Below are 538,323 nucleotides of genomic sequence, written 5' to 3' on the forward strand. Positions count from 1 at the left end.
CAGCTCTGCAGGAAGAGGTTTGCCTGAGGGGCACCATCCACTCATGCCTCTTCAGCGCATAAAGGCAAACTGGGACCAAGCAGCAGGACCTGAAGAGGTCCCGGTCCTTGCAAGGAGCACGGCAAGCAGGAGAGATCCCCTGCCAGGTAAACGAAGGACAAAACCAGAGCTGGAGCTGTATGGGAAGATGCTGGGCTCTTCAGTTAACAGCCATCTGGTGAACACAAGCTGCAGTCCCAGGCTGACAACAAGCCAAGCAAGCCTCCTTCTTCCCACATCCACCCCACAGATCTGTGTCGGGGCCCCAAATCTGCTGTTGAGGAAAAGACAGCCTGGAGAAAACACGGCACCCAGCAGATTTTTCCCTGTGCAAACAGAACAGAGCATTTATTCCTGCGCTCCCTTATATTTCAAGATACAGCTCCAGCAATCCAGACACCAAGCTGGCATTCCAAGCAACAGTATATTTTATATAACTGATTTTTGTTTTTACCACTTTATAAAGCCATACAATGAAATGCAAAGAATCAGACATCTGTACAAAGGGGAAGACGAAAGCGGAGTCACATTCGCACACGGACATGGTGTGACCGAAGTCATCTTTACACACGCGACCACATTATGGGCACAAAGATACAAAATATAACGTATTTTTCCATCTATATAAATACACAGAAATGGGAAAGTCTAAAAGTTTTAAACTGTTCATTAACACTGATTAGCAAATAAATCTGTAACGTTCCCAAAGTAACAAAGACAACAAACAAAAATAACACGCGTAACATGGCGGCACAGGATCCGCCAACAGAAATATCCGATTGCTTCCTTTTCCTTTTTTCTTTTTTTTTTTTTTTTTCCTTTTTAAGGAAAAAAAAATAGTAACCCCAAACCCAACTCACAATTTGCAAAACGAACAAAATCAAACAAGCCTCTGCGGGCTCCTTTGCTGCCTGAGTTTCCTGCTTGCTCCAGTGGGAAGGTTTTTCCTTTTTGTTGCTGCTGCTGCTGTCTGGGTTTTTGGGGCAACTGGTTCCTTTACCCACCCGACCTGCTGGGTGGGAATTTGCTCAACCCCAGCACACTTTGCCCTTTGGTTCGGTCTTTCAAACTTGATGAAAAAAATCAATGCTGGGAGGCTGGGCTGAGCTGCCACATGGCCCTGGGCTGGCAGAGGGGGCTGAGGCCAGCCCGGTCCCCCCCTGTGCTCAAGGGTGGGAGATCCAGGAGGCAACTTCTGCACCCAGAGCAACCCCGAGCTTTGCGTGATTCGACTGCTTGTCTACATGGGGAACAGGTCCCCCTCTCCATGCCGAGCATGCAAGATGTTCACCTGTGGGAAAGACCGTGAGAATTTGCCCCCCCCCTCTGGTCCACGGCACATCCCTGCAGCACACAATGACACGGATGCTCCCCCAAAATCATTCCCGGGGCAGCAGCTGAAGGCAGGTGCCGCGAAAGGACATCCCGTGTCTCATGCGCTGCGGGGAGAGCCAGGCACCACCCGCCTCGCTGGCGGCCCAGGGTCAGCTCTGCGACAGGTCACCCGCTTTTTGGGGACGTGCAGCAAACGAACCTCTGTCGGGAGCGTATCCAGCAGCAAAATCGACAGCAAAGGGAGGAGGAGTGGGAAAGGGGTTCTCCAAAGAACAAACCAACACAAAAAAGGGCACATACAATAAATTTACACACGCAAAAAAATATATATATTTATATGTGGGGAAAAGTGCGTTTTTAAGGATATCTTTGGCAAGAATATATGCAGTTCTTTGTGCACGAATGAGGGATGTGTTTGTGTGTGTGAGAGAGAGATAACATCCGGCTGCTGAAAACGGCAGTGTGATTACAACAAAACATATGCTGGGCTTAACTTGCACAAGCTCGAATCTCAAATACCATGACTGCATTTAAAACCAAAGAAAAAACAAAGAATCTTTTCTGTCCCTTTCATAAAGGAAAATATCAACACGATAGTAGGTCCCTGCCGGCCCCGTTGGCACAGGCACCTGGGCGATCCCTCAACACCAGCTGACGGCCTCTTCCAGGGAATTGGGGACAGAAAGGGTAGTTACACATGATAATGTAACTTAAAAACAGGAGATAAAATAAGAAAAGTGCCTTTAAAGGTAGCTGACAAAATACCTGGCTACGCCACTGGAAAGTGATTAGCTCTGCGTTAAAAATATATATATAATCGTTGGACGATATTATTAGTGTTCGAGATTTGGACGTGGTCTAAACCTCTGTCTTCAGCTAGTGAGTTAGTACTTAAGCTGTGAGCGGGTCACAGCTCGAAGCAGGCGTGATGTTATCGGCAGCTATCTGCTGTGGTCGGGTTATACATGGCATCTCTGGGGTGCTTTAATCTGCTTCATTTTATGGGGAGAAAAAGATGAACAGGAGTTTCAAGCACCGGTTTCCGAGGCAGCAGATTAAAATAAAATTACATTATTATCATCTCTTTTCTTTCTTAGCTGTGAGAAAATGAAGTCTGAAAAATAGAGACTTTCAAAAATATATATTTATATATCTATAAACACAGTGTTTCTCCAATTGGTTAAAGGCAGGGTGAGGTGATTACGGGTGAGATTTCTTTTTTCACTTTGCTTGAATTTCACAGAAGGAGGGAATCACTTTTGAAACGTCAAAATTAAAAGATCCTCACATCCACGCGGATGGGGGGCGGCGGTGGTGGTGGGGGAGGGGGGTGAAGCCCCCCCAACCCCCCACCCCGGACAGCCCCCATCCTGCCACAGTCTCACGACCAACTCCCCGCTCCACATCCAACGCTTTACAGCAAGTCTCCAGCAACGAAAGCCCCCTCCGCGCGCCCACGCCGCTCGCTCGCTCGCTCTCTCGCACACGCACATGCACACGCACACGCTCGCGGTCACACGCATGCCCGCTCGCATGCTCCGCAGCTCCCAGCGGTGGCAGGTCGGGGGGAGCTGAAAGGGGAAAGGGGGGGACTCAGAGGGCCCTGCGCCGACGTCGCCCTCCTCGACTCGAGAGCCGCGGCTTTGCCCCGGTAGCATTTTTCCCTGCTCTGGATTTTCTTTTAACATGCAGGTGCTCCCCTGGGGCAGGGAAAGGAGGGGAGGCAGATGCAATGGGGGAGGTACAATGTGCAGAAAGCAATATGGCAAAAATAAATATTTTTTGGAGTGTAAATTTAACCTTTTTTCCTCCTTAAAATTTCATTAGCTTACAATATTTTATCAGTATAGCTAGTATATATATATTATAGCTATCAAGGCCGGGGCAGTCTGAGGGAGGCGAGCTCTCCAGCGGGCTCTGCAGGGCTGTAGTACTGTTCCAAATTTTTGCCCCCAACAGGCCATCTGGGCCACTTTGCACCCAAGATTTCTCTGAAGCAGCTCTTGGCTTTTGCATTTGCCTGGCTCCTGCCCCCCCCCCCCCCCAAGCACAGCCCATCCCTTAGGTCGCTGCATCCGCAGCCGCCGTCACAGGGCACCAGCAGGTTGAGCCGCCGGCGGCACGGCCCTCCCCATCCAGCTCAGGGGGCTTCTAAGTGGGGGATGTTCATAGCTGGGGGCTCAGCCCTTGTTTTCAGTAACCCAGCAGCTCCATCCAGACTATTCCTGCTGCCCTTGGATCTGCACATGTGACCAGGGCACTCTGTGCCCCCTGCATCCCCACCGCCAGCCAGACCCCACTGGGCACCACAACAGGGCTAAGGACTTCCATTTGCTCCCTACTGCCAGACCTGGTGCAGTGGCTCAGGGGCTGATAGCTCTGCTCACCCTTCGCCCTCTCTCACCCCATACAAACCTCCTGAAGCAAAGAGAAAAGCTGACGGCACCTAAGTCACTGCAAAACGACAGTACTTTCAGAGATGCAAGCCTCCAGCAGGCCAGCTACAGGGGGATACACAGGCTGAGCAGGCTGGCTCTTGGAGGACCTGATACCTCCCTACCAAGCCAAAGTTGCCCAGTGACTGCAAGTCCTTTTTTTTTCCTTAATTTTCTTCCCCCCCCCTTTTTTTTTAACGTGGCCTCCTAAATAAAATGTAAAAAGCGCTTCAGTTACTTGTAGTCATTTGCCTTTCGTGCAACTGAACATTCATGCAATTTAAAAACTGCTTGCACATCTCCGAAGAGAGAGACAGGGCTAGCCACGGGTCCATTGCTTTGCACAGAAAACCCATCTGTGCCAGCATCTGCTATTATTATTATTATTATTAATAATATTATTATTATTACAATATTTTTCTTTCCTTTTCTTTTTGTTAAGAGAACAATGTGACAGGCCGCAGGAGAAAACTGCCAAAGAGGACTAGTGACAGGTGGGAAAAAGGGAAGGCAGGACAGGAGGCAACTCTAGATCAACCCAGGAAGTTCCCAGCGCGCATTTGCCTTCTCCCAGGTGCAGAGCGGCTGCAGCCCCGACACGATGCCACACGCAGCAGGCTCATGGCTGAGCACAAGCACGCCTGGGGAGATGTGTGGAAATGCTGCAATTCCCCCTCTCTGGGAAGATTCACACTGCTCACCTGTGACCAGTCCTGGACTTTGACCGGGCTCTGGGCCAGCAACAGAAATCAAGCCAAGGCCAAACTCCCAGGGGACGGGAGGATTCGAGACCAAGCCCTCGCGTGCCCTAGCAAGTCACCAGGCAGCAAGGTTTGGAGAGAGCACAGGGGCCCGCAAGGACCCTCTGCTGCAGCCAGGCAAAGGAAGGTTTCCAAGGGCTTCTCCTCCATTGTCCTGCAGACCTGTCTTATGTGCCAGTAGGGTTTTATTTTCTATGTGTTGGTTCAAACATGAAACAGATGTTTGCAAACGGAGCTGTCAGGATGGAGCTTCTCTTGCGGGTTTTGCCCATGGCTTCTTTTTTCCAGGTGGCACATCAGCCATAATCCCACATTCAGTCCACAGCAAACATCACCGCTTGGTCCACCCTCAGGACCACAACGCCAAAAGCTGGGAATATACCTCTCGTTGCCGGCTTCGCTTTGGTCACCTTCCCTGTGCGATAGGACATGCATCCATGTCCTTCCCCCTTTGGCGTGACTCTGTGGCTCTGTTACATAGGTGCATGGTTTTGATTCCTTTGTGTGTGTGTTTGGCTTCTGTTGAGTTCTTAGGGATTTTGTTGGAGTTTTTTGTTGTTTGCTGTTTTCTTCCAAAATTCCAACCCTTCCCCCCCCCCAATTCACTTCCCTCTCCCACAATGCACTTCCTTGCACTCCTTCTCGGATCGGCTCCAAGTCCTTCTCCAAAATTCAAGAATCACCCGTGAGCGCCAGCTCATCTTTTCTGGCCGGAGCCAAGCATGACCCTGGAGACAAAGTTGACGATGGCTGCAGCCGGCTGATCTGGATCCAGCTCAGCGAAGAGGTGGCAAACGTTGTCTGTGGTGCTCCCTTGCTTCCTGGCCACGAAGCCAAAGAGCCTGGATGGAAGAAGGCAAGAGATTCAGAGAGGTCCCTAGCAACAAACTGGGGGAGGTGCAGCAACTGATGCCAGCAATATGGGGAATTCCAATCCCTGGTGGGGAGGCTGGGGCTCCCACAGCAGCTGCCTGCAAGCCTTTCAGCCATCAGGAAGGGTTTTGGCAGAGCCCTGGGGCAATCTCATGAGCTCCCACCTCTGCTCACCCAAGGGGCTATACCAGACTCTTCCTGCATGGGCCAGTCCAGCTTCATTCCCTCAACCTCTATCTTTCACGACCCAATGTGAGACATCTTGACAACCACCCACAAAGGCAGACCAGCCTACCTTTCCCTTTGTTGCAGTTTCTCTAAGGGCCAGGACTGCATTTCCCTTCCAGCATCTCTCCACCAAACCTTCCTGCTTCCTCCGCTCTGACCATTCCTGTCACCTTCCCCCAGGTTGTCCTCAAGAAGGGACTTTACAAATCATCACCGCACTGCCTCCCTTTGGGTGAAACCACGGAGGTGTGACTGGCCAGCCACTGGGGTAGGCACTGGGGAGATACCCTAACACTGAAAAGGCCATGCAGGGACATGGGGAGAGCAGACCCATGTGCTGCCATACACAGAGCTGGGTGAGACTGCAGTTATTCCTGTCTGTCCTTCCCTTAGTGAATAAAATGTCCCGTTTTTAATTAGAATGTGCAAACTCAAGTTATAAATACAGGAGAACAGAATGTGAGATGGGCCCAGGCTGTGGCATTTCTAATTGGAGAGAGGAAATATCCCAGCAGCTGGGCATCCTAATAAAAACCCATTCGCTAAGATAATGGCTAAAATTAGTGGGAATTAGCCCCTGGAACTAGGATGGAACTAGGCTTAGCTGGCAACTTTGTGTTCCTGCAGTTCAGGGAAAGGAGGAAGAAAGGAAGGGAAAAGTCGACAGGGTCATCACGGCACTGCACGGTTCACATGTGGTTAATATTACCCTGACGTTCTGCTCCATGAGCCAGCCTCCCACTAACAGCACTGGGACAGTCTCCAGTGAGGCCAGTTCAGTGTGATCCATACCTACTCTGACCACGAATTGGGGCCAAAAGATGGTTACTGAGTCCCTGGAACAGTGGACACATGCTTGGGTGAAACTTTCCTGCAGCAAGGAGCTGAGCCTGTCCCTCGGAGAGCGGCCTCTCACCACCCCAGAGTGGGAAAGCTCTTCAACAGATAGAGGCTACACTGCACTCATTTCCGGCCTGCTCACATACCCACAGATCTCTTCTATCTCACTTGGCCGGTCACATCATCACAAATCCTGGGATATTTTTCCTCCAGAGACAAGCTAGCAAAGCCCAGTGAGCACAAGCAACCTGTTTCCTCCTTTAGTATTTGCTGCCCAAGTCCCAGTGCCTAGGAAAACCATCCCCCATAGAGGGCATTGTGGACCCCAACCCTGGCAGCATCCCTGCACACTGTGGGACATGCCCACGGAGGAGCTGCCTGGCACAGTGATGCCATCCTTCCCAATACGTCCCCTGCAGGCAAGTGATGTGGGGCCTGCTGTGGCTGGAGAGGGGATCTCATTGCCATTCAAGAGCCCACTGCTGCATAGAGCATCTCCAGCCAGGGCCTACTGGAACGGATGCTCAAACACAAGCAGAGGCCATTCCAGTGGGGGCTAGGAGGAACTGAGCTCAGAAAGCACTTACTTGGCTGAGCCACTGCCATCAGTTTTAGTCCACCTGCAAGGGAAAGAAGAGGTGTGAGGAGTTGCATCTCCTGTACCCTGTAGAGCAATGAGGTAGTTTGCCAAACCAGCCCCACTGGGGACTGCCATGAAGACATGGGGATGCCTGGATTTTTCACAGACTTGGTGCTTTGGAAAAAGATGGCAGTCCCAGGAGCATCTGCAAGCTGTTCAGTATTCTACAGCCATGCCCACCAGGGGTGCATAGAGGAGGCATGCTTGTCCACGTATCTAGCTGGGCTCGCTCTCCACATTATCTTCCTCCCAACTCCACTCCTTCACTCAGCTGCAAGCAGAGAGGCCACAGCAGCTTAACCAGATTGCCCCTCAGGGCCCAGGATCCTACTCTGCATTCTTCGGAGGTGCCTACCCCTTCCCTCCAGCCCAGCACTGACTCTTGGCTAGGAAGCTGTGACCTCCAGACTCAACTCTTGCAGCCCCAGTATTACTTATGAGCATGGCTGTTAGCTGATCCTTACCTAGCTAAGGGGCAGACTGGCATCCAAACATGATGCACCTCTCCCCCAGACTGGAGACATCAAGAAGTCACCACAAGAAGCTGACATTTCTCCAGGGTATCAGAGAGTACCCTCCATCCCTGCCCTCCTCTAGAGCAAGGGGGAATGAGTAAGCAAAGACCCTACTCCAAGTAACCCAGGAGCTTGGAGGGAGGAGAAGGGCCAGGGTGATGAGCTCCCCCCAGACTAGCACACTCACTTTCTTTCCTGGGGATCCAGGTCGCAGAAGGTGACAGTGTTGAGAGGGTAGTGTCGTCGGAAGAACAATCTGAAACACAAAGCAGGGGACATAGTCAGTGAGCCCCTCACCTCCACCCCGCCATCACAGCCTGAAGAAGGACCGGCCCATCACTGCTGAGCCCCACCAGCATGGGAGCCTTTTCCCTAGGTCCCCTCTGGGATGCTCCAGAATCAAGGGCAGAGCCCATCCCTGCCTATGAGCAGCCTAATGCCACCCCAGGGATTTCCTTCCCTGCCTATGAGCAGTCTAAAGCCACCCCAGGGATTTTCTTCACCAACGTGCTCCCTGGGTCACAGCTAATCATCTCCCAGAGTAGTGCCCAAGTCCCATACATGCCCAGGCATTGGGGACCCAGGGACGCAGCTCTGAGAGCTCTTACTTCCTCTGGTTGTCTGTTAAGGTGATGCCTTGTGCAGATACTTTGAAGTGGACGATAGTAGCAGTGGGCGTAGGGTCAGCGACCAGAGTTTCAGAGACAGCTTTTGCAATGGCCTGGGGGCCCGTGAGTGACTCCATCTCCACCGAGTTGATAAAGAGGACATTGCAGGCTGGAAGGGGAGACAGAGCAGGCATGGCGTGAACAATCGCTCCAGACCATATTCACCCCATGGCAACGGGGCTCCGAGCAGCCCCTGCCTACTCACCCGCACCCTGTTTGAGGAGGTCGGTGGCGGAGTTGCTGGATGATGCTGCATCTTTCTTTTCCTCAGTAGGATCTAGAAGAGAGGAGATGTCATTGCTTCTCCCTACTTGAAAAGTGACCCAGTTCCTGGCAGCCCAGGGTGGGGAGAAGATGTACTATCCCCTTTCCAACTGCCAGGCATCAGATCCCAGGGTGAATGCTGGCTCCTAGCACGCCACCCTGAGGGAAAAGCCCAGCCTGGATCTGAACTATCTGAGCACAGGAGTGTAAGGGGAACGGTGGGGAAGCACAGCTCCCAGCACAGAGAGGAGAGGGTGTACATCCCTAGGACTGATTCTGCTGAGGAAATACAGCTCTGAACATGGCTCTGGCTGGCAGAGGAACCAAGATCCTGTCTCAGGCTGCAGAGGGGTAACACTGTCCTATTGCTTCCTTCTGAGCCTGGCTCTCACCTCGATCAGGAATGACCAGTTTGCAGGGCAGGGCCAAAGGCATGATGGAGTGCTGGTACACCAGAGCCGACAGGCACCCTGGGGAGAGACAAGAGACAATCAGCAAGGGGCTGGGGACCCACATTACCCTGCCTTGGAGTATGCTAGCCAAGGGATAACTAGAACAAGGGAAGTCACTACCCTTCACCCCACCCAGCAGCATCATTTCTCCTCCTCTCGCCCTGCCCTCAAAAAGCTGAGGATGTGTCATACACTTTGCAAAAGTCTGTGCAACCCTGTGCACTCACATGCCCATATTTGCATGTGTGTGCATGTGCAGGAGACCACGCAGCATGTGTACACACATGCCATTGGACATGTGCATGTGACTGTGTGTACATATAGGCACATGAGGGGAGCATACATGTCTGTTCTGTGTGTGTATCTGTGTACACATGCAGGGCAGTAGGTCTGTGTGCATGCACACAGATGTGCATGGACAGGCACCTATGTGTCTCTGCAGAGGTGAAAATACATGTGTGTGTACAGGTGTACACTTTATGTTCAGATGTGCACGCACACACACATGTAGGTATGCATATTGGTACATTTGTGTGCATTGAAGTGTGATGTTCACCTGGATAGAGGGGTGTTCGGTTAAATTTAGGCATGTATGAAGGTAAATACTATGCATATATGCACACATAAATGTGCACGTATGCATGCATGAGCAGGCATTACACCAGAGGCTTCTTAGGGCTCTGCTTTGAACACCTGCAGGACTCAGTTATGCCAGAATAGGCAGCTGTGGCAGAGGCAGGGCTCTCCCAGACACCTACTTGCTCTGCCTTGATAGTCCACCAAAGTAAGGGCCTTCCCAGCCCTGCAGACAGGGAAGCACACGGGGACACTCACCAAAATTGGGCTCATTGGGGCATCCTTTTAGTTTCACACCCCGCGGGCTGGTCTCGATGAGGAAGTGCCTCACCAGCTCGTTGGTGATGTCTCCTGGGAAGAGATGGGAGGTTCTCACACCACAGCCACCCTCCTCCCCCTCCTCCTCCTCCTCCCTGCCAGCTGCCCGCAAGCCTTCACCTACGGGAGCAGTCCCCTCCGGTCTCTTTCACCCTGCCACCCCAAGATCCCACAGGAAGCTAGCACTCAGGCACATCCCCGGCTCGAGAGGGGGCTCTGCCCTTCTGTATGCCTTCCTTGTATCAAGTCTTTTGCAAAGAGCTGACCTCGAGCCAGGCACCTCTGCGGTGCTGCTAGGCTCGAGAGCTGTGCCCATTTCTCCATGCTAAGGATCAGCTGCAAATGCCCCCAAGCCCTCCACAGCTCAGGGCAGTGTCTAGCGCTTCCCTGTGCCACCAAAGAGGAGAGCTAGGGAAGAGACGGGAGGGAAGGAGGGATGCTGCCACATCAGCACATACCAAAGGGCACACCATATTCAGCAGACCCGGCTGCCCGCTCGCCGCGGGCTGAACAATAGAAAGCATCTCGGCGTGGGAAGGAGAAGGGCACAATACCTTTCTTGTTCTGCTGCATGACCGTGGGAGGTGGGGACGCCACTTTCATGGCGAGGCCGTAGGCTCCCCGGAAGGAGTGGCTGTCGCGGATAATGAAAGCCCCGGGCTCCCTGTCCTTCAGCAACGTGATGGCTGCGGAGAGAGAAAGGCAACCCTCAGGCCTGGCAAATGCAGAGCCAACGTGTGGGTGGTGGTCAAGATGGGGAGCTCACTTGTCCCAGCTCTGAGACTTCTTTGAGTAACATCTGTGCAAGATCTGGGTGCTTCACACACCAAACTGCGTAGCTCCACTGCACACTGGGAACAGATCAGTCCTCAGAGGGGGAAGGTTTAGGGAGCCCATGTCATGCAAGCCTGCAGCTGACTTGGGCCTCAAGCGCCCTTCTCCCATGGCCCCAGTATCCCCAGTCCATCTTCACTCCCTACCCAGCCCCAGGATTTTCCTTCGGGGTTATCCTTTCTAGCCCCTACAATCCTGCAGCTATCTATCTCCAATGCAGCAGCACACCCAGAGTCTCAAACGCACCTCGCTCAGCCGAATCCTTTGCCCCAAGCCATTTACCCACCTTGCTCCCTGGAGATCTCTGGTTTGTACCAGTACTTGGAAGTGTCTTGGACAAACTTGACATTGGCACGAGTCTCAGGGCTGATGTCTGCAGGAAGGAAAGGGGAAAAGAAAAGAAAAACAGTCAAGAGACACTGTATATAAAACTCTGTATGAGTTTTTAGCAGCTCCTGCCTGCAGTGGAGCATGGCCAGCCAATCTCCAGGTGTATTAATATCTTAACCTTATTTTAACCCCAGTATATTGCCTTAACCTCAGGTTGTGGCAAGCTCCAGTTCAAACAGAGGCAGGTTGATCTTCACCTGGAGCTGGTGGGGCCACACCTAAAGTTAAACCCAGGCACAAGCCTTCAGAGGCTATGCAGGAAAGAACTTATCCTGCACATACGCTGAGAAAAAAAGTCATTCATCATTTAAAAGTTTGCCAGTCAGGTGAATAAAAGCTGTCCAAGGAAAAAGGTGGGATCTCCAGAGGGCAGTCGGGAGATTCATTGACTTTAGAGGCACTTTACCGCTCTCCAGTGTTCAAGATTTGGCTGATCCATCATAAAAAAATCCCTTATCTTAGCTCCACGCAGAGGACCCAGACAGGCAGATGCCTCCCAGGAAAAGCAGCAGGTCCCCAGCCCCAGTGCAGCTTGACCTCACCACACTCTGCCTGTGGCACGGCCATGATGGGACCCAACATTCCCGTTATGCAACCTCCACTTTGCTCACACTACATTTCTAACCACCTGCTTTTCACAAGCAGACAAGCAAACAACCTGCTGGGCCAGGTCAGATAACACCTCACGCGTTATCAGCCCATTGCAATCTAGTCACCTGCAGAGGCTTCGCTCTGATCTCCAGCCCGCTCCCTAATCGGTACGATTTCACGCTTGCGTTTCACAGCTCAGAAATGTCCTGCCTCCCCACAGCCCACAAAGTTGGCAGCCCACAGTGAACACGAGCAACGTGGCCATCACAGGAGCCAGGGAGCCCACAAAGGGCTGCGAAACCAACCCAGCCGCCGGAGCCGCTGCTCTGCCAGCGCTTTATTCCCCTCGTCCTATCAGCCCAATCTTGGCGTCACGGAGGTGTCTCCTAACAAGAGCAGGGGGACGGGTTTCAGGTGCAGCAGCACCCAGGGCACAACGTGGCTTTTCAAAATAAGGAGGCCACCTGGATGCACTGCAGCAGGGTCTCTCCAGGGCAAAGCCAGCAGGGAACGGGGCTCCAGGGTCAGCGAGTCCCCATGCGGGAGAAAGGCCGCGCGGATGTGAGCGGCCTCCCGGGGCTTTGATCTCCCTGTACACAAACTCCTGCACTGTTTATGTCAGCATGACAACAAGTTTGCTTCTGATGCTAAGTCAGTATTTTCCTGCCTGGAACATACTGTTTTCACTGTTTTGAAAGGCAGGAAAAGCAGGAAGTGGCCCAAGCCCCAGAAGTGCCGCAGGTTTCTACACTGACAGGAGGAGTAAATCAAATCACAGCCGCAACCACTTCCTCACTCACCAGCGAAGAGGAGAGAGACAGAGGGGCAGAGGAGGGAAGGAAGTCAAGATATACCAAACAGGAGAAGCAGAAGTTTCTCCTATTTTTTTTCTCTATTTTCTTCTCTTCTTGGGAGGGAAGCCCTGGGTGTCCCTTACCTGGCATAGAAAACTTGGAGAAGTCTGGAAGAGTATGGGAGAAAGTCACAGCGCTGCCACCGCTGGGGCTGGACATGCCACTGGAGAGGGGCGAGGACGTCTTGCCATTGATGGTGGCGTAGTTGGGCAGGCTGTTGGAGCGGTCCCCAGCCGACATCCTCCTCTTCTCAGGCAGTGCGGGCTGCGGTGTGGGGCTGCCCTGCCGGTAAGCAGCCGAGTCCGGCGAGGAGGAGTGGGGCGTGCTGGTGCCAAGGTAATACGCCGGCGAGACAGGGAAGGACGGCGTGGAGGGAGGCTGGTAGCCGGAGGAGCTGCTCTGCCGAGACAGTGTTGGGTGCCTCTCCTCCGGGGTGGTGTAGCCGTATGCAGGGCTGCCGGGGGGGCCAGCTGCCATGGCCTGATGTCTGGCCATGCTGGGGCTCCCCGGCGCTGTGGCCAGGTTGCTGTGGGTTGCCACGGCATGCCGGCCCAAGCCAGGGCTACCAGGAGCACCCGTGATGCTGGGGTTGACTGCTCTTCGTCCAAAGCCTGGGCTGGGCGGTGTGTTGGTAGCCACTGTCCGGTGCAGGGTGCGGGGACTCCCCGGCAGTGTGTGAACCCCCACCACGCTGACCTGTGGCTGTGGCCGAGCTTGTGGGTCCGGCTGGAGGCCACCATGGCTGTCAGGGTAGTCAGGGCTGCTGTATGCTGGGCCTGGGGCCCCACCTTGGACCACGCTGAAGGAGGATGGAGACGAGTTTTGGTAGCTGCTTTGAGCAGAGGGCATTTGGGAGGCAACAGGCGATCGGTAAGTAGATTCGGCCAAGGCATGGGGAGGCGTAACCGTGCCGTGGGGGCTGCCCTCTGAAGGATAGCTGCGGATGGAGGCTCTGAGGAGAGATGGGGAGGGGAAAAGGATTCAGCTGCCAGCACTCGTTGTGGCTGCTCACTGGTACCACATCTCCAAGCAATGCACAGGGAAACTGAGGCATGGAGCCAGTGAGCCATTGAGTTGCTCAGTGGCAACAGCAGGACACAGCCCAGGACCTGCCAGCCACATGAAATCAACTTGAGGCAGCTTCAGTTTCCCAATTCCCAACACACACACCAATTCCCATCCAAGATACGTCGCATTCTGGGAGGGAGAGCCTTTTCTTAGCTCTTCTCCCAGCAAAACACCTGATTGATTCCTCCCTGCCAGCTCTACAGGCTGGGACAGTGGCAGGCAGCAGGCAGGAGTGGAGATGGGCTGAGGATGGAGGGCTCCATCGCACTGCAAGTTATGGATGCTCAGCCCAGCCCGCAGCAGTGTTAAAACATACTCAATCCCTCCTCCTGCCATGGGGCCACATTCCCAGTGAGATGTTGGCGATGGCCCAGTGACCACCACTGACCCAGCTCTGTGTCCTTGGGTAGTGTTAGGTCACTGCCATGTTCAAAGATGGCATAGGAGCCCCTGGCACTGCCAGCTGGCAAAGAGGGATGCAGAGCCATGAGGACCTGCCTGCTACCCTCTTACCCGTCCACGTTGTGAATGGGGCTGCTGGTGGAGATGGGGCTGGGGGTGGTGAAGGAGTTGGAGAAGGTGCCGTTCCTGGTGGGTGCCTCCGTAGCCTCTGGCTGGACAGTCGGCAGGCTCCCTCCCCTGCCTATCGTGGCCGTCCGTGCCACCGACTCAACGTAGCTCCTGGGCTCTACAGGAGAAGGAAACAGGAAACAGATGAGCCTGCAGCTCATGCTGCTGGCGAGAGTGCGGGAATGGGGCCATGCCCTTCCCAGTCACCCCGTTTCAACCAGTGAAGGTGCTTGACATGAGCTCCTCCAGCTGCACGTCTTCCCCCATTTCTCTGCCCCATCATTTAACCCGGCCTAAAACAGATCTCCCTATCTCCTTCCCCATCCCCAGAAGGTTGTGCAAAAATGGACAGGATGGGCCCTATATGGCCTTTAAAGTTGCTCTGAGAGCTCTCAAAAACCCCAGCAAGCACACGGGGGGGGGAGGGGGGCTATGCCCACCCCTTCTTGAAGCAAATGGGGCCATGGTCCCATCCTGCAGTGCAACTCAGCCTCACTGCAGGCTCTGACACCACTGTCCCTCCACCCTGTTCTGAATCAGCATCCCACTCCAGCCAGGATGCCAAATAGCACACGTCGTGCTCCACATTCATCCTCAACCAGTAAAAATAGAGCAAGTGGCTCGGCGCAGCTCGCACTGACTCACTGCAGGACTGACGTGATGCCCCACGGTTCCTGCCCTGTGCAGCCCACCTCACCCTGCCATCTCCAGCAGCAGAGACGAGGGCAGCAGTGCCAGCTATTTCTACTGAAGCATTCAATGCTTCCTCTGCATTCCAGCTTGAATCTGGACTCCATAAGCACACTCGGAAAATGCAATTTTCCTTTGAAGATGCTGAACTCTCCCATGCCAGGAATAGCAGGTTGGGGTGGCCATCAGCAGCCTAGCCAAACTGGCCATTAGATACAGCCCTCCATCTCCTCTTCCCTTTCCACCTCAGATTTCTTCTCCCCTGCCTTCAGCATTGAGCAGGGAAAGCACCAAATCTGTTCTTGCTCCATCGAGTCTGGCTGAAGCCAGCCATGTGGATGCCCCTCAGCAGTGGCCAGTGACATGTTACCACCCACCAGCCAAGGCAGAGGAAGAGGCTTCAGCTTTAACTTCTTTCTTCCATGGCACTGCAGGAATTTCACACCTCGCCAGGAGGCAAGCCTACCTCACATGGCTCATGCGTGCCATGGATTGCCTCTGTGCCTGCTACTGATGCCCAGAGCTGGGGCGTAGCACCCAAACCAAAACCACATGCAAAGCCCTGGTGTCCACCAGCTCTGGACCTCAAGCCATGCTGGAGAGGACAATAGGGCCTGGAAACTGTCCCCCTCTCCAGTCTGCCTGTACTGGACACACAGCACCCAGTGGACCCTATTCCTCTTCGGGACCAAGGCTGGGCTGGTGGCATTGGACACAAACTGAGTGGGACCCATGACATTCACCTCCTACTACTTCCCATACACCTTCCCTGCCCAACAACATCACCGGCCGGCATGAAACACTTTGGGCCAGGCATCCTCACCGGTCCCTGGCTCCACTAGCTCTTTGCACAGCTAGCTCCAGGCTGGCCATGCCCTAGGCAGCTCTGCAGTACTAATTAGCGTTACAAACGTTATTATTATCATTAGTCATAACAACCGCTCTCTGGCTAATCCTGCAGGCAAGACAGCCTGCTTCCAGCCAGCAGTGCCAATGCACAGCACTGTGTTCAGAGCTGAACCCAGGGGAGCTGCAAGGAAAATGACTGTCATAGCCCTCCCTCCTTCTCCATGCACTGAGAATCAAAGTAAGTGCCCCATCTGCAGACAGGGGAAGATGAGTCAACCCCCCGGAGCTAATCTCCCTGCCCAGCCCTGCTCAGCCATCCCAGGAAAGATCTGAGCAGAAAACTCAGTGAGGTCAACATGGGCTGGGTACCAATGGCTGAGACAGGACATAGGACTTAGAGTGACAGGGACAAGGCACTTGGCATCCAGGGGGATGTCCAAGGCAGCTGCAAGAAACTCATCACTGCTTAGGTAATTAAATTAATTTCACAGCTACCCACATCTCCCCTCTTGTCCCCACCTCAGACTAAAATTAGCCAGACAGTAAAAATGAGTCAGCCTGCAAGAGTTTAAGACGAAACGGCTGCGAAAATACCAGCCCCTCCTGCTAATGTAGAGACTAAAGTGAGGCAGGAGCCAGGGGTTTAGCAAGAAGGGCAACGGGAAGGGAAAGCCCACGTATGAACGTGCAGGAGCATGGGTCGGCAAGTGCGAGTGGGCGTGCAAGCATAGGTGTGTGACAGTGAGAGCGGGTGCACAACTGTGGGCACACGTCTGAGTGCTTTGGTTCACTACATGAAAAAAAAATAACTGGGAAGTTTTAGACAGGGTTTTTTTAGGTTAAAAAATCTGATCTTGCCTCCTCGTGTTTTCTTGGAAGAGGCTCTGGAGACGGGAAGACAGTGGGAGAATAGAGAGGCCATGAGTCATCCGGGGATGGGCAGCCATTCGGGAATCCCTGATGGAGAGGAGCTCCTGAGTACCAGACCCTTCCCAAATCCAAGGGGGGCTGCGCTCCTTCCAGAAATACCCAACGCCAACTGTAATCATCTTTTTAAAGCCTCCTTGAGGTGGCAGCCAGGTTCCACGCTCACATGCTGCCAGCACACCCACACAGCTGCTCTCCTGTTCTGGACCCCAGACACAGGAACAGGAACAGCCCAGGCAGGCTGAGATCCTCTGACCAGGTTCTGTCCCAGAGGGATAGAGACCTTTGTGGAGCACGTAGCTGGAGCACAGAGGTGCCCTGGGCTCAGAGGAGCTGCGGATGAGAGCTGCACCCTGCTAAGCAGCACAGGGTGGGCCACTACTCAAGCTTCCCCCCTTGCCCTGTTATTGGGCTGTTCCTGTGTCCCAGACATGCCATCTGAAACCATCTCCCTTAGGCCAAAACAACAGTCCCTGCTCAGGGCTGCAGACCCAGCCCCATTAAAGCCACCTGGTTATCTGAGAAGTTAAAAGAGGGAAAGCAGTTTTGGTGTTGGCTACTCAGCCCCACTAGCACAGAGCTGCCAGAAGTCCTCACCCAGGCTAACCATCACACAAGCAGCTGGAGAACTGTGAGACCAGAGAAGCAGTGTAGTTCAGGCTTCTGTCTGATTCCTGAGGGTTTTGGTGGGAAGGAGAGAAGAAGAGATATTTGGAGGGTGAAAAGCTAAAGTTTCTGGGAAAAGCCCAGAAGGAAAATTTGAGGGAAAAGCCTACTTTTATTTCCGCTTTTCTTCCTTTGAGGCATCCAGGAAACCATCACTGAAAAATCGGGAAATTTTGAAAATGGAAGATCTTTTGTGTTATTTTCTTTCAGCAAGCTCTTTCTCTAGTATCTCCAAAATGTTCACATTTGGGCTGATATTTGTACTTCAAGGAATTTCTGAGGAGAAATACTAATTGCTCCCAGGGGCTATGGGAAAATGTAGCAAACATACTGAAAAGAGACATCCTCTCACTGAAAAGGATTCTGAACAAATAGTTTCCCAACCTGGCCCCAAAGGCCTGAACTTTCATTAAATAAGAACACAAAACCACACAACAACGATTAGATAGAAGCTGGCACATTGGGTAACTGCAGGCGCTCCCAAAGCTTCTGCCGCCCCAGGACACTCACCATCCTGGAGCCATGCAATACCTCCGCGATCGGCAAAGCCATCCCTAAACCTTGCGCAGGAGGCTGTGCAAGCCCACACAGCCGAGGGAGGCCGTCGGCAACGAGTGCACAGAGGACGTCCCCGCTGAGCCCGTGCCACAGCGTCCTGCTGAGACGCACAGCCCAGGGGCAGGAGGCGGATGCAGCTGTGGGAATTCAGGCCACCTTTTTTTCACTGCCACGCCAGCCCGGCAGCAGATGCACACAGGCTGTCTGTACTTTACCACTACCCAAACGGACGAGCTGGCGCCCAGCTGAGCCAGCAGCACGTTTGTAGCCTTTGCGCTTTGTGACCTTTTGTGCTGCACTTTGGTTTATTTTCGCTCTCCTCCAAATGGCAGCAGCACGGCCAGAGGGGGAGGGAAGGATCCTGGAAATGGGACTGTTGCTCGCAGCCCCCAGGCAGGCTGTTTTGAAGCTGGCTGAGGCATGCCAACTTTCGCAGTGTGTCTCCAGTGAGGACATCATGCGCCACATTCGCAGACAAAGAGCTTTCAGCCTCGTTGGACCATTGCCACCCAATGTGACAGACCTCTGCGTGCTTCCTGGGACCAGGTGGCTACAGGAGCGAGGCATATGTCCGTAAGAGACTGCAGCAATCATGCAGCTCCTTTTGCAATGCCCAGGGATCTACACCACAGAAAGAAACTCCCAACACCAGGGGCTGGAAAAGCATCGGCCCCTCTTTACCCCATGCATCAGAGACATCAGAGAATCTAACCACATCACACGAGGCAACATTCCCTTCCCAAAATGGAACAGGATCGACAAGATTCACGTTTCTAAATCACTTCCAAAGAATGACTTAGGGGCCTCCTCTGAGGAAGGGAAATCTTCTATCATCTCAGACAATTTTAGCCTGCTCTGAGTGATGGGACCAGACAGTCAGGAGAAGTGGGAAAAAGAGATAGAGAAAAGCCTTTCTTACCTTCACCAGAGTCAACTCCTGCCTCCCCTTCTAGCTCTGAAAGATGGAGGAACAGGGGAGTAATGGGATGTGGGGAAGAGATGGAAGAAGGGAGGTGTAAGACAGAGAGAGAGAGAAATCTGAGTTTAGAGGCTTTGCCTTGCTTTGATGAGGGCACAAGGAGAGCAAAGGAAGGACTCGCACCTTCCTGATCCTGTGCCCAACCTGGCCCCTACACCTCAGAGACAGCTCTGTGGGGTGACTGCAACCGGCCTGGCACCTCCTGGTCTGGAGGTGATCTCCAGACCTGAGGGGTCTGGTATGGGGTAGAGAAGTGGGACCAGCCTGGCAGAGAGCAGCCACAAAGGGTTGCTCCGGAAAACCCAGAAACCACCAGGAGAGCATCAGACAAGCTGTTCCCCTTCCAGTAATGGGGAGTCGATCAACGCAGCCATGCATCCCCTGTGACATATGGCCCTGCTGGACTGAGCTCCCCAATGCAGCTCCGAGGTCTCCCATCAGCAAATGGTCCCAGAGACCCCAGGGAGGCTACAAGCCCCCTAGGGCTGCCTGGCCCAAAGAGGGAGGCAGAAGTGCCTTCTCCAGCCAATGCATCTTCCAGGGGTATCCCTACGGACATCCCTCATGAAGAACCACCTTCAGCCCGAGCACTTTCAGCCCCTGCCCTGCACTCACCTCCCACCGGGTGCAGCAGGATCTCGGCGGGGTTATGGGGTTTCAGCCCCAGTGCTGACAGCGGGGTCTTGGCCAGGCCAGGCGGAGAACGCACTGTCAGTACAGGAGCAAAAAACAACAGCGTTAACAGAAGGATGGAAGATAAAGCTTCAGAAAGGCCAGTGGTGTCATTGCCTGGGAGTTCACAGCCCCTCACAATCTATTTCCTCCATGGGCTGCAATTAGGCATTCGAGGGGAAGAACAGACACAGGGCAGGGAGCTAGCCCTCATCAGAAGCCACACCTTGGGACACAGCAGCAGTCATCCTCTCCATTTGAGGATGCACACAGGGCAGAAGGTGTCTGGGAACAAACAGCCTCCCTCAGGGATGGCAGGCCGGAGAAAAGGGGCAATTCCTGCTGGGGTAGGCCCAGACTCCATCTCCCAGTAGTGTCTCCATAAGGGAACGGCACACAAACCTCCTTTGTCACCCCTACGAGGGAAGCCGCCTCTCCCCACCAGCCCTCCCAGGTAGTCAACCCTCCTTCCAATTCCCATCTGGTTGTTCTGAGACTGGGCTAGCTCAGAACAGCTCATCACACCCACAAAACAGGCAGCAGGACTGTCAAAAAAATCCCACATCCTTCAGAACAGCTCGATGAGCAGGTGAGGATGGATGGTCATATACAGCACGTACCCTGAGAGGTGGAAATGCACATGTGGTTTGTGGTGCGTGTCTGTATGTACATATACAGTGAAGCTGTATATGCATGTATGGTTATGGATACAGATGCACTGGCAGTGCTGGACAACAGGGTTTCATGGTGCAGCAGAAACGGTGGATGAGCCAGGCAAACCACAGTATGGTCAGTCTCTCCGAGCTGACTATATATCCTGCCCCATCCCAGCCCACAGGTTTGACTCCTATCTCCTTGATACTGCGTTTTACCAGAGCCACAAACAATCCAGCTTTATAATCCACCAGAAGGGACTTCATCACACAGGTGGCTGAAAGCTGTATGGGGAGGCATTTCACCTCCAGCAGGAAGGGTTGGAGAGGGTTTCAGGGCACACTCCTCGGTGGTGTTTGAATGTCCCAACTTACAGCTGGGGCGCAGTGCCCAGTGCTGGGAGGCGGTGGGTGGTGGGCAGCTACAGAGGAAAGCCAGACCCCCCGCAGGCCACGTCTTCACAGTTGCCTTGGGTTGGAGCAACTGTGCAACGGAGTCACTGGGAAACCAAGCAAGGGCGAGATGGCAGTGTGTGCCCCGGCGGGTGTCTGATTTTCCCAAATCTGGTCGGCTGCAAGCCACGGCATCAACTCATGCCTCCTGGCTAATGAACTGTAGGGTCCTCCCATGGCAGGGAATTCCCTCAAGGACAGTGATCTCCTCATAGAGGAGAATTGCTCCCACATCTCCCCCATGGCACTTTGGCTAAGCCTGAATGGTTCAGCTTCAAACTTCCCAGGCCTCCCTGGCTGGTACTTGATAAGACACACGGCCTTAGGGCCACTTCCCCAATGAGGCCGTTCTGTCACCTCTCTGAGTGACTTGTCTCCAGAAGGAGCCACTGTCCAACTGCCAAGGAGTTCCCACCCCGCGGCCAAGCTCTTTAGTGTCCTCTTGGAACAACGGCACCATTTCCCAGCTGCCAGATGCCTCGGGGATGCTCCCACACTCCATTTGCTTCATCCTGTGAAACAGGCCTCAGACATGAACATGTTGCAGAGGAGAAGAGCAACACCACAGAAGGAAACAGCCTTGTGAGCCCGCCTAGAAAAACTTAATGGGGCAGGTGGGCCCACTGTGACCAGTGCTCTCAGCTGGGACCTGGATATGTCATCAGAGGGAGCTGCAGGCAGCCTCAGCATCTCCAGCACCAGTGACTCCATCAGCATTCATCCCACAAAATTTTTGGGGGGAATTGCCATCTTTGTGACGAGCCTTGCTGGGTTTCCCAGTTGAGCGTCTGCTCTGTTACCCTGCTCCAGCCCAAGTCCCACTGTGCTGACATGCTGCTCCACATTGAGCCAGTCAGACAAACTCAGTCCACACAAACCCACCATGACTCAGGTCGGGGTTAGTCAGAAAGGAAACAGGAGCAGAGAAGTACCACATGCAAAGGGCCACGTTGTTGCAGATAACTCCCATCTTTTCAGCCCCTCCTGCACTGGAAATAGTGAGTGAGAAGTGACATGGCCTACAAGAGACCGTCCCAAGAGCCTGTCCCAGCCACTATCCCTCCTGCCTCCCCCTGCTCTCCTGCTACAGCAACCTCTCTGGTTTTATGCCCTGCCATTAGGAAAGACGGGCTGGGTGGGGAATGATGCTGTCTTGCAAACCCTGCCACCTCGCTCCCATCCAGCCTCAGGATCCCTGCTGTGAATTGCTCCAGTGCATGGAGGAATGGAAAAAGCCAAGAGGAAAGTGCCAGGTGTGGGATGTTGTGGAGCAGCAGGAGGCAATGGACCAGCAGGTGGTAGGACGTGAAGGGGAGAAAGGAGGTGAGAGACAGAGAGAGAGAGAGAGAGAGAGAGAGAGAGAGAGGAGGAGTGATGAACATGGTGGTGAGTGTCTGGAGCCTGGAGCTGTCTGACCCTTGGCATCTCTCTGGCTTGCCAGAAGCCACCCACCTAGTCCCTCCACCTCCCAGAGCCATGGCACTTACGGGGGTTGGAGTAAGGGGTTTGTGGCGAGGCAGGGAAGGCTGGGGTGGGGGGAGAAATCTCACCGCCGCTGGGGGGTGGACTGGTGGGGGAGGCACCCTCCATCTCTTCGAAGGCTTCCTTGTAGCTGTGGAGGTGAGGCTGCAGGAGAGCAAAAGAAAGGGTCAGTCCCATCCCCACAACATGCAGCTCCAAGACATAGGGAGCAGAGAGGGCAAAAGGAAGGTTTTCCCATCCTCCCTGCTAAAAACACCACAAATAGCCTGACTAATCCCCTAACCTCCTGCCATGGGATGCTGCGGATGCTAAAGGTCCACTAGCAATCTCCAGGCCCTTCTCCTCCCCAGAGGCAGCCACCTCCCCCCAGAAGCTGCCCACCCATGGCCAAGCCCCATCACACCTCTTTGGGCCTCCCTCCAGGGTTAGCTGCGATAGTGCTGACCACCTCGGGCGAGACGCTGTGCACAGGCGAGCGGACCGTGGGGCTGCGCGGTGAGCTGGGCTCTGGCGAGCTCTTCTCATAGTGGCTCTCGCTGGGGGACCGCTTGCAGGCAGGGACGGCACTCTCATCTGGGGGCTTCTCCTGAGACTGCACCTCTGTGGGGGCAAGCACAGGGTGGGCGATGCAGTCAGGAGACGCCAGCAGAGCCAGGGACTGGGAGGTTACCGAGGGCTCACAGAGGGCTGTTTCCAGCAGGAACAGCAGCTTCACTGCCCGCATCCCAGGGCAGCATTTAACCCCCTAGCATGGCCCATTTCAAGCTTGATCAGATATTCCCTAAAGCAGTGGTCCATAGGCAAGCAGAAAGCAAGCCAGGTTTGCCTTTTTTTTTTTTTTTTTTTTTTTTTTTCCTGTGGCTAGCATACAGATCATTGCTTTAGCCTTCCCTAGCACTGCCTGACTCCTGGATTTGACTGGGCAGAGCACTCCCCAGCATCGGGTATGGTGGGTACAAGCATCCTCCAACTGCCTAGAGAGCCGGCGACAGCTAACGGAGCAGGGGGGATGTTGCTTGCCTGAGCCCCGAAAGCACGAGGAGACCTGCAGGCTGCGCAAGGGCCAGGATCTGCCCCACAGTAACGGGTGCTTCACAGGCAAGAAGGCCAGTTCCCCCCGTGCCAGAGGAGCTGCGTTTGGCTGCATCCCTGCTCCTGTAGCCAGAAGTGGCTTCAATCACAGCAGCAGAAAAGGTCCGTTTCCGCAGCAAGTCTCCAAGGCAGAGGGAACACCCGGGCAGATGGAAGGGCCATGCAGAAGGATGGGAAAAGGAATCACAGCAAACCACTGTTGCTCCCCTGCCTCCCCAGCACAAGTTTTTCTCACATGGAAGCCCAGCCTTTTCTCTCCATCTCCTTCCAGGTCTCCCCTTTCATGCCCCCAACAAGAGAAGGGCAATTGCTCTGAAAAGCATCAGCACCCACAGCATGGGGCAGGGCCAAGGGGCACTTAGTCCCAGTGGGTAAGTAGGGAGTGAGCAAGTCACTGAAGGGAAACATAGGATAAATCCCATCAGAGATCCTAGCTCATCCACAGAACAGGACTGATGGGGAGAAAGCTGAGGAACAGGGCAGAGTGAGCATGGGGCAGAGGATGTTTGGAAGGCCTGGATGAAGGATGTAACCCCACCTCTCCAGGCACCCAGCAAGGCCCAAAAATAAGGTCCACATCTGCTGGCCCTGCACTGGAACTCCCCTCACAAGGACATTAACTGGCACCTGTGGCCTACACGTGCTGTGCTCCAAGCAGGAGCTCCTCAAATCAGCCATGGCATCGGGTTTGGTGCAGGAGGCCTCATCAGACTGCACAGAGTTTCATGGGAGCAACTCAGAGCTGTGTCACAGTCCCTCTCCTCCCCGGGACCCATGCAGCAGTCAGGCAACCCACTGATCCCAGACCTGCTGCTCACCCTGCCCCAAAAAGGGGCTGAAAAAGTCCCGAGGCCCAGGCCACATCCCTGAGCTCCCAGGACAACCCCAGCCAGAGTGCCGCAGTAGCAGGCAGATGCCACAGCAAGCAGGAACAGCAACCTGAGGACCAGCACAGGCGACAGCACTGTCCCCTCGGCCTTTCCTGAGAGCCAGAGAGCGCTTACAATCCTCGCAGCCCAGCAGGCCAATAAATAAATAAATAAATGAAAGAATGAATAAATAAAAGGACAATATCATTCTCCAGGAAATGCACTTTTCAAACACCAACTCCTTTCCCACGGGCTCACAGAGAAAAACCAGCCATCAGCTGCTTCCCGGCGCTCTCCGGGGCTGCGAATGGGACTGACTCCTCGCGCCCGCTGACCTCTCCTCTGTATCTCTGCACAAACTGCTCGCTAACAAAGCCGTGTGCAAGCGTCGTCAGAGTTTTCCTGGCCCGGGGACGGGCTCCGAGCTAGTGAGGGAGGTGGATGCATTTCTAAATAATCAGCGCAGTTAATGGCAACAACAATAAAATCACCGCTCTGGGGAGAAGCGGCCGGGCTGCGAGGCGGGGGCCGCGCGCCAAGGGGGCTGGCTCGAGCAGCGGAGGCAGCCTGGAAAATTCCACTAAGAGCGACTTTGAAACACAACTCCCCGATCCCGTCTGCAGGTGCTCACGGGCTCGGGAGGCAGCCGGCCCCAGCCCGGAGGGCAGGGGCAGACAGTTAAAAGACCATCGGTGAGGACAGGAGGACAGGGAGGGAGCTCTGAGAAGCTGTCAGACTCAGTGGCCGATTGGGAGTGCCGGAAGCAGCCATCCTAAATCTTTTGCTCCACTTCTTCTAAGTGAAAGACCCCCTAAGTTGCAAGTACAGGAAGAAAAGAAATGTGGAAAAAATAAAGCAACTGCATTTTCTTTTCTTCTCTCTGCTTCGTGCACCAAGTGCCATGTCCTGAATACTTGTGGATTAGCACAAGCTACAAGAACAGCACTGGGAGCATCCCTCAGCCTATCCCAAAGCGAGCTGCAGCGAGTTAGCATTGCAGAGAGAGGGGGACCAGGTCACACCTCAAGCTGCAGGCATTCACGCTGCTTGCTTTTTTAATTTAGGAGGCACAACAGCCAGGTCCTTGAAGCACGGCTGCCAGTGCACATTACTTATTCGCAGCACGGAGCCTCCCGCTCCAGCGCAGGGACTGGCCGTGGCTCTGTGTCACCCGGCCGCAATGCACTTGGGTGCCCCCAGACCCCAAGCAGGCGGAGAGGGGACAGGGAGGGAGCACATGGCTGCACATCCCAAGGAAAATGGCCAAGAGGAGGTAGGAGCAGGGGGGCACGTGGGAATTGGTGCACGGGTCTTGGAGAAAAACTGCTTGCTAAAAGGACACAGGGCAACGCAGGAGCTGCCACAGCCCCCACAGCTCCTGGGAGCAGCCAGCACTTGGCAATGCCAGCCAAGTGCCAGCGCAGCACTGAATCCCACTCTCTGTGCCCTGCGCTCAAGATCCCCATGAGTTCACTGGACTTTCACTTCTCTGCTCCCCAGAAATGGAAAACAGACAGGGATGGCAGGGAGGGGAGGGAGGAGGGGAAAAAGGGATTCATTGTTCAGGAGCCGAGAGCGGGAAACATCACAGGGCACTCGCAGCAAAGCTTGGAGGAAACCCAGGCTCTGAGCACGGCTTCCTCCGACCCCCGAGTGATTTATGTGCTGGAAACGGCTCTTGAAAATTAAAGTATCCTTACCTCCACTTGGCGTGCCCCCCTCTGCAGATGTACAGCCCGGCCCAGCTTTGGCAGGGCAAACTGTCCCCAGGGGCACAGTGTCGTGCAGCCCACCCGTCCACGGCCAGCTCGCGCTCCTCAAGAACACCCTGCCTGGTTGCACAACGGAGGTTTCCCCATCACCGAACACCAAACAGCATGCTGCTCCCCCTGCCTCACACCACCGCTGCCACCACCGCTGTGAGCCAGGGTACTACGTCCCCAGACATTGCTCCGGACTGCTCTCCGCCAGAGCCAGATTCTCCCCCATCCCACAGGCCAGAGCCACATCTACTTCGACCCTCCTCCCAGGGCACTTTTTCGACACAATCACCCATGTTTCACCACAAAACTAGTGCAGCTGGGGCTGACACACAGTCCCTTGGTGAGAGAGGTGTGCTCCAGGCACGAGCAGCATGCACTGAAAGCAGCCAAACACACTGTGGCTCAGAAGTCGCAGGTCAGCCCTGGTTTAGGCCCACATAAACCCCACCTCTGATTTTCTCACCTGTCCTCTGTCATGGCCAGGTCCACATCACTAGCAGAGTCAGGACTGCATGTGCACGGTCGGTGTGGCTTTTCCATTATGGGCATGGGGCTCCTACATTCCCTGCCCTGATCTGCCCTGGACCAGCTCGGTGGCTTTGTCCCAAGTCTTGGGGATGCTCAAGAGCAGGCTGTGCCACCCACACAGCACAGCCAGCAGCACCATTCATCACCACAAACAAGCCTGGGCAGAATACATCTGTGTCAAGGATTTGGAGGGTTTAAACCTCTCCAGCTCTTTTGGGGAGAAACCCACAGTGACCAGCAGGGAAATAGAAGTCACCCACAAAAGGCATGAATCTCCAACCCACTCTTCATCCTCCATCCCTCAGCTCAGGCCTTCTCCATCCCCCTCCTCTTGCCCACCCTGGGGACACATGTATGCAAAACCTGCAGACCTCTGCCTGGGAGCCGAGCAGGTCCCCAGCACAGCTTGCCTGGGCCTGGCAGCCCAGAGGAGATTCACCTTCAAGGAGCAAGGCATTTGCTTGTCCTGCAAAAACCACACTTAAAAATCAGCCTTTGCAGCTTGCACTGCCCGGCTGTGGACAGTCCCATGGGGAGAAGCCCTACAGCAGGCAAGGAGCTGGCTGAACCAGAGGTTTGCCAAACTGCATCCCTGCCCTTATTTCCCCAGGGGTAAAGTTGGGGCTGGGACAAAGCTCAGAGGGGCTGGAGTGAGCACCAGGGCATGGCTCAGGAATACAACCCACTAGACAACAGTTCAGGGTTTGAATGAGAAGCAAAACCCAGGGTGGGTGGGAGCATCCTTATCCAAGACCAGGGGCTCTCCCATCCACTGGAGGAGCTCAAGGTGTATGTGGGGGAGACATTGAGCATCACCCTGCTGAAAAGGGGGATCAATCCTATGTGAGAAGGGTCTCCTGAGCCTCCCCCCATTCTGTGTCCATGCAACACAGAGCACTCAGCATGCAGGAAAAGTGGAGGAAGGATGGAGGAGGAGGAAAGAAGAGGAGAAGAAAAGAAGGCAGAGAAGGATGGAAGGAGGCAGGAAAAGGAAGGAAGAAGAGAGGAGAAGTAAAGAGGAAGGTGGAACAGAACAAACCGGAGAAGGAGAAGGACCGTGGATGGTTCAGAGGAGAACAGGGGGCTTTGATGCTCTTGCAGAGGTCCCTGAGCTTGGCGTTGTACTCTGTCAGTGCACCCAGGATGGGGAGTGCAAAGGGAATGGAGAGGAGGGTGAGAGACAACAGAAGACAGACATGGTCCACCACAGGGAAAGGGAGTGGCAGATGGATAGACAGGACAAATATCACAAAAGACAATAGGGAGAGAGAGAAAAAAACAAGAGAAAATATTAGTCTGGCTCCCACAGATGGACTCACAATTGCTTGGGGTCCAAGCGAGCCTTCACTTTACCGCAGGCCCCCAAACCGGGCTCCAGGCACCCCTTCTGCTCTCAGAGGGAAATGAATGGTAGCTCCCAGCCATGTGCAGCCTTGTGCCACACCATAAATGCTCAGCTGATACTCAGATCTGTCCCTTTGGGGATGATATCGCACAGATTCCCTCCATTCCACATGACACCTGCATGTGCTGGCGCAACCAGAGAGCAGCTGCCTAGCGAAGAGATCAGCAAACACCACGACGGGCAACCAAAGACAACCCATCACAGCTGTCCTGGGCTTTGCATCGTGGGGTGCCCAGGTGTAACATGCCCTGGGACCCTGGGTAAGGAGAAGGGATGTCCCCAGATGCCTAGCTGGGAGGTGACAGGGATGTGAAGGACCATCCCTGCCCCTCTGCCACCCTGCAGGAAACGGGAGCGCGAGCGCTCACCCTCTGGACACGGAGGAGTTGTGAGATGCTCCTCATTGCTGCACCAGGACGCATTAGGTAATTTATAGCAGCAGTGAATGTAAACAAACCCAGCCCCAACACCATGGCCATCCCTCCCAGCCCCAGCACTGCCGTCAGGACACCTCGTTCCTTCTGGAGGTCAGGCGCCCGCCTGCACGTCCCCACTGGTGGCGGACAGCCAGGCTCCATCAGTGACAGCTGGAGGTGGGTGGGCACCAGCCCTGGGCTGCTCTCCTTCCTGGGAAGCCCAGTGCTGTAGGGGGATGTCCATCACCCCAGCCCAGCCTGCAGGACCCTTCCCCACACCCCCAGAGCCAGGGCAGGAGTTTTTCATAGACACAAGCAAACATCCATTTCCGACCCACTGCAAATGCTATTACCCATCTGGATGGTGCCAGAGATGGTTAATTGCCCCCTCCACGCTCCCCTCCTCTCCTGGGAGGGGGGGAACTCTCTGCTCTTTTCCGCCCTATTTTTTTCCCCTCTTTGTAGCTGTTAGGAGGATTTTGAGGGTGCTTCCCATTACAATATTCAGACCAGAGATACACAGGAGTTTGTGCATCTGTATATTCTCAGGATTTTTTAAACCCACTGCACAAGCTCTGCGTCCCTGAGTACTTCTGTGAATCTGAATCACAAAGATGGGTTCAGACAGATGTAAGCTGCCCCTCACCACCTCTCTAATCCCAGTCCTTCCTCATGCCACTAGCACCCCTCCTGTCCCCCACTCCAGTGCCACAGTGACTCAGCCCAGTGCCTAGTGGGTTGGTGCTGGTTTTATTTTTCCAGTCAAGCCTTTTCCCCTTCCCTCTAATACCGTGCGAGTTTCTGGACTGAGCGCAGAGCTGGAACAGATGGAGCTGCCAAGTCTCAGCATCACGAGCTGGCCCTGAGCCTGGACACATCTCCGAACCCTTCCCAAATGTCACTCCACAATTAAACAACTGCTTGTTCAAACAGCATGGAGGGAGGGCATCCGTGCTGCTCCAGGGTGATGGGAGCCCATTCCTGGGGCAGCCGGCACCCCCTGTGCCCCTAGTCTCCCTGAACCGGAGCCAGGGGAAGGCAGGAATTTGGACCATACAGTTTTCCCCTCATGGCACGAAGCAAGTCCCTTCAGCACCAATGCTCTGCATTGCACCCAACCACACTATGCTGTGTTCCTCCTCTGCAGCTGGGCTGGGAAATGCCTTCCTGTCACCTGGGCACCCACACACACACTAGGTCCATTTCCAAATTTCCCAGGGCCCAGGTGGCTCAGCAACTGGGGCAGAAAGCTCAGGTGGGGAGCCCCAGAGAGCAGGGTCTGAAGCAAGGCAAGGGATGCTGCTGCCACCCTGCATCATGGTTCCCCCTCTGGCAGCAACCAGGCTGCCCAGAGGCAGCGTGAGCCCAGAGCCCAGCACCGTGGGGGGAAAGGAAGAAGCTGCAGTCAGAGAGGAGCTAGCTACCTGCAGCACAAGGCACATGCTCCGCCCTTTAACCTGGAGCATGCTGCAGGCACTGGGAGCACTGCATCCAAGGAGGGGTCCAGACAGGACACTATCATCATCCCGAAAGGAAGGATTCCCTCTACGACTCAGTGAGCAGCGCTGCTGCAGGAGAAACCCCAGGTCAATACACTCAAGGGCTCAGAGGAGGGAACCGGCCTTTGGCACTGCTCCCCACTGCTCCTGCTGTGTGCTCCTGCTGGCACAGCTCGGGGAGACTATTTCACTTCCACCACACCAGCAGCCCCAAGACAGCACACTGCAGGGAGCAAAGCCATGGTAAGGCTCAGCCCACCCCAGCACGAGTCCACCCCAAGGAGAGAGTGTCACAGGCTGCCACCCTCCGCGGCCTTAGAGCAGCGTACAAGCCCACCCAACACCGGAGACGACATGTGGCGCATCCACTCTCGAATGGCCAAGCGGTAAGCTTGGACAAGGAGTCACCACGGCTCCCTGTTGCCCTACACGAGGAGCCAGCTCTCCCTCCTCCAGGCCTCCACAGCCCCACACAGCACCTTAGCTTAGCCAGGTACACCAGCCCAACTCCACGCCGCCCCATGCCACCTCAGTGGGCTCTGGCATCTCAGGACACATGGTCCTTCCCATCCCCCCAAGGAATCAAAGCATCCTACCTGCCACCCTGTGGGCCACCAGGCCCTCCAGATTCAAGGGTTCTTCTGCTGATCTCGATAGGTCTTCATAGCTCTCCAGTCCCTTGGGGGGCAGCTGTGTTTGTGCCGGGACTGTAGGGGAAGGTGGGGAGGAGACTAGGAGCTGCTGAGATCCTGCGGGGCTGTATGAGGTGCTGAGTGGGATGACGCTCACCGGAGCACTGGCCGGGGCATGGCTGTAACTCCTCGGCTCTGGCACCGGAGGCGACTGGTAGCTGTAGGGTGAATAGGTTTCCCGGTAATCCTGCACCATGTAGTCTGGCTCCCCAGCAACTCGACCCATGGGAGAATAGGCTTTGGGCACAGGTTCAGAGGCTGTGGGGCTCAAGGAGGTGCCAAAAGACCTTGGCTGGGCCACCTGCAGAGCTGGCTGGGCATAGAGGCCTGAGACAGGCTGGGCTGAGAGTGAGGACACCAGGGGCCCTGGCTTGTCTTCACGGGAGGCCATAGGCACGCTCTGCGACTTGTGCACAGTGGGAGCGAGGTCAAGCATGAGGACATCAAGTGCTTCGATGGATTGCTCGATCTCTCGGCGAGAGGGTGCCCGAGGGAACTCAGGCATGCTGTGGCTGTGTGGGGGCACGAGCTGTAATGGGCTGGGCTGGGGGCTGCAGCTGGACACGCTGGGGCTGTGACTCTCCAAGCCGCCGTCTTGCTGCCGGGAAGGTGGCCGACTCCCACCTTGCTGCTGCCAGGTATTCAAGCCTCTCTGCACGGCCTCCCGGCTGCTGGTGCTGCGAACTGGGGCCTGGGGCAGAGTGGGGTTTGTCTCATACTTGGCCATGTCCACCGTCGGGAAGGACTGGGAGCGATAGGCACCAGAAGGTTCATAGCTATACAAGTAGGGCTGGACAGTGGCCAGTGGCTGGGGCTGGATCCAGACCGGGGAAGGTAAGCCCGGCTGCCTCTGTGGATAGCCTGCCAGGCTCTCCTGAGCGGACGCTGAAGGCCGCAGGTGAGCCAGTGGGTCACGGAGGTGATGCCCCATCAGCGTGTTCTGGTTGTTGTAGGGGTAACCACCATTGGAGAGTGGCTCCGCATCATAGAGCCCCTCTTTGAGTAGCTTCTCAGTGCCGTTGTAGCTTGAAGGGCCATTGGGCAGGGATGAGAGGCTCCCTACACGGGGTGCCTCATGGTACCCGGCCTCGCTGGTGGTTGTGGTGCCATCCAAGGAGGAGAGTGTGCCCAGGCTGCCCACGCTGTGCCCATCCTGGTTGGGCAGCTCATCGTCTAAGATATCTGTTTCCCGCTCAGCAACCAACGGTGCAGCATTCCCGTTGACGTGCACCTGAGCTGGCACCACGTGGCGGCCTGGCATGGTGGGCAAGCGCGTGGGCACAGGGCCCGGTGCGTGGTTGTGCATGGGTGCCGCACTCTCCAAGCCAAAGCCAACAAGGAGACGGTCCAGCTCCCGTTTCTCCTCAGGGCTCAGCACCGTGTGGCCAGCGGGCGCAGCGGGTGCCCCCGGCTCATCGGTCCTGTCGGTCTTGGTGGAGGCGGTGGAGTTGCCTGAGTCGCTGCTCACTGAGAGCGTGTGCTCAACATGGTTCGGTGTTGCTGAGAGCGGGAGGCGGTTGGTGTTGACGGCACCACTGCTGCCGTGGAGGGAGTCTTTCTTCTTCACCTTAGCGTAGAGGCTCCCGTCCAGGGGCCCTTGCGTATGCCCAACCTCTGCAGGGGGAGAAACGAACACGAGACCCGAGATCAATTGCTGGCTTTCTGCACGGAGCTAATGGGACCCATTAGCTGATGGTTTCGATCTCTTCCATGCCGCCGTAACGCTTAACTACCAACACTGTCGTCTCCTCAGTACCCTCTGCAATCCCACAGGCGCCACCATGCAAAGACACCGGAGACAGATCTCCCCTCCCCACGCACCGCGGCTCCACACGCGCTGCCCCAGCTCTGCACACTGTCCTTCCTTTTGGCTGTCCTGCCCTGAAAGCACCTCATGCTCTGAAGCCACCCAGCAAATAACCCCCCTGCTTCAATCTAATGTTAATGGCAATTCTTCTCCAGGATCCACCGATGGAGATGGTCATGGCTGCTGATAGGGAATCAGCTTGCGCGTAACGATATCCCTACTTCTTTGCAGAGCTCAACGAAGGGACACATGGGATCAGGGAGATTGACAGGGCTGTGGCCATGCAAAGGGTGGGTGTGATGCATGTGCAGGCCTTAGGAGGGCAGACTGAGGATCTCTCTGTGTCAGTTGGATGTGTTCTTCCCATGAATGGAGGACTGATGAACTCAGGACCCAACTTCCCACCTCTCCACCCACTCCTTCCTCCTGCTCTCCTCCCAGATGATGTATAGATCCAGCCAGCCACCCATCCTTGACATTTTCTTTCCTGGCTACAGAAAAGCTCCCACCCTTTCTGTGCTTCCCCCTCCCTCCTTCAGAGTGGACAGATCTGCCTGGGTCCTTTACTCATGAGCAGATGTGCTCATGAGCTACTGCACAAGCAGCATTTCTGCTCAACTCTCAACATGTAGCATCTCCTCCCCGAGGAGGCACCAAATGCCTTGATGCCACAATTCAAGGCCTGTGCAAGCAGCCAGCTCTGCTCCAGAGCCAGGCCCCATGGGCCCAGAGACAGCCACAATACAGCAACGTCACCGCCTTGCCCTCCAGCAACCTGAGCAGGACTCCTCACGCAGCCGCCCCCTCTCTCCCGGCCTCATATCCCTCTCCAAGCATCCCAGCACAGACTGGCCCGGGCAGCAGATGCCCCCAACAGCACAAACTGCACTTGTTAACGATTTGCAAATGGGTCACACAACCTCTGGATGCAAAGAGGGGTCCCAGGGACCCTAGCTACTGAGATGGCAATAGGGACAGCTTACGAGCCATGCCCATCCCTCCCCCAGACCGCACAAGCCATCAGCTGGGCTGCAGACTCTTGTTTTTCCAGCTCCCCGCCGAGCTTTCCTGGAAGGGCCTGCAAGCAGCATTAAACACTTTCTTTTGGAGGAAAAAATGACTCTTCTCTGGCCAGAGGCCAGGCGGCTGACTCAGGAACGGAAGACGGCTCTAATGCGATAGTGTGAAATCAGAGCGCTCCTATCTGCAAGCAAAACACTTCCGAAAGCGAGCCCCTAGGCGGGGAGCAGTGGCGCTGCGTTAACCTGTCCCTCTCCGCTCAGGGAGCAGGGTGTGCTGGGCTCGCCTGCCCCAACGTGCCTAGGCTGCCACGTGCTTGTGGCCCCCCAACAGCTCCAAGACATGCAGCCATCCAAGCCCCCCTCCTCCCCCCTCCTCCCCTATAAAGCAGAGGCAGGGGGAAATAACACCTAGCACATGACATACCAAGTCAGCCTCTTCCCACTCCGGGAAGCACCCCCTCACCACTGATTTTCCACTCCTGAATCCCTGACGGTGACCAGTGGCATCCCAAGGAGGTGGGCAAGTCCCAGAGACCCTCCTGGGCTTGACTATGCCTGCTGGAGCAGTCCTGGCAGGGACAGCAAGGTCCTCTCGAGCACCCCAGCGTGGGAAAGGAGGTGAGGATGGGACTGCACAGTTTCTTCTGGAGACTCCTAGCAACTTAATCCACCCAGCTTAGGCAGGAACCCACAACGTTTGACTCGGCAACACCTCCCACACCAGAAAGGAGGAGTGAGGGAGGGAATCCCTTCTCGTGAAGGGAGGAAGAAAAGAAAAGCGAGCGTCCAGGGGCAGTGTCAATGCCTGGGAGGCTGAGACATTGCTTGGAGCTGGGTCATTGCCTGGCTTTCCTGCAACAGCAGGAAGGCAGGGATGGGCGCTGGCTGGTCCCGAGAAATACAGCGAGTGCCAGCGGGGGAGGCAGGGATAAATAGGGCAGAGAGAGGGAAAGGAAAAGTGAATAAATAAAAATAAATGAAGGCACATGGCTCTAGAGGGAAAAATAGATAGGAAAAGCTTTAATTAGACTGTGGGCTGGGGACTGCCCCAGAGCCAGGAGAAACATCTCGAAAAGGGGATTGGCAAGGGGCACGATGCAGTTCACAGCTGGACCAGAGAGCCCCAAACACACCATTCCACCTTTCCTCTGGCCAGACAGGGGCAGGGAACATTTGGTGGCCCCTAGCCCAAGTGCAGTAGGAGAGTGGCAAGGAAAGACAGCGCTGTAGCACCTCCACCCTCAGCCAGCTCCTTGTCCCCTGGCTGCTGTGCTCCACACCTGACAGCCCACCCTGTCCCCATCCCCTCACATCCCCTGGCCAACAGCCAAGCATCTGCTACTCCCTGCAACCCCCAGGCCTCCCACATCACCCCTAGACCATGCTATCAATCACATGACCACGAACCATTTGGCTCCTGAGAAACTGGATAAAATCTTTGCACCTCAAAAAATAAGAGTAAAGGGGGCACAGGCTGTCTTAGCCAAAGCAACTGTCCTCTAAACAGCAAGATCACAGGTTCCCATTTGCAACAAAGTGGTCCCAGCTCCCAGCAAGGTCAGATTTCGGTCCCAAAGGTCAGAGCAGTTCCAGCCTGGCAAGCTGTGCCATCCGGGCCTGGTTAGGGCTCAGCCCCAGATGTGCTATCAGTCTGGTCGTAGCACCATGCATGGCGGAATTGCTAAGCCCAGGCTGGTCCTGCCACAGTTACCATTAACTGCCCTCAGAGGTGCAATGCTTTGCCCTCTCCCTCCCCATCACCCTGTAGCTCATCTCTGGAAGAAAACCTGGTCCACAACACATGTGACAGCAGCACATGGGGACAGGCAGGTGGGGAAAGGAAGGACCCGTGTCCCCAAATCCCAGCCACCTGCCTTGGGTCCAGCGGTGTCTGACCGCACAGCACCTTGTGCCAGCACGAATCCCATCTAGGGCTCTGGCACACACGGGAATGTCGGGGCATCACCGTGTTTTCCTTGATCTTGGCTTAAGCAGCATCCTGCCTGCTCCCTCCACTCCAGCACAGTCAGATCACTGGCCCTGGGGCACCTCCAAAGCGTGAGCTGGCAGGCAGGGTCATAGGATCCCAGGATCCTTCACAGGGTGAAGACCCAGGCTGAGTCCCTACAGGGTAGAGCTCAGTCCCCCACAGCTCTGGTTTCATCGTGTGCCCAGACACGATGCCAAGAGCCACCCCAGCTTCTGAGCCATGGCCATGGACTTCCCACGCCCCCTGCCCCTTTCCCCTATCCCATCACACTCCAAGAAAAGCAAAGTCAGGACTTACCCAAAGGGGATGGGGAAGAACAGATCCCAGGCGAAGAGAAGGAGCGAGTGGCAAATTCCCCTTCCTTCACTCCTTCCAGCACCAGAGCTCTCCAGGGGACCTGGCACGAGGGCGGCTCAAACGGCGTCCGCAGCCGGCTCCGTGTGTCCGCCCAGGACAGGAGCTGCCAGCCCGGGGCTGCCTTTGGTTGACGCTGGTCCCCTTGGCTTTGCTTTTCTTCTCACGGAGCTATTCCCTCCCCACCGGCGAGCCCCTCGGGGTGAGCGAGAGGGTCGCCCGCGGGCAGCCGCAGGGTCCCTCCGCCACCCGCAGCGCCACGAAGGCTCAGCTCCGGGACGGGGCCCCGGGCAGCTGCCGGGACATGGGTGCAGCAGGCGCAGAGCGTCCGAGGGGAGGATGGAGGAGGGAAGGGCTCGCTGGAGACAGAGGAGGTGCTGTTCCCTTCCCCTCCTTCCCAGACCACACAGGGACCCGAGCGCTGGCGGCCCCGAGCCGGAGGGGCAGGGCAGAGGCAGCTCAGAAGGGGGGCTCGGGAATGCCTGCGTCTAATTTCGTGAGGACAGTCCCGGGCCCGGTTAACTCCTCCAGCGAGGTGCTGCGGGGAGGGTGAGACGCCAGCTGCCATGAAGGAAGGACAGCGGGACAGACAGCTCCTAGCTATGAATATTAACTACTTCCTCCACAGGCAGGGCTGCGCCGCGTTAACCATTTCCTAGGCACAGCGGCAGCCCGCGGGATGGAGGGACGGTTTCCCGGAGGGCCAGTCATGCAGCCTCCCCGTGCCAGGTGCTGAGCATCACCCCACTGGGCTGGTAGGATGAGGCCGCCAGCTGCAGTAACTCCCCAGTTTGTGATCCCCAGCCCTGCCAGGCACCACTGTGCACAGCTGTCACATCTGTCCTCAAAGAGCAAGTACACATTTTGGGTGAGAAGAGGGGATGTCCCCTCAGGCTACGCATGATGCTTTAACCCAGCCAGGAGGCACAGCCAGAATTGCAAATGCAAGTGTCTCACTGGAGACTTGAGTTTCTCCTTCTAAAATAAATACACAGTTCAAGAAGAGTGGAAATCATTTGTGGCCGAGTCACCAACCCCTTCTGAAGGCCACGGCTCTCCGTTTTGGCTCTCTTGACGCAATCTCTCAAACCCACCCCATTTCTGCAAATCCTTTTCTCTGCCCTTTCCCCCACCATCGTCCTCATCACGAGCCGTGCCAGTGGGCCCTCACCAGTGCTCACACATTCATGCTGCGTTAGTGAGCAGGACCATGGCATGCGTGGCTCTATCCCAAAGCAGGAGGCACAGTATGACTCACATCCACCCAGGAGTGCCTGGCACTGGTCTAGTCGGTCCAAGTTAAAATCTGCACTGGGTACAAGCTGACAATTCACCAGCCCAGGTGACTACAGATCAGCATATGAATCCATTTCTTGGCCCTGCCTGGAAGCCAGATGAGATTTAATTCCCCTTTCCCCTCACCTTTGCTGCTTAATCGACCCAAAATACACAGCAAAATATTGTGTACACATTTGCAAATATAAAATGCACAAGCAAATGTAAAACCTCCACTCTATTCCCCCAAAGGTCTACATTTCTCCTATTCCAGTCCATGCCCACAGAGAGCTAAGAGCCACATTTTCAAATAACCCCTTGGCTCAGGTTCTCCTTTGGTCCAAATAGTGAAACCCACAAAGTCAGCAAAAAAAATCTGCTTCTGTTTTGCTTGCTTTTTTGCCATTTCCCCCCACCCCCATTTCCAAAGCTCCTGTCAACCGTGGACACCTCTCGGGAGGTCAGGCCGAGCTGCCCCCCAGCTCTGCTGCTGACAGCACTTGCTGCCCGGAGGCCTGCACTTGTGCTCTCGTGCACACTCACTCCAACAGGGCTTGACTTCAAGGAGAAAGGGAAGGCATGGAGCTCTCAGAGCTGACAAGCCTGTCCTTCCCTCCCTGCCTGGCACAGCAGCCCTGCCAGGTAGCTGCATCTCCAGCCCATCCCAACACTCCAGCATTTTCCTTGCAGGGACCAACCGCAAGAAACAAGGAGAAACTCTCCTGATTCAAAGTCTCGTAGAGTCAAGTCCAGCCTAGCCAGACCCTGCTACTCAGGCAGAAGGTGCGGAGCCGGCCTCCCCTCGCCAGACCCTCCAGACCCCCAAAACTCCCATCCCACCGAGCCCTTACCTTGCAGCGGCCAGACCGGACAACCGCAGAGAGGGGCGGGATGGGGAGGGGGAATCGGATTCCTTCAGCTTTAGTCAGCTGGTGAAAGTGAGATGAGAGCCAGTGGCTCCCTCCCCGCTGAGCCCGGCCAGGGGACGGAGCCAGCCAAAGGCGGGGAAAGCAGCAGCCCGGTGCTGCCAGCAGCTTCAGCAATGGCTTTAACAGCTCCAGCCTGGCCCATTTTGGCTCCCCGCCTCCAGAATAACTTGCTCACCTCCTCCTCCGTGTACCCAGTCTGTCCAGGCAGGCTGCACATGGCTATGGGGCTGGTGGTCTCAGTCCCAGACATGTGGGGGAGGATGTGTCCCCACTACGTGAGATGCTACCAGCAAGAGCAGCCACCACCCCCCATTGCAGAGACCCTCAATATCAGGGGGAACCACTGACAGCAACCCCTTCCAGGGACCTGCCAACCCACAGAAAGGCATTGGATTGGGATCCAGCTTGATTCAGGCGCCCTGAGATCCCCCCAGCCTCTGCCACTCTGGGGCTCTGGCTCTCCCCGCCCTGTGCCATCCCGGAGGTGCAGGGTGTTCAGCCAGCTCCCCACCGCAGTTATACACCCTTCCCTGACAAGCTCCTCGGCCAGCCCAGCCCATGCCGATGGGTCGAGCGGGGCCAGTGCAGCACCGCTGAGCTGCACAGAGGGTGCCGGGAGGAGCTGCAGGACCTGCACGGCCCCGGCCAGAGGAAGACGCCCTAGGATGGGGTGCGGAGACCTCCCTGTCCTGCACGCCCACGGCCCGGGGGCACGGGACCGGGCTGGGCTGCACCTCCCTGCTCCGGCATCCACTGGTGAGCCTGGACGGTGCAGGCTCCCCAGGCAAGCAGGGAGCGGGCAGGCGGTCGGGAAGGGACGGCGGAGCCGAGGCAGGAGGAGGAAGGCATCAACATCGGCCAGGAAGGTTTCACGGCCCGGGCTGACCTGAGGTGCTGCAATCCCCGTTCCCCACGCTGGAAAACCCCATCTCTCTCCCAGCACCGGCAGCACTCTGGGACAGCGGAGCCATCCCTGCCGAACGGCACGGAGGGAGGGCAGCACGCACGCGCGTGAGCGCGGCCAAGCCTCGCGCCAGAAGCATTACTCAGGTGGGGATTTAGCAAGTCTCCAGCAGATGTTGGACTTGGCCAGGCCTCGACCGCCTCCGTTCCAGCGTCAGCAAGGCCTTCGGCACAAAGAGGAGGCAGGCAGGGCCGGCCCACTGCGGGGACGGCATGGCCGGGCCGGGAGGCGGGAGGGAGGCAGGCAGGCTGGGCACCAGGACGTGCTGGCAGAGCAGCGGTGATGATGGTTACAGGGAGCTGCTGAGCTGGGGACACGTGCCCGGCCCTTCTGCACAATTTCACCCTGACGATGGCCAGGATGGAGCCCAGTGTTCACCCCCTCCATGCCACCACACTCCAAACCCAGGGACAACCCCTCCCAGACAGCTCTGGGTGAGCCCTCACCCCACACCCTGCTCTGCAACAGCACCAATTTTCTCAAAGAAATTTAGGCAACAAATATTCCCCTTCCACCTGTGTTCACCCCGCTCTGTAGTACCCCAAAAGTCTCTGCAGAGATCCTGCAGCAAGCTGCAAACCCAGCGGTGCGCAGCCCCTAAGCCCCACTGGCTAGGGAAAGGCCTCTCGAGGAAGCAGTGTGGGGTGCACAAGACTGCCCACAGCTCGGCTCGATGCCCCACAGCCAGCACGGGCACGGGAAGGGGTTGGCCCCGCTCGCTGCTCCCTGCAGAGCAACCCGCCTGGAGGGATCTCACAGAGTTTTCTGACTGACAAGCTCCCTGACAATGGAGACGCCTAAAGAAGTAAGCATTTTGGACCCTGACGCTCAGGCCTTACTGGTTTCCCTCTACGGGACATGACACACACCGAGTCCAGGCAGAGGGCTGCAGTCTCCTCTGCCCAGGTCCACATGGAGGGGAGGCACCAGGCACTGTTCCAAGCATCCTTCAGCCTGCTCCACCCTGGGGAGGGGACACCTGAACCCCCAGAGGCAGCTGAAGAGGTACCCTCATCACCGGCCTCCACAACCAACCACTTGGCCAACAGATCACAGCCGTAATTGCCAGAGGAACCTGCCACGGAGCCATCATTGGTCCCCAAGTCCCGTCGGGGAGAAGGAAGGAGGGGAAGGGGGAGCTGCAAGGTGCCAGGGACACGGCTCATCTTGTGCAGCGCAGGAGTGGATGGCATGTGGCGAGACAGCACCAGGACGTTCCCTGCTCAGGGCAAAACCTGTCATATCCCAACTGCACTGCGACTCAGTTTCCCTTTCCCTAAACTGCTGAGAATAAGCACATTGGAGCTGAGGAGGCACCAAGGCAGTACCATCCCCAGCAGATCCCCCAGAAGACCTCCAGGATCCACCAGCCCCTCTGCCTTCAGGGCTACCTTCCCCTCAGGATCACCTCCAGCCCACGGGGTGTCCATCTAGCCCAGTAGCCCCTCCAAGACCCCCAAACAGAGCTAAAGTGCCCGGAGAAAAGGCATCCCCCTCACCAAGAGCTGCTGTGCCCAACCACAGCGTGGCGGCCGGCGGCAACGCAGGGCAGAGGGAACCCACCGGCTCGCAGGAGATCCCGTCTTCCCGCAGCGCAGCGGCTTCTCCGCGGAGCCTTCACCGAGCCGCGGGGAAGGGCAGTGGCACAGGCGAGGAGCCGCAGCTGATCCCAGCCCGGCGCTGGTCCCCGTGCCAGCCTCACCCCCCTCCGCCCCCGGCCGCCACTCGCTCGCGCCTGCCGTGCCAAAAATGTGGCGTGCAATTCCCTGACCAAATAAGGCGAGAACAACCATAAACAAGGACCCCCTCGCGCAGCCTCCTCTTCCGCCTCCCCGGACACCGGGGCCCCGATCCCGGCCCGTCCGTCCGCACGCTCTGGCACCCCGCGGCCCTCGCCTGCCCGCGGTCCGCGGGTTGCTGGAGCCAAAGGCCAGGGGAGAGCGAGGGAGGAAGGAAACGGAGCTGGGAAAGAGGGAAAGTCCCAATGGAGAGGAGGGAAGCAGAGAGCTCGAGCCGGGGCCAGCGCCCTCCTCGCGAGCCCGCCGCGGCCGCTCTCCCCACCGCAGCTCCAGGTGCCTCCGGACGGCGTGGGGAAGGTCCCCTATAGATGGGCTGCACGCAGAGCGGACGTCCCCAGCCCGGCCACCGCTCTGCACCCCACTGTCCCGGGGGGCCGCCCCCGTTCCCCCAGGAGACCTGCGTTCGGATGGGAACGCTCTCGCCCGGAGCGGAGGCAGAGCAAGGTGGCACACCGGTGCGGCGAGGCATGCCGTTCTCTGCAGGCAGAAAGGGGCTGCCAGCCAGTCCCACTGGTTCGGAGCAGAGTCGGAGCGCCCGGACACGGGTCTGTACTCACGGGGGGACGCGTCCCCTTCCCTAGCGGCTGGACCCGCAGCTCCGCGCGGGAGCTGTTTGCTCGGGCCGCGTCCAGGCCAAAGCTTTCCGCGGCTTGGCGCGCAACCAAGAGGGAGCCCGCTCGTACGTAAACGCTGGCGCTGCCCACCGCTGTCCCCCAGGAGAGGCCACGCTGACGCCCGGCTCCGCGCAGCAGGAATGGGGTCACCCCGGGTGCCCGAGGCGCCCGCCGCATAGCTGAGCCCGCGCGTCACGAGTTCTCTGTTTACCGCCCTGCGCCAAGGCAGGGCGCCTCTGCCAGCTCCGCGCAGCCGCCCCAGGGCTGGCCCCATGCTCTGCCTGGGGGCAGGGGACTACCTCGCCCGCCCCGGGCACCCGGGGGCCCCCCTGCCCTCTGCAACAAACCCGGCCGCACACAGCTCGGCCGTGGCGCGGCGGTGGCAGCCGGCGACCTTCAGGCACACCGGGGATTGCAGCTGTCCCTGCTTCACGCCGCTCCAGGGACGCCTGGCCGAGCCGGCTGCAAGGACCCGGCCAGGAAAGTTCAGGCATCTGTTCAGCCACAGGTGGTTTCCCAGCCGGGACATGGGCCCACCACTCCTCAACAGGAAAGTACGCTCTGTTCCTGGCAAGCGGGCGAAGGCAATCATCTTGCGCCATCCTAGAGGGTGCTCAAGAGAGTTTCCTGGGCTCTGAGCAACAGCACAGGCCCTCTGGTGCTAGTGAAGTATCCTTTTCCCCAAGGGGAAACTGAGGCACGGCGATGTCCCACAACTTTGCCACACTGGCACCACAAGAAAGGAGTTGGAAGACTTAATGTCCTCAGCTGGCCGTTCTGTGGGCCAGCTCCTGGCTCCCAAAAGAGGTTTTTAGTAGGCCTGGGATCTTTATGTGGTTTCCCAAGGCTCTGGGAGCAAGCAGTATGTGAACTAGATCCTGCTCTGCACAAACAGGACTGTGAGAGCAAGAGCACCAAGAGAAGAGCCTGAGCTCCAAGTCACCACGGGAGGAGAGAAGTCAGTAAGAACTTCCCACCAGAGCTCAGTACTTCTCCTTGGCACCATCTCAGATCACCTCCATCAAGGTTCATTATTCCCTCAGGCCCAGCTATTTAGAGATTTCCAGTTCCCCTGAGGGAGATGTGGCCAGATGGATCACCCAGCTGGCCTACAGGCACTGGAGAAGTCTCGGGGGAACACATGGGTTTACCCAGGTGCCAGCATCCCGGTGCAGCCCTGCTCATGTGAGAAACCTGCTTCAAGACGTGGAGACTCTGCAGAAACCTGAACAGACTTGGGCTAGTGATGACCCCTAACATCACACCCTGCCTCGCCTCCATGAACCTGCCCTCGAGGGTCAATGTCCTGCAGTGGGGGTCCCTGCAGGCTTGGGGGACAGCTTTTTTGCTCATCCACCTGTCCCCAAACAGTAGCACAAGCCCTTTGGCCATGCCGCCTCCCCAGCAGTGGTCATGTCCCCCCAGCTTTGCTGCCTGCCAATTTCTCCTTCTCCAAGCAAAGGAGGGTGGATTTTCACAGGGACCCTTTTACCGTATTCACCTCTCCAGGAACAGGACGAGAACCTGCGGATTACCCCAATAAACTGCCCACAGCCCTAACCTTTCTCCAGGTGTTTGCCAGCCAGGGGTGGCTCGGCCCAGGAGCCCTCCACACTGTCCTCACGCTGAATGTTGAAGTTCTCATAGGAATCCCACCGGATGAGTGGATCAGATGTGTTGTAGTCCACAGAGACACTGGGCCCATTCTCCAGGTGCTCCATACCTGGAAAGATGAGGAACAGTCAGTCGGGGTGAATCAAGATGGGAGAAGAGGTGGAGAGGAGGTGCAGGCAAGGGAGAGAGGGGCAGTGTCATAACATAAGGCAGAAGAATCATATATTGGCCCTTCTGGGGGATTTGGTATCCCATGATGGCACAGGATGCTTCATGGGACCAGACAGAGCAGATAGTAAAAGGGATTTCCTGATGGACAGACAGAAGAAAAGGGGCACAGCCAGGCAAAGAGGGCAGGAGAGTGTCCAGGGTAGTGAAAAGGAACAGGGAGGCCAAGGGACGGGATGGGAAAAGTGCATCAGGACACACAGAGAAGGTGTACAAGGTTGGCTGGGGATTGCCTAGGGACAAGCAGAGGGACCCACAGCAAGCATGCCTAGTGCTGGACTTGTTTTTTTGGGGGGAGGTCTCCATTCCCACATGCCCCCTCCCTCTCTCCCAGATCAGTAAGTGTCTCAGAGTGCAGCTTTCCCAGAGAGGTGAGCCAGGGCTCCAGGGCACCCCTGGGCACTCCGAGAGCGGTTGGTGCCTGGCTCCAAGGATCACCCCCCGATGATTAGGGGGCTGCAAACAAGACAGGGGGAGGAGGGAGGAGCAGCACAGGCCAGAGATGGGGTGCAGGGTGGCAGGAAGGGTGTTGGAGGTGCAGGGAAGAAGGAGAAGGGAGCCAGCATCCAGCCTACCCACCAGGGCACAGGGAGAGCCAGTCATACCTTGGATCTTCTCAGGACCATAGGAGAACACAAATTCCACCTTCCCGTACTCAGGGAAGCGGTCATCTGGGAGAGGGAGAGAGCAGAGCAAGGGGACCATCTCCATCTGTCCCTCTGACAGCATCCACACGACCACTCCAAACACATCCAGAGCACAGGGCACTACCCCAGCCAGCTCAAGAACAGGGAGCTGGTGTGAGATATTCCAGTGTGGGGCAATGCCCCAGCCCTCCACAGTCGAGAGCTGGGCAGGAAACAGACCCCAGTGATACCAGCATGAAGCATCTCAGCTAAGAAACAACCACAAGGCAATCCCTCCTTATCAGTACCAGATCTGGGCAGTGAAGGGGACAGTGCCATCACCTGTCCCTGAGTGGCACCACACTCCATGGAGCAGGAGTGGTGGGTGCCCAGACATCCCAGCAGTGGGAGCAGCATCAGAGCTGCAGGAGAAGCACGGAATTGGGAGAAGGGAGTTTACAGGAGGAGGATGCTGCAAAGACATGCATGCTTACCTCTAAAAGCTTCATCTAAATCCTCCTTGCCAAAGACAATGTCAAGGTCGTGCACGGCGCACGTGTGGAACTGCACGCGGAAAATCACATCACGCGTCGGGCTGCGAAACTTCTTGTGGTAGCATTTCAGCTGCAGAGAGGAGACAGAACAGGCCATGAAGACTTGCAAATCCCTAGGAGCCTCTAGAGCTGGACAGGAGGGGAGCCCTGGGACCCCCAAGTGGAGCCAGGATGCTCTGAGCCCTGAGGCTCCTGGTCCCCCAACTGCCTAGGCCTCACCGCACAGGAAGCTGGGCTGGGGATGAGGCTCCTTACCAAGATATCACCCTTGAGGAGTAGGCCGGGCTCAATGGTGATGCAGATGCCCATCTGGCTGTCGCCTTGCACGTTGCTGTGGAGAGGGATGGCAGGAGGACATGAGCCATGGTGCAGAGACCTGGCACCGGGCAGCAGGGAGGAGTCACAGCTGGAGACAAGAAAGCTCCCCCTGCAGCACCCATTGCTGCCTCCACCTGCACCTTCCACCCAAAATTAGCTGGGAAGGCCCTCAGAAAAGGCTCAAAGCATGGAGCTGGCTTTCCTGGTGGTAGAAGAGGATCACGTCCCCCACCTCAAGGGGCACCTCAATCCCAGAGGAGAGGTAGACAGGAGAGAGACACTGAGACAGCTTGATAAGGATGTCAAAATCCTGGGTCAGAGGGTTTGACTGGGGCCTGAGCAAGAGGGCTAAGTTTTCATGCCCCCCACCCTGCTCCTGTGTTTCAAGTCGGACAAGGGACAAGGAGAGAGAGGTCTCAGGGGAAGGACTCTTCTCTGCCTCAGTTTCCCTGATGAAAGTGCTTCTCTCTCCAGCGTGACGGGGAGTTGCTTCTGAGCGGTGGTGTCACCGTCTGGCAACTGGGGACAAGCATGGGGGATGAGAGAAGAAGGGAGTTGGATTTCACAGGCAAGATAAACCTGGAGCTTATTACCAGCGTCCCATAAACAGTCTATTAAAAGCTGGAAGATGAGGCTGGGATGGCAGTAAATCTCGGCTAACGGGGATGCCCAGCCAGCCAGGAAGGGAGTTTCCGGTTCAGGGGGATAAGGTGGGACTACCCCAAAGATGAGGGGCTTTGCTCCCTCCCAAGAGGGCTCAGCCACAGGCTGGAGGTGGGGCCAGGAGCTGGGGATCCCAGGCTGGGACACAGCCTCGGCACTGTCTGGAGAAATCGGCTCCTGCTTTGCCTTTGACAGCACTCACTCCGGGGGCTCCAGCCCTGGCAGGGCCAGGGAGACCCCAACAGGGATGCAAACTCACCCCAGGGTGCTCCCACTGGAGAACAGTGCCAGGGTAAACCATGGGAAGGTTAAATGGCAGGGGTAGGGGGAGGCCTTTTCTGAGTTCAAAAAGACAATTTAGAGGGGCTCTGGGAAAGACGCTCTTCACAACGCCTTTTCCCCAATCTACTCTTTAATTCCAAGGATGGGGACACAGGCTTGGGGGTCAGGCAGGTTTTAGTCCTATAGGGTACATGGGGATACCCTGGGGAGGAAGAAACAGCCCTGGGAGAGCGTGTCTCAGGAGCGAGTGCTTGTGACCGTGACGGGGCAGGGACACGGTGTTTTAAGCATCGCTCAAAGCTCTCCTGGTAGTAGGAGCAGCTCTTTGGCCAGAGAGAAAAGAAACGCCTCCATCCCCAAAGGAGGGAGAGGTGTCCCCTGCTCCCTGCCTGGGACAACCAGCCCCGGGCTCCGCGCAGCCCCAGGCTCCCTCTGCCGATACACAGAGTCACTACAGCCCTCCCAGCAGGGGGGCCCAGTCCTACCCAGTATAGCCCAGCACAGCTAGTCATTGCCTTCAAGGAAGGGGGAGCCGCCGTTACAGTTCCCACCAGCCCTGGCACAACAAATGGACTTGGCTTTGAATCCGTCCATCTGCCCCCTCGCAAAAGCCCCCATGAGCTGGGCGAGGATGGTAACACCCCAGAGCCCCGTGATGGAGGGAGAGCAGAGAGGAGATGGATAGTTACTAGATCCCCGAGGTGTAGACGGGCTGCATGGCCTGGTAGATTTTCAGGAAGGGCCGACAACCTGGAAGACATCAATGACGGGAGAGAAGGCGCCTTGTTAGTCGGCAGGGCGGAGGGGCCAGGGCAGGGATTAGTCACGGGGTAGAAATCCAAACAGCGTGGGAGCCAAGGCAAACAGCCGCTCCCCGCCTCGGCCAGGCAGCATCTGCGAGGGAGCCAGCTGTGGGCAACATCTGGAGCAGCAACAGGGAGGCGAGATGGACCGAAAAGGATGCTCCCAGGCTGGGCAGGGCCGGCCGTTATGGGGAAAAGGGGAAGCCAGGACCTGCTACAGCACAGATGGGTCCTGTAAGACCTGTGCCAAAGGTTGGGCTGGTGAGGGAGGCAGGACAGAGCCTGCTCGGTCCCTGAGCTAGGGACCCTTTCTCAGTGCCCTGGTGGGAAGTGGCACCAGGCAGGACACTGCATCCCCAGGCCAAGCCTCAGCTTGGTCCTGTCCTCTGAAAAGCTATCAGAAAAGCCTCCTCACCCTGCAGCTCTGGCAGCTGCCAGCACTGAGAGCCCCAGGACAGGAGGAGTTCCCAAGGGGAGGGCATCCCTGTGGGAAAAGGCTCATGTCTGGCTACTAGGAGTAGTCAGTTGGATGGAGATGAAAGGGAGGAAAGAATTCCAATTGCCCAGGAAATTATGGGGGAAAAAAACTCTTAGCAAACAAGTAGTCTGGCAGCATGAGGCAGTGGTTAGGGCATGGAAGGGTGGAGGGAAGGCTCAGGGACACCTACCGCCTTTCGACTCAAAGTTGGGGATGCCGTGCATGATGACGTGGTGGAGGAAGAGAGGTTTGTTGTTCATCTTGATAGTGCCAGACAGGAGGCCGCTGAAGTAATGGATATACCTAGAGCAGGGACAGGCAGGTTGAGGTAGGACACAAAGTGGAGCAGCTCCATCAGCTTGCACTCAACTGCCCCACAGAGCTCCTGCTACGCCTTGGCCAAGGGGGCAAAACTCAGGCTGCGATGCACACCAGGACCCACCTCTTCTGTGAGGGCTGTCCCACCGGCACCACCTTGTCCTCGTAGAAGCGCTTCATGGCAAACCTGTCCAGAGCCTGGTCCGCACTGCAGGAACGAAAGAGCATGTGAAGGGAAGGAAGCCCTCAGCACCTCGTGGCACCTGGACGCAGCACCAGCAGGGGCTGCAGGAGACTGACAGAGGGCTGAAGCACAATGGTGGGAGAGATGCAGCCCCAAGGGCCTGTCTCACCTGGCCGAGATGTTGCTGTAGTGCATGTAGGCAGCCACGACAACCCCCAGCCGGCCGCGGTTCCCCTGCGGGCACAAAGCAAAGGAGCTCACAGGGGTGGCAACATATGTGAGCACCCAGGCACGGCTGCCGTGCACATGGGCACGCACACGCCAGCCTCTGCATACACACTGCACACACGCCCACTCCTACACGCGCACACCATGCACATGCCAACTTCTACCTACACGCACACCAACCCCTATATACAAATACCGCACGCATGCTGACCCCCCGCATACGTCACGCCAACCCCTTCCACAGACGTCTAACACACACTATGCACTCAAAAACCCCATAGACGCCTTGAGCCACGTGCACCTCAAACCCTACAGGCACACCATACACCCTGACCCCTATACCCACACACTCATCTGCAGGTACACCGAGCCTATATACACACATGCCAATCCCCCCACACCCCCCCAAACCAAGCAATCTCCTGCACCTGCCAACCCCTGTGGCTGCTCAGCCTCGTCCCTGCGGCCCCCCGGGCCCCACTCGCCCCCAGCTCCCCATCATCATGTGCCCCTAGGACAGAGCCTGGCCCACCTTGTTGTGCAGCACCACCATGTTGTGAGGCGCCGCGTTGAGCCACGTGTCCATGGCTTTGCAAATGCTGCAGATCTTCTCCAGCGCAGGGGTGTGCAGGTCAGGCCACCCAAAATCCAGCACCTGTGCAGAAAGAGGAGCACCGAAGGCAGGCGGTCATACCCGTGCCTTGTTCTGCCCCCTCTACAGCCCCTCTGCCTACTGGTATGCAAAGCCTAGGGCATGTCTCCAGGGTGGGCAAAGCGAGGAAATGCTACCGCATTGCCCTGAAATGTTCATCCAAGCTTCTCTACTAGAAGTGCACCCCACTGCCAAACCCCAGCCCTGGTGGAGGGAAGGAAGTATGTTAGAGGGGCTCCAGATCTCAGCCCCCAGTGGGTCACTCATAGCTTGGCTGTCCTGGGCTCCCCCAAATTCACCTGGACCACTTTAGGGGGAATCAAGGGGAAGTCATCAGGAAGCCCCTGCAGCTGGACTTGGGCCAGTGGGTGTTGAGCTGAGACCTGGCACACTCATCAGGAAGTTCCATGCTTTCCTTCAGGCTGTCACCGCCTTGCCCCTATGCTAGCAAGGTGGAGTAAATAGGATGGATGCTCCTCCCCCAAACAGCTTGCAACAGGGAGCAGTGCCTAGAGTCAGCTCTTCCTCCCCTTCCCTGAGCCCTCCAAACCCTCTCCCAGTCCCTCTGCTCTCCACAAGTGCAGCTCACCTTGGGGTGAAGTTTGTTGATGTCATGTCTCCGTTCAGAGAGATTAAAAAGCTGTGAGGAAGAGAAAGCCAGCATCAGAGGACACCTTCCTCCCTCTGCCATTGTCACCCCTCCACCTCTTCCTCACCCTGAAACCTCCCCAACCCTCCTCCTCACAACAAGAAGCTTTCTGGGACATGTTAATATGGGGAATGCCTTGCCGCAGGGCACTGCAACAGCCTAAAATTCCCATAGAGTCCAAAACAGACTGGCAAACTTCCAGGAAGAAAAATGCATTCATGCCAGTGCAAAGACTTCCCTCTCTGGCTCCAAGCACCAGAGTTGAGACCTGCAGAAGGTGAGGATGCAGGATCCCAGCCCCTGCAGCACTCTGTCCCCAGGCCAGAGTGCCCCAGCCCCCTCCCCAGCCTCACCAGAGTCAGCTGTGCCCCTCACCACGTAGCTGTCCCCGTGCTTGGATTTCAGCATATGGGCCACCTCCCGGAGGTTGCTGCGGAAGTTGTGCTCCTCAGCTGTGCTGGGGTAGGAGACGGCGATGATCCGCTCCGTGATGTACACCAGGTCCAGCTCGCAGCTGCTCTCCATGGCTGCAGTCACGCTCATGCTCCTGTGCAAGAGAAGGGGCCATGATCAGGATGCAGTGTGGAGGTGGGGACACAGGTGACCATCCCAATCCTGCACAGCTCTCTGGGTTACGTGACACAGTTTGAGACATGTGGGGAAGCAGTGGCAGGGTATGGGTGCCTGCAAACTCTCCTGTTCCAAGGTGAAACGCTTTGCCCCGGGCTCGGAAAATGATCCTGCCTTGAGACAGCCCTGTCGGGGTGCAGCTGTGGGGTTCCCAGGTATGTCAGCAGTCCGTCTGGAGAAGGGAAATATCAGGTGGGGCCAGGCAGGGCAGAGTTTGTCACCAGAGGGAGAACTGAGGCATGGAAGCCTCCTACCTGCAGCAGAGCTGGGCACAAGCCACCCTGTGTGCAGCACCTTTACTCTGAGCTCCAGCCAGCAGGTAACAGTGTCCCTGCCATGTGTTCCCACCCCCATGCAGTTCCCTGGGTCCCCTGCGGCAGGAGACCCCACTCCAGAGGGCTCCTGAGGAGCTGCTATCCCAGGCAGCCGTCATGGCCCCAGACAAGGGCAGGCGCTGAGCTTTACCTGGACGTTTTTCGGCGTGACTGTCCACTCCTGGGGGATTTGGTGGCATCCTAAAGGATGAGAGAAGAAAAACTAGTCACTGCCATGGGACCCAGCCAGCAGCCAGCACCATCACCTGCTGCACCAACCCTGCCTCGGCCCCAAAATCCACATGTCACTGCTCTGGGAGTCCCCCCAGCACCTCCCCAGTGCCATGGACAGATCACACCGGATCTGTCAGGCACCCTTCCACTTTCCTTCCCTGCCCCTCACCAGCCACGCGAATGGCACAACGCTGCCCCTGTGAACGAGACGCAAGATGCTAAACTTCACTATAGCACCCCAGGGCAGCCCCAACAGCCCCGGCAGAGCCAGGTGTTACGACGCTGCTGGAGCATCTCCTCCCCAACACACTGTGCTACAGGCTGCAGCACCCCCGAACCGTCACTGTCTCCAAAGCATCTCATGACCCTGACGAGCATCCTGGCAGCACCAAAGACCTCAACAGTGCTGCTCTTCCCCTGCAGCCGCGGGCACCAAACCCAGCTCACGCACCCAGCGGAGCCAGGCCAGCACTTTGGGACAGACACAGTCACAGAGGGTCTTTGAGGAGGGCATGGCTGGCAGGGAGACGGTCTCAAGCAGGTCTCAAGTTCCTCTGGTCCCAGCCAGCCGTTGTGTGTGCACACCTGGCCCAATAGAGCAGCTTTGTACCTGCCTGGCACCAGGAGAAGGGGCAGGTTTACGGCCTGGCAGGAAACACTCGCTGCCTGAGCAGCGGTGAGGAGCCAGCCAGGCACAACGATTTGCTTTGGCCGGGGCTCTGCGGAGCCCAACGCCGGGAGGAAATGTTTGAGCTCTCAGAGCAGGAAACTTCTATTTATGCGTGTTCTCCGGCCTCAAGAATTTCATCTGCAGCCGGTTTGTTCGGTGACTTTGTGACCTCAGCCGAAAAACAAAGCAAGGTTTCCAAAAAAAACCGCTAAGGAAAAACACACTCACACCTCATTAGTTTTAGTATCTCCAGCAAACAAGCAGGAGTCATTTAAAGGCTCGTCTTGCACGGGTAGCACATCCCGATCCCCTAGAAGGATCCAAACCTGGTTAAACCAGATAGGTGCCTCTCAGCCAGCTCCCATGGGTGCCTCTTCCATCAGTGGAGCAACTCTGGAGCTGCAGGACTTGCTGCCACCACCAGCAGAGCTGCAATGCAGCTGCTTGGGGGCACAGAGTGGCAACAGAGTCATGCAACCAGCACACGGGAGCACAGCAATCTCACTGCTGTGAGATTTCCACAGCATCCTTCACCCTCCATCTCTCATCCGGCACGGTCCCTGGCTCCGCATCGGAGCCTCAGCCTGGGGCTGGTTTTCCCGTGTGCAGCCAGCGTCACTCCCTGCAGCAGCTCCTGCTTTCCATCAGCCTCACGTCCCCCTTTCAAGGTCAGGCCGCCCGGCAGAGCAGAGCTCGGCAGCCTGCAGGGCCCAGGGAGCCGATCCTGCTGGGATCCTGGGATCCTGCGAGAGCCAGCATCCTCCCTGCCCAAGTGAAAGCCATGCCGGCAGACGACGTCCCCATCTGGGTGCCTGGGTGAGGCAATAATCCCCCCTCCAAAGGGCTCCCCACAGTGCCCCAAATTCCCTAATCACCCCCAGAGGTCAAAAAAGGAGTTAAAAACCAGCAAAAATGGAGGGTAAAATCTTCTCACGCAGAATCGGGATACTTGGAGTGGGGAGACAACAGAGCAACCTTGAATCCAAAAGCAGGGTAGTCCCTGCATCACTGGTGGCCAGGAGAGGCTCCCTGCCGCAGGCTGTGCTCTGCCCTAAGCCCTCCCAACGGGAGATATTTTGGTTACCAACACACACCTGTCCAGCCAGTGGAGCCCCACGAGCCCCCTTTGCCCCACGCGGCTGGAGCAGGGTCCTGAGACGCAGCCTTACACGGCAGAGATGACACGGGGAAAGCGAGAATACTCCCCTCTCCCAGACGGGGAAATCGAAGCACAGGAGCGCCAGCGAGGCTGGGACACCGGAGCCCTCTCCAGCCCGCCTGCGCCTCTGCCACCACGAGCCACACACGCGAACAGTGCCCACCTCCCCGTGCTCGCCCTACCTTGGCCATGGCGAGACCCTTGCAAATCCACTTCCAAGGCATGGCGGCTCCGCTCCTGGCACCCTCCCAACCTGGAGCAGCACGCTTACGCGGCCGGACCCCTCCGACAGCCCGTCACTCACGCCGGCACGAGCCCCGGGCTCAGCCATGTGGGCGCATGGGCCGGCCCTGCTCCCTCCCCGCTCTAACCACAGACGCGCTCCTGTCCCCACCAGCCAGCCCCTGCACGAGGAAGCGTCAGCCAGCGATCAACTGATAAGAATAAGCACTCGTGTTATTAAACACTTCTGCTGGCAGCTGGGCTAAAAACACGCTGTAAAAATCCCCTCTGGATCAGACACCCTAGGATGCATGGTCCCACTCAAACCAGTATGTCCCCAGTCTGGTCTGGCACAGGGAAAGTTGGATCAGATTGGTCCCAGCCCCAGCTTTGACCAGTGTCCATGACTCTAGGGGAAAGATCCCTCCAGTGCCAGCAGCCATTGCTGTCCCACCCCAGACTGGCTTGACATGTCCCCAGGCTCTAGACACCATCCAAAAGCCACAGATCCCTTCTGGCTCCAGCTTCCAGAAAGGGCAATCTCAGCTACAAGAAAGGCTAGAGAAATGTCAGAAATCTTCCCCAGAAGAGTGTAAAGGCAGCAAAAGGGGTCCCTGACACCCCACTGGGTTTTTTCAGCTCTGAATGCTCTTCCTCTAGCTTGGAGAGGGCTGGAAACATGCCTGGACAGCCAAAGGGATGGAGCAAAGCTGGTCCCTAGGCAAGGAAGGCTCTCAGCTCCTCTTCCTTGCAGGAGCCATTCTCCCTGCACCCTAGCTGGGGATCTGCTCCACCCCTCCAGTCCCAACTCCAGTGTGCATGGAGGCACCGCGAGCCGGCTGCGGGGCACGGGGAAGCTGTCTGCGTTGACTTTGGCAGGGTGTTTGTCTACACTGTCTTAGCAACTTCATGTCCTCGGATTAAATAACATCTCCCCAGCTCTTGGACAGGAAAGCCGGCTTTGCTGCAAAAGCCCCAGCCTCCTCCAGGGCCCCCATTCAGCTCTGACACTGCCTCTTTCAGCGACCCTGGGCAATTCTCTCAGCCTTCAACTCAGCCCTCATCACAACCAGGGTGGTTTGGTGGGGGGGCAGAGGGCTGAAGGGGTCTCAGCAGGGTTGGGAAGCCACACGGGTCTCTGAAGGGCAGACTGAGGGATTTCTGCTGCAGGTGTCCCTTGGGGGCTTATGGCAATGAAATAGGCACAAATGACCCCCAGTAACATCTCGAGGTTGAGATGAGCCTCCGCAGCTTCCCGGCAAAGACCCAGGGGCGTAACACTTACCAGGGTGTCTACCTGCTTCGTGATGCTCTCCCCCTGGGATGGCTGCAGGCAGACAGGTAACAGGAAGGAGAAGGTGAAGGAAAGGAGAAAGAGGGAGAGGGAGAGAGAGAGAGATTGAGAGACACACAAACACCAACAGAGTGAAGACTGGGTTCAAAAGTTCTCCCTGGCTATTTCTGACCCTTCCTAGGAAATGCTCCATGGTCCCATTTCCTTCCCTGCCCAGGCCCTCATGGGAAAGACATGTCCGTTCTTCCTAAAGGTCAAGAATCCCTCAAAACCCAGGCGTGGAGCTGGGGCAACTCAGAGCCCTGCTTGAGTACCAAAGGTACAGCCATCCAGCCTCGCAGCAGCAGCTCCAGCCTCGCAGCAGCACAGGACCACTGTCGTGCTGGAGCTGATGGAGATCACTTGGCTGAGCCCAGCACCCACTCCGCTATGGGCACTTGGCACTCCTGGCACCTCTAGGATCTCTTCTGGATCCTCCATCACCAGCCCCATGGCCATGCCCAACTCCTAGACCCCTAAAAGCAGCTGGGAGCTCCCAAACTCTCAATAATTGATGCCTCCCATGTCCCTCCTTCATGATCTTCTGGCTGCAGCAGGGCCCCAGTGCACTGCGGTGATTTGCAACAAGAAAACCAGGTCCCTGGCTGTGGCCGTGCCCCTTTGCTGAGTGCTGGGCGTTGCAGGCCATGAAGCATCTTAGTAAACAACAGAGCGAGTCCTGCACAGCCCCACACCCAGCAGGGCCATGGGCCACTGCCAGACATAGCTCCTGCAGATAAACCCAGCTCCCCCAGGGCTTGCAAACGTCCCGGGGCTTCTTGCCTCGACCCCACAGTCACTAACGGGCACTGTAAGAGGAGAGGGAGGGTATGAGAGCAGGAGACACTTGAAAAGGGGGCAAATATGGTGAAATGTCTCCTGTGAAGACAAAAACAGCTTTGAAAAGGAGTTAGGGATCAGAATAAACCACCCCGGGTAGGGGAGAGCACAAAATCCTCAAATTTAGAGGGCAGGGGATGCCCATGGCTGGAAGGCTTGGGGGCAGTACAGCAAGGGGATCCAGCTGGGTGGTTCCTGGGGGTCTCGGTCCTGGGACCAGAGGAATGGAAGGGGCCCCCAAGACCAGTCTGAGCCCTCCTGCTCCTGTCCCCGGAGCCAGGCGAGCAGGGCAGGGGCTGCCATTTCCAGCCCAGGGGATGGGGCAAACCCCTTTTAATTTCCTCCTGAAGCCGCAGTAACGGTCCCAGCTCGAAGCCAACATGTTTTTGCTAGTGATAAGTGCCCCAGGGCGAGTATGAAGGTTGGCAGGCATGGGCAAGGGAGGGGGTGTGCGCAGAGATTAAACCCAGGGAGATAACCACAGCGGGCTGCCCGTGGCAGGCAGCGTGTTCCCGTACTTTCATTACGTTTGTGTTCACGCGCTGCTCTTGTGAGCTTGCGCGGGGCTGCACCAAGCCTCCGCCGGGCCCTTGGTGCACGCAGGCACCCTCCACGAGTGCCCTGGTTGCACTGAAGGTACTCAAGGGCAAAAAGCCAAAATAGGGCTAGGCATTCATGAAACCCACTCCGTTTAAGGGAGATCCCTGCCTGGCTATCAAGTGCCCAGCCCTGGGTCCTGCATGGCGCACAGCCATCCCCCCCACCCCCTGCCACTGCCAGGCTGCTGGCAGCCAAGCCCAGAGCCAAAATCCTGCCACAGCCTCCGCTCCCCTGCGCCTGCCCCAGCACGCAGAGGCCTTGGCAGATGCCTGGAGCAAGAGGAAAGAGCAGCCGTGCCGGCCCCGGGTGACGCCAACCTCAGAGCACCGCGTGCCCGCGCGGCTCGTCCCGGCTGGCACAGCCAGGCTGGGCATGGGGCAGCCAGGGAGCCCTGCTGTGCCCTGCCGTGTGCACCCTTGGGCACTGCCCTTCCCAAATCTCTGCCCCCAGCACGGACCACCCCCCCCCACCCCCGCACTCTCGTCCCAGGGCCAGCCCGCTGCCCTGATACCCCCAAAGGCCTGCTGCACCCCACATCAGCGTGCGGAGAGGGAAAAACAGCTACTGCCCCAGCGCCCCATGACCCCAGGGACACCCAGCTGTTTTCACCATTCCCTGTATCCGGAAAGGACAGGGTGGGAAGGGCTGTGTGTTACCCTGGAGGCTCCCCGGCCTCCGTCCAGCTTCCGGACACTCATTAAAGATCCCCAGGAGGGACAAAACAAGGGGGCGACAATACTGAGGGATGCTAACGTGCAGCCTTGGGCGCCGGGAGCCAAAGACACATCTGGTCGAGCCATCTCCGGGCATGCAAGAAACTGCCCTGGCTCCAGCTCGGGGAGGGGAGGCCATCAGCTCCCTCGGCTCCGAGGGACACCAGAGCCCGAGCGGGGTCCCATCCCGTCCAAAGGAATGGTGCAAGCCCCTTTTCCCAGAAAGCCCCCGTTCGGGGAGTCCCGGGACAGCTGGGCTGACCTGCTCATGATGCTCAGACACGGGGTGTCCCGCAGCCTGGCAATACTGGGGGACACGGCCCCAAAAACAGGGTGGGACATCAAGCCCCCAATGGGACCCCAGCACTGCTGTTTGGGGGGACACATTGGCTCAGACCCTGCAGCCCCCAGGCAGAGACAGCCCCAAGGCCAGTGCAGAACCGGGGTCTATCCCCATCCGCCAGCCCCGGAGGCCGCGCGGGCGCACGCCTGCACGCATGCAGGGCCGGCGGCGCTCGCTTACCAGCTCATAGTTGACAGGGGGGGAGCACGGGGTCGCGGCCTGCAAGAAAGCAGAAAAAGGGCAAGAATTAGTCGCTGGGCCTCAACGCCGAGCAGAGCGTGGGAAGGGGCCTGGCTGCAACATCCCCCGTGCAAGCCCTGGGCCAGCAGGAGGAAGCGGCAGGAGGACCGGACAACTCGTGCCATCCTGGGCACACTTCCCGAGGACGAGGCTGGGCTCCGGCGTGACGGGAGAAAGCCTTGGGGCCACGACACGCTCTGCCACGCGTCCTCGGCCAGGGAGCCGGGGTGAGCGGGCACGGCCCCACATGGGGCAGACGGGCCCGGCACGGCACAGCGCGGCGGCCTGATGCCAGGGCACGGCATGGCAGCCTGATGCCAGGAGCAAATCCAAGCTCCTGGAACAAAACCTGGAACAAAACCCTGCCTGGCCTCGTGAGCTCTTCTGCAGACGCCAGCTGAACAGCTCAGCTATTGTTACCTTAATTGCCAGTGGCAATTACTGACAATTAACCTTGGGTTTTGCGTGCACCGCAGTCCGCCAGGAACCAGCAGCATGCCACGGTGGGAGAGGCAGTGCCTTGTTTTCCTGGGCACCAGGAACAGCCGCTACAGCTCCGTGGCCCAGCAGAGCCCCAGAGAAGCTGGCGGTAACCAGAGGCTGTGATCCGGCACGCCTCGTCCCCCCCCGAGCTCCCACCGCGCGACCCCGCGGGCGGTCAACCCCGGCGAGCCGGCCCCTGCCCTATCCCAAGCCCCGAGGCACCGAGCCACCGTGCTCAGCGGCCAGACGCTGCTCAGAGGCTGATCCCCCGCCTTGGTGCGGGGCACGGGGACCTCCTGCGCCACCCGCAGCCTCTCCTGACGGGGGACCAGCAGGTTTCACCCCATCCCATCCCTCTCCCAGCGTCCCGATCCCACTCCATCCCGGTCCGGACACCGCGCTGCCCGAAGCCCGTCCTCTCCTCGGCCGCCCGACCGTACCCATCCTGCCTCCGTGTTTTGCTCAGGGGTTCCTCCTCCTCCTCCCGCTCCCTTCCCCTGCACGTTATTATTATGATTTTATTCTAATGCAGAAACGCTTCCATAAAAGGCCCCTTTCCCTGCCCCGCGGCGCTGGCCCCGCGCCAGCCTCCCTGGAATGTTCTCCGGCAGCGAGCTGCCTCGGCCGGGGCCGCGCCGGAGCCGGCGAGGTCCGCGCAGCGCCCCGCGCGCCCCCGCACGCCGCTCGCGCAGCCCTCGCCGGGCCCCGCTCCGCAGCCCAAGACCTTGCGGGCTCCCCCACTGTGAGGATGCTCAAATAACACCCCCCCCAAAAAAAAAAAAAAAGCTCCTGGAGCTTCAGCGGCCACCAACCTCTGGTACGCCGGGACCGGTGACAGGGGGAGCTGCTCAGTCTCCCCCTTGGGACACGAAGACAAGAGGTCTGCATGCTACACATGAGATGTTCCTTCAGCTGGAGAAGGACAGAGCTGGGGTCCATGTGGCTGCAGTTTCCTGCCCTAGTGGATTCTCTGACATCTAATACAGAGTTGTGCTCACCAGACACCTCTCCTCCTACTCACAGGAAACACTAACACAGGCTGTGTGTCTTTCTCTCTTCCCAGAAAGGCAATTTTATGAATCTTGTGGGAACTTAGCACTGTTTTCAAGCTTTTTCCCCCCTCTCAAGTTTGGCTGAAATTAGCCACTGCATTCACAGGGAAGAGGGAAGACCCTGACCCACACAGGGCACCCGTGGTGGGCTTGTACCCAGGTGTGCAGGAGCATCCTTCTTGCTGGGAGGAAGAGGCAGCGAGGAGCTAAGCTTTCAGCCTGGCTTAGCATGGGGGAGCCTGGATCGCCCCATCTCCTCGCCCTTCCCTGCCCCTCACAGCCGGACCCCCATCCAGCCGCCTCCAGGCCTCGGGCCCCTCTGCGCCCGAGGCCAGGCAGGCTTGGCGCCCGCGGGCAGGCAGCGCTGACCGACCGCAGCCATTTGCTCTCCTTCTGTGGGCGATTTTTTTACCACCCGGGCTCTGGCGGGGAGGGCGGCTCGGACGGGAGTGCCAGGGCACAGAGCGGAGAGCCTGGCAGAAGGAGCCCAGCAGCCGATCTAGGGGGAGAGACGGTTCCTAACTCCCCCTGCCCCAGCTGGGAAAGGGCAGGCGGGCTTTCTAGGAGAGAGATCTTGAGTCCGTCACCTCCAGAGCCCACACTAAGACTAAGGGCGATTTAGGACTGTGTAGGAGGTGGAGGTCACCAAGAGACCATCAGCAGCCAAGGGGGACCCCAAAACCCACCACAGCGGTACCACGCCTCCGGCATCCCCGGAATGGTGTAGATTATGGGAGACACTGGGGACACCACGGGTGACAAGGGCACCGAGGCCACGGCAGGGGTCTGTCCCCGAACCCAGCCACGGGAACCCTTGCTTGCCGGGAGCTCAACTCTGCTTTCTTCCTCCACTCCTTACACGGAGAGGAAAAAAAGCACTAAAACACCCCGAAAGCCCTCTCGGGTTCCCCAGGCGGCCACAGAGCCCTCACCTGCCTGCCGCTCTGTTGCTCCACATCACCCTGGCTCGCCAGCGGGGACCACTTTGGGCCAGAAAAGGCATTTCCCAACATGGGTGGGCTTCAGGGCACTGCACCCAAACAGCAGGAAGTCACCCAAATCAGGCAGCAGTCCCCAGCCCTCCCCATCTCCGCCGGGACAGGCAGGGAGCAAGACAGGCTCCCAGGGGACGCGGGGCCAGCGGGTAGCACGCACGTGCGGGGTGGGCTCACACGGGGGGTGGGCAAGACCCCTGGCGTCGCGGGCCTCCCGAGCCTCCCCCCAGCTCGCGACGGAGGATGACGATGCCGGGAGCGCAGAGTCGGCTCCCGCCGGCCTCGAACCGGGAGCAGAGGGCGGGGAGGCGCCCCAGGACCGCCGCCGCCGCCCGCATCCCCAGGGACCGCGCGCTGGGAGAGCGGCGGGGCGGGCGCGCGCCCCTCGGCCGGGCTTCGCCGTGCCGCGGCGCACACAGCGGCCTTTCTCCTCCCCGCCGCCGGTGTTTGCATTCCTGCCGGCCGGCTCCCGCCGCCGCGACCCCTCCGCCCGGCAGCCCTGCCCAGGAATGCGAGGAACGAGGCGCAGCGGCATCGCCACGGACCTGCCGGCCCCCCGGCCCCGCCGCGCCCCCCACGTCGCCTTCGCCGGGGGGCCGTCAAATGGAGCTGGCGCTTCCCCTCCCTTTTGCACCCCGATCTGCGGGGGCCGCCCCCCTGCCCGGCCCCCGGCGCTGCTCCCAGCCTCCGGGGCTCTGCACCCCGCAGCCCCGTCTCTCCCAAGCGGCAACCTGCAAGCCGCTGCTTTTAAACCCAGCTTTGCCTTGCAGGCGAAGGCCAAGCAGCAAAACCGCCGCAGCCTGGTCTCCAGGTGGACTAGCACCCGCGGCTGGGGGCCTGCGTGGACTCTCTGATGTCCTGCGGAGGGCTGGGCCCACGCTGCAGCCTTCCCTTTGCGGGACGCTGACGGGCTCCGTCTCTCCTACGCAGCTACCAGCTGTCACGAGCCCTGCGGAAACTTCCTGTCCCTGAGGTTTGCGCCCCTCTGCCCAGCTTAACCGCCTGGCCAGCCACACCAAAGTCAGGACTGCCCGGAGCCCACCGACGCGTCCGCGCGTCGGAGCACGTCATCGGAGAGTGACTCTCCTGCACCGAGCTGCCTCCACGGCCCACCGCGGGGGACGTGCGAGGCCGAGGGGGCATCGCCCGGTCCTGCTCCAGCCAAAGCGCTCCCCGCAGCGTGTGCCCGCGCTCGCCGAAGCGCCGCCGGCCTCGCACGGCCCCGAGCACGCCGCAGCGGCCGGCCGAGCCGCGGGCCCCGCGGGCGAGACAGCAGGCGCCGGGAGCGAAGGCGCGGGATGGCAGGGGAGGGATACGCTCCGCGCCCGGGAGACAAACCTCCACGGGAGGGCCCCGCGATTCGGGAGCAGGCCGGGTCCGGACGGCACCGAGCGGCTTCTCCTGGCCGGGGCGGGGGGGAGACGCAGCGGAGCCGGCGCACGCGGGGCCAGGCGAGGGCTGGCCCGCAGCCCGCGGCCCTGCCGGCCTGGAAGCCGGTGGGTTATACAGGCCCATCTCTGACGCATATCCCTTCCTTTGGGTGGCGGTTTTTGTTTTTCCCTTCCCCAGGAGCTCCGATAAACATTCCTGAGCTGTCCGATATCCGGGCCGGTGCTGACTCTTGCAACGCCAGGACTGACGGCGTGAGCCAACAAGCCCCCGTGTGAATCCCGACACGCTCGGGTCACGCAAAAACCAGACTCCTGGGGCCAAAGCAATAAGAGGGCCCCCAAAATCAGAGCGCGTCCCGCTCGGACGCGGGCTACCCCAGAGGCAGGGGAAGGCCCCAGCGCCAGCTCACGATCGCGCGGCAGGACCCATAGATGCGAGGAGGGAGCCAGGCCGAGCGGGCGCCCCCGCCTTCCCCGCGGGCAGCCGGGTGCTTCGGAGGGGCTCACGGCGAGGCAGCCGGGCTGGGCTCGGCAGGCAGGGCAGGGACGCGAACGCCCACCGAGAGGCGGCCGGCGGGCAGGCGAGGCGGCGAGCGGTTCCCAGCGCCGCGCGCCGTTCGAGCGGCCCCAGATGTTTCGCTCTGCGGTCGGAGCCGCCTCGCCCCCTCCCGAGAGCCAGCCCTTCCCAGCTTCCCACGGCGAGGCACGGAGACGCCGGCAGTTGAGCCGAGCCGGCGCGGTCGGAGCCGGAGAAGCGCCTGCCAAAAGAGACCCCTCCACCCCGGACCACACGTCAAGGCTGGAGAACGCCCCACCACCACCAGCAGCAGCACCCCGGCCCCATCCTCCAGCATCGCCCCCAACGCAGGCTGGAGGGCTCGGACACAGGCACTGCCCTCCTGGACCCCGGCCTGAGAGGGATTCGGACCCCAAATGAGGGGAGCAAGGCACCTAACTGCCTTCAGCACTTCTGACCCCCAGAAAGGGGGGGGCAGGAAGAGGGGCTGCAAGCAGGACCCTGACAAAACCATCTCGCAGGGCGGAAAATGCAGTTGCCAAAGAGGACGGTGACTCAGTGGCGCGTTCGGTGCCTAGCGGGATGATGCCGGGGTGGCACCAAGAGAGACTGCGTGGTGAGATGCCAGCTCAGCCCGCCCCGAGCCCACTCGTCACAGCAACCCCAAGAGCTCTGCTTTCACCCAGTCCCACATCACCCCACAGGGGACCTCTTCCCTCTCAGGAAGGTCACCCGAGCTCCACTCCACATCCTAGCTCGGCTGTGCAGCACCTGGGTTCCCCCATTGCTTTCTGCTCACCCTGAGATCCTACCCCAGCTGAGGGGGGATCCTGGGGACAACCACCAGCCACAATACCCTCTTGGTGGCTCTCAGAGCCCTTCCCTCGAGCTCTGTAGCTGCAACCAAGCCACGCCAAAGCCCCTTACATCACAGCAGAAGGAAGAGGATGAGCTCTGCTCCAGCACCCCACAGCAGCCAGGGGCAGAAGATGCTTTAGGAGATCAGGGTTGAGGCTGCCAAGCTGGGAAGTTGAAAAAGGTTGACCCCCTTCCAGCACTCCTTCCAACCTTGGTGGACCAGCCTTGCTGAGCATCCCACCCCCTTCCAACCACCAACTGCTGCTGGGGATCCAGGAGATCCCTGACCCTCAAGACAAGGCTAGGCGGCTCGGAGAGAGGCAGCGTGTCCGAACAGCCGACAGCTCCCAGACCGACCTGGGCTCAAAGACAGCTCTGCCGGCCACCGACCTTGCCCACGTCGGCAACACGCTCGCCCTGCTGGGGTCGGCCTCCCCCCGCCCACCCCACGCGCTGCCTGCTGTCTCCCTCCCCTCCCCGTGCCCGGCCGCCGAGCCGCACATTTCTCGCAGCCCCAGCTAATCTCCCGGTTATGCAACAAGTCCCCCGCAGGAGGACAGCGTGTTTCGAGCCGCGCCGCTCGTCCCTGCCTCGCGTGGTGCTCAGCCCTTCCTAACCCACCCGGGCCTCTGCCCAGCCCTGATCCCGGGCACGCGGGCAGCCGGGAGGCGGACGACACCGTGCCGCCGCGCAGGGCTGCCTGCAGCACCGAGGCGCGCGACGTGCCTTGTGCAACAGCCGCAGGCGCGGGCCAGGCTGCCGGCCACCAGGAACGCGGCAGCAGGTCAAGCCGAGGGAAGTCACCCGGCGCGCTCGGCCCTGCAGATGGGACTGCAGATACGGCGAGGGAGGTCCCGCCAGCGCCCCGAGAGCCGGCGCGCAGCCCGCCCGGGCACCCCGGCCCGACGCGGGACAGTCGCCGGCAGGACGGTCGCGCGCGCCGGGGACGAGGCGCCGCAGGGAGGTGGCCACCGCGAGCCCGGCGAGCCACCCCGGCCAGGAGGAGCCGAACCAGGAAGGCGACACGCAGGGGAGCTGCAGGGCCTCCGGCTCCGACTGGTTTCGATTGAACCAGCGGCACCAAAATAGCCCTGGTTTCAACCCAAATAAGGGCAGCTCCTGGCTCCGAACAGATTTGAGCAATCGCCCCACCAGTTGCACTGATGGACGGACTAGGGGAAGGGGGAGAAGCCAGAGTCACTTCTCTCCCTGGGCACATTTTGGAAGGGTGGGGGGGGGGCAGAAGGGCGTTTCCTTGGTCGGTAGCAGGGCGAAGGCGCCTCCGCGCACCCGGGAGCCTCCCGCTCCCGCCAGCGCCCTCCCCGCGCGCCGGAGGGGTCGGCACGGGGCAGGGACGCGCCGCGCTCCAGCACCTAAAAAGGCAACGTTCCCAGGCGCCGGGTCCGGCCCGGAGGCCAGCGCGCGCCTGGCTCCGGCCCCAGGGCCCGCCGCCCGGCACGCGCCGCCGTCCTGCCCTCGGCCGCCGCCGGAGCCGCCCGGCCGCCCCCCGAGCCCCCAGCGGGGCCCGCTCCGCCGCCCCGTGCCCCACACCGGCCCCCTTCAGGGCTGCCCCACGGCACTGCGCCCCCCAGCCCCAGGGGGGTGGCCGCAGCCGCCACACGGGATTGGTTGCCCACGGGGCTGCTCGCCCGCCATTGGTGGCAAGGGCAATAGCGGATTGGCTGGGGTGCGACTCCCACTCCAAGCCTGGCAGGGGATTGGCCAGACACGAAGTGACCGTGGGATAGCGGGAGATGGGGGTTCCCACGGGGGTCTTCATTGGGATTGGCCAGCACGCGGATTCTGGCATGCGATTGGTCGGAGCAAGGACTCTGGCACAGGATTGGTTGGTGCATGGATTCTGATGTGGGATTGGTCAACGCATGGATTCTGGCACAGGATTGGTCAATGTGTGGATTCTGACATGTGATTGGCCAGTGCATGGATCCTCCAATGGGACCGGGCAGAGCAGGGATTCTCACACAGGATTGGTCGGAGCAGGGATTCTGGCACAGGGTTGGCCAGCACCCAGGTCCCTCTGCGGGCAGGCCGGCTGCTGCCCCACAGGCCCTGCACCCCCTGCCCCACGGGTGCCCTTACACATGGCCATGCTGGGGGGGACCCAGCCCCGCTGCAGGCTCCCGGCTGCCCCACGGCCTCGGGAAGCACCTGAGCGCCCCGCAGGGCCACGGCCGGGCCCGGGGAGCGGGGAAGGCGCCCGGCTGCTGCAGCCGGGCACAGCCCTGCCCGCTCCCTCTCCACCCAGAGAAAGGAGCAACGCCGTGAACAGGAGGGGGCTGGGGCTGGCACGCTACCCGCGGGAAGCCGCCGAAGCTGCCAAACCGCCGAGCAGCTCTGCTGGACCTGGCAACCCACATCCGTGGGGCCGGTGAGACGCTGCCGCGGGGACAGCGCACGCTGTGCCAGCAACGTGCCGTGGTATCGGAGGGAACCAAGGGGACCCAGCCGGGTGCTGGGGACGTGGCCTGGACAGATGGGGCTGCTGCAGGAGCAGGAGGTTGGGGGACTCCAGGGGATGTGGCCCTGGCCAAAGCTTCGAAGCGGGTGCCAGGGCCACCCGCCCCAGCCGGACGGCTGTACCGCTGAGCCGCCCTCCTCTGCGCCGCCCCAACACCTAGCGGGGTGCCCAGTGCCCCCACGGGGCTGAGCATCCCCCACGGGTGCCGCAGGGCGAGGACGAGGGGTGCACGAGGCTGCTCGCGGGGCGATGCTAAAGGAGGCGGGAGGGTGGCACAGGGCGCAGCTTTGCTCCGGCAGCCCCCGCGGGCAAGCCCTGCAAACGGAGCCCGGCCGCGGCGCGGGACCCCCAAGCCGGCGGCGCTGTGCCCGCGGGCAGGCGGCCAGCAGCACTGCCCTTCCTGCAGCTGGCTGCGACGGCTAACTAACGGGGAGGCTTCGTTAGCGCTGACTGCGGCACTTTTAAGCCCTGCCTCGGGGTCTGTTCGCTCAGGACCCGCTTGCTCCGTGGGCCCCGCCGCGGGCAGGGCACTGGGCAGGGCGGCGCTGCTGGGGAGGCGTTGGGCTGAAGAGCAGCGCAGATTCGGGCGCTGCTGGTGCTGCCCGGTCTCGGCGGGTCTGCAACAGCATCGGGGCGCTGGGATCCCAGCAGCACGGGACCCTCCACCATTGCTGGGGGGCAGCTCTGGGGCACGGAGCCCCTGTGGAGCCCCCCAGGCTGCAGGGATGTGGGGTGCTCCCGCAGGTGACCCCCAGCACCTCAAAACCCAGCGTGCCATGGCCGCTGTGCTAGATGCCACCCCGGCACCCTCCGCGGCGCCAGCGGTGTCCCCGTGCACGCCGGCCGCCCCACGGCGGCCGTCCCGCCTGGGGCGCATGGCCCGGGGGCACCTGCGGCCCCGGTGCACGGCAGCGCCCGGCCGCCCGGGGCTCCGGGGCTCCGGGGCGCGCGGCGGAGCGGAGCAGCTCTCTTTTGGTTGTTTTCCCCTTAAAAGCAGAACGGCCGATGCCTCGCTCGGCCCCGTTTCCTCTCCTAGGAGCACGGCCCAAAAACATCTGCGCGGGGACCTGCCCTGGCGAATTTAACCCTCTCGGCGGCACGGCCGGGGGCTGCCTGCCCGGCGCCGGGGGGCAGGGGCGGAGGAGCCGGGCTCCGCGCCCCGGGCTCCTCGGCACTCATTAACCCGGGTTTAACCATTGACGGGTCCCGCCGAGCGGCATCGCACGGGCGCCGGGGTTAACCCTCGGGCTGCCGGGGCGACCCAGCCCGGCCCGCGCCCCCCCCCCCAGCTCGGCGCGGTTCTCTTGGGGGGGTGCACCCCCGAGCACCCCCCACCGGGACCAGCAACCGGGGCGTCCCCAAACTGGGGAGGGGCAGGAGGGCCCCCCGCCAGTACGTGCCGAGCTCATCACACAGATGTCACGCGTGACCCCCAGCACCGCGCCACCCCCCGGGGGGATGCCGCCCCCACCGCCTGCCCCCCCACCCTCGCCAGGGGCCAGAGGGGGGGACCCCTGTGCCCTCCCCGCCCGGCTGTACCTGGTTCATGACGCTCCCGAAATCCATCCGGGGTCTCGCTCGCCTGCATCCGAGGGGGCCGGGGCCGGGGGCGCGGGGGGCACCCGTAGGGGCCGGGGGGCGCGCGGGAGCCCAGCGGCGCCCAGGCGGGCAGGCGTGAAGGCGGACTGCGAGCCGGTGCCCCCCTCCCTCCTCGGGACAAGCGTGGAGAAGGAAGGAAGGAAGGAGGGAGGGAGGAGGGAGGGGAGGGCAGAAGGGGGAGAGCCGAAGGGTTTCGCTCCCCGCGGGCAGGACCCCGGCGGCGGAGGGGCGCAGCGGGGTCCCGCCGGCCCCCCTCGCCCCTCTGCACCGCCAGCGCCGCCGGGGAGCGCGGGGGGCGCCGGGGTGGGGGGCCGGGGAGGAAGGGGGGATCCCGGGTGGCTTTTTCCACCACTCCCCTCCCTCCTCTCTCTCCTTCCCTCTTTCTTCTCCTCTCCCCAGCTGCACGGCGCGCTCCGAGGCGGACGCGGACGCGCACACGCCCAGCCCCGCTCCCCTCGCCTCCCCCAAAACGCCCTTAAAGGCAACCGGGAGCCAGGCCAGGGCGGCGGGCCCGGGGAGAGGGGTGCTGGGAGCCCCCCCCAAACCCAAATATCCCCCCCCACCGCCGCCGCCTGCCCGTGCAATGCTGCAGAGCGCGGACGCCTCGGACGCGCCCCCCCACGCACACCCCAAGAGGCCCCGGGCCGGCCCCCCCTGGGGCACATCGGGGTCTGGCCCTCGTCACCCGCCCCCTCCCCTTGGCGTGGGGCAGGGGGGGCAGTAGGCAGGGGTGGGGGGCCCTTCTGCTTGCCCCCCCCCAATGTGGGTGCTGTCAAGGGGTGGCATGTTCCCCCCCCAGCCCCCGGCGGGTGCCGTGGGGCAACCACGCAGATAACGGGCCCCCAGACCTGGTGCCAGCTTGGGGGGTGGGGGGGGGGGAGTGAAGCTGCAGAGATTTACTGGCCGCCCGCAGAAAAGCAGAGTGGAAACGGCCCGGCTGGGGGAAGAGGGGGACCGTCCCCTCCTCGCGGCGCAGAGAGGTGGCCACAGCACTCGGAGCGGTGCCAGTCCCTACTGGCCTGTCCCCAAACCACTGACCTCCTCCTTCCTCCCATCTGCCTTCAGCTTCCTCTTCCTCGGGGCTCTCAGGCTCCGCGGGCAGGGCGCGCTGGGCTCCGCACAGCCACGCTCAGCCCCTCCTCTCCCCACCACCCCTCTTTTCTCACCCCAGGCCCCCACAGCGACGGCCCAGCCTGGCTGCGGGCGTTGGCAGCTGCTGTGCGAGCAAGTGGTCAGTGCCAGGAGACCCAGGATCGAAGGGACATGCCGTGGGAAAGCCCTGCCGCAGTGGGGCAGGGGGGTTGAACCTGCTTTGCAGCGGCCCTCAGAAAGGCAAACAGGCCAGGGAGGCCGCGAGCCAACCACCAGGCCCAGCACTGTTGACATTTTCTCGCCCAACACCTCCCCATTCCTGTTTACATTTCTGTCCCTGTGCTGCGGGCTCAGGCGAAACACCGCGGCCAGCTCTGCCCAGAGCCGCCGTGGGGCAGGACCCCCAGAGACCCCTTCCTGCTCACAGCAGATGGCATCTGCCCTTCCAGGAGCTTCCAGCCCCCCAAAAGACATTGGCTGGTGCCCCGGGATGGCAGTGAGGGGCTCTCCTCTGCCTTCCTTCTGCTGTGGGGGCCAGCGGCACAGGGCAGGAGTGAGCCACAGCAATTCACATTTGCCAGCGCTATGGGGAGAGCCCAGGGCAGCCCCAGGATGGCTGACCGAAGCATCCTGCCAGTCGGGGTCCCTCCAGCCAAACTGGGGGCTAGTCCTCTTCACCCTAAATATGCACCAGGAGAAGACATCTGTGAGCCACCCCAGCGCTGAGCCCCCCCTCTCTGCCTGTCTCCTCCCAGCAAAGCAGGGAGATATGCCCATGGTGTCACTACACACACAGGGAAACTGAGGCACGGATCAGGTAAGTGACCTCCAAAGACCACATAGCAGAGGCACAGGGCTATGGTGGCACTGCAGGGATTTGAACCCACCCATGAGACAAATTAGCCCGGTGAGTCCAATCCCATTCCAGAAGATCCTGCCCTGCTCAACCTGTGCTCAGCCCCACACATCTCTCCTTGCCTCAGTTTCCCCCAGCAGCCTGGGCCGAACGGTACCACTGGAAGGGAGCACCAAGAGGCACCAATGGGCCTCGCCTGCTGCTGAGGACCAAGCAAAGGAAGCCACGATATCCCCAGCGGACACTTCCTCATCCTCCTCCAGAGCCAACACCAGCCCCTCTGCTCCCCCCTTGCCCAAGGCACTGGGTTAAATCCCATCCTCCCCCAGCAGCCACCACATGGGGGCACAGGCGGAGCAAAGGTCCCCTTGCAAGGATCCCTTTGGACCCCCAAGCTGCCCCTCACCCCACCCCCAGCCCCACAGCCTCCCAAAAAACAGGCATCTAGGGATGAGTCAGGCTTTCCTGCACCTCCCCGACGAGGCCGCCCGGCACATCTGGCTTCGGTTGCGGTTAGCAGGCGAGGGGCAAAGTGGGACATCTCCTCCCAGCCAAGTGTCGCACGCGGCACCAACGCGGGCGCATGCACGAGCGCCGCGCGTGTGCGCAGGCACCGGCATGGCACGGGGAGTGGAGACGCAGCCAGGGAGCCACCGGCGCCGAGCACAGCAGGGGGGACGGGGAGGATGAGGAGGACAAGGGACGGGGGTGGCCACCACTGCCGTGTCCTTCTGCCCACCAGCGGCTGGAGAAGGGGCACAAGGGGCCCGACGCTGGCAGGCTCCCTCGGTCTCAGCCTGCCCTAGCATGGCCTGAAGCGACAACTTTAATAAACAAGCCGGCTCAGGAGGGGGGTGTCTCCTCTACCACCCCCCCACCCCACCCCGAACGCGCTGTGCCCCTCGGCACGGCGCTGTGGCTGCTGCGGGGCTCGTGCGGCCGCGGCGGGCAGCGCCGGGGCCAGAGCTCCGCTGAACATCTCCCACTGGTTTCCTGTCCAGCCCAGGCTGTTTCCTACCGGAGCCGGAGCCAGGCGAGGGCTCGGCTCCAGCCCAGCGCGAGCCAGCCTGCCCCGTCCCCGAGCCCCCCGGGCCCCGTGGCCCCACGCCGGGCGCTGCCCGCAGACCCTGCGAGCACTGCCAGGGCCGGGCGGCCCCCAGCCAGGAAAGCCCTCGCCGGGGTCTCCGCGGGGAACCTCCCCGCTCCCGGCGGGACAGCTCCCAAAGCATGGGAAACCCCAGCGCCGGAAAAGCCAGGGGACAGACGGGAAAATAGCAGCGGTCGAGCGGGAGGTGAAAGAAGGGCACTGACAGCAAGTCCCCGTCCCCCACCGGGAGCTGTCCTTGGGGACGTGGCATCCAGCACGGCTCCTGCCTGCCCAGTGCCACCAGCGCAGAGCGGGGCCTGGGGGCTGGTCTGGGACCCCCCCACCACTGCTGCCGAAGCGGCAGAGGGAGGCTGGAGGCCGCCGCTTGCCCCCCCTGCCGCCGCCCCTCGCTGCCGCCTCCCGGGACAGCGGCAGGCAGCGCTCACCCGTAAAGCAAGCGCGGGCAGTCTCAGCATCCCCTCGCCCCGGCCCTCCCGCCTCGCATGCAGCAGCGCCCCGAGGGCGCACAGACGGGTCCCAGCTCCCTCGAGCAGCCAAGCCGACCCCCCCCCCTTCCCCCCCCCCCCCCGCCAGAGCTGTGACACAGGCCGAATATTTCGGCAGTGATGTAAAGAAGAGGAAAAGGGAAACAGCGAGGAGAAAAAAAAAAAGAACACCCCCCCCCCCCGGCTCCTGGACCTGCTACGTAAACACAACCTGGCACAGCACCGGGACAGGGCTGACCCCCAGCAGCCCCCCATCCCACCACCGCGGCTGGGCCCGTGCCAGCGCCGAGGACACATTCCTGCAGCATTCCTCTGCCCCGCCGCCCGGGCCGGTGTGCACCCCAGCGGGGCTGCTAATTACCCGTCTCGAAGAGGGACGGTTTTTAACGGGGCATCCATCAGGGATAGGGATGGGATGCCCAGCTCCGCGGCGTGCGACTGGCACGTCACCCCCTCCCCTGCCTGGCGAGGGCAGCCACATGTCCCCTAGCACGAGCCAGGACACGGACGTCCCCTCCCTGCAGCCACCCTGCCCGCCACGGTCACGGCGGGGCTGCCTGTGGCAGGGCCCCGAGCCATGGAGCCACCCAGGCTGCGGGTGCCCATCACCGTGAGTCGGGCCTGCCTACAGGGGTCCAACTGCTGCCTGCCTCAGTCTCCCTTCCTGCTTAGCAAGTCTGGGAGTCCCCAGCAAAGGGGAGGATGCATGTGGTGGTCTCCAGCACCGCGCGCCCCACTGTGGGTCCCGCTGCGCTGCCCCCCACGGCCAAGGACCTGTCCCCGTGCGGGGGGGCAGGAGGTGCCACGGGCACCGCGAGCGATTGCTCTCACCAGGACGCGCCTCATTGCCCAGCGCTGGCCCCGCTCCAGCACCTGGTTTAATGATGGACCAACCACCCCGGACGCCCGTTGCAGAGGGGGCACTTGAAAAACAAGCTGGGCCGGGCACTGGGCCAGCGGGGAAGGACTGGCACAAGCTGGGCCTGCGGGGAGCACACACACGTGAACACGTGCACGCACACACTCGTGTGAACGCACGCATGTACACGTGAGGCCATGCAGGCAGGAACGTGTGTGTGCGGGCAACAGCGTCCTTGGGGACGTACGTGCACGGAGCTGCTCACGTGTGTGCACACACCCCCACGCAACATGTTAATGTCCACACAAGCACAGGGCACGCACGTATGTGCACAAACACATACTCTGCTACACACACATATGCCTGTACTTGCACTCATGTGCACACATTTGCATGCACACACACGCATGCATGATCTTGCAAACATGCTCATGCTCAGGTAGAGGCATGCACACTCACACGCAAATGTTCACACGCACAGACACACGCGCAGGCACACGCACACAGAGCCGCAGCCCGGAGCAGCTCCAAGGAGCTCCCTGCCAGCCTGGGCTGGGGAGGGGGGGCGCAGGGCTCCTCCAGCGGGTTGCACGCCGTGCAGCAAGCAGCGCCCCCCCTACCTCAGCCCCCCCTCCCCACAGAGCAACTGCGCAGCACCCCCACTCTCCCAGGAGCTGGGGGTCCCCGCGGGCGGCGTGGGGCAGGCTGGAGCCCGGCCAGGGCCGCAGGACGGCGCAGCCGAGCTCCCTTCCCAGAAGCGCCCGCCGGCGATCGAAGGCCAATTCGGCAGCCGAAGGCAGCAGCTCTTCCTGCTCCCCGGCCGAACCGGCCGTTACGGCGCCGGCTTCCCCCACCCGCTCCCGGCCGGCCCTGCACAGCCGCGTTTTCTCAGCCTCTCCAACAAGCATCACAGCAAAATCCAGCCTCCAGCTGGAGCGAGCCCGTCCCTGGGGACGCTTCCCACGCTCCGTGGGCCCCGCGGTTCGGGAAGCGCCGCGCGGGCGGACGCTGAGCGGGGGCATCCTCGGGGTCCGCCCTCCGCCGCCTCCCGTCCTCGTCGGCAGCGCCGGACGCGGCCCCGGGCGGGGCGCTGGGACTCAGTTTCCCCAATGGTAAAAGGAGGATACGGCACGGCCCGCTTCGGCTGGCCAGCTGGGGGGGCAGGTGGGGGGGGCAGCGGCTGTGCGGCCGTCCCGCTCGGAGCGAGGGAGGGAGGGAGGGAGGTTTGCTAAGCAAGGAAAAATCCCCGAGTGGAGGGGCCGGGCGCGAGAAGGGCCTTACATGGGCATGGGAACGGCTTCGTGCTTCCCAGATGATGCGAGTGCGTCTGCCCTGGTCACCGGCCCCCCCTCCCCGTCCCGGTGCCGCCCACGGGCTCCAGGCACCCCGCCAGCCTCGCTGCCACCAGTGGGGCATGGGCCACGGGCCGCCCCCCCCGCCCAGGAACACGGCCGTCCCCCAGCAACCCCCCCTCCCCCACCACCACCTCCCTGGTGTCACCCCACCCCACCCGCACGCCCGGCACAGCCACAACACCCCCATCACTGCCCTGGTGCCCCCCACCCCGTACAACCCTGCACACCCAGCACCCACCGGCACACCCTTATCTCCCCCCTTCCCTCTCCCACGGGGCCCCGGGCCGTTTGGGGCAGGAAGGGGTGTTTTTAGCTGGGGACTTCCCCTACCCAGGCCAGGAGCCAGCTGGCTCTCTGCAGGGGGGCAGGCATGGGGCAGAACAAGGGGTCAGGGCAGGTCCCGGGGGGGTGAATATGGGGAAAACATGGAATATGCTAAGAATAGCGTCGCTGGCTGGGCTCCAAGGCTGGGAGCAGAGCAGGGGGGACCAGGAGCCGGGCACCATCTCCAGGGCAGCTTGGGAAGCAGGGGGACGTACAGCACCTTGCACCTTGGGGTGGCCATCACCCCCCTCCCCAGCCTATCGGGGACACAGAGGTTAAACGTGAGCGGGTTCAGGTGGACGACGGGAGGCCATCCCCCCTCCATGCGCGGAGCCCCCTCCCCGGGCACGCGCCCTCCCCCAGAGACCCTACGATAAGGAGACGGCGCGCTGGCGCGTGAGTCAGCTGGCCGCTCGCCCGGCTGCAGGAGCCCCTCCCTGGGCACGGGCCCAAGGAGCTGCAGAGCAGGCCCCTGCCCCTGGCCCCACGCGCGGCCCCCTCCCCTCCAGCAGCAGCCCCCCTCGGCTAGCCAGCCCCACGGCGGGGGGCGGGGGGGGCGTCCAGCTCCTGGCGAGCGTGGGAAGGGTGACACAAGTGAACGCACTGCAGCTGGCCATGGGAGACGGGAGCAGGCCACGGGCTTCCCTTGGTTACTGGCTACCCTGCCTGCTCCCACCGCTACCCTCCACCAGCGCTCAACCCCGTACCAGCCATCAGAGCATCCCCACCGGGCCCACCGCAGGAGACGGGCATGCTGCCCCCCGCCTGCAAGCCACCGCAGGCACACTGGCACCTTCCTAGCACCCTAGTGCTGGGTCTCAGGGTGACCCCCAAGCTCCCGGCATGGCCCTCTGTGGGGACAAGGGAGGGGGGTCCTTGGTGTCACAGCCTGCTGGGCAGAGCGTCGCAGCGGGACACAGGACACGTGGGTCCCACCAACAGCACCCAGTCACCGAGACAAGCCACCTCTCTCCTCTCAGCCCCAGGGCATGGCTGGCTGAGGGTCCCCGTGGCAGCCCGGGGTCCCCCCGGCGGCGCAGGGTCCCCGAGGCGGCACAAGCCAGGCGCTGCCCCGCCAAGCCCCGCAGCCGGCTCTGCCCTGCCAGAGGTGCCCCGGCAACCCCCCGCCTCCCCGGCACCCCGAATGGGGCAGGGTGCCACGGCTGCACCCCGCGCGGCGGCACATGGCGAAGCCCGGCGCGTGCCCAGCCTCCGGCACAGGCAGCTCCCGGCGCGGCCGCCCCCAGGCTCCGGGGCCTTTCGGCGCCCTCCCTGCCCGGCCAGGCACGGGCTCGGGCACGGGCTCGGGCACGGGCACGTCCCGGCCCGCGCCGCCTGCCCGGGGCGCGCCAGGCGCTTCCCGCCAGAGATGCCAGCCACGGCGCCGGCTGGCACTCGGCCCCTTCCGGAGGCTTGGAAAAACGCAGCCTCCCCCGCCAGGGCTGCGCAGCGCGGACGGCAGCGCCGAGCCACCTCCACCTCTCGGAAGAGCCGGGCCGAAGGTCCCAGTTCCCGCGGCGCAGCCCGCGGCGCAGCGCCCGGCGAGGGCACGGCGCCGGAGCCGCGCTGGCAGCCGTTTCGCCGCCGCCTCAGGGCGGCTTGGGGCCGGTGCCGTAGCCCCGGTCGCCCGACTCGCGCACCCCAGGGATAACCCCCGGGGCTCCTCGCCGCGGGGCTCTGAAATACAACCCCCCCAACCCCCGCTGGGTGCAGAAAGCACCCGGGCAGGCAGCGGGGCGCAGGGCTTACCTTGGCTTCGCATTTCCTGTGGCAGGAGAGCTTGCAGCCTGCGGGACACGAGAGGGAGAGAGGGTCAGCAGGGCGCAGGGTGCATCGCTGGGGGCAGCTCCGGGGGCACCCGGGCCCGGGGCTGGCATCCTGCAGGGACCACCGCGGGCGCAGAGACACCCGGAGATACACACCGATGCACCCATGCAGACGTGCAGAGAAGCACCCGGGCACACAAACGCACCCAGGTGTGGACACAGACACACGCATGCGCACGCACACCTCAAAACATGCACCCCACGAACCTGCACGCTTAGAGACACAGGCAGAGAGGCACACACCCAGGCATGCACAAACGCTCACACATGTACAAGCAGGCACTGTTGCACACACAGACACAGGCACCCTGCACACACGTGTGCACACACAGGCACAAGCACTGCACACACACACAGAGCGCTCCGGTGCATGCACCCACACTCACGTTAACAAACACAGCTTGCGAGCTCTTGTACATGCAGTGGCGTGCACACGAGAGTGGTGGAGTGGTCCCAGGCAGGAGTGCTTGTGCACGCCCGCCCACGCATGCTGGTGATGTGCTGCCACACTTCCACACCTGGGTCATCTGCGGAAGACGGCATGAGAACATACATCGCTGCACGAGTTTGCATTTGCAGCCACGCGCGCTGCCGTGGGCGCGCAGTTTACACAGGACTGTGCGCACACAGGGCCGGGCGTACGCGGGTGCGTGTGCCCGGCCGTGTGTGTGCGAGCCTGCTGTGTCCGAGTGTGCACGCACACCTCTGCGCTCCTGCGGGTGCACGTCTCAGAGCCAGCGCTTCTGCACGCCCGCGTGCGCGGACACACGCAGCAGCGCTCGCACACGTTTCACACGCGGTTGTGTGTTGGGACCCGCTCCGTTCTCCCTGGGCCCTGTGGACTCCGATGTGCCCCACTTGCCAGGGGACTAGCAGGTGCCCAGAGACCTGGCACTGCCCCACAGCGGTGGACCAGCCCACGCCCCAACCCACGCCAACCTGGCACCCTGCAGAAGCAAACCCGCACGCCCCCCCCCGTAAGCCACGCCAGGAGGACTTGGGGGTCCGCGTGCAGCGTGTCCCCGGCCCCAGGCCCCACGCCGGGTCCTGTCCCCACCGGGGTCATTTCCTGCAGCGCAGGAACACAGGAAGCCACATTGTTCCCGCGGCAAGGAGCATTTCCTCCCGTGCACGGGGCCCGGCGTCACTGCACACATGCGAGGGGACACGTCACCGCACGCGTCCCACCGGGACGAGCCCGGCTCCCAGGGACAGCGCAGCCGCGTGCTACGGAGGGGGCGGAGAGCAGGGCGAGGAGGCCGCGAGCGTGGGCACGCAAGCACACCCGTACCAACTCAGATGTGCACACGTGTGCAATGATGAGGCTGCACACACGCTGCACACACACGCAGCCAGCACGCCCAGCCGCACCACGCGTGCAGCGGCGTCCACACGCCTTTCTCGCCTCACGCTTGCATGCGAAGGTGTGCGCCCACTCTGACACACGTACACACACGCGAGCACACGCTTGTGTGTGCATACTTGCACGTGATCCTGCCTTCAGGTATGCATGCACACACAAAGCTCCTGCCCTCACACATGTAGGCACACGCACACCTGTGCACATGCTTGCGCACGCCCCCTTGCACACACACACAGGCAACCCCTTGCATAAAGGGGCACTCACAAACTTTGGTGCCTGTCAGACACCTGCAAAAGTGCATTCCCTGCTGCACACACTGGGCTCGCAGATGGTCATCTCTCACACACGTGTGCAGACATGTGCACGGGCACGTTTATCACCTGCCTGTGTGGCCCGTCCCACATTCACACACACACACACACATGCACACGCACTTGACGCAGCCCCACCCGCGCTAACGCAGCAGCGCATGCACGCGGCTCCACGGGAGCTCGCACACCAATCTCCCTGCCACATGCCTGCGGGCACGAGCGCGGCACCCCGCCGGCTCCCCAGCCCTCCTCGCACTGCTGCGGGACCCCCCGGCAGGGCAGGCCGTGCCCCCCCCCCCCGGGCCCCCCACGGGCGGGCGCTCACCTCGGCACGTGCTGCCCTCCCGCGTGATGGCCTGCCGGCAGATCCCGCACGCCTTCACCTTCTTGAAGTTGGTCACCTTGAACGCGTGAGCCGGGGGGGCCTCCAGGTCCTGGGGCTGGGGGGACACAGGGGCTTCATCAGCAGGGCGCCAGGCAGCTCAGAGACCGCCAGTCACGCAAGCAGTGCCCGCTGAAGGGCACCCAGTGCCGCGGGGCCGGGACAGCGTGGCCAGCGCCTTGGCTCCTGCGTGGGCCCCAGCAGGCCTGGGTGGGGGGCAATGTCTCCCCCCCAAAAAGAGGGGCTGCGACTTTAAATAGTCTCTGCCGCCCCCTGGTGGTGCACAGGGGGCATAAGGGGCCAAGCCACACGCGTGTGCATGCACATACATGCGTGTGTGCACATGCATGTGCCTGTATGCATGTAGGTACATGCACACTCACGTATGAATGCATGTTTGCACTCATGCATGTATGTGTGCACAGCATGCACGGACATGCACTTACATTTGCGTATATGTGTGTTTGAGTGCATGTGTGAATGTGTGCATGCATGTCGGTGCACAAGTGTTTATGTGCCTTTGGGAGCATGTGTGTGCATGCACATGTACATACGAGTCCATGTCTGCATGCATGTTTGTGCGAGCATGTTTGCGTGCATGTGTGGGAGCAGGCATGAACACACACAGGTGAACATGAGTGCATGCACTGATGCATTTGCGTTCACGTGTGTGAATATGCAGCTGCGTGGGCACGCAGACACGTGCATGCACTGCAGGACACGTGCACTGTGCAGGAGGATGTATCACTGCACCATGTTGCATGGGCACAGCTGTGTGCTACATGCTTCCCCAGGAAAACGTGCATGCGTTCCTGGGCATGTCCCTGGGTGTGCTCACGTGCGAGCATCTCCAGTCATGCACATGTGCACATACATTTGCACATGGGATTACAGGCATGTACACACTTGTGCACACACCCAGTCACACACATGTGCGTTCACATACCCGTGCACATTGCACACACATGCAAGCCCTGCATGTTGCTATGCCTAGTTTCCCGCCTAGCGCCGCAGGCCAGCAGGATGGTGCTCAGTGCCGGAGCGGTGCCAGCACTGTCAGCCAGAGCGCTGGCAGGGACAGGCACGGGCAGGAGCAGAACAACCATGGGGACACGAGAGCATCCTGGCACTGCAGCAGGGAGCACCCGGGGCTGTTCCCCCTCTCCGTGGGCAGCCACTGCCTCCCTCACACTATCCATGACTGTGGCAGGGGTATTTTCTTCGGCAGGGGGTGCAGATAACTCATCCCCAAAGTTGTGGGGGGGGGTGATGTCATCCCCTTGCAGAGCATCAGCTGTGCCCACCCACCTGCAGCCAGATGCAGACGTGAGAGCCCCAGAGAAAGACGTGAGAGCCCTCGTCTTTTCATGCCAAGACTAATGAGATTAAGCAGAGGCCCTGCAGCCTCGCCGCCGCCTGGACGCTGGGGTTTTCTGCTCTCCTCCAGGCTAGGATGGCTCGCCAGGCAGCAGAGATGGGTAGGATGGTGCCAAAGCACCAGGGCGCCACACGGCTCCCTCTGTCACACCTCCTGCCTCGGTTTCCCCAGCGCACACTTGAACAGAGGACACAGAGGTCAGGGGCACCAGGCCCTGCAGCTGCAGAAGCAAATGGAGCATGCACACACGTGTGCAAATACGCCTGGCTGGACGCACGCCTGAGCCATGCCCCAGTGGTTGGTAGGGCGCTGTGCGTGCTATGCCTGCGCCGTGCATATGAGTCAGTGCACTGCATGTGTACGTGTACCTGTGAGTGTGTAAGGATGCGCAAGCGTGCAAATTCCTGCCAGCCACAAAGTCAGCAGATGTGTGTGCATTTGGGTGCACAGACGTCTGCGTCCCCACGTGGAGATCCACTTGTAATCGTGTGCACATTCGCAAGGGTTTGTGCGCGCACATGCAAGCCCCTCTTCCCCGGGCACCTGCCACCCCTGGGGCCACCCACTGGTCCCCTGCCAGCCCTGGCCCGTGCACGGCCCCAGTAGGGAGCAGGAACACGTGCACACGGTCTCACACATGCACATGTGTGTGCACACAGGCATCACATCAGGCGATACTGTGGCCACGGCCGTGGGAAAGATTTCCCCAGCAGTGCCCAAATCCCCTCGGCGTCCTGCCCCCGCCGCATGCCTCCGGCATCTGCCACGACCGGCCACAGGTTCTCACGCCGCAGTTGCTGGGTGACAGTGAGGGCTAACGATGCCATGAGCTCGTTTGCATATGCAAAGCAGCTGCTATGCTGGAGGGCTGCAGGGTGCCCCGGGAAGAGGACTTGGCCCACGCTCCCAGGGCACCAGGGTGGGGGTGCCCAGGGATGCCGACATGTCTCGCACACGCACGCGCCCCACCCCGGCCAGGCCCCACACGGCAGCTCTGGCATGCTTCGTTAACAGCGATGATCCTGGTTGGGAAACAAAGCCCCCCCCACTCCCACCCCACAGAGCCCCCTGAGCTTGTCACGGTGCCAACACCCTCCCCGTGCCAGGGGGACGCCAACAGAGACGCCCGGAGCCCAGCTTTATGCTCCTGCCTCTCCGCTCCCGGGAGGCACCGTGCCCACCCAGTGCCATCCCCGCCTGCGCCGCTTGGCAGGGTGCAGCCAGCAAGCGAGCCGATCCCATGAAACAACCGCATCCCAGTTCCGTACTGGCAGGATCCCAGTCAACCTCCCTGACTGGGACAGGGCCAGGAACTGCAGGAGGATTGGTGGGGGGCACCTCTTCGGGATGCCACCTGCAGACCAACAGGTACCCTCTACCAGGGGCCTGGCCCCACAGCCCAAGCAGAGGGGCACATGGGTATCCCTGGGCATGGGCCTCCCAACACACAGAGTCTCAAGGGAACCCAGGTGTCCTGGGCTGGAAGAGGCACCAGTGAAGGATGCCAAGTTAATCGAGGAGCCCGGACTGCCCGGTTCACTGCCCAGCACTGCAGAGAGGTGCAGTGGGGGCGAGGGGGGGGGCAGCCCCCTCCAGGCAACCGGGACACCTGGGTGCTCTGCATGATTCTGCTGAGGGGTGGGTGGGGGGCACCAGGACGCCCGAGTCCTGCCCCGCCGTGTGGCCTTGGACCCACTGCGGGACAGCACCTCGGACACAGCTGCACCCCACAGCCCGGAGGGTTTCAACGCCTAAGAGGGGCACAGGGCCCCTGCAGCACCCACACAGCGCCAAAACCCCAGCGCCAACCGGATCCCCTCCAGTCTGCCCAGTCCCCCACCCCGCGATGGGGCAGCAGAGCCTCAGCCCCAGGGGAGGGACGGGTCCCCCCGGCCGCTGCCCCCGGCTGGAGGGAGTGGGGGATCGGCGCCCAGCTCCCTCCCCCGGCGCCGTAGCCCCCCCTGTGGCAGCCCGGCCGCCTTACGGGGTCCCGCGCCCCCCGCGCGGATCCCCGACCCGACGCTCACTGCCGCGGCTCTCCCGCTCTCGGTACCCGGGGCCCCCGCCCCAGCGTGGGCCCCCCAGCTGCACCCCGGGGCTGGGCCGTCCCCGCTGGGCTCCCCCCGGTGCTGGTCCCGGTGCCGGTCCGAGCGCCCCTTGCTTTGCCCTGCGGTCCCGGTCCCGCCGCCCCCCCCCTCCCCCGCCGCCGCCGCCGCCGCTCCCCCCGCCGCGCGGTCCCGCCGGTGCCGGTGCCGGTGCCGGTGCCGGTGCCGGTGCCGGCCGTACCCAGAGCAGGCAGGAGAGGCAGACCCCGGTCATGCTGCCCGCGGCGCGGCCCCGGCGCCCTCCGAGCCCCACGGCAGCTCCCGCCGCCCCGGCCCCGGCCCCGGCGGCGCTGGCTCCGCCCGCGCCCCCCCGGCCCCCCGGGCCCGGCCCGCCCCCAGCCCTCCGCCGGGGCCGGTCACCCAAGCGGCTGCTCCAGCCGCGGGGGAAGGGGAGCACGGCCCCCCCCCCGGGGATAGCACCCCTCCCCCCGCAGCACCCCCTGCCCGGGGGGGGGGCACTCCGGCCAAGGTGCCCCCACGGCTGGGGGGGAGGGCGGGCTGGCAGGAGCCCCCTGCCCGCCGAGGGGCTGCGGGCCTGGGCGGGCTGCCCGGGAGCCGTGGCGCTTCCCTGCCTCCTCCCCCCCCCCCCCCCCCCCCCCGCAACATTTGGGATTCATTTCCTCCGCTCGCACCGACGCAGCCTGACCCGGGGGGCACCCCGCCGCCCACGTCCCCCCGCCGCCCCCCGGCCCTCCTCCGGCTCCCAGCCTCGCCAGGGTCCTGCAGGGAAGCGTCCTGTCCCGTCCCCGTCCCTGGGCCCCGCTGTCCCCCGGGTGGTCCCCGGGTCCCAACCCGGGGAGGAAGCAGCGCGGTCCGGAGGACGTTCCTGCGCTGAGCCGGGGGGCCTCAGCAAGGGGGGACGAGCTCCAAGCTGGGGAGGGGGGAGGAGGAGCTGGCAGCCCTCGAACAGCGCCGCGGGGACCGGGTGGGTTTGGCAGGGGGCTCGGCTGAGCGGCACGGTGCCCCCCGCGCGGAGGCGGCCAGCGATGACTCCGGCTCCAGCCTGGAAACTTGTGCTCAGCTGGCAGTAACCACGAGGGTGTGAGTCAGGGTGGGGGGACACGCTGGGGGAGGACGAAGGCGCAGGCCAGACGAGCCGTGCTCGGGCGGGATCACAAGCACGAAGGGGCCGTGGGCACCGTAGGCCCCTCCTTCTGCCCCGTGCCTCAGTTTCCCCATCCGCTTCCTGTGTGCAGTCCCCAATGCCCCCAAGTGCTGGGCACAGTGGGAGAGCCCACCCGCGCGCCCCCCAGCTTTACAGCCTTCATTAACCTGCCTCATTACTGCCCGCGAGTGACAGCCAAGGCCCCGGTGGCGAGGGGTGTCCCCGTCCCCCTTAAATTGCCCCATCCCATTCACTGCTGTGACAAGCCCGGGCCCCTCGGAAGGGCAGGGACAAGGGTCACGCAATGGGGACGGGGACGGGGTGGTACGTGGGCACTGCCCATTAGAAGATTTTAGGGGACAGATGGTGACGCTTGGCAAAGGGAGCCCCACTCCACGGGTCCCCCTGGTTCGGGAATGGACCCCCTCTCCTTGCACCCTGCCACGCGGGAGGGACGCCCCGGGCAGGGCCGCGGCTGGCCGGAGTCCTCCGTCCCTCCCCTCCGGGTCACAGTGTCCCCTGCCCACGGCACGGGCAGCCACCGGCGCCTGCTTCCAGCCAGGGTGTCCCCACACATCCTTGGGCGCACGGGGCACACGCGCACGCATTGCACATGCGCCCGTTGTGCGTGCACACACACACACACACACCCCTCGTGTACACACCGGGGTGCATGTGCTACACCCTTGCACAGAGGTGTGCGCACCGCGTGCCGTCCGCGTTGCACGTGCGCACACAGGCCCTGGCGCGGGCACCCACGGGTGTGCGCGCACGCTCACCCTATGCACACCAAGCTCCTGCATGGCACACGCACACCTCACGCACGCACAGCACGTGTTCAGGCACGGCAAGGGCTGGGGGCACCCCTGCCACAGCTCGCAGCAGGGGAGAACCCCAAAGATACTACACACAGACCTACGCGTGCACCCTAATGGACACACACACGCACACACACGCACACACACGCACACACACGCACGCACCCCACGATACACCCCTGGAAACACCCCAGGACCTCTTGTGAGGTTCCTCCAGTTCACTCTTAGCCCCGTGTGTGAACACACACACACACACACACACACACACACACACACACACGTGCACTCACACCCCTAGGGGCAGGAGCACACACGTGCATTGCACCCGCCACCGCGAAGCCCTGTTTGCACACACGCCTCAGGGGCGCACGGACAAGTACCCCCGGGCGCGCAGGGGTGACCGTGGCACTATGCGGCCCCAGCCCCACGGCCCACGCGTGACCCACGCCGCCCCGTGGGGACAGTCCCACAGGCACTGCCCCGCGGCGCCTCGCTGGCGCCGTCTCCCAGGAGCGCCGGAGCGGCACACGCCAGCCCGCCGCTCTCCGTAAAGGTTGAGGGAACAAGGGACGGCGCTGCAGTGGCACCGGTCGGGGCTCCAGTGCCGCCACCATCCTGCCGCTCCCCTCCCTGCCTCAGTTTCCCCAGCGCCGACAGACCAGGACGGGTCCCCGTACCAGGCACTGGCGGGCCCAGGGATCCCCTACACCGGGCGCTGTAGGGACGCGGGCGTCCCCGCGGAGCCCGCTGCACGGGGAGGGCACTGCGAGCAGACCCCCCCCCCAGGGAGGCACCGCCAGGGCCGGGGGCCAGCGGGGGGGTCACTGGGGGGGGGGCGCACAAGGAGGGACGAAGGACGTGTCTGGCTCCGGGCATGCCCCTGCGTGGTTTAACCCTCCAGCGCCCGCAGCAGGCGCTGCCAGCCCGCACCCCCCGCTCTGTGCACCCCCCAGCCCCAGCGCTGCTCCCTGACCCCCCCACCCCGTTCCCCAAGCCCCCCGCACCCGGCGGTGCCTGCTTACCTCCCGGTGCTGGCAGCCGCGGAGGGGCAGCAGGCAGGACAAGAAGTATTTCCCCCAGCGCACCAGGGCGGCGAAGCACCAGCTCAGACGGGTCATGGTGCCCCTCGCCCGAGCGGCACCCAGCCAGGGGGGCACGGGAGCCCCCCTCTGCTGCAGGCACGCTCTGGGGGCAAAAGCCAAACGCCGCCGTGCCCCCCGGGCGCAAGGGGCTCCGGTGCCCACGAAGTGCCTGGGAGGTGGCCGGCGGCAGGCGCCCCGCGGTGCCGCAGCGGGCCTGGGGGCTGCGGTCCCCCCAGGTCGGGTGCCCCCCGGTCCCCCAGCGTCGCCTGCGCGCTGGCAGCCAGGCAGGGAGCACCGTGCCCGCCCATGTCCTGCAGTGCTTGGGAGAGAGCCAGCGCCGCCACGCTCCCCCTCCGCCGCCGCCTCCTCCGCCGCCGCCGCCGCCTCCTCCTCCTCCTCCTGCTCGGCTCGCCAGGGCCTCAGCACCCATCAGGCTCCCACGCCGCGCCGGCGCCTGCTCCCTCGCATGCACGGGCTCCCCACTGCGGGGTGCATGCTAGCAGCCCCCTAAAAAAAACCCTCCTCGTTTGGTGGTGGAGGAGCCCAGACGCCTGCAATTGAGCACGGCTCAGCCAGTGACCCCCCAGCTCTGCCTCAGTTTCCCTCCAAATCCCCCCCAACGTGAGCCCCAAATGGCAGTGCCTGCACAACGGGGCCTTCCCTTCCCCTCCTTGCAGAAGTCACCCCCCGGCGCCCCAGCCCCACCTGGCCCCTCCCCGGGGGTCTGAAGTATTTCCCCCAGCACACCAGGGCGCCCCAAGGACAGCCCGCGCCCCCTGCGATCCCCGCACGGAGCTTGCCCGGGGAGGAGGGGAAAGGGGGGCTGCAACAGCAGCACCCTTGTGCTGCACAGCTGCACAGCGGGGCACCCCGCCCGGGGGTCCCCTGCCCGCTGCAGCCCCCTGCGGCCGTGCCCAGCGCCCTGGGGCGCGCAGAGGGCCCCCGGGTGCCAGGGCATGGCCCCCTCCCCGAGCACCAGGCAGGTGACTTCACTGCTGGTTCCACCATCCCCCCCCCACACACACACACTCCAATTTAATTAGCAGATGGCCCCCGTAGCCGAGACCCCCCCTCGCCAGGCAGCGCCAGGCCTGCGCAGGGCCATTAGCTTTATTGGCCGTGCTGAACGCGCGCCAGCCCTCGCTAATTGAATCGTGCCCGCGCCAAGGGCGGGCGGGCGTCTCCTCCCCTCCGGCCCCCCAGCACCCCCTCCCTCGCCCTCGCCCGGGGCAGGGAAGGAAGGGGGGCTCCAGCTATCTCACCCCCCCCCCGGTGCCAAAGTGCCATGGGGCTAGTGCCCAGGGCACCGGCACCGGCGGGGGGTGGGCAGGGGCATGGCCCCTCCGCCGGAGATGCGGTCCCGCCACCGGGATGTCTGGCACCGAGCACGTGGTGCTGGCGTGTGGGCGCAACTGTAGGTGCACACACGTGTGCACACGCAACAGCATGCGGGCACCCTCTTGGCCCCTGCACACACCTGCGTGTGTGCGTACGTACCTGCACTGCCACGCAGTCACGCATACATGCACCCCTCGCACGGACACGCAATCGCGCGCGCTGCACCCGCAGGCTCGCACCCCCCTGCCCGCACATGCCCGCACACACACGCACACGGATGTGCCCCCCTCCCTGTCCCCAGCGTGGCGGGGCGAGGGTCTGCTGGAGCCCGGTGTCCCCACCTGATGGGGGGGCCAGGCTCCATGCCTGCAGGACCCCCACTGCAGGGTGCCATGGGGCAGGGGGTCCTGGGCAGACGCAGTGTGCCAACCCAGGGGTCACTCCAGGCACTGCTAGCAGCTGCCCCCTTGCCCCCCCCCCCGTTGTTGTGGGGCACCCCACCGCCGCGACGCCCTCCCCGGAGCGGGTGGCCCATGCCGGGAGCCAGGAAGGTGCAGGGACGCCAAGGCCCCGGCTCGGCACCACTTCCTGCTTTCACTTTGGTGCCGAGCCGAGGCCAAGGCTGGGGGGGACGGGGGCCCCCGGCCAGGCAGGCCCTCGCGTGCCACAGGTAGGGGCAGCGGGTGCTGTGGGGGGGAAGGGGGTGACCAGAGTCCCTGGGGCGGGGGGAGGTGGCAGCCAGGCACCGCTGGAGGTGTTCCCCAAGCCAGCGGCGGGGAGCGGGTGGCACCGGGTCCCCGTGCCCGGGGCTGCAGGTTGAGCCAGCATCGCCCCGGGAGCGGGTCCCCCGCCCTCCCCCCTGGACACCCGCAGGGCAGGGCTGGCACGGCAAAGGGGGCTGGCACGGAGGCAGAGGGGCACCCTGGAGCTGGGGCACGGATGGCAAGGGGAGGCTTTGTCCAGGGTCTGAGGATGGGTTTGCGCCCGCGGCTCTGGGCACAGCCCCGATGTGGGGCGCAGACACCCAGGCTGGGCTATCGCCCTTGCCGGGGAGGGCTGGTGCCCAGGGGGCTGTCGCCCGGGGCGGTTCTCTGTGCCAGATGACTGTGGTGCCTTGGGGGTGCTGCTGGCTGTTCCCAGCTGGGTATTGGCCCCTGACCCCCCAAAATCTGGGGGTCCCACAAAGCGTTCCTAAGCCAGGTTCCCCTCAGGGGAGGGCATTAGCGACCTCCAGGCCTGGGAGCCTGCTGCCCCCCAGCCCCCCAAAGGCTGTCCTGGGTGCCTGGTCAGAGGGGTCTGGCGGAGCACCCGGTGCTGTCCAGCCCTCCGAAGCGGGGCCGGGTGCCAGCGGGAGCCACGGTGCCTGATCCGGGGGGTGGGGGTGAATCATGCCGCCCCAATCCCGCGCACTTCCTCCTGGCCAAGGTACAAAAGGAGAAGTGGCCTGGGCGCAGCGTGGGCGCGGGGACAGCAGGGATCCGACAGGGGCACAGCAAGCGGTTCGGGCACCCCACGGCTCGCCAGGCGCAGGTAAGTGGCACCTCTTCCCAGGAGAAAGTGAGGCGCAGGACCGGCTGGGCACGTGGGAAAACTGGGCATCCAAGGTCACCCGAGGGTGCAAAAGCAGAAACCCAGGGGTCTGGAGGCCCAGATCCCACTAGGCCCCCTGCCGTGGTGATGCTGGCTGCCAGGGTCCACCCCGGCTACCACTGTGGGCCGGTGGGCTGGCACTGGGGACAGTGCTCAGGGAAGGGAGGCCCTGGGGGGCAGCAGGGGCTGGGCGGAGATCAGGGTCACAGGGCATTCGCACACGCTCGGGCACGCTTGTGCCCGTGTGCCCACACGGCTCCTGGCGCATGCACCCAGCCGTGCACACGCTCGCACACGCACACACACGCATGCACGCTGCCGCTGCCCCATGCCCACCCACCGCCTGCGGCAGTGGGCCCTGCACGCACCCTCTGTCTGGGGGTACCCGGCGGTGGTTTGGGGGCCCGCGTGGTGGGAGGCTCTGTGCCCCCCCGCCCAGCCCCCTCGGCGCTGTTCGTGGTGAGAGCACGGGAAGCGAGAGCAGAAGCAAAGGCAGCGCTGCCCCCGCGCCAAACCCACATCCTGAATCCCGGGCAAAGGGAAAAGGGATAGAGAGAGGGACACTCTGGGGGCTCAGCCCCGGCGGCCCCCAGCAAACGGGGCCGTGCCACCAGGCAGGGCAAGCCTGGCATGGCACAGGGCATAGAGCCAACGGGTGTTTTGGCCTGTCTGTGATGGGGTGCGTGGAGAACTAAGGGGGCAGAAGATGGACCTGTGCCCCCTCAGGCCTCATGCCTATTGGGGGGGGGCGGGGGGCATGGGCAGAAAGGGTGCCCTGTGCCCCCTCTGTTTCCTACCCTGAGAAAGGGCAGCCTCCCTGGTAGGGCTGGGGGGGGAAGTCCTCGGGACTGAGAGAGGCCAAACCAGAGTTTTGGGGTGCCAGGGCCAGTGCCAGCCCAGCAGCCTCTGACCAGTGCCTCTGCGTTTGCAGGCCCCTGGAGCAGGAGCCATGGCAGAGGACGGGGAGCTCAACCGCGTCATCAAGGACTTGCAGAGTAAGTGTGCCAGCGTGCGCTGCCGGGGGTGCGTGGGCACCCTCACCTCCCGCCGCCTCACCCTGGCCGTGCAGGACACGCCAGCAACCCAGGCACCACGTTCCTCCCGGCGCCCAGCCCATGGGCAGCAGGGACGGGCTGTGTCACCCATGTGCTGGAGCTACGGCGGGAAGGAGCCGTCCCAGGACCAACCGCCCGGAGCAGCCCCATCACCCCTTCATCCCCAGGCCCGTCTGGGCTGGCACTGCCAGGGCTGCCAGCTTCCCACCGCTGTGCAAAGCCTGGTGCAGTGCTCTGCTCCCGTCCTCGTTGCTGGCCCCGCAACCAGCCCAGGCGCCTGGGCGGAAGGGAGCAAGTGCCAGGCAGAGCCCAGCAGGTACCTGTGCCCACTCGCTCTCCCTCTTCCCCCTTTTCCTCCTGCCATGGGTTCCTCTTTCACTCACAGCAGAAATTCCCGGGGCTGGGAGCCTGGGCGTGGTGGGAGGATGTGGGATTGAGCACGGAGCCCACCGTCCACCAGGGCCGGGCCAGCTCAGCCCTGCCGCCCCGCAGAGACCATCGGCGAGCTGAACCGGAGCTACCGGGAACAGAACCTGCCAGTGACGGACGGGAGCCGGGAGCTGCACAGCCTCTGCGTCCAGCTGGAGTTCCTCCTCCAGGTACCCAGGAGGCTGCCCTCGACCCGGCCCCGCAGCCCCCTCCCTGCCTCAGTTCCCCCTGGGTGCAGCCGAGAGCTGAGGGAACTCATGCCAGCCATTTGGTGAGTGGGCACCCTGGAAGAGCTGGGAGCATTGGCCCCGGGCACTGCCAGGCCCTCATGCTGCCCACCTTTGGGGGCATGGAGGCAGAGTTTCTCCAAGGAAGGTTGAGCGAGATCTCTTGGCACGCTCGAATGCGGTTGGTGTTGTCTGGCTCAGGACATCCCCAGCCGTGCCAAGCACCGCAGCAGCACCCGGCAGACACCCCGCCCAGGGCTCACTCTCATCTGCACAGGAAGCTTGGTGTAATTCCCCATGCCACAAAAGGGAAACTGAGGCACAGAGTCAGCCAAAGGCCGCTCTGCACCTCTCCTCCGGCCCCTGCCCCAGTGCAGCAGGCTGTTCCCAGCCAGGGGAAACTGGGACCAACCGTGCCAGCGTGCCTGCTGGGCACTCAGGGGAGCTGGCCGGCTCCCAGCCCCATGGGGGACAGGTTGAGGGGACAAGAGACCTCTCCTAGTGGGGCTGAGCCTGTGTCTCTGCAAGTTTGACCTCAAGGAGAAGAGGAACTTCTTTGGGCAGCGGAAAGATTATTGGGACTTCCTGTGCCAGGGCCTGGCACGGCGCCGGCAGGAACACGAGGGTGTTCGCTTCGTCACCTCGCTGGACAAGGTGGGCACGGGCCACCTACACGGGCTCCTGGGGTGCCTCGGGGGGCGCGTCCCTGCACGCTTGAGCATACGCTTGCGCAGCTGTGTGCACACCTGTGCAAGCAACACTTGCGCGTGCATTTGTGCACAGGCACACGCTTGAGTGCATTTGCACTTGTGCACGCACTTGTGGGTGCACGCACACTTGCACACTTGTGCATGGGTGCGCTCGTAAAGGCAGGCACATTGTACACATACCTGCATATGCACGTAAGCACTTGCACGCCTGTAATTGTGGCACTTACTCTTGTTTACACATACGCTTGTGGACGTGCATGCACATCTCCTTGCACACGCTCATCCACGCACAGAGGTCTGCCCACCAGCAGTACCTTCTCCTCTCTCCAACACGCAGCGCCCCTCAGCGCCCTCCGGGGTCCCCACTGCCCCCAGGCTCCCCGCTCCCCCCTAAATCCCATGGCCCGAGCCCTGGGGTCCCCGCTGCCCTGCTGCGCGGGTGGGCTGCGGGGGGAGGCTCGCGCCAGGGCAGGCTCTGCAGCGGGCGGGCGGCGGGGCTGGATAACCCCCTTTCTCCCGCCAGCTGAAGACCCCCGTGGGCCGGGCCCGGGCCTTCCTGCGCTACTGCCTGGTGCACCGGCAGCTGGCCGAGTCTCTGCAGCTCTGTCTCCTGGACCCCCAGAGCCTCAGGTGAGCGCCGGGGCCGCGGGGGGCTCCTGCCAGCCGGGGCCGCGCGGCCGGGGGCAGCTCTCCCCTGGCACGGGGAGGCGGCGGCGGGGGGGACGTGCCCGGCGGCAGAGGGACCTGCGGAGGGGTGCGTGAGCCTGTCTTGTGGTTGCAGCGAGTGGTACTACGCCCGCAGCCCCTTCCTGAGCCCCCGGCGCCGGGCCGAGATCCTGGGCAGCCTCTACGAGCTGGACGGCGTCACCTTCCAGCTGGCGCTGCGCCGGGTGGACCTGGACGCCGCCTGGCCCATGTTCTCCGAGTGAGCCCGGGGGCGCGGGACACTCCGGGCGTGGGGGACGCCGGGGGCTCGGCACCGCGAGGTCGGCCCCCCCCCCCGGTGCCCTCGTGAGCCCTGAGCCCCCCGCCATCCCCTGCAGGACGCTGCTGCGGCCCAGCCCGGCGCCCGCAAGCAGCCCGGCGAAGGCGGCCCCGCAGGCAGGCGACGCGGCGGCAGGGCCCGTGGGAGCCCCGGCGGCACCCGCTCCCCGCTGCGGGCCCGCCGCCGCTCGCTCCCCTCCCCGGCGGGCGGACGAGGGGCCCCGGGGCGGTGGAGATGGGGAGCCCGGCACGTCCCCGGAGCGGGCGCCCGGCTCCCCGCCGCGGGGCCCGGCCGGCGGCGAGAGCCCCGCGGAGCTGCGGCGGGCCAACGCCGCCTTGCAGGCGCTGGCGGAGCGGCTGCGGGCCGAGGTGGCGGCGCGGGAGGCGGCGGCGCGGGCGCTGGAGGAGCGGCTGGCGCGGGAGGAGCGGCGGCACCGGGAGCGGGAGGAGGGCAGCGCCCGGCGGGCCGAGCTGCAGGCCCGCGAGGCCGAGGCGCTGCGGGAGACCAACGCCTTCCTCGGCGGGGCGCTGGCGCGGCTGGACGCCGGGGCGGCGGAGCTGCGGCGGCGGGCGCAGCGGGCGGAGGAGGCCGCCGCCGCCGTGCGGCGGGCCCGGGAGGAGCAGGAGCGGCACCGCGCCGAGCTGGCCGGCCTCTGCCGCGCGCAGGCCGCGGCCCTGGAGGTGGCCGAGGGGCGGCTGCGGGCGCTGGAGGGCCGGGAGCCGGCGGCGGAGGACGAGGCAGACGCCGCCGCGGCCGGCGGGGCCGCGGGGGCCGGCGGCGCCCTGGAGGAGGCCCGGCGGGCGCTGGCGCTGGCGGCCGAGGAGGCGCGGGGCTGGCGGGCGGCGGCGGAGGCGCGGGCCGCCCGCCTGGCCGAGGCGCTGGCGGAGCAGGCGGCCCTGGCCTCGCGCCTGGAGGCCTGCGAGGCGGCGGCGGCCGGGCAGCGGGAGGAGCGGGAGCGGCTGCGGGCGGCGCTGCGGGCGGCCGCGGAGGAGCGGCAGGCCCTGGAGCGGCAGGCGGCGGCGGCGGCGGCGGACGGCGCCCGGCGGCTGGCAGCAGCCCGGGAGGAGGCGGCTGCCCTGGAGGAGGCGCTGAGGCGGGCGCTGGAGCGGGCCCGGGCGCCCCGCGGAGAGGAGCCGGCGGAGGTCGGGGCAGAGCCGGGCCCCGGCACGGCCGCCGACATGGTGACGGTACGGGCAGCTGCCCGGAGCGCCTCCGCAGTGGGGGCGGGTGAGACCCCCGGCACCCTCCAGCGAGAGCCCCCCCAGTCGTGCCGCGGGGGCCACGGGGGGTCCCGGCTGAGCCCAGCGCCTCTCCCTGCAGTGCCTGGCCGCCCTGGCCGCCATGGCCCAGGAGGAGGCCCGGCAGGGCCGGCAGCAGCTCCAGGCCCAGCAGCAGGAGGTGATGCGGTTGGAGGAGCTGCTGGGCAGGTAGGCGAGAGCCCCCCAACCCCGGCCTGCCCCCCACTCCCACTGTGGTGCCCCCTCACCCCATGGCGGTGGCCCTGGGACAGGGAGATTTGCCCCCCAGATGCCCTGCTGCCTCCCCACGGGGAGCAGAGACAGGGCTCGGGCAGAGGGACGGGGCAAGGGTTTGGTCTGGGGACTAATGGGTAAGGGGGGCAGAGGGCTGGGTGGAAGGATGAATTTGGGATGGGGAGATGTATTAGGGATGGATGGGTGGAGGGAGAGAGGGATGGATTGGGGATGAGTAGATGGAGGGATGGATGGGTTGTCGGAGGATGAAGGGATGGAGGGATAGGGAAGGATGAATGAACAGCTGAAAACCAGCTGGGTAGGTGGATGGATGGACTGGTGGATGGTGAGATGGCCATCAGGATGCAGAGATGGATGGATTGGGGATGGATGGGTGAGCAGATGGAGGGATGGATGGAGAGATGGCCAGCTGTGGGGTTGAGGGGATACCCCCCAACCTCCCCAGCTCTCCCACCACCCCGGGACTGATCTCAGAGCTGTTGTGCCACCCTCTGTGCCAGGGCACAGCAAGATGGGGAGCGCTGGGCATCAGCCCTGCAGCGGGCGCAGCGGGAGGCCATGGAGCGGGAGGCCACGCGTGGTGAGGAGCAGGCTCGGCAGCAGGAGCTCATCCGTGACATGAAGGGGCGGCTGCTGGAGCTGCTGCGGTGAGAGCCCTGGGCAGCCCTGTGCCCACCCTTTCTGTGGCCACCATGGCTGGCAGACTTTGTGCCATGTTCAAATGGATGCGCTCAAACCCCTTTGCCCAGAGGAGGGCACCAGAGCCCAGGAAAATCCCACTCGCTACCTTAGAAACCCAAGTGGAGGCTTGTGCACGCACCTTGGATCTTCGAGGCCAGGCCTTGCACGCAGACCTCCCATTGCTGGGCTAGTGGTGTGCGGGCAGCAGCTATACTGGGGGCTGTTACAGCAAAGGGCACACAGATTTTTGCCATGGCTGTTGCATGTGTGTAAACCAGAGAGCACAGCTGGCAGCCAAAAAGGGGATGACGTGTGGGAGTATGTAACACTTGTGAGTGCAACAGAAGGTACAAGACGCACACACACTCCTGCCTGTGCGTAACCTGTCCATGCCGTCAGGCTCATGTGCCCCCCACACACACATGCATGCACATCTGTGAGTGTCTACATGTGTGAGTGTTCACGTGTGTGTGTGTGCACACGTGCCTGTGCCCACCCAGCCACGCTCCCATGAGTCCCCACCAACTGCAGAAAGGGAGATGCCCAAGAGAGATATCCACCCGTTGACCATGCACCCAGGGGGTCCAGCCTTGGTGTAACCTCCACTCCTGAGGGTGCTGGCAGAGGCAGAGAGGCTCTGCCAGCCTCTGCACCCAGGTGGAGCTGACCTGACTCCTCTCTGCAGGGAGAAGGATGCACTGTGGCAGAAGACGGAGGGCATCGACCCACATATGCCCAGCATGGCGCCCCGTGACATGGGGCTGTGTGCCCGCTGCCGCAAAGATTTCCGCCTCCTCTCCCGGCGGTACTGCTGCAGGTGGGACCTGGGGCATGGAGGGAGAGCATGGGGCAAGAGCATGGGGCAGGGAGGTGGGTATACAGAGGGATGACGGGCACGGGGATATCATGGCCTTGTGCTCATGAGCTCATCCTTTCTCGGCAGGTTATGCCAGGGCAAGGTGTGCCACGCGTGCTCTGTGGACGTGGGCAAGCAGGGCCGTTGGTGCCTGCTTTGCTACCAGCAGAGGCACCAGCCGGCCACGTGAGTCAGGACCAGGTCCATCGTGCTGTGCCTTTGACACCCCCTCCAGCCACAGCCCACCCTAACTGCCTCCTCATGGACTCACATGAGCCAGGGACCCAGGTGTCCAGGGCCTGCTGTGCGGGTCCTTCCACTCAGAGTTTAGGGTTTCAGACCCATCTTTCACGTGGCTGGTCCACAGAGAGAAAAACAACTCACTGCTGCTAACTCTGTAGCTTCTGTGTCACCTGCTGGTCGTCGTCGGTTTGAATCCCTGGCCGGGGTGCAGGAGGCAGGTGATACCAAGGCAGGCTGTCCAAGCCCTCCTTGGGAGGAACCTGTCTCAGAAAAGTATGCCCCATCTGATGCCTCTCTGAGCCCCTGCCCCACCATGAGGCCCTGGTGGGGCGGCAGCAGCAGGCAGGGGAGGCAGCTCTTAGCCAACACCCCCAGCTTCCTGCCAGGCTGCAAGGAACCGCTTGGGCAAGAGGTTTCTCGGATGCAAAGGTGATAGGCTGTCCCTGCCAAGCTGCTCCACTGCTCCTGCCCAGCCTCGAGGCCCCAGGATGTGGGTCTCCAAGCCTGGGTGCTGAGGGACCCCTGTGCCCCTGTCCTCAGCCCCTCACCACCCACCACGCAGCGCACAGCAGGCACCCACTGATACCTGCTACGTTAAGGACCCCCAAGATCCCGAGGCAGTGGACAGCGGAAGAGCAGTACGAGCCCCCCATGGAACAGTGCCTGGGCCCGCTAGGGCAGACACCCTGCCTGTGTCACGGAGGGTGGCAGGTGGGACCCCAGCAGGGTCACACCCCCCCCCCAGCCACTCTCCTGCACTTCAGTGCCAGCCCCAGTTGCCCAAGCCGTGGCGGAAATACTCCCTCCTCCCCTGCCCAGTTGTGTAAGGGGCAGGTTCCCAGCCCTTTGCACAATGACCGCCCGGCAGGCGGGGGGGGGGGACACACAGCACTGGGGGGGGACAAGAGGAGTGCTGGCCCCCTTGGCTCATTGAGGTCGGGGCTGGCTCTGTGTCAGCGAGGGCAGAGAGCAGCTGCAAAGGGATCTTGCCCTGATTTGCATCATCCAGGCTCAAATGGGTATTGGGAAAGGGGTGGCGGGAATCTGCCCCACCCCCCGCCCTGTTCCCAGGAAGGACTAACAGGTCATACACACCCCAGGACAGGACAGGGGCTGGTTCTATGACGCAGAAAGTGAGACCTACTGGGGACACACAGGATACAAAAACATCTGCAATAGCCTCTTGGGTAATGATGTTTTCCTGGCTTGGAAATGAGCATTACAGCACGCACCACAGGGGCAAGGTGGTCTGGACATATTGAACATAGCCTTTTTCAGCATGACAGGAATCCAGGACCCATATCCCCAGGAAACACCACGCTCAAGTGGCTCCCCAGAGGTGTGCCTGAGCCCTGTCCCACCACCCCCATCCCACATGGCCAGATCCCTATGGCAAACAGGAGCCAAACAGGGGTGACAAACCCATCAGCTTCTTTATTGATGGACAGCCATCAGGCATAAACACCATCCGCATCTCATGGCTCTGGCATGGGGTCCCCAACGTCACAGGCTCTGTTCCAATGTGAGGGGAGGGAGGGCAACGCTGGGCATCTTTTCTCTGGAAGCAAGGTCAGGGTGGCTCATACCCTCTCACTTCCTGCGCCCTGTTCCAGCTGGGGTCCCTGTTCCAGCAGCAGCCTCGCACATCACCGTGACATCGCTGCCCACCAGCCCTTGCTGTGTCCTTGGTGCCTGCTGATGGTGCTGAGGGCCACTCCATCCCTGCTGCATTAGGCAGCCTAATGGACAGCTACATGCACCCCGGCTCACTGCCATGTGCACGGTCACACACCTCCCCAGCTCACTGACACGCACACAATCACACACGCAGTCACGCACACAGAACCATGCACTCTCCCATGCATACTTCCCTATTCACAGTCACACACACTTTCACACACAGTTGTGCACACACATGCATAAAATGCACAAAAACGTGTATCAACTCACAGATGACAACATAGTTGCGCACACTAACATGCACATGAATTCATGAACATCCAGTAATGCTTTTGCACATATTTGCATGTGAGAGTATTATTGTGCACAATCACACGCACATACACCTGCTCAGCCACACATACAGCCACATACACACTTACGCACACTCACATATGCACACACTGCTGTGCACACAGACATATAGAGCCTCACACGATCACACCTACACAGACTCCCACATATGCATGATCACACCATGATTGCATGCACATACGATCACGCACTACATGCAATCTCACACAATTGCACCCATGCAAATTTATGATCATACACATAGCATTGCACACACATGCAATCACAGGCAGTCCCCCCATGCACACTCTCACCATCACTGACATGCAGCAAGCACAGACCCATTTGACACCCATCTGAGAGTGGGGAGCCCTGAAGGGCTGTGCCTGGCACCCCAGGCCACGTCCCTGGAGTCTGTGCGAGGAGGCTGGGGTGTGAGGGAAGGGAGAGTCGGGCTCCTGGGGCCTGCTGCAAGCCAGGCAGCTCCTGGAGAGTGGCAGGGCTCAGAGGGTGGTGGAGGTGTTGGCAGAGGAGGAGGCAAAAGAGCTGCGGCCGTAGCGGGCCACAGCATCCTTGCTGATTAGCCCACGCTGGGCCAGGATCTTGAGGAAGCTGTTGCGAAACTTCTGCCCAATGAAGGCATAGATGATGGGGTTGATGCAGCTGTGGGCGAAACCCAGGACTTGGGTGACAGAGAGGGCTGTGTCGATGCGGTTCCTCCTCTCGCACGTCTCGGCAATGGCCCGAGTCCTCATGAGGGTGTCGCTCACCAAGGTGATGTTGTACGGCAGCCAGCAAATGAGGAAGACCAGCACCACAGCCAGGATGACCTTCATGGCCCGTTGCTTCTGGGCATTCTTGGTCTGGAGGAGGGTGTGCACGGTGACACCGTAGCAGAAGAGCATCACCAGGAGAGGCACCGCGAAGCCAAAGGTTTGCGGGAGGACCCGCAGCACCACTCGCCACTTGGCTGTGTCCTCACCACCAATGCGCTCATAGCATACCGTGCCATTGCTGGGTGAGGTGAAGGCCTCTCGGAAGAGAAGAACAGGCAGGGAGAGCAGGATGGAGAAGACCCAGATGCCCAAGCAGACAAACTTAACCCAATGCCTCTTCTCAGTGGCTGCCCGGGTGGCATAAACGATGGCCAGGTAGCGGTCCACACTGATGCAGGCCAGCAGCAGGATGCCGCTGTAGAAGTTGGCCTCCTGCAGCACAGAGATGGCCTTGCACATCACGGTGCCGAAAACCCATTCATGGGCCCGGTAGGCAGCCCAGAGTGGCAGACTGAGAGCGAAAAGCAGGTCTGCCACAGCCAGGTTGAGCAGGTAGACATCAGTGACAGAGCGGTTTGTTTGGCTGGAGGTCACCACCAACACTACCAGTCCATTCCCCACCACACTGAGGAGGAAGACGAGGCAATAAATCACAACCACCAGGTACTTATTGAGGACAGAGCTATCAGGCCGACATGGGGAGGAGGAGATAGCAGTGTCGGGCATTGCAGTGCTGTAGTCATAGGTGTAGTTGTAAAGTGAGAAGAGATCAGAGAGATCTCCATTGAAGGAAATCGTCTCCATTTTGCCTGCAAGGCACAAAGGCATCATGAGTGCAAGGCATGGTCTGAGTCAGAGGTAGCAGCATCTCTGCGTCCTCCACATCTCCATCCCCCAGCAGCGCCCCTCCATCCCTCTGCTGTGTCCCATGTCCATGCTGTGCCAGGTAATGGGCAATCCTACATGTGGACACTCTCACTCGTGTCCCCTTGTACAATATCTCCCCCCCCCCCCCCGCAACAGTTCAGTTGCTTCCTCGAGTCTTTCTCCCAGGGCAGAACCTGACCTATCATCTCCCAGGCCATGTCTGCAGCTCCAAATCAGCATGGTCCCAGAGCCATGCAGCTGCCAAGAAGAGCCCAGTTCCCCCCAGGCCGGGCAATGTTTGCTGTCAATCCCATACCAGAAACAACACAGCACCAAGGACAAGTCCTCAGAGAAAGACCAGCCAAATCTCGTCCCAACCCTATCCCTTTCCTGTTCCCATCCATTCTCCCCTCCCACAAAGAAAGGATTTCCTGATTAGCATAGGTATCCTCCTGGGTCCCCACCACTGATCGACCATCTCATCTCAGGGTAGGGGCTTCTCATCAGTGCAGCACCTCTGCTTGAATTCAGTCCCCTCCAGGAGGCACCTGGGCCCTTGAGCACATCTGGGGCCCTGAGATATATGTTGGTCCTTCAAGGACCTCTGAGCTCTTCAGGTATTTCTGCAGCCTTCAAGTACCTCTAGATCCCTCCAGCATCCCCAGCCTTTCCAGCATCTCTCCCCTGACTCTGCCCTTTCTGCCACCCCGCACAGCAGCAGTGCTGCCATCATGGTGTTAGAATGGAACTGGGAAGGCCTGAAAGGGATTTCATGCCTTTCTTCTCTCCCCAGGTCCTGTCCCTGTGTGACGAGTTCCCTCCCTGAGGTAGAAGGACATGTTGCCTTTTGCAGACTGCTTTGGAAACATTGCATGTCTCTGGTTTTCCTGTTCCTCTGCTCAGCATTGCTGGCTATCCCCATGCCCCTTTAGCGCTATTGTGGTGGGAACATCACAGAAACAGTTGCTTTTTCTGTGTCTCCTGGCATTTAGGACATTGCTTATGCACACCATCTGCATCTTCCTGAAGACTATAGGGTTTCATGTTTTTCCTGTTGTGGATTAAGGCTTCCTTTTCACTCTGGTTTTGTGCCTCTGCCCCGTTTCCTGGCTCCCTCTCCCCATCTGTGGAGTTGCCAGATCTGCTCAGAGGGTGCTGAGGCTCCACAGTGCTGGGAGCACTTGCCCTGAGCTGGCCTGGTTTGAACCCAGCCATCTCCCTGGGAACAACTTTCCTCTTCTCTCTGGTGGCAACCTCCCCACTGCAGCTTCTGCTGGTGTCTCTGCCCTTTTGCTGAGTCTCTCTGCAAGGAATCCAGCTCCATCTTCTCTGTAGCCCGCACAGGAGAGCTGAAGACAGCAATTAGATCCGCCCCTTCACCCTTTCTTCTCCCAGCTGAACAAACCCAGCTCCTCCATCTCCCCTCTTATGTCCTGTCCACAGGGGATGGAGCAGCTCCAGTTTGTCAGTCTCTTCTGTACTGGGAGCCCAGAAGTGGACTCAGTGCCTAGCCAGGCTCCCACCAGTGCCAATGGAGGGACAAACCCTCCTTGGCTCTGCCAGCTCTGCTCCTGTGGAGATTCCTCTCCATCTCCCTGGAGGGCTGCATCCCAGGGCATTGCTGGTGCTCAAGGGGAAGGTCCCCAGGGCAGGGCTGCTGCTGGCTCCTCAGCCTCCATGGGCTCTGGGCAGAGTCAGACACTTGCACTCAGGGTAGAAGAGACATGCTTCCCCTTGGGGTATTTTTGGCTTCTTGTTTTGACTCCCTCTCAAAATCCCTGTGGTTCCTCTGGGGACCAGATTTTCCCTGCCCCGTGCCACTCCCCTGCCATGGGTATCAGGCTCCCAGCCCAGCCCAGGGCTGCTCCGGAGAACAAGAAGCACCCAGTTTCCTCCCCAAACCTTCTGCCATGCAGGTCTCTTTGCAGGGGCAGGGAGGAGGGACAGGGCATGGGGAAATCTCCTCCCAGCCCACCGCCAAGTGCAAAGGAAATGGGAGCAGGTGCTTTCACCCACATCACCTGCACTCCCAGGCCCCAGAGAAGAGAAGGATTTGCCTCCATTTGGGAGCCAGCTGAGATCAGCCCCAGGCACAGCCCCCGGGCTCACCCTCAACGCCAGCTCCTTCCTCGCCACGGCTAGCTACCCCCGTGCAAGGCAACCCAGCCCTCGGAGGCCAGCCAGACCCAAGAGACCATCCCAGCACAGCGAGTGCCCTTGCTCCGGCCCCACCTCGCTCCAAACATGGGGGCAGGCAGCAACTTAGCCGTGCAGCTCAAGGGGTGGCAAAGCCAAAGAAAAACCACAGGCTCTAGCCAAGCATCCTCGAGGACTCACCGGTTGCTTACTTAGATGTTTTCCTCCAAAGTCTGGGGTCTTTTGCCCTTCCTAGTCCGGTTCTTCTTGGGAAGCTCCCCTTGGATTTTGCCTGTCCTTCTCTCCTTGGTCTCAATCTCCACTGCGGGCTGACGTGGGGACAAATCCGGACGCAACCTCCAAACAGCTCCGGAGCGGAGCTTCACGGGAGCGCGAAGTGCTAGGGGCGCGTGAGGCCCGCAGAGGCTCGCGGAGCTCCGGCTCCCCGGCACGCGCCAGGAGAGCCGGAGGGTCCCTCACCTGCGCCGGCTGCCAGTGCCGCGGTGCCCTCGTGCCTCTGCTCCGCTGGCCGCTTTATGCCGCCTGGGGAGGAAGCGAGGTTGCAAAACCACCATCCAGCCCAAAGAGGAAGTGGTAGCCAGAAGGGACCTTCTCCCGGCTCTCCGGACCGCCTTCCCTTGGGCAGCCCCCGCCACCCTCCTGCCCCATGGCGGGCGGCTCGGCTCTCCGGGGGCGGCAGCGCCCTTGGCCACCCAGCGGTCGGTCACTTGTGGGTGCATCTGGAGGGGAATCACCTCCTACCTGCAGTGATTCCCCCGTGGGTGCTGGCACCGTGAACCCGAGGGGGCCCACGGCGGAGGGTGGGGGAGGTTTCCATTCGGGGCCTCCCGGGTGCCACAGCCTCCCTGCAAGACCACAGGACCCCCCCCCCTCCGCGTGCCCCACGGGGGAGCATTTGCCCCGGGCAGTGAGCCAAAAGGAGGACGTGGCCCCGTGCCTCAGTTTCCCCTTTGACAGAGCCGAGATTCGCCCTTCCCCGCCGCGCGCGGGGTGGTGCCGCCGGAGCAGGGCCAGCCGGCGGGAGGAACGGAGTCGGCTCCGGGCAGCGTGCCCCACGCGCGACGCCGTGGGGCCAAGCGGCTTCCAGGGCTGCCTCGGAGCCGGCGTTCAGTGCCCCAAGCCCAGGACCAGCTGCGCGGCACCCGCCGGGGACCCTGCAGAGCGGCACCGCGGGGAGGTGCCCCACGGCCGCCCCACAGCGGCCCCGCTCCTGGGCACCCCTGGTGGGTGGCGCAACCCCCCCACACACACCCCCAAGGAGAAACCGCCAGGGCGGCAGCGGGGGGCTGCTGGCGGCCCCAGCCCCCAGCACCGGCTCCAGCGACGCCCCAGCCCCATGGGGGCCCGGGCTGTCCCTGCCCCGAAGCCAGCGGGAGCTGCAGTCTGGCCCCCCAGGCATGGGGCGACCACCTCCTGGGCAGGACGCCCTGCCTGACCCCACGCCCTCGGCACCCCCTTTGGTGCTCCCAAACCCTCGGGGTGCCCCCCAACCCCACCTCTGCCTGGGGCACCCACATGCCCCCGAGGCACCTCGTTCCCTCTGTGGGGGCACCCCACACTTTGGGGGACCCATGGGCACCCCCACACTCCCTTGGGCTGCCCGAATGCCCTGGGGCATTGCCCCATGTTTTGGGGACCCCCCGAGGTACACCCACACTTTTGGGGCCACCCTTACCCCTAGGGGTCCCCCCAAACTTTGGAGGACCCCATAACCCTGGGGCACCCTCCCACACTCCCCTGAGTCACCCCTGTGCCGCGGGGGGACCCCACACTTTGGGGACCCTACAACCCTGGGTATCCCCACAGCCCCCTGGGGCGCCCCGGGGGCCCCCCAGAGCCCCCCACACTTTGGGGGGCCCCCCACTTCCCGGGGGGACCCCCTCCCTCAGCCGCCCCCGTGCCCTGGGGGCCCCACACACTTCGGGGTCCCCCCCGGGTAGCCCCGCCCCCCGCGCTCCCGTGGGCGGGGCTGAGGGCCGTGACGTCACGCGGCTGGAAGGGCGGGGCAGGGAGCAGGGGGAGCGCGCGCGCAGGCGCCGCCGCCGCCCGGCTCCGCCGCGGCCGGGCCGGAAGTGACGCGCGCGCCCGAGAGCGGAAGCGGCGGCGCAGGCTCGGGCGGGTCCCCGGTGCGCGCAGCGGGCTCGGCTCCCTCCGGCCTCGGCGCCCTGAGAGGCCGCTCCCCTCCCCCCGGCACCGACATGATCCTGCTCGAGGTCAACAACCGCATCATCGAGGAGACCCTCACGCTCAAGTTCGAGGGCGCCGCCGCCGGGTAGGGCCGGGCCGGGCCGGGCGGTGAATGGGGCCGGGCCGGGCCGGGCCTGGCTGGGGCGGGGACAGGGACAGGGACAAGGCCGGGGGCGGCCGGGCCTGGCGGGGGCTGGGGCCGGCCGGGAGGCGCTGGCGGAGCAGAGCGGCGGCGGGGCTGCGGGGGGTAGTGCTGGGCGGGGGGGGGGGTGCTGCGGGATGACGGGGACGGGGAGGGGAGGAGTAGTCGCCGGGTCGGTGGGAGGTGGCGGGCCTGGTCTGGGAGGGCTAGTGCCGGAGCAGGGTGGCGGATGACGGGGCTGGGCCAGTACCAGGGCAGGACGCGGGCCTGCGGGATGATGGGGGCTGGGAGGAGAGCTGCAGGAAAGGGCTGGGTGGGGGTTAGTACCAGGGCAGGATAGGTGTCTGGGGGATCATGAGGCTGGTCTGGAGCTGGGAGATAGAGCTGCAAGTGGCTGGTCTGGGCTAGGGGGATGGAGCTGAGGCAGGGGAGCAGGAGCTCATTAGAGCTAGGGTGGAATGAAGGCCAAGATGAGGGGGCAAAGCTGGCAGACAGAACTAGAGCAGGGAGCCAGCCTGGGTGGGGTGGCTAGTGCCATGGCAGTGTGCAGGCCCGGGAGAATAGGAAGGGGCTGCAGAGGGTATGGAGCTTGAGAAGGAGACCTGAGGGGGTAGTGTTGGGGCAGATTATGGAGGGGGTTGAGCTGGGCTAGAGAAGCAAAGCTAGAGGAGGGGGGCTTCTGAAGAAGGGAACTGGTCTGAGGACATGGGGGATGAGGATATTGGGTTGGAGAAGGAGAAGTTGGCTGTAAAGATTGAGTTACTATGAGGGAAGAAGGTGAGATAGGGCTGAGAGAAAAAGTGAAGTTGGCCACATTAAAGGGCTCAGGACAATAAGAGGGATGGTGATGGTGCAAGGTCTTGGGGGGACAAAGGAGAGACAAAAAGGAGGACGTGGGGGCTGGAATAGGAAGCAAAGCCGGGAAGCAGAGCTAAAGGGAAAAAGGAAGGTCAAGGTGAGTGGAACTGTTGGGGCAGGGAAGGATGCTGCAGACAGAGCTGCACCTGGGGGGAGATAGGTTTACAGGGATGTTGCGGGGTTTCAGACTTAATCTGATAAAGCAATGTGCATCAGGACAAGCCAGTTCTAGGCCTGGAAAGTGTCCTGGCCCCAAGGGGGAGCCTGGTTTGCAGGGTGAGACAGTTCAGTCCCTGCGGAGCCAGTGGTTATTTTACTAAGAGTGTAACTTTAGCCTCAGTGCAGAGGCTGTAAAGGTGGTTGTCTGAGCACAGTTTAGCCGTGGAAGACCATCACTTGGTATAAATGTCCTTACCTTTAGCCAAGCTGCTTGTGCTCTCACTGTGCTTGTGTGCTGGTGTGCGTAATCTTGGGCACCTTTGTGTGCTTTGTGTGTAGGCAAAGCCTTGAAAAGCAAAGTGCAGTAATATTATCTCTGGGGTGGAGCCTGTGTTCACAGAGCACAGGCCAAGCAGCCTGGAAAGAGACCCCCCTAGGCAGGTGCCTTTTTCTGTGTCACTTTTTCTTTAAGCTGCTTTTGAAGCTCTCCTGCCTTTTGCATTCAGAACTTTGACAGAGGCCATTTCCTCTGGTTTCCCCTTTCAGCTGACTTCTGTGTTGGTTCTTGTGCTTTTTTTTTTCCATAAAATAACCTCACAGACTGCACTGCTTTGTGGGATTGGTGAGCTGCTTACCTCTCTGCAGTCTGGCTTTTTGTTCTTCCTGGGCGTGCTCATTTAATGCAACAAGTATCTCCAAAGCACAGGCACCACACGAAAACAGAAAACTCCCGGGTGACTGTGCTATGGTATTGCAGCTGCGTCCATTAGAAAATATTATGTATGTGGAGGTTAATGGTGTGTGTCAAAAATGCTCATTCATCACAAGTGCATACTGAGGCACTCTTCCTGTTGGAACAAGAGAATGTGCTTGTGTCCTGAAGTTGAACTAAATACAGCAGTTGCAGTGGAGGTTCATAGCCATAGGAGTTCATAGCCATCAAAAGGCTACATGCACATCAAAATCCTGGCTTCGTGCAACCAGAACTGAAGTTACTCATTCTGCAATGGTTTGCAGGCCTGCAAAGTTTCCATTTTGCTGTGCAGCAAAGCCTCACTTCTGCAACACCACGCTTGCCTGGCATACCACTGGTTCTTGGATTGATTCTTCTTGGTTGCTGTTGGTTTGGCTGGTGATATTCTGCCTCTTATTCATCTATAGGTTGCTTTTCTTTTTTTTTTTCTTAAGAAAAATAACAAACTAGATGATGTTTCTGTATAATTTCTGTGTCTTGGGTATGTTGTTGAACAAGAGGAAGTTTATTTAGTTCTGCATTTTCTTTTGTGCTTGTGCTGAGGCTCTCCTGTCTAGGCAAGCACAGGGTGGAGACCAAGGTCTGAGATGGTGGAGAGGTGTGGTGTTTTTTTTTTGTTTGTTTTTTTCTTTTTTTCCCCCCCTCCAGGTTTCAAGTCTTACATGGAGTGGGTGTTACTCAGTATTTACTCATGTGAGACTTCTCCCTCAGCTACAGTTTCAAGGTGATTCCTGTGGTGCTGAGCATGGGAGCTGGGCAGGAGATGTTGCTACATTTCACTGTTTTTCTGATTGCTTTCCTGAGGCATGTCTCGGGGACAAATGCAGGACAGTCAGAGCAAAGACAAGCCTTAAGGGATGCAGTGATTGAGAGGAGTGAGTCTGGGCACTCAGATGGAATTGTTCCTGAGTTATTTGCTCTAAAATTGGAACTGGGCAGATGCGATATACAGATTTGTCTGTAGCAGTTATCTTAGTCAAGTGTGCCTAGTGGCTTCAGCACCAGTTTGGGAATCTGGCAGAGCAGGATTTGTTTCCAAATGCCTTGCCAGAAACTTGCTTTGGATAAAGGTTGTGTCACTTCCCTCTGTTTTGCCTGGCCATACCATGGAGATGATTCAACAGCCTCCCTGCAGAGCATTCATAGACCTTCAGGTGAGAGAAACCTTGTATTTCACCATATTATGTAGAACTAGGTCACGTTCAGAAGTCAGAGCTAATATGTGCTCATAGCATTACTGTCGTATGTGACATTTCACTAAAAGGCAGAAAAATCTGCTCTGCGTGGAGATCCATTAACTGTCTCTGAAATTCCCAGTGTGGGAGGTGCCTTGGCAGACTGCGAATAAAGATTACCACTTGAGGCAGGGCCTAAACGCTGCATTGGGAGAGTCTTACCTTGACAAGGTTCTTGGGGGTTGATAGCATACACATGAATAGGATAATTCCAAAAAGGCAAGTGAGTTTGTGTTTATGGGGAAAACCTATGGAAGTCTTAGGCCCATGGGCAGCCACCATTGAACACTGATATTTAGTTCCAAGTGGTTACAAATAATGGACTTGAATGCATCTGATTTTTTTAATTAATATTTTTAATATTATAATTTCGTGTTTTGAATCAACATCCTTAAAGCAACCACAGTTTTAAATAAAGGCATAAAGCGACCAGAATCTGTTGAAATAATTTGAGATAGGAATTTGCTGCTGAAAGTTTAAAGTGTCAAAATGCAGGCTAGAGTAGGCAGGGAGGCAACAGCTGGTCAGTACCTGGGAACAAGTGTGCTGAAGTAATTAAGCATTTTTTGACATCATTTGAGCCTTTTGCAGGCTCAAAGAGCCTGCAAGAGGAGAATAAACTCTTTCCTAAGCTTTTGACAAATTCATCGTGACTTGAGAAACTGCCTAGAAGCTGAAGTCATGCTTGTGTTTTTCTCATTTCTGAGAACTGTGGTTTGAGGTGGCAACCTCTACCAGTCTTAAAACCTGGCAGATCTTGTTTCTTGATCATTATTGCGTCCTTTTGCTATTCTTTTATCTGTGCAGAGAATTTTGATAATTGTTGTCTTCTGTATCTAGTGATTATTAGTTCTGTTTAATGTGTGGGGGAATTGCCTCCCAAAACAGGTTTGGCCTCTAGTGTTGACCTCCTCTGGTTTAACTGATTGCGGTGGAAGTGTGGCACAGTGCTTGTTTCACTGGGTTAAAATTTTCAGCCACATGTAGAATGCTCTAAATCACCAGTAAATTAATCATGTATCTCAAATTGATACTTAGGATTTACCCACTGTGCAAGAGAAAACAAATTTGCATAAATGGAGAGCAGTGTGAGTGTTGGGGGTGAGGGAGAGAATGCCAGATTATTTTTTTTATTTTAATAGGTACAAATCTGCAGGGTTTCATGACTATCAGCAACATAGGAAAATAACTGAAGTTTTAACTTCCGTGATGTATACTAGTTCCTGTAAGCCGAATGGATGGTTTGGCTAAGGCTGTACCCACATGCGTTGTGGTGTTTCCCATTCGTGGTCGTTTTGGTGCTGCTTCTCTCTAGAGCAGAGCACTTCAGCCTTAGTGCCCTATACCAGGAGGCTGAGCAGTTGGTGAAATTTGGTAACGTGAACTTTGTGTTTGTGATGTGACACGTGAAGTGAGTTCATCCTGGGGAAACCGCAGAGAGTCTAGAGGTTATCAGACATACTGGGAGCGTAGAGGAGCTTCAGATCCTCCTGGACAGGCATCAGAAGCTCCCTGCAAGAGCAACTGTGGCAGTTCAGGGTTGCAGCACTTCAAGGGGGCTCAGCAGCCCCACCAAAACAGAGGATGCCCTTCTTTTTGCTAACACAAGCACTTCTGTGGCTCGGAGGGAAATGAGATTGGGGAAGTGACCTAGGTTAAAATTAACTAGGCAAAATGGGGTATTTTTAGCCCACGTGAGTTTCTTGATCCCATTCATTGTGTGAATGCTGCTCAGAGTGGTGCAGCAGGGGAGCAAGCAAAGTAGGGTGCTGGCTCAGTGTCCTTGCAAGCCCAGCTTACAGCCTTTCATCTTCCGTGTCAGAACAGGAAGAACATTTCAGGTAGTAGCTCACCTGCTTCTATTCAAGCGGCATCTACTTAAACTCAAGCTGGCTGACACTGTGGTGGAGCAGATGAGGAGTGCTCAGGTGATGTTGCTGGCAGAAAGTGCTTTAGCTGCGTGGGAACAACAGTATCATAAACTTCTGCTGTTCTGTATTGAATGTGTTTGAGTGTAGCTCCTGGGCTGCCACCCTGCATCTGGCCCCAATCATCAGGGAAGGTGCATGTGTATTAATGGTGGATGGTGACCTACATCTGTCTGGAACAAGGCTGCTCTATGCTTTGGGGCAAAAACACGGCGGAGGAAGAGGAGGGAGTGACAGCCTAGGTCTGCAAAGGGTTAGGCAGGTAGTTCTGTCATCACTCCAGACTTAGTTCTCATCTCAAGTTCCCATAAGGCACTGCTCCATATTATACTCTGTTGGAACAGTTCCTAAGTGCCCCTAACACCTGCTCTTCTCTAGTGTCAAGCTCCAGTGGCTGCAGCACTAAAGAGTTTTAGTGAATGGTAGATACAAAATGATGCTCTTCATCAGAGACCTGCCACAGTGCTGGCGGTGGATTGCCCAGGCATGAGAATTGCCGGGGTCTTCTTGGAGCTGGACCAAAGACTTGCAGGGAGATGACCTGGCCAGGAGTATAACTGCACTTACCTGTGCTTTGCAGGAGTAGTGTGTGCTTTATATGCTGGAAATCTCAGTGCCTTGTTACCAGCAACCTCCTCCAGATTCTTGTGCCCTCTGCAAGGGAGAAGCTCAAGAGTGGAGGGGAACCTAGATGGGTGGGAGTCCCAAGCACCTTGCTCTGGCCACCTGGACCTTCTCCTTCAGGGCTGTGAGCCCTGTCCCCAGCAGGTCTCAGCTCTGCTCGTGGCTGCTGTGGGGTGCTACGAGTTGGCATGCGTGGGGGCTGCCGTACGCTGCTCAGCACCGGCCGCGTGACAGAGCACTTCTGCTCGAGTTCGTGGTGGGTGTGCTGCTAGAGCTATGGGAGCTCTTTGATTTAATGTGCTCCTGCAGCTCACGCAAAGTAGCTTTTGTGTTAGCTGAGTGGGGCCCAGGAGCAGAGGAACTGTTCAAATAATTTTAGACATTGCTTATAATTTTCTATTGGGGTGACCTTTCTGCGGGGAGAGCCGGCAGTCTGTCACTGAATCTGGCTCACTCTCTTCAAACAGTGTATTAACTCCAGTGATCTGAAAGCTCTGTTCAGAGCTGCGAAGCTTTACGCTTTGAAATAACTTTCTCTTTGTTTTCTTTTTGTTCTCTGGGGCAAAGGACAAGAATAACTGTGAGCCTGTAGCTTTTAAAATAATTGCCACCCTCCTTTATTGGGTACAAGCATTAATTGTGATGTGGGAGATGATTTAGTCAGCTATCAATATGGTTGCTAGCCAGGTTTGCATTTGCATGCAGGCTTGTTTAATTCAGAAGATGAGGGCAACTGTATAATTACAGTCTTTGTTCTTCTGTTCTTAAATTTGTTTTAATATATGGCTAAGAGCCTCTGTGGCCTGAGAAATGAAGTGGGGAAGTTTGGAAGTTGTCTGAGTCAAAATTGAGGAAATGCTGTCAGAAAAAAGGTTGCTGTTGCTCTTAAGTGCTTGTTGGCTTCTCTCCATGGGCTCTGGGCTCTTCCTGGATGTTCTGCTGGGGTGAAAAATCTGATTTGGAATTGGCTCTATATTAGATAGAACTAGTATAGGAGCCTTGTATGAGAGCCTTTTGGAGATGGATAGGAGGAATGTGAGCAAGAAGACATAAAAGCTGTCAAGGCCTTTTATTGTTATAAGCAGAGGGCAGATGGGATTTAGTGTGAATTTGACTTCAAACCTGATAAGTGTTATCAGAAAATGGGCAGCTGCCTCTGCTTGGAACAGCTGCCATTTTAGCATCTGAGTTCAGGCAGGGTTTTGCAGACAGGTCTGGTTTGCGTTCAGTGTTTAGTACAGGAAGGAGCCATCTCGGTTAGTCTTGTATGAGAGCTGTTTTTATTGTCCATTTGGGGCAGACTGTAGTAAAAAGGGGAGGTTGTGGCGGGGAGGGCTATGGTTCAGGTAGTTTTGGCCCCAGTACGAGGATAAGCTCTCCCCTCCGCAGGAGTGGAAGGGGTGTGCTGTTTGAAATCGTCTGAGTGTGGCGAGGTCTAGGCAGTCTGGCACTGAGGCTTGAATTTGGGGTAGACATGAACGAGCTCCGTGTTGCGCAGGACCTTATTTTGAAGCACCTAGCAATATGGAAAGGGTGGCTGGATTTAGGGTGCTCTGTTCAGAGACGCTAAACCATCAATTCTCGCAGAAGCCGTAACTGAATCGCATGATGGAGGAAAGGGACGCCTGAGCGCGCAGGCCGAGCGGAGCTCTTCGGGATCGCGCCAGCAACCTGATGTAACTGGTATCTGCACCTACATGGGCCACGTCCCAGTCCCAGGCCTGCTGTGCCGCGCTGCACGTGCTCCGCATGAAACAGCCTTCGTGACAGCAGGGTGGACTGGGAGTGTCTGAAGGTGGGGAGGATGTCGTTGTGCCTCTGCAGGGTTTTCAGCACATCCCTGCTGCTATTTCTGTTGGCTGAACACTGGATTGGTGGGAGGCTGAGGGGGAGCGATCGTGTGTGTGTGACCTGCTGTGCTGTCGCACGCCTGGGAGCTGCTGGAGGATGAGAGCTCCTCTCTCTTCTCAGCCCACTATGAGATGCAGGGGGGCGACAGTTCAGCCTTGATCTCTGCTTGGAGACCTCTTAATGGGGGAAAAACAATGCAGGTAGCAAAAGGGATGCTTTTTCTGTTGAAGAAAATTTTAAGCAGGCAGAATGATTGTGGTGTAGGTAGCTGAGGCTAGCTGGAGAAATGAATAGGAGCATTTTAAATGTTTGGGTTATAATGCTGCTGAGCAGTGAAGGTCTCGAGAGCTCACTTCAGTCTGAGCCACACCTGTGATACAGCTTCCCCGCCTTCCTTTAGGCACGACCAGACCTGGATTGCTTAGATATGTGCCAGGCAAGGCGAAAACAACAACCTGTAGTAGACAGGAGCAGTGTGGCATGGCTGTGAGGAGCTCTGTATGCAGTTCATGTGAGCACTCACTTCACTGAGGCTGTCTCAGGAAGCTATTGAATATTCAGCACCCAGAAGTTCTGCCTAGTTACCTGCTTTTCCTCTAAATATCTTTTCCTCACCCCACCACCTCCCAGTATAAAAACTGAACCGCTTAGGAAATCTGTGTTAAAATAAGTTCTCAGCTGAAATGTTCAAAAATCAAGATATGTCAGCATTAAGCTTTTGTTTGCAGAACAAAGGCTCATGCAGAGCTATTCACTGACTTTGGATACGTGGCGTTATATGGTTTCTTAAATAATGTGACAAGTTATCTTTCCACAGCCTCTTGAAGTACGGAGCAAGTGCATAGGGGCTGAATGTACTTCCTAGGCAAAATCACTTCATTACTTGTTGACTGTAAGTTGTTTTCCAGGATTCCCCCCGGGTGAGGAGGGTGTTTGGAAGGTCTGCTCAGAGTCAGAGCTGCAGGAGACATTAGCTCTGTGTGCTTGTGGAATGGTGTAACTCAAGGAAGATGGAAATGAGGATTAAGGATGAGTCTTCTTTAATATTCCTAGTGCCATCAGGCACGTGAGAGCTATCTTTAAAGCTTCCTACATCGGTTTCTTTTTTTATAAAATTTATACTGGCATCCAAGCAGATTCCCAAGTCTGAGTGTGGGGCTCTAAAAGAAGAAAATATCTACATCAACTGACCGTGTGGGCTTAGTGGAGTTTTCTTTCCTCTCAGCTTTGAGCAGCCTTCAGAAGAAGTGGTTTGGATGAGACTTTGTGAATTGCTTCCCTCTTCTAGAGCTGGAGTTAAATATGCAAGGTCTCCAGCCTAGCTGGAAAGAGAAGATGAGCAAGAGAGGTCACAGGTAACTGGTACAGCTCTTAAACTAAAGGATCTGCCTCAGGTGCACCTGTGCTGCTGCTTTGAAGTATGTTTTTATCTTTGGTGATGCAGCACAAGAGACAGAGGCTCTCCAGTTTCCTAACAAAAAGCCTGTTGCTTTTCACAGCTGGTAACTTTTAAGTAGTAACAACACCTCATCATTTCCCCTTAGGATTTCTGGTTGGGGGTTAATTTCTCATTCCTTCCTATGCCACCCCCTCTCCCCCAAAAAAAATGTTATTGACTCAGTGATTCGTCTGGAATTGGTGCCTTTGTCTCATTGCATGTCTTTCTTGAGTTTCAGCATGTCTTGATCGTTCCTGGCTTCTGCATCAGGACTTGAAATGGTGCCATCAGCAAAAAAGCAGATAGAAGAACAATGTATTTTTGAGCAAAAAAAAATGTGCAAAGTAACACAAGGGGAAAACAGATACTGAGACCTTCCCCCACCTATGTCTGTCTTTGTCCAGCAAGGCACACCTGGTACTCGATAGCATACATTAGGGTGGACAGGGTGAATCTTGGCAAAAAGAATGGAGCTGGTTTCTGAGCTGCAGCAACCTAGTCGAGACCACAAGGTTGCCTCAGTATGCTGGCTTGGTTTGTGGAGTTATTTCAGTACTTTACATCAGGTGGGTGAGAATGATCTCTGAGATTTTTCTGGCCTTTAAAACAAAAACAGTATCATTCTATTCAGTACCAGCTGTTTTTGAAAGATACGAGGAGATATGCTGTGAAACAAAGCAGTAGCTGACTCACATTTTTACCCTATTTTTATTTTGCACCTCTGCTCTCCGTGGTGGAGGTACCACTGCATTTCTTCCAGCTGGAGAATGACCTATAAATGTAGTCCCCCTGGAGCTGTCAAAGTGGTTATGTAGTGCCTGTCCCAACAAATTCACCCTTCAGATGTGGTTAGATCCTTCACAGGATCTAACTCTTCTGGAGTTCTTGGCCAAACTGGCAAATACAGTTTGTTAGGATGTTGTTATATCTCCATGCCTAGAGTGTAAGAAGTGATGGGCCATTGGTTTGAGAGATGCACTCTTTGATGATTAGAGATCTGAAGGAGGATGCTGGGGGGTGTTAGGTTAAACTTACCTCTTGCCTACAGTAGTTGGTGTAGCGTTGGGGTATTTAGGAAGGGATGTGGGAGGTCAGGAGGAAAGGCACATCTGAAATGTTTCTTTGTGTGGTCCACTCCTACCCTCAGACTTGGAGATTGGGGTGATCCCTGCAAGTCAGTGGTACCAAAGTGTTTGCAGAGCTGCTGGTGGTGGTGAAGGGTGCACACAGACAGGGATTGCTTAGCCTCCAAGTCTCTTCCATAAACTGGTGTTACCTGAACTTACAGACAAGCCTCTGTCCCCCAAACTTGTATCTTAGCAGTTCTGTACAGAGAACGTGCTCGTTAAAACATGTTCTTAGAGTGACAGGTAGCTTTCTCGGACATTTTTAACTGGAAATTTGCAGTCTGTGATCTCAGATCTATTAATAAACTACAAATAATAACAATATCTGCCAGCTTCAAGGCCATCATCTCTGATGAAATGGTGCTTCTATGAATGGAGAGAAGTCTTAAGATTTATTGGTAAAGGTTATCTGCTAGTTGAGCAGTAAGAGAGAAGAGTTTTCAGGTAGACTTGGTTGTGGGAAACACAGTATTGGAGATTTATCCTTTTTTTTTTCACAGCTTGATGGAGGCGGCTGTTTGATTTCTTATTTACATCTTTTGTTCTCTTTGCTTTTTAGAAATAAACCAGAGGCAGTAGAAGTAACATTTGCAGGTAAGCACTACAACTTTTCTGACTCCATTCCTTTGAAAAAAGGGCTTACTCAAATGGCCTGCCCGCAGTTGTTTGACGTGTCTAAATTCATCCAGCACCACTGAGGGAGGGGGCAGACAACACACCCCACAGCTTTCTCAGGGCTGAGGGGTTTTGTGTGCTACAGGAACAAATTGTCCTGTAGGCTGCTCTGCTTTTTGTCCCTGGGACTTTGCCCACAGCAATGAACGCAGTGATAACAGCACTTTGGTGTGTACATCCCATGCCTCTTACCTTTTCCTCACCTATGTTCAAGTTCTGCACTTGATGCTGTTTATTTTTAGGTCTTTAGCACCATTTAGTTATGGTTGGTAGAAAGCTGGCTCAGGCTGACAAGTGAGATAAATTCGTAGCCTGAAGTTGTTCTCTGGGATGGGAAGTGCTAGGGAAGTTTAAGTTTTCACTGAGCAGCTGCTTTTATGCCTCAGTTCTCAAGAATCTATGTAAGCTACAGAGCTTCATAGGGATGTGGAGCTTGCTGGGTAGCTGGAGAGTTACACTCCCCTGCTTCAGCCCTCTCAGCTCGTTCTGCAGTGAAGTGAGACTGAGCTGCCTTTGCTCTGCTGATGGAGATGCTTTCTCCTCCAGGCCACAACTTTGGCTTGGTGGGTATGTTGGTCACTTTCTGTCCTGAGCTGAGGGATGGATGCTGACTATCTAGAAGGCTCCCATCTTTGCATGTTTGTATCCTTCTGCATTGAGCACAAGCAAATTTACAAGGGATGCTAAAAATACTAGAAGAAAGCTTCCTGTGACAAATGTCAAAACTGTTTCAGCCCTCTGAGTAATAACAAGTCTCCCTATGTGATGCTGCCATTTACCTTAATTATGGAGTCTCTTCCTTGATGTATCTATCAGGGCTGGAACGAGGGGAACCACGTCACTGTGCAGTTCCTAGAGCTACACATAGGAAAAAACCTTCCTCAGAACTAGGAACTGGTCCCTCTTGAGTTCCTCACTTCTCTCTTACTTGCTTCCTAGACTTCGATGGAGTCCTTTATCATATTTCAAACCCCAATGGAGATAAGACAAAAGTGATGGTCAGTATTTCTCTGAAGTTCTACAAAGAGCTCCAGGAACATGGTGCTGATGAGGTGAGTTAGCATCTCCAGGCATTCTGGGCATCGTGCTCACAAATACTTTGGTAACACAGATAATGTTGTTGCAATATTAGTGGATCTCTTGTTTTGAAAAGTTTCTGTACTCCACCTCTTGGTGGTCAAAGGAGCAGCCCTGTACCAGCCATGAGTCCTGCTTTGTTTGAAATAAAGTACAAAGTCTGTTCCCATTCTCTCATACAAACAAGAAGTCATCTCCTACCCTACAGCCTAAAGGGCAAAAGGCGCCACTAATTTTGCAAGTCCCTCCCAAATGATTTTGAGGCTTGACCAGGTAGAAATAGTTTCTTTGACTTAAACACTGAGCCTTCTAGTGAAGAAAGACACTGAGATAAATCTGGAATCCCATGAAATCTTCTGACTGTAACCACACTTGAGAGTGAGCAATGGGCTCTCACTGTGTTTACAGGCCTTGATCTGCAGGCTGCTTGGTTCCTTTTTTGCTGCTGATGTGTGCAGTAGCAGATTTAGTTCCTGTTGAATGGGCTCAGGCTGTGGAGGGCCATTTATGGTAGAAAGAATGAGTCTCTCTGAGCTGTGGTTGGGTCGCAAGGCAGGAAGTGTGACTCAGTTCCTGAGTCAGTTTTCAAATCTCCTCATGTTAGCAAATGAGGTTCACCCAAGGCTCTTCAGCAGGCTTTTACCTCTGAGTGTCTGTCCTTGGGAGAGGAAAAAGGAAACTGTTCCATGAGTTTATTGAGAGTCGGATGACAAACAGGGGTAGATCTTGAACCTAGAGTAAATTCCTGTGAGCTGCTACAAGACCTACCAAAGTCAGAATAAATGTGGCTAAATACCCTGCTTTCCTGACTCCTGTGTCAGAAATCTTTCCAGGAGCATGCTTACATTGTAAGAAGTAGGGCAATGAGATCTGACCAACATAAAGTGCTACTGCTGGGAAACTGGGGAGTTGAGGAGTCCAAAGTGGGCAGCCCTCCCAGGATGCGCCGGGTGGATCGGCATGGCATGTGGTACAAAAAGAAATGCTGTTGTAGGCAGGCAACTGACAACTCACTGTGTTGTAACAGGGTGCAGTGGCATTGCACCAACAGCCACCATGGTGACGGCTGGACAACAGCCTTTCTACCTGACCCTGGCTGCCGTGTCAGACCCATTGCTCTACGGACCACTGTGTCATGCTGAAAGTGAGGGTGGCTGTCAACCACTTCCCTGGCTCTTAGAGGAGAGTGAGATCTCTACGGGACTGTCTTGAGAGTGCTGACTAAACAGTAATTGAGTTCTAAAATAGATGTTTAACAAACTGGTATTTTCTGTGCCCCCTGGAGTAGGTGAAGCTTGTTTCTTCACTTCCTCCACTTTGTCTCTGTGAAACCCCAGTGTGAGAAGCATAAAACAGTGTCCCTACTCAGGCAGATCGTCTCCCTGGGCTGCTGCTCCCTCTCTGCTGAGAGGAGGTTTTGGCATTCAGAGAGCCCATGCATCCTCTCTGAGTTGTAGTGGGTGTCATCCCAGGAGGGCCAGTTTTGCCACGGTGCTGTTCTGTTCTTCTCTGTAAAATACCTCCTGTTCCCGGCCCCCTCATTGACATAGAGCTATGGCTCAGCTGAAAATTGCCATTGATGTAAAATTCAGCAGTGATTATGTTTGAAAAGGGGTTTTTACTGTGCTGTAGGCGGCTTCGCTCCTGGGAGACGTCCAAGCTGCCTGGCAATTTCCTCTCCATCCCCATCTGTCCTGTGGAACAGACTGAGGCAAGGCAGGCGATCTCCTGGCCACACTGTGCCTGACCCTGCCTTTGAACTTGCCTCCCTGGAAGGAGCAGGGCACACTTTGCAATGCCCTCTGAATCCCAGGGATCATGGTGGGGGTGCTCACCTTTGAGCTGGGAAGGAGGTTTGCAGGTCTGTGATGTCTTTGATTTGGAGATCAAATTACAGATCTGTTTGCAGATCTGTAGTGTCAGGCTCTGCTGACAGTTCTCCTTTGAAGATGAGAACCAGGTTTAATGGTGGAGTGTTTTGGTTTGGGGCTTCTTTCACTCCCTGCACAAGTTCAAGACTAGCAAGAATTTTAAAAAGCTCCAATTTTGACTCCCACAGCACGTTCCCTATCAGTGGAGTTCAGGAACCTCTGCCTAGAGTGGGAGCAGCCAATATCCTAGAAGCTGGTGACAGTTAATAATTGTCCAGCAATTTGAGGTTTCTAAGTGGAGACCAAACATGGCCTAGACTACAAGGGAGGAAATGAATCTGATAGCTTGTGCTCTCAATGTTTAATTTCTTTCTCCTAGGTATTGAAGAAAGTCTATGGAAACTACTTGGTAAATCCTGAATCAGGTAACCCTGCTGTAACACTTACAGTGTGTGAATGCAACTCCAAAATGACTTAAGTCCCCTCAGAAATGCTCGTATGAAGGTTGCACTTCAAGAGCTTGATAATTGTATGATGAACAGCATTTAAAAAGGTGGCCTGGGTACAGCAGGGCTGAAGTAGTTTTCAGCATGAGCTGTAATTTTTGATGCTACCCTCCTCCAAGTAAACTTCTGTTCCTTCCTCGCGGTTGGGGTCTTTGTTCTTCTCAACGATGCTTCATGAGACACAGGAAAACCATGGTTACCTGTGACAGCATTTCTTCCTACTCACTGCAAAACTTGGGAGCAGCTCAGCCAGCACGTGTGTCGCAGCTAGGCAAAGAGCCCCAGGAACGTTGCCATGGCCACACACCGAGTTCAGACATGGCTTCTTCTGGTGATGACTTTAGCAGGAAGCAGGCACCTTTGAGGCTTTTGGAAGGAATTAGGGCAAAGGTGTGACAAATTGTGGCAGTGATGCTTGAACTGTAGGTGTCTTTTTCCAGAGAATATCTTTCTGGCTGGATTAAGGCCCTGTATACATTATTAAAGTTAGCAACTCTCCCTCCCCAGGTTACAATGTCTCTTTGCTCTACGACCTGGAAAACCTTCCTGCAGACAAGGATGCTATTGTGCACCAAGCCGGCATGTTGAAGCGCAATTGCTTTGCTTCGGTTTTTGAGAAGTACTTCAAATTTCAAGAAGAGGGCAAAGAAGGAGAGAAAAGAGCTGTCATCCACTACAGGGACGATGAGACGATGTAAGTGTTCAAACCAAGCAGCACAGGGATTGGACAGTTGTCAGGATGCTCTCAGCTCTTGTTCAGAGCTCTAGGATGTGATGGAAAGCCAGGACATCCTATTGCTCCATGCTTTGGCTGGGTATTAAGGGCCTGTCCTAGGCTGCCAGAAGCATCTGGTGAGGGTAATGCTTGTCCCTCAGGCTGCAGCAATGTTGTACGAGTCTCTGAGTGGCAGCACTTGTGGCTGTGTGTAGGAAGGGAACTGGCTACTCCCAACAGAAACGTCTTGCTCCCTGTCTAATGCTGTCTTGAGAGAGAGGAGGTTTCTGGCAGCCAGGCCTGCAAATGATTGCATCTACGTGACCTTGTCATATGATTGCTTGCTTATCCAGATGTAGTTCTTAGCCCCTGTTCACATCAGAGGTCTCCTCTCTCACCCATCTGCAGGTATGTTGAGGCAAAAAAGGACCGTGTCACAGTTGTGTTCAGCACAGTATTTAAGGATGATGATGACGTCGTGATTGGAAAGGTGTTTATGCAGGTATGGAAAATGAAGTTTTGAGGGGAAAGGGTCTGATCCTCAGTTCATATGCCTTCTTGCTTGAAGTAGTCTTGCTGAACAAGCAGATGTTAGGCTGAAGGGAGGTCACAGGCAGTTTAATACATATAAATGCTTTGCAGGGCTCCAATCTGCTGTGGGATGGAAGAACCATGTTAATAGGCTTAGGCAGTATCTTTTCTAATCCAGACTTTTGCATTGGCCTCTTAATTATTGATGCTCTTGCTAGTATGAGATAATCATACATTGTGTGTAACAGATGAATAGAACACGAGGTAAGTACATCAGTATCCATCTTGAGGCCTTATAGCCCAGCTACCTGTGGAGAAGGAATCACAGGCCAGCAGAGGAACCAAGTGTGGTAGGGGGAAGTGTAAAAGGAGCAGAAGGGGCAACATTAAGCTGTATCTGGGATGGTGCTGAGGGTGTTCTTCATCTCTGAGGTTATTCCTGTTAATGCTCAAATGCAAAGAGGTTCAGACTGGAAGCAGCTGAGTGTGACTGCTCTGGTACTGTGATGGGCTCTTGGATTTGAGCTTTTCAAAGCTATGGATTTCCTTAGTCTACTTGTTTTAATCAATTAGAAAAATGCAAATAGTTCTGGACTCGGTTGCCCTTTGCAACTGCTACTTTGCTGGGAAGCATTTGGAGGCCAATAGTAAAGTTTGCATGTCTGTTGATCTGCATAGGCCAAAGAGTCATTAAGACTTTTGCTTCCGGCCTGAGTAGGCTCTGTCCACATTGCTATGTGCATTCATCTGTGTTGCTGGCCTGCCTAGCTCACCCTCTGTCTGCTGGAGTGCCCAGGGGACCTCTTGGACTGGTACAGCCGTGGAGTGGCACCCTGCAGGGTATCATGGGGCAGGAGGAGCTTTAGCTTGTTCACACAGGGGTGCCAGGTGCTGTGCTGCTGACAAACAGCAAGTCATTGGCGCAGTTGTTCTCTGGGTACTGGTTTACCTGTGTTCGGGGCCAGTGTAATAGGGTCTGTTGCGATGGCAGTAGCAGCTATATTAGCTCACAGCTTTGCTCTCTCTGTGGGCAGCTATGGGCAGGGCATCTACTCTGGCTCTGTCCCTTTCTCCACTAGTACGTCCCACTGCCTGAATTTCAACTTCATAAAACAGGTATGAGGTAAACAAAACAGGGTTTGTGAAGCTCCCTGTAAGGCAGCAGGGCTTCACGGGAGCCGCTGTCCCAGAGTCTGCATGGACCACATTTTTTGGTTTTAAAAACAGCAAACCCTACTCCTGCCCAGCCACAAGAATTTCCACTCTGAGTCACGCTGGCTCCTTCCCTCCAGCTATTGCTGTTATGTAACACAGCCAAGCCTGACACAGTGGCTGTTCATCTGGGCTCTCGCAGAGAAAATCTGACCATTCACTAGCTACAGAAGCAGTCTGAACCAATTTACACTCTGGCAGAAGCAGGCAGAAGGCAAAGCTAAATGTTTTATTAAGGAGACCCCAGTGAACTACTTGGCTGTCCTAAAGGGGCATGGATGCTCCTGCCCTTTCTAGGTGAGCTGTGCTAACAAGGGAGGAGAGGCTAGGAACAGCTGATGATGCATAGGCTGAACTGGGAGGCAGCTAAGCAGATGAGGAGTAGTTCTACCTTGGGGAAGGGCAGTGGTGCTTTGGACTCTCCCAGCCCCACTTGGAGACAGTTCTGTAACTCTTGAAATGCAGAGCTGGGAGTTGTGCTGCTACTGGAGAGGTTCCCTGGGGGAATGAATCTCCCTGTCTGTAGGTATCACTGCAAGACTTACAGAAGAGCTAGAGGGGCAGGCTGCACACAAGCTCCAAATCCCGTGGATGGCCCTTAATGCTCAGAGGCTCCTGGCAGGAGATGCTTTCCCAAATGGCAGAGCCTTTAGGCTCAGTGCAGTACAGACCCTGCAGACCCCTCTGAGCATTTCTGTCCCTCTGGGGTGATCAGCACTTCTTACTCTTGCCGGTGGCATCGATGTCATTGACTTTGCAGCAGGAACCATACTGTCTCATGTGCTTGCTCAGTCTGAGGTGTGCCACAAAATGCTTCCACATCCCATGGCAGGAAGTGTGATGCAGAAAACTGCCCCAGCTGAGGGACCACACTAAGATACGTGATCGTCGGGCAGCTATTCAGTTGTTCTGTTTTTGCTGGAAAGAAGGATTATTTTCCTAGGAGTGCAAAAATTTAAGCTGATGAACTTGTCCCGTGCAAGGAGAACTGGGAAACCTCCTGCTTAGCTGCCTTTTAGGAGAGGGGGATCCCCATTTGGTTTCTAGCGCATTGCCTGTAGTGTCACCATGGAACTCACCTTGGCTTTCTCTTGTGCAGGAGTTCAAGGAGGGTCGCCGGGCCAGTCACACAGCCCCACAGGTGCTCTTCAGCCACAGGGAGCCACCTTTGGAGCTGAAAGACACAGACGCAGCTGTCGGCGACAATATTGGTTACATCACCTTTGGTAAGTGGGCAGCTCTGTGGTATGGGGACCCTCCGGGAAGAAAGAGCTCACTGCTGAGCTGATTTTGGCACTTGAGTATCTGCTTTGGGTAGCTGACGAGTGTCCATCCGTTTCTACCCATGATAAAACCTGGAAGCAGAGCCTCCAGGGTTCAGAGTTGGGAACTGGCAGTGGAAAGGGGACAAAGTAGTCCAGTGGTGGTGGTTGGATTCATATGCCCCACTCCAAGTTGCAAGTGTAAAACTTGCACTAAAGCTTTGAGAGGGGCCAGCAGAGGCTCAGGCTGGAAGTGGGAGGGACATGGGAAATCACCCACTGCCCTGAGCTTCTACACTGTCTGGCATTGGCTACTGCTGTTGCTTTTGAATGATCCAATCATCCTGCAGCTTATACAAACTAAAAAATAATCTGCTTTGCTTTCTGCACCTCCCCTGTGTGTTCAAGTGAGTCTTTGGGGGCTGAAAGGGACTCTGGAGTCAAATGCTTCCATATTCTGCCCTCTTTGCTCCCTCTTGTGCAGTACGTCCCTCTGCTGTATCAAGTCAGCCCAGCTCTGCTTTTGGCAATAAGGCATGGAAGCGGGACAGTGAGCCGTTTGGTGTCTGCTTGCAAAATGTATTCAGCAGTTGGCAACAAGGGAAAGATGGCTTTGTTGTGGTATTGTAGAAACTTGAGCTTGCTTGTGCTTGATCGGTAGGGGTAGTCAGAAGGCAGGAGCATGGCTTGGAGCTCTGGGGCTCCAGCTCTGGTTCTTTGTTCCGGAACAAACACTTCCATCTCTGAACCCCTTCCTCCACCTGTGGAGGTGCTGCTTTGCTGGCCAGCAGTCATTCCCAGCAGCAATGCTGATGGCTGAGCTGGGCATCCTTTGTTGTTCCTGCCTCACTCCTTCCCAAGGCAGCAGGTGCTGACTGCTGGAAGTGCTCTTCTATCTCGCTGAAGACTGGACTGGCTTGAGCTGAGGGGTCCAAACCATGCCCTGTGCAAAGGGAAAGGGCTCTCCCAGAGGAATCGGGGACCACAGTAGGGGTCTGCCTTTAGGGTCTCTCAGACCAATGCTCCTGCAGTTTGGAGCTCAGAAGTAAAGTACAGAAACTGTTGGTAAAACTGAAATTCACACTGCCTACCCTCCACCCACGCTAGGAATGGTGCCTCAAGGTCGGGGCAGCTCATCAGCAATGCATTAGCTCTCTCATAGCAGGTGTTGAACCGTGGGAAGATCTTTGTTCTTGTCTAGAAGCAATTTTTCTGTTATCTGATCTGACTTTCAGCGAACCAAAAGATCTTTCAGCCCTTAGCATAGTACCAGTACTGTGGAAGGTGCCAGCCTGCACAGTAACCAAGTCTGGCTCTCACAGGCTGGTGAGCTGCAGAGCTGGGATCTGCCATCCCATAAAGGTGCAAATGACTGCCTGAAGAGCAATGTCTGAGGGCAGATGGTACTCGCATTAAGCTAAATCCCTGTACAAACATAATGCCTATCTGCAGTGCAGGGTCAGTTGCTCTGTTTAGTCACTCATGAGTTACTCCTGCTGTTTCTGCATTCAGTGAGAAAAGTAAGGGAAAAATCTCTTAAGAAAAAAACACCTTTCTCTTTTGTTGGGAGGCCAGCAGAATGGTCCAGTCCCACCAGCACTTTGTTGGTGTCTAAGAGGTGCAGAGCAGCCTGGCCATCCCCATTTACCTCCCAGCTCTCTTCCCCGTTCACTTCTTTCCCAACCCTGAAGTAGCATCACACAGTATTCTACAGTGCCGTCATCTCTGGACACTCGGTCCTGCCTGTGTGTCCACCAGAGAGCACAGGTGTGCCCAGGCTGCTGGGAAGGGCTTTGGTGCATGACAGGAAATTGAGAAGTGCTGCTGAGCCCTATGTTTAAAATCCTAAGTGCTGTTTAATCCTGATGTATGGCACAGTGAAGCGCTCTTTGCAGAGTAGGCTTTTGAAGCAGTGTGCCTGACACCGGGCTGTCTCCAGCACAGGGGGACCACAAAGGCCTCTCATCGCCTCTGGAGGCAATAATGGTTTGTGTGGCACCTTTTCTTACAGTGTTGTTCCCCCGTCACACCAATGCTGCTGCCAGAGACAACACCATAAACCTGATCCACACGTTCCGGGACTACCTGCACTATCACATCAAGTGCTCAAAGGTACCAAGGGGACAGGGAGGAAACAGGGGAACTTTGGCCTGTCTAATCTGGGTGCTACTAAGCAGGAGAATGGAGCAGAGGGCCCCTATGAGAACTCACTAGGGCCCAGTGTTGCCCCCCTCAGCCATGCAGGGATGGCGAATGATGCATTGTTCCCTTCCTCTCCATGCTTCTTGGCACAGTCGGTGCCAGTTTGCTTCCCATCATAGCAGCAAGGTAGGCTTCTGCCTTTGAATCTCTGTGGGTTTCTTTCTTTCTGAGAATGGAATAAGGAAAACTGCTAAGAGAAGACCTGGCTTTGACAGGGCTCAGTTTGCACTACTGACTTCTGTAAGTAGTAAACTCCCCTCGTCCTGCAGGTTGAGGGAGTCTGATCACCGTTGTGGCCATGCTGAGCTAATTGCCTTTACAATAAGGAGCAGAAAGATAGCCCACGCCCACAAAGAGCAGCCGGCTGCGAGTCAGGTTTCCTAATGCCCCATCTCCTAGGAAGCCAGGCTATGAGCAGTACCTGGCCAGTACAAGTAGTGTCACTTGCTGGGAGTGTTCAGAAACACCGGCCAATCTCTAAGCTGTACTCATGCTCCAAGACCAGCCCTGAGCATCTTGGAGCAGTAACCCTGGCTAGCTGTGAGAGACATCTGAAATCTGGGCAATGGGGACAGGACCCTGAGGTGTCCCTGTTTTGTTCCAATGAAACACAGGCCTATATTCACACGCGTATGAGGGCGAAAACATCGGATTTCCTCAAGGTGCTGAACCGTGCCCGTCCAGATGCAGAGAAGAAAGAAATGAAAACAATCACGTGAGTAGCAAAGTGGGACCTGGCAGGAGCCTACCAGCCCCAAGCTTACTCCTGCTCAGCTCAATGTGCTCTGGTCCTGGGAGGATCAGGATGCCACAGGGATGGTCAGGTTGGCGGCCTGGTGTGCTAGGACCCCATCTGATAAGGAATGGGGGTGCTTTATATTGAAGTGCTTGCCTGTGGTGCCTCTGCAGATGAAAGACTAAATCTAGGTGCGTTGGCCTCCCAGGACCCCTGTGCTCTCTCCACCACACTCGCTTACTGCCTTGCTTGTTCTTTGCAGGAGCAGCGTCCGTGTCAAGCCCTGTGCTGGCAAGTCCTTTGTGAAAGAAGCCTTGCGCAGGGCACAGGGAGCAGAGCCAAAGGCAGACAGGCAGCGCAGTTGAGGCCAAGAGATGAGACAGCGGATAGGTACAGTGGAAGGGCACCCAGTTGGCCAGCTCTGCAAAGGGGAGACGGGAAGGCTGGGGTTGTAAGGAGATAGTATAGCCAGCTCCAGTGCACTGTCTTCCTCGCGCCTGTCTGCAGTGCGGTCAGCGTGGAGACAGCTTTGCCTAGGTGGCAGCAGGGCCTTGGCAGCCCTTAAGGGAGGCTCTTGTTGGATAGCAGCTCTGGGCAGTCCAGAGGGTGGACTGAGAGTCCCGGTGGTGCGTAGTGCAGCCTGGGCAGCATCTCCTTCCCTGCAGTGCAATGGCGGTGGCTGCGCATGGGGAGCAGGCAGTGTCCTGGTGCAGGGGGCTCGTCGTTATCCCGCTCCTAGGTTCAGTGCTGTGCTGCCAGCCACCCCTGGGGGCTGGGTCGGTTGGCTGGGCGTGCAGAGGGTGTTGCTGTCCCTGCTGAGTGGGGCATGGCTCTGCAAGATCTAGTACCTCCCTTGTTCCACTCTGAGGTTTGTGGGGCTTTTGCCCCCTTGTATTAAAGCTGGTTGACTTGCACGTAGAGCAGCTATTCAGGAGCCTCTGGGGTGGTGTCAGTTGCCATCCAGCCCTGAGTTCCTATTTGGTCTTCATTACTTCTCCATGCTCGGCAATAAGGAGAAGCCTACTGGCTTTGCTGCCCATCCTTAGGCCAGAGCTTAGGTGGAAACCGAGGGAGTTTCACTGACTGACAGCTCTGTTTGGGATGAGGTGGCCCTTCAGCGCAGGCACTGTTGGGCACCTTGCAGCTCTACCAATGCTCCTCTGTAACCCACATGGAGAGCAGGGGACATGCACATAGCTGCAGTGGGGAGCACTAGTCCTGGGCACTCCCATGGAGCCGGGGGCAGTTACTGTGCTGGTGGACAACTGTCCTTCTTCCTTGTGAGGAACAGGGCTGTTAGCTCCCAGCTCCGAATTGCCAGATCGTCCTTCCTGGGGGGGCTGCGGTCGTTGGAGGTCCTTTATGCCTCATGCAGCTCCTCAGAGTCCCTCGCTGCCCTTGGCCAGCAGATTGCCGGTGCCTTGGGCCAGAAGCCTTCCCTGGTGACTGTTCTGGCCAGCTGTGGGGGGCTGGCTCTTTTGTGAATAAAGCAGCCCAGAGTGGTGTGGGCAGAGGGTGGTAGTGGTGTGAACGTTTCCCTTGTGTACTTTAGCCTCTGATCCCAGACCCTCTTACTGCCCTCCTTGTGTGTGTCCTGGCATTTCCTCTTTGCTTGCTGCTCTGGGGGAAGGGGGTTGTCTCCTCTGCAAGCCCCCAACCCTCCCCATAGCCCTGAGAGCTGGTCACTGCACGCTTTCTGCATAACAAACGCTTATGTGCTCTGACCAGCAGCATCTACGTGGCTTTGAGACCTTGGTGCCTGTCCTGCAAAAAGCCATGTAGATACCCTGGGGTACCTAGGGATGGACAGATGCAGCAAAGAACGGCGCTGGGGGTCCACACTGACCTCTCTTTGCATCCTTTCAGGGGGAAGACGTTCACAACTCGTTAACGTTGGGGTCACTGAGGCTGCCGTGGAGGATGAAGGTTGGGGCACTTGCTACCTGATAATCGTAGCTTTTAATGTTGCACCTCTGTGGGCTCATAAGGAATTCAAGCAATCGGGGTCTGTTTGTACGACAGTTTGGGGAGTAATCTGCAGAAACGAGCTGTGCTTGCGAGGACTTGATCGTTCCAAGAAACAAAACCTTAATCCCAGTTTGATTGACTTAATTTCTTTTCTTTTTTTAATTTTTTTTTCCTTTTCAAGCTGTTTCGCTTTGCAATATGTTACCGGAAATCAGTTGCAGTATTTCTTATGAAAATAATGCAATATTAACTTGTTTTCTTCTGAATATTTGAGTTCAAAACTCCTGTATCTGAAGAAATACTGTTGGGGGTTCATTAATAAAGGAGATCTTTCTATCTTAAGGGGCTGTGTGGGGGCTTTGGCTTGTTCAGTTCATGTGGCCTTGCCAAGGAAGGGACAGTTGGAGCTGCAGTTACAGGGAGGAGTTGGAGCTAACTGTGGTAGTTGGGGGGAATTATTGTATCTCAGAGGGGACTACTTTCTTCTGGTAATCTCAGTCTTTGGAACTGGAGTGTTGTGCTGGTGCTGTGCTCAGAGACAACTGTGAGATAGTTCTGTTAGTGAAGCCCCTGGGAGGGCGCTCCTTTCACAGGGAAACAGAGGCTGGAGCCGTCCTGCTTTCCACTTGGATTTTGCACATTGAGGATGGGAGGCTGAGCTGTAGCTTTGGCCCCTCTGGGGTGGACACAGCCCCTCCAGGCAGCTTGAGCAGGGAAAAGAGCTTCCTGTTGCAGCTTGGCAGGAGCAGAGTGCAAATGAGCCAGAGCACAGACCCAGGGCTGAGCCTGAACACACCTTTATTCAGCACAAGGGAGGTGGAGGAGGCAGTGGTGCCACCAGTGGGCGAGTACTGCGAGCTTACCAGAGCCGTGCTGGCCCTGGACATCACCGTCACTACCTACTGTGAGCTGCTGGAGGGTAGGGAGAGCTGATGAGGAGGCACTTTGGAGGCCTGACACCACATTTTCTAACAGCTGCCCACCCAGAACAGCCTTGAATGAATGGGGGATAGCCTCAAGGATCAGCAGGGATGTGTGCGCCTTTGGGGTGGGTGGGGGAAGGAGATAGTCCCCTGACAAGAATAGGAGGAAGAGCAGGAGGATGGGACCTCCGGCTGTTTGCTTTGCTCCTCCGCGCTGGGGAAGCAGCGGTTCCTTGGGATTAATTTCCTCCCCCTGACCTGAGGCTGACACCCATGCCAGGGGGGCAGCTGTGGGGTGTGTGGCACCAGGCCCTGACTGTGCTGCTGAGTGTCCTTTGCTCTAGCTCAGGCTGGGGCTGGCCTAAGGCTGGTGAGTGCCTGTGGCTCCCAGCACCTCCAGGCCCCTGCTTGACTTTGAGGGGACTGAGGAGCCAAGCCTTGGGCGCTGGCAGTGCAATGACCACGGCTGCCCCACTGAGGCCCACGTGCCTGCGCCGAACACACTACCACATTAAAAAAAAAAAAAAATGTAAATTGTTCCTTTGTGCAAATCGGGTGCTGCAGTTACATCAGGGGGTGCAAGCCCTGGTCCTTAACTGGATGTGACAGCCCTGGACAGTACTGAGTAGGATCTACTCTCCTACACCCCTCTCTCCCCACCCTGCCCCCCCCCCCGGCCCTGTACATGGAGCCAGACACCTGGCTCCCTTGCTTGTGGCTTCTTGCTGCCCCCTCCTCCCCCCATTCACGAGTCCCCCTCTTGTTCCATGGAGAGGCAGGATGGGGATCTCTGCCTGGGGAAGGGCACTGGGACAGCTAGAGAAAGCCTCCAGGAGTTCAAGGAAGTCCTGAAATTCATGTAGTAAGATAGGAGTTGAAGTCCCGTACCCCCATCCTCCCACAGAAGGGAAAGAGCACCCCCTTCCCCAAAGAGCAGGGTGGGTAAGATCCAGTTAAGTGAAATAATTTATATAATTAAAAGACATTTTCATACAAAACCCCAGACTCAGCCCCCAAATAGCAAGGGTAGAGTGGGGCAGGCTGAAAAATTACAAAGCACCCGCTGGAGAAGGGGGAAAGAGCCCCCACTTCCCCTGTCCCGCTGTACATAAGCCACCCAGCAGAGCCAGGCTACTGGCCCCCCATGCCAGTCTCCCCACCCCGGACCTAGCGATCTGGGCGCTGGACGCAGAACACTTTGGCTTGGTGGTCGCCGGAGGTCGTCACCACGATGGAGGCATCCCTGGGGGGAAGATGGGGCTTAGAAATTGGGTCTGGGGCCGTAGCTGCCCCTTGCAAGCCCTACACATACCCCTGCCCCAGTTCTTCTCCAACTACACCTAGAACTGTCCAACTGTCAGTATAGTCTTTCTCTACCCCCCCGCCCCGGCCCCACCAGCACCCAAGCTCCCAGGGGCACCCAAAGAGAAAGCTTATGATTTGAGGTCCCTATGCCATGGACCCCCACAACTCATAGCTCCCCTTTCCAGCAGCCTTGGCAAAGGAGATGGGGGAGCCTGGAGGTCCCTGCTTACTTGTTGACGGCAAAGTCGAGGATCTCGGCTGAGTGCCCTCGGTACTCGCTGATCATCTTCCCTGAGCGGGCGTCCCAGAGCCGCACGGCCCCATCCAGGCTGCAGGTGTACACCACAGCCGAGCTCTCCTCCCACAGCAACTGCACGATCCCCGACTGGGGCACGGGAAGGGAGCAGGGAGAGCATGAGGGACCCTCAGCGCAGTCCCAGCTACCCTCACAGGGCCGCCTGGGGCACCTGCTCTGTGTCGGGGCTGTCGCTGCCTCCAGGGAACAGCAAGAGCAGCCCAAGGGGCTGAGAGAGAAGCACAAAACAGGGAACTAGTCCCAGACCAGCTAGGAAAGCCCCTGGTCTCCAAGGGAGGCACCAGTGGGGCCAAGCTGAGGGCCTGGGGCCTGCAAAGTTCTCCTGTAGGCTTAGAAACCCCCAGCCTGGGGGAAAGTGACTAAGGCAGTACCTCGTGTTGGCATTTATGTCTCAAACTCTGCGTGGAGAGGTCATAGATAGCCAGCGTGCCATCCAGGTAGCCCACAGCGGCCAGCGGCATCCTGCAGAGGGTGGAAACAGGTGTTAGGGTGGGCTTGAAGGAAGCAGGGATGAAAAACGTGTGAAAGGTGAAGCCTGAGGCTACAGCACATTAAGATGAAGAAGAACCTGGTGCCTAGAACAGATGAACAGGGCTGGAGCCATGAAACACCCCAGTAAGGATACCAATAGGACATCCAGAGCTGCAACTGGCCTAAGGTTCACAAGGGACAAGACAAGATCCTGCTAGGAAAGATCCCCAACAGCCATGTCCAGCAGGTGTCCCATCCAAACTGCAATGTTAGAGCTAGCCCTGAGAGCCCCAAGTGATATGGTGAGGAGTCAACGGTCACTGCTCCTTGTCCTCCATGTCACGCACAGGTTAACCCAGCCAGGCCCAGGGTATAGACGTCTGGTGCAGGGGAGCATGAGAATGAGAAAAGTGCTGGAGGGGAGTACAAGGGACTAAAATTACATCTGATTATAGTAAGTATCCTCCATGTAAGGTCTGGCACTGTGTTTTGGTGCACTGATTTCCTACAGGGAGAGCCTGGGAGACGAGTAGTTAAAGCTGGTTCAGGACAGAGTCTCCCCAGCTCCTCGAGGGTACCCAGAGAGGGACTGGGAAGCTGCCTGCCTCAGCAGCACAGCCCTCCTGGGGAGGTCTCCCTGTCACCCAGTGTATGTGAGGGGGGGGAACATGATCTCCGCTGAATGAGGAGCCATCACCCCCTCTCCGTGCCACATGCCCCTGTTTCCCCCACACTCACACGTTACAGAAGCCCAGCGACTCCACAGAATTGGACTCGGCCTCCTCACCCTCGCCGGCTGGGGATTTGGGGGCGATGCTCTCCATCTTGAACACGCACACCACCTGAGGGCAGGCAGATTGGTTCCCAAGGGCAGAGGAGGGGTCTCCCCCGTCTCACAGGGAGACCCTGTCCTTTCTCAGGATCAAACCTACAACCCCACGCTACTGAGGCCCAACCTTAAAGCCTCTGCCCCTCACAGCAAGGCACAGAGGTAGCTTTTAGCCTAGGAGCTTGCAAGGGAGCCCAGCTGTAAGGACTACCCACAACTGAGTGCCCTGCCCAAGTCCTGTCAGTAACCCCCAGCAGGGAGAAAGGGGGGTTGTGCTGGCCAAAAGCGCCTCCTTCTGGTCGCCCTTGGCCACTGCAGGCTTGCTCTTGGCTGGCAAAGCCACAGCCGCCCTGCCCTGCCATGCCCCAGAAGCCTGGGAAAGGGGCCTCAAAGGCAGGGTTCCCCCCTTCCCTTGTCCCCCAGAGCCTCTTAATCTGGTCCAAGGTGGGCACAGACTCACCTTGCCCGTGGCAGAATTGATCAGTTTGGCGTGACAGTCCACAGAGCCTGTCATGATCAAACTGCCATCCTGGTTGCTGGCCACACACGTCAAGGGGTCCTGGTGGCCGTCCTGGCCTGCAGAGAGGTGAGCAGGGGCAGTGTGAGCTCTACGTAAGCTCCCAAGAAGACCCAATGTGCCCTGAAACCCATGTACACCCTCCTGCAGCATCCCTGCTGCCCCTATGGTGCCCAGCACCCCTGTGGCAGGGACCAGCCGCCCAAGGGCAGAGTTGTAGCTCAGCAAGGAAATCCAGCCGGTACACCCAGTGCCAGGCCTCCTTCAACAGCCCCCAGCCTCATAACGTGCCACCTCTTCCCCTGGGCAGACATTAGAGCCCACCAGAAGGGGCCATTCCCTGACTAGGAAGCACCTCCCAGATATTAACCCCTTTTCCTACCTTTCAGGACATGCAGTGAGGTTCCCTGCTTCAGGTCCCAGATGCGCATTGTCCCATCTTCATATCCCACCACTGCTCTCTTCCCTGGATGAGACAGAACTGGCAGCTAGAGCCAGAGCCTCCCTCACCCCTCTACCTCCTGCTCAGCCCAGACTGGACAGAGCCAGGTACCCCTGGCTCTGCAGAAACAGGGTGGCACGTGATTCCAGCAGGATCTGCAAGGATCATAGCCAGAGCCAGTGACACTGCCCTCCCCATACAGCCTCTGTGCCTCACCATCAGGCAGGATTCTGCCACATGTGGCTGGGCACGCAGGGCCCTGGAAGGTTTTGCAGTCTCCACTGGGAATCTTCCACATCCAGGAGTTGCCATCGGCTGTGCCCGCCAGAAGGACATGGGCTTGAGGATGCCACTCCATCCACTGTGCAGAGAGAGAGAGAGAGAGGCAGTGTCACAGGGTGGCCCTGGGCTTAGAGAACCCCAGAGAATGGATCAAACTCCCTCTTGTCCTGCCCTGGGCACGAGTGCAGCTATACAAGACCCCAGACCTGAACACACTCTCATTAGCTTTGCCCTCAACTTGGGCCTGCCCTGCTGTGTGCCCAAGCCCTCTTGGTGTTACTGTAAAGGGAAAAAGCCTTAAAATGCGAGTTTGAGGGGTCTGAACCAGCCTTGCTTGGAGCAGCGAGAAGGAGCTCTAAGGACTACATGCTCACACTGCACTGAGCAGTGCCAAGATCTCCAGTGATGACTTTGCTGGATGATGGGTTCAACATCATAGGCCAACATCCATCTCAGCCACCCAGTGGAGAGCAGAAGGAAGAGGAATTAGACCTGGGTCCCAAATGACAGCCCCATAAGAACCTGGGGTTCAGTTGCTCACCTCCAAGTCCCCCACTTCAAAGGACCATACTTCTTCCTTGGTATCCACCCGCCACACTTTGATGAGCCCAGACATGTCACCCGTGGCCACAAACACAGAGTCGTGACTGAAGCCAGCACAGGTGACTGAGTCCTTGTGTCCTAGAAATGGCAGGAAGCAGAAACTATTTAATTACCAAATGCATCTATGGAAGATGATCAGGAGCTCAGCTCCGCCAGAGCACTGGGTGGTAGGAGAGCATGTCTCGAGAGATGCTGCTGGGAAGGGACACGCCATAATTTGGCCCCCATCATTTCCTCCAGTGCAGAGGATGCTCTGGCCAGAGCACCTCACCTGAGCATTCAAACAGGAGCTCTCCATCACTCAGGCGCCACACGAAGGCCTTGTCATCCTCCCCACCTGTCACCGCCAGTGTGTTGGTCTTGGGGTCGAGGCCCACGCAGAAAACAGAAGCTATACAAAGAGCAGAAAGTGGCTACATGGCTCAGACACTTCTCATGCCCCATCAGACATTGCCAAAGGATCCAAAACACACTACCAGATCTAACGAGATGCCTCCAGCTGGATTAAAAACCCAAACACTGGGAATCCATTCTTCCTACTGGGTAGCAATTTGGACCCTGCCAGAGCAGTGCAGGAGGTCTGCTGACCTCAATACTAGCTATTAAAATCATGCTATGAAGCCCTAAGGCCTAACTAGCGCCTAGAGCAGAAACTCTGTTCCTGATGAGGAGCATCCCCAAGACTTCCACAAGAAACTTCACTACAACAGTGTAAGGAAGAAAAGAGCAAAGCTGAAAGCACCCAGCTCTGAATCAGGATAACTGGCCCAAAAACAGCAGACAGACAGCAGGCTGGCAAGACCCTGCCTGCACTCCCTTCACTGTGGAGAAGGGGGACGGAAGCAGGTCCCAGAGGGTAGCACCCCCCAGACAATCACCTCAGCAGAGCCCCGCTGCCCACCCAGGCCCACCACTCACCTGAGTGCAGGGAGAACGTGACCTCGCTGTCGTCCTGCGCCTCCATGCTGTCCTCTACCCCTTCATCGTCTTCCGTCTCCCAAGCCTCGGCATCAGGCTCATCTGCCCCCTCGTCGTCAAAGTCCACGTCCTCCATCTCGTCTGCCAGGTCATCTGCAGAGAGTTAAGGTCAGCGCCTGGCTTGCAGCCTGTGCCAAAGCCAGGCCAGCTCAGCCCAAACAGAGCAAACAGTCGTGGGCAAGGCCTGCGGGTGCTCCTGGGGCAGCCAGGGCAAGCTGCGAGGAACAGAGGGGCTTAACCCAACTCCGGGACCAGCTCTGAGGGCAGAGAGGGCTTCGGGCAGAGGCAGCAGCCGCGGCAGACGGGCCGCCGCCCCGGGCCCGCTGCGGCTCCAGGGGAGGCCCCACGGGCAGGCCCGGGCCCGGCGCCCCCAGGGGGAGGCCGCGAGCCCCCCGCAGGGCTGGTGCCGGCGCCTCGGCCCGCGGGCGCCTCGTCTCACCCGGCCCGGGCGGGCCCAGCTCCACCACCTCGATGATCTCCTCGTCGCCGTGGAAGTCCAGCGCGCCGGGCTCCTCTGCGGGCTCCATGCCGACCTGCCCGCGCACCCGACCCTGCTGCCTCCGCGTCCACCGCTCTCCGAGCCTCAGCCAATCCCCGCCCAAACGGCCTTCCTCCGCCAGCCAATCCCCACCCGCTTCCTCACCCGGACCCCGCCCCTCCCTGCCTGTCCTCTAGCAGGGTAGTCTGACGCAGTCCCGCGCGGGGCACTGTGGGAGCTGTAGTTTATCGCGCCCTCCCGGGCAGGGCTGCCTCCCGGCAGCCGCCGCGCGGTGGACTACAACTCCCGACACGCAGCGGCAGAGCTGGCACGCGGGACACGCCGGGAAACGGGCCGGGTGTGCGATGGCGGCGGCGCTCGGCGGACTGCGCGGTAACGGGAGGCGAGGGGCGCCGGCGGCGGCGGGGGCGACCCTCCCCCTCGCGACCCTCCCCCCCCCCGCATCGGCCCGCTCTCGCAGCCCCCGAGACCCTTAACCACCACCACCACCCCCAGCCCAGGGAAAGCCCCGCCCCCTCGGCCTTGGCCCCGCCCCCCAGAGCCCCGCTTCCTCGAGGAAGGGGTCGGCCACGCCCCCTCCGGCTTCGCCCCCCCCCCCGCGGCTCTGGGACTCCGCCCCTGCAGCCCCTCCCCGCCGTGGCCACGCCCCCTCCCCGCCGTGGCCACGCCCCCTCCCCAGGCGCCCCCTCCCGGGGTGGGGGGCAGGGTGGGGGTCCCGGGCTCGGGGGGCGCCAGGGCAGCCCCCCGGGACGCCGTGCCCACGGCCCGCTCCGCCTGACCCCCCTCTCTCCCGCCAGGCCTGGCGGCGGCGGCGGGGCGCAGGGCCGGCGGGGCCCCCCCGGGGGCCCGGCTCCTCCGGCAGAGCTGCCGGCGGCCTGCGGACCCGCGGGCCGGCGCGGAGCGCGGCGGGCAGCTCCCCGAGGGGGTGGAGTACATCCCCACGCGCAAGGGCAAGAACCCCATGAAGATGGTGGGGGTGGCCTGGTGAGTGGCGGCGGCGGCGGTGGGGCCACTTTCCCCTGGGAGGGCGGCGCAGCCCTGGGACAGGGGACGGCAGGTCGCCATCTGTGGAGGGCCTCAAGGCTGGGCCGTCCCACGGCTGCCCCAGTCTGGTGCTGGTGATCCGGGGACCCCAGAGGCCCTTTTCCATCCCCACTGTGGTGGCTGTGGCCATTCTGTGGGGCTGTGGCTTGGGACTGGGGTCCCTGGGGGTGCTCAGGGCTGCAGCACTGAGTGGGGTGGGTGTCTGTCCCATCTCGGGGTGGTTCAGGCCCGTTGTGTCCCTGCCAACGCTCTCCATCTCCTGCCTGCTGGCTGTCCCTCAGGGCCATCGGGTTACCCTCTGGCATCGTGCTCTTCCTCCTGGCCAAGCAGCAAGTGGACAAAAACCGGCTGGAGCAGCTCAAGATCCGCCGGAAGATGATGGGATCTAATGAGGGCGAGTATGAAACAGAGCGATACAAGAGGGCAGTCAGGGGGGCATAGCCGGGCTGCCCCGTCAGAGCTGGACACCACAGCAGGGACAGGCTGTGACCCTGAAAGGACTGTCCAGGGAGATGCCTGCCGCACTGGGTGTGTGGCCCTCGGGCCTGCTCTCCCCTCTCCAGCACGTGTGGCAGTTGTGGGGCTGGATGGGGGCAAATAAACCTCTCCCTTGGGGCAAGGTGACTGAAACAGCCCTGTGCCACTATCATCACTCCCTCTGCACGCGGGCCGCAGGCTTTGCCTGCTCCTATCTCCTCTCCCACGGGAGTATTTGCCAGCTCTCTAGACTGCCCTATGGCTTTGCTCCCTCACGGACACCTTTTATAGGGTGCGCACAGCTGAGGAGCCCAGCCCTGCCTGTGGGGGCAGGAGGGAAAGGCAGCTGGGAGGCCACGGCCTGGAACAGTTTGGCCTTGGCTTTATCGCTACAAGACAAAGTTTGTGCTGCTGTGAGCTGCTGCCCCCGCTGACGTGGCTCAGAGCTTTCTAGGGGAGTTGCTGCTTGCTCACCTCCTCCTGGTGCCTACTCAGCCCTGTCTGATACCCCACAGCCCTGCTGAGAAAGCTGAGCCTTTCGGCCAAGGCCTTTTGGGAACCGCAGCTCCTCCCAGCCTTGCAGAGACCTGGGAACACAATGTAGTGGGCAGGCCTTGGCATCCTGGATGGGCTCACCACACAAAGCAGACTCAGGCTGTTTGGAAAATTAAAGTGTTTTATTTAGCAAGTGCGACTTTGGCCACATCCGAGGGCCAGGCGAGCTGTTCCCGTGGCTGTGAGTCCTCTGTAACACAAGCCCTGTACAGATGTCCCCAACCTCATAGGTCCTGGCTGCCTCCTGGCCAGAGCAGGCACTGCCACAGCCTGGGGCCGGGGTGGCACGGCTGTGCCAAGGGGCTGAGCAAGCCATGGGGCAGCCACAGAACAGCTGCGCTTAAGGCACTAAGTGAATGAAACTGGATCAGGCCTGCACATCTCTGCCAAAAGGCAGGGCCCAGCATTTTCCCTGGGAGCCGGGGGCAAGACAGCAGCTGGGTCTTGCCTGCCGATGCTTCCAGCCCCTCCGGCGGCGGCAGGGGAGGCGCCACGCCAGGCGGGCACGTCACGGCGGCACAGCTGACCTTGCGCGAGCCAAAGCTGTTCAGCGCGTAGCAGCGCCCAGCAGCACTGCCGCCACACCGGCGCGTCCTCGGGGAACAGGCGCTGAGGCTTGGAGCCGCCTTAATGCTGGCGGCTGGCTCCCCTGCCAGCACCCAGGCTCTGGAAGCTGGCGGGGATCAAGGGAAGCCCTTTCCTTAGCAGCCTACAAGCACGGGTGCTGAAGCGTTAGGAATAATCTGGGACCAGGCTGAGAGCCGGTAACTGGCCGTATAGTGCGCACACAGCCCCCGGTTTTGCTGCGTACTTACAAGCTTAGGAAGCACCCCCTTCGCTGGGAGTCCTTGCCCTCGTGCCAGGCCCTGACTTCTGCCTTGCCTTCCAACTGCGCACCAAGCACAGGCAGAACAAGCCCATGGATCAGGTCGTGGCAGGCCTGCCCAGAGCGGTGCCTTCCGCCTTTACTGTGATCGCAGGGGCTCTGACACTGAGCACGGCCCCTTGTCCTGGACACCAGCCCTGGTCTAAGCGACAGAGGGGCCTGGGGACAGTCACTTGCGGGGCACAGAGCTGGTCTGCAGCAGCAGGAGGGCTGCAGGGCCTGGCAGAGGGGCCACAGACACCACCAGGACCAGAACGGCTGGTGGGTACTGGCTGGGGCTGGTGGGAGCCCAGTGACGCTGGCCCAGCTCAACCACGTGCTGCCCTGCCGGGCTCCTGGGGCAAGAACGAGATGGGAGAGCAGCAGCTTTGTGGAGGAGAGGAAGGAAAGCAGAGGTTGGTGAGGAGGAGAGAGGGCCCGGTGCAGGCTGGGGCTAGTCCCGGCCCACGATCTGCAATATGAAGGTGAAGATATACACAATGTCGGTGTAGATGGTCAGGGCGCCGAAGACGTACTCCTCTGGGCTCAGCGAGTTCTTCCTGTTCCCCAGCACCAGCTGGGTGTCGTAGGCTAGGAACTGAGAAGGACAAGGCGAGAGTCAGAGAGAGATACTGGGGGTGCTTGGAGGTCTCTGCCCCCGACTGTTCGGGGAGCACAGCCCCCAGCACTGCTCCCGGACCCCCTCGCACGCCCCACAGAGGGACCCGGCTCAGGAGGGAGAGCGCCTGAGCTGTCAACTCACCAGGGTGAAGGCGATGGCCCCGATGGCCGCGTACAGCATGTGGAGCCAGGGGACCTGCGGGCGGGAGGACGACGACGGTGAGCGGGAGAGCGCCAAGCAGAGCCCTGCCACAGCCCCGGGGCCGGCACGTGGGGCTCTGCCCGCGCCCTGTTCGCCCGGCGCCGCCTTGCCGCCGCCCCTCCCTGCGGAAAAGCTGCCTGCGCGCCCGGCCGTGCGCGTTCCTGCGGCCAGTGCCGCACCCTGCTTCCCGGCACCGTGCCCAGACAGGGGGGTCCACCCCCGACTTGCTCCCAGCCCCACCCCTGCCGTCCCCGGGCAGAGCTGCCAAGCGTTACAGCCGGGGGGGGGGGGGTCCGGCTGCTTGCCCAGACAAGCAAGAGAGATGGTGGCACTCCACAGCGTGTGTCATCCCCCCCCCCCAACTCACATATTTGAAGGAGAGGACGATGGCCGTGACGATCCCCGTGACCATGACCACGATGCCCAGCACGCAGAAGAGCCCGGGACACGACGTAAAATCAACCTGCCGGCAGGGCAGACGTGTCACGGGAGAGCTCACGCTGCGGGGACAGCAGCGTCCCCAGTGACCCAGCGCCAAACACCCGCCCCCCGCTGTCCCCTGCACGGGTCGGGGGGCCTTCACAGCCTGCCCCCGCGAGCGGGACCCAGCCCCACCTCACCTTGGTCTGGAAGCAGAAGACGGTGACAATGATGGCCACGATGGCAGTGATGAGCATAGCGATGAGGACAGCGTTGGTCCTGTACGTGCTGCGGGCAGGGAGGGCACCAGTCGGCCCACGTTTCGGGGGAGCCAGGGAAGGAGTCCCCCTGCCCAGAGGGCATTTACACCCCCCCCCCGGCCATACCACGGCCCCTGGGCTATGATCCTGTGGAAGGACCCTGCTGACCCAGGGGTCCTGGAGACTGGGCGGGGGGGGCACCCAGGGGCCTGGCAGCCCCCCGTCCGAGCCAGCCCCACGGGCGGCTGGGACAGACTCCGGGCGCTGAAGGCGAACGCCAGCCCCTATCTCTGCGTCTCTGCCCGGGGCCCGCACCCCTCCCGAGGGGCCCGGGGGCCCCGCCGAGTACCTGGCGATCGTCCCCGTCATGAACCCCATGGCCAGTGTCTGCAGGAGAGAGGAGAAAGGGTCCGTCAGCAACGAGACCGGCAGCCGTGGGGGCAGGTTTACCCTCGGGGCACGTGGGTCTGTGCTGCCCCCTCAACAGGGACCGCCGTCCGTCCACGGGGTCGCTCCCCGCCGCCCCCGCTCCGTCCCCACGTGACCTCCCTGCTGCCACCCCACATGCCGGCTGGCTCCCACCCCTCCTCCTGGGGGCCACGGCCCCATGGGGCGAGGGGGCAGCCGAGGCAGCGCTGGGGCAGGGCCAGGCCCCGCCGCCGGCCCCACTGCCGGCCCCGGGCCCGCTCGGCCACTCACGAAGATGCTCAGCAGGATGATGTTCCAGGGGAAGCGTCTCCTGGGGACGAAACCGGAGAAGAGAGGTGAGGTGGGGACAGCGTCTGTGTCCCCAGGTCGTCGTCCCGTCTCCCCTGGGGACGGCCCCAGGCAGGGGCCCCCACATCCCCATTTAAGGGGTGGCACCCAAAGCCAGGATACCCCCCTCCCCCCCCAAAAAAGGGTCCCAGACCCCCGCGACTCACCGGGGGCCCTGGCAGCAGGCCAGCACCAGGTAGGTTACCAGGAACACGGCACTGCAGAGTGAGAGACGAAGGGCTCAGCTCCGGGCCCCCCGGCTGGGGGGAGCACGCCGCCAGGACAGGCGCGGCCCCCCCCCCGCCCCTCTTCGGTGCCCTGGGGGCACGGGGGGCGAGGCCCCATACTCACTACGAGGCGTAGTAGATAGCGACGTTCCTCTGGACGAAGGAGCGGACGGGGGAGCTGGGGGACGGGAGGGACGAGCGTGAGAGGCCCCCGCGAGCGCGACCCCCCGGCGCACGGCTTTGCCGCCGGCCCACCTCTCCCAGCCCCCCGGGGTGCGCGTCCGTCCACCCCCCCCGTCCCGTCCCGTCCCGTCCCGCGCGTCGCAGCCCCACTCACACGAAGGTGAACACGGCGATGATCCCCACCGTCACCAGGAGCTGCAGGGAGATGATGGCGTAGACCTGCGAGAGACGGAGGGGTCGGCACCGGCCGCGGTGCCGCAGCGGGGCCCCCCCGGCCAGCACCCACTCGGCCGACCGACCCGGGGGGGCGCGGGGGGGGGGGACACCCCTGCCCAGCACTCGCCTTGCGGATGAAGGTGTGCCGGACCTTCCTGTCGTCCCAGCCGCCCGCCTGGAAAGGGGAGCCGTCCCCCACGCCGCCGCCATCGCCGTCGCCGTAGCCGTAGCCGTCACCTGCGGGGAGGGGAGACCTCAGCGCAGCCCCCCCCCCTCCACCCCCCGAGCGCCTCCGCTTCCCGCGCCCGCCCCCCTCCCCAAATCCAAGCTCCCTGGCTTACCAAAGCGCATGGGCACGGTGGGCTTGGGCACCCCCGGGTGGGCATAGCCCCCCGCCGCGGGGTACGCCCCCGGCTGGGGGTACCCCATACCATAGGGGGGGGGCTGGGGGTAGGCCCCCGGGGGCGGCGGGTACAGGGGGTTCTTGTCGTCGTACGGAGGGGGCGCGCTGGGCTGCGACATGCTGCCTCCGGGCACCTGCAGGAGCAGAAGGGACGGGGCGGCAGCCCGCTCAGCACCCGGCAGGATCAACCCCAGGCACCCGCAGCGGCTCCCCAGCCGGGGCAGGACACGGCCCCGTCACCGCCCTCGGCCCCGGGGCCGCCCGCGTGCCACCGCCCCGAGTCCCCGGGGGCCGCGTCAGACGCCGGCCACGGCCACGCGCTGACTCAAGCCGCAGCAAGGACGTCGCCTCTCTGGCCCGCCTCGGCCCCGCCACCGCCGGGCACCCCGGAGCTCGGACCCCTCCCGGGCCACCAGCCCCCGGGGCCGCGCGGCTTCGACCCGCGCCGCCCCCCGGGAGCGTCGGGGTGGCCGTGGCAGAGGCCGAAGGGGGCACTGGGCCGCGGGCTCCCCGCCGGTGGGGACGGGAACCCGGGGCCCGACGACAGCCACACTGCCCCCCCTCACCCCCTGCCCCACGCTTTGGGGGCCACCCCCACCTCCCGCAGCCGGGGCCACCCGGGGGGGCTCTGGGGCACAGGCTGCCCTGGCGGACAAGCGTCGCCTGCCACCTCCCCGGCAGGCCGACACGTCCCTCGGGGCGGGGGGACCCGCCGGGGCTGAGCACCCCCAGCCCCGCTCCGAGGGGCCGCCCCCACCCCCCCCCCCGCAGCCACCAGCCTGCCCCTGCGCGGGCCCCGGGACAGGGCTGCTCGGGGAGGAGGAGAAGGAGGAGGAGGAGGAGGAGGAGGAGGAGAAAAGCAGGGAAGCAGGAGCTCGGAGCGCAGGAAAACAACGGCGCTGCCAGGAGCCGGCGCCAGGGCCTCTGCCCCTCCTGCCCCCCTCAGCAGCGCCACCCCCGCCTGCTCTGCTGGACCCCCCCCCGCAGGAGCCGGGGTCCCTTCTCACCCCTCCCTGCTCCCGGTGCCCCCCCCCCCGCCCCGGCACAAGCGCTGGCACCACCCAGGGTGGGACAAGACCAGACGCTTCGCCGTCCCTCCGCCAGCGTTTCCGGGCAGCTCGGCACCGGGCCCAGCAAAGCGGCTCGGTCCGTCCGTCCGTCCGTCCATGCGGGTCGCGGGGCCCCACGGCGAGCCCCGCTCCGGCGCAGAGGGCCGGCCGCCCGTCCCGGCACCCTCTGGCCATCGCGCTGACCGCGCTGCCAAAAATAACCGGGCCAGGTGGGGACCCCGCGGCCCTGCGGTTTCGTTTTCACCGCTCAGACGCTTCCCAGAAAGCCGTCGGTGCCCCCCCCCGCCTCCACCCCCCAACCCGGCGGCACCCGGGACGCAGGGAGGGGGGGACGCTGGGCCCTGGGGCGCCCCGTTCGAGCCGGCAGTGCCGCCCGGGGACCCCCGTCCTTGAAGCTGCGATGATTAAAACCAGACAATCAAAACCAAGTACGGGCTTAAAAAATAAGGGCTTGTCCCAGGCAAAACGTACACAGCCGGTTCCCGGCTGCTGAGGACAGGGGCCCAGGCGTCCGGTGGAAGCAGCGCAGATCCTGCCAGCTCCACGGCGCTGGGTCCCCTCCAGCGCCCATGGCCAGCACCAGGAGGGCTCGGTGCCCCACAACCGGTGTCAAGGGGACACTGAGGCCCGGCCGCCCTGTCCCCCCTCCCTCCCCCCCCGGGGCAGAGGCTGAGGAACCAGCCCAACGGGTCCCCCCGGCCGCCGCACCCGGGGAGGAGCACCCAGCGCCGCCGCGGATCCCTACCGACACGCACACCCCGCGAACCGCATCCTCACCCCCCTCTGCCCCCTAACCTCTCCAGCCCCTCTCCCTCACCCCCCACCTGCCCAGCCCCAGCCCCTGCTACCAGCCCTGCGGGGACCCTGGGGTGCCAAGGACCACCTTGGGGGGGGGGCAGGGCTTGGGGACAGGGCTCCTCCAGGGTCCCCTACGCAAAGCTGCCCTAGAAATAATCCACCTTCTCAGGAGTGCCAGGGACTCCCAGCAGCCTGGCTCAGCACAGCTCGGCACGGCCCAGCTCAGTACAGCCTGGCACAGCCTGGCACGGCTTGGCCCAGCACAGCTCCGTACTGCACAGCTGGGCCTGGCTCAGGCTCGGGGGTCAGTGGGGCTGGGACAGCACGGCTGGGCTCGCTGCCCCCATCCAGCCGCCCTCCCCCATGCAGCTCACACCAGGCACGAGTTTGCTGGTTCTCAGCATGGCACAATGTGCCTCAGTTTCCCCCACTGTCCCACAGGGACAACCGCAGCGCCACGGGGTCCAGAAAGCAGCAGCAGCCCTACTGCAGCCCCCAGCTCACGGGGGAGCCCCCCTCCCCCGGCCAGGGTCCGTGCGCAGGACCCCGCTCTGCCCTTCCGCTGCCTCCTGCCACGGCAGGCAGGCTCTGCCCGGCCGGACTTCGCCCCAGCCAGCTGGGTCCACGGGCTCCCCCGCAACCCGTTTCCAGCCAGCCAGCACCGCCGAGGGGGATCCCGCGCCCAGGGCGAGGGGTGGCGCGTTTCCCCACGCAGAGCCACCCAGCGGCCCTGGGGACAAGGAGCTGGGGGGACACGGGGACAGCCCCCAGCCCAGCCCCCCAAGCACCCCCCCCATTCGCTCCAGCAGATTCAGAGGAGGGTGGCAGGATGGTGCTGAACTTCATGGGTGCAAATGCCATGGGGCACAGCCTGTCTCCGCGGCTCGGGAACTGGACCCCCCCCCATCCCCAGACTCGGTGCCTGCCACCCCCCCCCCCCCCGGGACATTCGGTCTGGTACAACGACCCACGGCCTGTCACTCCCCTCCCCGGATTGGAAGGATCGAGGGGGTGACCAAGGGGGGAAGAGGGGGAATGGCGGGGAGCCAGGCTAGGAGGAACTGGGGGGGAGAGACTGGGGGGGGATTTCAAGGGTCTGAGGGAAATCAGGATAGGTAGCAGGGGAAGGATCGGGGGGATCCGGGTTGGGTTAGTGGGGTGGGTTGGGGAATAGGCTGGGCACTGGGGGACAGGGAAGGATTGGGAGGGATCCAGGTTGGGTTAGTGGGGTGGGTTGGGGGGCAGGCTGGGCACTGGGGGACAGGGAAGGACTGGGAGGGATCCGGGTTGGGTTAGTGGGGGGGTTGGAGGGCAGGCTGAGCACTGGGAGACAGGGAAGGATTGGGAGGGATCTGGGTTGGGTTGGGGGGAGGGTTGGGGGGCAGGCTGAGCACTGGGGGACAGGGAAGGACTGGGAGGGATCCGGGTTGGGTTAGTAGGGGGCAGGCTGGGCACTGGCGAGCAGGGAAGGATCGGGGGGATCTGGGTTGGGTTGGGGGGCGGGCTGGGGGGCAGGCTGGTCTGGAATCGGTGGGGCAGGCAGGGGGGAGGAATCTGGCCCTAGTCCTGGGGGCCCCCCCGGCGCCCCACCACCTCTTGGTCCCCCCTCACTGCGGGAGAACCCGCGGGGAAAGCGGCGCGGGGGCGGGAGGGCCGGGCCGGGCCGGGCCGAGCCGAGTCGCCCTACCTTGCTGCGCGCCGCTCCGCCGGGCTGGGGCCGCTCCGTCGGGCGGCGCCGCTCCGCCGTGGCGGGCGGGCCGGACGGGGCGGGCGGAGGCGCTGCTGCCCCCCCGCGCCCGGCCCCGGCGCGCCCGGCCCGCGACGTCCCCCCCCTCCGCCCCCCGCGCCCGCTCCGCCCTACTGCGCCGGGGGCGGGGGGGGGGGGGCGCGCTGGGGGGGGGGGAACCGGGTGGGGGGGGGGAACCTGGTGGGGGGGCGCGCTGGGGGGGGCTCGGTGCCTCTCACCGCCTGCGCTCGGGGCCGTGGGGCCGTCGGCGACGTCTCGGGGCCCTGCGGGGCCTCTCCGGGGGCTCGAGGCGGCCTCCGCGCCTGCCTCCGCCAGCTCCCGCCGCGGCGCTTGGGGCCTCTCTGCGCTCAGACCGCGAAGTGTCTGATCCCTCCTGGGGTTTTCGTTTGTTTGTTTGTTTGTTTTTTCTTTCTCAGCTTCTCGAGAGCCGCCGAGACGCTTTGCCGGGCTGCCTGCGCGGCCGGGCTCCCCGCGGTCCCCTCGGGGGGCGGGGGGGGGTACCCCCGAGGCACCAGGTCTTGCCCCCCGCCCCCCCCCCGCAGGGATGTTGCCCCTTCGGCTCCGCGATGGCTCCAAAGCGCGGGCAAAGCGGGCCGCAGCCTCCCGCCGCGCCGCCCCAGCGCCCCGCCAGGTGCCCACGGCCTAGGGGGGCTCCCGCCCCGTCCCCCCTTGCTGCCACCCCCAAGGAGTGACGTCAGTTTGGGGGGTCCTCCCTGCCCCAGCGAGTGATGCCAGCTCGGGGGACCCCCTTCCCCGCCAAGGGATTCGGCCGTGACGTAACTGGGGGGGACCCCCTTCGCGGAGCAGCGACGTCAGCGCGGGGATCCCCCTTCCTCCCGCAGTGACGTAGTCTGCCGGGGAGGGGGAGGAATCCCCGTCCTCCCGGCGGTGACGCAGCCCGGGGCCCCCTCCCTTGCCGAAGCGCTGGGGCGACGAGAGCAGGAGGCGGCGGGAGCGGCGGGGGGGCGGGGCGGGGGCGGAGTCTCGGCCGCTCCCTATTGGCGGGCGCCGTGGCGCGGCGTTAGGGGGCGGGGCCAGGGGGCGGAATGGGCACAGAGCGCCCGAGGGGGCGGGGCCAGGGGCGGGGCCAGAGAGCGGAATGGGCACAGAGCGCCCGAGGGGGCGGGGCCAGGGGCGGGGCCAGGGGCGGGGCCTGAGAGCGGAATGGGCACAGAGCGCCCGAGGGGGCGGGGCCGGGGGCGGGGCCGGACGCGGCTCCCGCAGCATGGCGGGGCCAGGCTACCGGGCGGCGCTGCGGGCGGTGGCGGCGGCTGGTGCCTGTGGGCTGGGCGCCGCCTCGCTCCTCCGCTGCCCGGCCCTGCGCCGCCTCGCCCGCCGCGCCGCCGCCGCGCTCATGGCCCTCGCCGGCCCGCTGCTGTTCCGCGTGGGGTGAGTGCCCGCCGGCGGGGGGGGGCGCGGCAGAGGCGCGGGGGGTATCCGCGGGTGGCCCGGCTGGGGGGGGCACACTTCGCCGCCGCCGTGGGCCGCCCCCTGGGCGGTGTCACCCGTGGGACGAGCCCCCGTCGCCGCCACAGTGGGCGGTGGCGGCGTGTCCCGCTCCCGCCACGCTGCGGGGCTCTGCCCCAGCGGCGGGACCCCCGTCGGGGGCGGCCCGGCACCCCGTGCACCCCGTGGAGAAGGCCCCGTGCAGAGGCCGGCTCGCAGGAGGCGCCCTCGGGGCCCGGGGCCGCCGGCCGGGCCCTCTTGGCCTTGCCAGGGTGCCCTGGGGCTCGGTGCCCGCCGGTCCGGCGGGTGCACGGCTGGCTTTGTGGGGTGGATGGCATCTTCCCTGGAAGCTGGTTCGCAACGGATTGGCGACAGCCTGCCGAGAAATCACTGCAAGCAGCGACACAGGGAGATCGTGTGGGAAAGAGGGATGGACTGAAACCACTCCAGCGTGGAGCTGCGAAGGGCCTGGGGAGAGCATCAGGGTGAGGGGAAGATGCAGGCGATGGCTGGGGGGGCGGAGGGGGTACAGCTGTGGGTCTGAGCTCTGCTGCCGGCAGCCGGGGCAGACGCTGAGGTCGGATGGGCAGGGCGAAGAGGAGATGCAGGAGCAGATCCCTTTGGTGTGCAGAGCTGTGGTTGATGATGGTTCTTGCGGGCTTTCCCTCTTTGTAAGGGAAGCGGTGGGGTGGGAGAGGCCGCCGTGGAGGTTCAAGCAACCGCTCGCTACCCCAGGGCAGCTCTCCCAGGGAGCAAAGCTGCTCTCCCAAGGAGCTGCCAGTCCTGCACCCCATTCCCGGGGGTCCTGGGCTCCCCTTGTCCAGGCCACCTGCAGCTCTGGGAGATGTCTTCTCCAGTGGAATCCGCCCTTAATGTGGTCTTCTTTGGGCTCTGGGAAGATGTAGGGCTCTTTTTAAAGACAAAGTGGTGGTGTCTTGGCTGCTCTGTTAGAGCTGCGGTGTGAGGTCGTTGTGTCTCGTATCAGCCCCTGCTAAGGAGGATCTCATCTCCTGGAGGGAAGAAGGACTTTCCTGTCTCTCCTCCACTCCGAGAGAGCCTTGGCCATGGCCCAGCACAGCTGTGCACAGGTGGTCTGAGCATCCTCTTCCCCAGTGCATCCCCCGCAGCTCCGTGGGACGCTTGGGGGGAGCCTGGGGAGGAGGCTCGCCTGCGCGGTGGGGCCGGCCAAGCTCATCTGTTGGTGCGTGGGTTCGTCGTGCTTCTATGCCGACACTGCGTCAGGCAGCACCCACCACCTCGCAGCCGGCGTGCTGGTTCGGGCATCCCACGCCAGCAGGATCTGAGCTGGGAGCTGGCGAGGAGCGTCCGAGCCGTCTGCGGGGAGCAGGAAAGCTGAAGTCATTGCTGGACCCGCTGGCTTCTCCCCTTTGTTCTGCCTCCAATTGAAGGAACAGCAAATCTTCCTCTGTTTGTACAGCGCCGGCCCGGAGCCACCCGCGGAGGAATTTGCACTTGGCAGCCCCCAGCCGTGGGGACAGGACACCCTGAGAGGGGCGGTTTGAACCCTGCCTCCTTCTATAACGCTCTTGCCCAAGGAGACCGGGGTCGGATCTGTGCGCGGCCCCCCCCCAGCACGTGCGGCCCGCCCAGGCCGGACAAAGAGAAGCTGTGTGAGCGCTTGCGGCCCGCGAGGCCGCGGCCGAGCTCCTCCGGGGTCGCGCTGGGAGCCTGCAGCAGGGCTGGGAAACCGGCCGCCGCCTCCGGCGTCCCAGCGCCGTGCCCATCGCCCCCGGCCGCTGGCCTTGCTGCGGAGGATTTCACGCTGTTCTCCCTGTTCTCCGGCGGCAAAGGTCGACTCGGCCTGGTTTTCAGGTCTAATTATTAACCCTTCGGTTGTGCCCCAGCCTCTCCTCTCCTGCCAGCAGCTCGCTCGGGACGTTGCCCTGCTCTCTGGGCGCAGGCTGCCAGCGCCGATCCCTTTGAACCAGGGGGCAGGCAGTGCTGGATGCGGCGTGCCGGCGGGATCCCGTGCTCTCTGCGCGGCCGGGTGAGCAGCCGCACCCTGGCTTTGGGCTCGCAGCCTCCCGCAGAGGCAGGGGAGACCTGGCTCTCGGCAGGATCCTTCCCACAACCTTCCCAGTGTGCTTGCAAAACCGGTGACCTAAAGCTGCAGGCAGAGGCAGAGGTTTCCCCTGTAATAGACCCTCTCTGCCGAATGCAAGACAGCTGCGTCCTGGGATCTGTGCTGGAGGATTTTGTGCATCTCTGGAGACGCCTTTTTTCCAAGGAGCTTTTCCAGCCAGATGAGGGGCTTGTGGGGTCTTGAGTGGAGAGGAAACAGCACAAGGTGCCTGAGCTGGCCACGCACCCATTGCTGGTGGACAGGGCAAGCATCAGGTAGGAGGGGATATGAGTCCTGCTGCAGCCCCAGAGCAGACAGTGGGGACAGAAATGGCCCCGAGGCCAGAGGGGCTGGTCCAGCCCCGTGCTTTTAGTCTCCTGTTCCTGCTTTCCCTACATGTGTCTGCCAGGGCCGCGTGACTCTGATGCGCTTTCCTTCCGTGGCCAGAGGACAGTGGCCTGTGGAGTACTTAATGATCCAGGGAGATCTTCTTGGCCTGGGAATGGGGCAGAGAGAGAACCAGAAGCAAGCCAGGTCTTTGTGTGCCCTTCTTGGAGTGGGTTGGTACATCATGGTGCCTCACCCCTGCCCTCATCTTCCTCCTGAGCCCTGAAGCGCTGCTGTATAAAGCAGGGTGGGGAGCAAGCCACTGGCTGGTATCCGTACATGTTGAACCTCCATGTGAAGCAGACCTCTGGGGCATTTCTCGCTTCCCTTTCCTTCAGCCTGTTCTGCTTTCTGTCCTCTCCATCACTAAGCAAAGCCAGCCTGGGAAGCAGCTTGCACTTCCCTCTTTACCAGGAGCCAGCGGCTGTTGCACCCAGAGGCAAGCCTCTCGGTGTAGGGTCAGCCTAGGCCGTGGGGGGGGGACAACGGAGCTGGAGATGCTCAGCAGCCACGACCCAAAGTGGACGTCACCTTTGGGGCGGGCTGAGACCCTTCTTGCCGCTGGCTCTGGACCCGCGCTTCCCCTCGCTCCAGGGTGCCAGCCTGTTCTTCCCCTCGCTCTGGAGTGCCGTCTGTCCCACCAGGGACAGAAGGACAGAGGATCCCCACCACACAACGTGGTGAGGGGCAGGGGCTGGCACAGCCCCCTGCAGCGATGCCCCCAGGTCCTCTGCCGCTGGGAGCAGCTTGGGGCTGGCGTATTGATCTTCCCCCTGTGACACCTGCCCACGAAGGTGGTGCAGGCCGGGGAGGGCAACCTGCCTGGCAATCCGATTCCTCCCTCCATGCGGATCTGGAGCAGGCGGTGGGCAGGGCCTGGGGGGAAACTGCCTTGAGAAAGGGACCCCATCTCCCCCCGGCGATGCCCCAGGGCTGAGAGTAGCCTCCTTCCCCAAACGGGTTGGCCATGTGGTGTGCACGTGTCTCCATGTGCCAAAGATGTGACAACCCGCTCGGGTCATGGGGTGGACATGTGGGGTGGCTGCACCCGGGCCTGGGGCTGGGAGGAATGCAGGAGCCCAGGCACGGCCTCTGCCGCCTCTCTGCAGCAAGCTGTGGCGTGGGGCCAAGCCGGAGGCGAGTGCTGCCACCCCGGGCAAGCTGCAGGTGGGACCAGGGATACGGTGGGTTTGCAGAGTCAGAGGACAAGTGCGTGAGTTGGGTGGGGTGGGGAAGGCTGCGCTGTTACTCCCCCACCGCTTTCCCCTGGGCTATCAGCCTACCAGCTTGCTCGTTGTACTGGGAGCCAGAAGGGTGGGGGTGGAACGAGAAGAGAGCCTGGCGGTGCCAGTGCAGTCACGGCTGCAGCGGGTACGAGGGAGGCAGCTGAGCCGCCCGCATGCCTGGGCTCCTGGCTGCTCGCTGCCCTCTCTAACCCTTCGTGCCTCAGTTTCCCCCCAGGCTGGGAGGCTGTGGAGGAGGCACGGGGCTCTGGATTGCCCGTTGCTTGACCGCGTTGCTCCCTTCTCTGAGCACTAGACAGATCTGCAAAAGCCGTGTGTCCCCCTCCCCCCCCCCGCCCCGTGCCGCCTCCCCGGGTGGCTTTGGGAAGCTTGGCCGGCTGCCCGGGGTCCCGGCGGTGGCGGTGGGAGTCGGGCTTCACGCCGTGCGTCCGCAGCTCGCTGCGCTGCACGCAGGCAGCCTCCCCGCTCCCGATAACCCGGGAACACCCTGTCCCCGATAACACCCCCCCGCCGCCCCCCGTGCACATGTTGCTCCTGATAACCCGGCATCCGGCAGCCGGAGCATCTCGCTGCGAGCCCGGCTCCGCTGCTCGCAGACACCTCGCCCGCGGCGCCGACCCCTCCAGCCCTCACCGAGCTTCGCCTCCCCGCCTTGCGCCTGCGCAGCGGCGCCGGCCGGCTCCCCTCCATCCTCCCGTGGTGTGCGTGTGTGTGGGGGGGGGGGTCCCGAGGTTGCACCCCGCCACGAGCAGGGGGGCGGGGGGTGCGCGGCCGCCGGGCTCACCCTGTCACCCGCTGCAGGTACAGCCTGTACGCCCACACCCGCCTGGGCTACCTCTTCTACAAGCGGCAGGTGAAGAAGGCCCGCGAGCGGTACCCGCACGGCCACTCCGTGTCCCGGCCCGTGGGCTTCGGCGGTGAGTCGGCGCCGGGGCCCCACGTACCTTCCCCCCCCCCCCCGGGCCTGCCTGGAGCGGGGCCCGTCCCGCATGTCCTTGCTCCCCATCACCTGGGTTCGGCACCTGGGTGTGGGGTGGAGGGCGGTTTGGGGTGCTGGGGTGCCGTGGCTGAGTCGCCCGACGCACGTTTTACAGAATTTGCTTTAAATTTGGGGGTGAGGTGTCTGGCTTTGCCCCCCTGGGCGGGGGGAGGGGGGCTGCAGGGAGGTGGTGCCCTGATGCTTTTCTGCCTGTCCGTTCCCCAGCGGTGAAAATCCTGCCCATCCCTGTGCTCTCCAACAACTACAGCTACCTGGTCATCGACACGGGCTCTGGCCGAGCGGCTGTCGTGGACCCCTCCGACCCACTGGCCGTGCAGGTGAGACCCCCCCCCCAAGATGGAGCCACCCTCTGTCCCCTGGGGAGGGAGGTGGCATTGGCTGGCGGGGAGGAGACCAGCCCCGCTGCACGAATGGGGAGATCCATGGATGGCCAGAATTTGGGGAGGTGGAGAGGGGCTACATGGCTGGTCCCTGTGGGTACATCCCTGTCTTGTCATTTGCCCCCCTGTTTGACTGTTGCTGTTTTGGGGAGCAGGAGGGTAAATCTGTCCCTAATCTGTAGCCCTCGGTGCCTGTAGCATCCTCGCGGTGGGGCAAGGTGAGGGGGGATCTCGGGGGCGGCAGGGCTGCCACATCTGGCGCTGCAGGCAAGCGGCCAGGGGAGGGCTGGAGCGGGGATTAGGGGGCAGACGGGTGCCGGGAGCCTGTCGTCGCCCCCTCCGTCCCTCTGCCCCTGCCCGCAGGCTGCCATTGAAGAAGAGGGGGTGCTGCTGGAGGCCATACTCTGCACCCACAAGCACTGGTAAGGGGCCAGAAGCGGCCCTGGGGGGTTGGTGTCTGCCATGGGGTGACGTTGGGAGCCTGGGGGGCACCTTGGGGTGGGCCCAACAGCATTGCAGAGGGGAGGGTTGTGGTCCCCCCAGGCCACAGCCTGGTTCCTGGGGTGGGGGGGGAAATGTGGGGTCCCCCTCCTGCCCCCAATTCCCAGGACTCTGCAATTGCAGCCAGGGCTATTGGAGGGAATGACCCCCCCATACCTACCCCACACAGGGTGGGGATATTTGGGGGGGGACGCTTGGGGGTGCTGACTTGCCTGCCCGCAGGGACCACAGCGGGGGCAACGCGGCGCTCTGCCAGCAGCACGGCTCCTGCAAGGTGTACGGCAGCGCCCTCGACGCCGTTCCTGAGCTCACCAAGTAAGGCGGGGGCCCCGTGCTGCCCGGGCGCCCCAAAAAACTTGGGGGGGGGGGAACTTCAGCTCGACACACACCACTAGCTCTGGTCCACCCATCCCACCAATACTGCGTTGTCGTCCCGTCCCCCCCCCGCTCCCCACACCAGGGGGATCCCTTCTGTGGGCAGAGACCTGGCACCATCGTGACGGCAGTGTGCCGGGGAAGGGTGTCTGGGCATGCGGGTGCCCTGGGCGGGGGTGCAGGTGGGGGGGAGCGGCCCTGACGGCGCTCCCCCCCCCCACCCTGACCGCAGCCCGCTCACGGACAAGGAGAGGGTGAGCGTGGGCCGCCTGAGCTTCGAGGCGCTCGCGACGCCCGGCCACACCGCGGGCCACGTGGCGTACGTGCTGGACGCGGCGCCCTTCGGCGGGCCGCCCTGCCTCTTCTCCGGAGACCTGCTCTTCCTCGCCGGCTGCGGTGAGCGCGCCCCTGGCCCGGCGGAAGTGTTGGGTGGGGGGGAGTCCGCAGGGGACCCCCGGTGACGGGCAGGTGTGTGGGGGGGTCCAGGCAGGCTCTTCGAGGGCTCCCCCGAGACCATGCTCGCCTCCCTGGACGTGGCCGTGGGGCTGGGAGAGGACACGCTGCTGTGGCCCGGTGAGCATCCCTGGCATCGGGGCAGAGCCAGGGGGTGCCGGGGGGTGCACCCCTTGCATCCCCCAGCCCCCAGGCACCCTCACCCCCCCCGGGCTGATGGGTGCCCGGCCGCAGGCCACGAGTACGCGCTGGAGTGCCTCAGCTTCGCCAGCCTCCTGGAGCTGGACAACCCCGCGCTGGAGCGCAAGCTGCGGTGGGCGACCCAGCAGCGGCAGGAGAAGAGGAGCACGGTGAGGGGGGTTTCTTTGGGGGGGGGGGGGGAGCCCTGGCTGTGTCCCTCCTCCTGCCGTCCCCCCCATCCTTCCTCCTTGCACGTGCAGCACCTAGCGCAGCTCTGGGATGGGGGGTGCCGGCGGTGTGTGTGTGGGGGGGGCACGGCTTGCAATCGGGGGCTTCATGCCCGCCCCCCCCCGCCGCAGTGCCCCTCCACCATCGGGGAGGAGAAGACCTACAACCCCTTCCTGCGGACCCACCGCCGGGAGCTGCAGGAGGCCCTGGGGCTGACGCGCCGCGGCGGGGAGCCCAGAGACGCCTTTCGCGCCCGCGTCCTCAAGGAGGTGCGGAGGCGCAAGGACCTCTACAAAGCCACCTAGCCCCCCCTTCCTCCCCCCACCCCCGGCGGGGGCCCCGTGCTGCTCAGGCGTGGGGGGACCCCCCAGCCCCTCTGTTTTTTGCTGTGAATCTCCCTGCCGTGAAGCAGGGCTTGGTTGGTGTGCAGGGGGCGAAGGGGGCCCTGTGCCCCCCATGTGCCCTCCTTAGGTGACCCCCACCCCCCAAGCCTTGCCTTTGCTCCCAGCACCTGGGAGTCCCCAGAGGTCATTTATAGAAGCACTGGGACCCCCTTTTCTGGGGGTCTGTAGCCCCTGCCACAATGCTGGGCTGCAGGGACAGCACCAAGGGCTTTTCCTGTGCCTCCCCCCTCTCTGGTTTTCTGGGAGTCCCTCGTTCCCCCCCCCCAGCAATCAGGAACATGCCCCCCCCTTCGCTGGGGGTCCCCAGAGCTGTGTCTCTCCTTGGGGGGGGGGGGGCTCAAATGGACTCCAGCTGCCCCAGCAACGGGGGTGTCCCAATCTTGCCTCCAGGTAAGGAGTTTTTCCCTAAGGCCCCTGGGTCTTGGGGCTGGAGCCCCCCCGCCCTCATCCCCCTGGGTGGGTGCTCGGTGCTGCTGTGCTGGGTGCAGGGGGATAGCCACCCTTCCCCCCCCCCAATAAATGTCTGGATCTGATTTGTACCTGCCTGGCCCCCTCTGTGGCGGGGGGGCCGCCGGGGCTGCCTGCCTGGGGGGCAGGGGGGGGAGCGCGCATCTTGCAGCCAGCCGGGAGACGTGGGGCTGCCAGCGATGGGGGGCCTGGGGGGGGGGCTGCTCTGCCCCCCACCTCCAGCAGTGCCTGCCCCTCTGCTGGGCCGGGGATGCGGGGAAACTGAGGCAGAGGTGCCCTCTCCCCTCCCCGCCGCGCCCCCGCCCTGCAAGCGGCGCCGCCTGTGCCCCCCCCCGGCGCTGCCGCGTCGCGGCCCCTTTAAGGGGCGGGGCCGGGCCGTTGCCGTGGAGACGCCGGATGCGCCGCGGCGGCGGGTGAGCGCGGGGGGGGGGGCGCCGCTCCCGGGGGGGCCGTGGGGCAGGGCCGGGACCCATGGCGGGGACACGGGGCGCTGGGGGCAGGTCTGCGGGTCCGTAGGGAAGATGGGGGTGTGCTGGGGGCAGGCGCGTGGTGAGGGGGGGGCTGCGGCGGCCGTTTTTTTTTGGGGGGGTCTGTGCTCCATGGGGGCCGGGGGGCAGGTGTGGGCTCTGGGGGGGCTGGAGGGGTGTGGGGGGGTGCTGGGGGGCTGCTGCGCATTGCTCCGCGGGGGGAGCGACAGCGGTGACTCTGGCTGGGGGCACGGGGTGTGGGGTGGGGGCAGCCTGGGGGGGGTCTGCTCCCCCCCCATCCCACAAGTTCATAGCTGGGCACTTGGGGGGTGGCAGAGGGGCTGTGGGGCTCCTGGTCCCCCTGCAGACGCCAGCCGGGGCTCTGCCCCCCCCCCCCGGTGTTGGGGGGGGCGGCAGGAGGCCCCCCCGGGCGAGCCATGGAGGAGCCCCGCGCGGGCCGGCCGGCGGCCCAGGCCTGCACGGAGGGCGCTGCCCGCTTCCTGAGCAGCCTCGGTGCGTCCCCCCGCGCCCCACAGCTCCTTCCCCCCGCGGCTCGCCCCTTGCCCCACAGCTTCTCACCGCCCCCCCCCCCCCCACGCCCCCGGGACCTTCCGCCTGCCCTGCATGACCATGGCCGTGTCGGGCCGCATCCTGGGGGCCCGCAGTGCAGGGAGGGTGCCGTGCTGCGCCTGCCCCACGGCGGCCGCGGCGGGTGGGGGGCTGCTCCCCAGGCCCCGCTGGAGGAGGGTGGCGGGGGGGGGCAGGTCCCCTCGGGGTTGGGAGCACCCGTGGGGTGTGTGTGGGGGGGTGCCGGCGCTCCGGGGTCGCCGCCAGCCGCCCGGCCTGGCCGCGCAGGGCCGGAGGAGCTGGAGCCGTGCCTGTTCGCGGAGAGGCTGGCGGCGGCGGGCGGCGAGGCGGCCGGCGGCTTCTGGGCGGCGGCGAGCCGGGCGGCGTACGCGCCGCGGGGCGAGCCGGAGCGCGGCTGCTTGCTGGTGCGAGCGGGCTCGCGCGCCGTGGCGGCCGGCGTGCCGTGCACCACCACCCTCGAAGGTGAGAGCGGTCGGGGCCCCAAACGCGGCCCTCGGGCAGGAGAGGGAGCAGAAATCTTCCCTGGGGGGGGGCGGGGGAAGGGGGAGGACCCTTGGCTCCGTAACCCCCCCAGCTTTCTGGATCGGGGATGGGGGACTCGGCCTGACCGTGGCTCTGCCCTCCCAGCGTACGTGTCCATGCAGCTGGAGACCCTGGAGCAGGAGCTGCGTGAGCGCATGGAGGTGAGCGGCTTGGCCGCCGTGGCAGCCCCCCAACGCCCAGCATCTGCCCCACCCCTGCCGTGGGTCTGCTTTGGGGGAGCCTGGGGAGGGGCTGTGCCCCATGCAAGGGCAGGCTGTGGGGTGCAGTGGGCAGCCCGCCATCACCCCACCTGCCAGGACCCCGGTCAGCGCTTGGGATGGGGAGTTTCCCACAATGCACCTGGCTGTGGTATCCTGGGGACCACCGGAGTGGGACAAGGATGGTGCGGGGGAGAATCCTCTCTTCTCCCCTCTCCCCAGATTTGAAGGGATGTTGAGGTGGCAGGGGGCTGTTCCCCTCAGAGAGGAGGTGCCCCGGTTCTGTGCCCCCACCCTGGTGCCCTCCCCTCCATCCCCAGTTCAGAGCACACCCCATGGAGAGGAGGATCCACATGGTGAAGCACGGAGAGGAGCTGGTCGTCAGCAAGACCCTCTGGGAAGGACAGGTGAGCTGGCGGGGGGGTCTTTCCCCTGTGTCCCCCTGGGCTGGAGGCCAGCAGGCCCTTGGGGGGGCGCCTGGGAAGTGGCTGCTAGGCTCCTGTGCCCCCCAGGGGTGCCCAATCTGCTCCCCAGGCTCGGGGGGGGGGGGGGGAGAGCGTGTGCCCCAGGGGCGGCGGGGCGGGATGGCTGGGGCTGGCATGGCACCGCGTCTCTCCGCAGACAGAGACGCTGTCGGAGCGCTTCTGCCACAGCCTGGCCACGCTGCGGGGGCTGCTGGCGGAGGGCGCCAGCCTGCTGGCGCTGCGGGTGCTGGCCCGCCGGCGCGCCGTGCCCCCCTGCCTCGCCTTCCCCACCTTCGACGCCGACGGCCACCTCTGCGCCTCCAGCTACGTGAGCCGCCGGCCACAGGGGCCCCGGGGGGCTCCCCCGGCGGAGGGTGGGGAGCCGGCGGGGCAAGCGGTGGGGGAGGCGGGGTGCGGACCACGGCGCGGGCGCAGCTGGGGCCGAACAGTGCCCGGGGGAAGGGACGAACCAGGCTTTTCCCCCCGCCCTGCAGCGCGCCCTGGGCGTCCAGCAGCAGCCGGTGGGCTCGGAGGAGGCGGAGGTGTTCGTGGTGGAGCGGGCCGTGCACTCTGAGGCGGGCATCCCCGCCGCCTGGCACCTCAGCTTCCTCCGGGACGGGTACGGCGACGGGGACGGGGACGGGGGTGAGCTGGGCGGGTGCGTTGGGGGTTGCCTCCCCCCAGGAGGATGGGGGGAATGCCCTGCCCTGCCAGCCTGGGGGTGTCCCGGTGCCGGCGTGAGCGGGGGCACCACGGGGAGGGTCGCCGTCTCGCTCCCCCTCCACAGGCACTTGGCCCGGCGGGTGCAAGTGGGCTGCCCGGTGGTGCTGCTCCTGCAGCGTATGCCCGTCCACATCGAGACAGGTATGGGGCAGCGAGCAGGGGGTGTGCCTGCCCCTGTGCCCCCCAGCCGAGCGGGGGTGCCCAGCCTTGCCTTTCTGTCCCCCCCCCCCAGATGAGGTCGAGCCCCAGCCCGTCTTCCCAAAAGAGCCCCTGGCCTGGGAGGCGGATGCCCAGCTCTACTCGTGCTTCTTGGACAGGAAGGTGAGTGGGAGGTGGGGCGGCATGTGGGGCGCAGGGGACGGGCGGGCTCGGCGCTGTGCCCGGCCTGGCCCCCCGATGGGGTGAGCCGGGGGCAAAGGGGCGCCGGCGCCTCCCCCACCTCTGCAAATCTGGAGAAGGACCCAGGTGTCCTGCCCCCCCCAGCTGAGCACAGAGGTGCCGTGGGGAGGGGGCAGGGGGGCCGGCGGCGGTGCCCACCCTGCGCCGCGCGCCGCAGGAGGAGCTGCAGGCGTCCCACGCCACCTTCGTGCGGCGGCACCCCGAGCTCGGCGCGCTGCTGGCCGACTTCCTCCAGGCCCTGCTGCTCCGGCGGCCCCCCGACCCCGTCGCCTTCGCCGCCGACTTCTTCGCCCCCTTCGCCCGCCGGCGGCCCCCCGGCGCCCGCTTCGCTGCCTCCAGCGCCGCCAGCCCCTTTGGCGCCTCCGACCCCTGCGGCGTCCCGGCTTGCGGGGAATAAAGCCATCGGCAGTTCCCATGTGCCACCCTCCTTTGCTTTTGGGAAACCTTCTGCTCTGCGGGGGTGCAGCCCAGCTGCCAGGGGGGTGCTGGCTATGACTCAGGCGCCTATGGGTGCACCCATGTGTTACCCGCTGCTTCCCCCCACGAGGGCGCTGGAGACCTGCGCGCGGCTGCGGTGGGGTGCCCCGCTTCTGCGGGTGCAGCCCGATCCGGAGCAACAACGGGGCACCCCTCCTTTAGGATTGGGGCGCCCTGGCCACGGGGCCCGGCGAGCACCGGGCTCAGGCTGCACCCCGGAGCCGGCCGGCGGGCTGCCCCTGCCTCCCCCCGCCCCGCTGAGTGTGCATTTTGACCTGCTCCCGTGCTTGTGCAACGCACGCCTGCTTCCTCCTCCTGGCTCCCGCTCCTCCGGCCTTTCCCCTAGTGCTGCGGAGCCACCCTGCCTCCCCGCCGGGCACCTGCGGCCGTGGGGCACCGTCCCCTGCCTGCCGTGCCCCCCAGCCTGCCCCAGGCGGGGAGTCGTGCCTCTGGCATGCAGTGGGGGGGGGGGGGAGTACGTGCGGGCACCCTCCGGCACCCCCTGGGCGCACGCGCGGGGTTGCCCGCAGCCGGGCGGGTGCCCTGGCGTTCGCACACGTGCGCGTGCAGCGAGGAGAGATGCGTGCACCTCCGGCAAGCTGCTGGGGTGCCCCAAGCCCCCCCCCCGGGGCAGGGCAGGGGGGCTGTGGGCTGCGGCTGTGCGCATTCGTGTCACCCAACCCCCCTTGGGGGAGCCTTCGCTCCCAGCGCAGGTCGGTGGGTGGGGAAGGAGCACTTCCTCCTCTTCCTCCTCCTCCTCTGGGAGGAGGGGGGCCCGGGGGGCCTTAAAGAGCAGGGCGGCGGGCGCTGAGCCCAGCGTCAGGGTTGGGGAGCCCCAGCACCACGTCCAGATCAGGCGCAGCCATGGCATCTCTGGAGCCAGGTGAGCCCCAGGTTGCCTGCAGTCCCCCCCCCCCCCCCCCCCCGCCTCCCGCCTCCCCTCCTCCCCCGGACTCCTGGGCCCTTGCCACTGCTGGGTCCCTCTTCCTCTCTCCCAGGGCTCCTGGATCTGCTCCCCACCAGGGATCCCCACCCCCACCTGTCGGGGACTCTTGAGTTTTCCTCCCACCCCTTTCCATTTCCCCCGGACACCTGGGCTCCCTCCCGTTGGGGACAGGCTGGTATCCAGGCTCCCCAGGACCCCCGAGCTGTGCCCTGTCCCCTCCCGGACTCCTTGGTCCCCTGGGGTGAGCCTAGTTGTTTGCTATCCCTCCCTGCCCCCAAGCCCAGCAGGGATGCACTGCACAGTCCCAGGCTGGACCAGTAGGCTGGGGCGCAGGGGAGCTGGGAGGACTGGGGACAGACCCTACCTGGACTGTTGCCGCCTGCCCATGCCCACCCTGCGCTGGGAGCCCAGAGCAGGGCCCCATCCTGCTCCTCCTGCCCATAAACTCACCTGGGCTCTTGGGCTGGTGAAGCCTGGGTTGGGGGCGAGGGCTTTTTAGAGACACCCGTGCTGCAAGTGGCACCCAGCCCCAAACACAGCCAGCCCCACCTTCCCACAGCACCCCCTCGCTGGGGGCTGGCACTCGGCTGCGGCTAGGGCAGGTGGGTTGGGGGCAAAGCTGGGCACCGTCTGCAGAGCCCGGTCGGGAGCAGGGTGCTCCCCGGAGGGCGGCCCACCGACTTCCTCGTCTCCAGAGGGCTGCCACGTCCCTTCCTCCTCTTCCTCACCTCCCAGGCCTCGCCGGGTCCCTGAACCATGGCCAAAAGCAGCTTTACGGCACCAACGGCTGCCCCGTCGCCCCGCAGCGCCCCAGCACCCGGGATCAGACCTACCTGAACGAGCTCATCAGCATCCCCAAGGGCAGCGGGGTAGGTGGTGCCCCACCGGCACCTCTCTCCCGAGAGAGCAGACGCCAGGGGACGGCACCTCATGGGGGAGGACGTGGAGTTTGGGGTGGAGGTGACGTCCCCAGGACACCGGGGCTCCCAGACCAACCCCCAGCAATATGGGGTTGCGCCACCAGACCCCCAGGCTGAGCTTTTCCTGCACTTAGTGTATTCCAGATGGGGAAACCGAGGCACAGGATGAGCTGATGCCTGTCCCCAGAGGCCACCCAGCAGCTCGCTCACCGCCCTGGCCTCTCCATCGTGGGCCGCTCGAGGCGCGGAGGCGCCCGGCCCGGCCGGGCTCCCGCAGGCAGTCGTCACCCCGCGAGCCTGCTCCGGCCCCGGCCCTTTCCCGCAAGCGGAAGGGAGAAGAGGAAGGGATGGAGGTTCCCCTGCCAGGAGGCCTTGTGAAAGCAGGGCTCGGGAGCGGGGGTGCCCGGGGCCCCGGGGCACAGCCAGCAGTGCGTGGTGGCCCCCGGACCTCCCCAGGGAGCCGTGTGCCTCCTCGGCTGCGGCAAAGATCTGACCTGTCCCGGGGCTAGCTCAGGGTCTTGGTGCCCCCCCAGCGCGGATGCAGTGGGGCTGGGGGTCAGCATTTCCCTCCCTGCAGGGTCAGAGCCCCAAAGTAGGGGATGTGGGGGGGAGAAATGGCTCTGGGACTATCCCAGCACCACGCAAAGGGCAACCAGGGAGGTTAACTGGGAGACGCAGGTTTCGGACTGGAGCAGCCAGGGCAGGGGTTTCTCCCGTGCCCTGCTCTGACCCGCTGCCTTGTCCCAGCCCGGTTTCAGCTTCAGGAAGCTCTGGGCTTTCACTGGGCCCGGCTTCCTCATGAGCATCGCGTACCTGGACCCGGGCAACGTGGAGTCGGACCTGCAGTGCGGGGCCGTGGCCGGGTTCAAGGTGAGCCCTGGCGCCCGGCGGCCCCGCGGGGCAGGAAGCAGCCGACGGTGTTGTAACATCTCCCGCTCCAACGGCCGCCCGGCCCTGCCGGATGCTGAGCCAGCCTTTCCCTGGGCAGGGTCGGCCCTTTGGCAAGGCGGGGGGGGGGGGGATGGCACCCTGGGGCAGCGGCTCTGCCCCATGGCTGGGCACCGCCTCCACCCCGCCTGGGCTCCCATGGGTGGGCAGAGCCCCTTCCCCATTCCTGCGGGCAGACCCTGGCGGTGGGGGGGGGGGAGCTGTGTTGTAACCTTGCTGAGGGCCATGGCATCCAGACCCTGCCCAGTCCTCAGCCCCCACTGCCTCCCTCCGCCCCCCCACCGCCCCTCCCCAGCTGCTGTGGGTGCTGCTGTGGGCCACCGTCCTGGGCCTGCTGTGCCAGCGCCTGGCCATCCGGCTGGGCGTCGTGACGGGGAAGGACCTGGGCGAGATTTGCTACCTCTATTACCCCAAGGTGAGCAGCGGTGGGGAGGAACGGGGAGCTCGAGGGGGGCACGACTTGGGGAGTACCAGGGGGCAGGGATATCAGGGGGGCAAGGCAGTTTGGGGGCTGTGGAAGGGCGGGAAGGTGCTGTGAGAGCCCCTCCTCTTCCAGGCTCTCCCTAAATGCCCCTGGTGCCCCCAGCTCAGACCCACACATCCCTGCTCCCCAGCGTGGGGGGTGCTCCAAGCCTGGGAATCCCAGAGTGGGGGAGCAGCCACATCCCTGCCCCAGACCGCTTCGGGGACACGTGAGCGCGTCCAAGCATCAGAAGCCGCGGCAGGTTGGATCCTGCCCATCCCAAGCTGCTCTCTCCCTCCTCCCGGCATCGGGTGCCCCTGCCAAGTCCCACCCTGCAGCCCCCCCATTGCCCGTTCTGCCTGCCCCCCTGCTGCCCCCCACCTCTCCATGAGAGCAGAGGCTCTGCAGGGTTCCGGCGGCTGCGGGCAGCAGCGTGGGCAGCGAGAAGGGCGCTGGGGGCAGGATTGGGTTGCAAAAGCTGGGGGGGGGGTGGATGGGACACAGCCCTGGCCAGAGCTGGGGGGGGCATGTAGGCGGCAGGACGCTGCTGGGGGTGTGGGTGGGAGGGATGAGCAATGAGATGTTGGCAGGGGGACCAATTCCAGGTGGAGGACTGAAGGCGTCCCTCCCTGCCCCACGCTGAGCGCAGACCCCAGGACGCGCTCAGGCCCGCAGCCCCGCCATCTGCGCGCGCCGCTGCCCCGAGCAGCGCCGCCGAGCTGGGCCTGGGCTCTTCCCGCTCACCCGGCGGGCAGGACAGGGCCCCGGGCGGGCTGGGGACCTCACCGAGCCCTGGCTCCATGCCCTCCAGGTGCCCCGGGTGCTGCTGTGGCTCATGATCGAAGTAGCCATCATCGGCTCGGACATGCAGGAGGTGATCGGGACGGCCATCGCCTTCAGCCTGCTCTCGGCCGGCCGGTAACCAGTCCCGCCCCAGCGCCGGGTGCTCAGCACCCAGCTCCTGCCAGGGGCTGCCACGTCCCCCAGCCCCAGCTCGTGCCCTCGCGCCCCCCCCCCCCGCCCCAGGGTGGCCCGAGGGTGACAGAGCCGCCCACCCCCATCTGCCTTTGGGGACGGGGTGGCACGGGGACCCCAAGCCCCAGCCACCTCGATGGCCCCACGCCACCCCGGAGCTAATGCTGCCACTCTCCCTGCAGCATCCCGCTCTGGGGTGGGGTCCTCATCACCATCGTGGACACCCTCTTCTTCCTCTTCCTGGACAAGTACGGTGAGTGCCGGCTGCCGGGCAGGGGGCAGGAGCGGTGCCCGCTTGCTGGGCAGCGAGGAGCTCCCGGCTCACTGGTGCCCCCGCACGCTCCCCCGCCGGCTCTCATCCCTCCCAGGGCTCCGGAAGCTGGAGGCTTTCTTCGGCCTCCTCATCACCATCATGGCCCTGACCTTCGGCTACGAGGTAAAGAGAAGGGGGCGCTCGGGACAGCCAGTGCTGCCAGGTCGGGGCTGGCACGTCCCCCCACCGCCAGCCTGCGGAGGGGACGTCTGCACCCAGAGCCTGCTCACAGTGCTGCTTCCCCCCGGCCCCCAGTACGTGATGGTGAAGCCGGCACAGCTGGAGGTGCTGAAGGGGATTTTCCTGCCCTACTGCCCGGGCTGCGGGCGAGAGGAGCTGCTGCAGGCCGTGGGCATCGTCGGCGCCATCATCATGCCCCACAACATATTCCTCCACTCCTCCCTGGTCAAGGTGAGAGGTGGGCAGAGGACACCCACCCGGGTCACTGTAACCTCCCTGCCAGAGGCACCACAGGCACTAGCACCCTGAGGGTGCCTCAGGGGGCCCACGGGGCTGCACGGCGCCTGCTGTCCAGAGGGGACCTGGGGGCTGCAGGGCTCGGAGAAGGGGCGCCCACCTGAGCCCACCTCGCCCGTTGTGCCCAGACCCGGGCCATCGATCGCTCCAAGAAGGAGGAGGTGCAGGAGGCCAACATGTACTTCCTAACTGAGTCCTGCCTGGCCCTCTTCGTCTCCTTCCTCATCAACCTCTTCGTCATGGCTGTCTTCGCTGAAGCCTTCTACCACCAGCGAAATGAGGATGTGGTGAGCACCAGACCCTGACCAGTTCCCTGGGGACAGGGTCACCTTCTCTGGGGACACTGCTTGACCAGTGCTCTAGGGTCTCCTGGCACCACTGGGCCCAGGGCTGAAGAAGGGCAGGGTGAGCACCCCTTGGCCATGCCAGGAGGGTGGTTGTCCTCGTCCCTGTGGGATGGGGGCTACCAGGTGGCCACCTCACCTGTGCCTGCTGTGCCTTGCAGCACAACAAGTGTGTCAACAGCAGCGTCAGCCAGTACGCCGGCATCTTCCCCTTCAACAACAAGACAGTTTCTGTGGACATCTACCAGGGGGTGAGTGGCGCTGGGCTGTGCCCTGGGGTTAGCAAGTGCCGGTGTCCATTTGGGGGATGTAGCATTGCCCCAGACTCCCATATCTGACCCCCCCCCCCTTGGTGACCCCCAGCCTGAGGTTGAGGATGCCGTTTCCCCTCTGGGAGGCATGAGGGGTGATGGTGGTGGTGGTGCTTCAGGGCCCTCCCTCACGCAGGGTGTCATCCTGGGCTGTTATTTTGGGGCCGTGGCGCTGTACATCTGGGCCGTGGGGATCCTGGCAGCAGGGCAGAGCTCCACCATGACCGGGACCTACGCGGGGCAGTTCGTCATGGAGGTGAGAGATGGCACAGGGGGAGCCACTGGGAGGGGGCCAAAGCCTCAAGCTGCCTGGACGGGCTGCCCCTAGGGGCAGGGCACACCCCAGGGGTGTTTGGCAGAAATAATTGCCCCCCCCCCCCCCGGCAGTGGCCGCAGGAGCCACGCACGGCGCGTCGCGCACCCAGCGGTGCCCCGGGAGCCCTGCCAAGAACTTCCCCCAACAAACCCGTTTGCTTGATGAGCAGGGGCTGACATCTAGTGGGGCCCCGGAGTCCTGCAAGGGCCCACTCCGTGGGGCACCCACAGCCCCCTGGGGTGGTGGGCAAGGGGACCCGGTCCCCGCAGCGCTGCTGATGTCCCCCTGCCCCTCTCCGAGCCCCAGCGTCTGAGCACCCTGGCACGGGCAGGGCAGGGTGGTCTCCCTGGGGGCTGTGCCACACTGCGGGACTGGCAAGGAGGGTTTCCCGAGGCAGGGACGGACCCTGCCACCCTGGTGTTCCTTCGGGCGTGCAGGGCTTCCTGCAGCTCCGCTGGTCCCGTTTCGCCCGGGTGCTCTTCACCCGCTCCTTCGCCATCCTGCCCACCGTCTTCATCGCCGCCTTCAAGGACGTCAGCCACCTCACAGGCATGAACGATCTGCTCAACGTGCTGCAGAGCATCCTGGTAAGGGGCGCCCGGGCGCTGCCCAGCCCCGCACCCGGCCTGGCCACCGCAGGCAGGGCTGTGTCCCGTCACCCCACTCTCCTTCCAGCTGCCCTTCGCTGTCCTGCCCGTCCTCACCTTCACCAGCCTGCGCCCGCTCATGAACGACTTCACCAACGGCCTGTGAGTGCTGGGGTCTGGGGGGGAGGCACAAGGGGACAGAACAGGGTGCCCCAACGAGAGTTACCCTCCTCTTGGCCCATCCTACCTCCAAAACCGCACTCTGGAGGCAGCTAATGCACAGGCACTTTGGGGAGGGACGTTGATTCCCGCATGCCCAGGGCAGCCAGAGAAGGGTGGTTACTGGGGACAGACCCCTTCCACTGTCCTCTTCACCCTTTACCCAGGGCCGTATTTGGCCTCCAGCACTGGCCCTGGGTACCCCTGGGTGCTCAGTATCCCTTCAGCACTGCCAGCCAGCTGTTTGGTCTGTGGCCGAAATGCGTGCCCAGAGCCCAGCCATGGGTAGAACATGGCTGGGGAGGTGTAGAGATGTCCCATGTGGCATCTTGCTCACCCAGATGCCCTGGTCCCCCAGGTGATGTGCTGGGCACACTGGATAGGTGCCAGAGGAAGGTAGCATGTGGGGTGGGCGCTCTGCTCGATGCTGATGCCCGCTCTGGTGCCCGCAGCCTGGGGAAGGTGCTGATGACCCTCATCACGGGGCTGGTCTGCGCCATCAACATCTACTTTGTGGTGGACTTCCTACCCACGCTGCAGAGCCTGGGATACTACATCCCCCTGGGCCTGGTGCTGGCTGCCTACGTGGTTTTCATCGGCTATCTGGTAGGGCTGGGACAGTGGCGAGGGGTGGCCGGTCATGGGGGACAGGACCCCCGACGAGTGCGGGGTCAGGGTGGCCCTGGGGACCTGCTGAGCTGCCCTTCTCGTCCCCACAGGTCTGGACGTGCTCCATCGCGCACGGAGCCTCGTTCCTGGCCCGGGGCCGCCACAGCAGGTTCAGCTTCGGCGTCTCCCTCGACGCACCGGCGGGCCTGGCGGGGCCCCGGTGACAGGGTGACAGGCCCCGTCCGTCCGCAGCGACCGTCGCCCCCTCCCTGCCTGGGGGGCGATCTGGGGAAGGGACGCTGGCGGCGGGGAAGGGGTTGACGGCCCGGCAGCCCCCCACCTCGCACGGGCGGCCGCACGCGGGAGCGGGGAGCAGGGCAAGAAGCCCCCCGGCGCCGGGGCCTCGGCAAATTAGCCGCCTCCAGGGACCCCCCCCCCCCCACCGCAGCAAACAGCGCCCGGAGCGGCAGCCTCGGGGGCCGCTGATGGCCAGCACGGGGGGGGGGCCCGCCCCGGGGGGCTCCCCGCTCGCGCTGGGGGGAGGGGGGGGCACGGCAGCCGAGCCGGGTTTGGGGCCGTCACACTGGGGAGCCGCCGGTCGGAGCCGCGGCGGCTCTGCGGCGCCCACTCCTGCGATGAAAGCGCCGGTCTCTGCTCGGGGTGTGTGCGGGGGGGGGGGGGCGGTCCCCAGAGGCGCCGGCCCGCCCCTCGGGGGGGCTCGGCCGAGGTTCGCCGGGCAGGAGGCGGAGCCGCTGCTCCCGGGCTGGGGGGGCGGGCAACGCCGGGCCCGGGGCGAGCGGGGAGCCGGGGGTGTCCCTGTCCCCCCCCCCGCCCGTGCCGCCGCGGCTCCCCGCCCCGGATGCCCCGTTTCCCGCCTCCCCGGGCCGCCGGATGCGGTGCGGAGCCGCCCGGGCGCTCCCCGGGGCGCCCGCGGCCCCCCGGCCCCGCACCCCGGGGCGCCCGCGGCGGGGGGGCAGGAGGGGGGGTCCCGCCGCGCTTCGCCCCCGCCGCGGCCCGCACTTGCGAGACGCTCCCTGGCTGTTTCAAGGCTCCCCCCGCTCCCAGCAAGCGCCCCCCCCCCCCCCAAACAAGCCTGCCCGGGGTGGGGGGGGCACATTGGGGTCCCGCGGCCCGACCCCCCCCTCGGCGGGCCCCCCCCGCGCCGCGGCTCCGCGCTTGTTTATGTGAAGAATTTCCCCTTCCTTAAAAGGGCGATGCCCGGCGCAGGGTGGGGCGGGCCCTCCCCCCGCCGGCCCGGCCTCGGCTGGCTCGGCGGCTGCTTGAAGGAGGAGCCAAAGCGGTGGGGCCCACTGAAAGGCGGGGGCGCCCCCCGGTGCTGGGGAGCCCGGGGCAGGGCCGGAGGGTGCTGGGCGCCCTGCTCAGCGGTGGCGCTCGCGGTCGGGGGGCAGGGGAGGCGGCAGGGGGTGCTGATCCCGGAGCCCTCGCACGGGGGCCGGGGGCCGGCGGTGGGAAGAGGAGACACCCCCCTCCCCCCAAATAACCCCCCTCCCGACCCAAGGGCTGGGGGGGAGAGAGAAGCAGCCGCGAAGTTGCATGGGGACCTTCGCGGTGCCGGCGCGGCCCCCGCGGAGACCGGGCTCGCCCCTGCACTCCGGCGCCCCGCTGGTGCCCCGCTCCCGCGGGCAGGATGAGGCCCGAGGCCCCACGGGCCCTGGGCCCCATCGAGCGGGGACAGCTCCAGGCACGAATCCCTCCCTGCTGCTGCCGCCGCTGCCTCCGGACGGGACGGGACGCTCCTGGCCTCGATAGCTTCCTAATTGCGTTAATTAGAGGCCAGGCAGGGCCTGGACCTGGAGAGCTTCCAGGCGGGAGCACCTGGGGAGGAAGAGCAGGATCCGAGCATCCCCGGGGCCACCACCGGCCCGGCGAAATGCAGCTGCGCGGGTCAGCCCGAAACAGAGACGGGAGGAAGCAACGGCCTCGCCGTCCTCTTCCTCGGGCGCCGGCTCCCGGCCGCGGGGCAGCAGCCGCCTGCCCGGCCTGGCGGTGCTGCCCCCGCCGCGGGGCAGGTGCTGCCTGCCCGGCTCGCTGCCGAAGCAGGGCCCTCGGGGCCTCTCCGGGGAGCGCAGACCGACGGACAGACGGACGGACGGACGGGCGCTGACTCTGGGAGAGGGGAAGCGGGCAGAGCTGGTCCTTCAGCGCCTGTTGCCCCATGGCAATGGAAGGCGACCCCCAAGTGCAGCCGAGGGGCGCTGGAGGCCCCCCCCCCCCCGAATCACCACTGTGCAATGCCGGGCCGGGGGGGGCAGCACCCCCCCCCACACACGCACACCACCACGGGGCCCTGCTGCACCCCCCAGCGGCACCTTCGGGGGCCAGACCCAACCGCCCCCCGAGGCCCCCCCCCACCCCGGGACGCGGCCGCCTCTCGCGGCGGCCACCCCCCCCCCCCCCCCCGCAGCGGGGCGGGGGGCCTGGCGTTGCCCTTTTAAGGGGTTCCTTGAAACCGCGTCCGGGTTCCATGTTTGTAGCAAAAATTGTGCAGAGGAAACTCCATGTTGTAACAAAGTTTCCTCCGCGGCGCCGCTCCGCTCGCTCCCTCCGGCTCCCTCCGGCTCCCGCTCGCCCCCCCGCCCCCCCCCCCGGGCCGCTTTTGCCCCCCCCTCCCTCCATCCCCCCCTCGCTCCGGGGGGGGGGCCGAGCCGGGGGGGGCCGGTGCGACCCCCCCCCCCCCGCGGGCCCATGGACCACCCGTCCGTCATCACCCAGGTCAGCAAGGAGGAGGCGGCCGCCCCGCTGCAGGAGAAAGGTAACGGGACGGCCCCCCGGGACCCCCCCAGAGGCCCCCCTTGGGACCCCCCCCGGGACCCCCTTGCTGTTCTCTTCCCCCCCGGGCGGTGGGAAGGAAGCAAAAATGCGAAATCTGGGACTAAATCACTGCCCCCCCCCGCCCGGATCCACCCGCCGGGAGCGACCCTCCCGCCCCCTATCTGTCACTGTGGGGCGAGGGAGCGGTGTGTGGGGCCCCTCGCCCCATAGATGCACCCCGCGGAGTGGTGGGGGGGGGCCGCAGGGGGCTGGGCCGGGGCTCGTTCCGCCCCCCAGGCCCGGCCCGGCCCCGGGAAGAGGGGGGCAGCCCTGGGGGTGCCCGGGGCCCTCCGGCAGCGGCAGGCGGCAGCGGGGCGCTGGGTGCTCGGCGCGGTCGCTCCGCGAGCGTGCGATGAGCTGCGGGCGGTCTCAGCCCAGCCCAGCGCAGCGCAGCGCGGCCGCCGCGGGCCGATGGGCGGGCGCTTCCCCACGCAGGGCGGCGAGCCGCCAGCCCGGAGCTGGGGCCGGGGCAGAGCCGACGGCCGGCCGCGGGCCACCCCCCCCCCCGGCCGCTCTCTGGGAGCTGCCAGCACCGGGCTGGGGACACCGAGGCAGGAGCGGGCTGAGAGCAGGCGCCGTGCGGGGGCTCGGCGCCCGGCCCGGCCCGGCCCGGCTGCCCGGCGGTGCGGGGGGCTCCCCGCGGGCCGGGGGCAACCGTGGGAGCCGGCGCCGCGGGGGGCTGCTGGGGGGCAGCTGCAGCCCCTGGCGGCCGCCGAGGCTGCTCCCGGCGCCCTCGGCGGGGCGAGGACGCGCTCCGGGGCGCGGGCCGCGGGGCCGGCGCGCGGGCTGCCGCCCTGCCTCAGTTTCCCCTCGACGCGCTGCGCGGCCCCCCGCTGCCCAGCCAATGGGGGCTCCGGGAATGGCGCCGAGGCGAAGAACTTTGTTCTGATTGGCTCGTGGCTCTGGCGCACTCCGGTCGGCCAATGAGAGGGCCAGATCGGTGGCACAGGGGAGGGGAAAAGAGGGGGCGGTAAGCTCCACCCCTCGCGGCGAGGCCCCTCCCCCGCGGCTGCGCACCAATGGCGCGTGCGGGCCGGGCCCCGCCGCGGCCTGGCCCCGCCCCCTGCCGGCGCGGGCGGCGGCGGCGGCGCGCGGGGCGCAGCGCGGTTCGGCTGCCGCAGGCCCGCGCGGCGCTCAGCAAGGGCCCACGCGTGTCCGCCGGGGGGGGGTGGCACGTCCTGCCCCGAGCGGCCTCTGCTGCCCCCCCCCGCCCGCTGCCCCCGGTCCTAGGGCTGCGCCGGCAGAGTGGCGCCCGCGGAGGGCCCCGCTGGCGGGCTCCCACCCCATCAGCCGTGCTCGCCGTGGGTGACAGGAGCTCAGTGCCCACGGCCAGGGAGGGAGCCGGCCCGGGTTAAGGGTTTGCCCACGCGCGTGCCCCTGGGCGCTGGCAGCAGGGACAGCTGCCCGCTCCTCAGCCCCAGCCGCGCCTGGGGGCCCAAGTCCCTCGTGCTGCACCGGCCCTGCGGCCCCTGCCCTGTGCCCACGGGGTTAAGCCAGGGTGCCCGCTGCAGCCCGGTGAGGTGCCCGGGTGGACACACACCTGGCCTACGGGCTGTGCCCGCCCTGTTGTTCCAGGGTCTCCCGCAGCGCGGCAATGCGTCGTACAGCGGTCGTACGCGAAGGGGCAGGGGCGCCCCGGGGTCGCTCGAGGGTGCCGGCTGGGGGTGCTGAGGGCTGGGAGGGAGCCCAGGGTGAGACTCCTTCCCGAGCCCTCTCTAAATATTTGTGTTTCCCTGCGTGCCGGCTCTGCCCCTGCGTCAGGGCTTGGCAGGCCACGGCGCAGCGGCACGGCCGTGGCGGAGAGGAAGGGCGGCCGGACGTGTGCTCAGAGCTGATAAGGCACCCGAGGAGGGGGGCTTGTAGCCGTCCCGTACCTCCTGCGCCTGCCAGCTGTGCCTGGCACCCAGTAATCGCCCCCAGTGCCCACCCAGAACCGGGAGACAAGCCGTTTGCACCCCAAGGTGCCAGGCACCCTGGCAGATAAGGGTGATTTCTGGCGCAGCCCTGCTGTGCTCCCCGCTGGTCTCCACGAGCGGACGATGGGCACAAGGGGTCAGTCCTGTCCCCTTCTAGGTGCTCTCGGGTTGCGAGGACTGGCAGGGAGGTGTGTTGCTTGGCCGTGCGGGACCACCCGGCTCTTGGAGGATGGACCCAATCTTGAATTCCTGAGTGGGCAGAAGCTGGGTGTGAGAAACAGGGATGAGATAAACCAGGGAAGGGCCAAGCTCACCGCAGGACTCCAGCCCTGCACCCCTCTGCCCTCCCGTGCTGGGGGGGACCCGAGCATCCTGGCAGCTTGCTGGGGTCTTCGGCTCGTTAACCCCCTCACGGCCCTGCAGGTGCCCAGAGCCCGTCATCTGCCAAGAAGCCGCGGAGCCGCAGCATCCTCCAGTCCCTCTTCTGCTGCCTGTGCCACGATGACGCGGAGCCCTTCTCCGTCAACAACAACGCCCCGCTGCTGGTGGAGGAGAATGGCACCGTGCCCAAGGTACCCCCGCCGGGCCTCTGCGCGCGCCCGGCATGCCTGCACCCCCCGCGGGGGCAGAGGCCTTGCGCGAGGAGGGCTGCGGCGCGGCTGGCTCTGGGCTGCAGCGCCAGGATGCGCTCGAGCCCCGGCCGCCTTGCCCCAGTGCCCTGAGCCAGGCAAGCGGGTGCGGGGCGCAGAAGGGACCAGCCCCCACCTCCCCTATCCTCCCGCGGGACGGGCGTGGAGCAGGAGGGTGAGCTCCTTGCCGCCCTCCCAGCTCTGGGTCTGTGCCTCCCCACCGCAGGCTGCCGCCAAACACCTCCTGCCCGAGATCAAGCCGCAGGACGCCAGCAAGCTGTGCGTGGTCATCGACCTGGACGAGACGCTGGTGCACAGCTCCTTTAAGGTGGGAGATGCCCCAGGTGCTGCCCCCCTGCCCACCCCAGTGCCCCCTCCCACCCTACCGCACACCTGCTGCCCCGTGCCCCAGCCTCAGCCTGCTTTGGTGCCACCCAAACTGGCGTCCCGCACTCCAGGCACCCACAACCAACCAGTCCTGTATGCCCAGTGTCGGGCCAGGTCCAGCCCGGCCCTGCCACCTTCCTCGCTCCGGCAGGGATGTCCTGGTGCCAGGCCAGGCAGGCAGCTCCAGGGAGGATGCAGTACAGAGGCTCCAGGGCTGGCACGGGGTGCGCAGGAGGTAGGGGTTGGGCGGCATTTGGGCAGGGGTGCGCACTTCTCACTGACCCTGCCGTGCCCTCCGCAGCCGGTGAACAACGCTGACTTCATCATTCCTGTGGAAATCGATGGCATCATGCACCAGGTAATGGGGACTTGCCCGGTGGGCAGGGGGCTCAGCTCCTCGCCCTCTCTCCCTCCCATGGGTGCCAGGAGCTGTCTCAGTGCTTGGGAGGCAGCGACAGCAGGGCAGGTGGTGGCACAGCAGGACAGGTGCCCATGTTGAGGGTGGCAGGGTGCCAGGGCTGGGGCTTTGGGGCACCCCTCTTTCCAGCATGGGGAGCGGGTAAAGAGGGATCTTAGTAGGGAGCCCTACGGATGCCCGTTCTGCAGTGGCTGGCACTGGATTCAAGTAATCCAGGATAGGCTGTGGTTTTGACAGTCAGCCTGTTCTAGGTTACTTGGCTCCGGAGCCTGCTGGACGCTTCATCCCCGATGGGCCACCAGGGCTGTGGTGCCCCCCCCCCAGCCCACCCACTAGGCTGGTGCCACTGGGTCCTGCCCCCTCACCTCCGCGGCGCAGGGCAGGCAGCGCTCTGCCCCCCTTCCCAGCTGCGGCGGCAGGGCAGGGAGCCGTCTGCGCCGGCTGGGGTCGAGGGCATGGTGCCCATCAGCCAGGAGGCACGGGCGTCCCCCGGGGCCGGGGTGCTGGGTGAGGGGCTCCCGTGGGGCACGGGGACACGGCTGGGTAAGGGCTGGGCTGCGGGCGGGCGGGCTGCGCTCACCCCTGCCCCTCTGCGCCCCAGGTGTACGTGCTGAAGCGGCCGCATGTGGACGAGTTCCTGCAGCGCATGGGTGAGCTGTTCGAGTGCGTGCTCTTCACCGCCAGCCTGGCCAAGGTGAGTGCCTGCCTGCCCCGGCCCTGCTGCCCCCTTTCCTGCCACCCCGGCACCGCTGCCCCCCTGCAGGTGTGGCAGGCCGTTGGATGCCTTGGCACGGTCCGAACGCTTGAAGGGGAAACCGAGGCACGGGGCAAGAGCATCGGCAGAGAGCTGGGGGCAGGACCCAGGTGTCCAGGTGCTGCGGTTCCCACCGGGTCCTGCCGGCTCCCCTGCAGCTCAGAGGGCAGCAGTGGCACAGGGTTAGGGAGCGCTCTGTCCCCAGTGACCCTCTCTCTGCCCCCAGTACGCAGACCCTGTGGCCGACCTGCTGGATAAATGGGGAGCTTTCCGGGCCCGGCTTTTCCGGGAATCCTGCGTCTTCCACCGGGGCAATTACGTGAAGGACCTGAGCCGCCTGGGCCGTGACCTGCGCCGAATCATCATCGTGGACAACTCACCCGCCTCCTACATCTTCCACCCTGACAACGCTGTACGTGCCCCACACAGGGGTGTGTGGGGGGGGAGACGAGCAGGGGCAGGGGTGCAACACGGGGTGCTAGGTGTGCAGGCAGGCATGGGATGGCCCCGGGGGAATATAGGGCAGAGCTGTCAGGTCCATAAGGGCCAGTGTGCCCCTGGAGCGGGATATGGGGTGACCATGTCCCGCATCATGGTGGTGCAGGGGTCTCCGTGCATTCTGCAGTTGTGGGGGGTCCCTCCCTAGAGCTGGCACCTCTGGGGGGACAGCTGGCTGCCTGTGGGGACAGGGGCTGTAGCCGGATCCCCACGGCTCACAGCAGCACCTGAGGGAGAGAAACCGGCACTGGGATGTGACCAGCTCCGGGCTGGAGCACTGGGGCCTGGCACTGGGGCTTGCCAGGGGCACGGGGACCCTCCTCAGCCGGTGCCGTGCCCATTCCCGCAGGTGCCGGTGGCCTCGTGGTTTGATAACATGGCAGACACGGAGCTGCTAGACCTGCTGCCCTTCTTCGAGAGGCTCAGCAAAGTGGACGACGTTTACACAGTGCTCAAGAAACACCGGACTAACAGCTAGTGTGCCCCGGGCGCCCACCCGCCCGCGCCCCTGGGCTGTCCCGGGGCTCGGCGCCGTGCCAGTGGCAGTGCCAGCAGGACGCCAGCACCAGACTCCTGCCCGCCGGGCGCTGACGGTTTTTCCTGCGCCGGGGGGGCATCGTGGTGGCAACTGAGTGCCTTACTGGGGGGGGATCCCGGAGTGTTCCCCCTTGTCCCTGGGCCTGCTGGGCGCGGGTGTCCCGGCCCCCAACCTGCCTGCTGGTGTTGGGAGCAGACGGGGCAGCTGTGCCCCTGCCATGGGAACTGGGTGCCCTCTGCTTGGGTGCCCCCCCCCAAAGGGTGGCCTATGGGTGACCCGTTGCCTTGCAGTGCTGGGGACCTGCTGGGGTGTGGGGGTTTCTGTCCACCTCCCCAGCTTTTGTCCCCTCTCCCCAAAACGGTTCTCAGGTCCTTTTCTCCTCCATGTCCCCCAGAGTGGGGAGAGGGGGGTCAGCAACTGCTGCTTTCCACTGCCTTTTAGGGGGATGAACCCCCCATCTGGGTTCTGCCTGCTAGGCGGGCTGGCAGCCCTCGGCCCCTATCCACAGGGACCCACAGTAAGGGCTAACCCCCTACCACTCCCCTCCCAAAAAGAAAAGGGGGTCCCATTAGTCTTGGAGCATGGGGGCCACCTCCATACCCTTAATTCTGCCCTTGTGCAGCTGATCACCTCTGGAGGGGGCAACATCTGTACCCCTTCCTCGTGCCTTCCAGTGCCCCCCACTCCAGGGGCAAGTTTTGGGGGGCGGCCCAGCCTCAGGGCTAACCCCCTGGCTGTAAATGCCCCCCAGTGTGCCTTGGGACGCTGAGTCTCCACGACTCCCCTGCAGTCCTACAAGGGCTGTGCCAAGAGGGATCCTTAAATCCGCCCCCTCCAGCCTCAATTTATTTCTGAGGGGGGAGGTTGGCTGCCTCCCCCAGCTCCCACTAATGCTGTGTTAATGGGAGCCCTCCATGTCCCTAATGAGGGTGTCCCCTGCCCTGCCGTGGGGGGGACACCCCAATACAAGCCTTAGTGTGCCCTCCCCAATCTCCTCCCCAGCCTTACACCAGCCCTGGCCCCCCTTCCAGCAGCCTGGGCTCACCCCTGTGGGGCTGAGCCCTTACCAGGGTGCCCCCTAGTTTTGGGGGCTGGGGCTCTCAGGGAAGGGATTTTTGGGGGGGGGCTGAGTTCAGCCAGGTGCATTTTAGATACAGACAGTGTCTCTATATTTTTAGGGGGAAAAACAACGGTTTCCTGAAAAGTCACAGGTGCCTTTTTACCGCTGTGCCAGGGAGAGAGGAGGGCAGTGCGGCGGGGGGGGGGGGGTTGGTTGGCCGAGGGGGGTTTTAGCTCTGTTGCTGTCTGCCCAGCTCCCGCGGGTGCTGCCCTTCTCCAAACGCTGGGTGCTGGGCCAGCCGCCCCTGCGCAGGGTAGGCAGGGTCCCCCCCGGGGCCTGCCCGTGCCCCCTGCCTCAGCGCCCTGCCCCACGGCCGGGGGCTTGGGGAAGCGGGTGCTGCGGAGCATCTGTCCCCGGCGACCCCCTCCTGCCTCAGGCCTCGTCCTGCCCCTCCAGGAGGGTCGAACTCAGCACTTTATTAGACAAGTCAAACGGCACCAGCAGAGCCCGGTGCCCACCCGGGGCCTGGCAAGCACCTACAGGTGCCATGGCACCCAGGGTGGGGGGTGCCTGAGGGTGTCCCGGCACCGGGTAGCGTTTCGAGAGGGTGGCCAGGTGGTTGTGGTGCCCGGTGGGCGTGTGGCACCGGGGCAGGTGGGGGGCCGGAGAGGGCTGGGGGACCAGATCAACGTGCCTTTGTGTGATTAAAGCTGTCCCACCGCCTCGGAAAGGGGAGCTGTGCTGAGAGCCGGCTGTGCCGGGGGGGCGGGGGGGAGGTGGGGGGGGCGCTCGTGTGCGTGCTGCGCGTGTGCGCGCACGCGTGCGCTGGGTGCCCCCGATGAATGCGTGTGCACGCCGCAGCCACGGTGCGTGCACACGCAGGGTGTGTGTGTGTGTGTGTGCGTGCGGGTGCTGAGCCCTGGAGTCCTGGCTGCCCCCCACCCCGGCCCTGCTCCCTGCAAGGCTCATCCTGGTGGTGGGGGGGGGGGGGTTGGTGCCCTCACCCATGCCCCTAGTTTTGGGGGCACCCACCCCATGGGGTGCTGGCTCGTAGGGTGCTACCAGCAGCCTGGGAAGGGGCCACGGCAGGACCCCCCCCCCTATCCTGCCCCTCTGCTCTTCTTCCCAGCAGCAGGAGCTGGGGGTCCTACCCCCATAGCCAGGGGGGTGGGAGGGGGCCAAATTTAGCCACAGGTGCCTTGGGCTGCCCTAGGCCCTAGCTTTGCCCTGGCTTTAGCCCCTAGCCTTGGGCTTGATGGGTGCACGAGTGCTCCCTGCCTCAGTTTCCCCCCAGGAACACATTGGATTGCCCCCCTCCAGCTGGAGAAGGGGAGACTGGGGAACCCCCTTCCACCAGGCAGACTACTGCCAGGGTGCAGGTGCTGGGGTGCCGTGGGGGGGTCTCTTCCCTTGCCCCTCCTCCCACACCCTTGTTGGCCTTGTGCCTCTCCTCGTTAATGAAGTCCCTGTCCTCCCTCATCGCTGCACTAATTACTGAGTTCATTAGAGGCCCAGCATGCCTGGCTGGGGGGCCCCGGAGGAGAGGGCTGTGGCTGGCGTGGTGCCCCCAGCCCCGTGCCACAGAGGCTGGCACAGCCCTGGGACACGGCCACGGAGTGGAGAGTGGCGCAGGGTCCCCCCACCCCAAAACGCAACCTCAGCCCCCCTGCCGGGGGCCCTGCATCCAGGTAAGGGACCCCCAGGGGAGACTAAGGGCTCGGCCTGCTGTTGGATGGGCGCTGGGGCAAGGGGGCTGGCCCCCCATTGTGGCTGGAGGGTGCTGTGGCAGAGCACCCCCCCCCCTTATTTGTGGCTGCCCCCCACACCTGTTATCACTTTGGGGGGCTCTGGCAGGATTTTGGGTGAAGGATACTCTGAAGATCCTGCCTTCTCCCCCCCCCAGCCTCGTCCCCTCTGCACCCTGTCCGTGGCAGCTCACCCTCCCCAGCAAGCATGGTCCCAGCACCCCAAATTGGCCCAGCTGGCTCTTAGCCATTTTTTTTGGGGGGGGGTGCAGTGAGGGGATGGTATTCCCCATTATACCCCTGGTGCCTGCTTTGCACTGGGAGCAACCCCGGGGATGGTAAAGGCTGTAGGGCTCCCCACAGCAGCTCCACCATCCTGCTCCCGCAGCAGAGGGGGACCCCACAGTGTGCTTGGGGCTGGGGACGGAGCTGGGGGGGCACGGGGGGGGCCTGCCGCACTGCTCAGCTCTTCTCCGCGGCCAAACCCCGAGGGCGATCGAGGGAACTTTGGGGCCCGGCTGGGCGCCGCATCCGCCCGGCACCAGTACGCTGCTCTCGCCAGCGCTGGCCTGGAGAAGGGCCAGATCCAGGGCGAGGGTGCGGGATGCCCACGGTGCCGCGGCACGAGGTGCTGGCTCAGCAGGGCGGGCGAGATAAGGCCACGGCAATCCCGCAGGGCTGGGGAGCTATGAGACAGGCTGGGCGAGCCCGGAGGCCTGTTCGGCACTGCAAAACCCCGGGCAGAGGTGTACGCAGCTCCCAGGTGTCCCTCAAATCCCGCTCCAGGGGCGGCTCCCGGGGAACCCGGCCCCTCGACAGCACAGGGTCCCCCAACGCCGGGAGCTGCTGCCCGGCTGGGTCCCCCCGGGTGCCCCTGCGGCAGCCCCGGTGCCACGGCACGCCACCCCGGCAGCACCCGCGTTTCGTGCCGGGGCTCAGCAGCCTCCTGCCCCTGCAAGGCTGCAGCACGAAACGGAGAGCAAGGGGCGGTGGCAGCAGGGACAGCCGGGCGCCTGGGTCCCCCCGCTCGGTGCTTCCTGTGCAGAGCAATTCATGCTCTGACTGTGGGTTTTTAAACCAGTTTGTGGACAAAAAGGCGAATCCAGCCCCATTCCCCCACCTGTCAGCTTGGGTGAGCATTTGACGGGCTGGAGGCCATCGGTCAGCTGCAGGCACTGAGCAGGGGCGGAGGCGGAGGAGCGCCGTGCCCCCCGCCGCCCCGCGCCCCGGAGCTGCGCCGCGCACCCCGCCGACTCGCCTGGGGCAAACCCGCCGGCAGGCGCGGGGCTCCCGACCGCCAGGCAAGGCCGGCGGTGCCGCCTCAGCGCTGCGCGAGCCGCCTCTGCTACAAGCGGTGGCCTGGGCTGACGCCGTAGAGCAGCCGCCCCACAGCCCCCCACGCCCCAGCCCCATGTCTCCCAGCCCCATCCTACCGTCTCATACCCCAACCCGCGGCCCCACGGCCCGTCCCACCGCTCAGCACCCCCCCCCGGGGTGGTGTCCGAGCTCGATGCTCGGAGGCGCAGCAGGTCTCTCCTCGCCCGCCCGCTGGCCTCGCTGGGGGTTTATGGCCCTCCAGCAGCACCTGGTGTTTATCAGCGCTGCCAGCAGCACGCAGCAGCCAGCTCTGCTCTTAGCCGGATCCGCAGCAGGTGCTGGGGCCAGCGCAGGGCCCGCCGCTGCGCCTGCCCTCGCTCTGGGACCTGCTGTGCCGGGAAGGGGCTGGCCGCGAGCCCTGCGCCCCAGCCCCGCGTCCCCTCCGCGCCCCGCTCGCCGCGGGCCGGTGCTGCGGAGAGCCCTGCGTGGTGGAGATGAACCTCCTGGGCCGCAAGCAGGGAGACGGCCCCTGGCCGGGGACAGTCCCGCTGCCAGGCAGCGAGGCGCTATGGGGTGCGACGGGGAAGCCCTGGGAAGATAACGCCGCAGGGCTGGTGGGACTGAGCTCGTGACGCCAAAGCCCATCACCACCAGGTTTGTGCCTGCAGCCAGCACGGGAGGAGCCCTGGGAAGGGTGGCCGATACCAGCCCAGGCCCAGTAAGCCTGCAGCAGCCAAGGCGCCGGGGAAGATATGCGCTGTGATAGCACTGGGGGTGGGGGGGGTAATTAACCCATGAGTAACGGGGTGATGTGGGATGAGGGTGCTAGGAAGCCCTGGAGGGATGCGAGGACCTTGACTTGAGGCCATTCCTGCCCTTATATGGTGAACAGGGGCTGGGACAGGAGGGGACAAAGGTCTCCTCGGTGCTGGCACCTGAGCACTTTGCCTAGGTACGTGCCCAGCGTGGCAGGGAAGGTGAGGGGCTGGGGGCTGGGGTGGTGGGGCGCAGGCCAGGGGGTCGGGGTGCGCTTCTGCCTGCTGCGACACTGCCCCGTCGGCGAGGGCCTGCTGGTGACGGAGGGGGGCTCGGGAGGGGGCCAGTCCCTGGCAGCCTGGGGCAGGGGGCTGCACGGTGCGCAGGTGTGCAGGGCACCGCGAGCAGGAGCGGGCACCCACCCCGGCGCCAGCAGCTCGCCCGGCCCGGCGAGGCCCGAGCTGTCACCGGCAGGGACGGGCAGATGCTCGGTGCCCGCCTGTCCCGCCCGAGCACTCGGGGAGTCCCTCTGCGGACCGGCGAGCAGAGCGGGTCTTCGGGGGCACCGGGTGCCTCTGCGGGCAGCCGAAGTCCGGGCCGCCGAGGGAGGCTGCCCTGTGCCCGTGCCGCGCCGGGGGACCGGCTGAGTGGGGACGCTGCTGGCTGGCTCTGCGGAGGAGCAGCGTCACCCAGGTGCGGCTGCTGCGCCGGGGATGCCCCGCGCAGCCTGGCCACGCACCCAGGTGCCAGGCGCCGAGGACGCCCCGCTCGTCTCCTGGCTCCGGGAGCCGCCGTCGCTCCTGCCCACCACGGACCCTGGCACAGTCCGGGACCTGCAATACCCCCCTCACGGGCTCAGCGCCAACTGGGGCCGGCCGGACGCCAGAGCCACCTCTGCGCCCCACATCCCTGGCCTCAGGGGCACCCCTAGCCCCGGTGTCCCGGCACAGGGGATCATCCCGGCAGGGCGGCGCAGCCTGGCGAGCTGCCTCCATCCTGGCTTCGAACGGCTCTGCCTGTCGTTAGCCCTAACGAGGCTGTCGCGGGTGTCCCGGCAGGTGCCCCTGCCTGCAGCGCCCTTCGCCATGGTGGAGCTCAGCGCCAAAGTCAGCAAGACGCTGAACAAGACCACGCCAGGCCTCCAGATCTGGCGAATTGAGGTGGGCACGGGCCGGGCTTGGCTGGGGCACTTCGGGCTCATGGTGGGGGTGGGGGTTCTCTTCAGTAGGGCCCCAGAGCAGCCCCATGGTGGAGGCACAGTGCTGCCTGGGGGCACCGGCTGGGCACCCATCGCTGGGTCCCTCCAGGCTGCCCCCACCCCGTGCCGGGACTCACCCGTGCCCCTTCCTTTCACAGAACATGGAGATGGTGCCGGTGCCCACCAAAAGCTATGGCAGCTTCTACGAAGGGGATTGCTACGTCCTGCTTTCGGTACGGTGCTGCAGGGTCCCGGGGGGCCAGGGCTGGCTCTGCCCTGCAGAGGGGCTGCAGGGAGGGAGGAGGGTCCTGGCCGGACCGGTGTGGGGCTGTGGGGTGCTCTGCTCCCCAGGCCCTTCTGGAGGGGACTGCTCACCCGCAGACACGCAAGATTGGGGATGGCTTCACGTACGACATCCACTACTGGCTGGGCCAGGATTCGAGCCAGGACGAGCAGGGGGCTGCAGCCATCTACACCACGCAGATGGACGACCACCTGGGCACCGTGGCCGTGCAGCACCGCGAGACCCAGGGCCACGAGAGCGAGGCTTTCCGTGCCTATTTCAAACAGGGCCTCATGTACGTTGGCCACCCAGGGGACCCGCTTCCCAGCGTGGCTGTCCTCGCCTGCCCTCTTGCTTCATCCCCCCGGCCCTTGCGTGCCCCCCCATGCTGGGGGCCTGCCTTGCATCGGGCAACGGGAACAGCCCTGCCCAGCAATGCTGGGGAGAGGCAGGGGGTCTTGGTGTGGCCTCTCACCATCCACAGCTCGCCCCAACGGGTGGGAAGACACCTGGGTTCACAACTCCTTCCCCTCTGCCACTGCCAGGCCCTGGGCATGTCACTTAACCCAGGGTGACCAAGGCTCACGCTGTGTCCCATCGGTCCCCCCAGCTATAAGAAGGGTGGAGTGGCCTCGGGCATGAAGCACGTGGAGACGAACACCTACGACGTCCAGCGCCTGCTACACGTTAAGGGCAAGAAGAACGTGGTGGCTGGAGAGGCGAGTTATGGGGCCAGAGGGGTTCCCCCTACCCAAGCCCTGTCCAGGCCAGGCACAGCTGCACCCACAGTGGGATGGGTGTCAGCTGAGCATCCCCATGGTAACTCCCAGTCAGCTGTGACCTTTTAGCAGAGATGCTTTTTTGGGGCCAGATTAACGCCAGGCCCCCTCCTCTAGACATAGCTGCCTTCAGTCAGAGCTGTGTGGTAGGAAAGGCCATGTGGCTCTGCCCCAGAGGTGGCTGCGTTTCCCAGGCAGCGCTCCTACCCATAGGAGCATCCCCAAAAGCCCCCCATCAGGGTAGAGAGGAGAAATTCAGCCTGGAGACACCCATGGGAAGATGTCCCTGTGGGGCAGGGACCGTGGAGCTGGAGAACCCAGGAGTCCTGCCTGCCTTCAACCTCCCCTTCTACCACAGGTGGAGATGAGCTGGAAAAGCTTCAACCGGGGTGATGTGTTCCTGCTTGACCTGGGCCAGCTCATCATCCAGTGGAACGGCCCTGAGAGCAGCCGTGTTGAGAGGCTGAAGGTACGGCCAGGGCCCTTGGCCACTCCAGGCCTCGCAGCCTGAGGGACACATGGCTGCCCTGGTCTCTGAAAGTCTCTTCCCAATGAAGCTAATGACCTGCTCCCCTGCTGTGAGCTGACCCATGGCCCTCTCCTCATGTGCAGGCAATGACTATGGCCAAGGACATCCGGGACCGGGAGCGTGGTGGGCGCGCCAAGGTCGGTGTGGTGGATGGTGAGAACGAGGATGCCTCACCAGGGCTCATGAAGGTCCTCACGCACGTGCTGGGTGAGAAGCAGGATATCAAGGCGGCCATTCCCGACGAGGTTGTGGACCAAGTACTGAAGACTTCCCTCAAACTCTACCAGTAAGTTGTGGGGATGAGGTTACTCCTGGAAGAATCTGCTGGGGCAAAGAGTGTTGCAGCACCCTTCTCTGCCATATCCCGGTACCTGGATCCCCACTCCAAGGAAACCTGTGGTTTCTGGCCCATGGGCAGCCCCTCTGAGGGGACAGGGCCACCTTGAGGGGTATGGGTCCCTAGGGCCAGAGAAGCCCTCGGTGCTGATGGGCTTGGTACCCAACAGCTGGTACAGAGATGCCCATGCTGATGTGATCGATGTCTTCATACACGGTGGCATGGCCCTGTCCCATCTGACCTCTGCCTTCTTTGTTCCACTGCAGCTACATGTGCTGGGAGCAGGGCTGGATACAACCCTGATCCAAGGCAGAGCAAGCTGTGAAGCAGGTTATGGCTATGAGAGAGCTGAGATGGGGAAGGGGAGGGGGGGATGCCCAACCTTGGTACCCCAATGTGTGTGTGGGGGGGGGGGAAGGGCAGAGGGGTTTCCTTGCCCCTCTCCTAACCCTCCTTCACCTCATCAGCGTCTCTGATGCCAGCGGAAACCTGGTTATAAAGGAGGTGGCCATTCGACCCCTGACTCAAGACATGCTCCTGCATGAGGTGCGTTGCCCATCCTGGGGATGGAGAAATGCCCAGTTTCCTTGGCAGCTTTAACCCTTCAAAAGCTGCTTTGGTGGGCTTTGCCCATCAAAGCGGCTTTCGAAGGGTTGAAGCTGCCCTAGGTCCTAATTTTGCTGCTGCTGTTCCCCTCTAGGACTGCTACATCCTTGATCAAGGGGGGCTCAGGATCTTCGTGTGGAAGGGGAGAAACTCCACCAAGGAGGAGAAGCAGCAGGCGATGAGCAGGGCCCTGGTGAGTGATGGGACCGGTTATGGGGGGGTGAATCGCAGCAAGCCCTGATGGGCGGCAGGAGCATTACCTGTGGTGTACGGTCCCACACTGCCCTCGCTGTGCCCGGCATTAGGGCTGTCCTGCTGGGGAGGGGGCTGGGAATCCCTTCCCTGGCCTCGGACACCCCCGTGGTTTGAAGTGCCTGCTCCCTGGGCCCTCCATGCCCACGTGTGAGGTCCGGCTTCCCTCAGGGCTTCATCAAAGCTAAGAACTACCCATCCAGCACCAGCGTGGAGACGGAGAATGACGGGTCCGAATCATCTGTCTTCAGGCAACTCTTCCAGAAATGGACCGTCCCCAGCCAGACCAGTGGGCTGGGCAAGATGCATACTGTGGGAAAAGTGGGTGAGTGCCCCCAGCCAGGCGATGCTCAGGCACTGAGCTTGGAGCAACCAAACTGCAGCAGGGAGTGGGCTGGGGGTCCTGGGGGACCCCCCAAGGGCCATGTCTGCCACTGGGCTCAGCCCCTGCCCTTACCTGCAGCTAAGGTGGAACAGGTGAAGTTCGATGCCACCACCCTGCATGCCAAGCCCCAGCTGGCTGCCCAGCAGAAGATGGTGGATGATGGATCTGGGGAAGCAGAGGTAGGGTGCTGGGCACAGAGGCTGGGCCAGGTGCTGTGAGTGTGCACATGGGCATGGGGCTGAGTGGAGGAGATACCAGAAGACCTCAGCTCTGCAGGGCTCGGGGGTGTCCCAGCCCTGCCAGCAGTGCGCTGCTGCCCCCATCCCTGCAGGTATGGCGTGTGGAGAACCAGGAGCTGGTGCCTGTGGAGAAGCGGTGGCTGGGGCATTTCTATGGTGGGGACTGCTACCTGATACTGTACACCTACCACGTGGGGCACAAGGTGAACCGCATCATCTACATCTGGCAGGTGAGACCTCCCCCCCCCCTCCCCAAGGCTGGTTCCCCACTACATCTCACCCACAACCAGCAGTGCAGCACCAGGACATCACCGTGGACCCGTGGGGCTCTGCTCTGAGCTGGGCTCCTGCAGGAAAGCCGACACTGGCATCACTGCTTCCCTACTACCCTGTCTCTGCCCCCCCATATTGTGTCCCCCATCCTGTGCGCAGCAGCATGGCTCTTTCCCAAAGAGGGAAACTGAGGCAGGGCTCAGCTCTGAGCTCCCCTCTGCCCTGCCCAGGGCCATCATGCCAGTGCGGATGAGATTGCTGCCTCGGCGTACCAAGCCGTGATCCTGGACCAGAAGTACAACAACGAGCCGGTGCAGGTTCGGGTGACGATGGGCAAGGAGCCGGCACACCTCATGGCCATCTTCAAGGGCAAGATGGTGGTGTACGCGGTGAGCACAGGGTCACTGGAGGGAGTGGGTGCAGCCCGGGGGGGTTCTGTGGCATCTGGGGCTCAGCTTGCAGCACTGGTGGTGACATCCCATCCCTGTCCCCCACAACTGCTGTCTCCAGGGTGGCACGTCACGGGCAGGCAGCACAGAACCTGTGCCCTCCACCCGTCTTTTCCAAGTGCATGGCACCAATGAGTACAACACCAAGGCCTTCGAGGTGCCCGTCCGTGCCTCCTCCCTCAACTCCAACGATGTCTTTGTGCTCAAGACCCCCAAATCCTGCTACCTCTGGTATGGGAAGGTGGGTACTGCATCCACCAGCGCTGTCTGTCACTGAGCTCTGGGGCTGGCATTGGACCCCAGAGATAAATATCTCTGTCTCCTCCTCGGCATGGGGAGCCAGGGCAGACGGTGGTTGAGGACTGCAACAGATGGGCTGTGCTTGCTCTGCAGGGCTGCAGTGGGGATGAACGTGAGATGGGCAAGATGGTGGCTGACATCATCTCCAAGGCGGAGAAGCCGGTGGTGGCAGAAGGACAGGAGCCTCCTGAGTTTTGGGTGGCCCTGGGGGGCAAGTCCCAGTATGCCAACAGCAAGAGGTACCAGCTCCTTGTTCCAAGGGCCTGGGGTGGCAAGGACCCCCTTATGGCTGGAGGGAGGGGGGTGGGGGAGCACCTTGCTCCTGCCCAACTTCAAGCATGCAATGGGCCTCAAGTCATCAAGCAAAATGAGGCCTACTCCCCACCATGGTGTCTCATCCCCCCAGGCTGCAGGAGGCAACCCCCTCCATGTCCCCTCGACTCTTTGAATGCTCCAATAAGACAGGCACCTTCCTGGCCACAGAGATTGTGAACTTCACTCAGGATGACCTGGAGGAAGATGATGTTTACCTGCTGGATGTCTGGGACCAGGTGGGCTGGTTAGAGGTGACAGCTTTGATCCTGCAAACTGGCATCTCCAAGGGGCTGGAAGACCTGCAACAGCCAGAGGAGCTGGGATTGGAGTCTGGAAGCCCTTCCCATGCCCCCAACACCACCTTGTCCAACCCCCCCCGGTCCAGGAAGGCCTCCCAGCCCCCAGTGCCCTTCCTTGGGGACAGACCCTGCATGTCCCCAGGCCTGGGTTAGGCCTAGCCCCAAATGGTGCCCCCAACAGTGGGATGCAGGTGTGGGAAATGGTGGCCTTGTTCCAGGTTTTCTTCTGGTTGGGGAAAGGTGCCAATGAGTCGGAGAAGGAGGCGGCAGCAGTTATGGCACAGGAGTACCTGCGGAGCCACCCCAGTGGGCGCGACCTCCAGACCCCCATCATCGTGGTGAAGCAAGGCTATGAGCCCCCCACTTTCACAGGCTGGTTCCTTGCCTGGGACCCTCTCAAGTGGACCGTGAGTTATGGAGAGGGCCGGAGGGGTCCTTTGCAGATGGGACCAAGCCCAGCCAACAGCCAGCTTCATCCTTGGCAGCCAGGCTGGTCCTATCCATGTCTTTCGTCTCCTTTGCAGGACAAGAAATCCTATGAGGAGCTCAGAGCTGAGCTGGCGGACGACGGCAGCCTGGGACAGCTCACATCAGTAAGTGTCAGGGGGAGCGGGGGCCACCGGAGTCGGGGAGGAGGCACCGTGGGGGCAAAGGGAGCCCTCCGCGCTCCACGGCAGACAGCACCCAGAGGCTCGGGGCCAGGCTGCCCCGTGTGGGACACCAGCCTCCAAGGCCTGCGGCCAGGCTGGCACCTCCATCTCCAGGCTGCTGGCTGGAACCATGCCCAGCAGGCTGGCTCCGCTGGGCCGGCCCTGACTGTGTCCCTCCGGCCAGGAGCTCACTTCTAGGCAAGAAATCTTCACGGCCACCACCACCCTTACCCCCAACAAGCTGGAGACCTTCCCCCTGGATGTGCTCCAAAACACCTCCGCAGAGGACCTGCCTCGGGGTGTGAATCCCAGCAGGAAGGAGGTGAGCCCAGGGGGCAAAGCCAGGGCAGGCCCGGTCTGAGTTCAGGGCCCCCCCAGCTCTGGCTGAGCCTTGTCTCTCTCTCTCCCCCACCCCCCAGGACCACCTCTCCGACCAGGACTTCAAGGCCACCTTCGGCATGGCCCGCTCTGCCTTCGCTGCCCTGCCCTTGTGGAAACAGCAGAACCTCAAGAAGGAGAAAGGACTCTTCTGAGAGGAGCCCCGGCCTGGGTGCACTGCGCTCATTATTTTTATTAAATAAAATGAGTTTGCAGAGCTGGGCTCTTATCTCCCCTCCAATCAACCTCTGGGCTCAGCCCTGCCTGCGCCTCCCCAGCTGCGGGGTTTATTGGGCGAGCAAAGGATGGACAGGGGCACGTCTGGGACAGCACCAGACTTTCAGCAACGCAGTAGCCCAGAACTAAACTGGGCAGCGGAGCTACGAGCCTCTGGCTGAGCAGCTCCTCCCTTTGCTTCCACCCTCAGCGTACCCTGCAGCAGCACGCGAGCACGGGCACGGGAGTTGCCCGAGCCCAGCGCCCCGCTCAGCTGCCAGCCCTGTGCCGGGGCACCCCCCGGCACGCGGCCGCCCAGCCCCGGGGCGCGCCTGGCACAGCTGGGCTCTCCGCACGCTGCTGCAGCTCCGTGCCAAAGGTCCCGTATACGGCTGGAGCCGCTCCCTGCGTTATCACATACCCCCCCCACGCATAAACCACAGTAAATACTCGCGGTACCAAAGGTAAAAGGAACAAGCCACAGCTTGAAGGGATGGTACACATGCAGCCGAGGGAAGCAGCACAGCGCGGCCACGGCGATGGCTCTGCTGGGGCCAGGGTGCCAGCTGCCCGCAGGGACAGGGGGGTGGGCGCTCAGAGCGATGCAGGGCTGCAGCGAGGGTGGCGTTAACCCAAAGGAAGCTCTGCACGGGGTGCCATGGTTTGTTCCTACCCCTCCTCTCCAGCCACGACAAGCGCGTTTTCCTTCCACTCGGGCTCTGCAGATACAAACTGTGGCACCAACCCCGTGGCCAAGCAGGGAGTGGGGCTAGGGCAGCATTTCCCAGGGGAACAGACGCCAGCTTGCAGACAGCGCGCTCCATCGAACCGTGCAAACCTGCAACCGCCCTGGGATGCTCTGGAACCGCAGCCAGGATGTTACTGGAGCAAAGTCCCGGGCGGTGGCAAGAGCGAAGCGCAGGAGCTGAACGCCGGCGGAAGGGTGATGCCCCATCGCTTCGGGTATTGAGGCAGCTCAGGCTCCATGGAAAGAAGATTCCAAACCAGGAGAGGGTTAATAAAGAGGTTTTAATTTCACAAAAATCTATCTACACATCATTTAAAAAGGGGGGGGGAGGGGAGAAAAACCCAAGAGCAAAAACCGTAAAGAATAGGGAGGAACAGGTCTGCTAAAACACAGAGAAAAAGTGCTGCTCCGTATCAACAGTGTAACGAATCAAGAAGTCACTCAGAAACCAACCCAGGCATGGGGTAACCCTTGCGGCAGGTCCTCATCCGCACGCGCACGCACACACCTGGAACCGCCTCAGCTTCACCGAGCAAGCCTGGAGCCAAGGAGCAGAGCTAAGTGGAGAGTAGCTGCCAGGGGTCCCGCACCCCTTTTTCTCTCTTTGGCAGTGGATCACAAGGATAATTAGCTCAATGAAAACAAAACCCAACAGACTAGTTCTTTCCAGGCTCCCCCCGCTCCTCTGCCAAAGCACCGCGATCCTCGCGGATGCCCGAAGCCTGGGTGAAGCGCAGCAGGACGCGCGGGGCTGCGCCGTGAGCGGCGCCTCGTGCTCGCCGCCGCACAGAGCGCCCCGGGCCCCCCCGGTCCAGCCCCCTCGAGCACGAGGGACGGGCAGGGAGGCGCGTGCCCTCCCGCTATCCGTGCTGTGCTGGAAAGGCGGCGGGAGGCGACGCCGCAGCTCCAGGCGACAGCCAGCTCCGCTCCTCCCGGCACAGGCTTTGCACCGGCTCTCAGCGCAGCCCCCTGCCCCAGCAGGCCCTCGCGCACGCAGCTTCCAGCTCATTGACACAAATGGTTTTATAGTCACCAGAGTGGTTAGCGTGGAGTAAATCAAGACCAAATTACCGCAGCCAGGCGATGAAGGGGAGAGAGGAAGGCAAGATGGGAGTTCCTTGTTTATATACTGAATCACACTCGGACTAAACTAAGCTGATTCAGAAGTGGATAAATGTTTAACCACTATTCTGGATATTTAGGGAAAAGCCAAAGAACAGCTTGTAACACACATCTCGCAGATCATCACTACCTCGGAGGGACGGCCCCGACCCGTCCCGCCGCGCTGCCGCCCGAGGAACCCTAACGCCCCTCAGCCGGCCCGACAGCAACCGCGGCTACGGCAAGGGCTGGCAGGCCGGAGAGCCGGCGCCAAAAGCCCGCACGCGTTAAGGGGCTGTAAACGTCTCTCCGGCTACACATAACCCAGTACGGGTCGGCCAGCCCTACCGACCTTCCCACCGCGACGCAGTCGGGGCGGCGTCAGAGCGTCACGGCGCGGAGCCTCCGAGCGCGCGACTCCCGCAGAGCGGGAGAGACCCATCGTGCGCACGGTGCAGGAGAGCTGTGACACGCGATGCCCCCGGACAACTAACCGCTCCTTTTCCTCCTCGCTCACAGAGAGAAAGCTGGTTTCAGCAAGAACGGGACTTCGTGGAGACTCCTGCTACGGTGAAGGTTCAAGGGAGCTGCCATATGCCAGAAAAAGCTTAAAGCAATTAACAGATGTTTGCTAATTCTTAACAGCTAGAATAAACAAAAACTTTGTTTTCACAAAGCAAGGAGGGGTGGTTCCAAGCATCGCCTTTTTCACCTTGATCCAAACAAAAACTGGTATACATGAAAGTTGGCGCACTGAAAAATTGGGCAATGTTTGTTTTTATTATAAATTAACTGATCTGGAGTGCAGAGCCTTGAAAAACACCCTTGCCACCCAGAATAGCAGAACTGACTTCTGATACTGTAAGTATACTGGTTATTTACAGCACTAGCATATGATGCACTTGGGGAAAACAGCTTTGCCCTCTGGACAGAGCAGTCCCTTCATCACATTTCCAGGGGCAGGGATCAACAAAAGAGCGATTCCTGCATCACCTCCTCTTCCCATCGCCCGGAATTCTACCAAAATTAACATAGACAATATAAAAGTATAATGCTTTGTAATAAATTAACATATATACCCACTTGGGCTGCATCTTACGAGATAAATGTTTTGTCATGTTTACAACTAAAGGTTCATTCCTAGCTTGGAAACCAGAAAGATGTCACTCTGACCAGATCCACCAGGCTCATCCGATACGTGGACTGGAAGGTCAGTCAGTCTTTTCATCACACCGGGGTCCCCAAAGGACTTTGCTTGCACAGGACTATCAGTGGTGACGGCTGTAGCTCATCGCTGCACACAGAGGCGAGCAGAGGCCACTGAGGAAGCATCCCTATGCCAGCCTGCTAGGGATAAACTCTAGTGGGGAAGCGCCCATGAAGAGGTGCCTGCTGTCTTCTAAACTGGTGGTTCTGTCTACTTTGCTTCAGTCGATTTATTCCTGAGAAACTGCTAATGATAGTTTAAAAAACCCAAAACTATCTTGACATCAAAAAAGTTTTGTATGTTTTTCTTTTCTTTTTTTTTTAAATAAGTCATTCACCTCTAAAACTCAAGTTGCAAAAATCAGAACTAGAGGCCAAAACAATAGCAACTCCTCTGCTTAATAGCAACAATTTCTCTGAACTGAGTAAATGCCAGCTAAAGGAAACACCTGCCCTGCTAAATAAGTGCAAAGGTGCTAAAAAAAGTAAGTCACTAGGCTTTTTTCCCTGCTGAAACAAGCTATAAAATGAGCATCACGTCTCTAAATAGAATAAAACGTAACACCTCTCCCTAATTGTGTTCTGTTAATGTTGAACATGGGCTTTTCAAAAGCTTCCACCTGGTTTAGTTTCTCCCACTGTACTCCTTAAAAATAACAACAGACATATAGGTGCAGTAAAAACCATCTCCAACTCCTGGGGTAAGAGACAGCCAAGGCAAAACCATGGTTCAGTCAAAGAGCAATTCAAGTGCCAAGCAACACCCTGCAGACACAGTCTTTTTCCACAGTTCCCATTTCAGGATGACCCAGGCACACACAAAAAGGGTAATGCCAAAACACTCTCATCCTCCCAGAATGCAAGATGAGAAAATGGCTGTTGTTCACCTCCCGATACTGATCACAATCTGCTCCAGGAGTTCATCTACCTCCTCAGTGCCTTCAGTCAGAGTTAAATCAAAACAGCCCTAAGCAATACAACTTCAGTGTGAAATATTGCACACTGAAAAGAGAGGTCTCCTCTCTAAATGGCATTTATGCAACAATGCTATGAAGAAGATGCAATCAAATAATAAAACTTTTAAAATTAAAAAAAACACATATACAATCTCATTTCTAAAGGAGGATGACAGTGAATGATGTATAAAGGACAGAGCTGCCACCAGGTATGCAATACATTCCACAGCACCGACAGTTTGTTTCCTGGAACTGCAGGTAAATAGCAGAGCACTTACAAACCCATGAAAGTCAAAATGCATCAGCTTGAGTGATTCTGAAATGCCTGTTAGTGAGACGACTGGCAATAGCATACTCAGTGATCTGGGTTTCCAGTGAATATTACTAACACAATACACACCAGGTTACAGAATCTATTGCTTAAATTGCTCTTGGAGAAAATAAATGCCAAGTGATATGTATATCTTCCCCACTCATGTCTCACAGGTGAATGGGATTTTAAAGTAGAGTCTCTTTTTGCACAATTGTTTTATCAGTTTATGAGCAGCTGTAGTCTTGTGGCTTGATGCAACTCTTTAAGGCTCCATGCTGACAAAGTTATTTGAGAAACAATAAAAACTTCACCACAGGAGGATCGCTCTGGGATGCCAAGGTTTAAAAGCGTGGTTCAGGCTCAAGACTTGCACAGATGGTTCAACAAACTGAGTGTCCCATATTTCTACCTTTTGTCTCTTGTTTTGGCCCTGAGCTGTTTGTTACTCCTGTGTCTGACACAAGTTCAGAATCTTCCTTGTTCCTCAGGAGGAACAAGGTGCTTTACTCTTCACAGAGGCTGACGAATTGATCTTCCTACTTCCATGCTAAGTGGCTGTGCATTTTTTTCTGTTTCTAGTAACTCATCGAAGATATCCCTGTAAAACATAGAAGACCAATAATGAAACTTATATTTAACAACAAACCACTACATATGACCGCCCTGAGTGAAGTGAGTGGAAAAAAAACAGAACAAAACAAGAAAACCCTCTCCTCAACAACTAGATTTAATCCACAAGTGTCATGTATCCTGGCAGAGAAAGGTGTCTTATCTAACACCTCTAAGCAAGGCTCCTGGAATCCTGAAGCTCCCCCCCTCCTCCAAATTATTACAACGATTAAGATCATTGGTAAATCTTACAGAATAGTAACTATAGCAAAAATAAGAGTGCTAGTAAAAAGATGAGCATAAATACAAAACACAGTTTGTAGATAAAAGTAGTATCTTCTATTAGAGCAACCAGTGAAGACAGAAAAAGGAGTCAAACTTTCAAGCACAAAGGCTCTTCTTCGGTTCTGTGTGCCTGAAAAGATACTACTTCTATCTACACACCTCATCTTGCTCATGTTCTAACACTAGTATAGCTGTAACAATACAACCACCGAGAGGTGAAATAATGGCATTTATAAGTATTTATAAGCAAGCAAGGAAAAACCCCAGCTGCACTGACTCTTGATGCAGATAATGTGTAGTTGAGACACTGAATCCCCCTCTTAGAAGCTGATTTAATGCATCTTGTTAAAACTCCATATAATACTGGCAGACAATTCTATGCCACTGAACCCTTACAGTACTTCAATTTTGCCATTCTTGCATGTGATTTTGACTAGAATTTCCTCTTACAAACATATGGAGACACTTTTCATCTCCACTAAAGAGGACTAGAGGAAGAAGAGATCCACACTGCCTCACAAATAGCAGATAATTACTGATATCAAAATTCCCCTAAAATACCTACTTGTGCATGTAGAAGAAGATGTAGCCACTTCTGTCTCTGTCACACTGAACAGTGGCCTCTAGAGTTCGGGACACTTCCAGGTCATTATAGGTGAACCAGGACTGCTTCTTGATATCGTAGACATCACTGATATAATGACCTTAAAAAACAGAGAATGCTGCCAGTTCAACCAGTAGGCTGGTTTTAGATATACTGGTCCAATGACCTATTTCAGATTTAGTTGCTAAAATACCCTGAAGACCCTAGTCCCTCAACATTTCCTGATCAATGAACTGATAACAATCACAAACAACTACATGGATCCCATAAGCAGTACGTTGTCCACATGTCACAGTTACTCTGTCAGCAAGCCACTATGAAAGATTTGTTCTGCTGCCTAAATAAAAAAGCTGAATTAATATTCTTGCCAACTAAAATTATAAATGCAATCTTAGAAATATTCTTCTCTGCAAACAATCCTGCTATATTAATTTTGCATCACAGATTTTTAATTTGGATAAAGATATGAAGAATAAAATATGGTATCTTTTACCTGAAGATGATGTGCTTCCAATATGACTGACGATGCTGATGAGACGATAGGAATGAGGAAGCTCTCCTGTCTAAAAATAAAGGACAATTAAAGCTTTTAGGCATTTACTTTTGTCCCATGTGGTTTATGGGCAACATGATTTATAGTGGGATATGGGCTTTGACCACTGTATTCAAAGCTGCAAGCCAATCGAGGAACACAGAAACAGACACTCTGGGTCAGGCCAAATGAAGGGTCCTCTGAGAACCAGAGACAGCTTCCAAAATTATTTAATCTTTCAGCAAGCCAATGGAAATGGAGAGAAACCACTCAGACCATATGCTGTCATGAACTCTATACTACAAAGTTTTCTAAACAACTATTTCCTGAGTAACTTCCAGTGATGTCAGAATCAAATCCACCAAATAAACACAGAAAAACCAAAAGGGAACATCACACTGACTTTAAAAGAGTAAAAATATACTCCTGATAATGGTATACAGATTTAACAGCTAGGCCTGGATATGCAGCCCAGATTCCCTCGGCCTGCACCTGTAATGGCAGCAGGCAGACAACGCCCTCTTTGCACGCAGGAAGCACGCTTCACCTGCTCATTGGCAATAAAATTAAGTGATAGCAATTGGTCTTTTTTTTTTTTTTTTTTTTTTAACCCTCTCTGACCAGAAAACTCAATTGATATGATTAACTGACAATATCCTTAAAATGTTACTCTTTGTTTAAGGGAAGGGAATTGGTAAGAAAGTAAGAATTGCACAAGGAAACCTCAACTGTAAATATCAACCCTTTCTACTCTGCACAGCTTTCCTTCCCCTGATGCTTCCAGGCAACTCTCTCAACACTGCTTTTTGAGAGGGTTACCAGGCAGGGAGCAAAACACAGTTTATGGTTACATTTCACCTGATGACAACAGGAGTTTTGCCACAGCTTCTCAGTTCTGGTGGTCCAGAATATATAAGCCCATGGCATTATAACTAAGCTACTATGCTGGCTAAAATACTCTTTCTTTGTAAGTAAAAATTGAGGCCAAAGCTTTGCATGTAGTACAACATTTATGATATAAAATCAACGTTTCCTTCTTTTTGTCACCCACATCAACTTTGAGAAACTCGGAGTTTCTACATTTTTTTTCTAAGCAAAATAGGGCAGAGTCTAACAGCTAGATATTTTCCACCACCCACTTTTCATCATAAAGGTTTTCTCTAAGACTAAGCAAGCACATCTCTGTAGCAAAAAACCTTGAATACTAAATTGCCAATAAAGAGGAACTGTATCTCTCAGTTCTTGAAATCATAGATCACCACCTCAGCATTTCTTTTAAGCTCTTCTGCTTCAGCTTCTGAATACTCCATGTCAAGAACATCCTCATTCCCAGAGTCTTCATCAGAGCCAATGCTGTCCAGGAGAGAGCTGTTAAACTCTAAATAGTACAGAAACAATGATACTGTGTAAGAATCCACGACACACACATGAATTCAGAACAGGTTGGGATATATTCACCCACATAAACAAACGCAATAAAGTCCTAAAGTTTCAAGTTTCCTTTCTAAGGAAAACAGGACACGTTGGAATTTCCAAGTGAGAACTCCTTCCCTCCCTTCCCCAGCTTGTCAGAGCATTAAGAAAAAGACCTCAGACTCTGAAATTCATTTCAGCATACTTTCTCTCATACTTTTGTAAAAGGGCACTGTGCAAATGACAGTTGGATGATAAAAGAATGGTCAAACATCCAGTTGGCTGTAAAGTGTTGGTGGTCTGCAGCCAGAACTTACATTAAAAGAATTACAGCCAGTTTGGTCAGCAAACTGTACATTTCTGCAGTGAGAGGCTATGAATTACAGTTTTAACTATAAGCTGCATTAACAAAGTACATCTTTCAATTAAAACTGGCATCAAATTACTACTCCTGGCAGCAGGCATCTTTTTACTGTTTTAGATGGTAAGAAGGCTGCTCACCGCAGGAACTTCCAGTTTGCTTGGCTGAGCAAAATGTAGGCAGCTTTCTGTAAAGAGCCGGAAGGCACCACTGCTCCCTGTACACACTGTTCCAAACTTCCTGGGATTCTGCAGCTACTCAACTAATTTAAGATTTTGTACAGCACTCATTAGAAGTAGCAGCTACATTTTCATCAGCTAAATTAAAGCTGTGAAGTCCTGGGTAAATGAGAACTTCTGATTAACAGGACACTGTTCAGGATTGATTTTTTTTATTATTTTTTATTATTTTTTTAAGACACGATCATGCCAGTTAGGATGGAGATGTTTTGCCAAAGATTCTTGCTGCTTTCTCTGTTGAATCATCAGATGCTGGATTAGTTTAATCTTCTCAGGAAGTTTACAGATAAATCCTTTTAATTGAGAATATTTTACTGTTGGCTTCCAGGCACTTCATTCAGGCTATATAAGCCAGACTACAGCCAAGAAACACAGCTATTTAAGTAGGTCTCTGTAAGAAGCATTTGCCACAAGTATTGCTAAACATCACTTCATCACTGGTTATTAGATAACTACTGGTTCTTTGATTACAGCCCCACTGTGAAACTTTCTATGACAAATACTAACGGTTTTACATTAAAGATTATTAGCATCTCCTTCAACAACTAATGGCTGATGCCCTTACTAACGGCATGGTAGCAAGCTGAAAAGAACAAAGTAACGTTCATGTCTAAGTCAAGCAACTGCAAATCAGAAGACGGCAGGATGTCTAGCCTTGGACTCTTCCAGGCCGCTAATCGGGGAAGACCTCGGAGAGGCTGGGCACTCGAAGCTCCTGAAGCTCCTCCTGGGAGGGGATCAGAACCGTGCTGCCAACAGGCTGAGGTACATTTAAACACCATTCAACTCGTTCCTCTTGAGAGGCAGAGGGAGGTTCACCCAGGAATAGCTAAGAGCCTTTAAAGGTGCCTGAGCAACTAAGAGTATCTTAACAATACTTCATTACCATTCCCTTTCCCTTTCTGGAGCAGGAATTTTCTCTGTTATGCTTTGCTCTGCCAGATTATATGAAATCACTCACATGCTAGTCTTACACAAATGTTAAACAGTGCCTGAAGCTCACCGCACTGGTTTTGGAAAAGACAGAGTATATTTTGGATGGCTTTTTTCCCCCCTCCCCTCAACAGCTACCTTGCAATGAGGTCTGTCTCCCTCTCATCCCGCATCAGAGAGAGAGAGCACTTATTTTCCTGAGCAAGGCCAGTACATTAATCAGCAGTAAAATATCAATGCAAGCAAGAAATAATCCTTATGTTGTGACTAGAGCCATTAGCATCCTGTCTTCTGCTAGGAATGTAAAATTTCAAGGTCCATTTCACTATATATATTTATACACACACACACACACATATATATATATAATATTAAAAACTCAAAGAATGAAAAAACTCATTTTTCATTCTAAAAGTTTGTCCTGGTATTTGCTTCCACAACAGAGGGCAAGACAAGCTGACATAAGCAAAGCCAAATACAATCAAGCACATGCCAAAAAAGCATGAAATCCCAGCTGTCTTACAGACATTTAGGAGCTGCACTAAGACGTACAGATCTATTTTCCCTCAAAAGCAACATACTGGAAGTTAAATAAGTTTCACCTTGTAGACTTAATTCTGTGGCTCGTTTAAGGTCATCATCCTCTTTTTGCTCTCGTGCCTCCTGATGGGAAGAGAACAAAACTTAGCTCATTGAGACACTTAACTGTTTAAAATTCTTGTGGTGCTCTTTTTCCATTGAAACTGTGCTGCTCTGGTTTCTACAACAAACCTGACATTGTAAATTAAAGGTTCCATGTGAAGGAATGTTTGCAACCAGCAAGAGTCCAATGTTCCAGTGCAACAGAACCTGGGACAAACCTTCATTAAGGCCCGTCAAAGCTCCTGAAGTTTGGTATGCAGCAGAGCAAGTCTCTAGCAAAACCGAACACTTTCTCTGGATCATTAATTTGAAAAGCATCTGAATGAATTTGTAACCTTTTGCTAAGGAAAGCTGTCACTTACACACAAAGCTCCTCACACTTTGGTAAAATTTAGACTTTTTCTGCTCAAAGCTAACTGAGGACAGAGCCTTAAATCCTGACAGTTTTTATTATTTTTAAGCCATCTGAAAGTAGAGTCTATGGTTCAATGTAACGTGCAATTCACAAAGGCAGGATGCCAAAAGAAAAAATAAAGAGACACCGCTAAACAACAGGGAATTAAAAATATTAGTTTGAACAAATAGCAGAAAAACTTCAAGACTGCCAACAAACTGTTCTAATTTTCGGATAATATCATGTCCTGTTACTCCCACCACTCCCGAAAGCTCAGGGCTACAGCAAATCAGTCAATAATATTTAATGAGCTAGTGTTAATTCAGGGTTTGAATATGCCTGAACGCAAAACCCTCTAACTACACATTTCAAATCAAGATAACCATAGCTACATTTTCATGCCTGAATAACAGAAGATTTTCATTTCAGAACTGTACCAGAATAGCATATAAAGAGCAGTTTTACATTATTAGCACAGGGCCTTTTATTTCACTATTTCTAAAGCACTTGGGAATCTTTGTTAAACTTTTCAGCATAGCTAAATCAAAGATACTTCTGGCATGTAACACACCAACTAGCAACCTCATTATGAGTAAAGGGAGAGGAAATCCAAAACCCAAGGAAACACTAGATCTCAAAGGGAAAAGTACGACAGTCTTAGTATTAATAGAAAGAGTAGATGATGGTGCCTGTTTAAAGAAAGACCTGGCTAAGTGTTTGCTTTATTGAGTTAAAACTTTCAGTCATCAGTTTCAAGTTTTGGAATTCAAATGGAATACAGATGGTGAGCACACTACCCAAGATCACAATTCTTTCCAAGTCCAATTTAAAGCACTATTTTTAGTCTAAATGATTTGTGATCCTTTTTCTAATTTAATTACGGGAAGAACCATCATATCACTGCTCTGTTCCTTTACTCTTCACTAAGAGTAAAGAGTATTCTTGAGAATATACGCTGCAGGGCCTTCAGGCAAGAAGTTACAGGGCAATTACAGATGGTTTTGTCAGTTCTAGATGACAGCTAGTAAGAGTTCAGTATATCATCATTTTTCTGTAACATTGTAGGCCTGTGTAAAAATGTGCAAGGAAAGCTGTAAGAAATCTGGAAGTTTGAGATATGGGTATGGTTTCCAAAGCACATACAAAATGCACCTAAATGTATCCCCCTTACTGTATACACACAGGGTAACTTTTCCTTCAGCCATCAGGTTTCCAGTGTCGGGGAAGACGACTCAGGGAAGCAAGCTTTCGTTCTTACTTGTTCTTGAAGGCTCTGAGCCAGTGCCTGCTGAAGTTCTTGTTCTTCTCTCTCTCTCTCCATATCATATTGCTGCAGCCAGTCAACCTCTCCCTGGGAGCCTTCCGGAGTTTTGTTTTCCTTATTCTCATCAAAATCTTTAGTTATCTCAGTGAAATTGGCAGGACCTGAGGAAGCAGAAAGTATAGTTATGCTTTTTTGGGTCCCTTGTTTGCTACCAGCTAAATCCTCTTTAAACCACCATCACTACTGCAGCACAGTGACATCTATTGACAGAAAGAGCTCACTGGCCATAAAAAATACCCAAGAATCAAAAGAAGAAAGTTCCCAAAGGGAGTTTTACAGCTATTTTAACAGGTGTAAGATGAATCATTTGATTAATCCTCAAATCTGTTTGTCTCTATGCATACACTGAAAAACAACCACCTTAACTAAAGGAAGATGTCACACACCACTAGACTCCTGCAGTCGTGTAGCTGACACTTGTCACAGCTGGAATTTCTCTAGAAGGAACTCTGGACTACAAAAATTAAATTTGCCTTGCATATTACACTTCTGAGCACTAAAGATGAAACTACAATTAAAGCTAAATCATCTTTAAGAAAGAGGGAAGCACAAATCTCAAACAGTGTTTAGATTTGTCAACCTTTAGTTCAGTTAATAACACAATGTCATGAATAATATCTACAGATTTAAAAACGCAAGAAAGTTAAAAATTGTAGTCCACTTTCAAAGCAAACAATTTTTACAAGGTACTGGTATGAACATTCATCTTCCCCAGTGCAGGACACTTTCACTCCTCCATTTGTTACAGCTGAGAAAGTCAGGACCTGCTCCAACAGCTATCATGTACCAACATGAAACTTCCTAGTTTTGCCCTGTAGTAGAAAAGCAGACTTCAGCATCTGTTCCATTAGTTATTGGCAGGGATTACATAAGGCATCCGTGACCTCTTAAACATAAGACCACCAGAACTAGAACTGTAATCCATCAGTCTAATCCTCTTAAAATGAATGAAAAAACCCAGAAATTATTATGTGACCTTTGAAGACTTTCAGTTTTTAGAATAAATGCTCCCTTTATTTGATGATCACACTTTTTGTCCTATTTAAATTAGCCAGGTCTTATCCTTCAACCTTTTTTGAAAGTACCACTGATTATTTAGTGCTCACAAAAATACCTGATTACTAACAACAGCAAAAATAGCCTGAGTTAAATTCATTGTATTTAGAATTATCTCGTTTGATATAGCAAAGCACTCTTTGCAATTAAAGCTTATTTTAAATAGAACATAGGATTGTGAACTCATGTGTTACTTTCATCTGCCATAAACTGGCAACTCAAAATACACAGATATATACTTCATCTGGTTCCCAAATCATATGCTTAGAATAGTACTGGCTTGCTTTTGGTCATACACAGGCAAAACACAGAAAGCTGAATGCAATGTTGAGTGTTAAACTAAACTCTTCATCAGAAAAAACAAAAACTACTGATAAACATACACTTTTTGCTCGTGTCACACTACAGTCTTCAAAGAATTACATTATACTTTTCAAAGAAAATGTAAAAATATTTATGTAGCAACACTCACACATCTTTCTTTTACACAACAATAAGTAATATCAGTGTATATATAGGAGCGTGCAAACAAGGATAACCACAGACCTACATTTCTTAAACACTCCCTTGCAACGTGAAGATTTTCAAGAGTTGTCCAATGAAACAAGTGTAATTTTTGATAATAAAGATTTTTTGATACAGTTTAACTACTTAGCTCTTAGAGAAAAAGGAAAGCATATTGTTTGCCTCTATTCCAAGGCTAGTGGAACGAGAAATCTGGTTGAAAGCATGTAGCACGTATCAAATGACAAACATTTAAATTTTCTCAGTCAGCTAAAGAAAGAATCACAATTCCCCACACTGAGATCAGAGACTCCATGTAGTTAACTACGTTTCTGGGTCACAGGCCATAATTTGAAAGTGCAGGCTGAGTCTCTAAGGCTGAAGGGTCTACCAATACATAAAAAGTATTATAAAAGATACAGACATGGAGCCAAATTCATCAGTAACTAGTGAAGAAAATAATTGTAGCCTTGTGAAGAAAATAATTGTATAGCCTTATCCACTGTAGACCTCACCCTTACACACCAGCAACCTGAACACTCATGATGTTCAGGCTACAGCAGCTATAGAATTTAAAATACTATTATGCAGGATTAAGTTCTAAATATTGCCAAATTTTAGTAATTTGAATTCTCTGGTCATCAAACCAGTGGAGGCGTGTGTTAAACAGGAGAGAGAAAAATGGAAATGACCTCTGAAGATGACCTTACCTTTACCAGAGAGGTGACAGATATCATAAGAAAGTATGTTTTCACAGTTCAGTGAATTAGAAGATTCATACCCAGGGAAAGCGTAAGAAAACTCTGAGCAGCTCAGGCGGCTTCAGCAGTACATTTGCATCCAGTTTCTGCCATCACATATTACTACTAATCTGTTGTCATCAGTGACCTGCTTTAGATTGCTGTGTACAGTTACTTCACCTTACCCGATTCTAATGCCGCTTTGGGTTTCTCCACCTCCATAGATTCCAGGTTTTCTGGCAATTCCTGAATTTCATCCTCTCCAAAACCAGTGTCTGGGCTGCTTGTGGGCTTATCTTCATCATGGCTCAGAGACAGAGAAGCTTCCCTTTTGCTAATCTCTAGGACAGCTGCTAGCAGCTCATCTTCACTCATCCCATCAAAACCAGCATTTCCTAGCTCCGGTTTATCACACTCCATTTTACTTCTTTTTGAACCCTAGAGATGAATGGAGTTATGATTAAATGCTTGAATAAACACATATATAATGTAAACTTTGCATTTCTGTGGAAGGATTTTTTTTTTTTTTTGATTAACTCTAGAGAGCGAGAGTTTGGTTCTGTCAACATTAAACAGATAGTTATGAGACTCAATGGAGATGCAATCTTTGTAGCTACATTTACCCCAAGGAATGATATTCAATTACAAACTACAACCAGTTTTTACAGGCCCTGTGGATTAATGTATACAAGACAACTCTTCCCCTCTCCTTCCTTTTCTTCAACATGTGTGCTTCACCTTCAAATTCTGATGAATCCTCAAGCCTTTGGCAACTCAGTGTTAAAATATCAAGGCACAAGCAATGAAATTGTAAGTTTAGTAACAAAGTAGGATGAAGCAACAATGTGGGAGTAATTCAGCTTGAATCCAGGGATGGAAGAACAAGAATTGAGGTTGGGCTAGTACAAGGAGGAATTAAAAACAAATTTTTCAAAACATGCTGCAGACTTGCCATAAGGAATCTGATGGGGGTGGGGGTGGGGGGGAAGGACAGTAAAAAAATCTCTGCAAATCACATAAGAAAGCAGCCAACTGAGGAAAGGGGGACTTATTTTTCCAAAGGAGAATAGAATGACTTTAAAATGGAAAACTGGAAAAAGACTTCAGTCTTGATCTATGTTATTCCCATTTTACTTCTTTTCCTAAAGCAGATACTCATCAGTTACTAAACTATACTGATTTACAACTAATACAATCATCTTAATCAATCTGATAATAACTGCTAATCAGGAAGTTAATCTCCGTGTGTGTGTATGTGTGCATAAAAGCAATTATATTGCTTACAACATGCTTAGATTTATTTAATTTTTGCTTTTCTATATTATGCTAAAAGGGTTAAAAGAAAAAGTCTTAAGACCTAGATATATATATTCTATTATTTCAAACTACATTTGGATGCAACTCAGAACTTAGTGAAAATGAACAAAAATACGTACTTTTACTGCTGCTTGTTACTCAAATACAGTAAGATTTTGATAAGCTGGACAAACCTTAAGTAGCAAACATTTTGCATTAACGCTGGCTTATCAAGTAAGATTAGCAAATGAATTAGCCAACTAAATAACTTATTTCTAGTCATCATGCCCTCCAAGATTTAGAATTGACAGATTTTAAATTTCTCTTCCTGCATTTATTCACGCATTGTATAAAGAAAGCAGAGTATCTGCTTTTTAAGCTTTCTGATTTCTCTCTCTTCACCTGTAAAGGAAACTACTAACATCAAAACTGATTTAGCTCTTCAGCAAACTCCAGTTCCAGGCACTCTGCCAACAATTACCACCAATTCAGTGGCTGGACTTTAAAGGCTTGGCAACAGCAACTGTGCATTATTTGAATATGACTTTTCTATTATAAATTATTTGCATAGGTTTTAAAGTAGCTTAAGCTCTAACACAGGCTCTTTCAATAAGCATATTTTTAAAAGTACTTAAAATAATATTTTATCTGCAGAGGCAAAAGTCACAGAAATCACAGTTCTGTGCACATTAGCTTAGTAATTGCTACTGCCCCTACAGAATCGTTTTGCAAGCAGTGCCACACACCGGATATACTGGCTGTACAAACCGACTACCAGGTCCCTAATACAACTGCATAGACAGTTGCCATGAGAAGCACACCGATGCTACTGGTGCAGCAGCGGTATTGTCACTTCCAGAGACCATGACCAGGTCCTCACGGAGCACAGAGGATACGGTTAAGCAGACAGAGAGACAGGTCTGTGGTTGAGGAGTGGCCATGTCACATATGCGGACTCCTCATCACCACTATCTCTTTCCCATAATAGCCTTGAAAGGCTGTAATTAATTTGCTAGACAAATTAATAGGCTTTATTCCCTAAACTTCCTCACACACTAACTTGAAGAAGAATCCTTTGGAACAGTTTGTAATACTTCTCTATACAGAAAAGGGATTTCAAAAGGCAAGCTAGTTTACTTCTCCCACCTAGATAGAGCCAGCTATAGATATGTCACTTAGGAAAGTACTTTCCACTCTGTTCCTAAGACCTTCAGCAAAGAGTAGTCCACTTTCTCCCACTCTGTTATTCCATATGCTGAGGAAAAAAGAAGAGTTACTTCATGCAGCCTGCAGGCTATGCCTCTGTCTATAGAGTCCATAAAATTTGCCTTTTTCAAGCAGCCTTTAACTGTCACCCTTAGATCCTTTCTGAAGGGCCACCACTTTGCCAGCTGTTCCCATCCTGCCTTTACATAGTTGATTAGTCCTGCTAAGATTAGTACCCTGAGCCTGCCACTACTGAAATGCCCTCCTATTTTTAGGCAATTTCTCAGATTCAAGGTCATTCTTAACAGCAGTTTTCAGCTTCAACACACTTGCAGTTCTCCCCAGTTTTGGTTCTTACACAAATTTAAATAATCATACTCTCTATTTTTATCAACTACTGACTGGATCAGGATCCTCAGCCCCTTGGTTTGTTCTTCCCATCAGACTCGAAACTGTGGAGCACTACCTCTCTGAGTACTGTTATCCAGCCAGCTTTATGCTTGTTCTTAGTGCTATCATCAAGACCACTTTTCTCTACTTGATTAAAATAGCCCATGAACATTGTAAAAAACTGTATAAAACTTGAGATATGGGACTCCTTGTCTATGCACCAGGCCTGCAGCTCTCTAATAGATGAAAATGGCACTGCAAAGCAAAATCCTTTAAGTTTCTTACTTGCCCTTTCAGCTTATTCTTTCCTAGACAATCCATCTACTTCCTAATACACTGCCCTGATCAAGGCCAAAAAAATCCAAAACAAAATAAAACAAAACAAAACCACCGCACAACAAACTATACTTCATCATCATCAACACTCATCACAACAAAAAGCTCAAAGGCAAATTGAAGTTAACTGTGCCCTTACACCAGGCAGTTGGATCTTCTCCAAAGAGGCTAGCTTCAGTTTCTAAAAGGTTTTTAAGACAATGTACTTGAAAGGGGGCACAACTTGGATGTGCAAGAAGTTATATCAATTACATATATTGGCCAAACCAGCTCACACTGGCTCTAATTTAATCAAGAACTTTGCTGCATAATTCTATTATTGACAGCCTTCTTCAGTCCGGAAGCATTGTTAGTGAAAAGTACCCAAAGGACTGACAAAGGCGCTAAGCAGCTGGTATACATAACCTAAGAACTTAAGTGCAGTTGCAACACAATTACCTCTGCTTCCAGTGGGAACCCAAGACAACTGTACAGAGGTCAATTAGCTGGCATGGCAAAGCACTCCCTTCCTGCATCACAGTGCTAATTAGGAGAAAAAAATTATCTTACATCAGTTTTACAGTCTATGCTAGGGAAAGCACAGGCCAGATATGAGCACATATGAGATTTATGTATGCAAAAGGTTCTGTTTTTCCCCTTACCTTTTCTGGCTCTTCTTGCAGTTGCTGCTGATCTCTGCTCTGTATGTTACACAACCTTTGACTGTGGGCAACAGAGCGTTTCAATGGCTCATCATCACTATCAGAATCTATGTAGAGAGCTGCAGAGCTCTTTGACTTGAACGTGTATTTTCTGTGAATTAAAAACATGTCTATAAAACTTCACAGCATTGGGCAAATCTCTTTCAAAATAACATTTAAAGAATTGTTACACCCAGTATTCACATTGGAGGGCAGTACAGTTTTGGGAACAAAGTGCAACTGGTGACAATGTAAATTTATTAACAGAGCATGCAGTGGTTTTAGAAGAGAGATCTTTTATTAGGTTGATTGACATAGCTTCCTCAAGCCTGAAATAGCAACTTATATCCTTAGAAGCTATAGCCACATACTGACCCAACAGATCAATCAACTAGACTAGCCTACCTGCTGGTATTCCAGGTGTCCCTTTTTACTCTCACAAGGTTATTCATTTCAAGATCTAGCAGAATCAAGTCCTCAAGCTATGATTCTGTACTTCTTTATTGCCTAACAAACCTGCATAATATTCACTTCATTGAGTCCACAGCAACATGTAACTCACTACAAACTACTGGATTTCTTAAATTTATCAAGTTAGACATAGGATTTCCAAAATTATTAGTAGGACATAAACATTGCAAATTCACACTATTTTTGCAGTTTTCCAGTTTGGGCTCTTTCCAGTATGTACTTTTTACTTCTATAGGACAAAAGATAAGAGAGTCTGGGTCAGTAATTTCTGCCAAATTAAGAAATCTGGTCTATATGCAATGCAAAAATACCCAGCGTAATTATCACATTTTCCACTGTGTCAAAAACTGGCCTTTCAAATGGCCTATAAAAATAATGCCCTCTCATCTTTACAAATAAACTTAAGGAATTAACCACCTGTTCCCAGAACATCCATCAGGACTCCGTAAATAAGAACAGAAGAAACAGCTTGACTGCAGAATTAGAAAACACTTTGCTTCTTTAGAAATGACTTGCAACTACGAATGTAAGCCAGCTTAAGATGGTTGTCACTGTCAAATCATCTGTACAAATTAAAATCAGTTCTTCTGACACTCATTTTCCCCTTGAAAAATGTAATCTTTGCTTACTTAAGTCTCCAAAGTTTTTCAAGAGAAATGTTAATGTGATCATGTCAACTAGGCAAACTATGCCATTTATCTTTATTTCCACCATATCTCCTGCAATACCAATAAAAACTCAGATATGAGTAAAATAATTCATTACAATAGAAAAACTAAAAGGAGAAGATAAAGAAGAATTAGAAAATAATTTTTAAAAATATCTTTAAAATTATCCCAAGAAACCCAAAACCATGGTTATTTCAGAGCTATAACTCACCTACAAGGTGTGGATGTGCTTACAGTACAGGAATTCACCATTTGGGAGGCTTTCAACGGACGAGAACTATTAAAAAAGCAAAGTATTAATTGCCAGTTATACTCTTCAGAAGAATAAGTGTTTACCCGTCTGCAGTGCATGCCAATCTATGGCCAAAGAAACAAGCAGAATACCATTACGTACTTAGACTCAGAGTAGTAACTCTATGATGCTATAAATACACATCAGTCTTTCAAAAACGTATGTAATCTCTTCAATTTGATTCATTTCTTAGTGATGTACCTACCCTCAGGAGCAAGGTCACAAATTAAAGGCTTTGGGCTCCCATGTCAAGACAATTTATTCCTTCTTTCTTTCCCCCCCACCAACACTTGAGTTTCTGCTCCCAAACCACAGTCTCCTGCTGCTGTCTGGATTAGCTGGTTTTCAATTCTCTGTTTCTCCTCCCTCACCTAGATTCTTCTAAACTTCCTGCTCCACTGGATCCTCTCATTGGCTCCTTCAATTCCATCACTATCTCTACACATATATCCACCAGATGGCTGCCAGTGCAGAAATACTTTCCAATCTTCCCCGCCATCAAAGAGCAGGACTGCTCTTCTCCAGCCTCACCACCCTACTCCACTCTTTGGATAACCAGAATAGATTAAACAACTTAAAAAAAGCCATCAGAAATCTGTTTGAAGTGTATGCGAAGTACACTTACTTTTCTTCTAGTTAGCTTAACCTGTTTAAGTAGTACAGATTTCTATTGTTAAAGCAATCTATTAGAAAACATCCATGTAGATATCAAAGGCCACTAAACATTCAGCACATGTGCCACACTGCTGAACATAGTACCACATGTATCCTAACTCATTACAGTTACCATAGTTATGTTACGAGGCAGGGACCACAAGAGATCTGGGGGTTTCTTATTCCTTATTCTGCCATCAACTTCCTGTGTGACAACTGGCAAATTTTATCTCCCCGTTTCAGGACTAGCAGCTGTACAGAAGTAACCATCACAGGGAAAAGGAGAGAATATTTTCAGCAAGTTACATGCTCAGATACTACAATGGCACAGGAAAAACAATGAGAAAATGAATGATATGCATGCGGTGTAAGTTAGCAGAAAAAGGTAGGATCTTATGCCTCCTGAGTAGAGTTAAGCATATTGTGAAGTGAAGGTTAATCTAGATTTTGCACCAATATTAAAAAAAAAAAATACTGACAGAAGTTTAAACAAAAAAGAAAACCCCTTCTTATTCATTTTCCCTTGCTTTATTCATTTTCCCTTGCTTTCCAAGGACAGTGAAGATTTCCACCTTACTGACTATTATCCCTCAATAAGTTTTCCAAACATTTGTATAATGCTTCCTCCCAATGCAGATTCTCATGTTGGCATCATTACGAACTAACACAGCACAACAAAAACATTAAATTGAACATCAAACTGTGATACTTTTGAAGCACTTCTTCTGGAGTAGGTCTGACCACTGCTTACTTCATGGCATACGTTCTTAACCCCAGGAATATGGCACAGATCAGCTGTGAGTCACACACTTACATTGCGGAATGGGCACTCCATCCCAGCGTCAGCGGCAACCTAGTGCCTTCTGTACAATGTGAAAGCAGGGTTAAGTATCTTGGAATAACCACCTGCTGCCCAACTTTATGATTAAGAGACAATGCTACATTGAAGCTGTATCTTTTCAGATGAAGAATCAGGACCCTGAAAGATATGAGAGGGGTACAAATAGCAACGTTAAGCTCAAGACAAGTCAGAAAAGAAAATGTACTGAAAATCCAAGTAGCTTTGTTCACAAAATACATTCACTTGAATTTAAAGCAGATTGTTACTTAGAGGGAAAAAGCGTTATCTGTCGCTTGTCTGACAAGAGATACCTAATCACTCCTAGTCTATTGACCAACCTTGTGCGAGGTGCTGTCCCCTGATCAGTCATGTTTTAGGGCATTCAGACTGCAGGTAACACAACTCAGTTGTGGTGGCTCCTGAATGTGAGGAGTATAAGCATAGCATACTTTCATCGAGATCCTTTCGGGAGATAGCTGTGGTCAGTATAACTAAAACTGTCTAACAAGACTCAGTTTAGGCACATCATTTCAACAATATGCAGATATCTTTCAATGGCAGTCGAGCTGGCTCTTGGAGTTCAAAAGGCTTTCTGCATTGATCTGCCTCACCATGGCCTTAGGTGAGCAGAAGCTCTCACCAAACTCATTATTTCTACTGTGCAGCGATAGAGGTAGGAAATAATCTGAATATTGTCATTATAGGCCAAAAAAAAAAAACACTATAATACACACAGATATTTGAGATGAAGGGATCCCACAGCTGCCCAAAGCTGTGGAACTGTGCCCAGCACCAAATGTGTAGAGGGTTTATCTGTTACGATACTTCCTCTTTAAAAGAGCTTTTGATTTTATCAATTTGAAGAGCCTGAAAAGGCCTCCTTATATTGTGAACCTTTTCCCTTATGCTGTACTTTGTACTGTCTATTTAGATCACACAGCTGTATCATCACTCGCATTGTGCTAATATCCAAAAACTTACAAGGGTTTTACTTTGCTATCACAGTGCATATGCTATTTAGGCAAAATACAAGCTATGCTTTACTAGAAAACCAAGTTATGGGTTCAACATGAGCATACATCAGACAAAGACATAAGCCAGAAAAATCATCCAACAGTCTCTTCTAGCTTTACATCCCATGAAAAAATGATCTCTTCCTCCAAGTGCTTCTAGTCTAAGTAATGAACTAAACTCAGCCACAAAGTTAGGAAGTATTGAACAGGCCATTAAACCTCAAAATGCTTACTGAGACAGAGAGAACAGGCATCGGCACAGGAAGAATCGACTAAACAAAATCCTCCATACATTGTGGCAGTAATGTCTCCAATTCAATCCTGCCTATCAGGTCAACTGAGTATAGAATACTAAACCCCCAGAATATACTTACTGCCGCCACCTTCCTCTCCTCCTACCCCCAACTCCAAGAACAGGAGAAGGTGGGAAACAAAAGGCCTCCTTGAGTGACGACAAGGAGGATGGAAGATGTGTTGTAGAGGGTGCCCAAGGGGCAATGCGCAGAGCTTCTTTAGAGGGAAATGCAAAAGTAGCATGAGAAACCTGTACCTACAATGAATTAGGTCAGGAAAAGCAGCATGTGCCTCTCTCATATGCTGACCACCTCACCTGTCATCTTACCCATAATCCCAGCCTTGCTCTCTGAAAAGGTTCTACCTGCACTTCCCTAACTTCTGTTTCTAAGTACAAGAGAGAAACAGAAGATGTCAGCTTTTACCTGGGAAGCCTATTGAACTTGTGCGTGACAACAGCAGACTTTCCATTGCATTTCTCACAGGAATATTCAATCTCCTCTGCCTAATTAAGAGACCATAAAAATGATTAATGAAACAAAAAAACACACCAAACATCTAAAGAGAAAGTACATCACTTTTGGCTGTCATAGAAACTTTGTAAGACGAAGTTACACTTAAAGTTATAATAATCTTCAAAACAACCTAACAAAAGGACACCTGATAGGAGGACAAGTGGCAAAGCTTACAACTGGATAACATCCATGGTAACAGGTAGAATGAGATTGGGAGAAATATTTTTCCCCCAAATCTGTTGCACAGATCAGGAAAATAGCTACAAATGAGACAGATTAGCTTCCAAAGACAGAAGACAATTTTGCAAGGCTTACAGTTTTCTCTCCCACACACAGTTTTCTCTTTAATAGCCTTTGGTGGATGGCAATTTGCCATAAAGCTTTGTCAAAAAGCTCTAACTTTGCTCCTGAAAAGCTTTACTCATCTGAACTTGTTACAGATGTGCTGTACCAGAGTAGAGTTTTCAACAAGCAACAGAAGGACAGGAATCACAGTGCTGGATTTATACGACTTAGACATCAAATATCTATAGTACTTTTATTTAAGCATGAGGCCAAACGATACACCATTATCTTGGTAATAATAATAATAAAAAAGAAACATAAGCATAAGAAAAAGTCCTTCATCAGCTTTCAGAAAAAGCAGCACATACATTATTCTATTTGTAGCAAATACTAGCAGCAATGGGACTAGGAAAAAAGAAAAAGAAAATCAAATGTCTTCAAGATTAAACTTGATTTTGGTGACTAACAAAACAACACTAATTCACAGAGGTAGGTTTTATTTTTTGCTTTCAGAAACCCTGTGTTTAAGGCCTACTCACAAGATGAGCATCCACACATTACAAGTATTTTTTTAATTAACATACCTGTATGACCATTTTCCCCCATGCCAATTTAGACCAATTATATTAGCTGTTGAAGCACTCTAGCCCAAGAGAGGAAGCAGTAATTTCTGAGTGATTATCTCAATCTGACCGTCTTCCTTCTCCTGTTTATATGTTATTCATAAAGTTCTTCCACCATGAAATGGATAAATTTACCTATTTCACAGTAGTATTTCTAAGGATCAGTTAATATCTGCACAGCACTTTAAGAAAAAAAATTCCTACATATTGTTTATGTCCAAACCTCACAAGAATACAAAGTTCATTTCTTTCATAAGCCTGCAGTCACTGCTACAAAAACTAGCAATGAGCTACAGAATCAAAATTCACGCTGAAGAGAAACAAATTTTTATGTACCCGAAAGAAGAGGTCAAGGGAATCCTGGATCGATCGAGATGGAAGTAATTTCTTCCTTCGAGGAAGGTCAATGGAAAGGTCATTAAACTGTTCTCGTTTAGTGACTGTTTCACCACACCTGAAAAAAGAAAAGAAACATGCTTACGTGTATCTGATGACAAATATACTTGAAATAAATGAAAAAAAATTTTAAGCTTAAAGCAACTTTACCTCTTCCCAGTAAATATATGCATCTTGAAAAATGTATTTTTACTCATCAGAATGAAAGTATAGGAGAGTTGTGACAAAGTTGAATTTTGGGATTTCACTTTGATGGTTTATGAGTTGAAAGAAACATTTATGTAAGAGCAAGACCAAAAAACCCTCAATTGTGAAAACTACTTTGAAGAGGCCAGGTGTTCAGTTGCATAAAAATCAAAATGACTGCTGGGTAGTAGAACAAGTCTTATTTATTCAACATTCTTAGGAGGAAAAAAAAGTCAGTCCAACCTCAGAAGGGAAAGCCAGACCCTTTTGAACTGTTTTCAGAAACAAAATGCTAGAGTCCATGCACATTTGAAAAGAAACCTCAGTTCTGCTGTGTTTTTTTATTGGGGGGGGGGGGGAAGGGGAGGAGAAGAAAACAGTCATCAATCTTCAGTAATCATTGCCTGCGTGCAATTTACGTACAATTATTTTAGGGGATTAATGCAGCGCACAAAGTAATATTCCAAAACATCTGAGTCCATGAAAACCCTGTGGAATGCAAGTATTCAGCAGTATGTGCTGCACAGGCCGTAACGACAAATGGCCAGACATACCAGTTTATCTTTTCTTGCAGTAGCCTAGAGACTCCAAAAGAATGCTTTTCCCTGGAAGGCCTTAGAAAGAACAGGGGGAAAAAAAATAAAGAAAAAATAAAGAAAAAAAGTCTTCCCTTTTCTGAGGGAGAACATTGGCCAAGACCCCTTTCCATCCCTACTCTTGTGCAACCAGTACAAAAAGAAAAGTACAGAAATATTACACTGCAATATGTAACAAAGAATTAAATTGTATGAGATGTTTTTTAGAAGGTTTGTAGCAGTAAATAGCGTGCTTTGTGGTTTACAGCATTTCTAGACTTTGGAATATATTTTCTAAATATCTAGCTTTGGAGAAAGCCTACTTAGTTCTAGTTGTAGTCTGCCTATGAAGTCACAGAAGATAGAAACACTTTCAAATCTTTTAAAGTAATTATGATAAACAGAAACTCTCGAATATACTTACATTTTACAAATGATAGAATGCTGAACTTCAAACTCTAAATTACTGATAACCGGACAAGTATAAACTTTCGTGGCTGAGAGGTCATCAGAAGCCCGTCCTGGTGAGTTATCGTCGTTAGGGACTGGCTCACTCTTCCAAGTTTTGTTTAACTTTTCCATGTCCTCCTTCAGCTGATCGAGACACTGGCTCAAGAACTCATGTGCATCCTAGAAATGGGGTAAACTCATGAAAATAACTTTGTATAGTTCCAATCAGTTTCTTCCCCTCTCTGTTACGCACAGAGATCAGAGGAATTATGTTTTAGCCCACTGCACTCAGCAATATCAGCTCTGTTCTAAGAAACAGCAGGCAACTGTTGTTTATTCAATCAAAAGCTGAAGTTACTACCAAATACAGCCGAAGTTGGCTTGGACCACACCGAACTTCTGTCAACGAACAAAACAAAACCGTTTCTAGAGAATATGCTACTTACATTCTGCATGTACCCAGAAAATCTCTCTGCAGTAGCTGAAATGGCACTTTTCACCTTTTTCAGCAGCTCTTTCTTAACTTCAGGGCTGCAGACATCCTTTTTAGCAAGTAGATGGGCAAAACGTCTGCAGAAGTTAATGCAATGAAACACTCATTGGTTTTCCAGAATTTTAGAGAAACGTAATAAAATTCACGGTATCTTGAAGACTCTAAAGGCTTTTCTGCTATAATGAGAGGTGTAGGAGTTTTGTATGAAGACACCTCAGAAAATGGAATAAAAATAACCTTTTACATTTCAAGTATTTTGAAATCTCATTTGAGGTCGTCACTGGAACAGGACTTGAACAAACAAAATTCCACAATCTTATAAGGTAAAGAGAAGACTTCAAAAAAAAAAAAAAGTTCTGTAAAGTTATTTCTGATCTATCTTTTATCATGACATAAAAACAATGTTTTTTGAAAGCATTTATATTGATAGGAGGTATGGAATTATATGCCACCAAAATAAACAAAATATAAATAATAAACTTTTATTGTTCAGAAAATTCGAATTTAATTTTATTTATTTATGCTCCACTCCATTTCAAGCCTTACTTTTGGCAGTAAACATTACCACAATGTAGAAACAAAGCTGAACGTGAAGAGTCACAAGGAGTTCCTTGCTTCAAACTATATATAACCTTACTGGTAACTTTGTTTTAAAAAAAAAATCAAAAAAAAATTGTTCAAACTGACTTTCCCTGCCTCTCAATTCTTGTGATTTTTTTTGTTTGTTTTTAATGCTTTGCAATTTCATAGGAAATACACAACCAAAATATTCCAAGCACAATTTTTTAGGTCATGTAACCTTATATATATATGTAAGAAATTCTATTACATGGAGAGAGCGGGGGGGAAAACCCACTCACAAAACACTGGCACTCTGTTACTCACCCCTCTCCCAAAACTAAATAAAATTCAAAAGAATGACAATTTGCCTTACACAAAAGCTAGATACACACAGGAGTGAGATCAATTTACTGCAGTCCAACACGTTTCTGTCATTCTACCGGACTACAGTAAATGTGCTCTCTCTTCACCCGTTGCAACTGCTAAGTGAAGCATGTTAGCAAACACCTTCTCACCACAAGGTAACTGATAAGCAATTACTTTTAAAGTGCAGTAACATTCATCGTGTTAGACAGGTTTTTATACTCAAACCAACAGAAGCTAAAGCAGATGCTACTGAGCATCAACTCTGACCGGTTGTATTGAGACACAGGACAACACACTGCTCTCTCCATCAGAGGTGCTATGGCACAACATCTATCCACATAGTTTGCCATTAAATATATGACACACCAGCTTCAAAGATCTTTTTGAAGAGATTTGGGGAAAAGGACATTTGAAAAGGCAAATGGAACAATTTTCAACTTTGAATATTGTAGGAAGAATTCAAGAAGATATAGCAAAGATAGAAATGACCCCAGAAGATAAGAGAAAATAAAATGGAAACAGAAAGGGTTCTGTAATCCTGAACCTTGTTAACTGAGAGAGAAGAAAGGAAGTAGTGCACAAGAGCATATATAAAATACTGAACACCAGAGAGCATGGTGCACAGAGCAAATGGCAGTTTGTCTTTCTGATATACATACAATGAAATCTGAATGGCAACTGAATTCAAAGTTTGAAAGAGCAAAGTGTGTTTTACACAATACAGACATTATGAAGTTCCTTGCTGTGAGATTTGATCGAGGCAAACCACATTAGGTATAGTTAGTGACTGACATATACACTGCTGGTAAAGTTTTAAAGAGAAGTTATTCCATATCTATTTATTATGAAGGCTCTTGCACTTTCATCTAAAACATTTCACTCTGCCACAAGAAACACAATAGAAAGTATAGAAAACTACTTTTAAGTCAGTATTGCAGTATCTAAGGACCTATTTCTGAAGTGAAACTCTTAAGACAGAGATGTCTATGATTTATTTTTTGTAAGGGCGAAAAGGAATTCACAATTCTCTGTTTTAGCCAGGGTTTAAGGAAAGTACAACCAATTCACACATCTATACATTTATCACACTCTATAAAGTTACTTCATCATTGTAAAACTAGTTTCTCAATAACAAAACAAAATATCCCAGAAAGTGAATTTTACCTGATAAGTGCATTGAGTGGAATTTTTTTCCATGGGATACCCTGCTTGAGCAAATCATTAGCGAAAGACTGAATTGAGAACAAGGACTGTAAAATGGCATTCATATAGCAGGTGTTTCCCAAATTTGAAAATCTAGAAAAACAGAAGATACTGTTAAGCATAGTGTTACTAACATATAGGATATCCACCACCCCAGCCAGATATTTGTATACAGGGAATGCAGGTATTTACAAGGAATGCATCGATGAGTATTTCCACAATAAAAATATTAAAATACATGTGTAAATACACACAATAGAGAAATAAATCATGCAAGTATATGAAAGGATGCAAGTAGCCTGAAATTATTACATCATCTGAAATTTTCAGGAAGTGAATTAAGAACATGTATTTTCCATACCAGAAAAAGTGCTCCCTGTCTCCAGGTTCACGGCTTTCAGCATTAGGTTAGGATTTTTTTTTTAAATGAAACATATATAACAAGAGTGTGCATATTCTGATGATGAGAGCATGCACATTAAAAGGAAAAAAAAAGAAACCTACCCTTGTAACTGTTGTTGTGGATGAGTAGAAAGGGGCACTCGGGGTTTGTTCCACCCTGTATAATCTTGATTAGACCTCATTTTTTTAACAGAAAGAGGTGCAGGCTGAGAAAGAAATCCCAGACTTCTTTTGGCTGAGGGGGTCTGGCTGGATATGCTAGACCTAAAAACATAAATGGATGGTAAGTGCCAGATTTCTAATGTCCTTCCTTAAGCAGTTATAGTATATTGCATTAGGATTCTACCACTACAGAAGACAAGGACTAATGAAGTCGCAAGACTACTGGTATGTTTCATAACACAAAAAAAGTACGATTGGAAATTTTTATCCAGAACACTTAAGAAATGCTCTCTTTGGTTAAATTTCCCTACAACCACAGGTGTGCATGTAGGGCAACCAAGTCCTTTGTTTTTAACACGTTTATCAACTCCTCATGCAGTATACTAAGAATGATTTTGTAGCTTGAGACCACAAATAATGAGATATGTTTAAAATCCACATGTAGGCTAAAGTCTTCATTTTCAACTGCCCAATCTTGTAATCTTATCACTCCAGACCACAGTTTCTCCTGTATAAAACATGGACAATGCCTCTTTTCTTCCTTGATGTTTTATCTTACCTCTCTAGAGCAGAGACTGACAGTCTGATTGCACAGTGTCTACAATAAAAGAATCTCAACCTCAATGGGATTCTCCTAGTATTACTAGAATACTATTATTAAAAAACAGAATTCTATATCACTTATCTGCCTGCAAAAAATGAAGCTAGCAATGTTTTGCCAGATTTAGTTTCAAGTTCTAGAGCTCAGATTAATCATCTGGATCAGCTAAACTATTAACTATTCCTTGTTAAGTTTGATTTCCAAAACCTCTCAAGCAGTGCTGTACAAATGTGGAGGCAATCAAGCATAGTGAGGCTTTTGTTGCACAGAAATGGATTTCTGTGCTAAAATCTTGAAAAAGTTCCCTCTCACAGAAAAGCCTATTAGAAAGCTCAGATTTTAAATACGTCACTTTCTTTGATGAGGCTCTGCAAAATATAATAAGCTTCAGTTATTTCAGACAGTCCACTTCTTACATCTACAAACTTCAACTACTGCTTGTAACTTGAACAATTGTAATTGTATTGATTATCTACATTGTACTTTTAGAAAAATGATATACATATTTTATGCATAAAAGCTATACACAATCCGATAAACATACAGGAAACGGAATATCCTATTTCCTGAGAAATAGTTGTCATTTACAGTTCACACTAATGAATCAGTCCTACCTGTCCAGAGTGGAACTGGCAGTGGAGTATTCTTTTGATGAGGACCTACTACCATAAAAGGATGATGACTGTAGTGGTAAAACACCTTGAAAAAGAAATAGAAAGGCAGGTAATTTTGCTCCAGGTAGCTTAGCTCTTTGGTTCAAAAGTCTCTAGCCAAAATGTTTAAAAACCCTCTAATCTTATTTTCCACCATTGATTATTAAATAAAGTGCTAAATCAAATATAAAAAATAAGCAAAGATATACTGGAATTTTAATCAGGTTTAATATCATAATCCTCATCATATGCAAATTACAATATGTAACATTAAAAAGTCACTGAAATAATGCAACTATCTGAAGCATAATAAATGCCCATCTTATTTAATATACAAGATACATGTAACAGAAAACTCTAACGATTTCCAATACAGTGTTCTCAAAGTTCAAGGTAAATGTGCAGGAAGTGAAAACAGTTTCTCTTCCCACTACAATGAAACAATCCTATTCTGCCCCAAGTGTGAAATTTGTTCTGACATCCTTGTGTCAGATCCTGAGAATCTAATTTCTCAGATGGTACAAAGGAAAAAATGTATGGTTCCAAGAGTCAAAAAAAAATCTGTTAAGGTAAATCACAGCATAGGTTAGGTTAGGTTGGACAAGGAATAAACACTTCCTTCCATCCCAGCCTGAAATGGTTTGAGCCATGCAACTTTCAAACATACAGCCACATTCAGGAAGTTAACAATACTGTCAGCTGACTTACAGGTATACACATTCCAGACTTTAATTTTGACTTTAAAACGCAAATCAGATTTTTATTCAGAGAAAAAACAGCTGCCTTGCTGCTCTTCCAGCAACGTATCTGTGCCATCTGAGCTGCACTAAAAAGTGTGCATTTAGTAATTTTCCCGTAAAAGCAAAATCCTGAATGCATTCATCTTCTGAGGAAAGAGATTCAGTATTTTGAAATATAACTGAAGAACTGTGCTGCTTACCAGTTTATGAACAAATACTGTCTATATTACTATAATGCCTATGTACCCTTGTCACACTCCAGAATCCAACAGAACTACTGTACAAACAGAAAAGAAGTCCTGGCCCCAAAGAGTTCCCCTTGTAAATGCTGCAAAGTAGGCTGTACTTTCAGCACAAGAACAGCCTAAAATTTTTGTGCAACTTAGGGGAAAGTCTGAAGTTGCTCGTTGATTTTTCAAGAAAGAAGACACATGGGCTGACATCAGCAGGAGAGGTACAGGAGTGAGGGCCACACAAAGGAGAGTGAGAGGTAAGCCAAAGCAGGCTTGAAAAATGATGGGAAGTTGTTTGCACCTCATATATGGCTCTGTAGGAAGCAAAAAAGTTGGTGGCACAGGGTAAGCAAAAGGTTAGGAAAACAAGCTCTGCAGCTGCTTTCTGAACTGGTATCAAAAGAGCAAAATTGTACTGGTCAAAGACAGAAGGTATCATCTGGCTTTATCTTTATTTTTTCTTACCTGATGTCCTATTTTCTTCTGCTTGCTTCAAATTCAACTGTTTTTCTCTGCTACTATTTAAATACTTCCATGCTGGATCACTTAGGGCTTTATTATTCCTGCAGATAAACACAAATGGAAGTCAGAGCAGGTGTAGAAAATACAGGATATTGCTTGTCAATATTTACAGTTTGTTTTAAAGCATTTCTCTCCTATTGTCTTTAGTACTCAACTATGGAATACATATACTTATTTGCTAGCAAAGCTTAACTATTTAAATAAGCCTTCTTTCTTATGAAGAAAGGTGAACGTGCACATTAAGAGATTATTTCCAAACAGCAGTTCTTCCCTTTACAAGTTTTGTCTCAAAAGGTCAAAGTAAGTTCAGCAAAGAACCTACTGATTGCAATACGTTTGTGTGTGACGATTCAAGCTAAGCTGAAAAAAAAGGATGACAGAAAATTTGCACTTGCCAGTCTTCTGCAAATCAATTACTATATCAGGTTATACTTCTCTCATTAATCCTGAATGCAAATCCTATTTTAAGCATCCAGTAGGATCTGACTTTTATTAGTGGCTGGCCTGTATAATGTTGCTGAGGCAGAGCAAATACTCAAGCTTTCTCTTCAGAAATATTTACATTTACAAACAAAAAAAAAGTTTAAATCACAAACAAAAACAACAGTTACTTACGTTGAAGAATCATTCTCTTTGGGATAATCTTCACTCATTTCTGAACCTGGAGGTTGTGTTCTTTTCCTCTTTTCACTAATGACAGAGAAATTTTGAAGTAATCACTCTTTCGGAAAAGCTAGTAAATGACCATCTTTCAACTCAATAGATCTTCTCAATGCTTTCTATGCGTTTTTCACCATCTTCCACAATATCCAGTTTTATAACATACACAGAGAAGAACTTGATTGGCACAGCTCTATTTTTTTTCATAACTCTCAAATGCCAGTACCAGCCAGAGGCCAGAAAAGCACATATTAACATCCTGTTAAAAGCAACAGCAAAACCATAGGAAGCAAAAAGTGTTCTCTTCTTGCTTCTAGGTGTAATAAGTTCAGTCTGTAGCTCCACGACATACTAAATTTCAACACTAACACAATAAAGGAATAACATTCTTACCGATTATCCAATAAGCCTGTTCTGTGAGGGACAGATGATGCAGGAGATGCTGAGATGTTAACCCTGTTGCTAGGCACTCCGGTTCCAGGGGAATTCTTAACAGATGTTCTAGCTGGGGTTCCCAGCACCTTTCGAAATGGATTTTCATCCTTACTTTCCACAGTCACTCTTTTGGGAGGAGTCTGCAAAATCCGTGGCAGGGAGAGGGGACACAACCCAAAAAATGAAAAATATGATCATCTTCAGTCTAAAATAGCTTTCACACTGCTGCTTCATCTGCCACAGCTTAGAATCCAGAAACAGAAAAAATGTTGCTTGTGATAGAATGTGAGAGTTTAAACACTAGATGTGTAAAATGCTGACAGTGTAGATGCAAGTCCTAACCATAAAACCCTACTGTAGAAACCAAATCCCCTTCTCATTTCCGTACGGTAAAGTCCGCTGATTGGACTTCTGTTTTTAAAATCTTCTTCACATTCTTTGAGATGGAAAGACGCATGATTCCTAACTACCCCTAGAACCAGTACAGGTGGTACTTAAAAAACAAAACAAAACAAAAACTACAACAACAAAAGTCATATAAACCCCACATATTTAGAACACTGCCCTGAAAGCTTTGGCCCAAGCCAACAACACACGTAATGAAACAGAAAGAGCTGGTAGCTGGCTAAGGAGCATTCATCAGTTTTAAACTTGAAAACTAAACATGTCTAAACTTACCACTTTATGTACAGCTTTAGAGTTTTACTATGTGATTCCTTTAAGCAACACCTAAAATTTGTTTTGGGACAATGTCAAAAGAACTTTCCCTCAGGGCTGCAATAAGAGTATATTCACAGAGATAACAATGTAAATTGAAGCCTGTAGGCACACCATAGGATTTGTATTATGGAAAGAGAAAAAGGATAAACAGAAGTAGTTTCAAGGAAAGTCACCTTCAGGAAGAAGTCTGTGACATTTACATGAAAAACTGAGCAGAATGGCACAAATTCAGTAACTTCATTTTTACAAAAATGTGGCCAGCACTTTTTGAATGTATACATTTGGCTGAAACCTGTTAAACTTATTATGCTGACTTTAACATGCTCAGATGCAGTGTATTTTGGGTGTTCAGTATAAACAAATAGATATTCAGAACTACGTGAGAGGCAGGTCTTAAGCATGTATTTTCCATTTATTTCTGCCTCTTCTGTCTGACTGACTGCTTAGCAGTCTTCAACAGTTAGATGCTGACTTTAGTCAGTCGTGCAGAGCAGGAGGCACACTGTTGCCAAAACATCCCATAAACATCTATTCCAAGCCTTCTGGACTACAAAGACTTTGGATGCAAAACAAATATTTTGCTATTACTATTACAATGTATAATAAGAGCATAAAAGGAAAAAAGAATAAAAGGAAATCAGAAAAAGGAAAAATTTGAAATTTAACAGTTTAAACAAACCTGGTTTTCTATATAGGAGAATTGTCTATTAGCTTCCTTCTGTGTGGTCCTGCTGCCCAGCACACCTCCAAAGCTGCCAGATCCCTGAGAGGGTTTCCCAGCTGACAGTGAAATTACACAACATTTAGTTTGTTGTTTAATTGACTGGCATTCTTATTTGTACAAGTGTTATTTACAGTTGAACTTGGAAGAGATGCAGTAGATTTCCAGACAGTATAATATTATGACAGCACAGACAAGCTCATTTTTATGAATACCCCTTATATTGGTTGTTTACTTAATAGGCACTAGAGTCCCTAACCATAAAAAGATAAAGACTAAATACATGGAAAAAATAAAAAGAAGAGTCTTTGCATGTACGATAAATATGTAAGTTTTTCAAATATGCACATGCTCACAACCTAAACAATAGGTCCAAGTTTGTTTTCTGCTTTTTGTTAAGTATGCCAAAGGTACGTTATGAGAAAGGTGCATAACAAAAATCTGGGGTCTGGGCCGAAAAGAAGTACTTACACAAATACAACATGCAAAGAAAGTCAGTAATACAAGGAGGACAAAATGGCTAAAGGTGAAAAAAAGAAAATACTGCATTTATCCTTCCCCAATCTGTCATTAGTATGATTTGCAACAATTGTACTTACCAGTATGAACCCTGTCCTGATGGACTGCATCCAAATACATGCGCATTTCATTTGCGTCTTTAAATGGTACCTTATCAATCGTCAGGAAGCTGGTATCCTTTAGTGTTAACATCAGACAGCACAGTTTTCTACCATTTGGTCGTAAAGTCACAGTTTTAATATTATGGCTTAGCTGAAAAGAGAAAAGCGACTATAAACAAAATCCAATTTAAAAAGACCAAAATACTAATACATTCAAACAAAACACCTCAAGAGATACTTGCACAGAAATACTACCTCCTGCTGATTTTTGAGCAAATATTAACCCTCACAGAATTAATGCAACCAGTTATCCTGAAAACCAGCAGAACTGATAGGCACTATCCCTCTAGCTGAACAGTCTCTGTATCCCTGGATAAGTTTTTCCTGAAACTTAAGTTTGCTGCGAAGTGTGACATTTCTGAACATACTGAAGTAAAAGCTTCATACAGTTCCCTTTAGTTGTCTGAGACTTCTACATAAAGTTTGAATTATTATTTAAGATAAAGTTTAGAAGTTTTGAGTTTCAAATATTAAGTACAAGCTTCCATTTATGTTATAATTTGCTCTCAGGGAACGCAGATTTGACACAGCTGAAATAATTTGGTTAGGAAATAAGTCAATAAAAAACATACTTAGTCTACATGCTATATAAAACAATTAAGTGATATCAAAAGTTTCAGAGTTATGGACAATCACAAGAATAATTTTAATAAGAGCTTGTGCTCCCTAATATCACTACTGTTACTTTATTCTATATTATACCATTATATAATTGTTACTTCCTGATAATTATTTCTTATGATGCCTTCATAAGAAATTGGCCATTCAGTAACGTTTCTATCCACACAGGTTAAGGGTAACTCTTAAAACAGAGGAAGCAAAAGAGTATCTTATAACTGTTAGATAAATGCAAGTTTAGCGATATATACCTAGGTATATTCACATTTTAAATTTGCTTGTCCTCCTCCACTTAATTCTTCATTTTGCTAGCCACTTCTTTAGCCTTGCCTAAGATAAGGCACTAGCTATGGAACAAGCTCCATGCCAGTATATTGTTATGCTCACACAGTGCTCCAAACAAGACTAAAAAACACAGCCAAGGTCACTGGGCAGGCTTTTACTACATCTCTGCGTAGTGCCTATCAGATTGGAGACTTCTCCTAATTCAGCCATCTGCATACTACCACACTATCAATATAAATAATGATGTTGAATTAATAAACACCAATTATACCCTAACACCAGAGTTTTGCTATATAGCACACTAGAAGCCATCTTTTTTTTTTTTTTAATGGAATGCAAGTTAAAAAAAAATCATTTAAACTTACTCAAGTATATAAAAGAAGGATATAAGACAGTAAAATGCACACCACATCCATAAGTGAGATTCTCTTCCACCCCATCCCAGAACTCTAGTTTTTGTGAAGCTAATCTAGACCTACCAGTAGTTCCTGAAAGAGAAAATCCACTTCAGTAAGAAACTATAAAGGGTTTATTTTGCTGGGAAAATTACACTTCTATAATATTTTTATGCTCAGTTCTTCTTAGCCCCCCCCCCCTTTTTTTAAGAGAATACCTTCACAGACTGAAAAATTGAAAAGGAGCTTCAAATTTTTCATCCACACTTAAAACATGGGGCCCACTAGAAAGGAATAACAGTTACTTCACCATACAGTGCAGAACAACCTATTTCAACTCAAAATGCTATCATGAAAGGACTCTCTGCATACTGTCGGTGCACCTGCTATGGCTCAAGCAATAAAATCTTGAGAGGTGGCAATAAATGAAATAGGTTCTAAAAGAACTATCTACCATCTAGTACAACCTGGACAGATCTTTAAAATGTCTGAAAAATACCCCATCTTACAGAAGTCTGATGACATATTAGTGACTATGGAAAGAAACATAACCCTAAATCTATCCAAAGATTTTATTACAGAAACAAAAAAGGGTAGAGAAAGGGCCTACCATACTCCTAGAGCAACTTGTCAATGAATAAAGAATAACACTTCTAAAGCAGATTAATCAGGTATTTATCACACCTGTAACAGCAAGCATGCAATGACACACTGATGGACAGGGGGCAGCTCACATAAACTACAGTCAAGTACAAGCCTGCAGTGCAAGGGGCAGTCTGCATTCCTTGCCTGCCACTTGATCACGCACACACACGCTCTTGTGCTCATAACAGTGCACGCGTTGCTGCAAGGCAGGCAGGACCAGAAAGCAGATCCAGCTGAAAAACAGCCACCGTCCAAACATACAAAATTGGTCTAAGGATGTGGCTGCTCACTTACTCCTCTTCCTTCACTGTGACCCTAACTATACGGTCCATGCCACCCCTTCTACCAGATCTGGCATCTGGTCCCTCCTGTGAGTTAATTCAAGTGAAAACCCTCTACTTATTCTGAGTTAGTTTTCTGCCGAGTCTGTGAAACAAACTGGCTCACAGAGAGATCTGATGAGCGCGACAGCCAGTACACGGCAGGAAGCTGGGAGCAAGACCTGCCCCTTAGGCCATGGTTACTTATTGCATAGGTTCAACCTCCCTGTGGAGCTACCTTTGGAGTCACTGCGGTGTCACGTTAACGCTTGTCTGCGCAGAATGGAACACATGAGAACAAGCACCCGGGGCAAGTACATGGGAAAGAAACAACCGCTCTTAGTAGCGGCACAGTCTAACACTGGATTAAAGCAAACATGCAGTCATAACATCATGTGTGAGAAGATAAACCATTCTTAAGATTTTCAGGTTTACAGTAACAGAGGTAGCAACCATCCAAAGTTGATCAACATCTTATGTCTTGATTTGAAAGCAACACAGGCTGATCTAACTGATAATTGTCATGGCTGTTAGGTTCTTTGCTGAGACTTTTCAGCATATTAAGGCAACAAAACCTGATCTTTCACAAATAAAATGAACTACTGTTCACCAAGTCAACACACAGAAGTGGCTCAGAGAAAAGTCTGATGAACACTGGAGCTGGAAAATGATTGTGGCAAGGAAAAGCAGAAACCAATACTTAGATCAATTAATGACTACAGAATGGAAAAAAAAAAAAGCAGTTTAGGCTGAATATTGGAAGAGAAACCTTAATAGTGATCTGCATCAGTCTCCCAGTGAGGAAATCACATTGTCTTGCATATTTAAAACCTAAAACTGAACAGAACTGTAATACATATATAGTACAACAGTCTTGAATAAACAAACAGAAAAGCTACAAGTATGTTAACATTTGATATTCTTCAGCTGGGAAAACTGCCAGCATAGATGCAACCCTTTAGGATCACACGGAGCTTCACCTCTAGATTCTGCAAACTTATCAGTAAGAGAAAGGCTACATGTTCCAAAAATCTAAACATGTGAGACAAGATACAGTATACTTTGGTAGTCTTTCCTCTGCTTTTCATTTCTTTCTATTCAATTGTAAGCTCAATGCTGACCTCAGCAGATCCTTTAACAATACACCTGAATAATTTACAGGAGAGTTATACAAAGAGATTAGTGTTCAGGAAATGAGGAACAAGAAACAGTGACAGAGGGAAGATTATGTGACTCTTAATAGCCTTGAAGAGGACAGCTGTTCACAAAAGGACACAATCCACACACTCCTCAAACAAAAGCCTGAATATTTGGTGTACCTGAAATGTCTTTGGAATTCCTCCAACATTGTAGTGAACCACTAGACTCACTTTGTTGTCCTTCTCCACAATTTCAAAGCTCCCTTCTTTCCATTTTGTAATCCCAGTCTGCATGCTGCGCATCCGGACAGGTCCGTGCACCTTTAACGGAGCCATGCTTTCTTGCAGAAAGAGCTAACAGGCGTAAGTGTACTTCACTTTAAAACCTGTTAAAAAGAAGTGTATTATAACTAACTAGTACCAAATAATCTCTATAGAAAGATAAAAATATGATTAAATGTTTCTGCAGAAGTTTAGTAAAAGTAAGCTTTCTTTTGTCTTTAATACACCTGAAGGAAGCACAGACCAATAAAACTTTCCCGGTTTGGGCAGCAAGCCACTGACTCCCAAACATCCAAAGATGAGCAGACCCAGCACAGACACAGGAGTTCTTTGGGATCCTTAAAACTTTCTAGAGATTTGAGGAAAAAGAAATAAAGTACCTATTTTGAGGAAGAAAACATAAAGTTGACAAAGAGGAAGAAAACAAAGTTTCAAAGAAGCCCTAAAACGGAATTACTTTGTTTCGGCTGCGCCCGGAGAGCGGCGACACCCCTGGGAGGGTCCCGTTACCTCAGGGAGCCCCGCGGGAGCGGCCAGCGCGCACGGGGCCGGCGCCGCGCCGCGGGGCGTTCCCGGCGCAACGGGGACTCGCGGCGCGGAGAGCAGGTAACGCCAATGAATGGGGGAGCGCGGGCGACGCCCGGCGGCGCGCGGCAGGGGCCGGCGGCAGAGCGGAGGGCGGGGAGGGCGCGGCGGGGCCGCGCCGCCGCCGCCGCCTCACGGGCCCGAGCCCGGCCCGGCCGTGCCGCCGCCGGGCCCTCAGCGCCGGGAGGGGGCCGGGGCGAGGACCGGGGCCGCGCGCGCGGCGCGCAGCGGCGCCCGCGGGGAGGGGCCGCGCGGGCCGGGGGGGGGCCGGGGCGGGGGGGGCCGGTACCTGCGGCCCGGCGTGTCCCTGCGCGGCGGGCGGCGGCGGGGGAGGCGGCGGCGGCGGATGGCGGGAACCGGCCAGCAGCGCCAGACGCCGCGCGACGCACGCACGCACGCACGCGCGTCAGCGCCCTTCCCGGCGCGCCCCGCGCCGCTCTCCCCGCCCCCTGCCGCCCGCATGCGCCTGAGGGCGGAGCGGCGGCCCCCGTCCCCCTGCGCATGCGCCTGCGCGCACCGCGCGGCTCCGCGCTCCTCCCCTCCGCCGGCCCCCGGCGCGCGGGCGGCGGCCGGGTGAGAGGTCAGGGGTCGGGGGTCAGCGGCGGCCCGACCTCTATGGCGGCGGAGGCCTCCTGAGCTGGGCCCGGCGGCGAAGGCGGCTCCTCCTGCTCCTCCGCTCCCACCATGCACAGCCTGGCCACGGCTGCGGTGAGCGCCGGCGGCGGGCGGGGCGGGCCGGGCCGCCGCGTGCCCGGGCCGGCGGGCGCGGGCCGCCTCCGCCGGTGGCCGGCCGCGGGCCGCTCCCGCGGGGCGGGGCGGGACGGGACGGGACGGGGGAGCTGCGGGCGGGGGTGAAGGCGGGTGGGTTTTTCCCCGTCTCCTCCCGACCGCGCCCTCCCTGCGCGCCTGGACGTGGCCTGCGGGTCCCGCCACCTCCAGTGTCCTCCGGGGAGCTTTTCCCTTCTGGCTTTTACTACAGGGGCCGAGAGGAGAGAGTGAGAAGTCCCTCAAGGCCGCAGAGGAAACCGGGGGGGAAAGGCGGGTGTCTTTTCCTTTTCTGCTTCCCCGGGTGCTCAGCAGGGCAGTCTGCAGCTTGAGTCGTTTTCCTCCTCCCCCTCGGGAGGCTGCTGGCCGGACAGGGCAGCTGACCTTAAAGCTCTCTGCAGTGGAACCGTACCTTGACCCGGCTGCCAGGGTGATTTCACAAGCCCAAGCTGAGTTTGGGAGGATAAAGAGTGTGTGGTTATTACAGCTTATATCCCATCTGAACAGCTTTCTGTTTTGTTTCTGTTTCTCCAAATGCTACTCATTGCGTGTATGAGACTTCCCCAAGTTGATTGTCTGGTGTGTATAGTGTTTAGGGAGGTTTATTGCAAGACTAGCAGTTAGAGCTGTTCTCATATTCCCTTAGCACAAGAGTCTGCTTGGATTAAAAACAAACAAGATTGAATAAAGTATTTATGAGCAGGAGTTGAGGGAACTTTTAAGTTTTCCACTTTATTTAAGTGCTCGTGATTGTAAATCGGTTCTTGGAGTGCTGGCAAATACTTACGATCTAAAGTGATGCTTTCTGGAGCACAGAAGGGTATGTAAGTTCATCATGAACTCTCTTAATCAGCACTTACATTTTTTATAGCAATGTAATTCATATGTGCTTGTCAAAATCCATGAGGGATTGTTGTATTTCCCATTAATCCTCTCTCTGTATTCTAGTCATCTCTCCATAAGAGGATTTTTTTTAAGACAGTTTTAATAATCTAATCTAATTCAGGAATAGAAATGAGGTTTATTTTGGGGTTTGTTTGAATGTATCTTTAATTCATATGTAATTCACACAACCTTATAGTTCTGTATTGAAACAATTCCTATCTCAGACTGTCAGTTAGGACGCAGTAGAGCAAATGTGATCTGGAGGGGCATTCATCTCTGGAGAAGTGCTTGGGAACTATGGTAAATAATCTTATGTCTTAGTAGGTTTGTGAGTTGGTTCAGGAATTCCTTCAGACATAATGAATGTTACCATGATAAAACTGTGGTAAGCCAGACTGTTGATCTTTATGTAGTGATGCTAGGGGCAGAGATAATGCTTAGGTTTTAGACCTGAAGATGGCATCGCATGCTAGAGGGGAAGACTTAAGAATAGACCAAAACCAATAAATGTAGCTTTAAATTAGCAGCAAGGCAGGGAACATCTGACTCAAACTAGCTAATTCACTGCTATTTAAATGAAAAATTTCTTTTGGTATTTTGGGGTTGGTGAATCTATCAAAAGAGTTGTACAAGCACGTACATCCAGGTAGTCAATGTTTTGCTTTCTCAATCAGTATTTTTACCATCAAGCCTTGCAGCAGTTGCTTAATTAGGAAAAGAAAGCCAGTTGCCTAAATAAGTTTGTTATGTAATTGTTAGAGATGTAATCTGGCAGGGACGTTTGAGGTAACACCGTTTCTCATGAGGAAGGTGTTGCGAGGTCTTTCATGAGGCAGAGGTGGCTATTCTTTATGTGCAGAAAACCCTGTCTGCCTGACAAGGCCCTACCTTGGAGCCTCTGGGGTTTCCCACAGTTTTAGCTTGGGAGTATGAGTGTGAAACAGCAACAAAGTAGGAAATTAGAGAAAAAAAATTTGGATAAACTAAGATGAGAGGAGCAACTGTAGGGCCTATGGAAAATATTTAGTTCTTGTTAAGACAGGTATTGGACATCATAAACTTAATTGTGTAGAAAATCTACTTACTGTTCTCTAGGGATTACAGAAACATGATTGTGCTTTTAAAGGGTCGATGTATTTAAAGCTTACAGGAACTGAAACTTCCAGTGTGTCTATAAAAATAGATGGAAGCCTTAGATAACACAATTACAGCAACGTTATTGCCACACTGCTTGTTCCCCTGCCATTCCAAACAAAAACAAATGTGCTCTGTTCGTTATTCCTCTCTTCCTTAGCTCCAATATAGGAGTTACCATTGGAATTGCAGTTCAGCTCTTAAAACAAACCAAATTTGTCAGTGTTACTATCTTCATGTGAGGCTTTTTTTTGGGGGGGGGGGGGGATTTGAGCTGGCAAGAGGGAATAAAGGAAGGATAGGAGAAAGGGTGAAGAGTTAAAAGATACTTGAGTTCCACAGGGTAAGGACTGGTAATAGCATATAAAAACTTATGTGCAGACATTTAAGGTAACTGAAGTGATGGAAGTGAATGGGAAACGGACGAATTATGGCTTGTGCTCAATATAAATCCCACAGCTGGGGAAGAATCTGTTAGGACATGACTGCAGATATAATACGTGAATAAAGTGAGGAGGACTTGCAGAAACAGAGATGGAAAGCTCTGGAGGGGTCTCATTCTGAGAGGCTGCCTCTGACGTACTGTTTCAATTTTGCTTCCAGTCACTTTCAATTCCTGAATTAATTTGTATTCTCTTCGATGACTCAGTGGTGAGCTGCTTCACAGTAGTTTTGCTGTCAGCACAGTACATGCAGTGCTTACATCTGTTGTGGTAAGCGCGTGAGGAGTTTCAGTCTGTGTGTGTGTGTGTTTGAGAGAGAAAGAAATGCAGTTAGTTCTCTGTTCCCAGCCACAATTGCTAAGTATGTGGAGATGCTGAGCCGGCTGCACACAGGCTAACTCAGGAGCAGCAGCATACTAATAGAGATGTGCTCTATTTGAGAAGACGACACTGTAGGAGAGTGTGAATAGGTTTAGAACTGACTGTTAGAAGTATTTAGACAGGAGATTTTAATGTCTAAGTTTGCTGTGAAAATTTTGATCTGAATCATTGAACTGCCTCTTTACAAAGCCTGCTGAGCATTTGTTTGCACCTTGAGCACTTGTTATGACAGCAGAGGCATGAGACAAGCTTTCATTGAAAGACCTGCTCCTTTGCCTTTCCACAGAAATTATGCTGCAATTCCCTAGTACTCATTTCTCTTCCTTTCCTTCCCAGATCTCCTCTTCTATTTTTGTTTGTTTTTTGGCCTTGATGTTTTTCTTTGTCTGATGTTCTAAGAAAGGCGAAGGAGAAATTGTAATGCACTTCTGCCAAGTAGTAGTAAATATGCCTTGACTGTGAATACAGATCTACCCTTGTCTGGGTTTATTTTGAAGAGAAAGCTTTGCATAAAATCATGCTCTTGGGAAATTCCCTTTTAGCTCCATGCCTGTAAACAAAATACGTGATGAATCTGAAAGTCTAAAACAGGAGATGTCACTGGCTGTGTTTTTGATCTGCCACACAATGTCATGCTAATCTTAGAGTAGTGAGTGTTTTAGTATTTTGTAGTATTTGTATGACTCTTTTTTTTTTAAGAAAAAAAAAAGTCACATTGGGCAAATCACATTGATGGGCCCTGGTGTCTTTGAACTTTTTAGAGAGAAAAAGGTAGCATCTGCAATTACTGATGTTGTTTCCTTGTTTGACTTTGTGGAAGCTTGTATTAGGGGCATTAAATGCAGGTGGAACAGATGATAGCTGGCTAAATATATCTATGTATGTATGTAAGACCTCCAGAGGAGCTCTGCTGGCCCAGACAGGCAGTATCATGGCTCCCTTATTGCTGAAGGAAATTACTAGGTAATATTTGACAAGAGAATTAAAAGCAACTGTGCCTAAGAAGTAAATCCAGAAAGTAAGCATTTACATTTTAGACTGTGAAATAATAACACTAACCTAAGGAAGTGATCTATATCCAGAGCATCTTAATGCATTTCTAGTTCCTCTGTCCCCCAGTGAGGAGTTTCTTGAGCCCTTTGTTGCTTCTCTGTTAGGTTGTGGGAAGGGTTTGGGTGAGGCTTCGATAAAACAGCCGGGACTCAAGTTTTACTCTCTCTTTCCAGCCTGTGCCAACAGCACTGGCTCAGGTAGACCGTGAGAAGATCTACCAGTGGATCAATGAGCTGTCCAGCCCTGAGACACGGGAGAATGCACTGCTGGAGCTGAGCAAGAAGCGGGAGTCTGTGCCTGACCTTGCCCCAATGCTGTGGCACTCGTTCGGCACGATTGCAGCTCTCCTTCAGGTGGGTAGGATTGGCAGTATCTTTATTCTATGATGCAGCATCCACACAGTGCAGAGCTTGTGTCCTTGGGACATATCTGGGGAGATCCTATTGAAGTCCCTTATTGTCATTGCTGGACACATGCCGTATGCTGGGGCATGTCGGAAGTGGATGTGGGAAGCCCATCTCCAGTGTTTGCCATTAGTCATCCCTAGTGAGACCATATTTGTAGGCACTATAAGAATTCTCATTAGAAGCCTACATATTTAGGAGGGGAATGGGCGAGCTGCAGGTATATGTGCTGCCTGGTGGTGCTGCTCCTCCCTGTAGGTCACATTCTGTTTATTTTCTGATGTTGTCATAGCAGCACCACAGCAGTCTTACTCCTGAGATCTTTTTTGCATGAGCCTGAGCTTGGTCGGAACTCTGTCCATATAGTCAGTCAGCTGGAAGGGTAGTATGGGAATGCTGCTTACTACTCTGGAGAGTTCTTGTCAAACTCAGCTGCGCGGCACTTTGCTTGGCCAGCATACTCTGCAGCTCTACTCTTCTGACTGGCCATCTCTCAATGCAAAATGTGATTGAAACAAATAGCAAATGATGCAAACGATGGCAAAAATGGTGCAGAATCTAGTCAATTTTGAAGAATGATGGAAAAGGAGGCAGAATGGGCATTGTCAGACTACTTTCAGAGTGGCTCAGAAACAAGTGGAGAAAATTAGAAGGAGCTATGTTGGGAAGTAGGCAGATTCCTGAATTGGATTTCTCATTCTCAGCTGCTTCCTCACATTGAGGGAGAAGAGTACCAGCAGCCAGCAGTGTGAATAGAGTGGGTGTGCTCCGTATCTGGACACGGGAACAACACTCTTCACTCTGAAAGCTCAAAACAAAACAATCCCCCACTAGCAAAGAGGCAGGAAATCAAATGAACTGTTCGCTCCTAAAATTAAGATTTGGCCACATCCCTCTGACTTCTTGTCAAGTTCACTCTGGCCCAGCTCTGCCCTTTCTTGGGCAGCATGGTAGGCATGTAACCTGTCTTCAGGTGATGCTTGGTGAAAGGGGACTGTCCTCTCTTGACACCATTGTTTCTTGCTGGGCAAGTGCTTCTGTGCAGCTTGCTGATGGTTTTTCCTCCTTAAATTTTCTTCATCTGTTATTTTTTAGGAAATTGTAAATATTTATCCATCAATCAACCCTCCAACTCTGACAGCGCATCAGTCCAACAGAGTCTGCAATGCCTTAGCTCTACTACAGTGTGTTGCATCACATCCTGAAACAAGGTGAGTGTTTCCACATGCATAAGCTTTCTGAGAAGTTGATGTTGACAGCTCAGTCAGTCTGACTGCAGAAGCATGTAAGCTCTTTCATGCGCTCTTACCAAAAGAAGTGGAACAGTGCACAGAGCTGGAGGATAGGCAGCTGCCTGCTCCTTTCACTTGTTTGCACAGATTACCAGGTCGACAGGTTTATGATGATCCTAAATACATTGCGTTGCATTCCCTGAACCATTCAGAGAACCTGCAAATTCAAATCCAGAACTCTGGATCGCGGCAGTCGCTGGGCCAACATACTGGGCACTCAGCCAGAGACAAGGGTGCCTTTGTGCATGGGATCCTTGTTTTAATGAGGTTACAGTTATTTAGACCAGCTGTCTAAGAGGTGGGATGGGCAGGGCTGCTATTTCCAGAGCATGTGTGTGGCAGGGGAGCAATAGCAGAGACAAGTCTGGAGTTCTCAGCCGTTTCCTGACTTGAGATCTCAAGTTTTTTTCAGTCTATGTCCAGTATGCATCAGCAAGGAAAATGATGGTGTTGGCTAAGCCATAAGAAAATTACCTGGAGAGCCATGATATTGTATTTCTTTTCCTGCTGAGAGGAAGGGACAGGGTAGCTAAAGTTGTTTTTCAGCTGCTGCAAGTTAGTGTTGAATAGCAACCCTCTATGAGACGATGTCCAAGGAAACAGGCTAGTTTTACACCAGATTTACACCGTTACAATTAAAGTTTGAAAACTCAAGGTAGCTGGAGGAATCTTGGATGCTTATGTAACAGAGTTTCCTCCAGTTAGCATGACAATCTCCAGGTTTCTTCCTGCAGTCTGTATTTTTCAGTGTTGTCAGAGGGCAAACTCTGTTGTGTGTTAGGGAAAGGTGATTGTGCGTGTTTATGCAGCGATAGTGCCTAGAGACCAGCTAGTCTGGATTCCTGTTGCACTGAGGCTGTGCACACGCATCAGGGCTAACTGCCCCCGTGAGCCTGTGATCTGCACGGTGATTATGTAACAGTGAATGGAACAAGCCATGGCTCTGGGTGACAGGAGGAAGTAATAAAAACAGTAGGCCATGCCCCATACCTAATCAGCTGGAAGCAGCTATGCAAGGCATTAGGTTTTGTGCTGTGCTCAGTGCAGATGTTAATTCACACCTTTCCATCAGAGAACAGACTGTCTCTTTTGAGGAGCATCAGCAATGATACAGATGCAGAACCAGGAATGGGTTCAGGATGTATGTGGTAACACTTGATTGTGCACTCATTTAACTTTCCTTATGTCTCATGCTGGATATTCTCCCTTTCGTACAGGTCAGCTTTCCTGGCAGCTCACATCCCTCTCTTCCTGTATCCGTTCTTGCACACAGTTAGCAAGACACGGCCATTTGAGTACCTGCGGCTCACGAGTCTGGGAGTGATTGGTAAGCAGCCAGGATAATGCTGGAGCACTTGTTTCCTATTGAGTTAGATACAATTCATGCAGCAACATGACCAAAGTCACAGGTCTGTTTTTATCAGGATCTGCCGAGTCCTGTGTGCTAACAGGAGGAGCAGCTCTTTTTCAACCAGTCATGCTGGCAAGTTCCTATTACTGTGTAGGAATTGGATTTTTCAGCAGTAAGGATACCTAGAGTTTAGGTGCCTCGCTGCATTGCCAGAAATATCTGTCTGGCATGAATGGAAGCACCTGCAGTCTGTTGTGTCTTCATCCTCAGCACAGACACCCAGATGCTGGGATGGCTGAGTGCGGATGGGGATTTCTTTGCCATTTTACTGTTGGTGGACTTGAATATATTTTCTGTTTTCTTCTTACTCCATTTTTTTCCTGCCCAAAATATTTCTGCCTTGATGCATAAAGCTAGAGGATCTGAAATATATTTCTTCTTGCCAGAGATTGTTGCTGAGTGGCTGGTGAGCATGATCCTGGTGTGTTTGTGTTACTGCCTGGGGAGAGCCAAGAATGTGTCCCCTTCCTGAAAAACAAACAAAAAACCCCAAATTCAGCATGATTACTTTTGTGCTGCCAAAATGATCTCTTCTCCACCCATGTGCTGCAACATATTCAGAATGATAGTTGTTCTGCCTGCCATCCAGATCTAACAGTCCCTGGGAAGGGCACACCACAAGTCGTCTCTGAATGGTGAGACTGTCTGAAACAATTTATCATGTTTTGATTTTTCTTTTCCCTTCAAGGGGCATTGGTGAAAACTGATGAGCAAGAAGTGATAAATTTCTTGTTGACAACAGAAATTATTCCCCTGTGCTTACGTATCATGGAGTCTGGCAGTGAACTCTCCAAAACGGTATCTACTGTTTGTCTTAATTAAGCTTTCTTGTTACTCCAGTTGGCGAGACAGTCAGTGACCTGCAAGGCTGGCTTGTGTCTTGTTGCAGTTGCTGGAGCAACTCTGGGTGGTGTTTTACATCCTCAGAAAAAATCAGTAAACTTAGCTGGGAGTTCCTTAGCCTGGTAGCTTTGTGGGGCAAGATCTTGCTGCTCCTAACAGCCATTCACTCCCCTGTGGCCCTACAGAGTAACTTTCAGGGCTGATCTGGATCAACTTTCCTTGGTCCAAGAGAGCAAATACAGTAAATATACAATGCAGAGGCTGGACAGCAGCTGTTAGTGGTGGCAGTTAAGGGAAGGTTCATTATGCTGGACCAGCCTGTTGTACCCCCTGATCAGGGGCCCCCTCCAGCATGAGTGCAGATGTGTGGTCAGTCTGGTCTGATGACCCAAGTAGCACAGGCCACAGATTTTAGTCTGGGTGCTACTCTGAGGTGAAGCATGCTATCTGGTGCAGCCTGCATCCAGCCTTAGTGTACACCCTGCTTTGTATCCGCCTCTTATCTTTAGTCAGAGATACCAAGCATCATGTAGTGTCCCGCATTTCCTTTTGGCTTTAATCTTTCATGAAGTACAGCATTAGCTGCCTGCTGAAAGGTCTTTTAGCTATGGGAAAGAAGACAGCACGAAGACTGTTCCTTTTCAGGACAGACAAGTTGTTTATAAACTCTCTTTTCTACTTTCTCCCTGTTCTAGGTTGCTACATTTATTCTTCAGAAGATCCTCCTGGACGACACAGGGCTGGCATATATCTGTCAGACTTATGAGCGGTTTTCCCATGTTGCCATGATATTGGTAGGGATTATTATTTTTTTTAACAGAGGAAAAAGCCCTAATAGCCAGCTTCTGTAGCAGCTATTTTAATGTTTTCTGCCTAGAGCAAAGGCAAAGTTCCTTCCTTCTGCATGATGTCAGAGCAGATTCGTTTTTTGCATGCTTCATATGACATTTTGATTTCTGCTATGTGTTGTAAAACATTAGTTCTCCCTGGTTGTGGCCCCAAAAAGGGGCACATTGTAGTGAGGAAGCACAAAAATAAAGTCCAAAAGTTGCCTTTCCTCCTGAAATGATTTTGAAATTTCAGAGAGAACAGAAGGATTTTCAGGATTGGATATGAATTATTCCCCATTTATGTAAGAATGGCCACATTGCTTCAGACCACAAATCCATTTCCCCAGCCTGTTTCTCACAATAGGTGGAATAAGATGTCAGTGCATGAGTAAGAACAGGGCAAGTATATATGATACTTCTCCTTGTAACGTTCTCCCAGCTGCCAACTATTTTAAGCTTGGATTTTTCTGGAGCAGTTGTGAGTTTCTGTATAGTAACCTCCAGTGGACTTTTGTTCCCGGTGTTTGTCCTCCCCTTGAAACTGTGGAAACTTTTTGCATCCATGGTGTCATTCACAAAGGAGTTCCACATGTTTCCTGTTTGCTGCCTGGAAGATCTATCTCCTCTTGTTTGTTTTTGAATCTGGTTCATGCTAGTTTATTTTAATGACCTTAATTCTTGTGTTGGAAGACAGAGCAGACAATTTCTGTCCATTCCCTGTCACCTGAGAAGAAGACGTTTTGGTACCCATATTTTACTCATTCCAAGAATAATAGCCCTGGCTTGAGCGTTAGCTGAAGGTTGAGAATGCAGGTTTGCCCAGGGAAATGCTAAGGGGAATGCAGGTTTGCCCAGGAACAGCAGTTATTCTGTTTTTGTCCAGTATTAATACTGTATTGAATTCCTGTGCTTCCCACTCCTGATTCTGTGACTAAATGTTGATGCTTTCATGGGAATATTTATTTTTATGTATTCCCAAATCTGAAGAAAACTTTTTCCTTCTGATCAGTTTTACTCATGAACAGCAAAATAGGAATGTTTTAGAACTGATATCTAAAATGTCCAATGTGATGTGATTTTGCAGTTGAGAATGGGATCAACTTCGAATAAAAATACATCTGGCATGGGGGCAAAGTGAAAAAAGCAATTAGAAACAGTAACCCTGGGGTAGGCAAGGGAAGGAAACTGAGGAAGAATCTGTGGCTAGGAAGGTCATGAACGTGGAAAGGAGTGGGCAAATCATACTATGTTAGTGTGGAAGAATCCTAGCTGCGGTAAAATCTCACCATTGGATGAAGTGCTGACATGATTAATATTCCATAATGCTGTGGAGAAAAATGGAAATGTTCCATAGACATTTCTGTTCTTTATTTTGGAAGAGTCAGCATAATGTATTTCTGGTTTATGAGGATGATGATCTAATTCCCGGTCCACTGGTACGTGAGTAAGATGTTAAGCAAGTATTAGAGGCTTTCAAAATAGTAGATTGGTAATTCCTGTCCAGGAGCTGTCTAAGGAGCTCTCTGGCCTATTGTTCGTTATTTTGAAGAAATTTTGGTATTTGGGGGAATTCCTGAGGACTAAAAGCTTGCAAAAGGGTATGTTAGGTAGCCCCACTAATTGATACCTGAACTGACTAAATATCTGAAATCAGGTGAAAATCTGAAATTTCCTATCATGGACTGAGAGGAAATGGTTAGTGCCAGCCAATGCAGTTGTATGTGAAAAAGCTTTTCAGGCAGATCTAATTCAGCTCCTAAACACAAGCAGTGAAGGTAGGCATATGAACAAATCTGCACTGTTCACTAGGTTGGGTGCATACAAGGGTGATAGGTTTTCGTGCAACCATGTGCATAGTCCTAGATCATGTGAGAGACGGAGGCTCGGGCAGAGAGATCTGCTCTGATCTTTCTTCACAGGATCAGTAAACAGCTTAATGTGAGTGATGGAGCAGAAAGAGAAAACACAACCCTTGCGTGCATGGTAAGACCAGAATGTGGATGTTACTGTACACAGAGTGGGTGAGCCCTATCCTTCAGAATGGCTTTTCGGGCTATTGACAGAGTTTTAAAATGGTGTTGAAATGAAGGCAGTGCAGATGAGAATGTGTATTATTGCAGAGAGTAGGAACATGCCTCATGGGCTGAATGAGCCTGAGCTTATCAAAGTGTTTGAGATATACTTGCATTCCTCTGTGAGGGCAAGAATCCAGATTCTCTTTAATCTAGCAGAAAGTTGGACAAACAGTTGGAAGCAGAGGAAACCAAAGAGAGATGAGATGAGCTTTCCCCCAAGCTGCTTAGAGAATACTTCTTCAAGCCATGGCTAGCTGCTCTTCTCAAAGGTGTCTTGGCAACTAAGATTCTGGTCTCTGTGCAGATGAAATATAATAGTCTGTCATGAGTAGGAAGCCGGAGCGAGTAATTTAATGGTCTATTCTAGTCTTCGCTGATTATGATACTGATTTTATAAAGACTTTTTTCTAACTGCTGGCACTGGCCTCTTTCAAACAGGGTAAAATGGTTCTGCAGCTTTCCAAGGAGCCGTCGGCACGGCTGCTGAAACATGTTGTCCGCTGTTACCTTCGCCTTTCCGATAACCCCAGGTAAACATCTTAGGAGTTTGAGCAGGGTCTTCTTCCGTCTCCCTTGCAAGTGCAGTGTTCTCTATACCTACACATATAGGGTCAACATTCCTGTCTATCCTTACATCAGCCTTAGCTTAATGTAGAATGTGCTTTTTATGTTGCTGGCCCCACTTCTTATGTTATGTGGGAGAAAGAGTGATGCTTTAGAGCTTTTGCATGTTTGAGCTGTGCAGATTATGACTCCCTTAGCACAACTGTAGCTGGGACTAGGTACAAGGGAGCACTGAGATGGAAGATAGGCCATGCTCTCCCTCTTCTGCGTGGTGTGGGCTGTTAGCAGTAGATGAAATTCTGGCACAAAATCCTTTTATTTCCTTGGCTGACCAACAATCATTCATGTCTGTGCCTCCTCTGGAATCACGCTGCTCTTAACCGATGATGTTAGGGCATTGAGGTTTGCTTGTCTAGCATAAGGGATGGGAGCGGTGCTGGTTGACAGAGTGCCGTGTGTTGGAGTGCTGCTACTCAATGGTCACTTTGGCTCATCCTGCCAGGGAGACCCTCAGGCAAATGGGTGTTATGTTCCCAGTGGGGTTTGCTCCCCTCTTGCCCCTGTGAGTTTATTTGTTGGGCCCCTGTTTCTTGTCTCTTGATGTAGGGCACGTGAAGCGCTCAGGCAGTGCCTTCCTGACCAACTGAAGGACACCACCTTTGCCCAGGTCCTGAAGGATGATACCACCACGAAGCGCTGGCTGGCTCAGCTTGTCAAGAACCTGCAGGAGGGTCAGGTCACTGATCCACGGGGCATCCCTCTTCCTCCGCAGTGACTGTTGGGGGAGGTAGGGGATCAGGGAAGAAACAGCTCAGGTTTACAAAGAACCAGGAACAGATGACCTCTTCCACAACAAACTGGGCATGCCAGCTGGCTTTCAGCCTGCCAGCTCATAGGACCATTCCACACAGCCAAAGGGCTGCTCTGTAGCAACGCAGCATGCCTCTGGGGATCACAACACCAGCAAATACTGATACTGCAGCTTAAGAAATGAATAAAAACAATCTGTAGAGATCCCCATCTCTCCAGAAGGCTTGGCTGGCATCTGTCCCTCCATTGCCAAGAGGGATAGTCCAGAAGTCCATTTTTTCAGCTAGCTCAGTCTCTCCACAAGCGGTAGGTGACACAGGGTGCGTGATGTGTCCTTCCAGTTCCTTGTCACTCCATGTTTACAAGGCTGTTTAGATGAGCAAGCTCAGTAAAAGCTGATCCAGTTGTTTTAACTGCTCTTCAGACTGCTCCTCAGCTGCAGGTAGCCTGTGGACAGCTTTCTTCCCTGTAAGCACATCCTTGCTCCTGGCTGTGCATCCAGCTGGCACGGCAAGCTTCTCTCTTTCTTTTCTTTGGCACAAAGGCAGCATCCGGAGCTGAGCCCACTGCAGTATTGGCCCCAAGAGGAGGGTAGGTTACTTGTGATGAATCTGTGTGTCATCAGCTGGGTTCTCAGGGCTCTGGGAGAGGAAAAGACAGCAGGACTGTGGTTCTTGTGCTGTAAATAGTGCATTTCCTCAGCTCCTGCAGCTATAGACCAGTGTTAAGCAGAGGTCTAGCACAGCTATTGCCCAGCAGGGTTGCTGACTGGTTTGTCAGACACTGCTCGGCGTTAGGGAACCTGCCTGGTGGGGGTCAGCAATCTGCTCACTGATGATCCCCTGTCACAGGACAGCTGAGAGCTCCCAGCTCCAGGTATTCCAGCTTCTGCCTTTGCTGCTGCCTGAGTGGCATCCCTAAGTCCTGACCCCTTCCCCTTCCTCCCCAGTTCATCTGGCAGCCAAGTACATCCATTTCAGCCTTGGCATCTCCCTCAGCCCCACTGCAATTAAACTGTCTGGACGAAGAGCCACTCACCTGCCTTCCCTGCACTGAGGGGTTAGCGCGGGTGCGGAAGGGGTGAAGCAGCTGAGGAGCTTCTCGGCTCTGCTGCGGCACAGCCTGTTCTGCTTGCACTTGGCTGCGGGCAAGCCTGGGCAGCCGCTTGTCCCCCCTGCTTTGGGTAGCGCTTCTCCCCGCCCCCAGCTGGTTTTGCTGATCATTGACAGTGTTGTGCCAGCAGTGTCTTAAATCCCATCTGGATTCCCCTCCCTCTCGTCGGAGCCTTGCGTAACAAGGGCAGAGCACAGCCTCTTCTTTGCTCTCGGGGTCCGCTTTTATAACCATTGCCTTTTTCCTCCTTTCCACCCTGACTGTGACAGGGTAGGGTGTGAAAACGCTTCTGTTTTTGTAAATTCAGATTAATAAAAAATAAAACCCTAGTCAGCACAGGTTGCTCCCTGTCTGGTCTCTTGAGGAGGGGAGTGGATGGTGAGGGGGAATTGTTGTAGATGGGATGAAAGGGTTGTGCCAGCTCCTCTGTGCCCATCTGCAGGCGCTCACACACAGGCCCGCTCCCACGCAGGCCTTCCCGCGTGGGGCTGGGGAGAGGCTGCGCCGGCAGCGGGAGCCGGCTGAGTCACTGCGCCGTCCGGAGGAGCAGGGCTCGGCGGCACCGTCCCCGTCGCTCCCCAGGCTGCTGGCTCCAGTAAGGTAATGCAGGGGGGATATGAGAAGGTTCCCCCCACGCGCACGCACCAGGGGCTGGGGCTTTGGCAGGGGGTGCTGCTGCTCTGTCCTGCTTTCTGGCTCTCAGGTCAGCCCTTGGGGCAGGGACTGATGTCTGTCACTCCCCAGTAGGCTCTCCAGCGCCCAGTTTAAAAGCTCACCTTGGCACGCACTGCCACCCTTCCCCAGGGCACGGGCCTGTTGGAGCATCTGCTGTGCTTTTTGGCCCCAAAGCTCTGGCAGGGGAGACATGGGGCTAGCGGAGCTGGGGGTGGGTGGCGGGGGGGCGGGGGGGGCTGGACAGGGAGAGAGGGGGCAGCCACAGGCTCTGTGTGCACTCCGGGGTGGCAGCCTTGGTGCAGCAGGTCAGGCCTGCGTTTCAGGGCTGTTGTGGCTGTGGATGGGCAGCGGTTCTGGGCTGCGTTACCACCCCAATCCCTTCTCCCTGTGCGGCCAGGCGTCACCTGGAACTTCGGTCCCAGCTCTGCAGCCGAGCCGGATGCCCGAGGGTGCCTGTGGGCTGGACCTGTACAGAGAAGGGACCCTGGGCACGTGGGGCGCTCTGGGCTGATCTTTTACCCCTCACCAGGGGCTGACCCAGCTGGGTGCTTGCTGGCAGAGGGAGTGTCTCTGCAGCGCTAGGGCTGCTGGGGGGGGGGTGTCTGTGCTGCCCCCCGCTTACACTCTCCCACCCCCCCGGGGAGCGCAGAGTTGGGCCTGGGCAGCACCCCTCTCCAGCACCCAGCCGTGTCCGGGGGCCTGGGCACGTCCCAGGGATGGTGCTGTAGGTGGGGAGGGGGTGCCGGTGGGCAACCTCCGCTGTGGGTCAGAGCCTCCGTGGGGCTCCTGGTCCTGCCGCGAGCGTCACCGGCCCCCTCGGGAGCGCAGAGCCGGAGGCGCGACCTTAATCCGGGCTGACCTTGGCAGGGGGCGGGAGCCGGGCCGGGGGCGGGGGCCGGGGCGGGCTCGCCGTCGTGCCCGTGCCCGTGCCCGTGCCAAGGGACGGGCAGCCCCGGCGCCGAGCGGCCGCAGTCAGCGGAGCAGCGGGAGCGCGGCGCGGAGAGCCGGTACGGGGGCGCGAGGCGGCCGCAGGGGCCCAGGCGTCCGGCGGGGTCGGGGTCGGGCTGAGCCCTCCGGGCTCGGACGGCACCTCCCGGGGGCGGCTGCACGGTGCCGGGCTGTTTGCCACCTTCGGTTTCAGGTGCCCCCCTCTCCTGCAGCCGGACCCGCTCCCGGGCATCCCTCCCAGGACGGCCCCTCTCAGTGGGGCAGGCTGCATGCGCGGGTGCCGTGGGGCGCCCCACGGCCCGCAGCCGCGGCCGGCCTCCCGGGGCAGCGGGGCGCAGCAGAGCCGCCGGGCGCCGCCGCCGTGGGAGCGGGACGGCGCGGGGTGCCGGGGACGCGGCGCGGGCTGCCGCGGCGGCGCCGCTGCCCACGGCCGGCTGCGCGGAGCGTGGGCGCTGCGGCCCAGAGCCCCCCGGGGGCCGCCGGCCGGGTCGGGGGTCCCGCCGGCCCCTGGCCGGGGGCGGCTCCTTGGCGCAAACCCTCGGGTCGCGTTTCCAGCGGGAAGGCTCCGGCTCCAGCCCTTGGCTCCCGTCCCGCTCCCCTGGCCGCCTCGGTGCCATTCAAGCCGGGGCTCTCCCGGGCATGGGGGGGGCGGGGGGCGGTCTGTGCTGGGGGACGGCTCCGTGCCGGCCTCGGGGCAGCACCCACCTGCTGGGGAGAACCGCGTGGCTGGGGCCCTGGGTCTGCACTCACAGCGTCTTCTCTGCACCAGAAAAGCTGCTAGCTCTTCGCTGTGGGCCTGGGGAAGCCAAGGCTCCCCAGCTGGGGCACCCACGCTGGGGCTGCGTCCGGAGCCTGGTCTGGCTGGTGCTAGGGAGAGTCCGTTTAGCTCCAGAATCTCAGCTCTGGTTCTGGCCATGAGGCAGGGCAGTGACAGCATGGCCTCTGGGCTGCAAACAGCCCCCTTGCACACTGCCACCTTGCACACGTGTGTGGCAGGGCATGCAGAGGACAGCCCCTGCAGTGGCACCGAGTTCCTTGCAGCCTTTTTGCCCCTGCCCACAGGGAAAGGCAGATCCCTGTCCCATGCCATCATCCTTCCCTGCTCCTCCAGCCTCATCTCGGCTCTGGCTCCCTCTGCCTTCACCGAGGCCTCCCAGAAATATCTCCAGGCCTGGAGCAGGCAGTGGGAGCTGCCCCCAGCTCCATTGCCTAAGCCACTGCTGTGCCGCAGGTGCCCAGAGCCGTGCAAAGCGGCTGTGCCAGGTGGGGTGCTGCAGGGATGCAGGAGGGTGTTGGCAGAGGGGTGCCCGGGATGGTCCTCCCCTGGTTCCCTGCAAACCCTGGGGTGCAGAGGGGGGTGAGGGTGTGCTGGGGCAGGGGGGCAGGAGCTGCAGGGCAGGCAGAGCACCCTTGCTCAACCCCAGGGCACTTTGGGGGCTGTGCAAGCCAGCATCAGAGCATCTACTTTGCAGCGCTCAAGAGGAGTGTGGTGTCGTCCTCCCCCCATTTGTGGGAGCTGATACCCTGAGCCATCAGTGGGGAGCTGTTGCCGACCCTGCGCTTAGCGCATTAGGCCAGGGAGAGAGATGCAAGCACTTAAGTGAGTTTAGTAGCTGAGAGAGGGGCCTCGCTGCTGGCACGCGCGGTGCTTGTGGTCTGACCCCTGCGAGAGGGGCAGGTTCTGGGAACCATCAGCCCCAGCACCGGGCACTGCCAGGAAACAGCTCAGTGGTGCTGGGGGAGCAGGCGCAGCCCCTGCATGTTGCCCTTCGCGACACGCACACCGCAGCTTGGCGCCCACCCTCCGACCCAGCACCCCGGTGCACCGCTCACCCCGAGCCATGCAGCGCCAGCCCCGCGGGCACCCCTGCAAGGAGGCTGTTGCCATGTGGCAAGTCATGTCCCAGCAGTGGCCAGCACAGCCTGTCCCTGCTGTGTCTCTGCTGTCACCTTACACCCAGCCCAGCCTGGTGCCACGTGGGGTGCAGCTTGGCAGCCCTGCTCTAGCAAGGCCCCCTGTACCCTCCTTGCTGTGGGGCAACGGGTGCCTGGGGTGCAATGGGAGCCTGGGTACAGCCTGGGTCAGCCCCTGAACCCGCGAGGGCAGGTGTTGGGGCTGGCAGCCCGGCTCGGCAGCTGCCTGCGCGCTGACGGCACCGGCTATTCCCAGCCCCGCGCCGCCGGCACCTGTGCTGAGTCAGGGGCCTGGGACGCGGCTGGCACCCCCGGGTCCTGCACAGGGCCACTTGCCTCGACGGCTGGGCCGCGCTGGGGATCCCCCCCTTGCACCTACATCACAGCCCCACCAGGTGCAGCATCCAGTCCTCGAGGACACCCCAAGTGACAGGCAAATCTGGCAATTTATTGTCAGTCTAATTAAAGTTCTTGCAGCCTAATGAAAGACTTCTTATTAGCCCAGCTGCAATGCTAGTGACGCTTACAGCCCCACTTACCCCAGCTCATTCCCAGTAATGCTGCTGTTAATGCTGCTGCACTCAGGTCACCCCTCTGTGGTCCCTGGGAGCCCTGGGGTGCTGGTCTTCCCCAAAAGAAGGGGGTTGCGGTGAGCGCTCAGCACCCCCATGCCTTTGCTGGAGGTGCACGGCACTGATGATGATGGTTTCTTCCTCCTCACATCCACAGCTCCCTGGGTGGGTCACTCCGCTTCCTTGCTCTCACTGCCTTGGCTCTCCGTTACCTCCAAATTTCCCAGCTGTGGGATGTTTTCCATACGGCATGGGTTGTTCTTTGCTCTCCTGATGCCCCTGTAAGTGGCTTTACCCATCTCCCGAGGCTGCCTTTGCCCAGAGCGGCCGCTGGCAAATCCGTCGTAGCCCCGGGGCTCCAGTACCCTCCTGCGCTGTGCTTTGGGGGAGCTGCTCTCACAAGTCCCTGTTTTTCTCCCAAGCCTTTCAAGCTCTGGTTTCCCGATAACATGATTAATATTTTATTAGCACAGCAGGACGAACTCGACACTCTACGAAAGCGGTGACCCAGCGGGCGGCAGAGGCAGATGTGCTCGCACACGCAGCGCGTGCTGCACCCGCGCGCTGGAGGCAGACCCCGCTCGCCGGTGGCACCGGGCGCAGCGGGGTGCCTGGCTCCGCTCGCCCCAGCCGCTGTCTCTGCTCCCTCCGCAGGCACGGCGGCAGCGCAGAGGAGGCAGAGCCATGGCATCGCTGCTGTGCAACGCCCGTGAGTCCGGCAGAGGGGAGGAGCGGTGGCCGGGCTGGGCATGGGTGCATGGGGTACTGGGCAATCTGGATTTAGGGCAGGTGCACATCTGGCCCTTGGCCCCCTCAGGTGGGTTGGACTCACCTCCCTGCGCCAGGGAGTCTCCCTTACCCTGCTGGGGCCTTCGGGATCAGGATTGGCAGTGCCAAGGGTAGATGTGAGGGCTCCAAAGGGTTTTGGGGGGAATTACCTTCTGCCTCTCTCGGGTCTTGGGATCTTTTCCTCCTTCATCACAAATTGAGGGCTCATGCAGGGTCCCAGGAGTGGGAGGGAGCAGCGCACAGTGTCCCAGTGATGCTGCCCCTTCTGCCCCCAGGCATTCAGCTTACGGAGACATTGGAGCAGATGCAGCAAGGGACACTGATGCGCAAAGTCAAGTCCAAGAGCTGGAAGAAGCAGCGCTACTTCAAGCTGCAGGAGGACTGCATGACCATCTGGTACCAGTCCAAGAAGACAGGCAAAATTGAATCTGCCTGTGAGTACTGGCTGCTGTATGCTGCCTACCGAGTGATCATTAGGATTCAGAGTGAACAAGGGTGCAAGTTCTTCAATGCGTGTTTGTGAGGGGTGCTGGGGCATTCAAGAGAGGTTGTGTGAATGTGTGTGTGTATGTGTGTGCATGTGTATAGGCCATCCTTCCCCACACCTCTCCCTGAAGCACCCTGCTTTCCAGCAGGACCCAAGGGTTAAAGGCTGTAAAGAAATTTCTGCTGAACACAATGCAGAAGTCCTGCACTAGAGGGGTGGGCAAATGGAGAGAGGCATGGGTGGATGAATAGCTCCATGGGTGGATGGAGGGACAGATGGATGACATGATGAATGGAGGGGGGCATGGAAGGTGGGATGGAAGGAAGGACAGCAGTCTGTGGGCAGTGCCCCTGCCCTGTAGTCCTTGTCACCTCTAGACAGAGCTCCCCTCCCTCAGTCTCCATCAGCGATGTGGAGACGGTGCGGGAAGGACACCAGTCAGAGGTGCTGCAGAGCCTGGCTGAGGAGTTCCCCCCCGAGCGCTGCTTCACCATCGTCTTTTATGGCCGCCGGGGCAACCTGGACCTCATTGCTGGCTCGGCAGAGGAGGCACAGTGCTGGATCCAGGGCCTGCGCCAGCTCATTGAGGTGGCCACCAGCATGGACCAGAGGGAGAAGATAGACCAATATCCTTCCTGCAGGCACGACTTTGGCCGCTCTCACCAACTTCTGCCCTTCCCACTTGGTCCTGCCCCCATCTCCTGCCATCCCGTAGGCCCTGCATCTCCAGCTCCAGCATGTGCTTGGCTTTTGTGGGTCTCACCCACTGGACTGGGGTGGAGAGAGCCACAGCAAAAGGAAAAGAAGCCCTTTGATATTCCCCAGCCCCTTCTGTCTCAGCCCCCAAGATCCTTTTCCTTAGCAACTGCTCTGTGGCCTCGCACATGGATTCGTGATTGGTTCCAGAAGGCTGACAAGAATAAGGATGGGCGCATGAACTTCAAGGAGGTGCAGCGGCTCCTGAAGATGATGAACGTGGACATGAACGAGGATCATGCCCTGCGACTCTTCCAGGTAGGCACCACACCAGAAAGAGAAGGACTCGAGGGCTGCAGCAGGCTGTACAACCCTCCTCCCTGCAGAAGGATGTACTCACTTTCTTCTACCCACCCAATGCATCCACCAGTGCATCAACCTGTCAATCCACCAGTCCACCCATACATCCTTCTATCCATCTATTTATTTGTTCATCCAACTACCTGTTTATCTGTCCACCCAGCCAAAGTCATCTGTTCATTCATCTGTCAACCCAACCAGCCGTCCATCTGTCCATCCATCCATTCCTCCATCTGTTTATCCATTTTTCTATTCATTCTTCCAGCCAGCCAGCAATTTATCTGTCCGCCCATTCAGCCCACCATCTCCCAATCCATCCAATGATCCATCTATCTTTTTATCCATCATTCAATGTCTACCACTGCTGCTAGGTCTCTGTATCCTCCACTGGGAGCAGAGATGAGATGCTGCAGAGGGGGTGGGTGAAGTCTCCTGCAGACCCATGGAGAAGCGAAGGTGCCCTGTGTTGGCCTGGCGTGGTGCTGAGTGAGCTCTCTTGCAGGCTGCTGACAAGTCAGAGTCAGGGACACTGGAAGGGGAGGAGTTTGTGCTCTTCTACAAGACTCTCACGCAGCGTGAGGAGGTGCTGAGCCTCTTCCAGGACTTCTCTGAGGATGGAAAGAAGCTGACACTGCTGGAACTGGTGGATTTCCTGCAGCAAGAGCAGCTGGAGGGTGAGGACACAGAGGAGCTTGCCATGGAGCTCATCGACAAGTATGAGCCATCAGAGACGGGTGAGAGCTGGCTCTTGGGCCTCACAGCCCCTCTGGTACATGTCACGCCAGGCCATGGGCATCCCTATCCAGAAAGGAGCTGCTATTTGCTCTTGGAAAAGGAGAGAGCTGAGACCTGCCGCCCCAGGGTGGGCTGGTGGGCATGGGAAGAGGGCTCACTGCTGCCTTGAGTGTAAACTGCATGCGATTGTCCTTTTCTTGGTCCAATCCTGCTGGGTAGGTTGGTTAGACCTGCACTTCTCTGTGCAGAGCCATCCTGGGCATCCCAGCAGCCCCAGGGTGTCAAGCTCTTGATCTGGGTACCGCTGCTCCCCCGGGCTCCCCTGGCCCCCCTTGTGCCCCTAGCCTGCCTCTCACAGCAGCTGTGGCCACGGGGTCTGGTGGCCCTGTTTGTCCCAACCCTGTCCCCGGGTCACCAGCAGTCAGTGAACTCCCTGTCTGTCTGCAGCCAAGGCTCGCCACGTGCTGAGTGCTGATGGGTTCCTCATGTACCTTTGCTCCCCGGAGGGCTCCATCTTCAACCCCCGGCACCAGGCACTTTGGCAGGACATGACCCAGCCGCTCTGCCACTATTTCATCTCCTCCTCTCACAACACCTACCTGATAGAGGACCAAATCCGGGGCCAGAGTAGCATTGAGGGCTACATCAGGTAAAGGACTGTTCCCTCCTGGTTGCCCTCCCAGATACTCTCCTACCCCACTGCCGTGTCCCGGGCAGCTACGCAGGGCAAATCCAACAAGGGGAGATGCTCCGTTTGGTTGGGAGCCAACCCAGGACCTCGAGCCCCCAGGGGCACCTCCTCTGTGATGCAGCTCTCTGTGGGTCCACCAAGAGGATCCCTTTTGGGGACACCCAGCCCAGCTCTCCCTGCCTCACATACAGCAGCATCGACCCCCCCACCCCACTCCCACCAGCAATTGTCCCCTGTCCCCAAGACTGGCATGCTCCCTGTGGCAGAGAGAGGGTACCAGGGGGGCAGTACCTTGGCTGGGCATAGGGTACCAGGGCTGCTGCCCACCTATAGGGCTCTGAAACGGGGCTGCCGCTGCCTAGAGGTGGATTGCTGGGACGGGCCGAATGGGGAGCCCATGGTGTACCATGGCCACACATTCACCTCCAAGATTCCCTTCCGGGAGGTGGTGAGCACTCTGGGCAAATACGCCTTTCAGGTAGGGCACCCCTTCCCTGGGTGCTGAGGGGCCCGTGGTGGTGGTGGGGAGCCATGGCTGTGGTTAGGGGCAGCAGTGGGTCTCTGGAGGGGAGCAGGGCCAGCCCCGTGGTGGGAAGAGGAGGGTGGCTGTGGTCTTTCCTTTCTCTGGGGACAGCACTGTGGGGACTGACCCACAGCTCTGTGTTGTGTCATGCTGTGGGGCCAGGGGTGCATGTGGGAACAGTCTGCTGGGGACACTGCAGTGAGATGAGGGCTGAGGGGTTCTGGGGAGTGGGTGGAAGGATGCGATGGATGATGGGGTGGATGGGGGTGGTATCAAGGTCTCAGGAGATGCAAAGGCTTTTTCCTGGTATTGACCATGCCTGGGCAAAGCCCTTGTGAGCACTTGCAGCTCTGCTCAACCTCAGTGACGCCGATCTCCAGCTCCTGCCCATGCACTCAGGCTGCGCAGTGCTTCAGAGCCCACCCAAGAGGCAGCTGCACTCACCCTTCCCCTGTCTTGGCCAGGGTGGTGTGGGGTCAGACAGGGAGGTACAAGGTGCTGCACAAATGTAGCCGTCGCTGACAATGGTGGTACCAGGGCCTGTGGGGCTCTGCAGTCCCTGCAGCTGGAGGAGAACATCCCCGCACCCCTGTGCTCCCTGAGCTTCCCCCCTTGCACATCACCCCCCCAGGCCTCGGACTACCCAGTTATCTTGTCGCTGGAGAACCACTGCAGCGTGGAGCAGCAGGACGTCCTGGCCCAGCAGCTCAAGGCCATCCTGGGGGAGCAGCTCCTCACTGCCACCACCGATGGGCGCATCCCCACCCAGCTCCCGTCCCCAGAGGTAGGCACAGAGCACAATCATGCTAGGCATCGCTGTCCTGGATGGGAGTGGGATGAGGAGGTGCCACTGCTGCTTGGGTCCTATTCCAATATCTCCCTCCTGGGAGGAGGAGTCTTTCACCGGAGAACCCAGGAGCCTGGGGACTTCCATGCCCAGAGGAAAGGCTGACCCTGCCGCAGCATCATCCTGCTCTTCTTGGGGAGCAGAGAGGCACACAAGGACCTTGGGGACATCAAGCACTCATGATGCCCAGAGCTGTCCCTAAGGTTGTCTTGTGGGGCTTTGCAGAGCTAGAGGGACAGAGTAGAGTGGAGGCCTCCTAGTCCCAGGCTGTGGGGCCCCCACAGGCAGCATACATGCCTTTGTGGCCTCATCTGTCCCCTCCTGGATGCTGAAGGGTGGCTGGTGGTGCTGGTCCCAGGTAGTGTGGGGTCTAAGGGGGTATTGGCCCCATGCTGGTGAAGGGGAGTCTGGCACCCCAAGGTCCCCTGCACAGACCACTTCTCCATCCTCAACCCCATAGGAGCTGAAGCACAAGATCCTGCTGAAGGGGAAGAAAATCGGGCGGCTGGAGGACACACTGGACGGTCCAGGGGACGAGGTGCCTGAGGTGTCTGATGAGGACAATGGAGCAGAGGCAGAGGAGGAGAAGAGGAGGGTGAAGGTGGGTGGCCCAGGCTGGGGACAAGCAAGGAGCGCTGAGCCCCCCGGTCAGGGCTATGGCTTGCGGTGATGTCCTGGCACTGAGGGGAGAGGCAGTGACCATGGGGGACATTACCAGGCAGAGGGGCTCCCCTTTCTGCTGCTAGCAATGTCAGCTCCCTGTGGCACAACATCCCTGTGGCAGCACCGTGCCAGGCGTCCTCAGCCTGCTCTGTTTCTGTGGGGCCATCAAAAGGTTGTGAGGGGCTTCACTGCTACCCCAGGGTCCCCTGTGGACACTCTCAGCTGGCTGGGGCTGCCCTAAGGTGCCAAGCTAGCAAAGCCCCCATCCTGGGTGAGTGCTGTGGGCCAGTGCTGCCATCAGAGGGAGCCGACATGGCCCTGTCTTGCAGAAGGACAGGGAGAGCCTGGCACAGGCGTTGTCCGACTGTGTTGTCTACTGCAAGAGCGTGCCCTTCCAAGGCTTCCAGGAAGCCCGCAGCCATTCCCGGCCCTCTGAAATCTCCTCCTTTGCTGAGGCCAAGGCCAGGAAGCTTATCCGGGAGGCAGGTGAGGAGGAGGGAGCTGAGGCACAAGCGGAGCAAGCCAGGGTGGGTAGGCAGCTTCCTCAGAGGTAGTGTTGAAGTCCCTGGATACAGGGGTTCCCTCTCTAGGAGAAGGGAGGGGGTTTAGGGCAGCAGAGCCATTGGCTGGGTTGTTAGATCTGGCAGGCAAGAGGGGTTTAGTGGATTAGAAAGCATGGCAGAACAGCTGGGTTCCTTGGAGGGGAGTTGATCCGTGGATGAATGGGACCAACTGGGATGAGTGGGTAGATGATGGTTAGATGGGTGGATGGACATGTGGTTGGATGGATGGATGGGTGGATTGATGGGTAGAGGACTGAGGAGGAGGATGGACAGTTGGATGATGTGTGGATGTACTGCTGGGCAGCTCAGGGTCTGGGTGGCTGTGCAGGCTTGGGGATAACCCCCTGAGTGGCCCTCATGGTTCATCCCTAGGGAATGAGTTTGTTCGCCACAATGCCTGGCAGCTGACACGCATCTACCCCAGCGGGATGAGGACTGACTCCTCCAACTACAGCCCCCAGGAGATGTGGAACGTGGGATGCCAGATCGGTATGGCCTAGGGGCTTCAGGGCTGTGGGCCGGAGAGCTGTCTGCAGGTCCCATGCCAAGGGTACCATTAGCACTCATATTGGTGCCAGCTACACCCCAGGCTGGAGCCACTTCTGGCTGTAGGCTCTTGCCCTGACTTAGGGAGCCCAGGGGTATGTGGGCATTGGTGCCTTGTCCTCCAGCATGGCCCTGCATTTCTCTGGCCACAGGGACAGGCTGTTTCTCATCCCCCAGCCAGTTATTGCCCTCCAGCTGCAGTGGGGCACGGTGTCTACGGGGCAGGCACTGGCATCTTGGTGCCCTGTGCCCTCCCAAGCTGTTTCCCTGCCACTTTCCCCCAGTGGCCCTGAACTTCCAGACCGCCGGCGCAGAGATGGACCTCTATGATGGGCTCTTCAGCCAGAATGGCCACTGTGGCTATGTGCTCAAACCATCCTTCATGAGGGACGAGGGGACCCTCTTCAACCCCAATGATCCCAGCAGCTGGAAGAGCCCTGGTCCCGTGACCCTGACAATCCAGGTAGGGGGCCAAGAGGAGACCCAGGGAATGGGGATGTGCCGAAACTACCATAGAGGTGTGTTGGGTCTTTGCCCAAATCTGGGGTTCTGGTAGTCCCACTAGCCTGGCTCCCTGCACCATGCTCTGCCAGCAGACCAGCTCTGGAAGCTCAGAGAGCAGCACTGGTCATCCTAGACTGTGTTGCATGCTCAGTGCTTGGGCTGGGCAGTGTGCTGGAGCCAAGGAGCATGCCAGCAGGTTGGTTTGGCTGCTCCACAGCCCATGGGGCCCCTACCCCTCTTTGCAGGTGATCAGTGGGCAGCAACTGCCCAAAGTGGCTAACAGCAAGGCTGAAGCTGTCATTGACCCACTGGTGCGTGTGGAGATCCACGGGGTCCCTGCAGACCAGGCCCACCAGGAGACCAAATACATCGAGAACAATGGTGAGCCCCACCATGGTACCAGGCCCACTTTGCCTGGGGCAACCCAGCCCTGCCCTCTGCTGCCCTCCCGGCACCTTCTCTCCCTTCCTAGGGTTTAACCCCCGCTGGGATGAGACACTCCAGTTCCAGCTCCATGTGCCAGAGCTGGCCCTCGTCCGCTTCGTGGTGGAGGATTTTGACAAGACATCCAGGAATGACTTTGTGGGTCAGTTCACCCTGGCCTTTGTCAACATCAAACCTGGTGAGCCATCGCTGCCTGGTGTGGGGAGGGTACCAGGGCAGCACCACAGAGGTATCTAGGCTCAGCTGGGTGCTACAGAGTGGGGTGGGAGTCAGGGAGGGTGCAGGGCCAGCAGTCACCCAGAGCCTCACTGTCCCCCTGCAGGCTACCGCCACATCCATCTCCTCTCCAAGGACGGCACCAGCATCCCACCCTCTTCACTCTTTGTCCACATCCGCATCACTGAGCCACCTGGTCCTGAGCAGGAGCAAGCCCTTGGGGCAAGCGGAACCTGAATGGCAGCCATAGACCCAGCCCTGTTTCGGCCCAAGTGGCTGGGGCCACGGAGCCAACGACGACGCCAGCCACCCTGCAGTCGATCCGTTTGTATCATCCCTCCCTGTCTTCGTTGCTGCTGTGCCCTGGTTCATAGTGACCTCCAGGGGCTGGGAAAAGGCATCAAGTCTGGGACATTGCCTCCCACCCGCCTCCCTATGCCCTCAGGCAGGGTCTGCGCTGGTGCAGCCCTCTGTGTTCCCCCCTACACAGTGCAGCCCAGCCCACAGATGCAGTTCAGCCGCAGGGAAGAGAAGAAACGGTGCAGGACACCCTGGCTCTGCACAGGCCCATCCCCTTCAACCAAGAGAACCCCAGAATAGGGGAGGGGAGGGTCAGGCTTCACTACTCCCCCCACCCCATAGAGCCCCCTCTGCCCATACAATCCCCAGGGGTGCTCCACATCACTAATCCTTGCAATGTCCTTTCTCTCTAAACAACATAATAAAGAGTCCTGTGACAAGCAGACTTGGGTCTGGGCAGCAGTTTTGGGGACAGACTCGGCCTGCATGCATGCAGGGAACAGGGCTTGTGTACTCTCCCTAAAGGCACTTCCCCCTGCTTTGTGAACCTGCTCCACAGCTCATGCTGGACTCCAGGGCACCCAAGGGCCTCAGGGCCTCCTTCCCTGTAGCTTTCAGCAGGGCAAGTCACCAGGGCAGAGCCTAGGAAGTGGCAGGAACGCAGGGCTGGCTCAGCATCACAGCGGTCCTGGGAAGAAACAGCAGTGCTAAGGGTTGCTGGACAGAATGCCTTTCCCTGCAGGCACCAGGGCCTGCTTTGCCCCCTTTTTCAGCTCCAGGCTGAAGGGATACAGCCTACTGGATCAGGACATGATGGACACCCATTCTTGAGGGGGAGGTTCAATAAGGAGCAAAACCTAGAGCTGTCACAAGGTTCACAGCATCCCAGACTCAAGTTTGGGCAGGAGGACATGAGAGCCCAAAGAAGCAAGATTAAAAGGAGCTGAGAGATTCCTTTTTATACAGCCACATATTTTACATCCCATATACATATATGCCTATACACACACATACATCTCTGTAGAGGGCTTGCGTTTGCAGGTTCTTGAAGCAGCCAGGGTCAGGTTCAGGCATCTGCCTCACTGTGGGGCACCTTCCTTCACTGTAGGGCAGCCCTCTTCCTGCTCCGGCCCAGGGGGCCCCATTGCCTGACTCTCCATCTGCACATCATGAAGGTGGACAGTGGGTGTGCTGGGGTCCTTGCCCACCCCCTGGCTCAGATCGGTGGCCCCGCACTCGGGGTGGTGCCGCTGGATGTGTTTGATGACCTGGAACTTCTGCTTGGCCTTGTAGGGGCAGTAGCGGCAGAAGAAGGGGTGCTCATTGGTATGGGTGAGGTAATGGTGGCGCAGGCCAGCGGCCCAGCGGAAAGCCCGCCCGCAGGCGTTGCAGACATATGGCTTCTCCTCACTGTGCTTCTTCAGGTGGGTCTTGAGCAGGAAGCGGGTCTTGAAGGCCTTGCCGCACTGCTCGCAGATGAAGGAGCGAGCCTCCCGGTGCCGCGTCTCCTTGTGCACCCGCAGTGCGTCTGCCCGGTTCGTGCAGTACTCGCACTCGTCGCAGCGGTATGGCTTCAGGCCTGTGGTGACAGCAAGGGGCTGGCATCAGGGCTGGAGCGTTGCTTCATGCTGCCCCGTAACAGAGCATCAGTCCCCAAATGACCCCCCGCACCTTATCCTTGCGCTGCAAGGCATAGCCTGTCAGCGCCCCTGTACGAGCACCCCAGGACCCCTCTTCTCCAAGTTACTAGGGTCCGCATCATCCAGCCTTTCCTCCTACTGCCTTCCCCATCCCAGTGCTGCAGCTCCAGGGAATTGTGTAGTGTGCTGGGATGTGCTGCCCCGCTGAGGGTCCAGCCACTGCTTCCCCCTTCTCCAGCTGGGTCACTGGTACTGGGGGAAGCACAGAGGTGCTGTTCACAATGCCACAGCCCCTCTGAAGCCTCCGGGGCTGGCGGCGCACCACGGCCTGTCCCTGCCAGCCACACTCACCTGTGTGCTTCGTCATGTGGTACTTGAGCTGATTCACCCACTTGCACTTGTAGCCGCAGTCTGGGCACAGGTATTTCCGTTCCTCCTTATGGATCCGCATGTGGTACTGGGCACAGGGATGCCAAGGACGTGGTCAAGGCTGGGCTTTGGGGCAGCCTCATACATGTAACCCATCCCACTGCCCCAGCTTGGCACCCTCTAGGAACCCTCCCTCTGGTCACAATGAAGCTGGCCATCCTCCCTGGGAATGCACAGGGCTCTGGGATGCTAGGGAATGGCTCACAGCTGGGCCCAGCATCTCAGACTGCAAGGGACAAGAAAGGAAATCAGGCAACCTGACAGACTACGGCAGAAATCCACAGCAGGGTCAGGACAAGACCTTGATACTTCTGAGTTTGCTCTGTTCTAGCGTACGGAGAGCACAGGCTGGTTTTTAGGGCAAAGACCAGGTTCTAAAGCAGCCTAACACCGCCCAAGGCTTGCTGCAGGCTGCAGCTCTGGCCATTCCTGAGCAGAGTGCTTCAGGGCGGCCTCACCCAGCCCCAGAGGACTCCAGCTCAGCTTGGCCATTAAAAAAGTCTATATTCCCTTTAGCAAAATAGACCATTTTCTTTCCACCATCTCATACCTGGCTCCTTTGTTCTAGAAAAGACCCTTTGCTGTGTGGGAGGATGATCACCTACACAGTGGAGCAGATGCAACCACTGGCCCCCAGCACTGCACTGCTCCACGGAGGTACGGTCTCTAGAAACGTGGCCAAGGACCTCTGCTCATAGGGGAGACGAACTTTTCCTGCGCCATGTCTAAGCTGGCACCACAGGGTGTATTGCAAGCCAGTGGGCAGCCATGCTTGACTTTGTGTGGTAGCAGGTTGCCCTGTGACACAGTTGGTTGCACCCAAAGGGCACTAAAAGGATCAGTAGGAAGAGGACTGAACTTGCACAGGTGCCAATATTCTTGCCTTGCTACAAATCCCCCTTCCCCTTTACCGGGAACAGTAGGGAGCAGGGTTTAGGAGAGAAACATGTTAACACCCACATGTGTCTTTTCTGCTTGCCTCCTATTCCTGTACTAACCCTAAGGAAGAGGAGAGAGGGGGAAAACTTCCCCCTGAAAGTTTCTTCTCAAAATCCCTGGGCCCACACACATAGATGCACATAGATGCAGCAGCGTATGTCCTCCCATCCCCAAGCACAACTCTTACCTTGAGACGTGAGGGGTCAGCACAGGCATATTTACAGAGGTGGCACTTGTAGGGCTTCTCACCAGTGTGGATGCGGATGTGCCATGTGATCTTCTGCCTGTTCTTGGTGGTGTATTCACAGTCCGAGCACTTATAAACACGGGTGCCCCCATGGCCCTTCATGTGCTGGTCAAAGACGAGCTGGTGGCGGCAGGCAAAGTCACAGAAGGGGCATCGCAGGGGTTTATCCTGGAGGGCAGCTGGCTCATGGGTCTCCACATAATGCCTCACCAGCTGCTGCCGCTCCTTGGCTGCAAAGCTACACAGCTCACAGCGGTGGCTGAAATGCTGCTTCTTGTGCTCCTCTAGAGCATCCCGGGTGGCAAAGGTCTCTTTGCAGGTGCCACACTCCAGGTGCGGGTGCTGCTTCTGCACGTGGCACTTCAGGGTGGCCTCGCTGTGACACACAAAACCACAGCGTGAGCAGCTGTAGGACACTTTCTCCTCATGCCGCCGCAAGATGTGCTGCTTGAGGGCTGTCTCGGAGCTGAAGCGGGCCTCGCAGCGGGAGCAGCCAAAGTTGAGCTCGCCACGGTGGCAGCTGTTCACATGGCGGGTGATGTCATTCTGCAGATAACTGCTGTAGTCACAGAGCGGGCAGAAGTGGGTGGGCGTCTTCTCGTGCACCCGCAGACGGTGGATGCGCAGCTTGGAGTTGGTGCCGAAGGTCTGGCTGCAGATGCCGCAGGCGATGCGCCCCACGCCAGTATGCAGGGACTGGTGGGCCTCCAGGCGGTACCGCCGCGTGGTGCTGAACTCGCAGTAGTGGCATTTGTGCGGCTTCACCCCTTCGTGCTTGATGCGGATGTGCTGCCGCAGGCACCGGGCTTGCTTGCAGGTGAACTCGCACTGGCGGCACTGCAGCTGTGGCCGCTTGCTGTAGTGCTTGCGGTGCAGCTTGCGGTGCAGCCGCAGGGCCTTGGCCACCTTGGAGGTGAAGGGGCAGGAGGCACAGCGAAACTCACCCAACGTCACACAGCCCCTCTTCTTGTGCGTCTTCATGGCCCGCTCTTGGTGGCAGGTGAAGGGGCAGGTGGGACAGGAGAAGCGCCTCCTCTTGGGAAGTGCAGCTTTCAGGGGAGCTATGTCCAGTGGGGGCTCGCTGGGCTGGCCTGTCTCACCACCAGCTGGGTCTCCATTGAGGGGCTTGGTGCTCTGGCATCTGTCTTCTTTCGGATGCACAATGTGTTTCTCAACATGGTGGTTCTTCAGGGCCCGCTGGGAACGGAAAGCTACAGGGCACAGGGAGCACCAGAACTGCTCCAGGCTCCGGCATCCATCCTCCACATGGGACGTGATGGTGGAGACACGGGAGCACACAAAGGAGCAGGCATTGCAGTGCAGCTTCCCTCCTTCCAGACGGTATTTCTCAGATGCTTTCCCAGGCTGGGAGGGACAAGACACTCCACCTGGCTCAGCTGGGTTCCCTTCCTGTAAAGGCTCTTCCACCATGTCCATACTGTCATCTGGGAAGGATTTCTCAGGGGCAGGGCTGCCTGAGGCCTGTTCTTTGGCTAAGGGACTGCCCGAGGCCTGCATTTTATCAGGTATTACTTCTGCTTCCCAGGGGGTTTCAGGATGCCCAGACTCCCCTAAGCCTCCCCTGTCACTCTCCAATATTTCTGGACCATTGTCACTGCGCTGGCTGGCAGGTTGGCACAACCCAGCCAGCTCCTGAACAGCTGGTTTGAGGGTCTTGTTCTTCTTCAGAAGGACTGGGCACTTCTTGAGGACATGGGTGTTGAGCCCTCTTTGCTGCTTGAAGCTGGCACCACACTCACAGCACACAAGTGGCGACCGGCGGCTCTGACAGCTGGCTTTGGAGTGCAGGGACATGGACTTCTCCTTCCGCGTGACATATGAGCACTTCTCACACTTAAAGATCTGGCTCTCTGACTGTACCACCAGCATCTGCACCCTGCCCTCCAGCACCAGCGTCTCTGCCTGCTCCTTGTCCTGTTTCCGCAGTGCCTTCAGCACTGACTCCGAGCCACCCTTTGCGTCATCACCCGAAGTGGCCGCATCTTCCGAGGCAGGTGGGCGGCTCTGCTCGGCTGTCTTCACTACACTGAGCCAGGCCTCCGGCAGTTCAACTTGGTCGTTCTCTCTCATCTCAGTGTCTGCAACAAGCTTGCAGAGGTCCGAGCATGACCCTTCAAGGCGGCCCACGTTCCCTCCAACGGCATCTTTTCCCTGGCTGTCTCCTGCCATGACACTGCCCTCTAGCCTCACTGCTCCATTCCCATGTGCATCTGCCTCATCTTCCACAAAGCCTGGGATGTCCTCGAGTGCATTGTCCTCCAAGCTGAGATCATCCCGGGAGTCCAGCACCTCATAGGCTGCAGGAGGCTCCTTGCAGGCCAGCATTTCCACATTCTCTGGCTGTGATGCACAGGCATCTCTGGCCAAATGCTCCAGCACAGGGTCGGATGAGACATTCAGGGTCTCCAAGTGCAAGGTGCAGCTCTCAACCACATCTCCAGAAGCAGTGAACTGACCTGAGCCTGAAGCAGGGTCAGCTTGTGTGCAGGGATCTCCCAGGGCTTCACCAGCAATGGGACAACTCTGCTGCTCTTCATCCACACCTCTCTCCACCTCAGAGCTATCCTCCGTCACAGTAGCACCCTGCCCGAGAAGCGGCACCACCAATGCTTGCTGGTAGCTCTCTTCCCCCTGGGACTCCAGCTGGGGAGGCTTCACTTTTGCCCTCTGCTCCTTGCCAGAGAGGGGTGAGACAGCATCTGAATGCAGGGCCGTGCTGAGCTCGTAGCCAAAGAGTGCCTCAGATGAGCTGATCTCCAGCTCCTTGCTGGCATAGTTTTCCAGCCAGTCCTTATCACCAGGGACATAACCGTGAATCTTGCGCTTGTGGAAGAAGAGGCTGGTGTTGCTAAAGGTGCAGTATGAGCAGAGGGCACAGCGAAACTCCTTCTGCTTGGTGTGCTTGCAGTTCTCATGGTTCAGCAGTGCCTGCTTGTACTTGGTCTGGTAGGTGCAGTACTGGCACTGGAAGATGGGCACCTGATAGTTCTGCGAGTGTTTTGCCTGCATGTGCTTCTGCAGCTCATACTTGCGCTTGCAGGCAAAGCCACACACCTCGCAGATCAGGCTTTTGCCCTGATGCCTCAGCTTGTGGCTGCTCAGCTGGTCGGCACGGTGGCACCGGTATGAACACTGGTTGCATTGGTACCTAAGAGGGAAAGCAGAGCTGGTCAACCAACATGAGGAAATGGGGCAGGCTGAGCCCCACCAGACACAATGAGCTTTGCTCTCCCATCACAAAAAGTGAAGCAGGAATGCTGTTCAGGTCACTGGAGCCAACCCTTGCAATCAAGGCAGCTCTTAACACCAGCTGTTCCTCCTTGCTGCAGCTCTTGGAGCTGCTGGTACTTTGCACTCCCAGCCTGGGCACAGAAGCTAGGTTCCCTAGGCATCCACTGGCCAGTTACTGGCCAGTAACTGTCACACACACACACACACCACCTCACACTGACAGCATTTCCAGCATGCCTGCAGGCAGACTAGACACATAGGATGGTAAAGTGATAATTCAGAAGTAAAAACACATGTGGGAAGAGCCTGCTTGTGCCCAAGGCTGCTTTGCTCGTGCTCTAAGCCAGGTTTGACAGGCATCAGCAGACTCCATGACCCTGGGCTCAGAACTGTGCCGACATAGTAATACATTTTTCAAGGGTACTCGAACACCAAAGACACCTTTGCCGCCCCCCACCCCTCCTGCCCCCAGCACTCTGCTGGCAACTACTCAGAAGCTCAAAGATTGAATTTAATATGTGCCAGTCAGTGCAGGCTACAGACACTCCTCAGGGATGAGAGCGCCTAACACTTGATGCAGCCCAGAGCAGCAGACCCCTAAAGCAGGACTTGGGGAGTCTTAACTACACTGCCCAGCCAGCCAGCCTAGGCGCAGTACCGGAGATCTCCAGTGTGCTTGCGCATGTGGACGTTCAGGTAATGCTTCCACTTGGTGATGTATCCGCACTCGGTACACATGAAGTTCTTGTCATTGGAGTGAGTCAGCATATGCTTGGACAGGTAGCTCACATCCCGGCATGTGAAGTCACACAGCTCACACTTGTGGGGCTTCTCTCCTACAAACACCACAGAAATGCGTTGAGCACAATGGCCAGGCGAGGTGGTGAGTTCTGCCTCCCTCTGTAGGGAGGCCACAGCTCCACAGGAGCTCGGGGTACCGGGGACGGGGGCACATCAGGACTCCTGGGCCTGGTTGCAAATTCCACCAGCAGCAACCTGCTCAGCTAAATGACACTAGGGTCTGCTGCATGACAAAGCTGGCAATGGGACATAGAAGACCTGCCTCAGCCCTTCGTGCCCACCTAGAGCAGGGACAGGACCCCACATACCCAGCTAGGCTCTTGGAAGCACCTCAGCAGATACCCACCTGTGTGCAGCAGCATATGCCGGATGAGCACCCTCTTGTGCGCAGTGGCAAAGGTGCACTCAGTGCACTTGTGGATCTTTTCATTGGCATGCATCTTGCCCACATGGTCGTGGAACTCTACAGGGTTGAAGGTGGCATACGGGCAAAAGTTGCACAGGAGCTGCTCGCTGCCTGGGTGCCCCTGCTTCTTGTGCTTGCGGAAGACATGCTTGTTGGAGCAAATGAAGTCACACTGCTGGCAGTGGAAAGCATAGTGGGTTTTTCGATGAGCCTCCATGGCCTCAGCTGTGCCAAAGAGCAGTGAGCAGGCATGGTACTTGCACTCCACTGCCTTGATGCTGTGAGCATCCTTGAGATGGCGGATGAACTCTTTCCGGTCTTCAGCACAGTAGTCACAGCCTCCCTGGAAGCAGTTCAGCCTCTTGGGCTCGGCTTTGTGAGTCTTCAAGTGTTCCTTGAGGGCCTGGCTGAGCCGAAACTTTTCCTCACAGACAGGACAGGAGTAGACGTCAGAGTAGAAGTTGGAGATGTCCTCATGCATGCTGGCCATGTGGCGGTTGAGGGCGTTCTTCTCGACTGAGCTGTAGTGGCAGAGTGGGCAGCGGTGGGCCTTTTCACCTGTCTCACGCATCATATGGATTTTCAGCTTGCTTTTGCTGGTGAAGTACTTGTGGCAGTTGGGGCACTGCAGGCTGGGGTCAGGGAAGTGCAGGTGGAGGTGTTCGACCAGATGCGTCCGCTTCTTGAAGCACCGCTTGCACTCAGGGCACATGTGGGTTTTGTAAAGGTACTCGGAGCCCTCCACAACATCCCCTGCGAGAGGCAAGAAGGGGGAGCCATCAGGAGGGATGGGATGGAGAAACAGGGCACAAGCAGCTGTTCTCTCCCCAGTGCAGCTATGCTGGAGCAAGAGGTTATTATATATACTGCCATGCAGCAGCTATGGGCTCTGGTCCAGCTGCAGCATGCCCTGCCTTTGGCCAGCCAGAGCCCAGCAGCAGCTGGGGAGAGCTATCAGGAAAGTGATGTGTTTGCACGGGCAGAGAATGGGAGAAACAGTGCACCGCAGGATAACGCAGAGAAGGCCTGGAAGCAGGACGCCATGGGACTCTCAGGTCCCACAGCGCAGCCCGTATTTCATTATCCATCTCTGCATGATGCTGCTCCCTCCCAAGCAAAAGGCCTGGGCAGCTTCCAGTTCTACCCCATGGTGCTCTGCAACATACCTTTGAAGTGCTGTGCCCAGGACACCTTCGCTTTCTCAGGAGCCTCCTTCCCATCCTCCTTGGTCTCATATGGACTCTCTCCATCCTCATCCAGTGACTCATCCCCAATGCTCTCTGAGTCCTCTTCTCCAGTCGATGCTTTCTGCCCCTCCAAGGAGCCCTCCCTGGTGCCCACAGGCTCTGCTGGCCTGGCTGCTTCTGCTGCTGCTTCCCAGCCAGGGTGGCAATTCCCTGCATCCTCCTGCCCTTCTTCCGCTTCAAAGCGAGGAGAGAGATCACAGATCATGTTCCAGGTGAGAGGCAGCCACCACCCCTTGCCCACAGATGTGCAAGAAACTTCTTGCCATGGACCATGGGGAGCCTCTCCACAAACCGTACGGCAGCAGGCAAAAAGCTGCAGAAAGCTGCTGGACTGCAGGGCTCCCACAACCCTCCAACAGCACAGCCTGGACACCCACTCCTCCCAGTTTTAAATGAGACGCACAGACCCAGCCAGCCCTTGTAGCACCCACAGACTCCAACCCTGCCCAGGACAGGGCTCCCCACCCAGCCTTGCCTCTGGCCCAACCAAGCCATACCCGACAGCAGGACACAGGGCTGCTTGAGGCTGGTCCTGGCTGGGGCAACCAAGCTGCAGGTGCTTTCTGTCACCCGCATCTCAGCAGTGGGCTCTGCTGCATGGCCCTTCCTGTGCTGCCAGAAGAGCTTGGTATTGGCAGTGATGAAGTCACAGCGGCTGCAGTGGAAGGGGAAGTGGATGCGGTGGTGCTGCTCCATGGCCGGGCGGCTTGGGAAGAGCAGAGGGCAGGTACGGTAGGTGCAGGACACAGGGGAGGCCCCATGCACATGACGCAGGTGGCTGCGTAGTTGCTTGCGGTCCTCTGTGGCGAAGTGGCAGCCCTTCTCAGGGCAGGGAAGGGCCCCCTGCGGGACACGGTGGGTCCTGAAATGCTCCTTCAGTTCACCAGGTTGTGCAAATGCCTCCTGGCAGATGGGACACAGCAGGTACTCAGGGGCAGAGCCTTCCTGCCCGCCTGCTCCTGGTGGCTCCAAGCTCCTCGCCTCACTCTGCTCCTCACTGGTGGGTGCTGAAAGCACTCCAGCAAGCTCCAGTTGTTCTGGGGGTGCCAGCAGCAGGCACTGGTGCTGGGACAGCAGGGAGGGCTCTGGGAAACTCTGGCCGCACCTCTCGCAGAAATACAGCTCCACCACTTTGACCAGCACCTCTGCACAGAGCCAAGAGTGAGCATTAGAAAGGGCTTTTGCTTACCTCAGGGCTTGGAACTGGTGGTTTAATTCCAGCTTGTGACTTGGAGGATAAAACTCTGTGACCATGAATTACAGTTTAAGAACTATAACTTTCTCTCCACCCTGCATATCCCGGGATGTATGTTCCCATCAGAAAAGGGACATCATCTAGGCAATGATGATGGCCAGATCCCTCCCTTAGCACCTTCTAGGCACCCAGAGCTTTGAGAACAGTTCAGCTCTGTTTCTAGCAGGATGCTGCCCACATTGGACACGGGTACAAACCGCACTGGGAGAGGCAGCAGGCTCCAGGTTGGAGATCTCCACTTGGGAGAGTCCACAGCAACCCCATCAATGGGCACAAGGCTCCTGTAGGCACCCTTCCCCATCTGCACACCCAGCCTGAGCCACATCTGTGCTGAAGAGCAGCACTGCACTCAGAAGGAGTGCAGGGTCAAAGACAGGAGGGCACCAGGATGTCCCCAGGGTGCTAGCTATAGGGAACAGGGCCGGAGGGCCACCCCATAATGCCCTGGCTGGAATTCTCTCCCTCTAAGGAGCCCCACACTGCCCTCCCTGTACCCGATACCTGTGGCATTGGCTGCATTGCTCAGCGTCACATTGCCAGCCACAGCCTCGATGAATATTTCCATGTTGCTTCCTTCCGCGTGAACTCCTTCTCCAGGCATCGAGGCCTCAGCCAGCAGCAACCTCTGGCTCACAGTCAGTGGGGGTGTCCCACTCAGGCCAGTGTTGGCAGCACCAGGACTTCCCAGAGCTCCTGCATCTCCTGCTGTGGGCAGGAGCAGCTCCGAGCACAAGGCCTCCATCTCCCTGCCAGCAGGCTCAGACGCAGCCGTTTCTACACTCATTGCCTTTTATCTGCTGCCAGGCACTGGCTCCATGACAAGCAGGAGAGTCTATGGCTCTGAAACAGATGAAAGAGCTTAAATGAAGGTGAATCCAGGGGCCCAGCGGTCCTACAAGACCAGAGATCCCAGTATTGCCTGTCCTTGAGGTCTATGGGATAGAGGTGAGTAGCCAGCTCTGCTCTGCAGAACATCAAGCACATCTGAGCCACTATGAGGGCCATGCCACAGCAGCAGCACCCTGAGCATGTAGCACAGGGGCAAGAGCTGCAGGACTAGACATAATGAAGGCATCCCAAGTCACACAGCTCATGGTGCCCCACCAATCCTTGGTGGTTCTACAGAGGCATCGAGAGGATTATCCCCATGGCCAACCTCAGTCCCATCATCTAGATCAACCAGAGCCAGGTCTGGATCTCTCCCCAGTCTGGGTGCCTGAAGTGCTGATGCCCACAAGTACTGACCACCCAGACCCAACAGCAACCACTGTACCCCTAGTGCTTTGCAGAGACTCAAGCTTGACCTCACTCCAAGGCTTCCTCAACACCAGCTATGACAACCAGGGTATTTCCAGGGTGGGGATCCCATCCAAGCATCTAAAATCACACTTACGTCCCTGCAGCAGGGCAGTGCCTGGGCACATCGGCAAGGTGCACAGCAAAAGCCAGAAGCCACAGAGACACAGAGCCCCTCGCAGTGCACATCCCTGGCCCAAGGGACACCCTTGCAGCATGGAGCACTTCCCAACACCCACCAACTCCCTGGAGCTTTTCTCACAGCAGGAGTGCATCTACACAGCAGACACGCATAGGGAGCAAAGATGCTGCCCTCTTTGCAGCACATGGTACCCCAGAGCTTTCTTCCCCATGGGCAAAATCCCTTAGACCTACTTCCTTATCCTTCCTGCCAAATCTGACTAATCCCCTTCAGCATCTTCAAGCTCCCCCAGATTGCCTTTTTTTCCTGTCCTAAATAGGTAGCAGTGGTGCTCAGAGCATCCCAGCACAAGATTGGCCCACTGTGCCCCACTGCAGTCACCCATGGGAGCTGGCTGGCTCGAGTGGAGCCATGCCTGGCTCATCCAGGGACCCCTGGAGCACCCAGGGCCCCAGGACACAGGGCAATGCAGCCCCCACGTGAGGTTGGCGGTAGCACCCTTCTCCCCAAGGACTCTTCGTCCCTGTCCCTCACAAGGTCCTGCAGCCCCTGGCCACATCCCAGTCCCCAGGTGCCCCCTCTAGGAAGCTTCTTCCAACAGCTCCCACCTTCTCTCCCACGGGTGCCTCTCTGCCCCTCCATCCTGCTCCCCAGGGGACCGCTGCTCCTCTCCCCTCACCCTAGGCCCCCATGGGGACCCCTTTCCCCTGCCCCCTATCGCCCTGTGTCTCCCCAGAGCCCCCTCCGTGCCTCAGGGCACCCTCCAACCCCCCTTCCCCACCCCTCAACAAAATACGCCCTCCCTAGGGCAGCCCCACTCCTCCCTGTAGCCCTCCTAACACACTGGCAACCCCCCAGCCCCGGCCCCGCTCCTCTCCCCGCACCTCACGCCTGTGCGGCCGGACTCCCGCACGCCCCACGCTGCCCCCCACCTCCCCGCGCCCCGCAAATGCTCCCCTCCCTGCACCCTCCCCACCCCCACATCCCCTCCCCATACCCCACAACACGCCTCAGCGCCCGCCAGGCCCTGCACCCACCGCTGCCCCAGTGCCCCCGGCCCCCACCTGCGGGCCCGCCACCGCACGTCCCCCGGCGCCGCGCATCTCGCTGGTGCCCACCCCGCACCGGGCAGGAAGGAGCGCCGCCCTTTGTGCGGCTCACCCCACCGCTCTGCCCCGCCGCCCCCGCTCCCCGGCCCCGCTCTATGGTACGTGCCGGGAGTGGGCCGGAAGCGGCGGCGGCGGCGGAAGTGCGGGCCGGAACCATAGAGAGCAAGGCTGGGCCGGCGGGAGCGGCGCTGCGCGGAGGTGAGGGGCGGCGGGAGGAGCGGGTTCTGCGGTGGGGCCGGAGCTGGCGTGGGCAGGGGACGAGCCCCGGCCGTGGGCACCCTCTGCTGGCTGTAGCCCCTCTGCGGAGCAGGGACGCTGCTGGGATGGGGCACGAGGTTCCGCTATGGGGCAGGGACGCTGCTGGGTTGGGACGTGAGGCCCCGCTGTGGGGCAGAGACCGTGCTATGAAGAAGGGGTGCGTGGTGCTGTGGGGCTGAAGCCTTGTTGTGGGAATGGGGGTCACTTGTCCTGGGCGGGCGTGGGGGGGGGGCGTTGCTGCGAAGACGGCTCCGTTACGGGGGCGGCGGGATCGTGCTGCGGTGCCGGATCCCCGCAGAGATGCGGGGTCGGACACTGTGCTGGCTTGTGGAGAGCAAACTGCGACGCGGGGTAAGCCCCTGGCTCGGGATGGGGCCGGAGTTATTCTATAGCATACTTGTTCGGAGGTCCACGCAGCTGGCCTGACAGCATCGATATGGAGGTGCTGCTTCCTCTCCTGCTGCGTACCGGTTGCCAACAGCAAAGAACGTGCTCTCCGCCTTGGCCTGTGGATGCATTTCGGCTTGTTCTGGCAATAAATCGTAAATAGTTGCGGTGCTCAGTGATTTCCAGCTGTGTAAGGAACAAGACAGTGTAATACTTGGGGCTTGGTGTCCTAGCTGGAAGCAGCAGCAGATGCTCCTGTGCTTGACCAGCTCCTGGCTGTTTCTTGCCTACATTTTATCATCCCAGTGGCTTACAGAAAGGGAGGGGGTTCCTGCAGCCAGTCTCTGATAACGGGCTAAGCCGATATAGCCCTGTGTTCAGGATCAAAGTGACTCTCCACAACTCTGAAAAACTTGCAATAAATGGTGGGGACCAGCTTGTGACCTCTGTCCAGAAGGAGTCAGGCTCACGGTCAGCGTAGTCTGGGGGAACTGAATGCCACATGCAGCTGGACCTTGCTGTTAACAGCTACTGGGAGGCTACAGCCAGTCTGCAGCAGTATCTGATCAAGCTGTAGCAGTACCACAGCACAGCCTGCTGCTCTTCCAGTTAGTGCCAGTGCAGCTGTTGGGGTGTCTGTGCTGGGAGCCTGCTCAGACAGCTGAGCTAGTTGAAAATGGCGCTCTCTCCCCACTTCCCTGGGAGAGATATTACCTCTGGCAGTCTCTGCTAGCTCGATGAGTCTACAACAGAGCTGTGCTGAAATGCAGAAACTCCTTGGCTGGGGCTTTCTAGAGTCTCCAGTGATTTTTATTGTGCTGAATGTTTCATTTTAAAGGTTTTCTCCATATCAAGATGTGGTTTGTTTTCTCTAAGGGAAAGTGTAAATATGGATTAATCTAAGTGCACTGAGGCACATTTCACTTTGAGAACAAAAAGACCGGGCAATTGTGGGCTGTGCAGTATGTCTCCCACTGCTGTATTGCATTGCTCCATCATCCAGTCCTTTCACCTTCTCTGTCTCTTTTCACACAGGTTAGTTTCTATATCACAGAGACGATGCTGTTGAAAGGAGCTGCTTAACCCCCCGCAATGCCCTTTTCTGACTTTGTCTTAGCGCTGAAGGATAACCCGTACTTTGGGGCCGGGTTTGGCCTCGTGGGGGTGGGCACAGCCCTGGCGTTAGCCCGGAAGGGGGCTCAGTTTGGGCTGGTGGCTTTCAGGCGCCATTTCATGATCACCTTGGAGGTGCCCAGCAAGGATAAGAGCTACCACTGGCTGCTGAGCTGGATCTCACACCACGCCAAGCACACACAGCACCTGAGTGTTGAGACATCATACCTGCAGCATGAAAGTGGACGCATCAGCACCAAGTTTGACTTTGTCCCCAGCCCTGGGAACCATTTCATCTGGTAAGGGAGGGCAGGGGAAGAAGGAAAAGCAGTCTGGGGACTGGCCAGTGTTTTGGCAAGAAAACGCCAATCTGTGTGGCCCGTGTAGGCAAAGGAGAGAATCCTGCCTCTTTCCTATGTTCAGATTAGGACAGAAGATGAGAAGCCCATATTTGCCAGAGTGAACTGATTTCTTTACCTGAGATGAATGTGCCCCTTGATACATGATATAAGCTGTGCCCTCTGTCCGGGCTCAGCTGAGCAGTAACAGATCCCTGTATGTAGCCAGTCCTCATGTGCCAAGTCAGCAGGGAACACACTGGTTCTGAGATCCCTTTGCTGAGCTTGTCCTCTGCTGTGCCTGATTTGGGGGCAAGGAGGACAGGACTGGCACATCGGGCTGGGAAATGAAAGGCAGCAGCTGAAACTTGCACTCAGTTGAGTGTGGAGGGTGAGCTGTGGCTTGCCCCTGGAGGTGGGTGCAGGCAGGTGTGCTCTGGCCCAGCTCCCCCCAACCTCATCTTCCTGCTCCAGGTATAGGAGGAAGTGGATTCGCATTGAGAGGAACCGGGAGAAGCAGATGATTGACCTGCACACTGGGACCCCTTGGGAATCTGTCACCTTCACTGCGTTAGGCACCAACCGGGAGATCTTCTTCAACATCCTCCAGGAAGGTCTGTAGGGTAGCTCTGTGAGGCCCTGCTGGGAACAACCTGCTCCCTGGAGATACCTGGTTCTTCACAGGAGATCCCTTTCCCTGCCAACCATCCCCTCTGCCTTTTTCTGCAGCCCGGGAGCTGGCTCTGCAGCAGCAAGAAGGAAGGACGATCATGTACACGGCCATGGGAGCAGAGTGGCGGCAGTTTGGCTTCCCCCGCCGGCGCCGCCCCCTCAGCTCCGTGGTGCTGGAGGAAGGTGTGTCAGAGAAGCTGGTCCAGGATGTGAAGGAATTCATCGAGAACCCCAAGTGGTACAGCGAGAGAGGCAAGGCTCTGGCTCAGCGTCCTCCCTATTGTGCCCAGCATGGCTCCTCACCCTTCTGCAGCCACGACTGTGGGGAACTGTCTCACATGCATCTCGCTAACTGAGCTGAGGTGCGGAGATTAGGCCTGGATCTGCAAAGGGGCAAATTCCTCTCAGTTCTATGGGAGTCAGGCCTCGGGGCTCACATACAGTTAAGATCCAGAGGTGCTGCCCATGCCCTGCATTCTTTCCTGTCCTGCAGGCCTGTCCTGGTGAGACTTGAGAGTATATATTACCTTGTCTTTGCTGCAGCTGAGGCCTCTGTTACCACAGCCTTGCAGAAGTCCTTTGTATGTGTGAGCCTGGGCACAAAGCTGTGCTCTCACCTCTGCTGTGTTCAGGCTGTTACCAGCTCTGCAGGTCTTTGCCCCTGCTCCTACCTTGGTCAAGGGTCCTTAATGTAGATAAGCACAGAGGAGAAAGGAAGGAGTGGGCACTAGCAAGGACTGAACCTAGTGTGTGCTGAGGCTGTTGCTCACATCCGTATCTGCAGCTTCTCAGTCCTCTGCTGCTGTGCCTGCTATAGTCCTATTTCAGCACTTCCCACCGTCCTGCTTCTCAGCCCATCTCTAAGGACAGATGGGGCTCCACTGGCTCTTTGAGCATCCTGCCATGCATAGCAATTAAACAAACTCCTGGGAGGAGGCTTTTTCTGAGCAGATGCTCCAACCTCCAATCCCAGGAGCCACAATGAGCTGTGGAGTGCATTGCTCCTGTGATGCTGCTGTGGGCAGAGGCAGGATGCCAACGGCCTTCCCTGGGAACAGCTGCAGAGAGATTTGTGTTCTTCTTGCCTTCCCCTGCTGCATCCTCTATGCATGCTCGGCATAGCCCTTGTGCTCTGCGGAAGAGAGCTCAGAGCATCCAGCTTGATTTGTCTATGCAGCCAAATTCCCCGTTTCCATCGGTGGATCTCACTTGTGAGCTCTTCTCGGTGCCCCTAAAGGTAGGCCTTGAGCCTAGAGCAGCTGTTGTTCTGGCTGTGAAGGTGCCTTAGTTGATATCAGTACCTCAGGTCTGTATGGGCAGATGCAGTGATGAAGACTGGGTAATTAGTTGGCGCAGATCCTTCTGAAGCAGCGATCCCCAAAACATGGTTCATGGAAACCACGTTACTGCTGGCTGCAGAACAACCCATGCTACAACCCAAGTTGTAGCTCAGGGTTGTCACCTGTGGCAGGTGGGGGACAGTTAGATGTGCTCTGTTTGTGGCCTTGTGCTGGTTCCTAAAAGGACACTGTCTTCCTAGGGATCCCATACCGAAGAGGCTACCTGTTGTACGGTCCACCTGGCTGCGGAAAAAGCAGCTTCATGTGAGTATTACTGGCTGGGCAGTGGCTTTCCTGCCAGCTGCCTGCTCTGGGAGGCAGCAGTTGATGGGGGTGTATGGATGGATTTGGGTTCAAAATGCAGCCATGTGCTGCCCAGGAATGTGAATTAGAGAGCTGCGTCTCCCGCACCGTGTCTGGCATAAGTGTTTGCATTGCTGGCACTCGGGGTGGCAGCATTTCTCCACACCCTTGCTTTGCACAGCCCTGCATAACAACAATGTGCCAAGCAGGCTGATCAGGCTGTGTGGTTTACACCCAGTATCTGATCCCCACCGGGGGAAAGAGGTATATGCCCTCTGCCCTGTGCTGGGCAGGGAGGTTTTGTTCTCCAGCTTCCCCTACCTCTGTCTGCTCAGGGCTCTCTTGCCCTGATTCACCCCTGTGGTTTGTGTCCTTCCCAGCACAGCCCTGGCTGGGGAGCTGCAGTATAGTATCTGCCTGCTGAGCCTCAGCGATCGCAGCCTCTCCGATGACCGGCTCAATCACCTCCTGAGTGTGGCACCGCAGCAGAGCATCATCCTTCTGGAGGATGTGGATGCTGCCTTTGTCAGTCGGGACCTTGCTGCCGAGAGTGAGCAAATCCCTGTTCCTGGGCTGGGCAAGGGGAGGGAGATTGGCCAGCTGTGTGAGGAAGTGGATTGGGCTCTGGGATCCTTGCAGCCATACCAGTTTCTTGGGGTCCAGTTCAGCAGAGATTGGGAGTGGGCAGCTGTGTTGGTCTTCATGGCCCAAACTGGACCTCATTCAGTTTGGGTTGGGCTATATAATAGGAGCTTTGCGGTCCCTTGTCTTAATAGTACCTCAAGCAAAGGCATTTGTCCTGCTGAGTTCTTCTCAGTGTGACAGAGGGGACAGCATTCCCCCCCATTCACCTTTTGGATTCTCTGGGCTGCCTGTGGACAAGGAAAGTGTATGGGCTCTCAGCCAGCGAGAGGCAGAGGGCCTGCTGAAGGGAAGGAGAGAGTGGAGTACTTGACTTAAGACGGGAGCAGCCAGGCAGCCATTTTGCCAAGCTGTGGTGAGCCTTTGGCTGTGAGGAGGTGGCCTATGAGACCGCCCTGGGTGAGTGGCTCGCAGATAAGATCTGAGACATCTCTGTCCGCAGACCCCACTGTGTACCAAGGCATGGGGCGCCTGACGTTCAGCGGCCTCCTCAACGCCCTGGATGGCGTGGCCTCCACAGAGGCCAGGATTGTCTTCATGACCACCAACTACGTGGACAGGTCAGAGCTGGCCTATTGGGGGGAGTGGGAAAGGTGGTATGGGGGAAGGCTTGCTCTCTTGGAGCCCTTTTCAGGGCTTTATGGAAGGTTATTTGTGCCTTCCAGTCTGAGGTTTGGGGGTTCATTGGCCAAATAAGGTTTTCCCAATCTGCAGGATGCAGATCCAGTGATTCCTAACAGCCCCCTTTGCTGGTCCCTCTGATACTTGCTTGCTGTTAAGACCATACAGTGCTGGTTGCTCCCTTCAGGAGCGGTGCCACCTTCTGCATGCAGAGGTCTTTGGGATTTGGAGTTATATGCCATGAACAAAAAGCTGGTGCCACACACTGCCCAGTCAACAGGATGCAGCCTTGGCTCCTGACACCCTTGCTGTGCTCAGGAACCCAGTTCGTGGATCTGCCAAAGGCTACATGGCAGTGGGCTTGGCTCAGTCCAGACCAAATTGGCCTAAGTTGCCTGGTTTGTTCAGAAGCTGCCCACAGGACACCAAGGGGCAGAGCTGGGTCTCAGGACAAACTTGTCCTCCTCAGCAGTTAGCCCTTCCCAAACTCTGTCCCTTCTTCTGGGTCAACCCAGACCCCCAGGAACAAAGCTGTTCCCCACCGTTACCATCCCAGAGCACACAGGACCAGGTAGATAGGATCCTATGCTGGCATGTCCTAGTGTGGAGGGGGCTTCCTGCTAGACTCGTCCTGCAGAGATAGTTTGATTAAATTTTCAAGGCACCCTTTGGCTTTTGAGCAGTTCTCCAGGATAAGAAAACTGAAGTTCTCTTCAGTGGGGCAAAACACAGCCTGGCCAGAGAAGGCAGGCAGAGGTGCTCCTCTGGACTGGCTGGTTGAGGAGGGCTGGGACATCTCTCACTTCTCTGTGCTTCTCAACAGGCTGGACCCAGCCCTGGTGCGGCCTGGGCGTGTGGATCTCAAGCAGTACGTGGGCCATTGCTCCCGCTGGCAGCTTGCCTGTATGTTCCAGCGCTTCTACCCTGAGCAGCCCCCAGCTGCAGCTGACCGTTTTGCAGAGCAGGCGCTGGCAGTCTCTGATCAGATCAGCGCTGCCCAGGTGCAGGGCCACTTCATGCTCTACAAGACAGACCCCAAAGGAGCCATTGAAAATATACGTTCCATCCTGCTGTGACAAGGGATAAGCCTTGCCTGCCGCTCTGTGAGGCCTGGGAACTGCTGGGGCAAGGACTTGACTGTCCTGAGGGTGCTGTGGAGCTGCCCAGGCACACAGGCCAGTTTTTTTTTTTCATCTCTACCTCACCAAGGCCTTGGCTTTTTATTAAAGCATACAGGGAGTTGGAGCTGCCAGTCCTGCAGCAGGGTGAGAGGATCAGCTCTTGCTGCTCCCTGACTTAAGTGTTTGGGTGTTGATATGATGGCTCCACTAGCCAGAGCACCTTGTCCTGGAATTGTCATAATCTGCCAAGTCTTCTGGGTATAAATCCATAACAAGTCAACCCCTTTGACTTGCATTTTCCTGAGGCAAGGCATTGCAGTGCTGCCATGCTGAAGAGAGCTGCAGATCTGTAAAGAGAGGTCTTCAGCAGAATAGTCTTCACGGTCTTGTGAATGTTCTCTGTGAAGTGTACAACATCGCTGTTTGCTCTTGGATCTTGTTTGCTTTTGTGTGCATGCCACCAAGTGGCAATTTTGTCCCCTTGCTTGTTCGTTGCCTCATGGTCCAAATCCTGGCCCAAAGCCCTTTCCAGCTTCAACAGGTGGGAACAGCACTGCTCCAGGCACTTCTTGGGGCTTGTCCTCAGAGGCTGCGTTTCTGAGGGTGCAGCTCCTAGTGTAACGATGGACTGGTGCTGGAAGGAGAGATCAAACCAAAGGATTGATCAGGTCTGGGAGCTTGGGTCCTCCTGGGACCATATTCTTGTCTGGGGGTTGCCTGCCAGCAGGGCTGTTAGGGTGGTACCGCACCCAGGAACCTGGGCAGACCCTGTGCCCTTTCAGAGGGGATTTACTTGACGTGTGCTGCTGGTTTGGGTTTCCTCTCTCCCTCCAGCACAGGGCTGCTGCCGGTCTGGCCCGGGCACTGTGCTGGAGCGTGCTTTGTGCTTAAAGCTGAGCAAACTGTGAGCCTTGAAGTCTGCTGTGCGTGAGGGCAAAGGAGAATCTGCCACAGTCAGTAGTGCAAAGCCAGAGCTGTTTCAGGAAAAGCAAAACAACTCCCAAGAGACAGCTTGCTCTCAGGCTGCTGGCTGTGGCACCCCGGGGTGCGGTTGTATGGGCATCCTTCCTGGGTGAGCGTGGTTTGTTAGTAGCCCCCTAAGAGGAGGTGGAGGGGAGGACATGGGGCTCTGAAACGCAATGCGGGAGGGGAGGCCTCATCCAGGCAGCTCACTTTTCATGGCCTGGTTTCAGTGCTCGGGGTGGTAGCGTTGCCGTCACATCCCAGCCAAGCTGGGAGCCAGAGGAGGTTTGTAGGGCAGAGGCAGCACTTGCACAGGAGCTGCCGGCGCGGGAAGGGAGCGTGGGCTGGGGGGAGCCCCCATCCTGGCTGCCCGCCGGGAGGCCGCGGCTCGCTGCCTTTTGCTCCCCAGCCACGCTGAGGGGACACAGCCCCTGGAGCGAGGGGCCTGTTTGCTCCCAGCCTGGCAGTGACTGATGGATTCCGTGACAAAACAAACTGCAGTAGCGTAGAAGTGCCCAGGCTGCAGCTCCAAAATAGAGATGTTTCCACAAGCAACAGCACGTGTGTGCGAGTTGTTTCACTGAAGACAGCGTCCCACAGCTGCGCTGGGAACAGCCTCAACCCAGGAGCCTTCCACACAGCACTAGACGGGGCTGTCAAAATGCTGGGGGAGCGTTTTGGGGGGTGGGCAGGGTTTTAGGAGGCGTCTTTCATATGCCGGCTGTGCCCGTCTCCTGCTGGGTGCCCAGGCCCAGCAGACAGCTGTGCTGGGGAGCCTCCAGCAACGGAGTCCGTGAGCAGGGCCGAAAGGGTTGATCCTGCTGCCGTAAGGGAGTTTCCAGTGACTCAGGCTGGCTTCTACAGGTGGTAGGAGGGACGGCCTACCTAGGAGCCACAGACCAGGAGCAGTCAGCACCTTCACCAGCCCATAAAGCAAGCTCGAGAACGAACGTGGAGGAGGGGCTCTCCTTGGGACACACAGACAAGCAGAGGCAGGGTGGGTGAAGGGCTAGAGAGAACAGAGCCTGGATCTAGCCTCTGGCACACATCGTTCAGGCCCTGCAGCCACAGAGCAGAGTTGTACCCAGCCTGGCTGCGAGATGGCAAGAGCAGGCTCACACCAAGCATTACAGTTCAGACTTGCTCTCCAGAGCATGACTGCTGTTGGCATCTTTCCCCCAAACACTGCCTGCGTTTGCTCACATTGCCTCCCACCTCTTTCCGCAATGCTGAGGAGCAAAACTGGCCAGTTAACTCCTAGCAAACAGCAAGGGCATGAGCCAACAGTTTGGTGGGGCGGTGATGTGGTGAAGGAGACAGGCACGCAGATCCCCCAGCCCGTCACCATACAAGAGCCCAGGCAGCAATGTCAGTCACTCTGCTTGCTTTTAATAGTGTTAATACTACAGACACGGCCAGTGCCTTTCCACCCAGCGCCCCTGTCGGCTTTTGCCAGTTAAGCCTCACAACAGCCCTGTGAGGCAGGTCAGCATTGGCACCCCCCAGCCCAGGAACAGGGATGCAGGCAGGCGCCAAACGAAGACCCTCAGGTTCCCATTCCCCCCCCATCCCAAATCCCCACCCTAGACAGGCATGGGCAAAGGAGCCAGGCAAAGGCTCCCTTCCAGAGCTCTCTGCTACTCTCGGGTGCAGGAGGGGATGCATCAGGCTGGGATGAGGGCAGGCAGATCACAGCCTCGATATCTCCCACATTGCCCCAAAATCTTCTTTGAGCCAGGGCCAAGTTCCTCTCTGCCTGCCAGCCTGCACTGCCCTTGGCCATCTTGGCAGCTGTTAGCTGCTGCTGCTGCCAAGCTTTTTCTGGGGCTTGTTTTGTTTAACCCAAATTCTCTTCCACACAGTTGAAAGACTTCCTCTGCTCCAGGTTGACAACAATGGGTCAGAAAGCTGAGGGCCCTTTCTGAATCCCTGCAAACAGAAATACCCTCCTGCCCTCCAACAGGTTTGGCATTTGATTGTTTGAAATTACCCAAGTCCCCGCTCACTGGGATTTCCATGGCTGCCTTCCCATATTTGCAGACACATGGCACAACAGCTTTCCAGCCGAGGAGACACTGAATCTAGCTCTCTGGAGGAAGCAAAGCAGCTTTAGCTACAGCTGCTGCAAAGGGCAGAGATCTTTGTGTTTCCTTCAGGACATGATCAAACCTATTTTTTGGAGCACACGAATTTCACATGTAAAGGCAGAAGGCAGCAAAACAGCACCAATGTCAGTTGAAGCTTTCACCTTCCCTTTTCACCCAAATGGCCATTCACCCACAAACAGGCTGGAACAAGAACAGAGCAGCTCTAAAGAAAAAAAAATGAGGACATGTTTCAGGGGGTCAGTGATTAGGTTTTGAGCCCTGGTCCCCAGCAGGACATACTGTTTAACTCTCAGACCTGCAAGCCCAAGATGGGCAGTACAGGCTCAGACTGAGGAAAGGGGTTAAAAAAAAGCTCATTAGTATTAACATGCTAGAAAGCAGGACGAAAACAGGCCTATGTTTGAAATTTAAACAAGGAAGATTCCTCCCCCTTAAAAAGAAACCAACCAACCATTAGGTAGCAAGTTAAAGCAGCAGCAGCAGGAAAAGGCCAGAAGGGAAGAGAGCAGGGCAGGCAGGTGGACCATTCAAGAAAAGGCTTCTGTGCACTGCTTACGTGAGAAAGGATTTGAAAGGCAAAGTGAGGCAAATGAGAAGCAAATGCTCTCCCAGCCTGGAGAAAAGTGTTGATTTCCTAGCGATTGCACTGGAAGCCGTGGTAAATCAAAGCATGGTGATTTCTTCACTGCTCAAAGAATGCTCAGCAAGAGGAAGACGAACATAACAGCCCCCATTAGAGCCAAAAAGGTGTGCGCAGGGGCACAAGGCACAAACAAGTGTGAAGGGATCAGTATGATTTGGGTTGACTAGACAGTTTACACTGAGCCAGGCAAAACTGGGAGCAGGAGAGCTCCTGTGGCACCCAGGAGTGCTCAGGGGAAGATCTTTGCTCTGGATCTGAGTGTAGGGAGACATCAGCACATGGGAAATGGTGGTCACACTTTAACTAGAGACCAACACTGGAGACCAGTTAAAAAATAAATAAATAAATAAAAAGAGGGGCAGTAGACAATACAAAGGAAACAGGTTTGAAAGAAAACCCAATGCATTAATTTTGTAGCAATGTCCCACTCTGGAGACTTGAGATCTCCCATCACGTCTTCAGAATGGGACATGGTTTAAATCTGTGAAACACCAGTAGAAGGAACTGCACCAGGAACATGTTAGTATGAAAAGCAAATCCCCATTTCTTTAAAGCAAGAGCAGCATGAAGAGAAGATGAAAGGAGGTAAGAAAATTCAAAGTACTGGAACCTGTCTTCACTCTGGGCCTCTGTGAGTTCCAAAAGACAGCCTAGGCTTAGAAAAGGATCCTAACAGAAATACACAGGACACAGAGCAGAACGCTTTTCCCAAGTCTCTCCAGTGCAGCCACTGCCTGTGAACAGGTAGCTGAAGGACCCTGCAGAAGCTCCAGCTAAATTCAGACTTTTGGGGGGAGCAGCAGCCAACCCAAAGCCTTACTCACTGCACAGCCCTGCCAATGTGCCGGCTTAGAACTAACTTAACTACTTTGGCTGCTATAGGGAAGTGTCCTGTTGTACAAAGGACTTTCCTGGGCTGTCTGGCCAAGCCTATCACCTGAGCAGAGGTCAGGGCTGGGGGAGAAGCAACATCATCTCCAAGGAACTGCAGGTTGAGAACATACTCTGAAAATCATTTGGGGATGCAGTAAGCTGAGGTCCAGGCTGCTGCCCTAGTACAACCTTTTTGTCTGGGGCCACCATGCTCTACATGGACACTTGGTTCCAGGGAAGGTGCCACGGTAGGCTTTGGCTCTGCTGTGGCACTCTGATGGGCCTGATCGCTTTGCTCTGCAGGCACTGATTTTTTTGGCAGTTCATGCATGGTGGCAGCTGGTCTCTGATCAAGCCTTCCCCTGCCCTCTGCATCCTCCAAGACTAAGGTTGCCATGACTGTCGGGAGTCAGTTTCTCCACCACTGGTGATATCTCACACCAGATATCCACAACAGTATGCTTCACTCTGCACTTATGCCTCAGAGACACTACCTTGCCCAAGCTGTGCCCCATGCCTACTGCCTCCAAGCTACACAGTAGAGATCCAGGGTGGGCCTCCTCCTTTCCAAGGGGTATGGCATCTGCTTGCTACTGCTCCACCACAGCCTTCACCGTTCTCCCCCAAAACAGCCCTTCCCTCCCCTAGCCCAGCCCCTCACCAATCCTGCTAGGAGCCGCTCTCCTTTTCAAGGAAATGGGCTTCTCGACGTCCACCAGGCCTGAACGCTCCTCGCCCTCTTGGTGCTCTAGGGTAGGAGCCGCGCTCCTGCATCCTGGACCTCTCCCACCTCCCGCAATCCCAGGGCCTGTAGTGGCCTTGCCAGCTGGGGGATGCTCTATGGTCACTGCGGTTAAGTGCTGGATTCTCCTCATTGCCCTGGGCCTCAGCCCCCTGCTCCAGAGTCCATCTCCCCACATCATGGTAATCTTCTTTTAAGTCTGATATCCCCATTACTACCGAGGAGTCTTCAGGGCTCAACTGCTTTTTTTCAGGCAGGACTGCAGTCCTGTTTCTGCTGTGAGGCTTTTGAAACTCCTGGCTGTGCCTCCCACCAGATCTTTGGCTCCTCTCCTCCCTCCGCTCTGGTCTCCGGCTGAAGCCCTTGGAGCCCCTGGAGCCATGAAGCAGATGACAGGGTTCCTCTGCTGCTCCCTGCGCATTGCCGCACAGCTGCCTGCTCTGGCCTCTGAGGCCCAGCCTCTCCCCTCTGTGCTTCTCTCGCTTGCTCTGTTGCTCCCTAGGCATAGCTTGTCTCTCTGGCTGCCTGGCTTCCGCCCTGGCCTCTGGAGAACTGGCTGGTTCCGGAGCCAAGGGCTGGCAGGGTGGCTGGGGTGAATCCACAGCACTTGCAGTCACCAGTGGCTCAGAAGCAGAGGCTGTTTGGCCGGGATCAGCAGTAGCTGGAGACTGAAAGAAAGAAGCCAGTGGTAAAGAAAGGGACAAGGTAGCCCCACAGCAGATGTTAGCGCTGGGCCTAGCAGCCCAGGGACCCCCTTGCCAACACGGAGCTCAGTAACACTCTGCCCCCAGTGCCGTACCGCCTGGAGGCTGATGAAGTAACGATTCCTCTCTGCTTCAGGGTCAATAATGCCCCCCTTTTCTTGTTGTCTCTTGAAGATTAAGCGCAGTTCTTCTTGGTGCTGCAGTGTCTTGGCATCTGGTCTGTATGGCTCCTGAGTGGCAAAGAGCAAGAGGGGGAGGATAAGGGAGATTCTCAACACCTAGCATGGGCAGGCAGCTGGCAGTACTAATAGTGTCTCCCCAAACCAACCTCTGATCACAGAGCACCCAGGCAACCTGTTTCTGTTCACCACATACTATCAGCTAGGCCTACAGATCTATGTGAAATCCCTAGATGGAGGCAGAGCACACTAATGCAGAGACACTGTTCCCTGCACTGACTGCCCTGGGACCTCCTGCTTTGGAGGGGGAAGCACTAGGCTAAGTCAGAGACCACAGAATGCAATGTATGAGGCACGATCACCCACACGACTAACAATGTCCCAGTATGTGCAGGAGCACATTTAAGGAAAGCCATAGTTATTTCCTTAGAGCAGAGAGAGCACAAAGAGGGTCCATGCAGGCCCTTCTGCAGAACCACTTCCCTCCCAGCACATTTGCTTGTCCAAGTGGGCAGGACCAATGATGCTACACATCTTTGCCTTTTTCCCACAAGACTGTGTTATCTACACAGGCAGATTTAACCACAGCTCCTTACATTCCTTCTGTCCTATCACCCCTGAAGTTGGATTCTTTCTGGCAAGGCCCCTTCCCACAGCAGAGAAGCTGCAGTGGTCCCCTCTAAGATGTGCACATGAGATAGAACTTGTGCTTTTGTCTGTTTTTCTAGAGTCACTGGCAGTGCACATGAACAAGCCCAGACAATAAGCTCTCTTCCCAGGGCTTGGTGGCTATGCAGACAGACCTTGGCTTCTCTGCACATCTCTATATGTGAAGAACATGGGATACAGCATCTCATACTATGATTTACTGGAAGAAAATTCAGTGTTAAACAACTAAAACTGCTCTTTGTGAGCATGTCAAACAGACAGCAGATGCCCTGCTAGATTCTGTGAACTACTGTTTGGATGGACTGTCTAGAAAGATATGAAGGATTACGGCACATATACATTTGTTCATTTTAACACCTCCAATTCAAGCCACCCAGAGAGCAGATACAGCCAGGCAGATGAGACCCTGTCTCTTACCAGTGGGTGCTGCGGGGGCGGCGCTGCCTTGAGAGCACAAAGATCATAAACGAGGGTTTCCCGGCAGACAGGGCACTGCACACCGACTTCCTGCAGGGAGGGGAGAGTTGATACCAATCCCAAGCTCTGACCCAGCCCACACACTTCTGGATAATCCCCTGCCTGGAAGTGAAACAGGGTAGCCTTTTTCAGCTGACCACAAGCACTCTCCTGGCAGAGCAGAGAGATTATAGCACTGTGAAAACAGCCTGGCCTGGCTGACTGCTACAAATGCTGGAGATCATATTTATCTTGCTGGGAAGCCTTGCAAACCCCTGGAGTTACAGGATTAGGGAAGGAGCTCACCTTTCCTTTGAAAACATTTCCAAGTCTTATGGTTCCAGAATTCTAAGACTGTAACAGACTCCTCTGGTCCCTCATACGCTGGGCACTGACCCAGAAATCCTATAAGCTAACTGCTGAAGTACTAAAAATCACCCAGTAATTTTGGTTGGAAAGGGCTCCTGGAAGTCACTTGGTCCAGTCCCCATTCTGATTTCTGTCCATGGGCATGACACTGACCGCGCTGCACAAAGCTGCTGGACCCAACAAGCCCTTGCTCTCTGCCTCCAAGAGCAGTGACACAGAAGTCATGGGGGCCGGTGCAGTGGGTTCAGGGAGGAAGCCCAGGGCCCAATACCTGTTTGGGGGAAGGTGCCAGGTGCTGCTCTCTCTCCTCCTGCTGCATGAGGACCTCCTCTTCCATGTGCTGGGCATAGCGGGCCAGGCAGTGGGAGTGGAAGTAGTGGTAACACTGGGTCTTTGTGAAGGCTTCTCTCTCCTGTAGGAGACAGAGGGCAGCTTTAACAGTTTCTGAGCACAGCGCTTTGCAGCCTCCCCAGCTAAAGTGGATTTCACTCCAGTGTCAGCACTGGCAGCAGGGAACCAGTGTTTTTGCTGGCACTGAGCCACATAACCCCTTTCACTGGGTTTGTCTCCTCCTCAGTTCTTATGGAGGCACTTCACCCAAATCTGAGAGTCAGAAGCATTCCTAATAGCAAGCTGCAAGGTTTTTGTGACTGTTTTCTCTGCACATGTTCCTGTGTGAGCAGATCTCTTCCTACCTGATGTAGTCTCTCCCTTAGACAGGAATCACCTCTCTTTGCAGCCTGGACAAGATAAGCTCCCTGGTCCCAACAGACCGCAGCATCTGCAAGGATGCATTTCAGTCTCCTCTGACTGCCTGTGCCACGAACTCCAGGAAGGGTTTCATCAACATGGGAAGACTAGGACACACCAGCAGCTACGCACAGACTCCATTAATTTCCTTAGAGACTCTCTGGCATCACTGACCACCCCTACATCCTGTTTCTGTAGAAACTTATCTTCAGGTTGACATGGAGGGCAGAATCTGTTGCTTTAGGATGGTACCTGTTAATAACTTTCCCTACAGACCGGAGTAGCAGGAGTTGAGACACACATTCCTACCTGGAATCCATAGAGGCAGATCACGCACTGGCCATGGGGAATGTTGTTATCAGTGAGAATCTCCTTTCCCTTCTGTGGGAAAAGGAGAAAAGCAAACTCTTCACTCAGTGGCCTCTCATGGGCCCAAGCTCAAGGCTGTGTCACCCTCAGGAAGTCGCTCCGAGGAGAACAGTATCAGTGGCTGGCTGGCCACTCACCCAAACTCCCCTAACTCTCACCTCGATCAGCTCATATAACACCTCTGTCCCCAGCCTGGCTTCAGCAACATGTCCTAGAGTCTGTGAAATCCTAGGGTAAAGAATAAGAAACCCTTAATGCAAGTGTAGACATATCTTTATACTCTCCCACATACCTGTCACCTCACTGTGATGACAAGTCAAAGAAAAATTGACCACACAGGAAGGCACTGGGCTTCAGGCTTTACCTAAAGCACTGGACAGACACACACACTTACACGTATTCATGTGCTTTTCTAGCACCTCACAAGCCAGTGCCCAGGACAACTTTGTCCTCAGAAGAGGCACAAGAGCAGGTTTGCAGACTACCCTGGCTTGAGCTCATCCAGAAACACTTCAGATTTGGCAATGCTCAGGCTTCATTTTCTGACAGAGTGACCCTTAAGGCAGGTCTGCCAGAGTCCCGTGCTGCCAGCGGGCATCAGGCTCTCCGTGCGCACATCGCACTGCACAGCAAACAGGAGCGCACACACAAGAGGCTGCTTGAGCACCAGCACTCAGTCTGGTCCCATCTCTGCCAAAGCAGGATCAACATCTTTGGAGGCCCAAGAGATTTACATTACGTTTCATTGCAGAGCACAGCGGAACAACCCATATAGAGAGTTAATCTTTCACTGTCAGTGAATTCAGTGTCAGTGGCTCACATATGATTTAAGACAAGAAGACTTAGTGTCCTGTAACCATTCTGGGTTAGGGGATCCACAAAAACTTGAGAAAAGACTTTTTAAGCACTAAAACGCTGCGCGTTGTCTCCCTCCCATCTCTCCAAAGCCGAGTTTCATCCTCTTCCTTCCCCTCCCCTCTCCCCAGGACTCACTTCTGAAGTTGCTCGTCTGACAGCCCCCGCGGGTTCCTGATGGCGATTTCCGGAGCTTTGTCGGGATACTGGAAAACACAAAAGCAAAGCGGAAGGCGCAGAGGCGAGGCGTGGGGCGGCGGCGGCGGGGAGGGGAGGGGAGAGGCGGGGAGGGGGCCCTACCTGCGGCGGCACCGAGAGCACCAGGGTGAAGCGCACGTACTGCGAGTCCTGGTCCTCGCCCGTGGCCGGGTGCAGCGTGATGCAGAGCTCCCAGGGCTCCGACCTACGGGGGCAGGGGCTGAGGTGAGGCCCGGCGCCGGGGCGCCGCCGCGGGGCCCGGCCCGGCTCGGGCCGCGCTACGGTACCTGCTGCCGCCGCGGGCCACCCGCAGCTCCTCCAGGTAGATGGACTCCAGCACCTCCACCTCGGACGGCAGCGCCCTGCGGGGGGACGGGCGTGAGGCGGGGGCCCGGGGGACCCGGCCGCACCGCGGGAGACGGAGACGGGCCGGGCCCGCCGGGAGCCCGGGGAGGGCGGGAAGGGAGCGGGGGCCGCGGGCGCCGCCGTTACCAGTCGGCCGCCTCTGCCTCGTCGCCGGCCGCCGCCATCTTGCCGCGCGACCCGGAAGCGGAAGGGCGGCCGGGGCGGTTGCCAGGCGACGCGGCGGCGGCCTGCTGGGGGCGGCGGCGGGTCTCGGCACGGGCGGCCGTGGGGGTCGGCGTTAACGGCGCCGGGGGGCGGTGGCGCCTCCCGTCGGCGGCTGGGCGGCTCCGTGGGGCGGCGCGGCGGGTCCGGTGGGTCCCTGTGGGGCGGCGCGGCGCGGCGGGTCCCGGGCAGGGTCCCTGCAGACAGATGTGGTGGGTCCTGGGGGGGTCCCTGTGGGGCGGCGCGGCGGGCCCCGGAGGGGATCCCTGAGGGGCAGTGCGGTGGTTCCTGGGGGGGAGGGGGTCCCTATGGGGCGGCGCGGCGGGTCCCGGGGAGAGTCCCTGCAGAGAGACGTGATGGGTCCTGGGGGGGGGTTCTTGTGGGGCGGCGCGGTGGGTCCTGGAGGGGATCCCTAAGAGGCAGTGCGGTGGTTCCTGGGGGGGGGCTCCCTATGGGGTGATGTGGTGGGTCCTGGGGTGTCCCTGTGGGGTGGTGTGGTGGGCCCTGGGGAGTCCCTGGAGGGAGATGTGGTGGGTCCTGCAGGGAGGTCCCATGTGTGGTTCCTGTGGGAGGAAGATGCGGTGGGTCCTGCTGGGGGTCTCTGTGGGGAAGTGAGGAGGGCCCAGCAGAGATTGCTGGGTGCTGGCTCTCATCCCTGTGGGAGACCAAGAAGGATACAATAACCATGGGGCTCCCCTGGCTCCCGTGGGAGCTGGCTCATGGCCAGGATTGAGGTGGATTCCCCATGGATGTGCACAACTGGTGGAGGGGCAGCAGGAAGAGAACCCAATGGAAATGTCTTGAATTTGGAACAGTGGGTGGGATGGGGGAGAGGAGCAGCCCGGTTTGGTTGACCTGTGGGGGTGGGTCGCATTTGAGGAGGGCAGTGGGTGGATCCTATGCTGTAGATCCTGAGGGGTCAATCCTATTTGGGAAAGAGGGTGTGGGTGGATGTCAGTGGATGCATGCCATCTAGGGAAAGGGTAGATCCTTGTGGAAACCAACAGACCTGGACATGCACTTCTGAGGAGGAGGCTGGCTGGGGAAGCACTGGGCCTAGGGGATTTAGGATCAGCCTGGGTGGCCGTGGCAGGAGGTGCTGGAGCCCATCTCTGGTCCCAGCTTGCAGCTGCTGAAGGCAGCCTGGCCAAGGGCTGCGGCCTGCCCATTGCCCTGTTGCAGCCGGTGGCAGAGGGCGAGATGAAAGGTGAAGGGCTCCTCACTGCCCCTTTGCCTTGGCAGCTTGGTTCCCTCCTTTCTGAATGCTAATGATGGAGAAGTACCATGTCCTGGAAGTGATAGGAGAAGGTTCCTTCGGGCGAGTGTACAAGGGGCGTCGGAAGTACAGTGCCCAGGTAAGGAAAAAGGGGGCAGAGGAGAAAGCTGAGAGGTCTTTCATGCACAGCTAGAGTTGATTTCAGGTGGGCCGTTCAGTTCCAGGTCCCTGCCAGGCTTTCAGGGCTCAGCACTCATGTTTCCACTAATATTTCAGGTCAGCTGCAGTCATTAAGGTTACAGGGAGCTCGGGAAGTCTCCAGTCCAACCCCTGCTCAAAGCAGAACCAGCACTGAATTCAGATTAGGGTTTTGTCCAGTTAGGTCTAGGAAACCCCCAAGGACAGATACCCCACAGCCTCTCTGGTGTTCCAGTGCTTGACTGTACTTGGGGTGAACAGTTTTTCAGTTTATCAAGTTGGAACCTGCCTTGTTTCATTTTATGACCACTATCTCTTATTCTTCCGCCATGCATCTTTGTAAAGAGCCTGGCTCTTTGTCTCCTCCTGGGAATTCTAAGACTGCTGTTAGGACCCCTGAGCCCTCTTTTTTTCTAGGCTCATCAAGCACAGGTCACTCACGTTCTCCTTGTATACTGTGAACTGCAGCCCCCACAAACATCCTGGTGGCTTCTGCTGGACCAACTCCATTCTATCAATGTCTTCTGGGCCAAAAGCTGTCTGTAGTGTTGCCTCTGTGGTCTGACAACTGCAAAGTAAAGGGCAATAAGCACTTCCCTGGATCTACTACCTACGTTCCTGTTAATGCTGGTCAGGATGCTGCTAACCTTCCTCACTGCCAGCACATACTCCTGGCTTATGTTTAGCTCACTGTCCACTAGCATCCCTAGGTCCTGTACCACGCTTGGTCTGTTTCTAGAGGTATCATGTATCCAAGTTCTGTCTGCATTCACTGATTACATTTCTCTGCTGTAAATGTCAGTGTGCAAAGCACTGTGAGCAGCAGTATTGATATGCAAGGGCTTTATGGGGAGCTCCAGCTTCAAGGGATCCAGTGGACAAATGTCTTGTTTAGGGGTTGCTCACTGTGCTCAGCTGGCAGATGTGAAATCCCATTTGGGTTAAATGCTCCCTCTGCCAGGGTGGGTAGGACTCTGACCTAATCCCAGCTTTTTTCACTTTGGAAGGTGGTAGCCTTGAAGTTCATCCCCAAGGTGGGGCGGTCAGAGAAGGAGCTGAAGAACCTGCAGCGGGAAATTGAGATCATGAGAGGCCTCCATCACCCCAACATCATCCAGATGCTTGACAGCTTTGAGACTGACAAGGAGGTGAAGGGGCCAACTCAGGGCAGATGGTTTTGCTTGATGTGGCAGGGGGGTATGGGTTGGTCCTTGCTGTCACAGGGACATCTTTCTCCGGAGATTCTGGTGACACTCTGCCAAAGTTACTGCCAGCTCTTCCAGCAAGCCAGGTTTGTTCTGATCCCAGCTGCAGACTTTGACCCTCTTTTCCCACTCATGTTGAATGCTGCAGTCCTGCCACGAGCCTACTCCATTCCCTATGGTGGCCACTTTAGGATCCCTTGTCCCCAGGGCATTCCCGTCTTCCTTGCCCCTGAAACCAGCCCAAGCTGATCAGCTGTGTCCTGTGAGCTCCTGACATTGCAGTGTCTCCCCCATTGGTTTCCTCTCTCACTCTGCTCTGGTCCCGAGGACGCGGTGGGAACGTGGCTGGGTGAGTGCCTGATCCCTCTATGCTGCTTTTCTCTCCAGGTAGTGGTGGTAACCGACTATGCAGAGGGGGAGCTCTTCCAGATCCTGGAGGATGATGGGAGTCTGCCAGAGGACCAGGTGACTGTCACAGCTATGGCCACTCAGAGGCCTTTTTGCAGGGAGAAGAGCACAGGATAATCTGTCAGTCTCTGCTGTGGGTCAGGGGGCATCAGGAAGGTGAAGGTACCTCTAGGGCTTTACCTGGCAGAGCCTCTGGAAATGAAGAAAAGGGAGCCAACTTGCACTGGGGATGGTGGTCTGGCAGGGACCTCGGCTTCCCTGTTTGCTCTCCAAGAGCCACAGCATGAGACTGCTGCTGTGGCCATTTTGCTGCTCATGTGGGTCAGAGAGGAACTGCTGACATACGACTGGGGGTGGTCTCTACCCTAAACAGGGCAAGGGCAAGAAGGGGGTGGTGCTGGGGAGCCAGGCTGTGGGAGAGCCCACAGCTGTGCTGGTGGGGGACTGGGGGATACAGGGTGAATCTCTCACATCTTCTGGTAGGTCCAGACTATAGCTGCCCAGTTGGTCTCTGCTCTCTATTACCTGCATTCCCACCGTATCCTGCACCGTGACATGAAACCCCAGAACATCCTGCTGGGAAAAGGTGGCATCATCAAGCTCTGTGATTTCGGGTAGGTACTGGGGGCCAGCTGAGGGGAGCACTTGGGTTTGGGGCAGCTGAGAGGTGTCCTGGGTGTTGGAGAGGAGAGGGAGTGTGAGAGGACACCTGGCTTGTGTACATACTCACAGACTGGCGGGTATGGGTGTTGTTAGACTTCAGAGGGGAGAGGAGTGTTGGTTAGTGCTCAGGAATTTTCTTGGGGGCTGCGGTGGAAGCTTCAGCCTTAAATGGTCACTTGTGTTTTGCTCCAAGCAGGTTTGCCCGTGCCATGAGCATCCACACCATGGTGCTGACCTCTATCAAGGGCACTCCCCTGTACATGTCTCCTGAGCTGGTGGAGGAGCGGCCGTACGATCACACAGCTGACCTGTGGTCCATGGGCTGCATCCTGTACGAGCTGTTTGTGGGCACCCCTCCTTTCTACACCAGCAGCATCTTTCAGCTCGTCAGCCTCATTGTCAAGGACCCTGTGAAATGGCCCGAGGCCATAAGCCCAGTTTTCAAGGTAAGGGTGAAGGCCTTGCCTGTAGGGGGAGATCAGTTAATGGGGAAGCCTCTTTGGCTGCAGTCATAGATCAGCCTTAGGTTTTCTTTCCCCTACCAGGGATCGCAGAGCACAATGAAAGGATGAGAGGGTGGCCACCCTAGGAGAGGGGTCTATGTCACTGCTGTCCCTCAGTAAGTGGGAAAACAGAAAAACGGCAGAGGAGTGGCTTAATGGGCTTGGAAAGGAACTCAGAGTCTTCCCACAGCCTATCTGCCCTAAGTGCTAGATCCACTTCTTTCCCAGAGCCAGATAGAGAACCTAGGAGTCCTGGGTGTCCTCGCTGAGGGAGACTGGTGGACGCACTGTGTCCCTAGAGGATATGCAGTGGATGTTGAGTGTGTGTCGGTGCCTCTGGCACTGTGTTGCCCTGCAGAGCTTCCTGCAGGGACTGCTGATGAAGGATCCTCGCCAGCGCCTGTCATGGCCAGAGTTGCTCTCACACCCCTTCATTGCTGGACGGGTCACTGGTGAGTTCCAGCTCTTTTTCCAGCAGTAGTCTAACCTGTTTCCTCGTCCTGCTGCCATGGGGAAGGCTACCAGCACTACTCTGCCCTGCGTTTCTTACCACCCTGGTCTTTGACTCCTCCACATTGGCTTCCTCTAAGCACCAGCTCCTAACTCCTTGGCATGGCTCTGGGTCCCTTGGGGTTTCTCTGGGGTCCCGAAGCCAGTCACTCTCCCAGTATCTCAAAGGAGAGCTGCTGACAGAGTCTTCCCCTTGCCTCCCCAGTGATTGATGACACGGAAGCACATGGAATCTCAAACCCCTTTACCACCAAGCTGTCCCCAGAGCTGCAGGCCCTGAAGGAGCAACAAGCCCATTCTCTGGCCCCCAGGAGTGGCCAGTCCAGGATTCTGAGAAAGGCCCGGCAGAAGATGGCTGAGGATGCCCGGAAAAAGGTGGAGGGAAGTGAGGGGTCTCCCTGGCTGTGCCCCACAGTCAGGGCCAAGGAGGGTGCAGAAATGGGACCTACTGGGGAGGACAGCAGGTACATGGGTCAAGCTGAGATATCAACCATACAAGGCAGGATGTGAGGTCCTCAGAGCAGGGGGGGTATAGAGGGCTCAGCTGGCTCCTATGTAGCCCTGCCCTGCCCAAATCTCTCTGTCAATGCCCAGGGGCAGCTGAAGACAGACACTGCATCTGTGAAGGACCCTGGCAAAGGATGCCCAGGGCATAAATCCAGAGCAGCTCCTGAGAAGGCAGCTCTTGGGAAAGGAGAGCCACCAGCTGCTGCCAAAGAGAAAAACCCAGGCCTCCTGCAAGGAGGGAGCAACGTGGCAGAGTGGGAGCTGGAGAAGCCTCCTCCAAGTGCAAGGTGAGGGAGGGCCAGGGCTGTGAGGGGAGGCAGGAGGGAAGGCAGGGCAGCTCTCTGACTGCACTGTCTCTGACCAGGGAGCACAGCATCACTCGAGACTATGAGCAAGAGTTTCCTGGACCAGGGACCCTTCCAGAGCCTGACTCTGTTAGGGCAGAGCCCCGAGGCAGGCGCAGCATTGAGGCTGTGGACCTGGAGAGTGAGGTGACGTGATGTCCTGTTGTGAAGACAGCAGGGCCCAATCCTTAGCGCCCGTTACAAGAACCCTGGGGGAGTCAGGGCCTGTGACACCAGCCCTCTCTTATCTGTGGTTAGGAGCTGGAGAGTGATGAGGAGTGGCAGCACTTGATTGAGGCCACAGAGCCTTCAGCCATGCAGCTGAGTGCGCCGCTAAGTCTCCTGAGGGATTCGGCCTTTCGTCAGCGTGTCCGGGCCCGCCTTGCAGACTCCAGCCAGCAGGTGAGCAGTGGCTGGCCTACCCAGCCAGCTAGCACGGGGGGCTCTGAGCGAGGCACAGATGACTTTTCCTCATCCGAAGTTGAACTAAGGATGTTGGTAGTGCCCCCTGTCCAGCCAGAAAGGAGATCCTTTGCTTTCCCTAGAGACTGGAGCTGTCCCATGCATTTAGCTGGCCATCTTTCCCTTGGTTATCCACTGTCTTAGCAGATGGAGGGCAGCCCCACAGCCAGCAGAGAGGCTGTAGCATCCTAAGCCGTAACCACTGCCAATCATGAGCCCTTCTGGCTTCTCCCTGCCCAGGTGCTGGAAGGGATGCTGGAGGGAGCGTCCCATCTCCGTCCTGCACTTCGTGTTGTGGGCAACCTCCTGGCTACCCAGTGTGACTCGGAGCTTCTGTACCACTTTTGCCAAGAGCTGGATATGCCTCTGTTCCTGCTATGTTTAGCCAAGAAGATCCTGGAGAACAGTAACGCCAAGCAGGTGCATATGGGAATGCAAGCAGTGTGGGGCTCCCTCCAGCACTGCAGAATGCTAGTGCCAGGCCCCCAGGAGCTGGGGTGATGCCTCCTGGGGGCCCCCTGTGTCCTTCTGGAGCTGGCTCGCAGAACTGTCACCTCTTCCACACCCCCTTCAGAAGGGGGAGGTCCTGACAGGGAAGGACCCTCATCACAGTTGTGTCAGGGTGGCCAGTGGAAAATTCCCACTTGCTTTTTCTCTGGCTCCTGCAGCAGTCTTGGTGCATCGTGGTGCTGACAGACCTCATCGTGGTGACCACAGTTTATTTCAGCAGTGAGTGCTGCCTGGAGGGGAGCCAGCAGAAGTGCAGGTAGGAAAACTGCAGCAACCCAGTGGGGAGACAGGCGTCAGGCTGAGAACAGAGTTCAGATGTGTTACCTGCTGGCCTTGGCTTACAAAGCGCAGTGTGCCGCCTGCTCCGTTAGCCAGGGCGGTAGGGGCCTGGCCAGATCCTGTCCTTGTAACCAGGGGCCATGATTCTCTGCTCTTCTCTGCCCCTGCTGCCTCCTGCTTCCCGCAGCCTGCAGACTTTCCAGGAGTGTGCCGGCCATTTTCTAGCCCTGCTGCCGGAGCTGCTGGCCCAGTCGGCTGACAGTGAGATGAGACTCTGCAAGCAAAGCCTCCTGGTAAGGGTCCCCCTGACTCCCATGACACTCTCCCCAACTGCCCTGCCAGGTATGCAAGCCGCAGGGCTGGTTGTGTGCTTTGGGAGAACAGGCCAAGGACCCCTCCTCCCAGCTGTGGGAGTTTCATATATTGGTGGCAGGACCAGCTGTCTTACTCACTGGGGGCTTTGGGGGGTTGCATGCAGCAAGGAGTGCCTGAGGTGCTGAGAGGACACCTTCCCTGGCTCTGTGCCTGTGTGTACCTCTCCCTCGGCTGGTGTGCAGCTGCATGTGGCTCCCATGCAGCAACAGGGGGACTTAAGTGACTGGGTATTGGCCCCTGTGGCTCCACCACATAAGCTCCCTATCAGCTCTCCCTCTGCAGCCTCCTTCCTGCTCACCCTTCTCTCCCCTCCCTGCCTCTGTCTGCAGTGACAGCAGCCCCTGTGTCTCCCACAGTGCTTCACCCTGCTCTGCGAGAGCTTGGATGCAAGGTGCCCTTCCATCTCCGCCCCCTTTTATGCCAGCCTGAGAGAGAAGCATCAACCCCTGCTGAATGGACTCCTCCAGGGATCTACCTCGGAGCAGCCTGCTCTGCAAGGTAGTGGTGGTCAGACAGCAGCCTGTCACCTTCTTCTGGGGCTCCCTGGTGTCGCCTCTCCCTCCAGCCCCTGGGCTTCCTCGGAGTGCTGACTACTATTGCAACACTATTGCCAAGAAGAGGTGGCTCTTACGTGATCTCACGTCAAAGCTGCTTTGCCCAAGCCCCTGCTATTCACAGCTCTTTGTCCTCCCCTTCAATCACAGAGTTCCTCCTCCTCATCTCACAAGCCTGACTTTTCCCCTCTTGCTCCCCACCCCCATCCTGCAGCTCCTTGGTGTCCCTCACACTTGGAACATGTCTCCTGAGTTCTTGCTCTGTGCAGGTGCAGCGATGGAGCTCAAATCAGCCCATGACCAGAGGCAGCATGTGGCAGATCTCTTTATGGCTGCACTGGCTGCTGCCTGCAGCATCCCCCTGGGAAGGAACGGGTGTCGGGAAGCCAAGCAGCAGGTCAGGCCATCTCTCTTTGCAGGGCAGGGAGATGTCCTTGGTCCCTGCAGAAGCAGTGACCTTTTGCAGGAGAATATTTTTCAGCAACGAAGTGCAGGGCTGGGATTCTCCAGGTTTGATGGCTGCAAGGCTGGGATCCCCTGGGGTGTGCAGGCTGCTCCTTTCCAGGCAGGAGCTGAGCTCCAGGAGAATCTAAGGACTCCTAGGTCAATTAAAAGACTCACACTTAGGATCTGATCTGTGGCATAAACTAAATAATGACAAAGTCAATGTAGAGAAGGAGTAAATTCTTGTATGACAGTGATGTGGACAGCAGGAAATCTGAAACTGAATGGACAATAAATAAGCGGGAGAATGAAGGAGAGCAGGAATGCATTTGATCCTTAATTTCAACTCTGAGTCAGCAAGGAGGGAGGCAGAGGAGAAATCTCACTTTGCTTATCTTAGCTCAGGGACTGTGTGTCAAAGCAATGCTGGGTCATGGCATATAGGTACCCTTGAGTGAATGCAGGCACCATGCAGGGAGCAGAGGCATTCTTTATTTTGTTGCTAGTATTACACTGCCTAATTCTGGGCAATGCTTCAGAGTGCTCAGGGTGAAAATCAGACTGATTTCTGCAGGTCTCCCAGGAGGTGGCTGAGAAGCTCATGGAAGGAGAGAGCCAGCAGCTTGGGAGGCTACTGGGGAGACTTGAGCACCCAAGCTGCTCCCTGAATGTGCTCAAGGTAATGGCCTCATCCATCTGGCTGTCCATGCACCCTGTTGGGCTGTCTGTCTGTCTGTCCTGAGAGGCAGTCAGTCCCTTTTGACTCCAGACAAAGGCCTGGGGAAGGGGGAACTGTGGGCTCAGCCCTCAATGACTCCCATCTCTGTGGTGTCAGTTGCTGAGCAGCTGAGCCCATAGTAGCCACGGGGTCTAACGGCGATGGGCCTAATAGCTGCAGCTCTGTCCCTAGGGGCTGGTGTGCATCTCTCCCCCTTTGCCTTGCAGATCCTCTATGCTGGCTGCTATGCCAGCCCAAGCCTGTGCCAGAACCTGGGAAGAAGCCAGCGAGTGTGGGGTTCCCTCATGCAGCTCTCGAAGGGCAAGGTAGGATTAACTGCATCCCTGATGGTGGGGTAGGAGTACTGGTGGGCAGGACACATTCCCCTGAGAGCTGTCTGCAGGGAGTGTGACCCAGTGCTGGCTGTGCTGATGGGCAGAGATATTTGAGCAGGGAGGGGGAAGAAATGGAGCAAGGAGTGGCTCTGGGGCTCTGAGGGTGTGGGATGGGCAGAGAGTATATTTAGAGCAGGTGGTGGGACCAGGCCGGTTGGGGCTGAAGAGGGTGGTGTGGAGGAGGAGAGAGATGAGACCAAGAGGAGAAGCTGAGCCAGGATCCTGCCAGGGCAAAACACAGACCAGACTGGGGGTAGAATGTGCAGAGGAGAGCTTGGGGGAGCCCTGCCTGGAGCATGCAGGTGCCATCTTCCCTGCAGGGCCCAGATACATGTCCTCCTTTCCTCCCGGCCTTATGTCTCCCCTCCCCCCCGTCATTCCTGCTCCCTTGTCAGGTCCCTATGGCAGATGTGGCCCGGTGGGCAGCCTGTGAGGCCTCTCTGCACCTGCTGGCCCTGCTCACCCTGCAGCTCCAGGGCTCCCCTCCCAGGTAAGCACCCACCTTCACCTGTGCCTGCCTCATGCTGGGGCAGGGACATAACAGAGGAGACCAACCCTGCCTAGAACAAGCTTCTGTCCTATGCCCAGCTCAGAGCTGGGATTCTCGTCTCCAATCCCTCTGATGCATGAGCAGGGTGCTGGGCAGTGTGGCTGGGTGTTGGAGGTGCTATAGGGACACAGAATGGATGAGGAGGTGCTGTGAACACATTTTGCTCTCGCCTTGCATGGTGGCTGCTTCCCAGCACTGGTGGGTGGAAGTTTGGATGCTGTTGCTCTGTGGGATGTGAAGCACTGGGAACATAGTGCTGGGAGGAGGGCTCAGCTATCTCCTAGTCTTTATATTTCAGGCTTGAGGAGGTGGTTACAGTGGCCATGGATATCATCACCCAGTCTCCTGTCATCTCCCTTGTGGTGAGTCGGTCCACCCAACCAGAGCCACCATTAGAGCCTTGCAGAACCCCACATCCCATCTGAGTCCTGCTGTTCCTCACCCAAGGTGGCAGGGGTGCTGCCTGGCTGTCCAGTCATGTGGAGGGGAACGCAAAATCAGCCTTGAGTGGGCATAAAGGAAAGTCTCAAAGGTGCTGAGCTCTCCCTGCTCCCTCAGGGTGCTGCAGCATTCCTCCTGACACAGCTCAATCAGCACGGGGTGATCATGGCACTCAGGGGAGAGGAGATCCTGCCAGCAGTGATGAACGCGTTGATGGCACCTATTGAGGTACAGGACAGGGACAGAGGAGTGGGAGGGCTGTGCTGTCACACCACTGCAGAGGTGTGCAAACAGAGACAAGGTCATAGAGGTGGAGGGTGGTTACTGCTACCCTCAGACCTAGTACCCACCTCCAACCTACCCCACACCCTCTCTTACAGCTGCAGCTGCCCCCACCAATGGGTGCTGGTATCTATGATGGGCTCTTTTTCCTCCTGCTGAAGCTCCTTGCCCAGGTACTGGCCTGCCCCTCTCCCCTTGCCTGGTCCCTGTTAAGGCTTGGTGTGAGGCAGAAAGACCTGAACATGGATCGGTGATGAAAGCAGAGGCAAGCCAGGGCACTGGGGAGCTTTGGCTGAGCTGTGTGATCCTGTGAAAGTCACATAGCGTTCTTAGGTTTCTCGTGGAGCTCTGGAGGGTTTGCAAGAGGGTAAGAGCCAGGAAATGGGGATTCATGGGAACATCAGAGGGGAAAAGGGCAGAGATGCCTTGGGACTGGCTACATCAGCAGGCACTGCAGGGCTGCTGGCTGCCTGGTCCACCCAGTGCTGACCTCCCCAGGGTCATGGAGCAGGTGAGCACATGGACCAAAGCCCTAGGGAGGAGCAGCGGGCTAGGAAGCCCCTTGACACCTGCCTCTCCATCACTAGGAGGATGTGGTCGTGGAATGGGGCTTTGCTGCCTCAGAGCTGTGGAACGTTGTATGGCATAGAGTTGCTGCGGTGCTTCATGTGGGCAGTGAGAATGCAATGCTGGAAGGAGACAGTCTAGGGGCAGGCCACCCCACAGCAGAGCCGGACTGGAACCTCCTCTCCCCTCAGGGTAGGAGCTGGGGGACCACAGGGTATTTGGTCTTGGACCCAGCCCCACATCCTGCCTTCCAACTTGCCCACATGTCCATCCTCATCAGCATTTGGTCCCTGTGGCCAGAGGGGCTAAAGGGATTTCTCCTGAACATTGCTCTTTTCCTCCACGGAGCAAAGGCCGGGCAGGCCAACACTGTGCCAAGTCAGCACAAGCCCAGCTGGGCCAGGGGCAGAGAAACAGGAAAGAGCATCTCTGTAGCAGGGAATGCCTCACCCTGGCAAAAGCGACCACTGTGGGCACTGCCATGGGCCACCTCCCGGAGAGCTGTCTGTCTCAGACAGGGAAGCAGAAGCAACCCTGGAGCTGCGTGGGGAGCACTGGACAGACAGGAGAGGGGAGACTCTGCAGCCTTCCCTAGTTTTGTGCTATTCCCCCTGCAGGCATCCTGCTCTTCCTCAGCCTGGCCCTCTTCGTCTTCACCTGTGAGTCGCCCCAGTGCCTGCCTCAGCTCGCTCAGCCCTGTGGTGTCCTCATGGAGACGCTGAAGACGTTGCTGTCCCCCAGCTTCCTGGCATGCCTGGCACAGACGTGAGTTGTGGTGCGGGGCTGAGAAATGTGGAACTCAGCACCTGGTAGTGACTTGGATGCTAGTATGCAGAAGGCTGAGAAGTAGCTGACCTGGCTCTTGCTGGGCACAGTTCCTCCGCAGAGCCTCTCCTTGGTGCCTGCCATGAGGAAAGCTCTGTCTCTTGTCCTGCTGTTTTTTGATCACCTCTGTGTTAAGCTGAATCTCTCCAACAAACCTAGGCAAGTGGGGGAGAACGGGGATCCTGAGCTGGTCCCAGCTGTGGTGCTCCAGGCCTGCCAGCTCCTCTGTTTCCCTTTTGCCCTGGATGTGGATGAAGACACATTGTCATCAGTCATGAAGGGTGTGAGAGACTCTCAGATCCCTGCCCACCTGCTGCAGGTACCCTAAGGTCTTCCCCATTTCCTTCCCCTGTGCCCAACTGCCTGACCCCAAACTTCTCTCTTCCACACTCTGGATACATCTTCCTGCATTAGGAACCTGCAAGGGACCTCTTGTCCCTAACACATGACACTGTTTCACACCCTGCCAGCACTGCAGATTTCTGTTCACACAAGGACATCACTCGGGTGCCACGCAGCCCTTGGAGCAGGTCAGCTGCTCCATACCATCCTGCTGGCAGGCTTCAGACACTGCCTGGCTTGCCGTGGGGTTAAGCCTCAACCACTCTCCAGCCCACATGTGGGGACAATTCACTCAGCCCTGCTGTTTTGTCTCCTTTCTCCTAGGCCTGCTGTCATCATCTGCCCTTTTCGGACACGGAGCTCCCCATAAGTCTTTTGTGCCACCTCGTTGTGTCTGATGAGCAGGTCATAGACCAAACTGTTGGGGAGGCTGCTGCCTCGGAGCACATCATTGCCTTCTTGACAACCGTCTTGTTTTCAGATAACCCCACGATCACAAGTGATCTCCTGTCCCTCTTGACTCATGTGGCCCGGGTCTGTCCGGAGCACCTGCCCTTTCTCCAGAGGATCCTGGGCGGCTCAGATGTGGCCTGTCAGCCACTGACTCGCCTGCTTTGCCATTCGGAACACTCTGTACGTGCCAAAACCTGCAGTCTTCTGGGCAACCTGCTCCGACACGGCCACGGCTTTCCCCAGGCACTGCAGAGTCAGCTTGGTCTGCTAGAGAGCCTGCTGGAGTGCCTGGCAGACCAGGACGAGAACGTGCGCAAGGCAGCCAGTTTTGCAGTGGGCAATGCTGCTTACCACAGGTCCTCCCCGGCCGAGACCCTGGGCAGGGCCATACCTAGGCTGACAAAACTCTTGAGCGATGTGCAGGCCAAGACACGCTGCAATGCAGCCTGGGCCCTCGGCAACCTGGGGCAACACTCGGTGGAGCTGGGAGACATGCTGATCCAGAGCAAGGCCCCCCAAGTCCTGCTGGAGGTGGCGTGCCGGGACCCCTGGGCCAGCGTGCGGGAAGGAGCCCTCGTTGCCCTGCGGGCCGTCAGCCAGCACCCAGCGATACAGCAGGTACTTCTGCATCCCAACAGCATGGGTGCTCATGGGCACCCTGACCTCTTTTGTGGGATATCTGACAGCACTGGAGGGGCTGAGGGAAGGCACCAGGCAGGCTTGTGACTCCTGTGTCCTCTCTTTGCTCCGTAGGTGCTGCTGTCTCTCGGGGCCAGTGAGAAGCTGGCTGTACTGGCCAGCAGGGACTCTCAGCCCACTGTTGGTGGCAGCCCCCGGCCTTCTTCCACCCGACACTGCAAAAAGCTCATCCACCTCCTTGCACCTATGCACAGCACCTGAGGAAGCCAGCACTGGGAAACCACCTGTCCCCCCAGATCCTGGCAAGTGCCTGCAAGCAGTACGTGCTCCTGTCTCTCATTCTGCACCGGCACTGAGAGCTAAAGCCTGTGGTCACTGGGAGGTTGTCTCCACCGAAACTTTCCAGCAGGTTGAGAGAAACACTCTTCCTCCTTGTGCTTCAGCCCTGACCTTCAGCAAAATCCACTTCCTCTACCCCAAGAAGGACCCTGGTCAGCAGCCCAGGTTCTTGGCTGTTGCTAGAATTTAACCTGGACAGATCCAATCTTCAGAAACAGGGACATGCTCCTTGCAGTGGGGCAGCCATCTTCGGCCCAAGCATTCCACGTGCGGCAAAGGTGGCGTTCCTGGACTTCTTAGTGTTACAGTGAGAGAGGTGTCTGCATAGGGACTTGTGGAGTACCTACGTGCCCTGTGCCCAGAGAGCTCCACACCCACGCTCTCCCCAGGGTGAGGCCTTCCAGCCCATCCAGCTTTAATGTGAAGGCTGTGAAGCTTTTCCCGGGAAAGAGCCTCTCAATCTAAAGAAACTGGCTCTTGATAACAGGCCTCCTTGCGCTGTATTTCTGCAGGTCCCCTGGGGGAGGCACACAGGGTGCAGAGAGAAGAAGGGCGGCGTAGCGGCCGTGCTGCCGATGTGCCACGGCGCTGTGTGCCGGTGCCCCGGGGACCGGCCGGGGCGCTGCTGCGGGGGCACCCGTCGGGGCAGGGGGGCCGCACTGCGCAGGCTCCCCGCTCGGCCGCCAGGGGGAGCCGTGAAGGGGGGGGCGCGCGAGGCGTGCTGGGAGTTGTAGTCCGCGAGGAGGCGGCGGGCCGGTAGCCAAGGTGCATGCCGGGATCTGTAGTCCCGGCGGTGGCCTTTGCGCGCGCGCCGTGGCGGCGTGCGTCACGTGGCGCCGCGGCGCCGCCCCGCATCCCTATGGTAACGGCGGGCGGTTCGGTGGCGGCGCGCGGGAGCGGAGGTGCGGCGGGGCCCGGGGGGCCGGGGCGCCCGCCCGCCCGGCCGGTGAGTGCGGCGGGGGGGGGGGGGGGTCGGCGCCTCCCTTCCCGCTTCCCCGCGCCCTGCGGCCGCGGGGCCCCTCCGGCCCCTCCGCGGCCTCCCCCCGCGGCGCGGGCCCTCTTCCCAGGCCTCGTCGGGGGCGGCCCCCCGCGAAGCAGGGCCTTCCCCCCCCACCTTCAGGGCCGCCTCTGCAGAGCGGGCCCCCTCCCTGCCTAAGGCTCTGGATCCCTCCCTCAGAAATAGAGACCCCCCCATCACCGGGCTCCCCTCGAGGGGCGGCTGCACCTTCCCCCGAGGCGCGCTGGGGACCCGGCTACCTTCGCCCTTAAGGAGTGGAGCCCTGCTCCCCCCCGCCCCTCCCCACACACCAGGAGCCCTTTAAAATGGAGCCTGTGTCCACAGCAGGGAGCCCCCTGTGCTGCCCTCCTTCCCTGCGGTCCTCTCCCTTCCTGCTGCTGTGGGGTCCTGGGGTCCCCAGCCCACCCCCCCTGCCGGTGTGCAGGGGTGCCTGTGTGTGCCTCTGTTCGGAGGAGGCAGCTCCTGGGGCAGGATGCAGTCTCAGTGGCATCTTTGACTCTGAAATCTTTTTATTGGAAGGAATGAATAACAGCATGCTCCAGCGTGAGCCACCAGGGAGGAGGAGTTAGCTCTCCAGCTAGCTATGCTCTGAGTGAACCTCCCTAATGGTACTTGGTGCTCTACTAAGGATGGGTGCTGGGCACAGCAGGACCCATGCAGATTGCTGAGGCAGCTTTGCTGTTAATCCAACCATCCAGGTCTTGGCCGACTACTCTCTTGTCATAAAAAGGAGCCTGTGACCCTGAAAGGTGAATGGCAGAGCTGCAGCAAGCCTGGAAGTGCTCCCTGAGTATCTTCAGGAATCGGGCTGGGAATCGCAGACACAGGCAGGGGCCTTGATGTCCTGGGTCGGTCTGCTTTTTCCCTGCCTGTGTGGGGCTGCTCCCCCCTGTACTGTTACAGGGCAGATTGTGGATACCTCATGAGCATCACAAGTTCAGCCATGCAGCTCCACATCCGAATCCGCCCTATGTAATTCCTTATGATGTGACTCTTCTTTCTCATTGCTATGTGCTCTGGACTGAATGCGCATGTCTGGCAGCTCCCACTCGGGCCCTGGGCTGTTGTATGCTGCAGAGGGATAAGATAGCTGGCACTTGGAGACTAAGGTTGACCTAGACAGTTTTGGAAAAGTCAAATGTTTCATTGCTTCCAGCGTTATCTAATATTTTTTCCTATCTCTTTGCCATTGTACTCAGTGGACTGTGAAACTTTTTCATACTTGTATTGCTCTCTTGCAGTAGTTTTTAAGTTTTGTATTAGGCAAACTTTATTTGTGACAAATGAGATCCGCTCAGTCCTCAGTCAGGCCTGTGGCCCTTCCCTGCCCAGCAGGGATCACTTTGCCTGAAGGACACTGACAGGGCCAAATGCCACAGTCCCCAGATAACATGCCCTGGGCCTTGCTTGTGGGGAATGCCTGCATGGAGGTGTCATGTCCCAAGTGTAGCAGCGTGGGTCTGGGGCTTGGCTACCATGCTGGCTTGGCTGAATGCCGCTACCATGAGCTTGCCCATTCATGGGCGTTTCTGGGGTTCCTCCTGTGCAGCAACCTGGGATTGTTCGATGGCTTTTTTTTCAGCTTGAATCTGTTTCTGTCCATGTTTTCACCAAGGCTGTTCTACCCCCAAGCTCTGAGATGCCCCTGTGTGGAGGTGCTTGGGACTGGCACTGGGATTTGGCAGTGGGGTTGTTGCAGTGCCTCCAAATGCATATTCCTCCCTCCCTAGTCAAGGCTATGCTGTCTGGCATTCCTTCCCTTGTAGACTAGGAGGAAACTGAGGTGGTTCTTCCAGGTTATGTGGTTGCACAGAGGCTGTAGCCTCTCCTTTTAGGGCAGTGGGGTGTATGTGTGTGTTTCTGAAGTACTGGAAGTTGGCTTTCAGATTGGCATGGGATGGGTCCTCATTGCATACTGAAAGACAGACCTGGGAGCTTTTTCTTCTGGTTTCAGGTATGTTTCAGAAAAAGAGTTATTATGAAAAGAGGAGGGACAAAGAAAATTGAAGTGTTTTGAGCTAATCAAGCAGGATTTGCTTCCTTGGTACGTATTACTGTTTTATGCTTATTACGCTCATTCTGAGTTTCTCATGTTTATTTTATTTCTTTGCCGAAGGCTGAGAGTGGACGAGGATGTGTCAAACCAGACTTTTCTGTGCCGAGAGTCTGTCAATTCCTGCACTGGAGGTTAAACTCTCTCTAGATTTGGCTGTGTGATTACACACGCTTCTGTTGTGAAACTAGATTAAGAACCCTGTCCATTTGGTTTGCTATCCGCTTGGATCCACCAGGGGAGATAATAGCAGAAAGGTGCTTTGGACTACTTCCTTGAAATAGTCTAGGCTGTAAAATACCCCGTGCTTTAACTGGCTCTTCCTAAGCGAGACTCGTTTCCCCAGCTTATATTGTGAATACTGATAGTTGTTCCTGTAGCTAAAAGTATGAGAAACTATGATGCAGGGCAGGAGTAAAGGCAGGGACTTCTCGGCTTCGTTACTGAGGAGTACAGAGCTGAGGCTCTGCTGTCACTGTGCAGCAGGCCTTCTTTAAGGCCTGGGAGCTCTACTGATGGAGACTACTAGGAAAATTCAAGGAAATGCCTTGGTAGCTTATGGGGCTGAGATGCAATGTTTGAATGCTTGTGATTCTCATAGACTCTTTCTTCACACATTCCTTGTTTAGTGTGAAGTGGTGTTCAACTGTCATGCTGCTGTGGGGTGTTGTGCTGGGGCCAGAAGTGGCAGGGCTGTGAGTCCCTTCTCTGCGAGTGCACAGGGGCACACAGTGCCCTTACGCCGTGGGAGATGTCTGCACAAAGGCTGCCTGAGCAGCGTCGTGCTGCTCGTCATAGGTTTTGCTCCACGCTCTGGGCCTTTTGCCTCTGGCTTCCCTGCGACCAGAGAGCGCAGCAGCTAGGTTAGGCAGCTGCATCTCTGCAGCCCTGGAGGCGAGTGCTGGGTCAGCCCTTCATTTCAGACTTCCCTGGGGCACTCCCTCTGTGACAAAGCTGCAGCCCTGGATTTTCTGCCTAATCATGCTGAAGTCCCTAACCTCGTCTGACACCAAGCTCTGGTGTCCTGAAAGCAGTGAGGAAAGTGCAAAGTCCCCTGTGGATTCTAATGGATTGAGCCTTCGTTCCTCAGCCCAGCCCGTGTGTGTGGAGGGAGGTGTCTGTCCTGTACCGGGAGGAATGCGGGCTCGCTTGCGTTTGTAGAGTGAAGTCATGGCTAGAATCCAGCTCTCCAGTGTCTTGGTCTTGTGCCCTGGTGCCCAAAAGGTCTGCTTCCCTCCCCATCGCCTGGTGAGCGAGAGCGCAAGCTGGAGCTGCTCTGCTCTTGCAACCTCTCTCTGTTTAATTAAAGGATTGCTTTGGGAAGTGATGCACTCTTCACACATTCCTTGTTTAGTGTGAAGTGCAGTTCAAAGCCACGACCGTTGAATTGAAATGACTAGCTGCAGCATAAACGTAGATTTAAATGCCAGGCACTAATGTAATCCCTGGGATGCGTGTGGAATTTGCTGACACATCTCAACAGTTGGTGGGTATGTTACTGTGACCTGAGTGGCCAAAAACTTGTTATTTTGCAGTCTGCGCTGGTTAGGAAGGAGACTGGTCATCATCCTGTGTGTTTGGTTTTGCAGCTAACTCTTGGTTCTTCAGGACAATACTGGAGCAGACAGGGAGGACTGATGCATAACTGCTTTGTGAAGGAGCATACTGTACTCTTGGTCCCTGTGCCGCGTGCATTTCTTTAGAGCCTGGGCTGTAGCTCTGTCTTTGAGCTGTCTTAGCATCCCTCACAGGCTTATTCTCACAGCCAGCAGAACCCTCTGCTCTTTATCTTGAATTCACAGGTAGTCTTGTGCCTCATCTGATGTGGCGCTGTGAGACTGCACACTGGTTTTGAGGCTGCTTGCTGTTTCCTGGAGTTGATCTAAATGAGGGATGATTTCTGTGCTGTTGAAATGTGACAGTTTGCACCTGATTACTAGGTGCAAGACTGGCTTAGTTACTTTCAGTAAATTGGTTTTAGATCAATGTATTTGATTTTGTTTGAAAGTTGTTCGGTTTTTTTGTTTTTATTTTTTTTTGAAGGAGTACAAATCCTTACTCTTAAATGCATATTGGGTTTAAAAACTATTTATGTTGCACTGTTGTGAGCTCTCTTGTTTGAACATTAGTCAAAAGGGGCAGAGCTTCAAATGAGGGATTTGATGATAAGTCAGATTTCGCTTAGAAAGATGTTTTATCCTTCCTAACTGGAAATAGTAGCAAATCACAGTTGTTTGACTTTCCCCCCACCCCTTTCCTCTCATGACTTTTAGATGCTTGAGGCTGGCAATGCTTTATCAGGTCAGCTTGTAGCTCATATGTTTGCAAGCTCTTGTTATTTTAAGAGCATCACAACTGCGTTTAAAATAACCTTCCTAGTAAAACTTGCACGACAGGGGTATGGTCTGCACACCCAGGCTCTTATGAGCTCATTAGTTCTCTTAAAAATGAGCATGTGAGGAGCTGCAGCGTTGCTGCTGTGTGCTGCATGGCCTGCCGCGAGGAGCACTGGGGCAGAAGGAGCTCCGTTCTTCCGCAAGCGCTTAGTGGGGACTGCAAAGGTCAGGGCGGTTGGTGTTCCTGCATGCTTGGGATGTGACATTTGTAAAGGCTTAGGCAACGTTCCAGCCGATGTCCCCAAGCTTGTGAGCGGGCTGCGCAATAATAAAAGGCACTAGCTAAATCATTGTAAGTGGGTGCAGCTGTATGATGGCTCTAACAGTGTGTTAGAGCAAAGCCGTGCCTTAGGAAGGAAGCTCTTCGCTCCACAGGCATATTCCCTGGGGCTGCCCGTGGCCTGTTCCTGTTGTACTTCCTTGCTGGGAAGATTTGCTGTAAAGTGGATGATAATGTGCTTTGAGTTTACCTGGTTTGAACTTTTGGGTTCTGTAAGGAAACACATTTCTAGAATCTCGTAGTATCAAGAATACTTGAGAGTTGCTGCTCTATTCCTGGGGGTCTTATCTCTGGGCCTGCTGAGTTGTTTTCTGATCTTGCTGGTGTGCTCCCCCCCCCCCAACTCTTTCTGTTTCCTTTTATCTGTCCTGCCCTTGCTTTCTAAGGTCTTAGGTCTCCATGGGGAAACAGTGGCAATTACCATCTGTTGTCATAATCCCCCCTGTGGAAGCTCGGTGATAAGCCCTGCCTTTTTCTTCTGCAGCTGCTGCTTCCCTTGTACCTGTAGCCCTGTGCCAGTCCAGCTACTTCTGCCCCTCTGTGGCAAAACTGATCTGATGTAGGGGGAAATTCAGTACAGGTTCCCTCCACACCCTGTGGGGCTGGTTTCCAGCCGCTGCTTTTCCTGCTGAGCCATTAGTGCTGGCGGCAACCAGATCTCCCCTTTGGCAGCGCTGCTGGCATCTCCTGGGTGCCTCCCTGCAGTACCTTATATGCTGGGCATATCGGTGCTACGGTTTTCAGCAGGGCCGCACAAGGTTTCTGCTGGCGTGGCTGTTACTAATGCTTTGTACTGCTGTGTCTGTGCTGCTATCTGATTAAGTCCCTTGTTACAGCTTCATTAGGACAAATCACTTCTATTTTTATGGCAGGATGATTCATTCATAGCTGTAAAGCTCTGTAAGAGAGGAGATATGAGTGATTCTCACTGGGGGCTGGGGTTGCAAGGTCATTCACAGCCAGGTGAGAGCACAGGCACTGGCACTGGCCAAGCTAGTACAGGACATGGTGAATCTTCAGTGAAAGGAAACTGTGGGTGGGGGCATTGTGGACTCTTTCATTGACCCCTCCTCTCATTTTTGCTTTGTTTTTTTCACATCTGCCCCTGCTGCTCTGCCAGGATTGCATAGAGGTTCAAGTACGCTCGTGGTGTGGGTGCATCAGAGAGACAGTATGTGGAAGCCAGGCTTAGGTCACTTATTTACTGAGGGGAAACTTGATCTGGGCAGGTTGTGGTATCTGAGCTGCAGCCTCTTTGCTTTGTGCTAATCGCTGTGAATGTCACAACACTGCGGAGTTGTTTGCTGGGTGCAGATCAAGTAACACGATACAACTTAATTTTGCACTGTGTGTGGGATTCCCATTCCGGGGCCACGCAGTGTGCTGCGCTGCTTGCTGTAGCTGCAGAGAGTTTGGAGCCCCTTTGGGCTGCAGCTCGCAGAAGCATGTAGCTGACCCACGACTTGTGCAGCAAGATGCCTCTGATGCTCCCAAGGAAGTCTCAGGTTTTGCGGGAATGCTTGGCGTGGCTGTACAAGTGCTACTGGCAGAGCAAGGTGACTTGCAGCTGAGGGTACCCAGTCCATAACACGCTGCAGGGCCTTGCAACCGAATGAGGCTGGATGTCAGTTGGATTCTGACACTTGTCGCCCTGCTCAGCTTTGTACCTGGCGCTGGTACTCAGCAGGGCAGAGAGCCCATTCTCTGAACGAGGTTAGCACCAGGTATCTCAAAGCATGATTGCAACAAGCTCTCTTTTATGCTGGTGCCCTAGTCACAACAAGCAGAGAGAGGCCAGAAGCACTGCCAAAGAAAGTGTCCTTGGATTTACAGAATCCCAGAGACATCCCTGCAGCCTTCTGAAGCGAGAAAGGACAGCTGGACATGTGAGACAGTAGGAAGCACAGCATGTGCACGGCTATGGATGGTACAGTGTGGAGCATACCAGATCCCTGCCATGCCTCCTTTCAGAGCTTGGCAAGGTCAGAGCTCTCCTTGTGGACGTACAGCTCCTGTAGGATCCTGTGTGGGGTGTTCACACCTCATGCAGCGGCCCCAGCAGCGTCTGATTGGGATGCTGCTGACCTGATTCGAGATCGGGGGGCCTAATTCACAGGTTAAGCAGGTTTTGTGGGTTCCTGCAGGTAGTTCAGGCTTGCTGGGAGGTCTCTGTGGGGTGCATGTCTGTGCAGCGTGTGTTTCTGTCCCTGCAGTGGGCCCGAGTCGCTGTCGTGGTGATGTGCAGCAGCCATGGCATCTAGTACCTGCCACTTAACTGTGGTAGGCCAGCCTTGGTTTCTGGGTGGGAAAAGCGTGTATTACAAGAAAATTAAGAGAATAAGTGGTGGCTGATACTCTGCTTATCCTTTTTCTTTTATGCTTTCTTTTTAATGTACAAACTTGTGAGAGCTGAAAGGTGGAAAGCGAAAGAAAGCCAGTAATTCAGCCTGCTTAGGATACAAATTCTTATCGCAGCAGTATCCAGAGGCCCTCCAGGCATGTGTTAAAGCAAGACAAATGTCTGGCACATGGATTTGTTTCCTTTTTCCCCTTTCCCCAGGCAAAAGGATCAAATAGGTGTGGTGCAATAGTTTGTTTTAGGAGAATTTAGGGTGCTTCATCTGTGCAGCTCTGTGGTCTGACAGTTGCTCCTTGCAAGGGACTCTTCTGTAGGATTGCTTTTCGGAGGAAATATGGGTACAGTATTGCCAGACTGCTGTAAATGACGAGATGTTTTTGTTAGAATAGCCCTACTTTCTATTTTGCTCATTGCCTTCCAGTTCCTGGGCTGTAAGATTCACTCAGCTCTTGAGCTTTTCTGTAGGGTCACAAAAATAAGAAACTTCTTTTTAAAAGCAAGAGCTGAGCTTCTCACGTAATTGTGTGACCTTTGGAGCTGAGGTTTTAGGAAAACAAACACAAACAGGCATTTTAGGGCTTGTAGTGGAGTCAGGAGAGCTGGCGGTGGAGCGTGCTAAGTAATTTGGAGAGGCAAACCCATGTGAATGGAGTCTGGCTGTCGCACCAGGTCTGAAGCAGGCGGGCAAGCTGCCTTTCCTTGCAGCCAGGATTGCTGTTTTGTGACTGTTGCTTTGCAGCACTGGCTGGCAGCCAAGGAGTCCTTTTCATTTATAAAATAAATGCTTTTGTGCAGACAGTCCTTTTCCCAGGGCCCTCTGTAAATTGTCTTTCCTTGCATCTGGTTTCATGTGAGATGTGGGCTCTTTATTTGACTTGGGCTCTGTCCCAGGAGACCCTCAGGGAGCCAAGTGGAGAGATGTGTTTTTTCATCCTGCCTGGAAAGCAGCTTGTTTTCTTCCCCATTCAGCAGCAGAGCTGGGCATGGCCCTCGAGACCTCATGGTGTCCGTGGTGAGGCAGAAGAAATCCACACAGCCAGCTCCACTCCAGCAAGTTGGCTAGGCTGCAAGGAGAAGTCATGCTACTGAAATAGAGGCTGCAGCGTGTGATCTGTGTGCAGCTTGGCCAGCCTGTATTTTGACTGTAGAAATAGCCAGCTTTGTTCTAAGCTGCCTTTTCCTTTCTAAACAAATGGGTAGTGAGGTTTGGGGAGCAGGGGAAGGAGTGAATGCCTTTGGGGGGGGATGGAGCAGCTGGACAGACCCTCTCATCCCGGTAGCTCTCCTGGCTCCTGGCTGGGGCTGTCTGTTGCCTTTCAGTGGTGGCCGAGTTTCATGGCTGACTTTGCCTTTACCTTTGCAGCCTTTGGCTAGGACCGTACGACACTAGTGACCAGCTGGTGTTACGAGCCCTCCAGCTGGACAAGATCCTACCTCTTTTGTCTCGTTTGGAGCCAAACGCTGAGGCCTCAGTGGCAAGGGCCTGCCCAAAAGACATCATAGATGGAGGATTTGGCTGGCTGCCTCTGGGAGAAACCACTGTCTTCCTGCTAGCCCTTGCTTTGCCCCAGAGCAGTCCCTGCTCCTGCTGGGACCAGGAGCTTTGCCATGTGGGCTCTGCCAGGGTAACAGTGCCTTTTGTGCTGTCTCCTTTGTTGCAGGCCAGCAAAGATGCTGCTGTAAACAACTGACTTCCTCTTCTGCGCTGGGGTTTGCCTCCTGTGCTATGGCTCTACATGGCCTCTGCAGGGCCAGAATGCAATAACCCAGGCCCCAAACAGGAGAAGAGCTTCAGACTTGGGTCAGGCACCCTGCAGGCAGAGAGAGCCCTGCAGTGCCGGGCCTGTCACCTCACTCAGCAGCAGGTGAAACCTGTCTGGAATATAAAGGGGAAGCATGTGAGTACTTTCCAGGATCACAGCCTGCTGCTCTCAGGGATCAGTTCACAGCAATCTTACTTCTTGTACCCACCATCATTATGTGACACACACCGTAGTGAAAGCGCTTTCCCAAGCCTGCCCTTGGCCCAGCCCTGCCTGGATCTCAGTGGGAGCACTCTGCTCTATCGGCGCTCCTGCCTCAGATCCAAGCCCTACAAGTTTCCTTTCCGAAGCTCCCAGGATACCAGCTCTGCCACACGAAGAGCGATGTCCTCCTTGCTGATGGAGCCCTGCCTGTTGCCTGCACTGGCTGAGGAACGTTCTGGGTCTGAGGCAAAAGGCTCTGCCCTTGGCTCACATAAGCAGGCTTCCAGCTCATACCGACCAGTGCTCAATAATAACTCCTTCCTACGGCCAAGCAATACTCAAGTGCCTTTGCCGCAGTCACCAGAAATCAAAAAGCTGAAGAACACCCACAGTTTTCCTGCCGTCTCCTGGCCCCACTCTGGGGATGGTGGTGACTGCTTCCCTGGCAGCCTTGTGAACAGAGCGGTGAAAAGCAGCAACCTTGTTTTGGAGCAAACCACCATCCCCTCCCTGACCCCTGTGCCCAGCAGCGTGATCTTCCGGAAGGACCGTCGCTCTTGGCCCCTGGAGGACACTGAAAGGAGACTGCAGAGCTTAAAGGACAAGCGGCCAGAGATCAGCCTCACAGACACTGTGCAGAAGCTGGCTGGACAGATTACTGTGAGGAACAGCTTTGGACATGAAGTCGGAAGCTCTCGCCTTATGAACATGGGCAGCCTGTCCAGTAGGAAAAGCCGGTGGGGACAACACATTATAGCCCAGCTCACCCCAAAAGAAACCATTGCCCCCCTGAACCTGGAGATGGGTAGCCATTGCCTTAATGGTAACTCAAGCCTTATAGGCACCGATGGTGCCGTCGTCTGCACTAAACGAATCAGTGTTCATCTCTTAGCCTCACGCACTGGCTCCCCCAACCACAGCACTGACTGCCGGCTTGTGAATATACTGACCCTGCACAGTGGGGACCAGGCAGCAAGAGCAGAGTCTCCACACCTTGCTGCTGTCTCTGAAGTAGCAACTCAGATTTCCACTATTCAACTGGAGAAAGAAGGGAAATGCTCCGAGGCTGTGCTGCCAGAAAAGCTTGAGTAAGTAGAGCAGTTGGGGAGGAGAGGGGTCATGGTGAGATTTGTTGGCCTGGTCTGGGCTTTGTGTTTGTGCAGGTCGTGAGCTGGGAGAGACTATGCTGTGAGCGCTGCTGGGGTGGCTGTAAGGGCAGTCACAGGCTGCATTCGTGAGCAAAGCCCATTTGCTGCATCCTGGCGCTATGGGATCCTTCCTTCCACTCTCAGCTTTACACTGGCTCTTCGGATAACACCAAGCCCTTTCACCTTCTCCCTCAGCCCCAGCTTCCTTGGTGTGGCTGCTCCTCACGCAACATGGCAATATTGTGTGGTGGCACTGCAGCCTTTCCTCTCTTCTGGGGAGGAAAGGAGCCTGGAACAGGTTCCCTAATCCTTCTGCAGCTCCCCTCTTCTTGTAGCATTCCTGCTCTCCTACTGCAAGGCACCTTTCTCCTGACTTCCCGTGCTCTGAAAAGGCAGTTCTTGGAATATGACCAATACCTCAGGTCCCCAGGGGAGATACCCTTCTAGCTAACTCCGTAGTTGTGGAGCCCTGCTTGCTGTGGTAATCTGTGCAAACAGACGTGTATTTCAGGTGAAGCCTACTGTCAAGCCAGTTCCAGCAAGGCTTCTGCTGGGCAGAGGCACGTGACAGTTGTGTGAGATGTGGGACCTTAGTGTGTAAAAGAACATGGAAGTGATGCAGGATCGGGGGTCTGGGCTAGCAGACTTGGGTAGCACAGGGACACAGCTCCTTTCCCAATCCTTGGGAAGGGGGAAAGGATCATACCTTGAAGAAATGCAGAAGCAGAAGATGAGGAGGAGCACGAAAGGATGAGAAGGTGACCTTCACAAGATGCTGCAGAACAAGACAGCTCTTTCTGTGCATCTGTGGATAGTGACCAGCAGTTAACAGCAAAATTGCCAGTAACTGTGTGATCCCATGGATGCTGAGGCTTTGATCTTCCTCTGGCCAGGAAGGCATTGAGGGAGGCAGAGCTATGGCTGATGGCTGCTGTGGTGCTACCATCAGACACACTCTCCCAGCAGGGTGTGGTGCTACCAACTGACACTCTCTCCCAGCAGGGTGAGCTGTGTCTCTTTCCCTCTGGCTGCTCTAGAAAATATTCTCTTATGGGGTGCCCAAGTCCTTTGCATCTTACCAGCTGCAAGGGGCCATACTAGCACCCAGGATGAATGCTTGTATGTCAGCACAAGGGAGGGCAACGCTCTCCCTTCCCTTCTCACCCATCACGTGCTGCATCATGGGCTCTTGGTCTTTTGGTCTGGGAAAGTATACAGCCACTGCCTCTAAGTTTGATGATGTTTGTTCCAGTGTTACTGTTGGGCAGTTGCCACTGGAGCTGAGCCGTCCTGAGGAGGATGCGGAGGAAGAACTTCCTGATGGCTTGGATGAGAGCTGCAGCCAGGAGGAGGAAGAAGAGGACAGTAAGTGCTGGTTCCCCAAGGGAGGCTGTACTCCGTGCCTTAGTGAGGCAGGGGAGCACAGGGGTATTGGTGAGTGAGATGTGAGCGCAGTTGCCCTCCTGCACTTGCCAAGGGCTGTGCTCGAGGCAGCAGTACTTTTATCATGTGGGAGAGCTGGACACGGTTCCCTGTCTTGCAATCTTGTCTTCATTTTGAGATGACTCGGAGATTCCTGCTAAATTGCTTTTGGATGTAGTGCAGGGAGGAGTTACGGACTCCACTGGGGAACAAACTAGCTATCATCCTGCTCTGATACTTGTCCAGCTCCTCTGTGTGCAGGGCTGTCAGCTCCCCCCTCTGCCCTGTGTCTTATGCCACTAAGATGTGGGTGAGACTTGGAATCAAGGTTTGGAGCAGCTGTGAAGGGTCTGTCTCCAGGAACATTTTCTCCTCCTCTCTGATTAACTCTGTATACGTTCACTCTCCAGGGAGACCAAATCTGAGTCTCTCCCCTCCTGCAGGTGAATCAGATGCTTCCTCTGTTGCCGGACTGTCACCTAATGGCTCTGTGGCTCTTATTTCCAGGTTAGTAGCTGTAATTTGTGCACCGCAGCATGGTATCCGTGTCCAGACTTGTCCATCTTTGCCATCCCTGCTGACAGAGGGCAGCTGTAGCAGGCAAGGGAGTGGAGTGGATAAAGAGACAGGCTTCTCAACCAAAATGATTTTTTACTACCCTGGAAATCAAAGCTTATCTCTCTTTCTGCAGACTGCAGCCTGCAAAATGCTGAGGGCACATCCATCACAGTGAAACAGGGGTCTCAGTTTCACCGCAATTGCCAGTCACTGGGTTAGGCTTGCTGGATTAAATTGGGATCTTACAGTGTCATTGCCTTGCAGATGAACTGGAACAAGGGCCTCCTGGGCGAGAGATTGCAATCATTCCCTGGGGTCTTGTCTCTCAGCTTGCATCCTAGAAATAAGTCCTGGAGCCTGATTTTTTCTTTAGCCTTTGCAAAGGGGTTTCTCTGGGGATGACTGGTCAGTAGGTGAAGGGGTCATCTGGGCCCTGCCCCTGTGGCTCCTGACAGACCTCTGGGGGAGCTGTTTTGACCATCCAGCAGTGGGAGCTGGTCCTTGCAACTGTCCAATTCATGCACAAGGGCCACCTTGGGCTTGCTTTCTGCCCAGCAACTTGTTGCTTTCCATCATGCTGTAACTTACTTGGGAGATGGGTAAAGCTTATTGTGAGCTAGTGTCAAACGTCAGGATGCTGCATGGCCTGCCGAAACAGCATGAGTTGGAATGACGTCCCCTTCTGGTGGGGCTTCGCTAGTCAGCCTGCCAAGGCATCTACCGCAGCAGGTGTGGGGAAGCAGTGCTTCAGTCAAATGCCCGCTGGAGTGGAGAAGACTGGGCTTTCCTAGGGATGTTGGCCACATCTCCTCTGTGGGCTAGGCTCCCCTTGAAGCCTCTGCAGTGGCTTCCTGCCTTTTTGGTCTCTGAGCATACATGTGAATTTCTGGATGCTGGGACATAAAGTGGCCCCTATGTGACTGTACATGCGAGTGCTCCAGGTGATGGCACTAAGCACTGGACCTCTGCTCTGTGCTTGCTCCCTGTGCTGTTTCTCACCTTGTAACCAACTGCCTACTGCTTCTCCTCTCCTAGGAACTGCATCAAGTGCTTGACCCCACCAGCTGAGGCTCAGGAGCAGGTGCTCAAACCAGCTCTTGTCTGCAGTTTATTCCCTAATGTGCCTCCAACCATCTACTTCAGTACTCGGGACGAGAGAGGTGAGCTGGAGTCTGTTTCCTTGCAGTGGGATAAATATAAATACAAAACAGCAGTGCCAGTGCACAGCCAGGGTCTGGCAGCTCGCCTTCACCCCTTCCATAATGAGACCCAGCACCACTGTGAAACCAAAGAGGAGAGTAAAATAATGGTGGCTCCTGCAGCCTGGAGCATGAGTGAGGCTGCTGAGACAGGTATGACCAAGAACAGCATTTGCAGCAGCATTGGGCATAAATGAATGATTCAAGATCTCCCCCAGTTGTGGGATCTTCTGCTCCATTCCAGTTCTGTTAGAGGGTAGTATGCAATTCCCTTAAAGACCTGGCCTCCCTTCAGGCCTGAATGATTCATGGCTCTTGTATCAAAACAGAGGAATTGCTCTGGGTGAGAACAAGTCTCAGATTTCCAGCAGGAACATGAATGTGCCATTTCTGGGCTATGTGATCCTTGGATGGGGCTTCTGCTGTGTCCCATGGCCTACAAATGCTCATGCACATGTTCAGGATGGGTGTAGCTGTAAAAACATTGGGATATTATGCTTGTTTTCCTTCTGTCCTTAACTCTTTGCCTTCCTAGTGGAAAAGCTGCCTTGGGAGCAGAGGAAGCTGCTGCGATGGAAAATGAGCACAGTCACACCAAACATAGTGAAGCAAACCATTAGCAGGTCTCACTTCAGAGTCAGCAAGAGTAAGTTGTTGGAGGCTGGCAGCATGAGATTTGTTATGTTCTTCATTGCTTCCAGCCCATGGATGTGAGAAGGAAGGGTGCCTGCAAAGAGCAGAACTGGGGCAGTACAGGCTGGTCAGTGCAGGACACTGGTTCCCATGTCTCTGTGTGTATGACCTGTGGTCTCCAAGCCCCAAGGGTCCTGGCAGTGCCCACTCTCCATCTTGGCTTCTCTGGCATGGGCAGCAAGGCTGTAACTAGGAGCTGTCAGATCTGGCCCAGGGGCAACGAGGATAGCATGTGAGTGTGCTATGACTTATTTAGGCTGTGCCTCCAGGTGGTACCTCTCTGAGGCTGACATTTACCCAGTGCCAACCTTGTACCACTGTCTGTCCTTTGTCACTGTGGTCATGCAGTCATGCAGTGCAGAGGGAGAAACTATCTTTCTCTCTGACTGTAGCTGGGGAGCTCTGTCAGGGTTGAGATCTTGTTGCTAGAGGGACATGAAAGAGGAGGCTGGAGTACCACTGAGCTTTCAGAGCTTGAGTGTGGCCCGTGGCCTTCCGACAGTATTTATGGGGCTCCTGTATGTATTTATTCAGTTGATTTTCCCACCTCCCACCCTCCCTTTGGAGGGGCTGGGGGGAGCGTAGCAAGATAAGCAGAGGAAGCATTAGGAAGTCCTGCAGTCCTACACCTCCCAGTGCTTTGTAGCTCACTGCTTCATTCACCTGCTGTAAAACAGGGATTTAAGGGTGCTCTGCTGGCACTGCTGGGGGATTGAAACGAATCTTTTGACATTGTGCCGGTTCAGTCCACTACACCAGTCATGTTTGCAGGACTATGACCCAAATGGTATACTGAATCGCAGTGACAGCCTTTGGTTTATCACTTTTGCAGTAGCTGGCATGATTGCTTTGTGCTTTCACCACACAGTGTACCTGGCATACTTCTGCCAGCCCCAGGAAATGGGCTGCTCCTGGGTTGAGAAGGTATTGCAGGGGGGCAATGTGCTTGATCAGACTTTTCTGTCTTCCCTGCAGAAAGCAATGACTGGCTGGGCTGCTGGGGCCACCACATGAAATCTCCCAGCTTCCGAGCCATCAGGGAGCACCAGAAGGTAGGGAATGTTCTGGGCTGGCCTCCCTCACATGCATGTGGAACATATTTGTAACAGTTTGGATGCCCCTCTCTTCAGGGCCAGGCATCTGCTGTGCAGGCTGTCTGTGTAGAGTCCCCTGTCACAGTGTGGCAGCTGGTATTCCTATGCTGGGAGGTGAGCCCAACAGATGGGCACAGCTAGGAGCAGTGTGGAGGCTCTTGTAGACTGAGGCTGCAGCCAAGCTGTGTTCACCTGTGAGCTCAACTAAATCTGGTTAATGTTGTCTAAAGCAGTCTTTTTCTCTAGCAAAACTGCGCAATGGTGACCAGGTGAAGCCAGTGCCCTCTCCACCAGTGCAGCCAGAGCCAGAGGTCAAGTGTGGACTACAGAAAGCATGGGGTTGGCACATACTTAGGGAACGCTTGAGGGTCTGGAGGTTTGTTATGTATCACACATGCATGTTCTCTCTGGAGAAGTGGTGTTCCAAACTGAACAGTCTGGAGGCAGCACTGGAAGCTAGCAACCTCCAGCCCTGTCACTGTCTTAGCGTGTCGTATTTCTGTCCATGGTATTTGTGGTGCATTGAGTTGGATGGAGCTCTGGCACCCAGTTTAGAAGCAAGCAGGCAAACTACTGTGGTAGAGGATACTGCAAACAACCCCCTCCAAAGGAAGCTGAAGGGCTGAGGGTTAGTGGCCAGGTGCTGATTAGACATCAGATGTGACCAGGCTGCAGCTGCTGGCTCCGTAGCTGGGGTAGGGCACTGTGTAGGTGTTTGTCACTGCAAAGCTTCAAGACCAGATGGGTCCTGCCCTTATGTGGTCCTGAGAGAGGATCAGGAAGGAGTGTTACCATGCTCTGGGCAGGTGGTTTCACGGAGGATGTATTCCCTGGCATTGGAGCAGCAAGGGGAGAAAAGGAGATGGGGACAGGTGGGGAGAGATCACCATATCTCTGTTCCTTTTCAGCTAAACCACTTTCCTGGTTCATTTCAAATTGGGAGAAAGGACCGTCTGTGGCGCAACCTGTTGAAGATGCAGACTCGCTATGGGAAGAAGGAGTTTAACTTCTTCCCCCAGTCCTTCATCTTGCCCCAGGACATAAAGCTGCTGAGGAAGGCATGGGAGGAGGGAGCTAGCCGCCAGAAATGGATTGTGAAACCAGTAAGAGCAAAGCAGAGTTCAGTCCCCTGCCCTGATACAGCTGTAGGGAAAGGATGTGATCCCCTCTTGTTTGTGTCTCACAGCCAGCATCAGCGAGAGGCATTGGCATCCAGGTCATCCACAAATGGAGTCAACTCCCCAAAAGGAGACCACTGCTGGTGCAGAGGTGAGTGAAGGAAAGCAAGGTGGGCAGCTAGGCTAGGATCTCCTAGTGTCTCATCTTTCTCTGGCCAGATATGGCCAGCAAGATCTGATTTGCCTCTGGAAATTTCTCTATTGCATGGGTGTAACGCTGCTGTCCAAGGTATGGCTCCATCAGCTGCAAATTGGAGTCACAGAAGAGCTGCTGACTGTGTAGTCTTTAGAGGTCTCATGTACAAAATGGCTCTTAGGCTAGCTTCACAGACTTTTCGGAGCAGCTTCAGTCTGGCAGATGATCCAACTTCAGCTCTGCTGTGATCCCCCTCCCACTGCTTTTTGTTCTGGGGTTTGATGTCTTTGGAGGCAAGTGAACTTTCTCCAGTGCCTGCAATCACACTAGAAGCAGAAGCCCTAGGGAAAGAGATGGGAATTCTCAAAGATTTGTTCTTAGCCAAATTGGAACTGGTTAGTAAGAGCCTACATGTACATGGAAATTGGTCAAAGGGTTTTCTTGTCTTCCTAAAAAAAGACTTTCAGAATCTCCTTCACCTTTTACAGAAAAGTGAAATAGTTCATCTTCATTTTAGTGGAAGTTCTGGGAAGTTCTTGTAAGGACAGGGAAAAAAATGCTTGGTGTTAGGCAGGCTGTGGGAGTTCCTGTATTGGTTTGTCTGTTCTCTCTGTCCCCCCCTCCTATGTAAGTGAAAGGTTTTCCCATTGAAAATCTTGAACCCCTTTTGGCTTGGGAAGGGGGTGAATATTTCCAGCTGTTTCTGCTCACTAAACCAAGCCATCTAGGAGTCTGTGGGCCACTGAATGCCTTAGATGTTCCTGAATTTTGCAGTCAGTCTTGTAAAGGAACTTCTGTGCCTCAGACCTGGAAAAAATCTTTTCAACATGAGACTGAACAGGAAGGAATACTGTTAACATGCCACAGGGTCTCCCCTGTATGTGGGAAAACTTCTTTCTCTGTCATCTGGACTGTGATGCTCTTAACTTGGAAAGGCTGTACAAAAGGGCTTCACCTGCTCTCTGAATGGATCACTGCTTGTGCCAAGCCTTCTGTCGTAGGGGCTAGAGACGTGCCTGCACAGAGACGTCATAACCCTTTCCTGCTGTCTGCTTCCATTTGCAGATATCTGCACAAACCCTACCTCATTGGCGGGAGCAAGTTTGACCTGAGGATCTACGTTTATGTCACTTGCTATGATCCCCTCAGGGTCTACCTGTTTAAGGATGGATTGGTTCGCTTTGCTAGCTGCAAGTAGGTTGTGTGGGGAGAGCAGTGCTGGGCAGCAGGAGGGCTGCCCAGCTCTGGACCATATGTGGCTGTGTTACTAGCCTCAACTGGGGCAGGAGGCAGTCACTGCATATATGAAGCGCGAGCTTCCTTGCTAAGAAAGCAGTTTGAAAATGTGGGGCTATTCTGGGTGGTAGTGTTGAGAAAGAAAGTGGGAGGATGTCTAGCTCATCCACCTTTCCTAAAGCAAGATCGGGTCAATGTAAAGCAATTCTTAAATGCGCTGTCAATGCTTTGTGCTGGGTAAGAGCTGGAATACTAGAAGCTGGCATATTTCTTCCAGCATTGGCCGTTGACTTAATAAAATACATTGCCTTGGGCTGTTACAGTTCTGTCAGCACTTTTGCTCACTGGTGTTTTGGTTTTTTCTTAAAGACTTACTGTGAGGGAAGATTGCATGCCTCTGCCCCTAGGCAGTGTGCTCTATGCATGCTTAATGCTTTGACCCGTCAGCCCTGGGCTAACAGCAATAGAGATTGTGGAGGAGCACCTTGCTCCAGGCACCCCGGGGAAGCCTGCAAGGCAACAAGGCTTATAGGTGGCCAAGAAGAGAGGTAGTGTCCTATATGAGAACTGAAATTCTGCCTGCCTTGTGGGCCTTGGGCAGCCAGTTCAAACTCAGACTTGCTTGTGCTCTTATCTCCTGCAGGTATTCCTCCTCGATGAAGAGCCTCAGCAACAAGTTCATGCACTTGACCAACTACAGTGTGAACAAGAAGAATACAGAGTACAAGTCCAACTCAGATGAGACTGCTTGTCAGGGACACAAATGGTAGGTGCTGCAGGGGCTTTCAGGCTGCAGGGCCATCACTGTCTTGTGATTAAGTCAGCTGCTTTTTCAGTACTTCTATCCAAAGGTTGAATGTACTTCCAGTATTATCTACTCCTGCATGGGGAAGCTGAGGCACAGAGGGAGCAGAGTGACTTTTGTGTAGATTAACATCAGTAGAATCTGGATTCCATGCATGGCTTACTGGAGATCTTCCCTGTCCCGTGGGTGGTACCTTCAGGTTTACCTGCTGGTCACCTGCTTTACCTCCCAGGAGACCGGCACATCCCATGAGGGACTGCAATGGATCAGCAGGCAGTCCTGGCCCCTGTGTTCTGCCTCAGGCCAGGTCACCCATGGGAAGCTGCCATTTCTGTGGTTTACCCTGGAGATTACTCTGGTTTCTCCCTGGCTTGAGTCATCCTGTCCATTACTACTTGGGTTGCATCCCACACTGCCTGTGCATGTACTGCTCTCTGATTCAAACTCTGCTCTCATCTGTGTGCATTCATTTTCTTGCCCGAGGTAGTTAAACTTGAGTCTGATTTCAATATTAGAACTTTAATTGATAATTCTTATACATAAGCTGGCTAGATGGGAGCTTCTTGCCATTTTGCCCCTGATTTCCCATGGAGCTAGAGAAAGTGACAGTTCTGGTGCAGAACTGATAATTTGTGTGCTAGTGGTGTGAGTGGTAAAGAGCACTGAGGAGCAGCAGTGCTATTTCTAGTTACCTCGGAAGAGGGCCGCAGTCTCGTAGGGGCTCTGTTCCCTGCTATGCATTGGCAGACCGGCCCAAATCTCCAGATACTTATCCCTCATTCTGTGGTAGTGTTTGAACTCTTTTAGAAATAGTGTGGGATAAAGTCCTCAATTCATGGACCTGTGGCTGGGCTACTTCACTTTAAAGGGGGCTGCAGAAGATAGTTTGCTGTAATAGGCTTGCTTTCAATGGCTTAGATTTGCTGTGCAGTTGTCTGTCTGTCAGCTGGGACATTGGGAAGGGTCTGCTGTCCTCTGGCACTCGAAATCCCATGGGGCTAGCATTATGTGGATTTTCAGTATCAGCAGGCGAGTCAAAGCTGGCTGCTCCCACATTAAAGATGAGTGACTGTAATCAACTCCATCTTGTATGCAGGAAGCGTGACCTTTGGATTCCTGGCCATTAGCCACATGGTCTCATTTGAGCAACATCTGAGCATCCTTGGCTCAGTGTCAGGGCAGCTTGCAGCACTTGGTGTGGTGTGGGAAACTCCTATAAAAGCAGACACACTCCCCCCACCATCATTTTCTCCTGATTTTTTTCTTTTTCTCCCTTTGCCTTTAGCCAAACCTTGGTGAAACAGCTTTAGATAAAAGATTTATGGGGACATTGATGGATTCCTGCTGAGCTGCTTTGCAGTGCTCGTGGGGAAGGCTTGCAGAAAGGGGAGGTTTGCTGAGGACACAGAGGGCGGGGGAAGAACAAATCTGGGGCTGACATACCCTGCTTGTGCTAATTTGGGACCTGATACTCCAATGCAGGGACAAATTTAGGACAGATTTATGTTTCTGGTGGCTTGGCCCTGCAAGGTCAGCATCCAGGATGGGGAGGGCAGCAGCCAGGAGTTGAGTGATTTGGGGACTGGCAGAAGGATGGCTGTGCTTCGAAAAGGTGGGAGATGAACCCTTATTTGCTGTCAAAGGAGAGCTTTGTCAAGACTCCCTCTGTTTTTGCTCCTGTAGCGGTGCTGTGCTGGACAGAAAGGGGCTACAAACTATCTCCTTTGCTTTTTCTCTCCCAGGGCTCTCAAAGCACTCTGGACTTACCTGACCCAGAAGGGAATTAATAGTGAAGCCATCTGGGAGAAGATTAAAGACATTGTTATTAAAACCATCATTGCGTGAGTCCTGGCACCCCTTACCCTTTGCCTGGCTGCAGTGCTGCACTCTGGCACCTCTGACTATCCAGTCTTGTCTCAGCTTCAGTAATTCTCTCTAGATCCTTCCATTCACTTTGTTTCTTAAGCTCATGCTGCAGCAGCTGCAAGGGGTAAATAGAAACGGGTCAAGATCCTGGCTCTAGATGGAGCTTTGGGCAGCTTGATCTAGCTCTGTTGGGCTTATCTCACTCTGATAGCACTGAACAGCCCATGGGGGTGTGTTCGCTCTGTGACATGGGGCCCTCTCTGCATCAACAGCTGAGAAGCTGCTTTGTCCTTAAATTTCCTGGGTCTGCCTGCAGTGCAAGGTTAGGTGGGTGCAGAGTACCCGGCACTGCTGCCCAGCTTTCCTCTTGCTCCACTGCTTGGGCAGGGTGCTTGAGAAGAAAGGTTCCCTGCTGCTGAAAGAATTTTGTGTTCAGAGGTGGATCCTGCAGCCAGAAGCTGCGGGCAGCTGTAGGTGGGGATGCTCAGGATCTGACACTGGATCCATATACGATGCAGCAGCAGTTCTCCCTGCTTGCGTTGGCCTCTCAGCCCATCTGTTCCCACAGCAAGTGGCCGCGTATGCTCTCAGAACCAGCAGTGTGCTGTAAATAATCAAACCTCTGTCTGGCAGTTGGAAAAAAGCTTTCTTCCTTGGCCTGCAGATCTGAGCCCTATGTGAACAGCCTGGTGAAGATGTATGTGCGGCGCCCATATTGTTGCCATGAGCTGTTTGGGTTTGATATCATGCTGGATGAAAATCTCAAGCCCTGGATCTTAGAGGTCAACATTTCCCCCAGGTAAAGCTGTTCCTGCTCTGAAATCTATTTCTCAGCCAGAGCAGGGGTGGATAATGGCTGTTTTTTTTTTTTTTGGTTTTTTTTTTTTTTTTTTTTTTTTTTTAAATAAAAACCACAAAGTCAGTTTGGCCTCTTACGTGCTCTGCACTGTGTGCTGAAAGACTTTGGGCTTTGAAGCCTCCCCCTGCAGACTGCAGAAGCCAGAGTCCTCCCTGCTGCAAAAGCAACATCTTTCCACAGCTCAGAAACCTTTATTGGGCAAATTCTAGTTAGCATGAGGGAAAAGTATATTCAAAAATAAGGCCAGGGAGGATGTGTCATGTGGCAAATGGGTGATGCCAGAGATTTCTTCTTTGTGTGGGCTGAAGTGATCAGTAGCTCCAATGCCTTGTGCACCAGTTTTGGTTTCATGGGCAGGGCTGCGAGCGAAGTGTGTGCAAGCACAACCTCTCCCATCCACCTGGGCCTGAATTGGACACAGAGCTATGATCCCAGACAGGGCTCTGGGGCTGGATTTGCTGATTTCCAGTAACCCTCTGGGAGGGGGAAGAGAAATGAAATGTTTCTTGTAGGGAGTCCCTATACAAAGAACCATTTCAGGATTTTTCTCCCTGTCTCGTGGCTGTAATGTTTGTCACGAGGCAAGGGACACACTGGGTTTTGTACCCAGTTGGTATTAACCCACAGAATGATCTCAGCACCATGGGGCTCAGCAGCTCCACTCTAGCACACTGTGTTTCTTCCTTCCTGCAGCCTCCACTCAAACTCCCCACTGGATGTGAGCATCAAGGGGCAGATGATTCGGGACCTCCTCAACCTCGCTGGCTTCATTCTGCCTAGCGTGAACGATATAGCCTCAAGGCCAGGAAGTGGAAGCAGCTCTACCCTCAGGTCAGCCCACTTCTCTGTCTGGGCAACAGGGCAAGGTGAACTTTTCTCGTGAGGATTTCATTTAGGGGATTGCTTTCAGCACAGTAGACACTAGTTTCAGTGCTGTGGAGAGCCTGTGTTTGCTGGAACTTCAGCTATGGGTCTGAGGGACTTGCTTGCATCATTGCCTGGGTATCTGTTTCCTGCAGTCTCTTCAAGGTAGGAGGATTGTGCCAGATCTGTGAGTCCATAATTGGAAGAGAGACCAGAGCCATTTGTGCTTGCTGTGCAGTTAGTCATGTCGTGCCTTCTCCTTCCCCTTGCCAGAACTAATATGATGCTGAGCCGCATTGCCTCTCCGTGTGGTCAGAGGGCTGGCTGTGCTGGGGCTGGATCCACTTATCCCATCCCCCAGGGCTGCCTTGCTGCCTCCTTGAGCAAGTTGAGCAGCTGTTATTTTGCAAAGGACAGAGATCCTTGTTTCTTAGGCAGGACAGTAGGTGTCCAAGGCTGTAGACCCATGGGTATGGGTATGCACAGTCTGACTTGCAGCCAGCATGACTTTCTTACATAATGCTCATTCTTGAGCACTGTCCACCCAGGCACTACTGGAAGGTCCCTGTTGCTTTTGTGTTTGTGTGTTCACAGCTTGGGCCTTTACTGGTTCCAGACCTGACAGTGGGGGAGGGGGAACCAATTCTGTTCCCTGCAGTAAGAGGGTTCTGGCTCACTGAAGGGGCTTCTTGTTGAGGTGAGCATCATCATGTAGTGATGTATGGGCATGTAAGCAGACGGGACTCTTGCCATCTGCCTGCCCAGTGCCCTCAGCAAAGGGAAAAGCCTCAAGCGCGGGCCCGTTCCAGCTCAGGGAATTCTCGCCAGCTCATCTGCGGCGCTTTGATCACACGCTTGTTTGCAGCTTGCAACAGAGGTGTTGAAGGGCAGGTGTCCTCATAGGGACCTGCTGGGGATTAACCAGATCCTTAATATGATTCACAACATGCATTACTGGAGTTCTTGTGTCCAGGGACAAGCTTGCTTAACAGTATTTCCTGTCCTAGGAAGGACATGAAGGGATTTTTTTTTAATGGGCATAATTCTAGTAGATTTTGGTGTGCTTCCTGAGCACCATGCAGCATAGCCTTGAGGATCTGCTTTCACTGTTTTCATTTGTACAGTACTAACCATTTTTGCATCAATTGAACAACTTCAGTTGTATGGATGCAAGTGTTAAAAGGTATTGGACAAGTATCTCCTGGACTCTGGAATTCCAAAATGATTTAACTGAGTGCTTAGAATAGTTTAGACAGTTGCTGGTCAGACCTTACAAAAAGGCCAGAATTTCCTGCAGCATGTGGAGCTGGAGCTGAATTTGAGTTCTTGGACGTAGCAAGAAAGTTTTTGATCTAGCAGCTCTCCCCTTCCTAGTACTGAATCCAGGCCTGTGTTTAGTGTTAGAAAACTGTGTTCCAGGGGGAAGGTAAATCCAAAATTCTACCAGGCTTCAGGTACTCTGTATTAGTTCATGATGTGTCTTTGGCCTTTCTGCCTCCTACCTGGATGTGAGGTGATCCTTCAGCTTTTGGATGAAGGAATGTTGTAGTGCCTTAGTGAGGGGTTGGTAGGGCCTTGTCTTTTGCCCTGCCTGCATCCTCCCAGGTCCTGTGCTGAGGCATAAGGCAGGGAGTGCTTCATTGACCTCGGAACTAACAAAATCCATGGAGAAAGTGTTCTGTTCTCTACAGCATCTTCCTGAAGGTGTCAGTGCTCTCACAGAAATTTCTGAGAACAGCCCTGCTATGACAGGGCTCTGCCTTGTCCGCCTAAATACTCTACTGGGTCTTCTTATGTTCTCAGTCTGGGCAGTGCTGTGAAGGAGAAGCCCAAGCCAGCCTCTGAGCTTCTCACAGCGGAGAAGATGAAGAGAGCATATTACTTGACACAGAAGGTACCTGACCAGGTATGATACCATCTCCTCTGATACTTGCACCATCCTACCAAGCCAATGTCCCAACTGGTCCCATATGTATATTCCTTGCTCCTTTGCAGATTGTGCCCCACTTTGGGGACAGCCAGATGATGGGGACCATTTGGGCTCCAGTGGGTTACAAGACACATGGTCAGAAATAAGACAGGTTTGCTTAAACCACTGGCTTCTCTTTGCTTTGAAATGGACCTATGCTGAGGGGTACGTTACCCGTTGCCCCCGAACAGGGTATGAGCACCACCTGTTTCTCTGTATGATGCTGTGCAACTCTCATAGCATTTGCCTGCAGACTCTGTGCAAGGTAACAGGGACACTTGTCTTGTGTGCAAACTGGCAGTTGCTGTAAGAGGTAGGACTGCAGAGCTGGGGCTCTCTTCAGCTCTGTGCAGCATGGATGTCACCAGTGAGCCTAAATTTCTTTATTCTCCCTGTGTTGTCTGTGTCCCAAAGGTCCCAAGCACATGAATATCTCTGCCTGAAAGAGTTTGGAGATTGAGGAGGTGCAAAGGGGGATTGGCAAAGTTCACTTCTGATCCTGGGATGCCTTTGTCTGCAGGATTTTTATTCTTCTGTCTTGGACATCCTGACTCCAGATGATGTTCGTATCCTGGTGGAGACAGAGGACGAGTATTCCCGGCGTGGGCAGTTTGAGCGGGTGTTCCCCACCCACATCTCCATGCGGTACCTGCGCTTCTTTGAGCAGCCTCGTTACTTCAACATCCTGGCGACCCAGTGGGAGCTCAAATACTACTTGAATAAACATAAAGGTAACTGAGAGCCTGGCGTGGTTACCTGAGCCTGAAAGGCTGCCTGTCTGCAGTACTGGGAGACTTGTGAACTGTGCTGAGCAACATTAGCTTTAGAAAATGTGTTCTGCTCCCAAACTGCTTCACATGTGAGGAAAAACTTGTTCTGAGTTGATCATAAGTGCTGACTGCCCCCATGTACTCAGCACCAGGAGTTGCAGGTGGCCTAGGCTTTTCTGGTCCCCTACTTGAAGCAGGCTGGATTCTACCTTGAGCCTGTAAATCTGATCCTTATTGCATACCTCTGCCTTCTTTAAAAGGAGAAAATGCTCGAGTCATTGGGTTTGTTCCTTAAGGTATTTTGTGAAGTGAAGGGAAAATTGGACCTGTTTGCCTGGTCTCCTGTTGCTTTCTAGTCTATGAAAAAGTATCTGCGTGCACAAAGGAGAAAGGAGGATTTTTCCGAAGCAGTAGGAATTTAGCTGTCACTTTCACCTTTTCTGGACAGCTCTGATCCAGTAAGAACAGTCTTTTAATGAGGCTTAACTGGGCCAGACCAATTCCTTCTTGCTCAGGGCTGTCTCTGTCAGGGCAACTGGAAAGGTTATTTTGTAAGGAAGAACTAACAGAGCTCCAGCGTGGGATGTTAGAGAACTTGGTGAGGGAGGAAAAAAAGACGGTAGCCTGGAGCTTTCTAGTGCACGTCTCATCTAGATGGAAAGGTTTCTGAAGGCGCTGACTCTCTGCTGAGCTTGCCATATGTGGGCTGCTAGTCTGACTTTAAAGCAGAGTGGAAAAAATACTTTTGTCATTTCTCACTGCTGTTTAATCAAATATGAAAGGGGTCGGTAACAGGCTCTCACAGAGAGATAGTAACCTCATAGCCCTCTCCAGCTGCACTGTCAGTGCGTGTCTGTCGTTTGTCTCGCTAATACCTTTGCTGGATCCTCTTCTGTCAGCTGGAGGAAAGATCTTGTCATCGTCCTCACTGAAGTGCCGCCCTGAGCTTTGCTGCTAAAGCTGGGAGCCTTGTTCAGTGATCTAACCTGGAAAGCAGAATTGTTCCAACGTGATGCTGCTTTTCATCTCTGAACAAAACCCCAGTCTTCCTCTGTGTACTTTCCATTCACATGTTCCATGTAATCATTGTTTCTCCCTGGACAGCAAGGTGCAAAATGCTGTCTGATGTATAGAGCAGGGCTATCCTGCTCACCTCAGCTCCCAGGATATGTTTTTTTTCCAAGGTCCTGAGGCTTGCTGAAAGGTCAAAGAGGAACAGTTTAACTGGGCAACAAGGATTCCTCCTATAGCTAGAGCTCGTATCGTATAGCAAAACCACAGTAACCCCAGCTGGACAGCATCAAGTTCCTGGCCCTTGCTTTGCTAGTTCTTAAATCTCAAGGCAACTTAGCTTGTGGGGTGGTTCTAAGAATCTTTAAAAAGAAATACGGAAGGCAGCAGTCCTGTATTTCTCAAAGTTGCGTAGTTAGTAGATGGCAGGGAGCTTGGATGTACTGGAGACAGCTAGGAGGAGGTGGAACAGGTCTTGGAGGAAATGGAGCTTGTTCACTGCAGCTAGACACATGGCTGTGGCTCAGAGTGACCATCTCTGTGCTCTGGAGCAGCACGTCTTGTGTGTGGAGACCATCTCGAGAGATGGGCATCTGTGTGCATTGTCAGCGAAGTTGGCCTGTGCCAGCCTTGCCCTCTGCCAGGGATGGAGAACAGGTCTCAGCCCAGGCCGCACAGGCCATGTCGAGACCTGTGTGCGTTCATGTGGCCTGGATGGATCAAGTGCAGGGAAGAGACGACGTACTGACGTGCTGCTGTTTATAGGTGCAGGGATGAGGTACCCAAGCTGCTCTCCTCTAGGAAAGAGGTCGATGACAGCAAAGCTGCTCTACATTTGCATTGTAGAAAACTCCTCCAGTGCAGCCCAAATCAGCTGCTGCTGTTGGCAAGCATCAGGCTCAAGGGGACGAGCAGTCTGGTCTAAATTGGCAAATCCTGTGTTGCCCCAGTTTCCCTATGTAGCTGAATGCTGCATGGCGTGGCTGGCTTTTTGGGATCAAGACGGACGCCACAGCAGACCACGTGCTAACATTCAGTGGTGTTTACTTGTGCAAAAGGTGAATGCCCTTAATTAACCCTGTTTGCTGTGACCCAGGCCACGTGTTCAAGTAGTTAAGGCATGGCACGTGCTGCATGATCGGTTCCCTCCTGTGTGGTGTTCTTGTGTGTGCTAGGCTGGGAGGACGCAGCTCAGCTCAGATTTTGTCCTTCATTCTTGTTTCTTGTTTGTTTTTTCCACTTTCCAGGTCTGGAGCTGTTGAGGAACTGGTGTGTCAAAGGATACCACACTGGGGCAGGGACAGATTTGGCTCGGATGGTGAGTTTGGCTATGGGTGAGCTAGAGAGAGGTTGTTCTTTGCCTGCTCTGAAGTTTAAGAAGGGGAGCAGGAAGCACAATCTTCCTGTTGCCAGATGCCCCATTACCCTGGGGAGTTCCTGGCTCAGGGGCAGGCAAAGAGGGCCTGTAGCGCTCAGACATGCTTTTGTGCTTGTTTCATTTCCTGTGAATCCTGTCCTACCTGCGTTAGTGCTGTTCTTCCCCCTGTGCCAGGGCCTTCGAGGAGTCTAGGAAAACCCATTTTCTATCTCCCTCCAGTGTGAAGTCCACTCAGTAAATCAGATCTGCAAGTACTTTGCATCTGAATATCCTTGGGTGCGCTAGGCACAGCTCCAGATATTTAGAATCTGATCTGCCCTATATTTCCCTCTGTGAGGGGACAATCTCCGTCTGTCACTCCCGTGCCCTAGAACAGGCTCATGCAGTGAAAGAAACCCACTCTTTTGACCTCAAGATGTACTGCTCCCACTTGCAGCAGAGGGACTTGTTAAACAGAGAGTAAAGGCTGTTATGTTTGCTATTCTGGGAACAGACTGGTGGCAGTGACAATGCAGGGCGGTGGCAAGGCAGTTTAAGCTCAAGAACGCTAGGGCAGCCTCTGGCAAAGCCCAGCCTGCTTGGAGCATGGCAGAGTAAGGGTTTTTGCAATATGTCGACAACTTGAGTAGCCACTTGCTTGACTTGATTGATCCTCCTCCTGCAGTGGTCGTTGCCGAAGTCTTTCTTCCTCCAGAAAAACAACGTTCAATCAAATGGCTTCAGCAAACTGGAACTGGGCAGGCTGAGGTGAGTTTGCACTGGCTGTGATGTGCCTGATGTTTGCAGTGTAGCTTTAGGACTGGTATTCTGAGAGAGAATGGTCACCAAGGAAAGCAGTTTTGTTTAGAAGGAGAGGAGCAGGTTGACTTAAGGGGTCTGAGCCTCTCCTTTCTGGGTAGGCAAGTGGTAGGATTAGCAAGGTGTCTACAGTACTGGACATGTCTCCTTGGCACTGTATGTCCAGCGCTGATGGGAGTGAGGCCGGAGGGGAATAGCTGGGCTGGATAATATTTGGTGAGCAGCTGTTGTGGGCAGGACATGCAGATGAGATGTTCCCCGGAAGGGACCTGCAGCACCTCTGTGGGCTCTAACACAGCCAGCAGTGAGCAGGGACTCTCATGAGACTCTATCCTCCAGCATGGGGCTGAGAGAGCAGTGAGGCTTGCTGGGCTGCTACACTTGCCAGCATCCCTAGGCAAAGCTGGACTGCAAAATAGGCGCTGCAGGCTCTCTCAGATGAACCCTCATTCTCCAGGACAGGCACATCACTGGTCTCTGGTGTTAAGGAGAAGGAAATCCCTGCTCTTGTGCCTGTGACAGGATGCAGTTGGCTTTATGTGCAGCCGGGGAGATCAGCCACTCGCCCTAATGTCTCCTCACTGTCTTGGATGTCTGGGGTAATTGATGCAGGCATAGAGGAGCCTGGCAGCCCTGTTTTCTGAGCCTGTGTGTGGTGATACCACAGGTGGGTGTTGCACCGTGCCCCTTCTGATCCTTTTCACTGTTCCTAAGTAGCATGGGGTCTCCTTTCTTCTGCAGCAGACTGCTCCCTTCAAGAGATGATGAGGACCCTGCGAGAAGCCTGGAGCCCAACTCTACACAGAGTTTACCTCTCAACAAGTGCACTGATGGAGCTGACCAGAAATCTGCTGGCTGCCTCTCAGACACTACCCTGGTGATGTGATTAAGCAGCCACCGTCCCTCCTTGGGGACACCTGAACCTACCTCAAAGGAAGAGACAGGAGCTAGCTCCAGAGACCAAGGACTGTGGGAGCCCCTTGCGCTGCACGCTTGTTCGTGGGCTGTTTTTAGAGAGGGATATTTTACTGGGCAAAGGGGAGAGAGCTGTTTAGCTTCAGATTTTTAAAACAAAAGTCTCCAGATGGCGAAGCCTGGGGAAGTGTGGTTTGTCTGGCCTTTGTCTTAGGCTTTTGTTAAAGCCTGATGTGGTGGCAGCTTTTTTGCTGCGTGGGAGCTGGCTGAGCTTGGAGTCAGCCTGGCCTTCCCTTTCCCCACCAGCACAGGCCAAGCCCTTGCTTGGCTGTGTCACTGTGCACTAGTCCTGAGCTGCTGGGAGCCCAGCAGAGCTTAATCTTCTCTGGCTTCACTGCAGCCTGGCCCCAGGGTAGAGACTGGCAGCCCCAGGAGAAAAAGGCACCCTGGTTCTCCTGCCACCAGTCAGCTCCTCTGGGAGGAGCGGGGTTTGAGACTTAATTGACTTGGTTTATCTTTTCGGAAAGCCTGTGCCAAGATCCTTCCCTGCTGTCCTCCCCCAGCTTCAGGGCCTGGAGGAAACCTCAGGCTTGCACGTCACCACTGCTCGCTTGCAGAGAGAGGCCGCAAACACCAGTGTGGCCACCATCTGTAGTGGGGCCAGTACAGCTGCCCGGAGGGAGCATCCTCTCAAGGCTCTTGGCGCTCCTGTGTAACCCTGCAAAGTGTGCACAGGTGCCACAGGCTGGTGCTATTCTTGTGGGCTCTGATCTCTGTTTCCCCTTTGTTTCTCAAGGATCTCCATTAAAATTTAGTGCTCTCAGCTGTTCTCATGGTCTTGACCTTGCTGCATTTCCTTGGTGCATTTGGGTACAGAGGGCAGATCAGCTGCCCCCATGCTCTGTCAGGCTCAGGTGTAGGCAGGGTTTGTGCCACCCCCTAGCCTTTCCCCAGGGTCAGTGAGGGCTCCTCTTCCATCCTGCCCTGAGCTGGCCCTTAGATAAGCATTGCTGTGGCTTGACATCCCTTTAGGTAAGATAGCATCTCTTAGGGTTGCAGCTTGGCTCTGGAATCTGCCTTGCATCTCTGTGCTGGGCTACCTCTACGGGCTCTGCTGCTCTGTGCTGCTTGCTAGGGGTTGCTTTTGCAGCCATTTGCTGGGCTTAATCTGGGGCTTTTCCTTTCTCCCTGGGGCTGTGAGGGCTGAGGCAGGCACGAGCTTGGGCAGCACAGCAAGAGGCAATGCTGTGAGCTGTGCCCTGTGTGCTGTGCTCCCGCAGGTGTCCCCATGGCTGGGGCAGGCTTTAGTCCCAGCTCCTGGGCACTTCAAAGCTGAGGCATGCGGAGTACTGAGGTCTGCCTGGGGCTGGGAGAGGCACTTGGAGAACTCCTCTCCCTTCCCTGATGTGTTAAATCCTTCCCTGCTCTAGGGGAAGTGCCAAGGTTGCAGGTGCTTCTCTGCCAGCTGGCTGGTGCAGGTTCTGGCCCCCAGAGCTGCATGTTGTCTCCCCTAGACTAGGCAGCCCCCCCTCAGGGGCAGGGGTTGCTCTGGGCTAGTGCCAGGCAAGGTGCTGAGCGCTGCTCCCCTGGCACGTGGGCTTGCAGAAAGCCCTTCTCTCCCCGCAGGCCCCCAGTGCCTGCAGCTCAGTCCGTGTTTCTCCAGTCTCCTTGGTGACAATCTCATTGCTCCTCGGCTTCTCTCCAGCACCCTAAAATAGCTGCCGGGGGGCGAGCATGAAAGAGGAGAGGCACGTTCCCTTCCTTGCTGCCAGCACCCCTTTGGTGGCCGGGCCCGAGCCAGGCAGCCCTGGCTCAGCGGCTGTCTTGGAGCGGTGCTGAGCTGTCTCTGCCCATCGCGCTCACTGTGTGGCTGCGTGGCAAGTGCCACTTGCTGTGCCCCTGGGCCAAGCCTTGCCTTGGTGCTGCTGCCCAGCCCCCTGCCCTCCTCTTCCTTTCTGCACCCCAGCTCTTGAGACAGGGGCTTTTTCCCTCTTACCCTTGGCCGGGTGCTTGGGGCTGGCTCTCTCCTCCCTTCTTGCATCCAGCGTGTATTTTGGGAAGCTGTCGGCTGTGATTTAAACCCTCCTCCTGGCCTGCCCTGGCAGCATCTCCTGCTTGCTGCTCTGTGACTTGGGGACCCTATAGCCCCCTGCGGCTGGGCTGCAGCCGCCCCAGCCCCGTCAGCCGCAGCCACCGCGTCCCCTGGGCTCCCCGAGGGCAGGGCCAGCGGCAGCAGGCCCCTTATGCCCACGGCTGCTCCCAGCCTGGCATGGCAGCCAGCCAGGGGGTTATTTGAACCTTCCTGAAATAGAAAGAGAGCTGGGAGCATGCGGAGGGTGGGAGGGGGTGGCCCGGCGGGGCAAGGAAACAGGTTCCCCACTGGCTAATGGGATCCCCCCTTCGTGAGACCCGTGAGGAGGGGCTGAACCGCAGAGGACGCCGGGGAGCAGGCGGGGTGGGGGGCAGCGTGGTCCAGGCCCTGGCAGCATCTGGGCGTGTGGGGCTGCATCCTGGGAGGTGCCGAGTGCTGCCCGGGGAGGAAAGGGGGCAGGTTTTCTGCCAACGGTCCATCTCTCCGTCACCCCCTGCGTCCCCTGAGCTGCTGCCGTCCCCTCGGGCCGCCGCCTGCAGCCCACCGCCCCCGGCAGGTGCCGCGGGCCGGGGCGGCCGGCGGCTCCCCCTCCCTCGCGGGCGGCGGCGGGGGCATGGCTGGCGTCGCTCGCTGACACCCTATCTGCCAGGCCCCGGAGCAGCCGCCGGCCCAGAATAGCAGCGCTGCCCTGCAGTCGGCATGGAGCAACTCCCGAGCGCCGCTGCTCCCCAGGTACCGCCGGGCCGCCTGGGGTCCCAGCTCGGCAGCCCCCCTCCCGGGGACGTGGTGGTGGTGGTAGAGGGGGGGCTTGGGGCAGCCAGGCAGCCCTGGGGACGAGGCTGCGGAGCAGAGCCTGACCCGTGCGCCTGCCCCGGCCCCGCGGGAACGGCGGGGGTCGGGGCGGGGGGTGTTATCGTAGTGTCACCTCCTTCCCGCAGTCGGGTTTAGGTCCCCCTCGGAGTGCTCCCCGCAGGGCTGCGGCTCCTGCCGCGGGCTGCATGGTACAGCAGGGTCTCCCGGGTGGGGGACACAGAGCCAGCCCCCTGGCCCTGCCCGAGCCCCTCTGCCTGGGGCCGCCTGCGTTGCTGTCGTAGGGCGTCCCCGGAGCGGGGGGCCGGGCAGACCTCCTGCCCAGGTGGGGCTGGCTGGGCGCCCGGCATCGCCTGCCCCGCTCGGGTGGGCCAGGCCAGCGAAGGGCAGGAGGAATCAGGGCCGGGATTTACACCTTGGGGACCAGGGGAGGGAGAGGAAGGGCGCAGAGCCGCTGCGGGACCTGCTGCGCTCCGACAGCGAACAGAGGACCCAGGCGTCCGGGGCCGGGCTCGGGGGGGGGGGGGGCGCTGAGCCGCGGGCTGGCCCCGGCTGGGGGCTTTGGCCCCGCAGGGGCTGTCGTGGCAGGGCTCTGCTCCGCTCTGCCTGCCTTGGCCCGGTGGGGGGGGGGGGCTGAGCCAGGCAGCACCCTGGGGTGGGGGCGAGGGGGGCCGGCCGCTGCTGACCCCCCTCTCTGTGTGACCCCTCAGATGTCACTGCTGAGCGCCGCTGCTCGCCCAGAGGAGGAAGGTGGGTAGACGGCAGTGGGATGACCTGTAGGACAGGTCTGGCCCTCCGCCTGCAACGTGCGTGGCCGTCCTTGCCCCCCGCGCAGCGAGCCCTGCCGGTGCTCCCCGTCACCCCACCGCTGAGCTCCTTCCTAGCAGCTCGCCGTGGCCCCCCGGCCCTATGGCTGAGAACTGCTGTGCTACGTGCAATCCCTGTCCCTATGGACCGGGGCATGGGAGCGCTCTGCACGACCCAGGGCGGTGGGGACGGCATCTCCCCCCACGGCATCCCCTTGGGGCCCTCTGCTGAGACCTGGCAGCTCGGCTCACCACCCAGGGCTGGGGTTGGTCCAGCTGCAGGGCTTCTGGAGGCACCGTGCACCAGGGAGGAGGAAGAGGAGGAGGAAGAGGACGAGGACAGGTGGAGGGGCACAAGGCCCGTCACCTTCACGCTGGGCACTGAGATGCTGGGGTTGGGGCCAGACCCAGAAAGCGAGTTTCAGAGCCCTGATGCCGAGGTCTACATGCACTTCATGAGGAGCCACTGCTGCTACGATGCCGTCCCCACCAGCTGCAAGCTTGTCGTCTTCGACATCACCCTGGAGGTGAGGCTGAGGGGGACCGCAGGGGCCTGAGGGTCAGCGGGGAGCGGGTGGGAGCAGGCTCGGGGACTGCCGGCACCCCTCTCCGCTCTGCCTGCAGATCAAGAAGGCCTTTGTGGCGCTGGTGGCCAACGGGGTGCGGGCAGCCCCGCTCTGGGACAGCAAGACGCAGAGCTTCGTGGGTGAGTGCCGGGAGCGCAGCGTGGCCCCTTCCCCTGCCTGGCGGCACGGAGGGCCCCAGGGCGTCGGCGCGGCGCTGCGGGCCGCCCCGGCGGCAGTGCCAGCCCCGCGTGTCTCCGCAGGGATGCTCACCATCACCGACTTCATCAACATCCTGCACCGCTACTACCGCTCGCCCCTGGTGAGTCCTGGCGCGAAGGCGCAGGGTGCTGGGGGGGGCACGGGGCAGAGCCAGCCCTCGGGTGGCAGAGCCAGCCCTCGGGCAGGGGTGCGTCTGTCTCTGGGCCAGGTTCCTGCAGACCTGCAGCTCCTATGTCCCCCTGGGGTTAATTTTTGCTCTGGGGTTGCTCTGAGCCAGCCCAATGTCCAGCGTCTGCCACTGCGCCCTGCAGTATCCCAGGGGAAGGGCCCAGCGGTGCATCTGCCCCTTCCCAGGAGGATGCTCTCACCCCACCTGGGTGCAGGCAGCTTCGGTGCCCCTGTGCCTGGCACCCAAGGGGTCCCCAAGACCTGATCCCCGCGCTCAGGGAGATGGGGCGGGACGGCTGGGAAAGGGGCAGCACCCAGGGCTTGCCCCCCCCTCCCAGAGCCCCGCGGCTGCCAGCAGGGCCCCACGGTGACGGAGCCTCTTGCTGCCCTCAGGTCCAGATCTATGAGGTGGAGGAGCACAAGATTGAGACGTGGAGAGGTACAAACAAGGGGGTCGGAACTGGGGGCGTCACACTTGGCACGGTGGTGGGTGCTGGGGGGGGCGGGAGGCGATGGGACACAGGGGCATGCGGCTGCACCGAGGGGTGGCGGGGGCTGTAGGCAGGGTCTGGGGGTGCAATCCAACCCTGCTGCTGGGGGGCACAGCCCTGCGGATGCCCCCGCTCCCACCTCTTTCCCTTCCCAGAGGTGTATCTGCAAGGCTCCTTCAAGCCGCTGGTCCACATCTCCCCAAGCGATAGGTGAGTCAGAAGCTCCCTGTCGGCGCGAGCTCAGCTTGGGGTGCAGCCTGCTCACTGGGGCTCACTCGGGGGCCTGCAGTTCCCCGGGGCCGTGTTGAGGCTGCCCCTTCCCGGAGCTGGCTCCGGTTCAGGGGAGAGGGTAGGAAGGGGAACCGCAGAGTCCGGGTGCCCCAGCTGCCCTTGGTGCAGGGGAGGTGTAGGAGAGGGGAGCGGTGACCTTGGGGGGGGGTGCTCGGGATGCCCGGGGGTTTCTGGGCACAGCCGTGTCCCCCTCCCCACGGTGGCCCTGCTGCCTGCAGCCTCTTCGATGCTGTCTACTCCCTCATCAAGCACAAAATCCACCGGCTGCCCGTGATCGAGCCCGTCTCAGGGAACGTCCTGCACATCCTCACGCACAAACGCATCCTCAAGTTCCTCCACATCTTCGTGAGTGCGGGGGCAAATGGGGCCGGGGGGGGGGGGGTGTAGCACGTCTGTGCACGTGCTGTGCCCGCCAGCAGCCTGCCCCGCTGCAGGGCTCCACCATCCCCAAGCCACGCTTCCTGAAGAAGACGGTGCAGGAGCTGTGCGTCGGCACCTTCCGCGACGTGGCCGTGGTGCTCGAGTCCGCCCCCATCTACACTGCCCTGGAGATCTTCGTGGACCGCCGCGTCTCTGCGCTGCCAGTCGTCAACGATGCGGGTACCTGGGCAGGGCGCCCAGCGACCTCCTTCTCCCCATGCCGGTGGCTCCCGCCCCATCTCCACCAGCAAACCCTTCCTCCCTGTCCCATCTCACGTGGGCTCCTTGGGCTCAGGGTGGGACACCAGCAGCACCCAGGTTCCCCTGTCCCCCGCTCTGCTGTCCGAGGGCTCCGGAGGGAGCACGTCACCCAGGGGACCCTCCTGAGCCCCCTTGACCCTGGGCCGGGTGTCTCTTTGCAGGACAAGTGGTCGGCCTCTACTCAAGGTTTGACGTCATTGTGAGTATCGCGTGTTTGCACGTCTTTGCACGCCCGCACAAGCACGGGGACAGGGGGGATGTCAGAGCCAGGCGTGCACGGGCAGCCCTCTGCCCGTGTCCAGCTGGGGTGCTCGCAGCCTGCACGCGCATGGGCTGTGCACGTCGGCCCCGCGTGCAGAGCGCCGTGCGCATCTGTCCTGTTCCCGGGGGCACTTGCGTGCCTCTGCCCGTCTTTTCCGCGTGCAGACACACGTGCTACGCACGCTTGCCTGCGGGCAGATATGCACATGCCCTGAACATCTGTCCCACGCACAGAGACACGATGTGCCCTCCTGCATCTGTCCCGTGCACACCCGTCCTGCTGCTCTGAGCACTGCCAGACTCGCGCCCTGCTCGGTGCCAGGGCAGCGTGGCTGTCGGCGCCGGCATGGGCACAGCAGGGCGCTGAGTGTGGCCTCCTCTCCGGCAGCACCTGGCAGCCCAGAAGACCTACAACAACCTGGACATCAGCGTGCGGGAGGCCCTGCGGCAGCGCACCATCTGCCTGGAGGGGGTCCTGATCTGCTACCCCCATGAAACCATGGAGGACATCATCAACCGCATTGCCGAGGAGCAGGTGAGCGGCGCGGGGCGCACCCCTGCCGCCCCGCAGCGCCGGCTCCCTCCCGCCGCCCCGGCTCGGCTCTGATGCTCTGGCTGCGCCCGCAGGTCCATCGCCTGGTGCTGGTGGACGAGAACCGCTACCCGCGGGGCATCGTCTCCCTCTCCGACATCCTCCAGGCCCTTGTGCTCACTCCCGCGGGTATTGATGCTCTTAACTCTTAGCCCACGACGCTCCATCTTTCTCCATTTGCACCGTCCGTTTCTCTCCACTTCAGGTAGGCACCGCTCTCGACCCACCGTCACCTTGCCGCTGGGGCCCAAGCCGGCCCGCTTGGCCCCCCACCCTGCCCCCATTTCCCCTTGCTCCCCCCATGCTGGGTGCAAGGCCCGGGGGTGGCTCCAGCAGGAGCTACCATGGGGCCAACTGCTGCCCCCCCTGCCCCACCAGGGCTGGTGCCCAGGGCCGGGGCAGCCTGGAGGGCTGTGCCACCGGGGGTCCAGCTCAGCCCCCGTACCCGCCATGGGTCACGGCCTCGCATGCTCTCTCGCCCCACAGGCTCCGGCAATGCCGCCGAGTGCCACCAGCTCGTCCGACCTGGGAGCCTCCGGCACGGCCCCAGGCCGGCCCCCGGGCCGTGGAAGGAGGCTCGGGCCCCGGGGGGCTCCCCGCGGGGTGGGGGGCGACTTGCCTCGAGGCTGGGGCACCTCCCTCGAGGGGACCCGCGGCGCCCTGGGGGACTCGGCCACGCCGCCCGCCCCAGCCCGCCGGGCAGCGCGGGCTCCGCTGCACGCGCCGGCTCGCTCTCTGCAGGGCGGCGAGCGGGGCTGGAGCCCCCGGGCCGAGGCTGCTGCCCGGACGGTCCTCAGAGGGGTGCTGGCAGGGCCGGGGGGGGGGTGGGGGGAGGACCCTGGACACATTTGGGGATGGTGGGTGGGGTGTCGCCTGCACTCGCCGTCCCATTCAGCCACACGCTAATAAACCAGCCAGCCCTGACCCCCTCCCGTGCTCCCATCGGCATCGGCCCGGCGAACCGTCGGCTGCTAGCGGACGTGTCCCCCACGGCCCCGGCCCGGGGGAGGCGGTGCCACCCCCCCCAACCCCCCCGCTCCCCAACCCCGGTGCCGGCTCCGACGCCAAAGCCCCCGCCGGCGGGCAGGGAAACCGAGGCACGGAGCGGTGGCTGTGGCCAAGGTCAGCTATTCACAGAGGACCGCGGCGGCCCGGCTCCCGCAGGCACCGATCAACGCGCCGCCCCACGGCCGCGGGGCGAAGGGGCGAGGGAAGGGCTGCGCCCCCCAGCCCAGCGGGCAGAGCTCCCGGCTGCCCGGGCGCGCGCCCCTTGCGCTGGCCCAAAGGCACAGCGAGCCCCCGAGCTTGCTGCCCTCGGGCGCAGGGGGGAGCCGAGTGCCCCAGGGGCGACTTGGGGGGCAGCCCTCAGCCCCTCCAGCTTCCCTGCAGCGGGGCCGGGAGCCCCTCGCCCAACTGCTCGTCTCCGAGCGCCAAGGGGCTCCGGGGTGCTGGGGGGGGGGCAGTTGCCTCTTGGCCCCTTCTCGGGGGGGGGGGGCAGCGGCGCTCAGGGGGCTGCCGGGCGGGCGACGAGCTCCAGGTTGATGGGCTTGTCGGCCACCAGGACGATGCGGGACACGGACGTCACCTCCACGCCGCGGGGGTCCGGCCGCACCTCGAACGCCTGGATGATCTGCGCCGAGAGGGGGGGGCGTCAGAGCCTCGGGGTCCCTCCCCGCGCCGGGGCGCCCGGCCCGGCTCCCCGCACTGAGCCGCCCGGCACTGCCCCGTACTCACTCTCGCCAGAGCCAGGTGCATCTCGAGCTCGGCGATGCGGCGGCCGACGCAGGCGCGGACCCCGTAGCCGAAGGGGATGGAGCTGAAGGGGTGGTGGGGGGAGCCGTGGCCCCGGAGCCAGCGCTGGGGCAGGAACCGCTCGGGCTCGGGGAAGTGGGTCTCGTCGTGGGACATGGCGTAGTGCGCCAGGACGAAGAGGGTCTGTGGGGATGGGGGGGGGTTAATGCCCCCCGGCCGTCCCCTCTGAGCGCCACGGAGGTCCCCGCTGCACGGCCCCACTCACGTTCTTGGGGAAGAGGTAGTCTCCAATGACGATGTCCTTCTCCCAAAAGACCCTGGCGTTGGTGGGGACCACGGGGTAGATCCTGGGCCAGGACACAGGGAGTGTCAGCGCGGGAGCAGGTCCTGTCTGGGCACCAGCCTCCAGTGGGAGAGGAAACCCCAGGCAGGGCAAGGGAGGACATTTCCCGCTGCTCGGTGGCTCCGTCTCCATCCCCGGGGATGGGACCTACATCCAGCCGCACACCCTGCCTGGGAGACGTCTCCATGCCCCAGGACCTCCACCTGCCACCCCAGGTGGTGCTCCTCGGTCCCAGACCCCCGAGCAAGAAGGGATGGGGCTACCAGCTGCCATGGGGCCCTAGAAATGGGGCAGCGATAGGGGGTCCTCAGGCAAGGGGCAAGGCTGGGCAGTACCTCAGCGTCTCCTTGATAACAGCACGAAGCAGCGGCATCTTGGGGATATCCTCAGCACCAGGGACCCGGTCGGGGGGCACGACGGCCATCAGCTCCTGGTACAGGGCCTCCTGGATGCCCGGGTCCCGGGAGAGGTGGTACAAGGCCCAGGACAGCGTGTTGGAGGTCTGGGGGAGCAAAGTGCAGAGGGGAGGGACACGGGGCTGGCACCAGCACCAGGCGCTGCACCGACACAGCGAAGGACGGCCCCTGCTCCAGCGCACGGGGAAACCAGAGGTAAGGGCCAGCGAGCACGGGGGAAACTGAGGCTCAGAGCAAGGCAGTGGCAGAGCAGGGAGGACAACCTGGGTCTGTACCAACCGATGCTCTAGGATTTTCCCCCATGGGGCCACCCAAACTGCCGGCCCAGAGTTTACGGCCTGACTGAAGGGACCGGTGCCCCTGGGCAGAGCTCAGTGGAGATCCCCCCGTGGCAGCTGCCCAGCTCTTACCGTGTCCACACCAGCCAGCAGCAGCTCAGCCACGCTGCCGTAGACCTCCTCCAGGCTCAGCCGGCCACTGGCCAGCAGGTAGCTCAGGTAGCCCGACACCTCCTTGCCCCGCTCCACCTGCCCCTCCAGCTCCTCCATCTTACGGTCAATCAGGGTCTTGCCTGCGGGGACAGGGATAGCAGGACCCAGGGATGACGGAGCGAGAGGTGGCGAAGGCAAGGGGCTGGGGACCCCAGCTCCCGCTGGAGACGTGGCCGCACAGGCCGCACCCCCGCAACCCGTGGTGAGGTGCAAACCCAGGGCTGCAGAAAGACGAGCGAGCCCTGGCCTCAGTGGCTGGAGAGCTCTGCGGGGTCCCCACTTGCCCCTGCTGCACTGGGTGGGCTGGCTGGGGGGTCCTTAGAGGGGTCTGATCCCACTGAGCCAGGCCCCCCACTGCCACCCCTCACCGAAGGCGAAGATGGTGTCCCAGCTGTCCAGGTAGCGGTCCCAGAAGGGCAGCACCTTCCGGGTCCATCGGGGCAGGACGGTGGCGAAGATGGAGTTCTTGAACATGAGGTTGATAGAGTCGATGAAGCGCTGGGTCTCGGGGGGGACCTGCCGCTGCAGGCACCCGATGCGGGTCTCAAAGAGGATGTAGGAGATTCCTGCGGGGGACAGGCCGCGTCCAGACCCATGTGGGCACGGGGGCAGGGCAGGGGCAAGGGGGAGGACCCCCTACCTTCCAGGGCGAAGCGGTAGAGCAGGTTGGCCACGTCGCTCACCAGCACCCCCGAGGAGCTGCGGCTCCGCTCGTCCCGCAGACGCACCATCAGGTCCGACACCACCTCGCCGATGGCGCCCGCGTACAGCACCGCCTCCGAGGGCTTCAGCAGCCGCTTGTTGAGGACTTGGCGCAGGCGGTACCAGCGCTCCCCTTCCCTGCGCGGGGACGGGGGCGTCAGCGCCGGGGCAGCCAGGCAAGGCGCAGCGGTTGGTGGTAGGCTCTCGATTCGCAGGCGGATCCTCCCCGCGCTGTGCTGGGCATCACCCGAGCCCCAGAGCTCTTTCCACCCCCCATCCCCGGGTCCATCTGCTCGGCAGAAGAGGGAGCAGTGTGAGCTCCTCCCCGGACCTGACAGCCGAGGTGATTGCCCTGGGGAAGGGGCAGGAGCTGCCTACCGCCCCACAGAGAGGACTCACTCGGTGAAGGGTCCGTAGGGCAGGCGCCGCGTGTCCCGGTGCTCCTTCCACAGGGCCATGTCACTCCTCATCGGGTACTTGCCCTCCTGCCGCAGCAGCTGCTCCAGCACCTCAGGGCTCCCAATGTTGATGTTCTCGTAATGCCCGAAGGTCGACTTCCAGATGGGGCCGTAAATGCGCCGGGACATCAGCTGCAACGCACCAGAGCACAGCAGTGCAATTGGGGTATCTTGCAGAGCAGTGCTCAGCACTGGGGCAGGATCAGTCCCTCCCTGCCCTGATCCTGTCCTACGTGTGTGCAATGTGCTCTGCACTCAGCCCAGGGATCCCTCAGCACCGGCTGGGCCCAAGCACCTGCCTCCAACCGGTACCAACAGCAAATCACCAGCGTGAGCGAGGAGGACACAGCCTGTGCCCGACCTCAGGGCGCAGCAGGGCTTGCAGGTAGGTGTGCACGCGGCACAGCAGGAGGCAGGTTCCTGTCTCCTGCGCTCAGGGAGCATCCTTTGCCTCCCTTTGCCTTCACTTCCCAGAACGGCGCATACTCCCTGAGCTGGAACCATCCCCACAGCCAGAGCACTCTGCAGAGGGCTCAGGCTGGTGTCTCCGGGCACAGAGATCCCTGGCCCTCGACACCTCTGCTGGAGCTGAGTAAACCAGGTGCCAACCCACAGCACAGCCAGGGGCATCCCTCATCCATCCTGAGGATGCAGGAGGGGCCTGGGGGGTCTTCCATGGAGGCAAGACCAAGAGGCGACAGACGGGACGGGGACGACGGCCATGCACGGGGCTCTGCAGAGATACAGGGCCAATGTAGCAGCTGCCAGCTCCAAACCTCACTGCTTCCAGCACCACCCAGTCGGTGCACACTCGCTGCACACCCTGTTTTGCCTACCCCAGGGACAAAAGTCCCCACGTAGGGCTTTGAACCTGACGCTTGATAAACGTGGTTAATGATCAGTGCGAGGAGGTCACCACCAGGTTGGGGCAGGCCTGGGCTGCTCAGAGGGCAGGCGACCAGCTCTGGGGGGCACAGCCCCCGGCGTCCAGCCGAGGTGCTCCTGCAGGCTCCGCTGGCCGCAGCTCCCCTCTCCCTGCCCTGCTTCCCGGCGCCAGGCGTGGGACTGGGGGCCCCGTGGCAGCACCCCACGGGGCCGTGCCCGCCTGCCTGCCAGGGCACGCTGCCGCCCTGCGCCCCGCGCCAGGTTCGCCCCGGCTGCGGGGATCCACGTGGTACAATCTCCCTTGGTGACTGACTGCATCGCAGCCTGAGCCCGCATTCAGCTAGATTCGTCACCGCGGGGAGACATTCCTCGCGGGTGGTGGCAGCAGGAGGGGGAGGGACGGCTCGCTGGCAGCCTGAGCCCAGCACGGCGCAGGCCTTGGGCAGCAGGGAGAAGTCAGAGCTCCCAGGAAAAGCAGCGCCGGAGCCCGCAGGGAGCTGCGAAGCTTGGGCATGCTGGGAGCAGCGAGGTCCTCCTGTGCCCGCTCCCCTGCGGCAGCCCCCTCCCCAGGCAGCAGTGCTCTGTGCTCCGCCAGTGCCGGGGAGAGGCCTCGGTCCCGCACGATCCTCCTGGCCGCTGCCAGTCGGAGCTCCAGGGTGCTGGAGATGCCACCTGGCTCCCTGCCAGCAAAACCAATCCGTGCTTCATCCGACATAGGAAGTGTTGACAGGAGCAAACAAACACCTCTGCTGCCTCCTCTGCCTTCCTGGGCACCATCTGGCTAAACACCTGCCCAGCTGCCTTCCTCCCCCTCCCCCCCAAAACTGCAGCCCTGGTAGGGGCAGCTTGGGCTGGCCAGAAGCGCCAGGACAACATGAGCTGCTTCCAAGCCTTGGCCGTGCACTGGCCGGGGCCTGCCATGCCATCATGTGGGCTGCGCGGTTGTCAGGCGGCAGTGACCCTGCACAGGCCTCTGGCACCCAGGCCCGGCTCCTGGGCCCGTGGATTGCAGGCACCGGGCCCCCACCGCCTCTGCCCCGCAGCATGGGGGAGCCAGGGCAGGACGCTCACCCTGCCCAGCTTGGAGACCCCACAGTGGCCCTGGCCTGGCTGGACCCCTCCTGGTGTCACCCCGTTCTCCACTGGCCTCCATCTGCTGCTCACCCTGGTATTGCCCCATGGGTGCAGGGCTGCTCTCTGTCCAATCCCTCCCTTCTCCCAGCATTGCCTTCCCCCGACTTAACTCCTTGTTGTCACTTGGATGCTCCCCTCCCACCTGCATTTCATCCTTGCCCCGGGAAGACCCACTTCCCCCTCTCTGCAACCCCTGCCAAGGTCCCCAGCCACCCACCATGTCCCAGCCCTCCTGCCTGGGAGCCCCTAGACCCTACACACCCCTGCCAGGACCCCAGCCCCAGGCACCCCCTCCGCGACCCCCAACCCCCATTGCACCAGTGCAGCATCCGCAGACACCCCCGGGCTCCAAGCCCCTTTGAAGGTCCCCGAAGCCCCCGCCGCCCCCAGTTCCGCAGCCCCCGCCGTCCCCGGGCACACCTGCAGCCGGTGCGTGTGCAGCAGGTAGCCGCGCAGGAAGAGCCAGACGAAAGTCCGGAGCACGCCCGGCCCCGGCAGCTCCCCGGGCCCCTTCAGCCGCGCCGGCCCCGCCGCCGCCGCCGCCGCCGCCGAGCCCCCGGTCCCGCGCCTCGGCCCCGGGCTGTGCGGCGGCGGCGGCGGCGGCGGGCGGAGGAGCAGCGGCAGCGGCAGCGGCAGCCGCCGGGCCCCGCCGCTCGGGCCCGCCATGCTCCGTCGGCAGCGCCCGGGACGGGACGGGGCGGCGGGGGGCGGCACCGGGGGCGGCGCGGGGCGGGGCGGCGCGGGGGGCGGGCGCGGGCGGCACCGCACCGGGAGCCGGGAGCCGGGCAGCGGCCCCGGGAGCTGCGCACGGGGCACCAGCACCAGGCGCGCTGCGGCAGCCGCCGGGCCCCGCGCACGGGCCGCGGGCCCCGCGCACCGGCGCCTGCCCACCGCGCACGGGCCGCGGGCACGGCGCGCTGCCCCCCCCCGGCCGGCACCGCCGGCCCCGGCCCCGGCCCGTGCTGCGCTGTCCTCCGTCTGCCCCTACACGACCCCTGTGCCCCTCTCTCTGTCCATCTCACCCCGCCTCTGTCCTTGTCCCTGTCCTGCCCCGGTTCTGTCCCTTGCTCACCTCACCCTTGTCCCCACCTTGTCCTGCTCCTGTCTCTGTCTTTGCCCGTGCGCTGCCCCATCCTTGGGCTCATCTTTGCCCCTGCCCATCCTGCGCCTGTGCCTCTCCCTGCCCCGGCCCTGCATCCCACAGAGATGGTGGCAGAGCCCCCACACAGCCCCGTTGCAGCCCCCCGGGGCCGCTCGGCAGCCTGGGGAGTCGCTTGGGGCAGGCGCTGGAGGGGGGGGAATCTGCCCCAGGGCACACACGGACAAGGAGAAAGACACCCACCTCAGATAGGCACTGGCGTGGGGGGCTGCAGTTTTGGGGAACCCAGGGGAGATGCCACCGCTGCCTAGTGTACCAGGGGTGCACTGCAGCCCAGGTGAAGGGCTGGGTGGCACACTAGGGAGCAAGCTCCAACCCAGCCTGGCTGCGGGGGCCTTTCCCTCATGCTCTCTCCCAGCACTGCCAGCTGGGAGCCCAGCCGAGAGAGACCTCAGTGCACCCAGCATGGCTACTGGTGCCTTTCCATAGGTGCAGCCTGCTTCCTGCTCCGCTGCGAGTTTGGTTTGTCATCGCCCCAGGGACCATGCCGCCAGCTCCTGCCCCAACCTGCCAGCGAGGATTGGGGCAGGTGGTCCAGTCCATGAGTGGGGCTCTGCTCTGCCAATGTCCAAGGCCATGGGATATGAGCATGTCCCCCTCACCCCACCCAACACTGTCTGGCGCCACCAGAAGGTCTCTGGGGACCTTGGGCATGTCACTGCTGTGCCCAGGTGTCTTCCCTGGTCTCAGGCTGGAGTTGCATCTCTGGCTGGGACATGCCAGTGCTGATCATTAACCGCCCTTATCACATGGTGGGTTCAAGGCCCTGCACAGGGACTTTTTGTCCCCTGGGCAGGCAGGGAGCACCTCCAGATCAGTTCTCAGTGTGCTCCGTGCCTCTGGGGCTTGGGTTTTGGAGGTTTTGAGGCCCGAGCACCCCTGTGCCTGCAGATGTGTATGAGACACCTGGGTCCGGTGCAAGTGTGAGCACCTGACGCCATCTCATGGCTGTTTGCAGCTGGGTCCCCAGCCTGCGCTGCCCTGGCTGGGCCCACACCCTGGAGGCAGCAGGAAAGGTGGGCATCCAGGTCCCCCCTCCGCTGTGCTTAGGGTTTTCCAGCCAGGATCTCAGCACTGTCCCTCCCGCACAGCACCTGCTAGGACAAGGCCACCCTGCGTCTCTTGCTGCCCAGCGCTGTGCATGCCTCGGCCTGCTCCCACCTGCTGTGGCTGCTGAGGGCTTTGCTCAGGCCCCTTGAGAAATGCCATCGGAATTGTCTGGGGGAGCCAGCGTCGGGGGATGCTCCTGCTCCTTGGGGCCAGGGCCCGTCCTGTCCATGGGAGGCTGTGGGGCCGAAGGGCCTGGGGGTGATGCTGGGTACGTGGAAGCCTGGTGGCATCCCTGGGTAGGGAGAGATGTTGAACTTTTAGTGTGCAGTGCACAGCCCAGAGGAGTAAAACAGCCTCTGGAGGTATTTCCGTGCAGTACACCGAGTTCTGGCTCTCACCTTGCCATCGCTGCAGAGCTAATGCCCTCTGAGCTGGCATGCTCGGGGCCTGGGCTGGCTGCCCTGCAGATGGGCTCGGAGTTCAGGTGCTCCCCTCTGCAGCCAGGATGTGCGAAGGCAGTTTGGCTGGGGCAGATGCCCCAGGAAGGGCTCCTGGAGGGACACAGAGCCCCAGAACCGGCCTGGGAGCTGATCTGGTATCCCTTGAAGCCAGGAAAGCAGAGCAAAGCAAGTGCCCCACAGGCTGAGCTGGCCTCCAGCCTGCCAGGGCTCTCCTAGGACTCCTGGGTCCCCTCCGAGTGGCCTTGGTGCCCGTGCAGCCGGGTGCCCCATCCTGCCCTGCCTCGCACTGGTGGCGGTGGCAGCCGGCCCCAGAGGCGGCCGAAGCCCACCCCTTCTCTAAAGGGTGCACCCCCCATCCAAACAGGAATGAGGTACGAGCAAATGGTGCCACGAGCCTACCCAAAAGCCTAGGGGACCCCCAAATCCTCCCCACTTAGGGGCACCCAGCTGGGTGGACACAGGCAGCTGTGAAAATTGAACTGGAGCTTGCACCCAGCTTAGGGCAAAACTCAGGCAAAGAATAAACCCCTCGGAGCACTTAGTAAAGCCGTGAAGTTGCTCCTAGGCTCTAACCTCGGAGGCGCCAGCCTCCTCCCGGCTCTAGCCGCTAGGCTGTGCTCCACGATTTCAGACAGCAGCATCTCTGCAGGGGAGGCGCCAAAGGCCCGGAGTGGTGCAGAGCCCAGCGCAAACCCTCGCTCCCCCGCCGCAGGATCAGGCCCCGGTGCCCAGTGGGCGTCCCCGCGCCGTCCGGCTGGTGGGGTGACGGGGCAGCGCGGACCCCGGGGTCCCCCACTGAGCCACACTGGGTGCCCTCACCAAGTGAAGCTCCCCAGCATGGTTCCCAAGGGCACCCGCGTGGCTCAGGTGGACCAGGCTGAGTCATGGGCACCCTGTGGATGTTCCTGCCCTGGGCAGATGTTCCCAGGGTGCTGTCAGTGCCCGGGGAGCGTGCCCACCTCGGGGGGGGTGGGGTGGTCGGCCAGCCCGGGTGGCGCGGCTGAGTCACCCACGGGAGCGGGCGGCGAGGGTGGCCGACCTCGCGCGGGAGGGCACCGCGGCGGCAGCAGGGACCGCCGACGGGGTTGATAAGGGCTGTGGGGGAGGCTGTGCGGGAAGGGAGAGGGTCACTGAGTCAGGCTGCCCTGTAAGTGGCCTGGGGGGGACTTCCAAGAGGAAGTGACTGGGCCATGACACATCTCCAGCCGGAGGATGCTGCAGGGATCCTGGGGCATCTCCAGCTCCTGGGACAGCTCATCCGCTGTGGCAGCAGCCTGGGAACCTTGTTTCTCCAGAGTGGGTAGGTGGGCTGCTGCCAGGGCTGGCAGTGATGTGGGGACTGATGGGGACAGCCTCAGCAGGGTGACCGCAGAGCGGGGCTGCTGGCTGGGACCCCAGGGTGCAGAGCCACCCCAGGCTCCTTCTGGACTGGAACTGGGCAGAGGCGGGAGAGTGAACACTGTTTGCCCAGGCGATGGAGAGCTGGGGGGGGGGGGTGGCCCCCTCATTGGATGGGACCAGTGGATGCAGAGCCAGACTGGAGGCACAGCAGGCGCCCCCGATGCCCCTCTGGTCTGTATTTAGGGCACTGCACTGAGGTCCCACTGCTCTGCACTGAGGTCCCACTGCTCCACACCTCTGCGAGGGAGATCCTCACCCCCAGCAAGCACCCACTGCTCGAAACGTGGCCACCGGGGACAGAGCAACAGCCTCTTTACGTGACTTGTGCAGTGTCAGTCAGGAGCTGGAAACTTTTCCCAGGGCTGCCTGCGTCCCCTGCCTCGCTCTCCCACAGCCGGGGAGCGGGACGTCCCGCGGGAGGGCATCCCCTGAGTCACCCCCAGGAAAGCCCAGGCTGTGAGAAGGCTGAGGTTTGGCTCCCTGGGGAGCGTAAATAACCCACAGCTCTGTAACTGGCGATGGCCCCTCACGCCATGCAGCTGTGTGTCACTGCACTGTCACCACGTGAGTCACCAGCCGCTCCGAGACCTCCGACTGCAGAGTGGTGGGGCTGCACTGCTGGCTGGGGGGACATGGGGACACCCAGGGGGCAGAGCGCAGGCCCAGGGCTGGCTGTTCGCCTCTGTCCCAAGAGGGACCGTTTTGCCCCTCTCCAGGGGCTGTCTGGACCCCAGAGTCCCCATCGCCATGTTTCCCTTCGTCCAGCAGGGAAGACCCATCCGAACCTGGGCAGGGGCTGGGGGCCAGCGCAAGGTCTCAGCAGCGAGCCCTGCTCTGGTTCCCCCTAGTTTGTGCCCCACAGCGCCCTGGGGGTCCGGGGCCTTTCTCCAAGGATGGAGAAAGCCAGGTGCTGGAGCTGGCCCGGGGAAGCCGGCCCCGGAGCGCAGGCGGCGTTGTTATCGCAGGGACGCGAGGCAGCCCCAGCCTGCTCTCAAGTGGGCCAGGCTGATTAGTGACTTCAAGTGGCTACAGAGTTATTCTGAGTCAAGTAGGCACGGAGGGAGCCGACCCCACTCCTGGCCAGCCTTGTCCTGGGGTCGAGACGGGAGCACGGAGACGTGCGCCTGGCTGGGCCGCGACGTCTCCCCCCGCCTCTGCTCCCTGCAGCTCCCAACAGCCCTTCCGAGGCGGCGAGGGGCTCCCCCACTCCAGTCGCTTCCCGCTCTCCCTTACTCCCGCTGCAAACGGCTGTTTGTTCCAGCCCAGAGCAAACCTGATTTTATCTCCCAACTCCAGTTCCCTTGGCTTTGGGCCACATCGATGCCTCCTACGCAGGACTTGTAAAGCCCATTCGGGGACCCGCGCACAGAGCAGGCTGTGTACGCTCCTACATGACATCATGCTTACAGCCCGCGGGGGCCCAAGGACACCCCCTCCCAGCAGCATTGCTCCCAGCCTGCCCAAGCGATACATGGCCTTCCCGGCCTGTCACTGTGTGGCTTGGCCCTTGGCTTGATGTCCTCTGCTCCCCGTGCTGGGCAGACAAACGTGCGAGGAGCTGGAGGCAGTGGGACCAGCAGTAGCGTCGTGCTTGCCCGAAACAGGGCAGCCTAGGAGGATTTGGGCTCCACTTCATCACAGGCAGGACACTCCTCTGGGCCTCAGTCGCCACCCTGGGTAGTGGAGAGCAGATCCTGCGTTAGCAGTAGGTGTGGACTGCTGCAGCAGAGCAAGGTCAGGCCCTCGCTTTGTCCCTTCCCCCTCAGGACAGAGCTGGGCCTTGACTTCTGTCTCGTGAAAAGGAGTTTGTTAGGAAACAGTAATAATATTCAAAGCCACAGGGGCTTGCTAAGGAGTCCTCAGGCTATCCATCCATCCATCCATCCTTTCACACTTGTGTGCATCTTTCTATCCCACACACTTCTCTCCATCCATCTACTTAGCCTTCTATGCACTCACCCATCCATCCATCTACGAACGTATCCATCCATCCCCACGCATACCTGCCCATCCATTCATCTGTCCGTCCATCCATCCACCCATCCATCCATTCTCCCATCCTCCCATCCATTCATCCATCATTGGCCTGTCTGTCCCTGAGGGCTGGACCACCTGCCCAAGGTGTGTGGAGCCAGGCACGCTTCTCACAGTCCAGATGCACCAGTGATATGGGGCAGGTGCCTGCTTTCGCCCCAGTGGTGGGGAGCTCTGGAGGGACAGAGCTGGGCTCCCATGGACGCATCAAGAAGCTGGGAAACTCTCCCTCCAAGCCCATGGGTGCCCAGGGCTAGTTTCCCAGCTTGGACCGTTTTGGGTCCCTTCCTTGCAGCCTCCCCACAGCCTTCCAGCACGCACCCAAATCCACAGCGCCCGGCTGCGTCCGACCTGGAGCGCCCTGGGGGATGAGACCTCCAAGGGTGTTGGACCCCAGGCAGCATCGCTCAGTCCCGGCCACCGACCGCCCCGTCTCGAGGGGTGCTGCGTGCACACGCGTGTGCGTGCACGCGGGCCGTGGGACCCTGCGGGCTGGGTGCGTGGCCGGGGCGCCGGGGCTCCGTGCCGGCCGCGGGGCAGGAGCCGAGGCTGCAGGAGCGCCGGGGTTGGGGCCGGGAGGGGAGGGGGGCGGGGGAACCCGTCTAATTTAAGAACGACCCCGCGGCTGCTGTCAGCGCCGGGCGGCGCTCTGATCTGGGGACAGGTCCTCGCCGGCTCCGCTCGCCGCCGCCCGACATGAAAGGGCCCCCGCGCCCCGATAAGGCCCCGGCGCACGGCCCCGGCGGTGGGCAGCGCCGCGGCCGAGCCCCCCGGGGGCACCCTGGGCCGCGAGCCCTCGCGGCTCCAGCCCCGAACCTGCTGCCGGCTCGGCGCCGCCCGGCCGGTGTCCTTGTGTCCCCCCCCCAACCCCGCCCCGGTGGCAGGGCCGGTGCCCCCCCGGTTGCACCCTGAGCGGGGCCATGCGTCGCCGCTGGGGATGCCGGGGCGGGGGGGGGGCTTTACCGAGCCCCGTGTTGGTTTAATGAGCTCATCCTGCCCCCGCCGTGAGGTCGCAGCGCCGCGCTGATGACATCACGGCGCGCTGCCCGGGAGACGCCGCGATGTCACGATCACGGCTCGATGACCTCACGGCGGGAGCGGGGCCGGGGGGGGGCCGGCGGGGGGGGGCCGGGGCCCTCGTGGGGGCCGCTCGCCGCCGGCCCCGGGGACGCAGCGGGGCCGGGGAGGGGGGGCGGGCGGCCGCCGAGCGCCGCCGTGTTTGCCTTGGAAATCGCCGCGTTTTGCCGCAGCGGGAAGGATCCGCTTCCCTCCCCGCCGGCTGGGGTGGCGGTAGGGGGGTGAGGGGGGGGGCACGGCCACCCCCGTCCCTCCCGCCGTGGGGTGCAGGGGCGCCGTGTCCCCGCCGCCCTCCCCGGCATTAATTTCACCCGGTGGCCGAGCGGGGCCGGGGCCGCCCAGGGTTGGCCGAGAGGAACGTGGCGCTTTCCCCCGACAGCAAAAATAAATACATTAAAATTCTTGCAGGAGGCAGAAGAATGCGGGACGGCGGGGGGAAAAAAAATGTTTTATAATTTGTAATAACACCAAAGCCGGGGTTGGGGGGGGGTAGCCGAGCTGCGAGAGGCGAGGGAAGGCCGAGGCAAAGCACCGGCCGTGGCGCCACGGCTGCTTCGCGCCGGCCCCGGTGCCCCCGGCCCGGGCTCAGCGCCGCTGCAGGCACCCTGGCGCGCGGGAGCGCGGGGCCCCGGGGGGGTCCCTGGCCCTGCCCGCCGCCGGCCCCTCGGCGGCCTCGGTGAGGGGGGGCCACGCACCGGGCGCACCTGCTCGCTGGCATGCACCCTGCCTGCCCGCTCCCCGCTTCGGGGTGAAAGGAAATCAGACGGAGGGTTCGCTGGTGCCTGCCCCCCCCCCCCGCCCCCGTCCCCCGGCGGCAGGCGTGGAGCCGGCCGGGCACCCGGCACCCCGGCCGTGGGGGGGCAGGGGGTGCAGAAGGGGATGTAGGCGGTGCAGGAGCACGGGCCCCTTCTGTCTCCACCCCCCGCCCCCCAGCCCCGGCACGTCGCCCCCCACGCACCTCCCAGGCCCCTCAGCTTCCCCCTGCCCCAGGCAGCTCCCTGCTGCCTGGTCTGATCCTGTGCTGGGGGCTGGGGATCCCTCCTAGGTGCCGGCTGCACCTGAGATGAGATCACCGAAAGCAGCCTGGGCCTCCCCGCGCTCCTCTCCGGCTCCTTCCACCGCCCGTTTGCTCCTGGGGCTCGCTCCCGTCCCTCCGCCCACGGCTCCCACTGCCCCGGGGAAACGTCCCCGGGGGAGCACAAGTGAAGCTGGGAGGGGGAGATGCTTGGGGGAGATGGAGGGGTGGCTGGGGTCACTTCTCCGGGTCCCCAGGTCCCCTAACACGCCGCGTCGGGCTAGCTGGGCTCCCCGGGCACGGCTGGGGTTGTGCCGGGGCCCCGGGGCGGCGTGAAGCTCCACGCAGCCACGGTGCCAGGCTTGTGCCCACGGGAGATGGGCAAGGCTGGGCCGGGCGGGCAACGCCGGGGACCCCGGGCTCGGCCAAGGCTGTGCCAGGACCCCCTAGGGCTATGCTGGGCACGGCTGCACCAGGATCCTGCCTGGGCTGCGCCGGGCAGACCCCGCTGAGGGCCCTCAGGGCTGTGCCAGGGGGGCTGCCAGGGACCCCAGCCGGCCAGCGCAGCGTCGGGACGCATGGGCGGGCAGGGGGCCGCCATCGCCCTGTGCCGCAGCCTGTGCCCCACAGCACGGCCGCTCCGTGCCCGGCGGCAGCGCCGTGTCGCCGGCTACGCGCTGCGAGCTGCCGCTTGGCATCCAGGAGTCCCCCCGCCCGGCCCGCCCTGTCCGTCCCCCCGGGCTCCGGTTTCCCTGTCGGAGGCAGATGCTTTCGCAGCCCTGTCCCTCCTCCTCCTTCTCCGGAGCAGCCTCCGCGCCGCGCTCCAGCCGCCCGCCGGAGGTGCCTGCCCAGCCCAGCCCAGCCCAGCCCAGCCGGCCGGGGTGCCCGCGGCCTGGCGCACGGAGGCGGTGGGCACGCACCGCCGGGGGCACCAGCCAGGCCCGCCGGCCGGCGAGCAGCCCCCTGCCCCGCTGTCCTCGGGGAAGCGAGGAGGGGGCTCGGAGGGGGCTTGGAGGGGGCTCAGCTCCCTTACCTGCCCCCCACCCCCGGCACAATGTTGCCCTCCTCCCGGACTCAGCTGGGGCTCTTCTTCATCCTCCTCTGCCCCGCCAACATCATCGGCCTCTGGTGGTGAGTAGGACATCCCGGGGCTGGGCGCGAGGAGGGCATGCGGGGGCCCTCGCTCTCCGGGGACAGACCTCCCGCTCCCAAGCGGCGACCGAGTCTCCTATATCCAGGGACCCCTATGGTGAGGAGCCCATGCTGGGGTAGATCCATCTGGGGCTGGGGGGCTGTGCCCCACGCTGTCAGGGTTTGCCCCGAGCTGGGCTCACGTATGGCTAGGGACACTCAGCGCATTGGAGACCGGCTGGGGAGCAAAGCTTGGGGGGGACTCGGGGAGACACACCTGGGCGCCGAGGCCGGTCCTCAGCACGGCCCTGGCAGGGTAGGGGGCACCCAGGACCTGCAGAGAGAGCCGCAGGCTCCGTCCCTGCACCCCGAACCCACAGCCCGGGCGGTTTGTGCACATGTGGGGCAGGGAGGGGGAGCAGAGCCTCCAGACCCCTCCAATAAGTCAACTTTAATTAAAAGCCTGAGGGTCCCCATGGGGTCCCCTCCGGAGCGGTGCCCCTGGACGCGGCAGGGACAAAACCCCTGTTTGTAATGGTGCCTTCATCAAAGGCAGAGACGGTGCCTTGCAGGATACCGGAGGGGGTGGGGGATTCATTACAGGCGCAGAGCTGGGACCCAGCCTTGGAAAGCCCAGGTATCTGTCGAAACATGAACTATTTAAATCTATTAAGAATTTCACCCAGCCTGTCTTTATCCGGTTTTAAGTGCTTAGATTCCAGCTCCCCGGCGTGCCGTCCGGGCTATCATTCATTATCTGAGGCTATTCGTCTCCACATTGTCACACTCTTTTGACCCCTAAAATAAAGCTCTCCGTAAGCCTTTCCCCTCCCGTTCCCCCGCCTGCCCGGCAGTGATTTATTCTGCGGCTCCATCCCCTTCACGGGCTCCAGCTCCGGGGGCATGGGGCGAAGGGGAGGCCTCGGTGGACAGGAATCAGTGCCGTTACCGTCGCCTTTACATCAGCGGGGAATTTGGCCCGGCACTCCAAGCGCTGCGTTTGCTGCCAGGGAAGGGGTTAATGCGGGTCTGCGAGGGGCTCGCGCTGGTATTTCGCCAGAGGACGGGACAGCCAGAGCGTGTGCACGGTAGCACAAGCCCTGGTCGGGGCAGGCTGCGGGTGGCGGGTCCCCTTGCTCCCCGCCACACGTCTCGGGGTGCCTGCGCCATCCCGGGGCATGGTCCCTCCTGGTGATCGACGGACTTGTGCTTTTTCCCTGGCTAATTTTCAGGCTGTCTCTTCATCTGCCTCTGTTGTCTTTGCTGTATCCTCCTCCGTAACTGCTCAGCAATCCTGCGCCCCCCAACCTCATGGCCTGCACCCCAGCATGTCCCCATGCTTGGCCAGCACTGGGGACAGTGATATCACCCGTCCCATGGCCAGAGCAGGCAGGGATGAAACGGGAACTTGCTTTGCCTTTGATGTAGGGGTGGGTGGATGCGACCGACACGGCCAGGGTGCTGGGGCATCGCTGCCCCCCGCTCTGGGTGCTCAGAGCCTCATCTTGACACCAAACGTGGGTCACGTTGGTGCTGCGACCATGCCGTGTGTGTGCTGGCATCGCCGGCTCGGGGAGATTAGAAGGATTTGGCAGAGGAGGGCAAGGGGTCAAACTTGTTTTTTTCTTCCCTTAAAAAAGAAGAAAAGAAACCTTTAATTTAAGAATAATAACCCAGCTGCAAACAGCGTGGCTGAATGCACTCGGGCAGCATAGTGGCTGCAGGGGGATTGCCGGCACGCACTGTCCTTTGCTCCGGAGTCTGGAGCAAGCGAGCCCGGAGGAGGCGATGTGTGATGAGGCCGGCCAGCACCACCAAATGGACCTGCCAGGCCTCCCAGGACAGGGCACTGTTTCTGGCCCGGTGCAGAGTGATCGGCTGATTCATGAACCCGTTCCCCCTGTTTCTTAGAGCTCAGGATCTTCTGCCCCCGGCTGAGATCATCTCTCATTTCCAGGGAACTCTTCCTGTGCGGGGGAGAGAGCTCCAGGCAGTGCCTGGCCCTCCCAGCCATCTCAAGATGGGCATCTTCCCACATGCCTGCACCTGGCACCTGCCCCTCCAGCCAAGTTTGGGTGGCACCTGGCTCTGCTGGCTTTACTGTTGCTGAGAAGTGGTTTGGGATCAAGCTGTGCGTTGTATCAGGCTCCTGAGGGCCCTCGGGGCTGGTGGCATTGGTAAACTTGTTTCTTGCTGTCTCTGTCATCTATGCATGGGGACCTTGGTGTCACGCCTTCATCTCTGTCTCCATCCACCCTCCTGGGGTTGCAAGGGACTGAGGGGGGCACTGTGAGTACTTAGCCAAGGGGGTACATGCCCCCAGGTAAGAAAGGAAGGTGTTTTCCTCCCCCTACTCCACCTGCTGGTGCCTGGTGTATGCAGTGGAGGGGGACCCTGGCGCTGCCTGTCCCAGTGGGTTTTTTTGAGGGTTTCCCCCCACGATGGTGACAAAGGAACTGATCTGTGAGTGGCATGGCTGGGTGACAGCCACCAGCTCAGGTGCGCAGCAGGGCTTGGTCCCAGCAGGGCACGATCTCCAGCCAGGGACAGCAGGGTTCAGCCTTTCATGGGTGGTAACTGCTGGTTGGGATGCTGGTAAACAGCTGTATTTACAGAGAAAAAGAACTCTGGTTTTGGTACCATGTCAGAGGAGTGACATCATGCTTGTCTGGTGACATGGTAGCCTGAGGAAGAGCTGTCCTCAGGCTATGATGAGCAGTCCCCAGATAGGTTTCTGAAGATGCCATCACCCTCCTCTTATACCCCCAGTGCCCCTGTATTTGAGAAAAGTCAGAGGACAGGGGCACAAGCAGACACCCGGATGCTCCGTGGTGGAGGGAAGCAGCCACACTCAGCACCGACGGGGCACATGTGCCATTCGCAGCTGCAAGCCAGTGCCAGACTGCAGGGATTAGGCCCGCCTTGCCCTCCTGGTCCCTGTAAGACCAGTTTCTTTCTCCTCCCTTCGCTGTTTCTTTGCGTTTCCCACCCGGCTCCCCAGGCAGCAGTGGTTTCTCCCCAGCCAGGGTAGGTAGGGACCACTTTGGACTCCCCATCTAGCCAGGACGGCGTAAGGACATGGGGCTGGCAAACCCAGAGTTTCAGGTGCCTCAAGGAAAAAGAAGTTGGTCCAAGGCAGGATTTCAGCAGGGTTTCAGCTGAGATGGGTTTGTGTTTGGAGTCCTGTGTGGTGGGCACAGGAGCCCAGCTCCTGCCGTGCGCACACGTGTTCCTGCTGGCACGTCCCCACCACGCTCACCTTCCGTCCCATGCTGTGCTCACATGCTGCTGGCCCAGACGTTCAGGACCGATCCCCCCCACTGCCACAGCCGGTGGGTCACACCACACGCGATCCCTTGACTCTGTCCAGGGGCTGCAATCCTGGAGTACAGCTCTTGCAGAAACATGGGGAACCAAGAGGGAAAGGGGAAAGCAAAGCTGGGCTTCCCCCACCGCCCGAACAACGATCAGCTCTCCGTAATGCTGCCGTGCATGACTGAGTGCCATGGTGGTCAGGAGGCGGAAGAAAGAGCTCCAGTGTTGGAGCAAGGGAGAAGCAGTCCTGGGGGAGATGTGGTCAGCTCCAGCCGTGGATTCGATGTGGCCTGGAGGGATGGAGGACCTGCCCCACGTCCCCTTCCTACGCATGCATGCAAGTGATGTGCATCCCCCAGCATCTCTGGCCCGCACTGCGTTCCCACCTGTGTCGGCAGCACCCTGGATTGAGCCCCTGATCCTCTAGCACTCGTCCACCTCAACCTGGTCTCCATCCAGCAGGCAGCTCTTGGGAAGGACCGGGCTGCTGGCACCCGTGGGCTCTCCCTCGCCGAGGAGTCAGCTGTACTACTGCTTGGGAAAGCAAAGAGGCTCCCAGCCCCGAGTGCCCCACAGCTGTGCTCCGGCTAGCCCAGCACACCCAGCGCAGGTTTCATGCACCAGTGGACTCCCAGTCCGATCAACACCCACCGGCAACCGCAGCCCGCTGCCGAGCCTGTAAGGACAGGCTGCTGTAAAGCCCTGCCTGGCATGCCTTTGGGGTGAGCGTCGTGAGTCACCCGCCGGGCTTGCACCAGCCTCCCGCTGACCCACACGGCAGCCCGCGGCCCCCCACGGGCTGGGACCACCTGGCTGTCCCGGGCATGCCCTCACCGTGGAGCAGCGGGCCGGGCAGGCAGGAGAGCACCTCGCAGAGCTCGCGCCCCTGGTCTTGCTGAGCACAACTTCCACCCCTGCCAGCCAGGTGTCACAGGGTCCCCTGCTCAGGCCGGAAAATTTCCCCCCGTCTCCAGCCAAAATGGCTATGGCAGGATACGGCCAATTCCCAGCCAATGCGGGAGGGTTTCCAGATGCTGCCTGTTTGGTGCTGGTCTTTGGGAAGGGCCTGGCTCTCCCTCCGGCTCAGCCAAAACACTCCTGTGTGTTCCTCCCTCGTGCCATCCCTCGTCCCTGCTCCCAGTTCCCCGACTCTCCTGTGCTGACCGTGCAGGGTGCCCAGATGTGCCCTGTGCATGCACCAAGCTCAAGGGCTCAGCCAGGCTTTGCATCAGGGGCTTGACCCCTCCAAATCCCTTCTCAGGCCTCCCTCCCACACCAAGGGGTGCTGGGTGCTGGGCAGAGCACCCAGATATTTGCTCAGGTAAGCTTATGGGCGCACAGGGTCCTACAGCCGTACGCAGCGACTGTGCTTAGAGCAGTACGCGGGCCAGCCTTTGCGCCACTCGACTCCAGGCTCTCCCAGCAACCCAAGGAAGGACACAGCGTCCACTAGTGGTAGATAGCCCGGTTCAACCCCTTCCTTCTCATCCCAGGGTCTCCAGGGCTTGGCCCTGGAGCAGCTCAGTCTCAGCGTCACCCTGCAGCAGACAGCTCTAGGAACCGATGCTGCGCCGTGCGAGAGCCCCTTTCCTTCGGGCAGCTTTCAGCAAATGCGTGTCCCTTTCTTGCCCCGTGCCCCTGGTGCTCCGGGGAGGGCAGGGAGCAGGGTACCCCTGTTCAGCCCACCCCTCCATGTCCGGGTGCTGCCGGTAGCCCAGACCTGGCCATGCCACCCAGGCTGGTGACTTGCTGCCCCTGCGTTCCCCCTGCTCCGCTTTCAACTCCCAGCCGCCCCGGTTAGCGACGCCCCTCCGGCAGCACCCGCGCACCTCGCCGGGTGAGGGCCGGGCACCCGCCGCGCGCCCGCGGGGCCAAGGGGAGCTGCGCTGTGCCGTCGTGCCCTCCGCCTCGCCCCGTCCGCACGTCCCGGCCAGACGGGCATGCTGCAGGCGCAGGCTGAGGGCGCCAGGGCTTTCTCTCTGCGATTTTCTTGCAGGGGTGTCGCTGGGTTTGCGGCCTGTGAGCGGCCCGAGCGCATGCCCGGCTGGCGGGCAGCGTGGAGGGGGACTGCGGGGTTACCCATGCCCCAGCTGCGTTGGGGGCCGGGAGGTGCTGCGATGTCTCCCCGGGGTCTCGCGTCTCCAGGGCCCGTGTCCTGCGGCTCTCGCCTCTCCGAACGAGGGTGCAGAGGGCTCTCTGGGCTCGCGGTGGGTGGCTGTGCACCCTGGCGCTGTGCGTCCCCACCGTGAAGGCACCGGAGGCTTGTGCGGAGCCTGGTGAGCGGGGTTCGCCCGCCGTGCGGGAGAGCCCCGGCAGCAGTACGCAGCGGGCGCAGCCGCAGCCGATCCCGCAGGGTGCAGCACTACCAAAACCCTCCTTCGGGCAGCTCCAGCTGCGAGAGACAGCAGGCCTGGGAGCATGGTGATGGGCAGGGAGTCCCTTGCATCCAGGCCTCTCTCCACTGCCTCTGCTGCCCAGCCTCTGCCAGGGGCCCTGTTGCCAGTCGGGACTGAGATGCCCTCTGACTTAGCTCGCATCTCTCCTCCTCTGGAGCACACCTGCGGATGTCCCCAGGCCACAGCTCGGCTCCGGGCCACCGTGGGATGGCTGCTGCTCCATCCCCTTGGGCTGCTTGCCCCTAAGTTTCGGGGGAAACATCATCAGCACCAAGGGAGACATTTTTCCAAGCAAGGTGCAGGAAGAACATGTTGTCCTGCCCTCTAAAACCCCAAACCCTGACAGCAACCTCTTTGCTAACAGAGATTGCCGCTCTGGAGGTTGTCTCCACAAGCTGGCAGCAGGGTGAGTGGGAGAGACATCCCATCCGTTCGCGAAGGAGCAGGAGAAGGGAAGCAGAGCATGTAGCTGAATTGCATCTTAGCACCTCTGCCACCAGAAGCCCAAGCAGAGGTGCGTGGGCAGCCTCCACCCGGCCGTTTCTTCCTCTTGGAGGGTTTAACACACCCCCGGAGCCAGAGGCTGTGGCTTGCAGGGGACCTGCCACTTTTCTCTTTCTCTCCTGCATGGCCCACCCCATGCAGATCTGCTTTCCTGGCCTTGCCCAAGGTGCACGTGGCATTTGGGAAGGCCAACCATCCTCTTCCTCGCTGTGTGGCTCTGCCAGCCCCCCCGGTTGCTCCCTACGGCCCAGGACCCCAGCTGCCTCCCTTGCACCGGGACTGCTGACAGCAGCCAAAAGAAACCCTGCTCCACGCCATCCATGGTGTCCGAAAGGGCGAGGGGGATTCGTGCCAGACTCGCTCTATGATTTTGGCTGAGGACTAAGCTGGGACCTACTGGAGGCTCCGTGACCCTGAGCTGAGCCGGAAGAGGCTGCAATTACGTGTCTTACGAGCCCCCGGCTCTGTCGCAGCGGAGGGATAGCATCAGAAACGGGAGCGAATCTTGTCTCCGTACGTCGCCGGGGCCAGGACCTGGGCTGCGGCTCCAGGAGCCGACGGGCCGCGGAGAGCGGGTTGGCGAGGCCGCTGCGGACCCTCTTCCGTGCCTCAGTTTCCCCTTTTGGCAATGGTTTTCCCTGCAAAGGGAAACGGGCAGGGTGGGGGTGATTCCGTGCCGGGTCGTCGAATCCCTACAGAAAGTGGGGCTCATCGACCCGGCTGCTTTTGGGGCAAGGGAGCTGGGCCAGCGTCCCAGGGGGCTGCGCCTGCCGCAGCCCTGTTTCGGAGAGCCTGGCAGCCCCGGGGGGGCCGCTGCGAGGAGCCATGGGGGTGATGGCAGCCGGGTCCCCCCCGGGGTGGGCCGAGGCGGGGGGGGCCACGCTGGCGACCCGGCTCCCCGAGCGGGGCAGGGGGAGGAGAGCCCGGCGGCCGAGGTGGGGCACCTTAATTGCAGATGCGGGAGGCCTTGGAGCAGGACAAGCTCAGGCAGATCTGGGCCCCGCGCCGGAGCCCTTGCCAAAGCAGTAGCAGTTTGGCAGCATTTTTCTTGCCCTTGTCCCCCCCCCCAACCCTCCAAAGCAAAACAGCTCGCGGGCTCCCGGCAGCCTCCCCGCGCGAGAAAGCAGAGCCCAGCGGAAATTAATAGCGCGCCGGGCTTAGGCAGCCCGCCCCACGCCGCGCCAGCGGGGCCGCGGGCTCCGCGCGCGGCCGGGGCCGGGGCCGGGGCCGGGGCCGGGGCTGGTGTGGGGCCGGCCGCCCGCGGGCCCTCGGGGGCCGAGCTCTTCCCATCCTGCTGGCCCGTCTGATCCGGCGGGCCGGGGTGAGCCGCAGTTCAGCGTTTGATCCGACGGCCCCGAGGGCTCGCTCGTCGCGTTTATAAGAGTACAAAGAGTCCTCTCTTAATGAAAAGTCCCATCCCGGCTCCCCTTCTCCCCCCCACCCCGCCGCGCCGGGCGGCCAAACCGCGCCGCGGCCGACGGCGGGCGCGCGGCACCCCGCGCGGCCCCGACCCCCCGTCCCCGGCCGCCCGCCGAGCCCTCCGCGCGTTTGCAGCCTGGCAGGGCGGCAGAGGGAGCGCGGGAGAGCGGAGGGCGACGCAGCGGGCGGGCGCGCGGCCTTGGGCATCCCGGGCAGCGCTGGAAACGCCGCGGCCGGCAGCAAGGCACTCGCTCGGCCCCGATCCCCCGCCGCGGGTCACCTCTGCAGGCCGCGTCCCTCGGCGGAGCCCGTTAAGCCCTCGTAAGGGCTCCTCTCGCAGGCACGTCCTTGCCGAATCCAGCCCTGCTTGCGCCCGGGGCAGCTCGCTGCCACCCTGGTGCCACTTGTCCCCTGGGGGGGGTGGGGGGTGCAGCGTCTCTGGGCAAAGGGGCTCCGGTCTGCAGGGCACAAGACGCTTGAGAGTCCCGCAGGGTCCGAGCTGGGCTCCAGCCTCGCCGCAGCGCTGGGGCGCCGGGCTCAGCTCGGGCCGCGCGCGGTCGCGAGCCGGCTCGGGGCGTCTCGGCGCCGCCGGAGGGGCGGCGTGGGCAGGAGGCAGGCGGCACGCGCCCGCCCGCTCCCCTCCGCCGCTCTCGCCGTGCCCGGCGGCTGAGCCACGCGCCGGAGGGCACCGGAGGCTGAACGCGCCGGGAAGGAGCGGGAGTTTCCCTAGCCGGCGGTGCCTGGGCAGGGGGAGGCCGGCATGGGAGCTGGGAAGGGACGTGGCCCCCAGCCAAGGGGTTTTATCTCCGGGCGAGGTCACCGGGCTCGGCTCCCACGGCGGGGGGGAAAGCGGCACGGCGGCCCCGGCGCGGGGGGAGCCGGTGCGGGAACGCGGCCCGCGGCTGCGCTCTGCCCTGCGCCGCCGCGGCACCGGAGCTACAGCGGGACGGACCCCTGTGTCGGTCACACCGCGGGGCCCCTGGGCACCTCTGCCCACTATCACCGGGTGGGGGGCACCTCTGTCACCCACCAGGATGTCCCTGCGTTGGGGGGGGAAGCACCCTGGGAGCGGGGCCAGCACCGTCCGCCAGCCCGCCTGGCCCCTGCTCCGGTGGGGGGGTGCCTCCCCCCTTCCCCACCTGCCTGGGCAGGGCGCGGTGTCCCCATGGGTGCTGGCACCCAGGTGCCACCCCCACCACATGCCCTGTGCTGTCTGCGCACCCTCCTCAGCACCCTCACTCCGCACTGCCCCGCAGTCCCCTGTGCCCCAGGGTGCCCCCGGCGCGGCGCCGGCGCCCGGCGCCGCTTTTGCTCTGCTCGCTGTCCCTCCTGCAGGGCAGTGGGCAGCCCCCTGGTCATGGACCCCAACAGCATCTGCCGCAAGACGAAGCGGCTGGCGGGGAAGCAGGCGGAGCTGTGCCAGCTGGAGCCGGAGATCGTCCAGGAGGTGGCCAAGGGCACCAAGCTGGGCGTGCGGGAGTGCCAGTACCAATTCCGCTTCCGCCGCTGGAACTGCACCAGCCACAGCAAGTACTTCGGCAAGATCCTGCAGCAGGGTAAGGCCACTGCCCCGGCCCCGCCGCTTCCCAGCCTCACAGCTCCCCCAAAGCAAACGGCGGCCTCCGGCCACGAGGCCGCCAACCCCCCCCTCGTGCCCGGGGACACCTGGAGCAGAGCCTTGGCATGCGTCTGTCTGTGCACACGTGTGTGTGTGTGTGTGTGTGTGTGTGTGCCTGGAAGCTGCACTGGGCCGGGCGTGCAGCGAGAGCGTGGGTGCAATGCCTGGTGTGTGCAGGTGTGCGTGTGCACACCTGCGGCAGGGAGCTGGCCGGCAGCTCAGCCCCTCGGGGTGAGTGTGCATGTGCGTGTGTGCGTGTGCCTGTGCGTGTGTGGAGGGGGTGGCTTAGGGCTCCACAGCGCAGTCGTGCTGAGGTTTTACTGCCGGGACATGTCTCCCCGTGTTGTAATGAAGCAATTACCGATGCTCCCAGACAGTGCAGGGCTTCACAAAGCCCAAGAATGCACCCTCGTCTGGCAGTGATTTACTGCTCCCCCAGGACGCTGGCGCGCGCGGGGGGAAGGGGTCCCGGTGGGAGGCAGCGCGCAGCCGCTGGGAGCTGCCCCTCGCCCCGCGGGTGCCCTGCGAATCCCCTCTGCGCCGGCCTCGGAGGGAGCAAGGGGCAGGAGAGCTCGCCCGGGGCCCCGGAGCCCCCGAGGTGGGCCCGTGGGCGATGGGGGTGCCCCGAGCCCCCGGCCGGCGCTCGGGGAGCCGGAGGGGCCGCTTCGGCGGTCTGTCAGTGCCTCTCCCAGCCGGCCGCGGCGCGCCTGGGTGCCTCCGCCAGGCGAAGGCAGAGCGGATATGCCCCTGGGCATTGCAGGGAGGTTGGGGCGGCTGCGTCGCACCGCCGGGAGGTGCTGGCAAGGGCAGAGCGCCCTGGGCACCCCCCGGCTGCCGGCGCCGGCGGGGGGCAGAGCAGGGGCAAGACACGGCTCCCTGGGAAGCTCTGCCCGCAGCACGGAGATGCTTCTCATTTTTGTCGAGCCGGGACTCCTCTCCAAGAGCCGCGCGCCAGCGGGGAGGGAGCAGCGTGCCACACCTGGGCCCTGGCAGCGCCGAACACGCCGCGGCAGGGGAGAGCGGAGGGCCCGAGGGGGGCCACCCACCGCTGTCCCGTGCGCGGCGGCACGTGACCGCGGCACTCCCCTGTCCCCAGGAGACCGGCCCGTCTCGGGGGCGGCGGGCTCATTTAAGTCACTGATTTGCGGCTGTCGGTTCCCCCCGATCTGGGGGGGACGTATTGAGTCCCGGAGCAGAGCGCCAGAGACAGCCGGGGGACAGTCCTGCCTCCGGAGTAACCTGTTTGAACGCTGTCCCGGCAGTGAGGCAGGTGGGATCTGTGCCAGGAAGGGCTCCAGGCTGGGAGTGGGATGTGCGAGGCTGCCAAAGCCAGGCCAGATGGCGAGTGGGTGATGCTGGCAGATGAACTGTCTGGTACCCGGAGGGAAGCGCGGTTGGAGGAGTCACAGACACGTCGGGCATGGGGACACAGAAGGAGCTGCCAGGCTCTGTTTGGCCCAGCAGCCCTGCCGGGGTCATGGATATAAGCAGTATCCTGGGGACAGTGGTGAGTCTGGGAGCCCCTGGCCGTCTCCCAGGAGAGAGGAGAGGCTGAGGGTGTGGGAAATACCAGCTGGAGGTGCAGAGCTCCTCGAGGCTGTGGCGGTGGGCATCAGGCAGAGAGCTTGCCTCGAGCTGAAAGCATCTCTGCAGGCACCAGCCTTGCTTTCACTCTGCACAAGCCATCCCAGGCTCCCCGGGCTTCCCAGCAGCTCTGGCACCTCCTGTTCAGCAGCCTCCTTTTTCCCAGCAAAGCTGCTGCAGAGCTAGCCCTGGTTTGCAGCCGTGGCCTTCCTGGGGAGCAGGTCCCATCCTATGCCACAGCTCAGGGTCCCCCATCTGCCCGTCTGAGCATAGGGCAACCCAGATGGTTGCAAAGTGCCGTATCACAGCACGCACCTCCCTCTCCAAGATGTGCCTCCCTCCTCCGTGGTTCACTTGCCACATCGTGCTGCCGGATGGGCCCCACGACACGCCGTGGTGCTGTGGTCAAAGCCATTCTCCTTTCTCTCCCCCTGCCCAGCGCCTGCGAGTGCCAGGCACAGGGCACCCAGAAATGCTTGCTTGCGGGCAGGTGCACGCTTGGAGGAGCAGCATCCCCGCCAAGCACCCTCCGTGCCCTGCAGCCCAGCTAGCTGGGCAGGCTGGGCAGCTCTGCCAGCTGCAGGCTGCCCAGGGAGGACCCTGCTGGCCCTACGCGGGACTGGTGGCTTAGGGGGCGGGAGGGAACCTGCTGCCTGGGTGGCTCTGCTGGAAAGGCACCCATGTGCCCAGTTCCCAATGGCTATCGAACGCCACCTGGGCACGTGGGCAGGTAACCCACAGAGCCTGTGCCAGGCATGCCCAGGAGCCCCCCTTTCCCCAGAAGCCCCCCAACGCAGAGTGCGTGTCTGGGCACATGGCAGGGAAGCAGCAGCCCTTCCGCGCACCAAGACCTTGTCCTTCCAGCTCCAGCCTGTCCTCCCCGTCACGCCTGGCATGGCACTGCCCTGTCACACTGCTGGGACATGTCCCCAGACCCACAGTGTGCCACCAGCAGGTGACAGAGTGACAGCAGCTAGGCATGCCCAGGGCCAGAGGACGCCCGTCGCAGGACCCCCCTCTTTTGAGAGCTCTCGGGGTGCAGGTGTGCACGCGCACGCCTCTATGTGTGAAGAACCTGTTTGTTGCACATGCTTGCTGCACGAGTCCGTTACCCGCACGCAGGTGTCTGGCAGGCCTGCAAAGCCCGGAGGTGCATACGGGGTCTGGATGTGTGCCGGGCACGTGTGGCACAGGTGCAGGACTGCTTCTGGCAGGATGAGGACCCCCAAAAGCTGCCGTGGGGCTGCAGAAACAAGATGCTCAGCCCATCCAGTTCTGCATTTGGGGCCTACGGCTGATTCTGGTGTGAAGTTGGGGGTTTAGCTGGGGGTGGATGTCCCCTCCCAGCCTCTTCTATCTGTCTCCACGTGGGCTGCAAAGCCCCCCCCCCCAACTCCCTCTCTGCCATCCCTCCATGGGCTCTGCCGCTGCTCTGCCACCTCCCCCTCCGTCCCCATGCTAGAAGCACCCTCTGCGTGTCCCCACCCTGGGCCACCCCTGGCGCTGGGGTGGGCAGGAGGCTGCCTGGCATGGGGGGGGGGGGGGAGCACGGGACCCCCCGAGCAGGGCGCCGCGCTCCCACTGCCAGAATCCCCCGCTGGCTGCGGCTGCGAGCGGCAGGTCCGGACAGGGGAAGGATGCTTGGAATTTGTGTCCCGGAGCAGAGAGAGACAGGAGCAAATACTAATAATAAATAATCCTGCAGGGTGGAGGCTCTGCCGGCAGAGGGAGGGGGGCAGGCATCACCCCATGGAAAAGGGGATATGGGGGGGGGGGACCAGGCAGGACTGCTTCATCGCTGGCACCCTGGCGAGGGGCAAGCAGCACCTACAGGGTGCCTCCCAGTGCCCTTGCCCTTTTCTCCTCTCTGCGGTCCAGCTGGCAGCAGGGTGTGGGGGGAGATTTTTACAGCTCTGGGGGATACAGGAGGACAGTGAGGGGGCAGTGGATACCACTCGGGAATGCAGCACTCCTCCTGCCTGCCCCATAGGTACGCCATGCTGCCCTGCTGTCTATGGGGCAGCACCAGTCCTTGCAGGGCAAGGTGTGAAATTTGTTGCCCAACTGATAGCCCCAAGGACCTTACCAATGGGTGGAGGACTGGCCCCACTGTCCCCCCAAATCCTGCCTTCCTGCAAACCCGCTCGCAAGGCCAGCCCCCGTCCCGCGCAGCCGGCGCGCATCACCCAGCGAGCAGCCCTCGCGCAGGGGAAGGGGCAGAAGGGAAGGTCCAAGGAGCAGGGGGGTGTGGGGCAGGGAGCTACTCTGCTTGCAGGGTCTTTACCGGAGCCGAGCCCACATCCCGGACCTGGTTTCTCCCCCCGCAGATATCCGCGAGACAGCCTTCGTGTACGCCATCACGGCGGCCGGGGTGAGCCACGCCATCACGCAGGCCTGCAGCATGGGCGAGCTGCTGCAGTGCGGCTGCGAGCTGACGCGGAGCCGGGCTCCCCCCTCGCCCACGGCGGGCCCTGGCGCCGAGGGCACGGCCTGGGAGTGGGGGGGCTGCGGCGACGACGTGCAGTTCGGCTACGAGAAGTCCCAGCAATTCATGGATGCCAAGAGCAAGAAAGGCAAAAATGACATCCGGGCCCTCATCGACCTGCACAACAACGAAGCCGGGCGCTTGGTAAGGACCCCCTGCTCCCTGCCCTTCGCTGCCATGGGACCCCCATCACCCCCCCTCCCCAGCTAAGCCCCCACAAAGCAGCTCCCCCTTCGCCCACGCTGCACAGGCACCCACGGCGGGTCCCCCGCCAGATTTCTGGAGGAAACATGGAGCAACGTGTTTGAGAGGGCGCTTTGGAAACCCCCTCTCCCCCCCAGCACCCTCCCCTGGGCCAGGGCAGCACCGAGAGCTGGGGGTGTTTGGACGGGGGGGTGCCAGGCAGGGGGTGTGCATGGAGGGGCCGTCCCCGTGCTGAGCGTGCCCGTGTCCCCCCAGGCGGTGCGGAGCTACATGAGGACAGAGTGCAAGTGCCACGGGCTGTCAGGCTCCTGCACGCTGCGGACGTGCTGGCGGAAGATGCCCCATTTCCGCGAGGTGGGGGACCGCCTGCTCGAGCGCTTCAACGGTGCCTTCAAGGTGATGGGAGGCAACGACGGGAAAACCCTCATCCCCGTGGGCGACAACATCAAGCCGCCCGACAAGCAGGACCTCATCTACTCGGCCGACTCGCCCGACTTCTGCTCGGCCAACCGCAAGACGGGCTCGCTGGGCACCCGGGGCCGCGTCTGCAACAGCACCGCCATGGACACCAGCGGCTGCGACCTGCTGTGCTGCGGGCGAGGGCACCGGGACGAGACCGTGGTGCTGGAGGAGAACTGCCTCTGCCGCTTCCACTGGTGCTGCGTGGTGCAGTGCCGCAAGTGCTCCGTCCGCCAGGAGCTCAGCCTCTGCGTCTGACGGCCCCGGCCGCGGCCCGGCCCAGCCGGGCCGCTCGCGGGGGTCACCCCCAGCCCCGTGCCGGGGGGGGGTGCCGGGGCTGCGCTGCGGCCCCAGGACACGGACCAGTCACCCCGGAGAGAGGGCCGCGCTGGCGGCAGGGACAGCGCGGGGAGCCCAGCTCTCGCCCTGGACACTTGGGGGCTGCCTGGCATCCCCACGGCCCCCGCGGTGGGGGCCGAGCTTCCACTAATAAAGCTATTTAAACCCGCTGTCCCGCAGCGCTTGCTGGGGAGGGCTGGGGAGCGCTGAGCGCCGAGCCGGCAAGGGCGCAGCCTGGAGCGGCAGCCAGCGCCGTCGGCGAGCGCAGCTCCCTGCGGTCTCCCGCTGCCGCTGGCCGGGCTCGGGCGGGCGGCAGCGCCTGGCTCGTTTCTCGTCCGCCACTTGCTCTTCTCCGTGGTTTTAGACGCAGCACGGGCTGGATGAGGCCAGGTGCTCTCCTGCCCCACTCCGCAGCCCCCGTGCCAGCGCTCTCCTGCCCGCGTCCAAGGTCACCCTCGCACGGAGACGCCGGCGGGCGTCCCAGCTCTGCCTGACCCAGGATACCCGCGATGGACAACCGCCTGCAGCCCGCGGTCCCCTCCGCGCGCCTCTGCGCGGGAGGCGCCGCCGGCCGCCCGGATGCGAACTTCTCAGCCATCTCCTCCGTTTTTTTTTTTTCCCTCTCCATCTTCACCCACTTTCGTTGCAGTTCCTGCCCCGGGGCTGGGCATGGAGAAGCGCTGAGCGGTGCTGGCGCTGCCCGGGTTGGTGGCATGCGAGGCATTTGCTTGGCATGCCGTGGGCCGCGTGCAGTCTCACCTGGGCCGCGCCGCGCCAGGCATCCAGGCATGTCTCCGTAACCTGATCAGCCCGTGCCCCCCCCCCGCACCCCAGGGGCAAACACGGGCTTGCAGCAGTGGCAAAGCCCATGGGACCGGGGCGAAGCGCCCGGCGCTGCCCGCGCCGAGGGGCGCCTGCAGTGGGCAGGGGTGACACACACGGCCTCCTGCTCCCCGGGCGAGGGGCAGAGCCCCTGGGAGTCCCTGCTCGCCGGCCTCTGCCAGCAAGCGGGGCAAGGCAGGGCAAGCAGGGTGCTGGTGAACGATTAACTTGGCCCGGTGAGCGCCGGGGCGGGAGCCTCTAAATCTGTCAGCTGCAGCTTTACGGCTGGAAATTCCCTGCCAGCTTGCCCAGAGCAGCGCTCGCTCGGAGAGGGGAGGCACGCGGGGCTCCCGGGAACTCCCAGCCACGCGCACGCGTGTGCCGACACGGCGGCGTGCGTGCGCAGGGCCCCGCGGCTGCGTGCGGGGGCTTCTGCGCGTGCAAGCAGCTCGGCGCGCATGTGCACGTGTGCGTGTGTGCGCGTGCGCGCGGAGGCAACACGCTCACACGTGTTCACCCCGCTGTGTGTGTGTGTGGGTTTGCGGGTGCCCCCCCCGGGCGTGCGCGAGCCGCTCGTGTAGGGGGTGCGCGCCTGCAAACACCCTGTCGCTGTGCGCTTGCCGGCGGCCCTGTCCCCGTGCGGGAGCGTGTTTGCACAGCCGTGCGCGGGACGGGGCGCACGTGCGTGGGTGCTGCCCCCCCGGGACCCCCCGGGAGCCGCCGCGCGGGGCGGTGGGGGGGGCGGCGGCTGCGCAGCGCGGCGGCCGCCAGGGGGAGCCGCGGGGCGAGCGCGGCGGGGGCGGCGCGGGGGGCGCCCCAGGGCGGCGCGGGTGGCCGTGGGGCTGGGCGTGCGGGCGGTGCGCGCGGGGTGGCTCGCGGACGTGGCCGAGGGCGGGGGGGGTGCGTGGAGATGGGGGTGCCGGGAGGCTGTGGGTGTGCAGTGGAATACACACGTGTGCGTGGGGGGTGCCCAGGGATGCGCACGGTGGTGTGCGCGTGGGGGGTGTGGGGAGGGTGCGTGGGAGGGTGTGCGCGTGCGCAGAGGCAATCCATGCCGAAAGGCACGAGGAGATGCTGTGGGCAGCGCAAGGGAGAGGGTGCCGCAAGGCCTCCGGGATGCTGCCGAAGCGGCGAGGGGCAACGGAGGTGTCAATCCCGAGCGGCAGTGGAGGTCTCCCAGCTCCCCCCCCTCGCTGTTGGCCCCATGCTCCCGGGGGCGATGCTCAGGCGTGAGCCATCTCTCAGGGCCGGGCGAGCGAGGGGTGCGTGGTCGTGGCTGTGTGGGCGCCCGGAGCAGCCGGAGGTCCGGGCGGTGTAGCCGTACGTGTGCGTGTAACCCAGATCCCCGGTGCCGGGCAGTTTACATTGCAAAACTTGAAGCATCTTCCCAAGGGAAAAAAAGGAAGTTTATAGTATTTGAGTTTTTTTTTAAAAAAATCCCAAACCTCTAACATTAATGGCTTTTTTTTTCCTTCCCAAATGGGAAGAGCACAATTTTCTCTTCAACTGCCCAATCTGAAAACAGCCAGACAGATTAATTTAATCAAACTCTTAAAAAAAAATACAAAAACCAAAAAACCCTCTCTGGACTGAGACCAAAAATAGACTGTTTTAGCCAGAAAAAGAAGCTTTTTAGGAAAGTTTAGAGTAACATAGATAGGCCTGTAAGGGGGAGGCTGAGAAACCTAGATACCATCTCAGTTGCGGAAGGCTCAGAGAGCAGCACGGGAACCTCTGACGAACCCATTTCTCGAGGAGGCGGTGGCGCGCCGGAGGGAGGGCCACGATGCGCGCCGGGGGGTGCTGAGCGGCGCGGGGCTGCGGCTGCGACGGGGGGCAGAGGACAGCCCCGCGCTCAGCTGGGAGAGCCAGTGCCAGCAGCGCAGCGTCCGTGTCCCCCCCCACAGCCCCCCACCCAGAGGTGCGTCCCGGAGCCGGAGCCGGGGCGGTGGCGCCGTGCTGCCCTCCGGCAGGACCCTGGGGAGAGGACCCGGTCCTGGCCCTGCGCCCTGCTCGGGGACACAGCCCGCTCTGCCTTGTCATTCCTGGCTGCTTAGCGAGGTTGCAGGCAGCCGCGGGGCGATGCCGGGCTGGTGGAGCTGGGTCTCGGCCAGGGCTCCCGGCTCCGTGCCCTGCTCCGTGGAAGGACTCCGGGCCGCGAAGCCCGACGGTCCTTTCCTCATCCTGCGCCGGGCTTTGCTGCTCCCTCCAGAGCTGCCTGCAACTGTCCTCCTCCATTGGCACTTTCTCTGGCTCCCAGGACACCCAGGAGGGGCAGCTTGTCCCTCCCTGCTGCGGGCAACCCTGGGGGCTCTGCCCACCTGCCCCAGCCCCGGCTGCTCCCAGCATGGCTCTGGTGGGCATGCACTTGCGACTCTCCCACCCTTGAAAATCAGCGGGGGAAGGCAGGGGAAACCCACCCAGGAATGCTGGAGCCAGGGCAGTGCAGCCCTGGGAGCTGGGGCAGCACGGAGGCCGTGGGTCCAGTGCTGCCGAGCATCACTGGCTCCATCCCTGCCCGTGTGCCTGTGCCCCAGCCGTGCCCATGCCATGCTGCCCCGGGCTCTCTGCCCTCTCCGCCTCAGGCATGATCCCAGCTCCTCGCTAAGCCCTTCCCCGCGGTGATTCCTCCGCACATGTTGGGGCTAGAGGGCTGCCCTCCGTCCCCCTGCTCGGCATCCTGCTCGGCTCCACTGCTGACCCAGGGTTTCTCTACCGCCTGCGACAGAGAGGAGGGCGGCACAGCACCTCCGCTCCCCGCGCTGCGGCTGCCCCTGCCCGCACCGGGGTGCAGCGTGGCCTCGACCCCCCTCCACCCCCCGCAGCCTGATGGGTGCTGGGAGGAGCAGGGGGGATGCGGAGCCGTGTGCTCTGCCCTGCTGCTCCGGCACAGCCTCGCTCCAAGGATGCTCCCGGGGGTGGCCGGAGCTGGCTCCTCCGCCCCGACGCCAGCGACAGCACAGCCGAACAGCAGCGCCGGGGCTGGGGCTGGCGTGCACCCACCGCCCCCGGCCCTGCCGGCGCCCCAGCCCAGGGCAGCCAGGAAGACAGGCCCGGCCGGCTGGGGTGGCCCTGTGGTTTGCACCTGACTCATGGCAAGCGAACCCAGGCAGGTCGCCAGGTGTGAGCCGCCGGCAGGGCAGAGGTGCTGGGGGCTCTGCTGCTGCTGGGCTGTTGCATCCCGGCGGGGTGACTAACGCTGCCGCAAAAGTCAGGGTCGTCCTGCCGACCTCACCCCGCACCCTGACTCACACAGCCGCCGCTCCGGAGCTGCGGGCGCTGCCGGGCAGGGGAGCAGGGCGAAGGCTGGGGGCTTGCTGGGCATGTCCCGAAGCTGGGGATGCCCAGACAGGAGTGAGGGGACCTCCAGAGAGCGCAGCCCCCGCAGCCCCTCCTGGGCGCTGCCAGGTGTCCCCGCTCAACTTCGCCCATCGCCCCGCAAGCTGGGTACCCGCAGGACACAGCTCCCCGGCGCGGGCACTTGTGCTGCAGCACAGGCATCTCCGGGAGAAGGCAAAGGACTGACTCGGTGGCCTCGGGGGGCTGGTCCCCAAGGGGCACGGCTGGGTGTCTGTCCTGGTGCTTCTCCATGCCTGTCCATCCTCCTGCTCCCCCAGCTCTGGGGTTCCCCAGGGCTTCCCCCCCACCGCATCCTTTCTCCCCACTCCGTGTTAGCAGAGCTGCCCCAGCCTCCCACGCCTCCACACAGACTAGCCAGCCCCGGTGGTCCTGGGGACTGTCACCCCTCCGTGGCTGCGGCATGGCCTTCACTGCAGGAGGGGAGCCTGGAGCGGGGGAGGGAATTCCCTGGTCCTTGTCCCGGGCAGGGGAGCACCGAGGGGTCTCCCCACAGAGCCCTGTGCAGGGGACCCATACAGGAACCCTCAGGACCTTTCCTGCCCTTTACTTAGGCAGGAGCATCCTTCGTGCCCACTCTGAGTTTGCTTTCCGCATTGTGGCTGGTGGCTGGCGAGGCAGAGCCTGGGGCTGGCGAGGGGCACGAGGAGCAGGGCTCCTGCGGGCCCGATGGAGCCGCCGACGGCTGGCTGCATGGGGCGAGCCTGAGCCCTGGCCTGGCACCACCAGCTGTGCCAATGTGCTGGACGTGGCAGCCTCAGCTCCGTGGGAGAGAAAAGTCATATTTGGTGTGTGGGAAAGGAGGTGGGGGAGAGGCTGGGGACCGGCAGCTCCCATGGCCCCATGTGTCTCAGCTGTGGCACGCTGGCAGTAAGTCCCCCTGGTGCTCGCAGGAGGTTTGGCTTTCACCTCGCCTCTGGAGCTCCCATCAGCCTGCATGCATTCCTGCTCCAAGCGGTCAGATCCCGTCCCTTAGGCCCCCGGAAGTTGTCCACAATTTTTTAGGCCGCTACAGATGCTTATTCACGTGTTTTTGGTCTTCACTGGGGTGATGCAGAGAAAAGGTTGAAGTAAGAGGCTCTCCTAGCTGTTTTCTGGCCCAGGGATGTTGCTACAACGTGAGGAAACAAGGATCCGCCTCCCTGTCCAGGGAGGGCTTCCCTGTGCACCCAGGACATTGCCCCCGGGGCAAGAGGGTCCCAGACCAGCCTCCCGCCAGGCCGTGAGGGCAGGAGTGCTGGAGCTGGCCCCTGGACCCCTGCCCGTCCTCCCACCCACGCTGTTGGATAAGCCCACCAGGGAGAGGTGCTGGGTGCAGGAGGGCAAACGGCACCCCAAACCTGCAAAGGGGCCCGTGGGGGGGGGGATGTCACCCACTAGCTGCAGGAGTCCTGGAGCCGGCCACACAGCCTTCGGGCCCAACCCCAGGCTGCAGCTCATTTCCCAAAGGAAATGCATTTTCCTCCCCGCTGCGAACAGGAACCGACACGCACGCGGAGCTGGCAGCCCCTGCCAGCGCGGCTCTGCCGGCGCAGAGACACACGGCGCCTGCTGGGGTGACGAGCGCATTGCCAGCTGCTGCACGGCTGGGTACAGCGTGGCCACCAGCGTGCCATGCGCCGTGGCTGCAGGGACACCAGGGCCGGCCACCAGCGCCTGCAGGCTCCCGAGGGGAGACTCTCCTGCCCCCAGCCCTAGGGCAAGGAGTCAACTTGCTGCCCTGGGCTTCCCCCGGGCCACCCTCCTGTCCCCAGCGCAGCGGCGGGCCAGCGGCCCCCAGCACCGGGGCAAAGGAACCCGAAACGGGGCTGCCACCTCCAGCTGCCCGCCCCAGGCGCACTGATGCACCCCCTGTCACACTGCCAGCTTGTGCCCTTCACCACCACAGCCCGTGCACACCCTCCCGCCCTCACCACGCGGTCACACTCCCGTGCACACCCCTAGGCACCCATGTGCCTTGTGCCACCCCCCACAGACACCTCTGTGCACACCCCCAGGCCCCATGCTCACCCTGTGACACCCCTGTGCACACCCTCTCTCATCCTGTATGCCTGCTGGGCACGCTCGCCCCATGCACACCCCATGCCCCGTACACACTCACTCTGTGCCCCATGCACTTACCCACACCATGCACACTCACTCCATGCCCCACACCCCCCCCCTCCACTGAGTGCACCCTCACTGCACACCATGCACATTCACCCCACAAGGGTGCACACTCACCCCATGCCCCAGGCACATTCAGCCCACACTGCACACACTCACCCACACCACACACTCACAGCATATGCCATGGACTCTCACCCACACTGAGCACACTCATCTCATGCCATGTGCACACTCATGCACACTCATACATGTTACACACTCTCAGCCACCCTGTGTGCACTCTCATCCATGCCATGCCCACTCTACCCACACCCTATGCACATTCACTCCATGCTACACACACTCACAACACACTCTGTGCACATTCACCTCATGCACTGTGTAGGCTCATCCATGCTGGGCACAATCATATCATGCACACTCACCCTACACCTGGCACGCTCAAACTCACCCCACACATTCACCCATGCCCCGTGCACACTAACCCTACCATATACTCATCCCGACACACACACTCACCTCATTCCCCATGCACACACACATGTACTTGCCATACACACTCACAGCATCATGCACACTCATCCATGCTGCTCACACTCACCCACATCCCATGCACAATCACCCCACACTCCATGCACACTCACTCTATGCCATGTGCACGCCCCCATACTGTGGACACTCCCCCATTCGCAATCACCCACACCGCATGCACACTCACCCACACCGCATACTCGCGCAAAGCCCCATGTGTGCTCACTCACTCACTCACTCCTATGCACATTCCCCCATGCCGTGCGCACACCCCCTACTCGGCGTGCGTGCTTCCCCAGCCTGTGCACACTCACCCCACCGCCCATGCACACGCCCCCACGCCCCGCGCACCCCCCCACGCCATTCACTTTCACCTCATGCCCCGCGCACTCGCCCCCGCCTTCCACACTCACCCCGCGCGCCGCACACACTCGGGCGCACTGCTCGCTCTCACTGCGCGCCCCGGGCACGCTCCCTCCCGCTTCCACGCTTCCCCCACACCCCCTGCACCCCCGCTCCACGCTGTGCAATTCCCCCGCGGCCCTTGCCACCCCCCCCCGGGCTCCCCCGCGCCCCCCCCGCCCGCTCCCTCCCCGGCAGGCTGCGTGCGACACGCCGCCTCCCCGCCCCGCTGCCACCCTCTGCCCCGGCCTTCCCCCGCGGGCTCCTGTCTGGACGTGTCGGGACTCGGGCTCCGGGCGCTGAGTAATGCGCGGCGCAGCGCGATCCCAGGCAGAGCCGCCGCCGCCGCCGCTCCGCGCCCAGCGCTGCCGGGGCGATCCGGCCGGGACCCTGCCCGCTCCGCCGGCGGCCCGGCGACACCGGCGGGCGGCGGGGGGGCCGCGGCTGCCCATGTGCCTGCGGGCCCCGCGGGAGTCGCAGTGCCGCTCGCCCGGCGAGCCCCCCCGGGTGAGCCCTGCCCACGCCCGCTGCGGCCCCGCAGCCCCCCGGCGGCGCGGGCGCCCTGGGGAGCGGCGGCGGCCGCCCCCCCCCGCCCCCCGGCGCGAAGCCCCATGGGGGGCTGAGCCGGGGGGCTGAGCGCGGCGGGGCGGCGGCGGGCAGGGCGGGGGGCGCGCAGCCCTCGCCGGGCTCGGCGGGCGCTGGGGCGGCGGCGGCGGGCGGGGGGGGCATCCCGGGAGGATGGCAGAGCCGCCCCGGCGAGCCGAGCCCCGGCGCGCAGGGAGCCAGTGAGAGGGAGGAGAGGGGAAAACACAAACAAGCAAACAACCCACAACAAACAAAGCGGGCAGAGAGCAGCGCCGAGCCCCGCCGCCCCTGCCCCAAAGGCGCCCGCCCGCCCGCAGCCCGCACAGCCGGTGCCCCAGCCAAGATGCGCCCGGCCCTGGCCCACGGACTCTGCTCGCTGTTGCTCAGCCTCTGGGTGCCCAGGTAGGAGCTACCCGCCGCCGCCGGGCCCCCCGGGGGGGGGGGGGGGGGAAGAGGAGGGAGCTTCCCTAGGGGGAGCTGCTCCGCCGGGACAGGGCTGGGGGGGGGCAGCGGGCCGGGAAGGGGGCTCCGAGGGGCCCCGCTGCCCGCCGCGCCAGCCCGGCCCCCCGCAGCGGCCCCGGACGCCGGGGTCCCCTCCGCAGGGCTCTGTCAGGGCGCTTCCCCCGTCGCCGCCTCCCCCGTCCCGGCCGGGCGCCGCCGGGATGCGCCGGGATGCAGAGCCCGGGCGGGCAGCAGCAGCGGCTGGCGGCAGCGCCCGGGCCCCCGAGCCGAGAGGTCCCCTCCACCGGGGGGACGGTCCCGGCTGGAGCCTGCCCGGCTCTGGCCCTGCCTGCCTCAGTTTCCGCCCCCCTCTTCCCCTGAGCTGAGGTGGGTCTGGCTTTCTCGGGGCACCGCGAGGGTGAGGGACCCGAGGAGCACTGCTGGGTGCTGGCAGCGCGTGTCATGGGAGGGTTGCCCCGGGATCAGCACTTTCAGGCTTGGCACCGGAGGGACCCACACTGGGGTATGGGAGCCCCCCGGGCACCTTCCCCAGCTCTACCGATACTAAAGGCGAGACAGGGTGAGCCAGCTGCCTTCAAGAAATAGCCCCCCAACATTCACCATCTCCTCCGTCTTCGTCTCCCCTCCATCCCCAGTGACTGGGAGCTTCCCTTTGCCAGCACCGAAACTTGTGCACTACAGGCAACCAGGGGTTAACCCTGGTGCTAGTGTGGGGGGAGTCCCCCGCCCTTCCCCCTCCCTCCAGCCCCTTTAAATATAATTTGTTAACGTTGGGACTTGTATTAATTAAAGCAGCAGCCGCTGCAGCCTGTGACCTGGGGGCTTGTCACCGTGAAATCAAGTTTAAATCCAGATTTCAAGGGAGGAGAGAGCTAGGGGGAGTGCTGTGTCCTCCTAGGGAGGGTGACAGTGACAGCCCCTTGTGAGTCCCCAGCCCCCCTGAGCCCTGGATGCAGGAAGAGGGAGGCAGACCTATGCTCCACTCTCCGGGGTCCTAGAGAGGGGCCCTGCCTCAGTTTCCTTGCTGTGCAATGGGAAGAATGACTATGTCATCCCCCTCCAGGGTTCCCTAGGAGCTGGTGGGTGAAGGTGGCAGGCACTGTGGCTGGCTCCGGACAGGCAGAGGATGAGATCTCCGCAGTGCTTGGGGCAGGAGCTGCTGGGCTTCGGGATGCTGGCAGCTGAAGAGGTCTGCTTTCCCTCTTGCCTCAACCCGGGCTTGCTCCAACGGTGTAAATGATAGCAGGAGCCAGGCATAGGATTTCCCCTCATGTATAGCAGCTTTAGAAGAATGAACCTCCCCCTTCTCCCTTCCACTCTCCTTCTCTCTGCTCCCACCTCTCTGACTCTCCTTGTCAGAGTTATTCTGGATTTACTCTGGAGCAGACCCACAGATCACCCCATGGAAGTGACAGGATGGGTGAACTCTGGGTGTAAACAAATGGGGAGCTGGAGAAAGCTCTCCCCTAGTGACAGCATGACCCTGACAGCTCCCCTTCTCCCCTGAGCAAGTAATAATTCAGCGCGGACCCTGGGGCTGAAACCTTCCTCCAGAGCAAGGGGAGAACTGGAGAATTCAGTCCCTGGCCCCTGAATTGCTTCTGTCTGTGTACCTGGACCAGGCTTGGAGGACCTGGGGGAGCAGAGAGGGAGTAACCTTTCCTCTCAAGGCCTGGCTGCTCCGTAAGGCAGCTGCAGTTCCTCCTCCAGCATCCTCCTCCAAGTCTCATTTCTGTAATCAAGATTCAAAGAGCTCCAGTGCCCTGCTCCTCCCAGGGACCCAGCCTCTGGTTGGTACAGGGAAGAGGGAATTCTGCCTGGAGTGGGCTTTCAGCAGCAACCGAGCAGTCCTGAGCAAGGAGTGCAATCGTGCTGCACTCCTCATGGACTCTGCTGCAAGCTATAGGGTGGTCTTCAGCATCCTGCTGTCTGCTGCTTGATTTGAAGGTTCTCCGTTTAGATACTGTGGGTCCAAGGGTCCTTGAAGCCGTACCCTAGTCTCGTGGATTTGGGAAGACTGTCTCCTCATCCATCTCCCTCCCCACATCCATCTGACCTATGTGTACCTCTGTCTCATCTCCAGACATCTCTCTCCGGGCATGGTCTATCCATCCCCTTTCACTCCACCCATCTCCTGCTATCCCCAGACAACATCTCAACTGTATAAACTGCACTACCTCCTTAGACCGTGCTCTGTCCATGTGCCTCCCTTGCACCCGTCTATCTGCTGGTCTCTGTGTTTCTGTTTTTGGTGGTGAGAGACATCAGATCCAGTGTGGCTGGGTTGTGAGTATGGACAAGGCTTTGGGTCATTGTTAGCTGGGTATAGCACTGGGAGCCTGTGGCAGAAAGGTGCTCAGCAGGGTGCTCAGCTCCAAATTTCCAGGAAAAGGGTGGCCCTTTGATTACATCCCTTGTCCAGCATTGCCAGGAAGAGCTGGGATAGGCAGGGAGGGAATTGCCCTGTAACAGGGATGGAGCCACATCTTAGGTGGTCTCGCTCTAGGATCCCTGTGGCAGAGGAGAACCAGGGAGAAACTCGTGCTGTCTGGCCTCATGCCAGCGAACCAGGGCAGGCTGTTGTGAGACTGTGACAAGGGCTGGAGAGCTCTGGAAGAGCACAAAGAGGGGTGCAGCCCTGCGAGATACCGGGCTCTGGAGGCAGGAGGGCCAGATTTGGCTGCCGCAGGGCACAGGCTTCCTGGCTGCCGGGGCTCTGCTGAGGTGGCTGGATAGTGCTACAGCTGCTGGGAAATCTGCCCAGCTGAGCTTGCAGGTGTGACCAGGGGTTTCTGAGCCTCTGTTCCAAGCACCAGCTCAGTGGGGAGGAAAAGGGGCAGAACTGGCTTGGGGAGCCCCCAGCCTTTGGGGATGACCCTTTTCCAGTGCCCCTCATCTCTCCCCTTCCTCCTCTGCAATTTCAGCCTGCCCTGGTATGTCACCCTGGCAGGCATGGGCACAGCGTGGGGAGATTGGCGTCTCCTCTCCCATGTCCTCCCCAAGCTCTTTCTCCTCCATGAAAAGGACGCAAGTGGTCAGCACTTTGCTTGCTCCAAGCTCACAGGCTTCCCTTTCCCTCCAAGCTCCTGCTCTAATGAAATCCTGGGCCTGAAGCTGCCATCAGAGCCGGTGCTGAATGCCAACACGGTGTGCCTGACCCTGCCGGGGCTGACCCGGCGGCAGCTGGAGGTGTGTGTGCGCCACCCTGACGTCACAGCTTCTGCTATCCAGGGCATCCAGATTGCCATCCATGAGTGCCAGCACCAGTTCAGGGACCAGCGCTGGAACTGCTCCAGCCTTGAGACCAAGAACAAGATCCCCTACGAGAGCATCATCTTCAGCAGAGGTAAGGGACAGTCAGCCCCCTTCCTCTTTCTCTGTCCACCTGCCATTCTCTGGAGCCCATATAGGCTCCTCTTGGGACCTATACAGGTGCCCACAGCTCTTTCCTGGCTTATAGGACCATGCCAGGTCTTCAGCATCACCCTAGGTGAAGACAGGAAATGGGCCAGAGCTTGAGAGACCTCTGAGCTTGCCAAACTAAGCAGCTTCTCTGCAGCAATGTGCTGAAGCACAGCTGGGCTTTTCTCCATGCACCTTTATACCTACTCTTGCTCTTATCACGAGCTGTTCCTCCATACCCAGCCTCAGCTGTGCTCCCAGCTGCTTTCAGACCCTGCTGCTTCCAGCATCTTCCTCCATCCCAGGTAGGCCAGTGTATGGAGCTGTGCTGTGCTGTGGGGAGACTTAGGAGAGGATGTGCTACACAATTGTAGAGTCTGAAGACAGATGCTGCACTCTTGGGATTTGTTTTGTTGGATGCAGTGAGCTTCTTAGCTCATTCACATCTTGTGTCTACTGGGATGGCATTTCAGTGCATTGTGGTGATGAGGCACCTAGAGATCTGAGGTCTGTTTGCTTTGTGAGAGCTGGAATCCTGGAACATGGTGGCACAGTGACCTCAGGGGCACAGAGATGGTCTGTGCTGGAGGATCACTTGCCTGCAGACCCCACAGCCAGTGCAGCTGAGATGTCTCCTGCCTGGTGCTTCACCCTGGCTGCCTCCGTGGTTTGCCAAGCTCAGGTGCCGGGTTCTCCTTGTCTTCCTTGCAGGCATGGCTAGCTCTGGGTGTGTCAGAGACTCCCTGTAGACCCCATGTTGATGCTCTTTTTCTCAGCAGTGGACTCTGTGGATGCAGAGGGTCTGTCCTGCATGGAGCAGTTCAGGTCACAGTCCTGCAAAGGCTGTGACCCAACAAACCTTCTATAGGACCTGGTCCTACTTGTAGGATTTCTCACCTAAGTACCTTTCGTGAAGCCTGGGCCTTAGCATAGACCAAATCACCCGTGTGCCTCAGGCCGTGGGCAGTACAGGCCAACGTGGTACCAGGGCCAGCCCAGCAGGGTGCTGAAGGCAGGCAAGGTGGCTGGCAAACAGTTTGTTCCTGTAGCTTCTGAGGAAGGAGAAAACTCCCAAAGACCCTGTTCATCTGCTCTCTCAGGAGGTAAGCTAGCCAGGTGCCCAGCAAAGAAGTGCTTCTGTCATCCATTCCCCAGACTCCCTGCTGCATCCTTCGGCCTCTTACCTCCCTGCTGTGGAGGGTCTCTGGGGAGCGAGGGGAGTCAGATCTCAAGATCTTCATTTTGGCAGGTTGAGGCTTGCACTGGCATGAGCCCCCAGACAGCTGTTGCTGATCAGGCTGATGGGGAGATGGCTGGGGAGGGGATCAGCGTTTCAGTCCTCGTAGGTCCTGAGCCCAAGACAGATGGGCCATGCTTTTCTGGAGAGGCCCTTTCCTTGGAGCAGATGCAGTGTGAGGGTGGCAGGCCTTGCTGCAGAGCAGCCATGTTCCACTTGACATGGAGCCTGTCAGCATGCCGATGCCTCAAGAAGAGCAACATCTCTTCCCTCCGTGAGCTGCATGAAGGTTAGGGCCTCGCAGGGAGGGTGGAGACCGTCAGCCCTGATAAGCATCGAGGTATTTCCAGGTCCTCTTAGGAATGCAGTTCACTTCTAGTCTCCTCGGGCGGGAGACACGTCACTAACACACCCAGACTAGCCTCCCTCCTCCCTTTGACAAAGCGGATCCCACCAGGCTATTACAGAAGCTCTGTCAGCAATGCGGCGGTGCAGTGAGTGATGGGGAAGTCAGCAGTGAGGTAGCAGGTATCTGCATGGGCCACAGCACTAGGACACAGCAGAGCGCAGGGCTTGGAAGGCTATGGGGCTGTGGCTTCCCCATGGTGCAGTGCAGCACAACTCCTGCTCCATCACCAAGGCCAGGGGAGCTCCCTCAACCCATCGTGACGAATTGAAGAGCTGGTGGAGCCTTGGCTGACGTGCATGAAGCAATCGCTTCATCCACACGGGTAAGGGGATCCCTCTCTCTCTCAGCATGGCTGAGGGTCAGGCTGTTTGCTGAAGGCAGGTTTGGGGATGTTGGTGGCATCTCTGTGGGACCCTCTGCAGTCCCAGGCCTTTGAAATGATCTGAAGATTTGGGAAGAAGGAATTGGATGAAGGAGGACTGGAAGTGGTAATGAGAGGAAAAGAAAACCTTGCAGGCAAGGAAGGGGCTGCTGATGCCCAGTAGTGCTGCAGGCAAGGTAGCTGCACAGGGGACAGGAGGGGGTAAAGCACAGCACCTGTGTGGTCCCTGCCGGAGAGGGCAGGGAAATGCTGGGGGCTCTCACTGCTTCCCCCTTGCTGTGCCCCAGCATTGACTTTCTGCATCTCCCTGAGGCCACCAGGTCTGACCGTGGCCAGTGACAAGGGGCCGTATCCAGCCCACCTGTCCTTGTGGCTCGCTTGTCTCCCAGATGTCGCTGCAACCCTTCCCAGCTGTCAGGGCTGTGACGGAAGAGTGCAGGACCCCCTGCCTCCCTGGGCTGTGTGTCCACGCCTCGGGGTTTGTGTGGCAACAGGGACGAGCGGGGCCAGTGTGCCTTGGGGCAGCCCCATGTGTGGCTCCCGGGAGGCTTGTGGGCACGGCTCAGCCCAGGTGTCCAGCACTAGTGGCATCCCACCTCCTGGCCACAGCTGGCCAGCTGTGCAGAGTCCAGGGCCCAGCACCTGGCACAGATGGAGGTAGGGATGGAGCAGCAGAACAGAGAGGCACCTCAGAGGCCTCCTCTTTTGGGGCCAGAGGATGTGGAATGAGTCCCAGGCACTCAGGCCATCCTGCGCCCTTGCTCAGAGGCATTTTGGCACAGAGCAGGCCCCAAAGCTGGTGCCCTGGCTCGTTCCCAGCCCTCCTATGCCCCTCAGGAAGGGAGCTGGTGCTGTGAGCGCCGCCTTGCAGCTGTTACCGACACGGACAAGCAGACCAGCCATTAGAGCAGGGATGCTGAGCGCATCTCCCCAGCCCCGGAGCCAGGAGGAGAGGGAAGTGGGGGAAGCGAGGGGTGCAGGCTGCAGGCATCAATGCGTCTGACCCTTGGGGAGCAGGTCTCTGCTCCACACCCTGCCCCATCCTCGCCATGCTGGGGAACGCAATGTGCTTGTAGGATCATTGTCTGTAACCCGAAGTGACAGACCCCTTTAATCTTTCATTCCTTTTCCCACTTCTTCTGCCATCAGTTCAGCCGTGCGTGAATCTCACTTTAAATTATTTGTAGCTGGCTTCTCCCTCCCGCTTCGCTCCGCTCCCGTCCTTCCGCGCCTTGCACATCCTCCCAGGCGCGGGTGGTGAGCCCTTCTGCGTGCAGCCCCGGCTCCACTGCCACCCGCCCCGGCTCTGCCCAGCAACCCAACACGCAGCAGAGCCTGCGGGGACCCAGCCGCAGGAACTAACTGAACCTGAGAGGCAGAGCAAACGACAGAGGCGAACGAGTCCCCCTCTCCCCGTCCCATTGAGCTGGTCCCAGTAAGTCTGAGTGCAAGCCCTGGGATAGCTGGAAAGGAGCTATGAGGCTTCAGATCAGGCAGGGGTGGGAATCTGAAGGGGGGGCTTTGGGGAAGAGCAACTGGGGGGGGGGTGCTGGTAGCATCGTGCAGCGCAGTGCGGACCTCCTGGATGTGGCAGGGCAATGCAGCCGTCTCAAGGGCAGGGCACAGCAACTGCAGGGCAGAGGCGCTCAGCAGGCGAGCAGCGGGAGAGCAGAGACGCAGCCCAGGGCCTTACTGCGCCTGCTGCTGCAGGCAGAGCGCCTCTTCTCGTGACACCCTCGTGGTTCTGGAGCTTCAGTCTTCTCATGCTGCACTCATGGGAGTGTGGGGTGTCCCTTGTACCCCTCGCTGAGTCTTCAGCACCATCTGCACCTGTGTCCTCCTTGGCACTTGTCACCTCCATATGCATCCAGGCTCAACTCTGCCATTGCAAATCCTCCTCTCAGCCCTCCTGGCTCCTTGGCCAGCTACCTCTGTCCTTGTCACCCTTCCTCCCATTCCCTGAGACTGCCACTCCCCTGCTGACACCCTCTGATCTTGTCCCTGGTTCCCTCTGTCTCTGCAGTCCCTCTCACTCCCTCCATGTGGTGGCCTGGCCAGCAGAAATGTCATCTCCTTGACCACGGGGCCAATGTACAGGGCTGAAGCAGAGAGCAGGCCCTTTCTCCGGCTCTGAGTGCAAGCAGCATGGTTGCATCCACAAAGCTAAACTCCCCCCGCCCCTCCCCAAGAAGGTGACTGCATCCAAACTGCAGGTTGGAAGCAGCCTTTGGTATGTGTTCCCCCCGCCCCAACTCCAGCCTCCTGGGGCTGCTGAGCACCATGGGTTTGGCTGGGCTGAACTGTGCCGTGAGTGTGCCAACTACAAAATTGTGGATGGCAGTGGATCACTGAGCCCTTGTCATGGCCCTGCTTGTGCATTTAGTGCAAACATGCTCCCTGAGCTGGGTGCAGTGCCAGCAGGGCTGGGGCTGTCCAGCTGCTGGGCAGTGGCTGCTGGAGACGTGGCCAAGGGATCCAGCAGGTTCCTCCACCCAGAGCGTTACCCCTTGCTCATCCCAATCCTGCTCCCACCTCTGATGGAGCTGTGAAAGAAATGGGATCTCAGCTGAGTGACTGGGCTGCCTTGGAGGCCCCTGAGGCTGAGGGGCTGGAGGGGACGTGACTCTGATGTGCAGGATCCCCCTAGTTGTTTCAGCAGCCTTTGGCAGGATAGGTGAGGTTTGCAGGCTCTGCTTCCTCCTTAGAAGGGCTCTCTGGGGCGGGGAGGGGGGGGGGCATGGAGCCATAGCCAAACCTTGATTTCTTCCAGCAAGAAGAGGGGAACTCCCTGATGCACTGGGAAAGGCTGTCCTGGGGCCCAGCTAGCTGTAAGCCAGAAGCTGGGGCAGGCTTTGCTGTGTGTGAGCGAGGCAGGTGTCGGAGCTACCCAGAGACACGCTGCTGAGCTCAGGACCCCAGTGCCTGGTTCTTCAGCACCCCAGCCAAGCCTTGGCCCTGCGCAGCTGCAGCTGGGCTCCTGGCAGGCTTTTCGGCACCCTAAAGCAAACTGTGAGCTTAGCCCACCTGGCCCCAAAGCACAAGCAGGTGCTTTGGAGGAGCCCGCCAGATGCTCAGCCGCATCCGTGTGGGTGCCTGCATTCCCTGGGCCTTCCACCAGCGGATGGACACAAGTGGGACCTTGGGAAAAGGCAACATCGCGGAGATGCGGGAGCAAGCCAGGCTCCCTGCAGCAAGGCTCGGGCTCCGGCTCGGAGTGCCGTGGGCGGATGCGGAGCCGCGTGCTCGGAGCGAGGGCTCCAGGCTGTCCCCGGCACACTCGGGAGGCACACGGAGGCAAGTCGCGATCTGCAGAGAGCCGTTTAGCGCCTGGCGCCGGGCCAGACCCTGGCAGGTTCACCTGCAGTTTAATTAGGGAGAGGGGAGGGAGGGAGCGGACGGGGCGGGGGGGGGAGGGAGCGTGTTGGGGCTGGCTGGCCGCGCAGGAGACGCGCTCCTCCGCCTCGCCAGCCGGCCGGGCCGGGGCTGCGGCGTGCCCACGCGCTGGGACCTGGCCTAGCTGGCAGCGACCCCCAGCGTTACGAGGGGCGCTGCGGGCAGGGGGCGGCTCAGCATCCCGCAGTGCCCCAGGGCACCCTCACCCCAGGGCAGAGGAGGGGCAAGGGCTGTTCGGTCCCTCAACGCTGCCTTGGCGACACGTTAGTAGGTGCAGGGAGCGATGCAGGCGGTGTCCTTCTCGGCTGGGAAGGACACATCGGCACCAGCTCTGGGCCACTGCTTCCCTCCCAGTGGACAGGGGGTCTGATCTGCTCCTAGTACTTGCTTTACTGTTTGGAGATGTCCAGCTCTCGCTGCCCCAGCAAAGCTGGGAGTCCCCACCAGCATCTGAGCCAGGTCCACTACCCTGGGCCTGCAGACATGTGAGACGGGGCAGCTGCAGTATGCGTGGGAGAGGCAGGGTCAGCTAGATCTTGGGGTCCTGCTAAATGGTCCCCCGTCTCCTGACTGAATGGGTGCCTGGAGGGCAGCAGGTGCCTTACCAGGAGATGTTTTCCCTTGCTCAGAACACTGCTTTGGGATCAGACATAAGGCCAAGATTTCAGACCCAGTCTCCTTGTTTAAGGGCCGTAAAGGTCTTTGGGTGGGTGTCTTGTGCAGTCTTCAGTACATGGCAAGCTGGATCCAGGCTGTGGTGCTGGGGATGGTGTCCTCCTTTCCCTCTTCCCAGCAGGATGCATTGCTTCCCCCAAGCCTCCTCCTTGCTCATCCCGTGGCTACAACATCCTCTACTGTCTCTGGAGCCATCTGATGACTCAAATGTCAATACAGAGGTCCCAGGTGGCTGGGGTGAGTGGAGAGTCTTCCTCCAACGGGTTCACTCCAGCCAGTCACCAGGGCTGGTTGGTGCACACCATGGTTCCTAGAGGCTTTCACCCTGCCAAGATCATGAGGCTAGCGGTTGTCACCTGCAGCTGTGCTGCTCACTCTGTGGCAGCAACATGCTGGCATTGCTGCTGCAGTTCTGTGGGGAGGCTGCACATGCAGGAGCCCAGCTTTGCCCAGCCCCATCCTCCTGGTCGCTCTCAGCTCTCCATGGAAGCATGGAGGGAAGAGGATGGGGAGGTGTGGTAAGCCTGGCAGAGAGGTGCTGTCCTCAGGCTGAGCCATGTCACTCCAGGAAGTGATGCTCAGCAGGATCTGTGCTGGGAAATGACCACACAGAGATGGGGACAAGAATCCTAGAGCTTGGAGAGGTCAAGTCCTGGGGGACCAGACTGTCCCCTGCCTGCTGCATAGGGGTTGGCAGACCCAAGACCTATGTCGTGTCAATCAGCTCCTGCATGGCAGGAGAGCAGCAGAGGAAGGCGGTGGGCTGGTGGCTGACCCCAAGAGTTCTCCAGCTGTGGCGGGCCCCAAACAGAGCAGACCTCTGTCTGTAAGGAGATGGGTTTGCAAGGTAGAGAGGGTGGGGAGGAGCTTCTGCCTGGGCTCCAGAAGGGATTTTAAGGAGATGCCATACCGCAAATATTAGACTGGGGAAATGCATGAGAAAGAGGCTAAGGGAAAGGCAGGGCCGTGCTCAGGTCTGATCCCTGGCCAGCAATGGGTTGGAGCTGCAGCAGCCCCATCGGGGCAGCTGGGAAAACCTTCATGCACTCATTCTCCATCCTGCAGCACTCGCCGGGGGCTGAAGTCCCCCGAGCCTGGGCCGGGGCAGAGGGGAGGCCAGAGTGAGCGTCGTGCCGCAGCAGCTTCGCGTGTGGTGGTGCAGCCGGCCGGCGCTGCCTCCCAGCGCCTCGCCGGGAAGGCTGCGCGGCGTGCGCACGGGCAGCCCCATTACCCACCCCGTGAGAAATGTTGTTCAGCTTGTGCGTGGAAGGAGGCAGGCTCAGAGCAAGCTCCTCCGACACTGAGGGGAAGCTGGGAGAGGCTCCCAGTCGCTTTTAAGCAGCGCCTCGTTAATTTTTTAAATGCACCAGTGTCAAATTAGCACACAAAAGAGCAGCACGACTTTAAATGCAGGTTCCTGCGACGCGTTTCATTTCCCTTTACTAAGATCATAGCGTTGGCTCAGCAGGCGGCAATGAACCGTTGAGGAGACGTGCGCGGTGGTGAGCGTCGCCGGTGCGGAGCGAGCGCGCCGGGCAGCGTTTGCGCGGTGCCGGCAGAGCGCCTTCCCCTCCGGTGACTCGCGGCGCGGGCCGGGGCGCTGCCCGAGCACCCCCTTTGCCAGCAGGGAGTTCAGCCCGTTGCAGCGCCCCAGCGCCGGGGAAGACGCCCCCAACCTCTGATCCGCTCGGCTGTGGCCAAGCAAAGGCTGATCAAGAGGCCCTTGCCCTTGCACCCTTGATCCATTTATTTATTCACGTGTGAAGCGGCGGCAGCCCTCCCTCCTTCCCCTGAACGTGCTGAGGCCCTTCGCCGAGTGCCCAAACTGCGGGTTTCCTGCTTGGCCCGACAACAGCAGAAAGATAAACATTAGTTTGTGTTCAAGAAGAAGGTTCCCAGGTAGGGGAGGCTCTTTCCTTGCGCTGGCAGCAGCGCCAGGAGGCGCCGGGCAGCCCCCGCTCCCAGCCGGCGGCCGCGCTGCCCAGCACAGCCCCGGCCCCGCCGTGCCGAGCCGTCCCCATCCCCGTCCCCGTCCAGCCCCTGCGGCGTTAATGACACCGTTGCTAACATCCTCGCTCCCCAGCGTTTAACGACAACCAGCTGCCAGCCCTGGCAGCACGCGGTGCGGTCGCGCCACGCTCTAACTCGCTGGGGATGCTCGGTCTTTCCAGCTCGGTATCACATTTACAAGATGTTCCAGGGCCTGGTGACAGCCGGTGGGGCTCGGGGAGGGAGGGGGCCGTGTGCGGACGGACGGGGCCGGCAGGCACTGCTGCACGACCCCTATCATTACGTGGTCCTGCGCCCTGCAGCTGGGCAGAGCCGCTGATGGCATTTTCTGCTGCGGGTGCTGGAGGGGGGATGGACGGGTGCAGGCGGCGGCGGCGGCGCTGGCTCTCAGGAGAGCCCTGCCCGGGGCCGGCCTGGGGGTCCTGGGTGCAGCCACAGCGGGGCAGAGTTGGCAGAGCTGGGATTCAGGCAAACCCAGAGCAGCAAAGCGCCCCGGGGAGGAGGGGGCCAGGGGCAGGAGGGGCTGCAGGGCACCGCAAGAGCCGGTGCAGCAGGACCAGGCAGGGTACAAGCGGGGCCTCATGCTCTCATCCTGACCAGAGTCTCCCTGCACCCGGCGTGGTGCTGGGGCTGCTCAGCTAGCGAGCGCCGGGGGCTGAAACCAAGCCGCGCCCGCCTGAGCCCCACTCTGTCCTTCCTCGCAGGCTTCCGGGAGAGCGCCTTCGCCTACGCCATCGCCGCCGCCGGCGTGGTGCACGCCGTCTCCAACGCCTGCGCCCTCGGCAAGCTGCAGGCCTGCGGCTGCGACCAGAAGCGCCGGGGCGACGAGGAGGCTTTTCGCCGCAAGCTGCATCGGCTCCAGCTGGAGGCCATGAACAGAGGCAAAGGCATGGTGCACGGGGTGCACATGGAGCACATGTCAGCCGAGACCCCCGGCCTCCAGGACTCCTGGGAGTGGGGAGGGTGCAGCCCCGATGTGGACTATGGGGAGAAGTTTTCCAAGGACTTCCTCGATTCCCGGGAAACCTACAGGGACATCCACTCGCGCATGAGGCTGCACAACAACCGCGTGGGCCGGCAGGTGAGCAGCGCGGGGCGCCGGGCAGGGTTGTGCAGGGTGATCGCGGCAGGGGCAGGGTCCCTGTGATGAGCCGAGGGTGCGAGGCTACGTTTGCCCCAAACTTTTGGCTGGAGACACCCCACTCCCCAGTTTTGCAGCTGGGCAGCTTGCCTGACTGTGTTGCAGCTGGCGGTATGGGAATGGCACTGCAATAAATCCAGCTCTGTCCCTTCAGGGACAGCTGGCACCTTGGGACCTAGGGACCACGTCTGTTCTGGATGGACTCTGCGTCGGGCAGGCTGTAGCAGGAGGGTGCTGGAACACGCTGCAGGCTTTGTGGATGGGGAGCAGACAGCGAGAAGGAAGGGTGCTGAAATGCCCTGGCTCGGCTGAGCCGGGCACCCATGCGGGTTCAGCTGTGTGGTGTCCCCTCGGGAGTGAAGGTGAAGGCTGCCAGCCTCGTCCCCTGACCCTGCAGTGGGAGCTGGAGCCTGCCCAGGCGAGCGCAGCTTCCTCTCCTCCATCCTTACGGTGTCAAGTCTTGTTAAAGGTGCTAATTAGGAGCTCTCTGCTTGGAAACGGGTGTTTAAAAGCAGCCTGACATCGGAGACAACAAGCACGTGGGCAGGACGGCTGCATTTCCCTACCCAGCTCTGCCGGGGCAGGTGCTAGGGAGACCTGCACCACAGCTGAGTGCAGGGGAGACCCCATCACATGGATCCAACATGATATTTGTCCCCAAGATCCCTGCCACGCACATGCAGGACAGCACAGGGAGGTGTGAGATGGCTATGCATGGTCTGTGGGCTGTCCACACGACAGAGGGGGGCCAAGGGAGACCCCTGAGCTCAGGAAGTTATTGCTGACAGCCCCAAACCAGACATACATCTGTTTTGTGCTTTGCTCCCTTCCCATCACCTCTGTGTCACAGGATGGGGGCAGAGTGAAGGCACTGCCTTCCCTGGAGGTGCTGGCCATTTCCCAGCTGGAGAGAGAGGTGCTGGGCTTGAAGCAGAGCCGTTCCCCAAGTATCAGCCCCTTGCGGCACCCCAGCAGCGCTGGGTGCTGCGCGGCGCCCCACATCGCACTGCCTGGCTGTCCTTGTTCGGGCTGGGCACAGCCCTGTTCCTCCAGGAGCATTTCCCTGAGGAGACGGGGCTGCCGCAAGCTCAGACTCAGTTGCTTGTGCAAGGTACATTTGACTCATTAATCCCTGTCTCCCGACAGCAGCAGCTGGGAATTTGGCTGCTACAGAGCTGCGTTTCCTCCTGAGACAGCCGCTGGCGCTCGCAGCACATCCCTGCTCGCAGCCAGTGCAGAGCCTGCGTTGCCCAAGTCCAGTTTCCCCAGTGCAGGGCATCCACCCTGGTGTTGCTGCTTGCTGCCTGCAAGCAGAAAGGAGCCCACGCTCGACCCAGGCTTGCTCCTCCTTGCCCTGCCACACCGGGCGCCCCAGCGTTTACGCTGATACACACAAACCCTTTGGGTTGCTTGGTGTTTTCTATTTAAAAACCTGCTTTTGCTTGTTTACAGTTTTCCCAGATTTTGACCTTTGGGGGTGAGCACGTCATGGGCCACGGGAATAGGCAATTAAAGATCGGAGCTACAAAGGGAGTGTTTCCTGGGACGGCTCAGACATTTGGATGTGCCTCTTGCTCTGAGCATGTTTAAAACTTTGAGCTGGGGATGCTGCAGAGCAGGGTGTCGATGTGTGCTGTTCCCTCATGCTAGAGAAGTGCTTTAATGCCCCCAAAATCTGTCCCAGTTTGGCGAAGCTGTGAATGCCTGGGGAAAGCCAAAGCTTTTTGCTTGTTCTGCCTTATTTGTTTGCATGTGGCTCAGCATTAGACAGCGAAATGCTGCCCAGGCTGCTCTGCTCCAAGCCATGTGAGACCCCCATCCCACCTCTGGTGGCAGGGCTCGTCCCGGCTGCCCTCCAGCTTTGTGCGCCCTGAGCCGCCATAGGCACTCAGCAGTGCTCAGAGATTTGGGACTTGCGTTCCCATTTCCCAAGGGAAAACAGAGCCCTGCAGAAGGAGGGGATGCTGAGAGCCAGGTCTGTGCAGAGGGGAGGTCAACAGGCAGCTCCTTTGAGATCTAGCAACAAAAAGAGTGCACAGGGTCTGCTTGCGCCCGAGTGCAGGAAGGAGGTGGTATGGGACCAGCAATGACATTATCAGCTCTTGGTGGATTCAGAGACAGGAGCTAGACTGAGGCAAAAAGCTTAAAGGGTGTAAGTGGAGGGAGAAGAGGACCCAAAGGATAACACAGAGGCTTCCCCATCCTCAAGTGAGGAAGCGCTGGCTGGACAGGATGCCCAGCTCAGAGACCTTCTTGAAATGAGGGTGTGAGCCAGTCTGTGGGTCAGCTGCCTTCCTGACGTTGCATTTGCATGGACTGTGATGGTTGTGAGTGCGTGCTGGGGAGCTGGGGCAGTGACACTGTGCCTGGCCTGTGCCCTTTGGCACCAGGGTTATTGCCAGGAGCTGAACTTGGTTGTGCACATTGTGTGAGGATGGGTTCTCCTGGCCTGATCTCTTAGCCACAGTGCATGTTCCACGTATGCTCAAGCCCTGCTCACTCTTAGAACCATCTTTTTGTAAAAATAAGGGCTAACATCCTGGGATTTACCAGAGGGAACCTGCAAGGAGCAGCCACTCTGGATGCTGCTGCTTCATGGTGCTCCCCACGTGGGTCCCTTGGTCGATGTGTGAGCCCTGAGGCTTGACCCCTCCAGCAAAGCAGTGGTGTGGCCATGTGTCCTCTGCCCTGCTAGGCACCATCCCTTTTACACACCAGACTTAGTTGCAGTGCCCAGATCTCTCCAGCATCTTGATGAGATGGTGCTGAGTACCCTCTTCATGGCTCATGAATGTCCCAAGGGTACTCTGTATCTGGATAAGGCCAATGCCTGCCTGGCTCCCAGTTCAGACACTGCAGCACTAGGAGGAGGTGACAACCCCACAGATGGCTGCTTACAGAAGACATGGGATGTGGGTTTCTGTAGTGTAGTGGTTATCACGTTCGCCTGACACGCGGAAGGTCCCTGGTTTGAAACCAGGCAGAAACACACTGCCTTTCCCATTTTAAATCACAGCATGCTGCCACAAACCTGGGAAGGGAGAGTGCACACTGCAGGCTGCATGTGATGCAGAGCATCCCCTCGTCTGCTTCTGACCTTCCCACCTCTCCTGAGCATAGGGCAAGTTAGATTTTCTCTTCTCTGCTGCCCACCCCACGTAGGGCAAAACTCCCCTTCAATGCCAGGTAGTGAGAACAAGTCACAGCTTTAGGTAAATAGAAGCAGGTTACAAGACTTAAACCCCAGATGCTCAGCCCTGCCCCGCATCGGCTGCTTGGGTGGCTGATGCCTGCTCTGCCAGGGCAGCCAAAGGCTTGCAAGAGATGCAGGTGGAGAAGCAACAGCAAGCAGCCAGGGGAGCAGGGAACTGCTGTGAGTGTGCTCCTGGAGAGAGAACATGAGGTTTTAGCTCTTCCTTATGACTCAAACGACCCAAAACTCCCCAGACCCATGGAGCTGACCCAATGAGTGAGGAAGGATGACCCAGAGAGGCACTTTATAGGGACTGCTATAGCCCTAGCAGAGCTGACTTCAGGTCTGAGCCTTTAATTGCATTATAAGGAGCAGTTAGGTGGTCGGACAGGACTTTTCATTGTGGCTTTGCCCAGCTCAGCTGCTCTAGCATCCATCCTGCATGGTGCTGAGGGATGGCAATGAAGCATAGCCCTGCAGAGTGGAGGATGCCTGCGGGGACGCCTGAAGCTGTCCCCCATCCCAGCCCTGCTCTGAGTGCTTAGCTGGTCTCCAGCTGTGCTGAATGCTTTCTGCAGGGGCTTGGGAGGGAGTTGGCCAGGCTGATGGGGACGAGATGCTGGGTGGGCTGGGGACAGCCAGCGATGACAGTGCCTGTGGGAGGCTTCGAAGCAGCCACCGCCACGCCGGGGAAGGATGCGCCCTACCAGGAGGGTGTCGCAGTACCCGAAGGAGCCCTCCCTGCCCTGCCCAGCCCAGCGGGGAGGAAGCGGCTGGCTCCATGTGGGGGCTGAGCCCCAGCGAGGAGCGGCAGGCTGGGATGGCGGTGAGTGCGCAGGAGGCTCTGCAGGTCCTCCTAACCCGCCAGATCAGAGCACGAGAGGATGAAACGGAGCCTGCAACTACCCATTACCCTCACAACAAAGGCCTCCGATAAAGCGCTTATGAGCGTGTCTGGGAGGAGCTGGGAATGTGGGAAAAAAAGCACCAGCGAGTCCGGGCATGTGCCGAAGCCGGTGTCTGTGAGACGGGGAAGGACGTGGCCGGGTAGGGGTGAGCAGAGGAGCCTGTGGCAAAGGCACCGGGTGGAGGCGCAGCCCGGTCCTCCCTACATCCTCGGTGCCTCCATGCCTGGCCTGCCCTGGGAGCCACGCTGGGCTAGCAGCGGCGTCCCGCCCTCCCCGCGCCGGCCGTGGGCCACGTCTGGCCGCAGCCTGGAGGCGCAAGCTCGGCTCCTTCGGTCCCTCTGCGCAGAAGGAGGGAGAGCAAGCTGTCCCCAGGCAGGGATGGGTGTTGTTATGCCAGGGCTTGGGATGCCTGTGGTGCAGGGTCAGCACAGTCTGTACCAGGTGATGGGGGCAGCGGGCACAAACCACCCTCTCCGGCCCCAGCTGGGACCATCCATAGCCCCGACCGAGCCACTGGCCACCCGCACTGGTTGCCACGCCACGGTCCTCTCCATCTCGGCAGGGACGATCCCAGCCGCAGCTGTCCGAGCAGCGCCACAGGGATCTTCCCCGCCGATCTGGCAGCCCTGAAGCAGGGAGGGGACGCGGGAAGGGATGGGATCCTGGTGCGAGCGTGTTCCCGTGGACTGCGGCAAACAGCCGGTGTTCCCTGCCGGCACACCCAGGGCACGGCAGAGAGGACAGGCAGCTCATTACCTGTGAGGTGGAGGTTGTTCCCAGCAGGAGACAGGACTCTCAGCAGGATGAAAGCCAAACTCCAGCCCAGCCCAGACCTCTCCGCCATGTGCCCCAAGCCCCGGGCATGTTTTCCTGACCTGCCTGCATTAACATAACTGCTTAGCAACACGAGATTTACTGAAAAACAAGAAAACAAGGAGAAAAAAAAATACCCACCCCTACCAAAACAAGGCGCTCCTTGCACACGCGTTCCCCCAGGGAGGGGGCGAGAACAGGCAGCGTGGGGTTGGCTGGGCACAGCTGGCATCATGGGCTGAGTCCTCGCGGGGGGCTGCCGGTGCCCTGGACACCCCCCCCCCCCCCCCCGAGCTGCAGCAGGTGCCCTTGGGTGACACCAGCCTGCAAGAGCGTGGTTCACTCTGCTCCAGCCCTGCCTTGGCTTAGCCCCGCTCGGCAGCCGGAGGGGGCTGTGGGAAGGGGATTTGCTGGGGCCCGTGGGAGCGCGTGGGCCCTGGGGCACACGACCCAGCAGGGAATCTCTGTCCCTGCTCGCAGAGGCCAGGGCCAGGCAGGAAATTGTCTCCCAACCACCACAAAGCTGGTGGCAAAGCACTTCAAAGGGCCTGCTGCCTTAAATCTATCCGTGCTCTGTAATTTGGGGCTAATTCCCCTTATTACGTCATTACTATCGGGTGAAGGGCTGCTGAGGGGGAGGACAGAGACAGGCCTGCTCTCTTGCCGCTCCCCGGGGCGGCTTGGAGGTGGCCACCCGGTGCCCAAGACGGGGTTGCCTGTCCCCACGCAGGGATGGAGCAGAAGGCAGCTTCCTCCCGGGCCGGGCAGACGTGCAGCCGCTCTGCGCCCCTGGAGAGCGCTGTCCCCTGGGCACAGCCGAAGCAGCATCCTTTGCAGGGTCAGGGGAGCTGGGATACTGGCACGTGGGACCATCCTCGTCCACCTCACAGCGTGTGCGGGCTGGGGCTCGACACCTGCCAGCAGCATTGCTACGCTCTCTGGCAGCCTGACCCTTCAGCTGGGAGGAACTGGGTGGAGGGAAGGAGGTGAAATGTGTAGACCACAGAATATCACCCCAGCACATGGGGACAGCAGCATCTTGCCTGCTTGACTTGCCCATGTTGATGGGATCAGGCCTGGATGGAGGTAGCAGGACCCCCACTCTGCTCTGAGCAGCCTCATTACCCCTCCGCACCAGGAGTGAAAGCCATGGCCAACACTTCTCTGCCCCAGCCTGGGGGTGGGGAGCCATACGAGTGAATGTCCATGAGCCACACGCAGCCCGGCTCCCACCCCAACCCTTCAGCAGCTGCCCGTGGTAGTGCTTGGCCCTGCTGGCGTGCCATAGTCCTCTCCTCCTTGGCCTGGCTGCCGGCCCAAAGATCCTCCTTGCCCTCTCACTGCCTGCTTGCCCCTGTGCAAACCACCTTCCTTGGCCAACACAAACCACAACCACAGCCAGCCCATGCATGCTGCCCCTTTGCAGAGGATGGACATGTGGCAATGGCCTTGCTGTGGCCTCCCAAAACCACAAATCCAGGCTGCACTGGTCCTTGTTTGAAATTCAGCTCCCAGCACGACAGCAGGAGACAGCTCTTCAGCCCTGTGGCTCTGTGCTCAGGGCTTACTCGGGAAAACAGTCTGGAGCCAAAAGCCAAGCTGCTCCTGGGACTCCTGGAGCTGGGGCTTTACAGGTGGCACCTGAGGTCTGCAGAGCTGACAGCACCAGTCACTGTCAGACAATCCTGAGAAGGGGCAAGAAATCAGCCCCCAAGTCACAAACCGGCACACAGAGACCCTGCCGCAGCACTGGGCTGGAAACGGGCAGAGCTGGTAGGGGCCAGCACAGGGGAGCAAGAGATGGGGCTGCTGAGGAAGGCAGAGGGTCTTGCTTGTAGGCAGCCATGTACGTGCAAGGAGAAGATGGTGGTTTGGGACCAAGCACAGCAGTTTTCCTGGCCTAGAGAAGAGTTTGCAGAGGTGAGCTGTGCCACTTGGCCCATCAGGGCTGCAGAGAGCAGCTTGCCCACAGTCAGCCTCCCCTGCAGCACCCAGCAGCTGGGCTAGTAGCACAGGGCAGAGGGCGCAGAGGCCAGGGTCCCAGCAGTGGTCCTGGCTGGCAAGATGCTTGGGAGATCTCTGTGCTGGTGTGGTAGGGCTGCTGGCAGCCCAGGTGCCCCAGAGGAGCTGGCAGAGATATGGCCAAACTGATGTTCACCTGGGCTTCAGGGATTGCGTTGGTGCTTCTGGGCCCAAGCAGGGTTGAAAACTAGGTCCCAGGCTCCTTGTCCCTTTTGTTGCCACAGGCAGGGCTGTGCAACAATTAGATAGCTCACTTCTCCTTTAGGGGGTCGGTCCCATGCTGGCGTAAAAATGCAATTTGGTACTTCTAGGATGGGTAGGAAGAGAAGTCTGGGGCCTCAGTCACGCTGGGCACAGTGGTAGGGTGCAGCCTCGTCGGCTTTGCAGCTCTGGGGTCTGGGAGCTGCTCCTGCCAGTCCCCGGTGCTCCCATGCAGTGAAGCCACAGCAAGTGCTGGGGTAGCTTCTCTGGCCTCTGTGCACTGCTTCCCCCATACTAACCCCTCGCCTGCCCTCCCAGGTGGTGATGGACAACATGCGGAGGAAGTGCAAATGCCACGGCACCTCGGGGAGCTGCCAGCTGAAGACCTGCTGGCAGGTGACGCCCGAGTTTCGCCTCGTGGGATCCCTGCTCAAGGACCGCTTCTACGGGGCCACCCTCATCCGGCCCCACAACCGCAACGCGGGGCAGTTGGAGCCAGGCCACGCTCGGCACCGCCGTCGGGCCGGCATCAGCGAGCTGGTCTACTTTGAGAAGTCACCCGACTTCTGCGAGCGGGAGCCGGCCCTGGACTCCTTGGGCACGCAAGGGCGCCTGTGCAACAAGACCAGCCCGGGCATGGACAACTGCGAGAGCCTGTGCTGCGGCCGCGGGCACAACATCCTGCGGCAGACCCGCAGCGAGCGCTGCAACTGCAAGTTCCACTGGTGCTGCTTCGTGGCGTGCGAGGAGTGCCGCATCACCGAGTGGGTCAGCGTCTGCAAGTAGCCCGGCAGGGACAGGTGACCACCCCAGGGCGCCGGGGACAAGCACGCCTGCCTGGGGCGGGAGGGAGACGGGGATCGGCGCCGGGGGTGGGGGGAGATCGAGCCGCGGCACCCGCTTCCCTCCGCGCTGGGCCAAGGCGAGCAGGAGAGGAGATGCTCGGCATGAGGGCGGCCCGGCCCTCCAAAACCAGCACTTTGTCGTCACCCAGGGAGGGCAGGGCTGCCCGCTGCCTGCCCAGCCTCGCGCCAGAGCACCGGGGCTCCCGGCCCGGGGAGCACACGGTCACGCTGTACAGACCGCCAACACCAGCACCGCTCGGGGGTGGAGGGTGGGCATGGGAGGGGGCAGCTCGCTGACACCCAGCGGGACAGGGCAGGGTGGGATGGGGGCTGCAGGGCACGGGGAGCCCAGGGGGAGGGCAGGGAGGGGGGGAACACGCTGGCACAGTGCACAGGCTCCTCCGACCTTGCACAAGGCCGTGCTCCGAGTGGGATGGGGATGGAGGACAAGCATCCCGCAGGCCAGAGACAGGGGCACAGCACCCCGGCATGGAGCCCGGCTTGGCCAGGCCACGGCTGGGCCCAGCTCGGGCTGCGATGCGGAGGAGTTCCACAGGGGCTGTGCTGCGTGTGCTTGTGTTATTGTATGGTAAGTTATTTCCTGATTGTGAATAAAAGTGGATTGGAGACTGCACAAGGTATTTCAGGGTGCAGCATCTGGCTCTTCCAGCTCACCAGGTTGCTCCACTCCCGCAGGGTGCCCAAAGGATGGAGCGGGACCCCGGGTGCTGCCTGTTCAGTTGTGCGAGACTTTCTCCCCAGTGCTCTGCTGCCATCCCATAAGAACAGCCCTAGGTGCTATTCGCAGAGGGGCGGGAGGTGGGGACCCCCGGGGGCCTCCCATGCACTGCCTGCGTGGCTCCCTGCCCTGCCGGACGTGCGCTGGACCTGATCCAGCCAGCGGAAATCCCAGCTTTTGGCTCCGGGCCCCTGGCCATGCCGGCTGTGGGGCTGCCCCTGCCCTCCTGGGGGGGCCAGTCAGTCCGGAGAGCGCGGAGAGGCGAAGGCAGCGAGGCCAAGCCAGGCGGTGGGGACCCCGGGCTGCAGACCGCCCTCCGTGCCCGGCGCCCAGCGGAGGGGAGGGCACCCATGTGGCTGGCATCCTGCGGGGGCCAAACGATGAATCACGCTGCTGGTATCTCCCGGCTGATAACTTCCCTGCTCCTCCCTCCCACGGCTTCGCACCCCTCGGGCTATGCAAAAGAAAGAGGAAAAAAAAAGAAGAAAAACCGAGGAGGAAAATACCAAGCTGGAAGAAAGCAAGCGCCTGGGGCCCAGCGGGGAGGAGCCCCACGTCCTCGTTTCATAATGCTTCCCCGGGCACCGAGGAGCTGGCTCCCCGCTCTGCAGCACGCCCGGACGTGGCCAGGCCGTGCCTGTGGCCCAAGCATCGCCCCACTCCAGCTCCAAGCCCATGGGAGAGCACCAGCCCATGGGAGAGCCACCATACACTGAAGCTGGTTGGACTCCAGGCTCATGGGTTAGACGGCTGCTGGCTGCCCTTCGCCACCTCCACGGCTCACCACGCTGCGTGCTGCATGGAGGCAGAGCTTGATTTGCCCCTCCAGGATGGAACTGGTAGATGCCGTGCTTGTCCACAGCACCGGCCATGTTTTAGGGGGTCAGGAGAGAAGGAGGGTGGTGGAGGCGATGGAGAGATGCATGGGAGCTCCCAGAGCTCAGCTCACCTTTGCAGCATCTGCATGGCTCTGTCCCTTGTGCCTGCCAGCACCCAGGACCCTACTGGGAAAAGCAGTCTTGGTGGGAACAGCAGGGCAGCGAGCTGCCAACATGGCTCCAGTGAGCAAGGAGAGATGTGCAGGTGATCTGTGCTTGGGGCTGAGGACACCTGGGTTCACCCTGGAGGGCATGAAAGCAGTGGGGCTCCCATAGGGCATGTTTGCTCTTGCGGGGCAGGTTCCAGCATTTCAGTGAGCCCTATTTCCACCTGGAGTCCTGCTTTTTCACCCCCACAATATCCATATCCAGCATCCAGGCCCTTTTTCCAAATCCTCAGGCTCCAAGCCCTTTGCCTTTCACCCTTTGCCCAAACACCACACTAGGATGCCCCAGTGTCCCTGCCCACCCCGTCTCCCCCTCCCCTCCAAGGCTAGCCATGCCTGGGTCCCAAGGGTGCGCGGCCTCAGGCAGAGCAGTGGGTGCCTGCACATCCGTCATGCTTCAGTACTTTGTACGCGGTGTTTGCTTCCCACCTCAAAGGGGCTGCTGTGTTGGAGCCTGTGATCTCGGGGCTGCCGCAGGGAGTGACTGACTGACTCACCAGCAAGATCGTGCCGCATGGGCACCTTCGCTCCCTGCTTGCTAATCCCAGGCCACTTGTGCTGCAGCAGCTGGATCCCGGCATACATGGCACACCTGACCAGAGAGAGATGGGAGGGGACCACAGCGGGGACAAAGCATGTTTGAAGACATGGCAGGGGGGATATAGGGCAGGGCTGTTCCCTCCAAGCACAGCTCACATCCTCCAGGGAAGAACCAGGCTCTGAGCATCCCAGGGCTGCAAATGAGGCAAGCTGCTCTCTGCAGGCTCAGCCACCTTCCATTATTTTGGCATCAGAGCTTTGCAAAATTACCCACCATTAATGCCAGAACAGCTGGGGTGAGATTCCCAGTGCAGCCTGACCACTGAGCTGGGCATGCCACAGTGCCCAGTGCCACGTGATTCTGCAGGGACCCGCAGATCTGGGACCATGAGAGATTCAAGGGAAAAAATAAGAAGGTCCCTTGTCCTGGGGGTCTTTCAGCTCTGTCCCATGGCTCTGCAGGTAGCATGCTCAGGGATGCTAGCACTGTGTCAGAGGTACAGGCAGGGTGCACCAGGCACAGGCAGTGTGCACCAGGGCACAGCTCCTTGGTTGTAGGAGCTCATGCCCTGCTGCGACTAGCTGGCTCCCAATGCCACACTAGCATTCAAGGTCTACTCTGTGGCTTCCTTTGCTAAATGTCTGGGAGCCACAGGCAGGACGGTAGAGTGCCTGTGGTTACAAAGAAAGTCTCCTCATGCTTCTCTAACTGGTAACCAGCTACCAAGCAGCCAGCCTAACAACCATGCCACCAGGCGCAAAAGTGTGTGGGGGACACCTCCTATCCCCATGACCACTGCCCAAATCTTGACAACCAGATCCCAGGCAGGACATAGCTCCTCAGGGTCCATGCATCCCAAACCTCTCTACCCATCCTCAGGGTCCATGCATCCCAAACCTCTCTACCCATCCTCAGGGTCCATGCATCCCATCTCTCTACCATGGAGTTTGAGTGTGTCCTCCCTCCTCCCCCCACCCCGGGAAAGAAACCCACTGTATATTAGTGCCATGGGCTGGGGAAAGAGGTGATGTGTGGCTTTGTGTGATTATGGCCATGGAGGATTACCGGGGAGGCGAATTCACACTCTTTTGGCTTTGGCATTTGACATAACTAGCTCGTCTCTGGGGGCTCCTTCAGTGTCCATCTGCCTGTCTGACTTGCATCCTTCCTGGTCTATGGATGAGATCTGTCACAGTCCCACCAAAGAGTCACATTTTCTTACACATTTGCATGAAGGGACTGTCCTGAGAGCCAGCCCAACTGAGCTGTGCTGGCCTCACAGCTTCTTGTGTCTTATCCCTCTGTCTTGCAAGGGACACCTTCATCCCACGGGGCATCACATGTGGGGCCTGGTGCTGAAACAGAAAGATTCAAGATGCTTTGCTCAAGGGAGAGGTGTGACCATCAAGGTGGAAGAGTCTAGGCATACGATGGAGGTGGTTTCCAGCAGAGGTGACCAGCTTTTTCCAACACTGTATCATCTCCTCTCAGAGAGGAAAATGTCTAAAGAAGTTCCAAAGAAGAGGGGGAGTTTTTTTCATGTACTTGCCATGAAAAGAGGAGTAACGTTTTCTAAAGCCAGCAACAAGTCCATGTTGGTAAAGTAGGTGGGATTTGTCCCAGCTTCCCTAAGAATTTTGGCCCAAGCTCTAGAGAGTCCTCCATATCCAGGGGTCACTGCTGCAGAGGGGAGCCCCAACAACCTAATGCTTCTCCTAGAGCCATGCATAATTCGATGATTTTTTAAAAGTAGGAACCCCCCCAGTCCCAGGTGCAAGAGAACGCAAGAGAACTTCTCAGCTCCTTAAAAAAGAAAGAAAGAAAGAAAAAAGAAAAGAAAGGGAAAGGAAAGAAAAGGAAAGAAAAGGAAAGGAAAGAAAAAAATAAATCTCACTTCTCCCTCATGTGGCTATGGAAGCCAATGGGAAAACCTGACCTGAGTGTGACCACCAAAAAGGCATTAGAGAGACCTGAGGTGGGCCAATCATCATGCACATCTCCAAAATTTGAAGCCAGATGCATGACTGTCCAGATATGGATACCCTGGGCTAATGCCCTCTCAATCCTTGACTTTGTGGTCATCACCAGACATAGATGTGCATTCCCCCTCAGGGGGACTGTGAATCTCCTCCAACACAGCAGTTTGCTCTGATCCTTTCCCCTCTCTCTCAAAGCCCCATCCCATCTCCTGCTTTTGGAAAACTCCAGCAAGGGTGGGGAAGGTCTCTGGAGGAGGCTAGGAGGAGTGGGGGGGCTGGGACTTTCCCCAGGAGATCACAGGATGAACTTTGGCTGGAGGGTGGGGGGAACCGGCAAGGAGTTGCTATATCATGCCCTAGTGTGCCGTGAGTAACTCCTCTGGTATTTATTCCCCGCTCAGAACAGTCATCAGAGCCAGATTCTGCCTGAGGGAATCGCTATATGGGAACGCCCAGCCCCATCCAAATTCCATTCCTGCTCCCAACAGAGCTGACTTGAAGCAGAGCCACGAGGGAATATTTCTCTGGCACCCCCTTGTCCCACCCATGGGGACTGGTGGTCCACATGGCCACCAGCGGCCCAGCAGCCAGGTTGCTGTTGCTAGCAGGCAGAGCCTGCCAGTGATGATCTGCAGAAGCAGCCAGATATACCTGGGCAACTGGAGTCACTAGAGAGCAAAGCCTTGTTGCATTTCCTCATTTGAGGGGAGAATGAACACAGACTCTTCCTTGCCTTGGTGTATACAAGTCACCCCCTGCCCCCACTCCAGTGTTTTCTTTGGCTGAGAGGCAAGTGCCCATGGTATGAGACCCTTCCCAAGAGCCTGGTTGGCAAAGTGCTGCAGCTTGAGATCCAGAGAGGTGCTCCAAGGTTTTCCTGAAGTTCAGCCCTAACATGTCATGCTTGGCACCAGCACCAGTTCATCCTCCCCACCCCCACCCCCCAAAAAAAGAAAAGAAAAAAGAAAAAAAAAGATTTCGGCCCTAACTGACCTGCGTGGCAAGGCAAAGTACCTACAGCAAGGCAGCAGCTGGCTCAGGACAAGAACCCAGGAGTCCTATTCTCAGCCCTGTGCTCATACCTGGCACAGTATCCTAATGACATCACCCTACACAAAAAGAGGCAGGTCACTTACCCAGCAGAGAGCCTGTGACACCACCATGTCGAACATGTTGAGTGACCAAACATGCCAGCAGCAGCCTAGTTCAGTAGGACTGCCTCTGCTGCCTGGGAGGACTTCAGCCTCCTTCCTCAGCTTTCAGTGGCAATAGCCCTTGCGGCTGCATGGCCAGGTGCCCAGGACACCGGCCTGCTGCATGCTTGCAGAAAGTATCTAGAAACGGGTGGGACATGACTACTGAGCTTCTGGATACAACAAGCAGAGGAGGTGCTTGGGCTGAAGGCTCTGATGGGGCTGAGGTGGCTCCAAGAGCTGGGGCAGGAAGAGAAAGCAGTTCCTGGGGGAGGCTGGACTGCAGAAGGGCATGGGGAAGGTGGGCATCTCGTTGGTGTGAGAGCAAGCAGAGGAAACACATAAAAAGGCGGCTGATAATATGGCTGAGGAGAGGGTGATCTGGAGGCCCTTTACAGTCCAAATCCTTCACAGGGCTGAGATCTTGATTAAACAGATGGGCACTAAGTCTCCCCAGAGGGCCTGTGGAATCAGGAAATGCTATAACTGTTAGACCACCTCACTTGCGACATGCACCCTCTGCAATGGTTATTGGCAGGTTTGGGCCCAAACACTCTTGACTCTGTCAATCCTGCGCATGGTCCCCGGACCCCCAGCTCTGGGCAAACACCAGTGAGACCCCAGACCAATAGTGATCATGCAAGAGACACCAAACCCTGACACCGATCTGTGACTCAAGGGAATGGGGCACCCACTACTTTCCCTCATCCTTTGACCAGGGATCTTCTACTGGTCCCTCCCCGGGGTATGCCTGTCACTGACTGCTGCAGGAATGAGTGGCTTTGCTCTGGCCTCCCCAAGCTGGAGTTGAAGAAGAAGAAGGTGGATGCCAGGAAAAGAGTTGGGTCCACCAGCATCTCTAGCACAGAGCTTCCACGAGACAGATGCATGGGGCGAAGAGAGGCCTGGTTGTGAGAATGCAGGGCACATACAAAGGTGGGGTGGCACTGGAAACAGCCTGGTGGGAACAGCAGCGAAGATGATTGAAAAGGGATCTGTGAAAAGCTCTTGAGTTGGGGAGGGAGACCACTGGGAGGAAGTGGGGAGACTTTGCCTATGTCACCCTCTCCTTCCACCCATGGCAATGAGAGGTCTTGGAATGGGGAGGGAGAGCAAGGAGGGGCAGGATCAGCGTCGGATGTGGGGGGCAGGAAGCCAGCACAGGGGAGCTGGGACCTGACAGCTCCCAAGGCCGGGGGATGAAAGCGCAGTCCCAGTGGGGGGGACAAGAGAGGTGCAGAGGCAGCCAGGTGCAGCGGGGAAAGGGGTGGGGGGAAGGCAGGAAAAAGAGGCCAAGTGCAAAGAGAGCAAAGGCAGCAGAGGAAAAAGAAAGCGTGGCCAGAGAGGCAGACATGAAAGGGGGAGTGAGGCAGGAGAGAGATGAAAGGGCCATGGCGCGGGTGCTCCTGCCTCCTCCCCATGCTCCCGGGGCTCTGTAATCCCTGGGGAGCTGGTTCCTCTCATGTGGTGGCCCGCAGCTGTGTGCGGTCGGTTCAGCCCCACTGCTCCGCACAGGGACTTTCCAGGAGGGGGAGAAACCCAACACAAAACACATGACTTAACCATCGCCTATCAGGCCCTGCACATGCGGGGACCAGGGGCACCTTGGCACAAAGCCTACCTGGCGACACCACAGCCCACCAGGTCCAGCACCAGCCCACAGGCACGCTCTGTCCTGCCCTGGGGAGAGGTGGCCCAGGAGCACCGGGGCAGGGTGAAAGGAGTATGACTCCAAGCTGGCTGATAGGCAGAGATCCAAGGTGGTTATGCATGCAAGAGCTGGATTGAGATGGGGAGAATCTGAATCAAACACCACACATGAAGGTAGAAGCCTGGCCCCTTTGGTGCAGACCCTCAGGCGACAGAGATGACAGGGTGTACAAGTCCCATACACACTCAGTCCATCTGCCCCGCTCACCTTGTAAAGTGCCATATCCCACCCTCTCCCTGCTGGGTTTGGCGCAGGTTTTAGGGATGCAGCAGGACTTGGCAGACGAGCTTGGCAGCCATCCTGCTGGGTTACTGGGCCGCTTATTTTATTACTCTAAAGCAAACCAGGAACCCAGGCGACAGCAGATATTGAAGTAGGGCTTCCAAGACATTAATGACCTGAGATACCTCTGTTCTCTATGCCCACTTCAGGCCACTCGTGGGAGGCTGTTTCCCACAGGAAAAGGTCTTGCTGCTGGACAGCCTCCTGTTTGAGACTGTTCATTGCTGACAACCCAGTCATGGGGCAATATCTGGACAAAATACAGCCACAAGGCAGGGATACAGGTATCTGCAGGGATGGGGGTCTCTCTCCTTAACTTTGGGGCAGGTAGGGCAGCAGAATTAGTTCTCCTGGATGATCCCCCACACCGCTCTCTTCCTCCTTGTCTCAGGTCTGTCCGTGCCAACCCTCTCTGTGTGTCTGTGTGACCTGGTGGGCTCAGCTGGAAGTGGCCCTGACTGAACCCGGGCAGCACCAGCTGCCTCTATCCTGCTGTTGCAGGTCTCTCCCCTTTCCTGAACCCACTTGCAAGACAACAGGGGACCAGTGCTTAGCAGCATAGCAAGGGTGCTCCACTGAGCCCCCGGGAAGTTTCATTCTCTGCAGGACTTCCCAATTCCTAAGGCTCTGAAGGATCAGGGTTGTGTGAGCTCCCTGGGTACCGCCGTGCTGGGAAGATCCCATCTAACCCCATCTCTGTGGGTACATATAGAAGTGCTCTGGCTTCCGAAATACCTCATCTTCCCTCCAGTCTCAACCCCCTCTGCAGCAAGGAGCTAAGAAGGGACTCACTGTGAGGGAATGACATCCTGCCTAGCTCCACCTTGGTGTCTCTGCCCCTGCCACATTTGGGGGCAGCAGCATGTGCCCCCAAGCCACGTGTGCACTGCTGCTCTGCACCTGTCAGAGAGGGTCTCATCCCCTTGACCACAAACACATGAAAAATGGGGTGCAGCAGTGCTAAGGTACTCCACACACCTGCACAGGAGCCCTGGAATCACTCCTGGGAACCTCTTCCTGTGCCAGCCAGGGGTGTTGCAAAGATGCCGACTTCTCCTCACAGTGCGGTCTATGGCAGTAGCAGGCTCCCGCTGGAAAGGCAGGACTGCAGAGGGTGCCACAGCAGGGAAACACCTGGAAAGCAGGGGTCTGGCCTGTCACAGCCCCCCAGCTCTCCCAATACAAGTCAGCCCTCCCCAGAAGAATGCTCCAGCATGGCTGCAGCTGCAGGGAGGGGAGGTGCTTTCAGAGTGCCGTGGCATGAAAGCGTGATAGGGCATGCTCCACTGGACCATGAATACCTGTCCCAGGCAGTTAGAGGCACCCAAGGCGTGTACAGATGGTGCAGTAACACACGCCTTGTCAAGCCTGGGCGGTGGTGCTCCACCGAGAGAGGAGTCTCTTTCCAGTTTGCCCTCCCATTCCTGCTGGTGAATAGTGAGCTCCCCCCGCCAGTGACCTGCTTCCCCATCACACTCTGCACGTAACGCACAGGCCTTGCAGGGTGGGGAATACTTCTTTGCTACCCAGCAAACAGGGTGCAACTGGGCCTGGCCTGAGGCTGGCAGCTGGGGTGGGTTGCCTCATTGGGTCCCTCCAGCCTTAGCATCTCTGCTTATATTAATTCCCAAAGAAGAGGCTAAGAGAGAGCAGATGAGATGTGCAGTAAAAAGTAAAAAGAAGAGCACAAGTAGAAATTCCTGGTGAGTAGCCCCTATTTGCTGCTTGCAAGCGTGCATGGTCACCATAGTCAGCATGCCTGTCATGTGCATGGGGTCACATCTGTGTGATTCTCATTTCTGCTGCTTGCTGTTCATACCTTGCTGTTACAGGACCCTCTTGCCTGAGACTGACTGCACCCTTCTGCGAAGCAGCCCCTTGTGATGGGGCTTTGCATGTAGAGGTAGCACTGTCAATGTGGAGTTGGTATCTCTCCTGCTATGTCCGCTTATTCACACTCCATGCATAAGAACAGGAGCAAATGCCATCCCAAAAGATCCCTGAACTCTCTGCTCACTTGCTGCCTCAGTCCAACCACCAATACACATATTCCTGGGGACATCCTAAAGGGCTGACTCAGAGCTCAACATGAGGAAAAAAGGCAAAGCCAAACTCTCCAGCTGTTTGTGAGAGCCCCCTGCAAAAAGTGCACACTGCAGAAAGACACTCCTGGTGGAAAGCTTCTGCCATGAGCAGAAATGGCTTGGGGGCCACCTTCCTGCAATACTCTAAAACAGCCTGCTCCTGAGCAGGGCCACATCATCAAAACTGAGCTCAGTGAGGAGCACTGGGAACCAAGTACAATACCATGGGCCAGACAACAATATTTTGCAAAGAGCAGCCCTTGGCAATCACAGCCTTTCTCTGCTTCCCTCAGCCCTGCTGGCCATCACCCCAATGATGGGCAGATGTCTCCCATCTTGTTCGGTGCAGAGCAGTGCAGAGCTCACCAGAGGCACCACTGGCACAAAGTCTCTGGTGAGAGTTCCCCTGGACACACTGTCTCCTCCCTGGCAGCAGCCTGCTCCCTGGCTGCATCTCATGAGGGTGAGGCTTCTGCCAAAATTATCCCAGGAGGGAAGTGGCTTGCAAAGGAGCGTGACAAGATGGGAGCAATGCAGCCATGGGGAGAACTCATAGCCCATTGCCGGGTGTCTCCTCTTGCTTGTACTTGCACAGGGTGAGCTTCTCTTACACTGCTCTTTCTGAGCACAGTTGGTGAGTCCATCTGGGCTAGAAAGGAGGTGCATTTCTAGCAGTGATGATGCAATGCTTTGGGCTAAGTTGCCTAGGGTTGGGGAGTGGGAAGACTGCAGTGCCAGCAAGGTTTGAGTAAAGCAAGGCTGCAACCTTTGAGACTTGCTCCCGTTGTCAGGGAGTTGGGGCTGGTGACAGGAGAGGTGTGAAATCAGGAGAAGTTGGCTTCTGCCATGTTCCTCCAGGCTGGCCAAGACAGGGCTTGTTGGCCAGAGAGAGAGCAGGCCCAAGTTGAAGCCTTGGGAAGGGGACATCCTGGACTGGTTTTGATGTGGCTACCTGATAAAAGCACTCACGCATGGTCCCTGGACATCAGCCCTTCCTGAGGGGCAGACACTTGCAGATACTGCAGGGGCTTCCCTTCAGGCTGCGTTGGTGAGGCTGAAAGGGCCTAGTGCCAAAGGGAAACCCAAGATGTGCTGTATAGTAAGCAGTCTTTCACTGGAAGCACTTCACAGCCAGGAGCTCAGCCCTGCAACGTGCCCACAGGATGGATGCTGTCAGCTCAGATGCCAGAGCATGGGCGATACCCCAGATAATGCATCAAAAAGTGGCCAGGCTGGGAATAGCACCCAGGAGTCCTGTTTCCAATGCTGGACAGTGCCACTTCCTTGCCACATTTCACTGATTAAGAGGAGCCTGGTGCCTCTGCTGCTGCAGGAGGCAATCAGCGGTGATGCCTTGAAGAGATGTCCCTGGAGGCATCTCCACACATATTCAGGAAGCGCTCGGGGCTGGTGCACCCCAGAGTGAAGACTAGCACTGAATCAAGATTGAATGCAGGCAGAGAAGTGGGGCATTTTTGCCAATTGTCTTGGGAACCAGAAGCTAGAGAGGGGACTTATGATGGGATTTGTCCCCACTCAATCCATTGTGGGGCATCCAGGCCACAAGAAGCTGAGCCATAGCCACAATCAGCCTGTAGTGCTATGCTTGTGGTTCCCAGGGCTGCCACTGGTGCTAGCAGTGCTGGCACTGACTGCAGTTCTGCTGAGCACCCTGCCAGCAGTCAGCTCTCCTTCAGGGTTCTGGTGGCCCAGGTACCCCCGTGGCGTTGCAGCATTTGGGAATTGCCCTCTTACTCTGATGCTATAGGCAGACACCCTCTCCCATTGCTGCCCACCCAGCACTGCAGACAGGGCAGCCCCATTGCTGTGGACCTCTGGAGCAGGGAGGTCCACAGTGTATGAGGACAGCTGAACCCTTAGAGGGTTGGAGCAGGAGTGACTGCCATGGCTAGAAGCCCTCTGTGCCCATGAGCACTTGCTCCACATCCAAGGTCTTCTTGGAGCACATCATCCCGGAGCATCCCAAATGCTCTGGGTACCCATGGTGGGATGCCATCAGCCGCATGCACATCATGCTGCCACCTTGCCATTGCCATGGTGACGGGACAACTGCAGCTCCTGTTTCCCCATTTCCACTGTGTTGCCACGGTTACAGCACGTCAGGATCTGGGCATTTGGCTCCATCCTTGCTCCTGCAGGGGAATGAGGGCTCCCTTTCCCATCGGGTGCCAGTGCTTGCCCACTCTCCCAGTCATGACAAAGCCCCAGGCTGCCTTCGTTCCATGCGGACACAGGGACCCGTGAGCTGTGCAGCATCCCGCAGCCCTGGCTGCCCGTGCTTCATGGCAGGAGCAAACCAGGCTCAGTGGGAGCCCAGGCTCAGTGGGAGCCCAGGCTCAGCAGGAGCCCGGCTCTCCAGCTGCCTTCCCTTGCCAGCTGCCTGCTTTTGGGGCTGCAAACAAACAAACACCTAGACCCAGTAACTCATCCCCTCCTAACGACTGTAATTATGGCAAAGCAGCTGGTGAGCGGTACAACGCTTGAAACCTGGTGTGTAAACAAGACCTGGCTTTTTCTTCCACCGCTCCAGCAAAAGCAACCACCTTCAGGGGAGCAGTAATTTCAGGGCTGGCAGGAGGGGGTCCGCGTCACTGCGGTGAGGGCTGTGGCCAGGGACTTTCATCTTGGTCCTTTGATGCAGGGCAGGAATAGAAGATGGCAGCCAGCAACAGTATACCCACTACGTTGCCTGCTCCTAACCATTTTCCACCTGCCAGTGAGTATGCAAGTCTCTTGGCCCTTCCCAGCCACAGGGCCAGCTGCTGAGTCCCTCTCCTTCATCAAGATGGGTGAAAGTAGACAAGGCATCTTGCTAAGTCTGGCCAGGACTGGCCTCAGCAGTCCAGGAGTGAGAAGAGTCAACTTGTGTCTGGAAAAGCTGGTGGCCCAGAGGCATGAAGTGGTGGCTGGGCCACATTGCTGCCCTCCTGGCTACCTTATATAACCACTTCCAGGACTGAAGCTGCTCCAGAGGCAGTTAACCAAGAGCAAGTGCTCAGACATCTCTCAGTGATGGGCATCCTTCGAGACCAACAAGAGAGGTGTGGTTGCCACAAGATGAGGTAACTAGAAACCCTCCAGTGATGTCACCTCTTGCAGAGTGAGTCCAGACTGTCCCCTGTAAGATGGCCAAGATGCACAAATACACCACACCCCTGCAGTGTCTCACTGTCCTGTCCACTGCTCCCAACTCTCAGTCCTTTCTGGAGTTCCCTTGGGCACCACTGGAGAGGAGAGGAGGTGTGTGAGGAGCAAAGTGGAAGGGATGGGGTTTGAGGAGGCTGTTTGAAGTGGCTGTAAGGGTGGAAGAAGGTCAGGAGAGGTGATGGAGAGAAGGAGGGCTGTCCTGGTTGGAAGAGGAGTTGCAGTGAGATACCTTGCTCACTGCTTTGCCTCCCAGCCCCTCCATTGCTCCTTAACATGGCCAGGTCAAAGCTTTCACTCATCTTCCAACATGTCCATGCCCCCGATGGCCATAGAAGGGTTCCCAGGAGAGGGCATGCACCAGCAGCCTGGAGTATCTGCTGCTCCGTGACCTTCCCTTCCCGCAACCGAAAGAACATGTGGCTCTTCAACCAAGCACACTGGACACAGGAGATGACCTGGAAGCTCTCTTCCTCAGAGCTCCCTGCGCCTCCCCGCTGCCCTGCACCATGTCTCACCTGGAGACAGCAGCCACATGAGAAGGAGCTCTGCCACGAGGCGGCAGCAGGGATCTGGCACCTTATCTTGAGTGCTCAAGCTCTCCAGCTTTGGGACCATCAGCCCAAACACTCACTCACTGCCATTGCTTGGTTCCTTGGCTATCCTCTGTGCCCTACTCCTGCAGCTTGTCCAGCCTACAAGCTTGCCATGTTGGTGTCGTGAGACAACTCTGGCGCCCGCCTGAGTGCAGCCAGGTCCTTCTGGGGAAGGAAGCAGCACATGGCCAGTCAGCATCAGAAGGAGTGTTGTTTTCCTCCTGCAGTGCCAGTTGAGTGTCCGGGCTGGAGAAGAGGGAGGGGCGGGATAACCGGCGCTTGCAACAGTCACCTGGCAGCAAGGCCAAGTTCAGCACTCATAAAGCAAGCAGCACACGCCAGACGGGCTAAACTCCAGGCACAGCTTTCACGGGACATGCAGCACTGAGACTGCTCCTGGACATGGTTAGTTTTGTGAGAGCTGTCCTTAAAGCCCCGATAGCATGTGCTGGGACATGAGCATGGAGGAGCAAAGTGACAGTGCTGGCACAAGGGTGATGGCTTTCAGACACCTCAGGGATTTTCTGGGCAGCGCTACCTGCCTGACTGCTAGCTGAGGGTGAGCAGGAGGCTCAGCTCTATGGCTGGTTAGCCCCCCCAGCATACCCTGATGAGGACTCTGACCTCTGGGGTGGTTACCAGCAGCGATGGTTATCGGATGAACACAGTGTGAAATGCTGCCTTATGCAATGGTGCCTTGATGCTTGTACATCCAGAACCAGGGTGTTAAATCCACTGCTCTGGACAAATTCCAGCTCAGATAACTGCACCTGTTAGAAACCCCTTCCTTTGAGTTCAGGGCACTGCTTTTCTTTTGCTGGAGGAGAGAGCCTTTGCCTTTACCATCGCTCTTTTGCCCGCCTGTGACACTGATGCCCAGGTTCGCACAGCGTTAGCCCTGGCAGGACCAGGGGAGGTGCCAGCTGCTCCCAGCCTGCCGGGCAGGTGACATTGCCAGGCAGTGCGTGGAAGATGTGCATCCAACTCGCTGCTGACGTAACTCCTGGGAGTCAGCCGGGAGTTGCCAGCGGGGAATTGGCCCGTGCGGCTTGGAGCACTTGGGGAGCCATGCAGAGAGGAGGTAATTGTTAAATGCAGGCGGAGATAGGCTGAGCACAGAGGGCAGCAGGCCAGGGAGGTGGCAGACACCTCACCAGCGCTGGCTTCGTTTACACAAGTTGAGCTTTGTTCATTATCTCCCCAGGCTTTCATGGCTATGAGTTAACACCTCATGCTGCTGTGATTACAGGGAGTTAGACAGCTGCTTTGCAGAACCTTGCAAAACTTTTCCTAACATCCTATGCTCAGCATGAGGGGAGAGGGACACAGCAGGGCTGTGTCAGGTGTAGCTGAAATGCTAGCACTGACGTGCTCATGTGAGCTGAACCTGCTGCAAAATCACAGCGTTGCTCACTGCAGGAAGGTAGACCCACAGCAGTGTGGGCTGGAGTGCTGAGCAGCTCTTGCAGGGAGCACACAGGGAAGCACGGAGACTCCACACCAACACCGGGGGATGGTGGGCATTGCCCGACCGTGTCCTGGGCCGCCTTCACTTGAAAGTCAGGCTGGGGGAGCAAGACTAGGCTGGACATTGTAACCCCCTAACTCCAGCCATGGCTCTGGTGCCCAGCACTGCCAGCCCCCTGGAAGGGCACTGTACAGGAGAGAGATGCCTCTAGTTCAGGCTGAGAGAGATAGACCTTTCTGTTTTCAAGCCTCAGTACGACAAGGAGTAAGCTTTCCTGCTAGAGATCATGTCCTGATGGCCAAAAGTGCTGGGATATGACCTTTCCTTGCAAGGGGAAGAGTTTGCTGCAAGCACTGCCACCAGCCAAGAAGGGAATACCCAACACTGCTGCCTTCCTTGGACAAGCAGATCAGGTCTCTCTTATGCTGTCTCCTTGGCACTGGGGTATAGCCTGGCTTATGTATGAAGGCACAATTGTCCCCCATGGGCAGTCTCAGCTCCCCCATTTTTCCAACAGCCATGGTGTGCCCCTGCTTGGTCTGCGGGTGTCACCTAGTTTAGCACAGTGCTGGCTCCCAGGCACCCAGGGCCCTTTCCACACTGTCATGTCTCCAAAGTGGAGCCTCCTGTCCTGCAGGTATAACCTGCCCTTGTCCTCCTTCCGAGACTGCCTTGCACATGGTCATGCTCAGAAGTGGTAGCTGGGCTCTGTCTGGCTCACCACCAGCACCCTCCAGCCTGCACATCAACTGCAAACCTGATGGGTTGTGATGCTACCTCCTGCTTGCCAGTGACTCAAGCAAACCAGCAAGTGTCTTCAGCACTCACCAGCAAGGCGTTCATGTCCCTATCCACGCTGCCTTGCCTTCTGTCTTGCAGACCACTCATCCCAAGCCACAAGCTGCTACACGTCCTCAGCACAACTCTGACACATCCCCTGCCACAAACCAAACACAATGCATGTGTCTGCCCCAAAACCCTGTAAAAAAAAAGGCAGGGAGTGCAGAGCTGGCCAGCCTTGCATGCTTACCCCTGCCAAGCCAGGCTTTCCCAGAAGCACAGCTCCTTTCCCACCCTGGGACCTTACATGTCAGTGCAGCCCCCATCTGCTCCTCAGCTGTACCCGCCACAGCGGAGGTCCCAGTATGGGAGAGATGCCCCTGGGCTCTTCCGCTTAGCAGGCTCCTGCACTCAAAGCCAGCCTGAGCCCAGCTCCTTGTTTAGCTGCAGGGGAGGACGCCAGCACCTCTGAGGCTGCGTGGCCTAAGGCATCGCTGGCTTACACGGGGGAGGAGAAGCAGAAGAGCCTGGCTAGTGCTGTACAGTGGTGTCACAAGCTACAAGAGGCTGTGCAGCATCTCTCGGCACCCCTACACCTCCCCCAGGCACAGCCTTGGGCTCTGGGGTCCCTCCGAACATCCATGCTCTGCAACGCAGCGCAATCCCTCCCAGCGGGCCATCCCCCAGCCCGGCACCTCGGCCTCCTCACAGCCTGCTGCTTGTCTCTGGCTGGGCTCCCCAAGCTGATTCCTGACCTGTGTGGTCTCTTCGCCAGCCTCCTGCCAGCTGATCCTTCCTGACAGATACAGCCCCTTGCTTTTGGGCTAGCTGCCGGCTGTCAGCAGGTCTCCCGCCTCCCCCTCAGCTACATCTTCATCCTCCCCACTGGCGAGCGTGAAATGCGAGAGCCTCAAGCCTGGCAGGCTGCCTGGCTCACTCCCCTGACCCTGGTGGGCAGCGAATGATAACTCCTTTCCAGGGCAGAGCTGAGAATCTATTTTCCTTCTGATTTGGGGCAACCTCTCCCTTCCAATATCACAAAGTCCTCCATGGAGGGGAAAGATAAGGGAAAACTACATCCACAAACAGAAGTATCTTGCACTTTCTGCAGCCAAATAGTATCTGGCAGAGCAAAACAAGGAGCCTGGGAATGGTGGCTCTGTACCTGCATGCTTCCTCGGCCATGCTCCTCAGCCAGTTGGCTCCCCGGCCTGCCTCAGCCCAGCACCTGCCTCCCCCAAAGCTTGTGAGCCCTGGGGCAGCGTGCGAGGAGTGACAGGTGAGTTGGCAGGAGCTGGGTTCTGGGTTCCCTCAGCATTTCTTCAAAACCAAGCCCTTTGCACACAGTATTTCTGCCATGACGAACCAGCAGACATCAAGGAGAAGTAATTTGCTGGAAGTCTTCTGGCCAGGTGTGTCCCAACACCCACACGCCATCCACGCCTGTGCGGACAGGAGACACGTGCTCTGATGTTTCCCGACACCTGGCACTGCTTCTGGCTTGTGGTCTCTGGAAATGTTCATGGGGGGGGGGGGGGGTTATTTCTCTCCACACACCAGCTGTGAGCTGAGACCTTGGAGTCCATGTGTGGGTATTTGCTTAGGTTTCGTTCTTTCCAGGACTTGCGTCATGAGATACCAAACTGAGGGTTTTTGCAAAATATCCCAAGGCAGGTATGCTTTACTTCAGACAAAAGGAAACCAGCTCTAGAGAACAGTAATGCTCTGCCCTTCCCTCGTTCAGTGTCCCCACAAGTCTTGAGCATCCTTTGGCTTTTCGCAAAAGGTTTGGTGTATCCAAGTTTCCCTTCCCTTACTGTGGCTCTGAATCACCACGTGTGTCTCTCATTGCCTCTCTGGTAGCGGATACCCTTCCTTAGCAGAGCCAGCACCAAGCCCTCTGTTCTGCCTTCCAGGTTTCCCTGGTCCCTGCAAATCCCTCTGAGCTTTTAACTCCTGGCCCCAAAGCCAAGCTGCTCTGTCCTGCCTCTTGCATCCCTCGCAGAGGGAATGGCCCTGTCCCACAGCCAGGCCCCATGTGGTGGCCTTGTGCAGCAGGTCCCGAGGGAGGGAGCTGGTGAGGGGGCTTCACTTCCCTCCATCATGATGCCTTAGCTGGGAAATCATCCTTTGAGGCCTGGTGTCAGCTGGGCCCGTTGCAGAGGCAGGCTGGCACTCAGGGCATGCCTGGCTCCTGCTGGCCCGGCAAGACTCAGCACTGCCCCAGCTCCAGTTTGGGAAGCAGTGTGCGGGGACAAAGCATGTCGCGCCCCTGACACGGAGTCACCCAGCACTGCGCTCCGTCATCTCCCCTCCACCGTGCATGGCTGAGCAGCCGGCGTGCGTGGCCAAGTGCTCTCCCACCCGGCCAGGGCCTTGTGGCAGAGGGCGAGGGTGTCTCCCTGGATAGCGCTGCTGGGCAGCAGTGCTGAGCCCGGCTCCTCGGAACGGGTCTCCCCGGGACGGGCAGCTAGCAGCCTCCTTCGGGCTGGGCTGGGCCTCTCTCCTCCAGCTGGTGCTCCCACAAGCTTCTCCCGCGGCCCAGGAAAGCCGCGAGGGGACGGCTAGCGAAGGCGTGCATACCCCAGCAGCTGGCGAGGCTCCGGCACGCTCAGCCGTAGCCTGGGCTTGGTGACAGCCGGGCTCAGCCCAAAGTGCTGAGTTAGCTGAACGCGGGCCAGGATAGCTCCTGCCCTCCTGCAGCACGCAGAGAGGCTGAGAGCTACCCACCGCAGCCGTCGGGGATCAGATGGCAGCGGCAGCAGCAGTATCCTCCCCCCCCCCCCCCCCAGCTCCCACCACCCTCCTCGGGCCCCGGCGTGGCTGTGGATGGGGGCGGTGGGGCTGGGGGCTGGGAACACCCTCTCTGCGGCTTCCCTCCTAATAACGAGAGGATGACGCCATGTGCGCAAGCTGTTCCTAAGGGAGGAATGTCCTTTTTTCCCGTGCCATGTCGTGGCCAGATAAGTACAGGCCTTGGGCTCGGCAGCCTCCGCATGGCTTGCCGTTGCAAAGTGTACCTTCCGCATCTGGCCTGAATGCGCCACAGCTGCCAGAGCTGCCCCCTCCCTCTTCCCAGCACATCTGGGCTGACCTGCACCGTGAAGCTGAGGTTGGAGGTAGCAGGGCCGGTAGGGGAGAGGCTGGGATGTGCTGGGAAGGACTGGGATGCACTCTTCCACAGTGGGGTGCAAATGTGGGGCAGGAGGCCCTATAGCTGGTATGGGGTGGGTGACCCTTCTGCAGTCTGGCTGCGTCCTGCACCTTATACGTCTACAGGTCCCCTCTTACTTCGCTATATTGCCTTTCTATAGGGGACCAAATATGGGGGACCCCCTCGCACCCTTGTGTAGCTGTAGGGGACTTTCTTATCCTCTTTTAGGGACCCTGCCTTCTGCCCACTGGCCTTCAGACCTTTCCAGTCCCCTGCATCAAGAGGGTCTGCCCCACTCCACGAGCCTGCACCTCACTGCTGGCGGCAGAGCGCCGTGGCCCCTCTCGCGGGACCCCGCGTGCGGGAGGCTGCACACGTGCACACAGGCGTGGCAGGGCACACGCAGCGGCTGCGGCCCCGCAGCACGCTCAGGGCTCTGCCGCCTGCCCCACCGCTCCCCCGTGGAAAAAGGTGCCTGAGCTCTGCCAGCCCCGGCCTGCTCTGAAGACACGTCACCTTCAGCAAGAGCAAAGTGTCCCTGGCTGAACCAGCCCCGCGAGGCCAGCACAGTGACAGCACACACTGCACATACGGGTGACAGCCGGCAAGTCTCTGCTGCCACGTCTCCCCCTTTCTCACTGTTTCTTGCACAGGGGTCCCGCTTTAACAGCCTGCAGCATTGCATGGCCCCTTCCGCTGCATCCCCCAGCCTCTGTGCTGCCTTTTCTAGCACCTCTGGGGCTCAGAAGCACTGCCATGGTAAATGCCCCATGCAACTCAGCCATCGTGCAGGCGAGGGGAGGGAGAAGGCCTCCAGCATCCCCAATACACAAGGAGCCCTGGGGGCAGGCAGGGATCTGCGGCTGGCAGCTAGCTGCCATGCGAGCAGGGCAGTGTGGAGCTCGCCTCCCCGGGGCTGGAGCAGCCTGCCCTCCGCAGGGACCGAGGGAAAGGAAAGGGAGCCAGGCCGGGATCCGAGGCAGGGTTGGAGCCTGGGAAGGGCAGTGCGGGACGGGGCAGCTGTGCATGCGTGCTGGGGAGTGTGAGGGTGCACGTGTGCATGCACAGGTGTGGGTGTGCATGCGTGTCCAGCACAGGTGTGCGTGTGTGCGTGTGTGCGTGTGTGCGCGTGTGTGTGCGTATGCATCCACTGCCCTCTGCCGAGTGAGTCAGGGCAGCTCATCCCCGACTGGTTTCTCAAGCACCGCATCCCTGACACGCTTGGGCAGCTGCGCAGAGACTGTCCTGGGCACAAGCAGGTTTACTGTGGTCTGGGTTTGGCTCTGTCCATCCCATGCTCCACCCGCTGTGCCGTCTGTCCATGATGGCACCTGCTGTGGCTAACATCCCTCCTGAGATGTCCACAGACCCAAGGGGTGCTGGCCTCACCCCATGGGCCACCCCAGGGACTCCTCCCCTGGGCTCTCAGAGACTCAGGGGTCCTTGGCTAAGGGGGTAGCACTACCTCTTGGCTCCAACTGGAGTGACATTTCTGGCCCTTGTTCCCAGGGGACACCAACTCCTCTAGGCAGGCTCTGAGTTTTTTTCTCCATGCCAAGGGGTTCCCATCTGATCCCAATCCTCCATCTCCATAGCTTTTCTAGTTTCCCACTGAACTGATCCCCCTTTCCCCCCCCCCCCCATTATTTGCTTTTGGGGGGGCACTGCAACTATCTGGCCAACTTTGATTTCTCCCAGCTCCAACTCAGTGGATCCATATGAATTAGTTACTGGGAGCTGGGGGATACCAAGAAGCTTGCTGTCAGCAGCTGGATGTGGTGGGATACCAGCGTATCTGCCCAAGCCATCCACACCAAATGGCACTGGAGTAAATTAAACCACCACCTCCAGCAGCCTATGCTCCCCTCTGCCAGAGGTTTGGTGCCCAACCAGTACAGCCTTCAGTCGGGTTGTGCCAGCAGGGTCCAGCCAGGCACAGTCCCCATGCGCTGGCAATCACAGTGATGCTGAGACATGGCAACAGGGAAGCAGTGAGCCCAGGACCAGCCTCCCTCCACTGTCTGCCTGGGGGCTGCAAGAAAATGCTGTGCTCCCTGAAGGGTCTCCGGTAGGTCTCGGGGTGCAACTAGCTGCCAGATGGGTTGAGGAAGGGGCAGACAGCTGCTCTCTCCCTACATGCCGTGTATTCCCTTGCCACCTCTCTGTAAATCATCCACTTAATTCAAAGCCTCTAGAGGAAAGGAGGGGAGAATCTCTGGTTACATCCACGCTGACGGAGCAAACAGTCCCAGGGCATTCCCAGGCAGGGCAGCATGACTGTGCACATGGGAATTACTAGTGCTGTCCTGGTGTGATTTTTGGTTTGGGACAGCTAGCACTGATCCAGGGAATTCCAGCTCATGGTTTGAGAGCTAGCCTGAGTCAGGGACAGTCCCTTGGCACAGGGGCTCCCTGTTTGCAGGATACATTTAACAGTTTGGGGTGGGCTGGTCCCTGGCAGAGGGCTTCAGGGCCAGGGAATAGTCCTGGGTTTGTTTAACTTACTGTGTGGCTGCAGCCTTTACATCTAGCGCATAGTTCCCAGAGACACTGGTGATGGAAATATGGACCCAACGATCCAGCCTGTCTGCTCCAGGCATGCAGGTGGGTCTGTGGGAAGAGGCGCTTATGGACAGGGATGGGAGAGGGACTATCTACCACCAATCCTGTGCAAAGTCAGGGCTGGGATGAGTTGAGGAGCTGGGCTTTGGGCAAGGGGACTGGGGGAGGTCTGGGTGGGATTAGGTGGGGGTGGCCTGCCAACATGACACAGAGGGTATGAGTTCCTCCATCCGGGGTGTGTGAGAGGCAAAGTCCACCTCATCCCATCCCATTTCCCCATCCATCAATACCAATGAGGCTGAGTCATGTGTTTACTAGAATATTGCAGCATTCCCAGAGGGTTCACCACCAGGACCTTGCCGGGCATCGCCGGCCCTCTCCCACCGTGGCGGCACAGTATGGACCGTGTTCGCACAGTCAGGCGGGAGGAAGGGTGTGTGCACGCCTGCGCACCCGTGCCTGCGCCGGGACGGCACCCTTGGCCTGCCACGTGCCTGTGTTTGTGCTGCACTTGCCATGTGCACTGCAGGGCACGTGTGCGCTCCGGCAGCCCGGCGCGGGTGCGTGTGCTTTGCGTGGGCTGGGTGTGTTTCGCTCAACACATGCCTTCATCTACGCTCGCGGTTTTGCCGCAGAGACAGACCGTGCTTTTGATGCCTGCGTGCGGGTGCGTGCTGGGCTCCACAGGTATTTCAGACACGCCGTGCGCCGCCGCTGCGGTGTGAGCTGTGTGTGAGTGCACATGCATGTGTGTGCACACGTGTGTGAAGCGTGAGATCAGTGTCTCGGCTGGCCGCCGCGCCGGCTGCTGGAATCCCTGCCTCCCAGGCCGTGTTATAGATGACTACACTTGAAAGCATTTTTTCCCCCTTAGCCACCAGATTTCACTCGGAGAAGAAAAGGAACTGGGCACTTTATCTTCATTAGCAGCTGGGAGCCTCTTGGGGCAGCTCTTGTCTGGGCGATGCTTCCTCTGCCCCGGCTCTTAGCCCCCGGCCTCGCTCCTCAGCCCTGCTGAGCAGGGGAAAGGCACTGGCTGGCTGGGTCCCGCGCTCTCCTGCTCTCCTGCCGCCCTGCTCCTGCCGGCCGCCAGCCTCCCCAGCCCTGCCGGCTCCTCCAGCCCTCTCCAGGCAGCGGGGCTGGGAAGGGGAAGGGAGATATTACCTTTCCCTACTGGCTCTAAGGGACCCTGGAGGCATTTTCTGCCCTAAGAGGCCTCTTTAGTTGCAAGCTGATCCCATGTCTGCGTTTGGCCAGCACTGGCTGGGGGGCTGGAGGGGCTGAGGGGGATGGAGGTGGCTCCATGGCCAACCCCCCCTCCCAGCAGGACTGGAGAGGGGTGGGCTGAGGGCAGCCCTTCCCTTCAGGAGCTGTTTGTCACCGGGAAGCACTCATGCCCGCATCCGTTAATATCCAGTAACCATGACAACCGGCACGGTGCGGGCTGGCCGCCTCGGGGATCCTGGCGGAGGGGAGCTGAGGGGTCTCAGGGCAGCAGCCTCCCTTGGGTCACTGCCACGTGCAGGGCGGCGCGGGGACAGCGCATCGGCCCGCTGCCGAGGCCCGGGGCAGTTCGTGGCGGATGCGGTGCCGCTCTTCGCGGGGCGCTGGGCATCCCAGGGCTGGGCCAGGGCGGCTCCTGCTGGGGCCAAGGTAGAGTGCTGGGGCCACGGGGGAGGGGGGGGCTCTCTGGGAAGGTGGGGGCCAAGACAGCCTCCGCTCCCCTCCCACTAGCCCAGATGTTGGGGGTTCAGCGAGACAGCGAGGCGGGGGTGTCGGGGGGCCGCCTGCCTTAGGTAACATTCCTTCCCACTTAAAAGGAGCCATAAATCACTCACTCTTTATTAAAAGCCCTGCCCGACCAGGAGAGAAATGTCAGGAGCATAAATCAGCTCCACCGCTCTCTTGCAAGGGTCCTGGCTTGCCAAGGGGTGCAAAGCAGGGACTGCTCCCTCCACCGTCCCAGGGAGGGCACGGCATGGCCCTGCTCTTTGCCCGCATCCCCATGGACAGGGGAGGGGGATGCAGCCGGGGGCCAGTGACAGGCGCTCTGGAAAGTCGGGCTCAAAACTTGGCCTTAACCAAGGGGAAATACGGATTAAAAACAGGCCCCACTGCTGTCCAGGGGCCATGGGCTGTCCTTTTGGCCCAGGCTTGCACCCTCTGCTCCCTCTTGCCTCCCTGGGCGCCCGCAGAATTTGAGCAGCATCTCGGCCAAAGGAGAAGCCGTGGGGACCCGCGTCCAGGGGTGCCATGTCCAGGATGCTGCAAAGGTCACAGTGTGGGTCCTGCGGTGGTGAAGGAGTCCCAGGGACAGGAATAGCTGGGAGGCTGAGCTGGTGCAGCTGCAAGCAGAGAGCACCCTCTCCTGGGGTCACGGGAAAAGAAATCCCTCTCCCGTCAGCCTTTCTGGCCAGCGAGTGAGCTGCCAAGGACCAAAAGTTTGGTGATGAGAACTGACTTTCCCCAGCCACTTGGCCTTTTGTCAGGAACCAAAGACCTCAGCTGAAGCCAAAAAACACAACCCGAAAGGTCATGATTTCTTGCTGTCAACACGTTTTTGGCCTAAAGGACAGGGCCTAGCCTCATTTTGTCATTTCAGCAAGCTCTCCTGCACACCCTAGGACCGGCGCAGAGTTTGGGGACCCTGGGCTGTGATGGGCAAGGTTGGAGACAGAAAAAAAGAAAAAAACGCTGTAACATCCTTTCTCAAGGACCAAGGACCAGATATGCTTTGCAGGGACACCTGTGTCTGCCTCCTGCCTGCACAGAGCGGTGCCAGGGCTGGGACAAGATGGCAGGACAGAGCCTAGCCAGCAGAAGGACTTGCATACGCAGCATGAAAGCAGCCTGCAGAGAGGTAGCTGTGCTTGCCCTCTCCTGTTTTTCCAGTTAGATGTGTGGCTTAATATAGCAGCACTTATGTTGTAAAACATCGCTCATAAAATACACAGGATGTGCTGTGTGGGAGCATTTGCAAGCCAATCCCCAGCTGCTTTTTGATGTCAGCTTGGAAATTGCAGCGTCCTGGCAACGGCCGCTTTCTGGGTTTTATGTGCAGCAGGGCCAAGCCTTCTCTGAGTGTAAGTCTGCAGGAGTCTCCCGGCTCTGGTCGAGCTTTGAGCACCCACCCTGAGATGCCTGCCCACAGCAGAAGGGCAGAAGTACTGCTCTTGAGCAGTGCTGGGACCAGCCTGCCCCGAACTCCCATCCAGCCTCCCTCCAGCAGGAGCAAGGCAGAGCACTCTCGACTCTCCCCTGTGAGCGCGGCAGCCTTTGGGAGCTGCCACGGGCAGAGCCCCTCGGAGCAGCCTGCAGGTGGGATCAGCCCCATTTCTAGTCCTCTGCTTTCCTCCTGTAGCCCCTAAGCTGCTTTCCTCCTGTTGCCCCTAAGGGCCTGCCTGGGGTGAGCTCGCCCTGGGAGGCCCGTCAGCATCTTCGGGGCATTACTGCAGGTGTAACCACACTGTTGTAGGATGGCTGCTGAGCTCCAGGGCCACGCTGTATACAAAGATGCAGAGGGTCCAGAGCTCGTGACAGAGGAGATGGGCTGGTAATGGGAGCTGCCAAAGGGCTCTGGGGGATTCGTGTCCAAGCCACTAGCACATCTCAGCCCATGCTGTCTGGGAAAGGGCAGAGCTGGTACCATCGGAGACTTTCCTTAGTGAGCAGCAGCAGGTACTGCAGACCATGGGGCCCGGGAGATGCTCAGCTGGGAGAACGGGCAGCCCCCGGGGCAACCGTTGACACTGTCGGCGCTGGCTGTGCATGCCAAGGACACAACAAGTGTTTCTGCAATGGGCTCAGTGTCTGTACAGATTCAAGCCCATGGCTGCATGCCCCCATCCTGCCCCAGCAGCGGCGGGGGCGAAATCGCTGCCCCTGGCTGTTCCCAGCCGTGCTAGCCCTTCTCACACAACTTCCCCGGGGAGGGAGGAGGCTGGTTCAAGAAAGTCACCTGGGGAAAATCGGGCCATGTTCTGGCAGTTTCTAGGCACTCAGGCATCCCCACGTGTGGACGCTGAGTGCCGGGGGCCCCATCCTGCACAGCGAGGGAAGGCTTGGCTCTGTGGGGTACCACAAGTCTGGAAAAGAAGAGGCAGCCAAGGAAGGCTGATCTTCCTACCTCAGCCCCAGCCTCAGCTGGAGGGGAATGGGCTGGGGGGAAAGAAAGGGGGTGAAGGGGAAAGAGTCGAGATCTTCTTGCTTGGGAAACCACCGGGACTCTTCCATCAAAGGGAAGGAAGCCCTAGGCGAAGGGCTGCAAGCTTTCATGAACCGCTCTCTGCAAACCCCGGCCCCCATGGGTCTGTTTTTCCTGGCACAGGAGAGCCCATAAACCGCAGCCCTGCCCCAGCCCTCAGAGCGTGGCTTTCCTCTCTGCTGCAGCCCAGGCGGTGGGGCTGGGACGCCTGCCGGCCAGGGCCGCGGCGCTGCAGGGCAGGCGGGGGGGCCACGAGCAAGAAGCGGCTGCCGGCTCATGGCCAGTCCATGGCCAAAGTCCAGCTGGGGTGGAGGGGCCAGATCCACAGAGCTGTAGCCAGCAGTGAGCCCTCCTGCTCCTGTCTCCTTCTCTCAGCTCTCCAGATCGCCACTTGATACCTGGCCCCCAGACAGCATCTTGGAGCAAGTGAGGGTCACAGGCAGCAGCCACAGCCCCCAACACCATGGGGTCTGGGGGGCCCACCTCGGCTGCTCCAGCACCTGGAAGCAGGTCCCAGCTCCAGGACGAGGGAGAAGGAGCCGTGCTGGGCACCTGTCATGGGGACGGCCAGCTCACAGCCCTGGAGGGCCTGCCCACCCCTTTCAGTGTCTCTCCCAGCTGAGCTGACCCAAACTGCCCTGTAGTTTCCCACGTTCTCTCCTGCCTGCCACCGTCATATTTTGCATTTCTCTCTCTATCTTATCTCCTTGCCGGCTCACCCCTTTGCAGCTGGGCTCTTGTTTTCCCTCTGCCCTCTCCCTTGCGCCCTGGCCCCACCTGCTCCAGCTCCAGCCCAGCTCCCGTGCTGAAGGACCTCAAGGTAGGCCCCTGATAAGGGCCAGACCAAACAAGAACCTTTTGTGCCACGCTGAACTCATCTGGAGGAGCCAGAGCGAAGGCTTGGCCTGGGCAGAGCAGGAGTGATGCAGGAGGGACCAAGCAGCACAGTGGTTCTGTACAGTGTCAGACACGCAGCACGATGTCACGGCGGGCTGCCTCAGTTTCCCCACTTCCCCAGCAATCCTTCCTCTGCCCATGGTCCCAGAAGCATCCCTCCAGCAGGGGAGGGAGAAGGGAGCTTGCTGAGGGCTGAGCCAGGAGAGGAGGCCTCAGCAGGGCCCTGGGAGCAGTGTGTCCCACTGAGAGGTGCTGTCAGCGCTGAGCCCTGTGTGCACAGTGGGTCTGGCAGGCAGCAAGTGCAGGGAATAAAGTTCTCCCCCCTCCCAGCCTGCTGCCGGGTTAATATTCCCTCTAACGACAGACGGCTCCTTTTATCCCCTCTCACACTCCCGCCAGTGATTTAATCTTGGAACAAGCCGTGATTATTTCCTGTACAGCTGCCTCCCTCGCTTCCAGGCCGGACCAAAGACCCAGGCTTGAGAGCATCCCCCTGGGTAGGGAACAGACCCTCCTCCAGAGCCCCAGCCCAGGCATGACCAAGGGCAGAAGAGACCCTCTCCAGCTCCCTGCCTGCCTGACCCCCTCCCCCTTGGCCCCCTACTCCCTGCCTGTCATGCACAGCATGGCCGAGGGCCCAGTAGCCTGGACCAGGGTTGCCATGAGGGGAGGGGGGCAGGTTGAGTCAGGACCCCCACATGAGGCTGATGAGCATCTGGGGTGCAAGGGGCCAGGAAAGTCTATGGGTCACTCGAACAGTGTCTTCCAAGTCCCAGCAACCCAGCTTCATGAGCTCTGAGAGGCTGAAGGCTGCAAGAGGACAGTGGTGGGTCTCAGACTGGCTTCCTGGAGTCAGCACAGCACCAGCACTCACATCACCCTGCCACGCTGAGAGCAGTGGAGACTTAAGTAGCTACTGGATGCCCAGCACAGGGCACACTGAGCCCCTTGGCTCCAGAGCTGGTGGAGGCTATTAGAATTGCTCTCCAGCAGGAAGAGAATGCTGCTCTTAGCGCAAATGGAGCAACTCTGCCCAACTGCAGAGGCTCTGCCCAACAGCCCAGGACCTCCCATGTGCCAGTGCCTACCCCAGGTCCCCCTCAGATGAGCTCTGCCCCCAGAGAGAGGTGCACCCACAGGCATCAGTGGAAGCAGGGATGCTGCAGGTTACCCGTGGGGGACAGGGCAGCTACATCTCAGCCATCCAGTCCTGAGCTTCCCCAGTTTCAGCCAAGGCTCAGAGAAGCAGTGGAAAGGCAGCAAAGGATTTACCACCATGCCCCTTTGCATCCCACAGGAATACAGTGCTTGAGTAGAGCAGATGAGCCCTGAGCTCAGGAGTGCTGCATAGTGCACAGGCTGGGAGTTGCCAGTTAACCCAGCAACATCTCCCCTGACTCTAAACAAGTCCCAGGAGCACTGGACCTGATTTTTCCTGCAGAGAAGTAAGTCAGTGCTAAGCAAGCCTGTATGACATTAAGACCTGGAGTAAGGTACTCTGTGAACCTCCATCTAACCAATTTCCTCTGTGAGCTTCTGCTGCCCCGGGGAACATCAGGCATCCATCAGGGCATCATAGTACTGGCTACAGAATTGCTGCTGGCATGGCCTGCAGCAGCCTTGACAACCTCAGAGAGTCAGGGCTCTTCAGGGACCTGCACACAGCTGGAATAGGCAAAGTCAGCTATACACAGAGAGCTTGGCCGGAGTTGGGGCTGACTCCATGCTGATCTGTGCTGCAAGTGTAGTGAGCCTCAAGCACTGGGAAAATGTAAGACCAGAACATCACCACAGGGAGGTCTCCCCAGTCTCTCCCTGCCCAAGCTGTTGGGGAAAAGGTCCCCAAAATACTGGGCCAGTATCTGCTGTCTACCTGCAAGCACATAACTTCATTGTGCTGCTGAGCAGATGGAGCTAGCGAGGTCAACACCGGGGACCTGTGGCCCGAGTCTCTGAGCAGGACACACGTGCGCCTCCTTTGCCTGTTCACTGCTGATAGGGCTGGCAGGGGAGGCCAGGATCCCTCCTTGCTGAGCAAGGAACAGCAGCCCGAGACAAGGTTGGCCCAGGGCCACCCCAGCAGCACCAAAGCACAGGAGTGCAGCTCCACCTGGTGGGCATCAAGGCCCCCCCACACACACGGGGGTCCCAGGCCCCCTTGGCCACAGGCACGGGGAGAAGGCACTCCAAGAGCTAGAGGCCACAGCTCTTCCCCTGTCACCACCTGCAAGCAGAGACAGGGGACAGCAGCCTCACACTGGGATTTTGTGCAGCACCAACTTGCAGATGCGCAGGCAAAAGCTGCTGCGCACACACACAGGGTGTGTGTCTCTGCGCGCAGAGCCTGTGCAGTACACAGCTGGGTGGCGGGTACAGAGCCAGCTGTGCACCTGCCACCTGGGCTTTGCAGTGCTCCCCCTAAGCTGAGCAGGAGGTCAAACGAAGGGAGCTCTCTCCATGTCTCAGATCAATGGGATAAAGGCTTCAGATGAGAGCAATCCTCAGGGACTGGACTGCTCGGCTCCTGCTGGCCAGGGTGAAGGGAGGTGTGGGAACAAATCTAACCAAGTACCCAGGAATCCTGGGCTCAGCACCCAGCCCCTTACCGGATCCTGCTCCCTGCTCCTTGCTCCCTGCCATGGAGGAACACGTGCACACATTTCTTAATCCTGCTCTACCCTCTTCACCAAGCTCACACATAGCACCTTGTGGCATCCCTCTCATCCCAGCACAGCCCAGGAAGGAGGCCTCAGGCTCTTCACCCATAACCCCTGGGACAGCCCCCACTTCCACACAGGCTGCAGATTGGGAACCCCTAGGCCTTGGCAAACCGCTGCCACCAAGATGGCAATCCAACACTTTCCCTCAGACATGTGGCATCTTCCTCAACCTCTGCCCATGACACTCCGAGAGCCTCCGCAAAGGGGGGAGCAGACAGAGGTGTCCACTGCAGAACTGTCCCGGAAGATACTGGGGCATAGCTGTGGTGATGAGCTGGGTATGGAGCACAGAGCCCCTGGGCCCATGGTGTGCCCAGCCTCAGTCCCAAACAACCTGAAGACAGGGAGCGGGACCCACAGCAGTGCAGGGCCCCCATGTTCTGCCTTCTGTTAGTAGCCGCAGAGCCAGGGCCCCCTGGAGCCATCTTGCCCCTTTGATGGTTGCGATGACAAATCCCCTGGCTCCCGCAGGCCCTTCTCTCTCTTGGCAGGATCCAGGCATGGGTGACCCCCACCAGAGGGGAGCCCAGTGATCCCCAGCTCCGAGGCTACTAGTTTCTGTGCTGTGGTGAGACAGGCAAGGTGCAGAGAGCTGCTTGCAATGGTGCAGCGACACTGCAGCCCGGCAGTCCTGTCCCCAAGAGGGACACTGCAGTGCCACCTCGCCTCCAGGGCTTGCCTGGGTGGAGAGCCCGGCTCGGCCTGGCCACGGAGCCGGGTGGCAGGGGACCCGCACGGCTCGGCAGCCGCGAGAGGGCAGCACAGCCCCGGCCTTGAGCTCCCTGGGTAGCCCCGGACCGGGGCCTCGAGTGCACCGAGTCCTCTGCCCCGGGCTCTCCGCAGCATCACAGCAGAGCTGCCGGGGCACGGGGCAGCCTGGCACCACGGAGGCACAGGGGTCCTTCTCCTCCTCCTCAAGCCTGGGCAGCCACCCCCCGCCTGGCTCCTTCTGCGCTGCACCACAGACAGCCCATCACCCGGATGAATAACAGCGCTGAGCATCAAGGACTGGGGAAGGGGCAAGAGCAGAGTCCCAGGGGAAGGAGCTGGGCACCAATAGACGCCTCCTCCCCACACAAAGTCTCCATTACCACTTGGGTAATGGCTCCTTCACCATCCCTGATAGGAGTGGAAGGGATCTGGGTCTGCTCCACATCTCCCAGGGACCAGGCTAAGCCCCCCCAGCATGTTCCCCTGTGCTCCAGCACAGCCTTACCACCTCTCCGTCCAAGGAGCACAGGGGGCTCATAGGACCCAATTTCACCCCCTCAGGGGTCTGCAGTCCAGGGACGGACTTTTGTATCTCTCCTCCATCACTGCTGCCACCAGCACAGGTTAAGGGCTGTGCCCCAGCCTGCAGCACAGCCTGCTTGGAGGATGCTGTCCTGCTGGAGCCCTACCTTCTTCTAATTCCCTGCAGCAGAGATTATTAGACCTTTCATTAACCTCTGCTAAGCTATAGCTGTGTGGACTTCACAACCACCACAAGACCATATGAATGTGATAACTGACATCTGGATGGCTCATGGCTTCACACGAGCCTTCTTAGTTATATCAAACTGTCCCACTCAGAGCTGAGAGCTTCTCCTTCCCTTGAGTGCTTTGGCAGTAACAGTCTTCTGAGGGATGCAGGCTGTGGGCATGGCTCTAGCAGCAATCCCCAGCCTTGCTCCATGTCAACAAGGGGTACTCATCTCCCCACCACAGTCCCAGGGGTTGCCCAGCCCTCTCTCTGCCCCGAGATCAGGAAGCTGTGATGCATTTTCTGGCTGATTCAGGGTTGGCTCTATCTTGTGTAGTTTCCACCCAGAGAAGCTGTGTATCTCTGGCTCTCTGAGCCATTCCTAGTGCTAATGTTTGGCAATTGGGAGGACAGAAATAGCTTCTCTCCAGGGGCTGCAGCCAGGCTGCTCTATTCAGCTGTGCTCTGCTTTATTCTGTTGCATGAACCCAGGGCTGACCTCAGAGCAGGGGCTGGGTGAACTCCTCTAGGTATGTAATCCCTCCCACCACTCTGAGCCACACTAAGGCAGTACCACTGGTAAACCTGGATCAGTCACAGGTGTAGCCCCTCTCCCTTGAGAACCATCCTGATAAAAGGAGGGTTAGAGAGGAACCAGTTGCTGCCACTTGAAGGTAAGAGGAGGAGAGGAGAGGAGAGGAGAGGAGAGGAGAGGAGAGGAGAGGAGAGGAGAGGAGAGGAGAGGGCTTGGACTGGGTTTGTCAAGGTACTCTAAGGCAAAAGCTGATTTCTCCTCCCTGAGCTCTGCAGAGCATCCCTCAGCCAAGCCTCCAGGCCTTTCCAGCTGTAAGGCTCTCAGTTCATCCTGAGGTCCAGCTGCTCTGTGGTAGGCTGTCCTGCATATGGTGCATGTGGGGTGGGTGAGCTGTGGGTACTGAAGCTGTTAGTCCTACTCATCAACATCTCTTGAGAGGCAGGCTGAGTCTGTGAGCTTCCATTTCTATGGAGGAAGCAGCACAGCCCAGAGGATGGCTGTTCAGCTGCTGCTGGGAAGATGCAGTCCTTTCCTCTGGCCACCTCTGCCAGTGCAGACAGGCCAAGGCACAGCAAGAGACCTATAAAAGACTAGCTTCAGCCAGCGAACATGCTTATTCCTTATTCTGGAGTGACAGCTCAACTCCCTCCAGCCAGATCCCTTACAGGCCTTGTGGTCAATAGCCCTACGGGAAGGGAGGTGAGATCAGAACAGGGTCCCTAGGGCTCTCCATATGCCTGGGGCCTTCTCCTGTCCTGGAAGAGCTGCCATGTCCCAAGTTGTGAGCTTGTGCCTCTTTGAGCTGCACTCCCAGCATGACAGCATTGCAGAGATGGCTTGGAGAATATGTAAGAGGTGGCATAGGCCTGACCTTACCCCACACGCCCACCTGCACATGGACATGCAGAGCTGCATGTCTCTGAGTCCCTGCTGATGGCCTGACCAAGGGGAAATTCATGCTGCATCCAGACACCCAGGCCCTAACATGGAGAGCAATTTGGTCTGAAGTAGTTTCCTGGAAGCAAACTGGGCTCAAGGCTAGCCTGAAAAGAAGCCTCACTCCTTGCTGCTATCTGTAGCCTTGTCACTGGGAGTCACATTGAAGACTAGCTACAGACACCTGCAGCTAGCTGCGCAGTTCCTGCAGGTACGAAACTAGCTCTTTCAGAGTTTTCTGGTGATTCTGGATGTTTTGTACCACTACAATACTGCTCTCTCCCTCCTCTCAATCTCGGGAATCCAGGCACATTTTTCCAGCCTGCCATGTTGAGTACAAGCTCCCCATGCAGAACACCCCTGATTCAATACCCTTTTTCACAGCCTGGACTAGGGACTGGACCAGCAAACCATGTTGTTACTGGTGCTAACATGTAGCTGATGTGTGTTGTCCTGGCCATTGGAGCCCTGCTCCTAAGGGTCACTGTGTATGCCAAAAGTATCCCAGCAAAGTCAAATCATGAATGGCTGAAGATTTGGCCAAGGGCAGGAGTCTGAGAGCAGCTTTGAGACTGATGGTGGCTGGAGCTCTTCTCCCTTGCATCCTTGAACATATTGTTCTGGCTGCCTGGCATGAGAATCCCAGTTCCATGGAGCAGGGAAACTGCCTTTTCCTCCTCCTCTCAGCCTTCCCATGCTGCTCAAAGCTGCTGGGAACTGAAGAGTTAAACCAAAGCTGAAGGGAAGAGCCAAGCAGAGAAGTTCCCAAGGCTACAGCTTGTGCTGTATCATTGCTTGTCAGCCTTGGGGCTGGAAGAGCAAAATTGAGGAGGGGGGAGAAGATCTCCCTCTCTCACGCGGCAGAGCAGCTGGCACTCAGGTAAGCTGCAAAGCTGCTGCTGCTTTACCTGTGTGAGAAACACCCCTCTGTTGTCATAGGATGTGCATAACCTCCTAGCTGCAGAGGCATTGCAGGAAGCCTTCACTACCACCAGCTACCTCTGAGGCAGCAGCACTGGCCTGGGGAAGGACTACATACCCGCTGACCACCTACACCCCAGAGCTGCTCCTCTGGGACACGATCTGCTCAGGAGAGACAGCCACAGGTGAGATACTTGGCCCTGGAGCTCTCGCACTGCTCACAGTCAAGGCCTTGGGCTGCATCTCTGAATCTAGGCTGGATTTCTAAGCAGGCCTTGGCCAAGTCTCCCCTCCTGGGAGCAGTAGGAGGCTCACATACGCTGAGCTGCTTAGTGCTGGTAACTGCAAGCCAACTGGGGGAGGCAGGGGAGCTTTCTGGCTTGGTCCTCTGTGTAAATGGCTGCAAAATACAGCTCATCTCTTCCGAATACAAATAGCCCTTCTTAATGAGTTTGGGGAAGTCACTCTGGGAGAGCTCACACAGGATGGGGGCGGTTTCATCTATTTCAGATGAAGCAATCTGAGAGCAATTTTGTTCCAGCAGGAGCAAGCAGTATTCAGGAAAGAGGTCTCCATTTCCTCACCTGCAAAATTCAGCTGTGTGTTTTTTGCTGAGCCCATGTTTATGCATGAGAAGCAGTCCACCCTCAACCATGTGAAGAGAGCAGGCTCCTTTGTGTCCCTTCCCTAGGGCCAGGGCTCCTCCATCTTCTTGATTAGGTTGAAGCCAGCTCTGAGTCCAAGAGCTGATTAGGTTCATCAAGAACCTTGTCCTGACTTTGTCCCTTTGTGTTTTTATTCTCTTTATCTTGTATTCCTCTTCTGACCTCAAGTTCTACCGGATATTTCAGCTCAGCCCTTGGGTGGGTGATTCTGGCCACCTGTGTCTGTGTGTTTTTGTATGTGCGCATGATCTGTGCAGAGGCCACTGGGGCCTCCTAAAAGGAGACAGCAATACTTGGCTGGCCACAGCTGAGAAAATGCAGGAGTGGGACTTTGCCCCTCTTCTCTGCTGGGGTAAAGAGGGCACAGCCTCTATCCTGCCCCCAGTTTTGACACTTCAGCCCCAGGCACTCGGAGGCTGGGTGGAAGTATGAAGCCCAGCTCTGAGTCTGCGCTTACATTTCAGACACCTTCAGCATCAGCAGTGCGGGAGGAAGTGGGGGGGCTGGTTTAGCTCCTCCTGGCTGATAATTCATTACTGCCTGTTAGCCCAGATCCATCCAGCATCAGCTACATCCTGGCACTGACATGTGTTAATTTCACACATAAAATGCTGTATCAAAATGCATCATTGATACATTCTCCCTGAAACATTTCCCAACTGCCTCTCCCTGGCTCTCAGTCACTTTACATGCAGGAGCAGTCCAGGCAACTGGGGTGTTTTTTTTCCTAATGGATGCCTGGCAATAGCTGTAGAAATCAGAGCTGCAGGATCAGTCCTCCAGCTCTTCAGAAATACAGAGGAGGGAGGGGTGTTCTTGCAAGGGGTAGGGGAAACAGCAGACAGAGGGTGCCGATTTTATCAATGACGTGCTCGGATCTGGAGAGGCAGAAGCAGCATCCATGCACATGGCTGGTTTAATGTGTACCATTTTGCAGTGATGCAGAAGTGCAGCATCTCTTCCATCCACCCCGAGTGCTCTGGGAGCCTTGGGCAGGAAGACTGGCTGGGGTTGTCTCAGGGATCCAGAGGATGCCACTTTCCCTTTCTCTGTATTCCTGACTCTTTCCCAGTCAGGAAATGCTGAAAATGCAGAGTGGGAACAAAAAGGGTGGGAGGGAGGAACAACACCACACTTGCACAGCATGTGGGGGGCTGCTCTCCCCAGCTTGGAGCAGCTCGTGAAGAGCCAGGCCTCACATGGAGTGGGGACAGCAGATTCCCTGCAGAGCCATTCCCAGGGACCATCTCATTCTCAGGAGAGCTGAGGGCTTCCCACCAAGACCAGCTCCTCCCGGGGGACTATCGAGTCATCAGCTAGCCTTTCCCCAGCCCCAAGCCCCCTCCAGCTGCCTCCCCCGATGAGCACCCGCCCAGTTCTTACAGCCTTCATCCTCATCCTCCTCTCGGGCTCTGCCCCGCTCCTGTGGCCTTGGCTGCCCCGAGCTCCGGGCGCAGCCCGCCGGCGGGGGCTGGGCGGCGGCGGCAGGGGAAGGTCACGCCGGGGCGGCGGCGGGGCCGGGCCGGGGCGGGCTCCCACCGGCGAGGGGCGGGCCACACCGGGCGCCCGTCGCGCGCCGATTGGCTGGTGGAGGGGGGGCGGGGAGCGGCGGGGCCGCGGCTGGCTGCAGCGGCGGGCGCGGAGCCCAGAGCGGGCGCGGCGGAGCATCCTCGGGCACCGCGGCCCCGGTGCGGGCCGCCTCCCCCGCAGTCCCGCGGCCTCCTATGGGCGGTGCCGGCGCCCCGGCCCCCGCGGCGCTGCACGCCCGTCCCGCTCGGCCTTAGCATGGGCACGGTGCTCTCCCTGTCCCCCACCGCCTCCTCGGGCAAGGGCGGCGGCGGCGGGGGGCTCCTGGCCGACAAGGCGCCGGGAAGGGTGCCGGGGAAGGGCGAGAGCCGGCTGAAGCGCCCCGGGGTGCTCATCTCGGCGCTCACCTGGAAGCGGCTGGTGGCCGCCTCGGCGAAGAAGAAGAAGAGCACCAAGAAGGTGACGCCGAAGCCCGGCGGCGGGGCCCCGGGGGGGGCCCCGGGCCAGCCCGACCCGCTGGTAGTGCAGCGCAACCGCGAGAACTTGCGCAAGTCGCTGGGGGGGCCACCCGACGGCGCCAAGCAGGGCCCGCTGGCCGTGCCGGTGCCTACGGTGCCCTCGGCGCCGCAGGAGCTGCACCCGGGCTCCGGCGGGGGCAAGCCGCCGCCGCCCGGCAGCCGCGCCCCGGGCTCGCCGCGCCGCGTGGTGGTGCAGGCGTCCACCGGCGAGCTGCTGCGCTGCTTGGGGGACTTCGTGTGCCGCCGCTGCTACCGACTGAAGGAGCTGAGCCCCGGCGAGCTCATCTCCTGGTTCCGCAGCGTGGACCGCTCGCTGCTCCTCCAGGGCTGGCAGGACCAGGGCTTCATCACCCCGGCGAACCTGGTGTTCGTGTACCTGCTGTGCCGGGAGGCGCTGTGCGGCGAAGACATCGGGAGCCAGGCCGAGCTGCAGGCCGCCTTCCTCACCTGCCTCTATCTCGCCTACTCCTACATGGGCAACGAGATCTCCTACCCGCTCAAACCCTTCCTGGTGGAGGGCGACAAGGGGCGCTTCTGGGAGCGCTGCCTGGGCATCATCCAGCGCCTCAGCGCCAAGATGCTGCGAATCAACGCGGACCCGCACTACTTCACGCAACTCTTCCAGGACCTCAAGAGCGAAGGCGAGGGCGGAGACGGGGCCAAGCACTGGACGATCAGCCTGGACCGCTAGGAGGTACCGGGCCCCCAGCGCTAAGGGCGGAAAGGGCCGTGCACCGTGGGGCAGGGGAGGCGGAGGACTGCCAGATGCTTCCCCCCGCCGGCCTCCGTGCCTCCCCGGTCACCAGCTCCGCGGAGATGCTGCCTGGACCCTCCCTGCTCCGGAACCGGCCGCTGCCCCACTCCCAACCCCGGCAGGGGGCTGCGCTCCGGGACACCGAGACGGCGGAGAAGACCGGAGTGGGGTGTGTGGGGAGGGTTCCCCTCCTATCTGCGCGATGGGGAGGGGGGGAGGCTGGCGCGGAGCGGAGGCTCCTGCATATGTTTTCTCTAGAAAAATGGGGGAGGGAAACTGCAGCTGGGGGCTCGGGGCACGCGGAGGGCCGGGCTGGGCTGGGGAAGGGGGTGCGGGTCGGGGGGGCGGGTGGTTCCTAGGCGCTTCCCGGCGGGGCCCAGCCCCTGCATGTGAACGTGCCCCCGCCGGGGCGGGCGGCGGGCGCGGCGCCCGGGGCCGGCGGCGCTGTCCGCGGTGCTGGAGCCGCCGCGCCGGCAGACAAAGGCGGCCGGGCCGGGGCGCCCCGCCGGGCACCGGGCGCCGCCGCGGGGGGAACGGGGCTCCCTCAGCCCGCGGCCCCGCCGCGGCAGCCCCGGCCCATCCTCGCCCCTTTGTCCGCGGCCGCTGAGGGAGGGTCCGCCCAGTCCCTTCCCGCCCCCCTCCGGGTGCTGCCCCCCTCCCCGGTGAGGGGCCCGTGGGGCTGTCCTGGGAGTCCCCCACCTACAACAGCCGACACACAGCCCCACCGCCTCTGCCTCGCTGTGGGGAAAGATGTCCGTGGCAGGGGAGACCCCGAGGGGCCGGGAGGGCAGGGGTCTTCTGGGACTGGGGTGGGGGGGGAGGGAGTTCCTCTCCTCTTGCTTTGCTTCACTGGAGAATAAAGAGGCGGCCTGGATGGGCCTGGTGGTGGCTCCCTGGACTTGCTGGGCTGTGGGATGCGAGGGGGAATTTGGGGGGGAGGATCTGAATCGTGCCCTTCCTTCTTCCCCAAGGGACATGGGAGTAAAACCCTCTCTGACAATCAGCCCCTCAAGTGTGAGTCGGGAGTCAGAGATTTGCTTGCATTTGTTGTGCATGAGGCCAGCCCTAATCCACCTGGGTGCCTCTTGGTTGCCCTGTGAGCTTCCCTTGCCGCCTCCATTACAGCAAGAAATGCTTGCCACACTCTGCCGCACTGATCTGATTTGGGATCCCACCGCCCATGTCAGCTTTGGTCTTCTGCCTAAAGCCATTCCAGTCTGAGCCCCCCTGTTTCTGCTCTGCAGGGCCTGGCTGTCTTCCCCAGCAGCAGCAGGCTGTGGGAGCTATGTTGCTAGCCCAGTTACCAACGCTGTGCTTCGGCAAACTCCAGGGAGTGGGGTGGAGAAGGGGAAGGCTTTGCCTTTCCTCGTAGCTGGTTGCTATGCTTCTGGCTGTTGAGTTTTCCAGGTTTTGTTTAGCAGGATCTGCAGCACGTTCTCTCCTATTGGAGTCTGTGTTCAGTGCTCCCCAGCCCCTCTGAACCAGACAATCAGGTTCCCTTCAGCCAGGAAGAGCTGTGCTGGCTCTGCAGGTCATGAAGGGTAAGCTGGATTCTCTACCTTTGTGTGCATCAGCAGAGCTGCTAATTAGGCCCAATCTGGCTCATTCAGGCAAAGCTGTGCAGCCAGGAAGACAGCACAGATGTCCCTGTGACGGAGTCTGAGCTGACAGGATGCTGTGCAAGGCCCTTGTGTGTCTAAACCCAGTGCATAAACCCACTGAGGCCTGTGATACTCCCATCTTCCCTGTCCCTAATGCACACTCTTGTTCTTTCCTTGACATTTGAGTGACCTTATGAAAAGCTGGTCTGGAAGCTGGGTGGGTCATAACCTACTCTCTCACCCCTACATTTGGATGGATTCTTATGAGGGAAGACATCGTGTAGCAGTTCCGACTTACCCTGGCTTAAACAGAAGTGGAATTGGACCTTATAACCACTGTAGTGCTGCAGAGGAGATCTTTGGCTCTTTACTACCAGTGTTTTGCAGAGGGGGAGGCTGAGGTAGAGAGACAAAGCAGTGTGCCACAGCCTCCCAAGAGGGGACCCCAGTCTGCAGCACTGCAGGGTAACAGCCATCCGTTGGTGCCAGCTCTCCCCATCCTGAGCCAGGGATATTTGCAGGCCCCAGTGATCACTACCTCTCATAATGGGGCTTTTCTGCCTTTTCCAGAGGTGAACAATCTGCCAAAATTCATGGAGTATTACCACGCTAAAGAGTCCTTCTGGACCCAAGGCCCTGCCTTTTAAAATGTTCCCAGCTGCAGAGAGTCTATGTCCTTTTCCTGGTTCCTTTCTTTCATTGATTAAGAGTGCTAGGCCTCGTTGGGGGATTTAGGAAGAGCTAATTGCAGACTGATAATTGAAGACAGCTTGGAGTCTCTGGAAATGTCAAGGAATGAGAGACAAGCTCAGATGCTCCTATGCATTTAGATATGCATTGCTGGCTCAGCCAGAGCCTTACTAAAGGGAGAGATGTCTGATTTTCGCCTCCCTCAGAGGAACTTGTACAGTTACTAGAACGAGCTGGTGCAGAGCACAGACCTTGCCTTGCCTGGATGCCTCTGGCTCCCATGAAGATAAAGAGGAGGAGAGGGGATAGGGCACAGATGGATGCTGAGGATGAGAGTCCTCAGACATGCTTGTGAGTTTGGCATTTTCTCTTAAAATTTGTGTGCTTTAACCCACTAGACCTCATCTCCAGTGTATGATACTTACTGGAGTCTGGGCTTATCTTACAGTTCAACCTCAGCAGCCCCAGGAGCTAGCTACAGGGCAGCAGAGGAGGAATGGATAGAGCCTGTCTCCAAACCTCTAAACCTTGCAGCCACCCAGTACTCCCTGAGGAGCAGTGAGGGGCTTAGACTGGGAAGTGCTTTCTTCTCCCAGCTGCAAGGCCCAAGAGCATGTAGCCTTCCAGGGATGCTAAAGATATGCCAGGTTTAGGGGTCAAGGTCATGCATCAAGGCCGAGTCTGCCACCACAGTCCATCCTTCACCTTGGTGAAGTTCCCCAGTTCTTTCCTAGTTTGAAATTCCTTGAGCAGCAGTATCTCTCCCCGCTACGCCTCACAGTAGAAGCCCTCTCCACTACACACCTTATTACACCAGGCCAGGTGGGCACAAGCTGTGTGGTTTATAATGGGCTCAGGCCCTGCTGCCGACAGAATACCCCCTGCCTCAGCCCTGCTGTTCTGCTGGCAGTGCAAATGGCCATTGCCCCATGTGCTGTATGTGCAGGCCATGGCAGTGGGGCATGGAGCAGTGACAGGTGGCTGCACTAGGCTGATCTGGCAAGCCATGCCTCCTCCTGCCAGATAAACAGCAGGAAACCTGTGCTCTTGCTATTAGGAGTTGGCAGCATCCCCCAGAGTGACTTGGAACTACTCTATGGGGAGAAAACATCTCCAGATTACATGGGCCCAATGCCCATGTGGACATACTTATGGCTGGATAAAGATCTTTCTCAGCCCAGCTCTGCGCATGAACCCTTTGCCTCGATTCAGCTGCAGAGGTGATGGACAACGTCCCTCAAGACAGATGGAAGGAAGCAAGACGTCTCTTTTCTGCCTCTGAGTGAGTTGCCTGGATGCTGGCTTTATCATAGCTTTTGGCTGCTGCTGCTCTGGTGATTTGAGGGCTATTTGCTGAATCAGGTTTCTGGTCCCATCTCTGCTCAACGGTACATCAGTCACAGCAGCAGGTGAGTTCTCGGGGGGAGATATGGACAAAGTGACCCAGAGAGATACGAGCAAATGGCAGAGAGCACATGGAGCACTTCAGGCCAGCTGGCTGATGAGGAGTTCACACCTGGGGAGGAGCAAGAGAGCTGCCATTATGTCTCAGCTGACAGGGGACACATCCAGTCTGGTAACCTGGAAGGAGGCAGGAGGCTTTGAGCTATGATGCACATACCTCAGGACAGCCCTGTGGCAGGCAAGGGAAAGAAGGAGGTGGGATGGCAGCCAGTTTTGTCCCTGCCATGGTCAAAACATGGCCTGTGGCATTGCCTGGATGGTGGGCATGGGACTGAGGAGCACAGATTTCCCCTGCTCCTGAGGGACAGCACTGAGCCAGAGAAGCTGGGGAAGGTGGTAAGGGGAACCAGATGCCTTGGAGCCCTGCTGTGGTGATTGGGTACTTCTGTCCTAGAGCCTGCCAGAGGGGAGGGCCTGGGCTGGTAGAGGAGTGTTACCTCCAGCTTACTGTTAGCTGAGTTTGGGGGCTACTGCATGCTGTGCTCCCAGTGCTGCCTGTCTTGCGGGCCTGTGTCACCCCTGAGGACTGAGCTCCTTGCAGGACAGCCAGGCAACACTGAGCTGTGTCCCAGGAAAGCCAGTGGGAGCCTGCCTCAGGGAGCACTCCCAGGACCAGGCTGGGGCTGAACTAGGTGCCGCTCCCTCATCAGAAGCCCTGTATTAGTGCTTAATCTGGCATTAGCACATTAATCCAGTCCTCTCTGCTACCCAGCCCAAGGTCTCAGTGTTGCAGCTAGGCAGGAGCAGCACTAGGGCACCAGCTCCTCCAACAGCCCTTGCCTGCACACCTGAGTCCACAGAGACTCCTGGTCTCCATCTCCCTTCCTCCTTAATGCTTGCATGGAAGATGCACTGAGGCAAGGCTTTGACAGGCTCTTCCACTGGTGTACTGGGGCCTGCGGGAGGCTTTGGGAACAGAGGAGAGACTGTACAGGAAGGGCCCAGGCCAAAGTCCTAGATCTAGATCCCATTTCAATGTGTGGGTGCCGGGGATGGTCTCACACCCCCAGAGCTCCTCCTCAGAGTATAGGCAGCCCTCCAGGCTCTGTGCCCAGGCTGGGGAGTGATGACAGCAGGTGTCAGCAGGGGCATGGTTTGAGGCTCCATTCAATACATTTCTGTGTCTGGTGAGGGCAGTGAGCAGGAAAGAAATTAGAAGTGTACAAATCTCCTCTCATACACATCCAGGACCAGGGGGAGGAGAACTGCCTGGCAGTTACCCTAGCAGTACAGCTGTAGCATGGAGGGGGAGAGATCCAGAGCCTGGCTGCAAGGCACCGGAGGTGGGGGGCCCTGGGTGCCAGCTGGCTGAGGGAAGCCCCTCCATCTTCTGGCAGAGTAGTTGCCTTTGGCTTCTCTTGCTCTTGGAGATGGATTTAAGTAGCTGTCTCTCTACCCAGAGGCTTGTGGCCTTGCTCTGCCTGCCCTTCTGGAGCTGAGCTTCCCCTGGGCAGACAGGGTCAAGGGGAGAAGGAAAAGTCAAGCTGTGCTGGATGCATTGGACACTGAGGAGGAAAACTGTCCCTCCTTCCTGGCCAGGCTGGGGCAAGGTTGGCCTGCCAGTGCTCTGGGGCTGCTGCTGTGGGGAATGGAGGGGTGCCAGGGCCATGAGACAGACCCTGGTGCATCCACTTTGGGGATCAAACCCACTGGAAGGGAGCGATGGGGTGAGTGGGACAGCAACCAGAGCAAGGCGGTGCTCCTCTGGGGAGGAGTGCATGGGAACTGTATGGGCCCTGCAGCACGGAGTGCAGACCCCAACTCCCACCCACCGTGAAGAAGAGTAACAGGTTAGGGCTTGCTGGCACTGGAGCTGCGAGTCCTTTCAGTCCTGGCAGTCCAGATAGGTGCCAGATCTCCAGGGAGGCTCTGGCATGCCCCGAGCCCCAGCATTTTTGCAAGGAGCAAAGAAGCATCTTTCAGAAGCACCACGGATGGTTTCCTGGGGGGAGTTTCACACCTGAGTTCAGAGCCCAGCTGCCTGCACCTGCAGGTCCCTGCTGAGCCACACTAAGTCATGAAGCACTTTGCAGGGAGCTGGGCCAAGGAAAGGTGGCCTCTGGAGAAAGGATGTGAGTCAGCAGCTTGGAGGTGAGGTGTGAGTAGAGGAGCCAGCATAGGGAGGATGTGGAGAGGAGAAAATAGATGGGGATTGGGGGAGCTGGAGGAGAAGAACGGGTGGGCAAGGAGATAGCTCTTGGTCCCTCAGGGCAGGCATGACCTGGCTGTGCTGCAAAGGCTCTTCCCAGCATGAGAAATCAGGCAAGTAGCAAGGTGGCTCTGCAAAAATGAGAGAGGGACTACTCCACCCCCACTCATATCCTGTCAGGAGGCTGAGGCCAGAGCTGGGCTCAATCCTATCCCTCTTTGCAGATAAACAAAGGGGAAGAGAAGCCAGACAGAAAGTTTTTTTTTGTTGTTGTTGTTGTTTTAAGTAGGGGAAAAAACCTTTTGCTTTTAATCACAAGGCAGCACTAAAAGCTCCTAGGTCACATGCTCTGCTTCCTGGCTGTTCCTGCTTCCTTCAGTTCAGCGCAGGCTGAGGCTTTTTGGGACTGTGTTCTTTCTTCCTTCGTCCCACCCCAGTCTCACTCTTTACAGGACACCCAGTGCCTTTCCCTCTTCTGGCGTGCTGTGGGTGCATTCTGGCTTGCAGCAGAGCAGGGCACTGAAGGTCATTGCAGCCCCCCAAGACCATGAGGTCCTCTCCATGGCCTATTCCCACAGAGCATATTCCCCTCAGTTGCCAGAAGACAGCTTCCTGGGGTCTCCTTTTGGCCCTGGATCCACTAGTCAGGCAGCCCTGAGTGGAGGGAGGACCAGAGGTGCTGGGAGCTTGCTGGTCATGTGCAGGCATGGCTCAGGCTGGGTACATCTGACTAATTACAGCACAGGACCCCACTATCTCCTTGAGACCAGCCATCCCTGTCCCCTCTGCAGAGACAAGGCTAGGCAGGGATGCATAAGCCCCTGGGAGAGGAGTCTTGTGGTGGGGACAGGGTACAGGGGGACAGGGAAGCCTTTCTGTCGTGGCCATGCTGTAGAGAAAATGAAGAAGCCTTGAGGATAGCGCAGCAGCTTTGGGGGGTCTCATGCGCTGGCTGTGTGCTTGGTCTTGGGAGTCGGTTGCTGCACCGGTTCCTCCTTCTCTAGTGTGTTGGTGCAAAGCAGAGCAGGGATCCCAGGCAGCAGGGAGGTCTGGAGCCACCAGTGCTCTGAGCCCCCAGCACCCACTGCCAGCCCCCTGGGGTGTGCTCACACAGCAGCAGCCCAGCCTTGCCTGGTTGCCTGGGCTGAGCACTCCCCCATCAGCTGGCAAGGCTGTGTACTCACCCCTATAGCCTCTCCCGCCAGCTGCCTTCCCCATGCACCCCCTGGCACCCCCCCGGGCTGAGCACCCCACCCCCCCAGTCAGCTGCTGGGCCTGTGCTCCCCCACACAGCCGGAGCGGTGCCCGGCTCGGCGGCCCCGCTCACCCATTGGCAGGATTTTGCTGCATTCTGCTCGGAGCTGGTGGTTTTGGTGGCTGAAGGGAGCAGCACTGCGGAGGGGCTGGGTTGCCCCAGGGCTGTGGGGTGAGGGGGGCTGGGTGGTGATGCTCTTCCCTCCCCCCCCCCCCCCGGTGCTGCCGGGATCCTGCTCCCCTCGGGAATGGGAGCATCCTGGGTTGCCATGGTGACACCGGCTGCATCCTCAGGCAGGTGAGAGCATCACTGCGGTCCTGCGTGTGTGTTCCCTGCCTGATGTACCCCCCAGGATGTGGGGGAGCACAGGGATGGCTTCCTAATTCTGGGTGACACTCTGGGGACAGCATGGGGGAATTGTGCCAGATGATGTCAGAAGGGAGCTAAGCCCTGAGCTGCAGCCTGTTGCATCCTGCTGCGAGGAATGGGGTGTGCATGGTGATACTCACCCTCCTGAGAAGGTAACTGCCCCTCGGCATGTCTGGGTCTCCAAGCCAGCAGGGCTCTGGGCTTACAGGGCTGGGGGATGAGTGGGAACCAGTCTCACCTGGGATTTCCTGGTGCAAGTGCTGGCAGAGCGATGGGAGGGACAAAAGTGTGTGTGTGGGGGGGGCCTACTAGTGACCCATATCTCTTAATCTGTGTCCTGTCCTACATCATGCCATTACCTAAGCCCTGACTCAGGCTGTGCCAGCAGGGATACAGCTCCCTGCCCTGGTGCTGTGGGAGCCCAGTCCTGCTGTGTCCAGCCCTCCCACTTTGCCTTTGCAAGGCCAGGCATGGGGCATCTCCAACCTGAGTGGTAGCCACTTCTGGCATGAGTGTAACCAGTCTTCCTCTCCTTCTTCCTCGCCTGTAGTCCATGGGGGCCACACAGTGCAAGGTGCAGGGCCCCTGGAGGAAAGGAGACTTCTCACTTGCAGCCTTAGTCTCCCCCTTTCAGTGCACTGGCAGGATCAACCCCAGTGCCCCCCCCCCTTGCCTGCAGCCTGAGCCCTCCCCAGAAAAGGCATCGACATCAGCTCCCCCTCTCTTAAGCTGATTATGGCTGAGCAGATGCCACCGGGGCCGTGGAAGCGACTGGAGCATGGAGGATGTGGAGGGGGCAACACAAACCACCACCCCCAGGTCCTGTGGCTGCTTTGATCAGGGGGGCAGAGAGAGGAGCTGGAGGCTGCTCTCCCCCTCCCTGGTCTGGGTGATTGCATGTCACCTCCCTGCACATCTGATCTCATCCCTGCCCTAGGTCTAGCCCCAGCCCTAGTACCCGGGCACCAGATGGGAATGGGATGGGGAGCACTGCCCCGAGGATGGAGCAGGCACCAGACATCCCCACGCACAGCTCCTGTGCCCAGGAGCCTGGGTGCTGCAACCCCCTCGGTGGATGCTGTGGGCACGTGGTCACACTGCTGCACCACCAGCTCCAAAGTGCCAGGAGACCCAGGCTGCACCACGCGCACGGAAACATGCTCTGGCCTTGTGCCAGTGTCCAGCATCAAAACAGCCAGGCTGAGTCCCAGAATATCCTTCAGAGGGTTGTAGGACTCCTCAGCCTCCAGACTGGCCCTTTTCCTCTGGTTGGGGCAGCAGTGGACCTCAGTGGCCCTGCAAGTTTTGCTTTTATTCCGCTACACAGCAGAGCCTGTCTCTCTCCCCCAGAGCCCGCTTGCCCAGTTGACTGCAGACTGGGCTGCCTCCCCCTGCCAACACACGCACCCTCAGGCTTGGTGGCTATGGCTGGGGCCAGAGGACACCTTGTGGCCTGCTGTGAGACCACACCAGGGACTGCTGGCACTAGCTGGGTGTGCTCCTGGAGCTGGAGGAGGGATGAATGTCTCATTGGAGTCCGGCTGCTGCAAGCACCCCGTTCACCCCATGGCCCCATGCCTGCCTGCTGGGCCCAGAGCAGAGCTGCTGACGGGCCAGGCCTCCCTGCTTTTAGCACAGAGCAGCCCAGGAAGCGGCTCACTGCCAGATCAGGCCATGGTGGGCCCAGTACATTGCCCTAAGATAGCTGTACGGGGCTGTGTGAGTCAAAAGAGACTACTTGTAGGATTGATCCCAAATTCCCCTGGATACTGGCAGGATGGTATATGTCCTGTCAGCCCGGTTGTGTCTCCTCTTTTCCTCCAGCTGCCCTAGCCCCTTGCCAGTGGGGAGTCAGGGTGCACAGCTGTTCTGGATGAATGGTCTCCCAAGAGGTTTCCAGCTCTGCAGGGAAAATACAGTGGTCAGGACAAGGCAAAGGAGCAGTGTCCTCCCCATCCCTGGCCAGCAGGTGCACCAGAGCAACCTAGCAGTAGGTTGCTAGGTTGTTTCACCTCCTTTCTCCACCCACTATGGACACAAGCAGATGTAGGTCACAGCACCTCTCCATTTTATTGAAGATAATTTACCTCCCACAGCCTGCACAGAGTCCGGCATGCTCAGTTCTTCTGCCACTGGGCCACTTTTGGCCACTGGGACAAAGCCCTACACTGGAGGGTGGTGGCACTTTCATGGAGAGACCCAGGCCTGCCCTTAAGTGCCTGAGGCTCACAGCCCTGGTGTTGGCCTTTCTCCTGCTCCACTTCCCCCTGGTCTTGTACCTTGGAGGTTCCCCATCCTTGAAGGATCTCCCACCAAATCCTGCATGCAGGCGGCTGAAGCCACAGTAAAACAAGCATTAACTTTATCTGGAACAGAACAGCAAGGCCAGGGCTCGTGTACAGGGTGTCTGGGACCATCCTGCTCTGCAGCATGGGCCTCATGCATGTGGAGGAGGGCAGAGTAGCAGTTGCCGGGCTCTGTTCCCTCCAGGCTATGCCCTAGACAGCAGTGCCCTCATGCCTGCCCCAGCACCTCTACCTCAGAGCACATCCACCCCACGTAGGAGTTAGCTGGTGCAGAGGACTTGCTCTCCAGACTGGAGACTTCTCCTGTGGTCTAGAGGAGACGGGGCAGGAGGTGTAGGAGTGGTGGCAGCCTATGGGAGGAAAGGAAGGGTTTGAAGACAGGGATGAGGGACCACAGAGCTGCAAGGAGAGCCCCCTCCCATCCCTGCCCAGTGGGACTGTCGCCCACAGATAAAGCTGTCGTGGAAATCCAGCTCCTGAGTCCTGCAGGCTCAGAGAGCTGTGAGGGTCTCTGTGGGGAGACAGGAAGGCAGGCACAAGCTAGGAGCAGAGGTACGCGTCGATGGGATTTATGGGGTGAGGGGCGTATTGCAAAAGAAAGGGAGGGGTCTGGGTCCCTGCTGGGGGGAGGTCTATTTTTCCCTTCCATTCACACCCCATTTTGAAGTGTCTTGAACACTCCCAAGGCCATGGATGCCTCCTCACCCTTAATTTAGATGTCTTCTGCCCTGTGATCACCTTCATAGGGGAACGAGTCCAGCTACTCCGCAACCACCCCTCTCCTCCCATACCACTCTCCGAATCAAAGAGAGGGCAGCTGAGAGCAGAGCATGATCCCACACCTCATCCCCTCCCTGTGAGCCCCCCAGCCTGGCACAGCCCCACATTGCCGTGGACAGGGAGCAGCTGTGCCTCTAATGGTAATGGTTGTTCATGTTGTTAAGGTGGGAGGCTGCCATGGCACTGAAGGGTGCAGAGGGCTGAAGGCTGTGCCCAGGGTAGAGGGATGGGCTGGAGCCAGGCCAGTAGGAGAAGCCGGCTGGCGTGACCCCTGAGGTCATGAGGTTGAGTTTGGAGATGCCCGAAAAGGGCAGCGGAGCCAGGTTGCCCTGGAATTTGTAGAGGGTATGATCAGGGGTGGCAGGCTGGCACACCTGTGCCAGCCCATGGAAGTCGAACTTGTAGGCGTAGCGCTTGCCATGGACCTTGGTCATGATGTTCTTGTCATAGTAGTAGCGTAAGGCACGGCTCAGCTTGTCGTAATTCATGTTGGGCTTGCTCTTCCGCTCGCCCCAGCGACGCGCCACCTCGTCGGGATCAATCAGCTTGAATTCTCCATTCGTGCCTTCCCACGCGATGCAGTTCAAGTTGGCCCGGTCCGAGAGCAGCTCCAACAGGAACTGCCACAGCTGGATCTGCCCGCTTCCTGCAAGGCCATTCCCCAGAGAGATTAAAGCTCCCTGCCAGGGTATGGGAAGTGGGGCAGGGTACACCTCAATTCCCACCTCCTGCTACGTTGCCCTCTCCCAGCCCCAGCTCTCAAATTGCATCTTACACTCTAGAGACACAGAAGATGTTAGTGAGGTTGTATCTCTTTTCCAACACCCCTACCCCCATTCTGCCCCACAAGTAAGAGGAGGAGAGGAAGGCAGAGCCCGGCCCCTTGGACAGGAGTAGGAGAGCCCAGAGGCCAAAGCAGCTTGCAGTGGTGTCTTGCCTAGTGACTTGATCCAGACTCCACCTGTCCCTCCTGCCCTCATTCCCACTGAAATACTGCTCACTTGCTTTGGTAAGAAGCTCCAACTTACTTGTTTGATCTGCAGCCCCAAGAAGGAGCTGTCACGGCAGCACCTGGATCTGCCCTAGCACCTATGTTCCTCACTGACACCTCTGCTTGAAGCTGAGCCAGTGTCCCTAGAGAGCCCCTTCCCATCTCCAGGTGTGCCATGGCCAGCAGGAATCCCTCAACGAGCTGATGGCTAGAGGCAATGCTGCTCTCACCTGGACTCCCAGCAGGCCCAGGGCAGGTGCAGGGAAAGAGACATCAGGGCATCAAGCACTTCTTAGGACCTACTGTGGATTTGAATCAGACACCAACGTTTCCCATTTCCAGTGGAAAACTGTCCTCTTTGAGCCATCCATGGCCATTTCACCTGCAGATTGGACTGAGCAGCACCCATGGTAGGCACTCAAGGTGCCATGTGCTGGGCTGGAGGTGGGCACATACAGGAGCTTAGCACACCTGGATATGCCTATGGTGAGGTACAAGTACAGGCTCCACCAAACCTGGCCAGAGTCGGAAGAGTCAAAGTAGAAAGGGGTCGCTGGGCCTTAGAGTGATGGTCAGTCCCACATTTGTGACTCCCCGCCCTGCAGACCAGCCCTGTGCTTACCCTAGCAGAGCCAGACATCCCCAGCCAGCCCCTCCACATTCTCCCATGGGAGCACCTTGGCATCCGTGCACCCACTGCACATCACTTGCTCCCAGCCCCAGCCTTTGCAGCACAGGGACTTCCAGCGACAGACGAACTGTCTTTGCATTTCATCCTCCTCCCTGCGTTCTTCTGCAGCTGTTCTGTCTGATGGCACTCAGGGTCCCATGTAGATATTTAGCATCCACTGTGACAGACAGTTCCACAGCTCAGCTGTGTTTTGCTGGAAGAAATACCTGCTCCTGCTTGTTTTGCACCTGCCTTTTTCATTTGATGCCCTCCTAGCCCTTGTCTTGGAAGAATTAGTGACTCACCACACATCTTTGCTCTCTGCAATGCTGTTCTCTGCCCCTATCTCCAATTTTATTATATTCCTTTAGGGATATAGGGGAAGAGGGACTATAGCAGCACTCAAGACATGGTGCACTCATTTAATCACCCAGATTGGTGGCCCACATCCCTACAGAGAGGTGTAAACTGGGCTTAAAAACTCTAGGAGTTACCAACTGGCCCATAACCCGTAGCCGCTTGCTTTCATTTCTCTCCTTCCACTGCAGCTGGGCAGGTGTCACCTCCAAACCAGCCACAGCCAAGCCATTGGCAAGGTAAGGACCCCAACTCAGTATCCAGACAGGTCCTATTCCACCATCTTATATAACTGCTCCTTTGCTGGCCTTATCTGCACTGTCTGGGTGGGGGTCATGAGGGACCCCCATTCTTGGACTGAGGTGGGGGTAGGAGTCTCCTGTCTTTCTGGTGCTTTCACAGCCCTCATCCCATCTCCACCCCTGCAGCCTCCTCCCTGGATTTCTGCAGGAGGCTGAAGCATGCTGTCGCCCCATGAAGTGCAAAGTGTGCCCAGCTCCAAGGGCTGGGCAGGGGAGCAGCTGCCTGGTGGAGCGCTGAGGCTCAATCCTGCCTGCTGCAGGGGGCTGTGCTACAGCATTCTGCAGCTCCTCAAGGAAAGCTCCAGTGATCAGGAAAGCCCCTTCTTATGCAGTGCAGTGCGTAGAGTACAGCCAAGGTCATGATGCAGAGGCACAGGGGTCCTTCCAGTCCCAGCTTTGCCCATAGCCCTGGCGCTCCCCTTTTCCTGCACAGAGCAGCCCCTGGCCCCATCTCCTTGCCAGATTGGCAAGCTGCATGGCGCAAGCCCCACGATGCTGGCCCCACGTCGGGCCTCATGTCCAGTCACACTCTGGACATCCAGCCTCAGCAAGCTCCAGGCTGCTCCATGGCTAGCCCTTGGCACATCCCCTGGATCCCTGGATAACTTTCCCCAGATTGATGGCTGCTAGCTTATGGTGGGTCTGCAATCTCCAAGCCTACCCATGTCCCTGTCAGAGCCACATACTTGCACAGGGACCTCCCTCCTGAGGGGCATTTTGTCTCCTTCCTTCCCCTCTCCGGGACACCCAGCCCTGACTGCCCCCCTCCAGCTCCCGGGCTGCCTGGCAGCTCCCTCCCGGTCGGATCCGCTCCAGGGACAGCTCGCCGGGGCTCGCTGAGGGGACGCGGGCTGGGACTCCGTGCCCTTCCCGGAGCCGCCCTCCCCTCCGCGGCCGCGCTCCAGCCCGCGAGAGAGGAGCGAAAGCGGCGTCCTGCCCGGCTGGCCCGGCCGCTGCGGGAGCCCCGCGGGCCGCGGGTGCCGGCGGCTCTCGGCGCCCCGCTGCCCCTCCGGCGCCACGGGAGCGCCGCGCCCGGCCGCGGGGGCTCGGCCGCTTCCCGGGCCGGGCGGAGGAGCAGGCACCGAGCGAAACGGGGGCGCGAGGCGCCGGGGCCCCAGCGGCACCGTGCCACGGCGCGCCGGGGCCGGGCTCCGCGGCGGCGCCTCCCGGCTCGGGAGCGCTGCGGGGCCGGGGACAGGCAGGGAAGCGTGTCCCCGACGGCTGCGGCAGGTCCGTGTCCCGCCGGGGGTCTCTGCTCCGGGCGAGCCTAGGGGCTGGCAGGGGCCAGGGAAGCGGAGCCGCCGTCTGCCCCCCCGCCTTGCGGGGCGGGGGCAGGAGTGCTCTTACCTTTCTGCACACCCGGGTTGAGGGACCCCCACGCCTGGCTCTTGCCGTCTTTGAACAAAGTTTCCCCGACTGGATCTGCAGGAAAAAGGGGCGCGGGTGGGGGGGCCGGGGCCAGGCGGAACCACGACCCCCCAGCGCCTGCCTGCGGGCAGCCTCCCCGCAGCCCCCGGCTGCTCCCCCTCGCCTGCCCCGCCGCTGCGGTGAAGCCAGGAAACGCGTCCAGGAAAAAGGAAATCCGATTTCCGACAGAGCCGGGGAAGCTTTTAAATAGGAATAGAAAATCCCGCCGGCTGGGGTAGGAGAGCAGGAGGGAGAGAGGGAGAGACCTGCAGGGCAGGGGGAGAAAGAGAGGAGGCGGGCAGGTTGGAAGGGTAGTTGGAAGGACGGGCAGATAGAAGAAAGGATGAACATAGAAGTGCTGGTTGTGAGTGGACAGATGGAAAAAGGAAAGGATAGTTGGAGAGATGAATGGAAGGAAGGAAGGATGGGTGGACAGATGGAAGGCTAGAAGGACGGATGAGTGGATGGAGGTGGAATGTTAGATGGAGCAAAGAATAGGAAGGGTGGGAGAGAAGAATGTAGGGAAGAGCAGGTAAGTGATAAAAAGATGGAAGAAAGGATTGGTGGAAGAAATGGTGGATAAATGGAGGGAATAATGGATAATAGGGGTGGAAAGAAGGATGGAAGGATGGGTGGGGATGGAAAGATGGATGGAAAGAAAGGGGAAGGGTGGGTGGATGAGGGGTGGAAGGAAAGACAAAAGGAGGTTTGGTGGAGTTGGAAGGGTGGAAGGCTGGCTGCCTAGATGGAAGGACAGGGAGAGGCTGGGCAGATGAAGGACAGAAGGAAGGACAGAAGGGTCAGTGTGGGTGGAAGGCTGGAAGAAAGGCTGGAAGGAAGGACGGAGGGATGGGTGTATGTGGAGGTGGAAGCATGGAAAGCAAGCAGGAAAGGAGGATGGATGGAAGGACAGAGGAAGACTGGGTGGATGCTGGAGGAAGACAGAGCAGAAGAAGGGCCCCAGGGCAGCAGTGAGGGTGAGTGGGGGCTGGGGCCCGGGGCACTGTGCAGTGAGCAGTGCTGCGCAGTGCAGAGGGGCAGCGGCCGGGGGGGGTCCGCCCGTACCTGGCAGGTACATGTTGAGCAGCAGTGGCACCGCTCCGGCGCCGTGTCTCATGGCAGCTGTGGGGGCGGCCCGCGGGCTGCATGTTTTAATATTCCTGCCCCTATTATTATTATTATTATTCCACTTTATCAGGGAGCAGCTGATGGCGAATAAATGGCAGCGGGACGGGCAGGGGATGGGCAGGGGACGGGGGAGGCGGGCGGGGGGGAGTTTCCAGGCAACTCGTAGGGGCTCAGGGCCCCGGCTCCAGCAATTTCCTCCACTGTAATTAAAGCGGGCACTACTCCCCCCCCGCGCCCCTCCCGCCCCCCCCCTCCGCTATCGGTCCACATCAGACTTTAATCACGGCCGCGGGTTTCTATGGAGAGCTGCTCGGGCCGCTTCCTGCCTCTTCCGCCTCCTTAACTCTTCGCAAACACGTTGCTGCCATCCCAGCTGTGAGCACGGCTCGGACAGTGCCTGGAGACCGCTTGGGCCTGGCTTCCCCGCGTTGCCGCCAGCTCCCCGCTCCCAGACTCGCATGGTCAGCTGGCAGGCACAGCAGCCTCTGCACTGCCAGCATCCCCTGGGCCCTCTGCATCTCACTGCACAGTATCGTCCCGCTGCCTCTCTGCCTCAACCTACTTGGCTTGCTGGCCATGGGGATCTCTGCCTGTCCCCTCCCCAGCTCTGGGAATCCTCACCTCAGCTCTAGAGCCCCTTTGCAGTGCCCAGAGCTCTGGCTGGATAAGCTGGGTCCCCACTGTATCCCTCCAGCTCTTGGACCCCTGGTGCCATGCTCTCTTTGCAGTGCCAGAGCTCTAAGTTGGGTAAGTTGAGTTCCCATCATGTCTCTCCAGCTCTCGGACCCCTGGTGCTGGGGTCCCTTTGCAGTGCCAGGGCTCTGGGTTGGGTAGGGGCAGCACCAGGGATTCAGGGCACTAGGACACAGCACACACCTGTCCCCTCCCTGCCTCCATGGTGCTCAGCTGGACAGTCCCTGCCCTAGGTAGGTTTATGCCTACCTAGGCATCCCGCTGTGTGGGCCATCCTGGGGTCCTTAGCCCTGTCCCCACCTCTGGCCCAACTTTATTAGGACTCAGACAAGCTATGTGGCCCCCCCACACCTACCGAAACCCACGTGGTCTCATGTCTCTCAGCCCCCCCTTTCAACCTGGATCCTGACAGCTCATTCTGGCCAGCACTGGGCCCTGCACCCTGACAAGCTCCAGCACCGTGCGGTGCAATGCCAGCACTTGTTGGCTATGTGCAGTCCAGTTTGGCAGTGGGAGAGGAGTCTGTCAGTAACCATAAAACTCCACAAATGTTGCGAAGACAGGCTGAAGACAGGAGGGTGATTAGGGAGTAGATTTTAATGGAGAAAGGGTCTGGTGCAAACGTAGCTCCCAAAAGAGGCAGCTGGCCACAGATCTGCCCCCAACACCCATGGTCACAGCTCAGTGCAACAAGCTCCCCTGCCCTCTTGACAAGTAAACAGCTACAGCCGTTGGGTCTACGCACTGTCTCCGTCCCCATGGACAAAACCTGACCCTGCTGGGCTCTGTGCAGCTCAAGGTGGTCAAGCCAGTGTGACAGCAGCAGGCACAGGGATTTCCAGCCCACTCCTGCCCAGTCTGGGTGGGCAACCAGCCCCACAGTTGGACAGCACAGCCAGAGTGGGGACAGTGCTGGAGGTCAGGACAGCTTCTTGGGCAGAAGACACCCGGCCCTGAAGGTGCTAGAGTCTAGTCTGCCCTGAGCAGAACCTGAATCCAATGCCTCAAAAATATCAGCCAAGCTGCTCTTCAGCTAGCAACCTGGTACTGCTTCATTTCATTGATGTCTACTAAAAGGATGAGCTCTACTTAGCAGAATCTGTTTAAAGCATTCATCACGAGATGTGAATCCAATGAAAACCAGGATATGCTCATGCCAGAACCACAGCTATTATTTATACTGCAGCCTAAATGTGTTCTGCATAAAAAGAAGCCACAGCCCTGCCATACAGTGCACAGGGAGAAGGGCACCCTGCGGCGAGCTGGAGAGGACGAGCACCGTGTGTGCGCGCTCCAGGCACAGGGCTGGGGCATCCCATGGCTCATCCCTTGCCAGGACACCCTGGCTTCTTCTGCCCCACAGGCCAGCAATGAATCTGGTTGTTCCTCCCGGCAGAGGAGCCCTGTGCGAAGGTGCCCGACTGGCTTAGAAACGGTGCTGCCGGGAGCGCTGCTCTTTCCAGGGCAAGTGTCTCTCCCCAGTGGCAGGACAGCAGAGGTTCCCATAGGTGCTGAGCCCAGCCCCAGACCTGTTGCCCATGCTGCCGCTCTCCACCGAGGACAGTGAGCAGATGCTGACGGGAGTAGAGATCAGAGCAGACCCCTACCATGGGCCTCCACCAATCCTCTCCATGCCTCCGAGGGGCTATTTGGATGTAACAGCCCTTGGAAAGCTTTTCTTCTGCCACCTTGTCTCCCGAGCTCCTCTGACGCCCTGCAGCAGGCAGTGCACAGAGTATCACAGCTCGCACAGCACTCGCTGCAGCCCCGGATGGTCCTGGCTGCTCGTCCTGCTCCCCGGCCCCCCCGAGCCCCCCAGCCCACAGCACAGCCTTCCCTGGCAGCTTCTCCACAGCCTCCCAGACTTGCTTTCGCTGCCTGAGTCACTGCAACAAACCGCAGGCAACAGAAAACAAGCCCCGGACACCGCGGGGTGGGGGTGAGGAGGGGGCTGAACCCGTGGAGCCGTCTCCTCTGGCAGCCCCAGCAGCCGGGCTGGCTCCTCCTGCAAACCTGTGTGCACTGGGCATGGGGCGCGTGTGGCTGGTGGGGCCTGTAGGGAGGCGGGCTGAGCCTGACCTGCCCAAATGGTGGGACTCCATTGCCAGCCTGGAGTGGGGGCCGGCAGTGCAGGATGGGCCTGAGAAGCAGTGCTTGGGCTGTGGGAACTGGGGATGAGGGAGCTGGGGGGGGCATTGGGGATGGGGACTCCTGGGTCCCTGGGAAAGCTGGTGGGGGGGGGCTGCAGGCGACATGGAGTGTAAAGGTCCAGGGGTGAGGGGTGCAGAGGAGCAGGGAGAATGGGGCACCCAGGTGGTGGGGAGCCTGCATCCATGGGGAAGCTGGGGAGTGAGGACTGTGGGGACCCAAGGAGAGGGACTCGAGTGCATGGGGGGCTGAGGCATGGGGGCTAGGGTAGACCCACATGATGGGAGCCCAGGGTATATGGGGGATGAGGGTCTGGATCCATGGGGGATCTAGGAGGTGGGGTCAGGTCCATGGGGGATCTAGGGTTTGGGGCCCTGGATACGTGGGGACAAAGCTGACAGCAGCAGAAGGCTGCAAGCAGGTAGCTTCCCCCCCCCCCCCCCCCGCCCAGCACCCTCATCCTCTGGGACAGGGCAACAAAATCCTGCATTTTGCTGTGCCCCTCGTGGCTCCCCCCCCCCCATCCCAACCCCATGGGCTGGTGCCCAGGGCAACTTCACCTGCGTGCAGGCCGTGCAGAGCGGAGCGCTGAGCTGACGTGGCCTTGGGCTTGGCACAGCCCAGGCCTGTGTGCAGGAATGTGTTTGTGCAGGGGGAGAGGCCGGGCTGCGCTGTGGGGCCGAGGTGGGGTGGGGCCAGCAGGCACCCAGGGGAGAGGGGAGGGCCTGGGCGCTGCCAGGCAGTGGGGATGCCCCGCGGCGGGGGGCGCCCAGAGGATGTACAGGGTGCTGAGGCGGTTGCACAACCTGCACCAGAGAGCATGGGGAGTGCTTGTGTGTGCAATGCACACGCACACGCACACACAAACACACCCCATGAGCCAGGACTTGGACCGCGCCGAGCGTTGCACAGCCCTGGGTGCAAGGCATGCGCACGCTGCCACGGAGCTGAGCTGAGATGGCCCCTCCAGCTCAGTCTTTCCAGGACTCCCGCTGGCCCAGCACCTCCCCGTGGCACCCACAGCCCCCAATGCCACGTGTGCCTCCAGCACCCCAGGTAGCGCGAGACCCAGGTGTCCGAGCCACACAGCACACTGTTTCACCTTCCCGTGGCTTTAGAGGCGATGTCCCAAGTGCAGGGAGCACCTTGGGGTGGCAAATGCAGGACTGCACCCCTGGAGGGCACTGAGGTGGTATGGGAGAGGACAAGGAGGCTGGGAAAGGGTGCTGGAGGGAGGCAGGGTGGGGCTCCAGGGAAGCGTGTGCCCGGGTGGAGCCAGAGCCGGATCCTGGCACGGATGTGCCTGTGCCGGCGTGGCCAGGCCGGGGAGGGGGGGCGGGGGGGGGTCCTCCTGCCCTCCTGTGTGCGCTCTGGGTTCGCCCTCCTGAGCATCCCTCCTGCGCACCCCTCCTGCCAGCTCCCTGCACCCCTCTTACCCCCTCTGTAAGCCAGAGCCCTGATCGCTCCTCCCACGGCGGACCCCTGGTTTGTGCCAGACACACGGGCACCCAAAGCTGCCTGTGCCCCTTCCACGCGCGTGCCCCAGGAGGAGCACCCAGGGCACAGCTCCCTCTCGGCTCTGGCCCCAGCTCCCTCTCTACCTGGGATCTGGCCCAGTAAGACCAGTATGTTCCCGCCTTCCTGGGAAGAGCATCCCTCCTGCTCCCTGTGCATGGACCAGAGAGCCCCGCCGGGGTGGAGATGGCCACCTCAAGGCTCCTGGGAGCCCTGCAGATGATGCTTGACTGCTCCAAAGGGGACAGGAATAACATGCTGATGGGCAAGAGGAGGCTGTGGATCTGCGCCCAGCTGGGGAACAGGGAAAAGCCTTTCCTGATGGGCCAGAGGGATGGGCAGGAGTGACCCTGCTGCAGCCCCACATGGGGACCCTGGGCCCTGCGGACCCCCCCCACCCCCCCCCCCCCGGGCAGGGAGGAAGAGACAAGAGCATCCTTTTTTTTTTTTTTTTTTTTTTTTTTTGACAAATGCCTTTATTTGCTACCGGATTCAGGTCTATTGCACAGCAGGCCCCGGAGGCTGCGGGGGCACGCGGCCCTGCCCCTGCTCAGTGCTGGATGCGGCGGATGGATTGGATCTGGTTGGTGTGGGCCTGGCTGCTGTATTCGTTGTACTTCTTGAACTCGCCGTTCTGTCTGTCCCGCTCCAGCACGTACTGGTAGCCCCTGTATCCTGGGTACTGGTATGCCACCCACCTGCAGGGAGACCCTTCGGCTCAGAGCCCTGGGCCAAATCCTCCCCCTGCACATCCCCTCCTCTCTGCACCACTGTCCTTCCCAGCATCCCACCCTCTGCACCCCCTTTTTTTGCCCCATGCTGGAGTGACCGAGGTGCCCCATGGCTGGGGGTGCCAGAGGCAGGGCGGCAGGTAGCATCTCCCCCCCACCTTCCTGGTCCCTGTGGGATGCTGAGGGCTGGCTGAAGCCCTGTACACCCCCCCCCCCAGCAGGACTCACGCTCCGGAGTTCACTTTGATGGATGCCACCTCCTTGTTGCCCCAGCCCATGGCCTGCAGCGAGGGGTAGTCGTCGCTCAGCTCAAACTTGTGTCCCTGGAAGTTCTCTGCCTCGTACAGGATGGCTTTGCTGTCGTTGTGGTTCTGCCGAAGGAGCGGGGAGGGGGGGTCAGCACCCCTCGGCCTTGCCGCCCTCCCGCTCGCTGTGGGGCTGGCCGAAGGAGGGGAGGCAGCAGGCCTGGCAGAGGAGCGAGGGGCAGGGGAGGGAATGGGAGAGGGGCAAAGCCGGGTGTGGAGCAGGGCAGCAGGAAGAGGGGGAACTGGGCTGTGGGAGCTTGTTGAGCCACTGCGCCCCCCCCCCACCCTCCTCCAGAGCCCCACACAGCCCTGTAGATCCTGCCCCATAGGGCAACGAGATGTGGAGCCAGGGGGATGCGCCAAGGCACCGAGAGAGGTGTGGGACTGTGGTGGGCTTTGGTGCAGGGCTGGGAGCACAGAGCGGTGCCCTTCGGCCTGGCACCCCTTGCCGGGACACCCTAGGGTCTCGACAGACGATGCTGCTCCCGGTGTCCGCGTGCTACCTGAGCACGGCTGCACGGGGGCACCAGGCTTGGGCAGGAGCCCACGCGGCCGGGTCCGCGGCTTCCTCGCCCCCGCCGCCGCCGGAGGCGGCAGGGCAAGGCAGGCTCCTGCAGGCCCCAGGCAAGCGGTCGGCCCGGCTCTGCGGGGCCTTGCTGGGCGCTGGGCACCGAGGGGTTAACTGTTGGGACACTGCGCCATGCGGCACTGTCCCCCCATGCCCAGCCCCCACACGCATCTATCTGCACCGAGGAGCAGTCCTGCCAGTGAGCAGTGATCTTATCGCATCCCCTTTATTAAAGCCCAAGCATATCTGCCTGGTGATTATTAAAAATTGGGGGGGGGGACCCCGCTCGGAGGCGCAGACGTGCTGGTATTGCAAGCACCAGCATCTCTGCAGATGGAGCGATAGAGGCCGCGTCTGCAGGGGAACGGCAGCGCGGGCGCCCCAGGCCGGGGGGGGGCGGGGGGGAGGACAAGCCCCCGCACCCCCACCCACCCCTTCGGCCCTCCCTGGCACCTGCCCACCGGCTCCTCTGCTCGCAGGCGGCCAGGCTGGGCTTTCGGCTGGCTCCGCCAGCGGGGAGGGGGAGGCAGGGCATGGAGACCCCGGCCGGCGAGCCGGCTCTCGAGCGCATAAAGCAGCCGGTTTATAAAAGGAATTGGGACGGTGTTTCGGGCTAAATTTTAGACCTAAAGAGCATCTCAGCGTCCTGTCGTTGCGCAGAAGTGGGAATCAGTTGGTCCATCCCCTGCACCTGCAGCCCCGGCTGCACCTCTCTGCCCGCCCAGCAGCTCGGTGCGTTCCTCATCCCTCCAGCCCTGCACCCGCTCCGTCGCTCCCTCCGTCCCTCGTCCCTCGGGACAGCCTTGCCGGCTGCTCGGCTGCTCGGGGCCTGCCTGCGGCGGGTGCCGGCCCGGCACCTCCCGCCCGGCCACGGGGCCCTGCGACTCACCGCGCACTTGATGGGCCGGAAGGAGAGGAGGTGCTCGGTCCGGTAGCCGCTGTTCCCGCTCCAGGCCTCCCACCGCGGGTAGTCGCCCTTCTCCAGGATAAACTGCTGCCCCTGGTACTCGGGGTACTCAAAGCCCACCCAGCTGGAAGGGAGAAGGGGAAAGCGCTCAGGGAGGTGGGATGCGGCCCCGGGGACTCGGAGCAGGGCTGAGGCAGCCCGGCGGGGTGGGGGCAGCCCCTGCCCACGGGGTCTGTCGCAGAGGACGGGTTCTTGCTAGCTGCAGAAGTCCCTCCTGGACGCAGAGCTGGAGCCCCTCTCCCCAGGGCTGCACTGGTGCCTCCAGCCTGCACCCCAGCCCGCCAGGGTTTCCCTCCCTGCTTTGCAGATGGGGAAACTGAGGCACCGTGCAAGCAGTGCAAGGAGGACGGTCGTGCAGAGACACCGCGGCAAAGCTGAGGAAGGACCCAGGCTCCTGGGCAGCTCCCGACACTTTCTGAGGAGCAAAGGGGTTTGCAGGAGCAGGGTGCAGCGTGGGGAGGGTGCCCGGGGCCGGGGCCGCGAGGCTGCCGGGGCACTTACGGGCCAGACTCCACCTTGATGGAGCGGATCTTGCGGAAGCCGCGCTCCATGATGCTGGGACACTCCATGAGGAACTCGCAGCGCTTGCCCTGGAAACTCTCTTCCTCCCACACCGTGATCTTGAACTGCCCCAGGGTGTCCATTGGCTCACTGGTCATGCGGAGCGCTCCGCTGCAGGCAGAGCCCGCGCGTCACCCCGGTGGGTGCCGCCGCCAGCCCCCGGCCTCCCCGCGGCCTGCCTCTGCTCCGGGGCAAGAGCACGTCCCTCCCACCTCCCCTGGCTGCCGCTGGTGCCAGCCCCTCTCCGTCCCAGGGGATGGGGGACACTTTCCTGGCCCCTTCCCTGGGTGCCACGGGATCTCTGTGTAGTGTCCCCCAGGGACTCTCCGTTTGCAGCGGGGGGACACTTGAAATGCCCACGCCCTCCATGTGAGGTGGCCGGTGCCCGGGGCTGCCTCAGTTTCCCTGCTTCCAAGCCTCTGCCGTGTCTCCTGAGACCGTGGCACTCCAGAGCGCGCCTCTTCCCCAGAGCGTGCACCATGGATGGGGGAGTGGGGGGGGGGGGCTTCATGTGGGGGAGCGTGGCAGCGGCTGTGCAATGGGGGGGGGCGTTTCGGGGCACACAGCCTGGTACTTACTTGGTCTGCAGGGCACAGAGGCGAAGGTGGCAGTGCTGGGAGCGGGTTCGCCCCGGGGCCTTTATAGGCGGGCGGCGAAGTGCCGATGGTGCACAACGGCGGGGCGCTGTGTCAGCAGCGCGGGGGGGGCCCGCGCCAGCTCCCGCTGTCCATTCCACTTAGGCAGCGTGGCGAGAGCAGCCCCCCCGGGCCCGCGGGGCTCACAAAGAAAGTGCTGGGCTGTGTTGGCGCAGGGGCTCAGCGCACAATGGGCAGCGGGCCTGACGCGCCGCTTTCCTTTCTCCCCCCGACAATGTCCCCGCTTGGCCCGCGGATTAGGGACGCCGCCTTTCCCAGGGCACCAGGAGCCTTTGCCAGCTTGCCGCTGGCTGCAAGGAGGTGCCAGGGCAAAGCAGGAGGTGCTGCCAGCGGGGAGCGACGAGGCGCCGACGTCCCTGCAGCGGGTCGCAGGGCTCGCGTGGGCCCCCCAGCTGCCCCAGCAGCCTCCGGCCAGGCCCTGCCTTGCGTGTCCCAAGCTGGCAGGACACGGCAGGGGCTCAGTGCCCCCAGGCAGGCTGCACGCAGTGGAAGCTGGCTCTGAGCAGGTGAAAAGGGAGGGATGGAGGAGGTCCAGGCACAGCCACTGCTTGGCGGCTCCATGTCCTAGCACCACGCGTGTGGTGCACGTCCCTGTGCTAGCTCTGGACCAGGCACTGCTGAGCACATCACCTGCTTCTAGCTTGTGACCACCTGGGCATGCCCCCCCTCCGGCAATCTGCCTCCCATGCTAGGGAATGGTGCCCTCTCCTCCCTGGAAGGACAGCAGGAGGGGGACAGCTTTGGGGCAGGACCATGTCCTACCCCTGGGCAGCAAGATCAGCACTGCCTGGGCCTGCACCATGCCATGCAGATATGCCCTGCATCCCCTGCCAGCCCTGGGCTGGATGAGGCCACATAGGCTGGAAGGGAGGAAACAAGTTCCTGCCTGGTCAGCCGTGAAATCCTGGGGCTCCTGGTGGCAGCATTTCTTGCACTGTCCCTGCTTAGTCCTTAGTCCCCAAATCCAGCTGGGCAGGAGGCATCTGGCCTCCAGGCAAGGGATGGCCTAGAGCAAGCCAACCCTCCCCTCCCCCCCCCCCCCCCGAAGGAAAACCCTGGTCCTCTTGGGGTCCTGAGAATGGGATTGGCGTCTGGAGAGAGCCCGGCAGTGCCCGCGGTGGAGGGCCCGGTGCAGGAGTCGGGAGGCAGAGACCCGGTGCTGGGATGCCGGGCTCTCAGCGAGAGGGACTGAGGGGCCGGAGCAGCGTGGGACAGGGGCCTGGCTTGTCTCCGGGCAGCGGCGGCACTGCTGGGAGCAGGCCTGGCCCTGGTCTGGCTGCCCCCTGCCCCGGCGGCGCCACCGGGCCGGCTGTGCCGATGCCTCGCGGTCCCAGCAGAGGGTGCAGCCTGGCAGCGATTGGAGCTGGCTCCAGCACAGGGACACTGGTGGCACTGGCAGGGGACACAGGCGCGGGCGTAGGAAACCCTCCGCTTGTAACCGCCTGGGTGCTCGTCGCAGGGGGGCGATGGAGCGGGGGCGCAGCAGCACCCCTGGAAGTGGCTGCAGCCACCTCGGGGAGCAGGGGTGGAGGGAGGGGTGCGGGGTGCTCCCGAGCCGGACGGAGCCAGGGCAGCCATGCCCCATCCAGCGAGCCCAAAACCTCAGCCCCACCTTGACGGGGGCTAGAGAAGGCACAGCCCAACTCCATCTGCCCGACAAGGACGAGGGATGCAGCAGGGAGATGCTGTCCTGCTGGCAGCCCCTGGCCTCAGGGGGCCTGGGGTCAAGCCCGAAACGCCCCCCGCCCCAGACGCCGGCTGCTGTGCTGTGTGAGCAGAGGCATGGGGCAGTGGGGGGGGGGCGACGCTGCATGGTGCGGGGCACTGCAGGGGGGCACTGTGCTATGGGGGGAAGACAGGTAGTTCTAGCCAATACACCCCATACACTCAGTGGGGTGAAAGCACCATGGGGTGGGGGGAAGAGGCATGGGGAGGAACCCCCCCACCCAGCCCCTAGACATCCGGACCCCATCCTTGCTGCCGTGTCCTACGCGTGGCCCCCCGGCCCTCCGGCACGTCGGGGCCAGTCGCCTCCGAGCCCCAGCCCGTGCCTGGGGACAGCAGGGCAGGCGGGGTAGCCCCACCGTGCCCAGCGCCCTTCCCTGCTGCGCCCCAGGTGCTGACGCACCTGCCCGGCCGGCCGGGCACACCGGCGGGGGAGGCCGCCGGCAGCGGGGGGCAGCAGCTCACATCGGGTCTGTGAGCTGCTCAGTGCTCGCCGGGGCCTGCTGCATAGGCTAATTTAATAAGGGCCCCGCGTTGCTCCTGGCTCAGCCTGTTCCCTGCGCTAGCAAAACAGATCGGGTTTCGCCATGCCAGGCCCGGGCCCGGGCACGATGCTCGAGGCCAGGCGGCCGGTGCAGACCCCGCGGCTGATGGTCCCCCGCCACCGGCCGCTGCAGCTGGCACACGGAGCCGGGAGCTGAGCAGGCTGCAAGTCAGCCCCAAGGGAGGGGAGGGGGCTCTGCGGGGGCACCCCGGTGCCAGAGCCACGTCTGGGGCGCATCGTTGCCCTGGTGCCTGTGGCAGCAGGCGCTCTTGCCCACGGCGTCTGGGTCAGCGCAGCAGCCTGCGGTCCTGGCTCAAGCAGATGCTGTGGGCTGAGCCCTGGCCACCTCCCCGAGTCCCACGGCCCCCTGCCCGTGTGCCCCTGGGGACTGTGCTGTCGCCCCAGAGAGCCGGGGGCCAGGGCCCGGGCCGAGCGGGAGCAGATGGAGCTGGTGCCGGGCCCTGTTTGCCTTTCTCCCAGTTGCCTGGTGCTCTGTTTGCTCTGGGGATGGTTTCCTGCTGCCAGGGCAGAAACAGGTGGCTTTTATTTGCAGGGTCTGGTTGATTAGATCAGTGCATCGTCCCCCCCACCCAGCCCCACAGCTCCCCTTTCCCACCTCCATCTTCCCCCAGCCTCATTTCCCTGGGAAATCTTCCTCGGCAGCAAGGATGCAAATAACCCCGTTCCCTCCCCAAGCATCTCCCCTTTGGAGCTGCTCCGAACGTGGCCACACAAGGCTTGGCGAGTCCCAGGCAAGGGCCACGTTTCCACCCCCTTGACTCCCAAATCCCATAGCCGAGGGCCTTGCTGGGGCCACTGCTACACCCCAGTGCCGCTTGTCCCCACACACACGCGCAGAGGCAGTCGCACTGCCAGCTGCAGGGTGTGCGCGCAGTGGCGCTGCGGGAGAAGCCCCGGCTGCCTCCCCGCAGCGCCCGCTCCCGTGCACCGGCGCGCATGTGTTCACTGCACGCTCCTCCTGCCCCCTGCCCGCAGCCGGAAACTCCCGGGATCGCAAACAGCCTGGCAGATGTTGCCGGGATTAGCCCCCCCCCCCACGCACGCACGCACGCATGCACACCCTGGGCTGCGAGCAGCTCCGTGCTGGGAGGTGCCGGCGAGGTCCCAGCTGCTGGGACTCCCCTGCGCTGGGGCAGAGCTCAGCTTCACCAGGCCCCCACTCCCCGCCTTTCTCCCAGCCCTGGTGCTGCAAGTTGCTTTCATGTGTGTCCGCCTGACCCCCCGCATGCGAAAGCCCCCTGCCAGCACCGTGCGTGGGGACCCATGCTGCAGGGCAGGCAGGCTTCTCCCCGGTGGGCACCACATCCCATGCCATGCACCAAGGGCAGGATGAGCCCCAGGGTGAGGCTGCAGCGGCGAAGGGGCCCCAAGAGCCCTGCTAGCTGGGCAACAGCTGGGAACTGCGCCCAAAACGCTGACCGGTCCCCGGGTGCTCTCAATAGCCGGAGAGGAGCAGGGACGCCGTGGCCGGAAGGATGCATGCATGGGACACCCAGGTTTCACGCAGCTGAGCCCTGCGAGCAGCCTGCCAAGGTGGCCGTCCCTGCCGCCCAGCTGGGTGGCCTGGGGGGCTCGCGCCAGCCGCGGCTCACCACTGCACCCTCCCCCAAGGACACATGCTCACCCACTACCACCAGTCCAGGCACTGCCCCGCGCAGCCCCTGCTTGGAGCTGGTTGCCAGCTGCCCACCCCCGGCCTGGAGCATGCTCGGGGCCCCCAGTCCTGCTCCGCTCCTCCACACTGCCTCCGGAGCAGTGGCCTCACCTGCCGGCTCCCCGCTGTTCCCATGGGGACTAATCCCACCTGAAGGTCAGGGAGGCTCCGCCAGCTGCTCGCCTCCTGCCTGTGGATTACAGCCTGGGTGTGAGCAGGTGGCAACCACCATGCCCCAGGCCCAGCCCCGGCGTGGGACTGGCAGTGCGACAAAACCCTGATGGGCTTCTCCGAAAGGGGCCCCAGGGCAGCAGAGCCTTCACCACCTGGGAGGGGATCAGGTGTCCCCCATGTTCTTCATGCCCCGACCCTGGGAGCTGTCCATGGATGAGGATGCCAAGCACTGCGGCAGAGGAGCAGGTGTCTGGCACTGGAGTCCAGATCCTAACTCAAAGCTGGTGCCAACCACAGCAGTCCCCTGCCTGTTACCCCAGACAATCCCAGAATGCTATCCCCAGGGCAACCCTATAGCTAGAGCATCCTGGAGAAACATCCTGGTCTCTCCAGCAGTACCCAGTGCAGACCAGTTCCTGGGGAGTAGTCCCAGAGCCTGGGCCCTGGTGGGACAGCCGGAGGGAGGCTGCCTGTGCCCCTACTCAAAGCTTGACTTGGATGTGGCCCCAGGTGCATCTCCTCCAACACATCATGGCATTTTTGGAGGGGTGCTATGGAGTGAGCTCAGCTTCCCAGGTCCCAGCTTTGCCTATAGCAGCCAGGGATTTGCCATGGGGGCGCATGGTGCAAGGACAGGGGGGGTGTCCTTAGACCTCCAGCTCCCTCAGCCCTGTGGTCAGAGGACACCAGCTCAGCTGGTGCCCAGCCAAGGTCCTGCCCCACGCAGCTGCTCCTTCACCCCCCCTGAGCGAGCAGCACCAGGTATGACCAGTGGTCCCCAGGGTGTCCCGTCGCCCCCTGTCAGAGCCACACGCCACCTCCGGAGTGGGACAGGCTGCAGCGAGAGATGTGCAGCCCGCCCGGGGAGGGGGACAGAGGGGCAGGACGCCTGCAAGGGGCAGCTCATGCCTGAGCGGGAGAAGCTGCCAACTAGAGACTGAGACAGGCGATGGACAGCTAGGGAAGAGAGGACAAGGTCAGTCCTGGCCTTGCACCCGTTTTTGAGTAGATGGAGGGTGCCCTGGGAGGGCACGGGACAGAGGCAGGGCATCACCCCAGTGCCGCCAACATCTGCAGAGCCAGGCACCTGAGCCGGGCTGGCGCTCGTCTCCGAGGCGGGAGGAAAGCCTGGCGGGTGGTTTCCCCTCCTCCAGCAGCTGCGGGGCTGGCGCAGGCGGGGGCCGAGCCGGGCGCTGCAGCGAGAACAGAACATCCTGCCTCGGGGCTCCCGGACGGGCAGCGCAGCACCTGGGCCGGGAACGGCCGCCCCGGCAGCTGCTGGGTGCCACCTGTGGGCACAGGAGGGAGGAGAGCGGGTCCCTATGCTCCCTGTCCCCATCCTTGCCTTGAACACGGCGGGAGGCTGGAGAGCACAGGGAGCATCAGCAACCCCCACACTGCCACGACAGCGCATCCCCAGGGGCTCGGCAGCCTCGGGGCTGGTGTCTCCTCGCCCAGGCGCAGAGCGAGCTGGCTGCGCACCGCAGCGGTGCCGGCATGGGATGGAGCGACCCTGCCGGGGCAGGGAGCGCCTACCTGTCCAGCCAGAGCATCGACCAGATCCGCGGGGCTGGGGAAAGGTGGGAGCTGGAGGGCAATGCTCAGCCTCTGGGGTCCCCCTGCGCCTGCTGTCCCCACACAACCCCAGTGCCACTTTGGGCAGGTCCCCAGGCCAATCCTTCCAGACGGCACTGGGGTGCACAGGACTATTTGCTGCCACTGCCACATCCTGCAGTGAACCACGGCTTTCCCTGGGAATGGTGCGCCACAGCCAGGCCAGCTGGGCAGGACCAGCAACACCCCCAGCACAGCCAGCAGAAGCACACGCCTCCGCTCACACCCGCACGCTTGTGGGGCGTGCACACACTAGTGCACAGAGCCGTGAACATGGCAGGGGCATCACCAGCTCCACATGTTTAGCCCAGTGGGAGTACAGAGACATGGATACCCCCCCCACGCACACACACACACACGCAGACACCTATGTGGACACACATGCACGTGTGCACACAGACGCACGCCACACAGGGCTGTGAATACACTAACAAGATGCACTGACTGCACATCGCACGTCTAACCCAGGGAGAACACAGACATACGAACAGCTGTGCACAGCTGTGCGTGCACACACATGAACACACATGTGTATGCAAATACACATGCAAATGCATGTGCATAGCCATGCACACTTGTGCGTGCGTGCACACACACACACTTGCAAATACACATGCATATATTCACACGTGTAGGCACACATGCTGCCCCGGTGCTCTCATGTACCTTGCCCTCCTCATGCAAACCCTCCCCGCGCAGAGCTGCACATCAACCTCCCCGTCCTTCCTCCACGCAAAGCCCTGGCCTGGCTCCCCAGAACACAGAAGGATGCAAATCCTCATGCAGGGACTGGCTGGGTTTGGGGGAGACACCAATACACAACTCAGGCAGCAACCTATACCTCGTCCCCTGCCAGCTTGGCACAGACCTTGGCACTGACTCTGGGCTCTGACATGGGAGCCAAGATCTGGGGACGGTGCATATAGGGAGAGGGCTGAGGGCCAAGCAGATCCCTGGTGCCTAAAGCCCCAGAGGTGACTTCCTGCAGGATTTGAAGGGGAGAGCATGTGCAAGCCCTGAAGATGCCCAGCAAGTGACACCCTATTAAGGCAGTCTGGTCCCGGAAAGTGAGCCAGATGGGCTCAGGGATCGAGCAGGATTTATATCTGCCCAGAAACCAAAAGACAGCACAAGGCAACAGTTCCCCAGCTCTGCCAGGCACCTGGATCAGCTTGCCCTGGGTCCTATCCCTCCAGGCTCTTGGGTGCTAATCCTGATTAACAGCCATTCCCCTGGCAACACAGCCCATAGGTCGTTGTGACTGCCCATGGCCACCCATGGCATTAGAGGACGTCACAACTTCCCAGTGCTCCCAGCCCTGCTGCTGCTGGGCTAACAGGGCTGGGACAGGGAGAGCAGGCTGGGGAGACTGGAGTGCGTGGGGAGTAATTCCTGGTGCTTGCATGCCCAGGTGCTGCCAAGATACCTCAGAGAGGCCTTTCTGCAGCATCTGGGATAGCTTGCCATGCGGGTCAAACAGTCCCAGGGGCTGGTAGCCAGGCTCTGCTCCGGGACCACGCAAACCTGCATCGCATGGAGTCACCAAAGGAGAGCAAAGCACAGGGCAGCATCTCCCCCCGGCCCTGCTTGGTGAGATACCATCTACCGCCAGGCTCTGCACCCGGGGGAAGCACATGTGGCAACTAGAGTGGCACAGGCAGGAGGCTCTGGCTTTGCTCAGTGTTATTAATTTTGCTGTGTTTGATCCCAGTCTGACTCGGGTGGCTGCAGGGGGTTGTGTGGATCAGGGGATGTGTTGTGCTTGGCTTTTCAACTTTGTCAGGCTTAGTGGCAGGAGACAGAGCCCAGAGATGTGGTCCAAAGGGGCCTGTGGCTGTGTGACCATGACAGCCAGCACTGTGCAGCATCAGTGCACCACGCAGTTGCTCCTGTTGGGCTAGGACAGGGCACTGGGCTCCTGGGAGACACAGGGAGCTCAGCACCCCCAGAGATGCTCTTGGTGTTTGATGCTTTTCAGCACCACCTGTTGGAAAGTTTCCAAGCATCTGCCTAGGCACGGAGCTGAGAACGTGGCTTTATCTCCATGGCTTGCAGAGCCAGCCCAGGGGTGAAGCAGGGCTGTCCTGCTCTGGTCAGGGGCTGCTGAGCCTCATCCTGTGCACGGATCAGCTGCAGAGAGGAGGGCTGATCCAGAGCAAAGTGCAGCAGGAATCATCCCCTCCGTCCCCAGCCTTGGGGGAGCACACGATCGCTGCCGTTCCCTCCAGAGCTGTGCTGGCTGCATGGCCGCAGCTGCGGAGGGGAAGGTCCTGTGGATGGGAGAAGAGGGAGTAAAGGCACTCACAGCCCCAGAACATCTTCCCTTAAAATCTCATTTCCCAGGTGTGTCTTCTCATGCCGCTCTGCCCAGGTTCCTGGGGACACTAAACGGCAGAGGGGAGAGTGAGGGAGAGCCAATTCCGTGGAGAAGAGAGACACAGGTCTGGCCTCGCCTGTCTCCCGGGCTCCTTCGCCTCTGGCCCCTGCTGCACACACGCTCTGCAGGTTGGGGCTCAGCCCAGGTTATTCCACCTTGGCAGCACTTGCAGGGAGGCTGCAGGAAGGGCTCAGGGCTCTGCGGTAGCCGCAGAGCATGCCGGCACGGCCCCGCTGACCCCGGGCTGCAGCCAGTTCCCGTGCTGCCAGAGCGGCCTGTGTGCCGGCCGGGAGCACCTGGGAACAGGGTATCTGCAGGGCAGGACAGGAGCGTGCCCAGGGCTGTCAAAGAAATCACAGCAGGAGCCAGGCACGGCCAGACAAGGGGCATGGGGCACCTGGTCCCCCCAAATGACTGGCACATCCCCCAGCTCTGCGGGGCTTGCTGCTGCCTGCGCAGGGTGAGGGGAGACGAAGCCCACCTGGCACCCAGCTGCTGGCTACACTGCTCCCAGGAGCCCCAGTTTGCCCAGCAGCCCTGAACCCCGAGGCTGAGCGCTACACTGCTCCTCAAAAGCAGCACAGGGCTGTCCTGGGCTAGACCCCCGGCCCACCTGCAGCCCTGCACAGTGCGTGCAGGCGGCCAGGGCTTGCACCAGGAGGGGGTAGCCGGCCTGCACGGCATGGGCGAGCGGCAGGGCGCTGCCTGGCCCAGGGCAGCCCGGCGCAGGGACAGACGGACCCTGGAGGGCTGGGAAGTGCAGCTCCCGAGTCAGCCACCTGGGCACGGCGCTGGGCAGAGGTGGGGGGTGCCACAAAGGATGGAGACCTCCCCCCAGTCCTCTGCCCCGTTCGCCCCCTGCCCGCTCCTGCGCTCCCTCCCCACCCCCTGCGGCTGTCAGCAGTTAGCGCTGCCTCAGTGCCAGCAGACCATTAAGACCTACCTGGGCCTTTGGCGGAGCCTGGAGAGCTCCACCCCGTGCCAGGCCTATGCCAGGGCAGGGGAGCACTGCCAGGGCTCCCTGTTGCAGCTGCGGCTCTGCAGAGCTGCTGGGGTGCAGGAGCCAGGCTGCCCCTTCCCCACCGGGCTGCTGCAGGCAGAGGTGGCAGCCGTGTGGGATGTGTGTCCCCAGGTGTGATGAGCGTGGCTTTCCTACCGTGCCAGGCACACGTACTCCGAGTCCTGGGTGCCACAGCCTGCAGGGGAGCAAGGTAGTGTGTGCATCTGCTGCATGTCACGAATGCCATGAGTGCAAACGCCACATGGGTCCCCTGTCCTGCATGTGTGCAGGTCCCATGGCATCATGCACGCCGTGTACTGGTTGTATCTTCTGTGTGCACACTGCCTGTCGCTCGCTTCATGCACGCGCCCTGCACAGGTCACATGTCATGCATGAGTCTGAGTGAAGGTCGCACGTTGTGTGCACGTCCTCCGTGAGCCCTGCACGCGGGCTGCGTGTTCATTGTGCCATGCCTGTGGCAGGCCAGGTTGCATGTCACACACGTGCTGCACAGCCGATGTGCTCTCAATACGTGAGCTGCACGTTTCGGTGCATGAGACATGCAGCACCGGTGCACAGCTGGTGTTGCATGTGTGCGTGCCTGTCGCACGCTTGCAGACGGGCTGGACCTGCCTAACGCGAGCCGAACGAACAAAACGTTCAGGTCAGGTCTTGCACGTGGGGCTCGACGCCAGGCAGGTGCAGAATCGCTCCAGGCTCGGACGGCGTGGGCTTGAGCGTGCTCTGTTGTGGGCTCCCGGGAGCCCCTTCCCCATCCTTCCTACCGAGCTGGGTCCGGGCAGGCTGGGGAGCAGATGTCCTAGCTGCACCTGCTGCTCTGAACCGGCTCCTCCGGGAGTAAAGTCCGGAAGGTGGCTGCTTGAGGCTTGCTGCCTGAGAAAGCCAAACAGAGCAGGGGCGGGTTAAACTGGCACGGCAGGGTGGGGAGGGACTGGGGAAAAATAGAGAAGGAAGAAGGAAAAAAAGGAAGGAAGGAAGGAAGAAAGAAGAAAGAAAAAAAGAAAGAAAGGAAGGAAGGAAGAAGAAAGAAAGAAAGTAAATGGGTGGGTGGGTGGGGAATAGAAAGGAAGAGAAAAGACGTGAGAGAGAAGGGAAGAGTTAAAGGAAGGGGACAGCTGGGACAGCATCCCCTGAGCCCACCCTCCTCCCTCCCGGGAGTTCGGTGGGAGCTGCTGAACTCCCCGTCCTGGCGCCCAGGGAGCCCCAGGGTACCCCCAGGCAGGAGCCCCGCACCCCAGCGCCCTGCTCCCAGCCGGGCGCCCAGGAGCCCAGAGCGGGTGCGACGGGCTAGAGCACCTCACCTGACTCCGGTGACACGCTGGCAGGTCGCAGGTGAGCGCCTTCGCCTTCCCCCGCCGGCTCGCGAGCAGAAAATGAGGGTGACGCCGGCTGGATGGGGCTTTTATAGCCCTGATAAAAATAGCTCTGGCTGGCCAGTGATCGGGGGGCCGGAGAGATGTGCGCGAGCAGAGACAGGCGAGAGGGCTGGGCCGGCCGCGGCGAGCCCTCTCCCCAGCACACCTGTCACGGCTCCGTGTTTGCTCAGCGCAAATATTGACCCAGGGAAGGCAGCCCGGGCCAGGAGGCGATTAGCCCACCTAGATTAGAGGCAGAGCAGGTCTCTATGCAAACTCTCCAGGGCTGCCTTTGTTAATGGGAGCCTGATGGGCTGATAGGAGCCAGGAGCCTGGGTGCTGGGGCGGGCGATGGGGAGGAGGAGGTGGCGGGGGGGGGGGGGGGGGAGGAGGAGACATTCATTAACCTGCGTTGGAACAACACCAGCTGTCACTTTTCCACCCACCTGCCTGGCTCACTTTGCAGCCCGGGGTGAGGAGAGAGCAGGCGAGCAGAGGAGGGGGGCCAGGGGAGGCAGGTGTGGGGGTACCCTGCCTGGGCAGCCCTGGGAAGGAGTCTGCTCCTTTGCAATGCTTTGGGCTGCTGGAAGGCGAGGGAGCAGCAAGACCCTGGAGCAGGAAAGCAAAGGGGGATCTCTCCGCTCCCTATCCCCAAGAGCCTGACACTGAGTGCCAGTGATGGCAGGGACCACTTCATCTCCCTGCTAATCCTGGAGACCTCTGGGCACACCAGAGATGCAGACTTCATCAAGAGGAGCCCCACAGACCTCTGAGCTGGGCAATAGAGTAGAGCTTCTCAAAAACACCTCTGCTCACTCTGTTCCAGAGTGTTTCCAGCACAGCCACGCTGGCCAGGAGCCAGCTCTACCAATGCGTTGGCAAGAACAGGATGTGTTTCACTTTGTGTGCACATGTCTTACCTTGGGGGCACTTCATCTCAGAGTTACACCAGTCTCCAGCATCAGGGATGTGTTATCTGCCCAGTGTGGAGCAACCTGTGCAGACACTCCGAACACTGGGTCTGGGGGCAGCATGCAGAGCTCACGGGGGCCCGGAGCAGGTTAGACACGTTCCTGCGGCACCCAGCCACGCCGCCCAGTCCTGACAGTCCCCAGCTGATCTCGCCTGCAGCCAGCGCAAGCTGGGATATCTCTCTGGGTTACTCCGGCACCCGCAGCACTTTGGATAACAGAGCATGAAGTGCAGTTGTGGTGGCAGGAGAAGCTCCTTTGTGCGAGTGCACTGATGTGTTTGTTTGTGTAGACGGGTGTGTTTGCGGGTGGGGAAAGGGGTAACGCTGCTTTAACCCCCACGGCGGACACCTGCAGGGCTGCTGGCTCTGGGTGTGCATTAGAAACCACCGCTGTTGCCCCTTGCAGAGGCAGAGCGCGCCTGCAGGTTGAAGTAAATGGATTCCCAAATGTAAGTGGATATCCACAGATCCTTATCAGCCACCACCACCCAGCTCTTCTTTGAAGCTTTGGCCCTCTCAGAGTCAGGATTTTGAAAGACAGGCTCCATCCCTCCTCCTGAACGCCTGCCTGCTGCTGTCTCGGGGAGCCTGTGCACCTCTAGCCCAGCCTTCTGGCCAGCCAGGCATGGCACAACAACAAGACAGAGGGATGCCAGTGTACCTCATTTATAGCCCTGACCCTGTTTTCAAGTAGTTTTGCCAGCAAGGAAAAAGCAGAACTACCACTGCCCTGGGCTGTAGCAGTAAGAGGAAATGCAAAGTTCCTTCTTATTTTGATGCTGCGTGGGCCTGATGCTTGGATTTTCCCATTTCTGCATCCTGGCATGCAAAATGTGCTGGGCAGGACTCTGCCCTCTCTGTGCTGCTCCAAGCTGAGTAGCAGTGCCCACACAGGGCAGGCCCAGCCTCCTCTTGCAGCAGCCAAGGGTTCGTGCTGCATTACTGTCCCACAAGGAATAACTAGCCCCTACCAGAGCTGTCAGGAGAGTCCTTCAGTGTCCTGATCTGACCTGAGCATGGACCACAAAGTCTCCCAGCCCAAATATCAAAGCAATGCAGCTGAGCCAGCAAAGCCCAGTATCTCGGATGCGGGAGACCAGAGATGAAGGGCCTCTGCCTACTTCTGCCGTGGGCCTTGGAGAATGCCTCCACTTTTTTCTCTCCGGCCTTTTCCCTGCCTCTGCAGACACAGTGGGCATTTCAGAGCAGGGGCTCTCCTCATGCCTGCCTAACCCTCAGGATGGGGGAGGGAGGGTGGGGGCTGATCTCAGCCAGGGATATGCGTACCTGGAGCAAGGGGGTCCAAGGGGCCGTCCCCTAGCACTGCTGCCTTCCCAGCATGAACAGAGAGGGTTGCAGGGTGTGGGGGGCAGTCGGGCCAGGGGAGGGGGGCCTTTGCAGCAGGTTCAGGTTTCCCTAGCTAGGGGATAGCAGAGCCTTGCAGACACTCCGGCAAGGAAGACAGCTTTGTTCTCTTCCCTTTATATCCCAGACAATGGCACGATTCAGCAGGTGTTAAATGTTTTAATGGGATTCAGGATAGCTTCTGTTGCCCACCTGCCCCAAGGCCATTTCACCCCTCCCTAGAAGCCAGGAGTAACAGCAAAGAAGAAAAGGCCTGTTATGCGTTGCATTAGCGACCTGATGGCTGAGCTCTCCTGATAGCTAACACAAGGAGGAGGCGAGTCCCATTATCTTGGCGGGCTCCCATTCAGCCGGCTAGACTCGGGCCATATACCTGCAGGCCATGGACTTTGCCATCTTGCCTCCCAACACCAGCATCCCAGCCCTGTGGGAGCATCACCTAAACACCAGCGAGAAGGAGCTGGACCCATATCTATGATATCTCTCATAGAGACATACATTAGAAACATATTTGGTGCTGGGGCAGGTCTGCAGAATGTGGCTTGGGGCCCAGCCCAGCTCTGGACTCTAACACAGCGAAGCTATGGACGCCAGCTTTCTCTTGCTAAAGACCTGAATGTGGACAGTAAGAGATAGAGCTGCTCCCCTTCCCTGCGAGTTGGGCTGTGGTCCTGCTCCCTGGAAACCTGCAGGGCTCTGCTCCATGGACCAGCCAGGTTCATCACGGCTGCTGCAGCAGGTAAAGAAGACAGAGCCTCTTGCTAGGGCCATATCCTCCATGCCAGTGCTGCACATCTCTATCCACCCTTTTTCCTTGCTGCTGCCCTCAAGATCCATGTATGGAGAGGAACTGTTGGGGGCAGTGAGACAAGAGCAGGGAAGCCTCAGCGGAGTTTGTATCCGGGGCCAGGTTGCAGCCCTGGGGCAGAGTCCCTGTGGGTCAGCTTGCTACTCTGGGCTCTCTGCCATCCAGAGCTCACCCAGGGCAGTGCCTGTGGATGCTGCTGCCTCCCCCTCCCTTTGCAAAGGAGGACAGCAATCAAGGGCTCAGTCACCAGGTCCTTTTTCATTGCTGGGCTGAGCCCACAGAGCCCTTGAGGCTGTCAGTTCATACAGCTGAGAGCCAGAGCAGTGCAGGGCACCTGCCGCAAGCCCCACCAGCCAGGCAGCCCCCCCACACACACACTCCAGCCTGCCCACTGCTCTTCGCACAGCTGGGATACAGGGCATTACCTCAGACCCCGGGCTTTAACTCCTGCTGAGCCTGTCCTAGACTGCAGGGACCAGCTCTCTCTGGACTAATAGCCTCCCCAGCTCTCCCGCAGGCACACAGCTCTGCCCAGCTGTCCCCAACACACAGGGCTGTGCACACATAATGTGTCTTCCAAAAACTAAGGCCCAGATCTGTTCCCAGCTTGAGAAGATTAAGTAGGATTTTCCCCAATCTGGGGAAGGAACTGTCTGATACCTATTTTTACGTTTGGATGAGGATAAAAAGAAAAGTAGGTGACAGCTACTACTGGCTTTGCCTGGTGCATGCTGGGTTGACAGGAACTGGAGAAGACCCACAACAGAGGTGACACACAACCATCTCACACTTTGTACAAAGAGCCAAGGGAAGAAAGATTTAGGTCTCAGATCTACAGGTAGCTTTCAAAGCTCTTGTTCCCTGCTGACTTCTCTGACTCCCCCATCATCGATGGCACTGTCTCAGGGCTCTCTCCTAGAGGAACTCAATAGTCAGAGAAGTGAATTCACCTCTGATACTACTCTAACTGGCAAGCACAGTGCCAGTCTCCTGTTTCCCCCAGGTCCCCGTTGTGTTCAGCCCTGGTGAACAGGGAGAGGATGTGAGTTTTAATGACAGGAAAACCATTCCCTGTGCAAGTGCCTGCATCCAGGCTACATCCACTTGTTGGTAAACCAGCACAACACATAGCATTTCACACACTGACCCATCAGTCCTGCAAAGCAGAGGAATTAACAGTGATGCAGCCCAGATAGGAGGGCATCAAACCATGCAGCAGGTCTGAGGGGGGACACACTGACCAGCTCCCTCTCTGCTACTCCAGGCTGCCCTGGGCTCCAGCAGGGAACTAAACTCAGCCTGCCTTAGGAGGATGGTGGGGCTCTAGCCCCTGTGTTACCAGCTTGGAAAGTCTGTCATGGGAATACACAGCATCTGGATTGAACATATCCCATCGATGGGCCTGGACCAGGCAGAGTTACTCCCAAATGGACTGAACAGCCGGTCCCTGCTCTTGGGCTGCTGCTCTCTGGAGCTGGGGAGGAAGGAGGTGGTACTCCACTGTCCGCTCAACAGGATCCAATGTCCAAAGGATCATTGTCCAAAGGAAGACAGAAAAGCTGCTATCAGAGGACTGCAATCCAGCATGTTGGGGAAAGGGGAGAGGGGCTGCAATTCTCATGAGATGGATCCAGGACCCATGTGGAAGCCCAGGTGGCCAGGATGAGCTCCAGAGCAAGCAGAGCCTTTGTTGCATCTCTGACAACAGGAACAGCTCAGCCCTGGGGCTTAGTAACAATTGCGCGCACAGGTATCCTGCACAGAGCAGAGCACCAGGATGGTGCTGCAAGAGCTGCAGCACCTTTGGGCACAGTGGCCATCTGCCTGCACCAGGTAGGACAAAAACCCTCTGCGGTTACCTGTTCCTGGGTTGCAAGGGGAGACGGTGCAATTCCCACCCTGTCTGGGTCCTGGCACCGGGAATACAGGGCAGGAGAGTGTGAAGGGGGATACCAGACACATCAGCACTGGGCACAGCACAGAGCAGGGTGCTCCAGGTGAGCTCCATCTAGCAGAGCCCACCAGGCCTGCAGAAGAGAGGTGACGCACTAAACTCGGCCATGCTCCTGGCATGGCCAGCCTGCAGCCCTTGTCAGTGGAGCACACAGCCCCTGCCCAGCTCAGCTCCAGGCTGGCATTTGGGATTTCTCAGAACTAACACTGCCACCTCCTGGCAATGACTAACCCCGCTTCTTCACAGCAACACTCCTCCCTGCAAGGCCCCTGCACTGAGCCCATGTTTGGGCCAGCCTGTGGGCAGTCATATGGCAACGAGAACAGACAGAGCAACATGCTGGGCTCAGGCTTGAAGGCCTCCCCTTCCCCATGTAAGAGCCTTGGAGTTTTAAAAGGGGAGAGCTGGGGGGGGCGTCTCATCCAAGGTGCTACCAAACCAAGATGTATTGGCTACTTAATGCATTGGTGACTTTGTGCCTAGAGGCCAAGCTCCTTTTATTGGGCTGCTTTTAATGCTGCAGCTGCTCACTTCGGCTGGATCGCTGTATGCGGGACCCTCAGGGCAGCCACAGGAGTAAGGAGGGAAAGATGATTCAGTACCTGCTTCCTGCTGAACTCAGCAGGCACTCAGCACTGCAGTGCCAAGTGTCAGTTCTTCCTCAGCAACGTTTTAAAGCAGATTTCTCTCCCAGCTCTGGGCAGCGGGAGCAAGTACATTTGCTGTCCGTATGCTCCTTGTAGCATAGAAAGGTGGTTCACTGATGATGTGGCCAGCCACAGAGGGGAGAGATTTCACAGCTCAGCTGCAGAGTTGCTGAGGATTCAGATTAGAGCTGAGGACACAGCTAGGAACAACCATTCCTTGAAGATGAAGACGGAGACCTTCAATGTGTCTGCAGAAATCAAGCAGCGCAGAGTACAACAGCTATGCTCTTGAGGGTGGGGGCGTTGGGTTGGTATTTCTGGAAGAGAAGATACTGCCTTTGGAGCCAGGAGAATACAGCATGCTGCCTTTCCCCAGGACATCATCCCTCCCCAGGAAATGACAGGGAACAGCCACCATCTGGACAAGATTCCTGCAGCTCTGGAAAGGATAGTTCCATCCAACATCCCTCCCCCTTTCTCTCTCAATCCCATTGCCCTCCACTTCTCCACAAACCTGGGCAAATCCTCTTGCTGTAGCCTCAGCCCCAAAGCTGCCTCCCCACATACGGCCCTTCCCTCAACCTAACTAGATGCTTTTGGCACCTTCTGGCCACACCATTCTGTAGACTGAGTGAACACTGGTGGAGAGAGCTTGGGCCATGAGGAAGCCCGGTCTTTCTCACACTTCCCAATGGCAGATCTGCATGGATGGGCTGTTCCTGGGTCAAAGAGATGGACAGCAAGGTCTCCTCTGAGACTCTTCAGTAAAGCACAGCTGGCCATGTCCAGAGACTGAAGCCCAGTTTGCAGTTTGGCATATCTTCAGCAGCTGGGGGCAATACCTCCGTCTGACTCCCCAAATCCATAGCAGAGGCTACTCAGTGATGTGGGACCAGGAAAGCTTTGTCCCTTTTCTGCTGTCAGAGGCCATGCTGCCTGAGCTCCTGCCTCCTACTCCTGTCCAGGGAGCATGGAAGAGAGCCTCCTTGGGTTGTGAATTCCAGTGCTTGCATCCTCTGCCAGCCATTCACTTCACAGGACTCTGCCCCAGAGCTGCACACCAGTCTCTTGCCCACAGGAAGGCTGCAGCATTACTGCCTCTGGTCTGTGGCTCAGGACAAGCCAAGAAAGGCCAGAGGGGCTGGAGGGAAAGGATTTCCCCTTTCACACAGACAGTCTTGTCCCTGATAGGCAGCAACCCAGCTAATCCTGGGTGGTCTAAAAATTGGCTCTGCTGCAGCCTTACTTATTAAGCTCAGGTTCTGTCCTCCACCGCAGTTCAGATACACTCCGATACCTCTGGAAAGGGCTGGTGGGTAGAGCAATGACCCTGGGCTGGGCTGTCAGCACCACCTCCCCACGGCTGGCTTCGATCAGGATGTTCTGCAGTGTGTTTTCTAGCACCAGCTCCACCAGGTTCCCAAAGGCTGGCTGCCTGGAGGGACGAGAACGCAGATGGACGGCAGTTATCAGAGAGCGGATAAGGAAGGCTGCTTGCTAGGGTTCCTCCCAGCACATGTCAGTCAGAGCAGTTGAGCACAGACTGTTTCCTCCATACGGAGGCTAATGAACCAAAGATTTGAGCAATGAGGTGCTGACCCTTCTCCCAGAACTGTCACCAGCTCAGTGGCCTCAGACAGAGTCGGGTGACTGTGGTTTTACTGGTTTCTTCCTCCAAGCTGTGCTATGGTGAATATTTGTGCACATACTTGTGGCTTGTAGCAAAGTGCCAGCATATAGCCACAGCAGATACGAAGTGATGCTACACTGTAGCAAAAATAAGAGCTAAAGTGCACACTACACTCTAAGGTCTGATGTCCAAGAGTACATCAGTGCAAAGCAGGCTTCACTCTCCACCAGCATCCTACCACTGCCCAGTGCTCAGCCCCAGGACATAGCAAACCTGTACCATTCACAAACTGCACTTGGGAGATAATGCTTCGGCAAGCTGATGTGGATTTCCACACAGAGTACAAGAGGCTGTCCAGCAGAAACACCTCAGGATAGAGGGAGAAATGAGTTTCTGTCCAGGCAGTGTGATGCCATGGCTGCCTGCCTGCTCAGCTCTTCCCTTCTCTGTGTGAGCTCTTCCTCACCTCCTCATCATCTTCTTCTGCTCCTTTAACTGCTCATGACGAAGGAGATCACTCATCCTCTCCCAAGACACCAGTGAATCATTGCTGAGAGAAGTTCCCTGCCTTGCTTCTTTCATCCCTTCATCTTCCTCCTCAAGGTAAAGATCTGGGGAAGGAGAGACCCTGGAGGGGACTCCGGAGCTTTGCCCCATCTCCTGGAGCTCTGCTGACTTTTCACACCCCAACTGAGAGAAATATGGGATGGGCTCATCCAGACTTCTGCTCATTGTATCATGGAACTGGGTGTCCTCCAAGAGGCCTCTAGGAGAGAAAAAGAGAAAACAACAAATGAGACCTGGTAGATCAAGTAGCTGGTCCCAGGAGCAGCACAAGCCAGTACAAATACAAAAAGACAGTACAAGGTCCCAAGGTGCCTTACTGGCTGTCAGCAGGGCAAAACAGTGGCAGGGAGAGCACCCTGGCTCCCAGTGAGCAACGCTAATCACTATGCAGAGATGGGCCCAGTCCCTAGCCAGGGAACAAGACACTGCCTTTGGCTGTCACACCGTGACTCCTGAGCTCGCAGTCCCTAAGACAGGCTCCCATGCACGCCTTTTGCAGGCTGGATTCCCTGTTTCAGGGCAGTATGAGTGCATAGACTCCTTTAGGATTAGCAGAGGGGCTGGCTGTGCTGCCAGCACGCTGCCAGGACACAGGGGATCAGAATGGGGGAGAGGACACATACCTGATCACACCTGTGAGTATGTCAGTCACTATCTGCATTTCCTGTTTAGAAGCAGCAGCCAGAGACAGCCAGTCAGGGTCCATGACTATCCTATCTCTGTCCTTGCTCCCATCCACAGAATCATTCTCTGATGGCTGGTCCTTGACGGAGCTGTGAGACAAGGAAGTGTTCCATGAGTGGCAGAACTACTGAATCTGCTTTCTTTCAGGTTTGAGACCTGTGTGCCACAGAAGAGCCTTGTGAGCTGACGCTAGCTAGGGCCAACAGGCCAGCTGGGTCACCTCATACCTATCAAGTTCTTACTTCATCCTCCCCCCGGGCAGGGCAGGTCTACATCACACTGAGGAAGTACACTGGGAAAACTGAAGGAGGGAAAACTGCATGTGTGCCACATGCAGATGTGGGCAAGGCAAGCAGCGATGGTGTCCCATAATACAGCATGACCAGAGCATCATTATCAGTGGAGGCACCTGCGTCCCTCTGGCTGAGGCTCTGAACAGCAGCACTGCACGTAAGTGAGGAGCCATGCAGATAACTGGTGCTGCAGCAAGCAAGGGGAGGAGTGAGAGTTGATGCACCCATGAGAGCAGCAGGGACACTCTCACAAGAGAGTAACGCTCAGCTATCTGCTAGTATCTCCCAAAGGGCTACTTTATCTCACATCCCTCTGAAGAGCTAGTCCTGGTTCACACTAGCATCAACAAGAGCTACAACCCATCCCATAGAGGCTTTCTCAGGCTTAGCAGTTTCCCAGAAAAGCATGTTGTTAAATACTCCTGCCCTCCCCATGTGTGGCACTGCTGACAACAATTTCAGCTTACACTTTGTCCCATACATTTCAAGGCCTCGCACACAAGACTGTTCTCTGAGGGAAGGACAGAAGTAGGTCCTGTCAATCAATGCTAGGGAAAGCAGGACATCTCTTGCCTGATACCAAAGCACTGGAAAGGAGAAGAGCAGAGCTACAGGATGTGGCTTAAAGTGTCATAGCATGTCTTACCAGTTCAGAAAGTACTTGGGAAACTCTGAGGTGAAATTGCTGTAGAAGTCTTCAATGGAGTGGGACCTGGCTGTCACACCAAGGTGTAAGAGGATGGGCTTGGGTGGCTCTGGTTTCACCCACAGCCTGCCAGCCTCTTTGTCCAGCAGCTGCCTCCTCTGAGAGCGGCTGGCAGGTGGATTGGGCACGGGGTGGTTTCCAATAGGGGGCAATGTCTATTGGAGAGAAGGAAATAGCAGGCGTTTAATTTTAGTTCCTCTTTTGGCCCAGGTAGGTGTGAGCACAAGCTCAGGAACTGAAACACCGAGCAGTCAGAGACACCAGATCCTGGACAGGAAACAGCACCAAGTCAGATCTCAGTGCTGCAGCACCCCACTCAGGCATGAGCAGCCACACTGCAAAATCAGGCCTGCTCCCTCCCTGCTGCCTAGTGTGGCACCAGGTCTGAGCATCAGCAGGTCCTCGGGGTGATCCCCAGGGCCCTCAGGGCTGTTGTTCATCAATCCTTCTCCGAGGATATTCTGGAAGACCATCTCTGCTCTTCTGAGCACACTGGGGAGCTGTAAGGGACCACACATGTAGGATGCATGCTTAAATCATCCCTGGAGTCTGGCCTTCAACACCTCTGACACAAACACAGCAGGCCATAACAGGCTTCAAGTTGTGACCAAGAGCTAAAAACCTAGAGCACTAAATGGAGCTGTATTTGTTTTTTCTCAGCCATCCTTACGTCCATCCCAGCCTTGACCTCAGTCTCATGCAGCCCCCACATCCTTGATCATACCTAACTGCACAGTGCATACAGTCCAAGCTAGAGTTTCCCTGAGCTGCTACGTTCACACAGCACAGTGCAGGACATGCACAGGTACTCTGCAGGGTCCCAGAAGCTCTGCTATGGCCTAGAACAGTGGCAGGCTTGAGCTAACAAGTTGTGTCTCCCAGCTGAGTTAATCTGCTCAGCCTCAGCCTCACATCCTTCCACAAGCTCTATCGTTCCTTTCCCACATGCTGCTGAAGACTGTATACACAACATGGCTCTGCCTTTGGGCCCATAATGCTCTGCAGGGCATTCACTTGGACCTTTCCTCTCACCTTGCCACTGGTGCTGGAAAAGCTGTCTTTATAACTCAGGCAGCTAATATGTGTGCGCACGTGAGTGTGATCTGAGGGGAAACACAGAGTAGCCTCTTTAGTGCACCCTAAGATAAAGCTGGCAAACTGAGCCGTTCCTGCCTGCTGCTTCTCCCAGGGACAGAGCACAGCTCTTTCAGCAGTCTGCATGGCATCATGCCAGGGTCCTGCTTGTTTTCCATCATGGCACACAGTCCACTGTGGCACCAGAATGAAAACAGTTCAGGTACTAACTGTCCTGCCCACGTGCATCCTTTCTGTCTTTACCTCTTTCTCCAGACACTGGTGCACGTTTGATTCTAATTTCACTTACCATTCACCTCAGCTGGAAAGCTACTGCCCAGAGGACACACACTGTCTGATTCCTCTGCCTCATCCAAAGAGTCTCTCTCAAAAAGCCTTAAAGCTAGAAATCCCACTGTCTTTTTCTGTCCAGGCTCTCACACCATGATATCCAGCACCTTACTCTTTCCTTAAGAGAGCCAGTTTGATTACAGTACAAGTGAGACAGCCCTGACTTACCTTGTACTTCCTGATCACAGCTGAGGACTCAGCAAGTTTTTCCATCGCAGTAGAATCTGATGACTTCTACATAAAAGAAGAGAAAACACAATGTAGGAAAGATGCAAAGCAGAACAAGACTCCAGGATCTTGTTTTACCTTACTCAAGCTAAGAGTCAATGATCTCATCTCCCTATTCTTTACTCAAGGCCAAATTCCTCATTGTAGTTACACACCTAACACCAGCATTCATCCATCCTTAACAATACAGTCATCAATTTCCAAAACCCCTGGCTTTGTTTTTCCTAAGATTTCTCATGCACTTCCAAATTGCAGATGATCACTTGCAAATTCAAAGTTTGTAACGTGACGAGAAAAAACATTTTCATATCAAGTTCCCCATCTGCTATCCCTTTGCTAGATATTAATCAGAAAATAAAGGATTCTGCTCTTGTGTGTGAAGCACAAGGCTAGAAGCCAAGCTCTCTATTTCCGCTATCCACAAGCCAGTTGTGAGATCTTGAGTAGATGAGAGCCTCATGTCCTCCTATGAACTTACCTGGCTTTTCTTAAAGGTTTCTTTTTGAGATCTGGATGCTAAGCTAAGCTAGTGTAAAGTTCTGGCAGCACTTACTCTTGCCGGTGACTTTGGCTTCTTCTTAGCTGTCAGATCCTTCTCTGTGATGGTGAACTCCACAGTCTGCTGTTCCTTCTCCCTTTCCCACTCCTGTAGGTCCCTCTCATACTGAGCCAGGGATTCCTGAACGTACACCTATGAAGAAAAACTGCTATTGCAGGGAGCATGGCCAGAGACGAGCAGTATATAACACAGAGCATGTCAGACCGACCCCCTGGCCCAGCTCCATGCCTGTCACTTATTCCTCCATTCCACAAGGTCCCAACCAGAGCCCTTTCCATGTCTCCCAGATGCAGGAAGGGAGAACGATGTTGTAACTTCTACACACAGAACACAATTTCCTACCAGAGAATACATAGAAAGCATAGGCCAGAAGGACAGTACCACAACTAGGTACTACCACTACTCTTAAAGAAGCAAGATTTGCCTTTTACAGATATTTAATTCTCTGATTCCCACTGAAAGCTACACATTCAAATCCTGGCTTCTACAAACCCATTTCAGCTCAGAAAGCCATGTGTTGCACAAACACACCTCATCTAGTGATCCACAGAGAGCCAGATACTTCAACCATCAGCAGAGAAGAAGCTCAGTGTCATTACCATTGAGAAATGCTGGCCACCATTACAGAGCTTAGAACTCCTTCAGCTGGAAGGTGAATGCTGGGCCCAGCCATTTGGGAATGACAGTGACATGCCTAATTGATGATAATACACAAGTATCTCTTGAGTCTCACCTCACACACCAGATCCATGCTGTAGAAGGAAGCACTTCCTGATGCTTGCAGCATGATGAAGCAAGGGGTGCTCTCTCCAGGCTGCACAACCCCCAACTCTGGAACAATCTGCAACATCTGGAATAAAAACCCATGGAGGATCTGTTTCTCTGTCCTGTGCCCTTGATGTGTGCCCTCCCCAGCAGAACACACAGCATGGAAATTCCCAGCTCCAGCCCTTTGCAGAAGTATGTGGCATGAGAGAGATGCAGTCCTCTTGTCCAAAGAATGACCATGAGCTTAAGTGGTAGATGGGTCCTGAGGTTCATTACTGCATGCTCTAGTTCCAGGTTCATGTATCCTCAACTGAAGTCTACAGACTTCCTTTCTGAAATTTTTGTCTTTTCCTCCCTTGCCTTCACTTTTCCCAGCCCTTTCCTTCCATCTGTTAGTGCAAAAGCCAATTCCCTAGGATTGTTATCTCAGAATTAAGATGGAAACAGAGGGGAAGCTTCTCTCGTGGCACAACAGAGATGGGCAAGAAGACTGTAGAGGAGAGAGAAGGAAGAACTCACCCTGCTGTCTTTAGGAGTGCCTACATGCCAGGCAAACACAACAGCCTTGCTGTCTGAGATATTGTTCAGAAAGACAAGTCGGCTAGCTTTGACGCAGTCTGGGATATTTCCGAGGCAAATCCTGTGGTGTGATAAAGTGGCTACCTACAGGAAGCAGGTGAAAAGTAAAGGTTACACCACTAATGAAAGAGGATCTGGCCTTTGGACAAGGGCAGCCACACAGCCATCTTCAGAATATAGAGCAATTCACAAACAACATTTAGCTCATTATATTTACTGTAACAACTTGAAGGGGTGTTTTACTTCTCATTCTTGCTCTGGTTAAAATGTTTTTTTGCAGCAAGAGGACAGCTAGGCTGCAGTGGGGTTGACATCACGATGAATAGGACATTACGCTGATGCTGGGGCAGTAGGGTATCTTGGGAACATAGAGGATCCGGTAGCATCCGGTTTCTCTTTACAGCACTTACTGTTTAGGCCTTTTCCTCACTTTAGTGGACAAAAGTGTAAGCTCTATGCTTGGGCAAAATCCCCATCAACTTGACTATGAGTTCTGGGAAACAGCTGCCCAAATCACCTTGCTACTAGTTTACAGCCTGTGCTACTCTCCAGGCACAGCATAGACTCTAATTATTTGCACTGAGCATTAGAGAAGCTAACAACTCTTGGTTATGGACATCAAAGCCTTAAGGAACGGCAACTTCCTTGGCAGTCTGAGATAGGTTTTTAATCATTTTCTATTTGCTTTTCCCAGGAATGCAATCTGCCCTGTTGAAAGCCAAAGAGCATATACAGCTATTGCTAGGCGCTGGGGAAGGCATGTTAATGTCGCTCAGGATGAATCCTTTACCTGCTTGGAGTATGCCTTCACTCATGCTGTTTAATGCTGATTCACTACACTGACATCTGAGAATTGGGTTTAATAACAGACCATCCAGACTAGTAGGCCAGTTCTAACCATGCCAACCAAACTTACGCTGACCTAGTGATGGGTCAGACAAGTGCATGCCTATGGATACGCCTGAGCTGGTGACCATCCTGTAATTTATGTTCAGGTTATGCATTGCCTGGGTTTGGCCAAGAAATGGAGGCATGCAGGCTGTGACACTATGTCATGAGTATAATGTGAATGTTCTTTTTGTGAATGAAGTACCAAGGAAAAGTTATTTTAGCTGAAAACCAAAATGATAGCTGTGGTGGGGAGTAGCTTTTAGTGGGAAATTCAGAAACAAACCTCAAATCTGTGATTCTAATGGCAGTAGAAGCAGTGGGATGGGAGAAAGGCATCTTTCAGGACAACTGCTTTTATGAGTTGGGCTCTAGCTGATTTGCTGAAAGGGAAATATATTGCCCTATCTCATGGCAGTGAGCTCCCTTGCAATGCAGACTACTGCTAGAAGGGGCCATCTGCATATTTCAGTTCTTTTCATGCATTTCTGGACTGATCATATTGCTCATATCACTGTATCTGAACTTACCTGCCCAGGAACAGTTAGTTTGTTAGAACCTGGAATGACGGAAGGAGACAAAACTTTGTTGAACGCAGCAGTCTCTCCCATGATATTTGGGTCGTAGCCTACTCCTTGGAAGGTGATCAGAGCTGAATCACCCCCCAGGATATGGATGGGAACATCAACCTGCCTTGGACAAGATAAGAGGATTAAATCCAGTGTAATATTTGTCAGTGTATTTGCTAAAGGACAAATGGACTGAAACTGGACCCATCTCAGGTGATTTTCTGCACACTCTCCTATGCCCTCAGAGTCTCAGAAGTCATGAATGGAAAAACGTTACCGAGTACATTCTGGCTTCCAGTGGTGAGAAGATCCACTCAATGTGACCTGTTGTGCCAGGAGGAATCTCTCCTCTGGGAGTCAGACAGACAAACACAGGATGCTGAAAGTTATCCTCCTGAATCCTCTCAGTGTTGTCCAGCTGGACCTCAAACTTCACAGGCACAGAGCCACCATTGTACAGCTCATAAATCTGGAAGTGAGTCAGAGAGAGCCGTGCTTGTTATACCATGCACAGGTTAAACTAGTTAACACTTCCCAGAGGACTCCGATAAGCATTAATGCTTAATTAATTAGTCAGCTTGTCTGCTAAGAATGAAGATACCTCATAAAGCCAGGATTTATCACTGAGGCTCTGATAGCAAACTGTACTGAAGGTTTATCAGCACCCATGTACATTGATAACTATGGTACCTCTCCACGTAGTGCCTAGTGACTTCAGTCTTGGGGAAAATTAATACAAATTCGCTAAAGGGATCACTGTAAAGTGAATTACTTAAAATGCAAAAGCACTCTTACAAAAGTGCTCTTCATTCAATTCAGACTTGTTCATTTCCCAACTAAATTAGGCTGAACAGAATCAAAGCCACCTTTTTTGCTGAATAAGTGTTTAAGGAAGTTTAATTAATTTACTAATTAAGATTTTTGTCCAGTGTGCCCGAAGCAGCTAGACAAGTCTTCACTGAGATCCAATGTAAGAGAATAGGGGAACAGCCTTATACACCTCATAAGGATTCTGGCTAGACTGAACAAATCTTGTACAACTGGAGACGGTAAGAGCTACTTTCATTATTAATATCCCAATGGTCACCTCCAGGCTTTGCCTAGTATTAGTCTCAAGGTTTTTCTGTAATGGGATTCCGATAACTTTTCTGGGGAGACCATTCTGCTTCTTGGGAAACGCTTCAGACACTGCCTGTCCTTGGGACACAATGACATTCTAGCTAATTCCCTCTGCTTGTTGCTGGTTTTGGCCCCAGTCTGCTCACCTGTGTAGGGGGGTGAGAGCTCCCAATAGCAACGGGCATGAAGAGGTGCTTAGTGGACGTAAAGTGAACGTACCGCTGCCCCTGTTCTACCGTCACACCGCTGAAGTTTAGCTACAGTAAAAAGAAACACAGACACTTTCTCAGAGTCTAGGCACTATCACTTACAAATACACAAGGAATCTAAAGAATTTTGCAAGCTGTTTGCAGATAGCTGCAGTAACAGATTTAAATTGGTTATATCAGGGGAGTGTGTCTTAACACTTAAGCAAGGAGATGGAGAGCTTACTGAACTGTTAGCTCTTCTCTGAAAGTTTTCTGTTTTATATCAGAGAGGAGAAATATACCATCTCCCGAAGTCAGACATCAATCCCAGTGTCACATGCTTCCCTTTGCAAGTATATGATAGAAATTCTCCATGAAAGAAGGTGTCTGGACTGCAAATGGGAGAATGTACAGCCGTGACATCCAAATCCTTGGAAAGCCAGGAATTTAGGTAAGTAATGGCCTCTTCTTAGAAGAGGTTACCTGAATGTCCCCACTCTGAAGATGACCCTGCTCAAGAATGTGTCTAAAAAAGATCCCCAAAGCTACAAGAAGATCACAGCCAAATTTTGAGCGATCAGATAATGATCAACAGCATGCTGTCAGTAGAGCAGCAGCCAGGTGCTTCAAGAAAAGCAGAGGGATTTATAGAGGTATTTCATGGAAAAAGAAGAGATATAGGAGTCTGCATTTGGAGAAAACTGGAATCAGGCTAGAGATTAGTCACGTTGCAGAATTTCCTGCAGAAGCACCCCAAAACACTCCTATGGTGCCTGCTGCCTGGAGAAAGAGGCTACAAAGCAATCTCAAAGCCAGTAATGTTTCTGGATGTGCCATAGGGAGACTGCAGCTAATAGTCAAACAGTTAAGTCTAAAGCACGGCCACATTTTTCAAGGGCAAATGCAAAAGGAGAAGATGCTTGTGATAGCAGTTTGGGCAGACACCTGTAGGAGACCCTGTATCAGCTGCCTAAACAACAGCAGAGGATGGTGATTCCTCTAAAGCAATTCCTTTCAAGTTCAGCTCCATAAGCAAAGTAAGGAGGGAGAGAGGACTAGAAAGACAATGATAAAGTCGCACATAGGATAACACCATTTCATCTTTTCAGAGTGCTACATGAGAGTTCAGCCTCCTGAGGGCCTCAACAGTCCAGATACAACGCAAATAGAAGAACAGGAGCTGACAATTTCAAACAGCAAGGGCCACAGGGACAGGATCCTCCTTGAGCCATGTTTATATTACTGGAGCCAGAGAACTGAGCTTACAGACTTGTGATTCCACTGGGCCACAATTGCTGAGGAAAGACTGTCATCAGCTTCCTTGGACACAGGATGCTATGACTAGAGGATTATCTGTTAAGTGAGACAACTGAAGAAACATGAAGACCTGCTGCAATCAGTTCTCCTTCCAGTGTGCATAGACCTCATCCCATAGCAATGACTTAGAGCGTGAGAGGAAGGGGATGTCAGAGTCCCCAGCAAGCAGAGCTGCCTGGAGAACACATGCTCTGTGTAACACCATCTCCCAATACCTAATTAGCAGCTATGAACTGAAATGCAAACACATCCAGTTTATGGATCTTGTGTGCTAGGGGATTCTCCCTACGATCCAGCCGTTTTCTCCAGTGAATTCTGGGAAGCAGCCTGCAGCCACCTCACAGCCCAACATCTGCAGCCTGCTGGGCTTTTCCTGTTGAAACTGCTGAGGGCTGCAGATTCTGCCCAGCCAAACTATCCCCAGGCTTTGAGAAGATCACAGCTGCACTGCTACAGAAAGGCTGTAGTGAGGAGGCAAAGGGCAACCTGTGAAAGCTCTAGACAGCAAGAGGCCCTATTTCTCTCCTGGACAAGCAAGTGGGCAGCACACAAATTGCACAGAAATTTGCTTCTGCAGTCTCAGGAAACTTCCAGGAGGAAATTTTGGTTCCTTCAGAGCACCTATAAATCTAGTTATCTCAGTGCTGAAATTAGGCCACTGAATGGAAGAGTAAGGAAGAGAGGAAATTCCTCCTGAAGATGAATCAGACAGACTGGGCAGGAGGAGGAGCAGAGAGGAGTGGTAGGTCAGAACATGTCCACATGGGTAGATACATCACAGACCTGTGATGGCCTCCAAAATATCATGCATTGGCCTGCAGCTGGCTAATGTCACCAGTCTGAAACCAGGCAGCCTGCTCTGCAATTGGATAAAGGCACCAAGCAATACCCTAGCCTAACGGCCTCCACCTCTGCTTATGGATGCTGTCCCAAGATTTCCAAAGCTTAACTTTCGGGGTGGCATTACAGTATTTTCTTCCCTTAAGGTTAGCATGCATTCTGCAAGCTTCACTGACTTTCAGGGGGATGGCCTGCTCAGCTCTACCCCACAAATGCACTTAGAGCAGCCTCTGCCACAGAGACTAACAGCTCTGCACTCTTTGTGCCACAGCTGAAAGGGATGAAGGCACACTGTGTGTAACTCTTGCCAGTCTCTTCTACACAGAAAGAGTCTCTTCGACTCCTACTTTCAAATGGTAGCAATTCAGTACTGATACTGTGGAGCCCACGGTGCAGAGGAGAGATGACCCCTGCAGGTCACCACCACCTGCATTGCTCCAGGCCTCTGGATTGGCCTCTGCAGCTCCTATCTGCCAGAACTCCAATGCACCCAGGCATCCCTTAGCATCTGCAGGGCCTCCCACTCCTTTTTAGCCCTTCCACAGTGACAGTGTGGGGTAGGGTTGCTGCCTCTGGTAGCCACCGAAGCCATCGGTTACTTGGCAAAGGAGGGTATGTGCCCTACAGGCTCCAAAGCCTAATCTCTCACTGGCCAGCTGGCAAAACGCTTGCAGCCACTCTCAGGATTGTGCCAGGCAGGCAGAGCACAGGGAGCCCATCCAAGGGCTTTGAGGGAAGGCACAGTTAAGCCACTGTTTGAACAGCTTGGTCAACGGGTTGGATTTTCAGCTGACAACAGTCCTGAAAGAAAAGAAAAATAAAAGAGATGTGTGAACACAATGGTCTCATAGGAAACTTTAGAGACAGACAGGAAGGCTCAGCCGGGCATGAGCTGTGCCTGGCAGAGCACAAGGTGACTTTGACTCTAACTGACAGTTAAGAGAGGGGGAGAGAGACAGAGAGAGAAATGAGTTCCAAACCTGAGGAAACGCTCAGGGAAAACACAGAGCAGGATCAGCTCTGAGATGCTTTAGTAAGCAGAGAAGCAGGAAGAATGAGTGGGAAGCTCCTTGATGATTGGCAAGGAGGAAATGGGTGGACAAAGGCATCAGGACTGCCTGGGAACAGCCAACAAGGAAAGCAGGGACTACCTTCTGGGCTTGGTGAAGCATCTGCCTCCACACCTTCAGAGCCAGAGGATGTTCTGTCATTCCTGTGCCAAGATGTGGGTCCCAGAACTGCAGCCAGTGCAGGTGGTACAGTTAGAGAAAAGTACATTCCAGGGGTTTTTGAAGAGAGAGGAGAGGTGATGAGATGGAGAGAGTCAGGAAAGCTGGATAAGAGAAAAGTAGAATGGGCTACAGAGCTGAACTCCAGGATCATTGCATGGAAGAACTCACTATGAGGCAGAATAAAGGAGGGGAAGCAAGCAAAGAAACTCTATCCAGGAGATAGAGAGATAGCTGGGAATGTAAAACTCAGGAGAGTGTTTTGGAGTTGCTTTGCAAAAGGAAGCAATTCTGCACTAACAGCATTAATAAAATACATAGGTTAAGAATCAAAGAACTGGAGTAACCAGTGTATACTACATCCAAGGGGGCATTTTGCCAGTGCACTGTCACGTCATGTTTTGCTGGAACCATGAGCTTGTCAGAATGCTGATTTTATGTCTCTGCTTGGCCTCATGTTACAGCCTGGTCAATGCAGACTCCTGGGGAAGGCCACAGCTTCCTGCATGCCATGCAGCTTCTGGGGAAAACACCTAGCTATAATTCAGTTCACACCTGTTGCTGCTCTGTAAACAGAGCAAGACACATGTGCTACCTTACCAGAATCTCACGGCCATGGGAAACCTTCAGCAGAACAGGGAGATGATCAGTGCCGATGAAATCATGTCTAGCAGAGCAAGAAGAGAGAGAGAGAGAAACATTAAAACTAACCAGGGTGCCCAGGGTGATAGAATCAGGGTCACACAGTCCATTAGAGACAATTCATTTCCCTGCTAAAGAGTCAATGTTGCGTAAGGGCCACTGAGTCAGGGAGGGGGACAGTTGTGTTTGGGTGGGAATGAGTGATGCAATGTTGATTTTAGTCACACAACGATTTAGCAACCTGAGTTTATAGGCCAAAGCCATTTGAAATACCAGCACTTCTCAGGTCAGGACTGCTGTGTAAAGCAGAGAGGGTTAGATTCCTTCATATAATCCGCAGGCACTCAAGAGCTAGGAGCTCTAGCTGACGACAAAAACAACTATGTCTGTATGGTCAAAGCCATAGGAAGTGCAGTTTCCTGTTCATCTCCTCAGCTGTCAGGTCAAAGCAGGCAAAGCAGGCCAGTGTTCCTAACATGTCACCCTAAATGTCTATTGCAATCTAGTGTTAAAGGTATTAACAGTATTCCCCAGAGGAGGAGAAGGTCTGTGGAACCCAGAAACAGGATAGGCTCAGAGACTTTTTACTTGCCCAATCTCTGCTGGGCAAGTGGCATGAGAGGGGAAAGGACCTGTCACGGAAACTCAGGGGCTTCTACTGGCATGTGCTGTCCTGGCACAAAGCATAAGGCTCTGGAGAACTGGCAGTTGTTGTCACCTGTGAGAGAGCTGGACCGATTCCTCCTGGCCTGGAAGAAGTCTCCCAGACTTTGGGGAAATGCTGAAGAGCTGGTTTTCCTGAATTCTCATCTGATGCAGCTCAAGGGCGCTAAACTCAGCATCCTCTGCCCAGTGCTCCATGTCCATCTTCTGATCAGAAGGGAATAGGAAGGCCCTAGGGATCCAGCCAACTGATGAGTGTCAGGGACAGAAAACCTCCCCAAGGACACAGTCAGCATGTTCAGACCAGCCAGGCTTAGCATAACAGGACAGATAACATTTCATTTCTGACTTTCTGCCAAGTTATGTCAGATCTGACCTGCACAACTTTCTGCCTTCTCTTGCCTGCTTCCCCACTCAGACTCACCAACAGATCTCAGTCACAACAAGTCAGACCTATGAAATCTACCCCATTCATCTGTAAATGCCCCATGACCCTGTGACCATTTCTGTATCTTTAGACAGACCCCAGAGGGAATGCTGGGCTCCAGCAATCACTGCTTACCACTCAGCTGGCATCATACCCTTGTTCACCATCAGGAGCATCACAAGGGTAGGCTCTGAGTGTATCGGGGCAGCTCCAAAGTTGAAATCCAGCAGGACAGGTGTGTACACTGGAGGGATTGAGCATGTGCTGGTCACAGAAGAAAAAGGAGAGATTAAATTGAGACAAGAAGAAGAACTGGCAGGGCATGACCTGGGAAAGGGTCATTCTACATGAGCTTTCTTCCTTATAAATCTTCTCTGACCTTATGTTGCTGGGTCTTGTTGGAGAAAAGACACTGGGTGCAAGGAAGACCTTTGGGTCTTCTCCAAATTATCTTTTATATATGCCTAATGGGAATGAGTGGCATACAGGGAAGTTCAGAGTCCTGCTTAATCCAGTTTTGGGTTCCTCAGTAAAAGAAAGACATTGGCATACTGGAGAAAGTGCAGCAGAAGGCCAGCAAGATAGTCAAGGGCTGAAGGACAGACTGAGAGAATTATGTCCAGCCTTAAGAAGAGAAAGCTCAGAGTGGACCTTATTGGTGTCTACAACTACTTGATAGGAGGGTGTAGATAAGATGGAGCCAGACTCTTCTCAGAGGCACACAGGGAGAGGATGGGAGGCAAGGTCACAAGTTGCAACACAAGATAGATATGTTAGATATTAGGCACAAAAAAAAATCACATTGAAGGTGGTCAAGCAATGGAAACATGTGCAGGCACATGTGGTTTCTCCATCCTTGGAGATATTCAACATTGAACTAGACACAGTCCTGAGCAACCTGATCTAGCTGGTCCTGCTTTGAGCAAAGGATAGGACCAGAAACTTCCAGAGATCCCTTGCAATTAAATAATTCTGTGATTCTGTGGCTTCCCTCTAGGGAGGGTAAGCAGAGAACTAGAGGTGAGCAGCTATCTGCATGGCACTGGGATGGTATAATAGAGTGCCAGGCAGCAGTGAGCTGTAAAACAAGTTAACAGTCACAGCAACTCTGTCTGGCTTGTGCTTGTGTTGAGGCTAAATATGAACCATCTCCTCCTCTTACCTGTGCCTTGTGGGAACTCTGTAGGTGAGCTCCCTGGGAGTTGGGTCTCGCTCCAAATATTCATTCAGCGTGTCCAGGGAAAAAAGCCTCCAGAGGTGCAACTTGCTAATACCGCCAGCACTCCCTGCTGAGCAGGCATCTGTGATGCAGAGAGTTGGGTAGACACCTGTTGCTACTATGCAGCAGAGGGGCTGCCAGTCCTTTTCGGTGCTCACAAGATCTGGAACTGGAAAGGGAAACAACAAAAAGTAGTCATGTATCATTAAGGGGCAGCTATCCGGAACTGCAAATTGGAGAGCGGCCCTACCTGGACCAAAGAAAGAATGAACAGGACTCATACACAGCAGCTTCTGAAAATGTCTAAAATGGTACAATTAGTAATTGTACCATGACTTCTAATTTAAAAATCACCAGAAATCTATGAACTTACTCCTTTTCAACAATATATTTCCACAGTTTAGTTCTTCACTATGTGGAAAAGTATTTTCCTTAATTTAAGCCTATAGCCTAATAATTTTGTGAAGTGTCCCTTGTTTTCATACTGAAAAATAATGAACAATTGTTTATACCCCATCTTCTCCTTATCATTTGTGTGTCATTGCCCTTCTCCACTGTCCAAGCTGTAAACCTCTTGTCCAACTCATCTCTTCCCAAAAGGATGTTGTTCTCTCCTTCTGAACATTCCTGTTGCCTCTCTCTCTGCCTTTTCTACTACTATTGTATCCTTTCTCATACAGGCACTGGTTAAGATCTGCAAAAAGGATTCCAGCTACCTACAACTATTTGCATGAAGCTCTCAAATATGTTACAAAGTACATCATAGGAGGCTATGATCACGTGGAGGAGTGTGGAATCTTGCAACTCAAACAGCAGAAAACTTGAGTTCTCCTTGTCTCTGTGTCTCATGGCCCAGCCCTATCTAACACAAAAACAGCACAGAAAAGGGAGACAGCAGGCAGGACTAGTTCTGGGGAATTGCTCAGCACAGAGATTTCTGCAGGCAGGATTCATACACTGGGAACTGTGCAGCTCAGCCTGTTATGACACAGTCTACTTGGCTGGGAGGGGATTATTTTCTCCCTTTTCCCCAAAATATCCATCTCTCACCTGGGAGGGTGCAAATAGCATGTTTGATTGACCAGGTATAACGCAGTTGACGGGCTGGCTTGACTGTTATTCGGACGAAAGCTTTCGACCTTGCAGGGATTGTCCCTTTGGAGTGTTCCAGCTCTAAGGCTGCAGAAGAAAGGAGGTGGCATAAGCTCTTGTCACCACTTATCTCTCTTACATCACACATGCATTCAGCACACTGCTCCCCAAGCCTACCTCCAGTCTAGTCACTGCCCCTCCATGCCTAATCCTTAGGACCAATTTTAGAAGTTCAGGCACCCAGATTAGGACTACAGGCAGCTCTACAGGAGTATCCAGGCTGCCTTTGGCAGGCAAAGAGTAGGGAACTTCCACAAAGGGTTGGACTCCACCAGTTCTTCTGAAAAGCTAATCCTTTGTTTAATTCCCTTCTCTGCTGGGAAACCATATCCTATTCCAAGGTTCAAACTGGTCTAACTTCAATCACCAAGCTCTGGGTGATGCTTTTACCAGCATGATAGGAGAGTCACCTGCAGCAGATCCCTAAGCAAGGATCAGGCAGTTCTCAGTCATCAAGGGACTTCTTCCTTCAGCAGACACACAAGACAGTCCATGTCACACTCATACCACCTCCTGCGTGTGCGCACACCCTGCCTGCACTATTTGAGCAACTGTCCTCTACACTCCTGTGCATCTCTGCACAAAAGCACCTTCATATCCTTTGTGAAGTGCAAGCAGCCACACTGCACTCAGAATTATAGTTGCCATCCTACCAGGGCTGTGCTTGGTGGCATGATCCCCTTTGACTTCTCACTGTGATGCTTTGTTTCTGCATCCCTGAGTCTGGGTAACCTCTTTCCCACTGGATCACACAGGAGGCTCATGTGGAGGAAACTTCTCCCCCCACTCCACTACCCTTCAGCCTCTTTGATAGTGAAGAGCTATTGAGTAGTTTTGAGTTGGATCTTTACAATAAAACAAATTAATAACCCCCAAAAAACCACATTCTTCTGTCTTTAGTAAATGTAAAAAAAAAAAAAAAAAAAAAAGACTTGCTGCATTGATTTTGCTCAAAATTAAACACACACAGAATAAACTTTGAGCAAAAAAAAAAACCAGCACAGGCATTTTCAACTCATTAAGTGATGGGAACAGGAATCTACTTATGTTTTCATAGAAAGATTTTGCAAAGTTAACATGACAAAGAAATATTTCAGACATTTACTCACTACAAAATAAGTTGCTTGTGTTGTCCACACACACACACACACACACACACACACAGAGAGAGAGAGAGAGAGAGATTGTCTCATGTCTTCTCAGGCACATTTCTATCATATAAAACATGGGTAATTTAAGGTGCCCATGAAAATAGTTACAACCTAGCCAGCAAGCATGAGCTCATGCTAGAATGACTTTGCAAAAATGAGGGGAGGCACAAAGTCCCAGCCCACACAAATCTCCTCACAGTACCCAGTGGATCACTGCAGACTTCCTCAGGATCGCAAGGTCCTGTGATCTGTTGTTCCACACTGAGTACGTAGTTTAGAGAACAGATCCCATCATTCAGCAATACGACATCACAGCTTTGCAGGTCACCAACCAGAACATTTCCAAGGTCCAAGTGCTCATTTTGCACCTAGAATAAAAACCAGCCGTGCAGAGGTCACTGGTACATGTCAAGTGTAGCAGTCAAGTGTAACGGTCACTTATCTCAGAGTGCTGATCCCTCGGCAGGCAGAATGCAGTGCAAAGGGCTCCCTACTTTGTATGGGGCCCCACATGCCCGGGGGAACATCAGGAAAAAAAAATAAATAAAGAAGAAAAAAGCCCTCAAAGTAGCTAAAGGTCCCCATCCCATCCCCTCTTACATTACCCAGTGGATCCCATGTCCTTACCCTGATGGTGCCCAGTGCTCCCTCTCCAACAATCCTTAAGGCATAACAGACACTTCTGGGAGACATGGGGACGGGGCTTTCCCTGCCCACGAACACCACAGCTCGCAGGAGATACTTCGTCTTCTTGTCCGGAGCAAAAGTCCAAGCCTGAGCCTGAAAGTGCAAGAGAAGGCGACCACTCACAGGAGCTCCAGACCAGAGTCAAGCCTATACACAATAATGGTTGCATTCAATGCACAGCCCCTTCCTCCATCACAGCTAGCCTACACTGGAGAGACTCTCCCACTTCAGTCTTTCACTGTGGCTACCCATGTCAGAGCTTCATACTGGGAATACATATTCAGAAACTGAAATCCAGGCCTTGGAGATGTGCTGGTCCTTGCCCTTCTTAAAAGGCACTAAGGGAACGCAGTAGAGGCTTGAATTTACAGGTGAGAGAACAGCAGGAGAAAGCCATAAGCTCTTGTCCTCTCACTTCTCTGCCACCTGTTAGCATTTTCTAGTGCATGACCCAGTAGCTACTGTGTGATCACTCAAACTCACCCAGGGTAATTGATATCTAATCCTTTTTTAAGACACCTGTGGTCTTGGATACAAGGAGGATGTGATCATGTTTGGGCAAATTTGCATTATGGTCACCAGCACATTTGCAGATGCTGGTTAGCTACTGAGCCTAAGACAGTGACCAGTATTTTCCAACCTTGGCATTAATGGTTGAATGACTGCAGTCCTCTCACATCTCTGCCTTAAACACTCCACAGCTGCATTATAGAGAGAAAAAATACAATGATTTTGTTAGAACTCAAACTTGCCATGGCTTCGCAGGGCTGGAGGAGCCCTGTGGTGGGGGTGACAGACAGGATCTTGCAGTCAGACTGATGGATCTTCCATGTGAAGACCATAGGGAGCCTTGTGCAGTTCTTTATAGTATACATTCGAGTGGAAGAGGCCCCTATATAGGTAGGTTTGAAGTATAGATTCCCATCACCTTCTAAGAGCAAGTGAAGGGACTCCCCACTGCTCCGGAGGGCAATCTCCTGTGGAATTCATGGAAAAGTAAGAGACATTAGCTAGAATCCTCAACTGACCTCTGGAGGGATGTTGCAAAGATGCTACAGCAAGAAGAAACAGAGGCTGAAGGAGGAGTGGAAGGACCCTGGATTGGGCTGTCAAGTAGGAGCACACAGTATAGTGCCTTCCAGGAGATGGAGAACCAGAGGAACAAGGAGTACAAAGACTTTTGGCAATATGATGAAGGTGCACCTTCAATCTGCAGTGATGATCCCACCTTAAATGTTGAAAATATTCTTTCATTCCTGTTTCTGAAGACAAAAAACAGACTAATCATTACGAGATATAATAGGGATCACAATGACGGTCACTACAAAAAAAGAGAAGAGCACAAGGGAAGAAACACTTCTCACTAGCTTCTACTTCCCTCTCCTTACCTGGGTGTACTCAGGACAGGAGTTCAACTGCAAGGGCAGGACATGCTGCTGTGAGTCTGTGTTAACTGGATGAGTAGAGAGAAGGAAAATCTGGTGACCTCCTGGAATGACGTGTCCTGAACGAGGCTTTACCAAAACAGAGGGACAGGCAGCTTGGTTCACACTGAAGGTTATCATAGAGCTGCCTGTGTTCAAGAGCAGCATGCTGCAGTAGGTATCGGTGTTAGGAGCCACGGCAGGAAAAGTCTGATGCAGACAAGCAAGAGAGTGCTGTTTGCAATGAGTTTTGAAATCAAGCTTAAAGAAAAAGCATTTGCTATGTTGAATCTGAGTCCCAACAAGCACCATCCTAAGCCCCTGGAAAACTCCTCAACTGTTTCTCCTCAAGGAAAGGAAGCAAATCACCCAAGGGTATATGGGGCATGGTCCTTTCCCTTCTCACAGTGGCCCTCCCCTTCCATAGGCTCATGGGACCAGTGAAACTACTTTCCATTATGCAATGCTTTTCTTGATCCAGCAAACAAGCTGCTTACTGGGGCCTGCAGCTTCTGCACATATAAATCCTGGATTAAGGACAGAGTGAGCTGGAATTTGCTCTGTTTTATACATACTAGGTATAGGTTGTGTGCCCTTAACTAGCTGAGGAGATTTGAGAGGTTCTGGAGAATCTTCCTTACTTCCCTGGTTCACATCTTACTTTGCCTCACAGGAAGAACTCTCATGCTACAGAAACAGCTGGAAGAGTCAGGGATAGCATTGGCTGCTGCTTGCTGCCCTCCACTTGTCTAAGTGGAAGCAGAGTGTCTGAGGCATCTGGGAGGGGACTAAGCAACCCTTGTTAGTGCCTACATCCCCTTAGAAAGGATGGAGGTCCCAAGAGCTTTCCTCTCAGAGCTGGAGAGATCAGTGCAACCTGAGACATTGGAGTCCGGGAAGCTAATGCAGGAGAAAGGGGATCCTGCAACTGTTCTAAAGCACAAGTCGTCATGCCGCTGGAAACTCCTAAGGCTCTGTGTCTCAGGATGTTTTGATGGGAGCCAATGGAAAAATTTCAGAGATAAACCCAAGCATTTCTGCAAAGATCCAAACCACCTGAAGTATGTCAATGAGTCACACACCTTGGGGACATCGAGTATGTACTGTGGGATGAAGTGTTCCCTTTGTGCTTCATATGTGTGTGCCCTCAGCCTGACGGTCAGGCACCAGGATGGGCAGATGGTGGTGTCCTCCTCAATGTTGCTGTAATGTCTCAGCACCTGCGGCCACACAAGAGAGAACAGAGTGCATGTGGGAAGACAGTGTGGCAATGTGCCTTCAAGTGTATGTACCCTCACAAGCAACTATTTGTTTCAATGACAACCCTGGAGCTGGGAAATTGACTTTCTCAGGGAAGAAGTACTGACCAGTGTGAGATGAGGAACAAGAGTGAACTGTTTTCCCAAACAGCTACATTTCAGACGTGAAAGAAAATGGAGCGATTTTTAAGCAGAAAGATGGACTAGATGACCTCTCTGTCCCTTCCAACAGCCCAAATTACTCTGTGATTTTACAATAGTTGCCTTAGGGTAGAAGGGTCTAAAGACACTCTAATGCAGTTTGAGATACCTCCAGATCCTAAACTAAGCAAATAACTGTGGAGTTACTGAAAATAATCATCTATCCTTTACCTGAGCCTAAGATTGCTTCCAGATAACCTCCATGCTGTCTTAGATGGAAAAGATGGCAAACGTAATCAACAATTTAATCAAGACATCTCTTGCTTACCAGGAAGTTTCAGGATGCTGAAACTCCTTCAACTGAAACCTCATGTGGTATGAATCCCATATCATGTTGGGGGAGAGGCTGCAATGATGTACAGCACTCTCATCAGCTTTACTTATTGGGGAACAGAAACAAAAACAAGTTACTACTGATCATCTAGACCGTAGCAACCATTCTTGTGCAGGTTCCCACATACAATAACGGTGCAGTAATTCACAGCAATTCCTCTTTCAGAGAAGCATGCATGACCTCACATTCCCTATGGTGTAAGAGCAGCTATAGATGTGCGTATGCACAAGTAGCCTGTCTGTGGTTTATTTTCCTGATTTATCCTTGACAGGACAAAGATGAAGGAGGAGAAGTTTTAACCTGCCACTGTACCAAAATCCTGGCCAAAAGAGTTAGTAGAGACGTAGGTTTGCCAAATTCAAAATTCAAAGATAACTTTGTATTTTAGGTGCACAAAAAAAATTAGCCTGTAGACAGGGTTTTGCTAGGTTTTTACTGGTAACTGCTCCTACTAATTCCTACTAACCTTGTAGAAGGCAAAGCCTTCCAGCTCCGCTGCATAAAGAGCGTTTAGCTGAGTGGGCTGGAAAAGGACACGGAAGGCAGAAGACTTCAAAGGCGGGATGTCACAGACTTCAGGGGTCACTTGGAAGGCACTGCCATGGCTTGGAGTCCAGGCAACAGTGATCTTTCCTTTGGTATGATTGGTCACACAGAGAGGAAGGGGTTCTACTTTGTGGAGCGGCACACAGCAACCAAAATCATATTCCCTGGGGCTGACGCTAACATGAGGGGGAAACATGGCCAGGTCACTGCTCGCACCATCGTGGAAATATTCAGTCACAGAGTTGGCCTCAGAATACTCCTTGGGAGGCTTGTCCTGAGGAACCTGCAGGATGGAAACATTTCAGTGTGAGCAGGAAGAGCATGCCTGTGTGAGATGCCAAGCATTGCAGCCCTGTCTGCCTACACGAACAAGACATTTAAGATGTACCTCAGTAATAGTTCCCAGGACAGCTCAGAGCCTAGGCTTCAAGGATGCTATTATTTGTAGCCAATTCTCCATCTGAAGCTGAATGTAGTATAAGAAGACCAAGTGACTGAGCTAAAGTCACAAAGCAGAACAGTGGCTGAGTCTGGGTAAAATCCAACCAAGGCAGAGAGTGTTGGTATGTGCTGGGCACATTAACAGCGGAGTCACTAGAGAGATCAGCTTGACACTTGCAAGCTCTCCTAGATCTATCTGGCCTAACATATTCAGAAAACAGCACCAAGGCAGCTTGGACTCCAGGAAGACCAGTTCATACCTCAGGGGGCAGCATGAGGGCTCTCTTTTCATCCGTCTGCAGCTTCCCATTCTTCAGCATCATGCTCAGGATGTCTGGGGGGTAGAAGGTCAGTCCCCTCACTATGTTGGTTCGGTACCAGGAGAGATGTCTTGCCCGAAGGATGGCTGGCTTATCTGTGTCTGAATGGCAGGTACCAAATAAGTCCACATATATGGGTTTCTGGGAAAGCACCAGAAAAGCTTGTAAGAAATAAGCTGCTCTCCTGTGATTCCTTTGCCAGTTATACCATCCTAGCACCTCACTCCCCAAACCACACCTGTGAATGGCTTAGTACCTTGTGACCTTACGCTGCTGTTTATGTGTTGATGTGGCCCAGGAGCTTTGCTGAAGCTGGACAGGAAGCAAAAGTCATTCAATACATCACTGCACTGCTAACTTTTAATCAGAGATCTACATGGGATCAGATGGGAACAGCTGAGGATGGACCTTGCCACTCTGCAGGCATTACTGACTGACTGTTCACATTAGCCCTGTACTGTTGAACATGAGAGTCTGCACCATGGAGACTCTGCTCAGCAAGAGCCCAGGACAGAAATCACTAGAAACACAGTGGTAACAGATTTCCAGGGCCTGCTACATGATTAAGGCCAGCTTCAGTAGGTAATACTGGGAGCAACTGAGATGGGAAGAGTCCTGCAAGCCAAGCTCCTAGCATAGGAGCAAAGCTGCAAGTAAGAAAGTATGCAGCTGTAGCATGAAATAGCTACAGGTAGGGGTATGCTAACAGAGTCTAGGTTTGGCACACTCTGCAGATGTTTGCGTATAGATTTTGGTTCTGAACTTTTAAACAGGAATTTCAGCGCTGGGTTTGCTAACTGACTTTTCTTTAAAGCTGCCTTTGAAATAAGGTACTGGTGCCTGTTGCAGCTGGCTGAGGCAAAGCCACAGCTGCACCATTCCAGCCAGCATATCAGCACTAAGCATTATCCTTCATCCCAAAGGCTTCTTGTTTCTAAGGAGACACAGGGCCCAAATCAAGCAGGGCTGAAGAGGTAACATTTCTTCTTCTTAAGATCCCACAAAGAGAAAGTTTCCTTCCCTCTTAGCTACCACAGTAGTGATACCATCCTTTGCCTCTCATACCTGATGGTGGACAAGGCACACCACTCTGCGGTAATAGCTGATGGGGTGAGCAGGCCGAAAAGTCACCTTCAGGACTAGTGTCGTTGTGCCCTCCAAGACACCACAGGGGCGATCAAAGGAGAAGACACTCCCTCTGCCATCAATATCGAACTGGTAATAGGCAGGGGCATCCGAGTTGTTGCTGATTTCCAAGGTCTGCATCAAACTTTCCCCAAGACTGATCCAGTCGAAGTCCAAGGAAAATCGCTGCACAGACACAAATGGACCTAGCACAATGCCAAGTAAGCCAAGCTGTCACAGCTGTTTCCATCAACATGTCACAAGCCACCGCTGCACTTAACTCATCTTCCCAAACCAGAAGCACCTCATCTGCAAACCCACCAGCCCTAGCAAACAGCTGGACATTCACCTTCAACAATCTCATGCCTGTCATGAGAAATCATTAAACCCCAGCAACAGCTAGATGTCAGAAGAAGTTCAGTCCCTGGCCAAGGGCTGTGACAGCCTCTAGTTCTTCTCCCAGCCCTAGCCCTTCTGCTACAGTGCTGAGAAGAGGACAGAGGGAATCAAGGAAGGCTTTCATTGTTTGATACCTTTACATGAGCCAACCACCTTCAGGACAGTCTTCAGGAGGGACCCAGCAGATATGACAGTAAAGTAGTCAGTACTGTGCTTTCCTACTGTCTGTGGCTGAAATCGCATGCACAACACCAGCTTCCCTTTGGCAGGAACAACACCATTGGAGACATCACAGGAGAAAACATCATCTTGAAATAAAGGGTCTTTTGCTCTTTCAATCCTAAATGGAGCATCAACCTGCAAGTAGAAAAGAAATACATTAACAGAGGAGCAAACAGAAGTGAAGATGGCATTGCTCTGCATGCAGTCCCAGCTGAATTGCACTAATCCATGAAGATCTGCACTGTTTCCAGCAGAAATGAACACCATCAAGAACACTGAGGCTGTTGCAGCCCAGCACAGAAATGTTTTGCAAACCAATACAATCCCATCCAACCAGGAAACTGTGAACAGCAGGCTCCCACCATATGCACAAAACTCTGGGCTGCAGCAAAATATCCTGGGGATCTCTGGGGAAAGAATATCCCTCCTGGTAGGGACAAGGATGAGACTGGCTTGAGGTGCCCCCAAGGACTAGGGTAGCCACAGTAACTGCTGTGGCCAGGACAGGTAGGTAGATCACTTACTTCCTTCCATCCACTATTCTACCTTGTCTGGGACTTGTCATTTCACAAAGGGCAGGACTGACGCTCTGACTCCTTCCTCAGGCCCTTGAAAGAAAGTTCCTGTCCTTCCCTAGGGTTGCTGGATATCATTGTGGTGTGAGTAATAACAGTGCCACAAACAAGTAAGTCTCTGCTACTCCCAGACTTTAAAGCCTGCAGAGGAGTCACGGCTGCCATCATCCACATCAGCAGCCTCTGAGCATATCCAGCCTTTAAGTGGGCTGGGATAGGCTGAGCTGGCACTGCGAAGACGGTGCTCAAATGCAGCCCAGCTGACTCTGAGAGGACTACATCAGCTTGCAGTCCACTGAGAACCATCACAAGACTCATCAACTTATTAAGATACATGCAGGCCAATCTGGCTGTGTCCCCCAGTCAACTGATGGATCTGGTGTCCTCAGCAGTTTGGGGATAGGAGGCTCGGGCCTAAGGTATCAGGTGGCAGAAGATCCAGACACTAGTGAATGACAGGAGGGTGTTTGTGCACCACACACATTGGACTGATGGGTATTTCCATGGTGAGTAGGTGAGTTGCAGGATGTGAAGAACTACAGTGGCTGCCTGATTTGGACCAAGCGCAGTATGAAGCAGGCAGGTACGACCACTCTGTGCTGCAAATGGATGATTTGTTAGTACTGTAGCTAGAAGGCAGAGAGCAAAGGCAAACAGTCTGCCTGGCAGAGGAAGGCTCATCATCTCTGTGCGCTCTCCCACTTGGGTTATCTTCACAGCATTAAGGGAGAGACACAAGACCACATGGCACAGGGAAACATGCTAGCAGCCAAACCCTCAAAAGAACCAATTTTCCTCTACACGTACCACAGACATGTTGCAGATTTCTACACACTTCTCCACAGTTGTGCCTACTGGCACTGATCCAAAGCATAGCACGTCCCGAAAGTTCCTAGGCTGCACATCTTCACACAGTTCCCTTGGCACATTCACCCGCAGGTAGGGGTATTTGGCTGTTAAAAGGGATAATATTATTGGGTCAAGAAAGAGAGGTGGCATCTCCATCCTCAGAGATATTTAACGCTCAACTGGGCAAGCCTCTGAGTAAGCTCAGCTAACTCTGAAGTTGAATCTACTGTTAAAGCTGGCCCTGTTTTGAATCAGATGAGCTCCTTTCCACCATAAATTACTAAATACTTAGAGACACATCTTTTGTTTCTCAGTGGCCAGACAAGGCACTTCAGATCCCTTTCTAGACAAAGACAAAACAGCAAAGACTTGCACATAAAACTGTGGTGGGTATTCTAGATCATAGCCCCCTTGGTTCCAGAAAGCTCTAGAAACCTCCCTCCAGCAGGGACAGCCAGGAGAAACTGAGTGCAGATAAGACCAACAGTTTCTGGAGGTTTTTCCACTGCCAATGAACACATCTCATTTCTTCCTATCTGTCAGCTTAACTAGAGAGCAGATGTCTAGCCAGAGTATACCCCAGGCCCTGCTGTCTCTTCAGACCATTATTTCCACGTTGATAACTGTAGCTGGAGCTACTGGAGAGAGTCCAGCGTAGGGCTACGAAGATGATCAGAGGGCTGGAGCATCTGCCCTATGAGGAACAGCTGTGAGAGCTTGTTTAGCCTGGGGAAGACCAGACTGGGGGGGGGGATCTTATCAATGTGTACAAGTACCTGAAGGAAGGGTGTCAAGAGGATGGGGACAAACTCTTTTCAGTTGTCCCATGTGACAGGACAAAAGGCAATGGGCAGAAACTGAACCACAGGAAGTTCCACCTGAATATGAGAAGGAATTTCTTCCCTGTGAGAGTGACACAGCACTGGCACAGGTTGCCCAGAGAGGTTGTGGAGTCTCCTTCTCTGGAGATCTTCAGGGCCCGCCTGAATGCAACCCTGTCTAACATGCTCTAGGTGCCCCTGCTGAGCAGGGAGGTTGGACTAGATGATCTCCAGAGGTCCCTTCCAACATTACCAATTCTATGATTCTATGATGTTAGAGAATTTCATAGGCCATTTGCAACCCCTCAGTGGGTTATGCAAGCTGAAGCATGGCCTCGGAGCACAGTGCCTTAATGTATTTCTGCAGAATGAAACTCCACAGTTCTGGATGATACACATTTTCTTTGAGTGCTAAATGCAAAAATAACTCACACAGGGCTCTTAGCTGAATAGTCCTCTTTTGTTTCTCTTCATCTCCAAACCAGCATGTTGCTGACACATCATACAACACAGCTGCCTTGGGCTCGAAGACTACCCTTATCATACACTCAGCACCTGGGTTCAGCATGCCCCAGCCAGGAATCATGCGGAAAGGGCCTGGTGTCTTCCAGAAAAACACAGTAGTAAGATCACTAGAAAAGAGAGAGATGTTTTAAGTAGACGAATGGATTCTTTGCTGCCTGTGCAATCATACATAGCATGGACATTTCTCAATGAGTCATTACTGAAGCAACATCAAATAGCAGAACCCCTAATGGCCCTGACTAAATATAGGATGCTGGGAAGGAATTTGTCTCTCATCTCAACATATGTTCTGTTCACACTTTAATCAGTCTTAGTCATTACTTCTAAGAACCTTATTAATGGCCATAAAGATTCAGTTTCATCATATTATCTTCACAGCAGACAAATCACCTCCAGAAAAAAGTATTTACTTTTCTGTATCTAAATCTGCTGCCACTTAACTCCAAATGAACATTTGTTTTTTTTGTAACAAGCGCAGGTGACAAGAAAGGACTGAGTTGCTTTCCTAACACCTCAATTCAATTCTTCTCTAGAACAGACTCCCTTTGTTTTGTGCAGAGAACATTACATACCACCAGCTTTTTATGTTCTACTGACTCCAAGCTGAGTGCTACTTACCATCCAAATCCTCCACTACCCCAGATACCTCAGTTGGCACAAAATTTTCAGACAGGAGAATGAATCACTTGAAACAGTTTCTGGCTAATACCTTGCTCTGGTGAAGGCACATGAGCCCTCCAACATATCCGCCTTCCTGTCTCATCCATAGCTGGCTTCATTTAAGTGCACAGGCCATTTTCCAACTAGTAAAGGCCATTTTGCTCCCATTATCACTGTCACTGCAAATAGCTTGAAGTTCACTCCCTCTTACCTGGACATTTCTCCACTGCTTTCTTTTATACTATACTACCTGAATTAGTGCTCTTCCATTACTAGAACAAAACAGCCCTTGGCAACAGGGAACATCCTTGCTCCTAAATGATGACTCCAAGACACAGAATCCTTCCACTGCTCTGGGCAACTCCGTGAACCTCCTAAGAGCAAGCACTTTAAAGACTCCCCCTCCTCTATTTTCTGCCTCCAAATCAGAGGTCAGCTCAAGACTTGGCAACTCAATTGCTGTCCCCATGGCATGCCCGTGCCAGGTGAAGAGAGGCCAAGTCCCAGAAAGCCTAACATGTTTTCTGCTGTCAGGGCGGCAGGTTGCCTCTGACTTACTAGAAGCCCAGGGCATCTCTGTGGACTTCAGATGTTCTCAGTGGCAAACAGTGCCAGTCCCTATTTCCCCGGCATGAATAGGTCTTAGAATATGCTGTCAACAGACAAATGCGATGCACTAAGATGTGCCCACAGTGAGATCTGATTGGTCTCTTTGGTCAATTTGATCTATTTTGCTGTCTTTTCTGCTGTGAACTCAGAGGCAGCAGAGACCAGCTCTTAAGGCAGCCAGCCGAGTCTGGAAAGGTGTATCCCAAACTGTACCCATCTAAGCACCGAACAAAGCCATTTCAAGGAAGCACATTGTTCTGGAGGCAACAAGACACTGAATTACAAAATCAGGGATTCACAAATATATCAGGAAAGCTCAAATTCTAGTGAAATTCATTCTACAACAGCTTTACCAGTTCCTTCATGTCCTCCCTGAAAATTCCTTCAGTGCAGACACAACTCAGCAGAGGGCCTATTATCTAGCAATTTTGTTTGGAAGGCTGTTTCCCACTGTCAGCTCCCAAAGGCAGGCAGTCTGCTTCAGCAGACAGGAATGTGGCAACACACTTGTTCCCCTTGATGGAACTGGGATCTTGATCTCCAGCATGCAATCCTCTGAGTCCTCCCTGAGTGTCTTGACAGACTGGTGTGTAGAGGGGATATTTCCAGAAGGATGGTATTAGCCTAAGATCAAGGCAAAATCTAACAGCAACTGAAATGAGCTCTATCATCTGAAGGCCCCAGGAGATGACCAAACACCTGACAGAATCAAAAGAGGGTCTGCTCAGCCATGTCTCACTTACCCAACATTATGTAGGGGGAACATTGCCTCTGTGACATTGTAGACAGCACAGATCGGCAGGTGGAGAGCAGCTGGGAAGAACAGACAGTGGCGGGGGAGTGTGGCACGCAGGGTAACAGAAAACTCACCCTCAGCCTTCTCAAAGCAGATGCTGTCTTCATACTCCCTCTGTACAGAAAAGCAAGAGGAGACAGCAGTTAGATGGGCTCCCATCTCTCAGGGACTGCAGCTCCTTCCATGAACTCCATCACTTAAGCCTTGCCTCTGTGCAAGTGTTGGTAACAAAACATGTGTGATGGAGGCACCAGGGAAGGCATCTGTGCAGGACAGAGAGCATCAAAGAGAGGCAGTGAGTAAGGTGCTCAAGCATACTCCACACTGTCTCAGGGAACACACAAACACCCCAGGAAAGCACAGTTCAAGAGTACAGTTGTTTCACTTTGTTTTGAAGCAGAGGGATATTTTTCATTTTTTTTCAAGATTCTGATTCAGCTCAAATGAAGCATGCACAATCTGTCCTTGACCTCCACAAGCACAGAAAAATTAGTCTTTAATTAAGTGCGTTGCCAGCTAGAGTCTTAAGTGGATAATACACCACTTAAAGATGCAGTGATGATACCACTGCAAACAGATAGCCCCAGGATGTCTGTTAAATTGCTAAGGCAGAAGGAATTGCAAGATACGCATCTTCTGGGCTTCCCTATCTTCACTCCTGCTGAGTAACACTTACACAGGTAAGGAAGGACCTTGGGCACTGCAGCGCATACAGTCCTTGCTCTCTCTACCACAGGGAGCTTCCTGCTCTAGTGACTGATGGGGCACAGTCACTAAAAACGAGACAAGGCCATCAACTTATTTCATAAAAAGAACACTGAACAGTCATCAGAAAATGGTAACAGCAGAAGACCAGGGCACAGGGAATCTACCTAGTGATTACACCTTTCCTCTAGGACAAAGATACACTTCAAAGAAGACAGGGAGCTGTACACAAGAGCCAGAGATCAAGATTCAAGGCCAAGACAGACAACAGAAGCAAGACAAAATTTCAGGAGAAGAGGCTAGGTAAGAAGAATTGTTGCTGTCAAAAATGAAGCTTAAAGGAACCCATTCCACTCAAGTAAAGGGAGGCCCTTGACACATCCCTTACAGAAAATCAGTAGCCATTGAATGCACCCCAAAGCAAGTGGCTTTGGGCTGTCCTGTGGCAAAGCAAAAAGCAAGTCTCTCAACAGTTCTGTATTAAAACCACGCTGTACAGGCTTCACAAGATCAAAGCCGGAGTGGCCAATTCAAGTTCTACATCACAGTCAGAAGCAGTGTATGAAAAACAGAATGCTTTTTTTGTGAGGATCCCTCTCATAATTAGTGACAAACTCTGTGGAGAATTCAGTGATTTTGGCTCCCTCAGCTGTTGGAGGTCCAGGGAAAGCAGGGAGGCCACACTGCGCCTCTGTTCAAAGGACAAGCAGAGGCTGTTGCTCTCCAGTGTTTCCATGCTAGAACTTTCATAGAATCATAGAATCACAGAATCAGTAAGATTGGAAGGGACCTCCGGAGATCATCAAGTCCAACCTCCCTGCTCAGCAGGGGCACCTAGAGCATGTTAGACAGGGTTGTATCCAGGCAGGCCTTGAATATCTCCAGAGAAGGAGACTCCACAACCTCTCTGGGCAACCTGGTCCAGTGCTCCATCACTCTCACAGGGAAGAAATTCCCCCTCACGTTCAGGCGGAACTTCCTGTGGTTCAGTTTCTGCCCACTGCCTCTTGTCCTGTCACATGGGACAACTGAAGAGAGTTTGTCCCTGTCCCCTTCAGGTACTTGTACACATTGATAAGATTTCCCCTCAGTCTTCTCTTCCCCAGGCTGAACAGGCCCAGCTCTCACAGCCGTTCCTCATAGGGCAGGTGCTCCAGCCCTCTGATCATCTTCGTAGCCCTACACTGGACTCTCTCCAGTAGCTCCATGTCTCTCTTGTACTGGGGAGCCCAGAACTGGACACAGTACTCAAGATGAGGCCTCACCAGGGCTGAGTAGAGGGGCAGGGTCACCTCCCTCGACCTGCTGGCAACAGTCTTCCCAATGCAGCCCAGGACACCATTGGCCTTCCTGGCCACAAGGGCACATTGCTGGCTCATGGTCAGCTTATCATCCAACAGCACTCCCAGGTCTTTCTCTGCAGAGCTGCTCTCCAGCAGGTCAGCCCCCAGCTTGTACTGGTGCACAGGGTTATCTTTCCCTAGGTGCAGGACTCTGCACTTGCCTTTGTTGAACCTCAGGAAGTTCCTCTCCGCCCAGCTCTCCAGCCTGTCCAGGTCTCTCTGAATGGCAGCACAGCCCTCTGGTGTGTCAGCCACTCCTCCCAGCTTGGTATCATCAGCAAACTTGCTGAGGAGGCACTCTGTCCCCTCATCCAGGTCATTGATGAAGAAGCTGAACAGGATGGGACCCAGTACTGAGCCCTGGGGGATGCCACTAGCCACAGGCCTCCAACTAGACTCCACGCCACCGATGACGACCCTCTGAGCTCTGCCTTTCATCCAGCTCTCAATCCACCTCACTGTCCACTCATCTAACCCACACTTCCAGAGCTTATCTAGGAGGATGTTATGGGAGACAGTGTCAAAAGCCTTGCTGAAGTCAAGGTACACAATGTCCACTGCTCTTCCCTCATCTACCCAGCCAGTCATTCCATCATAGAAAGCTATCAGATTAGGATAGATTCACTGAAGTGAAAAGAGAACACAAATCACAGGAGTGACAGAGGCCAATCACCCTCCTGGAAGACTTGAACACTGACAGCAGTTTTGATGTTGCTACCTTACCTTTTCAGTGGGACGGAAAATGATGGGCAGAGCTAAGGACATACCAGGGCTCAGAACAATTGGCTGCGGAAAAACAGTGATGAAGACTCGTGTGGAAGGACATCTAGAAAATGAAAGCAGAACAAGAGATTTTGTCTGATAGCTTACAGCTGTTCTTATGTTAGATATCAGAAGAGAAAATGCCAAGGAGAATCAAAAACTCCAGACCCCCACAATTAGAAGCAGCTTACAAACTTGACCCTGAATTTACCCAGCAAATCCCAGAGGAAGAGAACTCAGGTGTGTTGAAAACCTATTCCCAACTCCAAATACATATGTCTTTTTTGAACAACATTTTACATTCCCAGGTCATGCAGCGTGAGCCAAACACTTATTAAGTGCAGAAACATTTCAGCTTCAGAGCACAGAGGGTCACAGGGAGTGCTGGAGTGGCTCAGCATCCAATGGGACTCCCGGGAGCAATGGTTTCAGGACACATTAGTGACTGGTTGGCATACATCCACAATTAAAATCTCACTAGACTGGAAATGGCTCACAGACAGAAGTATCAGCAAAACAGATTTTTTAAAAGGCATTTTGTTTAAGAAACAACTGCCAGGAACAAGAGCTGTGTGACTGAATTAGCAAGTTTTTGTCCTCCTGTGCAAGTGTGTGCATACTGTCTCCGGCATGTAGCCCAAGGGGAGAAGAGGTAGACAAATCCAAGAAAGCGTGCTAAGGCGATTGATACAGCAGGAGAAATAAAGCTGTAGTGAGAGAGTAAGGAGTACAAAGGAGGAGGATACCTTCCACGCACCTGTAGCTCAGTTTCTGGGTTTTCACATGAACATTTTTCAGGATTAGATGTTTGATCATCTCTTTTCCAAGTTCCCAACCATGCCAGCTGAGCGTTTCTGTTACCTCAATGCCCCAAAATACACCCTTCTTCTCCTTGGCCTTTCTCGTAGATTGTTTTGGAAGTTGCTGAGGGGACACCAGCAGTTTCTGAAGGAGGGACGAAAAATCATTCACTTTTGTTTATGCCAGAAGTCTCTAGCTCTGGCAAAGAATAGGATGAGCCACCCTGTAGCAAAGCTCCAGGAGTCAGGTAGAACCCTGACATAAACTCCAGATGTCCTGGTCCACGAACACTGAGGGGACACCTCCTGGGCACAATCCAAACACTGTATATGCTAAAAACATCATGAACTAGGGGAGCAACAATGGGATTTTTTCCCCTTGCTCTGCTGGTACACTTACCCTAGAAAATGGCACCCTTTGCTCTGCCACTCACCTTCCTCGTGCGGCCATGGCACAGCTTCTGGAAGGAGCCAGAGCTTTGGTGCTCCCCACACACCTGAGCAAGCATCTGGGGAAAAAAAAAAAAAAAAAAAAAAAAAAGGAACAAGTCCTCAGGTGTGCTGTTCCTGCGCTGCTGGGACCCTGGGGCTCCTGGAGACCTGTTCCAGTCGCTCCGTGGGGCTCAGGGCAGCACAGCAACCTGCAGGGCACATCCGTACTGCAGGCTCCCCAGCTGAGGCCAGCCCTTGCCGCATCCCCCGCCTGGCACAGCCCTGCCGTCAGCAGTCCCTTTGCACGGCCCACGGCCCACGGCCCACGGCCCACGGCCCACGGCCCACCCCACCTGCAGCTCGGCCCCCTATAGCAGGGCACTTCCCGGGCCCTTGCAGCACACCCGTGCCTATATAGCACCACAGCCTCAGGCGGTCGCCTACAGCAAAGCTCTGGCCGGCCCCCTGCAGCCCCACAGGGCTGCCCGTGGCACAGCCGTGCTCCCCGTAGCCAAGCCCTGCGCGGCTCCCCGCGGCGCGGCCCGACCCACCTCCTGCCCCGGCCGCGGCGGCGGCGCGTGTTGCTATGGGGACCGGACGCGGCGGCGGCGGCATCTCGCGGAGCAACGACGGCGGCCGCCTAGGGTCAGCCCGCGCGGGGCGCGGCGAGCGGCGCTGGCCGCCAGGGGGCGGCAGAGGGACGCGCAGCGGGAGCGGGGGGGGGAGCGCCGGGGGGGGAGCGGGGGGGCGCCGGGAGGGGAGCGGGGGTCAGGGGGACGCGGGGGGGCGGGAGCAGGGCGGAGGAGCTGGGGGGCACGGCTGGGGTGACGAAGGGGGTGCGGTGAGGTCCCGCGGGTGCGAGGGGCGGCGGGGGGGGCCCATGGCCCCACAGCTGTAGGGGCAAGGGCACGGGGCGCAGCAGGCCGGAGAGGGCCCGGGTAGACATGGGGCGGCCCCTTGGTGGGGCCGGGGCGCCGCAGGCTCCCTGGGAGCGTCGGGGACCCAAGTGACGAGCCGTGACCGTTGCCAAGGGATGCCCGGGGGCCGAGGCTGGTGAAGGGATAGGGGCACGCGGATGGGCACCTGGGGCTGCACGAGCCGGCCGGGTGTCCCAGCTGTCCCCACCGCCCCCATGGGTCACTCCTGCCTCTTCCCAGGGCCCTGCGTGTCCCTCAAGGAACGGGGGACCCTTATGCCCCGGTGGGAAGGGCCGGCAGCATGCCCTGGGGGGCTGGTGGAGTGGGGGGGGGGTTGCCAGGGCAGAGGCACGGAGGAGGTGCAGCTTTGACAGCGTTCATCTATGCTCGCAGCATGAGTCATCTGGCCAAGCCGCTGTAAATCAGCCCCCCCGCTCCTGGGCATCGCTCACGCCGCCCCCTCTGCCCCCCCGGCGCTGGAGGAGCGCCCGGATCCTCAGAAACAACCTCATAAATAACGGCGACAAAACAAACCCCCCTGCAGCCACGCAGGGCCTGCACGCGCCAGGCGCGAGATGGACGCCCCCCATCCATCAGTTTAATGCTTGTACTCTGGAAATTAAACCTGTCACTGCCCATCAAGGTGAATGCTTTAAAACTGTGACGCCCCTTCAGCTCTCCCCCTCCTTCCTGGCGCGCCCGGGTTTTGCTCTCCCTCTCTCCTGCTCATCCCTGCCCCTGCTGTCCCTGTCCCCCCGCCCCGTCCAGCCGGCAAGCCCAGCCTGCGGTCCTCCCGAGGTTCCCCCGTCACTGCAGGGTCAGCCTGGACATTGGATGGGAGATGTCTTTGGTGCCAAGGCTCCTGCAGCCACAGGATGGCATCTGCCACCATCTCAGGAGTCCTGAGCACCTGCAACGGGTCCACAGCTCCCCTGGGGCAGCGGGCCTCTCCTGCCCTACTGTCCCTGCAGGGCAGTGCCGGGGGTTGGGTATCGTCCTTCCCTACTTCACCCACCCCTTCCTCCTTTCCTTCTCTCTTTTTCTTTTTCCACCCCCCTTGCCCTCATTTGTTCTTCTCCTGCCCCAAGTTACGCCAACCACTGCAGCCTCCTGGCACCTCCAACCTGGGCACGGTGGCTTGGGGCCGGGGGACCTGCACCCCGAGGACACCAGGGGGAAGCTGCTGAGCTGCCGGCAGCCACTGTGGGTCACTGTCACCCCGCGCAGGACAGTCGCCCGCCTGTCCGCCCACCATCTGTCCCTCCCGTTCCCACACTTGTCTCGCTCCCAGCGTCCGTCCGATGTCCATCCTGCTGCCTCAATAGCGCCTGTCTCCCTGCACCCAGCCCCTGTCCCACCTGTCCCCCGCTGGCAGGGCTTGGGCACAGCCCAAAGGCAGCCCCAGGGCTCAGCCAGCCCTGCAAGGGGTGCCAGACCCATGCCAAAGCATCCCTGCCCCAGCGCAGGGTGACCACCGAGCTCCTCCAGGCTGCAGCCCAGCTCCTGCCCCACAGACACCTCCAGGGGCAGCGCCGCAGAGGAGCAGAGCCCGTGGGGTGCTGCTGCAGGGCGGCCCCACGCCGAGGGGGGCTGGGGAGGCTGGGCATTGCCCAGCTGGGCCCCCTGCCTGGATGGCTGCCTCGGGATCCTCCGGACAGGCCCAGGAAGAGTGCAGGAGGCAAAGCAGGTCTACGGGACCCTGATGACAGAGGCAGCCTGTCCCTGAAGGGGGGCAGGCCTGGGGGGTAAGCCAGGGCTTCGGGGGAGGGGGCAGAGGGATCTGACACCGGGGTCCCCCTGAGCCCAGCCAGAGCGAGCAGGGCCCCGAGCAGGTTGTGGCTGAGCCCAGAGAGGTGCTGAGAGGGGCCGGACAGCCCCGGGGGTGAAGGGGGGCTCGCGGCGGCACCGACCGCGTGGGCTTCAGCCCTATCCCAGCGCCAGCCCCTGCTTCAGGGTGATGCCACAGTGCTGCAGCCAGGCTGACCGCGGCACAGCAAACGGCATCGCTCATTAGCCAATTAGCTAACGAGCCCTGCTCTGCAGGCCCGCAGCCTCCAGCCCCGCTCCGTGCTGGCACGGGCAGGCAGCACTGCCCGCTCCGGGCGAAGGGGCTGCATAACTGGGAGCGGCGGGCGAAGGCATGGGTGCTAGGGGTGCCTGGCCCCCAGGAGGCTGGGAGCAGCCTGCTCCCCCCTCCCCAGTGCTGAGCCCCCTGCCTGTCGCCAGCATGGGGGGAGGCCCCAGGGGCAGGTCCGCAGCCGCTCGCTGCCCGCGCCAGCGCCCTCCTGCCCTGCAAAACGCAGGACCCAGCAGCGATGCGGCAGCTGCAGGAAGAGGCAGGACAGCGCTGGCATGCATCCCACGGGCATCCTCCTTCCCGTCCCCTCGTGCCTCCAAGGAGAAGGGTGGCTGGTGCCACGCAGGGCTGGGGGTACCCTGCCCCGAGGACAGTCACGTCTGCAGGAAAGGGTGATCAAAGCCTGGATCTGTTCCCTCCAGCCGTGTCAGTGTGCTGCCAACTGTGCCAGTCTGCTGAACCCACCCTGCTCCCCAGGGGCATCGCGGTGGCAAGAGGGGCCAGAGCCTCCTAGCCCCTAAGGAAGAGCACAGGCATCCAGATAACAGCTTTATAGGGGAGGGATGTGGGGACTCCCCCAGATACACACAGAGGAATAATTACGAGTTAAATAGGATCCAAACACACATAAGTTAAGGGGGGGGGCAGGTGCCCTGCGGCCCCCCCTGCTCTCCCCAGGCACAGTCCATGTCTGCCAGCAAAGAGGCTCCCGACGCCTCAGCCCGGCCCCACTTCCCGGTCAGGCTCCGGCCGCCTTTCACAACACAGAGCCGATCTTCCTCTCCGTGGCGCCCATCTCCTCCTCCTCCTCTTCCTCATCCTCCTCACCGCCCGAGCAGGAGGAGTCCGGGCCGTAGCCCAGCTCGGCGGTGCTGTGGTGCAGGAAGCCAGAGCCGGCGCTGCGCCCCATGAACTCGGGGCCTTCGCCCGCCTGTCCCCGCGGCTCGCCGGGCAGCAGCTTCTCGCAGGCTTTGCTGAGCCCTCGCTGCTTCTCGGCCTCCGCCTGGGCCACCTGCTCCTTGGCTTTGCGGCTCCGCTTCCACTTCATGCGGCGGTTCTGGAACCAGATCTTCACCTGCCGAAGGAGAGCCCCAGGAGAAGAGCGCCCACGGCACGCCGGCGCACAGACGCCCAGCACGGCCCCGACCGCAGGCGATCCCGCAGCGCCAAAGGTGCATGCAAGGAGGCTGAGGGCACAACAAGGGGAGATGTACCCCAAGGGGCTGCTCCTTTGTCCAGTCTTGCTGGTGGGGGGGGGGGTGAAGAGGACCAGCAATTGCCCAGGATCCCAAAGGACTTGCGTGGGGTCATGAAAAGAGGGACACTAGCTCTACAAACAGCTCCCTCCCACGGTGCAGAGAGGGACAGGAGGGCTCAGAAACCCAATCAAGCAGAGGGGCAGGTTTTCTGGGGGGCTCCTTACAAGAGAGGGGCAGGTCGATGCCCTGGGAAGGGCTGCCAGTGAGGGCACAGGGTGAGGGCTGACGGAGCAGAGCCAGGAGCATCCGTGCTGCCCATGGCCTTGGCTCCCCACCACCCAGCTCAGCCCCCGCTTCCCCAGCGGCCAGCTGGTGCCGTCCTCCATCACCCCAGAACCCAGGTACCTGCGTCTCCGTCAGCATCAGCGACGTGGCCACCTCAAAGCGCTTGGGCCTGGACAGGTACTTGTTGAGCTTGAACTGGTTCTCCAGCTCCAGGAGCTGCTGGCTGGTGAAGGCCGTACGGGGCCGGCGGCATTTCCCCATCAATCCGGACTGCGGGGCGGCTGCAGGGCAGACAGCGGGCCGGGGTCAGGCAGAGCAGGGCCGGGGGCACAGCCTACGGGGACCCCCACCCCCAGCAAACGCAGGGTGAGGAGGAAGAGTGTCACCTCCATCACCTCCCGCCCCAATAATGGCTTTATTGCCCGACCGATACGAACCAGCGAGATACGTTATCAGGCTGCGGTCTGCAACCGGGATCAGTCCTGTGACTGAAATTAAACCTCCTTTTATTGCCGGGACGCGCAGGTGGCTGCCCAACTGCCAAGGCCTGCGCCGGCAGGAGCAGCGGCGGAGCCCGGCTCGGGGCTGCTATCGCGCCCGCGGCCCTTGAAGGCAGCGCGGCGCTGGATCAGGAGGCAGCGCGAACAAAGGGGCCTTTGAGAGCCCAGCGCGGGGTGGCTCCCGCGCCCTGTTTGATCCCCGCTTATCTCCTCTCCGCTCGCTTTATTGTCCCCTCGGGATTCAGCTTTTCCTGCTTCTCCCAGCAGCGCAGCAGCAATCAACCCCAGAGGTTTGCAGCTGGGTGTAAAGTGCAGGAGTGCCGCGGGGGCACCGACGGGGGAGATCCTTGGCACGTCCCTGCCAAGCCAGCCCGCCGGGCCACGGCCGCGGAAGAGGACACGAGCTGCCTGGAAACCCTCGCCAGCTCCCAGCCCAGCTCGTCGGCAGCCACCTCAGCCCTGGGCACCAGCCCAAATCCAAAGCAGGAAATTCCCTGCCCGGCTGGACGGAGAAGGGGGGGGACTGACGTGCCAGAGCATCAGGGCAGAGCCGCGTGAGGTGAGAGCGAGCTTCACCGCTGGCCCCGCCTGGCCGTGCCGGACCAGGGTAGGGCTGTTCACGGGGAAACCATTCCCCACTGAACTCGCAGATAGCTGCCAGCTTGCCTGGTCTATGCAGGGCCTGGCTCAGTGGGGCGGGTGAGGGTCGCTCCGGCTCACCCTCCTTCTGGGACACTATCCACGTTATCTTCCTCAGATTCCAGCTTTGATCCCGACCTGCCCATCTCCTGGAGGAGTCCGCTGAGCCCTTCACAAACGCAGCCGTGACGCATCATGCAGGCATTTATGAAGGGGACATTAAGTGAACATGCTCCAAGTTTGATCCCCGGTGCTGGGTGGGATGGGTCGAATAGACAGAACTCAAGCTGGGCCGAGACTGTGCAAACACCTCATGAGAGTGGGGTTGGACACAGCCTCTCCTGCACTTATAGCACACCAAGCCACTGTGCAAGGGGAGAGACCGTCAGGCATCTGGGACCTGCCTCACATATGGCAGCCGCTGGCTTGTTAAATAGAGAGCAAACACAGAAACACCATGCCAGAGAGTCTAACACACATACACGCGGAGTATGTCAGTTTGGGGATCTATCACACATGCACATGAAACAATGCTGCAGGATAGTCAAGGCTAAAATCAAATGAGAGGCTCAAAACATTGCTGGGCTGAGTACGAATGTCGGGTGAAAGACGGTATCGACTCTGCAGAGCTCAGCTGCTGTCCAGGTTCTGACTGGCCACGGACGATGCTGCAGACCCAGAGCCTAGAGCAGGCTATAGACCCTTTCTCCTGGCCTTGCACACCCTTGCCTGACGCATCCTGCCTGTGCAAATTGTCGGTATACATATAGCAGCCAAAAGGACTTGGGAAGGGTCCTTTCTGCAAAGAAAAGAAGGTGCCATCGAGACCGGCTCTCTAGGGGAACTCGTATCAAGGAAGGAAGCAGCCCAAGCTAGTGCCCCCTTAACTGGGAGGAAGCCCAGAGATGCATCAGAAAGCACCAATGGATAAATTCATTCGTTTGCCTTAAGCAGGAAGCACAGCACAGCACATCCCAGGCAGTGTCCCACAGGCTGTCGGAGCTGAGGGAGCCCATCTCCAACACCAGAGAGGGGTGGGTGCATGGGGGCACCCGGTGCCTCAGTCCCTCCCTGAACCCAGGGCTGCTTCGCACAGGGTGTCCATACCACGCTGGGGAAAGGTCTCCTTGAGCAGCTCCTCTTTCTGGGCATAGTCTGTAGCAGATGCTTAGGGGAAAGAGAAGGGAATAGTGTGGATCCACACCCCAGCACCCAGTAATCACTGATTTTGAGAGCTGGAGGTTGTACTGCTGGGGCAGAGGACACATCCCATTCCCAGCCTGAATTCCCTGCCCCAGCAGAGAGTACAGGGCCTGGGGAGCCTAGAAATCCTCCAAGTGACCCCAAAATGCTCCTCTGTATCTCCTCCTGCAATGCTAAATGTAGCCAAACTAAAAATAGATGTGGGAATTGTGCAGCAGAGCAGGGGCACAGGAATGAGTCTCGATCCTAAGAGCTGGGGAAGCTCAGCTTGTTCATATTCAGAGGAGACTGGAGGGCAGTCTGCTTTATTGACAGTCCCTCCAGGGACTCACTGTCCTCCAGGTAAGACGCTGAAGACTCCTTGGTCTATCAGGGAAAAGAAGAATAGGAAGTGCTGCCCAAAAACCAGATAAACCAAAACAGGAAGCAGCCCAGATTGCTGCCAGAGCAAGCAACTGAATACTGGAGCAAGGTCCTTCTGCCAGTGCCGGGTTCATTAGCTGTGTCCCCAGTTCGGGCTTGGGGCTCAGCACAGTGGTGTCTTCAACAGACTAGATCATCACTTCCCTAGAAACACATACTTCCTCCAGCTCCAGGGTTAGGAAAAAAAAAAAAACAAATAAACAAAGAAAAAATACCACCTACAAAAACCCTGAAATCTCTTGGGTGGTGGTATCATGCAGTTCAAGCCACCTCTAGTCCAAAGCCCAGCCATGATGTGCCTACACACAGACCTGCTGGCCACCAGACCTGCAACCTTCTCCTCTAAAAATACACCCAGTGCACCTCAGCAGCTGCTATTACCCATCACCACTGCTCCTCACTTGATGTGCCCAGACTGCAAACCTCTCTGGCCTCAGACCTTCTGGCAGCTTTGCTGAATGGGTCCTGGCTCCTTTGTGCAGGGAGGGTATGAGGGGAGGAGGGTCTTCGATTTCTGACTGGCAAAAGAGCAGAGAGGAGGAAGAAGGGGAATCTGAGGATATGATGCAGTTTCCAGTGCAAGGAAGAAACGATGCCTTGTGGCTGCTGGCAGCTCTACCCTGCCCCATCAGCATGCTTGGTGGAGTCCTGTCCACCCCTGTCTCTGTGCCTGTTCATCACGCAGCACACAGAAAACATCCTCCCAAATGACACAGAGGGAGCATCCCTCAAGGGCTCACCTCTACTGTCCTGTGCCAGCCAAGCTATGAACCCACCTCTACCACAACCAATATCCCAAAACAAAGAACAACCTTTGAGGAAGGATCTTCCCTTTTCCAGTTCCCACTAGGAGATCAATGACTATCTCAACCTCACAGCTTTGCTTGAGAAATGACTTCCTATCTGCCCAGCCATCTTTTCCATTTGAGATCAGAGCTATCATCTGATACCCCTTCAGCTTGGCACAGCTTGGACCTCCTGATGACTGCCCGGAATTTGGCTGCAATATCAGTAAAAAATTGATTGGCCTGGAGTTGGGAATCCCCTCCGAGTCTGAGGCCAGGAGCTCTACAAGACAGCTGCTTCCCTTATAATTAGATAAACCTCATAAATAATTATTGGTTTATTTGATACAGTGCTGTCTACTTGATAACGAGGCTAATCCATAGGTTGATATTAACCCACTTGGTTTTAATTTGATTTGCTTAGCCATAGTTCACTTAACTTTGTGGGCTGGCAGATAAAGGAGAGGAAATTAGCACCCTGCCTGCATCAGAGATGTCTCCCCAGATGTCAGGGCTGGGAGGAGGGGAGAGGGTCTCACCAGCACTCCAGCCATTGCAAGGCCTCTCTTGGCCTGCTGGTAACCTTGACCATTTGCCATGTGGGCTAGTGCATGTAAGGGCACTTCCGACCTCTGCTAGCCTCTTGGTTGCTCCACCATTGGCTCACTATCGCATTTTGTCAGCCAGTTTCCAGCTTCCTGGTGATGCCAGACCACTGCACACATGGTGAGCCTGGGAAGGTGTCAGCCAGGAGTGGTCCCAGCGGCCCAGGGGAGCACGCCTGACAGGTAATCTCTTCTCATACTCCCTCCCCTTGGTCCCTGTAGCCCAGCTTCACTGACAGAAAGCCAAGTTCATTTTTTAAGCAGGACACAATGCCATACTCAGCTCAGCTACTTTAGAAATGACTGGAGCTGTTCTGCCTGCATCGCACATCTTGGAGAGCCAAGCTTGCAGCCTGTGGAAGAATGGAAACATGTTTGATGTGACTTATCCCCAGCAGAGTCGCATTGCTCAGCTCAGCCTGTCAGTAAACTCACCACCGTGGAGTGGCAGGGTCCAGCTTGGGCTCACACCCCTGGGGTCTTATTGGCCTGAGTAACTCTTTCCTTTCAAGTAATATCCAAAGGCCATCTCCAAAGCCACATCCCCAACACTGCATACATTGCAGCCTTCCTGGCCTCAGCAGGTGAGACACCCAGTTTAGGAGGGAGGGATGCCTGCTGAAGTGCTGCCTGACTCCTTCAAGACAAGAGCAGGTGCCCCTCTGAAAAATCCATCAGGGTGGTGAGCAGGCAATGCACAAGCGGTGCCCCAGGGAGACAGCTGTGTGCCAGTTCCCCAGCTGGGAATCATTCACACCTTCCTGCATCCCCCATCCTGCATCTGTATCTCACCGTTCTCCACTCCTACAAATTTCAGCCATGGCAGGTTTCTGTGCTTGGTTCCCACCATCATGCTGCATTTCCACACCGCTAGCCAGGGCAGATAAAGCATAACTCACATAAGTACCAACATATACGAAACCACAGTGTGGGGTGCTCCCCCCACAGCGCACATGCTCACAGCAGGCCTGCAGCGCTAGGATGCAAATACAGCTTGGGAGGGGAGAAGACCTGGGTGGGCTTTGCTCTGCCACGGACTGCAGTGAGGGCATGCTTGCTCCAGCACACTGGCCTTGCGCCCGGCCCTTTCACTCTGCATTGCAGCAGAGGCATGCAGGCACTCGCTGCAGCTCAGTTAAGCAGAAAAGGACAGTATCTGCTTATGTTGCAGTGGGAGCACTTGAGTAACCCCCAATCCCAGGCCAGGTTCACAGGGGTGGCCACTGCCTCCCACCACAAGAGTACACAGGCAAGAACGGGGCAAGTGTGTGCAATGCACCCCCTCAGAGCTCACTGTTTCAGTTCAGGGGGGTGTCCTCCTTCATCATCCTGACTGTCTGCAGGAGAACAGACACATCTCTACACATGCAGCTGAAAAAGCAGTTCAAGATTTTGTCCTAGTATCTCCCATGGATAAACCACAAGGGTGACCTCCTTCTGGGATGCCTCAGAACATGTCCTAGAGGAAATCATGGGCTTCCAGGTGTGTGTCTCTCAGATATCTACCTACTGCTATCCGGAGAGCTAACAGGACCAGCACACGGCAATATGGAAACTTGTGCTTAGTCATCCTGAACACCTCAGCCAGGCAGGTCCATCCACCCGAGCTGGGCAACAGGACAGGGTAGCCAGGAACTACAGGCAGCCTATGCACCCCTATGCCAACAGCAAGTCGCTCCTGCCCAGCCCACCACCCTCTTTACAGAGAACAGGAAGAGTCACACAAGTAGTGTGCCCTAGGTGATCCAGATGATCCCTCCAATAGGGACAGGTACATCCACACTGCTGTCCCCATCCCTGTGTGCTGGCCAGCACAGTGGGGAAACGTGAGCCTAGACACAGCCGGAACTTGCAACTAGGCTCAGCCTCTGAGACTACAGGGGCTGGGCAAGCTGGAAAGAGACCTGCATTTGAGGTCTGCTGCAAGCCCACAGCAGACAGTGCTGGGGCACAGCTGAGAACCTGTTTCTGACAGACAGAAACAAGGGTCTGAAGAAAAACAAGCTGGGACTGAACAAGCACCAGGATCTACCTGTCAGCAATGGGACAGAAGGATAAGAGAGGCAGGAGCCCTAGAAGGAAGGACACAGAGAAGAGAGCAGACCTGAAGCCAAGTGAGAGTCCCCCAGGTCAGAAGCAATATCCATGCAGAGGATTCAGGCAGGGGAGCAGCTGCAAACCCACTACTCATCATTCCTCTGCTCCAGCAAGGCCTTGGCTGGAGCTCTGCATTTGTGTTGGTCTCTGCTTTAAGAGAGAAGGGGTCACTTTTAAGGAGCTTAGAAGAAAATCTTGAAAGCATTCAGAGTGGAACCAGCTTGGAGGAGTAGCTGAGCTGCTCAGTGGGGTGAGAGGAAGGCTGGAAAGGAGCTGCAGGCTCTCAATGTGTGCACGCCATGCAAGAAAAACAGAGAAAGATTTGCTGTGTTCAGGGTGAGAAATCTGAACAAAACCTGGAGCAAGAAAAGCCTCTAGCAAGAAACCACTGAAGTACTAAAACGGACAGCCTGGGAAGACACAATTCTCCTCAGCAAAGAAATCTCCAGAACTGTGAGCAAATACCTTTGGGGGAGAATTTGGGTTGGGGCAATGGAATGGGTCACTGTGATTTATAAGTCTATACTTCTGGCAGTTTCTGCTGTCTCCTTGTGACATCTCCATGTCTCCTTCAGCTCTGCCTTGCTCTCGGCTCCCCCAAAGCTGTGCTCTGCATGGATGCAGTCTGCTGATACTTGGTTCAGAGACTGCTTTCCTCCCTGAGCTGTCCCAGGAGCACAACTCATTGCTACTCAGTGCTTTCCACAAGGCTCATGGACACACTGTTCTCATATATCCTGGAACAGGCAAAATACTCCCTCCACAGATCAGTCTCACGCCCATGATTGGGTCTGTCTCCTTGCAGCAGAGTTTTGGAGATGAACACTGGAGCTGATCCTGCACTTGGGAGGGATATGGTTGTTAAAGTACAAATATCCCTACCCTAGTCCAGAATTTAAGCTCAGAGCATGGAGCAAGTGCAGTGGTATGATCCCCTCTGGTGAAATACACCCAAGCACAGAGCCACCTGGATGCTGAGATACCCCAACAGACCTAGACCTGGCAAGGAGAGCAAGGTCTTGATTCCCCTCTGCAGAGGGGCAAAAGGGCATTTTGCCATCCAGCAAAGAGGCATATTTTTTCCAGTTCTCAGTGACACACTTGCAGGGTACAAGCAGAGCCCTTCAGCACTGGAGGCATATTCTGCACCTCTAGGCACCACCAACATTTCACAGCAAGATCTATCCTGCAGCCCAGGGCAAAGCCAGAGGAAAGGCGAAACAGTTTAGAGAAGGGAATAGCCCCTTTTTTCTTCAACCTGCCCAGGCGTAATTTGAGGAAAGAGCAATGAATCGGATGTTTCATGTTAACTCGCCATTTTTGCACTATTATTCTTCTGGCCAGTTTATTAATTAACCACCTTATCCAGCCATATTTTTTGTAAGTGAGCTCACAGGTTATTAAGACACTAAACTCAGTTAACAAATCTGGACTCTCTGCGGGCAGTGTATTACAACTCTCATTTTAGCACCCATCTTTGCAGTGACCAGACCTCTGTTCATTCCAGTGCCAGCCAAGCCCAGGGCAAGGTCTGCCAGGGGAGCCAGCGACGGGCGCCCCGCTCTGCCAGGGTCCACGGGGGTAATGGGACAACAGCTTGCACCACCGATGTGCTTGGAGCTGCTCCTTGCGCTGCCCGCGCCCTGCACACCTCGGCTTTGCGGGGCAGGAGCCGGTCCCTGCCCATCTCTCCGGTCCTGTTCCCTGAGCGGTGCGTGCTGTGCGGGTCCCCCAGGCAGGGTCCGGGCTCCAGCCTGCGGCGGGTCGGCGGCACCAGCCTCCTGGAGCCGGGCCCAAAGGGCTCCTCGTACCCCAGGAGCCGAGCGGCCGGGACCCCCAGCCCTTCCCGGCCCGGATCCGGCCGCGCGTCCCTCCCTCCCTGCCCGCCCCCGCCGGGGGCAGACGGGCCGGTTCGTTCCCAATCGCACCGGGCGGGTTTTATTCGTTTCCCGGTGCCGACTCCGCTCGCCGCCTCTTCATTTTCGTTTTCTTCCCGCACCGAGGGAGGCCAGCGAGCCCGGCGGCGGCGGGGCCCGTGCGCCGCTGCTCTCCCGGGACCGGGAAGGGAAACGCTCCTCGGGGCCGTCCTGCAGGACCCTCCGGCCCCAGCCAGGAGAGGATGGGGGAGGGTTCCCTGGGACTTTCGTCTTGCGGCTCCGGTTCCCGGGGTTCCTGCAGCCCACGGAGGCTCCCGGGACGCGGATCTGTCCCCCAAGAGACGCCGCGGGGCGGCCGAGCCTCGGAGAAGGGGGGACCCCGACAGCAGCCCGAGCAGAGAGCGGGCCGGGGTACAGTGACCCCCGCACCGGGGCCAGCCCCGAGGCCTCCCCGCCCCCGCCGGCCGCGGTGCCGCGAAGGGGCGGCCTCGGAGCGCCTCAGCCCCCAGCTCCTGCCCCGCGGGGACCCTCGCCCCGAGAGCGCAGGAGGCAGCCGGTGGCCACGAGGGGTAGAGCCCCCGGGCGCTGGGGGTGGCAAGGAGGCGAGCGCGGCGTCCCGCCCGACGGGACGGTCGGTTCCGCTCCCGGGTCACTCACCGTGGAAGTCGGAGAGCCTCGGCACCAGCATCCCGGCTCGGATCCAGTGCTCCAGCGGGAAAGAGCCGGCCACAGCCGCCTTCAGGTGCTCCGAGCCGGGCGGCAGGTGGGGGAAGCCGGTGTAGGCGAAAGCAGGGTGCTGCCCCCCCAGGGCCGGGAGCGGGTACACGGCGGGCGGGTAGAGGGCTGGCAGGGAGCTGAGTCCAGGGCCGGGCAGGTGCAGCAAGCCGGGCTTGGGGACGAAGCCGGCCGGGGCCAGCGGTGCGGCTCCCCGGGGCGCCCGCGGAGAGGGGGTGTCGGTGCGCCCGGCGGGGCCAGGGCTCCCCGCGGGGCTCCCGGGGCTCAGCCTCGGCGGGGAGGCGCCCCGCGCCGGCTCTTCAGCCAGGAGAGCCTCGATGCGGAAGTTTTGGGACTTCTCCATGGGCTTGTGCATGGCCCGGCCCCGTGCGGAGCCGCCGGGGCCCCCCGGCGCGGCACGGCGCGGCGCGGCTCGCCCCGCCGCTCCCCTGGCAGGGCAGAGCCCGGCCGGGCAGCCCCGGGCCAGCCCCGCCGCCAGCACCGGCTCCCGCACCGGCGGGCATCCACCCGCGGGGCCCCGCCGCGCTCCGCGGGGCTGCCCTCGGGGGCAGCCCTCCTCGCCGCTCCTCCTCGCGGGCACTCGCTCGCCCGCGCCACCGGGGGGGCGTTTTAATCCCCCCTCCACCTGCCCCAGCTCCCCATTGGCTCCGCGCCGCCACCCGCCCCGCCGCCCCGGGCTGCCTCCCTCCCCGCCGGCCTCCCTCCTCCGGCTCCCTCGTCCCCCCAGCCGCAGCGGCGAGCGACGCACGGGGGCCGGCCCAGCAGCTTCTGCCCCTTCCCCAGGCTTTGAACCCGGCCCTGCCCTGGCCGGCACCCGAGGGGTCCTCCCAGCCCACAGGACTCGCTGCCCGCGCCCAGAGCCCGCGGTCGTGATCCCCAGGCAGTCTTGCTTTCGTTGGGGGGAAGCGGTGCCATGGCCACACTGGCTGGAGGAGAAAGGGGTCTGCACAGGCTGAGAGAGACTGCACGACTTCAGTGCGTATGTGTACACGAAGCTCCTCTGCAACCCCACACACTGGGGAGCCCCAGCCAGGGCCAGTTGCACTTCTCCCTGTTACACTCATCTGCACTGACAGGGGGGAGGACAGCAAACCAGAACCAGGTGCATGTGGGGACCATCTCCCTGCATCATCCCTGTCTGTTCAAGATGCCAACAGAGTGGCCGGGGGGTTTCACATCTGGTCTGAACTTTTCTGGACAAGACACAGCTCGGAAAGCACCAGGAGGACAGGGCAGATGGGAAAGCCTTCACTGGTCTGGGAGATGTGAGCGAACAGGAGCAGAGCTAGCCCCAGCCCCCAGCACTGGCCCTTAGAGAGAAGCAGGACATGCATGTGGGAGCACGTCTCGGGTCTCCAGCACAGGGGGCCTGTGTCTGTCAGTCTCTAGGTCCCACGTTTTTGTGTTATCCTAATGCGACGAGACAAACCTCTACTTGTCCATGTCTGAGGGTGGGTCCTGCTCTTTGAAAGGCAAGCAAGGCAGTCACTGCCGCCCTGTTTAAATATTGTAATAGCTAGAGGGATCTCCCATCTCCGTGTTTCTTCCCCCTGCCACACACACGTTTCCCATCTACAGCACTGCTCAATTCCCTGAGATTTTAGAGCAAGGGACAACTCTATCCCTCAGTATCCTGCCTCCCACAGAGGCTGCAAGCAGTCACCCAAGGAGACAGGCAGGAGAGTATGGGACTTTTCCCCAGCAGCCTGTGCCTCCTCCATTCAGTACCTGGAGGGGTTTCTCTTCCCTGTGCCTATCTAGTCTGGTCTGGAGCCTACCAAACTACCTACACCGTCCCATGGCTCCAAAGCTCTCACACTCATTGCATGAACTTCCTCTTTCCATTTGCCTGAGCCCGGTTCCCACCAGCTTCATTGGGTAGCTCCAAATCCTTGTACAGAAACAGACACACAACAGTCTGTTTGCAGTCACCTGTGGCTGGAGACATGAGGCAGGAATCAGCCCCTATGGCCAGCTGGGAGCTGGATTTTCCCAGAAGGTTTTTGGAAGAGGGGAAGGAGCTGTCGTCCCACATTAGCACACCCAGCCTGGTCAGGCAATACTGAAAGTGGAGCCAGGTAACCTTTTCACTCCCATTACCTTGTGCCTGCCTCTAGATCCTCTCTCCACCATCAGGAGACAGGAGTAAAGAAGTCCCCAAGCATCTTCAATCTGCCCCCTCAGTGCTCCCAGGACGCAAGCCCTTGTCCCTGCCAAGTAGAAGGACTCTAAGCCCTCCTCCTCTTCCTCCCCTCAAGTAGCCAGCCCTGCCAAGGGACGGGCAGGACAGGAATGGTTGGAAGAAATAGGACGGCCTGGGGAACAGCACAGGGAAGGACTTCCAATGGGTATCCGGGGAACAGATGGAAAAGAGAGACAGGGCAGCCCTGTCCCTGCAGGTGAGCAGCCTGCAGTGGTGACAACAGCAAGAGAAGAGCCACCCATTCATCACCACGATCCCCAGGACTGGCTCCAAGGATTGGAGCCTTGAGACCTGTGGCCCAACAGAGAAGTCAATGCCATGGTGCCTAACGTGGAGTGGAGGGCAGGCAGATGGCCAGCCCGGGAGGGCCAGGGTAACCGCTGCCAAGTTCAGGGTCTGAGCGAGTGGCATTAGTGTCTATCCTAACAGCAGCTCAGGCAGTGAGAGCAAACCCTGAGAGGGATGAGTCTGAGGGAAAGAAGAGCTCAAGCAATAACCCATAGTGAGATGAAAATATACCCTGAAAAATATTCCTCTGGTGTTCATTTTCCAGTGCTTTTTATCTCTCCTCCCCCCAGCCACACACACATACACCCCTCCTTTTCTCCTACTTTTTGCCCCTGTTTGTGCTTTCTATTTTTGAAGTTAAATCCATATAACCTCATGTTTTCAGATTGAGAGCAAAGGCAGCTCTGGCCCCTGCATGTGTTGCAGGCACACTGTAGAACCTGCCCCTGGCTGCTGTGCACATCTGTCACAGTGCACGTCTGTTGATATGTCAAAGTCCCACCAACCATAGAGCATGTGGTGGCCAAAGGGACCAGCCCCATGTGCTCATATCAAGGCTTCCCAGACTGGGTGCAAGGATGGAGCAGGAACTTCTCCAGCTTGTTGTGAGCTCAATATTTTTTCAGGAATAGAGGGCTTAGTTACTTTGTGGGTACCCTGCACTCAGAATATGGGCTGCGAGAGACTCATTGCACTGGGTCACATCCTTGATCTCTTCAGGGAAGTCCCTTGCATTAGCCCAGGTGGCTCCCCAAAACCAAGCAATTTCTTCAGGGATCAACAGTCCAGGATGACCCAGCCTGTCCAGTCCCATTCACCTCAGCCACTGATCCCAGTGCAAAGCGAGTGCAAGAAACCAAGCTACTGCCATTGCACTGCGTAAGTGAGAAAGTTCTTAGCAGACAGTAGCCATAAAACCCAACTGGAAACATCCCAATAAAGACATCTGGGAAGAGCATGGCACAGCTCCAGCCTAGGAGCAGAAAACCTCCCACAGGCTGGCAGAGATGAGCATTGCCCATGCTAACACACCCCAGATGAGGCCCATGGGACCCCAGCAAAAGGGATTTCCCTCTTCCAGAGGAGTCAAACCTAGATCTTAGGGCCTGCAGGAAGAGCTGCCCAGGGATAGAGGGGGCCCAGAGGAGTCAAACCTAGATCCTAGGGCCTTCAGAGAGAGCTGCCCAGGGACAGAGGGGCCAGCAGGTAGCCCATGCCATGCAGGGAGGAGAGCCAGAGCCCTGGTCCTGTGCACAGGCAAGCTGCGCCAGGCAGAAGGGGCGGGATGCAGGCAGTGATAGATGCCAGGGTGCTGATGAGTTCACAGTCTTCAAGGTCATTAATCAGATCAGAGCTGGATTAAGGTGTCCGAGGTCTGATTAGCTTCATTTCCCGCCTCAGGAAGGAGGAAACTTGCTTCCTCATCCATCAGCCCCACTGGTGACAGCTCACCTGGTTGCTAACTAGATCAGAGGACTGTAACAAGTGAGTGCAATTGTGGCCTGGCCTCTCACCTCTCCCCAGGGGCCTCTCTCTAACAAGAGGGTCTTCATGCAGGATCTGAAGGCAATCCTGAGCATCATCCATGGGCAGCAGATGCCAGGATATCAGCTAGAGAGACAACTCATTCCCATGGCCTGGTGGTATAGGGCACTTTGCAGGTGAGCAAGCAAAAGCCTCCTGCCCCAGAAAAATTCTCCAATTCAGAAGATGGAGCTTGAGGGAAGATGAGTGCCAGAACTATTCACACAGCCCACAGCTTCCTGGGACAGGATGTTTTGCAGATATTTTGTCAGGGATTTTCTAGATATGCTTGATGTTAAAAAACACCTTATTTGGACATTCACAGCCCTTCCTTCTTTCAGCCACCTAAAACCAGCAGTCATAGTAGCACTTAACACAGGCTGTAGCTAAGCCACAGAAAGGCTATTATTGCTGAAGTACCCAGCTACATAAGTTGAGCTCTCCTTTTGCAGTGTTCATAGCCCCACATGGATTTTCTCCATGCAACTTCCAGCCACATGAGCTAAGCAACAGAAAAAAAAAAAAAAAAAAAAAAAAAAAAAAAAAGAAGCAGGGCCTCCAAGGACACCCAGTCTCAGTGTACACAAAACTGTAGAAACCCCACAACACTATATGCAGCCATGGGGGTCACAGATAGCATCTGGGGGCACAGTTCATTTTTACAGCCCTACCATTTCCTCAGTGTCACCTTGGGCAGCAATGTAACATCCCTCAGCAAATCCAACTGCCCCAAGATCAAAGCCAAGGGTGCCGAGGAAAATCCGTGCTCTGATTAAAAGTTGCCAGCTGGGACCAGACTTTTGCTTTCCCAGGATCAAGTCCTTATCCCAGACATCAGATGAAGACAGCGTATGCTGGGGCTGTGTCTTGATTTCCAGCCAACGCCTCCCTTGGCTGTGTCTACAGTCAATGGGAGTCGCCTTTAGGACAGAGGGTTTTACAGGGATCAGTCCCAGAGAGGTGGCAGGCACTCAGATTTCTGGCCTCTTGTTCCTGGCAAAACTCAAACCTTTAAGGCTTGCAATAGCTCCCCGTAGCACCACCATCCCAGGACAGCAGTACACGCTTGCTAAGGTAAGTGCGTAGCCGCCAGAGCCTCCCACCTTTGGGAGTTATTTCCTTGTCAAAGGTCTAGGGAGCAATCCTTGCGTTTAAACTCTCTACCAGGGAGCAACGGTGGCAGATATGACTACTCTGTCCCTTCTGCCACAGGTCATCTTGCAGCACTCAAATGCAGCTACCAAACCACTCAAAAAGCCTGCAGGCTCCAGATGGAGAAATATAGTCAGGAAGCACAGTCTGCACTGGAGAGATGAGCCGTAACCCTGCTTGCAGGTATTTTCCCAGCCATACCCCCATGTAGGGGGTCGCAGAAGTGCCCCCTTGCCATCTGTGCGCTGCAGCCCCTGGCCCAGGGCAGGTTGCACCTCTGCTGCAAAGCGCTGGGTGTAAGAGCACCCTGAACCCGCCACGCACAAGGTGCCCCAGGATTTGTGGGACCCTATCTGCAGCCCCTCAGCAGGATGCTGCCCTTCTCTTACCCCTTGCAGCAGGGCCATCCACTATCTTTGGAGTCTGGGAAGCCACAGGAGGCTGGTGGGGAAGGTAAATAAACTGCCAGCCCTGTGGTGATTTGTGACTAAATGAACAGTCCAGAAGTCACCTGCAAGCAGCCCTGGCCCGTTAACCAACCTGATAATGGCTCTTAATCAGCCCTACAGCAGTGGGAGCTGGGCCCACTTGTGTCATTTCTGGCACAGCCCAGCTCTGAGGTCCCAGGCCGAGTGGCTGCCATCCCCTCTGCAGAAGCACAGATAGGGGCAGCACCTTACCTATCTGGCCCTCACGCCTCCCTCTAAGCACCAGGTACCTGCCCCAAGCAAAGGGGTTAACAGGCAAAGCAAACACGGCACAGACCCTCTCAGGCAGGCCTCCTGCAAGGATTTCTGAGCAGTTGTTTATTTAGCCAAGCAACTCCTCAAATAAGCAGCCCCATCTCTAATGGGACATGGGAGGCTGAACAGAAAAACCTGTTAACAGCTTGGATCCTGGGGTGGGGAGGGGATGGCAAACCAGCACAGGAAGGCCTGCAGGGCAGGGAGGGTGCCCACCCAGACCAGAAACAGTGAGGGCAGCACTGCAGCATCGCACCTGATCCTGCCCAGCAGACAGGCACTGCAAAGGGCTGCGTCACCAGTGTCCTGCAAGGCCAGGCACAGGCAGGGGACCTGTATGACTCCCCTCTATCAGCAGCTGTTGGCTTGCAGGGCTGGTTTGGGTTTCCAGGGTGCAGCGACACACCACGGAGGCACTCATGCTTGGGGGAGAGCTGGCTGGCACAGGTATAAAGGCAGGGCTTCAAGAAACAGGGAAATGCAGACGGCTCGGATGCATTTCTTGCGAACACCCAGCATCTGGCTGCTCCAGTTCCATCTGCATTAGCCCTTGACTCCTTTCCTCTTGGGTCCAGGAACACTATGAGCCCACAGCACCCATCCATACACCACCTCCAACCTGGTACCCCAAACAAGCTCTAGTAGGACTTGGCCTCAGCCTTACTGTATGTCCTAGCTGCAGGCATTGGCTCTTCAGGGGTGCACTTGCAGGGCACTCCTGTAACCCAGCATCATTTAAGAAACCTGGGGAATGGTTGAACTCAAAGAGAATCAGGGAACAGCCTCCTTTTACCCTCCTGCTCCCCGTGCCCCTGTCCCAGCACAGGGCCCCAGCACACTCTGCCCAGTACCACAGCACTGAGCCCTGGCACTGCCAGGCACTCCTATCGCACAGCACCCAGTATCCCCATCACCGAGGGACCTTTTCCTCTGATTTTTCACACCAACTCCAGGATCCTCTCTCTCTCTCTCTCTCTCTTTTTTTTTTTTTTTTTTTTTTTTTGGTGCTTTGTCGGGTCTTGTCCCAAGGGCCAAGCCAGGGCTGGGCTCTGGGGCAGCACAGAGAGGTGCAGGGTGACCCCCCCAGCATAGCCTCACCTCTTCCCTGTTAATGGACTTTCCATGGAGTCAGCTCCTAACCTGCTCCCAGGGTGACCGGATAAATCAGCTGCTCCTCCCAGGACCTTGGGCTCTAATTAATGTCAGCTCATTAACAAGATAACAGCCATTTATTACCTTGTCTCCCTGGCTGCTGATTAACCCTTTTCCAAGGCAGGGGCAGGGGGCAGAGATGGTGTGGGTCAGGGATGATGGGGGAGCTGGTGACATCTCTGCAGTGAGACTTGGGGGCCACCTCAACAAGGGGAAGGGGACGGACAGACAGACAGGCCCTCTCTCAGGACTGTAGAGGGGCTGAGTGAGGGGTGGATGGGAGAAGAGGGGGTCGGGCCTCAGTGGGATAACGCAATGGATTGAAGCCTTGAGGGAGTTGCCAGGACGCCCTTGGTTATCACCATGGCTTCCAGCACATCCCTGTGCCACAGTGTCCCCAAGAGGCCCTACCCCAGCCCCCTGGGGAGGGCGAGTCTGAGCCCCTGGGCTCACACGAGTCCCTCTGTGCAGCCCTCGCCCTCCACCTCTTTTTTTAAGGGGCTGCCCCACACAGTCCTGCAGCCTGGCCGGGGTGCCGGTCCAACCAGACTCGTTGGAAGCCACCAGCATGTCCTTGGCACGATGGAAAGGAAGGAGCCAGAGGGTCCCCAGAGAGGGGATGTTAATCAGCTGAGTGCCAGGCCCCCCAGTGCCCATCCTGGCACCCAGATGAAAAGACACCCCCAAAGCTAACCAGCAGCGCTCTCTGCCCCTTCGCCTTGGTGGGCTGCACGCCTGACTGGGTGCACCCCTGCCAGGCTGGCTATGAGGGTCCGCACATCCCACCTCCGGGAGGATGACGACTGTGGACAGGACAGTACTGGCACAGCGATCAAGAAAGGCATTAAGTTTTCCTCCACTCAGCACCAGGGCTCAGGGGGCTGTGGATACAGGTGATAGGGGGTGCTAGCATCTGTAGAGGCAAAAGCAGCACCAGCTGCATCGCCCAGCCTGCACCCCTGCAGCAGCCCCGCACCACAGAGGAGGGGGCAGGATGGCCCCCCTTCCAGGGAAGGAGGGAGCCCTTGACTTGCCTTTGGCCTGTGCCTGGGCACGGAGGGCAGGAGCAAGGGGCTGAGGCAGGCACGGCACCCTCTACAGCAGTCCAGCGCCAGGCTGCTCTGGCTAATGCGCCCAGTACATCAATCACGCTGCTCGGCGGCTCCCTATTAGGGGGAGCAGCGGCTGGTTAATCAGGCTGAGGGCTTCGGCTCATTAAGCTGACACCTTCGTTGCGAGAGTGAGACATGGGGGCACGCAAGGTGCCACTTATTTATTTTCTTCTTTCCCAGGGAATATATTAAACAAATTAAATTCCTGGAGTGTTGGGTCAGCACAGCCTGCTCTGCGCCTGTCCCAGCTCCGCCTAGATCTGCCACGGGGAGGGGACTGCCTTCCCCGGCCTGCTGCAAGCCCCGGGCCACGGCGGCACAGCCCCGGCCCCCTCCAGGTCTGCCCCAGCCCCTCGCAATAAGATGTAGCCCCCCTTTTCCCCTTATTTCTCTCCTCATCCGCCTCCCAGGCCAGTGATCAGAGCTCGCTGAGGGTGGTTAGTGCATGGGCAGGAGACCTGGTACGAAGCATGGGCCACGAGGTGATCTCTCATAGGTACATGGGACAAGGAGGTGCTTATGGGGGCAGAGCACCCAAAGTGTGTTTTGGGGGGTAAGGGAACAGCGTTTGCAGCTGATGCTCTCACGCAGGGCTGCAGGGCTCGTGCAAATGCTAGCTTCCAGCAGTCTGCCCCCTCCCATGCAGCGGCGGGGAGGTTTTCCCCTTGGGGTGAGATACAGCCCTGTCTCAAGCCCTACTGCTGCCATTTGGCCCTACTGATGGCAGAGCCACACTGGTGTAAACTACCAGCATCCTGCGCTGAGAATTGGGACCCTCCAGGACAGGGCTCCAGGAGTTGGGTATTCAGAAAAACACTGCTCGTCCCAAGAACATCTTTCAAACTAGGAGCATTAACAACATGGGCATTGAGCCCAAATCGCACAGGGCTGCTGAAACACCCCCCTGCACTGGCTTCTTTGCTGCTTCAGGATCAGTTGCCCCTTCTAAAGCCAAATGCTGTCCCTGCTCGAATGCCCTGGAGGATTCAAATGTCTTTTTCTTGCTGTGAGCACACTTCACTCCAGCCCAGAGCTGGCTGCATTTCAGCCCAGCTCCAGGTCTGATTAGGATGACAAGTATGGGATTGGAGGCTTGGTACAAAATTAGCCATTAATCCCCAGATTGGTCTGTTTATTGACCATTTGCAGCCCTTCCTGCCACCACCACCACCTTTTCTCTCTCCATCCCTCTAGCACAGCCTCTCCCACTCCGCTGTCCCGTCTCATCCCATGTTGTCATCCTCATTCCTTCACAAGAGACCAGTCCCTTCCACCTAGCCACAGTCCTTCAAGTTCCTCTTTATTCCAGGACCGGACCCATCTTTTGCTAGTGGAAGGGTGACTCCCTAGAGGTTAGTGAAGAATTAGAAATAATTTAATTTACCTCCCTGTTCGGGTGCTTTGATGAGCTGAAAGGCCCCTTGTCAGGCAGCGAATCCATCTTCCTCCAGCCTTACATCAAATTTCATTCGCTAATTAGAAACTCCTGCCCCGGTGCGTGCTGCCCCCACCCCGGCCGCCCCTTCTCCCCACCAGCACCATTATGAAAATAAATCGTTCCATTAGGCGCATTGTTGTGGCGGTGGGGCCCAGCCGCCGTGAGTTATTAGAGCAGGAGGGAGGGCGTTGGATTAAGATGAATGATTTATTAAGGAAAAGGGCCCTGATTAGATTCTTAGCTGTCCCCCGTGTACACGCGCGTACTCACGTCCCCGTCCCGCCGCCCGGGGCACCCCAGCGCCCCTCGCAGAAGGTCACCGCGGCATCGCGGCGGGGGGACGCAGCCTCCGTCAGGCTTCCCCCGGGGCCGTGCCCTGCCGGGTGCTCCTGCAGCGCCGGGGCCCGCGGCTCCCCGGGGGTCCTGGGATCTGAGATGTGCCAGATAGCAGCCTATGCCTGCCACCAGCTCCCCTACACGGTGCCTGGCCCTCTCCTCATGCGAGGATGATGGGGGACGCCAGCATCGCCACTGCCCCCGCGAGCCCTGCAGCCAGCGAGCAGGGACCCACAGCGGGCGCTTGTGTGCTGTGGCAGGGCTGGGAGAGGGGCAGGAGTGGGGGGCTCAGGGTGGAGGAGACCGTGGCTGATGTGCTGCAGCACAGGACAGGCTCTGCAGCCTGCACTGCTCACCCTCCCGGGGCTCCCATCACCTCCGGGCCAGCACCCTGTTGACAGTGGGACCCCCACCAAGTGCTGCAGACAGCAGGGTCCTGCCCCTGGACCCTGGAGGAGCAGCTCTCCCAAAAGTCATTAAGCTAAATTAAGTTAATGAAATTGAGAGCAAGTGGCTGGTACGGGCTCCCTCTGCAGGCGCCTGCAGCCTGGCAGCACCAGGAAGCTGCCCGGGGAGACCAGGCTGGGCTTTCTGGGGGTGCCGGTGGCTCTTTTAGCTCCCTGGGAGGGGGCATCTGAGCAACCTGCTGTCTGGATGCCTGCAGCATTTGGGGGGGCCCCGTCTTCTGTGGCCAGCTCAGCCAAGGACACGGGGTGCACCCAGCGCGCACCAAGCGGGCGTCCGGAGAAGGGTGGGCTGGTGCTGCCACGGCAGAAGGCCTCTGCGGAGGGACAGACGGGAGAGGCGGGGACGGGACGGGGTCCCCCCCCCCTCGGTTAACAAGGCCGGGCTCTGTAGCCCTTTCAAGGCTCTGAATAGGGGGTGGTACTGCTCCTCCCCTGAGTTTGAGCTCCAGCACACCCAGACAGGGCTGGAGGGCTGTGGGGAAGAAGGCAACCCCAGATGGGAGCATGTGGGGGGTTTCCTCTCCCTCCCACCCACCATTCGCATGGTAATGAGGACAAATTGATGGAGAGACATCCATTGTGGTGCTCCCACCAGCCCAGCCCTTCTGCCGGGGCCACCCACCGGCAGCCCCATCCATCACCGCCCAGCCGCTTGGGGTGGGACTGGCTCTTGTGGGATTCCCCCCCACCACCACCCTGTCCTGCTGCCTGCACGACATGACTGCTTCAGGCGGCTGGAGAGGGGACCCCCGTCCTGGGAAGGGAGAGCCCCCCATGATCCCTGTCTATCGCCCGGGCATTGCTTTGTCCTCCCAATCCCGGCCGTGGTGTCTATGGGACTATGAAGCATCTGAGGAGCCTTCAGGAGGGCAGAGACCTCAAAAGCTCTTTTATGAATCCCTCATTCCCTCCCACTGCTCTGGGGCCAGCCCATAGCCAGGACCCCTCTTGCCCTGCTTCTGCCCCAAAATAGCCCCCCCCCCCCCGCCCCGTGCCCTGCAGCATCCTCCTAGCGGGGCAAAGACTCATTGTCCCACACTCAGTGACACCCCGAAAACCTGGGCCTGAAGGTGGGGCACCTCACGGCACCATGGGGCACCCCCAAAGAGCACAACTTCTCCCCAGTTCCTGGAGGCCCCACAGGGCCCTCAGGGGCTGGGATTTCTGGAGGGCCAGCAGCGCACCGCTCTCCCCTGCACCCAGCAGCAGCGGTGCCGCTGAGCTGCGAGGGGGCATGCCCCAAAGCACCGGGCTGTGGCCAGAGCATCCCCTCTTGATGGGAGCCCGTGCCTCGGGCTCTCCCGGCTGCAGCGGCAGCCTGATTGAAATTTCACTCCATAAAGCGCCTCTCCAAGGCCTGACCCCGTGGCCCCCCCGGGGACCAATTTGTCCTTCCGTGTAATAAGAACCTAATTAAATTAGCCAAGCCGCCTCGCAGAGCCCTTAAATTAGCCATGGTGATGAAGGCCCTCGCTGACAACCTGCTGCTGGATTGCTCTGCACTCGCTGTGCTGTGGGATCTAGGAAAAGGCTGGGGGGGCACCCTGCTCCCAGTCCTCCGGACAGGTGGGAGACTGGGAATGGGGCAGGGGGTGCAAAGAGAGGTGCATAGAGCAGAACATGTGTGGTGGGGGGGGTGGCTGGTGGCCTCCCCCAGAAGCAGGACACACAGACCGGGACATGGAATGGAAGGGGGGGACAGGGCTGGCTTGGGATGGGGGGGGGGCAGGCCCCACGGTGGCTAGCACTAGGCTAATGTGTCACTGGAAACCCAGTATGCAGGGTAGGGGGGGTCCATCCTAGCTGGGAGCACTGAGTTAGTGGGTGTTGTGGTGATGAGGTGGGGAAGGGCATCCCAGCCAGCAGGGAGCGAGGGTGGCGAGCCCAGACTGGGATGGCAGAGACACTGGGGCAGTGCCAGCCTGCAGGGACCTGGCTGCTGTCCCCAGCAGTCTCTTGGTGGCTGTCACTCCCATGTCCAGCCCTTATTGCCCTCATTTCCAGGTGGCCTTGGTGCACAGCTTGGTGGCATGGGTCTCACGTAGGCCCCCCCATGGACTGCTGAGGGGCTGGCTACCTCCACGGGGCTTGGAAGAGTGGGGAGGAAAAGCTGTCCCTTAGTGGTAGGTGGCATTGGGGTGGCCAAATTGTGGCCCTAGGGAATCCTACCTTGCCTTCCCAGTTTCCAGTGGGCACTACATGCCCCCCTGATCCCTACACTCTGCTTTATGGTGGCCACGGTAGGTGCTGGCCCAGCTCCCTCTGCCTGGACAGCAGGTGCTGACACCAGGAGCAGCATTTCAGCCAGGCAGGACAAACCTCAGCGCCTCGTGCATTGGGGCAATGGCAGGAAAAGCTCGGCCAAAACACACTGGGGCTTTTCCAAGGAGACGGGAAGCCTTTGCATCCCGGTGCCAGCAGCGCCGGTCGCTGCCGGAGGGTGCTCTGCCTGCCCAGACTGTGCAGCAGGTCCCAGGCAGTGGAGCAGCATCGAGGAGGGCTTTCAGGCCTGGAGACCCCTGCCGTGGGCAGCCCGCCCCGGGCTGGGGGCAGGAAGGCATCGCCTCCCTCCCCCCAGGTCCTGGCTCCCCGCACAGCAGAGCTCAGAGCGCCCACCTGGGAGAAGATAGATTTATTGGGCCGTGTCCCCGACCAGGAAAGATACATCCAGTGAAGAGACAAAAAATACACCTGTCCTCGGCCGCGCTCGCGCTCTCTCACTTCGCCCCGTGGACAACAATCACTGTAAAAACTGTGCTTTAAAATAATCTTTAAATAATTTCTGCTTTTCTTAAAAAAAAAAAAAAAAAAAAAGAACCATCTCCCCCCCCCCAGCCTCTGCCGAATGAACAGCTTCCCCATCCCACCCACCCCCACCTCAGCCTGCACGCGCCCCCGATGCCTCCTGGCTATGGTACATACAAAGAGCAGATAAATAAATAAAGACACATGATGCTGCAGGGGGGATGTGAGTCACAGCCCCCCAGGCCCTGATGTGGAGCCGGGGGGGGGGGGGGGGCGAGGCTCTAACCAGGGCTTGCCGGGGGGCTGCGGCTCTGCTGGCCCCCCCGTGGGCCCCAGGACTGGGTGAGCAGCAATGAGTTACCCTGAGGGTTTGGGGGGCAGGACGGGGTGGGTCAGGCCAAGCAGGGCCCTGGCCTGGCGCCTGGGGAGTTTCTATTAGTTTTGGGGTGCACGGGCGCAGACTGGGGGTTGAGCCATCTCAGGGCCCGATGCAGTGAGGGCAAGGGAGGAAGCGCGTTCTCCCCAGCCCCTTTCCCCCCACCCCGGCCCCAACAGGCTGGGGCTGCATCCCTAGGTCTCCCCATCCCTGCTCCGCTCTCCTTCCACAGGCACCAGCGCCACCACGCCATGGGGCTCGTGCCAGAGCCACGCCAGCCCCTCCGGCCCTGCCCGAGCCGGGCACCCCAGGCAGAGCAGGGGCCGCTTTCTGCACCCGCTGCCCGGGCTCGGCCCCAGCGCCTGCATCACCCTCCTCCCGGCTGCCGCGGCCCGGGGCGCGGAGCGGCGCCGTGCTCCCTCGGGCTCTGGCCGGCCGGCAAAGCGGCCCGGGGCTCCCCTCCCGGACCCCCGCCAGCGCCGTCGGGCAGGCTGCAGCTGCCGGGGCGGCCGGACCCCCCGGGAGCTCCGGGCAGCGGGGCGGCCGCTCCGCCCCGCCACCCCCCGCCGCCGGCCGCGCGCCCCCTCGGCTCGCGGACCTCAGTCGTTAGCTAGCTCTGCACACACACACGCACACGCACACACGCACACACACAAATAGCAGCATGTGGATCCAGCTGGAGGCACCCCCAAGTCCGCAGGGGCCGCCCACGCCGGCCCCCCCCCCCCCCGCCCCAGCCCCGAGGCGGATGCGGACGGGGCGCCCCCCACCCCGCCCCGGCCCCGAGCAGGCGGGGGGCACGGGCGGCTGCTCCGGCAGCTGCTCAGCCCCGCGGCGCCCCGGCCCCGCCGTCGCGGGCACCCGGTGAGCCGCCCAGCGGCCACCGCCGCCGGCACCGCGGGCTCCCGCCGGCGCCCACCCTCAGCTCTCCGCCCGCGCCGTCCCCAGCGGGTGGAAGCTCTCGGGGGGCAGCAGCAGCCTGCCCAGGCGGTACAGCAGCCCCGAGTACCAGTGCACGCCGTCCGCCTGCGCCGCGGGCCACCCCACCAGGCTGTGGTAGAGCCGGAGCGGCCAGAAGGCCAGCTGGGCCAGCTGTTGCTCCTGCACCAGGGCGAAGCACGAGGCCACCACGTCGTCCACCACCAGCGTCCCGTGGCGCGTCAGCGGCGCGTAGGCCCCCACGTCCGTCCGGCCCCGCACGCCCACCACCTCGGCGGGCTGCAAGCCGGCCGCCCCCGCGGCCACCAGCACGAAGTGTCCCGGGCGCACGCGGCTGGCGAAGGTGGGGCGGAAGCGAGCGGCGGGCGCCGTGCCGTTCTCGGCCACGAAGAGCAGGTGGGTGGGCGTCAGGGCCAGGCGCCGCGGCGGCTCCCGCGTCTCGATGACGTGGAAGGCGGCGAGGGCGTGCGGCTGCTTGTCCAGGAAGGCCAGGAAGTCGCTGTAGGTGGGCCGGCCCGCCCCGTCCATCGCCAGCACCCGCTGGCCCGGCCGCAGGGCCCACAGCGGCGTCCGGGCGCCGTTTTCCAGCGTCGCCAGCGCCCGCCCTGGGAAGCAGCCCCCCGTCTTCGCAGCGGCCGAGTGCTCTGCATGGGGAGAGAGAGGACAGGAGGGTTACCCGGCTGCAAGAGCCCCAGCATCCCCCACCAAGGCGCACGGAGACCCCTCTGCCCCGCGCTGCCAGGCTTTGCCCGCCCCGGGCTGGAGAAACAGGGAATAACCCTGCTCTGGCATCACCAGCGTGCACGGCCCTGCTACGCACGCCACCAGTCGCATGTTCAACGCCACCTCCCCGGGCACCCCGCACCCCCCTGCCGCCGCGGTGCTGGGGGTGGCCCTCGGGGATCCCTCCGTCCCGCTGCACCGTCCGTGGCAGCGCCCGCTCCCCGCCGCAGGGCCGAGCCCCGGGGGCTGCCGGGTCACAGCCGGAGGCTCTTCCCTGGGCAAAGAGGCAAGTTGGTGCCGGGAGGCAGCCGGCGCTCGTGGGAGGGGAGGCAGAGCCCCAGGGGCACCGCGGCCGAGGGGAGTAGAGAGCCGGGTCGCTCCTCTGCAGCGCGGGGACCGGGGCGTCGCAGGGGAGGACACCGCAAGGAAGGGCTGCGGGGTGCAGCGCGCCCCCCAGCACTCACATGCCCCCCGCGCCAGCGCTGCCGCCAGCCAGACGCCTCTGCGAGCCGCGGGGACGTGCTGCGGCCCACAGCCACCGTCAGGCAGAAGCCGGCAGCCCCCAGGCAGGGGCCACAAGATAAAGCACTCCGGGGCCTGTCCCCCGGGACGGTGGCACAGCAGTCCTACGCTGGCCCCAGAGGAAAGCATGCGGGCAAGTCACCCGGTGTCCCCGCATCCAGCCAGGTGCTGGCACCCAGCGGCTCGCTCAGCGCTACGGGGAAACCTGCGTGCCCAAGGAACGGCGCTCAGCTCCCGCGGGAGCCCTGGCTCCCCCGACTCGCGGCCTCCCCCGGCCCAGGATCTATCTGACGACGTCCCGTCTGCTGCCAGGAGCAGCTCCGCGCGTCCCGGCTCCCGGCTCCACATGGCCCCAGCCCTCCCCGGGGCTCCTCTCCCGCCTCCCCCCTGCTAGGACTCCCCGCAAAGGCAGGGCTGCAGAAGAAGGGTCAGAGGATCGCACTGCCCCCCAACCCTTCCCAAGTTCGGGGAGCGCGAAATCCCAGCCCCATGAAGAGAAGCATCCAGCTTCAGGACAGAATCGCTTTATTGCTCAGACGAGGTGAGGCGCCAGCCCCATCCCTGCCCTGGCCAACAGGTCCCAAATCCTGCACCCACATCCCTGGGCGGGCGGCAGAGCCGTGGGGACGGGCTGGCGGGAGGGTGAGAGGGGCACCCGGCAGAAGCAGGGGCTCAGGTGCCAGGCAGAAAGGGGTGCACGGTGCAGGGGAGACCCGAGGAGACGCAACACATACAACAGGCCGCGCGGCCATCCGTACAAAAATAAAAGCCATTTACTAAGAGGCAGGGGCAGCCCGGCTGCCCTCTGTACACCGCTCTGAGGGGGCCAGGAGACGTGTCCCACGGCCCCTTCCAGCCTCCACCACGCACCCCCTGGCTCCCCACAGCCGCGGGGCTAAGTATGGGGTGCCAGAGCCCTGGGGGGGCCGCTGCGGACAGCCGAGCCCTGGCCAGCCTCACGAAGCCCCGTCAGGGCCTCGGGACCGGTGTGCTGGCTGGGACGTGGCAGCTCTCTTCAGTCGGTCCAGGGAAGCGGCCCAGGATTCAAGAGCCTTGGTCCTTCTCCAGGGGCACAGCCCCACTCCTCTGGCCAGCCCCATGCACTGGGGTCTTGCTCCTCGCTTCAGGGCCTGGCCCCACTGCTCTGGCCAGCCCCACAGGGCGCCCCGGGGCGCGGGAGCCCTGCTCCTTCGCCCATGGCTTTCTCCCTCTTCTTCGCGGGCGCGTCGCTCCCTCTCCGCGGCGCAGTCGCCCCATGTCCATCGCGGGCCGGAGCTGTGCCCGTCCTGGCTTCAGCACAGGGCACGGGGTCAGCGCGGGGGCCCAGGCTGGCGTCTGGGGGCGTCGGGCCGCTGGCTGCGGGCTAGGGCGGTAGGACAGGCAGAGCACCGTGGGAGCGGAGGCCAGGCGCTACCCGCAGAGCGCGGGGGCAGGAGACGCGGGGCAGTGCCGGTGCGCCCACCCCGGCGCCGCCCGGCCGCAGCAGCTCCTCCGGTCTCCCCACCCCGAAACGCCTCCCTGCAGCCCCGGCGGCACGTGTGCGGGTGCACAACCCACCGCTCCACGGGGCAGTGTGCATCTCTGTGTGCACGTGTGTGTGCACCTGTGTGCAACCCTCTGTGTGTGTGTGCGTGCACACCTGTGTCCTCTGCGTGTGGGCGTGGTCCTGCACGCAGGTCTGCGTGCAGCCACAGCCCTCTCCTGGCACATCTCTTGGGGTGTGCATGCAGGTACCAGCATGCCCTGACGTGTCTCTGAGTGTGCACACACGTCTGGGTAAAAATACACCCATCTTCTGGAGTGTCTGTGCATGCACACGTGTCCGTGCACACGCGTGGCCCTCTCCTGGGGTGTCTCTGCGTGTGCACGGCCCTCTGCTGGCGTGTCTCTGTCTGTGCACATGTGTGTCCGTGCCGTGCACGCGTGCAGTGCGTGTGCCACTGCTGCCCTCTGCCGCACACAGCCAGCGTGGCTGCCCGGATGCCTGGGTCCTCGCTGCTGCGCTTGCAGCCCAGAGGGGTGCAGCCAGGCCGGGGGGCTGCGCGGGGCCCTTGGTTATGGCAGCCGGGGACTGTCCGAGTTCACAGCCAGGCACAGCCTCTGCCCTGGCCGGGGAGGTCCCTGGCACTGGCACCAGCAGTGCAGCACCCGCACGGCACGGCGCAGCCGCAGGCCAGGGCCGAGAGCAGCGCTCGCCGCTCACAGTGCCGCCGCACCAGCGCCCTTCGCTCCAGTGCAGCCTCCGGCAGCCCGGCCCACAGCTCCTGCGCCCCCCGCTCCAGCCCTGCTGCCCCAGCTCAGCTCCCCTCCGCTGAAGGCGCTGCCGAGCAGAGAGCTGATGTGAGGGTGCTCTGCCCTGTCCCTGCCTGTCCCTGGTGCAGAGCGCCCCGACAGCCGCAGGACAGCCTGGACCGTCCGGGCTGGACGGGCGCTGCTCTGGCAGTGGGAGCTCGAGAGCGGTCTGCAGCGGAGGAGGGCACGGCTGGACGGGGCCGCGGGCAGGCGGCGGGGGACTCAGGGGCCACAAGGAGAGGGGCAGCAGAGACGGATGCCGTGGGCAGACTGAGGGGACAGGCCAGGGGAAAAGGGGACAGCGGTGGGGTAGGAGTGGCTCTAGGTATGGCTCTATGGGAGAGGACTGAGAATTTGCCCCATGCCACTGCCAGTCCCAGTTGTATGATTCACTCCCCACTGCAACCGCCTGCCCCAGATAGGAAATCAGGCTGCGAGGGCCAGCTCCCCGCCAGGAGCGCTCCACCCGGCCCGCCGGGCTCCCCCGGCACGCCGTGCCAGGGCGGTCGACCCCCTGCCCTGCTTGCCGCCCCTCCTGGCCTTACCTGACTTGACGGAGCAGTGGATGTGCGCCTTGGACTCGTAGTAGACCCAGTCGAAACCAGCCTCCACGGCCAGGCGAGCCAGCATGCCGTACTTGTTCCGGTCCCGGTCCGAGGTCGTGATGTCCACGGCTCGGCCCTCATAATGCAGCGACTCCTCCGAGTGGTGCCCGTCCTCGTCCCAGCCCTCCGTCACCCGCAGCTTCACCCCCGGCCACTGGTTCATGACGGAGATGGCGAGGGAGTTCAAGCGGTCCTTGCAGCGCTGCGGGGCAGAGGGGCAGAGTCAGTAAAAGCTCCCTGGGGAGCGGGGGCAACTTAGCAGCCTGATTTGTGGGTTGTATCCCACCACGCTTCTACAAAGCCCAGGAACAGAGAACAGCACGAGGAGCAGCCAGTGAGACAGCCCGGGGGTGGTGGGGTGCCTGCCTGGCTGGGTGCGTCACACCACCTCCGGCCAGCCCCTGCCAGCCCCTTGCTCGGTCACACAGGTCTCTCACTCTGCCGTCCACAAGTGCTTCCTCCAGCTCAGCCCCCATCTTCTGGTGCCTGGACTCTTTTCAGGGCTGGCTCAGCAGAGAAAGGGCCTCAGTGTTGCCCCGGATCTGAGCACACATGTCCTGCTCATGCCCACAGTGACGCCTAGCACCCCAGTGTTTGACTCAGCATCTCCCAAGTGCTTGCACCCCAGTAAGTTAACCGTGTCCCTCCCCATCTCTCCCCCTCCTCTCAGCTTGCTGAGGTGCCTGTTAGGATGCACAGCCTCTTCCGGGGCAGCCCAGGATGAAAAGCTTCTTGGCTCCCAGGACAACTCCCCTGCACTTGTGCTGTCTGAGAGGCTCTGGCTCACATAAGGGGGTGGCAGGAGCCGAGACCCTGCTGCTGTCCCAGGTCCCCAGCGCGGGGGTTCCCTGCGCCTCATCTCCGGCCCAGGTTCCCCTGCCCAAGCTCTCGCCTGCCCTCTGGAGACAAGCACCCTGGGGGCTCCCAGAGCCCCCAGCCCTGTGCACCCCTGGGAAGGCGCTGAGCTGGGTGGGGGGGCGCTGCTCACCAGCACAAGCGAAACAGCCTGCCCAGCTCTCAGCACACGCTTGCTAGCATCTCCCCTCAGGCTGGTCCTGAGCGCCAAGGGGTGTAGCACCAGGGCAGCCTCTGAATCCCAGCCGTTCTCTGCTCACGTGGCAAATGCCAAACCCACTCTAGAGCCCCGTTGAACCGGAGAAAGGGTGCTGTGGGGTGAACTCCCCTCCGCCTCTCGCAACCCCCAGTGCTGATTCCTTTGGGTGCCTCACTAAAGAGCCAGGGCTCAGAAATGCTGGCAGGTCCCAAAAGCCCTAGGCCTAGTGGCCAAAGAGATCCCATGGAGAAGCTGACTGCCCTGCCTCACTATGCTGCAGTCCCCCGCCCTCCAGTATTCCCCGGGCCTGATGCTGGGCCTGAACATCTGTGCATGAACACTGCGCTCCTCCAGACCTCGCCCAGTGCAGCCAGCACCCGGAGCAGCAGCTCCATCCACCGCCGCATCTCAGGATAGGAGCAAGGCTGGTCCAAACCCAGGTAACCCCCTTGCGTGCTTGGCTTGGGACTACCACCTGCAGGTCTGTTCTTTCCCCCCTGCTGTTAAAGGGATGGAGGAGAGGCAGAAAAAGCGCAGAAAAGGCAACTCAGGATGATGAAAGGCTGAACAGCTTCTAGACAAAAGCGTGCAAAGGGATTAGGACTGTGTAGCCTGGAAAAGAGATGGTGGAGGGAGAGGTACAAGAGAGCGCTATAAAATTGTGGAGAGGCATAGAGCACTCGTGCTCCTGCATGGTGCAAGTCCTGGAAAATATTAAATAAAGCAAGTGGCCTGCAGACTAAAAAAAAAAAAAAAGAAAGAAAGAAAGAAAAGAAAAAAAAAAGCAAAAAAAAAAAAAAAAGGCAGTGTGGAGGATGTTTTCATGAGATGCGTAGTGACACTGTGGAACTCCCTGCTGCAGGACGTCACACCGGCCAGCACCAGAAGTGAGCCACCAGGGACTGGGACACGGTCATGGAGAGCACCAGATGGCTACAAAACCTGACCCCTTCAAACATGTGGGCTCTTGCCCTGTCCCCCCAAGGTCTGCTCTGCCCTCGGGGAGGCAGGTGCTGGGACCCCCGGCCCCACCGTTCTCCGGGAAAGCCGCAGCGCGTTTGGCATGGTCTGGGCCCCGGAGAGCGTAGCGCCAGGCAGGCCTTTGCCCTGCACGAGGCGGTGAGCACCCCTGCCCTTGTCCCTCGCCAGCCACAGCGCCTTGGGTGCGGGGAGATAAGCCGGGAAGGTGTTGGATAAACAGTTCCTCAGTGAGGGGAGGAGGAGGGAGGGGAGCGACTTTTGTCCTCATGAAAACACCAGCGTGGTGCCACTCGGCACAAGGCACAAGGAGGCTCCCAAGGCCCCATCCCTGCTGAGACGCGCAGCAAGGGGTGATTGGGGGCAGGAGGCTGGGAAGCGGTCTGCCTGCGGAGACGGGCACCTTGGGTGCCCACTGATGCCCCTTGGGTGCGTCACACAGCGTGATTGCATGGCCTCCTCCAGGAGGGGACTCCAGGCTTTCCCGCTCTGCTCCCAAGAGACCACCCTGCTCTGGACACCCCTCTGTCCGCACCGCCAAACCCTAACACCCTCTGGGGGCACCCTGCCTGGCATAGCCCCAGCCCAAGAGACCCCCAGTCCTCATCCTCCTGTCTCCCTGCCAGGGCCACCTCCAGCCACCAGCCTCTCCTAGGCGGATCCGCCTCTGCTCCTGCACTGCCCCAGCCCAAGGGACACGCCTGACCTGGGGCAGCCCCCAGCCCGGCCAGGCCGAGGGGCAGACGGGAGCCTCCCGGAGCACCTTGTCACCAGGGCTAGGGAGCCGGGTGGCTCTGCCTGTGCCTTTGGTGGCCAGCAGGTGTCAGGGCATGGGCAGGAGGCAGGCAGGGCCAGGCTGGGGTGCAGGCACCGAGAGGTCCCTGTGCGTGGGGCTGTCTCTGGGCCGCTAGGATGCTGCAGGGAGAGCCCGTCTCCTTCCTACTAAGCACTACCCGGAAGGATCAGAGCATCCTCAGGGAGCAGGAGGGGGCCTGGCCCTCCTTCGTGGGATGACCTTCCCTCCTGCCTGGGGGTGAGCAAAGTCTCGGTAGGTGACAGGGAAGATGTCAGAGTGACACCATGGCCTCTGTCCCATGGAGGTACTCCAGGCCCAGGGAACCTACTGGGAACGTGATGTCTGAGCTCAGCTCAGCTATATGGTGCTGAGCTGCAGCTCACAAGCCAGGCCCCGTGGGGCATCACCTCCTGTTGCCCCAGCGCTGCTCCTGTGCCTGGCCAGGAGGAAAGTGAGGCTGAAATCCATGAGACACACACACAGCGCAGTTTGGGGGAAGGTGTGTGTGTTGTGACAGGGTGTGGAGGGGGGCACAGCCTGTCCCTGTAGCGTCGCAGGTAGCTGGACACCAAAGCCATATGAAAAGGCAGGACTGGACCTATCACACCATGCTGAGCTCGGGCGCTCTGCACCGTCCCACAGCAGGGCATGTCCCCCTCTGAGCCCGCACACAGCCAGCTGGGGATAGGAGCTGGAGACCCCGTCTGTGCCCATGACAGCTGTGAGCCAGAGCAGCATGTCAAGGCAGAGACCCTGGGGAAGCAGGGCTGAACGGAGACGTGCTCCCGCTAATGGATATGGCATGCTCATGCCCAGGACTGGGGACAAGACCTTGTCCTGTGGAGAAAAAAAAACCCCTTTTTGGTAACACAGCAAGTCTGGAGGGAGGGCACAGCTCCAAGACAGGGCACAGCCAGGACCCAGACCCTGTAGGGAGCCTAGGGCTATCACAGGGGAGGTGAATAGGACATACAGGTGTGACCAGAGCCTCCACACAGAGGCTGCGGAGGTTATGGGTGGGAAAGTGCTCTGCCATGTCTGTCCCCACACTCAGCACCCAGCCAGAAGCAGGAGGAGCCCACTAGCATCTCCTGTCCAGGTGAGGTCTCTCCTAAACTGGAACCCGGTCCCCAGAAGAGGGTATGAGGTCCCTGTGAGCAGTTCCTCACCATCACAAGGATGGTGTTGATGCGAGTTAGGCCTACACTAGCTGCAAGGGGGAACAGCCAAGGCTAGGGAGAGGCTTGGGGTTGGGACTCCATGGGGGCAGGGGACTGGGGACATTCCTGGGCCAGGCTGCTGGGGAGAGGTGAGGCGAGCTCTGCCTCCAGCCTTATCTCAGCACCTCCGAGTGGGACCAGCGAGAGCAAACACACTGGAATTCTTGAGGAAGATGAAACGATAAAGGAAGGCGGGCAGAAAGCAGCACTACCCCCTTCCCTCCCCCCCCCCCCCCAAGGCAGGAGGCATCTTCCGGCTGCATGGGACACCCAGACCCTTGGACTTGGGGAAAGAAAACAGGTTTGAAATGAGTCAATGGCAGTAAAAGCTAGCACACTGGGGGAAAGGAGAGGGAGTTGGGTCAATGACTTTTCCCTGCTTCCAGCTGCATAGGAGCATGGTGGAGCCAGAGCCCCCACGCCCTGGGACATCTCCCATGGTCAGGGGCCACTGGAGAAGTCCAGAGGACCCTGGAAGAGTGTGAGTAACCAGAAGTCATGCCACCTCTTTGGCAAAGGGGACTACTGCTCTGCAGAGCTGCCCAGGGCACCCCTCTGTGCATGGTCGTGCAGACGCTAGGGACCTTGCTGGGATAAGAGCCTTCATTTGGGCACTGCACATACCGCCTATACCAAGAAGAGCGGGGAGCTTCCTGCTGCCCCTGCCAACAACACTGTAGGACAGCAGGAGGTGCAGGGCTGGCAGGCAGGATGCAGAGCCCTCCTCCTGGAGTGCCACTGGCAGCATCACCTGGGTGAGGGCAGGCAGCAGGAGCATTGTCAAGTACAGCAAACGCAGGTGGGAAGCACTCTCCTGCCTCTAATCTAAGCAATGCAATGCCACCGCTTCCCCGATGCGCGGACCCGCCGAGCTCACCACTTCCTCAGTATCCCTGGACACGAGGCGTTCCCCGGGGGACGCGGACTCCAGCCCAGCCCCGGGGCCCTAGTGACCAGCAACTACAACTTGTGCAACGCTCTGAGATCGGTGCTGCCTCACAGGGGACCCTTCTGCTGCAGCCCTCAGTCCGAGCACCATCCTGGGCTGTGGCCCCCTGCCCTCAGGGTCCTGTCCCTGGGGCACACGGGGTTACAGAGCTGTCAAGCCAACATCTAAGCCACTTTCAGGCTTCCTCCCGTTGTTACCAACACCTCGGTCAGAGTCCATGGCCAGAGCCCCACTCGCTGCCTGCTACCATGGCCATCCCATGTTCACGCACCCACCAGCCCCTAAGCAGGGGGTACTGTGGCCCCTGGGGCAGCCCCGGCTCCCCACACACACACCCGCCTCCTCCAGGAGTTCCTCGGGCTGTAACCCAGTGTTGAGGCTGGTGGCCAGGTTTCTTAGCAAGGCCGTGTGGCTCCTTATCTGCATTCCTGAAACCCTCAGGCATTCTCCTGGCAATATTAAAACACAGAGTAACCTTCGTCCAGCATCACCACCCCCCCGCCCCGCTGCTGTCCTCTGTCCCCCCCTCCACCCCCCTTCTCCGCTGGCCCAGGGCACTTGTAGGCTGGCTGCAACAGGACATTTGCAACAGCAGGTTGTTTCCTGCCCCAAAACAGAACAAGCCAAGGGCAGCCCCCTGCCCTCTGCAGCCCCCAGGCACGGTTCACCACCCCACAGGGAAGCACAAAGAAGAGGGGGCACTAAGGGACAGCACGGGCAGGGTCGGACAGGAGCAGCCGGGCACTCCCGGACCCAGCTCACCGCGCTGCCTGCTATCCCTCCCCGCCAGCCCGCCAGGCCCTGCTGTGTCCCTTGCCCCCTGCGGGCACAGCTGCCCTCCGGTACCCGGGGACTAGGGCAGGACGGGGACAGCAGGACAGGGCACTGCCCACTCGGGGACGAAGCGCCCAGCGTGGCCGAGCGAGGAGAGCTTCGCAGCGCCCGGCGGAGGGAGCCGAGGTGCCGCCGGCGCCCGGCGGGCGGCCGGCGGCGGGGCTGGGGCAGCCGCAGGTTGCGTCGCCCGCTGCTGCCGCGCCGCCCCGGGGAGCGGGGCGCAGGCCCGGCGGGGCCGCGGCTCGCCGCGGCGCGGGGCAGGGCGCTCCCGCAGCCCCGGGGCGGGCAGGGCGCGGGGGCGGCCGGGGACCCCCACGTCCGCCGCGGCGGGCAGGTGCCCGGCGGCGGCGGCGGCGGGGAGAAGCGGGGCGGCGGCGGGGCCGTACCTGGGTCATGAGGCGGTCGGCGCCGGTGTTCTCCTCGTCCTTGAAGATGATGTCGGGGTTGTAGTTGGGCGTGAGCTCCTTGAAGCGCTCCGAGTTGCGCGCAATCTTCCCCTCGTACCGGCCGCTGGCCCCCAGCGTCTTCTCGGGCACGTTGGGGCTGAACTGCTTGTAGGCGAGCGGGATGAGCTTGCGGGGCGGGCGGCGGCGGCTGCCCACCACCCTGCCCGGCCCGCAGCCGCGCACGGCCGGCGCCAGCAGCAGCGCGCACCCGCTCAGCAGCAGCAGCAGCCGCGCCGGCTTCATGGCGCGCCCGGCGGCCCCGGGGCGGCCCCGGGGGGCCGGCGGCTCCGCGGGCCGCGCTACGCTCGGCCGCCGCTCCCGCCGCCCGCCCCCGGGCTCCCCATGCGGCGCGCAGCCGGCGGGCAGGTGCCGGCGCCGGGGCCGGTGGCGGGGCCGGGGCGCGGCGGCTGCCCGGTGCGCCGCGCCGGTGGCGGGCCGCTCTGAGCTGCCGTGCCCCGGCGGCGGCAATAAATAGCGAAGGGCCGTTTGTTTTGGCAGGCGAGCGGCCGGTTGCGGGGCGCGGGGCTCGGCGCTGCCGGAGCCCCCGCGGTTTGCGCCCTGGCGGTCAGCTCGGCGGGGCTGGAGCCGGAGCCGGAGCCGCCGCTGCCTCTGCTCCCCGGGCAGGAGTGAGAGGGGAAATTGAAGAGATCCGGGACCGGGAACCGCCAGGACCGCACCCTGCCCGTGTCCCAGCCTCCCAGCGCCCTCCCTCCCTCGCCTCCTCCCCGCGGAACCTGCCCCGGGCCGCCCGCAGCCTCCTCCCCCCGGCCGAGCCCCGCGGCCCGCAGCCCACCCCGCCGGGCCGCCCTCCGCCACCTGCCCCCGAGGGCAGCCCCACCGCCGCCCCCCGGGGCGCCCCGCGGCGGCTCCCCCGCGGCGGCCTGGGCGCAGGGTGGCACCCCCGGGGCTCCGGCCCCCGCCGCGCCGCCTGCTCGCCAGGGGCCCGGGCCTGCGGGCGGGGATCAAACAGAGCAGGGAGGCAGCTGGTTGAAATTTAACCACAATATTCTCGCTCCCCATTGTTTCCAGGGAGGCCCGATATTTCCACAACAGGATTATGGCATCTGATTAACTCGCTGAGACAACAATGAGGGGCTGGGATGGGCTTCCCCTTCTAGCTGCCAAAAGGGGAAAGTAAATACAACACCCTGATTTCAGGAGCGAGGGCCTGCGCCCCCCCACCCCCCACCCCACTTCTCCCCCAGCTGTGCCCTGGGGAGGGGTCTGGTACCCACTCTGCCTGCACCCCTCTCTGGCTCCCTAGGACCTTCCCAGGTGAGGAAGTGCCTTGAGGCATCAGGGCAAGGGCTGCTCCCGGGGATACACAGGGAGTGCCAGGCTGGGTCCCTGGAGCAGTCCAGTCAGCTGTCCAGCTCTGGCTGCAGAGCTATGCTGTCCTCAGGGGGACCAGGAAATCAGGGCAAGAGGGATGAAGGCTGAGGAGCCAGCAGCACTCATGGGCTTGGGATGCTGCTACCCAGTGGCCCCCACAGACCACTTCTTTTGCCAGGAGCTGCAGGCACAGTTCAGCTGGCCAGGGCTGTTTCTGTCAGGTTTTCATACTCAGTAGCTACACACCCCAAAGCAGTGCCCAGAGCCTCCAGGAAGTCCTGCCACTGTGCAGGGTGGAGTGGCTGCTGTGCTGCTCCTGCACAGCACCCCAAGGCTATCCCACTTCCACATCTCACAGGCTGACGTTTCTGAAAGAGCATCCCACAGGCATTGGCAGAGCAGAGACCTGCCACAGCATCAAGCATCAGGAACCTTCCCCATCCCTGCATCTGGCTTCCCCAGGGTTGCAGAAGGGCAATAGCTCTGTGTGCAGCCTGCCACATGCACAGGGAAACAGGAGCCTGGACTGGGTCCTCAGGGTGCTCTAGGCTGGTTTGTACTCACAGCACTTCTGCTTCGACCCCACAGAGGGGACAAGACCAACTGCTCAGCTTGTTCATCACTGCCATGAGGGAGGACAGTGGGGGACAGGATCATTTGGGTGGTGCTTGGTCTTAAGAGTGCAGCACATCCCCAAGGAGAAGTGTCCTACGGCTACCGGTTTGACTGGGATCCAGACCTCTGAACAACCTCTACAGCCTGCTGACATGCAGCATGCATGTCATGAGGGTCTGTCACCCACCCGGCAGCATGGGGGCTGACAGCAGCCTCACTAGTACAGTGTCTGCACCCCACAGAGGCCTGGGGCTGCACACAGGAGTCTGAGTTTAGCTGTGACTGCAGCTCCTGTGCCTGCAGGAGCCAGGCATCCTGCACTGCCTCTGGCTGCATAGAGCAGTGACAGCGTCCTGTCGCAAGGTGACAGCTGGGTGCAGAGCCTGCCACATTCCCATGCAGTGGGGACCTGCTGGGCTGTCCCAGCTCCTGCATGAAAGCGGGGCATGGGAGAATCAATCCCACTCATTAACAGCCCAGTGCTGATGAAGAGCAGCCCCCGCTGGGAACTGTCCCCTTGCCGAAAACCCTGTATCCTGCCCTGCTAGCACTGCCCTGTGCTGGTTGCAGGGGTGACTCTGCAGCTGGGAGCGCTGGCTCCAGTGCTCTGCAGCCCATCCCAGGGGGCCTGAGGCACCCAGCACTGCTCACAGCACTGGCTCTCCTAGTATCTCTCTCCCTGAGTCCCTGCCAGGCAAAGCCTGCCAGAACACGGGGCCGAGTGGGCCAGGAGCCCCAGATCCAAGAGGGCAGCCCAGGGCTGCATGTGCGAGGAGATGGCCATGCCCTGGGGCTGGAGACTGGAACTGCATCTATCCAACCTGGGGCAAGCAGGGATTTCTGCTCGGGTGGTATTTCTCCTTCTGGGGGCTGGTGAGAAGGGGGGTTTGCAGTAGGGCACGGGGAGGAATTACCTTCCGGTGGAGCTGGGAGAGATGTGGGGTCTGTCCCTGCATCCCAAGGCATCTCCCACAGCTCTCAGCCACTCTTAGGCACTGCCAGGACACCTGGTGAACACATGCTATTCGTAGCTGTGTCCCAACCTTGCACAAGTCCCTCCTTCCTCAGTGCCTTGGTTTTCCCCACCAGGAAAGGCCACCTTATCCCTGTACCCCTGCCCTGGCAGGGAGAGCAACATCCCACAGATACCTCTGTGAGCTCTGGAGGCTGCCAGGAGCAGGGGGAGTGGAGCAGGGGTGCAGGGCCAGCAAAGGCTCTGCAAGCCCACAGAGGAACGGGGCACCGCGCAGGGCGAGCGGGCGGCCGGCGGAGCCGGGAGATGCAGTCTAGGTGGTGCTATTTCTCTATTTTTGCACCAGACGGGTTTGGGATTTTCCTCTCCCAATTCGCTGGCTTGGTCGACTTCTTCTCCTCTCTCTCTCTCTTTTTTTTTTTCTTTTCCTTTTCTAAAAATACTTGACAGCGATTGAAAGGTCCCTTTAATCGAGGCCACAGAGCCCTTATTAAGGGCACAGGTCGGGGTGCTGGGCCGTGCCCGGCATAACGGCTTCATTAAACCCTGAGAAAACTAATATTTATGGAATCAAATTTATGGAGGCCGAGGCCGAACTTGTGGCCTTTAATGTGTGTCGGGAGCTCAAATCCAGGCGGCTCCAGGGAGGAGGGGGTGGGGACAGGGCAGGAGACCCCCGAGGGACAGGATGGGACAATGAGTGGTGACACTCCCCAGAGCTGGTGTACTTGGGTGAGGGAGGCCTGGCGACCAGAGCCGTGTGGGTCTGGGGTCCCTGCTCTGGGCTGGTGGGTGGCTGTAGGCCGGGGGAGGTATCAGCAGAGCTATTTCCCCCACTGATGCCTCCAGCCTCCTGCTTTTGTCCAACTCCCCTCCCTGATCCTGCTTCCTCAGCTTCTCTTACCAGCCCTCTCAGCGACCCCTCCGATGCTGCTGTCTGCCCTATACAGCTCTTTGCCACACCACTGCCATGCTTGCCTCCCCGTGGGGACGTGGCAGAAGGGCAGGCCCCACTGTGGGACTCCATTCGTCCCCCCAGAGGCACAGCAGCATGCATGGGAGCAGGGCGAATGAGATGGGCTCTAACTTTGCAGTGGGTCCTTACCCCCGCTCCAGCTCTCCGGGGTGCTCACGGGCTCCCTAGGGCACTCCAGGGGTACTTACTCTGCAGAGGAACAGGGCTCTTGGGCAATGATGACACAGCAACCCTAGGGCTGGACTGGCCCACCTGAGACAAGCATCCTGGGAGAGGTGGAAACGTGGCCTGGGTACAGCTTGCAGCCAGGAGGACCCTGGGGTGCAGATGGCGTTTTGCACCATGCACTCCCCCATCAAGCCCATCAGCCACGGGCACAGGCAGGGTGGGAATCCCCTGTCCTCTCCTATGTGATGTTCCCTCAGCCCCTGAAGGGGACAGAGGAGCCAGATTCCCTCTCTGGGGTCACAGACCTTCCTGTAGGTCATGGCTTGCACAGACCAGCACCAGCCCTGGGCCCTGCAGGGAGTAGGGGGGATCTAGCCTGGAAGAAGCAGTTTCCCCCAGCTACCCCTAGCCGGGACAAGCACCCCAGGAAACAGAGACTGCGTGGG

At 58.1% G+C, this 538,323-nt stretch overlaps 29 protein-coding genes, 1 long non-coding RNA gene and 1 other non-coding gene across 68 annotated transcripts; 18 read left to right on the forward strand and 13 right to left on the reverse strand.

Annotated features, from left to right (window-relative positions):
* Nucleotides 1–358: 358 nt before the first annotated feature.
* TNS1 (tensin 1) lies at nt 359–65,853 on the reverse strand. Of its 11 annotated transcripts, none has more exons than XM_062579308.1 (31): nt 65,408–65,853; nt 56,034–56,072; nt 53,310–53,351; nt 49,891–49,940; nt 49,171–49,342; nt 48,736–48,786; nt 48,027–48,149; nt 47,436–47,500; nt 47,207–47,290; nt 46,955–47,067; nt 46,173–46,233; nt 44,476–44,551; nt 44,161–44,290; nt 43,646–43,711; nt 42,760–42,921; nt 30,349–32,058; nt 22,584–22,780; nt 22,249–22,324; nt 19,536–19,628; nt 18,861–18,896; nt 14,195–14,369; nt 12,697–13,565; nt 11,065–11,151; nt 10,499–10,630; nt 9,885–9,977; nt 8,991–9,068; nt 8,540–8,611; nt 8,275–8,443; nt 7,854–7,922; nt 7,099–7,131; nt 359–5,412 (listed from the first exon to the last, which is right to left on the reverse strand). In XM_062579308.1, exons 1-31 carry the CDS (start codon nt 65,432–65,434, stop codon nt 5,268–5,270), a joined length of 5,295 nt encoding a protein of 1,764 aa, XP_062435292.1. In that variant the 5' UTR covers nt 65,435–65,853; the 3' UTR covers nt 359–5,267. The 11 variants fall into 11 exon arrangements, with proteins under 11 accessions (XP_062435292.1, XP_062435291.1, XP_062435284.1 ...); XM_062579307.1 differs by having other exon boundaries at nt 22,186–22,324; XM_062579300.1 differs by lacking the exon at nt 65,408–65,853 and adding an exon at nt 59,962–60,112 and having other exon boundaries at nt 22,186–22,324.
* Nucleotides 65,854–83,868: 18,015 nt separating this feature from the next.
* Nucleotides 83,869–91,680, forward strand: RUFY4 (RUN and FYVE domain containing 4). The gene is made up of 12 exons (XM_062578894.1): nt 83,869–83,924; nt 84,680–84,784; nt 85,776–85,839; nt 86,392–86,498; nt 87,084–87,209; nt 87,789–87,895; nt 88,047–88,190; nt 88,309–89,437; nt 89,571–89,677; nt 90,244–90,390; nt 91,110–91,241; nt 91,368–91,680. Exons 3-12 carry the CDS (start codon nt 85,794–85,796, stop codon nt 91,468–91,470), a joined length of 2,148 nt encoding a protein of 715 aa, XP_062434878.1. The 5' UTR covers nt 83,869–83,924; nt 84,680–84,784; nt 85,776–85,793; the 3' UTR covers nt 91,471–91,680.
* Nucleotides 91,681–94,039: 2,359 nt separating this feature from the next.
* On the reverse strand, nt 94,040–97,596 carry LOC134142290 (C-X-C chemokine receptor type 1-like). Its single transcript, XM_062579168.1, has 2 exons — nt 97,517–97,596; nt 94,040–95,121 (listed from the first exon to the last, which is right to left on the reverse strand). Exon 2 carries the CDS (start codon nt 95,114–95,116, stop codon nt 94,040–94,042), a length of 1,077 nt encoding a protein of 358 aa, XP_062435152.1. The 5' UTR covers nt 95,117–95,121; nt 97,517–97,596.
* Nucleotides 97,597–99,414: 1,818 nt separating this feature from the next.
* On the forward strand, nt 99,415–122,736 carry ARPC2 (actin related protein 2/3 complex subunit 2). 2 transcript variants are annotated; one of them, XM_062578432.1, is made up of 10 exons: nt 99,415–99,608; nt 110,199–110,233; nt 111,254–111,366; nt 113,642–113,687; nt 114,276–114,462; nt 114,892–114,985; nt 117,326–117,452; nt 119,500–119,600; nt 120,305–120,405; nt 122,293–122,401. In XM_062578432.1, exons 1-10 carry the CDS (start codon nt 99,535–99,537, stop codon nt 122,315–122,317), a joined length of 903 nt encoding a protein of 300 aa, XP_062434416.1. In that variant the 5' UTR covers nt 99,415–99,534; the 3' UTR covers nt 122,318–122,401. The 2 variants fall into 2 exon arrangements, with proteins under 2 accessions (XP_062434416.1, XP_062434415.1); XM_062578431.1 differs by lacking the exons at nt 119,500–119,600; nt 120,305–120,405 and having other exon boundaries at nt 122,293–122,736.
* A 1,529-nt stretch (nt 122,737–124,265) lies between these two features.
* AAMP (angio associated migratory cell protein) lies at nt 124,266–129,632 on the reverse strand. Its single transcript, XM_062578769.1, has 11 exons — nt 129,500–129,632; nt 129,001–129,153; nt 128,354–128,473; nt 128,021–128,160; nt 127,414–127,558; nt 127,138–127,221; nt 126,699–126,814; nt 126,148–126,251; nt 125,310–125,400; nt 124,853–125,007; nt 124,266–124,560 (listed from the first exon to the last, which is right to left on the reverse strand). The coding sequence occupies exons 1-11, from the start codon at nt 129,585–129,587 to the stop codon at nt 124,485–124,487; spliced, it is 1,272 nt and encodes a 423-aa protein (XP_062434753.1). The 5' UTR covers nt 129,588–129,632; the 3' UTR covers nt 124,266–124,484.
* Nucleotides 129,633–131,738: 2,106 nt separating this feature from the next.
* TMBIM1 (transmembrane BAX inhibitor motif containing 1) lies at nt 131,739–139,710 on the reverse strand. 2 transcript variants are annotated; one of them, XM_062579461.1, is made up of 12 exons: nt 139,622–139,710; nt 135,727–135,922; nt 135,513–135,622; nt 135,324–135,388; nt 135,111–135,164; nt 134,927–134,977; nt 134,703–134,742; nt 134,353–134,390; nt 133,944–134,031; nt 133,691–133,786; nt 133,264–133,317; nt 131,739–133,098 (listed from the first exon to the last, which is right to left on the reverse strand). In XM_062579461.1, exons 2-12 carry the CDS (start codon nt 135,905–135,907, stop codon nt 132,955–132,957), a joined length of 921 nt encoding a protein of 306 aa, XP_062435445.1. In that variant the 5' UTR covers nt 135,908–135,922; nt 139,622–139,710; the 3' UTR covers nt 131,739–132,954. The 2 variants fall into 2 exon arrangements, with proteins under 2 accessions (XP_062435445.1, XP_062435446.1); XM_062579462.1 differs by lacking the exon at nt 139,622–139,710 and adding an exon at nt 139,344–139,413.
* A 918-nt stretch (nt 139,711–140,628) lies between these two features.
* Nucleotides 140,629–148,617, forward strand: LOC134142402 (probable hydrolase PNKD). 9 transcript variants are annotated; one of them, XM_062579455.1, is made up of 11 exons: nt 140,743–140,792; nt 142,288–143,207; nt 143,342–144,503; nt 145,365–145,480; nt 145,768–145,880; nt 146,307–146,365; nt 146,667–146,759; nt 147,052–147,215; nt 147,306–147,392; nt 147,507–147,622; nt 147,812–148,617. In XM_062579455.1, exons 3-11 carry the CDS (start codon nt 144,340–144,342, stop codon nt 147,983–147,985), a joined length of 1,086 nt encoding a protein of 361 aa, XP_062435439.1. In that variant the 5' UTR covers nt 140,743–140,792; nt 142,288–143,207; nt 143,342–144,339; the 3' UTR covers nt 147,986–148,617. The 9 variants fall into 9 exon arrangements, with proteins under 9 accessions (XP_062435437.1, XP_062435439.1, XP_062435438.1 ...); XM_062579454.1 differs by lacking the exon at nt 140,743–140,792 and having other exon boundaries at nt 142,061–142,857; nt 143,037–143,207; XM_062579456.1 differs by lacking the exon at nt 140,743–140,792 and having other exon boundaries at nt 142,061–143,207; nt 143,380–144,503.
* A 743-nt stretch (nt 148,618–149,360) lies between these two features.
* CATIP (ciliogenesis associated TTC17 interacting protein) lies at nt 149,361–152,344 on the forward strand. Of its 2 annotated transcripts, none has more exons than XM_062579001.1 (8): nt 149,361–149,532; nt 150,235–150,290; nt 150,668–150,754; nt 150,969–151,139; nt 151,306–151,430; nt 151,599–151,675; nt 151,740–151,855; nt 152,091–152,344. In XM_062579001.1, the coding sequence occupies exons 1-8, from the start codon at nt 149,457–149,459 to the stop codon at nt 152,328–152,330; spliced, it is 948 nt and encodes a 315-aa protein (XP_062434985.1). In that variant the 5' UTR covers nt 149,361–149,456; the 3' UTR covers nt 152,331–152,344. The 2 variants fall into 2 exon arrangements, with proteins under 2 accessions (XP_062434985.1, XP_062434986.1); XM_062579002.1 differs by having other exon boundaries at nt 151,767–151,855.
* An 882-nt stretch (nt 152,345–153,226) lies between these two features.
* On the forward strand, nt 153,227–160,062 carry SLC11A1 (solute carrier family 11 member 1). Its single transcript, XM_062578895.1, has 15 exons — nt 153,227–153,293; nt 154,092–154,225; nt 155,024–155,146; nt 155,520–155,639; nt 156,499–156,605; nt 156,845–156,915; nt 157,031–157,098; nt 157,231–157,386; nt 157,581–157,739; nt 157,958–158,047; nt 158,244–158,363; nt 158,861–159,010; nt 159,099–159,172; nt 159,682–159,835; nt 159,949–160,062. Exons 1-15 carry the CDS (start codon nt 153,275–153,277, stop codon nt 160,060–160,062), a joined length of 1,659 nt encoding a protein of 552 aa, XP_062434879.1. The 5' UTR covers nt 153,227–153,274.
* A 2,269-nt stretch (nt 160,063–162,331) lies between these two features.
* On the forward strand, nt 162,332–169,600 carry CTDSP1 (CTD small phosphatase 1). Its single transcript, XM_062578326.1, has 7 exons — nt 162,332–162,611; nt 165,010–165,158; nt 165,442–165,543; nt 165,904–165,960; nt 166,622–166,714; nt 167,001–167,186; nt 167,622–169,600. The coding sequence occupies exons 1-7, from the start codon at nt 162,545–162,547 to the stop codon at nt 167,748–167,750; spliced, it is 783 nt and encodes a 260-aa protein (XP_062434310.1). The 5' UTR covers nt 162,332–162,544; the 3' UTR covers nt 167,751–169,600.
* Nucleotides 169,601–173,749: 4,149 nt separating this feature from the next.
* On the forward strand, nt 173,750–180,115 carry VIL1 (villin 1). Its single transcript, XM_062578393.1, has 19 exons — nt 173,750–173,848; nt 174,045–174,119; nt 174,268–174,464; nt 174,780–174,888; nt 175,307–175,417; nt 175,561–175,763; nt 176,282–176,360; nt 176,515–176,613; nt 176,844–176,997; nt 177,136–177,236; nt 177,389–177,526; nt 177,800–177,958; nt 178,080–178,259; nt 178,412–178,557; nt 178,725–178,869; nt 179,151–179,339; nt 179,457–179,525; nt 179,767–179,904; nt 180,002–180,115. Exons 1-19 carry the CDS (start codon nt 173,774–173,776, stop codon nt 180,113–180,115), a joined length of 2,481 nt encoding a protein of 826 aa, XP_062434377.1. The 5' UTR covers nt 173,750–173,773.
* Nucleotides 180,116–181,186: 1,071 nt separating this feature from the next.
* On the reverse strand, nt 181,187–219,062 carry USP37 (ubiquitin specific peptidase 37). Of its 2 annotated transcripts, XM_062579104.1 has the most exons (24): nt 219,018–219,062; nt 218,042–218,247; nt 214,379–214,550; nt 213,738–213,838; nt 212,297–212,478; nt 211,859–211,933; nt 211,187–211,284; nt 209,710–209,794; nt 208,435–208,596; nt 207,892–208,023; nt 205,754–205,877; nt 205,282–205,487; nt 204,037–204,154; nt 202,703–202,782; nt 200,944–201,108; nt 199,395–199,460; nt 198,006–198,156; nt 194,322–194,574; nt 191,771–191,937; nt 190,079–190,139; nt 187,793–187,908; nt 186,492–186,561; nt 185,960–186,098; nt 181,187–185,098 (listed from the first exon to the last, which is right to left on the reverse strand). In XM_062579104.1, exons 2-24 carry the CDS (start codon nt 218,195–218,197, stop codon nt 185,011–185,013), a joined length of 2,967 nt encoding a protein of 988 aa, XP_062435088.1. In that variant the 5' UTR covers nt 218,198–218,247; nt 219,018–219,062; the 3' UTR covers nt 181,187–185,010. The 2 variants fall into 2 exon arrangements, 1 of the variants encoding a protein (XP_062435088.1); XR_009958808.1 differs by lacking the exon at nt 190,079–190,139 and having other exon boundaries at nt 185,014–185,098.
* A 224-nt stretch (nt 219,063–219,286) lies between these two features.
* On the forward strand, nt 219,287–233,067 carry CNOT9 (CCR4-NOT transcription complex subunit 9). The gene is made up of 8 exons (XM_062579217.1): nt 219,287–219,436; nt 223,563–223,742; nt 224,889–225,004; nt 226,303–226,412; nt 227,185–227,294; nt 228,035–228,133; nt 230,683–230,774; nt 231,415–233,067. Exons 1-8 carry the CDS (start codon nt 219,413–219,415, stop codon nt 231,581–231,583), a joined length of 900 nt encoding a protein of 299 aa, XP_062435201.1. The 5' UTR covers nt 219,287–219,412; the 3' UTR covers nt 231,584–233,067.
* A 215-nt stretch (nt 233,068–233,282) lies between these two features.
* Nucleotides 233,283–245,634, forward strand: PLCD4 (phospholipase C delta 4). 3 transcript variants are annotated; one of them, XM_062578426.1, is made up of 16 exons: nt 233,283–233,331; nt 237,495–237,549; nt 237,905–238,063; nt 238,514–238,742; nt 239,001–239,130; nt 239,675–239,906; nt 240,355–240,556; nt 240,932–241,076; nt 241,753–241,905; nt 242,429–242,569; nt 242,961–243,117; nt 243,567–243,683; nt 244,025–244,203; nt 244,490–244,625; nt 244,717–244,866; nt 245,011–245,634. In XM_062578426.1, the coding sequence occupies exons 2-16, from the start codon at nt 237,525–237,527 to the stop codon at nt 245,139–245,141; spliced, it is 2,286 nt and encodes a 761-aa protein (XP_062434410.1). In that variant the 5' UTR covers nt 233,283–233,331; nt 237,495–237,524; the 3' UTR covers nt 245,142–245,634. The 3 variants fall into 3 exon arrangements, with proteins under 3 accessions (XP_062434410.1, XP_062434409.1, XP_062434411.1); XM_062578425.1 differs by lacking the exon at nt 233,283–233,331 and adding an exon at nt 234,358–234,413; XM_062578427.1 differs by lacking the exon at nt 233,283–233,331 and adding an exon at nt 234,358–234,413 and having other exon boundaries at nt 242,964–243,117.
* Nucleotides 245,635–246,156: 522 nt separating this feature from the next.
* On the reverse strand, nt 246,157–258,006 carry ZNF142 (zinc finger protein 142). Of its 2 annotated transcripts, XM_062579099.1 has the most exons (9): nt 257,923–258,006; nt 255,922–256,260; nt 254,663–255,310; nt 254,085–254,339; nt 252,859–253,671; nt 252,370–252,547; nt 248,400–251,628; nt 247,196–247,301; nt 246,157–246,783 (listed from the first exon to the last, which is right to left on the reverse strand). In XM_062579099.1, the coding sequence occupies exons 2-9, from the start codon at nt 256,202–256,204 to the stop codon at nt 246,284–246,286; spliced, it is 6,012 nt and encodes a 2,003-aa protein (XP_062435083.1). In that variant the 5' UTR covers nt 256,205–256,260; nt 257,923–258,006; the 3' UTR covers nt 246,157–246,283. The 2 variants fall into 2 exon arrangements, with proteins under 2 accessions (XP_062435083.1, XP_062435084.1); XM_062579100.1 differs by lacking the exons at nt 246,157–246,783; nt 247,196–247,301 and adding an exon at nt 247,309–247,499.
* A 114-nt stretch (nt 258,007–258,120) lies between these two features.
* On the forward strand, nt 258,121–265,196 carry LOC134142018 (mitochondrial chaperone BCS1). 3 transcript variants are annotated; one of them, XM_062578715.1, is made up of 8 exons: nt 258,121–258,165; nt 259,648–260,024; nt 260,538–260,677; nt 260,793–260,987; nt 262,276–262,339; nt 262,759–262,928; nt 263,463–263,580; nt 264,465–265,196. In XM_062578715.1, exons 2-8 carry the CDS (start codon nt 259,705–259,707, stop codon nt 264,715–264,717), a joined length of 1,260 nt encoding a protein of 419 aa, XP_062434699.1. In that variant the 5' UTR covers nt 258,121–258,165; nt 259,648–259,704; the 3' UTR covers nt 264,718–265,196. The 3 variants fall into 3 exon arrangements, with proteins under 3 accessions (XP_062434699.1, XP_062434701.1, XP_062434700.1); XM_062578717.1 differs by having other exon boundaries at nt 258,140–258,165; nt 259,836–260,024; XM_062578716.1 differs by lacking the exon at nt 258,121–258,165 and adding an exon at nt 258,226–258,382.
* Nucleotides 265,197–267,092: 1,896 nt separating this feature from the next.
* Nucleotides 267,093–275,179, reverse strand: RNF25 (ring finger protein 25). The gene is made up of 10 exons (XM_062579161.1): nt 275,133–275,179; nt 274,928–275,002; nt 274,743–274,845; nt 274,581–274,648; nt 273,746–273,815; nt 273,528–273,599; nt 272,740–272,880; nt 272,061–272,150; nt 270,891–271,025; nt 267,093–270,759 (listed from the first exon to the last, which is right to left on the reverse strand). Exons 1-10 carry the CDS (start codon nt 275,168–275,170, stop codon nt 270,019–270,021), a joined length of 1,533 nt encoding a protein of 510 aa, XP_062435145.1. The 5' UTR covers nt 275,171–275,179; the 3' UTR covers nt 267,093–270,018.
* A 76-nt stretch (nt 275,180–275,255) lies between these two features.
* On the forward strand, nt 275,256–289,420 carry STK36 (serine/threonine kinase 36). The gene is made up of 27 exons (XM_062579090.1): nt 275,256–275,356; nt 276,450–276,562; nt 277,629–277,769; nt 278,214–278,291; nt 278,718–278,848; nt 279,094–279,343; nt 279,759–279,852; nt 280,116–280,285; nt 280,505–280,704; nt 280,782–280,908; nt 281,020–281,163; nt 281,464–281,643; nt 281,892–281,989; nt 282,200–282,305; nt 282,744–282,885; nt 283,211–283,338; nt 283,960–284,064; nt 284,331–284,429; nt 284,894–284,988; nt 285,347–285,410; nt 285,607–285,717; nt 285,870–285,944; nt 286,359–286,530; nt 286,956–287,103; nt 287,323–287,482; nt 287,830–288,576; nt 288,712–289,420. The coding sequence occupies exons 2-27, from the start codon at nt 276,470–276,472 to the stop codon at nt 288,856–288,858; spliced, it is 4,005 nt and encodes a 1,334-aa protein (XP_062435074.1). The 5' UTR covers nt 275,256–275,356; nt 276,450–276,469; the 3' UTR covers nt 288,859–289,420.
* A 416-nt stretch (nt 289,421–289,836) lies between these two features.
* TTLL4 (tubulin tyrosine ligase like 4) lies at nt 289,837–319,736 on the forward strand. Of its 6 annotated transcripts, none has more exons than XM_062579078.1 (19): nt 289,837–289,882; nt 298,704–300,097; nt 301,410–301,522; nt 301,990–302,086; nt 303,173–303,297; nt 303,872–303,982; nt 305,005–305,081; nt 306,032–306,226; nt 306,310–306,392; nt 307,503–307,631; nt 308,317–308,439; nt 310,221–310,319; nt 311,009–311,143; nt 311,897–312,034; nt 313,871–313,973; nt 314,557–314,767; nt 317,065–317,135; nt 317,860–317,942; nt 318,735–319,736. In XM_062579078.1, the coding sequence occupies exons 2-19, from the start codon at nt 298,779–298,781 to the stop codon at nt 318,877–318,879; spliced, it is 3,357 nt and encodes a 1,118-aa protein (XP_062435062.1). In that variant the 5' UTR covers nt 289,837–289,882; nt 298,704–298,778; the 3' UTR covers nt 318,880–319,736. The 6 variants fall into 6 exon arrangements, with proteins under 6 accessions (XP_062435062.1, XP_062435065.1, XP_062435066.1 ...); XM_062579081.1 differs by having other exon boundaries at nt 318,738–319,736; XM_062579082.1 differs by having other exon boundaries at nt 302,023–302,086.
* A 1,698-nt stretch (nt 319,737–321,434) lies between these two features.
* On the forward strand, nt 321,435–326,061 carry PRKAG3 (protein kinase AMP-activated non-catalytic subunit gamma 3). 4 transcript variants are annotated; one of them, XM_062578914.1, is made up of 12 exons: nt 321,563–321,732; nt 322,521–322,560; nt 322,899–323,143; nt 323,241–323,322; nt 323,443–323,501; nt 323,963–324,008; nt 324,216–324,270; nt 324,570–324,696; nt 324,786–324,951; nt 325,194–325,231; nt 325,682–325,828; nt 325,921–326,061. In XM_062578914.1, exons 1-12 carry the CDS (start codon nt 321,700–321,702, stop codon nt 326,035–326,037), a joined length of 1,155 nt encoding a protein of 384 aa, XP_062434898.1. In that variant the 5' UTR covers nt 321,563–321,699; the 3' UTR covers nt 326,038–326,061. The 4 variants fall into 4 exon arrangements, with proteins under 4 accessions (XP_062434896.1, XP_062434895.1, XP_062434898.1 ...); XM_062578913.1 differs by having other exon boundaries at nt 321,566–321,732; nt 322,893–323,143; XM_062578912.1 differs by having other exon boundaries at nt 321,435–321,732; nt 323,241–323,501.
* Nucleotides 326,062–326,997: 936 nt separating this feature from the next.
* LOC134142292 (sterol 26-hydroxylase, mitochondrial) lies at nt 326,998–332,732 on the reverse strand. The gene is made up of 9 exons (XM_062579175.1): nt 332,487–332,732; nt 329,989–330,179; nt 329,528–329,727; nt 329,256–329,453; nt 328,807–328,967; nt 328,316–328,482; nt 327,903–327,984; nt 327,620–327,820; nt 326,998–327,515 (listed from the first exon to the last, which is right to left on the reverse strand). Exons 1-9 carry the CDS (start codon nt 332,730–332,732, stop codon nt 327,390–327,392), a joined length of 1,572 nt encoding a protein of 523 aa, XP_062435159.1. The 3' UTR covers nt 326,998–327,389.
* On the forward strand, nt 327,344–330,948 carry LOC134142293 (uncharacterized). 3 transcript variants are annotated; one of them, XR_009958816.1, is made up of 4 exons: nt 327,344–329,708; nt 329,790–330,213; nt 330,307–330,432; nt 330,522–330,948. It is a non-coding gene; the product is annotated as an uncharacterized LOC134142293 (long non-coding RNA). The 3 variants fall into 3 exon arrangements; XR_009958814.1 differs by having other exon boundaries at nt 329,790–330,432; XR_009958815.1 differs by having other exon boundaries at nt 329,790–330,432; nt 330,605–330,948.
* An 8,585-nt stretch (nt 332,733–341,317) lies between the features above and the next one.
* On the forward strand, nt 341,318–355,636 carry WNT6 (Wnt family member 6). The gene is made up of 4 exons (XM_062578993.1): nt 341,318–341,394; nt 350,364–350,584; nt 354,558–354,859; nt 355,175–355,636. The coding sequence occupies exons 1-4, from the start codon at nt 341,318–341,320 to the stop codon at nt 355,634–355,636; spliced, it is 1,062 nt and encodes a 353-aa protein (XP_062434977.1).
* An 8,230-nt stretch (nt 355,637–363,866) lies between these two features.
* Nucleotides 363,867–384,557, forward strand: WNT10A (Wnt family member 10A). The gene is made up of 4 exons (XM_062578750.1): nt 363,867–363,925; nt 367,069–367,331; nt 376,198–376,574; nt 384,090–384,557. Exons 1-4 carry the CDS (start codon nt 363,867–363,869, stop codon nt 384,555–384,557), a joined length of 1,167 nt encoding a protein of 388 aa, XP_062434734.1.
* TRNAV-GAC (transfer RNA valine (anticodon GAC)) lies at nt 379,551–379,623 on the forward strand. The gene has a single exon. It is a non-coding gene; the product is annotated as a tRNA-Val (tRNA).
* Nucleotides 384,558–420,040: 35,483 nt separating the features above from the next.
* Nucleotides 420,041–421,200, forward strand: CDK5R2 (cyclin dependent kinase 5 regulatory subunit 2). The gene has a single exon (XM_062578230.1). It carries the CDS (start codon nt 420,041–420,043, stop codon nt 420,989–420,991), a length of 951 nt encoding a protein of 316 aa, XP_062434214.1. The 3' UTR covers nt 420,992–421,200.
* A 9,427-nt stretch (nt 421,201–430,627) lies between these two features.
* On the reverse strand, nt 430,628–436,512 carry FEV (FEV transcription factor, ETS family member). Its single transcript, XM_062578898.1, has 3 exons — nt 436,461–436,512; nt 435,336–435,530; nt 430,628–432,314 (listed from the first exon to the last, which is right to left on the reverse strand). The coding sequence occupies exons 1-3, from the start codon at nt 436,510–436,512 to the stop codon at nt 431,803–431,805; spliced, it is 759 nt and encodes a 252-aa protein (XP_062434882.1). The 3' UTR covers nt 430,628–431,802.
* Nucleotides 436,513–441,429: 4,917 nt separating this feature from the next.
* CRYBA2 (crystallin beta A2) lies at nt 441,430–444,109 on the reverse strand. Its single transcript, XM_062578235.1, has 4 exons — nt 443,952–444,109; nt 443,373–443,514; nt 441,839–441,981; nt 441,430–441,577 (listed from the first exon to the last, which is right to left on the reverse strand). Exons 1-4 carry the CDS (start codon nt 444,107–444,109, stop codon nt 441,430–441,432), a joined length of 591 nt encoding a protein of 196 aa, XP_062434219.1.
* Nucleotides 444,110–462,141: 18,032 nt separating this feature from the next.
* CFAP65 (cilia and flagella associated protein 65) lies at nt 462,142–495,176 on the reverse strand. Its single transcript, XM_062578899.1, has 30 exons — nt 495,103–495,176; nt 494,307–494,409; nt 491,483–491,649; nt 489,378–489,577; nt 488,083–488,228; nt 486,613–486,835; nt 486,020–486,285; nt 484,895–485,095; nt 484,114–484,476; nt 482,936–483,073; nt 481,818–482,063; nt 481,182–481,406; nt 480,370–480,522; nt 479,945–480,110; nt 478,490–478,618; nt 477,383–477,608; nt 476,356–476,484; nt 475,849–476,025; nt 475,089–475,155; nt 471,061–471,171; nt 470,073–470,264; nt 469,757–469,915; nt 468,279–468,422; nt 467,725–467,841; nt 466,986–467,123; nt 466,373–466,438; nt 464,720–464,934; nt 463,720–463,869; nt 462,996–463,295; nt 462,142–462,334 (listed from the first exon to the last, which is right to left on the reverse strand). Exons 1-30 carry the CDS (start codon nt 495,159–495,161, stop codon nt 462,142–462,144), a joined length of 5,169 nt encoding a protein of 1,722 aa, XP_062434883.1. The 5' UTR covers nt 495,162–495,176.
* A 4,075-nt stretch (nt 495,177–499,251) lies between these two features.
* Nucleotides 499,252–509,274, reverse strand: LOC134141804 (motor neuron and pancreas homeobox protein 1-like). The gene is made up of 3 exons (XM_062578234.1): nt 508,842–509,274; nt 500,176–500,336; nt 499,252–499,646 (listed from the first exon to the last, which is right to left on the reverse strand). Exons 1-3 carry the CDS (start codon nt 509,272–509,274, stop codon nt 499,329–499,331), a joined length of 912 nt encoding a protein of 303 aa, XP_062434218.1. The 3' UTR covers nt 499,252–499,328.
* A 14,102-nt stretch (nt 509,275–523,376) lies between these two features.
* Nucleotides 523,377–534,056, reverse strand: IHH (Indian hedgehog signaling molecule). The gene is made up of 3 exons (XM_062578229.1): nt 533,754–534,056; nt 527,477–527,738; nt 523,377–524,038 (listed from the first exon to the last, which is right to left on the reverse strand). Exons 1-3 carry the CDS (start codon nt 534,054–534,056, stop codon nt 523,377–523,379), a joined length of 1,227 nt encoding a protein of 408 aa, XP_062434213.1.
* Between the last annotated feature and the right edge of the window lie 4,267 nt (nt 534,057–538,323).

The sequence above is a fragment of the Rhea pennata genome, chromosome 6 (assembly GCF_028389875.1).
Source record: "Rhea pennata isolate bPtePen1 chromosome 6, bPtePen1.pri, whole genome shotgun sequence".
NCBI lineage: Eukaryota > Metazoa > Chordata > Aves > Rheiformes > Rheidae > Rhea > Rhea pennata.

Excerpts from the sequence above, each read along its gene's own strand:
- TNS1 (XM_062579307.1), bottom strand. The coding sequence starts at position 65,434 with ATGGATTTCGGGAGCGTCATGAACCAG. Across the intron at positions 47,291-47,435 it reads TACAGCAACATCTCGGCCAG|TGCGGACCAGGCTCTGGACA; the intron begins GTGAGACAGGCC and ends TCGTTCCTGCAG. Across the intron at positions 43,712-44,160 it reads TTTAGATGAAGCTTTTAGAG|ATGACCGCTTCCCTGAGTAC; the intron begins GTAAGCATGCAT and ends TCCCTCTCCCAG.
- RUFY4 (XM_062578894.1), top strand. The coding sequence starts at position 85,794 with ATGGCAGAGGACGGGGAGCTCAACCGCGTCATCAAGGACTTGCAGA. Across the intron at positions 89,678-90,243 it reads TTGGAGGAGCTGCTGGGCAG|GGCACAGCAAGATGGGGAGC; the intron begins GTAGGCGAGAGC and ends CCTCTGTGCCAG. Across the intron at positions 91,242-91,367 it reads TCCCGGCGGTACTGCTGCAG|GTTATGCCAGGGCAAGGTGT; the intron begins GTGGGACCTGGG and ends CTTTCTCGGCAG.
- LOC134142290 (XM_062579168.1), bottom strand. The coding sequence starts at position 95,116 with ATGGAGACGATTTCCTTCAATGGAGATCTCTCTGATCTCTTCTCACTT.
- ARPC2 (XM_062578431.1), top strand. The coding sequence starts at position 99,535 with ATGATCCTGCTCGAGGTCAACAACCGCATCATCGAGGAGACCCTCACG. Across the intron at positions 114,463-114,891 it reads TACAGGGACGATGAGACGAT|GTATGTTGAGGCAAAAAAGG; the intron begins GTAAGTGTTCAA and ends ACCCATCTGCAG. Across the intron at positions 114,986-117,325 it reads TTGGAAAGGTGTTTATGCAG|GAGTTCAAGGAGGGTCGCCG; the intron begins GTATGGAAAATG and ends TCTCTTGTGCAG.
- AAMP (XM_062578769.1), bottom strand. The coding sequence starts at position 129,587 with ATGGAGCCCGCAGAGGAGCCCGGCGCGCTGGACTTCCACGGCGACGAG. Across the intron at positions 129,154-129,499 it reads GCTGGGCCCGCCCGGGCCGG|ATGACCTGGCAGACGAGATG; the intron begins GTGAGACGAGGC and ends AACTCTCTGCAG. Across the intron at positions 127,559-128,020 it reads TTGAAGTGGGGGACTTGGAG|TGGATGGAGTGGCATCCTCA; the intron begins GTGAGCAACTGA and ends CTCTCTGCACAG.
- TMBIM1 (XM_062579461.1), bottom strand. The coding sequence starts at position 135,907 with ATGTCGCAGCCCAGCGCGCCCCCTCCGTACGACGACAAGAACCCCCTG. Across the intron at positions 133,318-133,690 it reads TCGTCCTCTCCTTCAAATAT|GTCCCCTGGCTCCACATGCT; the intron begins GTGAGTTGGGGG and ends TCCCGCCCGCAG. Across the intron at positions 133,099-133,263 it reads GGGCCATCGCCTTCACCCTG|TTCCTAGCCTACGACACCCA; the intron begins GTGAGTTGACAG and ends TGTCCTTCTCAG.
- LOC134142402 (XM_062579451.1), top strand. The coding sequence starts at position 145,089 with ATGTTGCTCCTGATAACCCGGCATCCGGCAGCCGGAGCATCTCGCTGC. Across the intron at positions 145,881-146,306 it reads CCGACCCACTGGCCGTGCAG|GCTGCCATTGAAGAAGAGGG; the intron begins GTGAGACCCCCC and ends CCCTGCCCGCAG. Across the intron at positions 146,366-146,666 it reads CTCTGCACCCACAAGCACTG|GGACCACAGCGGGGGCAACG; the intron begins GTAAGGGGCCAG and ends GCCTGCCCGCAG.
- CATIP (XM_062579001.1), top strand. The coding sequence starts at position 149,457 with ATGGAGGAGCCCCGCGCGGGCCGGCCGGCGGCCCAGGCCTGCACGGAG. Across the intron at positions 150,755-150,968 it reads AGACCCTCTGGGAAGGACAG|ACAGAGACGCTGTCGGAGCG; the intron begins GTGAGCTGGCGG and ends GTCTCTCCGCAG. Across the intron at positions 151,856-152,090 it reads CGTGCTTCTTGGACAGGAAG|GAGGAGCTGCAGGCGTCCCA; the intron begins GTGAGTGGGAGG and ends CGCGCGCCGCAG.
- SLC11A1 (XM_062578895.1), top strand. Across the intron at positions 156,606-156,844 it reads AGCCTGCTCTCGGCCGGCCG|CATCCCGCTCTGGGGTGGGG; the intron begins GTAACCAGTCCC and ends CTCTCCCTGCAG. Across the intron at positions 157,099-157,230 it reads CCCTGACCTTCGGCTACGAG|TACGTGATGGTGAAGCCGGC; the intron begins GTAAAGAGAAGG and ends CCCGGCCCCCAG.
- CTDSP1 (XM_062578326.1), top strand. The coding sequence starts at position 162,545 with ATGGACCACCCGTCCGTCATCACCCAGGTCAGCAAGGAGGAGGCGGCC. Across the intron at positions 165,159-165,441 it reads AGAATGGCACCGTGCCCAAG|GCTGCCGCCAAACACCTCCT; the intron begins GTACCCCCGCCG and ends TCCCCACCGCAG. Across the intron at positions 166,715-167,000 it reads TCACCGCCAGCCTGGCCAAG|TACGCAGACCCTGTGGCCGA; the intron begins GTGAGTGCCTGC and ends CTCTGCCCCCAG.
- VIL1 (XM_062578393.1), top strand. The coding sequence starts at position 173,774 with ATGGTGGAGCTCAGCGCCAAAGTCAGCAAGACGCTGAACAAGACCACG. Across the intron at positions 178,558-178,724 it reads CAGTATGCCAACAGCAAGAG|GCTGCAGGAGGCAACCCCCT; the intron begins GTACCAGCTCCT and ends TCATCCCCCCAG. Across the intron at positions 179,905-180,001 it reads TGAATCCCAGCAGGAAGGAG|GACCACCTCTCCGACCAGGA; the intron begins GTGAGCCCAGGG and ends CCCACCCCCCAG.
- USP37 (XM_062579104.1), bottom strand. The coding sequence starts at position 218,197 with ATGGCTCCGTTAAAGGTGCACGGACCTGTCCGGATGCGCAGCATGCAG. Across the intron at positions 211,934-212,296 it reads ACAGGCTTATTGGATAATCG|TGAAAAGAGGAAAAGAACAC; the intron begins GTAAGAATGTTA and ends CTCTGTCATTAG. Across the intron at positions 211,285-211,858 it reads AAAGAGAATGATTCTTCAAC|GAATAATAAAGCCCTAAGTG; the intron begins GTAAGTAACTGT and ends GTTTATCTGCAG.
- CNOT9 (XM_062579217.1), top strand. The coding sequence starts at position 219,413 with ATGCACAGCCTGGCCACGGCTGCG. Across the intron at positions 219,437-223,562 it reads ACAGCCTGGCCACGGCTGCG|CCTGTGCCAACAGCACTGGC; the intron begins GTGAGCGCCGGC and ends CTCTCTTTCCAG. Across the intron at positions 223,743-224,888 it reads CGATTGCAGCTCTCCTTCAG|GAAATTGTAAATATTTATCC; the intron begins GTGGGTAGGATT and ends GTTATTTTTTAG.
- PLCD4 (XM_062578426.1), top strand. The coding sequence starts at position 237,525 with ATGGCATCGCTGCTGTGCAACGCCC. Across the intron at positions 239,131-239,674 it reads ATGCCCTGCGACTCTTCCAG|GCTGCTGACAAGTCAGAGTC; the intron begins GTAGGCACCACA and ends GCTCTCTTGCAG. Across the intron at positions 243,684-244,024 it reads GAACGTGGGATGCCAGATCG|TGGCCCTGAACTTCCAGACC; the intron begins GTATGGCCTAGG and ends ACTTTCCCCCAG.
- ZNF142 (XM_062579099.1), bottom strand. The coding sequence starts at position 256,204 with ATGAGTGTAGAAACGGCTGCGTCTGAGCCTGCTGGCAGGGAGATGGAG. Across the intron at positions 254,340-254,662 it reads GCCCTGTGTCCTGCTGTCGG|CGGAAGAAGGGCAGGAGGAT; the intron begins GTATGGCTTGGT and ends CTCGCTTTGAAG. Across the intron at positions 251,629-252,369 it reads AAGCACACTGGAGATCTCCG|GTACCAATGCAACCAGTGTT; the intron begins GTACTGCGCCTA and ends TTTCCCTCTTAG.
- LOC134142018 (XM_062578715.1), top strand. The coding sequence starts at position 259,705 with ATGCCCTTTTCTGACTTTGTCTTAGCGCTGAAGGATAACCCGTACTTT. Across the intron at positions 262,340-262,758 it reads TGCGGAAAAAGCAGCTTCAT|CACAGCCCTGGCTGGGGAGC; the intron begins GTGAGTATTACT and ends TGTCCTTCCCAG. Across the intron at positions 263,581-264,464 it reads ACCACCAACTACGTGGACAG|GCTGGACCCAGCCCTGGTGC; the intron begins GTCAGAGCTGGC and ends GCTTCTCAACAG.
- RNF25 (XM_062579161.1), bottom strand. The coding sequence starts at position 275,170 with ATGGCGGCGGCCGGCGACGAGGCAGAGGCGGCCGACTG. Across the intron at positions 275,003-275,132 it reads GAGGCAGAGGCGGCCGACTG|GGCGCTGCCGTCCGAGGTGG; the intron begins GTAACGGCGGCG and ends GTCCCCCCGCAG. Across the intron at positions 272,151-272,739 it reads TGGCACCTTCCCCCAAACAG|GAAGTCGGTGTGCAGTGCCC; the intron begins GTATTGGGCCCT and ends CCCTCCCTGCAG.
- STK36 (XM_062579090.1), top strand. The coding sequence starts at position 276,470 with ATGCTAATGATGGAGAAGTACCATGTCCTGGAAGTGATAGGAGAAGGT. Across the intron at positions 276,563-277,628 it reads GTCGGAAGTACAGTGCCCAG|GTGGTAGCCTTGAAGTTCAT; the intron begins GTAAGGAAAAAG and ends TCACTTTGGAAG. Across the intron at positions 280,909-281,019 it reads CTGTGGACCTGGAGAGTGAG|GAGCTGGAGAGTGATGAGGA; the intron begins GTGACGTGATGT and ends ATCTGTGGTTAG.
- TTLL4 (XM_062579078.1), top strand. The coding sequence starts at position 298,779 with ATGGCCTCTGCAGGGCCAGAATGCAATAACCCAGGCCCCAAACAGGAG. Across the intron at positions 313,974-314,556 it reads CACAGAAGGTACCTGACCAG|GATTTTTATTCTTCTGTCTT; the intron begins GTATGATACCAT and ends CTTTGTCTGCAG. Across the intron at positions 317,136-317,859 it reads GGACAGATTTGGCTCGGATG|TGGTCGTTGCCGAAGTCTTT; the intron begins GTGAGTTTGGCT and ends CTCCTCCTGCAG.
- PRKAG3 (XM_062578911.1), top strand. The coding sequence starts at position 321,700 with ATGGAGCAACTCCCGAGCGCCGCTGCTCCCCAG. Across the intron at positions 325,232-325,681 it reads ACTCAAGGTTTGACGTCATT|CACCTGGCAGCCCAGAAGAC; the intron begins GTGAGTATCGCG and ends CCTCTCCGGCAG. Across the intron at positions 325,829-325,920 it reads ACCGCATTGCCGAGGAGCAG|GTCCATCGCCTGGTGCTGGT; the intron begins GTGAGCGGCGCG and ends CTGCGCCCGCAG.
- LOC134142292 (XM_062579175.1), bottom strand. The coding sequence starts at position 332,732 with ATGGCGGGCCCGAGCGGCGGGGCCCGGCGGCTGCCGCTGCCGCTGCCG. Across the intron at positions 330,180-332,486 it reads TGCACACGCACCGGCTGCAG|CTGATGTCCCGGCGCATTTA; the intron begins GTGTGCCCGGGG and ends GGTGCGTTGCAG. Across the intron at positions 327,516-327,619 it reads TGCACCTGGCTCTGGCGAGA|ATCATCCAGGCGTTCGAGGT; the intron begins GTGAGTACGGGG and ends CTCTCGGCGCAG.
- WNT6 (XM_062578993.1), top strand. The coding sequence starts at position 341,318 with ATGTTGCCCTCCTCCCGGACTCAGCTGGGGCTCTTCTTCATCCTCCTC. Across the intron at positions 341,395-350,363 it reads AACATCATCGGCCTCTGGTG|GGCAGTGGGCAGCCCCCTGG; the intron begins GTGAGTAGGACA and ends TCCCTCCTGCAG. Across the intron at positions 350,585-354,557 it reads CGGCAAGATCCTGCAGCAGG|ATATCCGCGAGACAGCCTTC; the intron begins GTAAGGCCACTG and ends CTCCCCCCGCAG.
- WNT10A (XM_062578750.1), top strand. The coding sequence starts at position 363,867 with ATGCGCCCGGCCCTGGCCCACGGACTCTGCTCGCTGTTGCTCAGCCTC. Across the intron at positions 363,926-367,068 it reads CTCAGCCTCTGGGTGCCCAG|CTCCTGCTCTAATGAAATCC; the intron begins GTAGGAGCTACC and ends TTTCCCTCCAAG. Across the intron at positions 376,575-384,089 it reads ACAACCGCGTGGGCCGGCAG|GTGGTGATGGACAACATGCG; the intron begins GTGAGCAGCGCG and ends CTGCCCTCCCAG.
- CDK5R2 (XM_062578230.1), top strand. The coding sequence starts at position 420,041 with ATGGGCACGGTGCTCTCCCTGTCCCCCACCGCCTCCTCGGGCAAGGGC.
- FEV (XM_062578898.1), bottom strand. The coding sequence starts at position 436,512 with ATGAGACACGGCGCCGGAGCGGTGCCACTGCTGCTCAACATGTACCTG. Across the intron at positions 435,531-436,460 it reads GCTCAACATGTACCTGCCAG|CGGCGGGGCAGGCGAGGGGG; the intron begins GTACGGGCGGAC and ends GCTTCACCGCAG. Across the intron at positions 432,315-435,335 it reads CAACCCGGGTGTGCAGAAAG|GAAGCGGGCAGATCCAGCTG; the intron begins GTAAGAGCACTC and ends ATGGCCTTGCAG.
- CRYBA2 (XM_062578235.1), bottom strand. The coding sequence starts at position 444,109 with ATGACCAGTGAGCCAATGGACACCCTGGGGCAGTTCAAGATCACGGTG. Across the intron at positions 441,982-443,372 it reads TCCGGCCCATCAAGTGCGCG|AACCACAACGACAGCAAAGC; the intron begins GTGAGTCGCAGG and ends CTCCTTCGGCAG. Across the intron at positions 441,578-441,838 it reads ATCAAAGTGAACTCCGGAGC|GTGGGTGGCATACCAGTACC; the intron begins GTGAGTCCTGCT and ends GTCTCCCTGCAG.
- CFAP65 (XM_062578899.1), bottom strand. The coding sequence starts at position 495,161 with ATGATCAAACATCTAATCCTGAAAAATGTTCATGTGAAAACCCAGAAA. Across the intron at positions 481,407-481,817 it reads CCTGTCCTGAGTACACCCAG|GAGATTGCCCTCCGGAGCAG; the intron begins GTAAGGAGAGGG and ends TGAATTCCACAG. Across the intron at positions 480,111-480,369 it reads GAGCACTGGGCACCATCAGG|GTGCAAAATGAGCACTTGGA; the intron begins GTAAGGACATGG and ends TTTTTATTCTAG.
- LOC134141804 (XM_062578234.1), bottom strand. The coding sequence starts at position 509,274 with ATGCACAAGCCCATGGAGAAGTCCCAAAACTTCCGCATCGAGGCTCTC. Across the intron at positions 500,337-508,841 it reads GAGGCTCTCCGACTTCCACG|CCGCCCCGCAGTCCGGATTG; the intron begins GTGAGTGACCCG and ends TCTGCCCTGCAG. Across the intron at positions 499,647-500,175 it reads TGATGCTGACGGAGACGCAG|GTGAAGATCTGGTTCCAGAA; the intron begins GTACCTGGGTTC and ends CTCCTTCGGCAG.
- IHH (XM_062578229.1), bottom strand. The coding sequence starts at position 534,056 with ATGAAGCCGGCGCGGCTGCTGCTGCTGCTGAGCGGGTGCGCGCTGCTG. Across the intron at positions 527,739-533,753 it reads CCGACCGCCTCATGACCCAG|CGCTGCAAGGACCGCTTGAA; the intron begins GTACGGCCCCGC and ends TCTGCCCCGCAG. Across the intron at positions 524,039-527,476 it reads CCACTGCTCCGTCAAGTCAG|AGCACTCGGCCGCTGCGAAG; the intron begins GTAAGGCCAGGA and ends CTCCCCATGCAG.